The sequence below is a fragment of the Pteronotus mesoamericanus genome, unplaced genomic scaffold, assembly GCF_021234165.1.
Source record: "Pteronotus mesoamericanus isolate MK-2021 breed Mesoamerican mustached bat unplaced genomic scaffold, CSHL_Meso_final scaffold_533, whole genome shotgun sequence".
Lineage (NCBI taxonomy): Eukaryota > Metazoa > Chordata > Mammalia > Chiroptera > Mormoopidae > Pteronotus > Pteronotus mesoamericanus.
In genome coordinates this window covers 6,935,664-7,496,846 of record NW_026555320.1, presented here as the reverse complement: position 1 = coordinate 7,496,846, position 561,183 = coordinate 6,935,664, and the positions used below count along the sequence as shown (strand labels likewise).

Sequence of the window (561,183 nt, the reverse complement as noted above, 5' to 3'; positions counted from 1 at the left end):
CTCACGTGGGGGCTGTCGTCCGTCGCTCGGTGGTTTCAGCCCCGCTGACAGGCAGTCCCCGCCTTTGCTCATCGTCCCAGGACCCGGCACGAGACCCGACGCCGAGCGAGGGGGACGAGGCCGCTGCACTTTGCTCGCCACCGACTCGCTGGGTCCCGCCCCACAACCACGTCCGGCTGCCTCCGCCGTCTGCGCTCCCAGGTTCACCCTGTAGCACAGGTTTAACGGGCCGCGCGTCTGTGAGTGATAAGAACAAGGACAAGACTGGCCGATGTGGTTAAGGTTTTATTTGGAGTGTAATTCCAGTGCAATTAAAATTATGTAACTGGAGAAATCGGGTGCTTTCGCCTCTTCCTGGCAGGTGTGTTTAAGTCTGTGGCAGAAAGGAGAGTAAATAGTAAGCGATGACCTATTCGTTGGAATTGTTTTTCCCTCCAGTGTTGCTGGATTCTTTGTTTTTCTCACAAACCACAGTTAATTTAGTAAGGGAAATAAGCAATATGTTTGACAAGCACGTTAAATAAATTTGTTTGCAGGGCTTTTAAGTACCATAGTTGAACTTTTTACATTAGAGACAAATTACTACTAAAACATGTACAAAATGGAAGGTGTTTAAATAATGAAAACAAGAGTACTTATTTATTCCAAAAAATGCTCAACAAAACCTAAAGTAAAATAAAAAATAACGTGTTTTTGTTTGTGTACAGAGAGAAGCATTTTCAATTTGTTACAAGCAATTTTCTTCCCCCAAACAAATTAACCAATTAGTTACGTACCCATTAGCGCAGGCGGGGGCCGGCCTCCCCCCGTTGGGCGGGCCGCCCCCGGGCCCCCGGTCCAGCTGGGCTTTCCCCTCTGTTCCGCGTTGCCTTCTAGCTAAGAATGGTTTTTATATTTTTAGATGTTTGAGAAAAGTCAAAAGAAGAAGAATATTTAATGACGTCAAATTTATAGAGCGATCAAACTTCCGTGTCCACGAGTAAAGCCCCGCTGGGGCCCCGCAGCCCTGGCCGGTGTGGATTTTGTTAGCGACAGGGGGCCCAGGAGCCCCGGGCCAGGCTTCTCCTCCCCGAGGCTCAACGGTGTTGCCCGCTGCTGCACGCACCTGTGGCTCCGCCCGGGTCGTAGAGGGGGTGGCATCAGCAGGAATGAGAAGACGGTGGAAAGTCACAGTAAGACGTTGCTCCTAACCCCTCCACTCTGGCTGCAGCGGGAATGTGACCGCCCTGTGTCACCGGCCAGGACGCGAGGCTCTGATGCTGCACAGTGGTAACTGTCTCGGCTAGAGCTGGGTTTTCAAAGACAGCCCTTAACTGTAATAACTTGTAATCTGTACGGCTAGGATTTAGACCGATTAAAACAACTTTGTTTGTGTTTTGAAAATGGGGTTGTGACTTTCTGTTACCGCCCAGTGAAAAGCTGTTAACACGGTTGGGCCGGTTGATTTTAGAGCAGCCGTTCCGGTGCCCGAACCTCTGTCTGGAATCCACGCTCAGATGTCTGCAGAGGGCTGCTTGCGTCCCGTCGCCGTGGTGGGTGGGACTGTTTCCTGTGTCCCCTGCTGCACAGAGAAACGCTCACCAACGGACACAGCTTGGGGGTGGCGGCTCTAACACAGCGGCCCCGTGGGACTGGCCTGTCGGGCCTCCTGTGGAATTCCTCACGGCTCACTCGTTTATTATCAAAAATACATGGGCAGCGCTGTGGCCGTTCCGAGGAAGAGCTTCGGAGGCAGGTTTGTGGAAGGAGGCACGACGCTATTGATGGTTTTTCTTTTTTTAAATCAGTTTTATCTCAGCTCCCTTGCTGAATTAGAGGATCAAAGCCAACGATTATTCTATTAGGCTATGACAAGGGTGGGTTTTGTGTGTTATTTAAAGAATGATATAGGAGGGGGGCCATTTAACAGGGGACTCGCGCTACCCCGGGCCTGGCGGTAGAGGCCCCCCCACTTCCTCAAGAGCTTCCTGAAACCGAGTGTCAAAGCGCTGATGAAATTAAGCATCCTGGATAAACCGCATTTCAGTTTGCAAAAGTGTTTAGACTTTTTGGATGGACCCTTCTTAGGTTCGAGGCTCGAGGCTGTTCGCAGCGAGTCCCTCGGGGCGCGCTGGCCGGTCAGCGGCCTGAGAGCCAGGCAGCTGCCTGCGCGCCGGAAGGAGCCGCCCTTCTGGCTTCCCGGGTGCCGCGGAGAGACGGAAACCCAGTGGTGCCCAGAGCGCAGGCCTGTGTCTTCTGCATCTTCAGTGTCTGGAACAGTAACTAAATGAAAGTGAACAGAATCCGTTGGGCTCACATTGAGGGAACACTGTGTGCCAGGTGTTACGCCCATTTTTTTTTTTTTTTTACATTTAATACCTTATTGTCAAAAAATAAATGTGCTGGTCTGAACAACTTGCTCCAGTACTGCAGGGCGTACAGGGCTGCATAAAGCACTCCAAGTGGCCGCCTTGAGCACTCGGTGTCTCCCTGCAAAGCCGGAAGCCTGGCCCCCGCCCCCGGTGGCCTGAGCTCCGGGCGCGAGGTGAGGCAGGCGTGAGAGTGTGACAGAGACGCCGCTGCGGTCAGGGAGACGTCGTCCCGCGACCCGAGCCTGTGTTTAAGCCGAAGTGCGTCTCCTCTGGATTCTGGGACCGCAGTGCTCGCGTTCAGCTTTCCCAGAGGCCCCGCCCTTGCGTCGAGAAGGCATCGTTAGGGAGCAGTCCGCGCCGTGGCCTGCGAGCGCAGGGCCAGCTGCTCCTGCCCCATGCGGTGCGGCTGGCAGCCGGGGGGTCGTGTTTCTGCTCCAGTTTAGACGATGACGCAGGACCTGTTGTTCCAAATGCCATTTGTTGGGATAAAACGAAATACTAATGCCCCCTCAAGTGCCGTGGTGTGTACGAGGCGACGCGCTCTCATGGAGCCCGGAAATGATTCCCGCGGCAGCACTGCTGGTCCGGTGGACGGATATTCTGTGGCAAAGCTGAGGGGCCAAGAGGATTTCAGTGACCTGACCAAGGGGCCCAGCTGGGGACTCAGGCCGGCTGAACTGAACCCCGTGCTGGGGACAGCTGGGTTTGGAGGGGCAAGATCTGGGCCCACGTAATGGAAATCCACCAGCTGGGTGGGTGGCAGCGGATTGTGAAGACAGACAGGCTCTTCCCATTCGCACGCCCACGCCGCTACCAGAGCCGTCGGAACAGATGCGCAGCACAGAAAGGAACGCCGCGGCATGGGCGTGCGGCGGGCGCAGCGCTCTGGTTCTTCACTGTCCGTGGGAAACGTGGCGAGAGCCGAAATCAGAAGTCCAACTTCTCAAGAAGTGGCAGAGCAAGTGCAGTGAAACAGGTGACATTTTTAACACTGCGTTCAAAATGGTATCAAAGCCACATGCACCAACGTGAACGTAAGTACGAGGGAGATGCAGGCACGCGTTCTTGGCACGCCCTTGGTTCTGACTCGCTCCACACGGCACTCGGTCCGTCCGGGCTGGTGGCCCTGCCTGGGCTGGCCCCGCCCCGTGTCCTGCCGAGTGTGGGGAGCGCTCCCGGGACAGGGGGCCTTTCCCTGACTCACGGCCGCCAGCCCCTGTCCGCCACTCGGCCGACCTCCTTCCCGGTCGAAGGTCAGTGTCTTCTCATGTTTGTGACCTGTCCGCTGGGGCCAGTCGCCCACAGTTGGATCTTCAATCATCTGATAAAGAGCTTCTACTCCCGAGAGTTCGAGGAGGAAGCAGGAACCTGGGCAGGGAAACCGGTAAACACGACGCCGGCGACTGGAACAGACGGGGAAGATTCCAAGGAAAAATTGCTGCTGTGATTTAACAAAAGCTCCTCGGCAACAGCCAAGGCTCCTGAGAGGCAAAGCGGTTATTTCAGGTTAATGTCAAAAGAATGTGCTTTTACTTCACTTTCCCCCCCTCTTTTTTGTCATTCAGCTCAAATGAATGGTTGATAATGGATAGAGGCCGCTTAACTATAGAAGGAGAAGAAAGAGCCAGAAAATACTGAAACTACCCTCCAACTCATTTATGTCCTAATAAAATTATAATAGCTTGGCTACAGATTACAAAGCGTTTTTGTATTTCCCCTAGCCTTTTACGGACACGTATTCAATATAAAACATTTCTAAGAAATTAATACACGTCGTTATATATAAATTACACACTTCTATAAAGAATTTCCCCAATTGGCCAGGCTTACCAGAGAGCATTTAAATACCGTTTCCTAGGTATATAAATATGTAGAGTGAGCACAAAGTTTTTTTTTTTTTTTTAACCTTCATGAACATGACTCTCCTCCCCTCGTCAGAAAGTGGCAGCGTGGCCTGATGTGACTCGACGTTGTCATTGTCCAGTAGTGACAAGATGAGGCGGACACTGCTCAGCTTTGCCTGCTCGCCAGCAGCGCCCGCGCGGGCATGTTCTGTCCCACACGCCGCCCGGGCCTTCGTGCCCTTTGCTCCCCCCACCCCCCGCAGTCCCGTTTCCCTGCTTGTACAGCCAGTAACAGGTGCCCATGCCCACGTGTTCCTAGATTGCGTATTTCTAGAGGTGGCACTTCCGAGTCAAAAGAGATCTTTTTCACTTTTTAAAGATCCTGGCAAATAACCCTCCAGAGAGGCCGCCCCGACGGGCCTGCCCACCGGAGACGCGGGTGCCTGGTACCTCACATGCTGGCCCTGCGTCAGGGGCCTGGACCTCGGCCAGCCCCACGGGTGGGAGGCACGGAGCGGGAAGTCGCCCCTGAGGCCGAGGCTTTCCAAGCTCTCCCCGCCTCCCCGCCTCCCACAGCCCTGCCTGGGGGTCGGCGGGTTTTCAGTGACATGGCTTCGGGGCGGAAGGCCCTACGGAAAAGTGATTTGAGGAGACCTGGGGGCTTCCTGAGCTCGGCTGAGAGCTTCTGCTGGTATGCCACGTGCCCGTCGCTGTCCTGGGACCGGCCGGGAGCGCCTGGGCCCCGCTGGGTGCCCGGTGACAGCATCGGAAGCGCCGGAGTCTGGCTGGCCACTTGGCCGCTGTGGTGTTTTTAAAGCAAACGGGGGTCAGACTGATCTGTTCGGAGCTGTGACAGCTACTAACACGCCCGGGCAGGTGCCCAGGGGACAGCCAGGGATTGATGGGTGTTGACTTTGACATTCCAGGTCCTTAGCTGGTCCAGGACCAAATCTTCCTGTGACTCTTCACTCAATAAAATCACGTGAATATTGAGTATTTTATTGTCAGTAGACGGCATTCTCAGCTGGAAACACACTTCATAACTTCACCCCGTGGCCTCCCCGTAACCTCTCCAGCGGTCGATGAAGAAGCTTGGGCCTCCTCCTCTGCTTTAGCCTTGGGATTTATGCGGCACCTCCCCTCCGGGCTAAACGCTCGGCCAAGAGTCCTGGGTGGGGGAGGGTGGCGCCTCGGAATGAGGCGCACACTCAGCCCGCGGCGCTCAGCTTGGAGGCGGTGCCCCGCGCCCCCAGGCCTGGCCGAGGCTGGCGTGCCCGCTGCGGGAGGTGGGGCCTGCCGAGGGGCTTCAGGCTGCTTGGCGTGAGCTCGTCCCGGCGCCCCCGGGAGGAGCCCGGCACGGGTCGCAGGGAGACGAGAGTCCTCCCAGAAGCCCTAGCTGCTGTCCCCCGCAGAGACTCGGAGGCCATGTCGCTCCCTGCTCTAATTGTGCGCTCGAAGCAGCTCCCAGGACGTTCCTGGGGAAGCCCGGACTCTGGGCTTGACCCTTGTGAGCTTCCTTTTCCCTCAGTTACCGCGGTTTGACCCCGAAGGGGAAGCGCACAGCAAAAGGTAGAAGGAAAGCCAACAGAGAGGATCTAAAGGAAGGCAGGTCGGCCTCATGGAATCAGTCACCACTCTAGCGCTCCCTGGGCCTGTGACGTCACTAACAGGTGTTCCTTGTTCTCAGAGGGTCATTTGTCAGGTAGCCTATACAGTTGATTCAGAGACCCGGCAAGAAAACCAGCCACAGATAAGCAGGCCGGCGTCTTCGCTGCTCCTGGCTGGGATGGAGCTCCGTCGTTAGCCTGTGGCGCTCCTCTGCTTACCCCGTTTATAGTCCAGACGCCGCAGCCAGGAACCTTCGACAGGAAATTACGCTGATACGTTCGTGGAATGCCCTTTTGTGCAGCTGACGAGACCAGCTACAATACTAGAGGGAGGAAGAAGCAAAAATATTTCCTCGAGCCCGAGGCAGGTGCCTTGCTGATTGCCTTTGTCCTCGAGACGTTTTCATCGCCATCCGTTCTTCCACCAGAAGCTGGGCCACGTCATCAGTGAGGTTCCCACAAAGTGCCACCGGTCTGGCCCCCCTCCTGCTGAGCGAGGCTGCATTTCCAGCCTTAACCTCCGTTACAGAAGACTCACCTCTGCGTCAAGTGGAGACCAGATACTTGTTTTCCAGGTGGCTTGAAGCTTTGACAAAATCTTTTCACTTGCTTTGAACGGTGTTGCTTTGAGTTCACTTTTGCCTGGGAAAAACGCCACAGCTATTTGGGAAAATGAAGCTCTCATTTATCTTGGTCAATCTGTGGTGCTGATATGATCGGCTGCCTTAGAATTCACTCAGAACCAACAAAAGAACCAAGTGGCGAAGACCCAAGGGTCTATAATCTTCAGAAAGGAACAGGATTTATTTTTCCGTTTCCTGCTTGCCTTTTGAATAGGGCTTGAATTGAATGATTATTGTGAATAGCATGAAGTTTCATGCCAACGTCATCCCTGTGTACCTATATCCAGGAGGACTCTGCACGTCAAGGCTTCCTGATGCTGCCCAGTAAAGCAGTTTGTTAATCTTGAAGTTACCTCGCGTGAGGTCCCGCATGGAGCCCCGTGGGTCTACCTAGGAAGGGAATATCAGCATGTTTTTTTTTTAACATGCTGCAGTAAATATTTAAAAGAAATCACTTAAAAATTTAAAGAAATTAAACCCAGTCTGTATTGCTTTATTTTTCTCACATCTCAAAATTAATTCCTATCACCGGGTTTATAAATGTTTAAAATCCTGTCTGCGTAAGAGAATGCATCTTTCTCATGTAAACCATAGAGTCCCTTCTCAGTAAGAGGAGCCTCGCTGTCCGGTGTGATGAGCGCGTGGTGTGTCGGTGGCTACCCTGCTGACCGGGAGACGGGGTGTCCATCAGACGCTCGCACTGGACTTTAAATTTTGATGACACAGAAGTCAGAAGAGCATCGAGTGCGCCGCACGTCCTCGGGCTGATGTATGGATTTACGGAGGCGCGCACACGGCCCCCCGGCACGCAGGTTTTCGGTGGCCGCAGAGTGTGAGATGGCCCGGGTGTGGGAGGGTCACCGAGAGAGACCCCTGGCTTCAAGGTGCAGACAGTTTTGTGGTTGTTCCGGGAGCTGTATCAGTACCACAGTCTGCGGTGCATGCAGGGAACACACGCTGGTTCAGCAGAGAGGGTGCCGGGCGCTGGGGCTGGTGCAGCCGAGCTTTGAGGGCAGTTGGGGGCGCTGCCTCGGGGCATGTGGCCCGGACTGTGCCCAGGGTTGGGCGGTGGCGTGCGTGACCGGCCTCACCGTCAGGAATGTTGAGGTGGGCCCGTCGGGGGATGGTGAGCTTGGCGGCATCCGGATCGCTGCCAAGGCGTCGAGGTCGAGCAGGAGTTGGTGTTGGGGGTCTTTTTCTGTTGCTGTTGCCACGCAACCAGACCCCGGCCCTCCTCGGCCCGCCGCCTCGTCTGAGGGCAGAGGTGGCACGGCGGGCGAGAGGCGCCGGACCTGATGTCACGGCAGGTCACGTGCGAGCTGTGACTGACCGTGTTCTGCACGTATCTGTCCACACCTCCTATGTTCTATGGCTTGGGCTACCTGTGGGGGTATGGCATTTTTTGTTCTGGTCTTCAAAAAGCAATTAGTATTTTCTAAGGGTCGTTATTGGGCCCCACGCCTTTTGTTTTGGGGTGCAGGAACACTCTTAAGTATTTTTCTCAGGGTTACAACGTGAGACGTGCTTTGGCGCAGATGGAAATGCGTGCCCGAACTGCCATTTCTGTTCGTTCACTTGCTCTGCTTTCCCTCACTGGGGTCCGTCGGGTGTCGGGCTCCCCGCTTGGCACCCGGGCGCACAATGTAGACGCCCCTGCACTTGGTCTCGAGCACAGTGAGGGCTGTGGGCGCAAGTCGCAGGGCCCTGGGGCCTCTGGGGAGCGTTGGGGGCGGGGGGACGTCAGGGCCAGGACAGGCGCGGCCCGGGGTGGCCCCGTGGGAATGCCGTCACTGCAGGCGGCAGATAAAGGAGCCGGGGCGGCTGACTCGGAGGGGGGCTGTGGGTGAGGCGACGTGGTCCAGACCGAGTGGTGGGGGGCTCGGGTCGGACAAGGGGAAGGCGTGCGTGACCCTCTCCGCCGGCCGTGAAGGTGGCAGACGTGGGCGGAGCCAGCCGCCGCCAGCCCTGGAGGCGGATTGTTGGGCCGGGGGCGGGGGGCAGGGGGGCGCGGGGCCCGGGGAGGATGGGTCCAGGAGTCCCGTGCTCGGGTTCGGACGCCTGGGGGACCCGGGGACGGGTGTCGGGCGGCCTGTAGGGGGGACAGAGAAACGAGGCTGAAGACAACATAGCAACAACCGCAGAATTATAATTGGATTGCCCTTGTGCCATTTAATATTTTTACAATGTGTGCACAGTTTACCTGACCTTTAAAATTGGTTTTCAAGTTTCTAAAAATATTTTTATTCACATATAAAATTGTGGCAGTGATTTTAAAGGCAGTTTTCAGGTCGCTGGGAAGGAACGAATACTAAATATTGATCTTTATGATCTTATGAAAATCCTATCTTATTTTCTAAGGAGACAGCTTTAACTTCCACAGGAAGATAAACCACTTAACTTTGCTTATTCGAACGTATTACACACCATGAGTGTCTTTCTCGTCTCCGACACTGAGATGTGAACCAGCCAATGGGCCCTTTCTCATCGGTTTTCCTGTGGCCACTCTCTGGTTCCTCAGAGCCCCTCACCGCACAGGATCGGGATGAAACCAGGCCCCTGTCCTTAGCGAGAAGGGCTCTCCCGGGCACGACCTGCCATCGGAACTGCTTTCTCTGAGACCAGCGACAGCGCAGGATGCAGCTGCCCGAGGAAAGAAAGGCTGGTGTGTGCTCTGTTCTCGAAGCCATTTCCTTATTTGTGGGTGAGGTGCAGCTGGGCTTGAGATGAAGAACAATCTTTAGGGTCTTCACCTTCTACCTAAGTAAGGGTGATAAAATAGCTACACGTATATTATCTTCCAGGAAGTGGACAAAAGTTTTAACTTTTGATATTGATTGGGACTCCTTTTCCTTATGAGTTACGGAATTAATCTTCTGAAAATAATATACACAGAAAGTAATAGCAATGGATTTTATATTAGACTATAAGGTAATAGGTGGCTGTTAATATAGTGTGTGGCCTCCAAAATTCACTGGCGAATGAAATTTTATTATTAAGTCTCACTTACCAATGTATTTTAAAATTGTAGGTTTTTCAAAGTAGGAAAGTTAAATAATTATCTTAAAATTTTTATCCGAATAACTAAATATAATACACAATGCGTCTACTCGTTTTCCCTCAGGTATTCCTTTGGCTACCCACCTTTGATGTTTCTTTAAAAATAAAATTTATATTTTTGCTATATAAATCCTAGTATTGTCAAAATGTGCATTTTAGTACCTAACTGCCCTCTGTAAGCATCACTCCATGGGTGTCATTTTCAGTGACCCGTGGGCCCTGGTTTCCATAGAAACTCCCAGCGGTCCTTTAACGAGCCACCCGGGTGCCCGGACTTTCGCTCCCAGTTCTCTGTCCGCTCTCGCGGCTCCGCACAAACGTCATGCGCCGGACGCAGCCCGGTCGCTCGTCCTAGCGGCTTGCGCTCCGGGGATCCTGCGATAGCGAGGTGATTTGTGTTTGATTACCAATCGCGGTAATCCTGTGGCGTTGCTGACTTTAACTTGTGGGGAAGATCCTTGGGCTTAAAAAGGATTACTGACCATTTACGAATGAGTAATTAATCAGGATGGAATTGAGTCCTAAGTGCTCGTCTGAGCTCCACACAGATGCGTGCACAGACCCACGTCCCACCCGGGGCCACAGCATGAAGCCCACCGGACAGCGGGGGGCGGGGGCCCTCCCGAGCGCGCGTCTCAGACCTGCCCAGGCTCCGGAGCCCCGTCGCAGGCTGGCCTTGCTCTCGCCGCCGCGGGGCCCAGACCTGCCCTTAGTTCCCTCACTGGCAAGATCAGTGCAGTGAGTCAGGTTGCTTCCTAGCTTCCTTCTTCCCTAAAATCCTTTCCTTACCTACTTCAGAAACCAAGGCTTCAGAGTGTGATGGCTTTGTGTTGGAAAGATGGCTGTTCATGAAGAGTTTACAGGAGACAGGGGAGAAGAATAATTTCCTTCGCGGGGATAAGACAGAAGAAAGGTGCCGCTGACTCTGGTCCGCACGCTCTGTGTCCTTCCTGCATTCGTGGGGTGGCGGTCTCTCTAGGAAGGCAGGGGTCCCCGCGGTCCCCTCTTAGCCTGTCTGACGCGGACATTCAAGGTGGGCTCATTTTGAAAATCAATCGTTTTGAAAGACTCTTCCTGACCTTGTTAGTTCAAGGTTATCTTTTATCGCTTGTCTCTCTTCCGGGATAGGTTGCAGGCCGACGAGCATTAAAATATCTATTTTCTTAGTGGTTTTCTATTCTAGATTTGAATAATTCACTTGATTCTCCCAAGCTGCTTAGATAAAAGCGTGTTATCTAGGAATGCTAATTTTAGTGCCTTTTGTTTGAAACGAGAGAAATGAAGTCTTTTTATTTTTAGTCTAGATATTGAGTCCTCATAGCTTTAAATCTGGTCATTTGAAAAAACTCTAGTGCTCAGGCACCTTTTCTATTGAAAGGTTAGATACTTGCTGGAGATGCGTTTCTTTTTCGCTTCCCTCTATTTAATTTTTTATCTGAAAAATAAAGGGGGGAAACGGGGTGGGGGCCTGTGAGGCCCGGCGGGCACCGCCTCCAGGGCCCCCTTTGGCCCTGCATGTGCTGTTTTAAACCCCTCCCTGCAGACGTTCCAACAGCCGGTGCGTCGAATGGCCGCCCTTTTAGGGGAGAGGGCGAGTTTGTGGACCAGGCCCAGGAAGCCACTCGGCCTCTGAGGCCTGCATTCTAACCCAGAGGTTCTCGGATGCTGTGATTTTCATCTGTTAGGGTAAATCTTAAAATATTGTCATTTTTGTAGGTAAAAAAATGTTGTAGGTGTCAACCCTATGTAGTTCAGCCAACATGAAAGCTTAGCTGTTTCGTGTTTAAGGAAAAAAATATTAACTCATCTTTGAAAATGGTCATGACAAGTAGCTAAAGTTTATTTAGACACTAACTTCATCTCAAAAAAATACTTAGTAACCATCATGAGTGCCAGATATTTAAAACTACATTTTAAACATTTGTAAATCAAATGGGAATAAATGTTTTTTGTGTATCTTATTTCTTTTTACAGGGAGTGTTTTTTTTTTTCCTGTGTTTATGAGACAAATCACAGTCATCACAGTTTGAATCAATGTCATTGTTTTCTTTGCAATCCCTGGTAGCTGCTGCGTATTTGCAGTGAGTTTTAATGACTAATGAGGTGCAGTCTTGATTACATGTCATTAGTTAGGAGTATCTTTTTATGGCAAAGGGTTTTCAGCGCGGCCTTAACAAAGGCACTGTAGAAACGTGTTGTTTCCCTTCCAAAGGATGCAAATCATATAAACAGATTTTAAGAAAAATATGTAAAAATAAACAATTAGAATAATGGATATTCGCTGTGCGTTTCTTATTGAAATTAGATAACATACCATAAATAGAGCGCTTAGGTGTCCTTCTTTGCAGACGCCAATATAATACTAATTGGGAAACTTGTAAAGCTAATTATTCTGCTGTATTAATTCTGTTCTCATTTCCTGCATTGCATTGCAAGGCAGGCCAGGCCTAGGTGGACCGGTCTAACGAAGGCCTTGAGAATGTCCCCACGGTGACCTTGGGTGTTTCTCACCGTCGTCCTGTGTTCCTGACGTTCCTGCCGCTTAACACAAGTGATGGGCCAGGATTTGTCCTGCCTCCGCCGTGGTCTTTCCAGTGCTCTTTGTCACCTGTCACAGTTCTGCTTACCTTCCCGCGTCCACTGGAACGTCCGCCTTTCCCCAAGGCCGTCTAGGTGCCCTGCCGCCAGAACGCCCCGCTCAAGGTCATGGCTGTTGCTGTCTCCGCCCCCGGGGCTGGGCGCCCACTCCCTGCGTCCTGCTCCGGCCAGACCAGCCTTCTCTCCCACTGCCAGGCCTGTCCGACCACCCGTCCTCCGAAATTACAGGGGGGGCAGGCGCAGGCCGATTCCCTGCGCTCCGCGCTGGGGCGCGGCCGCATCTGCCCGCCTTTCCCTGCCGCGAGGGTCCACCCCTGTCCCCCCACCTGCTGCTGGGTGGGTCACGTCAGGCCGTCCTTTCCCGTCCAGCAGGTTTGCCCGGCCGCCGTGGGACCTGGCCCGCGGCTCGGTGGGCCCCTTGCGGACGGAGGGACTGCGGTCATCTGGAGGCCCACGCTCTCCCGCATCCCCGCTGGAACGCCGAGTGTCCGAAGGAAAACCCGCGGGCCTCTGAGGTCGCCAGGTGTCACGCGTGCTTCTGAAATCAGATGGGAGCCGATTCCTGCGCTGGGTCAGATCCGCTTTTCGGCGGTTGGTCCGGGTTGTAAGGGCAGGTTCCTCCGCTTCCCTGAGAAAGGGAAGCTGTCATCCCGGTAAACACGGACTTAAAATAATGCTGCTGAAGTAGCTGCCTCTCATGATTGATGACGGTGACGAATGGTGATAGTTCTGAAATCAGTTTAGCAGGAAAATTGCTGTTTTTCTGTTTTGGCTGATGTTGTCGCCTGGATTGGGGATTTCTTGTCATATTAAGTATCTTTGTGATTAAAAGGCAAATTGCTAAGGACCGTGTTCCACGTGATAAAACGGCGCTAAGACTGTGCTCTGGGACCGGTGACTGTAAGCTGCTCCACACGTAACAGCTGAGTCACAGCCGTTAGTCTGGGCTCTGCAGTGTCATCTCACGTGCATTAAGTTTTGGGGACCAAACAGCAGCGCGTGTCCACTGGGAGGAGTGGCGGAATGTGAGGGACCTGGAAGGCGAAGGACGGTGTCCTCGCACGTGAACACTCCGTGTCCTCTTCAGGCCTCTCAGGGCTGACCCAGCCGCCCCCTCTTTCTGGTTGGCCCCCCGATGCCTGCGTGAGGGCCCCCCCGGGCTCTGCCCAGCTGGCCTCATCCGCGGGGCCTCCCTTGGCCGCCGTCTCAGGGAGCGTCCCCGCCGAGCATGGCCCCCCCCCCCGCCACCCTGCCGTGTGCAGGGTCCGCCCACCGGATGCCCGGCGCCCGGGCTGGGAGTGCGGCTGTGCCCGAGGCCTGCGCAGGCCCCGCCCACGGTGCAGCAGGGACACAGGAAGCAACTGCTGAACGATGAGCTGAGCAACTGATCTTTACGCGCAGAGGACTAGCCCTGTGCTCAATGCACGAGAAGAAAAGTGAGTTAATATGTGTTTGGATCCAGAGCCAAACTCAGGCTTTTTGGTTAATTAACCCAAACTGCTTTTGTTGGTGTATATGCAGATACCACAGACAGCGAACAGCCCCGGGGAGGGCTGGGGCGGTGAGGGTTTTACCTTCGGGCGGAGCATTTCAATACTTCGTCAGTCATAGAAAAAAGGCATCGATTTTGTTCAGACGAAATCGCTGGTCACTGCTGTGCCCCCCACCCCGCCCCCAGTCTATCGCGTGAGCCTGAGCAGACCCTGGGCTGAAAGAGCCGTGTTCAGAGAGGAAAAGAAAGCAAGACATAACCCCTCACATGTTTTTTTATGTTTCTGAAAGGCCAATCACATTTGTATCCACTGGGTAAACATGATCAATCAAAGCTTCCTGAGCTTTACATGGGCTGCCTCCTTCACAGATGTGGGTTCTGCCTCCGTCGTTCATCGTATCTGGAGCCGGCTGATGGGCCTGAGCGCGCGCCGAGGGGAACGCGGCGAGCAGCCGCCCCGGGCCCGCGCAGGGAAGGGGCTGTTCCAGGGGCCGCGCGCACACGCGGTCCCCGGACCAGGGGGACGGCCCCCTTTGTGGTGGCCGGGTGGTGAGGCCAGCTGACCTCGGGCGGGGTGGGGGCGCCGGGAGGGCGGCTGGGGAGCGGGCGGGCCCCCAGCGCCCAGGAGCTCTCTGATGCGATGGAGCGGGCCAGCTGCCCAAGGCAGGGCCGCCTGCTGTGTTAGGTGAACCGCTTAAAAAACCGCGGAGGGCCTCGAGTAGCCGGGACACAGGTGGCTGCCGTCCCCTCAGCACTCACGGGCTGGTGGGCTGTGTTGGGGGTGGGGGTGTGCTGTGCAGAGAGCGAAGGCAGCCCCCGGAGGTGGGCGTGCGGGGCCGCCTCCAGAGACCCCCGCACGCGGGCGGTGTGCGCGGCAGCGGCTGGCCCGCCAAGGCACCGAGCCGTGTGTCGTCTGACGGCCACCAGCGCTGTCTGTCTCCCGGGGAGGTTGGGGCTTAGGAGAGGAGCGGAGAGACCTGTGAGGGGGGCAGGCTCATGTGCTTCCCCTTGGGGGGCCGGTGGGGCTTGGGCAAAATGATCTAGCTCCTACGTGAAGTTCAGACACCTGCTGGGGCTTCCCCGGGCGCGTGAGGGGCAGGGGCGCGTGAAGCAGCATGGCCTGGGCTGAGAAGAGGGTGCGGGCGGGGGAGGGCCAGGGCGGTGGGCAGGAGCCAGGCCCACAGGGCAGACCCCAGAGGTCGGGGTGGGGGGCGGCCCCCACAGCCCCCCACAGGCGCCTTCCTCAGCGCCCCCAGGCCACCCGCAGGCCTTGTCCCCTGGTTGCAGACGCTCTGGGGGAGCCCACTTGTAGGTGTTTATTCTCCTCGAGATCCCCGCAGAGGGATTCTGAATAATTCTCAATCCCTGCCTCCGCCAGCGTGCGTGTCAGAAAGGGATTGTGGGATAAGCCGTCTCGGCGTCTCCTGATCCCTTCCCGGGGACCATGCTTTGCCCCTGAAGGCTGTTTGCAATGTGAAGTGAGTGACGGAGACTCGCGTGACAAAGTCCAGCATCTCATAACTGGCCCTTGTAATTCCACTCCTGCGCAGACCTGGGCTCACGCCTGTGCAGCCAGTTGAGGATGGAAGGGGTTAATTTCAGGAGAGAGCCCTTCATAGGCGAGGACTTAGAGGGTGCATGACCTTCACCAAACAGGCTGGGGGAGGGGCCTTCCCGGGTCCCTTTATGTGGCAGAACCGGTCACAGCCAAGGGCGGTCCCTCCCGACGCCAGGGCCCAGGGCTCAGCGGCCTCTCTGCGGGGAGGGCAGCATCGGGGTGTAGTCACGGGGGCTGTGCAGGTCGAATGACAGGGACGTCACAGCGGTCGTCCACGCTCGCTGTGTGGTCTTCTGTTGTGTGCCCTGTAAGCGTTTCCTTCTGCATCTATAGAATGAGCTTTCATAATAATAGCATTTATATTTATATTATAATCATGCTATAATAATAGCATTTATCTTAGAAACATGTTTTGAGATTTAATGGGACAATAAATAAGATGTAAGATGTAGTACAATGCCTGGCAGAGTCTTAGAAAATATCCGATGCATCATGGTACATCCAGATAAGGTTTTTACTGCTGTGTGACGCACGGCCGCGGTCCCAGGAGCTCACAGGAGCCCACGTTCGACCTCTCGCGCACTTCGAGGGGCTCTCGTAGCCGCGTCCTGAGCTCCGGGTTCCGCAGGCTGGGACCCAGGTGTCAGCTGGCCGCGACCTCAGCGGAGGCTCCTTCAGATCGTTGGGGGCACCGTTTTCCGGGCCGTGGGCCCGAGGCCTGGGGCCCTGCCCGCTGGCCGTCCGCCCTCGCGGCGCTCAGCTCCCAGAGCTGCGTCCCGCCCTCTCACTTCCCGCCCTCAGAGGGCGCTGTCCTTGCCCCGAGGAGCTTGGGGCACCCGAGAAACTCCCCCTGCCGATCCGCTCAGCCCAGTGGGTGTGCGGCCGAATCCAGCGTCCACCGTCACGTGAGGGGTAACCCCGGGGGGCCTTCCTACTCCCTGCCGGGGGCTCGTGCCCGGCGGACGCTCCCCGGGGCAGGGACCCTCGGCGCCTCCCCGAGGCGCCTCCTCGGAAAACGAGCACGAGGGTCGCCGTCTGTCACTACTGCACACGCCTCGGAGGCCGGGGTGGCGCGCGCTCTCAGGAGGGGCCGCGATGACGACAGGGCACCCACTGGTTCCTTAGGGACCTTCGCTTGTGAGGCAGTTTCCACGCGTCACTCTCGTCCCGTGTTTTCGGTGTTTGACCGCACAAGCCTCTGTCGAACATGCTAAGTGTGTCCCCCCCCCCCCCCAAGGACACAAATGTTACAAGTCCTGTGGGACTGCCATGCGCCAGGTCCTGGGTGAAGACAGAAGCGGCGGTGGCCATGGAAACCGGCCCTGAGGACGTGGGGAGGAGACCCTCTCTCCGATTTGGCGCTGGTTTTCGTGAAAGGGGGAAGGCAAGGGATTATCGCAAAACAGTAGCGAGCGAAGGCCCCTGCGTGTGACGCACGTAGGTCCGAGGACGAGCAAGGCCGGTCAGGGCGTCAGAGTCTCGCTGCGCTGGACTTGCAGACCGGAATGCCCGCTGCCCCCGCAGGAACGGGGTGGCGAGGGACCGTCCTCCCGGCCGGGCGGGGGGCGGGGGGCGGGGCGGTGCGCGCCGGGTCCCGCGAGCTGCCATTTGTTCCCCGGTCACCTCGGGGCGCTGCACGCCACAAGCTGATCGTCCTGCCTCGGGTGGCGTTTGGGAGGCGGAGCTTGGCCGTCGAGGACACGGAGGGGTCGCGGCAGGAAAGCCGACGGCACCCCTCCCACCGCACCCCTGAGCGTCTTGTACCCGTAACTGGGAAGCTCGGGGCGCCGCCCACACAGAAGGCTGTCTCCCTCGACGCGTTGTCCTCCTTTCCCCGGACGCTGTGTCCCCGTTTGATCCTGGCACGCTCACTCCTGGTGAGAGTCACCATCAGGAAACGCGGCTCTCAGGGCTCCCTGTCCCTCGGGAAACGCCTCTGCACAGTCACCCTCGCCGCGGGGGACTCGGGTGGTCAAATGAAAAGAAGGAATGAACGTGCCCTTCCCTCGGCTTCCTCACGGGCTGTTGCCAATCCTGTAGTCAGGGGTCCTGGCGCAGCAAGGAAATGAATTATTATTGTAACTCAATTTAGCCCTAATTGTGAAATATTAGACAGGCTCTTCTATGAGGGTGACATGTTGGCAAATAAAAGACACTGCCCTGCTTTTAAATTGGAGTCAGTGCTAGTTATTTCTTTAATTCACAGTATGTTACGGAGGCAGGTCTCATGTTTTTCTGTACGTTCTACACCATCAATTACATTGAATAAGTGGCTGTGGTTTTATGGGAGCAAGGCCATGAAGAGCATATATTTAAAAAAAGAGGCCGTTTTCCCATTTTAATCAGTGTGAAGTTGATAGATTCATTTTTCATCCAATTTATTACATTTAATAAAAAAACAACTTGGGAAGTGAGTACATCAAATTCTGTTTCATTGATTTAATTTTCTTAATTGTGGCCTCACATAGCCCCTGCCAGCGTTGTGCGTGGGGCCGCGTGACCCGCGGGGGCGTCTGCTCGGCCTGGACGTCCCCTCCGGGGGAGCGGGCCTGGTGCTCGGCGCGGGGCGGGAGCCGGCACACCCGACCTAAGGAAGGGGGTGGGGGTGCTCGCGCCGTGGCTCCCGATGAAATGATGGAACGTGCCCGCCGCCCCGCCCGCCGCCCCGTGGCAGTGAGTGGTCAGAATGGTCCTGGTAAAGCCTCGTTGTAACCTAATGCTTTGAGTTCCACTGGAAACGAGATGGCCTTTCCAAATCTTCTGCAAAACATTGAAGTCTTTAAATGGCTTTCATTACATTTTTGTTCTTTGGGGGCCTTATTATTGCTTTATTAATTTACAGCACTTTGATATTTTCTAAACAGGTTTCTAACAATTTCCAGGAATTAAATATGAATAAAAATAAGACTTATATGTTTCTTTTTCCTTACTTTCCTTGCATTTCCTTTGATGTAAGTTCTGTGTATGTGAAGAAGAAAAAGGGAAAAAAAAATGAAAGACATTCATTGGGAAGTGAAAGGCATTTGCTCGTAATAATGATCAAATTATAGGCCGTCCCTTTGATTTTATTGCTTAGCTCTTATGATGAAATATGTCCTCTTTTTCTGGATTAAACTGTAGATTTAATGTGTCTGATGATTTAAAGGGCCATCCACTAGGAAGTAACTTGCTTCAGCCAGGCGGTACAAACACTGAGTTCTTCCAAGCACATGTTGGCCTGATAGCCGCTTCTGATGCCTCGGTGGTTTGTCTCGCGCGGCCCTGCAGAACGTCGTCCTTCCCAGGGTCCTCGCCACTGTTGTTGCCTAAAGACGCCAGAGAACAAGGTCGTCTTGAAAGCTATTTGTTGCTGCTTTGCTTGCCGAGGTAGTTGGTCTTCTTTCTTAGTCTTTAACCTTTTATGCCAGTTAAGCTCATTTTTTATTTATATTTTTGCCTTTTAAACACTTCCGTTTACACAAAAGAATCGCAGATTGTGTACGCAGAGCTCAGAAAAGGACCCAGCGTTAGCAGGCGCTTGGCTACTTTCAGCGGCGTGAATGGCCATCGCAAGCAGCCTAAGGCCCAGGGAGCGCGCGCTCCTGGGGTGTAGACTTTCCGTTCAGCCTCCTTTCGGTTGAAGCCGATCAGGGTCGGGGTGGGGGCCAGGACATCCTAAATCCCCAGTGAGCGCTGGGCCACGTGACTGTTCGAAGGCTAGGAAAGGAGCAGGTCCGTTTGTCAGCGTTCGTAAGAGCGTTTCAGCTGCTTCTATTCCTGCTGCCTTGGTTTTGTGCCAGTATGATGAGCGGTAACTTTATTTTAGATACAAGCATTTATTTCCTTTAAAAGATTTATTTTTGATAAGGGTGGATGTTAGGGCAAATTTATGAGAACTCACATCAGAAATGTAGACGTGATGTCAGAGTCAACAGAACAAAGTGAAACAGCAGACCTTCTGCCGTGGGATTATACCGTAATTCTAGACTCTGTGTCCTTTATTCTTTGCTAAATTCACTGCTAAAGAGCTCTGCTCACTAATTGTTATTCAATTATTGCCTCGAAATAGAATAAAGCTCCCGCACAGCCACTCTCCTCGTCAGTGCAATCAGTTTGATCGGTTTGATTCCACGGCGCCACGGATTCTTACTAATTATATCTGCGTAGTTGGCACCTGTCTTGTCACTTTCTGGAGCTCTGATTTAAGAAGCTTCAGTGAATATGCCCACAGGCTGTATTTTCGGTGGCACAGTAACCTGTTAGAAAGCTCTTTCCTAATAAGTGAGAAGTAGGCCCGGACAGCTGCCGGCTGGAGCGTTTGATCTGCCGGGGAAGCGTTGCTTGAGGAACCGCGGACAGGGTCTCCTGCCCCTCAGAGAGCCTGCTGCAGCGCTCTGCCGGCCTGTGTCCGCGACCCGCGACCCTGCCCCCGCTCTGTGACTGGCTCCCAGCCCCCTGGATCACGACTCCGCTGCTCAGCAATTCCGTTCACACAACTTGTTTCTCACATCATTTCTGGAAACGCCAACCTTAGCTTCACAGAGGCTTTGAACTAGAATCGCATGTCTTAGCTTGGCTTTCTGACCTTTAAAATTTTTGTTTTTGATTTTTTTTATTATTTATATGTTGCTCCTTTCCTACCTCGGAATGTGAGGGTCGTGAGGGCCGCGGCCCCATCCGCCTCGCCTGCCATCATTGCCCTGGGTCCCGGCGCGTTGTCGGCACAACGGGGCTCTCAAACCAAAAAAAGGAAAGAAAAGAGAAAGACCGGTCACATGATGGTTGTTAATATTGGACCCCGCGTGGTGGTTACTGATCTCAGCGCAGCTGTTCCCTGTGGCCTCTGACCCCGTTCTTTCACATGTTGTCCACTTCGGTCCCGACCGCCTTCTGGGGCCTGGATCCCCCGGTCCCCTTGAGGACGTGGATCCTCCCAGGATGCACGTCGTGTCCTTGTGCTCAGGAGGGCTCACTGCTGTGTCTCTCTCCATGTCAGACGTTTTGACCTCAGACCCCTGCTTTTATCCGCACTTCTGCCCATGTCTCCCTGCCCCCAGCCCTCCGGGATCTGGACACGCATTTGCTTTTGGGCACAGCCTGGTGCCTTTCGGTCGGGGGGCAGGGATGAGTTCATGAACCCGCTGACAGGGAGCAGGGAGAGGTCGGCGGGAGCTGTTGCTACTGTTACCGGCAGTCACGTTTGGGCAGGGCCTACTGTCCTATATGGGGCTCCCTGGCCCCCCGGTGGACCGTGGGGTGTGGCGGCCGGCCACGGCTCCGCTGCTGGACGGCCGGGCCTGGGGTCCACGCCTGGGTCCCATCTCGGCTGTGGTGCCCAGGGCGCATGCGGACGGCCCGCCTCCCGCACGTCCTCATTCTGTTTTTGCCCAGGGCGTCCGGGAGTGTGACTCCACTGTTTTCGAGATTTTTGGTTTGGGTGAAGTGCTTCCCCACAGGCTGTATGGCTGGTTGAAATTTGCTGTATAATTTAGAGAGCGGATGGGCCTCGGATTCTTGTCCAGAAACGGAGCCAGCGGTTCTTTTCCTTCTTGCCCCCAACTACCTGTCGGGTTAAATTCGAGCTTCCCAGCCCCCTGGACGTTCTGGACCAGGGACTCTGGCTGTCCTGTGCTTTGTAGGGGTGGCAGTGTCCCTGGCCTCCGCCAGTAGCACCTCCCCAGTTGTGACAACCACAGTGTCTTCAGGCGTTGCCAAATTCACACAGCCGCCCCTGGCCGAGAACCTCTGGGCTCAATGGAGGCAACGAGGAGGAACGTGTCTGTAAACCTCTGAACACTGTGATTCAAGGCAGCGTTAGGATGGGCCTCGAGAAGAGTGAGACGTCGCCGTTGCAGGTGAGGCAGGCTGGCAGGAAGCGCTGCGCAGAGACTGGGGCGAGCCTGGCCGGCCGCTGCCACGGCCCCGGTGCCTGCTCTGCATTCCCTGTTTTTGCATCGTTCTAAGAAAATGTCTGATGTGACATTGCCTGTGACCAGGACTTCCCGTTACAGATTTAAGTTTTCATCTCTTTATGAAAGGTTCTGCAGCATATTCCCTGCCATATGATGACTAATTAAAACTGAATTGTAATTGTCAAAATAAATGAATGCCTACATTTGGAAATAGAAGAATCCCTAATTTTTTACTACATGGTTTATTGCTTATTATTTTTACTTGTGGTGCTACATAGGGACTCAAGGTTATTATTCAGAGGTAGAACATTTATGCTAAATTTGTTTTGTAGAGTTGAGGTAATAGAAGGTGCCCATTAAACATAAAGGTCTGCGTGTTCGTTTCTCTACTACTCTTGGGGGGAAACTCTTAAAAAATCTTCAGAGGCAGCCTCAGAGACTCATAGGTGAGATTGTATTACAGTGACACATTTATACATTATTTATAGTAAGGCTTTGGTGACGGGGCTCTGAGGAAGCTTCCAGGAGAAGCGTGGGAGAGTCTTGGCCGCTCCGAATGTCCTCCTACTTTACTTCCACGTAACTTACTCCGTTTACTGTCTGGGGTGGAGGCTGCCGCCTCAGCCCCGGCCACTCGAGGCCCGGGGAGGCAGAAGGTGGGTGGAACAGAGCGCGCGGGGTAAGGCAGGCTCGCCTCGGTGCCCCTCCCTCTCGGCGGGGCGCTCAGCTGGGAAGGCCACTGTTTAATTTCCAGACCAGCCGCGTGCCCGAGGGTGGCCGGGCCGCTTCCATTTGTTCTCCTTTTTATAATTGTCAGAAGCGATCGGGCAAACCTGTCTGAGTGCCTGTGTGTGGGACGCACGGAGAACGCGGTTTTATTTTCCCCAGTGAGCCCCAAACATGCCGCCGCCCTGAGTTCTGGCTTCTTCCTTCTCCTGAACGCCTTTCACCGCTCGTCCCACAAACCCCTTGGTCCGCTCATCACCCAGGCCTTTCTCCAGCTGCGAAGTGCGTTTCCGCTTTTTCTCAGCAGGATCCAGGGTTTTCCCTGCATGTGTCCCTCACTTTTAGTGTGGAAATTGCAGGTATATTGCGACCTCTTCGGTCCTGCGCGTCCCCTCTGTGGACACTCACGCTGCATAGGGTGACGGAGGGGAGACACCAGACGGGCTTCCTCTCCGTCCCACCTGCACCCATGTTCCCACGTCATTGTCCCTTTCTTTCCAGTTCCCTCTGCGGCACGCGACTCAGGAAACAAGCGCTTCTTCATTTCCTGCAGCTTCGCTCTGTGCCGCAGAGCTTCTAACAGCACCGGCCAGAGCCCCCGGGGGTTCGCAGGCCAAGGGGAGTCAGACGTCCCCAGCGGTGGTGCACAGGGGGCAGGGCCGGGCAGAGCGTGGCTTGTCGCCGTAGTCTTGTGCCCAAGGGCCCAGCTGAAGCTTCTGTCTATGGGAGAAAAGAAAATTAACCATATTTCCCCCAAAGTATTAATTTTAATGGGTTCTACATTTTAAAAACATACTAGTTTTGAGTAGAATGTGAATTATATACGGGCAGGGGCCTAGTATAATAAAATAATTTTGCATCGTCAGTTGTGACTTACTGGTAACACAAAGCTGTGAAGGAATATCCACTGAAAATAGAGAGAGTGTTTTTTGTAACTGCGATAAGACTAACAAGGTGACTTTACAATCGAAACAGCTGTGCCTAAGCCCTCCTCCCTCGCCCGACGCGCGCCGGCCCGGCGCCGAGCCCTGCAGCCTGATCAGCGCCGTGTTCTCCTGGCGGCCGACGCGGCCGCTGGCCCCGGCCCGCTCTGGCCTCTCTTTGGAAATGACTTGCATACTTCTGTTCAGAACACGTAAGGGAATGATTCTCTCCACTGCTAATTTTTCTGTTTCTCTCTGCTTGTTACATATTTTGCTCTGACAGCTCACTGACTTTTCCTAAAAAATCCAGTGTGCCCCGCAGGGTGGGGACTTGGTCCTCATGGAGGAGCGTAAGCGTAAAAGAAGGGCCGTGCGTGACACAGGCCCCCGCGGCTTTAACGTGCTCGGTCAGACTGATCAGATGTTGCTTCTGTAGCGCTGCCGCGGAAGGACTATCAGTGCGTTCTGTGCAGGCTGCTTCATCGGGAAGACCAGCACGGCTCTGCCTGCTGTTCCAGAGATGTCGCCCCATGGAGGCTTCTCGGAGGGGCTGCGGGTGAGGATGGCCGGTGGGGGTGGCCGTTGGCTTGGTGTGAGGTGTGTAGGTGGCAAGCCTCTGGGCTCTCTGGTACTGAAACCAAAGATGAAATTGCAAAAGTTATTTTTATGGCTCTTCCAAGGCAAGCAAGCCATGGTGTGATCCACTTTGTTATGACAGAATTTTAGAGGGAACCCAATTAAGAACTAAATGTGCTTGTTGGCATGGACCTGTCATGTCTCAAGGAGACAAAGCTGGAGCCAGGGGGGTTGTTCCTTCAGGGATGCAAAGCTTCTGAGGGGTGAGGTCGGCCTGTGTCTGAGAGATAGCATTCAGCCCGCGCCTGGCATCTCTGCCTGACGTCACGGTGCGGGGGGCACAGAATGTCGCTCAGCAGCCACAGGAAGAGCCGTTCCTGAAGAGACCCTACCCCCTACCTGAGGAGCAAGTAGGCCTCTTTGAATCGACCTGTGTGGGTGAAAGAAGCACAACTGTCTCCTGTCCTCGAGGAAGAGGACTGTTTCAAAGAGCCATTTTCTTTCCTAACAAAGAAATTCCCTCGGCAGACAATCAGCAATTTCACAGCTGGTTTGTGCAATCCTGAAATGATGTATACAAATCAAGGCAGGAGAGATTCACTTGGAATGAAAGGGATGTTTGAATAGCATCCCAATTTCTAATATAATATAACACTGTCTCATGGTTCTGCCGTATTATCAACATGCCGTGTTTGTTATACAAGACAGTCCTCTCTCATTTGCAACCCAGGACTGGGTGAGAAAGCGGTGGTCTGAAAGCCCCGACGGCCGGCTGGGGCGGAGCTGTGTCTCCTAACCCACCCCTGCTTGTCCCTCTTCACTGACCACGCTGAGCCCTCGAAAACGCTCCCCAGCAGCTCTGGTAACCGGGGGTAGCTTCTCGTGCTGCTGGAGAGAACTGGATTTTCCTGTAGGCACCAAGGAGCTCACCTCTCCACTGGTTTTGAGTCTGCCGCCACCGGCCGACCCGTGGGCGCACGGCTTCCCACCTCCCACGGAACCGCGCTCAGGCGCTTCCGTGCGGCAGGTAAGCCTGGGCCTGGGACCCTTTGCCTCGTGGGCCGGGGCTGCCGCGGGTGTGGGCAGCGGTTGTATTCCGAGTGCGTGCCAGCAGTCCTTGGACGCTACGGTCCAAGGAACGGGTCACGGGATGGACGTGGGCTGTGAGAAAAGGTGGAGTTGACATGTGGGGCCTGAAGTTTCCCTCTGTGCTCAGGACGGTACATTTGGGGTGGAAGCCCCATCAGGTGTTCTTTCAAGGCGACGGTCCACTCTGCAGGCAGGGATGCTCTGTGAGCCCAAGAGAATGTTAGGCAGGCTGCCTTTAAAACACGTACTTTAAAATTTCAATTATTACCGTTCACATTCCATATTATATTAGGGTAAGGCGTACAACACGGTGACTAGACAGTCATGGACTTAGGAAGCGATCGCCCACCTGGCACCATACGTAGCTGTTTCAGTGCTGTCGGCGCCGCACCCTGCGCTGTGCTCTGCCTCCCTGCGGCTGCCTGCACGTCTGGAAGTGGGGACCGAACCTCTTTCACCTTTGCACTCGTCCCCCGACCCCTCCCATCTGGCACCCGTCAATTTGTTCTGTGTGTGTGTGTGTGTGTGTGTGTTTTGTCCTTCAGGTTGCACGTCTAAGTGGAATCTCGCGGTGCTCGCCTTTCTCTGTCTGACCGATTCCACTCGGCAGAGGGCCCTCCAGGGCCCTCCACGTTGTTGCCGGTGCCACGGCCGCATGTTTTTATGGCTGAGAAACGTTCCATTGTATCCAGGTAGCACATCGTCTTTATCCAGTCCTCTCTTGATGGACACTCGGTGGCTTCCATTCCTTGGCGATTGTAAATAACGCTGCAATGCACACAGGGTGCAGATTTGTTTTTGAATTAGTGGTTTGGATTTCTTGGGTAAATCCCCAGAAGTGGCATTTGGCCAGGCCTCTTTTATTGCCGAAGAGGGGTTTCCATTTCTTTCCGCCCACATGCTCTTACTTGAGGGAGCAGTCCTACATGTTCATTATGGGTCAGGATGGAAGACAACACTCAGCATTATTTTTTAAGTCTTAAAAACCTTTGCACTTTGCGTACCCAGTGTTTAGGTGAGCGTGATTCCACAAGACTTAAAACGAGAGAGTCTTGATAAGTTACCTGGGGAAACATTTTCAGGGCAGAGATATCACACGCCTGCTAATTTCACTGACTCTGAAGCAACGCTGAGAGCAGGAATTTGGTTCTTTCATATGGTACTTTGTATAATGGGAACTCCATACATGTGGGCTGAACTATCGTCAAACCACAGTCCGAGTCTGTCAGTGGGTTTGTTATATAAATTAGATTCAAGTTAATGTGTGATCTAGCTACATCTGTGTCTCTACTTTTACCTGTATCTTTATGTCTACCTGGGAGGAAAATAAGCACCTTATCTGGAAAGTCTCAGTCCTTCCTAAGGTAGTTTGCAACCCTTTAATCTCCTTCCTCAGCCATGTGAATGCAAATGCCATTCTGCGCAAAGTTAAAATGTGTGGGACGTAGCCGACAGGAGTCTCTGGAACATCTCAACCTTAAACGCTCATCTCCAGGGTAAGAGACAGCGGCTTCTCTCTTGTTTTATGTGCAGAGAGGAAATTAGGTGGCTAATTATCGTGTGATAAACAGGTGCCTCCACCTCCCCACAAGGCAGTAGGAGATGCTGGTGCCGCTGCGGCAGATGAGTGGCAGAGACCGCGGCTGCGCGGCGGAGGAACCGGGTGCCCCGACCGTGACAGTGTCAGCGTCTCAGACAAATAGACCCGGGAGGATCCCAGCTCGGGCGTGTCCCCCAGACTCGAGTGGTTTTCAAAGGTGTGCCTTTCCAAAGGGCAGAAAGTTACAGGACTTGTATGGTAATTCTCGCCACCGAAAGAGCCTGCTGACAAAATGAAGATTTAAATCACATATAAAATCGGTTTAAGAGTGTTTTAAATGCCAGCTGTAAAGTCTTTCAGTCGACTCATCAGACTTTTCCAGATTTGATGTGAAGTATCAAATAACTTACCAGAATACCCATGATGCTTTGTAATTTATGTCTAAAAAGCATGTAGGACAGGCCTTTTCCCTAGTTGTATTTTTAAATTTCCATCAGCAGAAATCAAATCATCCCTATAAATCATATTGTGGAATAACGTCCAATGCTGTTAAATATTTTGATCCTTTAACAATTAAAACATAACAATATTTTAAAGATTTTGTTGAGTTTATGTTGCCATTCTAAAAAGAAAGCAGTAAAAAAAAAAAAAGGCACAAAGTAGATTCACCATGTTAGGTGCTGCTGAACCAAGACCCACGCACATAAAATTGCACCCTCCGGGATGCTCGGTCCGATGTAACCCACCCGTGCAAGCGCTGGTGTGTCTGAGACCTCGAGAGCCGGGGGCACTTCTCACCGGTCGCTCTCGTCCGTCTGTCCGTCCGTCAGCTGCCTGCTCAGGCCTGACAGCGGCACGAGCCCAGGGACCCCTGACCCGCGCGCAGAGGCGTGTCCTCAGCGGCTGGGCCGGCGCTCGGGGCGGAGTGAAGGCCGAGGCGGCGCTGGGTGAAGGGGCGCTTAGGTGCGGAAATGACTGCAGTGGCCCGAGCCTCAGGATATAATTAGCAATAAACTATCTTTAAATATGTGTCTTTATTTTTTATATTTCAAAATACTTATGTGTCCAATTTTACCTTTCTCTGACAGGGCCGTCTTCATCTTGTCAGTCAGAATACAGTCTAGTCCCAGCCTTTTTCTTGGTGTTTCACAGGCTTCTTTCCAAACCCATCTTTTGTCCCTATAGTTAGAATTACTTACGCCGTTAGAATGCGTATATTAATTTTTTAAAAGAATATGCAGTACCTCATCTATTACTCAGCTCAACTAATTATCTCATTAACCTTGCACTCTGAGAAGGTAGTTTCCTAATTAGGTTCTGTGTGTATCAAAGCGCCCTCAAAACAAATGGGGATTAACACTGTTCTCCTCCCTCTCCCCTTCCTGCTTCCCCTGCCCCCGCCCCCTTCTCTCTGTCCCTGTTGCTGTCAAACCCTTTCCCATTCATATGTACAAAGCTAGTAATCCAACAATCAAGTTCTTTCAGATTTGCCCAAAAGACTTGAAAACTTATGTCACACAAAACACCTGCACACGGATGTTGATCGCAGCTTTATTCCTAACTGTCAAAACCTTGGGAGGACCCGACCTGCCCTTGAGCAGGCGATGGATAATAAACCGTGGCATGTCCACACGGGAATATTACTCAGCGCTCAAAAGAAATAAGCTCCCCACGCCAGGAGGAGACACGGAGGAGCCCTCAGTGCGTATCACCAAGTGAGAGACGTCAGTCTGACAAGCCTACGCACCCAGCAAGGCTCCAGCTCAAGGGCCCTCTGGGAAAGGCCGCACCGCGGGGACAGTGACAGGGCCGGGGACTGCAGGGCAGGCTTGTTTGCGTGAAATTCTCAAAGTAGATGGCAGACTTCTTTGGGAAGGCTTGCACCTTGTGTTTTAAACACCGCTTCTGCCTGGAAGCCGGCGGTCCTGAAACTGCACCCAGGGGCTGCTGATCTTGAGCGCAAGAGGGAGCTCAGACGTTCTCATTCGGAGCCCTTTGCTCTTTCCATTTACCCCAGAGACAGGACCGGGGTACACTTAGTCAGAGAACCTTCTTTTTAAAACACAATATTTTATCATAGAAACCAGAAAATAGCACAGAGACTTGCCCATTTGGTGGCTTTCAAACAGCAGCTTGATTCACCCGCAGGAGGGAACAGCTTGTGTACATAATCATTTTAAAAATATTATTGTTATTATTCCTCAAACCTGGGTTTGGGCTAAGCCACCTTTGATGTGTCCTTGACCCTTCATTGAATTCATTGCAAATTGAAATATATAAATCGCTCCAATATTCTGGTATTGAACGTTAGCCTACAGTAGAGTAGTGATGTGGAAATCTCAGATGCATACAGATGTATTTTTAGTGCCCATTACTGTAGAATAAAAAAGTTTGTAATCAAACACTAATTACTTTTGTGATTAGGAGGAAAACAAAAATCCATATCAATTTAGATTATTAGGGTCTGCATTATATATGCTCATGAATAATCTGTTTTAACCATTTATTAAATTACAAATACATTTTTATAAATCTGGTTGACATTTAGATATTTTATAAAACACAATAAATGCCAGAGAAAATTGAATTAAGAAAGCTTGTAATTTGCTTTACTGCTAGTTAAAGAAGAATTGTGACTGTAAAAGGTTCTGGTCTATATCAAGAATAAATCTGATCTCAGACCAGAGAATAATTTTTTTCTTTTTCATGCCAGGGGCCTTGACCTTTATGTTGATAGCTGTTTTTTAACAGCTTCACCTTGTGTTTTATTCCTTTTGATTTGAGAGAAATCTGATTGTCAGCCTTGAGCAGAAATCATCAGCAGCCACAGGAGGCGAGGCACCGAGGGACCGAGGCAGGTCGTCTGCACGCATTGTGACATTTGGGTAGCTGGCACAGGTGCCCCTCACAGAACGCTCGCCTTGGGTTCCGAGCTGGAACCCACTTCCAGCTTCTGACACACTTGCATTTTTTGTGCCCCTGAGGCCACCAAAAGTGCGATTCTGGCCACCTCCGCCTGTGTTAAACATCTGAGCCATTTGATAATAATTAAATGTCCGTATTCACTTCTACTTTCCACAGGTTAGTCACTGACTGGACAAAAATCACCAGAAACATCCAACTGCAGTCTGAAATTGATAAGAGGGCTATAGTTGGAGCCCCTTGCTTAATCATACCAGTGTGTGTGGTGTGTTTTATTCTGTCTGAAATGGAATGCAACTCAGTCATATTAGTATTTTCTTTGTGAAAGAAATGTTCTGGGGTAAGTGGGGGGAAGGAACAGACTATTAACCTTTACTTTATAAACCAGTGAATAATCTGGTCATGCAGTTTGAGAGTCACTGAGTGCAGTTACAGCGTGGGGAACCGCGGCTGGAGCTGGCTGGCACACCTTACCTGACAGCATCGCAGCGCTTGCCTCTGGCATGCAGCCCCGCGTGCTGAGGGTCGTCTCCCGCCTGGAAATCTGCGAGCCAGACCGTTGGAAGGCGCTTCTGCTCTCACACAGGGTTCCTCCCTCCCCATCCGTCTTCTCACTGGAAGAGCCCAAAAGACAAAGGGCCCGCCACTCTGCCCCCGGTAGATGCGGAGGATTTCAGTCACCCTGTCCCACAGGGAGTCAGAGCGAGCGACACTTTGGGTGTCACGTGCATAAGTGTATCAGTCCATCCAGGGTCTGATTTGTCCCTGACAGTGCCAAGCACACGGTTTGTGCTCCACTGAGATTTAAGAGTAAACTTGGGGGTGGGATTGTGAACAGCGCTGGGCCCTTCCGTTGACACATGTTCCCCACAGTGGCAGCGCCAGCCTCCAGAGCTACGTGGAAGCAGGTGCTTTGCCCAGCTGTAACAACGGCGCGCGCTCGTTGCGGGAGATGTCATCCTGAACATCTTACATGTACAAAATCCTTGCTTTTCGGTCCTAGGAGGTGTGGATCCTGCGAACTGAGATACCCTTCCTGCCATCCACAGCTCCTCAGTGGCACAGCCGTGATATGAATCTGCTGTCTTAGTAAAAGATAACAGTTTTGTTGGGGTATAATTTACCTACCATTCAATTTACCTGTTAATATGTGCAATTTAGTGGTTTTTAGTGTATTCGCAGTGAATGATAATTACATTGATTCATCACCACAGTCAGTTTCAGAGCATTTTCGTTGCTGCCCCCTACGCACCTGGCCCTCACCAGCAGGTGCCGCTCCGTCCCCCGACTCGCTGTCCCACAGCCCCGGCCATCACCAGGCTACTTCCTGTCTCTGGGGATTTGCTGGGTCCAGACATTTCATGTCAGTGGAATCAGAAAATACGTGGGCTTTGTGACCGACTTCTTTCAATTAGTATAGTATTCTCAAGGTTCACCCATGTAGTGGCATATGTCACCGGTTTTTATGGCCAGAGTATTTCATTGCGTGGGCATAACGCTCTGTTTCGTCCTCTATTAGTTGAGGGATGTTGTTAACCCATGCTCTTCCACCTACGGCTCCCTACCCTCCCTGCCCCCTTACCTTACGGTGCCTCCCGACCACGGGAGGCCCGGCGCACCTGGCAGTGGGGAGGGCTCAGCAGGCTCGTTCGGCACCAGCTCCGAGGGCAGCTCCCGGCTGAAATGTCCGAGTCCCAGAGGCACCCAGGTTTCGGCCTGGCTGTGGCCCCCGGGAGGTGCGGCTGGCAAGCAAGCGCCAGGTGGGGGCATTGGGTGTCGCCGCGGCCAGCCCTCGGCTCCCTTCCGCTGCGCCCGCAGCTCACGGGTCATACTCTTCAAGTTGCAGTAAGAGAAGGAAAGCAGTTTCACCAAGTTTTCAAGAGTAGATTGGATATTTGGATGCTGTGTAACAAGTATATTATAACAATAAAGTAGCACCTTCGGATTTTTTCCTTTTTAAAAGCATAATTAGGTTATGGTACCTTTAGTGGAGTGTTATTAAATTTTTATAAATCTAGATTACATATTAACAGGCAAGATGCACAGCAATATTAGAAAAAAAATAATTTGGTGACATGACCATTGGTTAAAGTGTAACGGGGGCTTGGGAGCCTCTACATCAGGTAGAAACTTTATCTGACAAAATATTTCTTTAAAGTCTAGATTTGTACATCTGTAAATTTCATTAGTCATGTCAAATTTGTTATTTTATGGCTTATGTAACAATGGTGTACTTTGTTATGATGCTAGATGTTACGAATTTTCTGTTACTGTAATGTACAATGCATTTAAAGAAAACTTACACATATCTCATTGGAAGATGTTAATTGGATTATTAATCTATGCCGACATTTAGTGAACACTGTTTAGAGCTGGATTCTCGGAGTCCTTTTTTGAATTTCACGTGATCCTGGACGCTGAGTATGATTAAGATGAACCAAAGGGAGGGGAGAGGTGTTCTCTCACTTAGAAGCCAGACACTTACCATCTTCTCGCTTGGATTCACAACATAATTTATATGAAACACCGCTGGCCTTTGTGATTAGGAAAGTAATGAAGGCAAAGAGTCAGCTTTTTCACATCGTGTGGTCTACCCCAGCAGATAATGTGCCACACATTCCGCATAGTCCCAGGATGTTTATTTCTCAGAAGTGAGTGAGCAGTCGGGCCTTCACCGTTCTTGTCTTATGATGTGCGGCCCAACACCCCTGCGCTGCTTTCTGTGGGATCGTCTATCGAGACTGTACGTTTCTAAAATTTCAAAGAGGCTGTAAGAAAGAGTGGGGTGGCCAATGGGAAATGCATGCAGTTACTTATTCATTCATAAACAGCTTGCAGAGGTGGCCGGAGTCCTGAAAGATTAGGCGACTAATAAGAAAGTCATTTCCATTCCCTGTGTGCAGGTTGAGTTCATTTACGGGGCCATTTCCTAAGGGCTGCCCTGGCCGTGACTTCATTTTATGCTTGGAGCCATCAGATGTTTTCATGTCTTGTCGTCTGAGCAGCAGCTATTGGAATGGGGCAAAATGATCACGAAGAGCCCATAGCCATCTGTGCTAGAAATTGCTGCCTGTGCTCATGGTAGTCAGCAGCCCAGTGTGGCGGTACGTGTCGGGGACGCGCCCCATCCAAGGGGGTGTAAGCTTGACAGCCGAGATCAATTGCTCCTGTCTGGGAATGAATTGGAAGTTATGTCACAACCAATTGGCTTTAGGCAAATCTTCAAGAATTATTTTGCTTTTCTTTCCTTTTTGTTTGGTTGGTCATGACTTTTTCATATATCAATTTATGTAATATTTTGCATGAACTTACTGCTGGATTTCTGAGAGCAGTACTTGACCAATGTCCAGATGCAGCGTATCTGCGCCCCTCTGCCAGTGTCTGCTTCCTTGGCTTGGCTTCCTCTCCCATCGCCTTGCCCTTTGTTTAGGCCAATCTGCACATTATATGGGATACCTTCATAAAAGTATTCCTGGGACTTTCCCTTTCTAGATCAAAATATGTACCATATACCACGAACTCAAAAAATCACTCGTGTTTTGTCGTCGATCTTCTAATTTTTTTGACTCTTGAAAGAGGGTTATTGAAGTCTCCTGCTATTATTGTTGAATTGTCCGTTTCTCCTTTCAATTCTTTCAGTTTTCCTTTGTGTATTTTGGGTCTCTTGTTGTTAAAATGCCTATATATTTACAATTATTATATTTTCCTTGTGGATAGCCTATTTTTTCATTATAAAATTTCTTTCTCTATTTCTAGTAACATTTTTAGCTTAAAGTATTCAAGTCTGATATTAGTAATGCCAGTCTCCCTTTGGTTACCTTTTGCACAGTTTCTATTTTTTCCCTCCTTTGACTTTTAACTTACTGTGCCATGGAACAGAAAATGTTTCACTTGTTGGCAGCTTACAGTTGGATTTTATATTTTTTAACCTATTCTGCAAATCTGTACCTTTTATTTGAATTCTGTCATCTATTTACATTCAATGTTGTTGTTGTTATTATTTTTTAAAGGTTTATTTATTTTTAGACAGAGGGGAAAGGAAAGAGAAAGAGAGGGAGAGAAACGTCAATGTGTGGTTACTTCTCATGCGCCCCCTACTGGGGACCTGGCCTGCAACCCAGGCATGTGCCCTGACTGGGAATCAAAACATCAGCCCTTTGGTTTGCAGGCCAGCGCTTGACCCACTGAGCCACACCAGCCACGGCTTCAATGTTATTATTGATAAGGTATGGCTCATATCTGCCTTTTTATTGTTTTTTGTGTGTATTTTGTCTTATTTCTCCATTTCCTTTGACGTCCCTGCAGGGCAGGCCTTCAGGGGCAGGGACTCAACAGAATACCTGGTTTAAGCAAATGTTGTCAATACAGAATGGAGTTTTAGGGATGCCAGGCCTTCCAATGTAGCAAACAAAATTGGAATTGCAGATTTTTTTGTACTTTCTCATTTTTTTTTTAAATTTTGAAAACTCAGATTTTTTAAAACATTGTGGACCACACAAGCGATATTTATTAGGCAAATAGAGGTAAAGAGGAACCGTTTGACACCTCCATTTCCCATATTTGGACAGTCTCAGGACCAACTCCAGTCTGGCATGCTTGTGTTTATGTTGTCTTGCCTAAGTTCTGCCTGCCTTTAAAGTAGTAGGAAACGGCAATAGTAAACGCTTGTCTATTAAAAACTTTATAATATTCATGCCACTATCTCTTTTCGCCTTACGTTACATTTCAGTTGTCAGGTGGAACGTGTGAGAATCTTATCAGACAACAATTAAATACACCAAGAGCTTCTGAGCGTTGGGGCGTCTGGAGCCAAAGGCATGGATGGGAAACACACGCTCTCTCCAGGGCTAGTTTGGTGGAAGGGGGGCGGGGGTGGGAGCGGTGGCCCAGGGGACGGGCTTCTGCCTGACCCCAGCTAACGTACAGGGTGCTCTTCCAGTTTCCCACTCGCCTGGACTTGGGTTTGTTCTCTCACAAAGCAGAAAGTTCTCCCTTGGCGACCGTGCGGCCCCCTCCACGACTGAGGCTGATGCTGGGGCGCCGTGGGACCCCCCTAAGAAGTATGTCGCCATCAGTGCAGCATGTCTGAGGGCGAACAGGGCAGGGTGCCCATCATTCACTGTCCTAAAAGGAACATCCCCTGTGACTGACACGGCTCCTGGACAGGCGTTTATAGCATCAGGGCTGCATTCCCAGTTTTTCACACCAGGACACTCTACTTCTTCATACACTGTCCTTTTTTTCAGTTTTCCTGTCGTCGGCTGTCACTAACCTCTGACTTGATCCATTCCCCTCTGCTTGCTCTCTCACTGTGGTCTCCTTTGCACCCCAGTGGCCTCGTCATCACCTGGGTGACCTTGGGTGTTCCTTGGTATCTTAACTGAACTTACCACGAGTCTCTGTGGATATGAGAGTCTTGCAGCCCTTCAGGTAGGACTTGCTCTTTCCCTGCTCCCACTTGGTTTCTATCACCCTGTAGATATAAAAGGATTGCGATTGAAATGCTATGAAATGTTCTCACCGCAAGTGCCTGAGTGCACAAATCTGGTTAGCTCTCCGATGGCAGCAATTCCGCCTGCCTCTCAAAGCCATAGATGTGTTTTGAAATTTTCACATTTGATTTATAAACAAAAAGTCTCCCTTGACTTTATCCTCCTGTTTTTCACACTTGTTTTTCTTCCTAAAGAATGAAAAATAACAGTTGAGGAATGTAGCCTAGAATGAAAATAACACAGTCAGGGAAGCAGACTGAATAAAAATCATGTGAACCATTCCCCCTTGAAATAACATTAATGTCTCATTGGATCTGACACAATTCAGTGACTCTCTAATTGAAGGCGGTTCCCCACCACGGACTGTGCCTGCCCTGCCTCGCGGCAGCCCCGGGACTGGCACAGTCTGTTGGAAAGTGGGGCGCCCTGGGTCAAGCCGGTGAGGGATTGTTTTTCCCCTGATTTGAAATACTCTTGCCAGTGTCTGTGAGCTCTAGGATAATATTTTGATTTGCAATTTTATATTGATTTTAATTTGCTTCATTATTTTCTTGGGGTGGTTGAGGAGATGTATCAAACAGAAACATACGTCATGAGAAGTAGGAGGCCTTTGTGAGCTGGCACTAGACCTGGTGGGTTTTCTTTCTAGTCATGCTTTTAATGGCTCCCTGCTCTGCCAGCCTAGTTTGTGTCAGCAAAGAGAAAAGGAGGGCAGAGAGCATTCCCTGAAGCAGTCTTGACAGGGCGTGCAGGGGTGCACCTGTGTGAGCAAGTGACTGATGCCCTCCTGGTCCCCCGGCGGGACAGCCTCTCATGGGCTCCCCAGTGCTGCTACGTGCGAAGGGGAGGAAGCGAGCTGATGTCCTCTGCTGTCCACACAGCTCGTTGTTGCTCTAGAAAGGCTTGTACACTCTCATAACCCTCTGGAAGACTGCATGGTTAGGTAATCGCTGATTAAATTGCTTGTATGAAAAGTAGTTGAACAAATAGGTTTTCCAAGTGATATAGTTCCTTCTTAAAACATGTGGCCCTTCATTTAAAGGGAACAGAGCTTCTCAGGTAACCTTTTGGTATTTTTTTGAGGTATGGAATCTGGAAGATTCTTAATGAAGGACGTGTATCTGGTATAGTGTATCTGGTATAGTGTCATTACTTGGTAAGCATTTATTGAATGGATGATGAAAACTAACTTTAAAAATGGAGGTTTTTTATGATCTGAGAAAAACACTACTATTTTTAAGCCAAAGGTAAAAATCAAGAATGAATTTTGTGCAATATTTTTGTTATCTTCTGAGTACGTGATAGGGTTGTACTTTCCCCCAAAAGTAAGGCCAAACAAATTGCTGTGACCAGTGGAACATGGAAGGTTTAAGAACCGCTGCCTAGTTCATTTCTCCCCTCCCTGTTGTGGAGACTTTGGAAGTGTTTGTTGAAGCTCTTTTTCATCCCCTGGAGTATTTATGGGAAGCAAAGCACTGCCAACCAATTAGACATAGAGCATGAATGAAAATAAATTGCTTTAAGGTCCTGGTTTAGATGTAAATATTGGACTATAACCTTGTTTTCTTGAAATCTACAGACCTCTGAGTCATCAGCCAGTTTGTCACAAAGATCTACAGGAAATTCCTCCTCCCAGTGGGCCCGGAGGAAACCCATCCTGGGAGACCCTGGAATCTGTGTGGCATAGTCCTGGTGATTCTCCTTGTGAAAGCTGAGGAGATGCCAGGGGTTCCGTCCCTTCAAATAACAAAAATTGTGCTTTCTGGAATATTTATGCTTTGTAATACAAAACACCTTGTCAGTATAAAGAACACACTTGAAAAAGTCATGATTTTTTCCTCAGTTTTAGCAAAACTATGTTTTCAGATGAGTTGTCCTAAGCCAGGTATTTTAGGCTTTCCTGGATTTTTGGTGGGTTGTGTTTGCCTATCTCCTTGTATGTGTATGAGAGGCAGATTATTTTTGTGAGTGTCTTGTGGTCACTAAAATAAGGAGAACTAAAACTAAATGCTGGAGGCACAGACTATAAAGAGCATAATGAAACTAAAAGCACTGCATGCCAAAGCCCATGGGGTAGGACCAAAGTTGTACTTTTGGGCAAATACGTCATTTTAAATACAATTGTATCATGTAACACTTAGAAATAAAGTAAACTGATGTTCAACTTGAAAAGTTAGAAAAGATTGTAAGTCAAATGTATAGGAGTCATGAAAATAATGAAAAAAATAATAGATAAGTCTAAGAGATGTTACTGGAAAACAAGACATTACTAACTGCTCACAAGTCTCTTGCAGAAAAAAACAAAGAAATCACACTCACTGAATTAGTAACTTTAACTGTGTTATATATTATAGTCAGTAATTTTTAAGGGGCTATGTCAAGACAGAAGGGATTAAAGATGTAAGAGAAATGGGTGATTTTTTGAGGAATACAAATTAAATAAATTCACCCAAAACACAATACAGTTGATCACACAATAGTTATCCACAGTGGGGTGACACCGGGCTGCCATTTCAATGGATCGACCGCTTCAAATTAATTATAAATGTGTAAATTCATGTAAGAAAATTGTTTCAGAACACTTGAAAACGGTTAAGTGCCCTTTATGGAGCAGTATTACCTGAGAGCACCTGGGCGGAGTCTGACAGGCTGAGCAAACACCAGCGCTGGTGGTGACACTGAACCCAATGAACTTGGGCCCTTCAAAGCACCTTTGATGGACTGGGTGTCTGCGTCCCTTGAGATTTGTAGGTTGGAACCCACTCCGCACAGGGATGGATCAGTAGGTGGGGACTTGGGTGTTGCTTAGGACACGAGGTGGAGCCCACATGAAATTTCTTCCCTTCTTCATCTGAGGACACAATGAGAAGCTTCCTAAAATGTAGGACTAGAGAAGATGTGTCATACCCCGGACTGGCCTGCTTTTAGCCCAGTAGGGTTCTTCTGATGTCGAAGTAAAGTTTGTAGATCTGGACTTGAAGCCTTGGATTCAAGTTCTGGAATGACCAGTGATGAGCGTTTAGCTTGTATGACTCTTGGCAGTCCTCGTCTGCAAACTCTGGGCTATAGCAATAATTTAATTTTGGAGATGTGGATTATCTTTTTAGTATAGCATACAGCTTCCTTTCTTACATTTGATATCTCATGATTAATGGTGAAAATGATAAATTAACAGATAAAAATGACAATAGAATATTTGGTGAATTTTCAGTAAGCAGATATTAAGCATTCTGCTGTTCCAAGTTTTTTTTCTTCTGTGCAATCTCTGTATTAATTTATCTGTTTGACAGCACATTTTGGTTTTGAAAAGGTCATCCATTTCCAAGATATTTTTGAGGCATATTCCCTTACTTAATCTATTTTACTTTAAAATTTGTAGAAACTCAATTTATACTAAGTGATTAGAGGAAAAAGTCTCTGAGAATAGGTTGCTCATCATTTAAATAATTGTAATAAACATATTAGCACTCTGGTTTATAATAAATACTCTGACAGCCCTTTCTTTGAGGGAACGCTGTGAAAGGAGGCACAGGCGTGGTTTGCTGTGCGGCCATCGCTCCACCTCATTCACACGGACGCCTGAGAGCATCGCACCATCAGATGCTGTCTTCCCCGTGCGGTGCCCAGAGCAGCTGCCCTTTGAAAGTTTTAATTTATCCATAGTTATCTTTCAAATGCACATTAATGCAAACTTTTAAAATAACACACACACACACACACACACACACACACACACACACACACACACACGAATAAAACACGGAAATTACGACGAGGTTGCTCCGAGGCAGACCGCCCTCTAATCTGCCTCAGGACCTTCTTCCTCCGTCACCTTCTGAATTACCTCTCTCCGTGGGCGTGACTCCCGCGCTCTGAGTCACTGACTCTTCTGTGACGGGGGCGTCCTAGTGACAGCCCCGCCTGTTCCCTCAGCGCGCCTGTGGGGGCCGCGGGCTCCCGTGTGGATGCGAGGGCCCGCGCCGCCCGCCGAAGGCGGGCCTGGCCGAGAGCCGTACAGAAGAGGAGTGTGCGTCCCTGGACTCAGTCATCGGGGGCTCCTTTGGGAAGCAGTGGGCGTTTCATCCAGCTCAGCCTCCTTAATGTGTGCAAGGCCCAGGATGCTTGGTGCGGCCGTTTGTTAGGAGCAGCCGCCGCCGGAGGATTCATCACCATAATGACCCCAAGACCCAGGAAAATCAATAGCTACTTCCCAGCGCCAGATCCTTATCCTCCCCGGCTTGAGCGATGACGATGGCTCCTGGGGGCCTTGCCTGTCACAGGGCCGAGGCCACGGGCGTGCCTGGTGCGCAGGGTGCGGGGAGTCACCGCGGCGTTCCCCGGGCCTGCGGCTCCGTCCTGAGGGGCGGTGCGGGCTTCCGGGGACTTTGGAGCTTTTCTTCTAGTTAATCTGACCATTTTTCTCACACAGCGTGGCTGCTGTGAAAGAAATTGGAGCTGTTACAGCCCGTGCCCTGAAACAGTTTGTAAAGCGTGAGATGGGAGACAGGGAGCCAAACCCAGCAGGCCGGTGATTGCCTGGAAAGCAGGCTGCGCGCGCTCAGTGCCCGCGCTCGGGGCTGCGCCTCTTCCCTGAGAAGACGCCCATGTCAGGCGCTACCCCGCGGCCCGGGCGTCTTCGGGGTGGCTGCTGGGGCTCCGGTCGCAGCACCGAGGCTTGGGACGTCGCGTTCCCCACTGTTCTGTGTTTCTCCAGATGGAAATCGAAATTAACGTGACCGCTTATCTTGGGCTCGATGGGTGAGCGGCGGGAGCACCTGCTCGGCATGTGCACCCTGCGTGCCTGCGTGCCTGCGTGCGTGCGCGTGCGCGTGCGCCGTGCCCGCAGGGGGAGCGGCTGCCCTCTGCTGGGCGGGCCTGCACGGGGAGAGCTGCTCTCTCCGGAAGGCGCCAGTGCCTGACACGCTGGGCCCTGCACACGCAGCCGGTGTCTGGTCACGTTGTCTCCCTTGAGGAGGGTGACTCTGCATCCCTCCGCACGGGAGCGGGTCTGAGAGTCACCTAGGCTGGTGCGCAGCCCTGGTCTCCCGCAGGGGTCAGGGCGGGGCTCTCCCCTGGGGGCGCGCGGGGGGTGTGGCCAGCCCCAGCGCGCAGGCGCTGCCCTCAGTCTGGGAGCCCCCAGCCTTGCCGTGGAGGGAGGGGCTCCCGACGCAGGTCTCTGTGCTCACGGAGGTCGCACATCCAGACCTGCCACTGCCTGTTAGCACTGTTGCCAGTGTCGCAACTTATTTATACTTGGTCAAAAGAAAGAAGGAAGGTCCAATGCAGGGGAAAGACAACATTTTTCTCAGTAATTATAAGTATGCAGTTCAAATGGGTTCAAGCATTGTCCCAGGTATTTAAAACAACATACCCCGGTATTCGTTAATTCTGAAACCGACGAGTACCGAACTGTTTACAAGCAATCATGAGACTGACGTGTTGGCCTCTGTTTCATCGTGGGAAGGGAGCGCTGAACGGCGAGCACCCGCGGAGTGCTGGATCACTTTTTCTCTTCAAGATTTGAGGGGTACAGGGTTTGACGAGCTCTGAAGCCGACGAGTACCGAGGTGTGACTGTACTTAATGTTCACAAGTATCGTGTAAGAGAAATACTACCGTTACGATGTTAGACTTCTGGAATAGCCAGAGAAATTCAGGAATGGCAATCAGTAAGTTCAGTGAGCAATACCTAGAAACCACATTTTTTGGTCTGAAAGCCTATATTCCTTTTTGGCGTCTTAAAAAAGAAGAGGCTTTTAAAAAGACAGTTCAACTCCCCCGAGCTCTTCGCTTATATTAAATAATAAAAAATAACCAAATAACAGTTTGCAAATTTCAAGCAAGACCTCAAGAGCATTTTGGGTGCCCCTCAAAGTAAATTTACATTTTCAGCATTATTGCCTCTATTTCATTTTAAAAGTTTGTCTTCCACAGTCTTTCAGTAAGAGAACAAAGGCAGAAGGCACCTTAGCAAAGAGAAAGTTGTGGAAACAAAAATCCAGCGGGTGGAGGGGCCACTGTTCTGGACTGAGCGCAGGACGCAAGCTCTGAGCAGCCACCCGCACCTCCAGGTGTGTGGTTTCCCTGAGAGGTGGAACTTAATTACCGCCCATGACCCTGCAAGCTCAGGAATGTTCTATCTGTCAACGTCCATGAGCTGTGTTAATGTTGGGGAAAGAGAGAAACGTTGACTGGAGCTACTTGGTAAAAAACTAATCAACACACATTCCAGGAAACATCCTCGGTGGTAAGGGACAGGGATCCTGACCGAATAGAGCCTCTGTGCCCAAGTGGATGGTTCGTATTTCTCCTGGGGTTTCAGTGCTCGGTTTTGTGTCTCCTTCCCTGTCAGCACGCACGTCCCGTGTTTCCGTACTGCCAACACACAGTGACGGTGTGGTCAGTCGGATACCCGTTCTTGTAGTTGGCCCTCATAATGCAACTTTATCAGTACAGTTAAGGTCAGTGACACGTTAGCTTTATACAAGACATTAGCCAGTATCCCATTGTAATTTGCTGTGTGAATAAGGATTACTGTTGTAAATTGTTTGTGTCATGTTTAGCTGCCATAAATTATCCTGAAGCCAAAATCAATGTGAACTCCGAACCATGCACGCTGCTGATTTTTGAAATTATTAATGCCAGTACAGAGTAAAAAAAAATGCAGCCGTCTATGTTTGGTTGATCATTTCTCTATAGATTACTGTCAGTCTTTCCCTCTAAGCAAGTAGCATAGGCTCTGCCAGAGTTTGCCTGATCCAAAGGGAAGAGCAGTTATAATTAAGAGTAATGACAGTAGCAACAGTGAAACTCTTATTAGCTATGCGGTCGTTCTTAACGTAGTTTCATTTCAGTAAAAACGGCCAATGTTAGGAATCTCAGGGGAGAGGTGTGGAGGCATCTTGGGTCCTGAGCTATCAGAACGGGAAATACCAGGTGATCCGGGCCCCTTTTGGGAAACACAGGCTCAGCTGCTCCACTTACAGCCCCGCGGGGACCCGTTTCAACGTGCAAGTCACGTTAATTCTTACCTCCCTCGTAAATGTGCGTGTTTGAAGCGTCGCCCCAGTTGTGAAATGTGGCTTGGAGCAGCCCTAGATAGCTTCGCCAAAAATAGGTTCCACTGCGGGGTCTTGTGCTTCGGGTTCCACGTTCACTCCTCCATGGGTCAGCTGTGTGGCCTGGGAGAGTTGTCAGCGAGAACTACCTGTCCTTGGGGCGTCTCCGCAGGGCTGCCATGGGCCTTCGCTAAGGCAGTCTGACCAGAGTGCTGAGACTTAGCAGACGTCTAAAAATGGAGAGTCCCGCAATTGTTTAAATGACAAGCGCTCTTATAGAAAGTGGCCAAAATGTCACTCTTTTGCATGTAATCACTGTCATTTTAATAACCTGTGTTTTTAGTACCATTGTTTTATTTATTATTCATATCAGCTTTAAATTTATTCCTGTTCGTACTTAGCCTTGCAGTAGCCAGATTGCGTCTGAAGTCTGGGTTCCCTCCAAGCCACTCTCTCACATGTCCGTCTGTAAATGAAGGCGTCGGCGTGGCTAAGAAGGACGTCTGTGGTCATGCCAACCTCAGAGTTTTTCACGTCTAGTTCTGCGCTGTCACTTGGCTGTTTGTGTTATGAGAGAGAAGTGTTGTATGATCTGTAGTGACGTGATTGATCTTCATTTTCACTTAAGTAAAGACATAGTGAGCTGCTTTGAAGTGGAGTAATACTTGTTTATTCAAAATCCATGTTCCATGGTCTGTGACAGGGACCAGGTCTGTGGGGAGGCCACGGAGGAGAAAGACCAGGAACAGCACTGACGCTTGTTTGGCACGCTCTATCAAACAAGCTAAATGCCCTGCATGGCAGTGTTCATATTTGTAAAATGATCTCTACCAATGCTACAAGGTCACGCAGGATTGCATGATTAAATGAACATTAGATCACTTTATTCTGTAACATGTTACCGCTGTCAGGCCATGCTCTTAAATGAGGAATAATGAATCCCAATTTAAACTGAAGGCAGGGACTCATACTTGGGATACAAATCAGAGCAGCGCTATTCACAACAGCCACGAACAGCTCAGATGTTCTTCAGCAGAGCATTTCTTGAACATTCAAGAAAATGAAGGGTATGTGTACTAAGATTTAGTAATCTTAGCCTGAAAAAGGCGAGACGTTCTGATACATGCTACAAACATGGGCAAAAAACACTTGCTGAAGTAAGATGGACACAAAAGGACACACATTGACGTGAAGTTTGTTCTGTGTGACGGACCTGGAGGAGGCAGATTCACGGCAAGAGAAAGTAGAGCAGAGGCTCCCGGGGCTGGGGGTCATGGGTGAGGGGCGCAGAGTGCCTGCGGCGGCGGCGGCAGTTCTGCGGGCGGGCGGTGAGGGGCAGTGCGCGGCGCTCTGGATGCACTCACTGCCACTGTACATTTGACAACAGGTAAAATGCTACATTTTTAAAAATACATTTACCACAACAAAATAGATCAAGAGATTTTTAAGAAACCAAAAATTGCGTCCTAGAATACTGAAAACCTACTTGTCTGAGGTCCATTGCCAACGGCCTCTTTCTTTTATGGAGTAACGAGCTGTGTTTATGTAACGTCGTAACTGAGTCCGAGCTCAACGTGGGGACACATTGGAAGTCTTGGGTGAGTGGCTTTCCGTTTGACCCAGTTCCTTGCCCTGGGCGCCGTCCTCCATCTCTGGCTGCCGTTCTACAGGCCGGAATGGCCAGCGCAGCAGCCCACGCCGCAGCCTGACACGCAGAGGAACTTCCCGTGCAGGAGCTGTGTTGCCTGGGAACGGCCGCTCTGAATTGACAACACCCCTGCAGAATCTACACAGACGTGTGACTTCCTGGACACATGCCACTGGGACAGTGGTGATGACCGGGCGGAGTCTCCTGCAGGAGTGCTGGCCGCGGGGACAGAATCGGGCTCCGTGGTCTGTCTCTGGAGCCCAGACTGTCAGCGACAAAGGGTGAGAGGGCAGACAGGACAGGGGAAGGGGAAGGACGTGGAAACCAGCACCAGGACAGCGCTTCTGCACCGGGGTCTGTGGGTGCTCCCACGGCCATTCTGCTTCGAGTCCTGGTCACTCCGCAGGGACAGGCTGTGCGGTGCCTCTTTCCCCGCTTGGCTGGGTTCCGCGGTGGAGAGGATCCCCTTCCCTCCCGCGCTCAGCGTGTGCCTCAGACCAGAGGCACGTGTTTGGAAGCCAAACAGGCTGTCCAGCCATTAGGCTGGGTTTCTTGGGTATGTTTTTCATTTTCCTGGCACATTGCTATCAGGGTGGCGGTGGCATTGTTACTCTGATCTGAGCATGAAGCGCACGCGTGCTTTGCGTGTGCATGCTCTCACGGGGGCTGCGGCGGGCACGACTAGATTAAGTCACGCTCCGTGAGCAGTGCAAGGCGAGTGCAGGCAGCTTGGGGGAGTAGCCCCGTTTAGCGTGGGCTCGGTCACCATGCCTGGCTGTGGCCAGTGAGGCCGCGTACTGGCTCCCTGGAGCGGCTGGCCTGCGCACAGTTCTCAGACCGAGGTCAGTTCCTCAAGGCGCGCTGGCCGCCTCTGTGCTTTCGGCACTTGGTCTGAATGATCCTTTGTGGCGCAGGCCTGTCCTGTTACATCTGGGCTGTTTGGCTGCATCTCTCCCCACTAGATGCCAGTAACATCCCTCCTGAGTCACGGTGGGAGTGGGGCTTCCCTTGAAGACACGGTGGAGTGGTGGCCATTGTGTTGGAATTGGTCCCGTGTGCCAGGTCTGAGGCACTGGGCAGTAAAGGTATGGTGCCCGCAGGTAAGAACGCAGACTCGGAAGCTACGAGAACACCATGTCTGCGGCAGTGCGGAGGCAGCTGGGTCTCTCTCTCCTGAGCCTGGACCCCCCCGCCACATCACCAAGCCTTGTTGGACCTGGGCTATTACAGGACAGCTCCCTGCCTGTAAGGACGTATGACACCTAGGTAATTTTTTCAAACTGTTTCGAAGGCAGCGCTGCCTGCCTGAGGTGCAGGTAAGCCCTTACTGATTCTCAGTGACCTAGGGAAATTTCCAGGTGCTGTGAATCATCCAGTCCTGGGAACAAGCGTGCGCGTGCATGTGCGAAGGGTGGAGCTGCTTTCCAGGAAGACCACAGACGTTGCCCATTGTAGACACTGCCGGAGATGTTCGCATTCTTCACGTACTTGTGCGTGGATTTCCAAATGGATGGCTGTTTGCTTCACAAGCAGACAGGAAATCAATCCTGGAAGTTATTGTGTGTGGAGCTCAATTCAGCCCATTGTAAAATATTATTTCCTTCATCTGCTTTATGCTGCTTAGTTGCTGTTTCATTCTTCATGGTAATAGCAAGAGGCTCAGCGCCGCTGTAAACATGCTCTGGCCTTTAAGGGGCGTCTCAGGGTTCAGCTGCCCTGCGCCCCGGTGGCCCGTGGCTGCAGAAGAAAACCAAGTCGTGGAGTTTCCCTTCAGCGTTGGGAGTGCTCCCTCAGGTCACGGCGTGAGTGCTGGTTCTGACTTCAAAGTGAGCCACGCGGCTGGTCTCTTTCTGGCCCGGGGTTGACAATGGACGTCGAGGGGAACCCACATTCCCGAGGGCCGGGGACGGGACTGGCGACTCACCTGCCCGGAGCAGGGAAATGGATGTTCCCAGGGGAAAGTGGGGGCTGCCCTGGGGGCCTCCCCGCATTCTGCGGTCTCAGATCTCATCACTCACGCACAAGTTCCCTTCCCACAGAGCGGCGTTCCCACGTTCCGGGCATTTGTGTGCCGTCTCTGCTGTTGTCTGTTTACCGCTGGCCATATATCAAAGGGACTTTTAACTAACTGTGGATGTGAAGAACATTTGTATCAATGATATAAATAGAAGAGAAGCTGCCATAAATGAAAATAAATGTAAAACAAATACACAAATACAGACGCATAACGTAAACATGCATAGGTTTAACCTAAAGTGGTCAGAAAAGAAACCTGAAGTTTGCGTACCGCCAGGAGTCCCGTGACCACCGTTCGGAAAGCTCCGAGGCCTCCAACCCCTGGTTGTCCCGGGTGACGTTCTGGTTCAGTGCCCTCACCACACTGCCCCTTACATTCAAGCCATTTACAGTCAGGAGCAGCTTTTCTGTCAAGGGACAGGTTGAGCCCCGTAGGCCTCAGACCGTGGCTCCCTCACCCTAGACTCTGTACGTCACTCCCCGCTCGCGCCGGTGTCCTGCGTGTTGGAAGAGGGATGAGGGCCACCAGGAGCACAGGCCCGGGGGCAATGGCAACGCTGATCGTCGCCCAGCGCGGTGCCGCACGGTTCCGGGGGCTCGCAAACTCAACGTTCTGCTTCACGTTCCCAGGAACTCTGAGGGGGGTTTTTCGTTCACCCATTTTACTGATTAGAAAACGACGATTGTAAGAGGAGTGGCTTTGGCCTGTTTTGTGAGCCAGGGAGACCGGACAATACCACTGCCCTGAGCCAGGGCGGGCAAGCGGAGGTCCTCGCTCGTGGACACCCGCGAGGGCAGCCCTTGGCTCATGTGGCAGGCTCAGGCCTGTTTCTGTCTCCTCTTCTCCTAAATCTCACCCACACCCGCCCTCGCCCGCTGCGGTGGCACAGGGCGGGGGCCTGTCCAGGGACCCCGTGGAGGCTGATCTCTTCGGTGAACCGTCCTCGTGACGGTAGCTCAGCGCAGCGTGCGCAGCACAGCCTCTCGGGTTTCTAACCTCAAGCGGACAAGCGGCCCGCAACAGCATGCGCCCTCCGTCCTCAGTCCAGTCGCCGATCTGCCGCCTCTTACGGTTCTCCCAGCCCCTGCATCTTCCAGGCAACGGCCCCCGCAATCAGACTCCAGGAGACGGCTCTTCAGGCGGGACTGTCCAGGTGGCGGCGCCTGGGTCACCTTGCCAGGGAGCCCCCTGCACCGTGTGCGCCCGTCATCCTAGACAGAGCTTCTCCTCCTGGCCGACGCTGTCAGCTTTATGTTGCAGTGGAATAAATGACACGTGTCCGCACAGTCTCAACTTCTTTCTCGCTTTGTGGAAACTGCAGGGCCCCGTTACCGAGAGAGAACCATGTTGGAGCAGAGCTGCGCCCTAGGCCCCAGGACAGGACTGTGTGAAGCCTGTGACCCTCGCGCTGGGCTGCTGTTCTCTGCGTGTGCATGGGGGGCCTGGGAGCGATCTCTGGGGTTGCGGTTGCTCAGCGTGACGATGATGAAAGAGGCAAATGACCGTCTGTCTGCAGGTAGCAGGGCAGCGGGGTGGCGGGCGCATCCCGCCGTCTTTTGAAAAACGCAGGGAAATGTCATCTCTTCTTCGCGCTGTTTTAATAACCCAGATGTTAATCCTAAATTATGTCAAGCAAAGCTAATGGAAGCCCTGGAAGTAAAGATGGATAATTTACTGTCACCTGGCCCACAGGAAATTCAGGCTGGGTTTTGACCACCTGTGAAGGGAGTAAACACCCACGAGAAATGCACGCTGACCCGGGGAAGGAACACCCGTCAATGGCCTAGGTGGATCGGACGGACGTGAGCAAGGCCCTGTTAGAACGCGGACAGTCATCGGAGGCCCCCTCTCCGCGCTCTCCGCACGCTACCCGCCCATGCTGAAGCCATGTAATAACAGGCGCCGTTGACGGAGTGCCGGCTGTAGACCACGCCGGTCCTGTGAAGGCTCTCATTCTGTCTTCACAAGGACTGCGCCAGGGCGTGAATGTTGTTCCTGCCCCGCAGCCGAGGGAGCTGAGTCTGCAAGGGGCTAAGCGACGCGTGTGCCCGGAGCGGGCACCCGCCAAGGCTGGGCCTCCCGCCCGTCTCCCGAGCGCAGGGGTACCCGCTGACTGTTCAAGGCGCAACATGCAGGAGGTCACAGCAGACTCGGCCCCGGTGGTGGCCCTCTCGCCTGTGTTGCGAGGTGCACGCACGCCTGACCCCAGGGAAAGGGAAAGAGACTGTTAGTGAGGGAGGTGCTCTTCCCTCCCTCGCCCCCCGCCCCGCCCCCCGTGCCTGTGAGAGCTGAAAGGGCTGGAGCGGTCTCACTGGCTTTTTGAAATTTTTCATTAGAGTTGTGTTCAGGCTTTTACCTGTCACTTGGAAAGGATTGTTTGGTCCTGAATCAGTAACGAGCTCTCGGTTAAGTTCTGAGGGGGGAGGGTTCGATCAGGACTAAACCAGGGAGGACTAGGTCCTGTTCTCTGTAATGAAACCTTCTCTCGGGCCCAGGCCTTGCCCCGGCCGCCTCGCCTCGGTTGCTTTTTGCCGATAGGCCCTCCTGGGTTCCGGCTCCTTGTGGTGTAGGACGGCCAGGCCCTGGCGTTGTCACCTGCCGGCTCGGTCACAGCCCCGGGACCCAGTCTTCCTCAGCAGGGGGCGATTCATCCGTTAGCTCATTTGTTCACATGTCCGTTTCCTGTCTGTTCCCACACGCGAGTGTTGGGGGTTTATAGTAAAAGCCATAGCTGAAATTTAACCATAACTGAAATCTATTACAATCGCAGGTAAATGATACAGATGTAACATTGGATGATTTACTACGTTTTCAGTGATTTTAAAAATAATCGAGATTACGTGCAGGCTGTGAGCGAGGCACTGTCCTGCGCACAGCTGACCTCACGCTGCCTCCTCCCTGAACCGTCCGAGGCGGAAGTCCGGTGCCGGTGCAGGTGCTGGCTGTAAGCGTGGGACGCTGAGCGTGCAGGAGGTGACGAAGCCAGGGGCGCCTGTGCAACCGACTGCAACGGCGGCGGCGCCCCCGCTCTGTAGGGCCGCACGGGGCGGGGCGGCCAGGAATCACTGGGCTCCGTGCCGCCGTCGAGGCCTGACTTGGGGGCTGCCTCCCTGGTGCATCCCTGCGCACGCTGCCTCTCTGAGACGGGAGAGTCTAACTAGGTCCCTGCTCCCCTGATAATGTACGGCTACACAACTCTTTGTTTCCTGTGAGATATAAATAAGTAACTCAATTATAAAATCAAGGATGTTTCAATATCTCCCTAGGTGCCTAGACATGTCCTTTTAAGAGTAGTCATGACCATACCCTGTGGAATGGCACGCACTTTGGTGCCTGTCTTTTCCTTTCCTTTGGTCGGTGAGTGGGCTCCACTCGGTCGCTGGCCGCACAGGTGAGGAGCATGCGTTGTAGACCGGGTTGGGCCTGGCTCTGCAGCTTCACACTGAAGAACGAGGCGCGAGGGGGCAGGTGGCCCCGTCCCACAGCGGGGGCGTGTGCGGGCGTGCGGCGTCGGGGACCGCTGGGGGGTGGTCAGCGTCATGCCGGAAACACGCCAAGAGTAACGGGGCACACGATCCCTTGCGATCCTGACATACTATGGTTTTGTTCAAAGGGTTATTTAAAAAATGATAGTTTGTTACTTCCTTACGTTCGTTTTGATGACTTTTGGCTTGCTTACTTGTTTGTTTGTTTGTTTGTTTGGGGGAGAGTGGTGGAGTAGCAGTTTTCTTTGGACAGCAAACCCCATGAAATTAGGAACCTTGTTCTCTTTCTTTTCCCAGTAAATTTCTTTGAGCAAATGAATAAATGCAAATATAAAAGCTAATGGTCTGTAATAGGAAAGGAACAGCTGACTCTGATTCATACGCATGAGCCAGGAAAACTGGTAGGTGGAGTTTTCCCCGCAAGTAGATGGCATGGGGGGAGGGCGGCAATTCCTCTCTTCTAGATGTTTCCCTCTGTTTCGTCGGGCCCGTCGCTGGGACGGCACAGCGTTCTCAGCCAGCCCCCACTTACCTGCCACGGACGGACTCTACCCCGGCTCACGCGGGGGGACCGGCTGTTGAGGCCGTCGGCCAGGCAGAGCGACAGCCGTGTGAGAGCAGAGGACGGGGTCAAACCTGACCGCACGGGGACTGGACGTGTCGAGTCGGGAGACGGGGCTGCTCCCCGCCCGCGCCCCCTTGTTCCCGCCCCTCGTTTCTCAGGTGGACAGTGGGAAGGGTGTATGCGACCGGAACCTGCCCTTCTCAGAGTATCTTGGGCTCCCTTTTCCTCTCAGCCGATGTATCTTTGCCAGTATTTCCGCCTGGACGTGCCGGGGCCTCCCAGTATTGCCATTCAGAATCCGCAAGAGAGAGGACCTGCTTGGCCTCCTGGGGTCGGTGTCGGGGGCGGGGCTGAAGGCGCTGCCCCGGTGGCCCAAGCCGCCTCGCTCCTGGGGCCGGACGTCCAGGAGCTCCGGGCGGCAGCTCCTGAAGGAGCCGAGGCTGACCCCAGGCCTCCGCGGGGCCCGTGTCCGACGGCCCGCCCCTCCCAGCCCGCCCCCTTGGGCATTCTTCTTTGCTGCTAGGCAGCTCACCTGGTCAATAGACTCGGGATAATGGCGCAGTGCAACAAGCAGAGGGGTGAGTTTAGGGCGCGGTGTCTCGGACAAAAGGCAGATATTTGGCAGTCCGCGTTGTCGTGGGTGCGGGCTCTGCTTCTTGTGTGCACGGCCACCTTTGAGACTACGCGTGCCTTCTGAGAATCCTTGCCGGCGTCCCTGCGACGCTGGCGGGGTGTGCCATGCGCTGAGTGCCCGACTCACTGCCTAGAGTGCATTGCGTCAGTCAGTTGTCAGCTGTTCTTTGAGGCTGAATAGTGACATTGTCCGCACTTTACAGGTGACTCGGAGGCTTGTGTTAGTTAGTGAATTGCTCAAGATCACGTGGCTCGTAAATAATTGAACCAGTAGCTCATCCCAGGCCTCTGCCCCAACTCTGGCGCTTTTAAACAGGAGGAATGTAATTGTTATTTAATTAATAAAGTTAGAGCCTGAGTTCTCATTTCAAGTTGGTGTCATTCCATTGGGTAAATGTAATATTCACTGTCCTTCTGTAAAGAATATACGTGCATGCGTGTATGCCTATATATACCAAGTTTCTAGTAATAGTTGAAACGGTGAAAACTTGACCAAAGTTTTCTTTTCAGGGTTACTATCATTTTAACGGTGGTTATTGATCTGTAAGTTGGAGTTGCAAATGGCAACAAAAGCTGTGAACAGAACTTAACCTTCTTACCTGTACGGACCCTTAATGTGAGGAAAACGAAACCAGGCTTTGAGGTGGATAATGGACTCCTGTAGCCCATTCATACGCATGCAGCTGGTGTACAGCCACATTCAAATAAAACAAGTGGGGCTGCGTGTATGGGTTTTTTTGTTAACTTGAACGTAGGGCTTTTATATTTCATAGGAATACTTCTTTACATAATCGTTTGCGGCCCTTTATTTTTTGGAGGAATGCATAACAAAAGACTAAAGAAGAAAAATGGTGTTTCTGAGTATATGCGCAATCTGAAGAGCACATGTTTGGCCCTCACCTTCTGGAAGTTACTGACTCTACAGTGGAAGTCGGGGCGGCCAGGCGCCCACTGTAGTGATGAGCGGTTGTGCGGCTTGGCAGGGGAGACCGTAAACTTGATCGATCCTGTATTTGTGGCTGATCAAGAAAATATAATATTTCTGTTCCAATCAAGTATGCTATATTTAAATGTAAGTTAGACTAGACTTGTATAATTAAAGATATTTCTGAGTGGCCAGTCTACATAAATATCTATATTAAATGATATTGTCCATTACAAGAATATTGCAAGACACTGATTTTACTCAGAAATAAAGTCATAAACTAAGTTATAAACTTGGTTAGAGGATGCACACATATATGTAAACATGAAGATATTAAAATACACAGTAATGTTATGCATATATTTTCCTTAGGGGGAAAAATACCACTTCGGGGAAAATACCCCCAGGTACAAAATGCTTTTGCAATGAAAGTTTAACATTGTAGACTTAAGAGAACATATAATGCTGTATTTATGGGGACAGTTTTTGTTTCTTTTTGGTATTGGCACCCTCATTTTACATATTCATATAAAAACAAAAACCACAGGATGCTCCTCCTTCCGTGCTCCCCGTTTCCTTCTTCAAAGCCCTTTGTCAAGTCCCCTCCTAGGCTGTTACCCCTTCCTCTGACTCCGCACCACAGAGGCCGCTGTGCTGCGGGAGCCTCGCACTAACAGAGGCTGCGGTGTTGTGGTCTGTCAGCGGGACGTGGCGGTGGCCGCAGAGCCGGGAGGAGCCTGCTTCCCCCATGACCTGGCTCTTGTACCCCCTGGGGAGCCCCGGCCCCTGCCGCTGATTTGTGTTTCCTCTGAACTCAGTTTAAATGGGAAGAGTCAAGCATCACGTCCGGTATATACAGGCCCATTTGCCCTTGAAAAGGTATTGAACGGTGTGTCTCTGCTCTCGTTCTAGGGACCGTCGCTGCGGGCCGCTCCACGGCCCAGGCCCAAGCCCTGCCGGCAGGCGCCTCCTCCCGCCGGACGTGTTCGCCTCCAGGTGCGTCCCCGTTGATTGGCATCGTTTGGTCTAAGGCAACACTGAGGTTCTGTCGTTACAGAGCGACAGCGTGAGATTGTTTTGGGGAATGTTCTTCTGAAAGGTTGAGGTTGAGGAGGGCGGCGCCGTCGTGTAAACTACGACCCGGGGACAGGAGGCTGAGCCCCCTGCCCCGGCTCCCCAGGGGAGGGCGCTCTGTGGTTGGAGGGGCTGGGTGCCCCACGGCCCCAGAGCCGGGCGTCGCGGCGGGAAGAGGATCGGGAGCAGAGTGAGCGGTGTTGCCGTGTCGCAGGCGGTTTCCCGGGAGAGGCCGGTTTGTCGGTCAGAACAGCGCGAGACGGCGTCCGGGAGGCCCGCGAGGCCCGGCTGAGCAGGTGGAGCCCGCAGGGGCCACCTCGCTCAGTGTCTGTGGCAGAGGCCGCTGTTTGTCCCCACCAGGGACATCTGGAGAAGGGACGCTGGCCCCTGCCCTGTGCCGGGGTTGTCGTGACGAAGCGCCGCGAAGAGGGCGGCTTCAGGCGGCGGCGGCCCCCCTCTCACGGGCCTGTGGGCTGGAGTCGGGGCTGCCCGGCGGGCGGGCGGGCGGGCGGGCGGAGCGGGGCGTCCTTGCCGCGTCTCGCTCCTGGTGGTCGCCCGCTGTTCTTGGAGTCCTTGGTTTGTCGCTCCGTCACCCGGTGTGACCTCGTCTCCGCTTGATTACATCTGCGAAGACCTTTCTCCAAATCAGGTCACGGTCGCCGTTCTGGGGGTTAGGATTTCCGGCTGTGCCTTCAGGGGACATAGTTCATCCGTAACAGCGTTTGTCCCTTGGCAGTGCGTGAGCAATGTCAAGGCCACCCACGGGTAGCCAGGCACCACGTGGAGGGGGTCCCACCGGGTGAGCAGCGCACCCGAGAAGGCGCTGGGTTACTTCACGGGGGCCGGCGGCCATCCAGGCATGGCCAGCTCACCTCGCCTCCCAAGTCGGGGGACAGAGGTGCGCGGCCGGGACACGGACTGAGGGCATCGTGTGAATATCCGTGGGTGACTCGGGCTCTTGAGGAAGATTATTTTTAACACCCTCAATATAAAAAAAAAAAACAGAAAAAATTACTTCACTTATGTCTTACAGGTTTTTTATGAGCCAAGATGGACTAAGGTTTTTGGTTTTTTTAACGACTAGGCATCACTCTGTAACACCGCCCCCATCCCCCCAACGCAGAGGCTGAAAGCAGCCACCGCTTACTTACTCTCTCTCCCGTGTGGGGGGGGGGCCCTGGCATGGGACCGAACCCCGAGTCCTGACAGGCCATGCGCACGCGCGGGGTCGGCACCCGGGTTAGCCTGCGGGCTCTCGGTCCCCAGCGGTCGCCCCTCCCCGTCGTGGCGCTGGCATTACTCCCCGGCACTGGCGCCTTCTCAGAGTTGCTGTTGGCGTCTCTCTTGCCCTCCTCCGACCGGTCCGCCTGCAGTCCGCCCCACGTGAGGCGGGAGGGACGACCTTCCCGAGTCTGAGCGGATGACCGCCGCCCCCGGGGGCTCTCACCGTCCCTGTCCTCCTTGCAGCGACTCCCCGCTGCTTAACGTGGCTGCAGGATGTCCTGTAGTGTCTCGCCCCCTCTTACCTCTCTGTCCTCATTTTTCCCTCATACCCCTCTTTCCAAAGTAGGTTGTGTCAGCCTGAGCTTCTTCCAGTTGTTTAACCACGGCACCGTTCTCTGGTCTCGCTCAACCTGTCGGCTCTCCTCCTCCCGGGATGTGCTCTTTCCTCTGCCACTTTCTTTCATCTTGTTCAAGGAGCTCATTTCAGCACTAGTGGATGCGCCCTTCCTCCAGGAAACCTTCTGTGTCTTCCCCTGCTCTGGTGCCAGCATGCGTTGGGGCCACGGGGTACTGGCCCGGTGCTGTCATTGCTTGCGGGCGGCCTCGCTCCCTCACTGGCCTTCGCCCGGATCTTCCATGCTGTGGAGATCCTGGAACCCAGCAGTGCAGGGACGCGCTCAGGCAGAGCCAGGGGGAAAGGAACGGGTTAAGGTCCCCTCTCCCATCTCAGCTCCTCCGTGTTCAAAAGTCTGGATGTTGAAAGGCAGGGCCCGGCTGCCTTGCCGTCGCTCCGGCCGCACATGAGAAGGGCCCCTCCGCCTCAAGCTGCAGGGGTGCAGCGCCCATTTATTTTGTTCACGCGTCGTCTTTTGTTTAACTTCAGAAGGAGAAGAAACCACTTTGATTTGCTGGCTATACGTAAAGATTAGATGTGTCATGTGACGGCGATCCCAGGTTCTCCCAGGAGCAGTCGGGAGTCTCTCGGCCCCGGGCCTGCGCCCCGCAGCCAGGCGGCTGCGCTGCCCCCGCCGCTGCCCTCGGTGGGTGTGCCGTGGGCTCCGGCACCAGGGCGAGAGCGACGGGGAGGGACAGCTAAGGGGGAAGGGCGCGGCCTAGAGCCAGAGGGTGACGGTGGCCGTGCAGCCCGTTTGTCCGGCCCATCGTGAGCTGCCTAGGTGCCCGTCCTGGGCTGCGTGAGGACAGCTGTGTGGCTGGGACGCGCTGTCCCGGCCTGGCCTCGGAGAGCCTGCCCTGCCGAGCCGCTGGCCGCAGGCCCTGGGCCTGAACGGGCCCTTTCGGGCAGCCGTCGCTGCCACGTAGTGGAAATAATTTGGGCTTTGTGTTCAGAGCTCTGTGCTCAGCTTCTGGCTCTAATGTTTGGGAAGATGAGCTAATCTCACTGATGGGCCTCCCCGCTCTGTAAAATGGAGCCTATAACACGCCGCATGGCCTTGATGATTTAAAGGTGCTTTGTTCATACCGTAAACTTCAGTCCCGCTGCACACCCAGGGGCAACGGAATAGGACGGTCACCTCCCTCTTTCTCTGTAGCGCCCCGGATCATTTTCGTCTCTGTTACGTGACGTTCATCAATTAAGAGAGATTAAGAAATGAGCCCCGATGCGTGCTGCAACTTACGTGAACTTTAAAAATATGGTCATACGGGAGGCCAGACACGCAAGGCCGCATGTTGAATGGCTCCGTTTGTATGAACTGTCCAGATCGGGCGAGGCTGCAGAGTCAGAAGGCCCGCCCGTGGTGTCCCGGGCCTCAGGGGCGGGGACAGTGCAAGTGACTCCTTTCTGGGGGTGGATGTGACCTGGAATTAGGTAGCAGCGATGCTGCGCAGCCTTGGGAATATACAGAAAATCACAGAATTATCCAGTGGACGGTGAAGTTCATGAAGTGTGAATTATATCTCAATGAAGCAATGCATGCAGAAAGGCATATTTTGGGAAGATACAGTTTGTGCCCCAGACATGGTGACTAGAGAATGTGACAAAATAAGCAGACTCCTTGGGCTGCCCCTGCGGTCCCTCCTCAGTTGTCCTGGAAGCCCTGGCGCTGCCCTGTGGCCGAAGGCCCAGCCGGAGGGCTGCCGGGCAGCGAGGGCCGTGGCCCAGGGCAAGGCGGTGGGCGGCGGGGCCACGCGGCGGCCGCTCCCACGTGGGGTCCGTCAGCCGCCCGCTCCCTCGGCCCCCGGCCCCTCCAACCACAAAGGAAGGCACCGCTCGCCATCTCGTGGGGTCATCGTAAGACTTAGGAAGAACAAATGCCAAGTGCTGAAGCGTGGTGCCCGTCGCAAAAGAGGCCCTCGGCAATTGATCCTTTTAAAATTGGTGTTATCAGGCTGGTAAATATTAGGCGGTGGCATTAGGTTTTCGGCAGCTTAACTGTCCCAAGGTTGGCTTTCCTTTTGCTGGCATTTTGCCCCGAAAGAAAAGCATGGCTAGAATGTCGCTCGCACTTGATGAAGTGAATCAGGCCTCGAGGGACTTCCGATGTGGCAGGGAAATAACGTTTAACAGGGAAGAGGTTTATCAGGGCACCTGCGGACAGAGGCGCCCCGGCGGGGGTGGCCTCCCCGCGCCCGTGGGCGAGGGCGACGTCGGAGCGGGGAGAACGCAGCCGCTGCCGGCCAGAGTCTGTTTCCGTTGCCCGCCATTTTTATTATTTATGACGTTTTTAGAATATAATAGCGGGGTTTTCTTTTTTAACCTTTGGCCTTGTCTTAAAGATTGGAATGACGACACAGTGTGGAGATAGAGAAGATAACTGAGTGATTCGGGGGAGTAGATTCTACAGGGTAATATTAGGCAGAGGCTTTTAATCGTAATTAGGAAAGAGCGGTGCGTGACCCACTGCCTCTGACCTGGTGGCCGTGCTGGGCGCCCCTCGGGGACCACGGGAAGGAGCGGCCGTGGCCAAGGCCCGGGGCCCTGTGCTCTCTCAGCAGGTGTTCCCGGGCGTCTCCCTCCCTGCCGCCGGCGCCTGTGTTAGGGTCTGGTGACCCGGCTGCACATACCCGCTGTGAGTGCCCTCAGACCCTCAGTTTGACAGCTATTCGTGTGACATGGTAAACAAGCCCAGGTGTTCCGAGCGCGGAGGTCCCGTGAGGAAAAGGAAGAGAACGCGGGGTGAGCAGCGCAGACGGCGCTGAGCCTCCGCGCCAGCTGGGTGCCTGGGGCTCTGGTCAGTGTGGGCGCCCGAGCTCGTCGAGCCTGCTGACTTGAACTGGGGTCGCGAGGAGTGACTCTTCCTGTGTCCCGTCATGCTCTGGGACACAGTGTTTCCTTCGTAGGAGGTGAATGCCGCCACACCTGCTTACCTTGCGTTAACATTTGCCTGGGGCTTCTTTCCTGCTTTGTTTTCCACCGGGACCTGTCACCAGGGGTGCGTCCCCTGTTAGTAGCACTTAGCTCCCTCTTTCTGATTTATTTTCCCTCTTTCATCCAGAGGGTTGGATTGTTTGCACTGCTTTTGAGTCCTGGAATATTTTAACGTTTTTTCTACCGCCTTACTGTGTGCCAGGGCTTATGGGTCTGCATATGCTGTGTTAGGTTTTGTGTGTCTGCATATTTTGTGTCTTTTTTTGTTTCTGTATATTGCTTCTTTCCCGCCTTCCAATGGACTAACGGACGTTCCTTAGTCCATTCTCCCTTCCTGTTGTTTGTATTTCTCACTCTGTTTCATTTTCGGTAGGCTCCCTTAAAATTTGAGCTGTGCAGGGCCCAATTTAATGATGTGCTCCAATCAAACCTACAAATTTTAACTCTAATTGTGCCATTCAAAATTCCAAGTTACTGTGTGTTATATACATACTCTTTTAGTTCAACTTTATTTTTCCTCCAATTAGTAATCATTGTTTTTATAGTTAATATAGTCGAGGCTTAACTCGCCTAGGTTTTCCTCTAATTTACTATGCATTGGTCATCATTACTTCTAACGCCCCACTTTCTTTAAGTTCAAGTTCATTTTCCCCAATATTTCTGTTAAATTCTCTTCATAGTTAACTGTTTAATGTTTGTTTATCATGAAGTAACGTTCTTTCACTACTATTTTTGTATAATGTTAAAGTAGATTTGGAATTCCTAACTGACAATATTTTCCCACCTCAGTCCTTTGAGGCTATTGTTACATTGTTTTCTATTCTTTGTTATGATGGATAATTAGTCTTCTGCTGGTCAAATTGATCATCTTTTATGAAATCTGTCTTTTTTCTCTTGTTTGCTTTTAAGATTTTTCTCTTTGTATTCGGAGTGCTGCAGTTTCATTATGATATGTTTAATTATGCATTTATTTTTAGTTTTTCTCATGTGATACTTTTCAATTGGAGGACGCATTTTCCTTTTTCAGTTTTGGAAAATTTCTGTTTATCCTTTATGTGAATATTGACACGGAACCTTTTTGTGGATGTCCTTTTCTGCATAGCTAATTACACCTCTTCGGAACCATTTATTCATCCTACCCATAACATCTAGCTCTCATTTTCTATTTTCTCATTTCTTTATATCTCCATTTTGCATTTTGGGCCAGTGTTTCAAATTCCTACTCCCAGGTTTTAAATTCTTTCTCATCAGTGTCCACTCCGCTGTGTGACGTTCTGCATCGGTCAGGGCGGCTCGCTCGTGCGGCGCTGGCGGGCGCCGCCCCGGTCTTCGGGCGGGAGCAGCCCCCGTGCTTCTCCCTCGGGTGGCCCCGGCACGAGCTGCCGCGGGCGCCGCTGGCTGTATTCGCTCAGGGCCCGCGCTGCTGGGGTCACCCTCCGGGAGCAACGCCACGGCTGCTGAAGCGAAGCAAAGAGAGCCCGTGGGACTGTGACCTGGGTCCGGAAGCTTCTTCCCCGAGCGGGCACGTCACGTGTGCGTCCATGTGGTGGGTGACCTCGGGGAGGGCAGGGGACGCGATGGTGACGTTTGCCGGGAAATACAGGAGAACCAGGTGTCTGCGAGGCGCACTTCGTTGCAACCTCAAACGTCCACTGGGCTTTAGGGTTGTCAATAACCATTTAAAAAAATTTCCAGCAGTTCTATTTGGTTTACCTTTCTTTGTTTCTTTTTTCATAATGTTATGTCTTTATGGATTTAATTCCTTTTTACCTGCGCTCATTTCACACTCTCACTTGCGTCCACGCCTACAATCTTTTTATTTCGAGAGCTTACCTCGCGTGTCCTGTAGACTCTTCTGGCTGATTCTTTCTGTGGCACTTTCTTTTCCTCTCCTGTAGTTTTTTCTTTTATATTGTGAGCTCAGGTTAGATATTTTTTGCTGTGTGAAAGCGTGCCCAAGACGTTTTCCTTTTGCTTTCATCGACGTCCTGGGATCTGAAGCAGCCACAGAGCGACCAGCTCTGTGTTCGTGCCCTGTGTTTCGTGAGTAGTATCATTTAGATCCTCTTCTCACACTCGGCGAAACATGGGGTTTCAATTTGCTTGCGGGGGCACATGGACCCCGGGGCGAACAGCAAAGTGCCAGACTCGTTCTTGAGGCCACCTTGCACAGTTTTCTAGTTTCCTTTCGTGGATCTAGGGGATCCCTGTTTTTATCCAGGGGTTTTGATCTATGTTCCCTGGCACAGCGTCTAATGCAGAGTTACTGCCTGGTTCACAGCCCTCAGCCCCCCAGCAAGGCCCGGCCTCTCTGACCACGTGGCCTGACACTTCTTGGGTGGCCGCATCCCTATGTCCTTCATGCCTCCTTCAGAACTCACTCCCACTTTTTTAAGCTCAACAGAATTTGTAAACGTTTAGTTACACTTTATTCATTGTTCTCCTGTTTGGAGGTGGGTGTTGATCTACATTAGCCAAGTCCCCCAAGTGTTCAAAACGCGAGATTTCCACCACCTTATCTTTAAGAAAAGGCACTCAAAACATCATGCCCCACAACGATCTCATGGTTCTCTGACTTCTCTCTCCACCTGAACTAATGGGAAGAAAAAACAGACTGAGTATCAGGTCGCATGGTTTTCTCCTGCTCTGACATGGACCAGCTGTGCGATGTTAGTGAGACCACTGAACTTCACTGGGCTCAGTTTTCTCATTTATAAAATAAGAAGGTGGGACTTGATGCTTTAGATAAATGGCTGCTCTTCTTTAAGCTAAGCAGACTTAGAATTGACAAGTTTTCAGGAAATACCCTACTCTATCCCAATATTCTAAAATTTAATTAGCCACCTGTTTTTACTGGGATTCTTTCTCATTTACAGTACTGCAAAAATTATGTTTATCCTTCTTGGTTTGTGGTATATGGTAAGTAGCCATGTGTAAAAAGCCATCGTATTAAACCCATGGATTGAGTGAATTAGGTCTGCTCACGTGAGGGTCTCAGGAGGTAATGTTAACATCGGGTGTTTGTTGATTGCTGTAAGGGCCCTTCTAGGAGGCCTTCCAAAGGCAGGCGGAGTTATCGCTCTCATCATAAGGAAAAGGGCAACTAGGGCACATTGTTCCTTTGTCACGTTTACACTAAGACATACGGTAGTTTGTCAGATTTGCAACGCGCGGTCGTTAGAGCATTTAGTACGGCTGCCCTTCTAATCACATACGCCATCAGGAATGGACACATCATAGGTCACCCCAAACAAAGTCATTCCTGGTAGAGTCTCCTCTTGAAAAGTGGGCCTCAGACTACAGACCCTCAGGGTTTGAGGATCAGTGTCAAAGATGGACTAACAAGTATTACCTGAAGGCCAGTGAATGGCTGTCAGTTTGGCCATGGACATTTTAAAGAAGAAAAAATAAAGATCTGTCCGAATATTTATTGTACAGAACATTTATTAGAAATCCAAGCTACCAGGGGCTGGCTGCCTACCTGCGGGCTTCACGTGGCTCTGCTCTCACAGACGCGTGGACTTGGGTCGTGTTCCTCGGTGGAGACATCGAGATGCCTGCCGAGAGGAGCGAGCTCTTGGGTGCGGTGCTGACGGGCCGCGGCCGCGGCCGGCGCCGGAAACAGCCGGAGGGGTTCGAGGAGCTTCACCTTGGGGCTCGGTGCGGGGAATCGGAAGGGAAACCGCAGCCGACCTTCTCTGAAGGGCGTGGAATGTCATGCAACAGGAGGGTGGTGTCCTGCAACTGGTGAGCCTGTTGGGGGCAGGGCAGGGAAGTCAGGGCAGGGGATGCGCCCCCTAAGGTTCAGTGCAGAGTGAGACGGGCCCCCGTCTCCAAGGCCCAGGACCGAACGGGCCCGAGGGGAGTGGGGGCAGGGGCCTCGGCACTCCGTCTGCCTTTGACGTGAAAGGCCAGGGCGGACGAGGGCTGCCGGGACCCCCGCCGCCGGAGTCCCAGCGGGTGTGTCGCTCACGCCGAAGGTGCACATGCCCTTTCCCAGAAGTTAGTTTTTCTTCCTCGAGGCCAGAAGGAAGGGACCTCTCCTTCCCCTAGAGAACTGCAGGCTTGCACTCGGCTGACACGGGAGCCCGCCCTTTCAAGCAGGAGGCCCCCCCACCCCCGCTGCGGAGGCGCACGGGGTCCCTCCAAACAGGTCGCGTCTTGGAGCGCTCACGTTGTGCCGTACACGCTCCTGTGAACACATTGTCTTCTTTAGCATTTAGTGTTAGGTTAGAACCAAAGAGAGGTTCTAACAGCTTCTTTGTTTTTTCTTTCCCCCAAAATAAAGACTCTGAAGTTCAGGAGTGTTCCATGTTTCTCAAGATCGCCTAGGAAGTCTGTGGCAGAGCTGGGAATCAAACTCAGTTCCATCTTGATTCCAGGGCCAGTGCCCACGGCCGCTGTGTGTGTTCCTGCAGGTGAGCAGAGACTGGGTGCTCCTGGGCCTCACGTGCACACAGGGGTCCAGCAACGCACCCGCCAGGCCGTGCCAGAGCAGTGGGGTGCAGCCCAGCTCGCTCCGGCCACAAGCTGGCCCCGTGCTCACGGGGACGAGGCGGAGACGCCGGCCTCAGCAGGAGGCCGCTGCGCTGGGCTGCCCGGGGCTGGCGGCAGAAGCCTCGCGCTTGGCGGCGGCGGAGCTGTTGATTGCTCCCCCGGTCTCGGTGGCGTGCCAGCAGCCCGCGCCAGCCCGGGCCCCTTCTCGGAGAGCCAGGAGCTCCGAGCGAGGTGAGAATCCCACTTGACAAGCAGACAGAAGCCATTTGGGGAAAATACAAATTAAAAGGCTCTAAAATAGAAGCAGAGGCCTTGGCAGCGGGAAGTGTCTGGGGGACGCACTGTGCCAGATTACGCAGGGGAGCGGCAGCCCCCCAGGGACGCGGGCTGCTGTGTTGCTGGGTGGGGGGGGACCCCCAAGAGCTGTGTGGGCCTGTGAAGGGGCCAGGTCGCCCCCAAGCTGGCGTCTGCTCAGAAACTTGAATTGTGCAAATTGGCCCGATCGTCCGGTGGCTTTTGCATTTGTTGGCACTTCGGACCTGTGAGACAGGGCGTCGTGTCAGGATTAGTTCATATTTTAAGGGTGAAGGGAGAGAAACGTAAGGAGTTAGAGACGTTTTGCCTAGTACCCCTGAGCAGTTCCGTGGATGAGCCGAAACGACCACGTGGCTTTCCAGGAGTCCCTGCCTGTCCCGACAGACAGGGGTGCGCGGGCCGGACCGCGAGACCGTGGGCGTCCGAGTCGGGCCGGGGGTTCTCCGTTGCGAGACACAGAGACTGGCCCCGTCGCAGCCCCTCGGCTGGCCCAGCAGAGACGTAGGCCGCTGGGCGAACGCCCGCGCCTCCCAGAAGCCCCGGCCCCACTTGGCTGCCGTCGGAAGTGAGGGGTCGGGCGCAGGTGGGACCCTCAGTCTCCCCGGGACCCTGCGGTTTGTCCGCATCCGTCCGTCTGTCCGCCTGTCTCCCTCTCTGCCAAGCCGTTTCCCTTTCTCTTCGCAGGGCCTCCTTGCCGGGCTAGTGTGTGGTCGGGTGGAAGCGGCCATCCTAGCCCTGTGCTGACAGGATGTGACCCACGGGCTCCTGGGCTTAGGCCTCCTTCAGCCCCCGCGCACTAACCGGAAGTTCTATAAAGAGAAACTATAGTTTATAGTTTGCGTCACTTCGTGGGGCAAGCAGACACCCCGCCGGCCTTTCTGCCGGGGAGGTGGGTCTTCCGAGGGATGGGGCTCTGGCTTTGCTCCGGCTCTGCTGCAGCCCCAGGCTCTTCTCCTATTCAGTAAACCGCTGTGAGCGCCAGGTTCTGCTCTAACCGACTCTGCAGCCAGGGCAGTGTGGCCCCTCCACCTGTCATGCCAGCGCTCACCACCGGGGGCGCCACGTCTCCTGCCGCGGAGAACTCCTCTCAGTGGGCGCCTGGGTGCTTCCTGCCGGCTCTTCAGGTACCAAAGGACATTCCCTGCGAGACCCAGGGACCGCGCCCCACTGTGGACCCCATTTCCAGCTTCTGAGAAGGGAGAGGCAGGGTGGCCACCAGCGCTGGCCCAGGCGCAAAGTGCTCTACGGTTTAAAGAAAAAGCGGGGGAGGCGGCAGACGCTGTCCTCTGGTGTTGGTCTGGGTGGTGACATCTCGCTCTCAACTCAGTCAGCAGAGGAAATCTCACAAGAGGCATCTGAATAGTGTTAGACTCGCGCAGTCTTACTGGGAATTCCAAGACATTGGGTTTTGGCACAGCGCACGGCCCGGTGCCTGTAGCAGCCTCACGACCTGAGAGCCAGACCAGCGCTTCCCACGGTGCCGCGTGCCCGCAGGTCGCCGGGGGTCTGGTTACCCCGCGGGTTCTGCCCCCGGGAGCCTGGGAGCGGCCGAGAGCCTGCGCTTCTTTCCACGGGCTCCTGATGCTGCTGCGCCGCGCGCCGCGCTGAGTGGCAATGTCATTGTGACGATGTTTCCGCGTCCGGAACCCCAGCATTCTCACTCTAGAACCGGGCACGACGGGCTCCGGGGCTGCGAGGCGTCTGGCTGCGAGGCCGCCGGGTTGCCGTGGCTGCTGGGATTAAAAAGGGAATTCCGCGGACCCTGCCCCCGTTGGGGCCGCGCCTGCTGATCCTGCTGACGCCGCGCTCTTTTGTTCAGTTTAGTAAAAATGGCTGCGCAGGAAGCCTTAATTCACTCTCAGTGTCTGCTTTTCAGCTCGAGCAGGTACCGCAAACATCAACATACGGGCGGAAGACAGATTTATCTGTTTATCAGTCAGGCTTTTTCCACGCGGAGCCCAGGATGCAGAGAGATTGTTGATTGATACTAAAATTTTGACAGCTGCGAGTATATTTTCAGGAACAAGATGAGTAACTTGGGCTAAAGGGGACCTATGAGAATAAAACTCAGATTTATTAAGAACCTTCCCAGGGAGTGGGTTGTGCTCTTCCTCAATGCAAAAATCGCCGGTAATTCCAATTACGTGATCCTGCAACATGTAGTTCAGCTTCGGGGAACTGCTATAAACAGCCGTCGTCTGATTCCGATCTGTATGCGGTGTCATGCGGTGACACCGGGACACTTAAAATTCACTGGGATATTCAGCATGTTCCTGAAAGAATGTATTTCAGTCGGAGGTTTTTTAACATCGCACGGGGGTAAACACACATTTCCAGTTGCACGGTCGCTTCCTAAGGATCGCCGAGGAGTGGGGTGCTTATGGTCCCCGCCGCCGTCCCCGGCAGAGCTGTGCTTGGATGTGCTCAGGTCCAAGACCTGCCGTGGTATTCCGTGCGGGTCCTGAACCTGAACTGTGTGGGTAGCATCGTCCAGTTCAACCGAATTAATTTGGAAATCCGACGGTCCTGCGTCTGAACTCGAGGGCCGAGACTGGCCGGCCGTGTAACGTGACCTTTCTGATTCTCCGCGCCACCTCTCCTAGAGCGGGAATGCTTCCCTCTGAGGGGCTGCCAGGGCCTTTGGGGGCGCAGTGCGGACAGAGGCCCCCTGGAGGGGCCCGCGCCCGCCTGCTGTCAGAGCCGCGGCCCTTGCTGCTCCTCTTCCTCTCGTTGCCCTTCTTTCCGCCTCCCGAGGCCCCCGCGTGGGGGTGAGTCCCAGCGGGGAGAGGGGCCAGCAGAATCTTTGCAGGTGATAACAATGAAATTTCCACTTTCAAAACTCTCGCATGATAGCCTGAGTGAGATCATCTCAAAAGGAGCTCCAGCATTTTTCCACAATGTAGCCATTCTAAATCTTTTAATCTAGTTGAATCCCAAGAGCAGTTAAATAGTCACAATGTTGGCCTTGCTTAAGAGGCAAATAGAGTCAGGGACAGATGCTGCAGTTTGTTTTGGAAGTTGCAGGGAGAAGGAAAAATTATGCAAAATCTGATCCTAGGAGTCTTGGTTTCCTGGTAATTGAAGCACCTATTAGTGATTCCAGCAAAGTTAAGGAAAAAAAATTCTATTGTTACTATTTTTAAGAGACTGCTCCCTGGTGAATCTAGGTCATTGCCATGACAACACCTAATCCCACTCTTTCTCTTTCTTTCTTTCTTTCTTTCTTTCTTTCTTTCTTTCTTTCTTTCTTTCTTTCTTTCTTTCTTTCTTTCTTTCTTTCTTTCTCTCTCTCTCTCTTTCTTTCTTTCTTTCTTTTCCCTCCCTCCCTCCCTTCCTCTTTTTCTCTGTGTGTTTTGTTCTGTGTCAAGTATACTGTGTTCATAGTTCACAAAATAATAATGGTGCCGTTTAACTTTGTAGTGGAGACATTTGTCAAACCATTTATTTATCCCTTGGAGATAAGGACGTTACGGTACAATGTTATACATAGTGTGGATTTTACCTGGTGCCTAAGGACATTTGTGAACCCTCAGTTTCGAGAGCCCCCGCAGCAGGCGCCCGGTGTGATGCTGTGTCGGGAGGGGGAAGGGCCTGCGGGGGGTCGGAGGCCGTGGCCGTGAGGACAGGCAAACACACCCCAGCGCCACCTCCGCCCCCCGCGGTGCCAGCCGTCTTGTTCGGTGCAGTCTGGCATTTTCTTTCCTCTGCACGTCTTCCATCGACTCCAGAGTCACGTTCCTGAAACACAGCTCCTCTTAGCTCCTCCTGCGGCTAAAAATACCCACTGCCTGAGAAGTCGAGAGTGTCGCTCCTGTTCAGCCTCCGCGCCCCGGCCCCTGTGTGTCCTCAGTGAACCTCTCTCACCTTGGTCCCAGCCATGGTTTTCTCGGCTGCGCAGGCCCCGTCCAACCCGCCTTCATGATGAGGACTTACACGATGCACACGTCTGTCTCTTCAGGCCCCACCTGCCAGGAAAGGAGGGAAGAGGGGGGAAGGAGAGGAGAGAACAAGTGGAAAGGAGGGGGGGTCCGTGTGTTCCTTGCACCCCCCGGTCTGCCGGCCCGGGCGAGGCCGGGACGGGGCGTGGGTTCCCAGGGGCCTCTCTCAGGATAACACCTCGCCGTGCCCAGGCGCCGCTACAGCTTAGACGCAAGGGGTGCACACGTCCTGTGCCGCCTCAGTGCGCCTCAGAAGGGACTCGAGTTCGCCGGTCCCGGGGCGAACTCGGGCAGGGCCACAGGACGCCCGCCGTGTCGGGACGTCCGGGCAGGCGAGGCCGCCCGTCCCCACCCGGCAGCTCTGCGCCGACTCGGGGCGACGGCGGTGCCGGGGCATCTTCAGCGCCCCCTTCCCACCTTCGCCCGCAGCCCTGCCCCCGGCGCCCTGGGCTGGCGGCCCGTCTGCGCGCGGGAAGCCTCCTCCTCGGCTGGCTTGTCCTCACGTGAGCAGTGGCTCCACGCAGGCCACTTCCCCGCAGGATGCATCTTCCCCGCACGGTGGTCCAGGGGCGAGTGTTTGCATCCGAACGGAGCCTTCTTCAGAAGTGGCCCTCGAGAGATTAGACACCCAGACCTCCATCTGGGGCTCTGGCTTCACATCCCGCCCTGACATCGCGGTCACAGCCCGTGTTCCTGCACGACCCCCGCGTTGTTGAATTCGCCCCTTTGTTAGAAAGGAAAAGGATGGGGAGCAAACTCTGCCTGGACGCAGTCTGCATGTCTCCTTCTGCTCAGATTCCCAGTCACAGCTTCCTCAGGTTTTGTGGCAGTGCTGCCGACAGGTCCCCAGGGGAAGCATCCCCGTCCCCCCAAAACGCTCAGTCAGGGCCGCGGCCGCGTTTCGACCCCGGCTCCCCGTCCTCGTGTTCCCGGGAGAGCACGGAGGAGAAGGAAGGGACGTTCCCAGACTTGTTTTCGCAAAACACCAGCCAGGCGTGCCGTTGCCCGTCCTGTCCGGGAAGAGGGGAAAGCAGGTGGGAGGCAGAGCAGCGGGAGGGCCGCCGCAGAGGGGTCAGGGGGCCTGAGTCCAGCGGTGGTCCAGCCAGGCATTTGGCCCCGGAGCGGCCACTTTGCCCCCGACGCCCCCCACCCTCCCATTCCTTTGGGGCGGGGGCAGCGCACGGGTCAGCGGAGCTCGGAGCTCGTCCGAGACGCTCAGGTCCCTCGCGGCCGCAGGTTCAGGAAGCCGGGCTGTTCTCTCCTGAAGGGAAGAGGCTGGCACTTGGGTCCCGGACTGGCTGGGGACCCTGGGGCCGGGCGGCGGCTCTGCGCACCCGTTCGCTGCTGTCCTCTCTCCAGCGGCAGGGGGCGTGCCGCGCCTGCCGGGACCTCCTGGGGACTGTGGCGCAGGCAGGGGCGTGACCTCCTAGCACCGCGCGAGGGCGGACCAGGCCGGGCCCTCCTGCCGCAGACCCCTCGGAGCCCACGCTCTGCTCAGGGCGAGCTCCCTGCCCCCAGCCACGCCTCGTTCTCCTCCGCCCCGCCCCCCACCAACAAACGCAGTTTCTGGCATTAGACAGGTTTTCCACCTGCTGTAAGTATGTATTAAATTTTCAGTCTGCTAATGGGTTCCACGGAGGACTTTGATTTTTGGCCAGGGGGCGTGACAGAAATAGCATTTGGCCTGCAAAACAGAAACGAATTGGTGCTTTCGAAGCTCTTTGCCGATGGCATTTGGACAGACAGACCGATCGCAGGAGAAGGTGGTTCGCAGAAGCCTGGAGAGGAACCTCGGCCAGAAGAGCTCTGAGGCCTCCGCCCTCCCGAAGGCGCGATTTTGAGCCCATGCAAAGCAGCTGCTGTTATCGGGCGTTCGTTGCAGAAACCAGAACGGCGTCCCACTTCCCGTTTAAACGTCTGTGGTTAATTCGGAAAGCAAAAGCGAGCGTCCTGGCGGTTCCTGATCTCTGGCTGCAATGGCACCCTAATCAATAACGGCGGCTCTGGGCAGCGATCAGGAAAGGGCCTGTCCCCGGGCAGGGACAGAGGAGCAGCCCTGCCGGGGAGCCCAGCAGGGAGGGTTCCCGTCCCGCGCGCGTCCCCTGGCTCCGCGGGGGAGGAGGCTCCGCAGGCGGGAGGCGAGCCTTGCAGGCTCTGACGCGCAGACCTGTGTCCCCCGGCTGGCTGGCGGGGAGCAGGCGGGTCTGCGAGGGGTGCCCCGGCCCCGTGCCTGGTCCGGGCAGCCTCAGGCAGTGCCGATCGCCACACAGGGAAGGTCACCAGCCCCTGGAGCCCGGCGGGGGGCTTGCTTCATGCCTCTTCTCGCAGCTAAATGCGGACACCTAGGAAGGAGTCATTCTTTTCCTTGCATGTCACATCTGCTGTTGGTGTTGAGTTCAACTTAAAAATACTCCCTCCTCAGGAAGGTTGGCAGCAGCTGGCTGTCCCCGGACCGCGTGCTCGCAGGAGGGGGTCCTCGGAGGGCGGCCGCACACCCGCTCCCCGGGCGCCCCTCCCCCGGCTCCTGCCTGTGCAGGGGGTGGGTGGGGCAGGCGGGGAGGGCACCCCGCTTCCTGGTGGACCCTGAGGGCGGCATTGCTGCTTAAGATGCGGCTCCGCTGCTAATGAGAACTGATGAGCAGGAGCAATAAAATATTTATGCTTCGGTCATTAAACGGGTGTGACCACAAGGGAATTTAAAAAATCCCAAATGCTGAAATGATCATAAGCAGAGACGATACAAATGAATGTTTAAATTTTTATCCGGTGATGAAATGACAGAAAGATCACATTCTGCAGGCCCTGGATGGCACTCAGGGGTGACTGGCTGAACTACCGAGGAACCAGCTGAGACGGGAACAGCCCTCCGAACAGCAGGCCGCTCGGCCGCGCGCCCAGCGTTCCGCCCCGCGAGCTGCTCCTTGTTTCAGCAAATTGCCCGTAGTTCGACGCTCGTTTCAATGAGCGATAGACCTCCCAAACGGAAAGGCCCCCCGAGGCTGGGCTCCGAATGCGGTGTCTGGGCGAGTCCCTGGGCAAGTCTGCCCCGGGGGGTTGTGTGGGGCCCTGTATTAAATTTGGGATTAATTAGCAAGACGATGGCAGTGGACGGTGTCGCGTGTCTCTCTCTGTGTGGCCTGGCCTTGTTTGTATTGTGACGCTGTCACCCATGTGCCCCGCTCCCCCGGCCCTGCTCCGCCAGCCCCAGGCCCCACCCCCCCGCGCTGCGGGCCGCATCCCTGGGCCGCGCACAGGTGCTCCTCGGCACGGAGTAGCGACCGCGCCCCGCAGACGCGGCCCGGGCGCCGCGGGGGGCTGCGAGGCTGGCGGAGGTGCGGTCTGCAGACCTGTTCGCTCTGCCCTGACGCCACCCTCTTTGTCCCCCCGCCCCCGGCAGGTCGCCGGCCGTGCTCCCTCCCCCGCTGCGAATTACTTATTTATTTATTTTAGTTCTCTACTTTTCCTCTTTCCCCCAACACTGAAGGCAGTGGGCCATTTTGAAGATAAAAATAAACTATGGGGGCCTTATTCCTCCCGGGGCATTGCAGTGCTCAATATTGTGACTGTTCAGCCTCCCCAACAAGGACCCGCCACCCCCGGACACACTAGGAGAGGGTCAGACCCTAGTCTGTTTTTTCTGGAGACAGAGGAGGCTGGGGAATGGGAAGCTGAAGCACCTCCCCCCGGGCCCGGAAGGCTCCGTGGCCGGAGCAGACCTCTGCTCATCCTCCCGGGGGCCGGACCGCCTGTGAACCAGAGTGGTGCCCCTCTCCTCCCCTCGGTTGCGGTCGCAGCCCCGGTTTTTAGGTCCGGAAGAGCCGCCGGGTTGCCGGGCCTGGCTGCATCCTGCAGTGAGTGGGCTGCGGGAACGTCTGCAAGCAGCCTCATCCATCATCCACGCCTCTGCGCCGCTCGGATCGCGGGCCGCGCTCCAGCCCCGGCGTCCGCCGTGCCCCCTCCGCCAGCCTGACATCGTCCAGAGACGGAACCAGACAAGAGCAGCTGGTCCTGCCAAGCCTCTGCTGTTCGCGTTCGGCTTGGTGTTTGCTGTGTCTCCGTTCCTTCTCGCGCGGCCACGCACCGAAGCCCAGGAGGGGCCCCGCCTGTCAGGGAAGATAAAGAAGCGGGGAGCCGGCCCACAGTCACGGGCCTGGGTGACAGCCGGCCGCCCCGGGGCTGCGTGGCGGGCGCCGCGACCCGTGCGAAGGCAGCGGCGGCCCTGGCCTCGGGGAGAGAACGGTTCGCCGCCTTGTGCTTGTCATTGTCCCTGTGGAACTACGCAGGCTGAAGTAGAATGATTCTTCCCGCTTATTCCCTGGTCCAGTTCAGAAAGGGACCCGCATGGCGTTCCCATGAGTGTCCAGTGGGGGTCAGCGGCGCCGCGATGCCGGCTGGGGGCGCCCACGGGAGGCCGCTGCCGCCCTCTGGGGCAGGGGACAGCGCGGAGCAGCTCAGGACGGGCGTCGGAGACCCGCGGCGTTTGCAGGGGCTTGGGCGCGCCCGCCCTTGCGCGCCTTCAGCGGGCCCTTGCGATCGGCCTGGGTTCTGGGTGGAGAGGCAGCCTGTGTTGTCACCGCTTCACCTGCAGAATTTCCTTCGATGCCCTGTTCCCTAAGTTTCTGTGTAACTTGGTGGAAGGGGCTCTTGTTCATTAAAAATCGTCCTGTTGACCGGCAATGCACTGGCTTTCCGGGGGTGTGTGCCAACGGCCCGGCTCCTTCGCCCTCCTCGGGGCTCAGCCTGAGATGGCGCCGAGGCACCTGCCCTTGGTGCCGAGGGACCCCCGGGCCCCGCCCCCGTTTCAGCCACGCCCCCCGATTCTGCATGACAGGAAGGGCTGCCGTGGCTCCAGGAGCTGCGCTCTGCCAGGCAGTGCGTGGCTGGCGGGGCAGCCCGCCTTAGCTGTCAGTGTCACTAGGACGAGGGCTCGTCCCTGCTCCTTCACCCACACACGGACGGTCCAGGCAGCAGGGGACAGGCTTGCGGTCCCCGGGCACCAGGAAACCCCCGGGTGGAGACACGCTCTCCTCATGGGTGGGGCGGTCTTTGCACACTGACACCCTAATGTGACATTTCGTAAAGGGAAAAGGAGAGCTCCCTTAGGGCCGAGAAGACTGGAGCACTGTGGCTTACTCACCGTGTATGGATTCGCCTCTAGTGCTTCCAACAGGCACGTTGAATACAGCCGTAAAGCCTTCTGTTTTGAAAGGGGTGGGAGGGGCGGCTCCCACAGCGGCTCGGCCGCGTCCCGGGTAGGAGGGGGTCTGTGGGAAGCGCGGCCCCTGCTCACTCTTCCTCTATCGGCAACAGGTGCAGTGTAAAACACACGTGCCGCAGAAAGCGTACTTTGGGGCTGAATTCTGTTACTCCTTGCATTCATCTGGGTAAGACAAACAGGCCTGCCACACAGGCCTAAAATGCATCACCTCGATGAAGTGGAATTTTATTTCTCAAGTCCCCACGAGTCCGGGCGACTACCTCCAGGAGCGGGGAGGAGGGCAGTCACCGGTGCGCACGGTAACTCGGGGCTCTGCCGCCTCCGGTGGGCCTCCCGGCGTGGCTCCGGCAGCCGCCCTCCGTCCACGCCGGGGCTGGGGCCCCACAGCCGCGCTCGGCTGTGCCCGGGACACAGGGGAGCCTCCTCCAGCCTCGTGCCTGGACAGAGGGAGCCCTGGGTCTGCTGCTCGTGCCTGTCCGCGCTGCCTGCCAGGCTGTTTCGGGCGTCAGTCCATCAGGGGCTGTGCGGGCCGTGGGGCAGCGGAGAAACCGCGAACCCCCCACCTCCGCGGGAATAACGGTCAGGCAAAGCGCAGGGGACAGACGTCGGGCTCAGCACCTGCTCCTTCTCTTTTTGAGAAAGGAAGGATTCTAAACCCTCCTGGGCCGGGCCGTCTCTTTTTCTCTCTGTGCCCCACGAGTCAGCCTGTGTAACAGGAGAACGTGCTGTGTCGCTGGCGTTTTAGATGGCGCCTCCCCGTGTTTTGGCCGTGAGAGGAGTGGACGGCCACATCCGAGTTCCACAGGCTTCTCCTGGAAGGTGCTTTAGTCTCCCCCGCCCACGCACTGGCCATTTTCGGTGCCACGGAGGTTCCCCGAGGGCGGACGCGTGGCGGGTGGTTCTTGGACGCCCATTCGCTGCTGACGCGTGTTCTGGCCCCGCAGGGTCTGGTGTTTGATCTGCTCCACAGGATCACAGACTCATGGGGCAGCGTGAGGGGTCGGGGGTTCCTCACAGCAGACCCTGTAGCCTATTTCGTTCTTCTCTCCTTCCCTTCTCTTCAGCCCCCCTTCCTCCTTCCTCCTCCTCCCCGGCTTCCTGTCCTGTACCCCCGCCCCTGCCCCCTGCCATGGTTTCAATGTGGGTGAGGTTCCTCCAGGAACAAGCAGGAACAGCCCCAAGATTCCCAGTTCTGGGTTCCGGTCTCCTTCCTGGGCAGACCGGCCCTTTGGGAGCGTGGGCGACCGAGCCCTCACTGAACCTGCGGGTGTGACCCCGCGAGTCCAGGCCCCCGTCGGCTGTGTCCCCGAGCGGCCGCGCCCGGGTAAACGGCCGGGCACAGGCATGAGCCGGGCTTCACAGAACGGGACGCCAGGGCGGAGGCAGGGGTCCCATTTGGGGACGAGATCTGGCCTTTGCTGTCAGACGGAGTCTGTGGACACCGCCCCATTCAGCCTCGTGAACTTGGGGACCATGTGTCATCTCCCTGGGATACGGTTTCCTCGTTGGCTTAAAAACTGGGTTAGAAGAGTATCTGCTCCATAGGGTTTGGGTGAGAATTCAGTCAGTTAGTACCTGTCTCACAGCAAACGCTCTCGGAGAAATGTGATCACTTAAAACAGATACGCCCGTCTCTTCCTGAGTCCCTGGTGCTTTTACGGAAGCGAGGGGGAACAGGGCGAGGTTTCCCCCCAAGAGGCCCTTCTCCTTTATGTGAAATTTGGGGGTTGCAGTGCCCGGCAGCCCAGGGCGGACCGTGACCTAGGGTTTGCGACGGGGCGGGTCTGCTCCGGCATCTGCGTTGCTCTTCTGGTTCTTGAACTGATTTGGATAAAACATGAAAGAGCCCTGGGCTCAGCTGTTGAAGCCGGAGGCAGGAAGGTGCAGAACAGGAAGTGAGCGTGCCCTGCATTCGCATAGCCCGGGGACAGGTGAGGTCTGATACAATTTGAATGGTAATGATGCTTCCCACTCTGAGGCACCCTAGATTTCCAGAACAGTTTGCAAACTAATTAGTTTATCTGAGCATCACTCCTGCGGGCTAAGTAAATAGTCTCACTTTACACCTGTGGGAACCTAACAAAATGGCCAATTTGCCTGAGTCACTTACCACGCGGCTATTACCGAATTAAGTATGCAGATCGGACTTGTTGATCATGCACGTGTGCAGAGTGTTATTTTTCCTCTTTCCACACCCTTTGATGTCACACCGAATGACATACTCTCTCGAGAGCTTAGGAGCCTCACCTGCAAAATGGGGGCCCGGGAGAGAGGAGGGCAGACAGGCCCCGCCTGCCAGCGCCAGAGGCCGGCCCCTCCGTGGTTCGGGGATCGCTGGACCCGCAGCGAGCAGCTCCCTGCGCACTGTCCGCACTTCCTGCCTCCCGAGCCCGGCGCTGCTGTGCTCCGCTGCCCGGACCCCCGCTGGCTGAGGACTGTTGAGCCCGTGCATCCTCTTCTTGGCTGGGGACAGACAGTGCCAGCACTCGCTTCAGCCTGGCTCGAGCCGTGGCCGGACCTGGGAACAGGGAGGTCAGGTCTGCCCCTCTTCCCTCGGCCTCATGTAGGTTTCCCAGGCCGGGCGGCCCCCTCCCCCGGGGAGGCGTCATCGACCTCCTGGGAGCCGTCCCTTTGTCGTCTGTCACCGGGGGCTGACAGGCCTGTGCCGCACGGCTAACGTGAGAAGTCCATGACGTGAGACGTGTGAAGGACTTAGGGGGGGCCCGGCACGCCCCGCAGGCCGTCTGTGCCTCCACGTTGGCAGGTTGGGGTGGGCATTGGGCGACTTGGAGATTTATTTTATCCCAGTCAAACAATTGTATGTCGATATATCTGCCGACCAGCTCTGTTCTTTAACAAAGGTGCAACCATAGCACCATTTTGGTTGTATAATTTAAGAAATGACACGCTCCTTACAAAACATTCCATATTTTGAAAGGTGTGTTTAGCTCATTGGAAGTACTTAGAAAACATGACACAGCGTGCTATTTTTTGGCAATACTTCCAAATTTTCCTAGCAAGGCCTCAGTTTCTAAGACGAAGCTGTCTCTCCAGGGCTGCGTAAAACTTTAAATACATAATTTCAGACCATCAGGGCAGTTCACTGCTCTTCCTAAACTCGCGGCACACACGCTGCAGGCGCGACGCCCGTCTCACGGTCCCACGCCCCGCCGCCCGGGAATGCGCGTGCAGGTCGCGTGTCCGCGGCTGATCCCGCGAGAACCGCCGCAGACCCGACCGCCCGGCCGCTTGACGTGGAAATCCCGGCATGCACCTGTGGACCATGGCTTCGCTTTCTGCAAAGTCTCGTCAAGAGCCTGCAGGTTTACTCACAACCCTCTACTCTCCCACATGCCTTGTGTATGTAGACACGCATGCACACACAACAGCCACTTGACACCTACAAGCGACTGTAACTGTGATAATTAAATGTGGATGCAAACCCTTTCTGCCCCCTTGGGAAAGTCGTTCCCCTTTCCTGGGCCTGGCTTCCCCCGCAGCAGAGTGGGGTGAGGGCAGGGGCGAGGGGGCCGCGCGCAGACCCGGTGGGAACTCACAGAGCTTGTCGCACGGAGCCCAGCGCGCGGCAGGGCCCAGCGGACAGCCCTGCCGTTACTGCGGTGAGCGTCCTTCGGCAGGACACTGAACAGGCCGCCTGCGCACGGGCCCGGCAGGCTGTTGCCCTGCTGACGTCACGGTTTGGGAGGCTGGCGGGCAAGGAGCGCGGAGGCGGCACCCAGGGGCCCTTGTCGGGCACGCGGCGCGTCCGTCCAAGCTCTCGCCCGGCCCCTTCGGACGTCGTGGATTTACCCCGAGCGTCCGTCCATCTCTGAGAGTGAATCGGTGGAGAAAAGCAAGGGGGTTTCTCTTCCTGTTTAAATCTAATGTCGGAGAAATGCCAGGGAGAGACGTGCGTTGCGCTCATTCCGGTGTTTTCTGTTTAACAGAATAGGTTGGGGAATCACGGCGGGGTCACAAACCGGTGTTCAGCCACAGGAAGCGGCAGCCGCCCCGCCGAGCCAGGCCCGGAGGCGCCCCTCGGCGACGCCCCTCTTCTGCCGAGCGAGGGCTCCACGGCCTCGCCGGAGCAGGCGCTGCAGCAGCTGCCCCAAGCCTGTTTCCGGCCCCGACGTCGGGGCCCTGCAGGAGGCTTTGCGTCGCCTGCACAGTGTGGCCTTCGCGTCAGGGACTGAATTTTCCTCGGCGTTCCACCTGTGCGTGAGGGTGTCTCTCGTTTTAGTCGCGTACCGCCTTGAACAGTACTGTTAAAGAAGATCAGTCACATGTCGCTCCTCCTCCAACGCCCATATTTGAAATTGATGTGGCTTGAAAGTCACTGTTTCTGTCACGTCTCTGCTCAGACTGTCCCTTGTCTCTTGCTTGGCCCGTTCCTGTCACGTCCACACGGTCTCTCTCCTCCTGGTAGCGCCCAGCGCACGCCGCTCGCCCGCTGCTCTCAGAGGGGCGGTAGACGGTGTGAGCCTCTCTCTCATCAGCTCCCTGGCTCAGGCCGTGGACCACACTCGCCACGAGGACGAGCCCCAAACTCGGTACCGTGACATGGAAGTTCTGTGGCCGGCGCCGCCTTCCTCCCAGCCTCTCCTCCCACTTCCTTCTACAGTGAAGACAAATCACTTAAACTCTTTCCGACGAGCATGACCAGTTCTTGGGTGTGTTGTTTATATTCTTCTCATGGCCCAAAAGTGCCTCTCAGCATCTCTGTCCTTCCCCCCAGTACCTCCGGCACAGCGTCCCCAGGGGTCGTCGGTAGTAGACACTGTGTGCGCGTCCTGGGAGGCGCCGCCCTCTGGGGGCCTTGGCAGCGCAAGCCGGTGCCCTTGCGGCTCTGGAGGCCAGGGGTCCAGACCCCAAGTGCAGACAGGGCCGTGCTTCCTCTCAAGCCACCAGTGGAGGGTCCCGGTGGCCCCAGGCGTGCGGGGGCTTGTGGGCAGACCTCCAGTCCGCCTTGGGCTCCACGCGGCCACCCCATCCGCGCTCGGGTCCAGCTCCCCGCCCCCTCAGGACCCTGGGCCTGGAGGACTGTGCCTCCCCCCGGCAGACGCCTCTTCGCTTGGTAAAGGCGGCCAAGGCGCTGTTTCCACAGTGACGTTCATGGGTACCGGGGTCCGCCGTCCACATCACTTTTGGGGACAGAATGCCACTCCATACTTGGAAAGCACATGCATGACTGCGTGTGTGCTGAGCCATGACGTCCGAGAGCCTGCACTTGTGTTGGAAAGGGCGGCAGTCACTGGCCTCCCTGTTCCCAACCGCGCAGTCCTGCGCCTTGACTGTACAGGGCGCCGGTCGTCCGTCATGGCACCTGGGCCCGCGGGTTCATGTTGTCAGTGAGACGGTGGCTCTCCCCGGGAAGGCCCGCGTGCCCGCGTGCCCTTGCCCTCGCCCCGTGCGGACCCCGGGGGGCAGAGAGGGTGCTGGTGCGGACGGATTTCTGCTTCCCCTGCGAGTGCATTGCTCTCCCTTTCCTCCCCTCCCCCCGACGGTGCTGCGGCCGCTGGGACCGCGGTGGGGCGGCCGGCAGTGTGGTGGCCGCCGTGTGGCCGGGCGTAAGGCCACAGGGTCCGAGACGCACAAGTCAGCCTTTTTCTGTGGGATTATTTTATGGTAACCACTTCAGCCAGGAAAGAGTGCTTTTATCACCTGGGGCCAGTTCCTGGAACTAGTCCCATCCTGGTCTTTTGCTACTACTAGTTTAAAGCGTTGTTTGCAAAGTATGTTAACGTGGCATTGAAAATATTTCTTGGAAAAGATGTTTGCAATAATTTTTTGAAAAGTTTGTGTAAGAACAGGGAGCATTCCACATGCTTGAAGCTAGAATGTTTCTGAGAAATTGCAAAGCTCTTAACTACTGCCTGTAGCTTTTAGCTAAAAGAGGAGGTTAAGGGCGTATTTTCCTCTTTAGGAAAACAGAGGGATGTTCCCTTAGCACATCGGTCCCCGACTGTTCTGTGTCGCCTTCAACAGCTCTTTGCGGGGGCCATCGCAGAGACCGTGTGTACGACAGATAAAGGCAAACCGAGAGCTCAGAACTCCCGTGGCACAGGGAGAAAGTTGCTGCAAGAGTCTGAGCTGTGCTGTAGCAACAGCTGAGCCTTTAACGCGGCGGCGGCCGGGTGGTCGGTAACCGGGGAGGTGACCGGCATGGAGGTCGGATAGGTCACAACTCCGTGATTCTCTCTCCTTTCTCCTCGCCAGCGGGTTCTGCGCGGTTCTTCCAGGAAGAGCACCCGCGGGGAGGGAGTGGCGTGCCGCTCCCCACTGGCCAGCCCTCAGTTACACAGCGGCACCCAAGGTCGGTTGGTGTATTTTGCTGGGGCCACAACGTGTGTCCAGCAGGCACGTCACCCCGAGGGTTCAAATTCATAAAACCTGTCCTTGTATTAAACACAAGGAACGTACGTGATGTAACTGTTCTGAAAATGTCTGCAGCTGTGAGGCAAACCGCCTGGAGGTGGCGCAGCCTGCCCTCCGGTTGTCATCTCCTACAGGTGGTCTGTCCGCGGGCGTGGGTCCCTCCCAGCTGCCAGCGCGCGTGTCCTCGTGGAGGGTCCGCGGGCCACGTTGACCATGCGCGGCCTGATGAGCTGCTCCTCCTATTTTCAAGGCAGAGCTTCGTTAACGGGGGCAGGGGGGCATTTAAAAGTAAAGCAGACAGGGAGCCTCGATGTGGCAGTGGGTTGACTTTTTTATAAAAGGAAACAGGATTTATGGGGTGTCTTATTTGACTATGATGTCAAAATAAATTTTAAAAATACACCAGTAATACCTTCTTTCATTTTGTGTAGTTGTATTTTCATTGGCTAAGATATTTGGCTAAATAGTTATTTGACGAATAGGGAAAAGGCATAGGTAACAATAGAAACATCGGACAGTTTGCAGAACTTCGTTACAGTGAGCGTAACTGTCATAAACCTGGAGGCAGGTAGCTGGACGAGTGTCACTGTGGTTTCCATTCCTAAGCTCCTACTGAGAAGCCGGTTCCCGAGGAGGCCGTCTCGTTCTGCGCTGCTGCTTTCCCGGGAGCCTGGTGGCGCTGGTGGCGAGGGCCGCCCTCCCGTGACTCGTCCTTATTTCTTCTGTTCCCTCGTCACACCTGAACGGTGTGTGTCATCAGAGGACAGCAAACAAAGAGCCGGTCTCCCCGAGAACAAAGGGGGAACCAGATGGATTTTAAAATCGCCACGCAGCTGTGAGGTTGTAGACGGCTTCAGCGGGCTCTGGGAGCGCGGCCGCAGCGAGACTGAGAGCCCCGCCCCCGGTTCCCGTGCAACGGCTTCACTAAGTGAGCCGCGGTGACGTGGGGGAAGGCTTTTACTCCGGAGGCAGTCCGCAGAGCTAACTTTATAATACATAAAATGAAGCACTAGATGTTTTGACAAAAACGGTTCTTAAAATTTTCTCTCTGCCAAAGGGACTTCGAATAGAGAGTTAAATGCTAGGGGCATTTTTTTGATGAGTGGCAAGATATGTTTGGTTAAAAATTTCCAGGCAGTGATTGGATGATGCACTCCATACATCGGGTGAATCTGTCTCATTATGGAATGTTCTGGGTACGAAAATGCGTAAAAGCCGGTATAGTATAACTTTTCTCTTGCGACCAATGCAGTGATGTTGTCAGAGGACAAAGAGCTGAGGTCCGGGACCGACGCTGCGGACAGACGAGCCCTCTGGTCTCCCCGTCCCCTGGCGCCGCCCTGTTGTGCTCGAGGGGGAGCCACGCTGCCTCCCCCCTTGGCCGCCCCGTGCACCGGGGCCCGGGCCTCGCTCCCGTCCTGCGTGGCGTCGGCGCGCGGGAAGCCTGCCCGGTGCGCCTGGCCCGGCCCCGCCGCTGGCATCCGCCTGTGCTGCCCGCCCTCCCTCGACGCGGCCTCATGGGTGGGGCTCTCCCTGCTGTTTCCGGGGTCCGTGCTCCCCCCTCCGAGGGGCCCCACCCCTCCTGCCTGTCCCGCAGTCCCTGCTCGGAAGCCAGCGGCCTTGCTCTGTTTTCTGACAGCATGGCCGGCGGGCGCCTACTTACTGTGCCTTTGTTTATTGATTCTGCCTCTCGCTCCTTCACCAGCTTCCTCTTTCCTCGGCCCCTCTGTGCCCTGTGTTATGATCGGCCCCCTTGATAAAAGGTGCGTCCCATGGGAGAAGGGCCTCATCTGTCTCCTTCAGCACCATGTCCCCAACGCCTGGAAAGGAAAACTAGAAACTTCACAGTGGGGGCATCTGCCGGCCACCATCTTAATCAGTGATCAGAGTTGTCGGGGTCAGTGATTGGACCGGTGAGCATCCGGGGCCTCGTGACAGGCCACAGGGAGCGCGCCAGGCGCCTCGCGAGGGGCCGCAGGGAGAGGGACACGGAAGATTCACAAGGAGTCTGCCCGCAAGGAAGCATCAACCAGACCCAGCTCTACAAAATTGTCATCCCTAATATGAAGGGTTTTCACGTAGACAAAAAACAGGGACGGTGGAGGAATTGTTCCGGATCAGGTGGGACTAAGGAGGCACGTGGTGGGTGACGTCGGAGATGCGCTCGCGCGCCGTTGGCCCAGTGAGGGCGCCGGGGTGCGGCCGCGAGGTTAGATAACCCTGCCGCGTGCACGCGCGATTCCAGATTCGGGCCGTTCTTCCATGGGCATGTAAGGGAGTGTCCTTGCTTTGAAGAAATATGTACTAAAGTATTTCGTTAAATCAATGTTTCATCGGCAGCTTCTCTCTATGGGTTCAGAAAAACATGTGTCTGTGTTTATAGGGAGAGCGACGGGGGGGGTGGGGGGAAAGAAATGATAGAGAAAAGTGGTAAAACCTTAAAATTTGGGCAGTTGGGGAATTTGAACACAGTCATTCTTTGTTATTTTTACAACTTTTCTCTCAGTCTGAAATGATCAAAATTGTAACTTAAGAAAAATGCATCAAGTGAAAGTTTCTATCTAGGTAACTGGAAATCAAAAGTGCCACGAAAAAGCAATTTTAAATATTGATGCCTTCTAAATATGCTTAAGAAAAATACATATTGTAACATTTAGTGTTCTACTTACTCACCAGCTAAATTCATGTGAAAACCAAGGATTTGTGTTTTCCTATTGACACCATTATAAAGGTCAGGGAGCAAGCTACGGGCCCTGCTTGCAGAGTGACGTGCAAGTTCAGTATTTTCTCTGCCGCTGGTGGTTGATGAATGACCGGAATAGAATTCAAGGGCTTTTTTTCCACTTACCTTCTTTTCGTGTTAAGAGTTTGTAGAATTAGTACAGTTTTACACACACACACACACACACACACAAAATGCTGGGCATATAACTGAGTCTTCATTAAGCCAATTTGAATTTTAAATAATGATGTTATAGTTATTTCTTGCGCTGGGAAATTTCGGCCAGAGGATTGCAAGGCCCACGCTTTTAACTGAACGCTTTTGAAATAACATGACCTCCCAAAACGCACTCGCTTCTTTGGAAGATAGGTTGTTCTTTGGGTGCATTTTCTTAAGTTACAAAAGATACAAAATAAAAGATGAAAAGCAGGATTCATAATGGTTATTATCTGGATGAAAATTTCAATAACAAGTGCCCCTTGCAGATTCTAAATCGCTGGGCAGGAATATGGGGCCAGGCTGAGAGCAAAATGGGCTTGCCATTGACCTTCCCTGCCCCGCCACCAGGGGGCACCGTGCTGACCTGGTGCCATGGCCAGACTCCGAGGCCGACCTTTGTTTCTGCAGTTGGATACCTGCCACTTCTTCGAACCTAACAACCAGCCTCCAGTCCAAAACCCCTGAGGCAGCGCGGTGAGGCAGCGCATAGCCAGAGCGCGGGAGGCCCTGATCGTGCGTTTCTTCTAAGCTCATCGGACTCCTTGCTGCCTGATGAAAGCCACATGAGCCCCTTTTACGCCCATTTTTACAGTCGCATTATTTCAGCCCCACGTGGCTGAGAGTCATCATCAGACTCAGTGTGCAAAGCCAAAGGGAAATGGAAAAGCTCCGGTGTGAGGTGCAGAGTGCGCCAAGACAGCAGCCCAAGGTCATGGGTCCAGAGGAGAGAAGAGGCGAGGGCAGGCGCAGCTCCTGACCTCTGCGCCCACCCTGTGCCGCGAAGCTCTGCCATCGTGCCACGCCCAGTGTGAATGCGCGGTCTGTCCGGAAGCTGTCCAGCCGCGGACTGTGGAAAACAGAGACATTTACTGAACACGATACAAGACATTGTACAGCGGACAGTGACGCTTCCGTCCCCTTCAAAGGAGGCACCTTGGGGCCTCGCACGGTCCTCCCAGTCGCCGTCAGCTGCCCCGCTGTATTTTCCTGAATCTCATCCTTGGTCTGAAATCTCGTCCCTTTCAAAGGCAGTTTTAGTTTTGGGAAAAGCCAGACGTTGCAGGGCACCAGGTCTGGGCTGTAGCGGGGCTGAGTCACCTGGGGGATTTGATGCTTCACCAAAAAGCCGCACGAGGTGTGATGCCTGAGCGAGTGCGTTGTTGTGATGAAGCTGCCAATCACCAGCTGCCCACAGCTGTGGCCACTGAATCATCCTAATAGTTCCCACAGAGGAATGGTCAAGCTTACGGTATAATCTGATGCAGATTTATTGCTCTACTTGCTCATTTTGAAAGTGACGGCCACACAATGCACATGTTCACTCAACAGTGTCTACCGCCCCAACTGACTAGTAGCGTGAAGTCGTCATGGTTCACACATGTGCGTTCCAGTCTACTCTCCTTGGCTGCCAGGTGACATCAATGTCACGCTAACCGTCCTCATTATATTAACGATGGATGGACTTTTTCCAGATGTACTGTATAATATATGTTTCATACATCGTATAAAATGTCAGAGAACATCACGCCTGGTCTGGCGCGTCGTATCGTGAGCGAGGCACGGAGTCCGGGGCGTCCGCAGGCAGTGCCTTGGTAGGCTGGGAAGACGGCTGGCCGCGCGCACCCCATGCTGGACGCCTGCGGGACCCCAGCGCGGAGTTACAGCTTGGAACTGCTGTCCCCTTAAGCTAGTAGTTGGGAAGGAAAGGTTGCCTGTGCTCATGAAACCTTGAGCAGGTAAGCTTTTTATGCGGCCCGCGCCCGTGAGGCTGGTGGTGAGGACGCCGCAGCCTGCCGGTGCGGGGAAAGGGCAGTGAGCCCCGTAGAGCTGCCCTCAGTCTCTTGGTGACGAAAGCTGAGGGCGGACAACAGCGTTCAGTGCTTGGGGTGAGTTCTATGCGACTTGTTTCAACCTTCATGGTATAGTCATTGTGGAGCTCAGGCCAGAACTGACGCTTCTCCACACTGCACCCTGCTGGTCACTGCGGGCCATGAAGGGAGTGTTTTGTGCACTGTCTGAAGGACCGTGAGTCCGAGGCCCGTGGGGAGGGTCTCTGTGAGCCACCTCTCGCTCCAAGTCAACGCTGCCAACAGTTGGTGAAGACTGAACGTTATGCCAATGAGCACACGAAGAAAACGTGCTCCCCGTCCTAAGCTCCAAGAGCAGCAGGGGCTGGAGCCATGTGGGTCAGCACTTGGCACCCTCTTGGTGGCCGAAAAGAAGGTGACTGGGAGGGGCCGCTGTAGGTGACAATGTGGAGCAGCCAGGCTCCGTGCCTTCGGAGCGGGGACGGGACCGGCAGTGCCGTGAGGAGTCAGTGAAGGAACAGACACGTGGGCGACACAGAACAGGCAACGTCGTCTTCAAGGCCGGAGGTCACGTCCTCTGAGCCCAGCAGGGAGACCGCGACAGGCAGGAGGAGACTTCGGGAGTGACGGCCTCCCGATCAGACGGTGTATTGAAAAGTGCCTTTCACATCTGCACCATTCCCTCCATGGAAAGTGTTTACTCCTCCATAAAACCAGACTTGGAAACCACGAAGGCCACAGGAAGGCCGTGCATAGAAGCAGCTATGACGCGTGCGTCACCGTGTGTCCCGTGGGAATGAGCGCAAACACACAGCTGCCCACAGCGCCTGCATGGGACTGCGTCCCCCGCAGAGCGTTTTCAGGTGTGAGGGGCAATGAAATGCAGGGTTGATCTGAACCTGAAATCTCTTCTCAGAAATCCCATTAAAGGCCACTTTTTAGAAACAGCAGGGTGACATCCACTCGATTTTTTGTCCAAAGTGCCCTCAAATTGAGTTTCCTGCCTGCTCCTCCGGCCTCCGCACCCCGCGGTTTCCCCGGGGCCCCGCCTCGGCCAGACGCTCGCTCCAGACGCTGTTACCCCTCTGACTCGCCCGTGCCCGACCAGCAGAACTGCCGCGAGGCCGCGGCGGCTGAACTTTTAAAGCTCACGCGTTGTGTCTGGGTTTTTTTATTACCCTCTCCCAGAACTCTTCCTCGCTGTCATACATAAATCAGAGGATCAGGAGGGAACTGGTCAAAGTGGCTGTTTCCTTCTAAGGCTGCGAGCTGGCGCCGTGAATTATTAATCCTCAGAGGGCGTGGCGTCCTCTGGCGGGGGTGGGGGGGGCCGGGGCGTCAGAGAGGATCCCCTCTGCGGTCCTCGTCCCAGGAGCCGCGGCCCCGGCCTTCGCACCGCTCGGCGCTCGGCACTGTGAACGGGGTCTAGTGTGTTCAAGCCACGGACCTGTCTGACATAAAACGCGTGGTGGAGGAGGGCGTCTTTGTGAGCGGCTCTGAGATCAGCAGGCGCAGGCAGACGTGGGTGCTTGGCCGGCTCTGGTGTGGGGAGGACGGGCCGTCCCATCGATCCTTCGCCGACCCCAGGCCGTGCGAGGGGCTCAGGGAAGAAGCCTGCCCGGGAGTGGAGCTTGGAACCGCTGGCAGCAGGAGGGGGAGCGCCGCGGCCGGAGTGGCGTGGGAGGGAGTCCAGGGTTTGCAGAACGCAGGCGTCTGCCGGCGTGAGTGCGTCGTTCCGCGGGCTTGCTTTCGCTCTTCGGAGCAGCGGGGGCGGGAATGCGTGACCCCCTTGGCTTCTCGCTGGGATGCTCGGCTTGGAGGCTCCGTGAAGCCTCCCCATCTTGCTTGGTTCTTTCTTTAACATGCGATGTCGTTTTCGGTTTCAAACCTGCTGCAGGAAAACACAGGAGCTTATTAGAGTCTGTTCCTTTTTGTGAACACAGCTTGGGCTCACTTTACGTGCACGTCTTTGTGTGTGTGTGTGTGTGTGTGTGTGTGTTTTAGTCATCTGTGCGTATTCCAGAAGTGTGCTCTCCACGTCTGACTCCATCAAAGTCAGGCAACAGGGCTCGTGACCAAGATGACAAATGTCGCACGGCTCAGTGTGACCATCGAAAGAGAGACATTACCCCCGGAGTTCTGACCTCTTGGAGGATTTTTGGTTGGTGGCTTTATTAATAAAGTTTTAGCGAGGTAGACGTATCTGTTGTGGTTAACTATGCTAAAATAAGTGTTATGTTTCACGAGCTTAGCCATTCTAAGAGATTACTTTAGAAATAAATATTTTGCTAAATCTCTGCAAACTTTCTTATATTAATAGAAAGCAGCAGCTTTATTACATGGAACACCCTGCAGGGACCCTCGTTCTGTTTGACTTAAATTAAAACAGATTCCATTTTTAAAAATAATTCTACGGGGTTGAGCTAGAGAGTAAATCCCTTCTCTGTACGTGGCGAAATGGGAAAATGACTTGGGAGATAAAAATGCCTTGATTATATTCTGTTTAACCACCTGTAACAAACAGACAAGAGAACATTTTTCTTGAGTCCTACACGATGTTGAGGTATTGGAAGTAGAGCTGGTTTTCTGTGTCAGGCTGGGGAGGCCCAGGACCGAAGCCCTTCAAAGGCACGTAACAGTGCGCGAAAAAACCCCGAAAGCCCCTAAAATGCGAAGCTGCCTGAGCGCGAGCCTGCGTTCCCACAGGGCCTCCGGAGAGGAAGAGAGGGCGTCGCATCGCCGGGGGACGTATTCGAACCAACCAACCACGAACAAACCTGTGTCTACTGTCCCTACTTTAGGGAGCACTAGCTCGTTGTCACTGTAAGTAAACTAGCTTGCGTGTGCGCGATGAGGGGGAGGAAGCGATGCCTTAGGACGACGGTGGCAGGGGGTTGTTCGATGGCTGCCCTTCGAGACCCCTTGACGCTGTTGTTGCCCATCAGGTATCGTTAAAGGAAAAAACTGATGTTTTCCTGCCTTGGCTTTGTGCTGTCACTAAGGGGGCCCATCTGGGGACCTAGGTCTCCTGGGGCCGCGGAGTGAGGTTGCGCGGCGCGGACGGCGTCCGGGCTCCCTGTGAGCACAAAGCGCTCTTCATGACTCAACATTTCCAGGATCGGCGTCAGGCGGGAGAGCTCCCCGAGACCTCGGAGATGAGAGACAGGATCTGGACTTGAGCACACTTGGGGGGCTCCCCCGCCCTTCACTTCCGCTCACCTGCTGGGAGGGGCTCACTTTGACCCCCGTAAGAACCAGGGACAGAGCGGCACGGTGGACACAGCCGTGCGCAGAACGCGTCTCCCGGGCTGGCCCCGGCGTTGTAGGACCAGGAAGGATGAGCAAGCATCCCTGTGGCGGGGGCCCCGGCTCTGGGCCCCGTGCGCGAGGACGGCGCCCCGTTCTGACTGGCCCGCGCCCGCGTGGGTCTCCAGGGCCGGTCTCTAGACTCCCCCGGGCCCTGTTCGCCACAACAAGCATTTTAGGCTGGCTCGCGCGCTCGCTCGCTGTGCCTTGTCCGGTTTCTCTGGTAGGTCCTGTTCTGCTCACGCGAGGTCTGAGCCCTTGTCACATCTGGGAGCACAACTTCCAGACCGTCCTCGGGCACTGGGCGATTTGTTTTTCATGTGGGTCATGGTAGGGTTCACGTGTGGCTTCAGACTTCCAATGAGAGAGCTGTTTTTGAAATCCGTCTGTTTTCTAGTTTCTTCTAGTCACAGACACTCCCTGAGCCTCCGCTGTCCCCACCTCTTGAATGAAGGTATTAATACCACCTATTTCATTAGGTCATTGAGGGGGTCACACTGGCCAACGCATATGGCAGCTCGCGTGCGGGCGTTTGCCTCGCAGACAGTGAATGCTCAGTAAGCCTGTGACCGCGGTCACCCAGGGCATGAGGAGGGCTCAGACCTTCCCCAAACTCGCTGACATCGACTCTAGTCTGGGGTAATAATGGACTGTGCCTGTTTCATGGATTGCACGTGGGGCCCCCATGAATCTTATTTAAATGCATATTTATTTTTCATGAAGAGAAAAAGTAAAATGGTTTCTGTCATTACCAGCTCACCGCATAATCACGGTGCGGTACAAACCTGTTTGGAAATAGTAACCTCTCATTTTTCTTCACATAGAATCAATAAACGTGGGTGATTTTTACTAGTTACAAAATACATCAAGGAGAAGTCTGACTCTACATCATGTAGCATAATTTAATGTGGGCAAACGGAGACTAATTACAGTGTTCGGTTTTCCCAGGAAATTTCCAGATCGCTCGCTTGTGCAGGTTGAACATGGGTCCCGCAAGGACTTACAGGTTCTCCGCCCTCAATGAAGCAGCACCTCCTCTCCTTCGAGGCCTGAATCCTTCGCAGACCTTTCCTGATTAATGCCTCCATAAAGTTGTGCTTTTCTTACGTTAAACATTTCTCCTGTCACAAAATGAGAAACGTGTTCCTGTGTTGTTTTGAAATGGTGTCCCCGTTTTCACGACACCTCCCCCGCCCCCCAACCTCCACGACCAGGTTTGGAACGAGCGGACTAGCGCGCGCCGGCCCCTGGCTCCCAGTGGGTGGGTGTGTTGACTTCCGTGGATGAGCAAGGAAGTAAGCAACGCCGCTCAGCTTCTGAGCGCTGACTCAGGAAGGTCGCGAAGTAGACTCAAAGTGTAAATTTAGTAATACGTTGACATTTCCAAAACGTCAATAAAGACTTCGTAATATTTCCTGCATGACTGAATCGGATTTCTGGTGCAAAAATCCTGGCTATTATAATCTTCAACATGAAGGGCTGGGTGCCGCTCTGAGCCTGTGAGCCGTGGGCTTTGCCGTTGCCTCTGCTCCCAGTTTTGCGAGGCCGCTCTCTGACCCCCTGGGCCATGCTGTACGTGGAGGAGAAATGCTGCTCTGTGCTGAAAATTCCTGTTTCTAAGTGGACACATACCTTCCTCTGGTTTAAAATTAGCCTCTTTGGGGAGCGTTATTGTTTCCCTCCCCCAGGGGTTTTGTGGGATCGGTGGGAGTGCATCAGCAAATGCAGGCAGAGCGGAGCACACGATGAGTCATCATTGAATTTTAATGTTTGCCGCTGTTCCCACATATTGAGATGGAAACGGCCTGGCCGTCCTCACTGCGATGAGCCTGTGGCAGAGCCAGTTTCGCCCCCAGACCGCCAGCAGCACGGTCCAGAGCTCCCCCACCCCCCACATCGGGGGAGCGCGGGCCTGGAGGTCCTAGAGCTCATTCCACACGTGGGGCTCGTCCCGCAGGGGCGGCGGGTGGCGGGGCAGATGGGGCACCGGGCCTGCTGACTTCTCCGTAGGGTTCCCTTTGCTGCCCCGCGTTGCCTTGGACTCAGATCAGTGGATGGGCCCTCCCTGCGGCGGGTCACGGCCCTTCCCGCGGTTAGACCTGCGGGTGCGCGAGCCGGGGGGCTGTTGTGGGGCGGTGTCCCAGAAGCTAAGGCAACAGAAGAGTTTTCTACGGAAGCTGCCTTTCATGTGTCAATCACTTCACACCTCGGAGCTCTTTTTGCCTGCGAAATAATGAGCCCACCCCCTTTGCCTCTGTCCCCGTGTCCTTTATATACAGCCCTTGACGACCCTTCCCCTATTTCCTCCCCCGTCCCTCTCCCCCTCCCCTCCGGTTACTGTCGGTTTGTTCTTTAGTCCAGGTTTTCTTAAGTGGGATGAGGGATGGAGACAATCCGTAGGGAGGGAGCACGAGGCGACGGAAGAGCCCACATTATTCAGGGTGCGCAGCGCCGCCCCCGGTGGCCGTGTAGTCAGGGCCGCGCCGTCGCCCCTGCCACCGGCAGCAGCTGCTGCTGGGTCAGCTGACGCTCCGCGGGGGTGGGGGCTCCCCGACCCCGCGGGGCCGCCCGGGGCCCCGTGCCTTGCTGCGCAGACTGTAACTTGGACTGCGAGAGACTGAGTATTTTAATTCGACGAAAGCAGTTTTGTTCCCTGGCAGAAGAGCGCCGGGACTCCGAGTATTCCTCCGAGGCGTGAGCGGGGGACTGGAGGGACGTGAGCGCGCCCCTGGAGCAGGGGACGCCTGCGGCCTGTCCTCGGAAGTGTCCGCGCCGAGGCGCGCTCTGCGACGCGTGCCCCGGGACCTCCCGCTCGGACAGACCCGTCCGACAGTGAGCGGGCTGGTGGCCGCTGCCGGGCCGGGACAGCCGAGCCCTCCCTTCAGGGCTCGGCCCGCACCCCCGTGCCGCCGAATGCAACACGCAGTCTGAAGGCTGAGCTTTCCTACCACGTCTGAGCGACAGAGCCTCTCCCTGAGTGTAGGCGGACGCGGGAGGAACTGGGGCCAACCGAGACGGAGCAGATGGCGCAGGGCCGGGGGCAGGGGCCAGCTCAGAAGCGTCGCATCCAAGCCTCTGCCCTGCCACCTCTTTGATTTTACGTGAGCCTCTCCTGCCGCCCGGAATGCACTCGTGTGTGGTCAGTCACAGCAGCAGTAACAGTTCCCACCTTCTCTGGGGTTCAAGGGTTTCGCAGGAAGTACGTGCGCATAGGGCACGGGCACGCCCTTTGAGAGGTCCCTCCCCCGGGCAAGTGGCTATAATGGCAGCACCGCCTGCGTTTCTCTCGCGATGAAGGGCTGGGGTGGGTTGCTGGGGAACAAGCCACGCCCACCGGCGGGTGACGCACAGAAACCTGCGGCCTCCGTCTGCTGCGGTGTCCGGGAGCCTGAACCCAGGGTGTCTGCAGGGTGCATCCCCCCAGGCGGGGAGGAGAGCGAGCGCCTGGCCCAGGCCTTTCTCCCAGCTCGCGGGGCTGGCCAGCCACCCTTGCTGTGCGTTGTCCTGCGTAAGCGTCACCCCGATCGCCGCCCTCGCTTTCATCTTCACGTGGCGGTCCCCGTGCGTGTGCGTGGGTGTGTCCGCCCAAACCTCCCCTTTATAGAAGGACACGGGTCACGTTGGATTAGGGGGCTGCCCTATTCCAGGGTGACCTTGCTGCACCTAACTACACCTGCAATGACCCTCTTTCCCGATGGGCCACATCCAGTGACCCTGGGGGTTAGGACGGCAGCATGTGAATTTGGGGAGCAGAATGCAACCCATGACAAGGAACATGGGGGTTTTTTGGTACTACTTTCCTTACTTAACATTCTTTTTACTTACTTGAAACTTTGGGGTTACCATGTTATTCTGAATCTTTCCATTTCTGCTCTCTTTAAACAAAAAACTCCACGTATGTTCAATTTATTTCATTTTTCTTAAATTGCATCTGGAGAGAAGGTCCATAAGAAGGATGTTATTTTTACTTGTAACCTGTTTAGCTCAAAACAAAGAGGAAAAAAATTGAGATTAATCAGTTGTCAAGCAGCTTTGGAGAAACAGAGATATATCTAAAGAATCACGCTGAGATTTGACACACTTCAAGGGTTTGCTTCCTTTTTTTCCTTTGCAAATCCATTTTATACACCACTTGATCTATGGATCAACCAAGATTTGATAACTTTCGGAACATAACTGCCATAAATCTATCTCACTGTAGGGAAGGAGGTCTTAAAACATAGAAAAACTGTAAAATAAAACCATATAAAGAACACTGGAGTGGGATTTGGGCGACGTGTCTATATTTTAGCATTCTCCGTTTCATGCGTCATTTGACCACATCTGGTGGCTTGCTCCCTCATCTGTCATGTGGGTTGATACTTTTGGGTCATGAGAAGGTGGAAAGAGTATGATGTGTTGAAACTGATCATCCACATCAGTCAACATATCAAATGGGGTGTCTGGTGGATAACAAACCAACGTGGGCGTGAAGAGTCCCACCGCCGCGAGGGAATGTCTCTAAGAAAAGTGAGCCCTTCAGACGTCGGTGAATTAAATGACGACTCACTGTATACGACAGAGCTCCATGAAATCATCCCTAAGTGATGCCTCTAAAGTGTCGACTACCGTAGCACTACTAATGGATGCGTGTGAATATGTGCATAGCGTGTGTGCGCGCACGCGTGTCTGCCTACATGGGAAACATTGCGACACGCTTGTTTAAAATTGCTTCATTGACAAGCAGCATGATAGTTCAAAAATATCAGAGTGGACATTCTATGAAAAAGACATGGCTTTAGGGAGAAAATACCTGAAGTCAAGGAGTGCACACTTCTGCTTTGTTTTCAGTCGGATCATAAGTAACTTGGCCTTAGAGTAAATCGCCCAACAGACGTTTTCTGTTTGGTGTCTAGTTGGACGAGGGCATTTCTGCATTGATATCCTTAGACTTACACATCCCTGGAGACCAATTACCCGGGTTCACAAGGTTGTTTTTATTTTGCCTCCTCCTGATGCCTCTTTAATGAGGCCTCCTCGTAAACAGCAAGCGCGATGCTTTCTCCTTGGAAACCCGTCTGCCGCCTCCTACCATTTCTTACTAATTCATCTGGGAAATGATTTATAAATTAAATATTAGGAAAGTGTACTTTCAGAAAAGAAGCAGTAAGAGGTATAATTTATAATTCTCGTTTAGGGAAAGCCAAGCCAGCAGTTTGCTAATGGAAGGACAGGGCAGGCCCTCTCGGAGAGCAGTCACGGTTTACAGAGCGATAAGCAGAGGTGAGAGCTGCAGGGAGCCTTCCGCGTCTCTTTGCGGGCGTGGGCGTGGGCGTGGGCCTGGGCGTGGGGTCCATCTTAACAACTGGGGAAGCCAGGTGTTTTCCGTTTCCCCCTTGGAAAAGCGAGAAACGGCGAAGAGCAAGGCTGACCCACTGAGACGTGTTGTCTCAGTTCGCCCACGCGCCGGATGCGGTGTTCCGCGACGCGCACGTGGGGCAGAGGGCTTCATCGCGGCGCGGGCCCGGTGGCAGGCGTCCGGGCCGCTGCGGGTTTGATCTGGGAAGGATTCAGAGACCACGTCACATAGTTTCCCCACTGGACGGAGGGGGACACCGAGGCCCCGCCTGCTCGCGACCTAAGGCTCAGAACTTCTGAAAACACTGAGCCTTGGAGGTCGTTTGCAGGGCGTAGGTCAACATGTGTTTTTGCCCGTATGTGGTCGGTTTTGTCTGACAGAGGTCCGCTGCCCGGCTCATCGGCCAGGCGAGGTCTGCACGCTGCGAGAAGGCCTTTCACACCTTTGTCGTTGAAGGAAGGTGAACCGGAGCTGTGTTTATACCTCCAGAATTTAAGGGAACAACATGATAGCTTTGGGATCGTCTTCTAAAATGCAAGAATTCCAGGGAGTTAAACATACTAATCTTGTAGATTTTACTTAATCAAAACATTTGTTCTTTTTTTTTTTATTGTTGTATAGTTGACATACACTATCATGTTAGTTTCGGGTGCCCAACAGCAACGGGGCATGTTCAGTCCTTACACGGTGATCTCTGCAAAAAGTCTGGGAACCATCTGTCGCCGCACGAAGCTCTGGCGGCTTTATCAATGGTATTTTTGATGCCGTGCGTCACCCACGCGGCATATTCGTTTGTGAGGGGGCCTTTGCGCCTCTTCACCGCCTTCCCCTTTCTCGCTCCACCGGCCCCGCCGCCCCTCGTCCCCTCGTCAGCCATCAGTGTGTGCTCTGCGTCTGCACGTCTGTTTCTGTTTTGTTCTTATCGTGCATTTGTTTTGTTTTTAGAGCCCACATATCTGTGAAATAATGCACACGTTGTCTTTCTCTGTCTGACTCATTTTGCTTAGCACAATACCCTCCGGGTCCATCCATGTCGTTGCAAAAGGCAGGATTTGATTTCATTCTTTTTTGGGGGCCAGGTCCTATTCGCGCACGCGCGTGTGTGTGTGTGTGAGTGTGTGACATCTTCATCCACTCATCTGTCAGTGAGCACTTGGGCTGCTTCCGTACCTTGGCTATTTTGTGGATTGTAAATAATGTTGCAGTAAACATCAGGGTGTACCTGTCTTTTCAAATTAGTGATTTCATTTTCTTCAGATAAATGCCGAGAAGTGGGATTGCCGGGTCTCATGGCCGCTCTATGTGTAATTGTTTGAGGAACCCTGAGTCTGGTTTTCCATGGCTGCCACAGCGCACGAGGGCCCCTTTCCCCACGTCCTCGCCAGCACTTGTTTGCCGAGTTACTGGTGACAGCCATTCTGACAGGCGTGAGGTGCTAGCTCATTGCGGTGCAGATTTGCACCCCTGATGATTAGTGATGTTGAGCATTTTTTCATGTGTCTGTTGGCTCTTTGCATGTTTTCTTTGGAAAAGTGTCTATTCAGGCCCTTGGCCCATTTTTAAATTGGATTGTTTGTGTTTTACGGCGTTGAGCTGTGTAACTTCTTTACATAATTTGGATATTAACCCCTTGTCTGATCTATCTTGCAAATATTTTCTCTCATTCAGCAGTTGATGGACACATGTCCAAAAAAACACATTGCTACGGACTGATGTTTCCTTCTAGGGTTTTTATGGTTTCAGATCTTACGTTTAAGCGCGCAGTCCCTTCTGAGTATATTTTTGTATGCGGCGTGAGAAGGCGGTTCCGCTTCATGTGTGTGTGCGTGCCTGCCCGGTTTTGCCTCCACATCGCCAAGAACCCTGCCGCTCCTCTTCCTGTGCCCCGCCCCCTTTGTCGTAGATTAATTGGGCGAGAAAGTTCTGGTTCCTTCTAGGTTCTCTAACCCGTCTCATTGATCTGCGTGTCTGGCTTTACGCTAGTGCCGGGCTGTGTCTGATGTGTCTGTGGCCTGTGGTACGGATGGTGCCCGGGAGCATGACACCTCCAGTGTGGCTCCTTTTCCTCCGTTTGCTGTGGCCATTTGGCATGTTCCGTGGTTACCCTAAAAATTTGAGATATACTTTCAATACATCTATAATGGTTGCATATAATAATTTCAATAATATAAGGAATGAATTCATAAGTGTAAAATTATAGCTTTGTAATTAACATTTATTTTCAGATCTCATTTCAGTCTCTTTTATGTCATTGTGAATTTCAGAGTCATAATGCGTGTCATGATACCTACTCTCTTTGAAAGAAACATGCACATATATTATCTATATGTGCATTGTACATATAGATGTATTTATAAATGCATGTATACGTTTAACATACTTCTTTTCCCGTCTGTTTTTATCTGTTTTTACATATTGACACAGCCTGTTCTTTTATCTGATTTAAACTAGGCCTACGCATGCCATTCCTGTAGGGACATTGCCTTTTTGCTGCCTTGACCCCTGAGCTGGGCGTTCCCGCGGGGCCACGTCGTGGGGATGGCGTGGCCGGTGTCCCGCGGCCGCTTGTCCCGCAGCTGCCAGGCCCACCATGCAAAGACCACACTGGGCCGCTGACAAAAGTGTCAGTATTGGGGAAGGTTTAAGTCAGTAATCAATAGTATAGTTTAGTTATTTTGTGGTTTTGTTTACAGACGTTAATCTAGCCCATGTTGGCTTATGAGGAGGAACAGGAATCAATGGTATTCATTTAGAGGTTTATTTTTGTCTGATAGACGTAGTTTGTTTTTTTTTTTAATGAAATGCTCTCTTGTATCTGTAAGAGGGCAGAAGACCATCACACCAAATTGTGGGGCGGACACTGCAAATCCGTGGTGACAGCATGTCGCTAAGCCATCCTCCTGCCGGCACTCACCGTTGGAAGGGGGCTGAGGCTTCGGTGGGAGCCGGGGTCTCTCCATGCGTTGTCTCAGAGGCCCCGGGACTCCCAGCGATCCCCGTCTCCCAACCAGCTCTAGAAATGAACGGAGACAGACAATAGCCTTCTCTGATCCCCACTGCCTCGCCGCACCCGGCGGGAGAAGCAGAAATGATTGGAAATTAATCCCTTCTCTTGACAGCTGTGAAGTGGTAATCCTCCCTTCTTATCCTCTCAGGGGATATTTGTAGATAACTGTTTTATTCTCAATTTTCATATTCCGTCTCGTAGCCTCGTACGTTATATAGTCAGTTTCAGAGAGGGTCGCCAAAGTCAAACGGCTGTAGGAAGCCAGGGCTAGGTTACCGGGCGCTGGAGAGGCATCCACGCTGGACGTCGGTTTCGAGGTGTTTTCAGGGCATTACTTCAGAAGACGCACCCGCGATGGAGATGTCAGAAAACCAGGCTGCGTCTGCGGGTTCGCGTGACCAAGTGCAGGGACCCACGTCCTCCCTTTCTTCGTCTTACAGAACAGGGGTGCGGGGGCACCTGGCCAAGCAGTGCCGAGCGGCGGCATCACGCGTGTGCGAGAGGGACAGTGTCAGGACCACTCGCTGCCCCTTCGCGAGTGCGGCTGCGCCACGGGGGTCTCGGGTGTTCGGCAGGAGCCCCGCCCCGCGCAGGCGTGCCTGTCCTTCAGCCGGATTCAGATGTTTAGAAAGAGGGTCCTTGGGTGCCCGGCCCCTTCTTGGTGATTCTGAGTCACTTACAGACCAACTCACCTGACACAGTCGGATCTCTTCAGAAGCACTGGGCTACTCATTTAAGACAACCTTTAATCTAATGAATAAAACCCCAATGAAATACAGCCGTTGGGGAAGACAGACTCTTGATATAAGACAGTGGGTGTTGCGGCCGTAGGTGATCGTCCTGTTTGGTGTTGGGGAATGGCTTTTCCAAGGAAACGTTCTCAAGCTGCGAGTTCCGCAACACCCCGCTTTCTTAATTCACTGGGCTAGTTGCTTTCTTGTCTTTTCTTTCCTCCCTCCCTCCCTCCCTTCCCTTCTTCTACTATAAACAAAGTCAGTCCCCGGGGAAAGGTGCCGAATCCCTTGACTCTGTGTTGTGCACAGCTTGAATTTTCGGCCTCTTTTCCTTCGGTTCTGCAGCTGCCTTTCGGAGAGTATTTTCTGCTCTTCGATTTTGCTGTAGTTTACAATGTAAAAGCTTAAATCTCAAGTGCATGGCTCAATACATGTGTCATGGAACACCCCCCCGCCCCCCGCCAAGGCAAGGAGCGCTATCCTGGCTCACCCCCTTCCCAGGCGCTTCCGTCCGGGAGGCTGTCGCTCTTGCGACCGGTCGCTCGCCGCGCCGCAGCTCGGGCTGTGCTTGAACTTCTGTGCGTAGGGTCAGGACAGCACGCGTGCTCCTGTATCTGGCGTGTTTGAGATTCACCCGTGCCGGGACGTGAGACAGGCGTGCTCCCTTTGCATTGCTGAGTGACACTCGGTTGCATGCACGCGTCAGGTCCCTTCGCTGTGGCGGTGACGGGCGTGCCTGGCACGTTCACACTGTATTGTCCACGTTCCCCTGTCACATGGGCCACCCCCATTGGGGCAGCGTCTTCCTCTGCTTATTCTCATGGCGTGGCAGTCGTTCTTTAAAAAATCAACCGCGTTTGAATGTTGTGGAAATCTCAGAAATTAGCACACGCCGGTTTTAAGGCAAGTCGTTCCTGTACGCTGTTCGCACCTGCACGACGTGGCTGCGCCCCTGGCGAGCGCCGCCCCCTCATCGCTTTCTCCCTTCTGTCGGTTTCTCTCTGCGCCCAGCCCTGCCTGCTCCCCTCCTGGGAGTCCTTGGATCCCCCCCCACCGCCGCCAATTTCTGAGGCTCTTGCCTGCTCGGGTGCCCGGGGAGGGCGGGGGGGGCGCACAGGATGCCTGATGCATGAACAAGGTTGCACTCGGAGGTTCGGCTGCATCACAGGGGCTGGAAGTGTGTTCTCAGGAATCAGGGCAGACGCTGCCGTGGATCCTTGTTGCTTCAGCATCATAATGAGAATGCTAATATCCTTCTACCTCTTTATCAGTATCAGGGGAAGGAGTTACGTTTACAAAGTCCCTTTTTCAAGAGTCAGAATTGTTTTAAATGATTGTATAATTTTAAAAAATCTCCAGAATCAACGGCACACTCTCACATCTTCCTGAGCACGTGAGCACCTCCACAGTTTAAGTGGAACCTTTATTACCAGGTGGCGCGGGCTTAGCTTCTCTCATCCGTTAGCTGCTTTCCTCTCCTGTCTCATTATTTTAACCTGACTCTCTGGCTCCTCACCTTCCAGCCTCCTGACTTTTTTCCTCTGGGCCTCTTTGCATCAAGTGAATAACCACGTGAGAATCGGCGCGAACCTTCAGCTCTGTGGGCTGTGGAAGAACCAAGCCCGTGGGCGTGGGCTTGCCCACGTGCGGCTGCGGGGAGCCCATTCTCCGTGCGCCGGTGTGCACTGGGGAGGGCTTCCCCAGTGTGTCCCTTGAACCGGAGCGCGGAGTCACGCCCCGGGCCCGGCATCGGTGGCATCTTGCCGTCTCCGTGCGCTCGAGTTCAGAGACAGCACTGCGTCCGCGACGTCCTCTCCCCCGCAGGGCGTCCGTCGGCGGGCCGCCCGGGGTGGGCGGGGCTTGTGACTGCAGGCGAGGAGATGCCCCGTTTAGGTCGCCCCGGCGCCGGCCTTGATGGAGTCGTGCCCCGGCCCCCGCCGCGCCCAGGGGTCCTCTGAGGGCAACCGCGGGGGCCCGCCTCCGCGAAGCCCGGCCTCTGACGCGGGGGTCAACGTCGGGTGCGCGAGAGGCCCCGTTGTGTTGGTCGTATAGGTGCCGCCCTAAATTCCTTAGTTTTGCACAAAAACTCTCCTAATAGGTTTCTCATTCTAGAAAGATTTCTGTAAGCTCTGAGGATAAGAATATTAATTTGTTTCTGCTGATCTGTAAGTAGCGGGGTTTTAAGGTAACCATTTCGTACCTTTGGTGCTCACAACCATTGCCTAGCCTAATCCCCGCGCTGGCTCCCCGAGTCTCCATGGGGGCGCCGACCGGGCACCCGGGAGGGCCTCACCTGTCAGCCCGGCGGGGACTGCGCAGGGGCCGCGGCGTGTGGCCGCCCGGGCTTGGAGGCGTGGCCTGCAGGCGGCAGGCGTGGGCTTCCTGCCCCGGCCGGGCGCGCAGGGTTTCCCGACAACGTGGCTTGGCGGGTGGCGGCCCCACGCCCCTGTCTCTCCCACACGGGAGCTGTCACTTGAAAGATCTCCGTAGGTGTTCGTCCCTGCGGTCAGATTGCAGCCCCTTGGGGAGGGGCAGATGTTAGGTGATTTGTGTCTCCCACTTAGCCTGGGGCTTCGCCATCAATGAAGCGCGCGTCATCGACTGAAAAAGGACAGGGACGTAAACACACTACTTTTAAAGAACATGGCAAGAAACCTGGTATATATGCATTAAATAAACATGTAAAGTGATTTCCACCGAAATGTTAATGGGTGCTTATCTTTGGCTGGGAATTCAAATCATTAAAACTTTTCTTTGTCATTGTATCATTTTGAGTGATTATAAATTATTTATACAATTAGAAATTAAAGACTATATTCATCGGATATTGAAAAAGAAAACCTGGACAAACCATTAACCATAGTAGAATCAATAAAGTTTTCAGGACCTACTTTACAAAAAATAATCATACCACAGGCCTTTTAAGAGCAGCTTTTTTTCTGATACTTAATTTTCGCTGGAGCACGGAGAGCGAGGAAGCCGGAGGAGTTATTTTTGTAACGCCAGCATTACGTGAGTCCAAAGAAAGGCCAAAACCAAAAACAACACACAGAAAGGAGTCCTTTCTGTCAGTTAGGCTTACAAATGCAGGTTCGAGAAAGCTAGTTAAAGCCGGCAAAGGCGTACTTGTGCATTACAAGAAGAACCCATGAAGGGAAATGGGAAATACGGAGTGAATTTTGTTGGGAAATTTTTCCAGTGTTTCCAGATCGCCTCCTTCTGAATCCTCGGTGCAGGGTGTCACGGGTCATGCAGTGGGCAGTGGGCAGGCTCAATCGCCTTGTGTCTCGGTGCCCCAGCTGGAGGGCACCGCCCTTGCCCCGCGGACGAGCCATGCTGACCGCGCCGTCTCCTTCCCTGACCGCGGCCGCGGCCGGCCCGAGGGGAGGCGTCCCCTCCCTCAGCACCCATGCCGAGGGCCCGGCGGCTGCTCGGCGGCGGGTCCCTGGCCTTCTCGCGGATTTTGTGCGGTGGCGATGGTGTTGGCCTGGAAAGGCCCGGGACGTTCTGCCCACGTCAGACTCTCTGAATGAGAACGCCACGGGGGCGGCCTCCTGGGGGTCCGTCGGGACGGCACAGGGTCGCGGTTCCGGACCAGCGTCGCCGCAGCGCGGCGGTCTCGCTGGGCCCAGCCTGTGTGCCACGCTGTCCTGTGCTTTCATACGGTCGTGACGTTTTCAAGGGCAGATGGGGAGGCGGTGGGTCATTTCAGGAGAGAGACCGAGGGGAAGGAGCCACGTCGTGTGACTTTGAGTCCCGCCGTCAGGGTGAGAAGGGAGGTCGCTCTGCGTGGCGTGCTTCTCTGTGTGACCAGCCTTTGCCTGATGGTCCGCGGGACGGATTTCCTTTTCCTGCCTTTTGTATCCTTCCGTTAATAACATACTTTCTATGGGTCTCGTACACTGCGAGCATTGAGACTCTGCACGTACGGGCTGTTGCTGTTGGCCTTGTGGGTTCCTACCTCTTCTTTGACGTTTGTTTTTAGCTTGTGTGACGCTGGCTCATTAGTGTCATTCGCCCCGGTCAGCGCCAACTCTGCAGCTTCGTAACAAAGTCATTATCTTTGTCCGTATTTCTGTGCTCAGGCGACTGGATGGGTTTCAGCACGAGGCAAGTGTGGGGAGTGCAGTCAATCAACAGACGTTTCGTAAGCATCAGGCCACACGCTTTGGGGGTTTTAAGAGACATAGGAAGTAACAGTGTCCTGTCCTCGCAGAGGGGTCCATCTTGTCGGGGGGAGAAATAAAAAAATACATTAAGCAGATACCGGTTCTAGATAATAAAAGAATTTTCCGTAAGTCAGGAGCTGATGCCCTCAGCTCCTTCCATGTTCTGGGCCCTGCTTTTTTCAGCGAGAGGAGGTCACCAAGCTTGAGATCTGATCGATGGCAGCACTTGACCCTCTGGCTCGGCCGAGGGCCGGCTCTGCGGCCGGGGGAAGCCCGCCCAGGCAGCTCTGCCTTCAGCGAGGTGTTATTTTCAAAGCAGAGGTGATGGGAATATCCGCCTCGTGGGATAGTGCGCAGCTGGTTTTGAACGTGTGTGATGCACGCGAGTGACAGCTGGTAGGTAACGCCGTCCTCCCATGTCGCGGACGAGACTGGTCCCCGCACGCATGCACCCTGAGCGGCCGTCCCCAGGGCCCAGTCCCTCCTGCCCCCCACTGGAGCCCCGGCTGCGCCTGGGGACGCGGCGGGGAAGGCCCTGTGTGACTGGGGGCGTAAACAAACTGGGGCTTTAGCTGCCCGGCCTCCTTCCTGAAACAGGTTTGCTCCTTTAACTAAAATCGCATGCTCTAATAACCCGCTTCCTCACCTGAGGGCTGACAGGGGGATCCTCAGTAAGGATGCCAGCTTCCTGCTCCGTGACACGGGGCCCCTCCCGTGGGGCGTCTGTCTGTCCTGGGCCGGCCGGAGGTGCCTTTGGTTTCATCAAACACGCTCCCCGTCCCCCTCCTCCCCTGTCTTTTCAGTGAGACAGCAAATGTGCCTCGCAGGCGTGAGAGCAAGACAGGCAGGGTGCTGACTGGCCGCGGGGTGCAGAGCGTGGCCCGGGCTCTGGGTGTGCGCCCTCCTGTTGGTTGTTTGAGTCTGGTGACCGTCCGTCCGCCCGCGGTCGAAGAGCCGGTCCGCGGGAACCCGGGAACACACAGCGCGCCCTCCACCCTCCCGCCCGGAGGGCCCGTTTGGAGCTGGTTCAGGCAGGCGGCCTCCAGCAGGCCTGTGGCCTCCATCAGCGTCGGGGTTCGGGTTGGGGTTAGGGCCACAGAGATGCTGAGTTCGCCCGGGTCTAGTGCTCTGGGCTCTCCCTCCTCGCTCCCTCATCTTAACAACCTGCCAAGAGATCACTTGGGGGCCAGTGGTAAAAAATAGTAGTAGTAGTAATAATAATAAATAATAATAAGTGAGATTAGAGCCACCTCTTGAAAATAATATTTACAAACACTAAGATGTGTGCGTCACCACACCCCCCAGGGATGAAAAGTACCAGGAGACCTTTGGCAGCCCCGGCGGCCCCGGCAACGAGCATCTCCTCCCCGTCCCATGATGAGCCACTTACCGAGGCCCCGAGGCAGCGTGGAACTGTAACTGGCAACTGCGTGTGTGCTTTTAGTAACTGTCGATGAGGCTGAAACAGGAGCCGTAGAGAGGGGCCCTTTGTAAGCGACTTCCAGGCTCTAAGCAGAAGGAAGTCCTTCAGCATGCTTTGCAGAGAGAACAGGGTGCACTGCGTTAAGAAGTCACAGTGCGTCGATGACGTCTGCCACATCCCCTCCTCCAGGCAAGCGATGGGTCGCGTTTTTAGGCAGCGTGGGCTCGCATGAGAAGGGAAGGCGTCCTCGAAAATGCGTGCCGCGCCCATTGCAGCGAGCTCCGGCTCCCTGGAGCCGTGCGGGGCCAGGAAGGACCCCGGGCTGAGGTCCTTGAGGAAAGAAGGTTTGCTTACGTTCACACCAGTGTTCAGGACTAGGGCGACGAGGCAGATGTTCAGTGGCCACAGGGTTTAAATTTTAAAATGGATTTCTAGAAATGGCGTATCCTTAGCAATGGGAAAACATTAGCTGCTTTGAATACCAGTAAATGCTCCATTATTGCAAGTGATCAGCCACATAACAGGTAACCTCCTGACATGAGTTATAGACCGAAGACCCCGCTGGATGGACAGCTCGGTGATTACCATCTGCACTCCACACTCAGCAAGCTCTCTGAGCCTTAAACTAGTCTGTTTTATTGAGGTTTTAGAGTTTGGGGGTAGGAGCAGTGTTGATAAAGAACTTGGATTTCGACAGGGAAACACGGGTGTGGGACCCTCCTGGGCTCACAGACCCAACAGGCGCGTGCCGCTGGGCAGGGGGCAGGACAAGGGACCCTCGTGCGTCCCCGCCCGCTCAGGGACTCAGAAACGCCGCGTGCTCGTGAGACGGATGTCATAATGCAGCAGAGCGAATAGAAAAGATGCAGCCGAGACGTAAGGCACGCGTTTGTGCAGTAGCATCGTGGGGAATACATCTAAAATGTGATTTTGAGCCTGCGCTCTGAACGTCTACTCACAGACCAACGCGGTGTCCCTCCGATGGTGCGGAGGAGCCGAGGGCTCGCCGAGGAAGCCCACAGGTGACCGAGGCCTCCTTGTGTCCTGGGGGTTTGCCAGGCCTTCCCAGGAGCGACCGTGCGCGTCCCTGTGTGCGTGGCCTCCAGGCCCTGTCCACCCCTGCCCCCTGCGCCACCACAGACGTGGGCTCACACGTGGGCTCCCGAGTCGATTTCCCCAGGGCTTCAGAACATGCGATGTTCACAGGCACTACCTTTGATGACTGTAATTTTTAGTTACATGTTGAATAGCTTCCAGGTGTTTATTCCGGTGGACGTCATGGTCACTGAGCAGCGTGGCGCTGGAAGACAGGCCGGTGCGCGGGCCCTCGGGCTTTGGCCGGGCTTGGCCCCAACGCGCCACACGGTGCGGGGAGGGCCTGTGGCTCCCCCGCACCGGCTTTGCCCTCGCCTTCCGCCTCGGCTCCGCGGCGCTGTAGGTTCTTTCCCGGAGCCCCGGGAAGTGGCTCAGCTCCTTTGTTAGCCGAGCTTTCAGCGCCGAGCGTGCCCACCCCAGGGGGCGGCCCCGAGGGCCCAGCTCCCGAACTCAGGGCGGCCCCGCAGGTGCCCTGTGCCCTGGCCCCCCAAGTCTCTCGGGGGGGTTGCTTGTGATCGCAGCTGCTTTAACAGAACGGTCTCTGTGGGATGTTTTCACTGCCCCCCGCAACATTTATTTCTTTAGAGTGTATTTAGCTCTTTGTCACAGCGTGGAGATCTTCTGATGTAAACTACCTGGAAGGACGTGGTTTCAAAGGGCTGTCTGATCATGCGTGGACCGCGGGCCCGTCAGGGAAGGAGGTGTGGCACTTCCGGAACATCAGCAGGTCCGTCTGCCCCCCGTCCTGGCCCCCCAGGGCCCTGTCGGCGCCCCCACGCCATGCGGAAGGGCAGGTGCCCTCTCACGTCAGCCGGTGGCGGCGGCGTGGACGGGTCGCTTGGCGCTGAGTGCAGTGAACTTCGAATGAACTTCAGTGGTCACGTGCAGATAAATAATTGACTCCTCACGGAGCAGCCGGGCTGCTGGAAGGGTGTCTGTGGGAGGCTCACCTGCTCCTGCCCGCAGGAAGCCGCGCGAGCGCCTGCCTTTTCTGAGGTTTCTTTCCAAATGGACACGTTTTGACAAACACTCCTAAGGGCAGTCGAGCGTCCGATGCGGCGCCCAGCCGGCGCAGCCGCCCTCGGGAGCGCTCGCTCCGTTTACTCCGCCCGGAGCGTCAGGTGCGCAGCCAGGGGCACGGGCGGCCCGCGAGGTCAGCGCCCTGGCTGCGTGGCCCTCGCTCAGGCTCGGTGAGGCGCCTTCCTGACGCTGCGAACAGGGCCGGTGTTCCCCCCACCCCGCCCCGGAATACTCTTTGCCAGAAACAAACGTGCCCACGAACATGACTAGAGGTGCCTTTAATTTCTCTACAAAAGAGAAAGAATGTTAATTAAAGTTTTATTCTGGTTTTGCTAACATAAATCTCATCTTTGTCTATTTAAATGAAAAGTTTAATGACTCTGTGAGTCATTAGACTGCTGTATGGATATTTCAAGCTTTGCAGCTTTGTTCCAAAAATCACTTTTGATTTTTTAAAAGATTATTTATTTATTTTTAGAGAGAGGGGGAGAGAGAGAAACATCGGTGTGCGGTTGCCTCTCGTGCACCCCCCACTGGGGACCTGGCCGGCAGCCCAGAGTGGGGGGGTCAAGCCCACGGCCCTTTGGTCCTCAGGCCGGTGCTCGGTCCGCTGAGTCCCACCAGCCGGGGCCATTGGTGATTTTTTAAAAGTATTCTTTCCGTTGTACAACTTCCACTGGGCACTTCACCATTCACAGGTTGTGTTGAGTATACTCATTACTGGTGCCAGATGTATTGTTTTCTATTATAGTGAGAAAAATACTTGTTCTTTTCTTACTATTTGAAATTTGCTTCCGGTCAAAAATTTCATAAAAAGAACAGTTGAGGCTCTTATAACTGGAAGACCATTTTTTAAAAATGAATGATACTCTGTTTGCTCTTCAGTTTCTATTGGAATCTAATTGTGAAAAGGTTATTCAGTGACCTCGCCCCCCCCTGCCCCCCCGCCTGTGCCTTCCCTGAGGAAATGCGTCCCTGGGGCTGTGAGCTGAGTCCCCTGAGGGCCTCCCGCCAGTGCGGGGCGGGGCCGGTTCATCGCCACGGTCCCCCAGGTGTTGCCATTCGACTTTTATATTGCTTTTGCCTCAGGACCTCCCTGGACCAAACAGACGTGCGAGGATCAGCCACGCCCAGCCCAGCAGCGCCTGGGCTTTCCCAGCTGCTGATGAAAATCAGAATTGACTGCGGACCCCGAGGGTCTCATCAGCCCGCCCCACCTCTGGCTCTGGGCAGTCTTGGGAAAGAAATTGGGCCTTCCATGCAGGATGTGGGGTACCTATAAAAATATTCACCTCGCATTTAAAAATCTTGTGTAAGACTCCATCATTCAAAACCAGTAAAAGCCTGTGGACAGTGTGCTGTATCCAGGGGCACTCAGTGCAGCTTTGTCCTACGAGAAGGCGTCCGACAGGCCACGGGTGTCTCCGTCAGGGAAGGGTCCGTGACTGCGGCACAGTATCGCGAACCCCGGAAATATCACAGGGCGGACAGGAAAGGAGGTGCACGTCCGTGATAAAAGCAACATGCAGAACGGCGTGCATGTCACGACGCGGTTCGTTTAACAAAGAGGACAGCCGGATGCGGAGCGTATGTTTGAGAGGGACACCTCCGCCCTGTGGAAGGAAGTGGGCCGTGCAGCTGGTTCACGGGCGCGCGGGGACGTGCCGTTTGCTCCCATTTTTCTACAGGGATGGTGCAGAGGATCAACTTTGTGTAGTTGCTCATAACTGTTTTTTTTTAAAAGAGGAAAATCCATGAAACAGACAGGAGGTGCCATCGTTAACTGAACAGACGCACGGTGCGCATTCTCCGGGCCGGGCTCCGGGCGCCATGGCGGACAGAGAGACACAGTGGCCCCGTGCTCAGGGGTCGCGAGGCGGTGGAAGATGGATAAAGGCACATGTCTATTGTCACGTAGGGAAAGGAGGCGGAGTTGGAGGAGCCTGTGGTTGCCTGGCCTCTGCAGGTGTCCCGGGGATGGGACTTCGGTGCCGACCTCTGAAGCCGGGGTCAGGCCTGACTAAGCAAGGAAGCTTCGGCTCAAGTCACAGCAGAGCGCGAAGCACTGACATCAGGTCGACACAGGTACAGGACGGGGGGCCTTTCTTGAGAAAATAGGCCGGCTTATGCAGTCTATCCAATTGGCTACAGATAATCTCTAAAGCTTTGCAAATAGCAAACCGTCCAGAAAATCAGTCACCGTACCTCGCTGCACAAGCAATGAGCCAAGCAGTGTTGAAGCTACTAATGCATCTTTATTTGTTCTTTTCTGATGCACTGAAGCCCAATGGAGCTTGAGCTCCCTGTTATTGGCATTGTTTGGGTGAGCGGATGTCTGTCTTTGCCCAGACTGTGCCCACATGTCACTTGAGCTGGCTCTTCTGTCCCTCCGCCTCTCTTCCCTGCCGCCCTCCCTGTGCTTGCCGGGGGTCCCCAGACACACCGGCTATCGAGAAGAGCAAGCATGGCCTTACCCTGTGTGCCCCCCGTCAGCTGGAAGAAACAAAGAGTTAATAATGAGTCACAAGCGGCGACTCCTGTTGTGCGTGGAACTGCTGGGGTGCTGGGCCGGGAGGGAAGAGAAGCCCCGTGTTCCTGGGTCCCGTCAGGAAGGTCTTCCGCAGGAGGGGGCGCCCGGCTGCGGCTTCCGTGTCAGAGAGAGGCCGGCGCGGCGGCGGCAGCCCTGGGAAAGGCCTAGGGAAAGGCCTGGAGCTGGGGAAGTGCTAGGTGTTCCAGCAGCTGGGCGGGGGGGGGGGGGGGGAGCAGCAGCGAAGGAGGAGCCACAGAGGGGCCAGCCCCGGGGGGGGGGGGTCCTCCCGGGGGCGGGGGGCGGGGCGAGACCTGGACTGGGGGCCTGCTCCTTCCCCCTGAACTCCCTGGGCCTGAGGCCGGGGGGGGGGGGCTCTCCGGGGATCTGGCCTCCCCCGCCCCCACTGGCACGTGTGGCGGAGGCCTGAGAGCTGAGGGCCCCCCACACGGCGCAGTTTGTGAGGGCCTCAGAGGCAGCCCTTTCCTCGCACAGGGGGCCCTGGAAACACTCCGGCCCTGCTCACCGCGCCTGTTTGCCTCCTGTCCCCAGCGTCCCCAAAGACCACTCTCTCTGCACCCAGACTCTTAGCGGCCAGAAACATTGAAAGCAGCCCCTCCCTTCTGGGGACGCCCCCAAACCCAGGGCAGGGGAGCCCGCCCGCGCTGACCCGTTTAAGGAGTGGGTCCCCAGCAGTTTCTCCCGAGGCCTGTGTAGTGGTTGTCCAACACCTGTCTCCGTGGTTCAGATCAGAGCCGAACCCGAAGGTGAAGCTCCAAATTATCCCACGGTTGCGTGTACAGCTGGCATCTTTAATTCCATCAGGCAATCATCAACCCAACGAGCTGAGTCTGTAAAACGCACCCATGACCGTGCAGCTACGGAGCCGCGGGAGGGAGGCGCTGGCAGCCGCGCTCCCGGGCTCCCGGCAGAGCCTCGAACCCCGAGCGCGGGGGCTGTCTGAGCGGCTGCTTTCTCCCCTTGCCCACGGCGGCGGCTGAGGGCTGCTCTGGAAGGGAGGGCGATTCATCACACGCGGTGGATGCGCCTCTTTCAGGAAAGCTCCCTTAAGAAAGGAGAGTCAAGTGATTCAAAAAGCCCGTCCATAAATACATGCCTCGGTACAGCCTCTACAGAATCGTGGAGAACACAGTTTATATCTCTCTACTCTTGTTTTCTTCCCAGGATAACGTGGGGCCCTGCTGCGGTTCCACCCGCTGGTATTTGATCCCTGGGTGTCAACCTAAAGTGGGCCTTTATTGCAAAGGAAAGAGTTAAGGCAATCGCAGAGATAATGCAGCTCAGAAACCAGCTCCATCTCTTTTGCAGGCAAAGGCGAGACCCCCTAATTGTCTGTCGAGTGGGGAAGTGAATTAGTTTGCGCTGAATTGAACGTGTGAGAGAGCGAAGGCGAAGGCCGACCCCTGCGCCCCCGGGGCCAGCGTTTCCAGCCGGGCGTTTCAGCGGTTGTCCGGTGACCCGTGGAACCAACGTTTTACGGGGAGCACGCCCACTGTGAGCCAGGCGGGGACTTGGGTCAGGGCTGGGGGCTCACAGGTTAAATGAGCCCGTAAGCCCTGCCCTCAGTTCTCCACTGCTCACGGCGAGCAGAGGAGGACCCCGTGCCCGGTGCCGTGGGGGGCGGGGGGCGGGGAGGAACAGCGCGCTCGGGAGCTGGTACTGGCGTGAGCAACCGGGGTGGGCAGGCGGGGGGTGGGAGGAGGCAGCTTCCTGGAGGAGGTGGCACCTGATTCAAGCCTAGGCAGGTGAGGCAGCGAGTGGCATTTCTACTTAGGGGGCAAGGTGTCAGCTGAGTAGCAACTCTTAGGTGTTTCCTAAGCTTTTCATTCCCTTGTGGAGTTTCTCTAGAATCACTTTCTACCTGCTGGCATTTCAGGAACTGGTCACTTGTATGGTCTTCAGTTTCTTCTCTTTCTTTTTAAACATTTTTATTTACTGATTTTAGAGAGAGAGAAGGGGGGGAGGGAGAGAGAAAGAGAAACATCCATTTGTGGTTCCACGTATTGATGCCTTCACTGGCTGATGCCTGTCTGTGCCTCAGCTGGGGATCGGCCCCGCAGCCTTGGTGCGTTGAGACGGCGCTCTAACCGCGTGAGCATCCACCCGGGGCTGGTCTTCCATTTCTTTATAAAGCGACTTTCCTGTTGAAGTTGGAACGAGTTGCTGTAGTTTTCATGTAGTGACCCCTAAAGAAACGAGGGAGGCATTTGCATAACTCCCAGGGAGCCCCTGAGAAGCCCATGGCTGAGATGAAGGGAATATGATAGGCGCTACTAAGCACCTCTGTTAATAGTAATGTTTTCAAGGAAGCAAAGGCGTCCTATCATGAGCCTCCCAAGTTTGCAAGGTCTGGCGGAACTGGCATCACTCCCAATAGGGCCCAAGAGAAATACAACGATGTTTCCCGGGGTCATCTGTCCCCCAAAGAGGCGCTTCTTTATGGAGAAATATTCTAACAAACCTGACGGTAAAGCGTAACCCCTGGGGGCCGCTCCTCTCGCAGACCCTGCTCTGGAGAGGAGCAGGTAATAAATAAGGTATTAGGCTGGATTTCCCGTTCAAATGTAATTGCGATTCCTGCGCAGACTCCGCTGGGGCGTTCGGAGGTGGCGTTGGCAGGTGCACAGAGGGGGAAGCATGGAGCCCCCCGGTGTGGCTGACTGCCAGCGACGGCCTGCGGGAGGGGGCGGGCGGCCCGTCCCCGGCCGCCCCGTCCCCAGGCCGCCCCGTCCCCGGCCGCCCCGTCCCCGGCCGCCCTGTCCCCGGCCGCCCCGTCCCCAGGCCTCCCCGTCCCCGGCCGCCCCGTCCCCGGCCTCCCCGTCCCCAGGCCTCCCCGTCCCCGGCCGCCCCGTCCCCAGGCCGCCCTCTGTACTGTGCGCAGGATGCTGCACAGCCACGGAGCAATCGTCAGCAAGTGTGCAATACACAAGACAGGTGGCTCTCAGTTTGAAGAAAAGCGTTGTATATAGTGAACTTTAACTCGTAGAAAATGCTATGGAAACAAGATTTTTTTAAAAAAAAATAACTCTTTATTTTTATTTCTGATTAACCTTTATTTGGCACTGGCTGTTGGCAGCAGGGTTCCGCCCCTGTCATCTCTTGCTTTCCCCTCTTTCCCGTAACTGATGGTTTTATGGGCTGGTATTTAATAGCCCAGCTGCAGAGATACCAGGAAACGTACCTACGCATGGGAAGAAAAATCCATTTATGATGCAAACACATGGTGAAGTCCTATGAAGTAGGGATCTTGTGTAACTGTAAGTCAGGCCTTTCTGCCTCCTTGTGAACGTGAGCGTTTCCTGTGCCGTTTATTGTTGTTATTGTTATTGTTAGTGTTACTATTATCAGCCTTCTGTTGCTGTTCTACGTCTGTTAACTCTGACGGAAGGTCCGGGGTGGGAGTCACCAGCTGGTTGTCTCTTTATAATTGCGTGGGACTGCAACAATCTAACAATTCCTACACCATAGAAATTTAAGCAGATGTAACTCAGGTCATAAAATGATTGTCGAGATGAAAAAAAAATCCAAGTCTTAGTTAATACTGAGAATCATCTTCTTCTTATCAACAAAGCACTGTGCGGAATTTCAAGATATTTTTAGAATGGAAGCTGAATTGCAAAACTTCTTTGTTTGTTTTCTCTGATGATCTCTTTTTATCTCTAATTCCTTAAATATTGAATTACCATTAACGTGTCCTTTACGCCCCGCCACGCGCGCGCACACACACAGTTTATCTGTGGAGTTTTCTGAGTTAGCCCAAAAAGAAAATGCGCCGTTATTTAGGACTTTGGTAGTGTTCAGCTTGGTTAGTTTTATTCTATTACATGGACCTTAAATCACTTGGGTAGTTTAAATGGTGTTTAAAAAAACCAAATTCAACAGTAAAGGTAAAGATCAAATTGTCTTTACTCAATAATTTATGAATCGGGCAGCATCCCATTCAGCAGGAAAGGACGGGCTTGTAAAGTCAGAAAGGCGAAGGGACAAGGAAGTCGTGAAACAAGGAAAGAAGCACTGCAGGCAAAGTCCCCGCCCCGGGGCGCAAAAGGGGACCCCTCAGGCAGAGCGCCTCGCAGGGCTGACCAGGCCACCCCGGCCGGACCACTGAGGTTCCCCTGTCCCGGGCGGTCAGCCCTGGGCGGCCAGGCCTCCAGCTGCGGCAGGAGCTCAGTCAGGGCTGCCGTGTGTGGCCCTCGTCCAGGTCACTGCGTCTGCATCTACCCATCCACGAGCCTCAGGAGATGAGCCATTTGCAAACAGGGCCGCGAGCGCTTCCTGCGAGGAAAGCTCCTTCCCGCAAACCCGTGCCTCTAGCAGGCGCCGAGTCGCTCCTCTGGCTCCTGGTGGCCCACCCAGCACCGAGCCGGGGGTGCTGCGGGGAGTGGAGGCCGGGGTCTCGGGTGCCAGGAGGACCACTCGTCTGTCGCAGGCAGGACCCCTGCCCCCTCCCACGCTCGCTGGCCCTGGCCCGCCCACCCTTCCCTCCTTTGGAGCTTCTCTCCCAGTTAAACCACGAAGGTGACTGTCCCTTAGCAGGGTCTCAGCCTTGGTCCCTAAGGGTCCGTCCCCTCTTCTAAGATCCATATTGGACTTTTCTAGCAACGGAGGCGATTCATCAAGAATCACAACCGTTCAATAAGAAAGGATGTTTCTGTCATTGGAGATCATTCCAAAGTAATTTCAGTCATATATCATCGAGCTCCATTTTAAATATTTATTTAAGTGCTTATCTGATCCGCTCAGCAGGGGCGGCCCCCGACCGGCGGGGGGCGGGGCGCTCTGCTGGCGCGCAGAGCGTGGCCCGGGACAGACGGCGGCCCAGGGGCAGCGCAGGGCCCGCTCCTCCTGGGCTGCGATTCCCTGCCGATGCTCCTCTCCTCTTCGAGCCAACCAGTCGGCCCGAGGGCCACTCGCCAGTTTGATTGATGCCCAGTTGATGCGTTCGTAGTTTATCTCGCTTCCGCCCCGGCTCCGGGCAGGGACGGACCGCATCGATTCACATGGTCCGTCTGGTCAACAGACGTGCGATTAGCGGGAAGGTCGCGTCCTCGGGGCCGGCCCTGGGCCCCTGCCAGGGTGGCTGCGGCCGCCTTGCGCCACCCTCCCCTCGGGCCACGTCTCCCTCCTTCGCGGCACGGTCCCTTCAGATTGTTTGTGTGCTCTGCTGGTTTCGTCGCGTGGCTCTGAACGGCGGCTGCATGCCTGGTACCGGGAGCTCAGTGAGCATCCTCTGTGAGCCCGGTGGCCACAAAGCGCCTCCTCGGGAAGGGTAAATGCTAGGGCGAAGAGCAGAGGGTCAGGAGCGGGTGCTCCAGGGTCAGGCCGCGGACGTGCCCCGAGCATAGGACGCCGCAGGCGCACGGGGAGGCGGCCCGGGACAGGCAGGGCCAGCGCTTGGCGTGCCGGTCGGGAGAGGCCTCCGTGGGCAGGTGCCGCGGGCCCCAGGAGCCGAGCGACAAGGAGCCGCCTGCCTCGCGAAGATCAGCAGCCAGAAGGGGAGCCCCGGGGGCACCTCAGCCCTCCCACGGGGGCGGGGGGCGGGAGGGCGGCCAGGGAAGCGGGGGCGGGGCCGTGGAGCCGGGCGCGGGGCGGGGGCGGGGCCGTGGCGGCCGGGGGGGCGGGGGCCGTGGAGGCCGGGGGCGGGGCGGGGCGGGGCCGTGGAGGCCGGGGGCGGGGCGGGGCGGGGGCGGGGCCGTGGAGGCCGGCAGGGAGCAGGTCGCAAGGGCCTTACTGGCCGACTCTAGTTCATATCGTGTTTTGAAGTCCAGTGGAAAGTCATGGTAGGGTTTTGACTCAGATTTCACCTGTCGGAATGTGCCTGCCCTGTAAGGGTGGGCATCGTAGTTCTCATCGTAGCCCCGAAGCCCAGGGCTTGGTAATGGGTGGCGGGTGGACGCCCGGACAGGCATATGGGTGGGTATGTGGGTGGGTGGGTGCAGGGGCACATGGACAGTGGGTGGGTGAGACGAGAGATACAGTGATGGACGGGCGGACGGGCGGATGGTGGCTGGGTGGGCGGGTTTAATGCAGTGATAAGTGGGCGGATACAGGGAGGGGTGGGTGGGTGGAAGGGTGGGTGGGTGGGTGGGTGGGTGAATGGTCAGACAAACGCATTAATGGCCCTCCATCCCTGTTGCTCTTTCATTTCAGTGAGTCCATGAAAAACAAAGCTTTAAGCCCGTTTGTTTTGCTTCGCTTTTCTAATATTAGAGTCCCATACTACTGCCTGGCATGGCACTTACATCCCTTGACAAAAGTAAGTTTTGAGTTGGAACCATCAGCCTCATTTGAATTTTCTCTACCCCGCGCCTTGAAGGCCACGTCCCTTCCCCTCCTGTCGCCAGGTGACATGTGACCGGCTCCACAGCTTGAGCGCGACAGCGTCCACCTCAGGTCTCTCGGATCCCGGTCGGAGAGTGACTGGGAAGGATCGTGTTGAGCCGGATGCCCCGGCTCAAAGACCAGGGGATCGGACTGCAGCCGCCCCAAGCAACGGGGGGACGGGCAGAGTGGCTTCAGCCTGGCTGACCCCTCCGGCAGGGCCTGGGGAGCCGGGGCCTGGGCTTGGGGGCTTGGGGGCAGCCTCCCGGCTGGGCGGGGAGCCCCCGAGCGCCGGGCCGCCTCAGCCCGGGGGCCGCTGCCTGCCTGAAAGTGTAGAGGTGGCAGCTCTCCCGGGAACCTTAGTATAAATAGTCGCAGTTCTTGATGGATTTGGAAAGTGAAAGTAAAATCAAGAGCATTGTGAGAGTAATTGAGACCAAGAAAAGTGAAAAATTAGAGCTTTTATCTCTAGCAGCTAGGAAATGTTTTAACTAGTACTGTTGGCATATCTTGGAAATCTACTTGATTTAAAGACACTACGTGTAAATTTAAATGGCACAAGGGTTGTGGCCACCTTCTACAAAAGGCCCACAGAACATGCTCAAAAGTGACATCCCACGGTTGTGGGGTGTCACGCGGACGTGGGAGATGCTCAGCTGGACGCTCACCGGCCGGACGGAGAGACGAACGAAGGAAAGGTCTGCTCCTGTTCCGATTTCATTTGGGTCTGAAACCCGTAATTCCATAACTTTCAGCTCAGCTTGGCGACCCCCTTCTGCATGTGCCCTGTGACCTTGGCGAGGTCAGAGAGAGAGAAGGCAGGGGTCAGCCCGAGGAGGGGGCCGTCGTACAGGTGCCCTGCTCCTGTGCTCGGCCGCCCTCGACGGAGGGGAGAGGCCCGCCTGCGCCAGGCGCCCCGCTGGCCACTGTGCGCGTCACCGTGAGCCCTGCCGCCCGCGCACGGCACGCGGGTGTGACTTCAACGCAGAAGCTGCCGTCCCCTCCCCAGCCCCCAGAGCGTGGGAGAACTTTGTCGCTGTCTCATTGAACTGGCACCTCCCTTCGAGGACTGGTCTTACTCAGACCAGCTATTTTCTCGTTCTCTCCCCGACGGCTTTCTCTCGAATTCAGCAAACTCTGTCTCCCAGGCCATCACCCTGCCGCTCCTGCGGGCCTCCGCCCTCGCTCCCTGTGCGGAGTTCAGCGCCTGAGTTGGAGCCGGTCCGGGCGCGGGTGAAACGCCCCTGCTATAAATGAACGCGCCTTCCGTCGGGCGCCTGGACGAGTCACGTCGGCACGTGCTTTGCTGCAGCGTCGTGTGGGCCAAGTGTCCGTAATTGTTCGCTCTGAAAATGACGGCGCTGGCTGTGTCTCGTGGGGCCGGGCGGGTGGGCGGGCGGACTCTTCTCCGAAGCCGGCGGAAAGCGCCGACAGCCGGCCTGGCGGCCTTGTGAGGGGAGGGCCGTCCTTCCCTCCCCTCCTGCCCGCTCCCTCAGTCCGGAGGCCGCTGCGGGTTGGTAAGCTGCTGTGTGGTCAGCGAGCACGGCCCGTTCCGGGCGCGCCAGACCACGGGGCAGGGTCTGCCTGCCCTCTGGCTCCGCGGCGGGGCCCACGGGAGATAGATGACAGTAAAGTTATCGTTAAGAGTGATAAAGACATAATCATCATTTTTCTATCGATCATTAATTCCATATGAGTGGAGCAAAAGTATGTCCTTAAACAGCCTAAAAAGCGTGTATGAGTAGCTTCTCTTATTTAACGTAGTATATTTATACTATACATTCTTTTGAATACTTATTTGTTGTCCGTCTCTACTATTACCATGCAGTATTCACAAGAACATCACATTTTTGTTTTATATGTAGGACGAGACCTAGGAGAATACAGGAGAGCTGTTTTCACTATTGTGTCTATAATAATGAGATATCACATATACATGATTTTACATATACAGGGTGGACAAAAGTAGGTCTACAGTTGTGAGTATGTAACAGTTCATTGTTGTGTTATTATTTATTCATTACTGTATTATTTTCCAAAGGAACAACTGCAAACCTACTTTTGCTCAGCCTTGTCCAGTATACAGAATCTCTATACTCAGTGACTGTTTGAAGGACGTTATTGAGCCCGTATTATGTGTTGGGTTTTGTCACGCGTACGTCAGATGCATTACTCCTCTCAGTCCCTCACGGTCTGCGTGAAGGGTAGACACTGTTGCGACCCTCGTTGTAAGAACAAGGCGGGCTTGCTGAAGGTTGTTCAACTCCCAGAAGGCGGAAGTGAGAGTTAGGTCCAGGCCTGGCAGACACAGAGCAAATGCCCTTAACCCATGTGACGTGTCTCCCTCGACATCGTTGCCTGAAAGGAACTTGCGTGGGGACGTGCAGGCAGGATTGTGCCGGGGACAAGGGCAGTGGCGTGGTGAGATTGTGCGGCAGCCCCAGCTCCGAGCAGGCGGGGAGCTGGGGGCGGGGCGGGCGGGGGATGCAAGCTCAGGGCTGTGGAAGGGGCGCGAGTCCCTAGCACGGGGCAGGTGGTCCAGTGGCCAGAAGGCAGTGCCAGGAACCACAGTCTGTGAAGCCAGAGAGCCGTGGACCCAGGCGTGACTTGGCGCGTGCTCATCGCTCAGGAGGTGGCAGGGGGGGCGACCCAGGTCCCCGGACACCGTTCTCTTCTGCCGCAGTGACCGGGGTGTGATGCTAGGACTGCTCAGGGCCAGCTCCAGAAACCCAGCTCAGATGGCTTTGAGAACTACCCTCTCTCTCGCCAGCATCCAATGAAATGCCAGGACGCCGCCGAGGGTCCGGCCAGGGCACGGAGAGCGTCCTGCGCGGGGCCTGTGCTGGGGCTTCGAAACTGACAGCCCCTCCCTCCGAGGGGCGCGGAGAAGGGAGACAGGTCTCAGAATGGACAGGGCAAAGGACACGCACAGTCCCGTACGGACCGCAGTGCGGCAGCGGGGTCCCCGTCCCCCAGACGTCCCCGAGCCGCTGCTGCAGCCCGAGGCGGGCCCATGCTTCCTCGGGCAGCCGCTGTCCTCACCCGTTGCGCCGCCGCGCAGGCCAGCCTGCACTTGGCGCGCAGCTGACCGGTGGATGTGCAGGAGAGGGTCCGTGAGCGAGAGGCCCCATGTGACCATGAGGGGCTGTCGCACCCCGCGGCAGGCGCTTCCCGTTAAACTTGCAGCCTGGCCCCGGGCCTCTCTCTCCTTGGCGGCCGCTTTCCACTTCCACAGAGAGGAGCACGGTCTTCAGAGAGCTTGGAACATCGGCGTGACTCCCCGCACAGAGAGCGATGCTGGGAGCCAGGGGAACCCTGGGACCTCGACCCGCCGTCCCCAGCCAGGGTGGCGTTTGGGGCCCGCGAGGTGCCCAAGGGAAAACAGGTGGAGAGAGGCGTTGTCGGACTCTGGGTCCCTGCCCGAAAGGGAGCCGCACCGGCCCAGAGCAGGTGGACGCACTGCAGGGAGCGGCGGGTCGGGGAGCCTGCGGGGCGTGTTCGGAGGCCCCAGTGCGGCCGGAGAGCGAGCGGAAGTGGGGACGCACAGGAAGCGGAGATGTGACCTCTCTGATAGAGCGTCAGACCCTGCTGTGTAGTCCAACAGGAGAAGGACCGACAGACAAACACCTGAATTCCTAGAGTGAGTTAGAAGACCCTGATTGGGCTCCAGGCATTTTTTCTGTTATTCACATTTAATAATGTATATTTTCACCCTAACCCGTGCGGCTCAGTTGGCTGGGCGTTGTCCCTCCTGCAAAACGAAAGGTTGCAGGTTCACACCCCGGTCAGGGCACATGCCCAGTGGGGGGTTTGGTCCCCAGCAGGGCGCGTAGGAACAGCAGTCGATGTTCCTCTCTCACATTGCCGTTTCCTCCTCTCTCTCAAAAAATAATAATGCATATATTTTTTCGTGTGTCCAGCTATGAGACTCTGAGGAGTAGGGACAGAAGAGGAGGCGACTTTGTGTTTTTAAAAGTTCAGGGTTCATGTCCGTTCTCGACACGGTGCCTTAGAGCAGCAGGCAGCCGGACACTTCAGTGGTGGCATTTCCCGGGGGCAGGGCCTGCTGGCCTCCCCCTGCTCCCCGCCCAGGGCCTTGCGGCTGCAGAGGGGCTGAGCAGCGGAACACCCTGGAGGGCTGATGCGCGGGGCTCGGTCACTGGGGTGCAGGGTCCCTGCGGAAACGGACGTGGGGGACCGGGCTTGCACCAGACCGCCCTCCCGTCCCCGGCAGGCTCCGCGGGCGCCGAGCCTGGCCCGTGTCCGGGAGTGTCCTGGGCACGCGTGCGGGGCTGGGCCTGCTGAGCCCAGCGGCCTGTCTGAGGCGGGCGGAGCGAGGCAGGTGCAGGACCCGCCTTTCCTCGACGGGAAGGCAGGAGGGCGGCCCCGGGGGTGTGCTCTGCCCCAGAGGAGCCTGGAGAGGGAAGGGAAGGGATTGGGTTCTCCCGCCCCCATTAATCAATCTGATTTATGAGCCTAGTGGAAACGTATCCTTAAGCATTGAAATACCGATGACCTTGGAACCAGGGGCACTATTGCCCAGATACGGCTCGAGTCTAAATTTAATTTTTATTACTGTAGATAATAGCTTACATGGGCCTTACGGTGACATCACTAGCACTCTAAAATTTAATTTTATTTTTAGAGCTTCTGTTAATGTCCTTTGCAGGATTATACAATCTGGGGCATCAGCAGTGAGCTTCCTGCATTTTCTATTCATTATGATTTGGAATAAGCAGGAACGAGGTACTTTGCATATTAAAACAGTTTTGAGTTTAGGTTCTTCATTTAAAATGAACCCCAAAGGCTGGAAATCAGTATTCTCTTAGCACCAAATTATTTATATGCCTTTATGTGTCTATCATGAACATATACACTAATTTATTATGTACTAATATTACTATTTTATATACTAATACCTATGGGTTACTCTTTTTTTCTTTTATTGGTGTTGGTTTTTCCATAATAATTAGCTACTGCGATTATATTGCCCTAATGTGTATATCCTCACAACAGTTTCAAAATACCTATGTTTTGATGCAAGATATATTTTCTTTACTGTGTGTATTTTTCCTGAGTTGTTTGTTATGAAGTGTTTCATGTTTTTTGTCCTGTACCTTCTGTATCCTGATTATATTTGTGATACGCCTTCTCATCTCTAGTAAATCCCTTAAATTAGTAGGAAAGCCTGCCCACAGTTTTGAGAGCCACTACCCCAACGTGCCAAATGCTTTTGTAAATTTAACCCATTCGCCTCCTTCCCTCGTGGGCCAAATCCGGGAATTTGGGGCAAGACTGAACTCTGTTTTCCGTGGGACATGCTTGCGAAGGGCGAGCCGTGCTATCGGCTCTTCGTTCTCTCCGTCATCCTGAGCCTCTCCCGCTCAGTTATCTCAGTGGGCGAGGCCGCGGCGAGGCTGCTGTGCGGTGACGCTCGCAGGGGCCGGGAGAGGGTGGCAGAGCAGGGAGCGTGCGGAGCGGGGACAGGCCAGCCACCGCGGGCGGCCCTGTGTTCCCCGCGGGACAGGCGCGCGGGCAGCACTCCGAGCTGCACCTGGCAGACCAGCGCCGGGCAGACCTCGGCCGGCAGGCGCGCGGGGTCGCCTGCGCTGTGCGCGTCACCTGGATTCCCCAGCCGTGGCGGCGATTTCCTGCCCTGACTGCCCGACCTCGTGGGCCTTCCCGGGGCTTCAGAGAGACCCCCCCGGGGGAGGGGCTTCGCCTGGCAGGACAGCCTGGCGCACACAGTGCCGGCGGGGCCTCCCCTCTCAGGGCAGCGGGAGCTGGTCATTCCTGCGCCCCGGGCCCATAACGTCTGGTGGGGAGGGGTTGGGGTTAGGGCTGGGGTGGCGGGGGAATGCGCAGAGGTTCCTGAACCTCAAATGCACCCAGAGTTGAGTCTTGCGTTTTTCCACTGAACTGGGGTTCATCGTCCGCGACTGGCAGGCTTCTCACCCTTCGGAACCAAGCCTGTGTTGACGTGCCTGCTGGCGCTGGGCGGGGAGAGGGGCCGAAGCAGAGGGCACCCAGGAGACGGCCTCTGGCCAGCCCTTGCTCAGCCCTGCTGGGACGGGGGCAAGGTCCCACTGGAACAGGGCAGTGCGGGGGGCGGGGGGGGCCACAGGACCCAGGGCAGCTCAGGGAGGAGCCGGCAGCGCAAGGCGCGTCCTGGCTGTGCCCGGAGTCCTGAAACCGCCGCCTCCCCGGGCAGCGATGCCGGTGGGCATCCCGCAGCCGTTGGTGGCTGTGCCCCACCGTGCGTTTCTGACTTGGCCCACGTTCCGCCTCAGCAGTTGCTCTCAGTGTTCATCTGCATGAGACGGGGCGGCAGAGCGGGGGCAGGGATGGCGCATCGGGGCATTTGCCGTGTTTCCAAGGGAAATGATCGTGATAAATGACAGTGACCTAATTTGTGGATAATCTTGTTGCATAAAATAATCTACTGGTTTGTAATTATGAGACGACTCCATGAAGAAAAAGAGGCAATCAAGTCAGAATCATCAAGTTAGAGAATAAAATATGTCTGGAACTTTTCAAATTAATCTATTAACTTACAGTGAACGCTCATGTGAATTCCAAACATTTTATAATATTTTGAGGGAATAGATGTTCATTTATTTGTCACTAAAATTCAAATAAATAAAAATAAAAAATTAGCAAAAATAAAATTCAGAAGAATAGCAGCAATCCCTCCAAAAGTGATCACTGCATTACAAAGTACTTTCACATACATAAAGCATCATTTTAAAAGACATGCGGTAGTGAGGCAAAGTATAATCAAGTATATTTTATTTTTTAAAATTTGAATGGCAGTTGACATGCAATATTATATTAATTTCAGGTGCACAGCACAGTGGTAGACATTTATGTAACTTACAAAGTGACCCCCCACCCAAAGTCCAGTAACTGTAAAGATGAGGAAACTGAGGCTTGCTGAGGTTCGATACCACAGAGCTTTTCAGAGGCAGAGCTAAGCAATTTATCTCCCACTTTATGTTCATTAACAAAACAAAAATAAAGTAACGCGGGGACGAGGGTTCTGGGAGATTTTAGTGCACTCATTTAATCACGAGTTGGATTGTAGAGAATTAGACTCTGACTATCCACAAAGCACGAGAGGCTGGAGAAACGTCTGACTCGAAGGAGGACACGATGCTGTAAAATCGCCACGGCTCCCGTAGGCAGGGTGCACTGCGGTTCTGGTTAACAGACAAAGTCGTTAGATGATTAGGCTTGTACGAATTATATGAAAATGTGTTTATAAATTCTAACTGAAATCTGGAAGTTACGGGAAAAGAATATCAGACTTGCACAGGGTGACTATGGAAAACGCTGAAGCGGTTTGTTTCCCTGCTGGCCGCTGGACTGAGTGTTTTATGGCGCCTTCGCTCGGATGTCTCAGACCCGGCGAGGTGAGAACCGAGCCACAGAGCGGTTCGCAGGCCTCCTTTTGGGTCACAAGCCAGTGAGGGTGGGACCCATGCGGGCCAGTTCCAGAGTCTGTACACTGTGTTCTTCACAGTTCCGGCTTTAGTACCATTACTGGTATTTGGGTATGTTTCAAAAGTATTTAGATATTATTTTTAATACTCTTTATTAGTTTTGTTTCTTAATAACAAAAATTATGTAATAAAATCACATTCCAGAGTACATTACAAAACAAAATTAAACGCAGTGCACGCACGAGGTGAGAAATCCATGCAGTAAAGAAATAGAGACAATTGTTATGACTCTTTCCCTGGAAAAAAACATTGCATTTCCAAGTAACTGCCCCGGGTGCTCCCACATCGCGCGGGGCGCCTGAGTCCCATCGGTTTCCTGGGGACGCCGCCTCGGAGGCGCAGACCTGGCCGCGGACCGGACGCCGCGGAGGGCGCACTGCTGCGCTCAGACTCCCAGGCACAGTTCTCGGTCGCCCGCTGCGGAGTCTGCGCTCCGCCCCCTGCACCGGCTCCGGCCGGCAGCTTCCTCGGCCTCGGTGCAGGCCCCCCTGGGCCCGTGGCCACGGCAGGCACGTGGGCCCCTCCTCTCAGGACAAGCCTCCGTCCCTGTCTGATGCCCAGTGTGTTAACCGTCTCCAGAGTTGGGAAAGCGCCAGGCACTCTGACCCCCCTGGGGCGCTTTCTCTGTCTGCACGGGTGTCTCTCACACTGTCGGCGGGAGGGGGTACAGGTGCCCTCATGCTGCACTTAGAAGCACTCTGCTTTGCGGTCATTTCTGAGAGATCCCTGCTCAGACCAGACACCTGCCGCCGGCCACGGGGATCTTGAGCGCTAACGAGGTCCGCGGTGCAGACAGCACGTTGCGAGGATGCGGGCTGGGCAGGCTTCCACCATCCAGTCTGACTCCGGCAGTGCTTTCCGGCCGGGGCGCCACAAGGATGAAGCAGGCAACACCCGCCTGTTTCGTCAGGGGCACTGACCTCCTTTCCCGGAGGTTGTCAAATTAAAAAAAAAAAAAAAAAAAAGAAAAAGACAACCACCAATACAATAATAGCCATCCGGAGTGAGTGAATCAAAACTACAACTATTTCTGTTGCAGAAGTTTAGTAATTAGTTTCTGCGTGCCATGAGGTGAGCAAGGTCGGAACCACTGGGGCGGAGCCCTTGAGACCGCAGCTTCCGCGCAGCCCCGGGTCGGAGGCTGAGCCGCGGTCTCTTGCTTGGAGTAATTTATTATCCGGAGGTGTGTCCGCACTCATAGCATTTGACCACATTTTAATCCCACTCAGCTGCTATGAATTAAACCAAGCCGTAAAGTTATAATGTATGACTTCATCTTTATACCAATATAAGCTCATATTAGCCAATAAAATGAAATGTGTTTTTGAGAAATGAAATGGGTTCTGCCTAACCCGGAGATACATATCTTCCTTGTATATAACAGACCGATAATGTAAGTCAAGCTCAGCTTTTTCTTTTATCTTCTTCAGTAAGAGATTTATGTTAGAAGAGAAATCCCTAATTACCAGGTGATGCACTTGAGTTTTGATGCCTTTGCAAAGTCTGAAGATATCAATTAGGCATTATCTACTTATTCCCTCTTATAAAATGCTAAAAGTGATCATTTGGGGGTGGATGTGCTTGTTTTACCAAAGAGCTTTTCAAGAATGGATTTCCCCCACAAGTCAGTGCGCACAAACGTCTCTGATATCTTTGCGTAGGGATAAAGGTCTTGTTTTTATTAAGATTATTTTTATAGGCAGAGATTCTTCTTGGCTCCCTTTTAATGGAGTTTGTGATGGGAAAAATGCAAATGAGGCCATGACAGTAAGCGCCTGGCCTGGGACCGCGATGCGGGGCCTTTGCTTTGCCGCGAGCCTCCCCGCGCACATTTTCTTTATTAGTGACTTTTGGAATATTGGATCTTTAATCTGCATTAGAGTGTGTAATTCTTCCCACCTGGTGTGCCTTGCCTACCACCCTTTGTGTGTGCACTTGTGTGGGGGGTGTGTGTGTGTGTGTACATGTGTGTATGTGTGTGTGGTGTGTATACATATATACATATGAGAGGGGACCCAAAAAACCAATTATCTTCTGGAGGGTGGACCCTTGTGGTACAGGCTTCCCCGCCCGGTGGGTGTTCTAGGAACCCACCTGGACCAGTGTGCCAGCTGGCGGTGTTGTGAGAGGCTGCGTTCGTATTCGTGAATTTGTTTTGAAGACTCGTTCAACAGATTTGCCCGTTTCATGACGGGTGATTTACAAGTGCACTTGCCTGCACCGCAATGAGCGTTGAGCAGTTTTTGACCCAAAACGGCACGACCCCCGGGCCCCACCCTCCTGGTTCACCCGATCTCATCCTAAGTGTCTTTTTTGTTTGTTTGTTTCCCTGGATGAAACAAGGTCCTCAAAGGAAACGTTTTGCCGACGTGGAAGAGGTGAAACAAAAAAACGGCAGAAGGACTGAAAGGCATCAGAACCGGCGGGCTCCAAGCCCAGGCCCCGAGGCTGACCCAGCCGCTGGCGGCCACGCAGCCTCTGGGGCCAGAGTCCGTGGCCTGACCCGGGGTTCACAGTGAGGAGAGGGGCCCCGCACCAGAGGCGTTTATTTGCAATGCCTGGGGAACGTCTTAGCGGCCACAGAGCAGAGGACTCTCCTGGAATCTAGTTGTGAGGGTCAGGGGTGCTGCTAACCGTCCTGCAGCGCACAAGGCAGGGCCAAGAATCGTTTGCTGTAATATCTTCACAGCATCGGACACCCTCGTCTGGTCCCCGGGCTGCGCCGGCTTCGGCGCCACCAGCGTATCTGGGGACAGGCTCTTGGTGTGGTCTTCCCCGGCTGAGGGAGGCGCACGGGCCCCCAGGGGCTTGCCGAGGTGGCTGCGACCCCGGGTGTGGCCTGCGCCCGGGCCCCCGCAGTGAATGCCGCGGAGCCCGAGCGGTTGAGTCTCGGGCTGGGATGGCAGCGCGGCAGCCCCCTGGGGGAGGGAGAGGGAAGCAGCCGCCCGGCGCAGGCCTGTGCACTTGGCCCGGGGGGAGGCCGCGGGCTCGGCAGATCCAACGCGCCCTGCCTCGGGAGCTCAGCTCAGTGACAGCTTCGGCAGCAGGTCTGGACGCAATTAAAAGGCAGAATAAAAGTATTTTTATATCTACATTGTATGTTTCTCCCCAGAGTTTCCAAGTGTAATTACCTGTGAATTTCCTCCAGAAACCTTCCGCTGTCTAGTCTTCCCTTTGGTCACCAGCTAGTGGAGAGCGGGCGGAAGTCCAGCGTGCATGTCACTCCAGGAAATGCTGACGTCCACGCCAAGCAGAGCAAGTCTCCTGGTCGCTCCTGCGGTGCTGTGTTCTTCGTTGCCCCTCGGTGACCCCACGCAGGAGAACCGGCCTGCCTCCCCCGCCCCTTGCTCCCGGCTCTCATGCCCCGCGTGGTTTGGTCTGCTTTGTGGAGAACGCAGTGGGGATGCGATGGAGGCTCCGCCTTCAGGAGACACCCCTGGCCCGAACGTGAACCCGGGAACCTCCGCGGCGGCGCCGTTTCAGGGAAGGCAGGTGCACGCACTCCGAGTTCACGTGAAAGGGGGCGGGCGCCAGGCGTCAGGGGGCAGGAGGAGAGAACGATCCAGGACAGAGACTTGGTTACACGGCCGTGACCCAGGACCAGGCTTTGTTCACAGACTTCCTTCTGCAGGTTAGAGGCCCCGCGCGAGCGCCCGGCAGACCTGCCTGAGAGCCCTGGTTCCGTCGCACGCGGCTTCGGGGCCTGGGCCCGTCCGTTTACTTCTCAGCATGAGGCGCCCCGACGATCGGGTCGCAGCGTTCCCCTGAGGCCTCCGCCCGCTCACACGTCGCTGTCACTGCTGCCGTGGTGTCCGCCTCGCGGAGGTCCACACAGTGTCACGCCGACTTCCCTCCCGCGAATTTGCGTGGGGTTCTCTGCGTAGCCACACCCCCGCTCCCTCGCTCACGTTCCCCAGAATCGACGGCCGTCTGCTCAGCAGGAAGGTCGTGTCAGTCACAGCCACGTTAGCAGAAAGAAAGGAGAAGCAAAGGAAATTCTAATAAACCATTTCATTTAACCCATATGTCCAAAATAGTATCATTTTAACACGGGATCCACGCAGAACTTATTAGTGGGGGGTCCCCCATTTTTTTTTCTGTTTGAAGTCTTTGGAGCCTGGGGGCCCCCTGCGGGTGCGGCCCATTGCGGGCCGCGCTGCCCCGTCCCCGTTTCTGGGGCGCTGCTCTATCGGGAGCCACCCCCTCCCTCTGCTCTGAAGCAACGAAATCGTGAGCCTCACCCATCTTTGTAACTGTGTTATCATTCAGGTCCTGTGGGAACACCAATGTCCAAAGGCAGAAGACAAAGAAATAAGCGGAGAGGCAGGAAGCTCTCTGTTAAACGGGCTGACGTTTTTCTTAAGCCCCTGATTTTAAGGTCTGTGATAAAACTTCACCGCGAGGGCAGGCTGGCGAAATAAAAATACATCCTACAATGCAAACCCCAGATTCGGCTCTCTGTCCCTCAGCTGAAACGAGAGCCTGCAAACCCACCAAGTTATAACATCAAAGGCAGATGAACACAAGGGTGCAGGATAAACGTTTGCCAGATAGAACAGCTTTTCTTTATGTCAGTCTTTATATAAAAGATACCGTTTGATTTAAGAGAAAGGTGTTCTTTGATAGGAATGACTTGCCCTTCGCCGGGCCCCGGTCTGTGCCTGGGCTCCGGGAGGGGAGGCCTTCGTGGGGAAGCTGAGTGTATAAGCCAGGACGGGCACGCTCCGGTGTTGGGCTTCGCTTCCAGCCTCGTCACAGAGGGCCTTGGACTCCTTCCCACCTCCAGGATCCTCGGAAGTCATGTTCGCACCCCGGCTGGCAGGCTGCGGTCCTGCACCTCTCTGCCCGGTAAACTGAGCTGGGTTTCCACGTGAGGCTCACCGTCTTCGACTCCTGCTGAGCCCGCGTGCTCTGCCCTCACCGTCGAGTCCACTGGGCCCCGGGGTGTGCGGGCACCATGCGGTGTTTTTGTTCGTCAGCTCAGCATTGGAACGAACTGTCTCATGCGGTTGCTATTTTTAAAAGAAATGCCTATCATGTTAGTAGAACTCGCAAGTCCACGCTGGAACCACGCCCTTTCCCGTACACTGTATGTTTTTAAATGGCTAACTCGAGTCAGGGGCAGGGTAGCCTGACCGGAGACACACATGTGCTCTCGCACGTTGTAATGAACAGCGGGCACAGTGGGAGAGTCCGCAGCGACGTGGACGCCACCTTGCGTTTTCTGCCTACGGAAAAGGTGAGCCACCCAGGAAAGAACGCACTTCGGTTATAACCTGCCACAGAGAACCGCGTAAACCACTTCGCCCCTCCTGAAAGGGGAGTCCGTAATTATTCCTGAAATAGCTTCTGTAATTAAGTTACTTGTCTAATGTGAGAAAGAAAATGAAAGATCTGCAGTGAAGGTCAGAACTAAAGGCGCATATTGTGCTGTACGTTTTGTTGCACTTTATTAAGTTCAAGCATTTTTTATTACATAGAGGCATTTTGTAATTGGAGCTTTTATGTGATATATATATGGATATATATAAAAAATATTTTTATCCATTCTTCTTCTCCCTCCAAAAGGCAATAGCGTACTACCAGCAGTCTTGTAAGAACATCCTCCAATTTTAAATGAAGTCCACTCAGAAATAAAGCTCCGACACAGAAAAGCAAGGCATGCGTCGGCCTTCATGAAGAACGGTGCCCGCAGCAGCCGAGCGGGACCCCCATTGTGTGCCCCTGGGGGCGGAGCAGGCTGGGCGTCCAGCGCGGCGGGCCCAGGGCCGCGGCTCTCACTCCGGCTCCGCCTGTCCCGTCTGGAGACAGGTGGCTCACGTGAGGTTCAAGTTACGGGCTGAGGCCCGGTTGAGCCAGGGCGTCTTCTTGTCCCAGGTGTTAGAGTTTCTCCTCTTCCACCCCCAGGTCTGCTTCTGCTCGAGACAGAAGGATGGTCCGAGGCCTTCCAGGGGCTCAGAGCCTAATGAGGGCGACCCCGCGTAAACGCAGGCGAGGCCTCACGAAGCACGCCGGGATCGCGAGCTACGCCGCAGGTCGCGGTCGGTCCTTTCGGGAGCGGGGCTCACTGCGGTGATTTGGAAGTGGCCCGTGTGTGTTCCGATCTTGCAGTGGGCGAGGTCAAAAGCAGAAAGAGGCGGACGCACCAGGGAATCGAACCGCGTCATGCCCTCCGCGCACTAACCCAGCGCTACCTGGAGCCACCAGTGCGTAGGACGGGACCGGCTCGTGTCCCCCCGCCGCGGTCCTTCCTGCGCGGTGTCCTGAGCGTGTAGAATGGGCTTTCCGATTGGGGTGCGGCATTCCCTTCACTGTTACGGTCATGAGGGGCAGTCACAAGAGAAGCTCACTTTGGGTGTTCGATGCCCAGAGTGAAGCGCTTGTCAAACACGTGCACCCGTGCAGGCCCGAGCAGCAGACCGGTTTCCTGGGAGCGAAGTACGTTCGCGAAACAGGCTGAGCCGGCGCCGCGCCCCGCTCTTGGCTCCGTGGGACGAGGAGGCATCGGGGCCTTGCTCTGGGGGGGTGGGGAGGGGCTGGCACAAGGCTCTCAAAGGAAAGGACATTTGTTAAAGACCAGGAGTGAGTCCTCCTTCCACGGGAGGCTGTGAGCCGGTGGCTGTCGCTGGAAGCCTGTGTTGCCATGGCGCCCAAATGTCGCTCCTGGGGTGCCGGCCGCAGCTGTAGCTGGTCATTATGCGTGCGTGTGGACTATTGTTTCCACGCGGAAGCCGGGTTGCTTTGGCACGTGTCCTGTTTTGCTGCAAGACTCTACCCAAATGACCGTATTAAGGGAACAAAATGGCACCTCCGTGGCACGTGTTGGGATGTCGCGAAGGCCCCAGCGGGGACGGTCACGTTGATCACGGGAAGAGGGGGAGGTCTCTGTCTCCTCCGCGAGCCCTTCGTGTCATTTCTGGCTGTATTTTTCTCTTGTTCGCTTCCAGCTGCCCGGGCCCCCTGCCGCGGGTCTAATTGTCGCCTTTGCGTGTGTTCAGGTGACACTGTAGCTCCTTTAAAAAGGCTCCAGAAAATCGCACGTTTTCCCCATTGGGTGGTAGGCTGAAGTTATGCTACTTTTTGAGAGGAAGAAAAAATTCTGTTCAGGCTCTGGCTACCCCACCTGCCAGGGGAGCACATACTGATAAAATTCCTAAACGTCGTGCCCAGCGAGCGGCTCCATGGCGGCGGCGCCGTGTGGCAGCAGGGGCGTGGCCCAGGGCGCTGGGCCCGTGACCTGCGTTGGCCGTTCCGAGCCGCTAGCCCGCCTCCCGGCCGCCTGCCGTGCGCGGCCTCCCCAGGCCGGGCCGAGCGCAGCTCCACACGCGACGTCCGGGGGATGGTTGCCGTGGCCGAATAGCTCCGTCCGCACCCCGGCCTCTCCGCTTGCGTCTGGGTGACTCTCCGTGTGTGACTTCGCGTCTCTGAGCCCCTGCTCTGTCAGACGTGGGCAGCGGCAGCTGACCTGGGATGGAAACATAAAGTCAGACACGTTGAGGTCTGGGGAGAGGGCGGGGCCCACGGCAGTGCTGCGGTGGCCAACAGCTGCCGCTATTCTTGCTGCCAGTAATTACTTAAACACAGCTTTCAGCGGGGACAGAACGGTGCGTTCTTATGATTGATTGGTTTTAGGGGGAGAGAGGACGAGAGGAAGGGGGGAGAGAGAGAGAAAGAACCATTTGTTGTTCCACTTGTTCCTACGTTCATTGTTTGATGCTTGCGAGGGCCCCGGCCAGGGGTCCAACCCACAGCCCTGGCGCATCCTGTTTTTGAAAGCAGAAGAGAGGGACCTCTTGAGCACAACCACGTGTGACGGACACAGGCCGGACCTTGGCCTCGCGCTGCCCCGGGCGCCCTGCGTGCGAGAAGATGCCTGCTGTCGAAAACGCCACCCTTCAATCCCGCTGTTCAAACAGCACCCGCATACCGCCCCGCACACTCGTCAAGAGAGTTTGGCGGAGTGGGTATGGTTTTCCACAGTTCACCCTGGAGGGCTCTGACGCCCAGAAAGACCTCGGTCACCCAGCCAGAGCGGACAGAGCCGTGGCCGGACCCCTCCTGCCCAACTCCTGCCGCGGGGGTATTTCCCTCGCGAGGCTGCTCCTTGTCACGGGGGCCCCTCCTTCTGGGGAGCCTGGGCCCTGAGCCTTCTGGGACGGGGGCTGAGGTTGGCATTTTATGTTTCTATTAAAATGAAAGCCATCGGAAGGAGTATTAGAGGCAGAGGCATGGGTCCTCTGAATCCCTGAGTCGTCTGTTTGCGTCTTCGCTGAAGACCAGACCGGGTCTTCCGCCCGGTTTCAGGGCGCTCTCTGCGCCCCGGAGGGTGTGGGTGTCCTCTTGTCAGCATGTTTCCAGGGCAAGGGACCCACCGGACATGAGTCACTGACCGCTGTCCGGACGGGGAGGCCGGGGATGACGCCAGTGTGCCCGCGTGCAGGCCGTTCCCGTGGCCCTGCGGGGTCTCCTGAGGGTGGGAGGCATTGCGTTCCCGGGAAGCAGACCTGCGGGGGCGGGGGGTCCTGAGGCCAGGTTTGCGGGGGTCTCACCGAGGGGTGAGCCGGGCTGCGGACTCTGCGTCTCTCACAGGACACTGCTCTCCCTTCAGGGGCGGGTTCCCGGTGTGGCGGCGGCCGGGTGAGCGCGCGGGCTCGCCGACGTCGGCGGGACCTGGCGGGTTCGGCCCGCGGTCTCCGTGCCCAGGCCTGCCCTTCTCACACGGCTCAGTGTCGGGTCTCACGGTGGCCGCGCCGACGCCGGGCCTGTGCCGGTGTGAACGCGGGGCCCGGGGGGGAAGGGATGCAGCGTGAGGCTCGCTCTCAGTCCTGTCCTTCCCGTTCGAAAGGGGAGGTTTCCCCCGAACCACCCTCCCACGCCGGAGTTTCCGGACAGTTCACTGGTTAAAACGGGCGCTCGCGGTTACGTCTGGCTTCACTGAGCCCAGGGGCAGCAATGCCTGGTGCAGAGTAACCAGGTTGCCGGGCGAGCCTGGCCGCTTGGGTCCCCCCACGGCCGAGGCCCGGGAGGGCGGGCTGCGGGGCGCCGGCCATCGGCCCACGCCTCCTCACCGGAGCAGGTGCCCACACGGCCTGGCAAGTTAGCCAGGCTTACCGTTTATGAAACTGAGAAATAGCTTCCTGAGGAGCGGACTTCTGAGATATTCCAGCGTTAATAATGGTTACTTGGTCCTTCGCCCCTTACGTATGGTAGTTATTTCTACTATGCTACTTTTATTTTTATTCTGTATCTTTTTATCTTTCAGTTACAGTTGCGTAGGGACACAGGCAATAATGCCGTGGCGGCTGCGCGGGCGGCCAGGCGGTGCCTGTCGTATCTGGTGCCGCTCCGGGCCGTGCGTGGCTGGCCGACCGGCACCGACCTGCTGTGTCCCAAATGCCGGGACGCTGCAGACCGAGGAAGCGGTGACCGGTTTTCTTAAGTGACTGCGTCAGGGAGGGCCCGCAAGAGACCCTGGGATTTCCCGCCGGTGGCCGTCAACACCGTCAGGGCGGCCTCGCCTTCTCCCACTTGCGTGGACTCTGCCTCCTCCTCCGTGGGCTGAAGGTTTTACAGGGACTGTTCATGAGAAAAACGCCCCAGAGAATTCTCAGGGCCCCTTTTCTTTCCTGACGTGGACTCCCCGTGAGAGGAACGTCCCGGCGCTGACCCGGGGCCTCCCAGGGCGACCGACCCCCTGCCGGGTCAGTCTGCAGGGGCGCGGCACCCCACCCAGGGGTGCAGCTGGCTTGGCGAGGTCCGCACCGAGGGAGCGTGAGCCGGCCGGCCCTCCCCCGCCCGCCGCGTCCTGTCTGAGGGCCGGTGGCCCGGGAGGAAACCCCGACTGGGCCTGCCTGATGCCGCGACAGCCGGCTCTCCGGCGGCTTTGTGAAGAAGGCGAGCTCTGCTGCCCGGGTGTCCTCCCAGCTCCGCCGCCCCCGAGGGCGGGGACGGAAGCGCCAGGTGCGCCTGTGTTGCCGGGAGCCAGAGGACTCCCTGCTGAGGCTCTGGGGAGGAGACCTTCCCACCGGCCCTCACTCGAGCAGACGCTCCGCACACGCGTGGCCTTGCTCTTCCAAGTCCTCCGACGCGTCTGCCCCGGCCGGGTGCAGGCTCTTGCCTGCGGGGCTGGGGGCAGGTGCATCTTCGCTAAACCGCAGGCCCCGCGCTGAAGTCAGTGGCTTTCCCGGGCTGCGGGCTGCCCTTCCGCCCCCGCCGCTGGCCCCCCTCTGCCCCCGACCCCTCTGCTCTAGCCACAGTGAACTGCTCGTAGTGACCCCAATGCCGCGCTCTCCGGTGGTACGGTCTCGAGCCACCTGGGACAGTGGAAGGTGACAAGGATTACCGTCACGTGGCGTGAAGGCTTCGGTTCCTCGTCACACCCCCTGTTTCCGGGGCTCGGTGCCACTGCGTCTGGTGGCTCCTCGTGCACAGCACGGACCTGGGGGCATTTCCGTCGTCGCAGGAAGCCCGGCTGGGCCGCGAGGCGGCAGAGGCTGAGCCCCCCCGCCCCTGGTCCTTCTCTCAGGCCGGAAGGTGGCCGAGGCCCGCGGGCTCTTGTTCTCCGCCCCTCCCCCCGGTCTGGTCTCACGCGTCCTCTGTGACATGCTGTGACTGTGTGTGTCTGTCCTGTCGCTCCGCCCCAGACCCGGCTCCCGCCGCCCTCCGCCAGCCCCCTGCTGCACACGCACACGCACCCAGCAAAATTTCGGTTCATGCAGGGATTAAATAAGATGCTGATTTTACTTTAAATAGAAAAGCACACCACGCAGAGTAGGTATATTTATAGTTTCCCATGCATCGAAGCCCTTTTTAAAGATTTGACTTCTGTCATGAAACTAGCAAGTTAATTTCCTCCGACATCGGCCTTAAGAAAATCAGCCTTAAGGGACTGTTAGTAACAAAAGAAGCGTGTGGCCCTAACCCGCACAGCAATGGCAGTGACGATGTGGTATCCTCACCGTGGGCCTCGCAGCAGGACGCGGAGGGGCGCCTCGCCCGCCACTGCCGGTCGGAGGAGGAGGCTGCGTCCGGCGCGAGTCTGCGTTGTGCCGAGTCGTGCACCGGGCAGGCCCGCGCTTTAAAACAGTTTGGACGCACCAACCCTTTCCCCTTCTCTGTGTTGCCTCTAACCCTTGACGACGTGAATACATAATTTCCCAGTTGCCTCCGTAGCTGAGATAGTTCCTATTTTCAGTTGTAATTTTAATATTCCATCATAGATATCCAGCCTGGACAATATAATTGTTTTAAATGGCTACACAGCGTAATTTACCTCGAAAGCCCCCTATTACTTTCTGGACAGTTCGATTGTTTTCAGTGGTTTCTATTTTAATAGCAGTGCATTCCATATTTCCACACGAGCAGTTTTTCCTGTTGAGAGGGAGATATTTTACCTTAGAGTACCTTGCTTCGATCCAAAAAAAGAAGAGGTCTGTACAGTTTATGATACTTGGATCATTTTACCAAGTCTTTCCCCACAAGGTTGGGGGGATCTTGTCATTATTTTAAATTCTTTTGTTAATTTAGCAGGTACAGAATGGACAGCAAGGATTTCAAAGTGGAGTACATGGCGGGAAATATATATATATTTTTAATCCAAATGCTGTGGTGTTCTTTTAGATAACCACTCTCATGTTGAGGAAGAAGCGAGCACAGCATTTGTTGACTGGGTCCTGTGCACTAAGCCACTGATGTCTCCTGCGCCAGGGTTCACGGGCCTGCGGTGAGCCGGAGCCCCCCGCGTCTTGCTTCGGCGGAGGGGGCGGGGGCGTGTGCCCTTGCCGGCACCCTGTGCGGCGTCGGACCCAGGGAGCGCAGGCGCCCGGAGGAGGCGCGTGCACGTTCACCGGTCAGCGCTGATGGAAGCGCAGGCTTGTCTGTTCCCCTAGAGGCGTTTGTAGGCTGTTTTATGTTAAAACATTACAAATGACAGCGCACAGACGCGTGCACCTGCCGCCAACAGCCCTGCCACCGGCCCAGTGGGCTCTTGTCCATGGACATTGTTGGTTGCTTGTTTAACTGCTGTAATGAAAGTTATTTGTGGCTCAGGATGTACTTCTAAGCCTCACAGTAACAATAACAACATAGAAGGCGCAGTAACAGTAACGCCCGCCTTTATGGGGCATTTATTAGTATTGTGTGCTGAGACCTGCCCTGCGTGCTTTGTGGGGTTCACTCCTCTACTCCCCGGACAGCCCTGGAAGGCGGGGGCTGTGATTTTATTTATTTATTTTTAGAGGGAGGGGAAGGGAGGGAGCAAGAGAGGGAGAGAAACACCCATGTGTGGTTGCCTCTCTCACGCCCCGTACTGGGAACCTGGCCCACACGCCAGGCCTGGGCCCTGACAGGGAATCGAACCAGCGGCCCTTTGGTTCACAGTCCGGTGCTCAGTCCACGGAGCCCCACCCGCTGGGGCAGCGGGTGTATTTTTAACTCCGTCTCAAAGAGGAGGAAACGGACTCACAGAGAAGTGAAGCAACGCGCCCAGCACCGCGCTGCTGTCGAACTCTCCGCGACCGATCATCGGTGTCCTGCTCTGAACTGGCGGGCTATGGAAAACGGGTCCGGTCTTTTTTTAAAATACTCTTTCTGGGAGCTACCAGTAAAATGCTATGTGGACTCCAAAGTATGATGCAGGTTTCGCGAAGCCCAGGGTGTAGCCGCATCCCGAGAGCGCGCCCCAGCCCCAGCCGAACCCGGGCGCGGAGGGCTCAGGCCTCAGCCACCTGAGAATCCATCCAGCTTTGCGCCGAGTCCGTCCGTCGCACGACGTCCACCCGCCTGGACCTGGGTGACCGCCGCGCCTGAGGCTGCCTCGGGACGGGACGGCTGCCACGCAGCGGCCGGGGCGGCAGCTCCAGCAGCGTCCTGTGGGCTGCGGGATGGCACTGAGCACTTCCATGGAGATTACGGTTTCTCACGTGCTGGGTCATTTGCGGGAAGCGGGAGGCGGGCAGGTTAGCACATCCGCGGGGAGTCCGCGCCTCTGGGTTCCAATTCCTGGCTCTACAGCAAACTCAGTCTCTGAGGAAACTCCCTGGCTTCCCCAAGGACCCGCTGCTCACCTGTGCCACGGGGACACGGAGGGGCGGGCCCCACCTCCGCAGCTGCTGGAAGCGTCAGTGTGTGGCGATGTGTGCACCCCGTGGGGACGTAGTGTACCCGTACGATGGCCACGCACGGTTTAGCAAGAAAAAAGTAACAGACCCCTGACACACCCTGCGGTACGACAGGGAGCGCCCCGAGAGCGTTGCGCCACGCGGAGGGACTCAGAGGTGCTGTGGGGACCCACGTGCGTGGCACGGGCAGGCAGGGCCGAGGTGGGGGGCAGGGAGGAGCGTGCAGGGGTGCGGGGGCGCCTGCGACAGGGTGAGGGCGACGCCCCGCAGTCACGGGACCGCACACGGAGAGCAGGGGCGCCTCAGGCTGCCCAGATTACTGCTTAGAAATTTCCTCATAGCTGCCCTGCGGTGTTCCCTTAGGGTCGGGTGTAAAACGAGTGCCTCGACGTGTACGTACTTGGCGACGCGATCGCCGCGATGCGTCCCGTGCCCCCCCACCCCCCGCACCAGGCACAGTCGGCCGAGTGTTCCTGACGCGTTCCTGCGCCTGACCCGCCCCGGGGGCTCCCCCGTCTCACGACCGGAGGCTCGTACCGGTCGCTGCCCTCCCCTCTCTCGCCCGCCCGCCCGCCTTTCCCCGCTGGCGCCCGCCCACTGGTTATCTGTATCTGTAGCCTGATTCTGTTTTGCTGATTAGTTTGTTTTTGTTTTCAGATTCCGCATAGAAGGGAAATCCTACAGTATTTGTCTTTCTCTGTTGGACTTACTGCACTCGGTGTAATACCCTCCGGGTCCGTGTATATTGTCACAGGGGGTCGTATTTCATTCTTCTTTATGGCTAACATGCCACCGCACGTATGTACCACATCTTTATCCGTTCGTCCGTTGATGGGCACTTGGGTTGTTTTACTGTCTTGGCTACTGTAAATCACGCTGCAGTGAACATGGACGTGCATGTACCTTTTTGAATTAGAGTTTTCATTTTCTTTGGACAAACCCCTAGAAGTGGAATTGCTGGGGTCCGTGGCAGAATTAACCAAGCAGGACTCCAGCGAACTGAAAACCGTCTGCGCGGCCGAGGAAACCATCCACAAAATGGAAGGTGAACTGCCGAATGGGCGGAGATGTTCACACACCAAGTATCCTATAAGGGATTAATATTCAAAATGTATAAGCAACTCATATAGCTCAGAACGAAGGGAAAATAAAAAGCCGATTTAAAAAAATGGGCAGAGGACCTGAAGAGACACTTCTCTGAAGAGGACGTGTCAATGGCTGAGAGACGTATAAAAAGACGTCCAACGTCATTAATCCTCACAATGAGCTGCCGCTCACACCTGTCAGAATGGCCGTCATCAATAAATCAGCGAGCAACACGTGTGGGTGAGAATGTGCAGAAAGCGAGCCCACGCGCACTGTGGGTGGGAACGCGGGCGGCGCAGCCGCCATGGGAGACAGTGTGGAGGTTCTTCAGAAGGTTGAAAACAGGCTGTGTGAATTAGACCGCGATAAATTGTTAAAAAAAGAAAGCTAAAAAAAATGTTTAGCAGAGTTCACGGTTGTTAATGTCTATTTACTCGTTTTTATTCATTAGTTTTGGTTCCCCGTCTTACGTGACGTGAAAGACTTGAGGGATCGACCAGGGGGCACTGCACTTGGCTGGGCTTCGCCAACGTTTTATCCTTTTTGGGGGGCAGGGGACGAAGGCGTTCTTTCAAATCCCTGAATGACACGCTGGGGAGGTGGCTAATAGAGTGGAACCCGGGACCGAGCCGTGGAATTGTTTTGACAGCCCACAAGGCTGGGGTCGCACCGGTACGAAGAAATTCAGCAAAAGTAAATGTGAAGCCTGGCACAGGCTGGCCCGCTAGGCAGGCAGCGCAGGGAGCGGCAGCTGGCGGCCAAAGCCCGCACCCCCCGATCGAGCATGCGCTCGCCTGTTAGAACGGGGGCGTCCCAGAAACTGTAGGAGGGGACTTGGGCCAAAAACGGAGGCTTCAGACAGAAATGGCGCGTTAGGGCCGCAGCAGAACCTGAAAGAGCGCCCGTCTGGGTATTCCGTGCTTTATATTCTCAGACGGCAATAGCAGTAATTATTATTCCATATTTATAATGATATTAAGTAGACCATTATAAAATGCATGCTAACGATGTCACGAGCTGCGTGATAAGTGCTTTATATACATTGTCCCACTTAATATTGGGGTGGCCAAAAAGCCCATTTAGTTTTTTCCATAAAAGACGCATTTTTCATTTTCACCAATACCTTTATTGATCTGGATATCTCGAGTATGTCGGCTGTCTCCCACGTGGTAGAACGTCGATTGTTCTCAGTTAATGTCTCGATTTGGTCGCTATCAACCTCCACTCATCTACCCGACCGTGGAGCATCGTCCAGAGAGAAATCTCTGGCATGAGACTTCACAAGACCACTTTTGACACGTTTGATCAGTCACAGCACCTTCTCCATACACGACACAAATCTTTTTTTGCTTTTCATTTGCACTTTTACCTTTCTTGAAATAATAAAGCATCATCTGCCGAAAATGTCACTAAGACAAAAATTCACCAATTTCGATCAGTCTTTTTTAATGCAGGCTGATAGGATAGCTGTCACAATACAATCTAACAAAATTGTTTTGAATGAAGTTAAAGACAACGAAGTGCTAGTAGAGCCATCTTACAGAAAAAAAGCAAACGAGCTTTTTGGCCAGCCTGGTACTTAAACGAAACCCACAAACAGCACTTTTATCCTGTTTTGCACGTGCAGCCCCGAGTCTTGGGGAGCCTGGTCAGGCGGCTCATGATGCCCCCAGCTCCGGAGCAGCCAGGATTCAGGGCCCTGTTTTCTGTGTGGATGCTCTGAGACCCACCTTTAGAATCCCTTGTCAACAGCATCTAGTTCTCGAAACCGATTAGAGTAAAAGACAAAGGCCAAGCGCTGCCCTGCACCACCCGTGCCCTTCGGGGAAGGCTCGCCGGCAGCCAGGCCCCTGCCAGGACCGGCTCATTTAGTGAGGTCATCTGGGAGGGGCGCTCTCCCACCGCCGCGTGCTCGCGGAGCCCCGTCCGAGGAGCCTGCCTGGAGGAAACGCGAGGTGTCCCGGGCGCCGGCCATCCCAGTGCGGAGGCGGTCCCCTCGCCAGGACCAGCTGCTTCATAACCAGAGGCTGTCAGTCGGCCGGCAGACAAAGGGGAGATTTTGCTGAAGCAGAGAGTCTATTTTTAAATTACTTTGAAATAGTCGCCTGGGCATTGATAAAGAAGGCGATGGTCAGCAGTCAGGTGTTTTACAGAAGACGCTCTGCTTTTGGACACCCGCCCCTGTTCCGTCCTTGGTAATCTGCGGGGGGTGGGGGGGCAGGTCGCCGTGTGTTTATGGAAAATACAACAGGGGATGCACGGGCCCGAAAGCCTTTCACTTTCGGGGGGCGTGCGCCTTGGCAGGAAGGCAGAAACGCTGCAACCGGTGCCTCTGTCCTTCCGAGGGCCACGCGCACAGGGGGCCGGAGCGAGCCTGGGGCGCAAGGCCCGCCTGAAGGCCAGGGGGTCGGACGGCCCCCTCCCCGCCCTTGCTCTTTGCACAGTGAAGGCTGCCTCGAAGCAGCTCTGACAGGAACGTTTTAAAGGAACAAGTGAGCAAGGTGAGCTCCCTGACGTGGAGGTGTCTGCTCCCTCCATGCGACCGTTCAGTGTGACCATGTGGGGCCCCCCCTCAGGTCGTCGGGAGGCCTGCTTTCCTGGCCGCGTGCGCCCCGGGCCCTCCCCTCAGGCCCCGCCGCCCTGTTCCTCGGGCCACGCGCCGCGACTCCAGGGCCCCCGCCGGTCAGGAATGCGTGTTTGGTCTCTCCCTTTGCACAGCCCTTCAGAAGGTGGATTTCCCTTCCCGTCTAGGGAAGAGGGCGACTAATCCTCAAACAATGCTACCTCCTGCTGCCCTTTTCTTCGCCTTTTATCTTCTTTATCCAGGAGACACATTACTTTTAAGGTTTTTTCATTTCACTCAACAAGTGAGCTCTGTCCAGAGCGCAGGTGGGCCAGGGTCTGTTCAGAGCTGCTGCCCCAGGGGAGGCCCGGGGGGCACGCCCACGAGACCGGAACGCAGACCACGTGCCTGGGGAGATCTGGGGGCGTGGGAGCGTGCCCAGGTCTAGCTCTTTCTGAGCAGCGTGCACCCAGTCACTCCTCCTGGGAAGCCTGTCTCATCACCGTTGGGGGTGATTCGGGTGCGGTGTTTTCTTGGGGTGCAACGAACGATCGTAGAAGGGGCAGGCGGGCTCCTCAGCGCCTGCCCTCGGGTGCGAGACCTGGGATGATGGCAGCGGGGAAGGCCCTGGTGGTTGCCCCTAACCCTTCGCCCTGCAGGAAGCCACGCGCGAAGGGGCCGCTGGCAAGGGGCCCCCCTGGGGGTAACTTTCACAGCGTCCCTTTCCCTTTGACGTCAGATCTCTCCTCCTGCTGCACAGGTTCCGTGACCTGCTCGCCTCTCCGACGGCAAATAGTCCCGTCCCGTGTCCTTTTTGGTAGAAATGACGTGTGGTCGGCACATCGGATCTGCAGCGAGAGGCGCTGCGGGCGACCAGAGAACACGAGATGGAGCTGCAAAGCTTTGGGCCCCCCTGAGATTCAGTGACCCTTGTCACCGTGCATCCTTTGGGGGGGACCCTGGAAGGGGTTGCCATGGAAGTGTTAGGACAGACGCTGGCTCGTGGGGCAGGAGCCGTGAGGCCAGGGTGTCCCCGCACGTGCCCAGTGTGGCTCCTGGCTGCTCCCACCGGCGCTGCTGCCTGGGGAGGCGGCCGGCCCAGGGGGCCCGCGTGAGCGGGCATACGGGTGCGTGGGAGGCGGCCTCGGCCGGTCCCCTGGCCGGCGGTGCCCCCGCGCCTGCTGTGCCCCTCCGTGCAGCCGGAGGTCCCAGGCCGACGACAACGCTGTGTCCTGGGCACCGGAACCTGCAGCTGACGCGGAGAGGAACCCTCGTCGCCTTGTGACACCCGATGGGGGCGGCCCGCCGGGCCGAGCGCGGATTCCTCGCCTCTCGTGCGCCCCAAGCTCCCGGGGCCTTTCGTCTCTGTGCCTGGTTTCCTGAGCCCATTTCTTCCACGACTCCCCTCTTCTGCCTCCGTGGCTTCATGATTAAGCTTTCTATTGTCGTTTGAAAAAACGTCTGCGTGGCGCCTGATAATCCGACTGGAGCCCCACAGGTTATAAAACTCTGCTCTGTGCTCCTGTGTCTTTCTTCAGGGCCCAGCTGGCGTGTGCGGTTGGTGAAATTACCTGAGCAGAAATAGTTTCAGAGTATACAAACATGTCATTTCAGATCCGGGTTCCCTTCTCAGCGTATTTGTAAGGACGCTTACCGTCCAATGCACTTTTACAAGTATCGCCACTTCTTGGTGGTGGGGGTGGGAAGGTATTGTCCAAAAAAGCAACAAGAAGGAAAATTATGTCTTTGTAAAGCAACGGAAATTTCTCTTCCCTTTTCTCCCTCCCTTCCTACATTCACCCACCCACCCACTCACCCACCACCCACTGACCCACCATCTACCCGTCTACGCACCTAACCACCCACCCACCTGTCCACACACCCCCAACCCATCCATCCATCCATCCGTCCGTCCGTCCGTCTGTCCGTCGACGTACTCTCTAACAATCACTTGTGGCCCAGGGTTCAGAGGAAAGTGCGCAATCCTGCCTCTCCGAAGCATGCAAACTGCCTGCCCTAGGAGAATGTTGGCACTTTCAGCTACTCTTGACTGTAAGTGATTTCCTTCAAACAACAATAAAATGCTGTGTACCTGTGTATATTTATCATGTCAGTACATACAGACACTAAAAAATGTGTTAGCATTTGATGAAAGTTTTCCTTTTTTTCGTACAATAGATTCCATGGCTTCAAGAGAGTGTAAAAAGCCTTTGTCTAGAAGTTGCATTGGTATTGATCTCTCTCCTTCTCTGCCCTTGTAACTTTAGAAATATATGAGAAACTGCCTTTCATACCTCCTTTCAGCTTTTAATCAACTGTGCGATTTGCCACCTACAGAAAGTTGGAATAAAACAATATTAGCATTTGGCAGCAAATGAATTTTTGCAAAAGCACATGACATGTATCAGGTCATAGTAGTTCATGGAAATAAATTTATAAATGATGACTGAATTTTCAGACTGCACGAGGAGGGTAGGGTTAGCCATCCTGAGGGCCAGCACAGACTAAAGGCACATCTGCTTTCTGCACTTTTTCTTCTTTGCATGCGTCTTGCCAATTAACACCCCAAAGCAATGAAACCATCTATAATGATTCCTAATACAGTTTCACTTGCTTGGGCATTAGCCAAACTGCACGTTTTGCAATCGCTTCTTCTTCAAGCACAGCTATTTGCAGTTGCCTAAGATGCTTATATGTGAAGGCTTAACAGCGAACAATCCAAGTTCACGTTTGCTAGGAAAACGTGCAGAAAACATCTGAACCTCTGGAGCTTGTGGAGTAGCAAACGCGATGCACAGTTATTTCTACGCATCAGAGCCTGGCTTTTCCCTTCGATTGAAACGAGTGCTTACAAGTGAGAAAAGCAAGTAACATAATGTTATTTAAATTGAATGTAGGCTCCGTTTTTAATAATAGATAGTCTGGAATCATAGATAAAAAGGGATAATGAATAATACAATAGCATCCCAAGCATTCATCTCTGCAGGGCTCTACGGAGACACGCCACTGGGTTCCGGCAGATCTTTGCCTGGCGTCAAGCCTTGCTTTGTTTTTGCAAATTTTTTTCTGAGAATTTTTATGTTGAAATATTTTCCACATTAGCATGTATTGACTTTTTTTTTTTTTTTTGCATGTGTGAAATGTTGAAATAGCTCAGTTTAACGGATCATTTGGGAGCTTTTGGCAATCTTGAGAGGATAAGAAATTTGTTGACAAGCCTTTTTGCCCTCTCAACAGAAGACATTAGGCATTTCCGCCTTCTGGAATGATTATGTTGACTCTGATGGAAGCCGCCACGGTGATTGGGGCTGTTCCCACGCCCCAGCAAGACTTGAGCTACAAATGAATCCGTGAGCTTGCATAGATCATCGTTTTCCTGACGGGCTTGGGGCGGGGGAGGAGGCCCTCGCCTCCCCTCCCCGCTTGCTTTCCCGTCTTCCTCTGCGCGAGACGGTGTCTCCCTGCTGCAAGAGATTTCCCACTGCTCGTACCTGAAATGAAGGGAAACACAGATGTTATTTCTTAGTGTCAAGAGCTCCGTGCTGTGCGGGGCCGAGGGCGCTGGGAGAACAGCTCCGGGGCCCGGGGAGGGCGTCGCGCCGTCCTGCGCTGGTGTGGGCCCCACCCCGCCAGGAGCGCGCCAGTCACACCTGCCGCTCCTCGTGTGTGCGCGCGCGCGTCTGGTTCAGTTGACACTCAGTTATCATGTGATGGTTTCAGGCATACAGCGTAGTGGTTAGATGTTCATACAACTTACAAAGGGACCCTCCCGACACATCTAGTACCCACCCAGAATCTTACACAGTCATTACGCCATCTTCGGCTCTCTTCTCTACGCCCTATTTTGCATTCCCACGACTATCTTCTAACAGCCAATCGATGTTTCTCAGTTCCTTGTCTTGGTGTTCGTCGCAGTGGTATTTACAGTAGCCAAGACGTGGAAGGAGCCTGGGCCCATCCATACAGGACCAGATAATGCTGTGGTGCATTTACACAATGGAATATTACTCAGCTGTACAAGCAACAAAGTCTTACCATTCAAAACAATGTGGATGGAGCTAGAGGGTTTTGTTCTGTGTGAAATAAGTCAAACAGAGAAAGCAAATATCATGATTTCCTTTATATGTGTGGAATCTAAATAATAAAATAGATGGAATGGAAAGAGCATCAGTCACTCTCAAGAATGCCTTTTCTACATGCTGTGAAGTTTTACGGCGATTTTATGTAGGGTATAATGTTTGTGACTAGAAAACCACGTAGCTGGTTGTTTAGGAAGAGGGTGGAACTTAATCTTTTTATTTTTTTTAGCGTCCTGCCTCCCCCTTTCCTTCCCGTCCAGTCTTCCACATTTGTTGTCTTCCTTTTCTCTAAGGAATGCTGGGAAACATTCTCTGAGGAACAAGGTATACTCTGAAATACTAATTTTACACATCTTGCCTTCTTGACCTTTATTGTAGAAAGCACATACGTGTGCGCGCGCGTGTGTGTGCGCGTGCAACATCCCTTCTGCTCTGATACATTACGTGTTTCCACCAACGCTACTGGGAAAATGGAAAATAAGGGAATGCGGGAGTCATGCTGGATATTTTCCTAGGCAGCAGCTGCTGAAAAAGCAGGATTAGAATTCTCTGCCCCAGGACAGGAAAAGGCCCCCAGCGAGCAGCTGCACAGCAAGGGCGCCCTCCGCTCTGCGAGCAGGAAAGGAGCAGGAACGGTGACACGTCCGCACCAGGGACTTCCCCTAGAAAGGGCGCCGTCTCTGGAGGAGGGTGCTGCCTGGGGCCCCCAGCGGCAGCCCGGCCGGACGCCCGCTGCCCTCCGCTCCTCCCGGGGCGTGCAACCCTCTCGGCCGCCTGCCCGGCTGACCCCGGATGGCTTCTCGGAGGCACCGACGCTTGGTTTTGTCACGTGCTGACTGTCAAGCTGGGGCTCTCAGTGGCCTACCCCCAATTTATGTTCCCCAGAAGCCACGTTTTAGCATGTAATTTTACAAAATGTCAGGTTTGGTGGCAGGCAACTAACTCCTTTAGCTTTCGTGCATCGGGAAAACTCGTTTTCTCTCCTTCAATGATAACCTTGCTGGGTAGCACACTCTTGGTTGGAAGTTTACTTCCCAGTATTCAGACTGTGTCACGCTGCTCCCTTCTGCTGCCCTGCAAAGTTCCTGCTGGGAAATCTGCTGATGAGTCTCCTGAAGGTTCCCTCGGATGTAATAAGCTGTTTCTTTCTGGCTTCTTTTAATACCCCCTCCTTATCTTTAACCTCTGACCTTTCGCTCCTGTGTCTTGGTGCAGGTCTGTCTGGGCCCATCCTGCGTGACCCTTCCAGGGCTTCCTGGGTCTGCATGTCTGTCTCCTTCCCCCAGTGTTCAGGGACGTCTTCTGCCCCTTTCCCTCTCTATTCTCCTCCGGGGCTCCTGCAACGCAAATGTTTTCCTGCTTGATGTTGGCCCACATGTCTGCGTAGGCCGCCTTCAGTCTCCCGGGCGCTTTCTTCCCGAGCCTCTCTGTGTGGCCGGGTTCTGCGGCCCCTCCTTCCCGCACGCGAGTCCTTTCTTCTGCTCCGTCAAGCCCGCTCCCGAACCTTCGTGGATTTTCCTCTCTGTCGCCGTGTTCTCCAGCTCTGTGGCTTCTGTTGGCTACTGACACATTCCGCCTCTTGGTTGAGGACCTCCCTGGGCCCCCGCATTCTTCCCCGATGTCTGGCGGTGACCCTCATAACCGTGCCACCGAACTCCGCAGCGGGCAGTCGCTTTTCCATTTTCCATTACGGTTTTCTTCCTGGGATTGTATCTGGTTTTATTTAGGGTTGTATTTTATTTTATTTGGAGCGATTCCTCTATTTTCTCACTTTGTGTGAACCCCTGGGGATTTTTCCTACATCCCAGATGAAACAGCTCTCTCCGTCTGGAAGGCGTTGCCTGTGTCCGTGCGGCCTTCATGCTCCGTTGGGGGCAGCGGGTCCGCCAGGTCCCAGGTTCTCTTCTGAGGGAACGCGCTCGCATGCCGCAGCGTGGTTGTGTCTGTGGGAGAACTGAGGTCAGGAAGTCCTTGTCCCGCCACTTTGAACTGTCCCTCTGTAGCAATTTGTAAACTTTGCGTCATTTACAACAGTGTGAACTCTCATCCAACCTGTCTTTTCCGATATATTTAACATACCTCTCCCTGTAGTTTTAGTATCCGTGGCTTCTGGTGTTCAGTGCGACGGAAGTGCCTTGCCTGTACCCCCATAATCCACGTCCCTCTGGTGAGCCCGGAAACCCTGGGGCGTGAGCAGGGCCGCTGGGTGTGGGACAGCCCGCCGGCCGGGGTTGCTAGCGCTCGGCTGCTGTTCGCCGGGACCCTGTCTGTGGTCACCTGTGAACCACCCATGCGGTTTTATTGCATTTCATAAAGCCATGGTGGAAACTTCTCAGACCAGGATTGTTTCACGTCTCCCGTACCTTGCCGTCTGCTGGCCTGCGAATCAGAAACTTTGGCAACTTAGGCTCAGTCAGGTTGGCTTGGCTTTGACTGCGATTTCAAAATGATCTCCCGGATCGAGTCGCCCCCGGGGCAGGAAATGGTCCCATCCCGGTGCCGAGCACAGCGCCCTCTGTCTCAGAGGCGCTTTGGAAAATGGATTTTGACCCGAGAGGTGTCCCCTCTGCTTCACAGGTGTTCCACGCACGCTCCTGTGGCCACGCCTTCCCGGGCAGGTGCAGCCCGTTTTCTAAGAGCGGCCCGAGCTTCGGAGATTGCAGACTGGGAGGCGGTCAGGTGGCTCAGCTGGGGTCCCCAGTCTTAGCTTGATCTGCAGACGCAGTCTGAGGGCAGGCGCGGAGGGGGAGCTGCCCAGGCGCGGGGGGCCCTCGCCGTGGCAGAGCGGGGACAGGCCCGCGTCTCGGGTTGGTCTCTCTGGAGAACCCAGAGCTGGAAGCAGCCGCTCTTTCCTCTCTGCTCTCTTGTATGTCACGGACCCGTAGGTGACCACGTTGTTCTTCACAGATATTTTTCCTCTTCAGGGAAACAATGAAAAGGAAAAGTCTGAGTCATTTGGCTCATTATTAAATTTTCTACTTAGTTCTCTGTTTAATTTCTTTTTACGACACTCCGGGTCCTTCATTTAGAATGTGCAGTAAATGGAGAAAGGAGCGAAGAAGATAAGCTTGTGTCAGCTGTCTTTTTTGATCTTGCTTGGAGAGAACCTCCCGCCGGCACCCTCGTCAACGAGCCCGAAGCGTGGCGGCCTTCGCGGCGCGGTCTTCTCTGTGGTCTTTTCACTCTGTCAGGCTTTATGGGGAGATGGCGCAAAGAGCTTGATGGCTATAGAGTTACACAGATTTAATTCTATGAGCATAAAAAAATTGATTACCCCGGGGGCATTAAGAACTGTTTTTACTGATTGACTATTTTACTTGCATAAATGGTAGTTCTTATAAACAGCTGCACATTTTACTGTTAGTATCTTAACGTTCTTAAATTGTAGGCATAAGTGTTTCATTTTAATTGTGAATTTCCATCCCCCACCTCAAATAAAAACGATAAAGCACCAAGCATCTTACTTTCTATTGGTGCCAAGGTGATAAAGTTGCTTATCTCCACTCAACTTCCAACAGAACTTCTGTGTTGTTCTCTTCTTTTTCTTTGCCCCTCCCCTACTTTTTATTGAGTATCTGCTCTAAAATAACTGAATCAGCGGAGCACGCTGATGTTTCTGCAGACTCCACGCCACACTGCTCCCAGGTGTGGGGAGCATTTACATGTTAGAAACTGCCATTCCTCGGGATAGAAGGTGATGAGGTAAGATGTTAGCTCTTCAGAAAGGTCGGGGCTGGAAGGCGCCGGAGCGGGCTGCTGGTCTGGACCCGGAGCTCACTCCAGTCCGAGCGGTGTCCTCTCACCGGCTAGAAGTTTCATCTCCGGAGCCCTCGCTCAGCGGCTTCGGCGACTGCAGTTCTCTCTCTGGTTTCAGCGCTCAGCATGGAGCAGTGACTATGGAAGGCGCCGCTCTCTCTGTGTTCCTTATTAACAGAACGCTGCTATTATTTAGGCGGGCGTCAAGGTGCCCAGGTAAAATACTGTGATCCCTAGCTCATTCACAGCTACTAAGGCCAGCTAATTAAGTTTTGTTCAGTAAGATGGAAGCAGAATTATATGGGGGGACTTCAGAAAAGTCTCTTCAAAGGGAGATAATCCAGCCTGGAATTGTGCTTTCTTGTCCTCCCCTCCCCTTCCTTCTTTATGCCGCCTGGAATGTATATGTGATGGATGGAGCCATGGCAGCCTCCATGCGCCGAGGGGTGACCGTGATGATGAATATAATACGGTAGAATATTTTGGGGACTGCAGAAATTCTGTACCAGCTCTGGATTACTTGGGATAATCAACAATTTCTTGTGAGTGAGAAATGAATTCCATTTTCATTTTAGGTATTATTATTTTGATTTTCCTCTCAAATGTGTTTAAACCAGTTTGGGATAGAGTGATGTTTCAAATGAGCGATGTTAAGAGAAGTAGAATCCCAGCAGATTAGAGATGTGTTGTACAGAATAAACATCCAGAATCCCAGGAACTCCCTGAGAAAGTCATGGGGAGGGTCGCTTGATTTCTCTCTAGCTCACTTTTCCACTTGAAAAACAGAAGAATGATAACAGCGTTTACTGCTTCTTTGTGGAAGGTTCACGGAAAAATGTCAAATGTTAACTCTATGCAATAGATTTTCCATCAGTAATGTTACCTGGAGCTGAAAGTCTGTGAATTCCTTGATTCCTTATATTAAAAATTATAATGGTGGACACATTCATTTTCTTGAGAGATGGTTTTTTAAATCCTTAACAGAATCTCGATATCAAAGACAGTGCTTAGCATAGGAAGATGATGTTTTCTTAGAGAAGGGCCTTTTACTGAAGAAGAGTCAAAGCGGAAGGTTATTTGTAATTTTACTCTAACACCATAATCAACAATTAACAGCCATCTCTGAGTGTCTGGAATGGACAGACCTTTCAAGTTTTTTTTTCAAGCACCATTTCCTTCCCAAAGCACTTTTCAAAGTCCCAGGTAGGAAACCCTCATTCTTTTTTCTTAATTCCCTTAAGCCTTTAATAAATACTCCTTACCTGTCTATGTGTTTTATACTCCTCTACCGGACTTCAGATTCCAGGAATGCAAATGTCAAGTCAGGACACATATTAAATCCAACCACTTACACGTGTGATTTATTCAGTAAATGTTGGTTGGAGGAATACATTTTTCAAAACATTTGCCGTTGGAGGGGTGCCTGCCGTCCATTCTGCAAGGGGCTCTGGTGTGAAGGAGAGCAGGCTTCCGCCTTAGAGATGCCCCATCGGAAGGGCTTCAGGTGGGGCCAGGGGTCAGCCACCTGGACACGGCACGGGGTGGGGGGGGCAGGTGATGGTCCAAGTGCACGGCTGAAGGGCGGGTCTTGTCCCTTGTCCTCTGTCTCTAACCCTCCAGGTGAGAGCAGGAGACAGGCCTGTGCCTGGGCTTGATCAGAAAAGTTAGGCTTGAGAAGATACAGGTGATTGTTTACCTGGGAAGCATCAGTTGCTACCACGGCCTGCACAAAGGAAAGCTCCCCAAATGTTACCTTCAGGTACAAGCTTGCCTTTCCACATCACCCAGTAATATATCGGGCCGCGCAATTCTACCAGTGTGACAGCTATTTATTCTTGATGCCATTTGATGTGCTTACAGGCGATTTGGGTTTAGTTATACTTGGTTGCTCTGAATCACCTCATTTTACTTTCACTGAAGTATTGGACGCTCTTAGATATTTCAAGAAGATCCTGTTTGGTGATTATAGGAGGCTTAAGAACAATGCTTTTATTTCCCCGCAAAGCTCAGGATCAAGTGAGGGACATGCTTAACCGTCAGATTGATAGGAACGAGCACGCGTGGCAGGCGAAGTGAAGCGTGTGGCAGAGACGGGCTGACACTGAGTGCTAAGACCCCGCCCCTGCGCTGACGGGTCTGCCCGCCCCGGCCCTCGCCCCTGGACGGCGGCTGTCGCCCAGACCCTCCGCCGAGGGCCAGCGCGCGGAGCAGAAGGCGCCCCGAGTGGGGGTCAGGTTCCTGGGGGCAGACTGGAAGCGGTACCACGTGCTGGGGCCCCCGACCCGGGGCCCTCCGGGAGTGTGGCTCTGCCCTGGCCCCTTCCGGCGGGAACCTGGGCGTGGGCCACACGCGCTCCCCTTTCTCCCCTGTGTGTTTCTCTGTGTCCGTCGGATGCTGTGCCAGGTCCCGCTTTTCTTCACACCGAAATCCGAGATCCGTGATGGACATTCATCCCTCACTGAGTCCCGTATAAAATCCTTACCTTGACACCCACGATCCCGACGACCTGGCCCCAGAGAATCTAAAATGTGTCCCCCCTCATATACGTTTCCGTAGCATTTTCACGTCAACTGACTTAGCTCATTGGCTCGTCTTTGGAAAATCCCGAATTCTGTCCATTTCATGTTGACAGCGACTTGTCTCCCACGCGCGTGCAATGCACCCCTTAGCGGCCCCATTCGCGCGTGTGCCCCCCTGAGCCCGGGCCGCGGCGGGAGAAGGGGTTGGGAGGCTCCGTGGGCTTGTCCTCACAAGCTCCAGGGGAAGGGATGGCAACTCCGTGGCACGTAAACGCGTTACCTGCTTCCGCCTGACGTTCGGGCTGGCGATTGCTTCTTGAATCTTTTTCTGGTACTGCCTACACTGCTGAACACTGAAGAGCCAAAATCTGCCATCCTCTATTTTATGACTCTTTTTTGTTTCTTTTTTAGCATAGTTAATCAAAACTGTGATTATCGAATGTCCTTCTTATTGATTGCATATCTGTGTCTTTCTCCTCTTGCCCGATGTAAGCGCCGTAACTGTCGCCATCCATCCATTTATTTGTCGGGCTCACCAGCAGCGATAACAGTGATTGGCACCCGATAGGCAGTAAATATGAGTTTAAAATTATTACGTGGGCGTTACTTACCCTAACGCTCGAAAACCAGGCGGTTCCACGTGGCTCTTGCCCCTCCTCCCGCTGAGGAGCGCGCCGCCAGGCTGAGGGCCTGCCTCTGGCAGGGCGGCCGCCGCAGGCGCACGGAGGTGTGGCTCACCGCCGAGGCTCTGTCGTTTGCTGGGTCCTCGCAGCATCCGGTGTGTTTCCTGTTTTCTGAAGGCAGTTGCTGGTGCAGCCTGAAACATTTCCATCCATTTCTATTTAAATACATCGTCTCCTGCCTTCGCTCTCCCAGCGTTCTCGTCTCCTTCCGACCTTCTCCGCGTTTTTGTTACTTTAGCCTAATCCTTTGTAGTCTGTGTTATGTTCTCAGAGCTGACTTTTAATTCATGAAGCTGCTCTTAAACCCTAGGTTGCTATTTAAGCCTTTATTACGGCATGTTCCTTTCTGTCCTGTTGACGTATAACTGATGTATAACCCTGGAATGCGTAGATAGTCTGTCATTAAGTCTGAGGCACCTGCTGAGCCGTACCCTGAGCTAGACGCTCGGTGGATAAAGTTGAACGGGACGCGGCGGCTGCCCGGAGGAGACCACAGTCTGGCAGAGGAGACACCGGTGGGAACTGCCGATGGCAGCGCAGCGCGCCTGGTCCCGCGGGAGCTCGAGGGGGCGCGGTGGCGCTCTCCGGGCGAGAGTGCGTTCAGCAGCGCTTTGTTTGGAAAGAGTCGTTATTGGGTCAATGGACGGATGGGACAGGGGACAAGGAGAGGGTGGGTAGTCGTGTGGCAAAGGCAGTTACTGCCCTTGTCATTGTTTTCCAGAGAGTCAGGCTCAGGGCTATGAAGCGACTTGTTCAAGCTCCCACCGTGAGGGGACGTCTAGGGCGCCAGGCCGTTCGGCTCCGGCATGTCCACTCTCAAACCTCGGTAGGTAGAACCGCCCCGAGAGGCCCGACGTGCGCGGCGGCGAGGACGGCCCGCCCCGGGAAGCGTCCCCAGCCAGGGGAGGGTGTGTCGGAAGGAAGAGGCCGCAGGGCGTTTTCGGGGAAGGAGGAGGGAAACGCCCTGGATGAACGTGGGCCGTCGGAGAGAGCCTGTGCGTGACCTGGCCGCGTTTGGGTTTTGCCGGCGGGGGTGGGGCGGGTGTTAAGAGGCTTCCACCGAAGGATTTTCAACACAGGAATTGTGTGTTTAGACTTCTGTTTTGGAAAGGGCATTCCGACTTCAGCGTGGAGGATGGATTTCAACCAGGGCTTTTCATTTTTTTATCCGTTTCCAGTTGAAAAATGCGACAACAAAATGGAATGGTGTCGAGATCCGTACATGGAACGATTGGAGCTGTCTGGGAGGGACTCGGCTCCTGGCCGCAGCGCGCCGGCGGCAGGGCGGGGGGCCGCTCCGGCACCCGCGGCGCCTCCAGCGGCGCCGGCCTGGGGGCCGCCCCTGCTCAGCTTGCCGCGGCTACGCAGAGCCAGAGCGCGCGGCGGAGGGGCCGCGCCGTCTCCCTCTGCCCCGGAAAGGGCGGGGCTTCATCTCGTAGTTTCCCTCCCGCGGCCCTGTTTTCGGTAACGGACAGCACGTTTTCCTGAATCGCTCGTTCGCTGTCGTCCGATTTGGAGGGACTGCCCGAGCTCAGGGTGTCTCCAGGGACATCGTCACCGCCCCTTCGGTGGCGTGTCAGGGTTGAGGGGGCAGGGGGCAGATTACTGAGGTTTAAGAATCTGGAGGTTTGGTAACCGTTACTACGGAGATGGATCTGGTCAAGGTTTATCCGCGTGTGCCAAAATGATGGGGAGGAAGGCTGTTGGGGAAAATGGCATTTATGCAGTCTCAAAGTAGTCCTCGAATGTTGCTTATTAATTACAGAAGTGGAACGATACTGTTACATTTATAACAAAAACCTGGTGATCACACTTAACACAGCCAATAACAGGAAGACTGGCAGTAGTCCCCGTGGAAGGAAGGGGTACATTGTTACCTCTAGATACACAGACAGCACAGCCAGAGACAGCTCTGTGCTGGTGCTCCATCTCTTGGATTGGTTAGTGTCCCTGGGCGCAGGTGTAGGTCAAAGCCATTATCCTTTGGGGAAACATTGTTTGGTGAATCATCACATTATACACTTTAAATACTTAATGGATTTGTTTGTCAATCAACCTGGTGAAGCTGCAACAAAACATTTTTGGTGAATTCTTAAGAGAATTATTTAAGGATATTAGTGTCATGATGTCTACTCCTTACTCTCAAATGGTTTTTTAAAAAAAGTATTAGAGGGAGAGGGAAGGCAGGAAGAGGGAATAAAAACAAAGCAAATATTAATATGTTTACAGTAGTTTTAGGTAAAAAAAAAAAAGGGTATTTGTTGTACTGTTCTGTCAGCTTTTCTGTAAGTTTGCAATTTTTTCCAAAATAAAAAAAATTGGGCAGAGGGGAAGTGAGATGATCACGTTGAAATTTGTTGCTCTAAAATCTTATGCAGTTACTGCATTTTATGTTTTATTTAAGGTTGTTATTAGAAATCTTTTAAAAATGTCAACAAAGAAGAACAAATGTTCCGCAGAATAACATTTAAAAACCCTGCCACTCCTCGCGCTGAGCCCGCGGGCCGCCTTCCCCTGCGCCTCGCCCTCAGCGTGGCCCTCTGCAGAACGGGAGTGGTCAGGCCGCCTCCCTCTGCGGGCTCCGGGGAGCACCGCAGTCGCTAAGAACGGGAAATGCACAGCGGTCTCTGGACTCGCAGACACCAGCGTGACGGAAGGCCTCGGCAGACAGGATGGCCTCTCTGGACAGAAGTCCTCCTTCCACATCGCTCAGGGCTCAGAATAAAGGCGTAACATCCCCCCCCCCCCCCCCCGCCAAGAAATAAATGAAATTACAAACCTTCAACGTTTGCAAAGGCTGCAGAATGTCATCTCGCCTCAGGGAGGCCGCGTGCCTCACAGCCGTGTGATTCTGTGGCTGCCCCGTGTAGACGCGTGAACTCTGGTCCGCTGGACTTCGAGGTCTGCTTCCTGTGCATGTGCCGTTTGCTTGCAGTGTTTCCACGTCACAGAGCCTCTCCTTCCTGTGTTACTTTTTCACTCCATAACACGCAAGGGCGGCTCTGCCCACTCTAAGCGGACGCCCCCCTTTTCCCGATGTGGCACTGTAGTGTCTGGAGAAATATAGGACTTTCTGGATGTCACCTCGCTTCCTTGCCTCAGCTGGTGTTCCCTCGTGGGCCCCTCCTTCCTCACCCGTCCCATCTGCACAGATCCAAGGGGGACACTGTCCCTTTAAGAGCAGGCAAGCTGAGACTCCCGACAGGAGAGCCGGGGACAGAGCTTCCTGCAGCTGATGGAAAGGATGTCAAGGAAGAAAGTGGAAGTGCCCGTCTCCCCACCCCCGTGCCCGCCCTGGGTCGCCCAGGAGCCCGCCGGCGAGCTCAGCGCCAGAGCGCGGAGCCCAGGTGCTGCGCTGGGGGGAAGCCGATTATGTCTAGCCGTGACCTCAGTGGACGACGAGAGATGCAGCCGCTCATCGGAGGCAGGCGCGGCGATGTGCGGAGACGGGATGCACGCACGGCGTCTGTGAGGAAGGGGTGCTGAGAGGTTTGCTTTCTCTCCCCGGTAACCGGCGGGGGCAGTGAAGGGCGAAGGTGCTCAGTGAGCGTGGCCGAGGAGCCACAGGCCGCGGAGCCCTCCGACCCGCGTTCCTCTAGGAAGCCCGTGAACTGAAGCCGCCTCGCACCTACCCCCGACTCTCCGCTAAGTCCCCGTCTATCCCAGGAGGAAGGCCAGGTTCCTGGTAAGGGACGCCGAGAAGGACGCATCTCCTTAGGCGCAATCACAGAGACAGAAAGGAAGCCCAGGGGTGGGGCCGCATGGCCCCCCGCAGAGCGGCTCCTTGGTTCCCCGGCCCGGCCGGAGGGGGCGGGGGGCGGGCTGGACTGGGACCCGTGCGCCTCGGCCCCATCCGGTTCCGTGAGAGCGGCCCCATCCGGTTCCGTGAGAGCGGGCGAGGAGGGGAGGCCGTGCGGGGCGTGGCTCTGACCCCCCGGTCCTCCTCGGTGGCCCTGCCATGGCCTCTTGTTCTGGGGCCCGGGCTCCCTGGGGGTGACCATCCGTCCTGGCCTTCGAATGAGCTCACTGTAGCAGGCGTGGTCGTGTTGGAGGACCTCCAACTTCCAAGGCAGCGCACTCAGTCCGGTCTCCCACGGCAGCTGTACGGAGAGCTACACGCACGACCCGATCGGCCACGACGCCCGTATCACTGCCCTACCGACCCCAGTCCGGCGGGCGCTACTGCTGCCGGCCCCTGTGCAATCGACTCCGGCTCAGCCACAGCGAAGAGCGAAACGCTGCCCCTCACAGCGACAGCGAGGGGCCTGGAGGAGAGCATGCAAAGCTTTGTTTTTTGTTAGAAGGAGAGTCAGAATCGCCAAGGAAAAGGGGTTTGTTCTCTTTTCAGACCATGAGGAACGTCGTGGGCGTTCGGTAGCCAACGAATAAGGATAAATCAGTTTAACCCCCAAAAGTCAGTCACAAAACCGTTTGTCTACAATTGGCCGCCGCCCCCCTGCACAGCGCCCCCCACGGGCATGTGCACACCCACCTGAAATGCATAGGCACCTTCTGCTAATGGCGTCTCCGAACTCCCGAGCCAGCAGTGGGAGGCAACCCCCGAGGCACGTTGCTCTTTTAAACCTAGCACGTAGGTCAGTGTGATGTCACTGAGACGTCATTTTCAAAATGGGCTGTTGTCTTATAAACCGCTTTAATTTTGTGACCCCAGCCTCAGGGGGTCATTGTGACAGGAATCGATCGCTCCCTGGAAGGCAGAGGTGGCTGCACTCTCTCTCGTGGGCTCCTGCTGCTTCTTGAGGATTCCCTTACGGCCCCGGTGCCCGTGGGTGGAGTGGACAGTGCGCTGGGCCTGCCCTTCCAGCGGGGGCTCCGGGCAGCGCTTCCGCAACGCCCAGCCCTTTGGAACTCGGTTCTCAGCTGGAGACGTGTCAGGGCCTCTCGGCTTTTGACTCTGAGTGTTAGAGAAAGAGGCAAAACGTGGAAAGTGTGGACATTTTCTGGAAGGAGCATTGAGCGGTTGTCGGCCCACGGGGTGACTTACTGCCGAAGACTCCAGAGCAATAAAAACCATTGATTAGGCCTCAGCCAGCTGGGAGGTTGCTGCGGACACTGCCGCTCTGCGCCCGGCACGCGGAGGCTCAGGGCGGTGTGCAACTTGCTGAGTCCTGCATTGCAGGCGGAAAGAGGCCCCGGCGGCCCCTCTCCTGGGGTCCTGATTAGCCTTGACGAGAGCGGGCAAAATCACAGGCTCATCAGGATCCCAAAGAGGCGGTTTCTGGCAGTTGCTGTGCCAAGTCTCAAACAGCCTCTGTATGGATTTCAGCGTCTGAAAGGCAGTCGGGGGTAAATATGCCAGGCTCTCCCGTCTCTGTGAAGATAATTTCTGTTGTTTGCAGTTACTAATCGTTGCGGTCTTTTTTTTACCTCTCTTTGCTATATTTATTTTGATATCAACATTGGCATTGACCTTAAAAGAAAAAAAAAAAAAGGCAGCCATTTCCCAAATTTAGGCTTTTATTACAAACCACTTTGTATTTTAAGAGGTGTGTCTCCAGGGAAGCATGCATGAAGAATGGATGGAAGTTAGACATTTTCATTTAGTCATTATCACCTCCCATTAGAAACAAGTGCAAATCACGTGATGTCAAAGGGATTCACTCACATACCGTAATCAAAGATTAATCAAAGTAATTACCAGGCAAACAGGAGCTGAATAGAACTTAAAGCCAATTAAACTATTTCTTTCGACTGTACCACTGAATAAACACGTTTGTATTTTAATTTGCTCTTCTTTTCATTTGCTTCGGCAATATGTTTGCTAATATGATTGAGACCCACAGTTGCTATTTAATTAACCTCTTTTTGCCCCCACCTCGTGTGAGCTGCGTGAAGTCAAGTGCGTGTGCTGGAGCCTCAGCAATAATGAGCCAGATAAAATAACCAGTCACTCCGCGAGGTGCGCTCAGTCGCAAGGATGCCCAGGGAAATACAGAAACAGGTTGCCTTGCAGAAATGGCATTGGAAATATTGTAAAAACACGTTGAACCAATGCAGAGCTACATGAAAGTTTAGCAAAAAAAAAAAAAAAAATTAAGTTAAATTACGCCGTTCCCCATCCCCTTGTGTATTGTTGATATCAAGCGTTGCTGGCGATCGTCCCGAGGCCTTGCAGCCGGTTGGGGGTCACTGAGTGGGCAGCGGCCGGAAGGCCTGGCAGCGCACGTGCTCCACGGGACCCCACGGCCTCCGGGCGGGCGAGCGGCTCCCCCCCCCCCCCCCCCGCCCCCTGCGTTACTGCGCCAAGCGTCAGGTGTCCATCCTTTGCCTTTCAGTCCCCAGGACCAGCGTCACGACCCGAACAGTGGGGGCGGCGGTCATACGGATGGCGCAGTTTTGCACAAAAAATGGCGTAGTTGCTAATGTGAGGCGAAGCCCCGCCTTTCCGCACCTTTGGGTGAAAGGAGAGGACTCCGCCCGCTCGGCCGGGCCCCTGGGGCGGGCCCTGCAGAGAGGGCGCCCCCAGCTGGAGGGCCGGCTCCTCCTCCAGGGGGCTTATCCTCAGGGGACAGAGTTCGGGTAGCAGGAGCTGAAACCGTCTTCTTCTGCCCACCTGGTCGCTCTCTTTTTCCCAGTCGCACGTTCCCAGTCCCCGCGCACGGCCTGAGCAGGAGTCTCCGGCTCCCATGCAGCTGCTCACCGGCCAGTGTGTCATGGGGCGCCCCAGGGTCACAGGGACCCCCAGGTTGGGGACAGTTACAAAGACCCTGTATTTCTCTGCTGTTACGCAGAGGCTGTTAGGAGGTGTGCGCGCCCTTCCATCGGACGTTCGCCTTCCAGGTCCTGCAGCGGCGGGAGAGCCAGCCGGACCCTCGGACACCCAACCCGGGCTCGGGACCGGGAAGGGTCACAGGGTGACGCTGACTGTGGTCAACGGCGAGGTTAGAACTCAGGTTCCTGGCCCCCTCCGCCCCCCGGCCGCCATCACACCGTTCTGAAAACTATAGCTGTGTTGTGTGAGGTGGGGGCCTGGTCACAGCCCTGTAGTGGACGATGCGGCTGAGCCTCCTTTCTCTGAAAGGGGAACGTGGCGCATCCCTACCCAAGGCTGCTGAACCGAGGCCGCGCGGCTCTGCATAAACCCGCGTCTGCGGGGCACACAGGGTCGGACGCCAGGGTGGCGCCCTCTGGAAAAGGGCAGAAGCCACGTTCTGTTTCAAACCGCTCGTGTTCGAGCCCGGAAGCCCCTCCCTCGCCCTCGAGGCGCAGGCACGAGCACCTGCCTGCCTCCAGCCGCCTCCTGCCGCCTCCTTCCTCAGCGGCGCGGGCAGCGGATGCGTCTCCGACCCCATCCTGGCATCCACGCGGGCCCCTCGGCCTGGAATGCCCAGTGCTCGAGAAGAAGCCCAGCTCGGGGACTGGGAACCCCACGGAGACCAGCTTTATTCCAACCAGCCTTCCCAAAGTCTAGGCGCGCGAAGAGCGCACCCACGCGGGGCCCGGCAGGAGGGGGGCCGCTGGAGTGGGGTTGGGAAGGTAACGATACGGGTGTCATAGTTTATAGTTTCAATGCGAACATCTCACCTAAAATGCCATAGGGTGTGCTGCTCGAGTGTGATGTTGTTAAGTCAGAGTTACAGCCTTGTGATTTTGTAATAACAAGGGGGCGCTCCTGTGTGCCGGGCCCTGCCCATGGACGCGCATGCCCTAACGCCCGTAGGGAAACGGTCCTGCAAAGCCCCGAACCGCGAACCCACCACGGGTTCCGAAACCCGGCGTCATTGTGTGCCCTAGGTAGGGGGCTGCGGAAGCCGCCCCTCGGCGGGCAGCCTGGCGCCCCGCCCCGCCCCGCCCCCGCCCTTGGGATCAGTCCGCAGCTCTGCACGCCGGTCCGTGAGCAGGTGCCAAGCCCAGCACCTGTGCTCCGGGAGGCGCTGGGCTTCCCGGTCCGGCTCCGAGGGGCAGAGCCCGGGGCTCGGCAGGCGCCTCTCTGATTCACGCGTTCATTATGTGGCTCCCCTGGGGGCCGTGGCCGCAGGGCCCGGGCGCCGTGATTAACGCGGGAGGAGGTGCGCGGCGTGCAGCTCCGGCCCCCGCTGGGGCTGCCGGTCCCATCGTCCCCCCGCTGCCTGAGCAAGCCCTTCCGGCCGGGCTGCGGGGGTGAGCAGTGGCGTGGGCTGCTGACAGCCGGAGCGCCGTGCCAGTGCTGGGTCCTGCGAGGCGAAAACTGGGGCGCCTTGCAGCCGGCGGGCACCCACCCACCCGCCCTCCCCGCGCTCTCCCCGCAGCCGCGCGGGGAGGAGACTCCGCCGCTGCGCTGGACTTTCTGTTCCGTCGCTCTTTGTTGAGTCAAGTTGCTGAGAGAGTGCAATCTATTCAGAGCTTGCTGTTGCTGTCAGAGCTGGCTCTTAGTCGCTTCCTAGGAGGAAATCGGGGGACCTTTCCAAAGGCTTTCAGAGGCGCTAAAGTCCGTCGGCTCCGTCCCTAACTGGGGCATGGGCGCCTCCTCTGTGGTGCCTGGTGGTCTAAGCGTCTGGTTGCCGCCTTCTCTGGCTCCCGCCTCTGCGAGAAAATGTGAGTAGAGGCGATGTATTTGTAGAGGGACCCTCTGCACGCCCTTCGGTGCCAAACAAGTGTGTGCCAGTTGTCCCCGAATTTACGGAGGCCTGCCCATCCCGTGGCACTCTGCTGCCACTAAGGAATGCTGACACGGGAAAGTTTCTTTTGTTTTTCAGTTGCTTGCTGTATAGAAACTTCCTCAGCCTGGGGGAGGGTAGCTCTTTGAAATATTTGCAAATATGAACTGTGTATCTCATTTTTTATTCTAAGGGACAGTATTTAAAAAAAACAATCTGTGTTAGCTCATTTTTGCTTTTGAATGCACCACTTTTTATGAAGCAACTTGAATTTTAAAAAGCAAAAAAAAAAATCATTTCGATCTGGGTTCATTTATCTTTCATGTGTCTTCAAATGCATTCCATCAAATTAATATTTGTTATCCATGAAAGATGAATTGATCATGAAAATATTAGGAATTGATATTGTTAATGATGTTTGCATGGTGACTTTCAAATGATCAATGGTTTAGTGAAATTAAAGATTGTTATCCCTGCGAAAAGGGATCCGTGGCGTTTTTGTCCCCATTTCTCTGTCCACATCACACATTCCTTCCTGGGTTGAAAGTAAAATAGTTGAGCTGCTGCAAGAACAGAATGAGGCCAGGAGGGGCTCGAGCCCCTTGAGCCAGTGGCCGGCACTGACGCGGCCCCAAGTGACCCCGAGGTCATTCCCACCTGAGGGGAGCCATCGACATGCCCTCGCTCGGCCTGAGTCCACGGAGCCCAGGACCCCGTCGTCTCTGGGCTGGAAAGACAATGTCTGTGACTAGGTTCCGGGTGGGGAAAGCCTCTGGCCTCTCACCGGGGGGACCGAGGATGCTCACAGCAGGTCCGGGGGGGCCGTGGGGGAGAGCGCTCCGGGCAGGTGGTGGTCGGAGCCGGCGGGGCCGGGGCTGCGGGTGTGCAAGGAGCGGGGTCCCAGCCAGCGAGGCGCGCGGGGCACCCGCGGCCCAGGCCTCGGGCCGCCCTCGTGGACGGCTGTCCCGGGGGGAGGCAGGCGGGTTTAAGGCTCCGCAGCTGGAGTCTGAAATCCAGGACGTGACCGCCCCCCGCCTTGTCCTGAAACCCGGCTGACTTAGTCACGAGAGTTCTTCGGGCGAGGGCAAGGGTCACCGGCCAGGATGGGCTCTGGGTTCCAGAGACGCGGAGAACAGAAACGCAAGTGCGAAGCCCCCTGCCTCTCCTGGCGATGTTTGTGTTGTGGGTGCCCAGTGCGGCAAACGCTGCTTTCTTTCGAACTCCCGTTCTGTTTTTATTTGCGTGCTGAATTCCTTTCTACAGACATATCTCTGTACCTCTACGTAGCGGGAACGTCCGCTTTTGTAGAGGAGTGTTTTCCTGACACAGGTGTGTTTATTGGTCGCGCCAACACTCAGAAATTTGAACTCGCATGCTGGTCACAGCAAAGCTCCTGGAGCTATGGCAAGACGTTCACAGCGTGCCTCTCTCACGTTAGAAATGTGTTCATTCTTGCCTGAAATCTGACGGAGTCTTCGGGTCCTGCGCAGTCTGTAGGGAGGGGGCCTGGACGGCTCCGGGGTTAGTCCGGGGTCTGGGCCCGGGACCGTGTGCTGGGCCCGTGGGTGTTACATGGCGGCTACCTCGTAAAAGGTGCTTTAAGGCCGTGACGTGCTTGCTCTTGAACCTGAGTTGAAAGTGCTGTAAAAGGTGGTAAAAAGGAAGTCTCGCATTTTCTACTTAGAAACTGCGTGTCTGTGTGCGTTTGCGCACGGCCTCCCAGGCGAGGCCTCTGCCGCCGGGCGCCGCGGCCGCTCCGAGGCCGTGCGGGAGGCCGGCAGCGCAGGGGAGTCCCGCGCCGAGGGACGCAGCAGACGGAGCCCTGGCCGCCCGCGCCCTCGGCGGCCGGGCCCCTTTGCACAGAGGCTGCCCGCGGAGGGGAGCACTGAGGCTCCGGGTCCGAGCGAAGAGAGTGTGGGGGAGAAATGGAGCCTGGTAACCCTAGAGGGCAGGCGCGTTGAAGGTAGTGAGCCCCAACTGTGCACTGTCCAGTGTCCACGCTGTGGGCGTCTCCAGGGACGGGAGAGTGTGAGGTCACCTCTGTCCCGGTGCCATGCCGGCCCCGACAAGCCGCTGTCCCGCCCTGTGCCTGGGGACCCCCATAAACTGTGCTGTGGTTTCTACGAGACTGTCCAGGTCAGGAAAGGCTGTGATCTCACGGCCCCTCGTTCTGACCTCTTGCTCCCCCCTGGAGAGCCCTTCAGGCTGCCTTGGGACTGAGTGGGATGTGACAGAATTGTCACCAGAAGCACCATGTGCCCGAGACACTTTCTTTATGCGTACCTCACTCCCCTTCCCCCGCCCATTTCCAGGAGTGAGTCCTGCTGGAGTCCAGCAAGAACAGTGTTGGGACGGCCTGTGCTTTGGTGGCCCCGGTGCCCCTCTGCGGGGCGAGCCCTCGCGGGTGTGGGGCGCAGACGCACAGCTCTGTGTGCTCCGGGCTCTCCGCCCCGGGCACAGGGCCAGCCTGGGACCTACGGGGCCCAGGTGTGTGCTTCTGCATTGCACGCGCTGATTTTTAAAATAGGGGAATAATCTACCTACTTTCCCATTTTTTAATTTCATTTCCTTTTTTTTCAGTTACCATCACATTCACTATTATTTTGTATTGGTTGCAGGTGGGCAGGCAGCCTACTGTTAGGCAATCACATACTTTACAAAGTGTCCCCGATATTCCCAGCACCCACCTGGCACCGTACACAGCTATTACAATATTATTGACTATATTTCCCTTGCTTGAAGGTGATTAAGCAAGTTCATCATAACGTATTAAGCTATCAACATTTAATTAAAAGATAAAAACCAAAAAAATTAACAAATGAGAGCCCCCTTCAAGGGAACAGCATACGAAAAAGCTTGATTTGTTAAAAAGGAAAAGTACGTGAAAGGATTTTATTTTTCTCCAAGAAATGATTGTCTTACTAATCAGCGTGCAAAATAAAAGCCATCGATTAGTTAATTGAGCTATAAGTACCTGATGATATAATCAGGTGAGCACCTTTGCAGAATCCAAGTAAGATTTTAAAAAACTGCACGGAAAATTAGCTTTATGATACATTTCCTACAGCCTCAGAACTGTTTACTTCCAGATAAGACTCAGTGAAAAAGGAGAAGGGGCGACTTACTGACTCCCCACAAGTACCCTGTGTATGTGCACGTCCTCCGACCAAAGTAACTTTTGTTTGAGCGTCTTCACTGCAAATACTGAAAGGAGCGGAATCAATTTCAAAGTGGATATTTCTAGTAGAAGGATTTTCTTACCCGCTATTCAAGGAAATAAAAATCCACAGTGGCCGGGTAGCTGGGATGGCGCAGCGTGGTTGCGGGCTCATGTTCTCCTTCAGCTCTGGCAGTGTGGGCATGTATTTCAGCACGCCGTGCGCCTGGCGAGGGAGGGCGAGTCGCAGCGCCGGGGGCCGCTCCTCACTCTGGAGCCGAGCGCTGTTGCGACAGCTTTTAAATCTGCGATGGAATATTAATTTTTCTCTCAAACCCAGACGTTAGGAAGGCTCTGCTTAACGTGCTTTACTATCCTGGAGTTTGAATATTAATTGTGTTCCATATGGAACTGGCAGACTGTATTTGATGCGATTCTGCATGGATCACATAAAATTAATTTTCCCAGCCTCGTAAACGTGGGTAGAGGCCCTGGCTTTTCGGGCAGCAGACCCCGTTGCGACAGGAATCAGTAATGGGACGTAATTAATCTCTGCTTTATCGCTGGGCGCCCTTCCATGACTAAAATGGTTTTGTACTTGACTACTTTTGTGCACCAGATACAACAGTGCCCTGTGCCGGACATTGTGTGGCTCTCGAGTCCTCGATCACCAAGTTCCCAGGCGGCTTCATGGACCCTGCCCTGGGGTGTAAACCGGTACATGTGTCGGCGTATGTCCGCTCCAGACTCACGCTGTCAGCCGCTCCCGTGGTTGGTCCGCGGGTGTGCGGCGTGGCTGAAGAAGCATGCATGGGTCAGGCCTAGACGTGGCTTCAGGTTTCTCCGCAGCTTCACGTCCTCGTCTGTGCTCCAAGCGGGGCTGGGCATCCTGCCCGTGTGCCCGGACCTGCCCTGCTGTTCCAGGAAGAGGCAGTGATGTACCACCAGGAGGAGCACGCGGGAGCCATAAAGCATCCCTGTGGCTGGAGAGACGCGCGAGGTGGGGCTGCCGCGCCCCAGGCCGTGACAGGATTTAGAGAGGCGCGCGGTGCCGGGCGGGTGGCCAGGGGACTAAAGGAGGCAGATTTAAAGCTTGCCAGAAGGAAGCCTTCTATCCCGGAGAGAAACCTGAGGGCCCAGCGGAAAAACAACGTAAATAAGGACGGAGACACATGAGTATGCCCGTGGCAGGCAGACGCGGGGCTGCCAAGGCGAGAGAGTGCGTGGAGGGCTCGCGGGAGGCCGAGGTGCGGCCAGGCCCCTGCACCGATGAGCAGCCCCTTTAGATCGGTGAGAGACGGAGACACGCACTGCTTTCCCCTCCGACCGCGCGGCCGCGTAGCTTCCAGAATGGAACGGAGCGAGACCCGACCAGTGCGCGGCAGCTCGTCGCGCCTCCACGAGGCCTCCGGGAGCGGCGCCGGGGGCGGGGTGCTCCGGGTGGCGGGCGCTGATTCACGGGTGCCCATGGACCGCGTGCAGCTTCCGTTCAGGGCGCCGGGGGCTGTCCCCATCCTTCGCCCCACGGTTCTGTGTCTGCACCCCCCAACCCGCACGGCTCACCGGCACGCCCGAGGGGCCCGGGACGCGGGGCGGAGTCCCGGAGGCTGACTTCCCGGGACCGCTTGCGCCACCCAGCCGTGCGCAGGACACACGCGGAGGTGCATCGCCCCGGGACGCCGGGTGGCTTCTCGCGCTCATTTCTCTTCGCTCCTCCTGTTCCGAGCAGCGGGCGTATCCGGAGGCGGGTGCTTAGGGCACCCAGCAAGCAGGCAACGATGCCCTGGTCTGCTGGGCACGAGGCTCTGAGAGCATCACGGCGCGAACACCGCTGGGTCGCTTGCAGGGACTCACACGCCCAGCTGCTTAGAAGGCAGGGCCTTAGCCCCTTGGAGACGGGAGCCGCGGTGCCCGGGCATAACGCTCGTCCCCAGAGGGAGAGCAGGCGCCACGTCCCGGAGGGGGACCCATCCTGTTCACACATGGTCACCGTGTCTTTGGGGGGGGTGCGTGTGTGCGTGCATCGAAGCTGGGCTCCTTGGTGCCCGCCGTTTCCGTCACGGGCCATGGCGGGAGGCACATGGGTTACAGCCGTGGTGTTTCCCGGGTTGTCTTCAAAACCTGCGAGGTAAGATTCAGGATGTTCGTGGAACAAGGTCGACTGAAATACTTCCAGTTCGCGGGTGACCGTTTCCAGTCTCAGACTAATCGGAGCAGCGGGGCTGGGGACGTCCGGGAGAGTCCGGATGGAGCCCTGCCCCTGCCCCTGAAGTGTCCGTTTCAGTGACCTTTGGGCCTCACGGGCGGAGTGGGGGGTGGTTCCCACAGTGGGAAGCGAAGCCCTCAGGCAGCACGTGGCAGCACTTCAGGCGGCACGTAGATAGACATGTTTAAGGGCTGAGTTAAAGGAAAATATGCAGCTAGTAAATAAAAGCATTACTGTACAGACGTAATTGCTTAGGACAAGGCTAAATCAATAACCCGTTTTTCTGAAAAAAAGAAAAAAAATGTGGAGAAGCAAGTTTGGAAGCCGCTCCTGCCTGCCGCGGCACTTGTGCGGGTGCGGGCATGTGGCCCTGACTCAGGTTGTTCCCTGTGTCCCGGGACGGCCCCTGGCACACGGGGACCAGTGGCAGGGAATCCTGGGCTTGGAGGTCCGGACGCGGTCCCGTCTGCGTCTCTTCTCATCAGGCTGGGGGTTCGCCCAAGAGGCGGTAGCTGCCCCTTGGGGGACGAGCAGGAGAGCTGGAGCTCCCGGAGCCGCGTACGGCGCTCTTTCCCGGGCCAGAGGTCCCCCTCGCGTCCCTCTTCAGAATCGGTGCGCGAGCCGCCCACCAGGTCTCCACGGAAACAAAGGCCTGCAGACACCGCCCGAGGGAAGAGGGGACTGAGGTAGACCAGGTGTCCCGACACAGAGCCTCCCCAGGGCGGGGTGGGAGCATCTGTCCTCAATACCCAGCGTCAGGTAGGACCGTTGGCCAAATGCTACCACCTGTCGAAATTGTAAATATTGGTATTTATTTTCTAAATGCTCGAAAGCAAGAGACGGCTGCCGAATCCATACAGTAGAGTTCACGACGTCTGCTGTCGGTTAGTTCAGGGCTTCTCACTCACCGGTGCAGGAGGAGACACGGGGTCTGCCCCGAGCGGTGACACCTGGAAGAAGGGTGGCGCCGGCGCGACCGGCCCTGCGCCCTTTCGTGGGGAACCAGGGGGCCGGCAGAGCCAGTCCCCCCGCGCCCGCGCTGCAGAGCTTCAGGCTCGCGTGTGTCTTGGGCGTGGTTGGCCCGTAGAGGTCAGGTCGGGGAGCTCCGATTTCACTGCTGTACGTAGTTAGTCGTCCAGAAATCGATAAGTGAACACGTGTTGCTCTCCCTAGGGAGGTCCGCTGACTGCACTGCCTTTACTAACGGGTAATGTTTTGGTTTAAATTTGGCCCCAAAGCTGCTGTTGAAAGGAGAACGTGGACGAGCCTCCCTTCGCTCACACTGAACGGCCTGGGACGCTGCCTGAGCAGGTGCCCACCCTGGGCGGCCAGGGGCATCCAGGAGCGGAATGCACGCTCACGTGTGTGGGCAGAAAGGGGGCCCAGGTTCCCCGTGTCTGTGGCCTGAAGACACTGCCTGTCTGCTGTGCATTTTCGCCCCAGACCTTTGGGGAGCTGTGTCTGACACAGGGACAGAGAGTGCGACTTTCAGGGACAGTTTTCTTGGGCCGCTGCGCCGCGGACGGAACGGCAGGCGGGCCCAGTCGGGGCTGCGGGCCGTGTCGCCCGCTCATCTCGCGCTGATTCGTGAAACATCCACTGTCTGCCTCGCCCGGGCCTGTGGCGTGGGGATACAGCGGTGATCCAAACACACCACAAGTCACCGTCCTTATCGAAGCCTGTGCACCCTACTCGGGTGCACACCTGTGAGGAAGAGGGAGGGACAGGTTCCGGGCCCCCCCACCCCCCGCCCAGGACCTGCGCTGGCTGTTGGTCTTTGGTCTCTGCCACTGTCTTTTGCTCTGCTGGTTCCTTCCTCTGGCTGCAAGTGCTTCCAGGGCATTCCAGCTGACCCTACGTAGGCCAGAAGTGCAGAAAAAAAATCATTTCCCAGGTATTTTTGTGAATCCCCAATTATGTGGGTATTAACAGCTGAGTAATTGAGGCAAACGTCTTGTTAGCGTCTGACGGCAGCTTTCCGTAACTAGGCCACCGGTTCCTGAGGCCGACCCCCTCTCTGCTCACATCTTCGAGCGAGGCTGGGCCTCCACCTGCCTGACTCATTTCGCAGGTGTTTTCCTCTCCATCTACCTAAATGGTGGAGCTGATAAAATGGACTCCTCTGGACACTGTCTGACTGTTTATACCCCAGATGTGGGCATATCCGTCCATCCCGGGGACAGGATCTTAAACAGAGATGAATGGGTGTGTAGGGAGATATTCTGAGCTTGTTGAGACATTCCAACAAGCAAAGCGCTGTTGCTATTGAAGGTAACGTGGAAGTAAACATTACAGCAACTGAGTGCATGGGGCCCCTCGTGCCCCCTTGGGTTGCACTGCGTCAAAGGGAAATAGGTTCTGGAACGGAGAGTGTCTGCCTGCCTGCCTGGTTATGTCATAGCCCGAGGCGACTTAACTTTCCTCTCCCTTCTGATTCCCTCCGCTGATAGAGGCGCCGGCCCACCTAGCCAGTGAGAGGGACCAGGGACGTGCTGAACAGGTGGCAGCTTCGTCTTTTTCCTGGTGTCTGAGTGCTGAGCGCTCGGGAGTGATCAGCTGTGTGGCCGTCGGACGCCATCTTGTTCTGGAGACGCCGACGTGGCCCTGCTTCTCACCGAGGGGGCTGGCGCTGGGCTTCGGGGAGGGCTCCTCGCGCCCGGGGAGCGAGCAGGGGGACGGCCGTCCCTGCGGGGGGTCTGCGGGCTCCCGGGCTTTCCAGCCCTGCCCCTCAGTTAAGCAGGACGCCCAAGGGGCCATGTCAGCAGGACAGGGCAGGCCGTCAGTGGCGCTGGCCGCGGTGGCCGGGCGGGACGCCGCCTGCCGGCACGGTCCACGCTCCTGCTTCCCTGGCCCCGACACGCCGCCCCCTGCGCTCGGTCACAGCGTGTCTCCCCGCCGGGTGGGCGCAGCCTTGTAAAGATCTGCGCAGAGTTGCCTTGTCCACAGAGACCCTAACAAATGATGGAGTCTTAAATAGCCATGGATTTTGAATATCTCGTAGCCTGACATCAATATTAAGGCTTTAGCATAGCTCTCAGGTGCAGAGAAATCAGATGTGTTGAGTTTTTAATTAATTTTGATTAATGTGGCAACACAGCACATAGTGTATCAAGGCTCCTTTTTTAGGCTAATAGGCCTTAGTAGCTCTTCATAAGGAGAAGCATGTCCTTTCAGGGCCCTGGGGTCCAGACGCAGGACGGCAGCATTCGCGGGAGCGTGGTGGGGGGGTGGGGTGGGGGGAAGGACAGTGCCGCGCGGTGCTGGGTGTGACCACGCAGGTCCCCGCTCCGTGCGGCCGGCCGGCCGGCCGCGGAGACCCCTGCCTGCACAGCCAGCGCCGGACAGCGGCAGGGCCGGCGCCGATTGCCGCCCCCCACTGGGCCCAGCGGCGGGGGCGGCTCTCACCGAAGGCTGCTTCCTTGGGCGCCCCCCCTCCCCGGCCATTCTTGCACGGTGTTACTATCCGAAGTCAGGGTGGGAAATACACTCGACGATCAGTTCTGTCAGCCTGTCAAGTTGAAAGTCTGCGTCTCACGTCCTGTGTCACCGCCGGGCGCCCGGCGCTTTGCCCTCCGCCCTGCACTGACCCGGCGCCGCTCTGCCTGGGCCCCGAGCCCCGGGCCGGCTACGCGAGGCACGGGCAGGGGGCGACGTCGAGCGTCTCGGCCGGACGGAGGCCTTCCCTGTGCTCCCCGGGCGGCAGGTGTCGCGGAACAGCTGTGCTCCGCGTGGAAGGCCCTGGAACACTGGGCGTGGAACGGCTGTTTGTTTGTTTCTCCTCCTCCCGCGGGCGCCCCTGATGGACGCGTCCTCCGTGCTCGCTCCCCCGGCCACGCCGCGTATTATGTTGCCGCGCGTGGTGACAACTGTCAGGAAGGCGAGAGCCCTTTCTTTTTTTTAAACCTTCCCCCGTTTGTGACACTATGACAGCTGCCGTGGGAATGGAGAAAGATAGAGCAATTTTTCAGACTCCGTCAAATGAAGGCACATTCGTGATGGCAACTTAATGAAAGTGGCTTCTCTGTGACATGTGTCAGAGTCTTTGTGAGGCCGGCGTGGAGGGATCGTTTCTGAAAGATTTATGCCTCCAGTCGGGATGTGAGCTGAGGAGACACGACCTTGGCTTTGAACTTACAAAAGGGTCCCCTGTAATAAAATCCAGAGTCAGCGTGACGAGGTTTTCGGAGCAGGAGGGCAGCGGAGACGGTGTCTGCGCCGCGCGGGCCCCCTCAGCACGTCCCCTCCGGGAGTCCTCAGGAAAACGAGGACGTGCGGGGAGGTCGTCCTCTGGGTACCTGCAAATGAGGACGAATGACTGACTGCTCCAGTGTTTATCAAAGCAGTCCTTTCTTGTAAATACCTGATAAAAACATTCTCCATTTGGAAAAGAGGTTTCTGTGACGAGCCCCCCGCAGACATGAGGGGAGGCTAAAAAGAGTGAGATGAAAAAAATAATTCTCAACCAGATACTTCTTCAAGTCCATGATTGAGTTATTCATCCATAACCCATATAATGGAGGCGTTTTGGCGGTACCGCTCCGTGCTGTCGGCGTGTGCTCCCTGCCGTGCGCCCACCCCCACGGTCAGGCGCACGCGGCCTCACCCGTCACCTGGGAGCACACCCCGCACCATGCGCAACCGCCGCGCCTCTGCCGCCCCCGGAGCCCGGGGGGACGCCGGCCTGCTCCCGGCCTGGCGGCTCTGCCGCCTCCCAGTGTTTCACGTGAACGCGATCGCACAGCACGCGCCGTGCTCCTCGGCGGCGGCTGCTCTCAGGTGGCCTCGTGCGCCCGAGGCCGCCCGGTGCTGCAGGCAGACCAGGGCTTCCTCGCCGTCGCCCACGGGGAGTCCGTGGTGGGGCTGGACCACGCTCCGTTCGTCCGTTCTTCGGTGAACGGGCACGTGGGCGGTTTCAACGTTTTTGGCTATTGTAGATAATACCCGCGTGAAAACGCGTGGGCAGTTTGGGGGGAGACATAAACCTAGGACTGGCAGGCGTGGGTCTGACCTGCAGATCGATAACCAGTATTTGTTTCAGTCGTACCAATCCTGAAACGGAGTGGAGTTTTCAAAAAAGAGACTAGGTAGAAAGCCTTCACCTAAAATGTGTCTCAGTGAATAGTTTTACTCTTTGAAACAAACTTTCTTCTTCTTTTTTTTTTTTTTTTTTTAGTCTCTAGAGAAGAAAGGCCTTCTAGCCCTTTAATCTGTCTCTCCCCTCGAGTTTCAGGTGTCACACAGCTTCTGACGGAAAGGGTGGCTAAACACAGGAAGATATTAGTCTGTAAAAAAAAACCAACCAACCAGAAATGTGACCTTTCTAGTTATTAGGAACAAGGTACATGCCACTCGAGTAAGGAATAGGTCCTAGTTCCGTGGGCCCATGGGGGACAGAAGGCTCGTTGAACCCCTGCTCAGCCTTTGGAGGGCTCCGCTGTGCACAGGGTAAGACCGGAAACGGGGTGAGCTTGGTCAACCCTGCAAGACCCCAAAGTGGGAAAAAGGTGTCAGGCTTGTCTCTTCCCATCCCTGGAGGTGCCAGTCACATGGCCACGCGGCGAGCGCGCCCACGCTGGCCCCAGAGCCTCCCGGGTCGCTCCAGGCGACCCTGGTCAGACCCCAGGGCGCGGGGAGGTGGGGTGCGCGCTGCGGCCACCTCGCGGGCTGTTGGAGGGCGGGCAGCGAGCGCCGCTGCGTGGACGGCGTTCGCCACGTGTTCCGCCGCGACCCCCTCGTCTCTTCCCAACTGAAAATAGGGCAGGAGAAGGACGTGCACCTTCCGTTCGGCGCCGGTCTGCCGCCACTCCCCTCTCCCCGCCTCCTGAGTGCTCCCCCGAAACTTCCCTCCCACACGAGGGGACTCTGCTCCCATCGCTATTGCGGCTCCTCGGGCTACGAGAGGCCAGGGGCGCCGCCCTCTCTGCAGCCCGTCGGGAGGTCCCTCCCGGCCCCACCACAAGTGCGAAGGGCGTGATCCACCTACGGCCGAAGGGCCGGTGCTTGGAAAATGAGGTCCAAGTGGCACCCATTCCCAGCATCTGTGTTCTTAAAAATCAAAGTTGTCTGAGTAGAAGTTGCCTCCTGGAGGAAATACACTTTTGTAAGCAACTCATTTTAAAATGCCTTACTTTGTGCACGGGTAACCAGGCGAAAAGGAATCGAAGCATAGATGGGTCCCACTCACAAGTTACTGGATTTACCAAAACATCCGTGGAAATCAGAGCAATTATTCATTTTAAAACAATACTTTTTCACCTTCTTAAAAGAGCAGTTATAGCCATCTTCATATTCCTTCTCTGGTGCATGCACCAGCTCTGCGTTTCTGTTTTGACACAGAAAGTGCACATCCCTCTGCGGTGTGTTTTCTCTGGCATTTGCGTAAATAGGCGCCTGCCCACCCCGCAGGCAGTGAGGACGGGGAGAAGCAGACCTTGCTGTCCTGAGAAACAGTGGGCTCTGGGTCTCACCGCGGCCCCAGGTCCTGGGGGAGCAGAGACCGCAAACGCCGTACCGTTCTCTGGGACTGGTTTGCAAATCGGGCACAGAGCCCGGGTTGTTTGTTTAAATATTTTATTTATTTAGTTTTAGAGAGGGGAAGGGAGGAAGAGAGGGGGAGAAACATCAATGTGTGGTTGCCTCTCATATGCCCCCTACTGGGGACCTGGCCATCGACCCAGGCGTGTTCCCTGACTGGGAATTGAACCGGGGACCCTTTGGTTCACAGGCCGGAGCTCAATCCATTGAGCCGCACCAGCCAGGGCGTAGGTTTTGAGTCCTGTTTGGGCTGTTGACTGTCCACGTGACCTTGGCTGTGAGACAGGACCATCCCCGGGCTTGGCTGTCCTTCTGGAGCTGGGGGAGGGTTGGGCAGGGCTGCTTCACCCTGAAATCCATCCCAGCGCCGACCTCCACTCCCCCGAGGCCACCGCTGCCGTGGGCGGCGCCCTGAGCTCCCTGCTGCTCCTGGGCGGGCGGCACCCAGCGCCCGGCTACGGGCGCTGACGGAACCCGCGCTCCCGGTCAGGGCGCGTCCGCAGCCTGCCCTGCGGCAGGGCTGGCTCTCCACCTCCGTGCCGCTAGGGCTCAGTGGGCGTCACGGCCCTGGCGGCTCCCTTCTCTGCCGCCTCCCCCGTGTCTGTTAAAAGCTGCCGTCTCCTCTCAGGGAGTGGTCCTAGATGGGGAACCCCCCTTTTCGCTGTGTCTGATTTCCTTCAGGGAACATACCCAGGGTGGGGGTAGGAGGAGGCCACTGCACACACCTGTGTATAGAGAGGGAGGACTTTATACCCTGGTCTCTTCTCTTTGCTGCAATGTCGTTGGCAAAACGCCTCCTCCGCGCGGCCGTCGGCGCTGGGCCCGAGCACTGCCTCCCGCTCCCCTCTTGACAACTGCTCCACTAGGAACACCTGCCCATTTTCCAGAAGGGGACGTTGTCGCTTTCTGAGAGCCGGTTGCCCAAAGAGGCTTTGCCGTCTTGAACTGGAACAGGAAAACTCGAGAGCATTCGCACTCCTGCGGGCGTGTTCTCCGCCCCGGCCCCGGGCCGTCCGTCTGTCTGTCCCCGCATCCCGTGGGCCCTCGGTCTCCCAGGGCTGCTGCTCCGAATCTGAGGGAGTCCCGCTTCCCCTCTTTGCAACGCGTGTCTCTTCTGGCATCTCCGCTCCCTTGTAGATTTCCGTTCGAGTCGTCGTTTATTTGATCTGAGGCTCCCCCCTGCTCTTTCTGAAGCAGTCAGGACACCCTCACGTTTCCGGTCTCGTCCTGCGCACGCGAGGCAGCCGCGCAGACCGTCCCGCGACGCCCGGACGCCCGCCCCGGTCTCTGCCTGCGGCTGGCTGGCCGAACCTCGGGACCCCGCCGCCTTCCCGCGCTCGCGGCTCGGTCTGCTGCCTTCCCCTCGGAGACGCCTCGTGGGCTCCCAGGAGGAGCGCGGCCCCGCCAGGTCGGAATTCCGAAAGCACCGTTCTCTGCGGGGGTGGCCTCCGCCTGCCGCAGCTGGGGCGTTTGAATGAGGGGGGCGAGACGTCGGGCATCCACGAGGGTCTCCCCAGGTGGGCTGAGTTGAAGACACACCTGTGATGGACCCACTTCCAGAAATTTGAAACTGGCCTGAGAGAGGGATCGTCCAGAATGAGCGGGCAGCCTGGGGGCGGGAGGAAGCCCACCCCTTCTTGAAGCCACGCCTCTGGAGACCTCTCTTCACAGACCGGCCCTGCGCGCGGCTGCCCGCGCCCGCAGGGACAGCGCGGCCCCTGTCTGGGTCACGAGGACAAGCAGGAGACGGTGGAAGACCCAGGTGCCCGCAGCTGGCACTTGGCATTTTACTTTCTTTCAAGAAGAACTGTCCCAAGGCCCCTCAGATAGGCAGGTACTCAGGGTAGAGCAGTTCAGATGTGCATCCACCAACCTGTAATGCGGGAGGGCAGTTGCGGAGCAAGGGATCCCCTAAACCCGCCTCCATCTGCGAGCGGTTCCGGGCCTGCGGGGCTCAGCGGGGGGGCGGTTCACACACGGGGACACCTTCCTCCTGGTTTGAAGCCTAATCCCCCAGCTTTCCGGCCAACTCAGATGCAAAGAGCTGAAATCGTTACCGGACTTCCCCGATGACTGGTAGTGGTATTTGACTTCATACGCGGAGACCAATTTTTGTTTAATTCACTGTTTTTAAAGACCTTGACCTGAAAATCAATGTCCTATGCTGAAAAGATTAAATTAGCGTTCTCAAATACATCTCATGAAAGAGCTGACGCCCACAGGCATGAGGCCATACCAAAGGGGAACCCTGTGTTTGAGCCCAGAAACAATGTCCATGAACCTACTTTTAAGGCATCAAAGCCTAGTAATTCCCAGTGAACGGTATTTTATACACTTCTAATTCTGATACACATATATGTCGATGCACAATGATCGGTCCTTTATTTTTAACATATTGAAGCATGTTTTGTTTCCCTGTTACCTTTATGGGATACTTTGCGTTACCACACAATATCCTATACAATGTATGTACCCTAGGTATTACGGGTGTAATTAGTCCCCATTATCGAATATTTAGTTTCCCTGCAGATTTCAGCTTTTGGAATTTATACTACAGTACCTATGACTTTTCCAAACCAAGTAGCACATTCATCTATTTGAAGACTACATAAAAGTTTAGGACACTTTGTTGATTTTCAGAAGAAGAATTATTTCCAGGGGGATTATCCATGAGCAAAATAGCAGTGAAATTGGCTAAATTAGGATGGCAGTCTATTCTTAACATCAGCAAAAACCAGCAGGACAGAAAACAGTCACATAAGAATAAGATTCCCTTCTCATGCTGATTTTAGTCATCAAAATTCTGATTTTCTGAATAGTGTGTGCATCTTGTCCGAGGAGTGCTTCAGCTGTTCACAGGAGCCGCAGCTTGCCCCGTATCTGCAACATGATGCTTCGTCTGTTGGCACTAATTTCTTGTCTTGAAAAAAACGTAGGCTTTTGATAGTTCACCATCCTTACTACTTTCCCCTTAATCTCCTCCACCTGGGGTAATAATCCTGAGAACAAAAGTTTGGGGAAATGCCTGAAATGTGACTCCCTCGCCAAGTCCAAAATAAGAAGCCCGTGTTGTTTACAAAACAAACTTTGACCTTTCGTCCTTCCCCACAAAGGCCTAATGCAGAATCAACGTGTGGTTCTTGTTTCCTGGGTTCTTGTTTCCTGAGTGTGATTTCCTTTTATCTTCCTCACAATAGAGGAAAACGTCTGATATTAATAAGCAAGCAGGTTCCGCGGCTCTGCTCCCCGATGCTGAACATCTACGGACTTCAAAGACGGCGCAGAATTTTTGAGACAGGAGAGCGTGTTTCCCTTGGTCAGCCCCATGCGGCTGGGCGGGAACAGCCCGCACCAGGAAGTGCTACGCACACACTGGGAACCGCCACCAGCCACGCAGAGCGGGGAGACCCCAAGAGCTCCTCTAGTTTTTTCGTCTTGTAGATGCAATAGCTATATTGCGAGACTGTCTTTAAACAAACACAGACCTCAGGGCAGAGGAAGAGGTGATCTGCCACAACGGGCTTCTCGGCGTGTGCCTATCAGGGCTGAGATAGGCGCAGAGAGCGCCTGACCAGTGGAGAGCGATGCGGGCCCTTCGAAGGAGCCAGCAGGGCCTCTGCCTCCTTCCCAGTTTGTCTCCTCACGGTCAGTGCGAGGGTGGAGGCGGCCGCCTTTGCAGGGCGCTAGACGGCAGCGCGATTGCGCGGGGTTGCATCAGGCCGCCTGGTGCTGCTGCTCCCGTGGGGCCCCACTTCGCTTGGCAGCCCGGGTCTCGGGGCATCAGTGTGACTCCCGCAGCCACCGAAGGCAGGCCGCGGCGAACGCGGCGGCGGCGTGCGGTCGGAGAGCAGAGGGGCCGGCATCCCGGCCTGCCCGCCCCGTGGACGGAGCCCAGGTCTCGGGAGGAAGAGCGGCGTTTCCACACGACGCGCCCACCAGCGACAGGAGTTCTGAACGTGAGCTTTTGTAGACGTGATGTCGTAGTGTACTTAACCACGTAGCCGGTTCGTAGCCGTTGTAGTTGGATAACAAACAGCAGGTCAAAGCACAGTCAGGGACAGTCCCAAGGAGGGAAAAGTAAAATTTTTTGTGATACATCATATATTTAATTTTTTGATCCAAGCTTTATTCATGTTTACTCAGTGCTTGCATAAATCTGTTTATTTGCCCACCCACAGAGAGAGAGAGAGAAAAGGGTCAAGTGGGAAGAGAGGAAACACTTCATATTATCCGTTAATGACCAAACCCGTCCTGATTTTTGCCAGTGCAGAAACACGGGAACCATAAGCTCAGGCTACAAAGCAGCTGTTCTGTGGATGAGACCTGGGAGATTTCTGAAAGGAGTCACCCCCCAGCTGGAGCTGGGGTGCGTGTCTCTGTGTCTTGGTCCCCCCGCCCAGCTCTGTACTGCTCTGTCCCAGGAAGGGTGGGTGGGAAGCCACTTGTTTGTGCATTGAAGCGCGTCTGAATTTTGCAGAACTGCAGCCGCTGCCTTGCGGCCGTCCGTGGCAGCTTCGGCGAATGGCCCTTGCAGACACGGAGCTGGGGCGCTGCTGGTCACTCACCTTCCTCCACCTTCTCTGGAGTGAACGGAGGGCACGGCCTGGGCACGCCCCTCCCTGGGGCCGGCGGGGCCTCTCGCTGTGCTGCTGGGAGTGAGCCTCCCCTTGGGAACCAGGCAGGAGGGGCCGGCTCCGGCCCCTGCAGGCAGCGGGGCGGGTAAGCGGGGCTGGCTTGCGACCCCCGGGGCTCTCCGTGCCCCCCCTTTGTCCTGAGACAAGTGCCCCAGAAAGCAAACCGGGGAGCCTGAAGGCCGCTCACCGTCTGTGACGCCTCTCACTTCACATTTGTCACCTACAATTTTCTCAGGGTACCTCTCCGAGACATTTGGTGTAAAATTAATTGGCAGCCAATGGCAGATGGGAGAGTCCATTCTGCTGAGGTGAGCGCACGGTGGCGTCCACAGCGCCCTGGCACACCGCCCCGAGGCCGCCGGGGGCGAAACGCGCGCAGGGGGTGGCGTGGGCGCCGCGGCCAGACACCCCCCAGCTCTTAATGAGCCGCAGACGGCGCGTGGCTGCCGCACGGGTCCCCGGTCCAGCGCGCCTCTCTGCAGAGCTGAGCTATGAAAGGAAGGGGCGCCCCAAAGGTGGCGCCGCGCCTTTCCGGACGGCAGCGGGCGGCCCGCGTGCAGGTCGCGGAAGCGGCTGTGTCTGCGGTGACCGGGCCGAGGCGCTGCCCGCAGGCCCCGGCCTGCCGTGGGTCGGTGCCACGTGCCCCTCGCCGCCTCAGCACCGGCACTTTTTATTTTTAGCCTGAGACCCGGGGAGCTCGTCTTGATTAGATCACCCCGGTGACAGAGTTAAGGCTGGGTGTGAAGCCGCAGCAGCCACCGGGCCTCCCAGCTGCCCCCTTTATCTCCTGGGTTCGCGAGGAGACTTGAGAACCGCTAATGGTCCGGCAGCCAGGCAGGCCTTCCGGAGGCCCGGGCTCCAGGGCGCCGTGCGCGCGAGAACTCCAGGCCGGAGGAGGGGAGGCGGCCGGGGGGCGGGCTGGCGTCTGGGCGTCTTCTGCAGGGGGACGCGACGCCCCTGTGTTTTCCTTCCCCTCAGAAAGGACTGTCCCGCGGTAGCCGGGACAGGACACGTTCCCCAGGGCCTGGGAGAGCTGCAGAAGGCTCCTCGCCGCTGTCACAGACTAGGCCCCAGTGTTTCCCTTCGGCGTGGGGGCGCGGCCCCCACAGGGCGCTTTGGGGCACGTGTGCGTCCCTCGGAGGTGAAGTGGCAGGTGGCCTCTTGGGTCGAAGGGAAGGAGTCAGGATGTCAAGCGTCCTGCTAGGTGACCGGAGGCGCAAAGGGGGGGCTCCCTGGGCTGCGGAGAGGGTCGGGGTTCAGAGGGGCCTCGCCGCCGCCTGCGGCCCTGCCGGCGGCAGCGGCCTTGGACTCGCCCTCCCCCCGCCCCCAGCTCTGTTCTCAGTGTAGTGCGGCAGGTGCATCCGGGGAGGCGGCCGGGAGTCCCCCGCATGACCCAGGCGGACTCTGTCAAAGGGCGCGAGCGGAAGGGGCGTGTGGACCCGCCGTGGGAAGCACCAAGGCAAACCGTGCGGCTGGCGTCAGCCCCCAGTTGCTCTGGGAAACCTTGCGCTTTCTCAGTTACGGAAAATACGTGGCTCACAGGCCCCTGCTCGTCTGAAAAATAAGGGGGGTCAGGGTGGTTCCACCTGAACGGAGTGGAGCCGGCCCTGCTGAGCCCCTCACCTGCAGCTTGAAGAAGCCACCAGCCGAAGCCAGAGCTGTCACCCAATCAGCCGGATCCAGGAGCCACGCCCCAGGTAGTTGGATGAGCCTCTGGAGGCGCGGCTGGAGGGGCAGACCCCGCGCAGTCGGCGGCCCCGTTGCTGTGCCGGCTCCTTTCAGCGAGGCCCCTGGCCGCCGGGGTCGGGCCCTGAGCGGGGCCAGCAGGGAATAAGGGGCTTTGTGGCGTGTCTGGAAGGGGGCGGCTAAGCTGCTAGGAAGGCAGCGCGGGGACCGGTGGGGGGGTTGGTGCGGTCTGGCCCCGCGGAGCCGGAGGAGGGTGCGGGGGGCGGGGGGCGCCTGGAGACTGGGTTCTGTTCCTGTCTCTGCCCCGTCTCTCCATGTGGCGGGAGAGTCTTTCGACCGTGGAGGGATGGCCGTTCCCACCTCGGAAATGACGACGTGTAGCCGGCGAGCCCTGTGTCCCCTCACGGGGGCCCCGCGTGGCGTGGCTCTTGTAGGCGGGGGGAGGGGGCCGCGGGACTGGCTGGACGTCCCACGAGGCCGTTGGTGTGCGTCTGGGAACCACGTGCTTCCCCACCTTTGACTAGAAGGGGCACACTCACCCCCGGGGGTTCTCATGTCACGAGAAAGCACGGAGCGCTGAGTCTCGGGGGGCGAGTGGGGGGCTCCTGCGCCCCGGCTGCTGCTCCCGCGCGCGGCCTGTGCTGTGCCCCTCGGCCGTCTCTGTGGGCGTGCTTCCTGGGGTCACTCTCTTCCTCCTCCCAGCGTGTTTCGTTGACTTCCTTTCTGCGTGACCCCTCTGGCCATTCACCCCAAGAAAAACAGGAACAAGGACAGCAAAGTTCTTCATTTTGAAACTCCAGCCAAAGGGCCACCTTAAAGAACTACAACATCTCCGTGGGCTCATTGCTCTTACCACAGGGAAAAATACCTGTGCATATGATCAGCTTTGGTTTCTAAAATGATGAGCCTAACGGCATGGAGCAGTTTCTCCTGGCGGATCGGGTGCCCCACGGGACGGTTTTCACCTCGCGGGGAGCAAAGGCCCAGAGCCAGAAACGAATAGCAGGCCTGTCAACTTGGGGGGAAATAGAAGCCAGAAAAGATGAGGACAGAAGCCGTATGAGAAACGGGACTGAGTCTGCTGAATCCTGCTGAATTTTAGAAATAGAGAGAACTCTCCCTTCTGCACGTAGGGACCACCAGAAGTTCCCACGAACTGAGATTAACTCTTCTCGTTTCACTGTTTTCTATTAAACCGAAGGCCACACACGTTGACTCTGGCAATTCACAATATCGAACACGTCCTGAGTCAAACTAATGTTTGAGTTAGTTTCATTTTATGGATTACCCATCAAAAAGCCAAAGAAAGCTCCCTTCTATGAGGAATTAAGGCCACGTGTTTTCTTAGACTGCCAAACTGGAATAAAACACCAGACCTCCTGGCTGCTCAGGCGGCCGAGGGCGGTTCCTTCAGGCCGGGACCACCCCCGTGCCCAGCCCCGCCCGCGGGACCAGGAGTAACCTTGGCGACGGCCCACAGCTTCCGAACGAGCTGTGATCTCGTCAGATTCTCCGACAGAGGCTCACGGGTCTTTAGGAAAATTTCCAGTGTGTTCATGTTCCCATACGTTGTCTCTCCGTACGGTGTTTTAAGGTATTAGTTTCAGACCTCGTGGTAAACATGTCTCTATCTGTAAGCTTTGATTTGCTAGTGTAAGGTATGCATTAAACAGTTCCTAGTTGGAATTCCGAGGGGAAAGTCCGCACTTCTTGGGCAGAGTTGACATTTCAATTTAGAAAACGCCACTGGCCAGCCCCGAGCTCAGGGAAGTGAGGGCGTGGCCAGCCCCCTGGGTCACCCCATCGTGCATGTCTGCAACTGTGTGAAGTGCATCCTGCGCCCTCTAATCATCCCCACGGGGACTTTTATGTCCCCGCCTAAGGAAAGAACAAAATGCTGCTGTAAATGGGGAGAGTCAGCAAGCTCTTTCCGTCCACGGCTACGTAGGAAATGTTTTTCCTGCCCCCAGCTGTTTGCGCTTTGTTGCAGCTGCTTGACCCGGACGCTGTAGCATTAAAGCAGTCACAGGTGACACGCTAACGCTGGCAGGGCCGTGTGTCAATAAAGCTTTATTTACAAACACTGTCGTCGGGCCAAGCACGGCCCTTAGCTTGCCAGGCCTTGCGGTGGGTGCCAGGCGCGTCCCAGGGTGAGTTCAGAGGGGCTTCCGGGGAGGGGTCCCGAGAGGCGCTGCTCGGAGCACGTCTGTCTGCGCCAGACAGTGTCTCTGCTGTCGCCCCGAGGCCGCGGGACGCTCGCGGTCACACGGCCTGTCCGTCTGGGCTCACGCAGTCACTCTGCACAGCGAGGGCCTTGGGATTCTTTTTATCGTATTAACTTCTACGTAGACAGGGTCTGGCACAAATAATGCCCCTTTTTTATACATAAAAATATTTTATTACAAAGTCATAAGCATGTAATTCTGTAACATAACAATATCACACTCACACCCACCGCATTGTAGGTGAATTGTTAGGTTAAAACTACGGACCAGCACACCCGTAGCCTCGCCGTGCCAACCGCGCTCAGGCGGGAGTTGCTTCTGCCGGACCCTGGGTCTCAGAGCCCGTGCTGCAGAAGCCGGTTTCCAGACTCAGAATTTGACTGCCTGTGTAGGGTGTCTCATACGTTTCTTTACTGAAATCTCTTTAAATCCCTAAGCCAACGCACAAACTCTGGTCCACAAAGGTAGCCAGGGTGAAGTCCTAATCTTCACTAGTTCTGGGTGACCTGCTGATTATTCTTTTCTTAATTCTAATTATTTTACTTCCTTCTGGCAATTTGAGCTGTTCGGCTTCATTTTTCCCTTAGTAGTTAAATGCATTACAGTTAACATTGACTCAACATATATGTACATTCTCAGTAGATATGCATGCAAATATCATACATATTTAGTATGTGTGATTTATTCAGCGGCGATTTACTGTAACATTGCTCAGAAACGCCACTTGTGGCGCCGAACGGGAGGGCGTGTGCGCATGCTCCCCCGTGGCCGTGGCGGGTGTGATGGAGGCGTGGGCGCAGCAGAGACGGGACGGAGCCATCGGAGCGAAGGGTGGCCTCCCCAGAGCCAGGGGCTGCCAGCAGAGCCGCGGAAGCGCGTTTCTCGCCTAACCTTTTCCTGGTGTCTCTGGCCATGCTCGTCATGGCTGCCAGGCTCCGTCCCCGGCGTCCAAGCTCAGGAGAAAGTGGCATCTCTGTGGAGAGATGACGCCAGGGCACACAGATGTGTCTCTGTTACTGTGGCCACCAGCCCCACGTGGCAGTGCCCCCGGAGCCGAGGACAGAGCTCGAGCACCTACAGCGGGACTCACTCGCCTGCATCTGCGATGGGAAGTCCCGGGCGCCTTGCGCCACGTGGACTCTGGAACCCGCGCGGCACGGTGTTCACGCAGGCCGCCCGCCCCCCAGGGCCACTGCCCGGCTCCTGAGTGACGTGGCTTCGCTGCAGCGGGGGTCTCCCGAAGCAGCGTGAGCTACGCCCACACAGACATGGGCGCCAGCAGGACCGGGTTTATCCAGTTTTTTTTCCCCTGCACTTGAAAGTGTGTCTTGAGACTTGCAGCTGAAACACAGCGCGGGCCGGCGGGCGACGGCGCTGTGGGGGGCGCGGGCGGGCTTGCCGGTGGGTTTTCCTTTGTTCTCTGCCGCCTCTCTGAGACAGCCTCAGGCTCACCATTTAAGTGCACAGGTGAGAGAATCACTGAGTCTTCATTTACCAACAGCAAGCCCGGGCTGCTGATTTAAGGAGGAAAGGAAGAAATGGAAGGAAGAAAAAAATATATATATATATATAGCATTACAGCTATTCCGCTTTTCGTATTCTTTCCTGTGTTTACACAGATCTCACATTTCCTTGTGAAGAGTTCACAGTGATAATAGGAAGCTTGGAGAAAACCTGCGTGCCACGTCGTTAGCACACGAGACGCGAAGCACTCGGGGTTTGTCTTTTCTTGCTTAACAGAAGCAGAGTGAGCTGGGCATTTTTGATGCCCTGATGTCACCATTCAGCAGCCTAACCATAAAGGCGTTGCCACGGAGTAGTGGCGTCGACCGTACGGCCTGCAGCCCTGGCACCGGGCAGGGCCGCGGCTTTTCACACGGCCTGCCCTCCGGCTGCTGCGTCTCCCGTGAGCCACCGTCTTTGAACGTCCTCTGGAGGCGACGTGGCGCACGGTAAACACAGCGTCCCCGCCGGGGTGGCCTGGGCCTGTTTATTTCAAGGGCCAGCGCACCCGTATGATGGAAACCACAGACCCCTTTTTCTTAGAGTCCGACTCTCGGGCCAGGAAAAGGATTGCCGGTGCGTCAGCTTTATTTTGGAATAATTACAACCTTGCAGAAAAGACAGAAAGCGGCACCGTGTTCCCATTGGTGCTGCCCTGTGGCTCCCTGCTGCTCACATCTTCTGTAACCATGGGACGGCGGTCAGAGGCGGGACGGTGACACAGCCCCGTGCAGGCCCCTGCACAGCGGGCCCTGTGCGAGTCCGCCCGCGTCCTGCGCTGCCCTGCTGCTTCGCAGGATGGACCCCAGAGCCCGACACTCCCCACCTCCCACCCCGCCCTGCGGTCTGACGGGCCCTCCGCCTTTGCTTGCCCTTCGTTTGGCCCGTTTGAAGGTGCAGGTCAGTCATGTCCTAGAATCTTCCCGGCCGCCTGCTGCTTTCTTGCTTACATGGAAAAGAGAACGCGGTGGGGGTGCCGGGCCCCTCCCCGCACTGTTTCCAAGGCTGCGCACGGCCAGTCTGGCTCATCGCTGGGGTCTCCGGCTTGACCACGTGGTTGAGGGCACTGGCGAAGCTTCGCCACGTGAACTTTCAGTTTCCCCTCAGCCTTCGCTTCAGACAGAGACGCATATGTCTCTTCTTAACTTACTAAATATTGGAAGCTCCTTAAATTTTTTGATGCCTCAGTTTCCTGTCTAAAAATTATTACAACAGAACCCGACCTTTGCCCCATCCAGTGTGTGAGAATTCACACGCCCCTCGGAAAAAAGCCGCTTTGTAGCGAGCGGGAAGGGACGTGCTCGCTCTGTCGCGTTCTCAATAGGAACACAAATAGAATGGTTAAAAGTAAACTGCGAGCATGTGTTCAGTTCGCACCCCGCGCTGCAGGAACATCTGTGCTGTGCGTTCCAGGCAGGGCCTGTGATCTGGGTCCTCGGAGCCGCCCGGCGCCCGCCCGCCCACCGCAGCCTGACTGAGGGATAGCAGGCCTCGCGTGTGCGCCCGAATCGGTTGCTAAACGAACGAGATGGAAGTAGCTCATTGTGAAGGCAGCACCAAACTGCCTACGTGTCACCGGGACGCCTGCCACGGGTGCGTGGGCGACGCCTGGGCCTGCTCCTAACCTGGTGCCACGTGTGGTCCCTTGGGTCTGTGTCTGAGGACGTGTCCCCAGCAACGCAGATGAGGCTCCTTGGCAGCCAGGGTCGCCTGCTCCCTCCTCCCCGTTCCCTTGGGACGTTGCTGCCCTGGGCACTGGCACGGTGCTCAGAGGAGATCGGCCACTCCCAGGGCGAACGGAGAGCCGGGAAAGGACCCTTCGCTCCACAGCCCCCACCTCCCTCTCTGACGCATGGGCAGCGCCGCAGACCTGCCCCCTGGCGCTGCGCTGAGCGTCAGACCCTCCGTGGGAGGTCTTCGGGCAGTACTGACCCGTTCGAAACCCTCAAGGGGGAAAAAACCAGCCGTGTCTCATTTGGTCACTTCTCTCTGTCATACCCGAGATACAGGTTTGGGTGCCAAAGGCAAGAACACGAAGCTGAGAGCCGGTATCAGTAGTTCTAACAGGCACGCGCTTTCGGACAGGTAGTTTACACCACGTAAGGATGCAGAGACATTGCGGAAGGGCCTGGGAGGGCCCCGCCCTCGGCCTGCAGTGGCAGCCGAGAGGACAGTGGCGCTGAGGTGCACGTCTCAGGAAAGCAGTCGTCCTTCAGGGCCCCAAGTTCACGGGCCCCGAGCCCCGTGGGGCAGGCTCCGGCCGGCTGCCCTTGGCAGGCCAGCGGCAGCGCCGGACGTGGCAGGCGCCCAGCCCAGGCCGGGGGGGCGAACGGTCCGTAGCACGTCGATTCCGTGCCAGTGCAGGGGGCGGATGCGCGCTGGCCCCGCTGCGCGGGCGGCAGGCTGGGACCGCAGGTGCCGTGCTGTCACCTCCCGTCCCCGGACCCCATTTATCACGAGAGGGACACCGAGTTTCCCTGACGGCACAGGGCCCGTGTGCAGATGGGTCTACGGTGCCAACCACGTCATACGCATCGGCTCCTCTCCTTCTCTATGAACTCCTGAAGGAGGGGGCGGTGTCTTCCGTTTATAGGGAAAGACGCGGAGCATCAAAAATAACTGTTCTGAGACAACCCAGGTACCGGAGAGACACATGTATAAAAACAAGATTTGCTCTCCGTTCTCTGGGCAAAGACCACGGGTACTTGCCCGCGACGCGCCCCGGCGTGCCTTCCCGGGGTCCGCGGCCCCGCGCCTGGGCGGGCACACGCCCGAGTCCCCAGGAGATCGCACCAGCTCCCTGCGGGCGCACACACCTGTCACCGTCATCGCTGTATCCCCTGTCGTTCCTGCTCCTCGGGTTTCAGTGAGTCGTTTGCCAGTGAAGGACGCGGTGACGCCTCGGCCGCCCCATTTCACGGCCTCTCGCAGCGCGAGCCCTGCGTCCGTCCAACGAGGGAGACGCGGGCGCGGTCTGGGGCCCGCCGGTGCCTGGGCGCCCGTCCCCGCGGGCGGCGAGCTGCGCGCCGTGATGGATGGACTGGGGAGCTCTGCTCCCCGCTCAGTGCATCCACGCCGCAGCGCTGAAACTCCTGCGGTCCTTGCCACTTTAAATCCGACACCTAATATATTAGGTATTAGAGTGTTTTGTGCTTACCTTTAGCTCTTCTTTAGTTTAGGTGATTAAAAAATGCCTGTTGCTGTCCCCGGGCACCACGCTTCATTAGCGGTGATTTATGGGGGAGGCTAGCAGGCTGGACACCCCGCAGCACCAGCGGGGCTGAGACGTGACGGGACTGCTAAAGCCCCCTCGCCTGCGCCCGGGGGGCGGGAACGTCTGCGGGGCCTCCGTCCCGGACGTGGGGCGAGCCGGCGTCTCTGGGCGGGGTCCTTGCTCCGAGCCCCCTCCGCCCTGCTCCGGGGGTGCGCAGGACGGAGTCCCGCGGGGTCCCTCGTGTCCCCCCGTGGCACCGTGCGCCTCGGCAGCCCCGTCTCCGGCAGCCGACGTCCTCTCCCGAGCTCACGTGCGCCTCGCCGTGCCCTGCCACTTCCAGCAGAGCCCAGCGGTAAAAACCGACTCCTGTGCGTCTTGCCACACGCCCGTGGCAGCGCCGTCACTTGACCCAAGAGGAGAGCGAGGCGAACGGAGGCTGACTGACCGGGCAAGGTCAACAGCTCAACGTCAGGGTTGGGGTTCCGTCGCGGCTCGTGTAATTATAAAGCTGTTTCCAGCCACCAGAGGGAAGGTGAAGCCATTTTTACTTGCAAACCGACCTGATGTTGTGGTGTCTGCTTGAGAAGGTTCCAGGGTGCCCTTGGGCTGAGCAGGGCAGGCCCACATGGGGGGAGCCTTGCTTCCCTGGCGCTGTCCTGTCTCCAGCTGGGGCCTCCTTTGCGCCTGTGGCCCCCGTCGGAAGGCGTGACATTCCCCGGGAAGGACGGCGTCTCTGAGGGGAGTCTGAGGAGGAGAGCCCCCTCCTTCCTCCCTACAGCAGCCCCCGGTCCCTCTGCGGGGCCCGCCTCGCACCTCTCCAGGGGGAATTTCCTACAGGAGCTTTCAGGGACGGGGTGCTGCTATATGGAGGAACTTTCGGGGGTCATTTTGGGGGCGATGGCAGTGTTTCTCACCCTCGTGATGGCGGTGGTTATATGGCAGCATACATTTTTGGCTCTCAACTTTATGCTGAAAAGAATGCGTATCGGTGGGTAAAGTGCGCCTCCGCGAGTTTGGGGCTCCGTCACTCATCGGCCCCAACTGAGGAGGACGCGTTTAACCCTTAAAACGAACACGGTACTATTGTCCGTTCTAAAGGGCTGTTTTAAAGAGCGTACGAGTTAAATTTTAAAAAGAGACTTAACTGCATAGCACGTGCTGTGTAAGTATCTATTATTTATCGCTCAGTTCTTTTGTATTCGACCAGCCCATCGCCTCCAGTGTTGAAGGTTTAGTCATGTCCTTTTATGTCGCTTGTGAATCACATACGAGGTCTTCGAAACCCTCACAAACATGCACGCTCCCTATATGTGAATAATTACATAACATACACACTGCGTGTCAGTTTAGCTTTGAACACATGGCTGTTCTGTTTTCAAATGCAGGATGCTAGAAGGCAAACGGCGCCCGCTGCTTTTTCCACTGAACTGTAAAGCGTTCAGCATCCCCAGGTTCTAGGTAAATATTTGTTCAGTCCGAGGGACCACCAGGTACCTCTGAATGGACACATTGAAAGCTCTGCACGTGACAGCATGTTGAGGGGGGCATTCGTGGCACATTCTCAGAACCCTAAGCAAACAGCGGCAAGGGAGGAAGCTGTCAGCTCTGGCAAAACCCAGGCACTGCGAGAAGGAACTAGAAGCAGGAAGCGCTGAGGCTCCGTCGAAACGAAGTGTTGTTGGCCACACGGAGAGCTAGTACTGAACATGGACCGCGGTGCGGCCACGGCCGCGCGGGTGTGTTTGTCTGTGGCCGCGTGTCTGTGGCCGGGACAGGTTGTGCAGGGGGCTGAGTTTTCATCATCCACAGAACAAACCAACGCAGAAGACCCCCCACGAAGGAACCGCCGTGCGAGCACATTTTAACCACAGCGAGGCCGGCACCAAAGAGGCGCCCTGTGTTCTCAGGACGGCGGCTCCCTGTGGGGAGCCGGGGGAAGGGTGTGAGCCGGGGGAAGGGTGTGAGCCGGCTACGTCTCCCTCCAGCAGCAGTCAAGTCAGACACACGTTCAAAGGTGGCGGAAGAGGGCGGCGCAGCGAGACTGTGAACAGTGGGTGTGCGTTTGTGACCCGGAATGAAGACTCCAGTGACAGCCCCGTACCCAGAATTTCAAAGCACTGCACCTCAAACACGGGGCCGGGGGGCGGCCATCCAGCCTGGGAAACGGGTGCCTCCGGCAGCTCTGGGGGTGCTGAGGGCTCGCGCCTGCCATTCATAGGGCTAATTACATGTCTCCCCAGTACACACCCTTTCTCTGATAAATGACACCGGCCAGGCCTTGGGGGGCCTTGGACGCAGCCTGGCCCGCCCTCCCTCACTGGAGAGGAGGCTCGCCCAGCGAGCACGCAGCGGCGCTCAAGGGCCTCAGGCAGTGCCCTCCGAAATGCCACGCTGTGACGGTGGGGGTGGCGTCCGCTTCGGCAGGGACAGTCCCCCATCAAAGGAGAGAGGCTGCGTGCGGGGCAGATGTGAGAGGACCCTGGCCTTGGCCGCGGACCCTGAGAAACGGGAGGGGCAGGTTTCTCAGCCTCAGGGCCAGAGCTCCGTTGGCTCCGGAAGGCGCGGCGGGGCCCCTCGGGACCGAGGCCAGGAGACGCTGGCAGGCGGGCCTCCCCCACCAGAGGGCGCCTGCCTGCCGGGACGTCGCGTCACTGGTGGGAGTGGGCCCACGTGCCAGCCAGCACCGCGCTGCGGAGGAAGCCTTCAGGAGGGAGGCCCGGTGTCCGCCTGCGCTGCGTGACTCCTTCAAGCCCTCTCTGACGGGCCTTAGTGGGGACCAGAGGCGGGGCCCGGCCGCACCCCTGAGGGCGGCCTCGGCAAGGCTTCCGGCTCCCCGCCCCGCATCTTCTCTTGGGGAACAGGCGCGGGTTCCGGATGTGTCTACCCGGCCCTGCACGTTTCTCTGTGCCCTTTTCCCCTCGTGTTTCCAGGCGCGGGGGACGGCTCGGTCCCCATCCCCTGCAGACTGCTTGCTGCCATCCCCGCTGAAGGGGGGCGGGGGGCGGGGCTGGGTTGTCCGGTCGCCGAGTGGAACGCCAAGGGAAAAATCCGGTCAGCGCGTGTGACTGACAGATGTGACGCACATTCCGTTCCCCGGGGAGAACCGGCTGCCGCAACTGCAGGACACGCTCTACCAGCGCGCACCGCTCCGTGCACGAGTAAACTAACGTGTGTAGTCAGGAAACGTTTCTACCCAGCTGGGTGGCGGTGCCCTTGCGGGCAGGGCCTTGACCTTGAGTCTGAATTCTGCATATTACCATGTGAATAATGGGCACTCAGTAAATATCCGTTGACGGATTGAACATTAAGATTTGACTGGATGCCATTTTCCATTGGAATGATTGACAGGTTGCATTTGGAGGAAGCCGGGTCTCTCCCTCGTGCTCGGTTCTGTTCCGTGCCCCCACCGTCGCGACGGGCTGTGCCCTCCGGGGTCCCCTGCAGAGTCAGAGAACACGCCCCCGTCCGCCCGGGCCTGGGGAGGACCCTCTTAAACCTCCATCCTCGAGCCCGGCTGCTCCCCAAATCACCACGAGAAAACAGGGTCCGTGTTGTTCTTGCATTTAGAGGGTGAGGGACAAGCTCACAGTCGCGGTGTGACAGGGAGGCTCCTGCATCGACGCGGGCGAGACGGGGCCCGTGACAGGTCTCAGCTCCAACGGCCACGCGCAGCCTGCGCCGTGACCGCCCTGCATGGGCGCCTGATGGCCTCTGGTCTCTGGCCTGGCTGCGGCGGCAGGGTGAGGAAAGCAGGGTTAGGGAAGGGTCCCCCCGAGAGGTTCACGTCAGGCCTTCAGAGACGCATCATTTCGTGGACCTTTCTGTCAAAGCCATGACTGCAAGAAAAATATAAACCTTGGACAATGAAGTCAGCAAAATTGTTACCGATGTTGCTTCTCTTGGTCTCATCATCAGTTCCTGGGGACACTCGGCCAGGAACTCGAGCGAAGGCTGAGGTTCGGAGGGCAGCAGGGCAGCGGTCGGGAGACCACGCCAGCAGCAGGCCCATGTCATGAGCGACCAAGGCCAACGCTGCGCCCAGCCCGTCTCCCCACGGACTATGTGTGGACGCGAAACTTGGACCGTGAATAAGGCTGCTAGGGAAAAAGCCGATTCATTTGGAATACGATGTCGAAGGCGAGCTCTGTGGATGCCCTGGGCCAACAGGGAGACAGAGAAGTGGGTCCCCGAGCCAGCGAAGCCTGGAGCGTGGCCGGAGGTAAAAGGACAGAACTGGGGCTGACCTACTGCAGGCGCCTCGTGAGGGCCCAGGGCTCTTTGGGAAAGACAGGGCTGCTGGGAAGGTAGGAGGCAGCAGGGAAAGGGGAGCGCCAGCGGGAGAAGGACCGGCTCCCCCAGAGGGGCAGGGGGCGGGGCTGCTGGGGGCGGGGCTGCTGGGGGCGGGGCTGCTGGGGGCGGGGCTGCTGGGGGCGGGGCTGCGCGCGCCCCTCCCACCCTGCTCCCAGGGCGGCAGGTAACTCTGGGCCGGGGGCGGGGAGCACGGAGCCGGAAGTCCGAGGCCAGGAGTGGGACGCGGCTCTGCTGGCTCCTGGAGGCTGACCGTGGCCAGGCCCCACGGCCTCTCGCAGGCGGATGCCCCAGGCTGTGACTCTGCAGAGGGCCGTGATGCCTGACTGCGGGGCACTGTGGCGGTTGGATAAGAAACACTGCGAAAACAGCGCGTGGTAGGTCCACCAAGGATGTCGGTTAAATGCATCCTTTTGTTTATAGACTTCCTAGGTATCGACCGCCCAGTCTGGGCCAAGCACAACCACTCGGGTTTCTTAAATATCACTGACCGAAGCAAAGGCTCCCTGCGTTCATGAAGTCTAAAATCTGTGTGGGGAGCGCATGAATATGAGTCCTAACGATGATGATTAATATTTGCTCTCAGAACACATGTCAGTTGACCTTCATTGCACACCTGTGAGGAAGAGAGCGCATGATCCCCAATATGCAGAAGAGTAAGTACATTTACAAAAAGCCAGCAGCCTTCCCCACGTCCAAGAACGTGCGGCCAGACGGGGAAGAGAGAGAGCGCGCTGTGTCTGACTCAGGTCCGGTGTCCTTCACTCTGTCTTGCTGCTGCGAGCCCTGCAAACGTGTGCTTCTCTGACAAGTGCACGATGGGGTCTGTGGGGAAAAGGCCAGCCAACATCAACAGAGCAGGAACGGTTTGTGTGACACGGATGCAACTGGGCAGGGAAGGGGGGCAGACTGGTGTGTTCACGTGTGAACAATGACAGCTTCCCTGTACCAGTCGGTGGGGACGGCAGACGCCCTTGAGTGAGCCTGTGCACTGTGTGGCCGTCGCGTTCGAAATGACTGAGTGAGTAGAGCAATGAATCTGCGTCACATTTTGCGTTAGGGTGAACGTTCCTCCGCGGACACTGTGCCCGTGACTCAGAGGCTGCAGCTGTGGGCAGCTGGTGACGGGCAGCTTCATCACAACAACGTGCCTGCTCATGCGTCACATCTCCTGCAGAGTCTTTGGGCAAAAACATCAAATTGCCCAGGTGACTCAGCCCCGCTACAGCCCAGATGTGGCATCCTGAGACGTCTGGCTTTTCCCAAAACTAAAATCACCGCTGAAAGGGAAGAGATTTCAGACCATTGATGAGATTCAGGAAAATACAACGGGGCAGCTGACGGCGACTGGGAGAACCGTGTGAGGTCCCAAGGTGCCTCCTTTGAAGGGGACGGAGGTGTCACTGTCCTATAGACAGTGATTCTTGTATCTTCCACCTTCTTCCGTAAATGTCTCTGTTTTTCATAGCCCGCGGCTGGATACCCTCTGGACAGACCTCGTACTTAGTAATGACAGATGTTGTTAACATGGGGACCAGAGGGGAAAGCAAAGGGGGCAGAGGACCCCGCGCTTCTGGGGGTGAATGCAAAGCAGACCCCTCGCGGGGAAGTCAGACGCGTTCCGGTCCTTCCCACCTGCAATCCTCCCTGCCGCCCTCCTGGGCCTCAGAGTCCAGTCCAAACCCTTGTCTGCGCTCCAGGCCGTTCGGGGCTCCGCCCCCTGAGGGAGGTTGTGCTGGGCCGTCCTTAGCGAGGATTAGCACTCATGCCCTCTTTGCGTCCCCACCGACCCTCGGAGGAGTCTGGGAGGCTGGGTCAGTGCCGACGTTTCCAAGGGAGCCGCACACCCGGACAGCAGGGCCCAGGGTCCAAGCCCGAGCCTGGCTCGGCCGACTTGGCTCTTCCATGACCTGCACGGCAGGGACTTGAACGCTCTAAGCTCTCAGCCTCAGGCCTGTTTGTCATCCTCTCCCCGGACCCTTCGAGGCTCCATTCAACCCACCCGGCCTTTTGAGGGCCCGCCCCCTGCCCCAGCTCAGCGGGTGCCGTCCTGCGTGCGCTCGGTACCCTGTGCAGAGTAAACGCACTGCGTGCCCTGCTCTGGGTGGGAGGACGGGCACGGCTGCCCCTCCTGCCGGCCCTTCCGGCAGCAACTCCCCGAGGGCGGCCTTGTGCCCGCGAGGCCCTGCACGCCCTGCCCCCGCGCTCCGCTCCGCCCGCACAGGAAGCGCAGGGGCCTGATGGGAGAGCCGAGGGGGTGTCTGGTGGCCGGCAGAATTCACAGCGGGCAGAGCGCTGAAGCCCGCCGGGACACGATCGAGCCCTGCTGCGGACTGGGGGGGACCTAGACACTTCGGGGGGCCGAGTGGTGCGCCAGTCTCCAGCCTCCGCACCGGGGTCTGGGGGCCGACGGCTGGGATCCGCGGTGTCTGAAGGGCTGGAGGCTGCAGGCATTGTGCCCCGAGAGGCACTGTGTGAAGATAGACTGCGGAATTCTCCGTCATCCATCTCCTTCCGGCGCAGCCAGACAAAGCGGCCAAGTCCGGCCGCGCTGCAGGGCCGTCACCTCCCGGGATTTACGGGTCTGATCCCTGGGCAAGGGCTGAGTTAGTGCACCGCGCGCTCCCCTGTGCCCCGTCCGCCCTCGGAGGAAGGCGGGGCTGCCAGCCGCAGGGAGGCCCGTTTCCGCCGTAACTCTGAGCTCATCCGCGGCCTGCCCTCTGGCTCTGGCAGGAAACCCGAAATTATGCAACTTCTCATCCTGCACCACATCCCACACGAGATCCATGAATCTCCAGCTCCCTTCAGAAAAGCCGGCGCTCGGCTTACCCTACCCGCTTCCCCCAATCACTGCCGGCGCCCCGTGGTTTCTGAGGAGTGAAGGTGAACCAACCCCCGCCCCCAACAGCTGAATGTAACCAAGGCCAGTAGGGCGTCCGAATCCCTTCATCCTTCGAAGTCTGCTGCTCCTAACAGAACAGACGCACGCTACACAGAGCTTCCTGGCGCGGGTTAAATCTTTGTTGGGTAACTGGATCCCTTCCTCATCCCATTTGAATGGCTTCAAGACGCTGCTTAACGTGGTGGGTCAATCGCCAGGTCGGGGATGACATTTTCCTTGAAAAATGAATTCTTAATACCGCGATCATTTGCTTGTGGCATTAGTAGATTTCATGGATCTGCATATCCTGTTTCCCTGGAAGGGCCTAGTCACCACACACGTCGGAAGGGGAGCCAAACACATTCAGCGAGAGATGCGGCCACACCCGGCTGCCTCTGCAGACCTGACAGTAGGGCCCTGCTGTCTTCTACCTGAAGGCAGTGGGGCGCGAGCCGGCCCGTGGTTTCCCGAGCCAAGCCGGCGGCGTTGGCTCATGGTGCGGCCCCACGGGGTGGGGGGCGGCTGACGGATGTGAGCACCCGGGTCGCTGTCTGCACTAACGCGCGCGGGCTCCGGACTCAGTAGCAGCATCCAGCACAGGACGGTGTGAGCAGTTCAGGGACATTCTAGTTGCTGAGCCCAGAGGCCCCCCTGGCGTCCCCCGGGACTCCCCCGGGAGAGGGGGAGGAGGCGGAAGCCCAGCCAGGACCAAGCAACAGGTTTCAGCCGAGGCTGGAAAGAGAGCGCGCGTCTCGGGGTTCCTGGGTTCCTCGCTGGCTTGGTTAACTGATGAGTCAGAGGCTCCCTGCTGGTCGCCCCAGCCAGTGGGAGGCCCCCTCCTTGATGAAGTGTCCGGGGCCATGAGGTCCCTCCGAATGGCATATTGTGCGTCAGTTTCATGAGCCGGAGGGGACCCGCCCACCGGAGGAGGGGGTCCTCGAGGGCGGAGCTGGCTTCTCCTGTGGCGGGTGCAGCGCCTCCCCGAGGGTCCAGCAGGCGGAAGGCGCCCACAGGTGCCCGCTGGTGGGCGGGGGAGGGGTGGGCGGAGGGGAGCAGCAGCTGCGGTGACTTCGGTTTTGCTAAGGTCGTGCGGCCCGCCTGTGGCACCTGAGGACATGGTGGCTTTGTTGGTGTCACAGTGTTTAAGAAATAGGAACAGGAGAAGGAACTCGGGCAGACAGCGGGGTGCGGCTGCGGGGTGGGGAGGGAGTGGGTAGAGGCGGAACGGGGGCGAGGGGGACAGTGGGAGAACGTGCAGTAAAAAGGAACTACTGGAAACAAACAAAATATTTTGAACTCATTGCCAACATTTAAAACGTGGGAGGTTTTTAAATACAAAAAGAGGCTCCGCTTTTCTTTGGAAAGTCGTAGCGGCTCCCGCAGCCCTCGGTCGGCACCGCCCCAGCCCGCCGCCAGCCTCGGCATCCGCCCTCAGACCCCGCAGGCGGGGCGGGGGGGTCCCTCTGCGGGTGCCCGCCACCCACCTGCCCCACTCAGGCGCCGACCTGCCCTGTGGCGTGCGGCGCAGGGAGCCGGCACCCGCCCCGACCAACGAGTTTTAAGAATCCTGGCTCATGGGAGAATCATGTTTCTTCACTGAGCTCTGGATTTGTCCGGAAAGCCTAGTGGGCAGCCACTCCCAGGGGGTAGGACTTCCCTCGGTAGGCGCTGGGGTCGCTCATTTCTGTGGTGTTTTAGAGGTGGAATGTGGAACAGAAGAAGTACTTGAGCTACGGGGTGATTGTAAGCCCCCCACACGTGACTCCGTACGGGCCCCCGAGGCTGGCGCCGGCCCGCTCCCTGGCAGCTTCTCTGTGCTCACTCTTCGGGGTGGGTCAAGTAGCAAATAAACAGGAGCAGGGACTGGGGCCTAAGAGCCGGGAAGGACGCTGTAGAAAGCGGCCGCTTGCCCCGCCTTCGGGCGGGCTCCTGTCCCGTCAGAAGCTGCTCCTGTCCGCACGGGGACACGCCCTGTCCCGTCCCCACCTGCATGTTATTTGGCAGAAAAGAGAGGGACTGAGACGAGCGTCGCGTTGATAATGTCCCACGCTTCTCGCCTCTTTGGTAGCTCTTTTCCACGAGTGAATTGTATCTATCGGCAAGTAAACATGAACTGGCAGAAACCACAAGGAGAAGTGTTCCCTAACGTCACTGCGCTGTCTCCTCTTTCCCACAGATTAAAGGTCGAACAAAACTTAAAAGCAGCAGCCGTTCCATTCACTTGTTGTTGGACGTGCAACGCCTTTGACCTCGGGAACTGAAGATGCGGTTGCCATGGGAACTGCTGGCCCTGCAGTCATTCATGTTGTGCCTTGCAGGTAGGGTGTCATTTTAAAACTTTCTGATTTAAAAGCGCCGCTGTGTTTCACACTAATGGCCAGCGGCCCGCCCCGCCGCTGAGGGCCCGGAGGAAGCCTGCGCGCCACGGGCCGGGAGAGCGGGTGGACACTGCTCCGCGCCTCCCAGGTGGCCTTGCGGGGGCTCTTTTCCTGGCGCAGCCTCGAGAGCTCAGTGCTCACATGGCCCCTGTCTCTCTCGCCCTTTTAGAGTCGCCTGAGCCGGGGTTAGTTTGAACGTGGTTACTTTTGCCCATCCCGGCGCTCGGTGGCTGAGATTCGGGCAGTAAAGCAGGCGCTGCCGTGGAAGGGACGGTCTGCGTGGGTGGGGCGGGGGGTGGGCGGAAGTCGGTCTGGGGCTCTTTGAGTATCGTTGTTCAGATCATCCCGTCCTGGGGGGACTGACTGTCTTTTTCATTTTGAGACACCGGCTGACTAGCAGGAGCCAGAGAGCAGAAGGGCAGGGGGTTTTACCGAACACCTGCAGTCAGCTGATAGGCAGGGCGTAACGTGCCCGCACATGCTACGCATCGCTCTCTCGGCTCCCTGGAAGGTGGGAGGCGGCCAGCGAGCGTCTGTCCATCATTCTCGTGCTGACACAGCCTAACTCCAGCATGGCTGGGGGCTGCCTTCCAGGTGGGGACAGGGGGCTTCTCTCCAGAGGCTTTGGGAATGTGTCTGGTTGACCTGCTTGTGATTCAGAAGGTCGAGTCCAGGAGGGATTGGAATATATTTGCATCTTTACGGCATAAAACATGCTTTCTCTAAAGCAGCGTCACTTGCAAGCAGCCCGCTCTGTGGTGGGAACTGGGACCACGCCCCTGAGCAGGACAGGCGGTCACTGTCCTGATAGCACGGTCCCAGGCCCCTGAGTTCCAGGGCTGCGCGGCCTGCATCGCAACAGAGCGAAATGGTCACCCCGACTGGGCCATCAGGGAGGCCAGGGCAGCCCTGGTGTGCAGGGCCCCCTCGCCCTGCGCTGGGCACGGCACCCCGCTCGCGGTGGGCTTCAGCCCGCTGCACGCGCTCCTGAGCACGGGCAAGTGTCGACCGTTCATTTTCACTCTTGGGAGGGCTGTTGGTAACCTTGTTGCTGAAACACGAAGAGGCGTGGAGACCGAGCCATGGTCCCGGGCCCGTCAGTGGGAGAGGTAACCAGGTTCAGACTCAGGCAGACAGAGTCCAGAGTCCAGAGTTTCGACCGCCGTGCCTGGGGGCTTCGGCTTGACTTCTTGCTGACTTGTGTGGTGCACACTTGCAAATCCATCCTTTGGTCTTCATTCTCCCTGTGTTTTGAGATGCAAACCCCCATGTCCCGATGGACCTTGTAACACCCTGCCTTCTGGTCCTGAACTCCCTGCCCCAGATGACGTCCTGGCCGTGGGCACTTGGGCACGCGCCCCCTTTGGAGACGTTCATTCTCTCGTCCTCCGGCCAGAGGCGGAGACTTGTGGCACCGGCATTGGAGCCCAGGCTCGCTCTGCAGCTGCTCCCCTGGGCTGCCTGCGCCCGTGACCCTCCCAACACGAGGCCTCCACTGAGACGCCGCGCTGTCCCCTCGCATGAAGCCGGGATGATGCTCCCAAGAGCTCCGCGCGGTGGCTCGATTCCTCAGCACTGGGCTGCAGCCGGGTGCTCTCCAACCCGCCGTGGAGTAAATAACCATGCAGACAGTGACGGGCTGAAGATCAAGGGAGCCATTAACCGCCTGAGCCGTGCGCGGAAAAACTCGAGATTCGCCCCCAAGACATGCGCCTGCGTCTCTTGCGACCCCTTAGCATTGAGTCAGGGAATCGGTCTGTTGCTTGTTTCTGTAACTTTTTGTGGGAGCTGCTTTGAGTGGCATTAATATTCTCTCACCAGATGCCTCCTTCAGTGTGGGCAAAGTCAGGCTTTAATTAATGTTGTTGTTTTCTTGCAATTCGTCTTGATTTCATTAATTTACATAGCACTCAGCACTCGGAATTTTGAACAGATTTCTTGCTGTTCAGTGTTTTCCTTTTCTATATTTCCTTTGTCATGCATTTCTTGTGAGTTTTCTGCAAGGAAAATACGTGTGTCTATTGCGTTTATTGTCATTAGTGAATTTCAAATGAGCCTTCCCGTGAGATCGGCCATGCGACTGGGTAACCCGGCCACTCCTGCGAGACACGCGCCCTGAAGGGCCCGCAGGCGAGGCCGGGGTGTCGGCCGGTCGTTCCCCGTGCGACGCCAGGTCCTTCTCGCTGGCCAGGTGCCGAGCTCGTCACTGACACCAGTTTTAAAACTACTTTATTCCTCTTGATCCGTTTGAACCAGGGATCACAAATTACAAGGAAGCTAACAAATAAGCGGGGTGCCCTTTTCTCTCTTGTAATTATATTTTTATTTTTAATCACAGAGGGCACTCAATGGGATAGTACTTCCAGGTGTTCAGCGTAGTGATTAGGCCTGTATGCACCTTACGAAAGGATCCCCCGAGTCCGTGGCGCGCCCGCCCGCGCCCCCGGGGCGTGGTGACGTCACCGGCGGGAGCCCCCATGCCGCGCCTCACCCGTCGGTGCAGCTCCTGCGGAAAACAGGATGAAGGTTCTGTTTCCCTCACAGAGCTAAAAAAAGAACGGCCTTATGACCCAGCAGTTCCACTCGAGCTTATCCAAAGAAATCAAAAACACTAATTTGAAAGAATATGTGCATCCCTGAGTTAATCACAGCGTTGTTTACAGTCGCCAAGATTGAGAGGCAGCCCAGGTGCCCCTCAGCGAGGACAGCCCCCCGTGCGGGGACAGGCCTGCAGTGTCCGGCTGCGCCGTGCACCCCGCGCCCACGCCGCCAGCGCGTCCTCAGTTGGATGTGAACACACAGAGGCACCGGCGCAGCCCGGGTGCCGTGTGCCGGCATCGGACACTCTGGGCGCAATGCCCCTCCCTCGTCTCTGACTTCAGCTGCGGGTGGGCGGCTGCCTCCTGCCTGTTCCTGCTTCACGCCCTGCGGTCACGGGCCAAGGGGACTGTGCACCGTCAGCGCCCCCCTTGGGTACAGCCGAGAAACGCCTCGGCCAGCTCCCTGGGGCGCGCCCTCCTGCGGCGCACGGCACAGAGCCCCTCAGACGCCCCTGGGAGCCCCGGTCCGGACGCCCGCAGCGACTCCTGCGGCCTCTCCCCCCTCTCTCCTGACCCTGGATCCTGTCCCCGTGAACTGTTTCCAGCACTTTCTCTCCAGCCCCACTCTCCACCCAAGGACACACGCACGCCGCCTCATCGGGGGGGCCTGCAGCGGGGTCCTGTCGGTGCCCGGCGGGACGAGGCCCCTGGGCCGTGGGGCCATGTGACAGGTGTGTGAGCCCAGCCCTGAGCGCCGGCCGCGCGCCGGCCGCACGCCGCCCTGGAGCCGCGTCTGGAGTGTGAGGTGGGCCCCGCGGCCAGGCCCTGACACTCTCACCGGCCTCTGCTGCTTTGCCTGCTGCGGGTTTCATTGTTACCCAGCTGCCGGGCAGGTCGGTCCCCTCTGGGCCGGCGTTGCCACCTCTGCGTGGGACGCGGGGCCCGAGCAGCAGGCCCCTGACGTCCCGGGCGGCGCTACGCACACCCAGCTCGGGCCGTGCACCGCCTCGGGAGGTGGGCGGGTCTGCCGAGGCGGCTGGAGCCAGGCCTGAGTCTCCTCCGGCCAACCTGAACTCTCAGGGGGCCGGCGCCCGGCCGTGGGCCGTCGATGGGTTCCGGTTGGGAGACCTGGAAGGACAGCACGCGACGGCCGGTCCGAGTGTTCGCAGGCAGCCGGGGGCGGGAGGGCGCTTCAGCCCTCTGCCGGGGCAGAAGGCACGCCCGATGTGCTCCCCGCGGACCGTGGTGGCAGAGGGTGGCTGCGTCCCCATCTCGGTGGTGCAGTGACCGCCCTCACCAGGGACCTCTCTCTGACAAAGCGCGCCCTCTCCAGACCCAGGCACGCGGCCGATTTCCTCGCAGAGCCCGTGCCGTGGCCCCCGTGCGTCTGGGGTGGCGGTGGGGAGGGGCCCCCTCGAGTCAGGGCGTGCGCCGGGCCTGCGAGCCTGCCCGGGAGGCGCAGGGAGGCGGGCCTGGGCCCGTCCTCAGTCTCGGGGCGCCGCGGGGTCTGCGGTGGCGTGAAAGGCAAACAAACAGCGGGACACCTGCCCGGCGAGCACACGAGCGACCGCTCGGCGGTCGGCAGACGCGCTTCAGGTACAGGGAGTCTTGTCACTTGTCAGGCAGGGCTGAAGTGGCCTGTCTGTCCGTGGTTCCGGCGCTTCCCGGGGTCAGAGGCACAGCACGAGCTCCCAGCATGTCAACCTGGAGAAGAAATTTTGACGAGCACAGTCGCCCCCCATCCTGGGACACCCCAGCGAAGCCCAGGGCCAGCCCGGCACGCTCCTCCTCCGCAACGCCAGGCGGCCCCTCCTGGGGGCGGGGGAATCACACGCCCAGAGTGGACTTCCCCACCCGGCCTCGCCCCGCAGCCCGGCGCGGTCTGTCCCTTCCCACGATGCTCATGTTTGTTCCCAAGAATAAACAGAGGAGCAGGCAGTAGTCAAATAATTCACAATTCAAGACAGATATTAAACCTAGTTCTGCCTCCGTTCTTGCAAACGTAGCAAGTAGTCGACTAAGCCCCACAGCGAGGTGCATAAATGTCAGCCTTCATGCGGCGACGGCGAGGCACAGCCCCGCGGCACCCTCTCGCCTTGCTGTCCGTCCTCCTAAGAAACGGGCTCAGGGCGCGGGCCCCGCTCAGCTGCTGGGCCCCCGAGCGGACGCCCGGTGTCCCGTGCTGTCTGACGGCCACCGCCGTGGCGCGGAGCAGAGGGAGAGAAAGCTTTAACAAGAAGAGAGCGAACAACTACATTACAAAAGCAGTGGCCACAGAGATAAAAACTCAGGGAAAAAAGTGGGGAGAAAATACCCAGAAAATAATAAACAGCGAATCTCAATGTAAGTATTTAAACACACTTCACAGCGGGAAAATATTAATCAGCAATGAAGACGTCGAGGTAAATAGAGAGACGGGCAGTGATTTTATATCCCCCAGGCATGGCCATGTAGTGCCAGCCGTACAAACCCAAAGTCATTAGAAATATTCCATTAAAGAGCTCTCCTGAAGCAAACCCATTAACGGCTTCATTAGGTGTGCTCAGCCGCGCTGGATGTCTTACCTATAAATAAACCTCCCTTATGATAGCGTCCAGGACATGCTGTATCTAGGGAAAAAAATGATTGGACTCTTTTGAATGAAACAAATTAGGAACAGGAGAGAAAAACAGGCCAGCGCAACCCGAACATTAGGTGGGTTTGGTAATTCCAGGTTGGCATGCGGGCTTGGCGTGGCTGCTCAGAGCCGGAGGACAGCAGGTCGGGGGGGCCAGGGCGCCTCCGCAGGCCCAGCAGGGCCTCCGGGTGAGAAAGGCGGGGCCGCAGCCCCCCGCCCCCCCCCCCCGCCCGGAGGCTGTGGGACTGAGCTCTCCTGTCTCCGTGAGCCCTGGGCTGCTTTTCAATCCTACGTGTACCGTGTGCGGACTGAGTGTGTTCCCGCCTCCCCAGGGATGTCCCGGAGGACGGGGGCGACGCCTCCGTTCTCTGTGCTGAGCTCCGTGTGCGGGACGGAAGCAGCACCGGTGGGCGTCAGCTGTCCCTCCCCGAGCCTGCCTGGGGACCTGCCGGCGGCCGGCACGGCTGCCCTCCAAAAATGCACTTCAGTCCCAGGCGAGGCGGCCCCTGGCGCCGTGGCCGCGACGGCGCGGCCACGGCCAGGACCAGCTTCCGTGCGCACCAGCGCCCGCCCTTCTGCGGAGCGCGAGGCGCGTCCGCCGGAGCCCATGGCCCACCTTTCCTTAGCGTGACCTTGCCTACGAAGTGGGGACAGCGTAAGGACAATAACTGCCTAGGAAAGATAAAGGCCTCAGTGAGTTAAAGTCGTTGACGGGTGCAGAGCGCTCGGCAGAGGCCCAGGCTAGAGACAGGGCCTCGGGGCTGCCCGTTGATGCCACCGTTACCATCGTCCCCCGCAAGGGGCGCGGCTGCCGCAGCGGGGGGCCCGGCCTCCCGGAGCCTCTGGGGAGCGTCTCAGGTCGGACCACCCGGGAGTGTATGAAGTTGCAAAGGGATAGGCGTCCTAAAAAGAGAAGGATCTGGCGGGCCAAGATAAGGAACGATTTTTAAAAGCGTGTTGTCAAGAACAGAACAATGGAGACAAGGAGAGGCGCACGCGGAAGCCGCCGGGTCACGGACGGAGCACGCCGGCACCCAGGCGCCCTCGCGGGCCATCGCCCCGTTCCCCTCGCTCCGGGCCTACCCCGGGCGACGTTCGCCAATCACGCCGCCTGTGTGGAGCCGCATCGAGGGGCACGTGGCCCTCGCTTCTCTGAGAACACCCTGAATTTGCGTGGCACGTGTGTGTCTATGACATACTTGCTGAGCAGCCCATTTACCAGGCCTGGTAGCAGCCGGAGACGACTCCAGTAAGATAGCGAAGAGTAAACGTGTTTCTGGGCCGGAGACAGTATCGGCTTCTTGCATGTGGCCTCCCGCTCAACCTCCCAGAAGGCTTTCCCTAGAGGAGGGGTCACAGGACCTGCCTAGGGACTGGCCTGCACTGGTTGAAGGCGGTATTTGAACTTGGGTCTGTCCGGCTCTAAGGCCTGTAGACTGTGGCAGGTATTGACAAGAGTCCCTGTCCCCTGGGGGGCTGGCTTTCTGTTGAAGACCCTGGGTAATGCCACCTACTACCTCGTCAGAGAGGCGGCCGCCCCGGCCCAGACCCACAGAAGCAGGATCTCTGGAGGGAAGCCTGCAGCCGGGGTTGCTGCCGGCGCCCCCCCCCCCGGCCGCCCCAGGGACTGGGAGGCTCCTGACAGCTTGAGAACCATGCCAAGTGCTCCTGGGAGGCAAGGACGGGAGACAGTGTCCTTGTCCCAGCTTTACGCATGGGGCCGAGGGTAGCCAGCTTGCTCAAGGTTGTACGCCGGCCTCAATGTCAGATCCCTAGGCCAGCACGTTCCTTCCGCCCGGGGTCGGCCTGAGGACAGGAAGGAGGGGCTTGGCGCGAGGGAGAGGCACCCTGAGTGTTGCCGTAAATTAATGCTGTGGCCAAGCCTGGCTTCACCGCCCGCGACCTACTACCGGGGTGAGACCAGCCGCCGCTGCTTCTCTATTTTGTGATGTGATGAATGCAGAAAAGAGGTTATTCCTTAGCTTTTAAGGGAACTAGAACTACCGGCACGCTGCAGAACTTTGGAAAGCGGGACAAAAATGTTGAAGCCCCCCGCGTGTAAAATCGAGTGTAATTATCGATCATTTTGGCGAAGAGCAAGTCCATGTCGTAGGTGCGCGTTCTGGGCTTAGAGGCGTCAAAGAACAGTGTCCATCCTTTGCGGAAGCCCCGTGGACTTCGGGGCATTCGGGCTGTCAGGGCGATGAGGAGCCTTTCCTTCCGGAAGCCGGCGGCGCGGCCTCTTCTGGGAGGCGGGCGCGGGGAGAGGGCGGGCCTGCGCACCGGGACGGCGGCTCGTTTCCAAGGCCCCCTCGCCCCGGCAAGGGCCGCAAGGCGCCCGCGCCAGCCCCCGAGGACGTGGCGGGTGTGCCCGGACTGCGCCGTGGCTCCGGAGTGCCTGAGCGTGGCTGCCACGCTCACACGTGGCCACAGACCGAAGGGCTTAAAGCGGCGGAAGATATTCTCTCCCAGTTTTCGGTGCTGAGTTCAAAACCAAGGCGTTTGGGGAAGGCCCTCCGTGCCTCCCGGAGGAGCCTTGCTCCGGCCCCGCCCAGCTGTCCACCCCTGTCCCGCGTCCCCGTGCTGCCTTGGCGTGCAGGACGCCCCGCGCAGGGAAGGAATGGAGAAGACCTCATCGGTAACTTTTATATCATCAGATGTTGGCGAGAATGCATTGCGTTAAAGAAAACACTCATTTCGCTGGTTAGTTTCCCCTTTCTTTCAAGGTGGGAACTGGAAAACGGGCAGTCTCGTCCGGGCCTCCCATTCCATTCCCGCCGGGGGCAGAGCCACGGGAGACCCGGGAGCTGGCCCAGCAGCTCACCTGGGACTGTAGCGAGAATGGTCGCCTGCCTTCCCTGTCCCCGCGGAGGCGGAAGGTGCGGAGGGGCGGGTGCGGTGGGAGGGGCGCAGCACGCATATTTGCTGGGCTGTCCGTGGGCTCAGAGGCAGGGGTGGGTGCCCCTTCATGGCCGCCCCTCCACGAAGCCTTCGGAGAGCAGAGCGTGCTGAGGTTCTGGATCCAGCAGAAACGGGGGCACCGGAAGGTCTTCTAGAAGATTTTTCCCAGGAAACCTGCGAAGTGCACGGACCAAAACAGAAGTCATCGGTACACAAAGGTCCGGAGGAGTGTCGTCCTTCGCAGCCCTGGCAGGGGAACCGCGCCGATGGCTGCCCGCCGGCGAGCAGATAGGCAGGCGGCGCGCCCGCCGGTGGACTGTTACCCGCCCGTGACAGACAAACAGCGGGGCAGGGGTGCGAGGGCGTGGTGGGCGGGACCAGGGGCCCACCGCCCGGTACCATCACCTCGGGTCTAGGACTCGACCACGGGGCGGGGGCCCGGACATTCAGGCCGCTTGGATGTGCCTGTTAAAAGTGCAGCGCGGGGGCGGGGGGTGAATTGCAGGTCAGGTAACAGTAAGCCTGACCGCGGTCGCCCGGGAGACCGCGGGGCTGTCAGGGGGCGGGTTGCTCACTCCGGCTCAGCGGGGCCGCGGGCCGGGCCCCACTGCCTCTCTGCGCAGCCGGGCTGGCTGGCAGGGCCCCGGGCGCGCCTTCCGACCCAGGCGTCCGGAGCTCTCACCGCAGCCTCTCGTCCCTTGTCTGGGCGGGGACCCCCGTGCGCGTTCGCGGGCCTCGGGCCTTGCGGCTGCCTCTGCCCCACACCCAGGGTGCGGCTCCTGTGCTGAGAGAGGAGGGAGACCGTGAGCCTCCCCGGGAAGGCGCTCCGATGTGAAGGCAGCTGCGGGGTGAGGTCGGACCCCTCAGGGCCAGAGAGCAGAGACCTCGGGCTCAGGGGCGAGGCCGTCGGTACGAGGGGCCCTTGGGCGGCATGGGTTCCCGAGGAAGCCGCCGCCTCTGCGTTCCCCGCCTGTCAGACCAGCCCGCTGGCCGCCCACGTTCAAAGTCCACGCGGAGTCTCATTAACCTGCCCCCACCTGAGCCCCAGGCCCCGGGTCACAGTGTGGACACGGTTCCGAGGCAAACAGGGAGGGCAGTTTCGAGGACAAAGGGGCCTGGGGAACACACGACGTCATCAGCCGGCACCGCGAGTCTCTAAAGCCAGGACCCCGGCGGCGCGTGCTTCTCCAGCTCCGGGCGGCGAGAGGAGCCGACTCGGCCAGACGCGCGTCCGCTCTGTTGCTGTGGAAACAGACGTCGAGCAAACCACGCAGGATGAACCTGAGGTACAGAAGCCAGGGCTCCTCCTGCCCCAGGGACTTGCAGTGTGAGGCCACCGGTCAGCAGCAACCGCGACCGCAAACGCGTTCCTTCTGCAGCCAGAGGCGAGGTCATCAGAGCGGTGCCCGCGTGAGGGCCGGCGCCCCCCTGGGCAGAGGCCGAAACCGAGACGGGGAAGGGTTAGCGCTTTTGCCCTACTTCACACGGCTTCACACAGCGACACATGGCGACACACAGCGACACACAGCGAACCGCTGCCGGGGCGGGGGGCGTCAGAGAGTGGGCACATTGGGTTTATTTTCATCAAAATAGCGCTTCTTCCTGGCACAGACTTGGTCATTCTTGCTACATCTTCACATGTCTAAACTCTTTAGGTAAATGGCCGTGGATTTTATTCCAAAGGGTGTTGTGGTGAAAACTTTTCCATTGCCTTTGTTCACTGTTTTCAACTGAAAATAGGGGTGTCAGGCGAACAGTGGCCTGCCGTCTTCTGATGCAGCGGCAAATTAATTTGGAGATAAGACTTATTCCTTCTAGAACTTACGGTTCCTCTTAAGATATTACACATTATTTCTTCATTTACTCCTTTATTGGATAACGTTTTACTAAGCACCTACTACTTTCTGTGAAACATCAAGATGTTTGTAATTCAGTCCAGAGCTGTAAGGAGCTTGTGCTCTCGTGGGCTGCAACAGTCTGCTTCGAACTCACACGCCCTGCCAGACCCACGTGGGAAACCCAGGGCCCTTTTCCGTGAGCTGTCACTCTTCAAAGCCAGGAGCCGCGGCCTTGGGGGCCCGCAGTGGCCCGGCCACGGGGCTGGGGCTCAGAGACACCGTCGTGGCCACTGGCTCCGCGGCGGTGGGGCGACCTCTGGGGGGGCTCCTTCACGGCTCGTACACAGCCGGAGCGCGGGGACGTCTGCCTCCGCCCCGAGAGAGGTCCTTTGTCCGCCCCAGCGCTCGCCTCCCTTGCATTGTCACCCGGTTTCCTGCCCACCTCGTGGGGGCTCCGTGGGGGCTTCTTTCTCTCTCCTCGGACCCACTCTGGGGCTCCTCCTCCACCCCTCCCTCCTCCGTCCCGGGGCCTTCTCAGTCTAATTATATCTCAGCTTAAAATGCAGATGTAAAGCTAATGAAATTGTCTGCAGACTCCAACTGTTCACCTCCCTCTGAGCTGCAATGAGTGAAGTTTAATTTATTTGTTTAAAACTCAGGCTAATGTATTCATAGATTCCAATAGGGTAAGCGCTTTGTCTGTGTGTCTCCTTCGCTTCTTTTAAAGCAGAGAGTGAAATTCGCTAACAAAAGCTTGTTCCTGAATAACACAGCACCCCCATGGGAGTTGGGCTAATTCCGAGAACAGAAGGAAACCAAACCAGATCCCCACCTGTAAGTAAAAGGGGCAAAGATAAAAAATGCAGCGGTGTTTGTCTGGGCCAGCGGTTCCGCCAGGCCCGGGCGGGCTGCTCGCCGCGGACGTTCACTCCGGAGTGGGGGGCTCCTGGGGAGACTGGCACAGAGGGGTGCGCGTGCAGGACCCCTGCAAAGGACGCGTGCCACCTGCAGGCGGCGCCGTCCGCTGCACCTTCCCTCGCAGGGCACTCGCGGACGCACGCCCTCTTCCGGGGCAGGCTTTCTCCCCAGCAGCGCGGCGTTTGCTCCCAGACCCGGTTTCAGCGGAACAGGCGCCTGGCTAGGCCCAGAGCCCGACGCGGGGCGCTGGCGGTGGCGTCTGCCCGCTCTGCGCCCTGGCGGCACGGACGGGACGGGAAGCGGGCCGCTGCCTGCTGCAGCCCCCAGGGGTCCATGATCCCACACTGTCCAAACTGACCCGCAGTTCAGTAAGGGACCCGAAAGAGTAAGCAAATACGTGTTTGGTGCGGTGACGTGAAATCGCTTTGGGAAGAAAAACCTGCCACCACGCGTGGTGATGGATGTGAAGTGGTTGACCGCTTACTGTGGGGGTCAGGCGGCAGCATAGTCACAGACCCAGTCACCACATTGGACACGGCGACACGTCATATGCCAGTTATATCCCAGTAAAACTGGGAAGAAACCAGGGGTGATGAAATCATCAAAAAGTGAAAAATACACACACACACACACACAGACATCACCCTTGAATTCTGGTCTTTACCTTTCTGGATGTGAATGTATGAGATGCTCGAGGAACCTAGAACCCTGCTCGCCACCTTGTAGCTTTATAGCCTCAACTCACTCGCTGCCGCTTGGACCTGAGATTTTGTGTAAGCGACACATGGAACGAAGCCCCGGGCGTATGCTGGGCCCGTGTTATCGGCTGCGTCCGCCTCTATTTCTGTCTGATCCGTGTCCTCCGTGGGCTGCTGTTTCCTTCAACTTTTTATCATCTTGTGGGTTTTTTTTTTGTTTTTTGTTTTTTTAACCAAAAGGAACATTATCACAGCACTATCACATCCTGTAAATGAAAACTAACCATAACATAAACATTATAGCAACAAATGTATTAAAGCCTTCCTTGTTCTCAGATGAGCGATGCTGAGTCCTTGCTATTTCTTCACGAAATAAGACTGTCAAATGCTAGACAGGCGTTTAAGGCATGTCAGCATCCGCCGAGACGTCTTCAATTTGATCAGAACTCAGAGAGAACTAATGGAGAAGTGAATTTATTCTTAAGTGAGTCAGTTTTATTTAATGTCCTGTCTCAGCATGATCTGAAAACCGCCGCGCACTGCAGCGCTCTGCGCCCAGCACCTACGAGACGCCGGCACACGGGGTCGCACCGCCCGGCTCCGGAAGCGGGGGCCGTGCTGCCTGCCCGGGGGTGGGGCGCGCCCCCGCAGACGCGCATGAATCACGTTTTTAGGGGACCCTTTCCCCTCCATTATTTCTCAGATATTAAAAAAAGTTGTATTTGTGACCCAGTTTTTATGCAAAAATTCCTATAGAGCAGGTGTAGACTGAGACATGTAACAATATTCTTGCCTCCGTGATTCAATGCAGTAACGTTCTGAGCCTCAAACACCGCCGTTTTGTCCACGGCCTTCTGTTCTAACACAGACGGATGCTGGGAACGGGGCTCTGGTTCACATCCGCTGGCAAAACCGGTTTCGTTGCGCGGCCTTCCGCTCCGTCACAGGACCTGTGGGTGACGTTAAGGAACGACCCACTGTAGTGAGCAGGTAGGCCTCCTCTTACCCCTCCCCCCGCAGAATGCCGCACGTGTGTGACGACTACAGGGGCCAGACTCAGCCCTGGAGGGAGGCCTGGGACAGGGGCAGCCTGGCACACAAAGGTGACAGAGACCCTTCCTTCCTTCCTTCCTCCCTCCCTCCCTCCCCTCACCCAAGGACAATTTTCCAGAAAGAGAGGCGGGGGAGAGAGGGAGAGAGAGACATCGATTGGTCGCCTTCTGTACGTGCCCCAAAGAGGGATCGAACCCACAACCTCGGAATGTGCCCTGACCGACAGTCGGCTGGGCCACCCCGGCCAGGGCTGGGGACCCTTTGAACGCAGAGTTTGGACGGAGCACTGAGCAGCTGTAGCCTTAGTGATGAGGGACCTCCCGCAGAAACCGACCTGCAAGCCTCAGGGCGCCCGGGGGCCGCAGGGCCTCGCACTCGGCACTCTCCGAAGCCCCTTCCCGTGCGGGTCCACTCCGTGCGACGGCGCGTCTGTGTCCCGCCATCCCCGTCACTCTCAGAATGAGGCAGGCCTTGCAGCCGTGTGTGACTGGGGGTGTAACGCCCCCCAGCAGGACCGCCCCAACGGCTCCTGTCCCCAGGAGACAGGGTCCGGGTCTTGGATGCCTTGGAGGAATGCGAGGGTTGTTCTCAACCCTTTTTCCCACTTCGTAGAACGGTTATAAACGTCCGTTGTCTCTGGCCGGCCAGCTTTGGGCAGGAACATGGCAGCGGTGAAGCTGGGTGGTTCTGACTCGGGGTCCGGCAGGAAGTTGCAGGCAGATGTCACCTGGGGGCTGGAGGGCCATTTGCAGTTGGCTCAGTCCCAGGACTGCCCAGTCCCTGCCGGTGCCGGGAGGCCGCTGGTCCTCACCCCGGGGCTGCCCCTGCTCCCTCAGGCAGGGCCCCGGGCTTTCTCGGGGCAAAGGATCCGGAGAAAACACAAGATGGGCCCCCTGGCCTGTGGCCGGATGGGTATTAGGAAGTCACGTCCGCCACTTTCTGTTGGTCGCAGTGAGTCATTCCTGGGAAGGGGAGTGAGCTCCACCTCCCAGAATGGGAGGGTCCGAGAACGTGTGGACGCAGTTTAAAACCACCACGCTCCGCTTCCCATCGTCCCTCGTGCGCCCCCAGCTCTTACCCAGGGGACGCAGGACGGTTCTCACAGGGCCACTTCATGTCCTCACTCTTCGACCCGTCTCCGCGTCTAACCAGTTCTGCACGTCGCCGCCAGGGGTCCTGAGGGCCTGCCTCTGTCCTGTCACTCAGGCCTTGTCACAGACAGAAGGTCCCCTCCCTGACCCTGCCCCCTTCTCTGGGCTCCGCTCAGACACCTCTCTCCCGGCTCAGGAGGAGCTCCCACCTTCTGTCATTAATGAAACACGCGCACCCCTCCTGCGTCAGAGCCCTCAAATGCGGCCCTCGCTCATCCCCGTGCTCCGTGCCCCAAGGCTCTCCGCCGAGTGCCCGCCTCGCCGCCCAAGTGCCCGCCTCGCTGCCACAGACGCCTCCGTGACGGGACCTGCCAGCACCCTTCTGCCATCTTCCTTTCTCTTGTCTTTAAAAAAAAAATGGCTTTACTCAACTTTATGGAACTGGGATGGGCCTACAGTAAACACCACCCTTTAAGCGTGCTCGACTGGACAAAGCGTGCCCATACGGCGCGGAGCTGCAGCGCTGCGGTCCCGTGTCTGGGCGTGGCAGGTGTCTTTACGGGTTTTTAGTACATGGGCGGTGAAGCCTATTATAAGCTGATATTATAAGCTGCTCTGGCACGAGAGAGGCAGTCGGAAGGGTCAGGGAGGTCAGGGGTCAGGGTTCACGTAGGGGCGCGTGGGTCGGTGCCCCTGTGGCTGCCCTTCTAATGGGAGTAAGTTTGTGACTTAACAAATCAGGCAAAACCCTTCTGAGACGGGGCAGAGAAAACTATTTCTAAGGAAGAAACAAAGACAGATAGGATTCCAGTCGCCCTGTCGTGTGAGGCGGGCGGAGAACCTGAGCACCGAACCCAGGGGCTGCGGCCAGTCTTCATTTTGGAACCAGAGAAGCCGGCGTTTGTGCTGCCTGTCACCTACGAGACCCAATAAGCAGAGACAGGGACTGAGTCTCCGTGGGCGCTTTTGTCAGGTGGCCGGCAATCTGAGAAGATCGTGGGTTTATACCCTAACAGACCATCTTAACGTTTCCTTTCAAACCAGCCTTTTTTATAAGGGAGCAGAAGTGTAGGGAAGGGGTTTGGAATTCAGGAAAGAGGTTAATCAGATAAAAGCTGCAGTCTAGCAATTCCCCTAACATCCTTTCATCGGCCGACCGGTCATTTTCTTTACCTGTGTCCTGTGTCCTGGGCAGTTTTCTTTGTGCCCTGTGTCCTGGGTGATTTCCTTTATCTGCGTCCTGGGCGGCGAACTGTCTCTCCCTGGAACACAATGGCTCGGGCGCCGCGGTGATTGCTCACAGGCTCTGCTGGGGCACAGGGGTCAACGCCTGTGGTCTCCTGGAGTCGCGGCTGTACCTGCAGTTCCTGAAACAAGGGCTTTTCACGTGCGTTAACTACTAGGCTTGTTAACTATTACCTTCCACTAAAATTGTCCCACACTGGAGCCCCCATCAGTTTCATAGGAAAGGGAGTCCGTCGCGGAAGGTCCGCAGCCGTACCTGGCGCTCAGGGCGTCCTGGATTGATCTCAGAGCGATAATACTCTGCCGATAGATGAGGTCAAAGCCTTTGCTTTCTCGGCTTTACTTGGTGTCTATCATTCCTAGGAAAGAAAAAAAGTTAAGAAAATACAAATATTAGTGAAAATATATGTTTGAACTTCATTAAAACTTAAAAAGAAGATTGGATTAATCATTCTGTGACGTTCCATTCATGGATGGGTAGCAAATTGTTTCTTCTTTAAGGTTTTCATAGCCTTGGGAGTAGTCACACAGATCTTAGGAAATACATTTGGTGCCAACAAAATGAGACTTTGTCCACATATTTTTTGGTACTTATCATACTGAGTGGCCATAATTACATCCCTGCGCATTCAGAAGAGACACATCACCGGAACGGGGAGTCTGAATTTGAAGTTCAGTATCCTTAAGCAGATTTCTTTCCTCTGCGAAGTCTCATTTGAGCGTGTGTGCGCCCCAGTCAGCGTTCTCCGAGCACACACGCTGGGCATGCCCGCGCGATGGGAGCATGCGCCGAGGAGAGTGACAGATGTTTGGTCCGCACGCCCTGCAGTGTACGCCGACGCCCGTTTCGTGAACCAGGCACAGTAGCCCTCCCAGCTCTGCTCGATGTCATCTTTGACGGTTTGGTCGTGGATGACTGAGCGTAGAGGGGTGGCCAGTGAGCGAGCGGCACGGCGGTGAGCTGCCACGTCCACTCAGACCCCCTTCAGTACCAAACCCGCGTCTGTCTCCACCCCTCGCTCCTCCAGCACCTACCGGAGACAAGGCCCCTGCCTAAGGAGTGGACCGCCATGAGTCTTCACCGTCCTGCAGGAGGTGGGCCCACTGAGGCCACCCCCGTCTGACAGAGGAGGAGACGCGGCTTGGGGAGCACGCGCCCACAGTAACGTCCAAACTGACCTGAAACTGAGTTTGTGGCATCTGAAACGATAAGACAATGGTGATTGATTTTCAAGTCCACAAGTGACCAATATTCATTGGACCTTAGAGTCTGGGTTGACTCTTTGTGACAGAAAGGAATAGGTCATGTTTGGGCATCGGCAGGGGCGGGTCACACCAGAAGCCTCTTCTCCGGGACATCGGGGACATCACTCACTCACAGTGACCAGGACACGGGGCTGCCTAAAGGGAAGTCACACACACGAAGGCTACGTAGACCGCTGGGCCCCAGGTGGCTGTTGCGGTTCTAGAAGCACCCAGTGCCCCGGGAGCCTCAGGCCCTGGGAGGCCCCCTGGATGGGCGAGGAGCTCCAGGGGAGCAGGCAGGCCCCTCCCTGGCGGGCGGTGCTCTGCGGGCTTCCGGAGACGGGCAGGCGGGGACGTTTCCAGAAGCCTCCTGCCTCTTGCAGTCTCGTCGCTTCTCGGAAGGCTCGTGACACAGCCCAGAGAGTCTGTACGCGCCATCTGGCCTGGGTGGCTGCCACGCACTGACGCCGCCGGGTAAGATGTCCCAGGCTCTCAGGTCCCGCCCTCCCAGGGGGTCTGGAGATGGTGTTGTTCTCAGAGTCTAAACTTTTTGAAAAACGTTAGTACTGTAGGGTGTGCCTTTCACATGAGGGCAATGAAAAGCAATGAATACACACACATACACAGGTGCATTAAAGTTTATTGAGAACATTTTAAGTGCCTGCAGTTGGACTAGAGATTTAAAGATTAGAGGTTCGAAATAGACCTTTTAACCTTCCTGATTTACATATTTCCTTGGAGGGAAGCATATTGAATTATACATAATTCAGGTTTTTTTGAATTTTATTTATTTTGAGGCAGGGGGAAGGGAGGCAGAAAGAGAGGGAGAGAAACCTCAATGTGTGGTTGCCTCTCATGTGTCCCCTACTGGGGACCTGGCCTGCAGCCCAGGCATGTGCCCTGCCTGGGAATTGAACCAGCGACACTTTGCTTCACAGTCCGGCGCTCAATCCACTGAGCTGCACCAGCCAGGGCTCAATTTATACATAAGTCTTTGATCTGCATACGGATTAATTTACTAAACAAATTATAGTTTACACATTGAGCCTATTTATTTAACTTTAACAGACTGGTAAAACGGACATTCTTTATATGTTTTCAGTTGGGTAAAGATGGTGCTGCTGACGATCATAACCCTAATCGCGATCATAGAAACTGCAGTCATCGGTGGGGCATCTACCTGGGGGCAGTAAAGAAACAGGGGAGATGGACACGAGGCGTGTGGGCGTGTGCCTGTTCCCACGCAGCGCGCACGCCAGCCCGGGGGCAGATTCCCTCCCCCCCAGCCTCTCGCAGGAGGCGCCCGGGCTTGGGGCAGCTGAGCACCTGCGCTGCGTCCGTCTGCTGGTGCGTGGAGGCGGTTTGGCTCTGAAGCCTGTGAGTCTTATCAGCAGTCAGCGCTGCCTCCTCTCCGGCGGAGGTAGGGCCGTCTTGCAGATAGGGCTTTTGTAACAAATACTATGTGCTGCGATTTTTGAAAGATTGGATTTTAAATCCACAGAGAATTGTCGGCCCACCTGCTCTTGGTCGTACCTCCACCGTTGCTGTGCACAGGATAGAGATTCGCGCTCAGAGGAAATGTCCCTCCAACAATCAATATGTCAACAGGGGCCACCCTGCGGGGCGGAGCAGGAGGGAAAGGGCTCTTCTGACTGCGTGGAGTCCGTTCCCAGGTCAGCGTGAGCCCCGGAGGGGTCTGAGGAGCCTCAGAGAGCCTGTGTAAGCGGCCAGGCTTCGGCGGAAGTCCGTACGCGCGCCGCGGCACCCCGTCCTGGCCCAGGCCTCCTGAGCCCTGGCCCAGGGGACGATCGGCCAAGAGCCCGGCTGTGCCCTGAGCTGGCGCACAGGCAGAGCCAGCAGCCACAGGGGAGGACAGGGATGGGCCGCGGTGCTGGGGGCCAGAAAGTGCCAGATCCGAGCAGTGCGTCCCCGGTCTCGGCCCTCGCCCAAGGCACAGGCGCCCACCGCAAGGGCCTGGACTGAGGAAGGTGGGCGTCGTCACCCCGGGGTGCTGCGGGGCGATGTGACCGTGTTCGTCCTCATCCCTCAGAACCGCGTGTCAGGCGCTGAAGAAGCCTCAGAGGCCCGGGCGGAAGGCAAGCGCTCAGCGCCCGACCTCGTGGATCCCGCGCCAGCGGGGCTGGCCCAGGCTGGTAGGCAGGCGCCTACCGCTGCTGAGGGGGCTGAGACGCCCTCAGAGAAGAGAGCGCGGGGCCAATGTCTTTTTGCAGACAACCTCTTGGACAAGAACAAACGTGTGGCGCTGAGAGCAAGGGGGAAACAGAGCCCCGAATCGCCGGTGCCGAGCCCGTGTGGGACACGGCTGGTGCCGGGGGCCCCGAGGGTCTGCAGGGCCGGGAGGGAGGGGGACCGGTGTGGGGGGTGCAGTCAGGGACAGGGCGGGGGCTGGCGGCAAAGGTCCCTGAGGCTCGGTGAGGGACCCGCGCTCTGTTCAGAGTGAGGCCGCAGGCGCACAGGCTTTGAGCGGAGCGGTACTGGGGTCCTGGCTTCTCTGTGGACTGTGATCTCGCCCGAGCAGGGCACTGCGGTCGGTCGCATGGCGTGGACAGGTGACAGGCACGGGTGGGAAGGGGGCCGCGGACGCCTGTGAACAGGGGACCCTCCGCTGTGAGCAGGGCGGGCCAGGCGGTGTCCCCCCTGCGGCCCAGTGCTGACCACCCCGCCCCCGGCCGCTGCGCCTGCTGCCTCAGGAGCCGGGCTGCGGAGTGGAGCTGTCCTGAGGTTTCCCCGATCGAGGGGGCACCTCTGATAGGTTAGCCCCCCTTTGCCGGAGATGCCTCTGTGTCCTGGGCTGCTATGGTGCGGGGCCTTTGCCGAAGTCTGCAGAGCCTCTGACCAGGCATGGGAAGGATGGCCTCGCCCGGATCCCACACCTCCTTGTGGGGACACGGCTCTTGTATGCGCGTTTGCTGTTCTTACCTTTTCTGCAACAGTCTCCACTGAGTAATGTTGCAGCACCAGCGGAAGCACAGGGCGGGCGACCTGTCAGCGAGAGAAACCGCCCCCTCGCGGCGTTCCGCCCTCACGGGGGCTGGGGGGCTGGGGGGCTGGGGGTGGTGAGTGGAGGGTGGCGGGTGGTGGGCTGTGAACGGCGAGCCCTCCAGGCAAGCGCAGGTCTCAGGTCCAGAGGAAAACAGGACACGGGCTTGTTCTGCTCCTAATGGTTTGCTTTTCGGAGACACTTAGTGGTGTCTCCTTAGACTGATACCATAACGGTCAAAGGTATAAACCTGTGCTCCGGTGCCAACACAGACACCCTGCACATTTGGTGCCTTGTTTATCTTGGAACACGGTGGTATTTTCTATTAGCAAAAATAAATGGACTCAGTTTCCGCCAATAACTCAGGGAGGATACACTTTGGGGTGGTGATGGAGGAAGTGACTTGGTTCCCGGGGGGCCGGGCTAAATGTGTGTTGGTTACAGAAAGGTACCTGCTGGTTTTCTTCTTTGTTTCCTTTCTAAATAGACTTGAATTCATCTAAATCTTGTAACGCTTACGATGCAGTCCACATATTATCTCCTGCGCCCCACACGGTCATCCTTTCAGATGGGAATTGTTGTCCCCGTTTCACAGAGCTTGTGAGTGAAGCTCCGAAATGAGGAGACAGGTCCCTGGGTCGGCAGTGACAGAATCTTCACGCGCGACGTTTGTGACAGCGGAATACTCACCAAGTAGTCCTGGAGCGCCCGCTCCATGAGCAGCCTCCCCGCGTGCGGAAGGGGCGGTTGGAGGCGGGAGGCCTCCCAGCGCCTGGGACAAAGCGGGGCCCTTCCCAGAGTCCCTGCGTCCCAGGCAAGACTTTCAGGAAGGGTGGGGGCCAGAGGACAGAGGTAGGGACAGGCAGCCCTGCCAGGCCAGGAGCCGTGACAGCGCGTCGGCCTCTGCCGTGGGGGCGAAGAGCCAAGGGGCCGTCGCACCGTGGCCGTGGGCCTCGGCAAGAAGCCGGCGCTGCTCTGAGGCCAGGGAGGGCGCGACACCGCCCGGCCTGGGACCGCCCGCGACCTGGCTGTGGAGACAGCCACGTGCGTTCCGCCCGCCCCCCCACCCCGCAGGCGGTCCCAGTCCCAGTCCCTGTCCCGGGCGGATCGCTGTAGCTGCCGGTCTAGTGCCATGAAACAGACGCACACACAGCCCCGATCGTGGCTGCTTGCGTGGCCCCGGGAGAACCACGCTGCTTCCCGGAGCCCAGGTTCCCCGTCTCCGCAGCGGGGGACGGTGCTGCCTGGGACAGCTGCCCCCTGATTTCAGTGAGAACTCTGACTAGACGTGTGACTTGGATGCTTCCGCCCCCACCCTGTCCCTTCACCCCCAGCTCCCAGGGCCCACGGGGCTCGGACTTGGCTGGTGACGCCCGGCTGATGAGTGGACTACACACTGAGAAGGGGCCTGCCAAGATTCAGTTGGTTCATTTTTTGTAAAGTAGGAAGGAACTCATAGAAGGGGGGGCGGGGGCGGGGGCCGAAGACGCCGACAGGCTGCTGGCTTGGGCGTCCGGGGAGCCCGGGCTGAGGCGGGCGGGCTGTGCGCCACGCAGCCGACCCCTGCGGCATCCCCGCGGCAGACGGCTGCAGGCGTATGAGTTACACGTTTAAATGTCAGGTGAGGTTTCTTTTGAGAACAAAACCCATGGTGAGATGAGCTATTGATTGGCCCGGTTTTGTGCCGGCTGCGGAGGGGATGGAACGTAATTACGCTGCGGCCACGGGCACGTGCATCAGATGTGCCCAGATGGTCACATGCTAGTGGCTGGAAACACTATAATGTTTTTTCACTGAAAAGCTACTGTTCAACCTAATATGACCCGCCCCCCCCACCAATACGCGCACACACACACAGAGCTGCTCGCACAGCGGCCGGAGAGATGGCATCTGTTAGCACTCACCTCACAACGTGGGGACCCTGTTACTGCCAAGGCGCCAGGAGGGCAGACGGCGCTGCTTTCCGCCCGGAAGAGCAACGCAGAGAAAAGACACTTCCTAGATTATTTGAATGAGGGGTTTCACGGCGCCGCTGACATTTCCTCTCGCTCTTTAAGGAAATCGCTCTGCGCTTTACGGTGTCTTTAGTACCGACGCGGATAGGCAGCCAACGTGCAGGCCCTTAACCTAGTCGCATTTGACTGCGGCCACGTGAAAGGAAGGAGCGGCGGAAACAACAGTTTAGGGGGCGTAGCTCGCACCTCCCCGCGCTGGGTCAGCCGCTCGAGCCCGCGTGGGCTTGGGATGAGGGAGGCGACCGGCCCCGCGCTCGGCCGGTGCCATCTCTTGCTGCGACACTGCAGGGAGCGTCTGAGGGGCGGGCTTTATGTTTCGAGGTAGCAGATGGCAAAAGTACCCGTCATATTTGGTAACAGGAGGCTTTGGCCTCCCTCGGTGGTGCAGGGGTATCATCAACGACCTAAGTTGATCTGTAGTTTTTTAAATGTCCCCGTGATTTTGCTGCGTCATTCTGATAGTAGCGGCTTGGCTTCCATGAAGAGAGCCACCCGTAGTCCCAAGCCCCGGGGGACTCCCGGCCTGGCAGGAGGGGTCCTCTGTCTCCTCCCGTGTTCTCTTGGTGACAGGCCTTTTCCAGGAGCCCGGCCGGGCCTGGTTCGCTGGGCCGGCCGGGCGAGTGGGGCCCTGGTGACTGGCGCGGGCCCGCCGCCCTTCTGCCCGGGTGTGGGACCGGGCCGTCTGCCTGGGGCAGACGTCCCCGTGTGTGGAGGGCGTGGGGTTCAGTGGGAGGGGAGGGCGGTGAAGGGTCAGGTAGGCGGACAGCTTCTGCAGCGCAGCGATGTCGCGGCAGCGCGGCCTCTCTTCCCGGGGGGCCCTCGTCGCTTCCTAAGGCGGCGCACGGAAGACCGCGTTGCCCTGCGGGCGACTACCGGGCTGTGGGGGCGGCGCAGTGTCGACTCAGCTGTTTGCCTCAGGATCGGGGCCACTGTATAACCCACACATGGGACGAGACCCAAGTGTGACAGCGATAGTTGCCTTAGCCTTCCACGGTACCTTTTGGGGCGTGCCCTAGCGTTCTTTAACGGCGAATGGGAACCCTGGTTTGCTCTTGTAAAAGCTTGAGCAATAACTTAAATGTGTATTTGGTCTTTTGAAAAGAAAAGCAATGTAGAATAACTCTACCATACCTTGGACAAATCTCGCCACATCTATCTAGACATCCAGGTAGCCAATTGGAAAAGAATGGCATTGGGTCCCTCCTGCGTGCTTGCCGCTGTCGCAGAGCCGGGCGGGAGGCGCCTGTGCTCACTGCGAGGCGAGCGCCGGGCCAGGTAACGTCGGCAACAACACGATACAGCAAACGGCAGAAGAGAGAAGAAGCCGAGGGTGAGACGTGGTGTGGCAGAGAGCGGGCGGCTGCGCCAGGGGCTCCGGGGGCCCCGTGAAGGAAGAGGCGTTTCGGCTGAAGCTGGGATGGCAGGCAAATGGGAAGAAGGAGGCAGCGCGGGGCTCGCAAGTGCAGCCCAGGCGCTGGGACAGGCTGCGCGAAGGCCCTCAGGGGATGACGCGCTTCCTCGGGGAGCAGCGGGCGGGGCAGGGGGGGAGGGCAGAGGAGGGTGCAGGCCTGCGGGGCGGACGCTGCGGGCCCCTGATCGGGTGTGAGAAGAGCGGGACCCGTTCCGCACAGGCCGCGACGGCCTGGAGAGACCCTGTGGAGAGGTGACGAGAGGTGACAACACACTGGGGACAGTGTGGGACAGTACTCTAAGGACGCGATCAAGGTACAGCCAGGAGGCTGCTGTCCCGGCGACGGAGGGTGGTAGACAAGCCAAGGTGGCCGTAGGGAGCCGCACAAAAAGCGACAGCCGCAGGATGGTTGGGAAGACGGGTGCGGGAGATGCGTAAACGAGAGGGAGCAGGCACATTCTAGAGCTTGCGCTTTGCCTGCAGGTGAGATGGAGGAATGGCCTTCGGAGATGGCTGGCGGGGTTTGTGGGGAGAGGTGGCGGGCGTGGCGGGGGCCCCCGTCGGCCCGCGGGGTCAGCGAGGTCGGGCAGCAGGCGCGCCGCCAGCGGGGGCTGCAGGGAGAGCTGGGGACCCGAGGCCGCGACGCGGGCCTGGCTGTGCAGGGAAAGCAGAGCCGCGGCCGCGCGGGCTTTGGTCCATCCCGCGGCGCGCGCCCAGGTGCAGTTCGGTAACTGAAAATTGACAGGTGCTTATTTCTCGAAACATTTGTCTTGAAAATTTGTTGACAGCGTGATTTCTGAGACATTAATTGATTGCTCGTGACAAGCAGCGATGCTCACTTCCTCCACGCGCCCCTGACAGGCAGGCAGAGCCTGGGAGCGTCAGCGTTGGCCTGCTTTGGAAATGCGTTTTTGTGCATCGCAGTTTGGGGCTGGCCATGAAATCCTCTGCTCTTGCTTCATAAATCAAACAAGGACACAGTTGTTAAATAGTCTATATCATATTAATTAAGCTCTGAAACAAGGCAGGCTTAGCAGCCATTTATAACAGGGTATTGCATAAGTTGCTAATCAATGAGAAAAGCAACCAATTAACAAGCCACCAGTCAGCATTTCGAGCAGAAGTTGGTGACTTTCAGCTTAATTAAACCCTGCAGGTGTCAGGGATGATGTGGGAGAATCTTTAATGCGCTGGTGGCCGACTCCTCTCATCATCCGCACATCTGTGCAGGCTCAAAGCCCTGTCTTCTCCAAGGCAGGAAGAGGGATTTCGGTGTCTCCAAACACTTGGCATTTTTAAAAGCCCTCTTCCTCACCAAGGTGAGATTTGAAGACAGCCGGATAAAGTTCATGAACTATCGCCCCCAAAATAATCAGCGTAGAGGGCCGCCCTTCCAACACAAAAGTGAGTGTAAAGAAGCCGGCAGAGAAACCGACTTTCTAAGTACCTTTATTGACGCACGATTTACATGCCACGCACATTACGTATCGTCGTTGTAAAATCTAAGGCCTGCTTGTGGATGGGAAGAGGTGTTCAATCACCACCAAAACACACTCGGGGGCAGTCGTTGATACCAGGCAGCCTGGCCGCGGCGGCCTGGGGCCTGGGAAGGGGCCGACGGGCCGTTTCTCCTTGTTCTAAGTGTTTCTGTGAGTGGGCGAAAGCTGAGATCAGAAACAGGATTCCAGACAGGTGAGGCCGGATCACCTACCCCGTGCGCAGCAGTCAAACACCACGACTTCCGCAGTCACGTCGTGCGGCCTAATTAAGAACCCCGGTTCTTCGGATGTCTTTTAGGGAGCGTCCTTTCCCGTCTAAGGCAGGGGACACAGGTGTCGTTTTATCACAACAGGGTTCTGCTCCTTCTCAGTCACTGTCACGCACCTTGGGGCGCCATCTCGGTCAGAGACAGGTGGCACACACGAAGGTGGCCCGTCCCCCGGGGGTCCTGGAGCCGAGTCTCCTGGAGCCACAGGACGGGTTGGTTTCCGAGGAAATCCTGTCTCACCGATGGCAGCGTCTGCCTCGCCCGATGGCGGGGAAGGGGACAAAGCCCTTTTCACCGGAGGGACGGGTATTGGTATCGCTCGGATGGCCTGCCTCTTCCTGGCCCACCGGGCCCTGCAGAGCCTGGTCAGGGCTGCGTTTTGGGCGGGATTCCGAGCTTGCCCCCTCAGCGGGGAGCCCGTTCCTCCTGTGGGGCGGTGCTCCTTTCCTGTGCCCGGGACACGTTTTCTACTGTAAATAAGAGTCTCTTTCCAAATGGGCGTCTGTCTTGCCTGTCGCCGTCTCTGGGGTCGTTGGAGACGGGAGGTGGGCCGGCCCGCCCCGGGGTGCGTTAAGATGGGGCGAGGAGCGCAGCTAACCGCCCTGCAGGCGGAGGCCTGGAATGGTTCCCCACTTGCTATGCCTCCCGCTGGGCCCGGCTGCCCCTGCGGAGGGTGGCTTTGTATCTGGGGCAGCCATTCATTTCTTGCGGGCCCATGGAAATTTAAGATACAGAACATGGGATAAAATAACAGCCCCGAAGCTTTCTTTTACGAGTGAAAGATTCAGTTATCTGAAATAAACATTGCTGCAGTGGAATGTCATCCTTTCTGATTGCTTGGCTTTAAGTGAGCAAGCTGTTGATACAGAAATGTCCTCGTGCATAAAATAAACAGGACCTCAGGAGACCCGCAGCCCTCGCCAGGGGACAGGCACACGGGCCACGGGCCACGGGCCACGGCGCTCGCCTCACCACGACCGTCCTGGGAAGCCCGGCCCCCACCCCCCAGGACTCCTCTGCCAAAAACCTACGATGCTGAGGCTGGCGTGATGTCTGGGGGCTCCTTTCCTGGATGCTTAGCAGAAGCAGACTGTGTTTTAAGAGAAGCAGAGCTAAACACGGAATGGGAAAGACTTGAAGTCTGGCTCTAGAAAGGACGGATTTGAACTTGGGTGGGTACTAGACCTCCATGAATCATAATTTCAACCTAAATAAAAGAAATCATAAAAGCAGCTCCTGCCACATAGGGCGGTTGGGAAGGTTGGCCTTCCCTGGAACGTTCTGGAAAGGAACGTTCTAGGCTGGCTCTCTTCCTCCCCAGAAGTTGGATTGCCATTCTCAGGAGCGGTTCGCCCGGAGAGCCCTTAACCTGCATTTTATTAAAAACGTGAGAACAGTAAGCACACAGCGTCCTCACCTCGTGCGGTGAGAGCTCCATACAATTTACCCGCGTTTACTGTGGGCGCCACAAGCAGTGTGTCTCATCGGGTTACGCGGAGAAGAGGCTGCTGCTCCTCGCGGTGCCGCGAAAGGTACGGGCCTGGCAGCGAATGCGGTCGCTGAGCAGTGAAGGTCCGTTGAGGCTACTTCCAGGGACTACGAGTCTGCGCCCATGTCGAGTGACCTGTCGCGGGGACGGAAAGGGTGAGGATCAAACCGTGTCTTCCTTTCGGAGGACCTTCCGGGAGTGTAATCTGTGACACTGGGCGGTCAGGCGCCGGCACCGGTTCTGAGAGCACGAAGGCAGTCCAGCTGCAGGCGAAGCAGGCTCGCAAGGGCAGATGGCTGGACACCCTGGACCGAGCGGGCAACTGAAGAAAAAGTCAAAATTAATATGAGCGTTGCGTGCCCCCTCCTGACCTTACTACGTCTTCCTCGCGGCTTCACGACGCCACCAGGTTTCCTAAGTGCGTTTAGTCCTTTTCCTTTCATCCGCTGACCTTCCGGAGGCAGTAGGCCTCGCTGGCCAGCAAGGTCTGTCACTGCAAGGCGTGACCCTGCCGTGGGCCCTAGCGTAGTTCTTCATCGTCACAAACCATCCCGGTGCCGTCACCGATGAGAACCCCCGATGCACATCACCTTACGGCGGCGAGTCCTGAGGCATCCAAGCAGAGCGAGCGGCGACGTGTCTGCTGCTGGACGGCCGGTCCCGCAGGCTCGGAGACGTCCCCCTCCCCGCCGGACCCGCAGCCAGCGCGGGAAGGCCCGGGTCCGGGCCGCGCGGTGCGCCGACCTCCGGCCCAGCGCTCTTAGGATCGGGGCTCGCTGGGTGCGCAGACGTCACGTGGGGGTGGCGGGGACACGGCTCTGTTGCTTGTTTTTTTCGTTACACAATATCGCTTCTGCATTTAATGATAGTGAAGGGATTTTTCTATAGCTATGAGTCACCTGCAAAGGAATGGCTAAAACTAGGGACCCTCGCAACTTTTCTTTCACCTTGGAAAACTGCAAAGAAATTAGAGAAATACGACAAAAATCTTTCCATTTCCACGTTATTCAAGCCTGGCTTTCTGGTAGGCCTGTCAAGGCTGGACGTCCACCTCGTGAGGACCCATCCTTTAGATTAAGTCTCCTTTCTTTTCACGGTTAGCCTCCGGTTTCCATCCCTGACTCTGCTCCCCTCCCTGCCCCACCCTCGCCCGCTCATGGGCCATATATTTTTGTCATTTTACCTCCTCGTCCTGAGCTCTGCAATCATTTCTGAGTTTTATGGATCAGCGCACAGATCGGCCCGTGCTGGGCCATGAATCCTCCTGCGAGGCTTGGGGAGGATCGTTAGCTGTCACCGCGGAGCTTCCTGCCGGCACCCAGACGGGAGGGGTGGGGGGTTGGGGACAGGTAAACATAAATCAGGTGTGTGCAAGCAAGCAGGATAAATGTGAGACCCCAAAGCGCTCTGCCTTCTGTCACACGTACGTTAGGGGACAGGGATGGGTGGCGTGAATGACGAACCGTGGGCCCCTCCTGGGCCGGAGCGCGCGGCCACTGCCGCAGAGCCGGGCGGCCTGGACGCAGCCCCGGGCGCGGGGACAAGGAGTGGAGGCAGTGGGGGCGGAGCCAGCCGGAGGTGCAGAGCGGAGCCAGGGTCCGACTGCGAAAGCCGGTCCCTTGGAGGGAGTGAGCTGGGCCAGGCCAAGCAGGGTCCGGTCGCGCGGGGCCTCTCACCAGGACGCCGGTGCGAATGGCCCGTCCGACCCCACGTTCGTCAGCAGTCGGCTGAAATGTAGCGGCTCCCTCCGTTAGGAATGCAGGTGATCCCGGCGTTGTGAGCGCTCTCTGTGGCTCTGCCAGCGGCCGCTGTCACAGGGCCACTGAGACCGTAGCAACGGTCGCTGCGGGCACCTCAGGGGTGATGGTGGCGCAGCCACTGTTGGGGGGTTTGGGTAGTCGTTACACTCAGGCTGGAAATGCACGTGTTATTTTATCGCAGAAGCTTGAAATCATTTTACGACTGTATTTCAGCACGAACGGTCTCCATGACCCCAGGACGGTCGCGGGGCTCGCCCGAGGATCGCCGTCCCAGCCCGAGAGAAGCAGGCTCCCGTAGGAGACGCTCTGTTCAGTGCTAGGCCAGGCCTGGCTGCGGACGCGCTGGCTTTTGAAACCCCAGTGGAGGAAGTAAGAGTCCGACTTTGACATGCGCGGTGCGTGTGGCCACCAGCTGGCATTGCCGATGAATACAAATTGATTTGGGGCGTGGCGCCCTCCCTTGGCTTCCTGGAGCCCTGAAGGCTGGATGCCCCCCGGGGACCGGGCGTGGCTTTCAGACTAGTCAGCAGTAACCCGCCCCCTGCCCTGCCTCCCTGTTGCAGCGCAGGCGGGCGCGGTGGGCGCCCGGAGTCGCAGCCCTGGCTCTGGAGCCGGTGTTCGAGCCTCAGTCTCGTCCCCTCAGAGGTGCGAGGCAGGGTGTGCGCCGTGCTAAGGAGCCTCTGTCCCCTCCCCTGCGGAAGCGGGAGTGATAGCGGGACCTGCCTTCCAGGGCTGAGCCGAGGGCTCCCTGGAACCGAGGACTCCCTGCGGTTACCCTCGTTCTACCTGCAGGGGAGGTGTTTCCACGCTGTCGCCGTGCGCCCGTGAGGCTCGCCGCGATCCCCCCGCCACGCCCCCAGGGCCGCAGCCCCCGCACGTGCGTGCATCCCCAGACGCACCAGGGCAGCCCCAGCCCGGAGCCCCGCCCCCCGCCTCTCGTGGCGGCCTCTCCGATCGTCGGCCCACCGCCGGTCGCCCGCTTCCGGTAAACACGGGTCAACGCACAGGAACACGTCGAAAGCAGGTGGGAGGGGCGGCGCCGACGATGCCAACCCCGGGACGAGGAGGGGCACCGGCTCTGGCTGCTGCTTCCTGCGGTCACCGTGTCACTGTGTCACTTCGGTGCCTGCGGTGCCTGTCCTCGGTCGCACTGGGTCCCCAGGCCCCGCTCTGCCCGCCTGCCCGCAACGCTCAGTCAGCCTGCCCCCGCCACTGGCCTGACGGTGCCGCTGGGGCGTGGGGCCACCGCCTGCTCTGGCTCGGGAGGGGCCCTTCCCGGTGGCAGGACGTGCCCCAGGACCCCAAGCCCGGGCTGCGGGAGCAGCCGGCCCCTCCTGACCGTGCTACGCTCTTCTCGCGGCTTCACGACGCCATCAGGTTTCTCAAGTGCGTTTAACTTTCTCCTTTCATCCGCTGACCTTCTGGAGGCAGTAGGCCTTGCTGGCCAGCAAGCTGTGTCACCCCAAGGCGTGACCCTGCCATTAGCCGACGTCTGTTTCTTCATCCTTACAAACCATCCCGGTGTCGTAACTACGATGCACGTACAGTGAATCCCACGGGGAGCATCTCGCAGACTTTGACTGGCGATGCCGGTTTAGCTTTTGTTCTGGTGACGACGTCTCTCTCTAGAATCCTGAGCAGCATGGCGGTCGGGTTTGCTGTCACCGTTGAGTCCCCGGGGGGCCCTGTTTGTGTTAATGCATCTAGGGGGGGTCGCTTCTTGCGTACTTGAGAGGCAGAGGAAGTGGCAGCAGGGGGTGCCTCTTCCTTGGGCCAAACGAGTGTCTCGACCACGTCACTCCCGGCCATGGGCGGCGGGCCCCCGTCTCCCCAGCACTCGCGCTGGGGCGCAGCGCCTTGTGGGGCACAGCGTGTGGAGGCCTGTGGGCGGTGCCGCAGGGAGCAGGCACCAGCCACCTTCCAAAGCCGAGGCAGCGCCGATGAGGCACTGTGGGTGCCGGCGGGAGTGGGGGGCAGCCGCTGAGGCAGCTCCTGGGCCCCACGAGCAGGCGCCCGCACATTTGGGAGCCGGGGCTGCTCGGGGAGACATGGCCCCAGTGGCCACGTTTGCTGTTCCCCTGAGTCTGGTCTTCGGCCCAAACGCCTTTAAAAGTTTTGGCTGTGAGAATCCCTCCCGCTGCGGAGGGAGCGCAGTTCTGTGCCCTCTAAGAGGCTCGGGCGGGAGTTGCAGCGCCCCTGATTGCCAGCAGTGCGCAGCGGTGACGCGGGTGTTTTCCCGGCTGCTTCTATCAGGGTCGGTCAAAGGAGAGCAGGAGACTCCGTTCTCCCAAATGGGAAGAAATCAGACCCGACTCTTGAGAAATCAGCTGAGCGCCCCTCAGCCCGTGCCCGGGCCTGATTTGCGGAGAAGCCTAAGTGCCGTGGTAAAGGGACACGGGTCTCAGCATAATTCAGAGCTGGTCGCACCCAGAAGTTCCATTTTTTAAAAAATCACGAAATAATTCTTCTAAGTGGTGATCATTTAGAGCTGGACCAAATAAAAAGAAAGGATTAAAGAAAAGCCGCACAATATGTTCCTTTTGAGAAAAATCTTCCGATGGTGTCGCGAACAGCTCGGGGGGACTGTGAGGGTAGGAACCCCCTCCTGCCGGGCGGCAGGGCAGCTTCACCTGGTCAGTGACCCGTGACTGTAGCCAAGTTCTGCCAAAAGGAGCCACCACGGGCGTCTGGGCTGGGCTGGTTGGCTGACCCCAATTCAAGCCTTCAGCCCTCTCGTGCCTCTGTTTGAAGGCAGGCTCTGAGGGAGGGGGTTAAGGTCCATGGGTCGTTCAGCGGAGGCCGCCCTGCCGGTGAGTGTCAACTCCAGGATGGAGACACCGCGGGTGCTCTTAGCCCGGGCGGCCGGGCCGTCCACGCTCAGCCCCAGCCCCGCTGCGCACAAAGCCGCGCGTCACAGCGAGCGCCCAGCCCGCTCCAGGGCGGTGTGTAGCTTTGGCTCCAGGTTGCTGCTTCTAAAATTCGTTGATATTAAGTCCAGAGAACGGCTTAGGATAGTGACCCCAGCCGTCACGTGTCCGTGGGAACCCGGGCATGGGAACCGGAGCTCCAGCTCGCCTGCCACGCCGCCCAGATCTGGGAGCACCACACACACGGGGTCTGTGAGGAGGCGTCCCCTCGTCCGAGGCGAGCAGAGCATCCAGAGCCCGGCCTGCTCACTGGTCACTGGCTTCATCGAGAAAGCTCGTCCTGATCACGCTTCCTAGTCATGTTCAACGCCACGGCTCATACAGACTCCATAGCGACGTCCACACAGGGTCCGGCCTGTAGCAGGAGGCTCTCGGCATGGCGGGCTTTGTACCCGTGGACACGTGGGTTTCTCGTGTTCGTACAGAAACCCAAACCAGAGTGCAGGCTTCAGTCCACTGTGAAAATTCAATGTATCTCCTCATTCGGCGGGGATTCTTCTGAAGCCTCCTTTGTGTCTCCTTTACTAGTGATGATAACACGGTCCTACAAACAGCCGCACGCGGAGTGTGGCCCAGGCGTCCTCGGAGCCTGCGGCCCGTGCAAGGCAAGGAGCCACCCGCATGAGCTGCCGGCGGGAGGCTCGTTCAGAAAGGTGCCTGGCCTGCAGCTCTTGGCCGCAGGCTCCCGCCCCGGCACGGAAGGACGGGAGAGACACGGCCGTCACTCGGCAGGAAACGATGGAAGGACCGGCGTTCTCGGAGGGAGGGAAGACAGCGGGGAACGCGCATGTCCTGCTGCTCAGCCCGGCCTGCCCTCACGGTGCGTCCGGCGGACGGAGAAACACTGGCCTGCTGTCGCCCGTGACCTCTCCGCCGCGCCTCGCTGCTCCTCACAGGCAGGCGGCCGGTGGCCGGAGGGCTACTTAAGTTGTTCCCCACTTCTTTGCCGAGTCTCATGTAAATTCATTAGTAACCGTGGGACCATCTACTATGCATTTAAGTAATGAAAAATGTATTAGTTTCACTACACAAATGTATTAGTTTCCACTCTGTAGTTAAATGAAAAATGTATTCTCCTCGATGTATAAATACATTAACATTCAGTCTGTGGCATTTTCTCTGAGACGCTACTCCTCCTGAATTAGTCTGTAAGGCAAACACGGCTGAAGGTCTCGATGCTGGGGAATTGCACTTTTTACAAAATTCTCGTAAGTAGAAAAAAAATATGCGTGTCTGCGGCGGTGTTTGTTTATCACCGCGGATGAGCACTCCTCCCTGAGAAGGGCTGTTGCAGGGCATACAGTCGGCTCACCTGACGCAGCAGGCTGCCCGTTGTTTTTTAATAATTCTATACATTAACAAAGTGAAAAAAATGTTTAAAATATTCGAGACCTGGGAGGAAACGAAGACGTTCTTTGTAGTGGAGAGACATGGCGTGGCCCCTCAGTCACGGGGCTCACTCCGCGTGGTGCCCGCCTCCCTGTCAGCGAGACACCTCGCCGCACCCTCCGGGGGCTCTGAAATTGTCATGGGACGTTTCCTTCTGGGGGAGCCGGGCGGCGGTTCATCCGCCGCCCGCCCCGGTCAACACCACTGCTGCGGGGCTGTCCGCGGGTCCTCCCGCGTCGCCTCCTTGAGAAGCTGCCTGTTACAGTCTACCTCCGAAGAAAGACACACGTCGACTTAGAGGAAGAGGAAAGTGTGTGACATCAAAATGTAATTCGAAATCCAAGTGTTTTCTCTTAACCTCAGTTATTACCCTATTCAGCATTAACAATTGCAGTCGAGCCGCATCTCCCATGAGACTGTAGTTAGAAGGTGAGGAATGGAAGCAAAGAAAGGTGCCCTGCTCCCCCCCCTGGGCACCTGCACACACACTCAGGCATCCGTATAAAGTGCCCGCACCGCCCGCCCACCAGCCCCTCCCCGGAGCGCCGGGCGCACCTTCCCTGCCGCTGTGCTCCTGGGGGTCTATGGAAGCCCCACTCGGGGCGCCTTGAAAGTGCCTCTGGAGGGACTGAGCTAGGAGACATCCCCCAGTATCTCCCCACCCTCGTCCTGCCCTGGCTTCTCTGGCCCCACCCAGAGGCAGCCCCTGCCCAAGAGGAGCATGGGAGTGAGGGGGCTCCTCCCGGGCGCTGTGGGCACCTGCGTCACCACCTAACGGGACGCGCCCCATCTCCCCTCCCTGCCCTCCCTGCTGGAGGACCTTCCGTGTGTCTGTAAATGAGACCGAGGGGATGGGACGGAGGCGTCGGCGGGAAGGGGGGAGCCTTTCCCCGGCGCCCGCGGCCTGGCAGAGGCCTGCCCGCTTCCAGCGGAGAAGCACCAGGAATTCTCTCTCTCGTTACCGTCCTAGTTAACCTAGAAAATGAAGTGGTTTACGAAGTAAATGAAAGTCTTTCTTAATGCGTTTTGTATTGGGCAATCTCCAGGCTCCCCAGTCGAAACTCATAACTGTTTATTATTTTATAGCTGCCCCCTACTTCTCCGATCAACAGTGAAATCCAAACAAGCTTATAAAATTCTAACAGAATCTCAAGCATGGGGTTTTGGAAAGCATTAAATTTTATGAAGACTATTTTCTGTTTCATTTAAACACATTTGCTGCCGAAGGACAAGCGGTATTAACTACCTCAAGGTCAGCGGCTGCAGAATGAACGTACGGCTCCCAGCCCCCACATCTGTATGTCGTTTTTTAATTATTTGTGGATGCGTAGTCTCCGCTTCCTTTAACGTACGTCAGGGTTTTTTAATAAAAAAGTTAATAAGCTACTGTCTTCCTTTGCCCTGTTTCTAAAAGAAGCAGAAGACGCGCGTTTTGATGATTAGTCGATAGGCTGGGCCGAGCCAGGGTCGCCGGATGTCATCCCGGGCCAGGACCCGTCCGCCCGTCCCCGGCGACATCGCTGGGCTTTGAGGCCGCTCAGCTGTCTGCGTCTCGCGGGACTTTGACTCGGCTGCCTGCGTCCCCCGGGCTCCTGGCCATGTGCTTGGGATCTTGACCCCAGCTGTTCCCAGGCACGCGACCCAAGGCTCTGTGCCTGGCCTGCGATGTCCTTCCAGACCTGTCCTTTAATGCCACGCCTGCGCTTGCCTGCACGCACTCCCCGCATTCCTAGCCCCCAGTCCCAGCGGCTGTCCTGACCGATTCTTCATTCACCCAACAGCCGATCTGAAATCACTGACCTACATGTTGGAATAATAGGAAAAGCCATAATTTGGGAGGCACAGCTGGAAATGCTTTGCACTTTTCAGCTCTGTGATCGTGGCCACATCCGCCGTCGATAAATTCTACCCTGCGGCAGCGGCAGGTAGACAATGGGCCTCTGCGGCGTGGCTACTGTGAGCGGCCGCGCCCGGCGCAGCGCACGCCGTGGGGCCTTCAGGGCGGAAGCTCCTGTTCTCCTCTCGCGTGACCGAACCCCGGCGCAGCGGGCGCGCCGCCCCTCCGAGGGCGATCTGCGGATGATCGGGATCCTCGGTCTCCGTCCTCGCTTCTGGCAGAGCTCCAAAAACTCTCAGGACTTCCTAGGTGACGAGAGCGATAGAGGTGTCAATATTTATAGCAAACCCCTTTCAGTCGCCCCTCCGCCGAGGTGAATGAGGTGACTTTGGGAAGCACCCAAGGATGGGGGCTGGGTGCCAGGGGAACCGACCACATAACCGAGGGTTGGGACGTGCCGCCCCGCCCCCAACCCCTAGGGGAGGGGAGGAGGGCAGGAGGCTGAATTGGTGGCCAGTGACCAATGGTTTAATCAGCGATGCCCCTGTGACGAGGCCTCCGTGACAACCGAAAGGCTGCAGAGGGGAGCCCCCCGGGGTCGGTGCCCACGGGGACGTGGGGGGGCAGCCACAGGTCCTGCACCCGTCCCCACGCCTGGCCCTGCGCATCCATTCCAGCCAGCTATTCCTGAGTCATCGGCCTCTCTTTAAATTTTTTAAATTTATTTAGTTTTAGAAAGAGGGGACGGGAAGGAGAGAAACATCCATGTGTGGTTCCCCCCTTGTGCCCCCGACTGGGCACCTGGCCCACAACGCAGGCCTGTGCCCTGACTGGGGGTCGAACCGACGGCCCTGCGGTTCTCAGGCCGGCGCTCAGTCCACTGAGGCTCACCAGCCGCAGGGGACAGCACGGCTCGCCCGACCTCTGGCTCCTCGCGGACCGCGCCGCGTGGCTGGCTGCCTTGCTGGCTCCCTGGGTTCTAGGGGCTTTCCTTACGCGGCAGCTTCGGGGAAGCTAAGCCACGTGGCTCCCGCCGCCCCTGCCTCGCCACGGCAGAGTCGTCCAAAAGGCGCGTAATAATACATGCTGGGCTTTGAAAGACTGTAGTTAATTGAATCCAATGAACCAAAACTCCTCACAGTGAAGAGCATCCACATTCACATGTAAAACAAGACCCATTTTTGTCTGACTCGAAGGGGATGCTTCCAGGGGCGGCAGGGACTACGCCGACGTTGCCTCCCTTTCCGTGCGGGCTTTCGAAACGCTGGAATGACAGGGTTGAGGCGCCCAGCGCATGGCGGCACGGGCTTTGCACAGGGGAACGGGCGCCCACGCTAGGCTGCCCCCCACCAGAACCACCTGGGACAACCAGCCCACGGCCACGGCCATGCCCAGCCGGTGCGGCGCAGCGAGGAAGCGGCTTCCCTGCCTCGGCGGGTGGGGTGCAGCCGCTCGGGGGTGCGTGGAAGGAGTGGGGTGTGCACGGGGGGCGGGCACCCTGAGGACGCGCGGTGGCGTTCCGCAGGAAGGGACGGCCGCGTGACGGCGAGCATCGCGGGGAAGCGCCCGCAAAGCTGACCAGCCCCTGCCTCGCCGACAGCGCGGCTCGGGAGCAGCCCTTTCGTGCGCACGGGCTCCTTCCGGGGGAGACGGCATGTGTGTGTGATGCCTGCCCGTGAGGCACGCACGCCGTGCGCACGTGTGCGAGAAGAGCGCCGGGAAGGCTCCTGGTCAGAGATGCCGGGCAGGCGGCCCCTTGTTGCCGAACGACTCGGACGCCGAGTGGCCCTGCCGACAGCGGGGCTGTTTCTAGGACCGTGTGCTGTCCTCGAGGCCTCCGTTGAAAAGTGACATTTCCGGGCCACTCTTCCCTCCGACTGGCGGCGGCATCGCAGCGCTGGGCAGGGCTGGGGAGCGGAGAACGGGGTGATCAGCGGGCAGAGGGGACGTGGAGGGTGGTCGTGCCGGCGGCTTTTGATTTCTCACGGGGCCACGGGACTCAGAAACGTGCCAGGCCGTTCATCACGACTTGGTGTGTTCATTAAAATCCCAAAGTTAATGAGAAACACAACTCCAATTATGTGGGTTTTTTTTTTTTTAATGCAACCAATGCATCACATTTTAATGACGGATGAAATTAAATGCTGTCACAGGCCTCGCTGTTGCCAAACCATTTCACTAATTACGATAGGTGGTTCCACTGTGGCATCTGAGCACTAAAAACCCTGTTGAATTCATCTCGGAGGAGATCTGAAATAATTTGTGTGTGTTCTGTGGATGCCTCCCAGGGAGCACAGGCTGTCCACGCGCTCCACCGGGACAGGCACGGGAAAAGCACAGGTGGTCCAGAAATCAGCCTGTGCATGGGGAAAAAATCTGGGTTATTCTACTCATCGTGACTGCAGGAAATATCTGATTCACAGCATCTTGACTCAAATCAGAGGAGAGCAAAGGCGCTCCCCCACAGAGAAAGCCGCGTCCCTCAGCGCCTGCCGGGATCCCCCCCTGCACGTTCAGCCTCATGGCTAAGACCGGCCCACATTTTCCTTTCGGGCGACTTTGCCCCTCACGCCCGTGTCCGCGTTCCCGGTCACACGTGGTCACGCCGGGCAGCCCCCCGCCCCTCCCCACGCAGCTGGGCTGCCCGCAGGGCGACTCCAACGCTGCGCTCTTTGCTGGTTTGCCAGACGCTGTGTGGTGCCAGCACGGGAGGCTGCTCAGCAGCAAGGGCTCTGCCCCAGCGGGCGGGGCGGGACAGCCAGGCAGGCGGCGAGCCGCGCTCGCGTTCTGTGGACCGGCAGAGCGAATGGTGTCGTGCTCCTTTCCGGCCTTCACTGGGGTCAACCACAAAACACTTCACACAAACGCGGGGAAGGAAGGGTCTCCTTCCTCGGGTGAAAACAAGGCCCACGCCCTGAGTTGCGAGGCCCCGCTCGATGCCAGCACCCTCCAGCCTGGCCGGTGCCACGTCAGGGCCCAGGCAGGCGCAGGCGTGCGGACGCGGGTCCTGTGAACGTGCACATGAGAGCAAAGCTGAGGTGCTCGGCGCTCCTGGCCCCCACGCACCCTGTCCCCGGCGTCTCCTGCTCCGCGAGCTCACATTTCCGCAGCTAGAAGACAAAGTCTTTGCGTCTTTCTGTCGCGCCGTCTCCATTTCATTTCCTCCTCACCCACCTCCACGTGTTAAAACTCCGCCAGCTCGGAAAGACCCGAGAGGCAGCCTGTGTCCTCGCCACGTGGCTCCCAGTTAAAAGGCACCGACACATGGGCGGCGGGATGGGGTCCATTGCTGCTCACACCCGGGTCCTCTCTTGGAAAAGGGCGGCGGTAAGACCACAACACGCATCTCCCGGGGCCGACCTGAGGCCCGAAGGCGATAACCCCGTTAGAGCCCGAGCCGACGCCTGCCCTGCAGGAAGCGCCCAGCAGCGGGGACCCAGCGGCCCCTCTCCATGGAGCCTGCTCCCTCCCGCGTGCTCATCCCTCCCCCCGAGTGACCGCCCAGCGCACGGCCAAGGGAGGCTGCTGGGCGCGCTTCTTCATTGGCCACCGGCCTGCGTGCCCGACTGTCTCCTGCGACCCCGAGCGCTTCAGAGGCCCCTGCAATGCTGAGAGTGCGGCGGGAGGAATGCAGGGCAGGCGTGCTGCTCCCCTGCCCCCGCAGAGGATGGGTACCAGGGAGGTTCGCAGGTGAAGGGCGTGCTTTCTGCTTGTGAGGCCCTGGGAAGGCCATCGGGGAGGGGCTGGGACAGTGGCCGTGTGGGTCTGTGAGTCTGGAGCTTCCTTCCTTACACGGAGTTGTGGGGTGGGGCGAGGGGACCGCACCGCGGGGACCTTGTCGCGTCCCCAGCGCCCGGCTGCAGACACGCGCTCCCTCGGCGCCCTCCCCGAGGCTGCGGGGGCTCCGTACCCGGGCTCTGCGGCTTCCGGGAGCGGCTCCCTCCTGCTCATCCAGCTCCAGCTCCAGTCAGATTGAACCCGTTTTCTTCTCCTGTCCGATCGCGCCCTGGGGTCTTCCGCTCTGACGGGGGCTGCCGTCTGCCGGCACCGGGTTCAGGCGCACCCCCAGACGGCACCGCTGCCTTAGGTTCCCCCGCCCCGTGACTGCGGTTGGCCGGGGGGCGGCGCCCAGGGCCAGGCCCCCGGCCACCGCACCCTGTCCCCACGCAGGGCCCCCTTGCAGAGAAGGACAACAGATACGGGGTCCACCGAGGGCAGCTTCTGGGCATCTCCCCAAAGGACGGAGCTTGGCGAGACCCGCCCCCGGCCCAGCGGTCCTTGCTGGTGTCAGTGCCAGAGAGTGAAGAGCGTCCAGTGCCGCTTGTCCTTGTAACAGAGTGGAAGGCAGGCCTGCCCTGGGGTAAGGGGCCCCGCAGGCTTCTTGGCCACACGCAGCGTTGGTTTCTGTGTCCAGTGTGCCCGCCGGTGTCCTGGGCGCTCCTCCCAGAGCCCTCCAGTGTCCTGGAGCCAAGGACGCACACTTGTGACAGAGATTGCAGCTGCCCGCCATGCTCATTCCATCTGTCCTCTGTCTGTCTGTCTGTCATGCAACTTAGACACGTTCTTTACCCGCCCTCTGTTCTGCAAATTACCTGAGTCGAGACCGAGGAGACCAGCCCAGGGCTCAGGTGGCATTGGGTTTCCCCGGTGGCGCCGTGGGGTTGATGCCGCGGCCTTTGTGGTGGGTCTGCAGGGGAGTCTCAGACACCAGGACACGGGCGCGTGGCCGCGAGGCACCGGGCGGGGAGCCGGTCGCCGCGTGTCCGGCCCCAAGGGCGCAGACACCGGCCTGCTGTTGCCGCCACGGCCGCCTGTCCATGCCCCCTAAGGGGGCGCCCACGGGCGCCACTCTGTTGCGGAGAAAAGCAGCTCATCCCGCCTCCTGTACTTGGCGAACATCCAGGGCCACTCTGCTTGTTCCCGAGACACTGGCCTCGCGCGCGAACACCTCGTCTCCCAGTTAAATGTTCAAAGCGCGGTTGCCGCAGCACGTGGCAGGGAACGCAAACTTCTGCAAACGGGGACGGCAGAGGGGCTGCTCCGAGGGTGCCGGCCGCGTCTGATCCGGCAGCCCCAGAGCTGCAGCCACGCCCACAAAACGGTCACGCCGCCCCCGCATCTCGTCTCTCAGACGAGAAAATTGCCCCGACTCCGAGCCCGCTCTCTGCGGGAGCTTCTGGCGCCTCAGGGGTCGGCGGGTCCTACCAACCCCCTGAGCTCTGGAGCCGGGAAAGCCAGCGTGGGGCACGGCTTTCTTACGTTCCAGAAGCGTGAAAATGCAGACTGTCCGTCAGGAGTGGAAGCGGGTCCCGCCGTAAGAAGGTTCTCCCGACGAGAGGCGGGGAGAGCGTGAGGCCGTCGAGGCCGACGCTGGCACTTACGGGGCAGCTCCTCCAGGAGGGTGTTTGCAGGCTGCAGGTGGTTATCCAAGACAATCAATTTACACAGAACAATTTATTCTTTTTTCATGCTGTTAAAGCAAATTGGAATGTAATTAGATTTATATACTGAATAATCTCATTTGCATATCCAATTAATTCTTCCTGTTTTAATTTGCTAGGGTTGAATTCACATTACTAGTAAAAATAACACTTAAATGATCAAGGACTCAGATTTTCCTTTTGCTGTAATTTGTTCAAGATGTTCCGTTTAAAAATCGGTCCCCAGCCTCCCTTTTGAAACCTGCTGGGATTATGTGAAAGTCTTTCCCTAAAAACGCCCTTCGCCGAAATGACGAAGCTGAGGCTGAGCGTCTGTGCCGATGAGCAGGACACGGGAGGCAGGAAGCTGCCTCGCCGCACAGTGGCACCAGAAACAAGACAGAGTCCACCTCGGGGTTTCCATCCTCGAACCTCTTGCCACGTGGCCAAGGGCGCTCTGCACAAGCACACGCCCCTGCAGAGGCCGGCTCCGCGCCTGCCGCCCAGCAGGGTCCCTGCAGCGGCCGTGGCCCATCCCTGTGCGCCGCGGACGCATGGCCTCGATCCCAGCCCGCTGGCTGCACGCCACGCCTGCTCTCTGAGGCCGGGCCTCGGGCTCCCCCTGCTCTGCCAAATGAGGGAGAGCCACGGGGAAGGCGGGGCCTCACCCGGCGTGGCACGTGGCCCATGGCAGCACCGCCGGGTGGGGCCACGTCGGGACCCCAGGAGTAGTTTTCTGAAGCTCAGTAAGCATTTATTAACGATCACTATCCACTTTCGTTGGGAGACACTGAATTCAAATACTGGCTGAACAGGTTGTACAAGTTACTTCGTCATTCTGTGCCTCCGGTCTCTTCATCCATAAACCTGGAATGATACAGAGTTTCTACCTCTTGGAATCCTGACCAGAATTAAAGGAGTCCCCGCACTGTTAAGCCCTTGGAATATTTCTTAGCACAGAATAAACACTCGATACATGTTATCACCTTGAAAGCACTGTTACCATCTTGAAAGAACATGCGCAGGTACCAGTTTTTATCGTTACCTGTGACCAGGTGCACCTGGTTTGCTGCTGTAACAAAGTAGCGCCCTCCAGCGCTTGCGCAGTGGGAACCTATTGCCTCGCGGCTCTGCTGGCCCAGTCCCCCCAGGACCAGGTGCTGGCCCGTGCGCTTCCTGCACTGGCCTCTCGCCTCAGCTTGGGACGAGCTCCGGCCCGCCCGGCGGTGTGTCCGCAGGCCTTCCCTCTGACCGTGTCCAGACGTCCTCTCTGTGGAAGGGTGCGGTCACACTGGGTTAAGTTACTCCGGAGTCACTTCCGAGTCCGCTTTCGACAGTCAGATCCTTCCCGTGAGTCTGAGGTGCACAGACGGGGCCCCCCGCCCCAGTCACTGGCGGCCACCACTACGGAGGCAGATGATGGAGAAACTAATTGAGCAGCTAAAAAGGGGATTTCAAATATGTTTATTGAGTCTGAAAGCAGTGTGCTGAAATATAACTTAATTATTAATACAAATAAAACAGGCCTCCCCCTCGCGGATGATTTACAGCCCTAAACACGCTTCCCCACGCATCGTCGCGTGAGTGTCAAACCCCCCATGCGACCCTGCGGAGACCTGATTTATGAGCTGCAGAAGAAAAGCAGTGTCATTAATTTATGGTCACAATTCATTTTTTGACCCAAAACGGTGTCGCCCAGCGTGATCACCAGCATTGACTACGACTTGGCTCTGAGTAAGTTTCTAAAAATAGAAGGCGAGCCGTCACCAAAAAGTGCGGCGCAGCCTCGCAGGCCCGGGGCCTCCAGCAGGTGGTGTTTAGAGGATGAAACGCGAGCATAAGGGAAATCAGGAAGGAGGCGGCCCGGACGAAGGCTTCGGGCCGCGGCGGCGGCCTGGGGTCAACCGCGCGGTCACACACCTCCCTGGGCACAGGCTCTGCGGGACCGCGACCGCCACGTCCCGGCCTGTGTCCCCAGCAAGTCCGCCTCCTCTCGGGCCTCTGCTCAGGCTTGTCTGTTAAGTCCCCAAGTGTGGAAACAGCAGCACAGCCGCTGGCCGGGCTGGGACTGGGCGCTGCATTTCGGGGGGCCCTGGGGGATCCGAGGGCAAGGAGCGAGGTGGCCTGTAGATGGCGCTCCGGGTGATGGGGGCAGGCAGCGCCTGGTGAGTGAGTGCGCCCCGGGGCCGTGGACGCCGCCCGCCAGAGGGCAGGCAGACTGCCCTTCGCATCAGGCCTGCGCGCCTGGAAGGCCGCCCCCCAAGGGCGGAGGCTGGCCCGAGTCTGACAGGACTGAGTGGCTGGCAGCTGACGCAGGCGGCCCGGAGAGGAAGTGACGTTTTAGAGAGAAGGAGGGCGTACGGGCGTTGAAGAAACCCACGCGTAGAGGGACCCAGGGAGGACAAAGGAATCGAGACTCTGGGGAAGGTGTTTTCTGCCCACCGCCTGCAACACCCTGCGAGCGGGGAGGCTCCGAGAGACGGAGAGGGGCGGGCGCGGCAGGACAAGCAGTGGACAGGCCAGGGGGCCCCGCCCGAGCCCTCGCCCTGGTGGGCGAGGACAGAACAGAGGCGAAGAGCAGGACAGTCCTGCTGACGTTGCGCGGGTGGCCGGTGGGCGCCTGCCCCTCGGCTCCAGTGCCCCCCGTGCCCAGCGCAGGGCCCGGCGACGGGGAGCCAGTGGCTGAGCTGTCCCGAAGGCCACCCCAGCCCCACCATCCAGGCCCTTACGGTCAGACCCATAAGGGGCGCTCGCCCCCCAGCGGGAAGGGCGAGGGAGCGGGTAACGCGCCCCGCACGCCTGCAGGGGTCGCGAGCTGCCCCGGACACGGGCGCCCCGCGTGACGCGAAGGGCGCCACGGCGACGCCCCGGCGCTGGCTGCCGAGGCTGACCGGCAACTCGTCTTTGGACGGAAAAACGTCTCGGGAGCACCTGCGTTGTGGCTGCCGCACACTCTCACCCGCGGCGGCGGCTGGGGGCGACAGAGCAGGCGCTCGCAGCGGAGCACAGCCGCGCTCCAAGGCCCGCCGCCAGGCCGCTTCCCTGGACCCCGGGAGGGAAACTGCTCCGGACTGCGCATCGCGCTGTCTCAGCGAAGAGGCTGCCTTTCCTACAGGGACCGTGCGGGCCTTTCGGCACCGCCCCGTGCGCTGCCGCTGCGAGGGAGGCCGTGGCCTCGGCGTGGTCCCAGGGCAAGCAGCTGCTGACGCCTGGTCGGAAGCCACCGCGTCCTTCCCCGCCCCGGCTCGGCCCCGGTGCTGCACGGGTGCGCTCCCTCCCCGGGGAAGGAGGAGGAGCCGCCCAGAGGCCAAACCGCTGCTCCTCGGAGCGCAGCCGGGCCCCGCGTGCGTGTGGGCGTAACACACGGCCTGTGGAGTAAGCAGCAGGTCTGGGTGCGGACCCGGTCGGTCTGCGCGCCCCAAACGTCAGGGCCTGTGTACGACATGCAATGGGCGCACAGGCTAAACCGCGGAGGGAAGGAGGAGGGCGCGCAGCCATGAGTGCAGGACGTGGCTGCAGAAAAAAGCAGGCAGAGTGTTAAGAAAAGGCACAGGCTACACACGCTTTCTAGACCCCAGGGGAGCAGGCGTGCGTGCATTGCGGTGTGAGCTCTAAGGCAGGACACGGGGGCACCTCCCTCCACTCACGAGGCAGCTGCCCCTCCGGATCCGGCCCGGCAGCCCCAGGATGCAGGCCCATCCCCGCGAGGGGCCCGGGGCATGGCCAGGCCCCTGCGTGGTCCTGTGTGTGGAGTGCACTCCGCCTGTGTCTTCAAGGGCTCGTTTCCCTGACTGACAACGACCCTTTTCTCCCCAAGCTCTGCAGAGGCCCCGGTGACAGCGGCTGCGCCTCTTTGTCCCCCCCTGGAACCCCAGACCCTGCTCTGGCGCCGGCCACAGCATGTGAACTAAGCTCACCCCTGCTGGATGAGTTGATGAGCGGGTACATTTTGGCACTTCACACGTGGCGATAAATTACTGTGAGAACAAAGAGTCAGAAAGAAGTCTACCTCATTAACGTGGTGGACTGCGGGCCACGCCAGCGGTGCTGACAAAGATCCCCCGGCAGGGAGGGAGAGCGGGCAGCCGCTGGGACTCGGGGGGACAGCCGGACACAGCGCACAGGAGCCGTGCCCCGCGCGCCTCCCCGGCCCGCTGCCCGTGCTGGGGAGCAGGGCCGCTGGGCCCGGAGACCGGCTCTTTGGGCGTCTGGGTCGGGCACGTGCAAATCCACACGCGCAAGCTCTCTGAAAAATCTATACGTAATTTAAGATTGCTGTGGTGGTCTCACGTGACCTGAACGGTTCGCCGCCTCCTGCTTGGCAATAAAATTAAGTTACATAACGGTCCAGCCAATTGTCGCAGCTCAGAAAACTATCGAAGACCGAAAACGAGCAGATAGGTTAACACCACGGAGTGCTTGACCGGACAAGCGTGTTTTTCCAGTTCTGGGGCAGAAAGTGCCCGCGAACGTGCCTGCGTGTCGGGGAGCCAGGGACAATGGCCTCGGGCTTCGAGGCCCCTGTTGAAAACCTATTTTAGATTGAATACGCAAGCCAAGGTAATGCAGGCTGTTTGATCCGGAACACGAGAGAAACCTATAGCACGAGGCTTTTTATTACAGGTTTATTACATCCACCCAGGTTATTGCGTCTGCCCAGAGGGTAATGGAACCTGTAAACCTCCCGAAGGAGTCTCTTTGCCAGCGTCTCACACAGGCCTGCGTCCGCGCCGCCACCCCACCTGCCGCCAGGAGACGTGGAATTTAACGGTAGTGTTTATTTTGGTTCAATGGAGGTTTTGCTTTTGTGGCCTGGAAGTTGGAGCCACGGCCTGGAAACGAGATGGGCTGGCGAGGAGCACAGAGGCGAACGAGTTGCTTCTCCGCGTGCACGTTGCAGGCCGTGGTGCCCGGCGCGGGGCGCAGAGGCGCGGGGGCGCGGGGGCGGGGGAGACGTGCGTCTGTGTGTGCCCCTGGCCCTGGCTTGGATGGAGAGGGACATTCAGCGTGTCGCATAGTAGTCGCTGTTTTCCAGTGCAGAGAGTTCTAAAGCAAAACAAAAAAGAAAAAGGTATTTTTAGAAATCCTATTTGTGTTTGGCTACTATTGGCTTTTAAACTAGCGTGACAGTCTGATGCCCGGCCACTGGGCTTTGGCAGACGTCCTGGCCACAGACATTTGCCTTGTCCTCCAAGCCGCCTCCTGCACAGCCTGCCCGGGAGGGACCTCAGCCTGGGGCAGGCGCCGCAGCCGACGACGGGAAAGCCATCCCGCTACCGGCTCCCAGGCCCACGAGGCGGCTCCTGCGGGATGACCCAGTGGCGGTGGCACGTGCGAGCCGTTTGCTTTCTAAAGAGTAGCAATAAGGCTTCCAGGGCTTATTTAAGAGCGAAGGACTAATGTCGGGGTCGGGGGCTCAGCCACAGTGTCACGTCACATGGGCATTTCCCGGGGCGGAGACACAGCAGCGAGCCCATGAGGAGACGGCGGGCGCTCGCCTAGGCCCCCGGGCCTCTCCCCGCGGCCCCGTGGGCTCCGCACGCCAGCGCGCCACCTCGGAGAGCCCGGGCGGCCGGGCCAGCCCGCGGTAGGCCCCCTGCGGGCCCGTTGTCACCGGCCGCGCGCCCCGGCGGTAAAGCTGCGGTGTCCTGCCGATTGGGAAGGCAGACTGAGGACCTCAGTCGTCGGGCGGTCCCAGGTCCCCGTGAAATCGCAGTGCCTTCCCTTCCTTCAGGGGGTGCCCCCGCCCGTTTCCACTAGGCTTGAGGATCTAGACGCCATCTCCCCCTTCGGCCTCTCCTGCGGCGGAGCACGCGGGGCGGGGCGTGCTCACGGCCAGAGTGGCCGACGTGAGGATAGCCGCACAGCTCAGAATGTGCTGCAAACATTGAATTGTAAACTGGAAATAGGGGGATTGTGCAGCATATGGCTCGAATCTCAACAAAGCTGTCATTTAAAAGAAAAAGGGGTAGGGAGGCCGCTGAGGCGTGGGCACCATAAACACCGTGTGTTCCGAGCACACCTCTGCAGGTGCTGTTCTGTGCTTTGTAAGCCAGTCGTTGCTTTTTTTTTTTTTTTTTGTAATCCAGAAATATATTCAAATTTGTGTGTGGGGCGGGGGGGGAACCCATCTACTTTATTGGTAATTGGGCTGATTCTTGAAGCACTTCTCTTGTTTGCCTTTCTTCTTCCGTAAGTCTCGGTTCTGTAGGAATTGGCGTTGAGGCTGATGTTAAGAAGCTTGGAGACCTTTTATTTACAGTTAAAGACGTCTACCATCATGACTCTGTTGGACAGCGTTGCGGCCCCCTCTCCTCACGCAGCCTCCTCTCGCCCGGGGCCAGGGGTGGGCGGGCAGAGCCACACCCTCGGCGGTGCCCGGGACCCGCGGGGACCCAGCCAGACTTGCCGGAGGGGAACCCCGGGCAGGCGCAAGCCTCCCGTTGTACGCTGTCTGGCGCGCAGCTGGCTGTCCCGGGGCCGAGTCCGCGGGCTCCAGCGTGCAGTGCCCCGGCTGCCGGAAGGCCAGCCAGCGGGCCGTTCTAAACTCCTCGGTGAGGAGCGAAGCCCGCTTTCTACGGCAGAGAGACGTCTCCTTTCCTCAGGATTTGATTTGTAAGTGGATTTGGCCTCGTTAATATTTAATCGTCTTTTTAATGTGTACGTCAGGTTTGATGGCAGCTGCTTCTGGGCGGTTTCCCTTTGAAGCGCCAGTAACACCCATTCTTCAACCGAACATCAAAGCGAACGTTCTCTCAGGGGGACAGGGAGCTGCGTTCGTCTCTAGGGCCATCATGGCTCTGTGCTCGCCTGCGTCCCCCCAGGGGCCGATGAGGTGGGACATGCCTCTGCGGGGCAGGCCTGTGCGTCGCCTGTTCGTGTCGCAAACGCACGTTCAGACGGTGCCGCGCCCTCCTTGCGGCCGCCTGTCCCCACCCAGCTGTGCGCGGGTGCTGCCTTCTGATGAGCTGGGCTCGTGGGCCTTCGAAGCTGCGTTGTTTGACTTTTTTTTTCTCCAGTTGTTTTCTTGAGCTGCTGTAGTTTAGGGATTAAGGAACAGTGTGTCTTTTCCGTTGATGTGTTTTAACATTTAAATTCGTTTTCAGACTCTTAACGGAGTAAGTCAGGAGCAGGAGCAGGCGCATGCACAGCCCTCTGCGGACCTTCTGCCCGGCAGCGAAGGGTAGGAGCTCGGGGCCGTGGCTCCGGAGGCGCCTCTGGGAGGCGCGGTTGGCGTCCCGGCAGCCGCTGAGGCTCTTGGGCACCAGTTGGTGATTTTTGCGTTCTGGTCACATGGGAGAATCTGGGGGGCGGGGAGAAAAACTCTCCTGTGTTTCCCACAAGAGAAGCCCTGGCGAAGGGAGTCTTGGTGCCTTGGGGTGACCCCTCTTGGCTGCTCAGGAGGGACGGGCTGGGCTCGTAAATTGCCCTCCTCCTCTGCTCCCACCCAGCCCAGTGGGGCAAATGGGGCGATTTCCCCGCATCCCTCCTGCGGTCCCTGGACACTGGGCACGGGCCGGGGACGGGGGGCATCATGGGCCGGGGAGAGGGATGGAGACCCGCTCCTGCCCCACCTCCTGCCACCATCCAGCGGTGGAAATAAGCCAGCGGTTTGATCCAGAACAACCGCCACCAGGGAGCGGAGCCGAAGGTGTGCCCCGCACAATTGGAGGCCGGGGGCGGGGCAGCTGCAAGGAGACGTCCCACGGGGGATGGCCCTCGGGGAGGAGCTCGCCGGGCAGAAAACGGGAGTTCGAGGAGAGGGAGCTCGTGGGCAGGGGGCTTGGCTGACGTCGCCTTCAAGGCTGGCGGTGCTTGGAAGAAGGCATTTCCGTGAGGAAATGACCCTCTTTGGAACCATGAGAAACATACAGGAAAAGGCACAGGGAGGGTGAGGAAGTAACTCAAAAGCCGACCCTGCAGGGAAGACCCCGACTGGGTGACATTGCAAAGCAGCTGGTGGCGTCTGTCCTTGACTGAAAGACGTTCGCGGGCCTGGGGCCTGGACAGCCAGTCGCTTTGCAGACACGCTCCGCAGGGCGCAGGCCGCGGGGGTCCTAGACCGAGCGCCCTCCTGAGGGGCACCGCGCACGTCCGGCGGCTCCGCCCGTGCAGGCGGCAGCTGCCCGCAGCCAGCGGGCCCGTTTGGCTCCGGGGTGCACACACCTCCTCTCCTCGGTCGGGCAGCAGTGGCGTGAGCGGAGCAGTCGTGGTACCCCGCACATTCGGGAGCGGCCCGGTAACATCTGCCATGTGGTTATAACTTTCAACTGGTCTCCCTAAGAAGAGCGCCCGGGAGTCTGGGCAGGAGCGCGGCCTTCCCGGCAGCCGGGCGCGGCTTCTGTCCCGGGCGCCGGCCGTGAACAGCGGGCTTGGGTCCCTGCGCATGGCGGGGCCGCGGGTGGCCCTCCAGTGGATGAGACGTCAAAGGGAGCTGGCAAAACAGCCGATTCGTACACTTGGCACACAGAGGACTGAATGCTGGGGGCAAAAATAATGGGTTTTATGCAATGCCGCGTATTATGTGTAGACCAAACATCGAGAAACTGTAGAGTTTGTGAAAAGCTCTGGACTGTGTATTTTACATTATGGAAAATGTAACGCAGCCGAAGGGACTGTTGGCAGAGCACTTGAGCGTTAGCTGTCACCCAGGCTCTCCCGGACACCGTGACTTCAGACGTGCTTTTCTAACCAGAGGTGTTTTCTAAAAGTCTGTGTCTTTTCTGTTGATGATTTGAAGAGGGACAAAGGAAGGGTACGTGTTTTCTCGTGGTGGTGACTCACACTGTCGCTTTAGTTTGGGGGAAAGTTGACTCTTTTTTTATTAACCACTAAAGTACTTCCTGTAGATTTTTGAGTACTTCACAGTCCAGAATTCCATGATACTGTGAAGAAATTCTTGGTCAACCTTGGTTTAAAAAAAAAAAATTTTTCAGTCATGTACTTGTTTAGCTTGCCCTTAGAAATGTCGATTATAACTTCTCTTTTCAATGGAAATTTTACTGATTGTTCAACTTTGTCTTACTGGGTAGCCGCTTAAAGAAAACACTACCAAGGTTATTGGTGTTGTTTTCTCCCTTGAGTTGCCTTTGTCCCCAACCACTGGGACACATGCTCAGTGCTGGTGGAACCGGTGGCTGGGGGAGGAGTGGAGACGCAGCAGGTGACCAGAACCACAGAGACCGTCCCAGCCCGCGTGTGCAGACAGCCGACTTCCTTTGCTGAGCTGTGTCTTCTCTGACCCAGAGAAGACCCCCAGTCGGGCCCGTTTTGCACAGCTGGCTTCCAGCATGACATGGAATCCCTCGAGATTGGGCTCAGCCCCCGCAAACACTGGCCAAGCGGGGACGTGTCAGCAGAGCCGCGGGTGGCCGCACACCCTGTCCCATGGCGCAGGCCTGCGTTGAGGCTGTAGGACGGCACGGCCCCGCCACACTTTGGACACAATAATTCCCCAGCCGACGGGGGCCCTTTCCCTCCTGGGTGATCAAGGCGGTGAAGGTGTGGCTGTCGTTTTAGCCCCAAAGGTGCCATCTTACATTAAACCGAAAAAGTGCACGTGTTTGGTTGACGTGCCTTCTGTGTCTGTTTTGAGTTTCAGTTCATCGAATGCCCTGAAACTGAAGTCAGCACAGAACAGGGCCTGGCAGTGTCTCCGGGAGGCGCTGAGTGCCCCATCCCAGGGAGCCGTTCCCCATCCCCCTCCTCCTTCCTCTCCGTCCCGTGTTCCTTAATTAAGAATTATTCTTAATTACTCAGTTTATGTGTCATTTTATTTTAGAAGTAATTAATTAACTTTAACACTAATCGTTGGGGATAGTGCCTCTTCTACACACACAGCGCCGCTGAATTATTGGAATACCTTGAGTCCCTTGACTGAACGGCGTGGAGCGTATTGATTTGTGTTGTGTCTGGTTCGTGGCGGCTCTGACTGAACAGGACACAGACGCGGCCCATCCAAGAGACAAAGCAGCAGGAAGCAGTTTCTTCTCCGTTGGCAAAGGATGGGGAGCAAATGCGCTCTGGTTATTCACCGCCTCGCGTGGCGGCTCCGAGGGGCAAGCGCGTGGGGTGACTATGGACACATTTTGATCCTAAAAGGAGCAGTTGGACCAAAGCTGTTCTGAGAGGGCCCTTGGATGCTCGTAGTGTTCGTGTGCGGGGGGTGCTGCTGAGGGCAAGCCGAGCAGGCCATCGGGTTGAAGGGAGGGGGCATCGGGAGCCCCTTGGTAGAGAGGCGTGTCCGTCAACCCCCGGTCCCGCCCCCCACCCACCTGCAGAGCCTGCCCAGCACCAGCTCTTCGGAGGACCTTCCACAGCGGCCTCGCTTCCCTCTCCCTGAAGTGCCCATCCCTATTATCACCGTGATTCATCGGGGCGATTACCCGATTGTCCGCCTCACCCCGCAGACGCAGCCTCTTCAAGGGCAGCGCGGTCGTTTCTAATTCTGCCCACCGTGTTTTTGTCATGTGTTTAACTAGCTGTCCACGCAGAGCAGGCACTACAGAAATGTTTTAATGAATGGGTGAATAAACTATTAAATATTTGTCTAGAAACTGCAAGCCATTTGACCTTTTTTAAAGCATCAGGTATCCAGTATGTTCGGTGCCACTGGATTACCGGGCTCTGGGAGCAAGGGATGGATGAGGTAAAGCTCATCCCATCCTGCCTTCAAATATTCATAAGACAGCAGAGGCATGCGCACACTGACATCTCACGTGAGCCAGACGGCCCAGCCGCTGCGGACGAGCCGAAGCACCTCTCGGAGGGAACACAGAGAAGGCACATTTTTTACAGTGGGCAAGGCTCTAAAAACGCGGAGATGATGTGAAATCTGCCTCGAAGGTAGTTGTGGATAAATGGAGAATGAGAAAGGACGAGCCGGGGAAGGGGAATGGAGAAGCGAAGGTCACGCAGGCAATGAATATGATGTTATCAAATCATCAAAGTGTGTAGATTTTCCTCCACGCCCGGGGCCCTGGCACGCACCCGGGGAGCCGGCGCGCTCTGGCAGCCCCTGGCGGGCCCGCCTGTCCTGCACGCCCCGGGCAGCGCTTGGGCCAGCACCGCGGGAGCCTCCCGCGTCCTCCGCTAGGAATCTGTGTAGTGATCAGAGATGCGCGGGGCTTTGTGTTCACAGACACACACCAGAAAATTAACAAATATCATGAACAGCCCAAACAAATAATTACAAGTCAATGATTAGGTGAATTATGAAATTTCTATAGAATGAAGACGCAAGCATCCATTAAAAGTCATGTTCTTAAAGATCATTGAATGACACAGAAATGTGCTTGGAACACAGTATGTAGATAATACAAAATCGAAATCTGAAGGTAAAGCTGGACGCCAGTTCTATGAAAGTAAAAAAATAAGGAAGGAAGTGGGAAATAAGTGCCATGTGCTGAAATAAGTGCCACCTTTGGGTGGCGAGTCCACAGCCGCATTTCTGTGGGCTTCTGTGTCTCTCTTGTTTTCTGTAGTTTGTACAGTTGACATATTGCTTTTATATCCCGGAAAACAGATGTACTTGAAATTGTATACTTTGTACAGGAAATAGGATGCGATACCTTATGGCTGAAGTATGAAGTGTGCTGAGAAGCGTTTCCGACAATGAAGTCGGGGTTTGGGGGGGTTAGTCCGGCCCCAGAGGGGCAGAGCGTGGGAGGACGGACGCGGGGGTCGCGGGGACGTGCTTGGTGTGCACGGCCGTGGCAGGTGAGGGACGCCGGGCGTTTTGGAAAAGAAAGCGGTTATTTCCAGATACTTAGGAGAGCAAATTCTCCTTTGAAAGTGTTATAACTAAGTCAATATCTTAGGAGAATGAGATAATTCTTAAATGTTTACATAATGTTTTTGTGTTGGCTTTTTCCAATATGAATTTTCATCCATTCACAAATATTTATAAATCCTCTACGACTGGAAAAGCTCCTGATAAGTTGCAGGAAAGAAAAAAAAAAAAGGCTACACGTTCAGGAACGCGTCCCTGTGGTCTGCAGAAGCTGAGAGTTCTAGAACAAATAAAGGGCACTCTTGGACCCTGAAGCGTTTACGACCTCTGGGAGGAGTCAGGGGAGTAAAGGTGTTGCTGTTGCGCTCATGACAATTTTAGCCGTTGACCTTGACCCACAGGCTGGAGAGGTCAAGGGTGTTTTTGTGAGAAAGGCGGCCCACAGCGTCGGCTCCGGGGTGCGTTGGGTCGTTTTGGGAGGCTGAGCTCCCACCGTTTCGCGAGCCTCTTTCTGTCCGGCTGGTTCAGCGGTGTTCCAGATCCCACGTGTCGGCGGTGCCGCCTGTGGTGCCGGGCCTTCGCCCTCGGCCCGGTGTCCCTTGGTGTGATGCCCTGTAGGTCCATCCGCGCCATCCCACGCGGCCAGGTCCCTTCTGGAGGCCACGACACATTCCCGTTCACACACGGGCTACGTCTGTGTCCCCCCGCCCGCCGATGGACGCTGGCCACGGTGATGCTTGACGGTCAGCCGCGCAGGGGTGGGCACCCCAGCCTTCGGGTGGCCCGAGGGTCCGCGGTGGTTAACAAAACCCTGCTCTGATAAGTAAGTAGAATTTGGGCATGCCCTGGGCTGGGCGCCTGTGAAGAGAATTTTAGGTGAGTTCAAACACCCCAGTGAAGTGCACAGAGCGTGTGTTGAACACCTGGGGTTGGGGAACGGGGACCTGGACTGGAAGGCAGGGCCGCGGAGCCCCTGACCTGTGCGGAGAACATGCTGCATCATATAGGTCCTGGCCCGTTGCCAGGGGCCTGTCTGTCAGCCACGGTCACCGCCCCCCGGAGTGGAGAAGGCTCCCACCTTCCCCAGCGTCGCGGAGCCAGGCCTTCGGCAGCTACAAACGCCGCTCGGCTCGAGGTGCTTTCCCCCCGGCTGCCGGTGTCCGGGCGTGCGCTGTCCCGGCCACGGAGCCCATTGCCCACAGCCACAGAGGCCTGTCTTGTCCCTTTCCGGGGCAGGGACGTAGGGACGTTCTGCGTGTTTAGACTCCCTGCCTGTCAGCCGGTCCCACGACTGCCGCTGCAGCACGTCCGTCCCCCGAAGGCCACAGAGTCCCGACCGGACCGGAGCGGAAGGACGGCGCTTCCCAGGCGTGGGTCTCACTGTTGTCCCGCGGGGACTGGCAGGAGGAGACGGAGTGGAGAGGAGGCCGAGCCAGACTGGACAACACAGTCCCGACAAGATGGATAGACCCCGTAAAGGGGCCGGCATCTCTGTCACGCACACGCACACTCCCACACAGGCACGCGCGTGTATGTGCAGACAGGCTCCGCCAGCGGCTCTTAGAAAGGGCTCGTCAATGATCGATCTTCCTGACATTAACCTTTAATGATAGGGATGTAATTGTGTGCTTGTCTCTGGGGACAGCTCGGTCGGCCCCCTGAAGGTACACACGCAGGTTGCAGGTGAAGCGGGCGAGCGCCTGTCAACACCCAGACCTTGCCCGGCTCGTGGGGCGCATGGGGGGGCCCCTCTGAGCGCTTCCGTCGTTGTGTAAATGAAGGCGTTGCTGGCGAGGCAGGTGACAACGGTGTCATGCCCTCTTGCTTATTCCTTCCAAGAACCCAGCGAGGTCACAGTTTGTAACCCTGCGTATGAGAGCAAAGGTAGCCTGGGAGGCGCAGGAAAGGGGCGGGTCTCCCTTCGTGTCCTTTCAGGACTCCGGCGCCTTAGGATGACTTGTGTTGTTTCTTTGATGAAACCTGGAGTCCTGGGCTCTCCCGCAGCCCTGCCGCACAGGGTTCGAGGCCACCCCGTCCGGCCGGTCCTCAGCTCAGCACTCAGACCCGAGACCCGCGGCCCCGGGGCAAACATCATCATAAGGCCCCGCTGCATGTCACCTGCAGCCCCCTCTTTGGGGGCTTCCTGCGAGGGCCACAGGGCTCCGCCTCCCCAGCGCCTCCCCCCACGTTCCTGCAAGGCACACTGAAACGTTTATTCTCCTGGCTTCCAAGGTACCTATAGGAGTTTCCATTTAAAATTTAAATAGTTGGGGAAGCCATTAACATCCATTAGCACTCTGTGCGACTGAGGGATGTGAGAGTCGGTCATTCAGCAGAGCTTCAAGGGGAGAGGAAGATGAATGAATCCCGTGGAGGATGGAGGAGAGAGGACCCGGGAGCGGAACAGACCTGCCGGAGGCAGCGCCGGAACCCGGGGCAGCCGGGACCGCGGAAACCCAGGGTTCTGCCGCCGGCTGCCGGGAGGCCGGCAGAAAGGGAGCAAGTATGGAGAGCTGCGTACACGGGTTTATGATTTGTGGGTGGTCGGGCGGGCCCCAAGGGCCCGTTTTTCTTGTTGTTGTTGTTTGCTTCCCTCCCAGCATGACTCGCGACGGAGCCGGATGCCGCCGCCCGCGCGGGCTTAATGCAGAGCGCGGAGCCGCGGCTCGCACTGCGGAGGTGCGCGGGCGCCGGGGCGGAGCGGACGCAACCCGGCCTGCGTGCCGCCAGCCCGAGCAGGCTCGTTTGGCCTGGGGAATAAAAGTTTTCAGTTATGAATACCGTTTCCCCTAAATTATGTTCTAAATTATGCATACTATTTTCAACTTTTTTTTTTTCTTTCCAATGGCCGTAAGTTAAGCAGTTAACAACAGCTCACACCCTTGGGGCCGTCTTATCCGCCCGAAGGCATCCTTGTAGAGATCCGCGGGGTCAGGAAAGACCAGACACTCGGGCAACGTGAGTGGGGCGGGGCTGCCGGGACCGGCCCGGGAGTGTCCCAGCCAGGCCTTGGCCTTGCTCAGCGGTCAGCAGGCCGTCTGCTCTTGCCTGGACCTGGAGAGAGGGCGGCTCAGCCGTGCGTCCCTGCGGCATGGAAATTAAGGGCACTTAGTCTTCAGCTCCTTTCTCACTTGCAGCGACTTTGGTTATTGAAATACCCGCACGTCGGCGGCACTGATGTGCTGCCCGCTGCTGGCGATGGGTAGGCAAGGCCGCCGCACTGCGGGCTGAGGGACGGCGCCGCAGGGGAGCGACTCCCGCGTCACAGCGGCGGGGCAGGGGCCGAGGACCCCGGGCGTGCCAGTCCCCCTTGAATTTAGGACAAAAATGCTAAAAGGCCATTGTAAAATGCAAGAATGTGTATAAACCCCTGAAGAAACCGGTTTTATTTCAGTTCAGGAGGCGGCACCTCCCCACACAGCACTGGGTCTCTACTGAGAAAGGACTTACAAAGCGGAAGGGTTCCCCCTGCAAAGGGCGGCCGTTTGGACAGTGAGGCACCGTTTCAGGGCCTAGAGCCCCCGCAGGAGGCTTCGCAGACCGTGAGAGGGATTGAAGGGAGAAACCGGACAGCTGCCATGGGTTCTGGAGCTGGGTGAAAGCAGGGAACTCACAGGGTTTTCTCCCCTTGCCAGGGTAAAGCCTTCTTTCCTCTTGGTTTGAGGCTTTTGATATTTGAACCGTCGTGTAAAGGAATTCACGAGTCTCAGAGCGGGTGCTGCTGGTGTGGGGTTACCGCTGTGGTCACTTGTCAGTTGCGTGGCTATTCCACATTCCAGCCTCTGGTGTTGAGCAGCAGAAAACCCAAACCACACAGTCACCTGACTCTTTTTCTTATTGTTGTTTTTTGGAGAAACAGCACCATCAGTTCCTGATTATCCAACCTGTATTTTCGTCCCCAAAATACACAGAACGCCAATAGCTGTAAGCGGGAGTGCACGTAAATGGAACCACACGCCACCCCAAAAACCCGCTCCCGGTTCCTGGTAGGAGGACGGGCTGTGCTCGGCAGTGGCGCGTGGCTCCTGTCCGTGACCAAGGCCTCGCTGAGAGGACTCTGGGGAAGCGGGCGGGGGCGGCTGGGGACTCAGCCCGGCAGGGGCCTTCGGCAGAGGCACAGACAGCTCCTGGCGGGGCCGCTGGAAGGGGCGGCCGTGGCCCGCGTCCTTCCAGCCCCTCCTCCGGTGCCAGCCTGGGCCGCGCCCACAGCTGAGCTCTCCAATGCCGTGGGAGGGACCCCCCCCCCCAGCATACAGATCGGTGCCCCCGAGATCCCGTGGTGTCCACTGTGGGAGCCGCCGCGTACACAGTCCGAGGCTCAGTCGTGGGAGCCGAGCCGGAGGCCTGGTCGGGGAGCCCTCAGCCCCCAGGGTTTGGCAGAGCCCGTAGGCGGCCGGGCCTCGCGCGGGGAACCAGGGTTGGCTGGCCACCGTTTGCCCGCTCCAAGTCTCACCGTGGAACTATCGGGAGCTGCAGCAGAAGAGACTGGGTTTCTGACTGCTCTCGGTGGCGCGGAGACTCGCGTTCCTGCGTGGCAGCGTGAGACCGGGGCTGAGAAGAAGTCGCCTTCTACAGAGGGGCGTGTGCCCCCGGGGTCCCCGAGTGCCCGCCCCGTGCCCCGGGACGGCCTCGCCGTTCCCATGCGCGCCTGCCGCCTGCACACGTTTGAACCTTTAATTCCTGATAGACAAGAGTGAAAACACGCGCCCGTCTCTGATTTCATTCTCTGTAGCTCGGTGGGCATTTTGTTACCATTGACCTGGAGTTAAAAGTGTGGATTTTTGACGGGGTTGTTTGCATCAAGTCATTAGAGAGAGGCGACCCTCAAATGTTTGAGTAGGAAGACGTCTTAGCAATGTGTCAACTGTTCGTCTTGCAGGTGGAGAATGTAAGGTCCCGAGCGGCAGGGGTGGCGACGGTGAGTTTTCACTGTGGCAGGGACAGAAAACCTCGGGCTCCTTAGTCACTGACAGACACGGTGTGTTTGCTCCCAAGTGAACAGAAAAGGCTGGTAGTTGCATCTGGTAGGGAATAAAGAGTCACCAGTAAGGAAGGTAAAACCTGTCACTCCTTTGCGCGCTGATTAAATGAACTTGGACATGCAGAACGCAGACTTTGAAGGCACCGCCAATTTTCTTACCCCAGTTGTGCTTTGAACGCGGCCTTTTAAAAAAAATAATCTGCTTATTTCTACCTATTGAGAAAGAAATCACTGTGTCCTCAGTGTTTTCCTTTGGACCATGTTGGGTTTTTCCCCAACACAGCGGGCGCTGTTGCCGAATGAAAAGGCCCACAGGCACCGCCCTCTGCCCGAGAATCAAAGGAACCATTCGGTGCGAAAGGCAGGAGCCGTGCCAGACTCAGCATGAGCCAATCCCTGATTGCCCGCGCTGTATTGTATCATCCCGGATACAAGGAATTAAAATATACACACCCAGAGACACCCATCGCCCACTCGCAGCTAGCTCCCCGCCACGGCTGGAGGGACAGAGGCGCCGTCTCTGCGGCGGGCGCCCCAGCTGAGCCCACGCCTAGGAACAATCAGGTGAGCGCTGGCAGCTGGATCGAGGGGACCCGCTGGTGGGACTGACCCCTCAGGCAGGCTAGAGGTGTGACCAGGGCCACCCGGTTGCCAGCTGAAGGACCTTCAGAAAACACACCTTCACCCAGTGACATGTTTACTGGAAGCCATTGCCTCTGCAGGTCTTGCCGACCCGCGGGCGTGCCTGGAGCCATTGCCCGGGCTTGGGCCTGAGCCAAGCCTTCCCGCACCCAGCCCCGGTCAGGCCTCGGCAGGCGGGTCCCCACGGAGTTCCGGAGAAGCCCCAAGGGCCGCAGGCGGAGCTGCCGTGGGTGCGCCCCCAGGCAGCACCCCGAGGAAGTGCTGGCGTCAGCAAGGTCAGCGCCTGCAGCCTCACCTCTCCGCCTCCTCCGGAGCGGCCTGGTCCTGCCTCCGGAGCTCCGTCCGGACTTGGGCAGTGGGTGGGAGCGTCACACTTCCACTCTTGCTGGGGCCTGGGAAGTGACCAGTGTCCCCACAGAAATCTGCCCTGTCCTGTGGGCGGGCACACTGCGTCCTCCAGCGCGTGGGTGCGTCGCTATGACCGCCCTGCCCGGGGCGTGGGCGGGCGAGGGACCGCTCCCCCTGCAGCCTCCGTTGGACTTGCTCAGACTCCACAAGGCATCTGGGAGAGAGTCGCCCGGGGGTTCCCAGTCAGTTATTTCTCGGGGAGGCCACCCAGCTCCGCACGCCGCGCACGGCCCGGGAATAAGCCCAACAGGCGCCCAGACCCGGCCGGGGGCTTGGGCAGGCTTCTCCTCCCCGGCCTTATTGAAGCCCCGCGTCAAGTAATGACGCCAACGTCCCAATTGAGGCCGATGGCCCGGCTGAATCCACAGGAGCTTCCACCAAACTGAGCAACGCGCTCTTCACTGGCAGGAAAAGCAGCCGCCATCCCTTCTGTCCCCGGCGGCAGCTCACCCCGGCGCCACTCAGCGCCGCCTGTGGCCCGGGGACAGACCCTGACAGGCGCCTGTTTTCCCACAGCCCGTGCGCGAAGAGTCGTTTTACAAATTTAAATGGTTGAGGAAAAGGGAGAATATTAATATTTCATGACACCTGAATGTCATATGAAGTGCAAATGCCACTGTTCCCAAAGAAAAGCTTCTTGAGACAGCAGTGCCCGCCCCTGTGCCCGCGACCTGTGACCGCTGTGAGAGCACGGCTGCGCAGCGTGACAAACCTCAAGACACGTGCCCACTCCCCGGCCCTTACCAGGAAGGGAGCGCCCCCCCCGCCCCTCGAGGCTGTTCGACCGCGGACGCCCCGTGAGCCGCCGCGTCCGCTGCGGGCCTGGCATTCGGGGTCCGGTTCATTTCCTCTGCTTGTCTGGCTTCGAAGGAGGTCCGTCCCCCACGCTGGGCAGCGGCCCCGCCCTCCGGTGGCTCCGCTTTCAGCTCCCGGGCAGGGCAGCCGTGGGCAGCTGCGCTCCAGGCGTCTCCAGGAACTACTCGGAGTCCAGTCCGCAGAGGCCTCGTTGACCGTGTCTCAGGTTACATGATCCACAGGAGGCCCTCCAAGCGCGTAGAAAAACCTCTCCGACCCTCTTCCCAACAGTCTAGTGACAAAGAGGCAGAGACAGCGTTTCCTTTGTGGCCTGTTACAGCGTGGCCTCGACCGAGGAGCAGGAGCCGAGGAGGAGCAGGAGGGTCGGCTTTCCTCCCGGCGCGGAATGGCCGCCCAGGGTCCACACCGGGGTTGAGGACCCCGCGATCAGAGTCCAGCGCTGCGTGAAAGCAGGTGGGACTCCCCGCCTCTGGGTCCGGAGGCTGGGACTCACCGGAGAGCCATCGGAGCCGGTAATTGCAGGGTCCTCTTCGAGGCTAACGTTTCATCATGCTGTTTACCTGCAGCGGCGGCCCCAGGGAACCCGTTAACGAGCCGAGCACTCCGCCAGAGCGCGCGCACCTCAGTTGAAACACGTGTACTTTGACTTAGAAACAGTCTCACTAAAAACAGGTGAGGTGGACGTTCTCGGTCCTGGGAAAGTGTGCGAGGTAGAACCAGCGGCCCCCAGAGCGGCGTTACCTGTCTGGGTGGGAGCTGCACAGAAACCCCTGCTGGTGCCTGCTCCGAGCGCGCCCGCGGCGGTGCACCCGTAGTGGGCCCGCGCACCCCCGCCTGCCGGAGACCCTGTCCCTGCCGCGAGCCCGCGGCGGGCGCGGCGTCTGGGCCCGCGCGCGGGGTGGCAGCAGGGCCCTGCCCCGCTGATTTTCAAGCGCCCTGTTGCACAAGCCGCATCTCCGCTTCTTCCACTCCAGCGAAGGGGCGCGCCTGGGCCCGGGAAGGGGGGCAGCTCCCGCCAGGCCACAGGCAGTTCTGCCTGTTTCTTCGCAAATATTTGAAGATGCGGTTTCCTGGCTGAGAGTCTTTGCAGGTGGCAGGAGCGGGCATCGGGAGGACGCAGCTCTGCTTCTAGAGAGTTTGAGGCCCGCTTTGGAAAAGCCGTGGCACCCCCAGCGCCCTGGACGCCCCCAGCCTGTGGCCTCCCCGTCGGCGGCGCCGGTCCTGGCCCTGTTCCTGGCGTGGACGGAGTCAGGGGTGGTCCAGCTCGCAGGCCGGCGGGAGGGAGGGAGGGAGGGCGCGCTGGTCTTTAACCTGCTTGGAGCACTTGGCTCTTTCCCCTTGTTCCTTCCGCCTCTTCCTTAGATTAGCAGCGAGCGCGCGGCGCAGCGATGTCCTGAGGCCTGTGCCGTGGGCCTCCCCCCCACAAACACTCCGCACCGTGTGTCCTGACGACTTTTCCTGGATGCTCTTCAGGAAATGTTCGTTGTCACGCACGCACACTCACACAGGCACGGCTTTGTTCCATCTCACGACGCCTCTGTCCAGAAAGGGAACTGTCCTTACAGAAAAGGTCTGAATGAAAACTTGTAAAACCTGTTCGTAAAAAGACGCTCCACGTTGGCCTCCTTGCCTTTCACGAGCATGAGTACTTTTTAAAAAACACGGTGGTCTCAGAAGACTCATGTGCTATGCCTGCGAATGTCTCTTCCTGATGCTAATTTTTCTTTATTAAACACCTTTCCATTATCTCCTTAGGCAAATTCTCAGACACATGTGGAATTTGCAGTAATGTCACGGTGAACGCCAGTGTAGCCACCAGCTAGGTTCCACCGTTAACATTTTACTGTGTTCCTCCATCTCTCTACCTCCCCCCGCCGGTAGCCATTAGCGCGTCTTTTTTTAAACACATTTCAAAGTAAACTCCAGATACCCCTGCAGCTTTTCCAAAATACTTAGCCTGCCGCCGCCGTTAACGCAGTTTTTTCCCTTGAGCTCGAATGCGCGCACAGCGCCACACACCGGCCACGGCCGGGGGCCTGGCAGGTGCGTCCACCCGTGTAAGCCAAGCCTCTGTGAAGCCAGACCACCTGACCCAGGGCGCGCCTTCCCCCCGCCAAGTCTTGAGTCTTAAATCAAATGTCAAAAGATTGATTTTATACGATTTTCCTTTAATCTCTTCAGAGCCGGGAGACAACATGAGTAACATTCACAGACTAATCCGGTGTGGATCTGCATACAGGGTGAGGTCACGCAAGCCTTCGCCCGCTTTTCCCTCGGGGCGGTTTTGAGCCGTTCGGCCGAGCCTGCCAAGCCGGGGTGGGGACGGCCGCCTTCGTCCCAGCGCTGTGCCCGCGCGGGTGACCTCTGTGCTCCAGGCCGTCCGTGGGTCGCTGCTCCTCCCGTGACGAACGTACGGTCTCCTGACTCTCGTGTGGCGTCCGTTCATGACAGCTGACCCCTCAATCCAGGCCCTCGGCGGCCTGTGGGCACTAGGGGTCCCCCCGCGTCGGCGACCGTACGCCCTGGGTTTCCGGACGCAGAACCGGAAGCCGCAGCCGGGCAGTGCCTTCCCCAGGGTTCCCGCCGCACCAGCGCCCCGGCGGGACTTAGAAGCAAGGCTTTGAACCTCTACCTGGTCCTCTTCAATCCAATTACTTTTCCTCCAAATGTGGTTTTCACCCGACTTGCTGTTAGATGCCGGCGGGTGCAAAAGGTGAGGGAAGCACACTCCGGGCGTCTAAAAGCGCAGGGTCGGTGGGGGAAAGCCCCGACTGCAGACTCCGCCGTCACGGTGCTGTGGTAGCAGCGTGTGGCAGGCGCTCTGAGGGAGCCCGGGAGAGTCTGCGACCCTCGCGGGCTCCGAGGAAAGGCCTGGGGAGGAGCGGCCGGCTGACGTCCGTGAGAAATGACGCGGTGCCAGCCGGGAGCCGCGCACGGTCCAGGCAGCTGCTGCGAGACGGAGGGGCACCCCGCGGCCCTGCCCGCTGCTCCAGAGTCGGGGGGCCGGGAATCGGCGCCCCCAGGAGAGCGCCGTCCTCTCAGAACTCTGGGAAACAGCCCCAGGGGTCCCCCCCCCAGAAGCTCCGTCCGTCTGTGCCCCAGGGGCGTTTCCACCGCTCCCGCCCATGGAGTGGCTGGGCCCCGACGTCCCAACAGGCCGCTCCGCAGCCCTGCCTGCCGCGGCGCCCTCTTGCCTCTGGCTGGACCCACATCGTTCCCACCCTGGCCTGGCTGGGGCCCCCACCCAGGACCTTCCCAGTGTCCTTCTCCGCCCCCCTTGCCACCCTGTATGTGTGAAGCCCAACCGACATTATGTCCGAAGATAGAATTGGAGCTGAAAGAACCCTGTGCCAACGTCATGCCCAGTTCTCTCGTCCCGGAGGAATAACGCGAGGCCAGGATCGGGGCGCCTTACAGACAGTGGCCGTGCGCCTGCGTCCCAGGCCCTTCGGCGTCGTGGTGCCGCCCTCTGATGGCGCGTGACCACGAGTGCCTGGCTTCAGAGGTGAAATCCGGAGCTTTCCGTGGTTCCCAACGCTGCCAAAGAAGGCGGCCCTCAGCGAGGGCCTGGCGCCCTCCTGGATTCAGGCTGCCCCTTTCTCCTACCGCGGGGGGCAGGGTGCGCCTCATGGGGCGCCCCTCACGGGCGGGCTGACGTTTATTGGTCCTGGGACTCGCTGAGACAGGGTTCGAATAACCCCTCCGCCAAAGCAGAACAAAGCAGAACAAAAAGCAGAGAGAGGGGGTTTATCATTTATATGGGTCAATACCAGGAGTTCACTTCCATTTAGTTGTTTGTTTTCCCTACAGTACAAGATATTCAGTTAAAACTTTCCCTCCAATTGGCCATAAATTTTGATGGAAATGAAAGAAGTTCCATTGAGCAAACAGTTCCTGTCAAAGACTCTCATAATGGGGTGCGCGCGAAGAGCGATTTTCACCTGCGCACGCGCACGGCCGTCGTTTCCTTTCAGGCCCGTCTCTGGCTCCCTCGGTTTGGTTTCTGGTTTTTGCCCAGAGTGGGCGGGGCTGTTGGGAAGCATGAAAGGGCCTTGCAGAGCAGCGTCCCTGTGGGTTCAGGGGTCTTTGTCCCAGTTCGCCCCAGCTCTCCAGGACCTCCGGCGGGCCCTCCTGTACCCCCTGCACTCGCCGGCAAGTCCTCCGCAGGTCAGGGCGGGGACAGCTGCCCCGGGCGGCCATGGACCCGGGCGTGGGGCCTGGAAGCGAGAGGCGGGGACCCTGCACCCCGGGAAAAGAGAGGGGCACGCGGAGGACCCGGCACAAGGTGTGTGCGCTGCCACAGACCCGCGGGGACGCTCGCCCGGCCTGGGGTCTCCAGGGTCCCCGGATGCCTTCTCGGGTGGCCCGGGCCCCCCGGGGCGGAGCGTGAGGAGAGCGCCCGGGTCTGCTGCCAGAGCTGGGCCAGAGCATAGGTTGGGCCTCCACCCTGCACGGGGGAGAAGAGGGGCCTTAGCCACGTGACACCCGACCCAGCGCATCGCAGACACCCTGGGCTTCAGCCGCCTTTCCGTTGTTTCCCTTGTTGAAATCAAACCTTGTTTCCACAATTTCCTCCTTCGTTAGGATCCTTAGGAGACAAGCGACAGCCGCTGACGCTGGGTAATTCAAGCGGAAATTCAATTCATTGAGAAGTTAGCGGAGACCCCGGAGAGGCAGAGGGGATGGGCCGGAGCTTGGGCAGGGTCCCTGAAAGTGGCCTCGGGGGCCAGCAGGGGTGGGTGTTTAGCGCCTGCCCCAAAGTCAGAGGGCACGTCCCCGGCTCCGAGGGAGGCCGGGAGGCCTCCTGGTCCCCACGTCCACGCCTGCGCCCCCCACCTCACAGGTGTCGGGGTGGGGGTGTCCTCGCAGGAGAGAGACAGCGGCTCATGACTCGGGGACATTCCTGCGGGTAGTTAATCCCACCTGCCCCGGCAGAACGGTCCTTGGGCGGCCTAAACGCGTAGGCGCGTGGGCGTTCACACACAGCTCTTCCTGCGCTTCTGCATGCTTGACATTTTGCACAAAATGTTGGAGAAGGAAATCAAAGATGCATGGTCTGCAACGCCAAACTGCCTTAGAGTGAAACCCCAGCTCTCGGGTCGGGCCTGTGCCTCGGTTTCCCCGACTGTGAAAGGTAACCTACGGGGCTGTGAAAAAAATGTAAGCGTCAGTATTTCCAAAGAGCCTGGAAAAGTCGTTAAAACAAGAAAGGACTAGGTTCTGTGGGTTCTGTGTGTGTGTGTGTGTGTGTGTGTGTGTGTGTGTGTGTTCAATTGCAAAATAAAATTGGACTATTGGGTGTTTTCTTTTGTTTTTACCTAAAATAATATGAAGTGAAACTTTTAAAAAAATCTTACAGATAATTTGTGCCTCTGAACCCCGGAGGGATAATGCGGACAGGCGCGGCGGGGGGGCTCTCGGCTGGTCGGTGGCCGCGCAGGCCTGCGAGCCGCGCCTCCAACCAAGAGGCCCCTGTTCCGGCCGGCCCCCCGGCCTTCCCCTGCAGGCGGCGGCAGGGAGGAAGAGTCAGCAATTTAGGTTACGCTATCCTTTTTCGTGTAAGTTAATTTAATATTGTTTGGTGCATTTAAGTTAAATATGATGGAATTTTTTCAAGTCTGAATGAATTTCACGTGCTCAAATGAAAATGAATTACCATCGGTGTAATTTAATCCAACAAGCATGGAAATAATTCAATAAATTGTGCTATTTTGATATTACTATATAGTCATATTGAGATAGAGTAGAATAAAAAAAAAAAGATAGCTTGTTTTTATATAAAACCAGCCCATTCTCCTCTTGGTTCCTTTGGTGCTGGGAGGAAAAGAGACTTTAACGAATGGGCTTCAGCCTGGGAAGCTGCCGATACTGCCATCGCCCAGGTCATTCTGTAGCATTTCATGTGTCAAAGTCGCAGCGGGTCCACCTTAGAGTGACTACTTACTGAAAAACGAAAGCTAGTGACGTACAGTCGAAATACATGACTAAGTCCGGTCTTCGTTACCTACCGTAAAAACAACAATCATGACGACAACGTATCTTCATCTGCTACGCACATGATAGCATTTTTAGATAGAAACAATGAGTGTCCGACACACGGCCATCATTTATATCCAAATACTACATAAATATTTGGACAATACAAGGAATGTAATTACTTGTAAGATGCTGAAGCGACAAGTAACCATATTGTCCACGAGCAATGGCGACAAATACTAGGACAGACGGTGATACAGGAACACGTAGGAGACCGCCCCCCTGGGAGGGCACAATACCTGCTCCCGATTTTTGAGAATTAGGTTATCTATCTTCCATGACTCTGCAGAGGCCCTGGGGGAGAAGCTGTCCCCTTCTGTGACAAGATGGTGAAGTTTTAATAAAGAAACCCACTGGTGTGGGCCCGAGGCTCGAGCGCTGGGGCCTGCGGTCCCAGCCCGTGAATACTGAAAGCCTGAAGTCCGAGGCCGCGGGCCCGTCCTCGGGAGGCGGACCTTTCCCTCCTTCGCAGGCGGTGCTCGCAGGCCCAGGGCGACCCCTGGATTTGTTCCTGGCAGGAAAACATCGCGATTTGTTGTAGCAAGTGCACAAACAAAGTGTTTTGGTTGGAATTGTATATATACAAGGAAGAAGCTCTCCATTCCTCATGTCCGATCTTCTACAGGGAGAGCCTTTCAGGGTAAACCCCATTACGAGCGGCCGGCCGGCTGCCTGCCTGCGGTCGCCTTGCAGGATCGAGTGTCCCTGTTCCAAGGGCTGGCTGTCCCTCCTCGAATCCCCTGGGTGACACCCGGCATGTCTCAAGTGCCCCGCCGACCACGTCCCCCAGCCAGCGCGTCCGCTCTGCTTAGACACGGATGGTGTGTTTGACACCCGGTCCTCACAGGTGCGGCCCCGCCACCTGAGGACAGCCCAGCAGACATGCGTGTCTTGTTCCCAAAGGGCAAACCTAATTTTGTTGGCAGAGAGAGCGGTTCCCGTTAGAATAGGAGTGGGCACATACCTGGCGGCGGCTGCTGTTATGTTAAAAGGGACCAGATCACAGCCTAGAGTGTTCTCAGCCTGGCACACCCTGGAACCGTCTGGTGGCGGCTGGGTTGGTTGGGTGACGCCCTCTGGAGACCCGCGTGCGCAGCTGGTCTCAGGCCAGGACACGAGGTTTCCAGATCAGCCCTCTTCGCAACGCTCTAAGATGAGTAACTTCACCTATTAAAAGATGTCTTCAACAATTAAAGAATTACTGAAATTTCACAGCGTGTGTTTCTGCAGTTGTCACTGGTAATAGCCCCCTTTGTGAACATAGGTGATCATCACGTGTACACCTGCTTACCTTTCTTCTGGAAAAGTCATTGATGAACATTAAATTGCTGGCACTAGCTATATGCGGCCCATATTATAATGAAAAACACAGTTAGTGAACACATGGTCTAGCAGAAATTTCTTGTGAGGGTTTCCGTGCATCACAACTGCACATTTCAATACGGAGGATTTGGGTGTCCAGTCGTGCGGTCCGTGTGGCTTTTGCTTTGTGACTCTCCGTGCTCCTTGTGCAGACCTCATCAAACTGGAGACAGCGCCGCGGCTAGCGGCAGCCACCTCGGGCAGGCGGGCGTCAGCGTTCGCAGACTGTCTCCGTGGGCCAGACGCAGGAGCCACTGGAGAGGAAGAGGAGACTCAGGAGTCGCTGCAGCCGCGCATCGCGGCGCTTCCGTCCTGGCCTGCGCCGTATATGGGTAGTTACAAGTGGGCCCAGAATTTCTTGTTTCCATCACTAGGGCAATTTCCTTTTTCCTGAGAGCTGTGACACCGTGACTTGGTCTTTTGTTTTCCTGCTTTGATGAAGGAAATTATTATTTTTTTTTTGTAGCAGAAGGACAAAAGATAAACGTTAAAAGGTGTCCGTTGCAGCCATTTGCCAGCATGGAGAAAGCGTCCGATCTTGTGCTCTGTCTTTAACTCGTGTTAGATATGATTTTATCTTCCTGGCCACCCATGGGTCTGTCACAGATTAATTAAATGCTTCATTTCTTTTATCTAATTGAGACCATTCTTGTCTCTGATAATTTCATAAAGTTTGTTACAAAGGAAAACGCTTTGTGGGTCACACACACACACACACACACACACACTCGCACACCACACCACCCCCCGACCCCCGAGCCCTGTTTTGCCGTCCCTGTTGCAAAGGCCTTCCGGACACCACACAGGGGCCGTCCCCGCTGGAAGAGGCCAGTCTCTGCCTCTGCGCACTCACAGCGTGAAAGAGGACTTGACCCCAAGCTTCAAAGCCGAGGCGGCGGCCGTACCGGCAGGTGCGGCGGGCGCTGGATCCGTCGAGGAGCAGGCCACACCCCGGACGCGTGGGAACCGGACCCACGTGCTGCTCGCTCAGCCCAAAGAGGTCGGCCGCTTCCGAACAAGCTCCTCGAAGCACAGGCCTTCAAGGCTGCTGTCAGCTTTTGGTGGCTTCCTCAGCCCAAGTAATTAGCACACAGAGCAGGAGGTCGCCCGCCCAGAAGCCTGCAGGGGTCCGCGAGCACCGGAGTGAGCGGAGCCCGCCCGGGCGGTGCGGCACGGGCCTGGGTTGGACTGGGGGCGCCCGGCGGGCTCACGGAGCGCTGGCCGCCGCTGCCTCGCGGGCCGCGGGCCCCTGCCACCAGGGCCCCGGCGGTTTCAGGGAAGCTAAAATCAGGATTTTTTTTACTTTCAGTAAACTATTAAAGTGGGTTGAAACTAGAAATTAAGTACAAGAACAAAACTGAAAAACCCAAACACGTGAGGGCTAAGTAACAAGCTATGAAACAGGGAGGACAAGGAGGAAATCAGAAGACGCCTTGAAAGAAACAACAATGAAACCCCCGCCCCCCAGACCTGTGGGCCCCAGGGAAGCAGCTCAACGAGGGGGTCACGCAGCAGCTCCAGCCTCGCTCAGGACGCGGGAAAGCCAAGAGTCAGACAGTCCAACTCCGCAGCTGAAGGACCCAGAGCAAGAACAGCAAACAAAGCCCCAAGAGCGTAGGAGGAAGGAGATAACAAAGATCAGAGCAGAACTAAACGGCATACAAAGCTAAACGGAACCAAGAGCTGGTGTTGCGGAAAGATAAACAAGACTGATGGACCTTGGATCAGATTCATCAAGAGACAGAGAGAGAGAGAGAGAGAGGGGACCCAAATAAATAAAATTGGAGATGAAAAGGGAGAAGTACCAACTGACACCACAGAAGTAAAAAGGATTGTAAGAAAATATTATGAACAACTGTATGCCAATAAACTGGACAGTCAGGAAGAAATGGATAAACTCCTAAGAAACAAACGAGCTTCCAAAACTGAATCAAGAGACGCGGAAAATCAGAACAAACTGATTACAACTAATGACATTGAATCAACAGTCAAAAACTCCCAGCAGACAAAAGTCCTGGACCCGGTGGTTTCACAGGTGAATTAGACCAAACATTCCAAGAACTAACTAACACCTATCCTCATGAAACTACTCCAAAAAATTCAAGGCGGGGGAAGACTCCCCAGCTCACTTTACGAGGCCAGCAGTATCCTAGTTCCAAAAGTCACCCACTGAGGTTCGGAACGGGGGCCAGGCAGGCCTCGCGATAAAAGCTCTGGAAAGAAAGAGAATCGCGGGGCAGCACCACAGCTCCTCGGGGCCACGGCTCCGAGCGGTGGCTCCGCAGAAGCACAAGGTCGAGGGGGCCCGTGGGATCGCTGACAAAAGATCGAAACCGCAGATGGTCATCCCTCAACACAAAGATTCTGTTGTAATTAAAAGCGTCATCAACCTTACCGAGAAACCTGCACCGATTTTCAGGGAGACAAAGATCACGTACTCAAATCAGCAGCAGCATCGTGGGGATGTGACCCGAGGCCAGAGCATTGTCTGCCACCCACACGCCCCATCCCGCCCGCCTCCCGGGAGCCGAGCCCCGCCCCACGCCCACGCCCACGGCTCTGGTGACAGAACCCGTGCCTTGTTTGCATGTGGAAGGCGGCAGACACCTAATTGCAGAAAGGACATTGTGAGTCTACCTGTTACCATTCTGATCTTCAAAGCCGACACAGTGTTCAGTCACGAAGGGAACTGCTGTGGTTCTGAGCAGTTTCGATCTGTTTCAATCTGTTCAGTGTGTGACCGGTCAATCAGATAAAATTAGCACCCCCGAATAAGACGACGTAAACAAGTAATTACAAGGCCCCTTTAAGAGCAGGGGTTGCTCTTAAATCACACTGCCGTGACGTTAGAATGAAAGGAAGGGTTATAATCCCTGCCAAATTTAGCTGAATGTTTTCAGCCTCTCCCCAAGCACGCAGTGCCCCGGAGGGGCGGCTGGAAGGGCCGTGGCCTGGCTTCTGCAAAATTCAAACGGAGAGTCCGTGTGTTAGACCCGTTTGCTGCTAAACGTTGACGTTGAGTCTGTTCCATCTTCCGGATTTTATAGAGGACGTGGTGCATGCCATTTGTAAAACAGTTCAAATATTAACAGTTAAGTATTTCAAACACAGTTCAAATGAGGATTTTTTTTTCTCACCCATCGGCATATATCCTGACTTTATTTTTATATTAGTTCAGAGGTAAACTTGAAATTAAGGAAACTCTACTACATATTTTTATCATTCTGCACATTTATTTTCTTTACCGTAGTTTGCCATGTATAATGGGCACCCAGGTTTCTGTGTGCATCGTACATGGATTATCATACCCATTATTATATCCATGTGTAATGCACATCCTTATCGTTCCCTCAAAAGTTTGGGCAAGAAAGTGCACATTGTACATGACAAAATGCAAAGCGGAATTCAGCGGACTGTCAACCCTGAGATCGGCGTCGGGCGAGAGAGAAGGAGGGCGAGACGGAGCCTGGGAGAGGCGCGGGGAGAGAGGTTCCCGCCGGCTCAGGGTGGACGTGGATCCTGAGGGTTAGAAGAATAACCTGGAAGCTTCTCTTTCCCCTTTCAGTTCGAGCACGTTAAATAGCCCGGGACTCTGCCCCTGCCTGCAGAGCGGGACCGCCCTCTCGCTGCTCTGCCGGAGGAGCCAGGCAGGCGCTCTGCTTCCTCGGGGCGCGCGCCATTCCTGTGGGCCTATCGACCATCCCTCTGCACAGAACTGAGACAGACAAGCTCCTCGGGTTCCTGACTGTCCTCCGTGTCTGTGGCGGGTCGTTGCTTATTCTGTGTGTTGGGCTTTTGTGCCTTGTTTTTATATGACATTGTTCAACCACATAACCATTACTTGTTTTCTAATTGGTTTTTCTTTTTTATCTTTGTTTTCTTCCCTTATTTGTTGGTGTTACTAGTCTTTTACTTTGTTCTCACATACTTAGTACATTTATTTCATTATATTAAAGAATATAAATGTTCTGCTAAGAATCGCTTGTACTGGGTTATATACGTTTTATGTGACTTTTTTGCTATATTTAGTCTGAAAATATTCTGCAGGGTTCACTGTAATTTTCTTCTCCATCTTTGATTGTTTTTAATTTCCAAGTGTGTTTTTTCCTAGTTTGTGCCTGGTCTATTTTTTTATTTGGAACTTTATTTAGCGCGCGTGTCTAACGCAGTCATTTGCCGCGACTGTTACATGGGCTCATGAAAAGCGGTCCATTTTCCTTTCTGTCTGGCGGGCGTAGTGTTCTGTACGTAGATTACCTGCCTTTCTATCCATGGATCTATCTCAAGTAGATATTACTTAGAATTATATTATCTAGGAATCCTGTGTACTTAATTTTTTTCCCTCATTTGGACAGTCTCACAGAGAAAGAGACAAATCAATGGTTCCTGGTATTAATGTTTCGTATCTTTCTCCTATAGCTCCTGCAGTATTTCTTTGTAACTGCTGCTGTTATTGTACACCTATTAATAACTATATCTTCTTTGCGGACAGGACCCTGTACCATATAAAGGTCTCCCCTGCAGGCCATTTGCTTCAGCCTTGTCTGATGCTAACATGGTCGGCCCTGGGCCCTGTCTATTTCATTGATTGAGAAGACACTTGTCCATCCCATTATTTTTAACAAGTTGTGGCCCTTTTATTTAGGGCTTAATTGGGCTTTGCCCGGTGATTCAAACTGGGAGTATCTTTTTTAAATCATTCTCTTACATTTTATTAATATAAAATTATTGCTTGGTCTTCATTTCATATTTTAACAGGGTGGCCAGTTTTGTCATCTAAAAATATTTCCACACATAGTATGTGATTTTTTGGTAGGTGTGTTTGTTTTGATAATTTAGAAACCTTTCATTTTGGTTCTAGTCGTTGTCTCTATGATGATAGTGCTGTCTAATGTAATGAATCATTTATTTCTTAGAGTAGCATTTTTTGACTTTGTAACATGACCAGTGGAATCACTGTTTCTGCTTCTTGATTCCTTCCCCCTTCCCTCCAGCGTCTCACTATAATGTGCTATGTAGGTGAGTTTTGTGTTCTTTATACCCTTACACCATAAAACGAGTGGCTTAAAAAAAGAGAAACGTGTGTTTTCCTCACAATTCTGGAGGCTGGGAACGTCCAGGCCAGGTGCAGGCTGACTCACCGGCCGGCAAGGGCCGACGGCTGGCCCGCGGGCTGGGGCTTCCTTGCGGGGTCCCCGCCGAGCCGAGCGGGACCAGCGGCTCCAGGACGTGTCCGCTGTCCGGGCGGCCGCGCTCTCGGTTTAACCCCGATCACCAGCTGACCCCAGAGGCGGCCGCAGGGGAGCTTGCGCCTCCGCGTAGGAACTGCGGGCGGCCCCCGCCAGCCCACGGCACCCCCGGCTCTGTTTTTTAATACAGCGATTCAGTTTAACATTCCAAACACATAGTCATTTAAATTTACCTCAACGGCACCTCTTCGCTTCGCACCCCGGAGGTTCCTGCAGGGAGGTAAACTCCCCCGCGCTCATCACTTGCCAGCATGTAGCTCACCGGTTTGCCGTGCGCTCACGGCGTCTTGCCGCTGCCACCGCGGCTCCGTCGCGTGTTATGCAGACAGAGGTCGCTGAGGCCTGATTGTCAGTTTAGAAGGACCTTTCAAGGGTAGCGCCCGCCTAGCGCCTGGGAACCGGAACGTCACTGGGGTTGCCGCTGCCCCGGCGGGCGGGCCGGCTCGCTGCTCCTGCGCTGCGTGTGCAGACGGCGGGGTCCGAGCCGCATGTCTGCCGTCCCTCCGGGGGTCTGGGCGTGGGCTCCGTGCCAGTCACAGGCTGCCCAGGTGACCGGTCCCGGTGGGAAGCCAGGGGCTGAATCTCTAGAGACGTCCCTGCTGGACGGCCTCTCAGGGGGATTTTCACATGCGCGGCCGTGGCGTGAGTCCGCCGGGAGAGGACTGGGAAGCCGGCCCTGGCGTCTGCGGCCCGTGCCGCGGCCTGCGCCTCCCCCCGGCCGAGTCCGCTCTGGATCCTTTCCTGCTGTGACATCGGGCGCTGCACCCACGAGCACTGATGTGCTGGACCAGTGCAAGGCCCCCCGGCACGTCCCGGAGCCCGCGCGGCTGTGGAGACCCCTGAGGTGGGCTAGACGCGGGAGCTCCGCCGCCCGAAGGTCCCCCCAGCAATGCCCAGGTGCCCCCCTTTCTCCACATCCTGGCCGGCTTATTACTCTCTGTTTCTTATGTAGTCTGCCTAGTGGGTGTGAAGTGGCATCTCAGTGACTTGTATTTCCCCAGCGTCTAACGCTGTTGAGCATCTTTTCATGTGCTTCGCTGCCCTTGGCATATCTGTTGTTTGTTGTTAGGTTTTGTTCCTTTTCTTTTTTTTAGAAGAATCTATTCAAAGCCTTTGCTTGTTTTTTTTAATTGGGTTCTCTTATCACTGTTCAGTTTATAAGAGTTCTGTACATATTCTCAGACTATGGTCAGGTATGATTTGCAAATATTGGCTCTCATTTCGTAGCCTATACATTTTAAGTACTTCATAGGGGTTGGTTGTAATTATGTTTTTTTAATCATCATAACTTCCCATCTTAACTAGCCTTTTTCCAGTTCACCAAAACAGTCTCACTGATGTTACCTGCATAGGCATTATTTTCAAAGTTATTTTCCCCGACCCTGTAACTCTTGCTACGTGGGGAGCCCACTGAATTCCCTTTAGTGGCCAAGGCTTTTTACACATGTCAGTAATTACCCGTGAAAATGATATAAGTATCTCTGTCGCAGGCTGGAAATGTTGCCTGAAGTAGACGCCTACCAACCCTCACCTGCCAGCCCCCGCCTCCCCTTTGAGAAAAGAGGACCGATTGCTCAAATCCGACCTCAGGGTACCTGCTCTGTCAAGAGCCCAGGGGTTCAGTGGCGGATGGTTCCTTCCCGTTTGAGGGCAGCCGCTACCCAGGCAGAAGTCGCTGTCTCCCCGGACCATTTTATAGCGACTGCCTTCTGCCACTGCAGCCTGTCGTCCCGCTGACTTGCGGAGAGCACCGAACAGTAGGGGTAGTTGTGCTGTTTGAAGTGTGCTTTCTTTTTTTAAAATATTTTTAAAACTTTTTTTAAAAAATGTATTTATTTTTAGAGAAGGAAAGGGAAGGAGAAAGGGAGGGAAACATCAATGTGTGGTTGCCTTTCGTGCGCCCCCTGCTGGAGACCTGGCCTGCAATCCAGGCCTGTGCCCTGACTGGGAATCGAACCTGAGACCCTTTAGTTCACAGGCTGGGCCTCAATCCACTGAGCCAGCCATACCAACCAGGGAAAACTATGTTTTTGTAATTACTTTGCTACTGCAATAAACATATCCTCCCTAATTATTCATTTTTCCTTGTCATTTTAGCAGTTTTACTTTCCGTTTTGCGACTTCTCAAGCCCCTGAAATACCTTGAAGAGCCTTAGCTAGAGTTACTCTATATAGAGTTGTTCTGAAGTTTCTAATATGAGCCAAGCAGTTTTACTTTGTTTCTGAAGTCAATGTAGACGCACATACGTGTATTTAGAAAATGATAGGCTCACACTGGGTCAGGAACTTTGACCCCGGAATCCACAGTCACCTCCGGGAAGTCTGTGGATTCCCTCTCGTGGCTATCGGTCGCTCTCCGCCTTCTTGCTTGGGGGTTCTCTGACTCAAAAAGTGATTTAAAACAAACCAACAAACTGCTGAATAGACTAGGTACTGTCTCAGGCCTGGCCAGATCAAGGTTTGGTGGTTCTTCCTGCAATTCACCTGGGCACAAACTGGGCAGAGAAAGATGCGCCATGAGGGGAGGAGGGGCCTTGTCTGTCCGTAGTCCTGTGCCGTCAGCACGTGGGACCGAGAATGTGCTCCGAAGCCATTCCTTGAACGAATGAGTGAATGAATGAGTGAGAGAGAATCCCTCTGCAGAGGAATGCAATGTTTCTAACATCAGAAACAGGGTTCATAAAGCTAAGACTCTATTTTAAAATAGAATGAAAAGTAAATTCTCCTACTAATTTCAAAAACTGACTTGTTTATTGTTTGGATTGTTTAGATTAACTTGACCGGGGAAGCGTTGGACAGTAATATTAGATGAGTCTCAAGTGCACGCACCCGGAAGGCATCATCCGGATGCTGCGTTGCGTGCCCGCCACTCAGAGTCAAGCCTCCGTCCCTCACCATAAATTGGACCCCTTTGCCCTTCCCCCGTTTTGGTCCGGCAACCACCATGCTGCTGACTGGGTCTGTGAGCTTCCGCGGGTTGGCTGGCTGTGTGCGTTCACTGGTTTTCAGTTTTGTATCGCACCCCCAAGTGAAATGGTTCTTGACATTTTCTGTCTGACTTGTTTCACTTAGTATCACAGTCTCAAGCTCCATCCTCGTTGTCACAAGTGGTCGTATTTCCTCTCTTCTTGCAGGCGAGTAGTATTCCGTTGAATATATGCACAGAAAAAGGTGCTTTTCCTGATAGCATAAACCTCAGCTAGTTCTCCAAAAGACCTCGCGGAAGCACCGAGTTCCGCTGTGAACAGCACTTGGCAAGCAGCAGGGGCATCTCACCGCACACCCCGGCTGCGCCGCGCACCGGCTCATGCAGGCTGGCAAGTGGTCCCCTCCTTCCTTAGCTCGTCCTTGAAGGATGCACCGGATTCCAGCAGAGTGGCGGGGAGAATGGGGCGGGCTGGGGAGCAGAGGCCACGCGGGCTGCGGCTCTGTCTTCCCAGAGCTCACGGGCGCTGGTCAAGGAGATGGGGCCTCACCGCCGCCCGGCAGGGCCGTGCCCAGTGCATAGCGTGTTTGGGGGCCAGAAGGAAAGGCCATCTCGTTGGAGGGGGCATCTGATCCCTGCCGAAAATAGAGATCTCTCCTGGGTTTGTTCCACCTTGCGCTCTGCTTTTTCTGATGTTATTGAGGTAGAAACACCATGATATCAAAAGACAGAAGCCGGTCAAAGGCATTGCTGTGCCCTTTGTTCCATCTCAAATGCAGGCGATACCATGTCCTCCGCAGCCCCGGCTGAAGCCCCGGCTGAAGGTGACCTTTGATTTGGACGGGAGGCCGGGCCTGAGTGTGGGCCTCACTCCCCGGCGGCCGGGGGAAGATGAAAGGTGGGCCGTGAGCAGCGTGCACGGGGGTTCTCAGGGCCGGGCAGGCCGCAGGCTTAGGGGGCAGGAGGTCAGGAGAGGGAAGCGGGCTGGCCCACCGTGTTGCTTTCCTTGAGGCAAAACGTTGGTGGCTGTGGCTGCTTACGTTCAGGCAATGTCGGCTGCACCTGGACCGCCGAGGGGCAGCTGTGTCTGCCCACCCAGCAGAGAAGGACGACAGAGCAGGGAGGCTTCGCCCTGAGTCAGAGACCCCAGCGCGGGACCTGGGGACGTTATGCTCGTCCTTCTTGTGCAGGGTGCCAGGTGGTGTTCTCCGCCGGGACAGGCATTCCGGCAGCCCTGAGAGGTCGGCGCCAACACAGGCTCCATTGCCCAAGTGAGAGCACAGGGAGACGCCGAGCGGAAGCCGCTTGCTCGGGGCCCCCGAGCGGGAGGGCGGAGGGGGGACCCCGGAGGCTGTGGTCCGGTTCCTGCGCGCGTTTCATCCCGGCGCTGTAAATGCCTCCCGGCGCTCGGCGCGTTCTCCCTGAGGCATCGGGCAGGAACCACGCGCCCGGCCTCCGTCCGCCCCGTGAGAGAGGGCGGGGAGAGGCCTCGCCGCGGGGCTGGGGCACGTCGTCCTGTGACGCGAGGACACAGCGCTGACGCCCGCCTGCGCCCCTGCGGAGCGGGCTGAGGACTCCCCGTGAGTCCGCCCTGGGAGGCACTCTGGGTGCTGCTGCTCCCTCTGTGGCCACCAGGGGGCGCGCCCCGCTCACTGGGCTCCAGGCACGGGCTGCCCCGGGAGGGGGGATGGGGGAGGAGAGACCCCTCCCATACACCCACCGGGTTTGTCCCCTGACCTCTCGGATCCACCAGCGCCTTCTCCTCAGGGGCGTCTGAGATCACAGCGCCCCCCCCCCCGCGACTTCCTCTGCCCTTTCTTTCACTTCATAGCCCAACCACCTGGCCACACACTACGCAGCTGGCCGGCCCGCCTCCCCCGCCGGGAACGTGCGCCCTCCGAGGGCAGGTGCCTGGCCCCAGCGCGTCTGTCCGGCCCGCAGCGTGCTGGCTGTGGCCGGGCACATCGCGGGGCTCCGCGGATACGCGCCGGATGAAGGAGCGGTGTTCACCCCGCGGGTGAACGCTTTGGCGGTGACTTCCTGCCCTGTCGGGATCTGGGGGACGCAGGCCGGTGTCCCCGTCGTAAAGGCGGGGAAGCGCGCGGCCACACCCTGCGCCCCGGTCGCAGGCGCGTGGGAAGGGGCCCAGCAGCGCTTGCGAGGGGGTCGGAGAGGGCAGCCCAGCTCCCGCCGAGGGCCAGCGCCTCAGTGGACGTGCCTCGAACCTGGCCCGGCTTGCCTTGGGAAGCCGGCACAGCGTCTCCCCGCCTTTTACGAGCCGGTGAATCCCAGTCAGCGCCTGTGGGCAGCCCGGTGTCCCTTCGCAGAAGGAGCTCGTGCTGTGTGTTCGCCCAGTCGCTGCGCTCGCCACTTTACCTCGTCACAGGAGGAGAGCGAAAAGGCACGGAGCCCAGGACAGTCGCCGGCCGTTGGGGAGGGAGCGAGTCCTCTTCTGTGGGACGCTTTGTACGGAGAAAACTCAGGGGCCATGCATTCTTTCGGTACGTCAGTGTGCTGGTGACGCCAAGAAGGAGCAGCTCTGTCGTGTGACAGGACCGATCACAGGTAGAGCACACGACCAACGCACGCACCCGCCCGCGTCTCGGGAGAGGGGAGACTTCCATCTACTTCCTGCTGAGCAGACCCGGGAGCCAAACGTGGACGGCACGGACGGTCCCCCTTCCGAGTGCCGAGACGATGGCGCTTCTCCTGCGTGTCCCTGGGTGGCAGCGGGCCAGCCCCGCTCTTGTGCAAACTGGGGAGTGGAGGGAAACGGCGGCACCAGGAGAAACATTCCGCTGGTGACGAGAGACTCAGCAAAGTGGCCGGAGCCCCGCCCCGCGCCCGTGTGGCTCTGGGTCAGCGAGCCCCCGACCTCTGAAAACCTGTGTTTCCTCTCCCCAAAAACAGGGTTGGATTGAAATCAGAAGCCACTCACATTGATGACCTCAGTCACCACATCGGACTCTCCTGTGTCATTTGCTGGTGACACTTGGGGGAGGGGGGGCAGTGGCCACCAGGTGCGCGGCTGCGATCCCGGGAGGGACCAGCCTCCAGCCACCGTCCCGCAGCCGGGGGGCAGGCTGGCTTGTCTCCGGCCGGCCTTCCTCCCCTCTGAGGGGGCCGAGCCAGGGCCGGGGCGCAGTGCGTCCTGCGGTCAGTGGGGCGGGGCCCCGCGTGTCCCTTCCTGCCGCAGAGCCCCCCGTACTGTGCTTTCCGTGAGGCGCGGCGGTCGTTGTCCTCGCTCTCCGTGCCTCGGAGCAGGAGACACCGAGGTTGTCTTCTGAGGGGGGCGAGCCAGGGGCTGATGCGTGGTTCCCCCGCGCCGTCTGCCCGGCCGAGCGCGCGCCTGCCCACGCCGAGGGGCTGGCGTCGCGTGTGCTGCTCTGTCTGGCGGGGCTCGGGCCGCAGAGGGAGGGGCACGCAGAGCAGAGGGCCGGGCCGGGTGTCCGCGCCGACCTCCGATGCCGGCGCCCGCGTCCCGCCAGGAGACTGGTCCCTGGAGCCCTGGGCCTGCCGGACGTCCTCTCAGTTTCCATCGCCCCCAACTTCAGGGGGACCCACGCCCACCAAGCGCGTGCCCCAGAAAGGGGCAAACGCGGGCCCGGGCCCGCGGCTCCTGCCCGCAGAAATATGTCGCCCATGTCCTGTGGAGCCCTTCACGCTCCCTGCCCTGTACGTGGCACCGCGACGCCCCTGCCCCCAGGTCACCCCCGGTCGGCAGGCTGGTGTGTTTAAGCACAGGCGGCACAGCCACCTCACTCCAGAGAGACGGCGCAGAGGCTCATGGGCGTGACTGAGGGGCCACAGCCCACACGACAGGAAGGGGCCACCTGGCAGGGTCCCGTGTCCGGGCAATTGGATGCCAGGAAAGGCGGGGGCCCGAGGGGAGCCCAGCGCAGGTGCCGGCAGCAGCGGTCCCTCCCAGAAGGGCTTCAAGCAGACGGCTTCAGAGGAAGTGAGACTCACTGGGTTCACTGGGAGGGCGGGCGCGGCGTCCCCCCAGCCACCCAGCAGCTGGGCCGTCCAGGGTCACAGCCTCCGTCGCTCCGCGGCAAGCAAGCCTCCGGAGACCGGGCAGGCCCGTGGAGTCACTAGCGCCTCCTGTCGCTCAGAAGAGTGTACCCTCGCTAGCGTGGAGCTGGGGACGCGGCCGGGCCGGGACGGAGAGGCAGGCCCAGCCTGGGAGCGAGCAGCCGCCGCCGCCCTTCCCTCAGCGAACAGTTCCAGCAGCCCCCCACCCCGTCTTTCTGCAGCGGGGGCTCCTGCCCGGGGACCACCTGTGGCTGAGGAACCCAGGGTGCACATTTGGATGCGTGGGTCTGGCCCCCCTCCGCATCGAATCAGAATTTGGGGCAAAGGAGACGCAGCTCGGTACTCATTTTTAACTGACTCCCAGCAGCATCTCTTTGCATACCGAGGGTGCACAGGAGCCATTAAAGGCATCGCTGCCATTGGAGATTAATGATCGTCTCACAAGGCCATTAGCGTGGAGGAATTCGGCTGGAAGCTGCGTGTCTGGAACGGATGAGCAGGCAGTCCTGCCCATTTCCTCCAACAGGAAAGGGTGTCCCGTGACAGGGAAGGGCACAGAGACCACGTCGTGATGGGGCTTGTCACGTGCGTCAAGAAATCTGCTCACGGGGGCCGACTCCCAGGGAACAGGGGGCCCTGGGAGCGTCCAGGTCGAGGGGGAGACCCGGAGGTGGCAACAAGGTCCCGGGAGGGGTCCTCTCCTGCCTCATTGCCGGGGACCCGCACACGCGCACTTATGCCCGAGTTCCCTCAAGACTCGTCCCGAGGGGGATGGGGACAGAGACCTGGGATGCGAGGGCCACCGAATGAAGTCACTGGTTTGCGCTTTCCCGTGGGCCCGGTTCCGAGGGGTGTCCCTGAGCTGCAGCTGATAGAGAGGCTGACGTTCGCTATATAGAGGCCACCGTTTGCTCACGGGCACAGGCACGGGCACCGGGACAGCCTATGGGGACAGCCAGCCCTGGTCCCAAAGCTCGACGAGGCCCTCGAAGCTCGGCCAGCCGCCTCCCGTTGGCTTCCTTTGAGGCCCGTCCTCCTTGGCCGGATCTCTTTGAGGGCCTTCGGAAAGCCCGGCACCGCCACCAGCAGCCCGGGCCAGAGCCGGGCTTTCTGCCCAGCTGCGGCTGCGGCCCCGGCTGGGAGTCGGAGCAGCCAGACCCGCGTCCTGTACTTACAGATGGTTTAGCCCGGACGTGGGCCGCCGGGGCCCGGGCCGCACTCACCTGCCCCTCCTGGCGTGCACAGAGGGTTTTAGTCCGCCCAGACCATGAAGGGGAGAGAGCGGGAGCTGGTTCACCCCAGACAGGGTGGGGCCTTCTTACCTTAACAAAGAGCGACGGGTCCTGAGCCGACGAAGCCATGCCGGCAGGGACGCAGCCGTGAGCGGGCGGCGGCCGGCCCGGCCAGCTCACCCGGGCTTCTTCGGCCGGAACCGCCAGGGGCGCGTGCGCGTTCCTCTGCTCCCATTTGTGCTCATCGGTCAGCAGCGGCGTCTGTGCGTGTAAGTTCGCTGGGGAGCGAGAGCGGCGCCCAGGGGTGATCTAGGGCAGCAAACTCGGCTGCGTGGCAGCGGCAAAGCGGATACGTGTGTGATGACGCGTTTGCCAAACCCACCCAATCATACAGCGCCAAGAGGGGCCCCGGTGTGAGCGGTGGGCCCGACTTAACGCCAACGCCCCCCTGGCTTACTGACCGCAGCGCGCACGCTGCCCCAGCAGCGCCAGGTGTTGGCGAAGGGCACACTGCGAGCGGGGCCCTTTCCGTGTGTTCTGCTTTGCTTCCCGTTAACCTAAAACATCTCTAAAAATAAGAGTCTATCGGTTAAAGCGACAACGTCAGCTGTGCTTATCTGGCGATCGGTCCCCCTAGGATGAACAGCCCTCAAGGGCAGGCAGGCGTCTGCTTTGCACACCGGTACCCTGGCATTCACACGTCGACTCTGCGAAGGCCCACAGACTCCCATACGAAGCCATTTGGGTCAGAAATGTTCGAGCATTAAGGATTTTTCAGGTTTTAGAAAAGAAATAAGACCCACGCAGCATGCCCGGTATTATATAACATCCCCGCCGAATCTGGGTCAGCGCTCCACAATCCAACACATTTATAACCCTGCAGGAAGGGAAAAAAACACACCATGAATATTCACGCGAAGGCTATATATAGCCCCACATCGGTTCAGGTCAGCTCTGGCCGCCACGTGAGTTACAAAGCATCTGCGTTTGTTGAGAATTCATTTTTCTTTGCATAACTGGGGCTGGACGTCACAGCCACCCAATTACTCATTTTCCAAGGAGTAAGGCCCGCGCTGCCCCTGCAATTGCCAGGGTTGGAGGTGAGGGTCCCAGTGGCCTGTGGAGACATCCCCGGCCGTCCCCGCCCACTCCGCCCAACCGCTCACACACGCTGCACAACGCTCCCTGGAGCCAAGATGTCTCCTGTCCCTCGCGCCGCGCCTCCCCACGGTCTGGGCTCTGCCTGCACATCGCTCAGCTCTGCGTCCTGCGACACAGCCTGTGATGGCGGCAGCGTTGCTTCGTCCACAAGAGAACAAAGACCGAGAAGGCAGAGGGTTCACTACTTGTGTGGACTCCTGTTCGCAGACAGAAAGGGAGACCGGCTGCCCGCAGGCCTGTTGCTTGCATAATACGCTCACCTGAGGGTTAAAAAGAAGGGAGGCAGAAGCGAGCCCGGGGAAGGAAACTCTTATTCTGGAGGCAGCATGTCTGTCTCCTCTAATTTTCGTTTTGCTTCAGCTCCGTTCAAGTGAACAACCAAACAGAACCAAATGGAATTCAATAGAACTGTGGTGCGCTGGCGGGTTTCACACGCGGGCGCTTGCGCGGGGCCTCTGGACGCCCCTGCCCTTTGTTTCATGGAGTCCAGCGCCACTAAATCGTTTTTGCAGCGACAGACTGACGGCTGTCAGGACATTGTTTCCACCACCATCATCCAATTTTCAAGGAATCCCCACGCTGAGGAGAATCCGTGCTGCAGCGCCGCTTGCTTCTCGATTTCCGTAGGTTATTGCCCATACCTTCTGAGAGGCGTGCGGAGCCACGGAGAGGCTGCTGACCCTGCAGTTTTTAGCCAAAACGCGTTTCCAGGGTCATTAGGAAGGCGGGGGAGAAGGCCCACAGCCAGCTGGACGCCGCGGGCCCTCTGTGTCCTCCTCGGAGCGTCTCAGGGGCAGGACGGGCGATGTCCGCGCGTGGGCCTGCCCCAGGGACATGCGCGTGAGGGGAGGGAGCAGGCGTGGGCCAGACCCTGGGAGCTGAGGGGAGGACGGCCCCTCCCACGTCCCGGCGCGCGGCCCGCTCTGCACCCAGTGGGGCAGCACGTTTGCATGGGTCGCACACACCCACGCACACGCGCACATGCACACACACGACAGAGCACGTTCTCTCTGGATTGGTCAAGGGCTCTACGGACGCAGAGTAAGACATACAGGGTGCGCGGCAGAGCCCCTTCGGCTAGTGTGAGGGCCCCGCTGGGCCCGCAGAGGCAGCGGCCTCCCTGTCCTCCACGTGTGACCTGGGTGTGACTCACACGCCCCGGCCCAGGTCCCTCAGTGCAGGCCCTCCCTGCTGCTTCCGCAAGCGAGTCTGCTCAGGCGCCATTCCGGGAGAGTCCCCGTGCCTCCCGCCGAGCGCGCAGGGACGCGGGCCTGTGGCAGAGGTAGCCCGGTGACCGATGGGCAGGCCGCCGCCAGGGCGGGGAGCAGCCAGGGGCCGGGGTGCCCGGGACCTGCACGGAACCCCCTGCAGGGCTCAGGCCAGTGGTCTGCACGTGGGCCGGGGCGCCTGGCTGCCGCCCCTTCTCCTTAACCATCAGCCTGGAGAACCCCGGAAGGGCGGGAACTCCGTGCCCACAGGTCCCCAAGACCCCTGTCCACAGCCTGAGCCCGGTCCCCTCGCTGCCCGGGGCGGTGGAGACCGGGGGGCTTCTTCCGCTGCGGGAGCCCACGAGCCCTGCACAGACGTCAGCCCCGCGTCCTGTCGCTCACCCGTACGAGGCCGGGGACGGGGCCGGGGCCGCGGCCGGGGCCGCGGCTGCGGCAGGAACGTGGGTGCATCTGGCGAAGAAACGCTGTCCCTGCGGCCCTGGACCGGACGCGGGGCCTCTTCTAGGGCACAGGGGGCCCTGTCCGCGCCGCCTGGCCCTGGGGCTCACCTGCGCATGTCCCCGGTGCGGGAGTGCTCGGTCCTCCCCTTACAGACCCCCCACGCCCAGCCACGTCCTCTGTGCGGGCCAGCGTTCCGGCTCCGGCTGGCCTCCCGTGGTCCGTCTAAGCGTGCCTGCGTTTTCCTCTTGGTGGCACGCGGCGTCGCTGATTAGACTCTGCCCGCAGCGAGCCCAGGCGTGGGTCTGACGCCCGGGGCGGACGCTCTGCTCTGAGCGAACGGAGAGCTGGGGACGGGGGTGCAGGCAAGCGGACCTGGGGCTCAGTGCGCAGAGCCATCACCCCGAGAGCCGGGCGGAAAGGCAGGGGCGCAGGCCAGCGTGGTTTGGTGCCGCCCGTCTGGGCTGGGGTTTAAAGAAACAGCGTGACGTGATTGCGGAGCGGTGGCCTGTGAGACATCCTGCCGGAGAGCGTTCTTGTCCCCTGTCATTTGCTGAGGCACCTGCCTAGGCCGACATCACAGCCGGTCATCCCATTACCCCGAATGCACTGAGACAAAGGAAAGGGGGGACTTGATCGTCCGGGCTTTGGAGGTGGTGCACGCAGAGTCTCCCCCACGCCCTCGGACGGAGCGCGCCGAGGGTCACCCCTCTCCCGCCTTCCCGCAGCATCTGCAGTGTCGGGGAGAGAAAGATGCCCTTCAACTCTTTTCTCAGAAATAGGGGTGACCCTGGTACAAAGGCTCTAAAGTCAGGGTGTCTGTTTTCTGCAGCTGGGCAGCTGAACTTTCCGTAGCCCCGCTCCCATCTGGGTGGCAGGCGGGGGCGCTCAGGCTTGCCGGGCCACAGTGGCCTCGGTGGGAAGCGCCATGCTGTTCTCTGGGCGCCGATGTTCATTTCCAGGCGGGGAGCGGGTTCACCGAGAGCAAATCCAAGTTCTAGATGGAATGCGTGATTTATAGCAGATGCAAAGCATCGTTATTATCAATTCTTGTTACAAAATACACAGAAAAAATACCCTTTTTGTTATTTAAATATGGCATGGATACATTGAGAAATAGTACAGATGTTAGGCCAGAGCAGCTCAGCTGCGTTCTGGATAATCGTTATGTTTTATTCTTATTTGGGATTACTCGTAATAGGCTGTTTATTTCTGTGTGAAATTCAAATCAGGGAACACCAGTGAATCGAGATGATTGATATATGTCCACACACATAATTTTGGAATTGGAGCAACAATACAGATATTCCTCTCTTAGAGAACAACCCCCAAACTTACTGCCGTGTATTGATCTTGCTGAGTAGCCCTTGTTACTCAACTAGTGAGGCTAGAACCTCACCTAATTCTTCAGTTAAACTGCATTAACCCTTGACCCACGATCTAAATTTGTTTTAAAAATATCTGTGTGATCATTGAAAATCTGACACGTAACTCTCCGGGTTTTGAAATACCTGGCCTCAAAGCATGAGTGTTAACAAAAAAAAAAAAAAAAAAGTATACGTTTGTGAACTTTTATCCCATGCCCTGATTTTGAGTTCTTCAGTGACCCCCATTCTCTTTGTCTTAGTCCCTCTTTCCCGTGAGCGTCACCCATGGCGGCAGAGGGGCATGCAGAGCCCGTGGCATCTCTGAGCGCAAATATCACGCACACATGCGTGTGTAGGGACACACTCACTGCCCCTTCCCGTGCTTCCCTGGTGTGGCACCGCCGTGAATCTTGCCGTTTTAGAAGTGAGGCCATCAGGGCAGGAAGACAAGGTGACCGCCGTGGGTCACGGAGGCCATGGGTGACCCCGGGCACCGACCCTTGGTTCCTGGCCGTTCGGAGCCCGCGCCCTTGTTCCCGCAGCCGGGCCGCGGCACCCCCGCTCCTCTGTGATGAAACAGAGCTCTATATGGTTGTCTCGGCTCCTTATTTTGTCTTCTGTCCCAGCCTCAACGTGAGGATTTGTTTTAAAGCCTGGGTTAACAGCCTGGAAGGACACCGCCCCAGGGCACCCCACTGAGACCCCAGTATGGCTTCCTTCTCTTTCCTCCGCCCGGTCCCCCTAGAAGAGTCCAGTCGCATCCTATCACCTGTCGACCGCAGGCTGGCAGGAGGGTCTCCGGTGCAGCCGCTGCGATGCGCACCCTTCACAATGGTCCCGTTGGAGAGGAAGAAGAATCGTTGGCTCCAGGGCGATGTTCAGTATTACTTTACCTCATGGCCACCGGCTCTGCGGTCTCACATGTCACGGGGAAATGCCCAAGCCCACGACGGAGCAGACTAACAATGAAGGAAGGGTGCTCCAGGAGCACAGATTCTGTTCCCTGCCTTCCAGGGACAAGCCGCTGGCTCAGCGGCACAAGGCGGAGATGCCCAGGACCACGCATCCAGCCGCCGGCTCGTGCATGCGCCTCTCCGCACGCGCGGTTTCTGTTCCCAAGCTCAGCATACCCCTGCGGGGCGCCGAGGCGTTAGGGGCTCCAGACAGGTGCCCAGGCAGCCACGCTCCCAGGGAGCTTGGAGTCCAAAGGAGGAGAAAGGAGCACGCCTGCGTTTTAGCTTGGAAAAAGGTAAGTGCCCACAGGGGCATGCAGTTTAAGAACCATGTGACTGGAGGAAGACGGTGAAGGTCTAGAAGAGCCTTCTTGGGGAGAAAAGGAACTTGCGCCTGATTGTGAAGCATGAAAATCCCTCCCGGGGCTGAGGTGGGGAGACGCGTTCCGGCCAGACCCGCGTACCACCCGCTGCTTCCCGTGCGGCCGGGGATTGTCCTCATCTCTGGTGAGTCCCTGACCACATATGCCCCCCGCGGCCAGTGTCTCCTACTGAGAGAAGGCGTTTAGGACCTTGCGTTCCACAGCAGAGCATCGCTGGCCCGGCAAGCGGCTGCGTGGGCGTTCCCGAGTGTGTCTGCTGAGTCACACGGTTCCCATGGCGTGATGCCAGCATCCCCCCGTGTGGGCTCATGACAGGCTGCAAAACACGCACAAACTGGTCGTGCACCGCAGATAATTCAAGACTCACAGCTCTGTGCTGTTCTTTATTTACCTTCGTAGCCAACTTTAAGAAAGGTTCGTACATATTCTACCCGTACCGAGCTGTTTCTTGTTGCTTAATGTACTTACGAAATCGCCATGGCTTGCTTCCTGCGTCTGGACACCGTTGCTCGGAATAAGTTCTCGCTGTGATGCGGGAGAGTCGGGGTCGCCCTGGGGGCCCACGGAAGCCCACCCGCCGCCGGTCTTCTGGGGGAAACCCTGTCCCCGGCTGCAGCTGAACCCCTTCCGTGCTGCCGTTCTCTGTCGGTGTATCGTTTGCATTTTTCTGTTGTTGTTTTCTTTCCTATTGGGACGATGTGCTTCCCTTGGCCCCTTTTCTCTTCTCGTTTCAGATGACTACACGCTGCACGGCCCGATTTTTGTTCAAGAACCAAGTGATGTGATGTTCCCTCTGGATTCCGAGGAGAAAAAAGTGAAGCTCAGTTGTCAAGTGAGAGGGAACCCCAAACCGCACATCCGGTGAGTTGGCGCATGAGCGCGGGTCTCCGCACGCATGGTTTCTGCTACCAAACTCAGCACACGCTCACGGGGCACTGATGGCAGAGGGGCTTCCAGACCGGCGCCCAGGCCATATCCCGAGACACGGGAGAGGCGTCTGTGCCCGTGACAGACGCCCACCTGCTGCGTCGGGTGGCACTGGGACGTAAATGGCCTGGTTGACCCTGTTGAGGAAAGCCTTACTGTTCCTCAGCAAGGTATTGCTTAAAAATCACCCTATGAAAATGCATCGATGAACTGGCAGGAAAGTGAAAAACAGCAGTCACAAAAGAAGTGGGTTTGGGACGCAGAGAAGGAAGCTGGGCCATGCAGAGCTGTCTGCACCTTGAGGAACTGCGTGAGCTTAACCTCGGATTGGGTGGCTTCCCAGGACAAACGGGTCACAGAGTCTCAGCTCAGCCAGGACAGGAGTCAACCGGAGGATCGTTCCCACCCCAGACTCGCTCCCAAGGGCTCCGCCCTCACCTGAACTGTAGCAAGGATGGCGCTGGCTTCCCTCCTGCAAGGGGCTGGCCAGCAAAAGCCCTTGCCTATTCCTCGCACTTGCCGCGTGCCAGGCGGCTTTAATAGCAGAGAAGCTGCACCTGAGAGGCGAGAGGCGACCTGCAAGATGCATCGGAAGAAGAAATCATCCACAGGCAGTGGGAAGGAGCAAAGAGATGCCAAAATGCGTGTGTGCGTGAGAGAGACGGAGAGGGAGGAGAGAAAACGCTCACACGTTCCTCGGCGTCCCACAAGGGAAGGGTCGGGGACAGGGAGCGGCGACAGATACAGGGAAGGCTCGGGATTTTCCTAAGCTGACGGAAGGTCCCAGGCTGCAAACTTAGGAGGCCCAGTGAGCTGAATCTCAAGCAATGCCAATAAAAATGAACCCTCATTTAGAACGATAGTAGCAAAACAGTAGACACCAACCTGAAGATGGGATCGTAGAAACAGCCGACGTCTTGGCCCAGGCAACCGTTGGAGAGGGGACAGTGAAAGCAGCAGCCGCCTGAGCAGCTGCAACACAAAAGCGAAGTAGCAAACACCATCCTCACTACGCGGAGAGAAACAAACTGTCAGATCTCTTGATGGCAGAGATGCTGTTGGAGAAAAAAAAATAAACGAGATTTTGAGCAGGCTCTGAAGGTGGACTCGAGCAGACCCTCCCTGAAGACCGTTCTTAAAAGCATACCGTGTAAGCAGAATAAAGATGGCCCCAGATACAGGAAAAAAATGAGGAGGAAAGCAAGTGGTTAAGGTTCGGACTCCCACATAAAATGTCATTGCACTAAACAATAAAAATAATAAGGCAGTGCTATATTGCAAAGCCATAAAAAAATCAAAAGTCACGGATGTAATAGAAATAAATTGGAAAGAGATACACTGCACAATGAAGTATCCATATGGTTTAAAAAAAATAAAGTTGGACCCCTACCTCACGGCATATACCAGTGACTAGAGACCTACATGAGAAATGACAATACTTTCAAAAGAAAACAGACATACATATTTATGACTTTGAAGGGAAGAAAAGATTTCTCAAATATGACAGAATATATTTAACTTCATTAATATTAAGAACTTGTTTGACAGAATTTACTGAGATGAATAAAATTACACGCTTCCAACTGGGAGAAGATTTATTTAATACTATCACTGGCAAAGGATAAATATCCAAAGAGTTTAAAGAATTCCCACAAATCTAAAGAAAAACAAGTAACCCAATAGAACATTACCAAAAGACTTCATTAGGCACTTCTAAGAAAAGGAATATCAAATATCCATTAAATGTACAAAAAGATTATCAGTGTCATTGGTGAGCAGGAATATACAAATAAGAGTAAAACGGCCCGCCTGTTCAAACCTACCAGGTTGACAGGCCAAAGCACTGCAAGGAAGCGATCGCATAAACGGGCCCCGGTGAGCTCAGGCCAGCTGGTCTGGCAGAAGTGAAGGAGCCGCCGCTGCTCCGCGGGGCATCTCAGGGACACGCTTTTGAGTATACAAAGCAAGTCTCAGAAGAACAGACTGTAACTGCATATTTACAAAGTTCAAAAGCAGTTCAGACGGAGCCTCAGGATACTAGGGCACGTGACAAAGTCGTCACAAAAACCAGGGGAATAAAAAGCCAAAATTCAGTCATAACAAACCACTGTGAGGGGGTGAACGGAGTCAAAATGGAAAGAGAAGACTTCAAAAGTAATGATATTCCTTTTCTTAGACACAGGTCTTTATTGTCTTGTGATTCTTTATCACTTACAGGCATCTTGTGAATCTTAGTTTGCTTCTATTTATCATTAAATTTAATGATAAAAGCCTCAAGCTAACAATCAATTTTTAACAGTGTAAAAACCAGAGAGTTATATAACATACGCCACGTTGAAGGGAGGAAGAGATCGGATTCACAGAAGCGGGATCTGAACTGAGATGCAGGCGGGCAAAGGGCAAAGGTCATCATCGCACACAAGCCAGAAGAGGGCGTGAGGGCACAGTGGCAGTTATTCCACAGCCTAATGTCTCTGCCCCCCATTTATTCATCAAACATGCCATCATCCATCAGACCACCCTGTGTTTTCGAGCTGTGGGTCCCAGGATGGGCGTCGCGGACTCAGCAGCGACCCGCGAACTGGGCACAGGTCAGAGCGCACCATCCGGGGAAGGGGTTCCCGCCACCGCGCTGAGCGGCGGCGACGTAGCAGGACCGCGCCAGGCTTGACGTGTTCCTGTATGTGCGGGGGACGGGGCAGGGGGCTGTAAGTGCACCCCAGAAAGGGGGGGCTCCCAACAGCTCCCTAAGGGACTGGCCCATCCGAGCGAACAGATAAATGGCCGTCCCGACCGGGACACGCTGGGTCAATGGTTTTGCTAGCGCAGCAGGCGTGCGCCCGCGCTGTCCTGGGCCGACGGAACGTGTAGTGACTTTTCCTCACAGGTTGACGTCCAGGCCAAATCGAACACTTTAAAACGCTTGACATTGTGAAAAATAAATGCGAGTGGCCGGCTCCCACAGGCGGGCGCTGCGCCGGGCGGCCCGGCCCCCGGGGCACAGCCAGGGGCGGGGTCGCGTGGGGCTACGGAGGGCCACGCACTTCGCAGCGGCACCCGCGAGCTGCTGCTTTGTTTCTCTCCGAGCCACGACCTGTAATCAGTGCCACGTTTGTAGCACCGGGTTGGGAGGTGTAGGGCCCGGCTCCAGTAGTTAAAGCCAGCAAGGGCACAGAAATAGGTTAGGTTTTTAAAGATTGCCGGAAGGAGCCCCCAAGAAAACTTCTGATCAGATGCGCCAGCAGCTGGTGGCAGCCCCACCTTGTCGTCCACTGCACCTTCGGCAGTTTCTCCGTCACGGAAAGTGCACGGGTCCCTGGGACTAACAGCTCCTCCCAGCCGGAGGACAGCAGGGGACCGGGCGGAGAATCGGTGCCTTCGGAGAGCGTGCTGCTGAACTCCTCAGCGCGCAGCTGGGCTTCCAGGTGAGGAGACGGCGGCAGGAGAGCCGCCAGGCGAGCGCCGCCCGGACGCCCCTCGGCGCGGAGCCCGCCTTTTCCATCTCCCTGCCCCTCGAGTTTGAAAAGATGGACCCGGACCTAGAAAACTGCAAGGAGTTTTGACGTGGGCCGGCTTCCCTTGTACGCACGTCCCCTGAGCACAGGGGACCTTACCTTTGTAGGCGCGCAGCCTCCCTTTCCAGACAGAAGCGGGGCTCCCGTGCCTGGTCGGAGCCACTCAGCTGAGGGGCCTGTCCTGAGCCGGGTCTGCAGAGAGCCGACTCCAAGCCAGGAAGGCCCTGCCTCCTTCCCCGTGGAGCCGAAAGAGTGAACAAGGAAGAGGGTTTTGCGACGACAAATGCCTCAGATGGCTTCCCAGCCAGGTCCAGGCTGGATCCCTCCAGAACGCCGCCCTGCCGGTGCCCGGCTGTGCACAGCCTCCATCTCCGGAGAGGATGGCCCCTTGACTCCCCAAGGCTCACCGATGTGTCCCGGCCCTTGGGAAAATCCTCTTTGTTCTAAACAGGCAACCCCTCTGCATTACCAGGACTTAAGAGAGTCCTCAGACATTGACAATAAATTGTGGGATTTGCAAGAGTGTCTCAGCGTGAAATGAAGGAAGGAGCTCGGTGCAACCCACGCCCAGGTGACCGCAGTGCGAAAGGACAGGCGCGGTGCTTTGTGACGGAAACCCAGCTGCCCTCGCGGGAGCGCTGTGCGTTCTGCACAATCCGCCCCCTCGCTCCCCGCATTGAAAGCAGGCAAGGAGGCGACGCCGGGGCTGCGCGCCCAGCATTTGGACGGAGCGGCGGGCGTGGACAGGGCTGCACGCGCTCCCCGCAGCCCCACGCCGCGCTGCGGCAGAGCCGGGCCGTGCCGCGCTCCTGGATCCTGCACTCGGCTTGCAGCTCACATTATTCTGCAATTTCCTCTTTGGGTTCTTAGATTTGTCATATTAAATTGCTCAACTATCATTTGAAGTGAGAGTTATGGCTGAGACGTGATCAGTTGACTCAAAAAAAGAAGGAAAAAAAAAAAAAGCGTTGCAGGCAGGCAGCAGCGCCCGAGACTCATGCGCACGCAGACCTGCTGCCGCCGAGCCCGGCGGTTCCCTTTTTACTGCTTATTGCTGCCTCGTCGCTGTCAGAACACAGGGAGAATTACTGTCAGGCCGAAAGACAGCGTCCACTTCCAACTCCCACCTGCTCACGCGCTCACGCGGAGAGCCGCGCCTCGGTCCCTGCGGCCGGCCCCGGCCCCTGCCCCACCCCTCGTGTTTCCAGCGTTTTCCATCTCAGACACACGGACGGGAACACACGCGCCCTGCGCTGCTGGGGCGGGCCCCAGGCTTCCCACGCTGTGCACGATCAAAGCATCACATGCAGCAAAGCAGTGAAGTATTCAGCCCAATTCCCAAGTGCTTATGGAGCCCGACACGCGCACCGGGGCTGGGGCGCCAGCGGGGACCCCGGGGGAACCTGCGCACGCAGTCGGCGGTGCAGGCAGGGCCCCTCCTGAAAGGGGGCTTCTGTGGGGAGAACAGGGGACGTCTGCCGACACACGACGAGGAATCCTGAGGGAGACTTTTCTGCAAGAGCCGCCCTCTAAGGTGACCTTGACGTGCATGAGGTCCCAGTGGAAGGGGTCTTTCTTTAAACCCCTGCCTTTGTTGACAGCAAACACGCAAAGGCTTGACACGGACTGGCCTGCGTGTTCTCACGCGCGTCCTCTGTTTGCACTGTGCGCTGCCGCCCAGGAGCCCAGAATGCATCGGAGCGCCCTCCCCGCCCCCCGCCCCGCTGCTTTCTGCCTTCTCACTGAGCTCTGCGCTTCTGCGTCCCGTTCTGGTCTCCCGGGGTGGCTGCTACGGTGAGGCGGGCGGTTGTCGGGAGCGCCAGCTGTGCCTCTCTCATTCCCTGGTGGAGAGTCCATGTAGGGTTTGGGAGGGAGGAGGGGAGAGAATAACATTGTTATTGAATTGTATCAGCTCAAAGGTCCTAAGTGTTCAAATGACTTACTGGTTACAGTAACCTCTCTTTGGAATGTTATTGGCTACAATAAAACGCGGTTTTGAGATTCCATTCATGAAAATCCGCCGTTTCAATGTGCGCGTCCCACCGAAGGTAATTCCTTGAGCCACATGCAGCGCTCAGAGGCACCGAGGAGCCGACCAACCAGAGGAGAACACACACCCTCGGCTTCTGGTCCCCGTGGCCGGGGCAGCAGCTTCCAGGACCGCTGGGTGCCCGTGGCCAAGGCCACCACGGTAGCCCCGGCGAAGGCCAGTGCGGTCCCCACGCTGGCTCTGCGGTCCCTGGGCTCCGCAGGCGGCCACTTCCGCCATAGCAAGGACCAACGGGAAGCAGCACAGCTGCGGGTTCGTCAGACGCTCCGCCGCCTCCCCATCATCACCTGTGGACGCCTGTCAACGAGTAGCCACCAGCCCGAGAGGGGCCTTTTCCTGAGGAGCCCGTATGGACAAAGGTGCCCAAGGTGCTACCGGACTATTCAAAGCTGAGAAAGAACAGCAACATGTCTGTAGCATTGATGTAGGGAAAGACAGGTCTTGAACCTGTAATACCCTCGTTCGCTGCAAAGCGCCCGCGCTCGGTAAGCATTCAGCCGCCACCGTGGCTGGGGAAGTGTTTCTACCTTTTTTTACCGTGGTTGAAAAAGTCATGATTTTGCATGCTCTTTCTAGTTTTTATATACTGTGGACAATGCAGAGATATTGATTAATATGACAAGGCTTTATCTCCTGGCATTTCTGTACTATAGGTGGAAGTTAAATGGAACAGATGTTGACGTAGGTATGGATTTCCGCTACAGTGTTGTTGAAGGCAGCTTGTTGATCAATAACCCCAATAAAACCCAGGACGCGGGAACGTACCAGTGCATAGCAGCAAACGCCTTTGGAACAGTGGTTAGCAGAGAAGCAAAGCTTCAGTTTGCTTGTAAGTAGTAACTGTGTCGCGTGCAACTGTTACTGTGAGTTTTTGTGCCGCTGGGCCAAGAAGCTCTCAAACCCATTTATTTTTAAAAAACCAAACAGATTTTAATTTGTTATATGATCACCTTTACCCTTTTCTCATACTTTGGAAATAGCTTGTGTGCAGGATAAACTGTAAGCCTGTGTGGGAATGGACACATACTCTGTTTTTCTGACCATTGAGGTAGTTCCATAATATGATGGTTTGGTTACATGGTGCCTTATACACACATTTCACACGCACACCTGAATGCACACATACAACTTTACATGGTCACATGAATTTACATACACAAAAGTTATACACACACACACATACACACACACACACTGTAAAGAGTGTATGTGAACAAGCAAATAAACTGCCAGTCACCTAATACTCAATATAAGACGTATTTAGCCATAAAGCTCGGTTAGAAAAAGCTCGGTAGTCTATTGTATTCTATAATCCTCTCGTTGTTGTCTTATCATATAAATTGGGAAAATCTTAAAAACATCTATGGCAACCCAAAGTTAGGACAATTATGGTTACCTTTATACCACGCCACGTATGTTTCTAATTTGGGGCGTTTTGAGAAGCATCTCGCCACCCCGTAGGACGGCCCGCTGCCGAAGGCCACGGGGCGGTCACAGCGCGCGGGAGGCAGCAGCGGGGCTTACGCGACTCCGCCGGCCAGGGCCGCGGGGACGCGCCGGCTGCAGGGCCTCTGAACACGGATGGTCGACTCTGTTTCTAAGGGTGTATGCATTTGCATATGATTATATGTTTCCTCATGTAAAGTCCCAGCTCTTACAGCCGCACATTGATGTCAAAGGTTTTATAATCTCCAAGTCTGTTAGCAGCAACCCTGTAGAATATTCTCATTAACGAAACCCTCTCCGGGACCACAACATCAAATACACCCAATATCCAGCACTTAATCTATTACTGCCACTCGGTGGCATCTTTATGTGCTGAGAAATGAATTTCCTAAGCACGAGGCGTGCGTGGGTCCCAGGATTACTTTGCTCGTGAGCATCTCCCCGGCGCTCCCTGGTGTGCAGAATACCAGGAGGGGCAGGCGCCGGACCGTGTGCCGCGGAGCCACCGTGTTTCTTCCTCTTGGTTTAATGCCTGTCTAATAGCTACGCTTCCTTTTCAGTAATGACAAACGAATCTGGTTGGGGTCGTTTTAGAAAATAGTCATAGAACCATCGACGTGTAGAGCAGGGAAGATCTCTGTCTTCAGTTACTCTTGCTCTCCTTTGATTGTTGGCTCTCAGAGTGGAGGGAGGTTTTAACTGCGACGCAGAAGGGGTTGCCATAGCCTTGCGGCGTTTGTTTTTCTAACTGTGTCATTTAAACAACAAATGGCCAAGGCTTAAGACTCCCCTTGAGTTAAAGTCCAGACACTGCTGCTACCCCCAAATCCAAAGGAATCTCCAAGGACAGCCATTTAAATGCAATAGTTTAGCTGCAGCGGAAGCTCTGCCACTCACGCGCGGGTGCGCCGGCCCGAGGACCCGTGTTGGGAACCCACTCGCTCGCCCCACGTCGCGCGTGATGTGGGCACCCTGCCTCCCTCAGAGCCCTGGACTCATCAGTGTTCCGCTGGAGCGACCCTAAGAACAGAGCTCAGCGACCCCTCGCCAAGCGTCTGCCCGCGGCAGCCGGCCCCGGTTGCTCCAGAACACAAACCAGCCCACGGTCTCCCCGGAAGTGGAGCCAAGTGTGCCCATTTTCACCCTTTTCAGCGCCGGGGCTTCCCGCAGCACCGGGGAGGCTTTACACCTCTGAAGACACGGCCGCGGCCCCCGGCCCTTCATTCTCTCCTCTTCCGGGTGCCCCGTTCACAACGGTCCTCTACACAGCACGCTGGCCGCGGCCCTGCGGAACTGCGCTCTGCCCCCTGCGTGGGCTTGGGCCTGGAAAGGACAGCGGGGACCGTCGTGTCCCGTGCGGGGAACCTGGTCCCCGAAGAGTGCAGCGCCACGGGTGCTCGCCTCTCTCAGGCCCGCAGTCTCCTACTGGAGCCTTGTTATTCTTCGCTGTGGCTCGGTCACAGCTGTCCCTGTTTTCCCCCATTGCTGTCCCCTGCCCGCACCTCCCACAGCCAGTCTCCACCTCGCTGCTGGCCTTGTCCCTGGGCCCTTTATGCACGTTCCTCGACTTGACCCTTCCCCTTCTTTCCCCAGGTACCCCCTCCCCCCTCCCCTCTGGCCACTATCAGTTTGTTCTTTATTCCCCCGTCTCTGGTTCTGGGAGAATCTGAGGCTAAGAGCTGAGACTGCCGTACCCATCCTTGGGTCTCCAGAGCCTAACGTTTTGTACGTATGCCTACAGGGATTAATTCCCTTATTAAATGGCCTGCACAGCGACACGACAAAGAAAATAGACCTGTGAAGTCAGTTTGGGGACAATGCCCGTGGGGTGGGCGCCAGCCTGCGCGCCGATGCCTGGTCACAGCGCCCTGTCTGGTCGAGCCGTTTTCTGGAATTTAACCTCTTGATCATCGCCCTACGGTGTGTGGACTTCTTTTTCCTTCCTTGTTCATTGGAGAGAGAATCAGAAGACACGCCTGTATTCACAAGTGGTTTTTAAATGGTCGGAATAAAACACTGCTCCTCCGTGACGTAAGGCGACGCCAGGCAGCGACACCTTCTGATTGTTCCTCCCGAGTCACCGCTGCCACCCCGGGCGTCTCCCGAACTGTTGAGAAAAGCGTTGCCTGGGGCCGCACCTGCTGAACGGTGGCGCACGAGCGAGAGCTCTCCTTTATTTTGAATCGTTGGCTTTGTGGCAGCAACAGACCTTACAGGGTTCTTGGCCCGTATCTTTTAAAAGATGCCGTCGGAGCCTGGAGTCACCGCGTTACCCGGTGTTAACCGTGCGATTAGTAAGTGGCCGCCGAGGACAGCGACCCCCGGCTCCAGGTTCCGTGCCCCCCACTCGCCTCGGCTTCAGGCACCCCTCAGTCACAAGCATCGCGCCCACGCATTCTTGTCTGGCAGACCCCAGTGTTCAGGCCTCATCCAAACACTCTATAATTTTGTCCGTAGGATAATCCGGTAAGTTAGACATTCTTATTTTATGAATTATTTTTTAAAAAATTTTTCATGCTGCTTTTGTAGACAGAATTTGGCAAGCTCTTGTCTTTTTTTTAAAGATTTTATTTATTTATTTTTAGAGAGAGGGGAAGGGAGGGAGAGAGGGAGAGAAACAGCCATGTGTGGTTGCCTCTTGTGCGCCCCCTACTGGGGACCTGGCCTGCCCCCCAGGCCTGTGCCCTGATCGGGAATCGAACTGGTGACGCTTTGGTTCACAGGCTGGCGCTCAGTCCCCTGAGCCGCACCAGCCAGGGCCAGATCACTATTTTTTTTTTTTTATTGGAATGTGGGCCCGAGAAATTGAGAAACCGTGTCGCCTGAGTTGAGAGGAAACAGGACGCTGTCCTTCGCTCCCCGTCACTTGGGTCCCCCCGTGTCTCTGACACTCCGCCTGCCCATCAGCAGCAGGGCGACCACGCTCCCTCTTAGGGCTGCTGTGAAAATTAAACGACAGTTCACCTGCAAAATCCCAGGTCGCTTCTGGCGAGACAAAGTCAGGGGACAGCAGTCTCTCGGCTCCTCTTTCTCTGTCTTCCCCTCTCGACCCCTCCCCTTGGGGTCTTTCCAAGGTAAGAGCAACAACATTGACTAAGAGCGGAGGGTAGCGGCCCAGAGCACAGGCCTGCAGCTACGTCATCGGGGTTGCAGCTCAGCCCCCCGTAACCCTTGACCTTGGACCAGGCGCTTCTCTCTGCCTCAGTTTCTTTATCCATAACGCGGGGCAAATACCTCTCCTTCCTGTTCTGTGAGGATCCAGTAAAGTGGTGCTCGTACAACTCCCAGGCCACGGCGAGCAGGCGGTGAGGGCGTAAACAACGTTAGCTGCTGCGGTCTTTGCTGCTGCGGGAGCCTCGTCGCTCTGTGGCGGGCATGGTGCTGAGCACGGGGAAGCATCGCGCTACGTCCTCTTCAGCATCGCCTTCAGCATCATTTCACTGTTACAGGCGAGGACCTGAGGGCTAGTGACGTGGGATAACGCTCGCTCGCCACAGGAGCCGCGGACAGTGGGGCCACGCGAGTGCTGAGCAGGCGCCCGGGTCGTGACCTTTGACACGCTTGCCCTGCCCCTGCCCCCCCAACACCTGGAACCACACTCTCCCGAGGGGATTTACATTAAAACCGGAGGTTTGTGTGGTCGATAAAATGTTGTCTTTGTAGACAGAAAAGTGGATTCCTTAACGTGTTTACGAGTTTGATATCGTACATCCATCATTAATTTTTTCGTTTTTAATTTTTAGTTATAGGCTTCCTTGATGCCGTCGTAATGTTGATTTAGTATTTGCATCTGAAAGCATAATGGTGTCGACTGCAATTACGCATACATTTGTGACTGTAATTTTAATATAATTGGTTCCAGGTTCCATAATGAGAATAATTAATAACGATATTTCTGCTCCAAAAGTTAATATGCAAATTCCCAATTTATTGCAAGTAGGTTGTAAAACATTCTGAATATTGATATTTTATGGTAAATAACTGTGGGTTAGTAAATAGTATATCCCCAAGCAGTGAATGACATATTATTATACATTTTCTCACTCCCGTATTATTCCTCCCCCACGCGTGAAAAAGCGGAACTTTAAATGCACGTTGTTATGAAGAGCTTTCTGGAGAATAATCCAGATCGCTCCAGATTCCAGCCCGTCCCACTAATTGCTGCACAAGCACTGTTTGGGGCCTTCTTCCGGCAAGTTCTGCTGTCTGATCACCACTCAGATCTTCAAAACAAAAGGCTACGCTCTTCATCATCTCGGGCTGTGGACGGCTGTAAATCATAGATAAGCACCCCCAAGTTTACGATGGTAAGCCGAACCATCCCGGAGCATCCAGTTGCCCGGCTGCGAGGGGAGCTGGCGTGGCCTTGGCCCAGGCGAGGTGAGTTCTGACAGAGGCAGTGGGCGGTACCTCTGCCTGTCTCTGCAGGCGCCTGTCGGGGCGGGAAGAGGCCCCGGATGGGACACCCACAGGCCCTGCGGGTACCCCATGAAGCTGCATCGGAAGAAAGGAGGAGGACCGGAGACAAGGGAAGGGGACCTTTCGGTGCAGAAGGTCCCCGCTGTGGCCTTCCTGTGGCCTTACGGTTAAAGTAGGTCAGGCACCGCCCCCCCACCGAGGTTAATTTCAGTACGCTGATCCGTCCTGTGGCCGCCAACATTCGTGATGGTGAAAACCTCTCCTAGGAGGACAGCAGCTGATCAGACAGACTCACCGGAAGGGCTCTTTCCCCAGCTCCCCCGACAGCCTTGCCCTGAGCCCGGGCGCGCTCTGGCAGCCCCGTGGTCGCCGTGGCGGGCGGGCGGAGGTGGCGGTGCGTGCGCCAGGGACCAGGACACCGCGTGCCCGCAGGGACCTTGCGCTGCAGGCGCCTGGGGCTTGTGGCATCCTGCCTGTGAGCCTCGCTCGTCGCTCAATCCACAGTAAACTTGAGATATTTTGTTCATGTTAGTTTATTTTTCGTAGCCAAAGAGTGGAATGCGCAGTCAGTCAGAACAACGGTGGAGGGCTGACAGAGGGCCAGGCCCACGGCGAGCGTGGCTGGTGCTTAACTCGGGGGCTGCTTCCACGGGCCAGTGTTGGTTTCTGAGCAAGCGGATGTTGACAGACGACTGGGTAAATAATTTGTGAATATTTAGATCAATTAAAACAACTGCTCAGGAACATTTGGATGACAAAACTGAAAACATTTGCCAGTGGAAGGCTGTAATCTTCAATGAAAGAGTAAATATTTCCCATTTAAATAGTTGGGAGAATTCAAACCAAAACTTGCTGAACATATGAAATAATGCTTTTGATGCATGGTTTCTGCCACTTACCATGCGCTAGAAAGACAATAACGGTGACAGCTGGTGTCCAGTGAAAGTTTCACAGCGTAAACCTTGAGGCCGGGGGCGCACGGCTGTGCCAGGGGCCGCGGCGACGCGGGTGGCCGTGAACTGCGGTGCAGTGAGCCACTGGAAGTCACGGGTGTGCGACAGCATCCTTGTTTGCTTCGTCCTGGTCCCTCCCACCAACCCGACTGAGGCACAGATACGAGTTCATTGTCGCTGTCAGTTGCTTAGGTGTGTCTCCTTCCAGTTCCCTCGCCCTCCGGTTTGTGACTTCATCTGCCCGTGACGCACGTGAGCACCTACTGCCGTCAGACGTGACCGGCTGCCTGCGTTGTCCTGTATCCCCAGCATTGCCGATGTTCGTTGTTTGCGTCACGTTCACAAGCCCCTCCGCGTCAGCAGCGCTGTCTTGTGCAGCGAGCAGGCTGTTCTGTGGCCTCACAAACCAGCCCACGTTTATTTTTATAAGGTGTGGGGGTCAACGAATGGATTTTCCTATTTTTTATCTTTAAACTCCTGCTTTTTCCATTTTGTCTCCGTGAGGGCGGGTATTTCTGAATAAGTGCTGAGTAAATATTAGTGGAATAAATGAAGCCGAGTGACCATGTGGGTCAACCAGCGAAAGAATGTGAGACAGCTCGGACTCCCCGGGCCCCCGCCAGCCTACGAGGTGACAACGTCTCGTAAATATTCTATTTCCATGAACTGAAATAGGAAAGTACCCTCTGATTTCAATAAAGATGGGCATTAAATAGCGTGTTTCTCTTTTCCCTAAAAAAACGCATTAAAGAAGTGCTGCCCCTTCCTTCCAACGTCATCTCTTGTCGGTCACAGCTTTGTTGAGCTATGTCACGTACGATAATTCAGTCATCGAAGGAGTCCACCTTAGTGAACTGGTAGTGTGTCCACAACGCTGGGCAACCGTCACCGCTATCGAATTCTCAGGACGTTTTCATTCCTTAAAAATAAACCCTGTGCTTGTTGATAGTCCCTCCGACTCCTCCCAGAACGTGGCAGCCACTAGTCTGCTTCCTGTCAGTCAGGACATGTCGGGTACCTGGAATCATGTAATGCCTGGACTCTTGGGACTTGTTCATTTCGCGTAGCGTAAGGCCATCAACGGTCATCTGCGCTGTGGTATCTGCTAAGCTGCACCTCTCTTTAGGGGCAGAGGGCGCCTCATTGCGTAGAAGCAACACCGTTCTGCTGAGTCCCTCATCGGCTGTTGGGCGTCTGAGCTGTTTCCCCTGTTCGGCTGTTCTGAATAGGGCCGCTGTGAACATTGACTTACGGCTTTTTAAACGGTGGACGTATGTTTTTATTTCTTTGGGATAGATTCCGAGCAGTAGAATTGCTGGGTCAAATGGTAACTCTGTGTGTAACGTTTTGAGCAAAGCGTTTTCCAGATTGGCTGCGACATTTTACAACCTACTAACGGGGTGCAGGCGGCTCGCAGCTTCGGCACGTCCCTCACCAACGCTGTTTATTGTCTCTTTCTTTCTTTTGGCCGTCCGAGCGGATGTGACGTGGTGCCGTAGTGTGGTTTTGACTTGCGTTTCACGGATGGGTAACACTGTGGCACAACCTCTCATGTGCTTGTTGGCTGTCAGTAACATCGTCTTTGGAGCTATGTATAATCACATCTTTTGCCTATTTTTAAATTGGCTGACTTGTCTTGCCGCTGTTGAATCGCAAGCCCCCTTTAGGGGTTCTGCGCCCGAGCTCCTTATCAGCGATGTGGCTTGCGAGTATCCCCCCGTCGGCGGCCGTCTTCGCGCTACCGTAGTCATGCCCTTGGAGGTGCAAGGGTTTCACCTCTGACCAAGTCCAATTTAGATATTCTTGCTGCTGTTGCTTGTGCTTTGGGGCTCGTAGATAGGAAGTCACTGCTCGAAGTCACAAAAATGTGCTCCAGTGTTTTCTAATAAGACTTCCAGAGTTTCTTAACTTCAGGTCTGCGTTTCATACCGAGTTGATTTTGGTATCATGTTGGAGTCGGAGCCCACCTTCACGCTTTTTCTCTTTTTCTCAAACCCGTCCTTTTGCACGCGGAAGCCCGGCGGTTTCGGCAGCCCCTTTGGAGCAGTGGCTGCCGCCCCCCGGGGTGGCCCGCCCGCCTGCCGGCACGCGGCCGGCCCTACCCGCCCCTTCCTGGACTCGCGGTTCCACGCCGCTGCCCCACAGGCCTGCCCCGATTCCACTGCCACACCGTGTGGATCACAGTGGCTTCACAGTGAGTTCCGCAGTGAAGAGGTGTCCGTTAACAGCATCAGAAGATTTAAAAACGCCGCGCGCCCCGTGCAGTGCCCACTCCACCCACTTGCCCGAGGAGCCGAGGGCCTGGCAGGGGCGAGGCGGGCGGATTCAGTGTCTGACGGGAGACCCGGGGCTGCCCCGCTCAGGCAACACCGCCGGCGCGGCCGTGCCGAGCGAAGCCGCTGCTCCGTCCAGCTTGAGGGGGGCCTCGTTCATCCAGCTCCTCAGTCCCGCGTCTCTTCTCCTCGAACAGCCACCCCCCAGGAGTGCCTGGCTTTTCTTAGGAGCAGCCACTGTTTGCGGGCCAGGCCCCAGCTACCGCCCCTCAGGAGGACTGATTTCCTCTGAGGCAGGGGCGCCCTGGAACGATCGAATAAGCCGCCAGACCGTTCGACACTGACCAGCTCCTGCCCCCGTAGCCACCGCCAAGACCCCTGGTGACGTCATGGCCATGTGTCTGCCTCACCAGCAGGCCCCCACGGGGTTTTCTCAGGACCCCGGACACCCCTAACCCGGGCGGCTTTCCTGCCTCTGCCCGGGGACTTCACAGTCAGTCCTGTCCCCGAAATTGTCCCTGACCTCTCAGGTCTCCCCTTGGCTTCGTCCCTGCCAGTCTCCGTATTTGGCGCCAAAGGACTGTGTGACACGCGCGTGTCCGCGCTCCTCTCCGCCCTGGTGCCGTCTGCCGAGTGCGCCGGACGACGGTGTCGGAGAGCTGGGGGCGTTAGCCGGGCCGGGCTCGCAGTCTGCGTGTGCGCAGACGCGCCTTCCTCGGGCCACCCGCAGGGCCTGCCAGCGCCGTGGGTGCCGGCCGGGCGCCTCGTCTCTTGCGCCCACGCACGCCCCCAGATTCGCTGCGGGGGCCGGACTTGGAACCCACAGGTTTCCTCAGTGAACCAGGGCACCCTCTTAGCAATTTAGTATTTTTCTTTGATTAGAGGGAAGAATCTACAGCACCCTCCTGTAGCTGGGGTGTATGGCATCGTTTGCTATTTGCCAACCAAAGGGGAGGCCAGGAACATCTGTACAGACGTGTTACACTGAGTTGAGGTTTTTAAGTACAGGAACGTGGGTGCGATGGTCAAGGAGCGGCACTTAGAGACGAAGGGACGTACGGCGTCTGGACGTGCCGTGGCCACTTCCCGCTCCAGGTTCGGCCTCGCGAGCGTGGCCTTCGCAGGGCCAGGCGGCCGCGCTGCCGCTCCAGTGAATGGTGGATCGGGGAACATACATGATCCTCACCCCACGAACGTCTTCCTCTTGCCCTTGGCAGGAATGTGAACTAGCTCATGTGAAGTCCTTCTTGAAGGTTAAGCAGGAAATATTTTCTTGCATAATTAATATTTCACCAGAAATCAATGTTGCTACAGTTCGCAGGCAGGTGATCTGGCTAATTGGCTCGATTTTAAATTTGTTAGCTACGGATTGTCGTCTGGCTGAACTCGGGTTTGCAGGAAAATGGGGACAGGGAGGTATTTGCCGGATTTGCGCACGTTGTGTTTGGTCCCCGGGAACCAGGTCATGGCACAGAAGGGAGAACTGTGCGGCTTGTCCTGCCACCGAACAGTGCCAGCGGTCCCCCTACGATGTCATGCACTGGGGACCGCTCCGCCGAGGCAACGGGCACCCCGGCCACAGGACACGCTGTCCTTTCCGCCACCCCCTTGCTTCCTCCTTGACAGTCGAAGCCGCCACCCATGCGCCTCGGAAAGGAAACCGATGGCTGCCTTCTCTGCACTGGTTCACCTCCAAGCCTCGCCTCTCACCGGGGAGTCACAAAGCCCCGCGGGAGAGACCCGCCGTCGCCACCACCCCACGGCGGGCGTGGTGCGCGCAGCTCAGAGATGCCAGGCGGCTTCCTCGAGCCGGGACGCGGACTCGTGTCAGGCCTAGGAGTCGGGGTCGCACTCGGAGCCTGGCGCGGAGTCTGTTCACGGCCCCGCAGCGCTGTGCTCGCTGGGAAGGCGCTGTTCTCGAGCCCGGGAAACACGCGGCGCGTCTGACATCTGTCGTGATTTTGTGAAGGGGACAGTTTGGGGTCTGCCGTTACATTCTGCTTCATAAACGTGCTCTATGATGAAATCGTACTATTTTTTAAATAACGCAGAGTTTAGGCAATTCGAAAACACTGCTTTTCTTCCCACCTCATGGCCTTCCTATGATTTAATGTTGGGCAGGTCCGTCCTTCTGTGGGTCGAGGCGGCAGGAGACGGCAGTGACCATTGCAGGGTCCGTACTCCGGGACGTCTGTGTCGGCTTTGCACACTTCCCCGGTGTCCTCTTAAATCCTGTGGCTGCATTCAGCCCCAAAGTCTGTAAGCCAGCGTTCTTAGAAACCAACACGCAGCTGAGAGAAAGGGTGGGCGGCGAAGTGCATGCTGTCTGCGGCTGAACGGGGGCCCGCCCCCGCAGACCGGAAAGACCCCCGCTCCAGCCGCCCACCCAGCTCTCCACGCCTCGGGCCGCGGCACCTGGGCTACATCTTGTTTTCGGGGTCAGGTGGACGGGACCCTGTGTCCCGAGAAGAGAGGGGCTTCTTCTCTTCCGTGTCTTCCCATGTCACTTCGGAGGCAGCTGCTGGAGCTGCGTTTAGAATAAGAGGGAATCGCCACTTGCGCCCACTGCCTCCCCACCCCACCTGTGAACCGGGCCCCCCTGCGCCCCTCCTGCCGCGGGAGGAAGCTGTGGTTCCACCAAAGACGGGGCGTCTTCAACGCTGAGGATTTCTGCAGCCCGTGGTCTCCTCTTCCAGGCCTTTCCTGCACAGCTACACACACACACACACACACACCTGCATCCCAACCCAGAGGATTAAGGGAAACAAACAGAGGAAAGCGCCCCGGGCTGGAGGTAATCAGCGGACTGGACTCGGCCCAGGGACGCAGCGTACCAGGCACAGCCACCTGGCAGCTGCTGCGTTGGGAGCAGGAGGGTCCCAGGGCAGCACCAGCAGATGGTCCAACTCCCAGAGGACGCTGGGCACGGCTGAGGGACCCACGACCGAGCACGGCCGATCCTCCCAGGCGCACGCGGCTGCGCGCCCAGCTGGCATGGACGGCGGTCTCTGTTGTGTTTTGCATTTCCAGTGAAAACCCAGAGAGGGAAGGCAAGGTGTGGACCGGGCGGCGCCTCCTTCACTGGGGCGCCCGGAAGCGCGGGGGGCTCGGGACTGGAGGTGCGGGGGGCCTCCCCCGCCTTCACGGGGCCTGGCCCCCAGAGTCCGCACTCAGAGCGGAAGCCCGTGGGAAAAATTCCCTTCAAAAGTCCCTGCTGTCGGGGCTACGGGTGTCCTCGTCGCAGACAGGCACACGCCGCGCCGGCAGTTTGCTTCAGCGTCGAACGGTGTGAGCCTACGTGTAGAACGAGGCCGGAGGGAAAGCAGGTATCTTCAGACACTGCCCAGCGGCCGCCACGTTCTCCTCTGTGTGAGGCTGGCGGAGATGAGAGCTGAGCGATGACGCCGATCGAAGTCCGCACGGCCGGCTCCCCGCGGGAGCTGACCAGGCCGGGGCGCGGCGAGCAGGCGCGGCCTCGCCGGTGACGTCGCGGCCACTCCGCTCACAGCGGCCCCCGAGGCGCAGCCTCTGCCGGTTCGCCTCCTGTCCGAGCTGGGTTTCATTCTCCGCAGGGATGACGGCGACACCGTGGGCTCCTGGGAAGACCCACGGGGAGGACGTCTGACCGCGTCGTCCCTTCTGATTCTAAAAGTAGGACCTGCCTTGATGGAAAAAGACAACAGGTAAAAGTCTACGGAAGAAATGCCTGCAAGGACTGAAGGGCTCAATGTGACGACGCTTGGCGCTGCGATGGGCGAGAAAGGCGGAGGCGCGAGTAAAATGAAAACTGCAGGGCATGGGGCGGCGCCGAAAGGGGGCCTGGGGCCACAGCGCCTGGCCTGTCCTGGGCGCCCGGCGGGCTCCCCAAAGAGACGGCGACGGGGCCCAGTCCCGACCGTTAAAGGGGCTGAGAGAGCGGGCGGACGTCGCACGCACCCGGGCGCAAAGGCCACGTAGCCCGGTCGTGCAGGACCGGCAGGGACGTGGGCGCACTCCGGGCCCAGGGCTGTGTAGGAGCAGGCGGGCGCGGGAGGCCCTGAGGCTGGGGGCGGGGGGAGGGCCCGGAGGGCCTGGGGCGCGGCACCGGGGAGCCTGAGTGAGCCTCACGCTGGGCGGCGACGTCCGAGGGGGGAATCGGGTCTGCGCTTCAGAAACAGGTCACTGTGGCTGCCTTCCGGAGTGTGCCGTCAAGGGACTGGACCTCCAGAGCCTCGGAGAACATCGGCGGTCGCTTCTAATACCCCAGGGAGGACAGGACAAGAGCCTGTCCGAGACAGAGGAGGTGGAATGAAGGGAGCCCATTGGAGAATGTTTGGGAGGCAGAGTCGTCCGGTCGGGAGGGAGGCTGGGCGGCACCAGGGAGAGGCCGTGGCCGCGAGCGGCCGTCTCGGGCGGCGCGACGTCATCGACTGAGCTTGAAGCACGTCCTGGTCAGAGGTCAAGAGACAGCAGGTTTCCCTTGGGACGCACCCGGTGTTACGGCTTGTCTTTACAATGTGGATGCTTAAGAGCGTGAAAAGCGTCCTTACCAATCATTTTGCCAGGAAAATAAACGAAAGCCACAACTGTCCCGGGAAACAGGAGGTAAAGCCACCTCATCTATAGGACGTTGGAGCCTGTGTGCCTATGCTAATCAGGCTGCTGACTCTATGAGGACGATCCATCAACAGGAGTGAAGATGTACGGGACGCGGAGGCGCGCCTAGAGGTCAGGATCAGAATGACACTGTATCACATTACCCGAGAAAGGAGGCGAGAGGAGCAGCGGGTCAAGGCCCCCCGGGGGCGGGGACACCGGTGTGGGACTTGGCAGGGAGAAAGGCCCACAAGGGAGACAACGGGGGACGAGACAGGGAAGTTAGGAGCCGGGGCGGGCGGGGAGCAGCCCCTCGCGGAGACGGCGGCACGCGCCCCGCGCAGCAGAGAGACGAGGGCTCAGACCAGGGAGGAACGGGGGGGCTGCTCGGCAACGTGGGGCCGGCTGTGGCCAGAGCGATGGCCGGCAGCGCCGAGGACGCTGCCCGGAGGCCGTGGGCACGAGCGACCACATGGGAAGAAGACGAGGGGCCCGGGGACCCGGGGCGGGGGGAGCAGACGGCTGGCTTCTCGCGTTCCTCGGGCTGGCGGAAATGGGCGTGATGTCATGGGCTGGAACCACAAGCTAAAGAACCAGATACTGACTTGCTCGGATTTTGTTCAAGTTTAATGTTCGTACAGGTTTCGTCCCCTGTGGCGTTAAGTCACTGAAGTGTTGTTTTGCACGTGGCCCTCAGATGCAGGCAGGGAGGGTCCCCCCAGCTCCCTGGGTGTTTTCTAGGGCGTGGTGCTGGGGGCGAGTGGGGCGCGCCTGGGCGCCGGGGTGGGGCGCTCCGCAAGGGGCGCGTGCGTGAGTCAGCACGCACTCGGACCCGGGAGGCCTAGCCAAGCGTCTGCCCCGTACCGGCTGCTCTGGTCCCCACCACTGGCTGCCCGTCTGTGGCGAGGCAGCGGGTCCGGTCTTCCAGGCGCCTGTGGGGGTCCCCGAGGCTGTGCCGCTGCGGATGGGGAAGACCTGCCCTGGCGCTGCAGGGATTCGGTCGGGACCCCACGTGAGCAGCATCTTTCGGAACGTGCGTAACCACAGAATCGTGTGCTTGTTTCCATGAAAGCTCTAAAAGTATGTAGTTCTCATCCAGCGACCGAATCTATTACTTTGTCTCTGTGTTTTGTTTTTTCTATCCTCACCAAAGGACATGTTTTCTTCTTCTAATTGATTTTAGAGAGAGGGGAAGAGAGGGAGGGGGAGAAACATTGATGTGACCGAGAAACACAGACCGGTGCCTCCTGTGCACCCCCGACCCGGGATCCTGTTGGCCGCCTGGGGACGTGCCTGATCGCAAACCAAACCTGCGCCGTTTGGTGCATGGGGCAAGGCTCCAAGCCACCAAGCTGCCCAGCCAGGGCTCTGTGTGGATTTTAATGTGATAATTTTTCTCCCTGACAGTACCTATCTTCCAGTTTTATGAAAAAGAAAAAACTATTCCCGAAAAATTTCATATCATATCATCTCTATCATACATATGAGAAACCCATGATGCAATTTTATAAATATTTTAAATTTGAAGACAGACCTAGTTCTCCTCAAGGCCCAACAAAGGAAATTCTGTTTTCAAAACGTGAGCCCACCAACGCGACCTCATAAAAGCAAATTTGTGCCCAGAAATCTGCGTGCTCAGACCCACAGCCACGCACGCCTCGCTGTGGCTGTTCCCTGCGTGCGGCCCCCCGAGCCCCCGTGAGACCCCTGCGGCTGGCGCTCGGACCTGTCACAAAGGTTTTAATGTCCCACACCTGTGGCTGCATTCAGTAAGTGCTGTTTCAGGCAGGACGTGGGACGGTGCCAGCGACGGCGTCCCCTCCCCTTGTTACTAAAGGCATCTGTGGGCATCGCGCTGATTCCTCGCCACACACCTCAGGGCCCGGAATAGCCAGCACTCGGCTGTGGGCTCCCGTGTAACGGGGCCAGGAGGGGAGCGTGCACACGCAGTAAGGGCCGACAGGTCCCGAGAACCCTGTAGGGCTTCGACCAAGCGGATCCGAAATGAGTCCTCCCTGACGGCAGCAAAAGCGGACGACCCGCAGCGCTGAGCCGTTGAGGACGTCACGCTATTCCCTGGGCGGTGATGCCGCCTCATCCAGATGTGCCAGAATCAACCTCATCACTTCCGCTCTTAGTTGCTAAGAAACAAATTATCGCCGCAGCTCAGATCCTTTAACCACGTTAGCCTCTTAATGCCTCGTGGTGGCGTTTATTTCCTTCCGATGAGCAACGACCCGCGGAGGCGTCGTTGAGACCGAACTGACGGCAAAAGCATTTCCAGAAAGCGGGGTGTCTGTGTGTCGCTTTCGCCGGGGTGGGGGAAGGTCAGAGTAACAGTTTCGCCAAAGTTAACACGCGGCGATGATGTGAGACTTCGACAAATATTTATCATTTCCAGCGGTTGGGTATTAAATCAATTTTTACTGCTTTTGTGAACGTTCTACTGGATGAAAAGAGGAGTAACTGTGGAGTGAGTTTGACCCCAGATCATACGGGGGGCTTTCCTGCCGCGTAGATGTGGGTGACTTCGAGTCTTGAAATCCAGATTTTAATTACAGGGTTCGATTCCCTCAAAACCTCCGTGTGCTCCCCAGGAGAGTGGGTGCAGGACGCGAGCCTCGCAATGCGACACGCAGGACAAACGGGATGATGTGTCTGAAGTGCCCAGCGGTCACTCCGTGAGTCATGGTGGCACCTGTGTTCCCGTCAACAGCTAAAATTGGGAGGGGCAGTCTTAGGATATTTGTAAAACCTTCGTGAAACTAAGTGGCTCATTGTGTAGATGAGCAGTGTATGACTTCCAATCAGTGCAGTATTAACGTTCACTAGGCCACACCCGCATCAGACAGCGATGGAACTCATTGTTTTACTCGCTTATTCAAAGAGCGAGCTGACCTTTATTCCTTTAAGAGGAGACGGTCACAGGCCCTAATGTGAAGGAAATGGGGGGCTCGTCCCGCCAGCCGCAACGGACAACGCGCGACCGAGGGGAAACGTGGGCCCGTCTGACGCAGACTCGGGGCAGCGTGGGTGAGAAGGTCGCCCGCGAGAGTGACCTAGAGCCGCGCGCTCTGCATGTCTGCGGCGTGAGGGCCACGTGTCGGCGCAGACTGTTCCGAAGCACTTTCAGGTCAAGCTCCAGGGAGCACCCGCCTCTGCCTCCGCTCGCCTTTTCCGGGTGAGACATTTATGCCCGACACTGGGACGTGATCGTTTACGCCCACGAGCCTCTGGGGAGCCCTCAGCCCACCCCTCCCCCCAGAAACACATTTACAGTCTCCAAGGGGCTCCCAGCCCCCCAGCCTCAGAGCGCCGATACGAACAAGCTCTCTGCTTTCTCCCTGGGGTTCTGCTGACGAGTAAAGGACTTAGAAAAACAGCGGTGGCAGCAGACAGTCATCGGGAGCTCAGGCTTCCCTTAAAGACGCAGCTTTCAGCGAGTCAGGCTCCCGGGGGCCCCTCCGGCCCCCGCGGCCCCCGCCAGCCCTCGCCCGTAGCCTGCAGGGGCCCCGCCGGCTTCTCTCCCGCGCGTGCATTCTGGCCCCGCGTTTGCTCTGCCCCCGCTGTGCTCACGCGGCTCCAACCCCCTGGTCCTGCCAGTGAAAACCTGCCACTGTCCCGTGTGCAGCACCTCGCGCCCTCTTCCCGGGGAAGCGGGGGTGCAGCTCGCGGATGGTCACGCAGCCTCCCCTGCGGCCCCTGCGTCGCCCTTCCCATCGGGGCGGACCCTCTCCCGCCTTTAATCATCTCTCCGTTCCCAGCCCAGGTTCTGTCGAAAATGTTGATCCACATTTAAAGACCAACCGAGGGCAGGACACTGTACCAGACCCTCGGGGACGCAGGGGGCAAGGAGGCCACGGCCCCGCCAGCGCCTCCGCTGAGAAGGGAAGGGAGGAATAAGGAGACGGGCCCGGCATCCCCGGCGCGAACGAGAAGGGGGAGAAACCAGTGCCCGGAGACCGTGGCCCGAAAGGGGCCGGGGCCGGGGCCGGGGCGGGGCTGTGCCCGCGCAGCCTGGGAGGCGTTCCGGGTTCCTGACTCTGCAGGAAAGATCTCACGACGCGCCTGGTGTGTTGAGAGGACCTTTGTGAAAGCCGGGGACAGCGAAACAAAGGGCAGGCTGTGGGGAGAAGAGGCCCCGGGGGCGTGGGGGCTGGGCTGCCTGGACCCAGGACAGGAAGTGGCAGTGATGGAGCCCCCCGGGGCCGCGTGGGCTTAGGAAACAGGCCACAGGGGCAGAAGGAGGGCCGCGGGGGCCGGTTCAGGCGGCTGACGGGGAGGCGCGGCCGCTGCCCCGGCGGCAGGTCCCGGGGGCCCGCGGGGCTCAGGGGAAAGCGCCTGAGGGAAGGAGGGCGGGCGCGGGGCCTCTGTCTCGAGGGTTCTCACCTGTTTTCTGTCTAAACGCGGGGATGTTCGGGGAGGTCTCGGGGGAGGGTCTCAAAGAACATTCAACAGCTTCGTCAGTGTGTCCTTCCAAAGGCTGACGCCTCAGCATGAGCATCCGGGGAGTCTCGGGCCGTGCTCCCGTCGGCTTCGCTGCTTCGCTTTGGTCTTGGGTGTGTCTGGCTCTCATGGTGGTGGTGTTGTTGTTGTTGTTGTTGTTGTTGTTTTTATGCCCCTGGTTTTACCTGTTCTAACAGCCTGGCACTAACAGCGCGAACGGGGACTCTGTTGTCTGTCTCCCTGACCAGGGCGACTTCAGGTGCTCACTAAGGGGGTGGGGGGCAGGAGAGGCGTGGACCACCTGCTCCTCCAACGTGCCCTTGGTCGGGGAAGCTGCGATCCTACAGTTCGCCAGCAGGCTGTTAACCGCACGGCCTTGTCTAACTGTCGAGTCTCAGTTTCCCTCCTTCCACGAGTCGGGAGTTTTCCTAACTTCTTGGTATCCTCCCTCAGGGTCGGTGGAGACAGAGTGCCTGCCAGAAACCTAACAAGGAATAAAGAGGCTTTTAATTGCAATGCTGAGTCCAAACTTGCTGAATTCAGTAAATACCATTTATATTCCTTATCCTTCTGTGTCCTTCACTCCTTTTGAAAGCGTGGAGACAGCACCGCGCCTTCCGCAAATGTATCATGAACAAGTTGGCTGTGAAGCACTTTACGCACAGAACACAGCGAGGAGGCCAAGCAGCAACGCCGTCCTGCGGGCCAGGCCTCGGCGCATCGCAGGGTCCGCAGGTCGGTGAGCGGAACGCGCGGGCCTCGGTGAGAACCCTGCACAAGCCGTGCACGGGGCAGCTCTCGCGGGACGTTTCCCGGTGGCCGTAAAGGCTGCGACACACACGTGGGACTGATCCCTGTCTGCTCCGTGTCTGCGTGGACAGGAAGAGAGAGCAGCAGGCTGTTCCAAAGGGCCCTGCCCTCCTTGCTCACATAGCATTAGCTCAAGTCCCAGACCATCCTGGCCGCTCCGCCGAGGCAGCAGGACACGCCGCCGCCCCCTGGCACGCAGAGGGCCCGCCATCGGGGCTCAGTTCAGGGACCGAGCCAGCAGCTCTGCGCGTGGAAAACTCCTCGGGTGAGCCCCTCCTCCCTCGCCGGTCCGCGCTCTCGGGCGCCCTCGGGAAAGGGACGTGGAGGATTGCACCCCGCCGCCCAGGGGAGACCACGGGCAGCTGCTGGTCGTGAAAGGCTTTCGCAGGCGCTCGCATCTCAGCGCCCCGGGGTGGCCTGGAGTCGGTTCTGTGTGTCTGTTGAGGGTCCGGGCCTGATCGGGGCATGTCCTTCACTAAGTTAGGACCCCTGAGGACATGGGTCTGGGTCCCTGACAGAGAAGGGGGGACCGTGGAGACCTTGGAGGCCAAGGCCTAGGGACGGCCCCCGTCAGCTGGCCCCGGAGCTGCAGCCGGGCCCGCCGCCCCCCCCCCCCCCCCCCCCGCATGCCTGTGGCGCCCCCACGGGGGCCCCCGCACCCCGCAGCTCTGCCCTTGGGGTTGTCACGGGATCCAAAGATCCCCAGGACGAAGAGGGAGGAGTGGGAACCAAACAGCGTCTGAATGCAGGACTAGACAAGAGTTGTCACTTGGAGAACCGAATCCGTTGTTGGCATTTTGAAATACCATTTGATCACTGCAGGCTACTCTCGCGGCTCCCACTCCGCCAGGCTGACATTTAGTGAGTGTCCCCGGGGGTCTCTTCCCAAGTGAGCTGGACCTCGCGCCCTTCTTGCGGCTTCTTCATTTTATAGTGGGTGCAATGAAGGCGTCGTACGCGACCCCCGAGAAAGGCCGGCGTTCTCTTCTCCTAACCGGACCCCTTTCTGGGTTTCTTCTGGGTGTGCATTTGTCCGGGAAGAGACTATTGTATCTTGGTTTCAAAATTTGGATTCTATAGACCGGTTATGTTTGTCTCATTGCCTGCTGAACTAGTGACGTGCAGACAGTTACAAAATTGGGATATTTATTATTTTAATAATTTTTTATTACTGATATAAAAGGAACTTCCCCTACTGCATTTAAGGTTCGAATGAGAGCCCATATGGAATTTCCCGACTGTGGCACCCGTGAACCCCCGGCGAGGCCCCGCAGCACACGCACAACAACTTCGCCGCGGGGACGTTTTATCCCAGAAGTTTCTCAGTGATGGCGTAGCAGGTCCCTGCCAGGACGCGGGTCGTCCATCCGTTTATTCAGCAGCACCAGCGGGGCTCCGACCCTGCTTGGCCTTGGGCCCGGAGGCTCTCAGACCATCCTCACCCCGAGGTGTGGCTCACGCGTCCCCCCCGGAGTCCCTCGCTCTGCTCTGAGGTTATGACCAGGCTGCCCGTCTGCCCGACACAGCGTGGCGGGGCCATCGAGGCCCCCCGGAAGGTGCAGGGATGCTCCCGCAGCTGCCGAAGCGGCGCCCCCTGCAGACACCCAGCAAGACCCTCGTCCCCCTCCTGCCGCCCGCTCGGCTCCAGAGGCTCGTGCCCCACGCCCCCCGCGTAGCGTCCAGGGGTCTGTTCAGGGCGGCCTCGCTTTTCTCTCTTTTGTTCCTTGTTTTGAACAGCCACGGCCGCCGTAAGGTCTCCAGCCTCTGGGAAGACAGAGGGGAGACCCATTCCCCCCGGGACCCTCGCCAGCGTCCCTACGGAATGCACGCCCCTGGCAGGCAGCAGTCACTCAGAAAATATTTACTTCAGAAAATACTTGTCAAAGATCGGGGAGCTGAGGCCTGTGCTTCCTTCAACCTCGCAGGAGACGGCAATTACGGGATCCATTTCCTGAAGCTGCCGTGACAAATGAGGAGAAATCTGGAGGCACAAAACAGCAGGAGCCTGTGCCTCCGCAGGCCCGAAGGCCGGAAGCCCGAAAGTTGGCAGGAAGGCGCCCCCTCGGGCCGGTCGAGGGGAGAACCAGGTCCCTGCCGCTCCCGGCCCCGGCCGCCGCCCTGCCCTCCCTGTGCCCGGGGCCACGTGGCTCCTGGTCTCGGCGTGGCCTTCTCCTCTGCGTGGCTGTTCAGTCCCCTGTCCCTCGCTTTTGTTGAAAACACTCACCGATGGATTTGGGTCCTACCCTGAGGGTCCAGGACGATCCTCTCATCTGAAGATCCTTCATTGGCAGCGTCTGCGAAGACCTTGGATTCTCACTCATGGGCCTCGGACGTGGACACGCCTTTTTGGGGAGCCACCATTCGGCCCACGATACCTGTCCCCCTATATTTAAATGGTCCTGTGCTCCACTGAGGATCCTAACGGGACATTTTTGTAAGAAGAACTCTGACAGCTTGAATCAGGCACCAGGGATTTCTGCTGCCTAACAGTGTTGGTGGTAATGGCTGTGCGAGCTTTATTTCAGAGATGAGCCGAGTGAGGATCCACAGTCCCCTGGCTTAAAAAAAACAAACACATTAATTGCCTTTAATATGAATATTGATCTTCGTTTTGAAGAAGCTGTTTTTAAAGCATCCAACACTGATTCATGCATGCATCTTTTCGTTTGCAACGGAAGCTGTACTCACTCTGGCTGTGAGCTTCCTAAGCAAAAATGCTGGACAACCAATTGAGTTAACAAACACACTCGGGTTTGGACAGCGTTGTTCAGCTCAACGTGGAAGCCGTTCCGAAGGGACCAGCCGCAGAGACTGCCCTGCTAAGAGACACCTGTCACAACCAATTCCGTTCACTGAGCAGCCCCTTCCAATGCTAAACTGTTTTGTTGTAACTCACTAGCTTCTCTCCCCAGAGAGAGAGAGAGAGAGAGACCCTCAGTTTAAGTTCCTTGTTTTAAAATGAGCACAAGAATAAATCCCACAGAGTCGATACAGGGACGCGTGTACATCGTGCATTTTTAAAACAGGTTCCGAAACGCCAGGCTTCTCGGGGTCCCGCCTCCGGTGGGTGAGGACGTGCGAGGAGCTCAGCCTTCACAGAGGGCGGGGCGCCTCGTCGGTGCCGTCAGGGCCTGAGGCGGGTCACCTCCGTGGGGAGAGATCACCGCCTCCGTCCACTACGGGGCGTTGCTGAATTACCGCCATGTTAGAGGTGGTGGCATGAAGAACGCAGCTCTGGTATGCGCCGCCGCAGACAAGTTCGGTGAGACCACCTCACCACGAGCTCCGTGCCGAGGGAAGCAGGCTTCCTCGCTGGGACCGGGGCACGATTTCGCTCTGCCCCCACCACGTTCTCTTCGTTTCTTCGGGGCTGCCAGGGGGCTGGCGAGTCGTTGTGCCTCTCCAGCAGCGAGCCCGTCGACCTCCGCTGTCAGCCCCCAGCCCCTCCCTCGTCGGGGGAGGGCAAGCCTCCCGCCCTGCTGGGCCTGGCGGCGGTGGGACGCACCACGTCTGCATCGCCAGCTTCCCCGCAGCCGCCTGGCTGCCTCCCGTGGAGCGTGGAAAGGGGGATTCGGGGTTTCCCTTTGGGGTTCTGGGCATTGCATATTGAGGATTATTGCCCTCACGACTGTGGAATACGGTGTGGCGCTGGCTTCCTCGGCGGTCGTTGCCGGTATCCAGGAGGTAAACGATGAGTCTTCTCCGTCCAGGATCCCTATTTGAGGGACTTTTAAAGTAATGCCTCTTATTTACAGTTTTCAAGGGGAATTTATTTCTTTCAATGGCCACATGCTCAGACCCGTGTGGTGACCTCATCCATGGGCACCCCATTCTGGCCTTAGCTCCTCTCATGCTCTGAGGGACAAAGGGGACCCCGGGCTGCCAGACCGCCGTTACCGGTCACGGGGGACAGTACAGCAGAGTCATGGGGACTTCAGGCCCGGGAGGCGGACTCGCTCCCGTGGAGAACGAGGGACTCAAGTCCCTGCCTGAGGAGAACGACCAGCCACTGCTTCCCACAGTCCTGGGGGCGGTGGCTGCTTGGGGACACCAAGTGAGAGCCCGTGTGCCCCGCAGCGGGGTGGCTGTGGCCTTGTCTTTCAGGTATGGCCACCTGTCCGGTCCCCACTTTTAAAAGTTTGCAGCCAATAATGAAAAATTGGTGCCATGTTTCACAGACCCTGGTCCTAAAAGTTGATTAAATCGTCCAAGAAATATTTCTGCCTGTTCCAACAGTGTCTGGTGAAAATCCCTGCACGGTGCTGGGCCGCCACCGCCGCGGCGCGTGCTGGGGGCGCCGGTCCTGGGGACCCACCGCGGACAGCTCCCGGCCCTGTGCCCCGCAGGACTCGGGGTCCTGAGGCTGCCCTGCGCACTGTCCGCCCCCGAGACCGAGACGCAGCAGAGCCGCGCCAGGCTCCGCGGATGAGCAGCCCCTTCCGTCCCCAGAGCAGGGTGTCCGCGCAGCGCGGCAGGGCGGGCCGCGCCTGCGGGACGAGGTCAGCGCCGTCCTCGCCCTGGCCCTGCAGCCGACCGGCCCACCTGTCGACGGCTCCCGGCGTCCGCTCTGCGGGGACTGGGGGAACGATCGCGAGCCTGCGGGACCCGGGCGCTGCCCGTGGCGCGCAGCTCTCCCGCAGCACAGCCTCGCTCCTTCCGGGAGCTGGGCGACGCTCCGCGGGGGCCGTAGGAGCCATCCGACCTCCTGGGGTGCTGCAGTGATTAAGGGACCTGAAAAGAGTTCCTGTTTTCAAAGTCTCAGAGCCGCGAGCAGGGTGTCCAAATCCAGCAGGTTCGATCTTGGCGTCGGCGCCAGCCGGCCGACTCGGCGGCCTCGCACCCAGATAAAAGCCAGAATAGAGGGGCGCGCCACGCGGTCTCTGGGAAGGGCCTGGGGGGGGGCTGGGGGGGGCTCCAGCTGCTCCCGACGGTCTTAGTCCACACACCCACCCTCGCCTGTCGGCCCAGGGTCTGGGGCAAAGCGACATCACATTCGTCCTCTGTTTTCCGGTCCCCCCGCCCCCGGCATTCCCTGCGCTCCGTCTGCAAAGAGCACACGGAGGAGCTTGTGTCATCGGGGTGTGCTGGCATCCCCGACACCGCCCCCCGACACAGCTCCGGGGACAGCGCCCCCCCCCCCGCCGGAGGGGACGCTCTGTGACGCATTCTGTTCCACGGCTAAGAGGCGTCTCGCCTCCCGCGCAGCCCTCTTGGTGGAGCATCACGGAAGGCTCTCTTCGGATCCAAATTGGTTTTGTATCTAAAATAGTGTGTATGATCAATGCAAAACCTAAGCAGATGTGTGGAAAATGTGATGTGGGAGAAAGTAATCTTTTTATTACACTTAATTTTTATGTTTTCATTACTGCAGAAGATATAGACGACTCTTCCTCAGACGCGCGAATTGCTTTCCTTGCCCTGCAGTGAATCCCGGGAGCGGCGGGAGGGAGGGCGGGGCGGGCTGCTTTGTTCCCGCCGGGGCGTGCGGCCCAGGGCTGACCTGCCACCGGAGGCCCACGGAGGCCCGCTGGCCGTCTTCTTTTAAATTAAATCCGAGCGCCTCTCTGTCGGGGTGTGTGCTTGATTTGGGACAAAAAGAAGAGGCGGGGAACGTAAACAAGCTCCCCCAGCCTTGAACCCGGAGCTTCCGCCTTCCTTCATCAGGGCAGCTCTTACTGAAATGGAACAGTTGGGGGAGGCATCTGAATGGATTGTATCTAGAAAGGTTTTCTGGAAACCAGATGCCAGAAGTTGAAGAACTCACCCGTGTGGCCGACAGGAGCTTGAAATATCTTAAAGCCAGTCCAGCCGAATCTTTTGGTGTCCCCCAATATAAAAATACCACTTCAATAACTTCACTTTTCAATATCCCTCTTAATTCCATAGGGTGGTTTTTAATGTGCCCTTATTTCTCTGAGAAAAAAAAAAAAACCATGGAAATGAAACCCTGGAATCTAAAAATAAAATCCATACTTAATACACAAGCTAAACATACCCCAAGTTTTCTCATTGCTACATTAATTCAATGAAATCTAATTTAGGCTGCTCTGCAGTTCTGAATAAAAATGACTAAGTATTCCCACTCCACATTGTTTCAGCCTCTTCCTCCGCGACTTATCAGAAGAAATGTTAATTGCTTAAGTCCTTACATAAGATCGCGTGTTCTTTAAAGTTTTCCGGGAGAGAGATTAAATGCTGGGTGGCAGGCAACTTCGCATTTATTTTTAGCTTCGCCCTGTTTGGCCACTCTCACCTGGAAGTTCCTGTCCGGAGTCCCGGCCCTTTCCGAGCTACCGGTCCCAAGGCAGGGGCTCTGGGCGGCTCACAGGGCCTGGTCCCAGACCCCAGACCCCAGACCCGAGCCCCGCAGCGCCCCCTGTGGCCGCCGCGGGAGGGCCCCCCCCCCCGCGGGTGGGCTCTGGGTGTACAGAATGCTGACCAGGCACCTGCCAAGTGTACGGCGCTTGAACGAGGTTAGGAAATGGTGGCGTGAATAAAGGCAAACGCGTGCCTTGACCATGGATTTTTTCTGCAGAGTGAACCCTCTGCAGGAGCTCAACAGAGGATGTCACCTTTTGCAACTTCAGCTCAGAACAGTTGCACAGAATCGCGATTCAGCAAGATTGCCCCGTGGAAAAGCAAAGACCGCTCCACAGTCCGCACCCACCGCTCCAGCCTCGGGTCTCCCGCGGTGTGGCACCCCGGCCTGGCTGAGCCCACGGCGCGTCGTGACCCCTGTGGACCTTGGCGCACGCCGTCTCTCTCCCGATTTCTTTCCCTCTCTTTTTTCCTTCTCTTGAAATCATACTTTTTTTCCAGGTCTAGACCCAATGTTAGGGACTTTTTTTCCCCCTGCAAGAAAAATGGCGTGCGGTCTCTAGAATCTCACCGCGTTTTGGTCCCAAATCCACCAAAGCTGTCACCACTGTCTGAATCAGGTGACTGTCTGCATCTCCCTCCAAAGCAGGGGGCGTTGGGGGTGCTCTTTGGCGCCGGAAGTTTCATCTTAACTCATCTTTTCACCTTCTGCTTCTTGGCGCGCCGCCAGGCACGCACTAGGCAGCCGCGCCGGTTGGATGGAGCGGAGCCGCACGGCCACCGGCCCTCCGTCAAACTCGCCAGTCTTCCGCTCCGACGCCAGCGGCGGCTTCCGCGCCCACTGAGACGGGAGCCACCCACGGCCCGGCGTGGCCACCCACCCCTGGCGCCTGGTCTGCCCAACTCCGTCCCTTCCACGCCTCCTCCCCGTTGGCAGCCACGCTGGCCTGCTGCTGTTCCTCAGCTGTGCCAGGCCCCGCTCTGAGGCCTGGGGGACGCCCCGCCCCCGGCGGCCCGGTTAAACCCGCTCCTTCCTCAGCTCTTCGCTCTCACGTCGGCGACCTGCTTTGAGGTGCCCGAGCTGTGATCTGCAACTGCAGCTCCGCGAACCCCTCCTCCCCGCCCGCTCTTTCTTGCCCCTGCTGCCCCCGGCCTTCTAACACGCGGCATAATTTAACGTCGATCACACGTACTGTCTCCTTAGCACCGTACCTCCCGCCAGGACAGGGGTGGTGTCTCATTGTCCCCAGAGCAGGGCCTGGCCTGGAGGAGCAACCTCAGAAACAGACGTTAGAGGAACGGGATGGCTGTGGCTTTATCCTATTTCCTAATTCAACCAATGTGTGCTGTATGTGACCGTGTGTTCACGTAGAGCTCAGTGAGATCCGGGCAGTTTGGGGAGCTTTCGTTATTGGAAAATTGTTCCCTGCACTTTGGCTCGCTCACGCTGTGAAAGCTGCAAACACTGCATCAATTAAAATATTCCAATTAACACCAGTCAGAAAGGGCAGTATCAAGAACACAGCCGAACCGGGCTGCGGTGTCTCGGTAGCCCCCCGCATCACAGTATGCCAATTTTGTAGCAGAACTGTGTTCCCTCCCATGAATTTTGGCAAAGTAACGAAGGTTTTGTTCAGGGGAGAAAAGCAGAGCAGAAAAACATGGGCCTCTATTTTGAAAGACATGGTTCTGATCTTTAATTTAAGGTGATGTCGCCGCCATCACAGTTAACAGCGGCCGTTCACGGCCCGTCCCCTCATGGGAACATCGAGACAGGTTTGTGAGACGCTGCGCTGGCCTCCAGAGGCCTAGGCTCTCACTGGCCCTGAGCCGGATCCTAGTCTCAGGTCAGTTCTTTATTTTATTGAGGTTTATTGAGCTAAACTGACTGATAACGCTGTGGAAGTGTAAGGGGTTGGGCTGCTGGCCTGACGCCCCTTTATATTGTAAGTGACGCCACTGCGGCCTCACCTAACAGCACCGTCGCGCCCCAGCGCAGCCTCGTCTTCCCCGCGGGCAGAACCCCGGGACTGGCCCTCTCCGCAGCTTCAGGACGGCCATGCGGCCTCGTCCCTGTCGTCCCCACGTGAGTGCGAGGTCCCCCATCTCCCCCGCCTCACAGCTGGCTCCTCGTGGCCTCACTCCGACGTCGCCCCCCTTCCCGCCGCCCAGACCCCGAATCCACCACCACCTCTCTGTACCTCGGAGCTTGGCTTTTAAAATCCCACCTGCGGGCGAGGTCACACCCCATCGCCTCTGACTCCGCTCACTCCGGGTGAGGCCCTGAGGTTCTCCCGCGCCGCTGCCCCTGAAAGGATGTCCCGTGTTCTCCTTTCTGAACAGCGTTCCGCTGTAATGCTCCCGTCCTTAGGAGGTGGGACCGGAGGACCTAGGAGGTGTATCTTCACCCCTGTGCGTAGGTGCCATCATTCGCGATAGCCAGGGTATGGAAGCAAGCGTGTTATTTCCTTATTAGAGGTGCGATGTGGAGCGAATCTCTTAACTTCCCTGGATTTCAAATGTCTTCTATACAGCGAGGCCATGTACCTAACACCCTTCTTGTCTACCTCACAGAGATGTTTCGATGGTCAGAGGAGTGGTTGTGAGTAAAAGCGTTCGGGGTTTGTTTTTTTTAACCCGTATAAACGCGCGCTCTACCAGTTCACAGCCACGGAAAGGCGGCCGGGAGCCGGGGCAGCAGGGGCGCCGTGGGACGGGGTCAGAGTGCCAGGTTCACCACGTGGAAGGGTCCGGGAGACGGGCGGTGGTCGTGGTGCCCAACGTTATGAACGTACTTAGGCCTCGGAGCCGCACGTCTAAACGTTGAGGAAGGGGAACCGTGAGCCACGCGGATCTTACCGCCGTCCCACAACCTGCAGGAAGACCCGCCGAGCCCCCGCGTCTGTGCCGAGGGCCGCATTGCTCTGGGCGCCTGATTCCGGGTGCCTCTGGTGATGAAAGCGGTCAGAATTCAGGAACGCGCGGCGAAAATAAAGCAGTTTTAAAGTGCTATTAAACGACAAGGCAAGCTGTCCTCACCGGTCTAGTTGCTGCTCCTATTAGCACGTTTTACAGTTTTATTATTGTTTTTGCTCAATTATCACTATTATCGTCTTCGTCATCTTCACAATCATCCTCTTACCTGAGGCACGGCCTGGGGGAGTGAAGTCCCTAACCACCCCCCGGCGTCTAACTCCGTGAGATACACTGTGCGCCCCGACCGTGGCGCAGCGCTCACCCGGGGCGGAGCGCCGAGCGCGGTGCTGGTGCTCCCCGGGGCCCCCTGCGCTGTGCCTGGCGCCCCCGCATGGACTCCCAGCGTCTCCGCTGTCACCTGCAGGCGTGCGCAGAGCAGCGGGGTCCCCGGGCCGCCCTGCGCCCACATCCCCGCCGAGAGGGAGGGAGGCGATGCCCTGCTTTGTGGTCCCCGCTCTCACGCTCTAAACGAGTGTCCTTACGCGATCTACTTCGTGCGCCTTTTTTTTTTTTTTTTCATTTTTCATGTTCTCTGTTGGTGATTGTTGCTCTCGACAGTGGCCCACAGCATGGCGCTGAAATGCCCTGTGGTGTCCCTGGGGACCGTGCCTCCCAGGAAAGCGCGCGTGCTAGAGAGCCCACGCAGGGCGAGATGCGGCGTGCGCTGTGGCCGTCAGTCGCCGTGCAGGGACCGCTGGCACGTGTTGGAAGGGGCACCTCAGCAGAGGCCCACGGGAAACAAGCACGTGTTGGCCAGCTTGTCAAAGTGCTGTGACCGCCACCTCTCAGGGTGGAGCGGCCCTCAGTGTCCGTTGACTCGGCCTTTGCAGCCCCTGCTGGGACATTCCCACCCGGGGGCGGGTGAGCTGGCAGGAGGTGCCCCGCACCTGTGGGAAAGGCGGGGAGGCAGAGGCACACCCGGGGATCCGGGACCGCCAGGGGCCTCGGGGGGACGCAGCGCGGATGGGGAGGTGGCAGCCGCGGCTCGGCAGGCAGGAGGACGCGGCGGCGGGGCCGAGCTTGGCTGCATGAAAACCAGGGCACTGAGGCCTGGCTGGGTGACTGGCAGGCCCTCCCTCCCCGCCTCGCACTTCTGTGCGTGTAGGCCCTCCCTGGAGAGAGCAGGGAGAAGGGGCGGGGCCGGGGCGGGGAGAAGGGGCGGGGCCGGGGCGGGGAGAAGGGGCGGGGCCGGCGCTGACCGAAGTCAGGACCAGGAGCCCAGCCTGCTGGCCCCCGCCGGCGCCCGGGCCCATGGTCCGCGCGGACGGAAAGCTGGCGGGACGAGTCTCCCCGGCAGATGGAGCTCCCCTCCTCGGCTCCCGCAGGACTTCCTCTGGCCCCCTCAGCACCGATCACCGCCTGCGTCCTCACACCCCACTCACCCCCCCCATAGAGCTATTTGGTGCCCATCCGACCCAGGCTGTCACCCTGTTGGGTGGGAACCGCGTAGGACGGACCCTCCTGTTCTCAGCAGCATCGACCCCACGTGGCACCAGGGAGAGCAGGGATGGGGAGGAGGGGAGGGCACTGCGGCTGAGGAAAGGGTGTGGTGTGCCCCGAAGGCATGCGTGCCCCCCAATTCCACGTGTTAGAATCCACGAGAGGGCACGGGAGGCGGGCCTCTGGGAGGTGAGGGGGTCACCGGGGTGGGGCCCCGTCAATGGAATCGGCGCCCTCGGGGGAGAGCCTTGGAGTGCTGCCCCACCCCCACACCCCGCCAGGGGCGACACCGGAGCGCCAGCCGCCGGTCACCTGACACGAGACCTGCCCGCACCTCGGCCTCAGACGCCGCAGCGCCCCCAGCTGTGGGGAGCCCGTGTGTGCTGTGGAGGCCTCCCCACACGAGGTGCTTGTGACAGCTGCCCGCGGAGACCGGGCCGGAGGGTCTTCCCGGCTCCCCGCCCATGGCCCGCAGCAGCCCCCGCATAGCCGTGCGCCGGCCCTGCCACTTCTCCTCGTTCCTCAGTTACTTAGAAGTTTGTCTTTGCCCGGGAGCCATTTTAAACATTTCAATGTAAGAAGACAATATGTATTAGTTTCCTTGAACTGGGGCGACTCCAACTTCAGTGATAAGTGAGAAAGCACAGAACGGAATCCGGACCGCGCGTCACTGGGCGGGACTGAGCTCCCGCCCGGGGTCCCCGCAGGGCGAGAGCCGAGCTGGCCACAGGGCGCCACCGCCTGCTTGGGCAGTGAGAACACTCTGTCCTTGTAGCTTCCTCTTGGAGAGGTCCCGTGCCAACGTGCCCTGTGCGTGCCTGTCACTTACTTTCTGTAGCAGGTATCACCGTCAGACACAGTGCGGGACGGAGGGACCCTGTGCATGGCGGGGGTCCCCCACCCCCGCCCCAGCCTCAGCCCGCGGGGCTTTGTTTCCTTTTGCGCTGGTTTTCAGAGCTGCTGCCCCGCTGGCTGGCGGACTGTGGGCGCTCCTGCTGTGGGTGCTGAGGGACCGTGTGGAGGCCTCTGGTGCCTTGGGAGCCCTGGAAAGCAAGGGGCTCGATGGCACTTCCAAAAGCTGGCAGGCTTGCCGGCTTCTCAGCCTCGGCCCCGATTTCTCTCCGTGAAAACGGGAACGGCGAGACACCCGCAGCACAGGCCACCCGGAGGGTAACGAGCATGTCGCTCGCGCACGTGTCATACGGGGGACTTTGTTTTCAAAACTGTAATTAAATGAGATAAAAAATATATGGTTGAAGTTGCCGAAACAACTTAAATTGAACATAAATAACAGCTGCTCTTCATCTGGGAATTTCATCAAGACACAAAACTTTGTTTTTATGCCCTTAAAAATGTTAACTCGTGGACGGCTACTTCCGCATCGAGAATCCCAAGAGCTGTCACCGAGAGAAAGCTGAGCGCTCCCGGTTTCAGGGCAGGCGGGAGGAGAGAACCTGCTGTCTTTGCTCAGCACCGCGTCTGCCCCCTCCGCACGCTGGGGCAGACCCCACGGGGAGCGTGAGGCTCAGGCCCGGGCCCTGGAAGGCCAACAGCAGAAAAGAAAGGGGACGGGGAGGTGGAGATGACGCGGTTTCTCTCCCTCTGAAGCGGGCGGTGGACTTGCAGCCTCTCGGGTCCGCCCCTGGCCTGCGGCCACGCATCTGCGCGTAGTGACCCGTCCCCAGGGCTTTCCCGCAGGTCGCTCCCTGCGGCCTGCCCCCTCGCCCCGGCCTTTTCCGCGTTCCTTCAGAGACTGCCTGTCCTGCTGCCCCTGGGATAGGTCCGCCGCCCTCCGGGGCTGCCCGCCCACCGAGGGGACGGCGCAGCGGCTTTCGGCTCGCTGCCCTGAGCCTCCGGAGGGGGAAGCCGCGGCGGTGCCGTGGGGGTTCACAGCGAAGGGGCGCGCGTCTTCCTGTCGGAACTGGGGCGACGTCCCCCGCCGGGTGAGGGACGGCCATCGCACGGGGTGTCGCCGGCTAGCCCGTGACTGCCGCGTCACGGGTCACAGGCCCTTTCCGTGAGGCGGCTTCTGTTGGCTTCCCCGGGGCAGGGTCCCCGGGGGGAGGGCGTTCCTTCAGCCCAGCAGCGACTCCGCGGCCTACGCTGCTCTCAGGCCAGTCTCGGGGCGTCTCTCAGCTTCTGTCCTCAGGCCGGGTCGGTGGCACCGTGCCCTTGACTAGAGACCTTTTCCTAAAGGCACCTCGCAGAGCGACCCCGGCCGCTGGGCACACGAGGCCTGTGTAGCCCGGTGCTGGGAGTCCGCACGCCTGCTGCACGGACACGCGTGTTCACCTGCTCCAGGCCAGGCCGGCCCCGCCTCAGAGAGCGGCACGGGAGCGTGAACGCTGCTTGGCAGGCGCTCGCCGGGGACCTGGCGCGTGTCAGACACCGTCCTGCAGCCTGGTAAGGCAGCAAAGGTTCTGGGGACAGGAAGTGAGGGCAGTAAGCCAAATAGCATATAGATGAAGAAAGTAATTGCAGATGCTGGTGTTGGCGGCTCCGAAAGGCGTGAAACCGCACAGTGACAGGGTCCCGGGGCCGGGGGCGGCCGACCTGCGGCGGCCACGCAGGGCGGGCTGCTCCGAGGGACCGGCGCTGAGCTGGGCCCTGGAGACGGGGCACAATGAGCCGACGGCGGGTCAGGAGCATCGGAGCGAAGGGAACGGCACGTGCAAAGGTCCCGCGGTGCTTGAGGGACAGAAAGCCAACGTGGTTCTTGGTGAATCAGTGAGCAGCGGGGAGGAGGCTGGGGCGTGGGCCCGGGCCGGCCCCACAGGGCCCCTGTGGGACGCAGGGAAGGCCCGGGGTCTTACCCCGCAACTGACGGGGCCACACGCTTCTCTGAAAGTCCGTTTCTCTGTGCGCCGTGAGGTATGAAATCCACGACACAGCAGGCTCGCCACGAGCAGCCCCAAGTCGGGAGGGCAGAGAGAGGCGCCCCGCCCGAGGCGTAGACAGGAGCGGGTGTTCTCGCTCCGTCCCCAGGGAGGAGGAGCGGCGTCGCGGGCGGGCGAGGCCGCTGGGCCCCCGGGGCTGGGCCGGCGCACGTTCTGGCGGCGCCCACGGCAACGCACGTCTTCCGTCGTCGCTCTCTGGCTTTGGGAAGAGCGTGGCTGTCGGGATGCACTAGAGCGTGTCCGAGAAATGAGGACAGGAGGGGGCCGGAGGGAGGAATATAAATAGCCATCAGGGAAGTCACGCGGTCCCTGCAAAAGGACAGCAAAGCCACTGTTCTGTCTGGTACAGTCAGGAAGGTAAGAGGGGAGGGGAGGAGACGGGCAGAGGCCCAGGCGGTCAGACGAGGCTCCGGGAAGGCGTCCTCCCTGGCACCTCATTGCCCATCGAGGAGAGGGCAGGCGCGGGGGCTCCTGGGCCGGCGGCCGGCATTCGAAGGCCCGGGGTCTGGGCGGGGCTGCCCCTTTCTGTGCAATGAGAGGAGTCACAACGCTTACCTCCTAAGGTGTCGTGAGGGCTGCAGGGACCGACGCGCGGGAGGTGAGCACCGGCATTTGCAAGCGTGCGTGCGTGCCCGGGCCCCGACGCCTCCTTCGCGTGGGTTCTGCTCTTTGGAGCCCTTGCCTCGGTTTGCTGCTGGAGAGAAAACATGTGAAGTTGGGGGGTGCAGAAGACAAGGGGGCAGCCGCCAACCCCGGGGCCGCCGGCCCCGGCAGGTCCGTCTGCGGCAGCCTCCGCGCACCCTTCCTGGCTCCCTGCCGTTCCCCTCCCCCCAGCTCTTCTGCACACAAAGAATAACGGGTGAGGAACGCCTATGAATAAACATCAGGTTTCAGAGCATGTTGAGTCATTAATCCTTTCTCGAACTTTCTCAGCCCTACTTTTCTTCCCCGTTACTTCAGCCTCTATGCTTTCCTTTGTTTCTTTTTTGGTTAATCAAAAATTACTTTGAAATGCCACATGCTGCTCTCCTGTACTTGCTAATAGGAAGAATTCTGATTGAACTAATTCCCTCTTCACTGGGAATAGTCCGGTAGTGTCTTAGCCGCTTTCCGTTGTTTTAACACGGCGCTTCTAGGATCCCAAAGCAATTCAGAAAGTGGAGCGCGGCTCCCACCCCAGCGGCGGGGCCAGAGGCCCATCCAGACGGGGAGGGGGTGGGGAGGGGGCGGGGCGGGGGCTCCCGCGGGGTCTCCTTTTCTCTCTGCAGTGAGAGCTGCCAGGGGCCTCAGTGGCTCCCGAGCAGCAGCGTGAGGGGCTCTGAACGGGCAGGGCCCTCAGCCCCATCCGTGGCTGCGTCATTTGTCACTTGTGTTCATTAGCATAGGAGTAGCAACACGCTGCTTGCTGGGCAGAGCCTCCAGGTGAGGGTCTGCCTTCCTTCCGGCGCCGAACCACCAGCCCGACGCGGGTTTTCTGGGCTGACGTCAAGCCGCCAACAAATCAGGGCATTTCACGTCAGATTTTTAGCCTGGTCATAGGTCTCCGCTCAGTTTGCGTCGTGGGAGAGAGAAAATGGCTGACCCCAACACGCGGAACAAAAGAGACATTCAAAAATATATTTGCCAAAGATGGGATACACGAGTAGGAACATCAGTGACAGGGAAAACGGGATCCTGACAAGCATGTCTATCATCATTTTATGTTGATACATATTTTTTCAATTCCATTTACATCTCTTTTTTTTTTCCCCACCTGGGAGAGGGTGTAATCTTCTAAAACGTGAAGCTCAATGAGTAAATTTATATCATCAGAAAATACTATTTCATCTTAAATAACATATTTTGCACACTTTATGAAGACGGCGCGCATCAGCCCTTCCTGTGTTATGGAAAGGCCACCCCCCCCCCATTATGTGACAAAGGCGCCCGCCCTCGCAGGGCCGGCCTCTCCCAGGGAGAGGAGTTCTGGGGGAGAGCGACGCCAGCCGGTCGGCGCGAGGGGGTCTTAATCGCGGGCCCCGCCGCTGACTCCAGCCCCGACGCAGACTTGAAAACACACGAGGACAGGGAAGGAAGGCAGCATCCCTCCCCTAGCAGCCCCTGCGGACGCGCTGGGCCTGGCGGGAGTGTGGACTCGCCAGCTTCCCCCGCGTCGCTCTCCGTAGACTTTCCTCGATGCTCCGAAGCCTTAACGAGCCCTGGAGCGGCCGGGCCTTGGGTGCCGGGCACGCGGGATCCTCACCGTCCAAGAGCCCCAGGGAGACGGGAGCCGCCATCCTGATACTGGAGACGAGGACAGGGACGTTCTCAGAGGCTTGGAGACTCGCCCCCGACGTGCGGCTGGAGCGTGAGTGCGGGGGTTGTTCTCGGTTCCTGGGACGCCGAGCCGTGTGTCACCAGGTCCCCAGGGCCCTCTCCCTGCGCACTGTCCCACAGGGGCCCCAGCCCGCCCCGCCGCCCCGCCCCCCCACGGCCTCTGCCCTCCTGACCTGGGCGGAATGGCAGCAACGGGGCTTCGCAGGCGACGGTCGTGTAAACCTAGACTTACTTTCTGTGCGAGTCTCTGGGATCCAGGCGACGGGGCAGCGGGCGCCCGCGCGAGCTCATACTCGGAGCCAACGGCGGAGCCGGGACGTGAGGAGGAGGGTGCGGATCGCCAGCGGGTCCAAAGCCGTGCCCGAAAACCCGCCTCCGCTTTGTAAACGGTGCGGCCATCATTACAAAAGTCATATTCACAGCAAGTGCATCGTGTGACCGTGTTCCAAGCTGACTCTGATTTCCTTGATGATGCGTTCGCAGTCGGGAGGAGACAGGGACAGAGGAGATAGCGCTGGACGTCTTGTCCTGAGTCCCTCCTGGGGGAATAATAGGAAATAGAATCCAGGCCCACGCAGGTGAGGGGGAAGGTGAATTGTGTGTGTGTGTGTGTGTGTGTGTGTTTGTTTTTACTTACAATAAATAACGCCTGCCTAGGAAGACGTGTATTGCTTGCCTGGCTCACTGGGTCACGTTTCCTCTTTTCTCCCTTCCCCGGGCGGGGCCGCCTGCGGGTGGCGTCGCTCTTCCGCGTGCTGGGAGCCCCCTTACTGAAGGCCTAAATAAGTCCCTCTTCAATTCACTGTTATCACATCTCAAAACTGTCTCGGACCCTCAGGCTTCGACACCTGGGCATTCAGCCTGAGCGACCGCTTCCTCCACTCTAAACGCTTAGTAATGTTCCAGGCAAGACGTTGCGGTTCCCCACCCCCTCTCTGCCTTCCTTTCTCCACAGTCTGAATTCACGTTTCCCTGGATGAAGGGCTTTTTATTATTGATCACACATTGCAGCTTTAAGCCCTTTGTAAACTTTTCTCCCCAGGGAATTTAACTGCTAAACACTTTCTCCAGGCCGTCCGTGAGCTACACACTCCAAGCACCAAGGCGTATTTTCTAATCTCATTTACATTAAAGTGCTGATATTACATTCCAGGGGAAAATAAAGAACAGTGGATTTCACGGGAAATCAGGATTGGAGAACACATTTACCTCAAAATGGTGCGTTCCCTGGCACGCGATTTCTGGGGGAGATGCAGGTGAGGTGCTGATGGAGGGCATCCGCACAAAAAGCATCGCCGTTCATTTTCTAAAGTCGGCCCCTCCTGTGTCAGCGGGACGCAGGCCCAGCCAGGAAGCGAGCCGCTCGGAGACGCCGCGGTGCCTGGGCGTTAGCTCCTGTCCGACACGCATGCGGCCGTTTCGTTAGGCTCCAGCTGCTCGGAAGCCAAGGGGAGGGGACCCAGGTGTCATGGTTCAGCTTCATCCTCCGCCCCCCCGGGAACGTCCCCACACGGAGGGCTCGCCGCGGGAAGAGCAAGGACTGGGAAATTTGGAAGCAGATGCCCTGGCTCTGCGCACTGTGCACAGATGTGTGCCTTTTCTCACGCTGTCATAGAAGAGCATAAAATTCACTCCCAGAAGCCCTTCTGCCGCCTTCAGGATGCTGGGTGATGGGTCCCAGTCTGGATGCCCCTTCCTCTGGCTTCACCGAATCAGCGGGGCGGTGGCAGGCTCCGGGCCCGGAGAGGGCCGCCTGGAAGGGAGAGAGACGGGGCGGGCCTTCCTGCGGCCATGCCCAGGTGTGAGAGCGACCTCCCTGCACCGCTGCAGGTCGGGAACTCGGGGTTCAGTTAGATCTCCGTGAGGAGGGCTTGGCTCCGGGGGTGACCTCGGTCTATTTTGCAAACAGACGCTGTCCCAGCCGAGAGTGCCGTGGTCACGGCGAGAGAACCGGGTCCGTAATGTGCTCTCCCTCACAGTGCCCTTTCTGCCGACCGTCTCCTAGTGCCTGGGCTTTGGAGGCAGAATGGCTCTAAACGAAGTAATATGTGGAAATAACTGAAAAGGGCCTGGCCTGTGCGCTTCCAAAAATACCCCTCCACACACCGAGTCCTGTGATTAGGACACGCGGTACGCGGCCAGCCACGAGCATCTGGGCGGGGAGCCCCAGACGGAGGGCCAGTGTTGGACGCGCAGTCTTCCCTGAGGCCTGGGCGTGAACGCCGTGCCCCAGGATCGGCGCCGCCAGCCCTCGCCCGGCCGCACCGCGGGTCAGGACCTTCCTAAACAGAGCGACAGGCGTGCGGGGGCGGCGCGAGCGGCCAGCCCTCCTCGGAGGGCAGAAAGCGAGATGCTGAGCACTGCGCTCGCGGCCCGAAAGGGCGCGGGCTTTTCAAACCCCGATCCCACAGAACCTTCTTCCATCGTTCTTGTTTTGAAACAGGGCGCGTTCATCCTCGCTTACGGGGGAGCGAGGCTAGCCTGAGGTCAACAGCGCGCCTGCACGTGACAGACAGTTTCCAAGCAGATCCATCTAAACGCGGGCTTGCTGTCCGCCCGGCGGGGCGGGCCCAGCATTTAGAATCCATTTCAATTAACTAAGAAAGATGTCGAGATATTTCCTCCGCCACGGGATGAATGTGCCATATCCTGCCTGCCCGAGTCTTGCCGAGAGCTTCATGGAGTTAAAAACGAGACAGGAGGGGACCGGAGGCCCGCGTTTCCGCTAATCGGGGAGTTAAAAATCACTGCACGTAGTTCTCATCTTCTGTCTCATTTTTGATGCTTTTTCTCCCGTCAGAGCTGTGGCGGATATTTTGATCCCTGTTATCCATCAGCTCCTAATTTCTCATGCAACTCTGGAGACTGGATGGGACGTCTGTGCCGAGGCAGATGGCTCATTCTAAGAACCTGCACGCAGAAGTGACAATTCAGACTTATTCGGTGTCACTCTCAGGGAGAACGGTTTACACTATTAATGCCGTAATAAAGTTTTTAAAATCTCCGGTTTAATCTCCTCCAGAGGTCTCTCAAACCATCTCCTTAAAGAGAAGAAAAATTCATGCCCTAGCCCCACCGGGTTCCCATTGAATAAAAAGTGGTTCGTTCCACCAGCAGCGTGGTTTGCGTTCCAGCCTGGCTCCGCTGGGCGCTACGCCCGTGACCTCCCGGCCCCTCTCACGCCTCAGCTCCGGTGGCCTCTGGGGGCCCGGGATCGGGCGTCACCGGCCAGCCCTGCCCGCCAACCTCGAGCCCCTTCAGGGCAGGAGCTGCGTTCTCACAACACGCTTACCCTGAGCAGGCAACCAGATGATGTTTAATGAGAGTTTTAGAAATACTTAATTCGTGAAAACACTGATGCAGGGGCTTAAAATTTTCTTAAACCCAGAAGAAGCCAGGAACCGTGGCATGTGTGCGCACAGCTGCTTTACTGCCCTGAACCGCCCCTACAACCCAGGCTGCGTGCGGCACACGGCACCTGCGGCTGCCGCGCCCGGGCCCCTCCCTCCCCTTCCCTCACGACGCAGCCTTTAACCCCGACAAGGGCCGCGGGGCCTCTCTTTTCCAGTCTGCAAAACGGGGACAGTGGCTCTACTGAACTCAGAGCACCGCTGTTAGGATGGCCAGAGATCCTCCTCACGGAACGCTCGGCCACGCGGCCGGGCGTGGGAGGGAGACGGGGTCAGGGTTGGCCGCGCACAGTGAGCCAGCGGGCAGCCGGCCAGCACACGCCGGGCGTCGCCCGCACCTCAAACCGAACAAACGCTGTTAAATCGAATGTCTCACGCAGCAAAACATGAGAAGACACTTCAAACACTCCTCAAGAGGGTTTAAATTGAAGAGGGTGGAATAAAAACTGTTCTTAACAATAACATGTCATTTCATCGGCCTATTTCTTACGTGAACTTGCTTCTAGCAGCAGCTGGTCATGAGGTGACTGCAGCTGTGGTCTGGGGTCCGTGGTGTCCCCAGACCCGCCCTCCTGGAGGGAGGGGACCGTCCTTGCAGACGGAACCTGAAGACAGTGCCTTATAAATGCTTAAAACTACACGTGGGTGTTAAACTGTTGTATATGAGTGTGTATGTCTGTTTGTACACTGTGAATAGTGTGTGCGTGTATAGAATCCTGCTCTAGATACACACAGAGTGACAGGCACAGTCATTATAACAGAATGGTTTGTTCAGCGAGCAGAGCTGCGTATCAGAAAATGTAAACTTACATCCCGATAATGCTGTTTGACTACAAAGAGGAGGTTGCTGAACATCCTCAGGCTTCAGGTTCTTCACCCAGACCAAGACCGTCCCATAGAATATTCTAGAATGATGGAGACGTTCTGTCCTTGCCGTCCAGCATGGCGGCCAGGAGCCACATGTGCCTTTGGGCGGCTAACGTGGCTGAGGAACTGAGTCGTAGATCCTGCTTCGTTTTAGGTGCTTCACCCCTAAACAGGGCCCCGGGGCGCGCGGCCGCCCTGCAGCGTGGACGTGGAACCGCGGACGGCGGGACGAGGTCCCGTGGGAGGGGGCTGACTGCACCCGCCCGGGGCGGGGACCGGAGGCCGGCTCGCAGCGAAGGCCTCTGGCGGAGGACGTGGCGCTCTCCCCTGGCGCCCTAGGGCTTCACGTGTTAAACCCCGTTTCTCTGGTTTTTGCCAACAGATCTGGAGAACTTCAAGACGAGAACGCGGAGCACCGTGTCGGTCCGCCAAGGTCAGGGGATGGTGCTGCTGTGCGGGCCGCCCGCCCACTCCGGAGGTGAGTCCAGCCCCCGCCCTGCCGGCGCGCCTCGCAGGCCGCCGGGTCTCCCCCCGGGCGCCAGCTGAGGGGACGCTGTCGTGGGCGGGGATGCCCAGGCTGCCCCCGTGTCGAGGAAGAATGGTCGGTCATTGATGCCTCCCATCGTTGGATCGGAAAATGTCAGGTTGTGCAGGTCCCGCCGCCACCGAGGGACAGGGCCCCCACGTTGGCGGGGCTTGGAATCCTGTGGCTCGGCACAGGGACGAAGGGGCAGCCCCCAGGACTTTTCCCAGGGGGCCGGGCGAAGAGCCGGCCTCGCCTCGTTCCACGTCATTGTCGGCCCTGGGAGGGGTGAGACCCAGAACCGAAGTCCTGTGACGACAGGGTCCGGCGCCACCTGGTAAGGATTTGTGGCGGCCGGACGGTTAGGCAGGCCCTGGACCGTGAGCGGCTGGCAGGCCCGCCTCGGCCAGGTCCTCAGACTCCCCTCCACGGCCTGCGGTCCGAGCTGGCGCGCCTCCTGGGGGCGCCCTCCCGCACCCCGACTTCCTCCGTCCTCTCTGGTCCCGGATGCGGGCGAGCCTCAGGCTGCGGGGAGCGCCCAGGCACAGGAAGTGGGAGGAGGCCGAGCCACGCTCCCCGTGCCTGCACTTCGGGGAGTCTCTGTGGCGGGAGGCTTGTGTGGTCTGAGGACGTTGGCCCCCAGGGGCGGGGCAGGCGGAAAAGGGAAGTATTTTGTAAGACACACGATGGCCCCGAAAGTGCGCCAGATCCGTGAACAAAGGAGCACGTGGGGAGGATGAAGGAGGCAGCTTGCGGCTCCAGCCAGAAGGACCCCCTCCTGGGCGGTGAATCGGACGGCACAGAGAGGGCTCCGGTGCGCGGGGCCCTAAGGGGCGTGGGGCCCCCAGGTGCCCCCGGCTCAGGTGTGCAGGGCCCTCAGGTGTGCAGGGCCCTCGGGTGCGCAGGGCCCTCGGGTGTGCGGGGCTCAGGTGCACAGGGCTCAGGTGTGCAGGGCCGTCAGGTACGCGGGGCTCAGGTGCGCGGGGCTCAGGTGCGCAGGGCCCTCAGGTGTGCAGGGCCCTCAGGTGTGCGGGGCTCAGGTGTGCAGGGCCCTCAGGTGCGCAGGGCTCAGGTGTGCAGGGCCATCAGGTGCATGGGGCTCAGGTGTGCGGGGCTTAGGTGCGCAGGGCCCTCAGATGCGCAGGGCTCAGGTGCGCAGGGCCCTCAGATGCGCAGGGCTCAGGTGCACAGGGCCCTAGGTGCGCAGGGCCTAGGTGTGCAGGGCCGTCAGGTGCGCGGGGCTCAGGTGCACAGGGGGCTCAGGTGCGCAGGGCCCTCAGGTGTGCAGGGCCCTCAGGTGTGCAGGGCCCTCAGGTGCGCAGGGCTCAGGTGTGCAGGGCCCTCAGGTGCACGGGGCTCAGGTGCGCAGGGCCCTCAGGTGCGCAGGGCCCTCAGGTGTGCAGGGCCCTCAGGTGCGCAGGGCCCTCAGGTGCGCAGGGCCCTCAGGTGTGCAGGGCTAAGGTGTGCAGGGCCCTCAGGTGCACAGGGCTCAGGTGCGCAGGGCCCTCAGGTGTGCAGGGCCCTCAGGTGCGCAGGGCCCTCAGGTGCGCAGGGCCCTCAGGTGCGCAGGGCCCTCAGGTGTGCAGGGCTAAGGTGTGCAGGGCCCTCAGGTGCGCAGGGCTCAGGTGCGCAGGGCCCTCAGGTGCGCAGGGCCCTCAGGTGTGCAGGGCTAAGGTGTGCAGGGCCCTCAGGTGCGCAGGGCTCAGGTGCGCAGGGCCCTCAGGTGCGCAGGGCCCTCAGGTGCGCAGGGCTAAGGTGTGCAGGGCCCTCAGGTGCACAGGGCTCAGGTGCACAGGGCCCTCAGGTGCGCAGGGCCTAGGTGCGCAGGGCTGTCAGGTGCGCGGGGCTCAGGTGCGCAGGGCCCTCAGGTGCGCAGGGCCCTCAGGTGCGCAGGGCTCAGGTGTGCAGGGCCGTCAGGTGTGCGGGGCTCAGGTGCGCGGGGCTCGGGTGCGCGGGGCCCAGGTGTGCAGGGCTGTCAGGTGCGCGGGGCTCAGGTGCATGGGGCTCGGGTGTGCAGGGCTTTCAGGTGTGCAGGGCTCAGGTGTGCAGGGCCCTCAGGTGCGCAGGGCTCAGGTGTACAGGGCCATCAGGTGCATGGGGCTCAAGTGTGCGGGGCTCAGGTGCGCAGGGCCCTCAGGTGCGCAGGGCCCTCAGGTGCACAGGGCTCAGGTGCGCAGGGCTCACAGGCAGTGCCGTCGCCAGGGTCCCACCGCAGTGTGAGGTGATGGGGATAAACACTCCCCTTGGAAGTTCTGGCTGAAGTCCAAGCTGACCTCTGCTCCCCTCGCGATGACCTTGGTTCCCTACTTGTCTTGACACCTGATTTAAAAAGAAAATACTTTAAACTGCGCACTTGAAAAGACCCTTTTATTTTCATCTTGTACTCAAACCCTGTCCCTCTTCCTTTCTCATCTAAGGCCCCGCTCCCATTTCCAGCAGGAAATAATTAGCAACATAGGTAAAGGCTCTCCTTCAAGCACAAAGGCTGTAAAAGCAGGCGGGAGAGGAGGTGCCCTCCGGGGCGGGGTCGCGGCCGTGCTGTCCCGGGAGCGCTGGCTTTGCAGGCCTCCGAGAGCCCCGGCGGCAGGTCAGGGGCCTGTGCTCTGAGGAACGGGTCTGTTCTTTAGAGCTTCACTCGCCCTTCCAATTAGCGCCAGACACGTTAAATTTGGGGTCCAGGACAGGAGTGCCGGCCCTGCTGTGTCTCAAATCATTATGCAGTACTGGGCAGAGAGGTATCTTCGGGTTCCCCGTGCCGCCCTCCACGTAGCTTTAAAGGCAGAGGGTTAAGGGAAATCTCTCCGGTCCTTTTAGTTCTATCTTTTCATAGTGATAACTCAGTAAAAGCTAGATATCGTCATTGAATATGTTTGCGCCATTGAAGTCTTGCCCCCACATGAGAAAACCAATTAGCAGGGTGGACATTTGGGTTACAGAAAAGTTCGCACAAACTAACGCACCCCTTCTTCTTCTGAAATCTGATCAAAATAGGAATCGAGGACTCTGCTAATTTCTCCCCAGGCTGCCTTCGCGGCATCAAGCCCGCGTGCCACAGCAGTAGCTCTGAACCCTAGTCTTGGTTATTAAGGAACAGGCACGCCCGCCCTCTGGTATAATGATTCCTCTGGGAAAGGCGAAGCCCCTGCTGTGCCGCGGGGCAGCCCCCAGAGACCCCGCCTCCCCTCCGGCTCTCAGAGCAACGCGTCAAACCTTCCCCAGACCTCCCTGAAATGTGCCCGCGGCTCTGAGCCCGGACCCGCGGCCTCTGCCGAGGTTCCCGGCAGCCTTGCTGGTGAGAGAGAGGAAATAAACGCTCTCGCTGGGCTCCATGAGGAGGGGCCGGCAGGCAGGTGGGGGGCTGCGAGGAAGCCCATCGCAGACACCTGTTAGGGGTGACGGAGAGACATGCATCGCCCCCAACTCTGTCTGTGGTGCGCAGGATGCCAAAGCATCGCCAGGGCAACGCGTTGACGCTGTAAGTGCCCACCCTTCTCCCGAAGGGTGTCCTGATTCGCTGAAACTGGGACGGGGTCCCCGGAGCTGTGGGCGGTAGGCCCTGGGCAGCACCAGATGACACCCCCACGCAGGCCGCCTTCTGTGGGACCAGCCCAGGCCCCCGCATCAGCCCGGCAGAAGGGCCGATTCCAATGTCGAATCGGTGTTGCGGAGGCCTTGAATGGCGTCAGCCCGGGCTCTCCCTTTGATCCTATGTATTTCTGCGGCTGTTGGTGAGGGAGGCGGGCAACTCAGAGAAGTCTGGCTTTTTCTCCTGTTCTAAGTGGCATTTTGCATGCGGCCCGCTCTGACATCCTGTCAGGGAAAGTATGGCTTTCTGGAGCACAGGAGAGAGAGCCCATGATTCTGAGATTATTTCATTGTCACAGGTTTTATGGAAACTAACTATAACTGTCATTATTCGATCTTTTGCACAGAACATGTCCCCATTAAGAGATCAGTGCCATTCCCAGGCATCAGACATGGGGACCGTATAACAGAGCTTCTGGATGTGGCTTCTTTAATTCCCTAGTTGTCAGACTTCCATTTAACAGTTTCTGATGGTTCTGAGTAATGGTTGTTCTATATTTTAGTTGTAATTTTGATGTGGTTGTGCAAATAGATGAGCCATGTTTGCTTACGCCGCCATCTTGACCAGAAGTCCGGAAGGGATGATTCTTGATTTATATTCCTTAACAGCTTTTTAGTCGGCATATATTTTTCAGACATGTCTCCCAAGAGATTCATATGGAATCTGTATTTGCTGTGAACATACATCAGTCATGCTCCGGCCTTGTGTCATTCTCGTGACATTTGAAAACTGCCCTTAAAGACTCACATGACAGCGGGGTTCCTCTCCCGAGAGCCTCTCGTGAGCCACACCCTGTGTGGCCACATCTGCTGCATCTTCCCGGGGGTGTGCAGCCCCCCTTCTGCGGTGGGCGCTGGGCTCCGCTCCCTCCCCTCGGGGGGACCAGGCGCTGAGTGCTCCGCAGAGGGCACTGGGGAGCCCAGGGGTTTGAACAGCGCTGGGATTTTTTTAATGGACTAAAAGTCTTCAAAAGTGTGCTCTTCCACTTCTTCTAGTGGCATTTTCACTGAAGCAAAATTTGATCATTTTAAATCATTATGACATTCACAATCACTTAACTGGCATGAAAAGCTGTAAGAAGAATGCCACTCCTAAGTGCTGTTTCAGTCTCCTTGTCCGGCTACAGTGACACCTGGCGGTCCCGGCACATGGGAAGTAAGGGAGGCTCAGTCTTCTGGCATATTCTGCATGTGTGTGAACATGTGTGCACATACATGTGCACCTGTGTGTGTGGAGTGAGGGCCGGCGCCCCAGACAGACCCAGTTTTTAAAACCCTTCGATTGCAAATGGTAAGTAATGGTCTCGGGACGCTGAGTCTTCGTTCGGTCACCCCTGGGGTGGCTGCCCTTTGGTGCCCATCTTGGGACCTGAGGAAGCGGCTGACTGAGCCGCCACATCTCCTGCAGCGGCTGTAAACACCGCAGGCGGGCGGCCGGCTAGGACGGGCCTCAGCGGGGCCAGTGAATCCGAAGGGCTTCCGTCACTAAGGCAGGAAGTGGGTTCTTGGCACCCGGACCTGGGCCTTGGCACCTAAGGAAATGAGGCTTAAAATGCCACGGGGTAAGGCGGGGGAGGGTCATCGAAACGCTGGCTCCTCCCTCAAGAATATCAGGGATCGACCAGCCTGGGTAAACCGTCTTTTCTGATACTGCTTTTATGGAAAAGGCGCTCCTGAGTTCCGCTCCTGAGCCCGGAAGCTTTGTACATTCGCTAAATCGGTGTCCATTGCAGTTCAACGGGGAAAGGCCGGTGGGGATCGGCTACTCAGCACTGCAGACCGACCGCCTGGTTCCTTTTCCCTCTGGTGTTAAATATGCGCAAGACAATCTCGCTTGGCGCCCCTGGATTCTCCCACAGTCCCTGCAAAGAGACAGGTCTGGACTCTTCTCTCTGGAATGTACTGAGCCCGTCTCCCCCTTTTCTCGCTCCCCGCATTGCCCGTCGGGGGGCTAGCAACTCAGTCAGCTCAGAGGCTGGAACCTGTGTGGAAGATGAAGGTTTGGTCATGCGGTTAAGGCCCCCTTGTCACCCACAGGGCAGGGCAGAGGTTTGCTGCTGGGGGCAGAGGGCCCTGGGCCGCCCCGCCCTCCACACCGGGGACGGGCGCAGTCTCTCGGCCACGGGCTCCCGGCCTCCCAGGAGGGACCAGCAGAGGAGCCAAGTGCGGGAGGAGGAGGCCCTGCTCATGCAGGGAGGGACTGGCTCCCACGGAGGGACAAGGAGAGTCGAGGGGGCCGGCTCTGCTGTTGGTTTTCTCCCGAGTCGGTTAAGCGTATTTTCTGAGGCTGCTGACCCGGCGTCTTGCCCCCGCATGTTGCTGTCAGTGCCTTTAAAACAACGTGAGGGCCGCGTCGTGATGCTTTTAAGGCCTTGGTGCCAGCATCCGTGCTCGTGTGAAGGCAGGAAGGCATCTGCGTCGGCAGCGAGCACGCCCTGCGCGGAGAGCGATACCGGACCTTGTATGGCGCCTGCGCCCCCTTTCCTAAACGAGCCGGTGTGGGAGCCCCGTCTGGTGTCTGGGAAGAGCTGCCCTGGAGGGGCAGCCGGAGACTTTCTACCTGAATTCCCCGCTTAGTTCTAGTAAGAGAGACGTTCAGGGCTGACCTTTTTGTGTTTATAGCAAGTCCCAGGCCATAACCTAGAAGAGACCGCCACTTGATAAATACCAGTTAATGAAAGGTCTTTGTGTTCAAGTAGCCTAGAGAAGATTGTTTCATTTATAAAAAATAGAAAAAATATCAAAACTTCTTTCTCTCCTCCTCGTCTTCCTGCGTTGCGTCTGTGCCACCGTCCCCGCGGCCTTGCTTGGCAGAGGGCAGAGGCCCCAGCTCGTTAGGGACGGCGCTCGCTGCCCGGTCCCGCTCCTGGCCGCGACCCTGTCCGGGACTTCGTGACAGACACCGGCTAACGGGGTTTGTGGATGGATTTAAATTCAAGTTGGGAATGTGGTTTCCTTTTACACGTCAGGAAGAGTCGAAGAGGTTACCTCCGGGTTTGACCCTTAGAATCGGAGGCCCACTCATCCAACAGCGTCTGAGGGCCAAACGCATCGGCATCTAAGGGGGGCAGCCGCGGGGGAGCGGGGTTCGCTCCACGAGGCTGGGTGACCCACCGACGGGGACCGTTCTGCAAGCGCAGCCTCGAGTCGCGCTGTCCCTGGGAGCGGCCCCGCGCCACAGAGCGGAGCAGAACGACACTGCATGGGAGCACAGGCGCCGTCAGGGGTGTGAGGACTGGAGGGACGTGGAACCCGCGACGTGACCTGTCCCATGTCCGGCAGGGTGCTCCCAGGGACGCACCGGCCAGCATCCAGCATGGGACCAGCACGGAGCTCTCAGCAGGCCCTAAGCACCCAGGGGCCGACCGCTGCAGGGTACACGGGGCCGTCTTGGGCCCACGCCCACCGGAATCCCTTCTTTCCACTGGAGCAGAAGCGAGTGGCACCGGGGTCACGTTTGCAGCCACGAGGTGGTGTTTGGCCAGGCCAGGGCGTCACGGTGCCGCACGCAACGAGGCGGGACAGCGGTGCTGCGCAGGAGTGAGGACAGGCTGCCCGGGGCCTGCAGCGCGGATGTAGCCATGGCTGGGAGGTCAGAATTGGGGGCTCGGGGTGGCGGCTTCGCCACCATCAGGGGCCCGGGTCCTGGGGACCTGCCAGCACCCGTAGGGCGGGGCCGCTTTTCTGATGCGCTAACTCACTGAGTGTGATTTTCCAGGCACTTAGGCAGAAAATAGCTGTGGTAGGTCAAATCAGAGACCAGAGAGAACGGTGCATTTGGGCAAGTCAAGTTCATCTTCACAAGCCAAGGCCTAGACTGTGGCGACCCATCTGAAGGGAGGGGACAGCTTCCGCCGCCGCGCGATGCCGGGTGAGAAGGAAGTAATTTAACTACGTGGCTGAGTGTTCACCCACGACAAATAATCTGGCTGAAAAGGACCTTTAACCAATCATGCTTACCTGCGTTAACCATCCTCACTCATGATTTTGACGTTTGAGCACATAGAATAAGCACAAAATCCCCAACGCGGCGGTGGCAGGGCCCGAGCCTCCTGCGTTAGGATGTAAAACGAGTGTCCGCTCCTGCACCTGGAGGCCGCCTGGGGAACGTTCGCGCCGGGCACGGACCGGCTGCGGACACGCAGGGAGCGGCCAGGCTGCCCCAGCCGAGAAAGCTGTTTCCTCCTCTGCCCCACCCGCCCTGGTTTTCTCCCGTCCGCTGGATGCAGGTCAAGACGCTGAGCAGCTCACACCGTCACAGCGAGTCCCGGGAAGGCGCTGCGGTGCCCGCCCCCCGCAGGAGCCTGTGGACCCAACGGCAGGCTCTGCCAGGCAGGCGGCTGCCGCCGTGAGGCCGCGCGTCGAGAGTCTCTGCTCGGCAGTGTGTTTTGGAGTCTGTGTGGCCTCTCTCCCCTCAGACCAGCACGCACACGGGAATACGCCTGGGGAATGCCAGGCGTAGGTGTTCGAAGCCCAGGTCTCATCGTTTCATGCCAATGCGGGCTTGCCTTTTGAGACGATAAACAGGATTTTGAAAAACAAGAAGTAGCTGATGGAGGTGCCCTGTGTTTGGTCCACGCGTGGCTCCCACTTGCCGCAAAAGGCAGAAGGCCCGACGTGACGCTGCAGCCACGACCTGAACACAGGCAGACGCCCGCACCCCCTTCCTGTGGGCCTCGCGGCCCTGCGGCAGTGTCCCTGCGTCCGCCAGCCCGCGGTCCTCGTCGGGCACAGGTCCGTTCGCCTCGGGGACGCGGTGGCGAGTGCTGGAGTGCCGAGGGGTGAGGGCCGGGTCCTGGCGGAGCGCGGAACTTAGGGTTTCAAGGTCGAAGAGACAAGGTCGCTCTTGAAGAGCGAGGGTGCTCAAGTGCGGCAGGACCTCCCAGATGCCGGGACCGCGGCAGACCTGGCGGACAGAGGCGCGGGTGGGAGAAGCGTGGTCCCCCGACCAAGGGGCCGTAGGTCCGGTCGTCACATTGGGGTGTGCGCCTTCAGAAGGTCAGGAAAATTAAAGATGCATCTCAGGGATCCTGGGAAACAAAGGGGCCAGAGGGGAGGGGAGCGGACGCCGGGGCAGCCCTGGAGGAACTAAAGTCTGCAACGCAGACTCGGGAAAGAGCCAGCGGACATCGCAGAAAACTGAATTCGTGATAAGCACGAATGAGTGAATCAGTTTTTTTTTGTTTTTTTTTTTTTTAAGGCAAAAGGAAGTATAATGATCAGAGAGCTTTGTAAGCATGACAATTAGGGAGTAAAGGCCTCTTCTCTGCATAATCAGTGTGATCGGTGCACTCCCTCGATCAGCTCACGCACGCTATTTTGCTTCATATTGTGGCACACCTACAACTTCATGTCAGTACATTATTCTGTTAGTGGGAAAGCATATTGTACTTTCTCCTCCTTGAGAGCGAGCCAGAAGTTATTATGGTAATCGGTGTTTTAATAATTAGAGGAAATATAGGTCTAGGGAGGTATAAAACCAGAATGTGTGTCTTCCAGGTTGCTGGAGGCAGTAAAACCAAGAAATTCCAATCTCTCAGCCAATAGCTAAGAGTGAAGATGGGCGAAACAGCATGAATTTTAAAACACACAAAAAGGATGACAGATATAAGATATCTAACTTACGGCAGAAAATATAAAGAGATATGACTTCCATATGAAACATGAGGGCTTCAGATTGAGTTCAAAACCTGTGTGATCTAACTAAAATATGACAGCACTTATTTTAAAATATCTATTTTCCTAGCAAAATAGGTTTTATTTCTAATTTATAAGGTACGCCTTTTCATTTTAAACTAGGCTAAGAATATTACTGTAGAAACTTGGAGTTAAAACATTGGAGTTATTGATGAATAACTCAGTTTACCCCGTAAGTGAGAGATTTTTAAAAAGAAAAGAAAGGAAGGTAAAATTATTAGTTTCGGACCAGGTATTATTAACATGCAAAAACACTAAATCAGGGAGAGATACTTTTTATTATTAAAATGCGTAAACCACAGTGAAGACCGGCCAGTCACATTGTTTTCAACACCATAAAAGATAAGGTCAAATTTATAATGCTAAAAATTTGGAACCACATGGAGAAATTACTAAAGCACATTTGTTACTTGACAGGCTAAATAAATAGAATACAAAAGTTTGACTAATGAAATAAAAACACATATTTATGTCATTTCTTTTCTAGTGCCTATGTAATGCTTATTTTAGTTGGTTATACATTAATCCAAGAAAAAAATGTAAACAAGTCGACATTATTTCCTGCCGTAATGTAGTTCAACTAAAAATTGTAGATTGGCTCTCTGTAGCAACAATAACCACATTTAAAAAAAAAAAATCAGCATATGCAATATCAAGTCCATTTTCTAATACCTACTGAGTCAAAAAATAAAAGATGACCAGCATTGTATAGGTATTTCAAAAGTGAAAGAAATGAGAACAGATGTATCCATACTCATGACATTTAGGAAAGTATACCCAGAAGCAAATTAATACCCTTACATTCATTTGTAAGGTTATTACAAATTATTTTAATTTACTTGGGAAGTCAAAGCGAATAAACTGAGCATTCACCTCATAAAGTTAAAAAAGAACACAAAACACGCTGTGGGCAATGAAGGGGAGGAGATTAAGGTCCAAACTAGAGCATTAGAAGCAGACGCAGCGCACAGGAGACCCCGGGGGGGTTGACAGAGAAACCAAGGCGAGCACGTTTCTCTCCAAATGCAAACCAGACATGCAAACGCTCGGAATCAGAACGAAAAGGAGCATATCGTTTTGCATGTAAGACTTAAAACCAAAAGGGAAAACTGCCTACGACTCTGTGATCCTTTGAACACCTGGAGGAAATGCACCATCCGCCAAAAATGTGTGACCAGCAACACTGCACCGCGAAAACGCAGAAGACCTACACCGGCCGCGGGCGACGGCCGGCACGGGGCGCTGTGGAAGGGTGACTTTCCCCGAGCGCTCCGGGCTGTCGAATTCCGGAGGAAATTCTGTGAAGAGTTTAAGGTAATTCCCCCGCCACCCCGTCGGCGCCAGAGCGCAGCCACGATGAGCTCGTGCGTTTTAGGAAACGTCCGGTCCTGGCGCCGAGCGGGCTGGCTGCTCGAGGGCGGCGCCCCCCCCCACCCCCCGCCCCCACGAGTGCAGAGCTCCCGGCGCGGGCAGCGGACGCCAGGTGCTGTTCGACACGCTTTACACACTGGGACTGATGGCATTCCTACCGCACCCTGGGGGTGCCCCCAGCCTATCGATGACAAAGCCCCTGAGACATTCTGCAAGTGTGACATGCCTGGGCCATTCACAGACTCCCATTGTGGGGTGTTTCTAGAAAATGGGGGAAGAGCCTTAACAGCGCAGAAAACTCATGACCCACGGGCATGAGCCCAGGAGGGGGGTCCGCTGGAGGGAGTGGGGGGCCCGGAGGAGGCGGGCCAGGGGGGAAAGCGGGGCAACTGTGGCGGCATAGTCGATTTTCTAAAAAGGCAAAAAAGAGCGCTAGCGTAAGGCCTTCTCGTTTTCAAGATCACAGATACAGAAATAAAGCTGTAAAATAAAATCATGATGAGCATGAGGAACATCTACTTCCAGTGACACCCAGCAGCGAGAGAGGGCGAGAGACCCACGAACGGAGCCGCGCCAGCGACGGTCGGAGCCGCGCGAGGGGGCGGCAGGGCCCGCGGTGCCCTCATCTCAACTTCCGAAATCGGTGTGCGCTCGGGCGTTTCCATAGCCAAGCGTTCGGAAATGCCAGGTGTCGGTGCGTGGTTCTCCACGGTTAGCTCCCTCCTCCCAAACCGCGTTCTCCGCCCAGCCCTTGGGGCAGGGAAGGGTGCGTGTTGTGCGGAGGAGTTCCTAGCTCCTGGGACAGACGGGTCACCGGCAGACAAACCCCATAGCTATTCCCTGCCCTGCTTTCCATTTGAAAAGCCCTGTGGCTCTTCCGCTTAAAATAGTGCCCTTGGCGCGCTGCCTGGGGAGGCGGCGATCCCGGAGAACGCCTAATGGGCCCTCGCCCACTCCACTCCGCTCCGGCGCAACGGCCCTGCCCTCGCCGCCGTCCTGGGGCAGGCGGGCGGGGAGGCACCTTCCGGCACCCTCGGCCCTTCTCGGGCGCCTCCACTCTGCACAGGGGATGACAAAACCCCGCGTGTCAGCGCCCTGCTCCCAGGCGGCCTGGCTGGGAGACTGCTCGTGGAGAGCGCCGTGTGCTGAGAGCGCCCGCCCGCGTCCAGGCCGGGCCGCCTGAGACAGGTCGGCGGGGCTTCCGGTTCCACCCCACGCCCCTCTCGGCTGGGGAGATGTGGCACTTGTCACCAAACGTCAGCCAGTGAGATGCAGGGCGGGATGGGAAGCCGGCCGTCCAGAGCCCGAAACTGGCTGGGATCCGAACTCCGTCCCTTTTTGTTTTGCGGCAGACACTGTGCCCCGTCGGCTGCCCGCGGGGGCACGTCCTTTCACTCTCAGCAAAACCCGGGTGCCCAGAAGCGGCCTCGAGCAGCGGAGACGCAATTAGCAGAAGTTACCTCGGGGCGCACCGGGTTCCAGGCGGCTCGTGAACGCTGAGGGCCGCGTCTGGGTGACATCGGAGGTTCGGCGCCGAGGACACGAAGCACAACATGCTGCTCTGTCACTTTCCTGACCACGAGTGGCTTCCATGGCCAGGTCCCGTCCAAGGCGCCCGCCCCCCCGTCACGCACATGGGACACCCCCGTTTCAACGTCAGGGCCACCCATGGAGCTCAGGGTCCAGCGGCTTGTGTGCAGCTCTGCGGAAACTTCCAGAACGAGAATGAAGGGCCTTATGAAAAGATAGGCTGTGCGCGTAAATCTGTCCCCCGTAATCCCAGCCTTCAGTGCTCACCTTTGCTGTGCGCAGTACATACCTCCGAAATGAGTTACAGGCGTGTAAGAGGGCTCTTCCGGACTCTTCCGCACACGCCCCCCGCCCCCGGCCTGTTCCGGTAGAAGCCGGGAAACAGCCCGGCCCTGAGTCACGGAAGCCCATCCGCCTCGGCGGACAGGGGCTGCGAGAGACGCGGCGGCGTTAGGGCCTCTGCTCTCAGACGGGCAGAACGCCCCTGTCCTGCGGACCCTGTGTCTTGCCAAAAATGGGGACGATAATTAGGAAGAATGTGGGGCGCTGGCCCCGGGGCGTGGGGTTTGCGCACCGTGCTGTGAGCTGTGACCCGCCCGCCCGGGAGCCCCAGCCTGCGCGCCCCGTGCGCAGCTCGGCCGCAGAGTCTGGCATCCGGGCGTGAGCCGCCCTGGGACTGGCTCCGGTAATAGGGGCCGCCCTGCCCGACACCCGCCGCTGCCCCTTTGCGGCGGCGCCGCTTGCCTGTTGCCAGAGACCGCGAGAAAGACACCTGCCACCTGCACCTCGGGGCTCGTGCAGACCCAGGCAGGTGATTGTTCTCCCACACGAGGCGCCTGGAAATGCTGAGTGACGACTGTCATGCTCCCACTTCCTGTCTAGCCTGGTGACAGCCCGCAGCCAGTTTTAAAGAAAACGCGCACTGAGACCCACGTGCGAAGCCCTTGCAGGAGCGTCCTGACCGTTGCCTCGGCTCCTGGAGAGAGGGCCCCGCTGCTCGAAAGCGCCGTTTCCATGCCTGCGAAGGGGCTGTCCCAGCACCGGTGCTAACTCTGTTTCCAGTTAATTGTTAAGAAATCATTCTCTGAACGTAGTTGACAGCCGCCTTTAGGACTGAGTTCACCTTAGATGTGGGTACAAGCCAGGGGCTGGAAGGAGAATGCCTGGCACGCAGCAGGCCCCAGGGGACACCTGCCGCGGCAGGACGGAGACAGAGTGTCAGTCAGGGCGCCGACCGAGCTCCAGAGACAGGTGGGGCGACGGCCGAACCGCAGCTTGAATGTACTCTGGGCCCCCGGACTGTGGGCACAGACGTGGCTACAGTGGCACCTTTCACGTGCCTCTTGCTGCGATAATTCAAGGCTGGCCCCTCCTGGACGCCCGCATCTTGGGCGAGCGGGCCGCGGGCCGCGGCAGGCTCCCAGGAGCCTGGCGGTCCCAGCGGGGGGGACAGGAGCAGCCCCCCAGGGCAGTCTAGGGCCAGACGCAGACTTTAGCTGCCGCTGTCTCACACGGAGATACAAAGCACATGGGTGGATGGGGCTCAGGAAACTCGCTTCAAGAGCGTGTGTGATGTGATGTGATGTGATGTGAGCCGGACCGAGAACTCTGCTGTCTCCGGGGCCGGGCCAGGGGGAACGTCAGCGGTAGAGGAAGTGAGTCCGGTGGAGACTTGGGTCCCCGTCGTCGGACCGGCTCGCCGCTGCTCACCGCAGGCCGGCTACAGCCTGGAAAAACGTGGGCTCCACGTGGCCCGGTCTCACGGTTTCTCTTGGGAAGCCACCGGTGTGGCATGCTAAGTAACTCTTCCCGCGTTTGAGCCTCGACAACCATGACACAGCGCGCACACAGGCCTGGCCCGGGGTCGGCCGGCTGCAGGGAAGTGGGGCAGGTGCCGGCTTGCCCTGCATCTCTGTCCCCTCCAGGGGGCAGATGACTTCGCTTTCTCGCAAGCGACGGCAGGGACTGAGCGCATCTCTCCTCGTCACGGCGTGGGACGGGGCGGGCAGGAAGGACAGATATCCGCACCCCAGGCCCACCCTGGGGGCCGCCGAGACCTGCCCTGCGCGGAAGGACCGGCCCCTGCGCCCCGACGGGCGGGGACGGGCGCTGCGGCTCACGGGACCCCTCCCGCCCGCCCGCCGGAGGGAACTGCGCGGCTCACCCCCTCAGGGCGTCGCCCATGCGGAGCCGAGGAAATGGGTGTGTGTGCTTAGCTCTAATAAACGCCGCAGCTGAGGAACTGACATTGTAAATGTTTCTCATCTTCCCAGAGAGGGATAGATTCCCCCCCCCCAAGGGATTTTTCTTTTCTTAAGAACATGTTTAAATCCCCTTGGCATGTTAGGATCATCATTAATGTTTATGGCTGCCATGGCAACTGGAAATGCTGGCGAGGGAGTAGGATGGCGCCTGAGCATGGGAGATAAGCCGTGTCAACTATTGAACGTCTGTCAAACGTTCAGCCCGGTTAGTGACGGGAAAGCTGGAAATCGAAGGTGGGCGAAATGCACAGTGTTTCCGCTACCTTTCACTTCAGCGCGTCAGTTCTGCATTGTTTTGCCACTTTTGTAGAGAGGTAATTAACTTCCGCTCTCATCCACATAAAGGAGGCATTTTCCACGGGTGAGATACGGCAGCACGTGTAATTTTTATACCATAATAACATTAATCCCTCTCGACTGGATGCAGCTTAGCCGTTTCCTGAGCTCTTTGCCTGTGTTATTTAATTCAGGCTTCACGACAACACTCTGAATTTGGTAAAGGAATATCTGTTTTGGCACAATTTTACATTTTCAGGGAATAGTGAGGTGGGAAACCCTGCCCTCACGCGGTGCCTCCCCCGCGGGCCCGCCTCGCCCGCGCCTGCCGCCCGTCACTGCCACACGTGTCTGTCCCAGGGCTCACGCCGGGACCCGGGATGGTCACCCCGGGCGGTGGGGCCCCGAGCCCCGAGCCCCAGCCCGGCCCTCGGGCGGCCAGGACCCACGAGGCAGAGCTCGGGGCCGGGCGGGAATCGGGGAGCAGCCCTCCCGGTGCAACGTCGTCTCTCCCGCGCCTGCCGTTCCCGCGTCTACACATCGTTTTCCCGGGTCTGGTCTCAGTTTGTCATCCAGCCTCTCAGGAGAGGGTTAGGGGTGGGCCCTTCTTCACACGTGAGAAAACAGGCCTCGGCAGACGGACCTGGCCCAGGCCGCCACGGTCGGCGGGGACGCCTCCTCCCCCGGTCTCGTCACCTGCTCTGTGGGAGGAGGGTCCTGGGTGCCGAAACCGGACTCTGGGACGCCAGGTCCTGCCTCAGTCGCGGACCACGTGCAGCCAAAGGCCCGCCGCGGCGTTCGCCGCCCCTGCGTGCGCCCTCCCTGCCTCCGAGAAGGGCCGTGTGGGCGGGCGTCCCGCGGGGCTCTGCGCGGCCGCGACCTGCGCGGCGAGCTCCCAGGCAACCTCACGGCCGAGTCTCCCAGGTGCGCTCACGGGCGCTCTCTCTATTCCCACCACAGCCCCGTGGGGCATCGCCTCTCAATGCCCTCATTTTCTAGAAAGTGGGGGGACATTTGAATCTAGTCATGATTCTGCTGCTTCCACTTACTAGCACGTCCCCAGCTCTGAACAAGGGTCGGCCTCGATTTCTCTCACCGGGGGCTCACAGGTTCTGTGCTGCTGGTCTTTCACCTCTTTGGTTACATTCATTCTAGGCATTTTATCCTTCTTGATGCTGTTGTAAGAGGGATTGTTTTCTTAAAGTGTTTTTCTGACAGTTTGTTGCTAGTTTGTAGAACTGTAACACATTTTTGGATACTGATTTTTGTCTTCTACAACTTCACTGAATTTATCAGGTCTAACAATTTCTGGTGGGTCTTTGGGGTTTTCTTTATATTGTTTCATGTCATCTGCAGATGATGACGGTTCTACTTCTTTCTTTCCAATTTGGGTGCCTTTTATTTCTTTTTCTTGTCAAATTTCCGTGGCTGGCACTGCCGATGCCTGGTTGAGTAATGTCTGATCTCAGAGGAAAAACATCCAAATTTGCGCCACCGACTACGGTACAAGTTGTGGGTTTGTCATAGGTGGTCTTTACGATATTAAGATACATTCCCTCTTTACCCACTTTCTTGTGAGGTTTTTTTGTTTTTTTTTTACCACCCATCAATGTCTAATTTTGTCAAATGCTTTTTCTCCAGCTATTGATAGGATCGTGTGATTTTTATTTTCATCTTGGTAATACGGTATATTAAGTGAATAGATTCCCAGATGTTGCGCCATCCTTGAACAAGGCCCACTCGACCATGATGAATCACCCTTTTCATGCGTTGTGGAACGCGGTTTGCCAATGTTTTGTGGAGGGTTTTCGCATCGTGTTCATCAGGAACATTGGCCCGTAATTTTCTCTCTTTGCGGCGCCCTGGTCAGGTTCCGGCGTAAGAATGCTGCTGGGCTCAGAAAATGAGTTTGGAAGCTTCCCCTTCCCTCCGATGTTCCGGAAGAGTTTGAGGAGGAGAGGTGTGAACTCTGAATGTTTGGTAGAATTCGCCAGTGAAGCCATCTGGTCTGGGGCTTCTGTTTGTTGGGCGGTTTCTGATTAATGACTTACTCGCCTTCCCAGCAGTCGGCGTATTCAGGTGTTCTGTTTTCCATGTTGCTGTGCTGGAGACTGTAGGCTTGTAGGACTCTATCCATGTCTTCTAAGTTGTCTACTCCGTTGACATGTAATTGCTCACAGCAGTCTCTTATCATCCGTATTTCTGCTATATCGGTTGCAACTTCTTCTCTTTAATTTTTTATTTATTCATCTGGGCCCTGCCTCTTTTTCTCTTACCAAGTCTAGCTAATAATGTGTCCGTTTTTCCTGCCTTTTCAAAGAACCAGCTCTTAGTTTCATCGGAAAGTTCTCTTGTCTTCTTAGTGGTGGTTCCATTTATTTCCTCTCTGATCATTATTTTCTCCCTTTTTCTTACTTTGGGTTTTGTTTGTCCTTCTCTTTCTAGTCTCTTGAGATGTGAAGTTAGATTGGGATTTTTCCTATTTCTTCAGGTAGGCTTGGGTTGCTATGAAGCTGAAGGATTTTCTTGCAGATTTTTGTATATCGTATTTCTCTTTTATGTTGGATCAGTGACTATTTCTCTACATGACTTGAAGCAACTCTACTTTGCATATAAACCTTTTTTAAAATACAATTTTGTGGAAAAGTGCAAATCACAAAAAACATTTTAAAAAACTGAGCTCTGTACTTAAACAGCCAACACGGGTGGGCGGGGCCTCCCACGGAGCCTGGTCTTGGCATTGGGAGGCGGTCCGTAGGGAACCGGCGTGGGTCGCTGACCAGGTTCATCCACGCTGCCCCGGGGCAGCCCCCAGGGCGTCTGCAGCGCCCGGCGGGAGGGGCCGCCCTGAAGGGACTTCCGCAGGAGGCCAGTGCCAGCGAGGCCGGGCCGTGTGGAGCGAGGCCGGGCCGTGTGGAGCGAGGCCGGGCCGTGTGGAGCGAGGCCGGCCCGTGTGGAGCGCGGCCGCAGGAGGCCTGGCTGCCAGCAGGAAGCTTCTCACTGAGTCCCGAGGCGGCGGGGGGCAGGGGGGGCGGCGGGGGCGCCGAGGACTCGCATGGGAGGGAGGGCTGTGCCTCAGAGCTGCTCCGAGAAAACCTACGCGGCCGCGCGGGCAGGCGGGCCGTGCTGGGGAGGCAGCAGGCCTGAAGCCGGCAGCGGCCGGATGTGCTGGGGCCGCCGAGAGTCCTGCTGACCCCACTCAGAGGCAGAAGCCCCCGGGGACGCCGCGCCCAGGTGCCGGCTGGATGAGCCCTCCCCCGCCACAGTCACGGCTGCTCCCGGGGACGGCCTGCGACCCGGGGGAGGGCGCTGGGTGACGTGGGCGCAAGCCCCGCGCTGAGAGGGCCCTGCGTCGGCTCTTGCCCGTCCCTCGACCGCCCGGGGAAGGGCGCGTCCCTCCCAGCAGCAGGCGCTGAGCTTTGGCCGGGCTCCTTCCCTGGGACGCAGCGTTCACGGTGTCTGAAGTATTGTGAACGTGACTACCAAAGGGCGTCTGGGCTTTCAGGTATTAATACTTTGCACATGGACGTTTGTTACGTCTGAGCTCTTCCTAAAATACAGCTGTGCCTGTAACGCCTTAAATGCCAACGAACAATGACTGAGAGAAGCAGCTGCAACCCCAGCGGACAGCGTTCCCATCCGCCCCTCCCCGTGGTGCTGCGCGCTCTCCGCGCCGCGGCTCCAGAGCTGGGCCAGCCCGTGGCCGGGCCGCTCCTCTGCAGCGGCACCAAGCTCGGTGCCGACGCCGCGTGGCTCCAGCGCCAGGCCCGCCCCCGTCCCGGCGAGCCTGCGGGCCAGCCGTGTATGACGTCTGCAGGGCCACGGGCACGCGAACAGCAGGGAGCTCCCGGGGCCAGTTCCTGGTCTGGGCCGCTACTTCTGTCTCCCGCAGTGGCCGAGCGCCTGCCGAGCCATCGGTCCCGGCCCGGGGTGGCTGGAGACCATGGCTCCAGGGAGGCCTGTGGGCTCCGCTGTGGAAGCTGCTGCCCAGCTCTCCGTGCCTGATGCGGTCAGACCTTTTCGGGCAGCGTTGCTCCCGTGCGGTCCCCGCACCAGCAGCCTCAGCAGCACCTGGGGACAGGTTAGCAAAGCAGGTCCTTGGTCCCACCGCTGACCGCCCACCTTCTGTGAGGTCCAAGTCCTCTGATAACCCGGGAGCTCCATGGAGCTGGACAACCAGCGCTGCCACGGACACAGGACGGCGCCGCCCGGGTGCCTGCTGGGGACGGACGTTGGAGAAAGTCCCAGTATCCCCATGTCTCTTTGACCTTCGATGTTTTTAAAGCACGTGAAACTGTAAACGACACGCCCTTGGGCGAGTCCAGTCCGACCTGTGAGCGTCCCCGAGGGGAGCGGGCGAACGGAAAGGGCGCTTTTCTGTCTACCCTGCGCTCCTTCCTGCAGGGCCGACAGTGTGGCGGGCTCCAGCCCTCGGCAGCGCTTCCCAGACTTCTTCACGGACGCGTTCCTGAGTGCGGGGGAGCGGCCGCCTCCGCCCTCGGGAGCCGGGAGCAGGCCCGGAGGCGGCCAGCTGCTCCTCGGAGCCCTTTCCATCCACACTCGTGTCGGCTCGCTGTCCACACAGCGTGTGAAATTGCCTCCAGGTGAAATTCCTCCACGTCCACCTACATAGTTTTCCAGAAAATCTACATCCCCCACTGACCCAGTAATACAGAGGCCAGAAGACGAGACGTGACCGAAAAAAAGGGGGAGGTTGGAAGCCGCACCCAAGAGCAACGTTCACGGGCGTGCGCCTGCCCAGAAAACGTCCCCCCACCTGCCCTGCCACGTTGGAGTGACAGAGAGCACACGCTCACATTCGCACATCGTGAACACAGTGAGCGGTCACGGGGCTGCTTTCAGAAATGCTTCCCACGGGTCCGGACAGCGCTCGGCTCTACGTCTGATCTAATCCTTGCTTCGCGTGGCCACTGCTTCATTTCCCTAAGTCACTTGCGAAGATGGTGCAGAGGTTTACCGTGTGTGCCTGAAGCAGTGTGTTCAGAATGGTCGTGAACCTGTGTCCAGCTCAGCCACTGGTCAGTGTCTCCCGTGGGCGTAGGCGTGGCACCTGGTGGCCCAGTGACAGGTATGTGCCACCCCTGGTCCATTTAGCAGTAATTAGTCATGAAAAACAGTGTCGGCACGCCGGGAGGCCCTCCGTGTCGCGGGGACCTGCCTGAACCGCGTTCTCTGCGCCACAGGGCGTCGGGCGTCAGCGTCCTCTCAGCTCCGGCCTGGTCAGCAACGGACCGTGGCCACCAAGACAGGCGTCCGCCCTCCAGTGAACGGAGACGCCGCATGTGTCCCGTTCCAGCCTCCAGAGGCCAGCGGCTCCCCGACACCTGCCCTCCCTGCTGCCCAGCGGGGACAGCCCACACACGACCCGTACTGGCCACTCCGAGTCTGGGCATGATCACTGCTGGCGTCCGGAGCCTTCCTCTCTTCGAAGCCGAAGTCTCTCGGTCGCTCCGTCTTGGGATTTCTCCCCAACGTTTCATGGGCAGCACTCTTCTCTCAGCGACCTCGCAGCTCCACCTCGGCCGCCTGCCTGGCGGACTGGGCCCCGGGCGTGTCCTTCCCCGGACTCGGTCACCTCGTCTGTGCACGGAAGGGGACACCGAGGGGCTCTCGGGTTTAGAGCTCAGAGGGTGAGGAAAGGCGTCTTTGAACGCGGGCACCTTTGCCGCCCTGGGTCAGGTCTCTGCAGGTATCGAAGCGGAATTTAACTCCAGAGGGAAGTGGGTGTTGGGAACGAGGAGGTAGGAGTCTCCCTGAACAAGCTGGGAACAGTGACCGGGCGGATTCGCTCATGGGTCCCTGCATTTGAAAATCGCTTGACTGAGGTCTTTTAAGAATAACAGCCAAACATCCTTTGCTGTTGGCCCCAAGATATGGAGAAAGAACCAATTAAGAGTGATCTTTTTTCATTGGCTTCCTAAGGATTTCGATGCTGCCCGTCAGGAGAACCACCACTAGCTCCCTCTGCCTTTACCAGCCTTACGTTATAAATAGTCTCTGTGTTTTTCAGTTGAGCATCAGAAACCTCACAATTTATTAAACATTGCATTCCAAGCATGTGTTTACTCCGCTGTTACAAATTGCCAGTGGGACAAGGACTGCTGCCACTTCCAGAGCAATTAGTGTGGGGAAACTCATCAAAAGAAAGCTGTCAAGTCTGAGTAAGTACGAACACCACGCGGAGGCCCCAAGGAGCTCCCGCTGGGTGGGAGGCGCTCCGCTGGTGGCCGCGCCGAGAGCGCCTTTGTTGCGCAAACTTCGCTTTCTTTCTCAGGGTGCCAAGGGCGTGTTGTGTAACGCGTCGCGTTCGTGTTTGGCTCGGATGGAAACAGGCTTTGGTTCTTCGGGGGAAACCGGATCATGTGTGAAGGGAAACAGCGCTCCCCCGCTCTTGGCGGCGCCGGGCTCTCTCACGCCCCGGAGGGGGCCTGGGGCCTGGGGCCTGGGGCGGGGCCGCGGCGGGGCCTGGGCAGGGTGCTGTCCGCTTCGCCGGCCCGACGCTCCAGCCTCGCCCAGCCTGGCCCCAGAATGTCCCTCTTTTTTAATGGCGTGTCGCTGTGGTTAGAACCGTGACAAGCCCCTGGAGGCTGGGACTGAAAAGGCGAACCAGAGAGCAGGTGTCTTTCTGTGGAACGGATGGAATGGCAGGAAATTTTGTTTGGATGGGTTTCAGAAACAGTTTTTGAAACTTTCTTGTTACGTTTGGATCCCCTTCACGCATTTCTCCCGCCCCGCGCAGGCGACCACCACTCCATTCTCCATACCTTTCAGCTCGGCTGACGGATGGATCGATGTTGGGGTTCACGTGTAAGACAGGGCACACAGCGTTTGTCTTCCTCTGTCCGGCTTGGCTCCCTGAGCGTGGCGCCCTCGGGGCCCGCCCCTTCTGGCGCAAACGGCAAGACTGCCGTCTGGTTTCCTCACTGGGCGCATCCCATGTGCACCGATGCCGCCCTTTCTTTATCCGTTTGTCTGCCGGTGGGCGCTCAGGTTGTGTCCGTACCTTGGCTACTGTGAGAAGTACTGCAACGAACGTAGGGGGCGCGCATGTCTTTTTGAATCGGTGTTTTGGTTTCCTTTGCATAAGTACCCAGAGAGAGGATGGCTAGAGCAAAGCGTGTTCTGTTTTTATTTATTTATTTTTTAGGGATCTGCATGCGGTTCTGCATGCGGCTGCCCCAGTTGACAATCCCAGCAACAAGGCACGAGGGCTCCGCCTTCTCCACATCCTCGCCAACCCATATTATTCCTTATCTGGCAGGAGGTGATGTCTCACTGTGGTTTTGATTGGATTTCCCTGACTATTAGTGATGTCGAACATCTTTTCCTATACCTGTTGGCCAGTTGTATTTCTCTTTTACCAAAATGTCTGTTGAGATCTTTTGCCCACACTTTACTGATTTCCTTTACAGCAGGAGTTGTATGAGTTCTTTGTACCTTTTGGATATTAATCCTCCTCAGCTACATGACCCGTAAATACCCTCTCGCATTCCGTAGGCGCCTTTTCATCTAGCCGGTTTCCTTTACCGTGCAGGAGGTTTTTAGTCTGACGGGGTCTCGTTTGTTTCTGTTTGCTTTTGTTGCCTTTGCTTTGGGGGTCAGATTGAAAACATCGTTGCATCGGCCAGGCCTGTGCAAGAGGGCCTCCCACACGTGGTTTCCTCTTGGGACTTAAGGTTTCGGGTCTCACATTCAAGTCGCAGACCCGCCCGGAGCTCGTCCTCGTGCGCGGCGGCAGACAGCCATGCACGTTCAGCCTCGGCACGCGGCTGCCCCGTCTTCCCGGGGCCGTTTGTTGAAGGGGCTGGCCTTTCCCCTGTTTTACACTCTTGGATCCTTCTTTATAAGTTAACTGACCGTATGTGTGTGGGTTTATTTCCGCGTTCACTACTGTGTTGTGTTGACCTGTGTGTCTGCTTTTATCCCAGTACAACACTGTTTTAGTTACCGTGGCTTTATACCATAGTTTAATTGCTCTCGGTTTGCGCTGTAGTTTGAAATCAGGGGACGCGGCACCTCCAGCTTTGCTCTCTTTCCTGTCCGTAAAATGGAGAAACACAGTAGGGGCCCTTTGGGTTTTGCCTGCTTTGACGTCTGCACTTTTATTATATTATACTCCTTATGCTCGCTCCACATTGTCCTGGAGAAATAAAAACGTAGTAGTCTAGGCAGTGATTTGCTGTCAAGAAAACTAATTTAATACCTGTTTTAGAGGTTTTTCTTCCCCTTCCAGAGCTCAGCAGTTAGCTCATCAGGACCTCGCCAGGGCGCCAGCCCGGGTTTCCTGGCTGACCTTTGCACCCAGGGCCCCCAGCACGCGCGAAGGTCACGGTGTCCAACGGCGGTTCGTCTCCGTCCTTGGTGCCGACCACTGGAGACTGTCCTTGGCAGCCGTTGCTTATTCTCTATCTACAGTGTGGCAGACGGTTACCGCGTCCAATTATTATCACAATTTGGGAAACTTATTACAACACCTATTTAATATTTTGTTGTTTTCTGGAGTTTAATGTTACTTAATGCTCTTCCCCCCAACCAAAGCAATGTAGGTCATGATCTTCCTATTATACTGCCTGTTTCTTGCAGTCATTGCATTATTAGATCAGGATTTCCCACCCTCAGTGTTGTGACCTGTTAATAAAGGCTTAGAAAACCAGCGTGTGTTTAAAGAGGGTGGGGTCGGAGGACCCCGTGATGCAATACCTTTGTCTAAACGAGCTCTGAGGGACTCCAGGGTCGTCGGCACATTAACAGTCTCTTGCAAGTTCTGAAAGGAGAAATTTAAAACTCTGTTAAACTGGGCTAATCCAGCGCTCCTCCAAGTCCTTTCATTCTGTAACCCTTTTCAATGTGGCTGGGTGGGGGGTCAGGGGAGAACTTGGGTAACAGGGAAAAGATATTCCAGGGAGCGCGGCTGAGGAGAAGCCGCAGGGTGAGCTCGCGGTCGTTTGCACGTCCCACGAGGCCACAAAGTCGCTTCAGTCATAGCGGCAGTGACGCCAGAATAATTAACTTATTTTTAAATAGGTTAAACAGCATGTTAATTGAGTATGTGTTTTTTATTCGATACTTCTAAAAATTGGCGCACTTTGAACGACTCGGTCGCCTCGTGCCTCGGAGCGGTGACGCGCACGTTTATTCCCCGCGGGCCAGAGTCCCGTGGCGGTTGTCCCCGTCGACGGATTTAGTGGTCGAAAGTGCGCATTTAACAGGCCTGCCTTCTGCAACGCAGGCCAGAATTCTGGGCTTCTGGTCTTTTTGTTTTTAATTTAGATTAGAAAAATAACAAAGCAGATGAGTTTTTCTGATAGGTGTAGTGCCAACAGCCTTCTAGTTACTAACCCTGCTTTCTCCCACAAAATGCAGAAGGCCCCGGCCGGCCGGGGGCCGCGAGCAACAGTTCTGAACAATGTCTTTAGGAAACAGATACGGACAGGGTTTCATACGCGTGGGTCCCGGAGGAGGTGCGGGCTGACCACTACTGCGCCGGCGGACAGCCTTCGAACTTGGACCCTGTGACTCTGGAGACGCCAATTACTTCTTCAAGTTCACGGGCAGCTCCTTCGGGGTGGGCGGTGTCCTCGCTGCGCCGGGACAGAGCGGAGAGGCTCGGGCGGCTTGGGGTGCCCGAAGCCCACGGGACGCGTCGGGAGGGCTGTGCTGCTGGATGAAATCTCCTGTTTTTGTGGGAAACCTGCCGCCGGAGACAGCACTTCCCCCACCCGGCCCCGGGGCCTCCCTTCCCCGGGCGCTAGTTTCTCCCGGAGGTCAGAGCGCGCTGGGAAGCCGGGCCTTTGCGCGGAGCAGCCTCTCGCCCTCGGCGTGGGAAGCTCCCGCACACACAGGCGTGAAGGGCGTGCGTAGCTGCTCTGAGGTGGGCGGCGGTCCCCTCTCGCGTGCTGCGTGGGGAGGGCGCGTCCAGCGAGCCACGAGCGGCTGCGGGTGGCCTGGCCCCGTCCTGGTCTGTACACAGCGGGCGACAAAGGCCCTGCCGTCGCTGTTGCTGAGGCCGGCTCCAGCCGGGCCTCGCTGAGGCTGCAGTGAGAGAAGTGCCCTCCGGAGCAGTCAGCGTCCGTGTCCAGCGCTGAGTGGGCCTTCAGCCGTTCCCCGAGGACGCCGCAGGCGCTCAGACATGAGCCGGCGTCCGGCTGAAGCCTGGCGGCGTGTGGCCAGCCAGGCCTGAGCGCAGGGCCCCGTGCGGCGCGAGGCTCTCCCTCCGGCCGCAGAGCCACTTTTGAAAATGAAACAGGCCGGTGGGCGAGCTCCTCCTCAGCCGTGCACAGAGCCGGAGCCCACCCTGCTGGGCGCGGGGCCGTGGAGTGCCGGACCCGGGCAGCCCCTGTCCTTGGTGACAGAGTCCCATGGCCGCCGGTCACCTCCCTCCTGCACGTGGGGCTCCTCTCTGAGATGGGGAGCCCGGGCGCCCCGCGGGTTCACACCACACCCGCCCACTTCTTCACCAAGTCAGAGCCACGCAGGGCCGGCAACACCCACCCCTGGGCGTCCTGGGTTGAATAGTGTTTGCAAAAAGGTCGCTCTTGAATTGTCACTTTATAGTCACTCCCTTATGGATGTAATATTTTTTTCACCTAACGTTCAAAAATTCAGATTTACATGTACAGGACCAGCCTATGCATGTTTCGGTTAACGTGCGTTTAGCGAGTATCTGCTGCAATTTTAAACCACCATCTCCCTAACATGATGGAAAAAGGATTGAAACTCACAAGTAAGAGGAGCGTAGGCATTTGCCCTGAGTAAGAGGGAGGAGGCCGAATTGAGACTTGAGAATTCACTCCGACCCTAGGCAGGAACGATGAGACCAGTCCCTTTATTTCTCTGTGCCGAAATTTCCCAGTTAACAGGAACTACGCAGCGTGTTGGAAACCACAAAGTGCTGTGCGGGTACGCGGCAGGCGCGCGGATGTGCTGTCACGGGTATTGTCCACGAGGGGAAGGCCGTCGTCCTGCGTGGCCCAGCCCCGTGTCTCAGGATGGCAGGCGGCCTGGGTCTACGCCGGGCCTGGCTCGGCGAGCACTGTGTGGTGCTTGGCTCGTGCCTTCCAAACGGTGCCTGCTCTTCCCTGACGTACAGACATCGGGCCTCTTGCCTGGCTCCCCGCGTGCCCTCTCGTTCCCCAGAAATAAAGCGGGACTGACTGAGGGAGGAGGAGGGCCGCAGTCACCTCCTGTTTCTGACCCGCAGGCTGGAGTGGAACCCGTGGGCAGCAGCGTGAACGTCCACCTGGCCATTCCTTTCACGAGCGCAGCGCGGGGCCAGTCCCAAAAGCCGCATTGGTAACGGTGGTCCCTTCTGCTTTCAGAGCTGAGCTACGCCTGGATCTTCAACGAATACCCTTCCTACCAGGATAACCGCCGCTTCGTTTCCCAGGAGACGGGGAATCTGTACATCGCCAAAGTGGAAACGTCTGACGTCGGGAATTACACCTGTGTGGTGACGAATACAGTGACAAACCACAAGGTCCTGGGCCCCCCCACACCGCTGACCCTGAGAACTGATGGTGAGTTTTCAAAGGGGTTTTGCCGGTGTGCTCTCTGTGACCCCGAGTTGGGCAGGGAGGTTAGAGGCTGATGCACAGACCTTGAGGGTCAAAGTGAAACGTAGGGGAAGCGTAAAGCTTTCTACCTTCGGCACCCACAGCCTCTCCACTTGCGTAAGAAATAAGCCCACGGATCCGTTTTGGAAAACGAATTAGAAATCTCATTGCTAATCTCGCAGGAATGGAGTGTGGGTTCGGGCGAATATAAAGAACAGGGGAATCTGTCTCTTCCTTCTCCCCCACTTAACTCGCGGAGCGGGCAGAAGGGAACGGGAGGCTGGTCGATGGGGTCACTAATCGTTGCTGGGAAATTACGTGACTGAGTCCTGGGTGTCCAGGAGGAAGTGCCCAGTTGTCCAGGTGCCGTCCGGATTTAGGATCCTGAAGACCAGCGCCCAGCGCAGTGACAGGAGAACAGGACCTGAATGGCGAGCAGTCGGCCCCGAGGAGGTCAGAGCGAGGAGCCCGGGAGGGCGAGCTCACGCCCCCCCACCCCCCCGCCAAGGCCCCGAGGCCTGGATCCAGCCCCGGCCGAGCAGTGCAGCGAGCGCAGGGCGCGTGCGCAGACGGTCGGAGCGCCGTGGCCGGGGCGCAGGGCGCAGGGCGGTCAGCGTCGAGGTTGGAGCCAGGTCAGAAGCTGCAGAGAGAAGACTGGATTTTACTTCAAGTGCCACGTGAAGCCTTTGGGCGAGTTCATGCAGGAGAGGGGCGTATGTTTTTAAAACATTGCTTGGCCAGGCATGGTGTCGGCCTTTAAAAAGTGAGAGTGGATGCTGGAGTCCAACCAGAAGATGGGGGCGGTCCCCCAGCCAGGAGACAGTGGCAGCTTGGAGGGCGAGGCGAGACGCGTGGACGGAGTCTGGAGGCGGCTTCCAGGCCGGCTGCCCGGGCCCGCGCCACCCGGGCTGGGAGGGGGTGGGGAGAACGCGGGGAAGGCACACAGGCTTCCGGAACAGCACCGGGCTTCCGGAGCGCCGCTTATGGACACGCTTGCGCTAACCCGGTTTGTGAGGGGCACACACGGCTCTTGCACTGGGCATTGTTTGTAGGGCTGAAAGGATGCCTCCTCCCGTGGCAACAGAAAGGCTCAGTTTGGTGGCTGCTCGTCCCTGTCTCCAGCAGAGGGTTCGGCCGGTGTGTGCGCGTGTCCCTGTCAGCCCGCCCCACGCCCAGGGGCAGGGGTCAGGCCACGCAGAGCTCTCATCCAGCCCAGGACCCGGGCAGGCCGTGCGGCACACGCTCCCTACCGCGCGATGGAGCTGAGTGCCGCGGGACAAAAATGGGGCAAGGGAGGCAAGGGCCCGGCTCTGCCAGCTGCTGGTGCTGCTCCCTCCCCAAACCCGCGGAGGAAGGCGCTTTTCTGAAAGACGTGCTCCGCGGGCATTTTGTATGGACTCATTTAAAAAGACAGCCCGCCCAATTCCAGGCCTCTGCCCGTGAGGCAGGGGCGCCACGGCGATCGCCCCGCGGTGCCCTCGTTCCGGCGCTCTGTGTAGCCAGCGCACTGCGAGCTGCCTCAGACAGGACGGCCGCGGGGCCGCGGGACCCCCGGGCCACCCCGCGCCGCCACTTGGCCACGCCTCTGCGTTCGCCTCGGCTCCGAGGTTTATTTCGATGTGTCTAGTACATCTTCACGGAGGTGACACATGCTTTGTGTTGGGATGTTTTGTCACAAAAGTGGTTGACCGAGGACCTCATTCTTTAGCAACGAACGCCCATTTGTTCTCCGTTTCCACGAGAGTCGCACAGAGGAAATCTGCGGTGTCTTCCGCTCTCCGGCCGGAGCACGTGAAATGGGCGCTCCGACTCGGCCACGCAGCACAGAATAGGCGGCTTGAGTAGCTCTGGCCCGGAGGGGAGAGAGAGGGGAGCACAGACCAAGGACGGACTGCAACGCAAAGATGATAGTCCTGTTAAACAGGCTCTGTGACGTACGATCAATGAAAGTACCACTCCGCGGTTTCTGGAATTTAGTGACTATGGTGGACAGGTAAGTGCAAGGGGAGTCAAGCGGGAAACGACCCCTTTGATCCCTGAAGGTCGCCCAGGTCACAGTGTCTCAGGCACGTGCCCTGACCGGGGATCAAACCGGCGGCCTTTTGCTGTAGGCGACAACACTCCCACCCACTGAGCCCCGCGGCCAGGCCAGATCAGCTGCATTTTTAACGTAGGCCATGAACCCAGTGGTCGGATCAAACACGCCCTCATGAGGAGGGTCTCCTTTTGATTGTAAACTTGACCCACAACCTTCTACCGATGACCTGGCATTTAGACGACAAGGGGGAAGCTGCTGCCCAGCAGAGGCGGAGCCGTGCGCTTCGCCCAGGCACAATTTCCTATTGCCTAGGAAGTAGACCTTATACAAAAACACTTTGCTTTATTTTACTCTCACTACTAACTGCAACTTTTGTGTGGCTTTTGCCATAGCAATTCTGTCTTGTTTTTAATTCTCTAACAACATCACACTGGAGGATCTGGAGGCGTAAATCATGTTTCATAAGAAGAACATCTAAATGACTGTAGGACGTGAGATACTTTGCCAAACGGGCATTGCCTACCTGATTTAATAGGGTCTTAATGGAGACAGCTCTTCTGGAGGCTTGACGAGCTTATATAACTTGGCAGTCGCCTTCAACCTCCAGCACAGCCCACTCCGCCTCGGTCCACGGGCACCGGAAGCCTTAGACGGTCATTCAGCTGGGCAGTTAGGAAGAATCGGCTAAGGGCTTGTCTGTGGGACAGTGTGGAAAAAAACAGGGGACAGCAGCCGCTGAGAACCTGCAGTCTCAGAGAAACCCCATTAACGAAGGGGCTAAAGTGTCATCCTTTACCAAATTGTTGAACTGAGTTCCCACAAACACAGTCTCAGAGGGGCTTGGAGTCCGAGAGGGAGGCGGGGGGGCCCAGCCTGGAACAGGGAGGACGTGGCATCCGCCTGATTGTGCATTGAACCAACAGGTGCGCACCAAGCACCTGCCGTGCATTTGTCACGGTGGACGCAAAGGTCCGCGTCCTCAAAGGTTAGTCCGGGGGAGGGGCCTCAATGCTGGAGGTGGGGGCGGGCCGTTCTGGGGAGAGCAGAGGCTCTCAGCAGCTTCAGTTGAGCGTCTCTCGGGCTGAGAGCCACCAAGCTGCAGCGAGCCCGTTCCCCTGTCACGGCCTGGGGGCCAGGCCACCTGGCCTGGGCCACCAGCCCAGCCTTCCGAGGACGGCCGGCCGGCGGAGGGGCCGGAAAGGAGATGCCCGGCCGCGGGGGCGGCGTCTGGGCCAACCAAGGCTGGCGCGGCCCTCCTGCAGGCTAGCACTGCCGTGGCCCGCTTTGGAGGAGAAGAAAGTTTAAAATTTTCCTCCCTAGAAAGGCTGAGTATTTTTGGATAATTCCTAGGTTCTCCGTAATCTTTCTGCTATTGTAAAAAGCAGCGCATTTTCAGTCACACCCTCTAATTAGTTATTGCTGATGTATGCAGATGCCATCGTTCTTGTGACTGCACATCTGGCGAGCTCGCGGACGTCTCTCGTTAGTTCTAATAATTTGCCTGTTGATTCTACTAATTCTCCCAGACTTTTCTGTCTTCCCCATTTCCTCTAAGCCCGAACACAGCCCACTGCTGTTTTTTTTTGTAAGTAAAGTTTTATTGAAACATAGCTTTTTTTTATTTTTTAAACATATTGTCTGTGGCTGCTTTTCAACCACAGTGACAGAGTTGAGCTCTAACGGAGACTGTGAAACTCACAAAACCTAAATAAAGCCATCACTATATGTCCCTTCACAGGAAAACGTTTCCAGTCCCTGAGAACATAATATCTTTAAATATCTGAAGACCGTCCTGTTCTTTGTGGCTCCAGCAACTTGGACTAGGACCAACATGTATAATAAGTTTGAGGGAGAGCATTTAATTCAACTAAATATGAAGAACTAGTTAGGAGGAGGAACATAAAGACACCTCCTTAAGGGAAGATGGAAGTTGGCTTTCTTTCACCTGGAAGAAGACGACCTCATTGCTACTTGCCCCAACCGGACACTGTTAGCAAATTGTCCCAGATGTCACACGCAGCTGACTGTCCCTGGCACACACAGGCAGCCTGTCACTCCCACTTTACAGGACAGGGCTTTCTGGAATAGCGCAGGTTGTCTCGGAGCCTCATTGGAAGGGAGGAGAGAGCAGCAGCGGTGTGACTGAGTCCCCTCCTGGGGTTTGTTTTCCGATGTCACAGGGCTCTGAGGTGGGGTTACAGCCCCAAGTTCAACAGCTGAGGCGCAACCTTCCGCTTCCTCGCCCCGCCCCCTGCTCCGGCCTGGGGGGCGGGGGTGGGCAGCCGTGGCCTTGCATTCAGCGGGATTTAACCCATGGCGGGGGTGGGGGGCTGGGGAAGAGAGCAGCAGAAGAGGTCATCTGGACGGTGGCCTTGACCCCACAAGGTCCCCTTCAGCGCAGGACAAAACAAGGCTTTTTTAAAGGGGAAAATGGTAAACTCAGCCAAAGGCATGTGTGTGACTAATCAGATATTTCCAAACATTTCATATTGACATTAATGGAGTATACATCACATTTCTCAAGGAAGCCAATGTGGAAACTTCTGATAAGACGATTGTTGTGATTTCTTTTTTTTTCAGCAGAAAACCCCACTCTGTGGTAGTTGGTCAAAGTCCCTTCCGTGGTTGTATTTAGCAAAGGCACAGACCCCAGCCGCGACGGGCGCAGCCTCACGGCCCGGCCCCGCCGGCGCGGCCCTCTGCCAACCGCAGCTGAACAAGCGTGGCATGCGGCTGACTTCTCTTTCATAGCCTGTCGTTTCGCCAGTCACTCTGTTAGACCCTGTGTCCTTGCAGGCTCCAGCCCCTGCCTTAATCATTGTCCAGCGTTGGCAAGGGACAGGCACTGCCACAAGGTCGTGCACAGAACAGCCCCGTAGGTCACCGCGCCCTGCACTCTCCCCGCGACTAGCCCAGGGTGTCCGTTGGTGTCCGGCCAGGGGCTGGGGTTGGGGGTACTTAACCCCCAAGGCTGCCACTGGGCCAGGCCACGTTCCCATCAGCCAGGAACTCGCTACCAATGCAAAGCCTGGGACACCAGCTCCACTTACTGAATCAGAGACACAACCCGCACCCCCAGGGGTTTACAGGTTGGGAACCACTGGTTCTGAGACACCCTGAGGGACCTCTCGCCATGTCTTCCTCCGGAATCAGCCCTGCAACCTGTTCACCCGGCAGCTGCTGCCTGCACAGCCCACATCACCGCCATGCGCCAAGCTCGTTGGGAGGGAACGACCGGGCGTGGCCCACGCTGGGCACCACCGCTGGGCACGGTGCACGCACTCGGCTGGCGTTACTGGGCCGGGACGGGCTGAGTGCGCTGGGTCTCGCGAGGACCTCGATGGATAGAATTCCGAACCCGTGGCTTCCATCAGTGCACGGCGGCTCTCTGGCTCCAGACTAGGACACAGTGACTGTGCATGTTGATGAACTCAGGCCTCTTTTACTTGATGTTTAAAATTAGGTCCAGGTGTCTCAGGGGGCACCGCTGAGCTGGTGGTCTGTGTCCCGCCCTCCCTGGCTGTGCCGTGCGCCCGCTGCCCCTTGGCCTGGGCGGCGCAGACACCGCGAGGCCTCTGCCGCGTCTCCCGTGTTTCACAAGTTGGAAGCTGTAAAGAGTGTTCTGGAACGAGTCCGCTAGCCGCCCGCCCTGTCCGCCTGTTGCGCCCTGAGCCGCCGGGGCAGCTGTTCGCCAGCTACGCTCACAGGTGCATGGTGGGCAGAGCAACGGCTTGGAAAAGGCTCTCCCGTTTCAGGGGTCTGTTGCCTCTTAAACAAATTAGAAGGGCCACAGATTTTTACATTGAATGTAGCAAACAAAGGCTAGAATAGTTAAAGTGACAGAAATAGTCCAGTAAAAATGTAGCCCATGCCAGATGTAACCAAATTAAATGGGACACTGCACAGGTGTTCCTAAAAACGTCCATAATACAGTCAAAGAAAATCGTTTTCTGCATTTTTTATGGCTAACATATCAGGACAAGCTCTACATTAGTGAACTTTCTTTCGACAGCAGTGAAAACTCTGCTTTCCAGCTCTGATCCATCAGTACGTTCCGTGTCCCATGCCCGTGCTGCAGACACAGACCGGATGCCTCTGTCGCCGACACACGCAGACGTGAGACAGCCCGGAGGCCACTCCGCCTGACCCCGTGTGCCTCCTGCACCGTCCCTTTCAGACAAACATCGTCTGCAGCACCTGAGCTCCTACAAGGCACCGCGCTGACACTGCACCACGGCTCAGGCGTGGAAGGAAGCTCACGTCAGGCTGCTGGCAGAAGTCCCGCAGCCGGCGCTGGGGCAAGGCCCACGGGCAGGCCGGCCCGGCCGCAAGTGCAAGAGGACTCGGAGGGTGGCCGAGAGGAGGGGCGGTTTTGTGTCCGAGCGCGCCGGGCGCGGGGGCAGGGCATTCCGGTCTAGCTTCGCGGCGGTGAGAAGCGTCGGGGAGCAGAGCGCAACCGTGGACGCTGACCCGTCTGTCGTGAGACCGAAGACACGCTGCGTGGCCACTCGGAGAGGACAGCCTTGCGTGAAGGAGGCAGGGACAGGCGGGAACTGTGACCTCAGTGTGTGTGGGGACGCGGTGAGGCGTCTCCGAGGGCACCGCGCCGGCGTGGTCGCTCTGTAGCTGTGGAAGCACGTGTCCCCGGGCCCGGGCTCAGAGGCTGAACGGGCGGTGTCTGAGGTCCCTCCCTTCCCGTGAAGGGAGGCAAACCACCCGCGTGGTCAGCCGCACATAGCTGAAGTCGCGCCTGCCAGCGACCCCGGCCAGGTGGGCGTGCCGCCCGCCATCGGTGTGGCATTGGCACGTGGATGCGACCCATTCCTGCCTCCCAGGCTCTGAAGCCACAGGTGCAAAAGGGTCGCCTGCACGGAACGTGTGAAGCTGCGCGTTTCTCGTTGCACCTGTCCCCATCCACCCTCCACTTCCAGCCTCACTTCGGACTGCCGCGGCCTCTGCCGCCGCGAACTGTGGGTCGTCTGGAGGGGGGAGGGGCGGGCCCTGTCCTCTCCGGGTGAGGCAGCCGAGGCCGCGCCGAGAAGCGGACTGGAGACGTGCGTGCTGAGGCTGTGCCAGAGGGGTCCAGGCTGCGCCCACGAGGAGTCGCTCAGTGTCTCCTTATACGCCACGGACTTCGTTGGTTGGGTGGGGTTACTGGGTCACAGCTCTAGAGTCATTTTTCGGGATGGGGACAGTGGGAGATTATGCCCTTCAAGGTACGCGTGCCCTTGGCCAAGCGGCTGTAACTTTGAGGTTGTTCCTATTATCCTTTTTACATTGTTGCAAAATATAATAAAAATCCTGGCATTTGACGTTATCTTGCATGTACTAATTTTTTATTAATTCAGATTAGCTTGGACATGAAAGAGAAAGTAATTTGTGGCCACAAATTGATTACTCGGAAATGTTTTTTCTTATATAGACATAATAAAGCACGCAAGTATTTTTTAAGTATTTAAAATTTTTCTGTAGTGTTTTTCCAAAAACATAATGTATTTGATTTTCCTGGTGACTAAGGCTTTGTCCCCTTCCTATTTTTTTCTTTTTTTTGAGTTCGTGACTAACAAAAAACAAAAAATGTATTTTTGAGGAGCGCGGCTGAGCGCACGGAGACTCAACACTGGCAGATGGTGTGCTGCGGGGACACGTTCCCTCCGGCCGTCCCCGGGACCGGAGCCACCGCACCGGGCTGGGCGGCGGGGCCCACTTCAAACGCTGGGGCCCACGGTGACGGGGGTGGGGTGGGGGGCTGCCGGCATCAACCAGAGGACACTTCACAGGTTTGAAAGCCGCTCCGAGACTCAGCGCCTTGTCTCTGTTCACAGGGGTGATGGGCGAGTACGAGCCCAAAATCGAGGTGCAGCTCCCAGACACGGTCCCCACCGCCAGAGGCGCCACGGCCAGGCTGGAGTGCTTCGCGCTGGGCAAGTAGGTCCCGCTCCGGCCGCGCGTGCCCTCTCCGGGCAGGGGAGGGCCTGCCCTGGCCCGGGGCAGCGGTGGTTTCTGAGGGGACCCCAGCACCCGCCTTCCTCGCTGTAACTCGGCAGATGCGGTCTCTCCACACAGAGAAGGGACCGGGGCGGGGGCACAGGAGGCTCGGGCCGCCCCCTGACGTGGCCGGAGAGGAGGGAGGGTGGGCAGGTCTGCAACGCCCTCTGTCCCCTTGTTCCGACCCGCGATGCGCTCGCTGTCCAGCGCCGAGTGACGGGAAGGCAGGGGCCTCCCCGAGGGCGGCCAGGCTGACCGCCTGGAACACCGCGGACGTCATCCCAGCCCCGGGTCACCGAGGGTGCGTCCAGCGACCTTTGAGCTTCCTTTTAAATCACCGGTCTCTCCTTCTGGCTTTGAATGGAGGGAGAGGAGACCTGGTATCTCTCAGGGAGTCTCTGTTTTACAGAGCCGTCAAAAAAGTGCTCACACCGTCACTGCCCAGCCTGTGGGGTGTCGCTAGCTAAGCCGACCTGGGGCCAGTTAGCTCTCCCAGGGTGGCTGGGGCCGAGGGCGCAGGAGAGGGAAAATCGGTTACAGTTTTGCCCGTAACCCTGCAGAAAAGGTGTGGCATGGACGGTCAGAACTGCCGCCTGCGATGAGAACTTGGGGACGTCTGTGCATTTTAATGATGCTCGTGAGCCTCTGCACCCAGCCCCCGCCCTGGCTAAGCCACGGCCCACTCCCTGCCCACACGCCTCGTGTGCCCCAGCGTCGCCCAGCCCTGAACTGGCGTGCAGCCTCTGTTCACGTGGGGTCTGTGTCCCCGGCAACCACGCAAGGAATGCTTTCCTTCTTAATTTCATTTTCAACTCTCATGGAAGGATCCTTTCGGTGTCCATATTGTCGAGTCATGATGGTAGAAGCTGCAGAGCATCTCGACTTCGGTGAATACAGTACAGTGACCGTTTGATCCTGTTTTATGTCCAGAAAACTTACACATTCAGTAAATGGTGACGTGGTTGTGCAATTAAACTCTGTACAGACATGAAAGTCAAGCGGCAACACCACATGTCAGACATAGAAAACGCCCACGATTTATCGCTAAGAGTCTGAGAGCAGATTGCCAAACGCTATAACATGGTCCCACTTTTTATTTTAAATATATACACATCTAAAGAAAGCCAGTCCCAGGACAAGGCGAAAGCGGGTCCTGGACACCCTGCAAGGTGACACCATGAGACGCCCCCTGTGGAGAGAGACGGAGCCAAATCCACGCCGCACACACCTGAGGCGGGGTGCGACTTAAACCCTCTCCCCACGCCTGGGACGGCCCTGGAATAAAAACGAGAGTCCCAGATCGGGCTCCTCCGGTGTCCGCCGTGCGGCCGGGCGTGCGGCGCTGCTGTGGAGCGCGCCCTCGTCACCCACACGGTGGCGGGGACGCTGGCTCTGAGCTGTCCTTGGGAAGGGCAGTTGGGGGCGCTGCTCGTCAAACGTGAAGACCCCGCCGCGGACGTCGGCCAGGCCCCCGCCCCGCGCTGCGTCCGTGTCTGTGCGAGGAGCCCAGATTCGGCGGCAGCGAGCGCAGCGCGGCGGGTGCTGTGACGTTCTGACCCGGGAGGCTGGCGGTTGCCGCTCCGTGTGTCCCTGGGGGTGCAAAAGTGAACGACGACGGGCACTGCGAAGCTGCAGCCTTCGGGGCCGCGGTGGGCCCCGCCCACAGGGTGCAGACTCGGTGACTCCTCCCGCTGCTGAAGATGCGCCCTGCCCCTGACGCCTTTGGGTTGGTCGGTGCCTGGCGGGGGCAGGAGGACCACAGCGATGGCCGCTTTCCCTGGCTCGCTATTTTGAGTAAAGTTTCCCCAGACCGCCTCCCGACGGCTGCTTGCTGTGAGCTGGGACGGCCCGGGACAGGGGATCCAGGGGACAGAGGGCGCAGGCTGCCGTTTCCCATCGCCTGAGGCTCGAAAGGGACACAGCCCCTGCTGCCCTGCTGCGGGGGTCAGGAGGCCCAAGAACACGCCAGGGCCCAGGAGGAGGAGCCAGACCACCCCTGACGGAGGGACAGGAGAGAGTTCACGGCCGCCGCCCACCTGCCACCTTTGCGCATGGACGGTTTTGTTTTCGAATTTACGATATAGAATAAAACAGGTGTCCTGGGGAAAAAAACACACAACAAACATATGAAAGTCTGTTTTTATTTCCATGATGATGTTGCATAAAAGACAGATTACATCGTGCAAGGCTAGGAAATGTTTTGATTTTAATGAAAACGCTAAGGACCTAATGACACCAGGGACGGGGACTTGGAGGAAACCGTGCGTGGGTGCCGTGCGGGGGAAGTGTGGCCCCCAGCAGGCTTTCGCGTCTGGGCCGGGAAGGGAGGGCCCCCGGGGGCGGCGCGGACGGCCCAGTGCCTGCCGTCTCACTCTCTCCCCACTCTGGCCGCAGCCCAGTGCCCGCCATCAGCTGGAGGCGCGGGGACGGGAAGCCGCTGGCACGGAAGGCCCGGCGACACCAGGCCGACGGGGTCCTCGAGATCCCCAACTTCCAGCAGGAGGACGCCGGCTTGTACGAATGCGTGGCCGAGAACTCCCGCGGGAGAAACGTCGCAAGGGGGCAGCTGACTTTCTACGGTGAGTGTCTGCAGGGGGCGCGTCGCTCGCAGGCCTCGGCCGGTCGTCCCATCGTGCGCTGGGGGTTGATGTCGGCCTCTGGGAAGGGTGGCGCCGGGGGCCTGTGCCCGCCCTGGCTCGCTCCCAGACCAGCGCCCCCTGGGGGCTGCCGGGTGCGGCAGCAAGGCAGCCGGGGCGTTGGGGAGCCGACGGGAGGGAATCAGGCCAACGCGTGTGGGGACGGGGTCCCGGGGACGCACGTGCTGTCCCCTGCCAGCAGGCTGCAGCCGGGCGCCGGAAGCCTTGTGCTTTCCTCCTCTGGGCCTGTTGGTTTTCAAAGCTCTGTGCTTCGCTTCACTCAGGGTTTGACTTGGGGCTCGAGTTAATCCTTTGTCATTTCTCCTCTTCGGCCGCGATTTCATCACCATTTTGAAATGCACACTCTCCAGATTCGGTTCTGATCGGAGTGGTGCGCGGCAAAGCCATCGCCTGCCCGCCCCCCCCAGGGTTTGGGTGCAGCTGCCCCAGTTCCCGCCAGGCCCCGGGCGCTGACCCCGAGGTGGGAGCAACGCAGCCCCCAGCACGCACTCCTCCGTCCAGCCGGCGCGGGGGCCGCCGGGGCATCCGTGGGAAACCGAGGCAGGGCTCCACCGCGTGGGCACGGCCTTCTGCCCGTGGGAGCACGCCCGAGCCCCCTCTGTCCAGGCCGCTGGAACAGCCGCCATCGATGGGTGATCACGCGGGAGCGGTTTCAATAAACACCAACTGCGCTACAGCGAGGAGGGTTGTTGGGTGGGGCGAGGCAGACCGAGCGACGTCCGCGTCTCCTTTCCTGCAGTCACCGAGGCCACGAAAGTCTGTGTATTTCACCAGTTTCTCTCCCAAAGCGTTTGGTTTTAGGGTATGGCCACAGAGTTTAATCCCATGGTCTTAGGAGGCTTTTTAGAACCACGACGGGAGCTGGGAGGAGATTCCGACCGTCGGCCCCCCTTCCGTGGCCTCTCCCAGAGGGCCCTCTGCGCCCTGGCCTCGCACAGCCCGTGGGCCTGGCGGGAGGGCACACGCTGTTCTCACGGAACTGCCGCCACGGAGGCAGCAGCCGTTCGAACGCCCTCGCCCCCGCCTTAACCACTCACCCTCCTTCAGCCACAACAAGGACTAACCACTCAGGCCACAGGACAGGCTCGACGGACAAGAAATGGGCACTTTCTTAACCCGTGGTCCTTGGCACCTTATTTGACTGGTGGTTGAAGAGCAAAAGACAGTACAGCTTGTTGCCGGGAGAAACGTGAGACTGGAGCTTCCCGTTTGCCCGGGAGACCCAGCGGCCGTCTGTTTTAGGGGCGTAGGGCACTTTTTTCTCACCGGTGTGGTAATTATGTAATCATTTTTTATATGTCAGAGAAGGACTACCTGAAGATATTCCGGTAAACGGCCAACGATCTGTTTTGTTATTCGTCGGACAGACTTTTCGGTTCAGCGGCGTTGCTCAGCAGATCACATACAGTCACTTCCACTTTCCTACTTTCCTTTGAGTGGAACCCCGGTTTTCCGTATGCTAGGGAGGCACGAAGTGCTCCGTCACCGGGCGCCGGCGCAGCGGCCTCCCGGGGAACAGCTCCCGCCCCCCGGGAGCACGACGCTCCCGAGTGTCATTCCGGGCATCAGTGCCCCCACCGGCAGGGCCTTGCGCAGGCAGCGTGTTCGTCGGGGATCCGGACTTGAGATGGAGATCAGGAAGTAAGAGAGCTTTTTAAGATCAGGGTGTTTCCCTGCCCCCGCCGCCCGTACAGAGACTTCCCTGCAGCCCCGTGGGGAGGAGGCGGCGCGGTCGGCCTGCGGTCAGAGGCGACTCCGCCCTCGCCCGCCTGCAAGCACCGCGGAGCCCGAAGCCCATCGGGCCGGCGGCCCCCCAGCTCCGCCTGCAGCCCTGTGCTTACCCCTTGGTTTTCCTCGCGTGGCCCCAGTGACGCAGAGGCGACTGAAGTACGAAGGGCTTGGCTGCCTTTTTTTTTTTTTTTTGGTCTCTGTCGGGCTTCCCGGCGCTGTGTTCGTGATGCCCTCCTGTACGGAGTCTTCACAGCTCGGGCCGCTGCACGGATCACGGGGGGAGGAGGTAGCTGCCCCACCTTCCAGAAGGAGAGACTCCTAGTAACTGGGTCAGGAGACGAAGAGGCCAGAGACGGGCGCGCCCGAGGGACACCAAGGGGACCGAGGGCCCGGAGGCCCCGCATCCTGCCGGCGCGGGGGGCCGCCCGCACGCTCCGCACGGTAACGCCGGGGCGCTAGCCCCTGTGGGCGCCTGGCCCCCCGGTCCGGGGGAAGCCTGAGTGTGCCGTCTCCAGCCTCTGCGCCCAAAGCCTACCCTGCAACGCGGCTACGTTGGGGTGTCCCAGCAGCGTGTTTGTCAAAGTACTGCGTTGTTTTATCATCAAGTTACTTCTCTCTTCCCTGAAATGCTCCGTATTTAAAACACGGGCAGGCTGCTTTACTTGAAGGATCGGGTTTCAGAGAAGGAAATCGGCACCCCCGCCCCCTCGCCCCTTGAGATGCAGCTGCCGCTGTGTGTGGAGCAGACGAGGTCTGAAGTCAGAGGGCCACGCAGAGACCAAACAGGGGGCCTGCGGCTGGGAAGAACCAGCCAGATAGCTCTGAGACTTGTTTGACCACTAAATTCAGGTTATATCCATCTCCAATAGAGACTGGTATTGGGCGCGACTGCAGTGGCTGGAATGCGTACCCGCGCATTGATTTAGCTCATTTCTGGGCAGTTAATCGAACAGAAGATTGAAATGAAGAGACTGTTCATCTGTCCAAGAGACTAGCAGAGTCAGAGGGTCAAACCCAACACAGCCATTACCCTCATATGGGTAGCCTGAGAATAAAACGGAAGATGTTTTAGAGGAGGGATCCTTCTGTTTCACGCCTTGAAAGAACAGGAATAGCCAGAGCAGATGGTTCTGTTTTTATATGTGGGCATGATTAATTCTGTTTAATATGCGGGAGCTACATATATTGCCCAAAAAGGCGTTCAGACATAACCTTCTTTCTGAAATAATCATGCTGAAGCAACCAGCTCAGGCCTTCCCTGGAGATTTTATTGAGGCATGGAGTTATAAAGTGTAGTCTAGATATGAAGTGAAAAATGCCGTAGACCCACATGCATTATAAGAAAAGGAAGCAAACAATGTGTTGTATCCCGCCCTGAAACGCAGCCTTCCTTACGCAGGGACTTTGCACTGGGTGACCCAAAGAGACGGAGACCAACGATTTCCAACAGGCGCAGGACCTCACTTCAGCTCAGAAAGCTCCCCGGCTTAGCTGTGACCCATCCCGTCCGAGCGGGGAGCAGCGGCGGCCGCAGCGTGGGCCGTTGCCCCGTGGGGCTGCCGCCGGGGGGTCAGGGGAAAGGGTATCTCCTTCTTCGCCCCTTGTCGTACATCAGGGCGTTTAATCCGGACCTTCCCAGCCCCTGCGGAGACATTCGCTTCAGAAGGAGCATGTCTGTATCATTTCAGACTGAGCTGCTGTGGATCAGTTTCACTTTAAAAAGAAGGAGGTGCTGACGATATCACGACTGCCCACTGGCCAGCACAGAGGACGGCCACCGAGCTCCCCGCCAAGCGCCTGGGCCTCCAGGACCCTGTCGGAGCCAGCCCTCCAAAGGGTTGCGCCGGCCTCACTTGGGAGCATCTTTTCAGGCCCGGCCAGAGCCGCCCTTCCCTGCCTGTCCCTTCCCTCGGGCCGCGCGGCGCGCGCCCAGCGCTCCGCAGTCCTGGAAGCGGGCGTGAACGCACTCAGGCGGTACCGCAAGGCTGCACCAGTGACACCCCTCTCTCTGCACGTGGTTCTCCTGCTTCCTCTTCCACTTCAACTTGACACGGCTTCCTCAGTTACATCAGCCCTTGGCTTTCTCCCTCCCTTTCGCTGAAAAGTTTGTCTTAGTTAATATTCCCCAGAGCTCCCTGGGGCTTTTCCCGCCTGCGTTGTCTTTGTGGGCTCGGTGGGGGGTGCGCCGGCAGCAGGTGGAAGGTGGGATCAGGCACGGGAAAGCCATCAGCCCTACCAGGGCCACACCCCCGGCCCTCGAAGCAGGACCACGTCTCTGTGACTTTCCCCAGCATTTCCAACACAGGACCGCGGCCACTGGCAGCTCCCGCGAGGGTGACAGCGGTGGCCCTGCGTTCGGGTTAAGGCTCGTTGGTGTGACTTCCTTTGAAAGTCGACCCAGCTGGCCTCCCCTCCTCTGCAGCAAAGCTTCCATCAGTAGAGGATTTGTAACATTGTGTTTTGTTCTTTGAAAAACATGAAATTGCTTCCAGAAAAAAGAGGAAGCATTTATTCAGGACCCTGGAGGCCTCTGCTGGTTAAGGGACTTGTGTGTTTTTCTCGTTGTGTTTATTATTAACAAAGGAAGATAGTTTGGCCTCAGCACTAGCAATTTCGTTTTGAATCAAATTACGGAGAATTCGGCGCCCCGGTGAAGGGAGACTCGGAGCCGCGTCCGGGAGCGGCGTGGTAAGAACGTCGAGTGGTGTCCTCGAATTAGATCCTGGCGTGGACTCGGACTCTTGGGCTCACCTTGGCGGGCATGCCCCTGCGGAATCCCAGAATGAGGGGCAGGTTCTCCTCTGCGTGGCATCTGGGGTGGAGGTCCTCTACTTACATGCGTTCGCTGCGTAGTAACTGTAGCGTGACCCATGCTTTGGGCAGAAGGCACCATCGTGACGAAGACGCTTCCAGGAACGCGGGCGGAGCGAACGCTCCTTCACCTGCTGTACGAGCGAGGAAAGGCAACGTGTCCTCGGGGGAAGCAGGAGAAACGGGGCGTGATTTGGGGGGTGCAGGGCGGCGGCTTGACTTCCGCGTTAACTGTGGGCAGGATTCGGCTGCTGAAAGGGCTCTGGCAAAAATCAGGACTCCGGGGCCACCCCCCTGTGGGTGCCAGTCTGTCCCAGCTGTGACAAGCATTGATGGTAGGAAGCGGTGACAGCGCAGTGGCAGGAAGTCACAGAAGCCGCCTGTGCAGCGTGCGGGGCCGGTCGTGTGAGTCAGAGCCAGGCTGAGCTGTTGTCGCCAAGGGACCCCGAAACACAGCGGCCGAAAGACGCCTATTTCGGTCTCACGTGTCTTTCCAAAAACAGGCCGGTGAGTCTGGGGCTGCTTTGCTCCCCAAGGTCATTCAAGGTGACAGGCTGGCCTTTCTGTCCTACTCCTGAGCCCAGAGCTGTTTTCGTTGTCATCTTTGTCCCGTCAGCAGAAGGGGGCAGTGAGAGCCCAGGGCACGCATCTCCGTAAACAGCCTGGAAGGTGCGCTCAGGACTTGGCACAGGTGCCGCTGGCATGAGCTTAGTCACGTGGTTGTCTCTCGCTGCAAAGTACTCTGGGAAACGTAGTGTGTAGCTGGCAAAACGTGAGCCCAGCCAGAAACGGTGGGCAGCTCTGGGTAGTTGTCCCACACAAAAGGGGGCGGGGGGGCACTACCCGAGGGAAAGGGACAGTTGGCTTTGCCCCATGGCTGACGCCAGTGTCGTTCCTTCTGCCTTTAGTGATGAAAAGAGCAGCCACACAGGCTACCAACGCGGCGTTCAGAGCTGGGCGTGGGGCGGGTGCCTTCTGAAATCTCCCTCCGAGTTTCTACCCGGCCTTCCAATTTGCATAACATCTGGAAAAGGAGTTTTATTAGAAGCCAACTTTTGTCCCTTGATTGCCTGTGATAAAAATAGGCTGGGCACTGAACGTGCGTCTTTTCTTTGCTTTCTGAACGGCTACAGCTCAACCCAGTTGGATTGAGAAAATAAGCGACATCCACGTGGCCATTGAGGAAAACGTGTCCTGGGAGTGTAAGGCCAGCGGGAGGCCCAGACCCACGTACAGGTGGCTGAAAAACGGGGACCCGCTGCTCACGCAGGTACGCAAACAGGCGGCGGCTGTGTCTCAGCGTTGACTGTCCTGTCTAATGTGGCCTTGTTGCTATGGAAACAGGAAAATGACGAGTTGCTGCTAAAATAGCGTGTGACCTGGTGTCACTCGTAGTGAAAAACGTGGAAGGGAATGCACTTGAAAAACAGAACCTGCGAACCCCGCTCCTCAGCTTCTCAGCAGATCCCGGGCTTCGCCGATTGACTCCTCTGGCTTCACAGCCGGGAGCCGTGCGGCTGGCCTGGGACGCGCGGTGGTGCTGAAACAGGGCCCCGTGTGTGCGGGGACGCGAGCGAGCGAGGTCTCTCCAAGTCCAGACTCCCCGGGCAGCGCGGCCTCGTGGCTGCTCCCCTGGGAGGCGTCTGAACCACAGGGCGCACGACGCCCGCCATGCAAAGACCCCCTCTGCCTCCAACACGCATGGACAAACTAAACCCAGGAGGAGCGTCTCTAATGCCACACAAAGAGAACAGGTCCTCACCGTGGTGACAGGGACGGAGGCGCAGCCTGGAGGCCTGGAGCAGGCCGGGGTACCTGGGAGCTCAGATGTGAGCATTCCCCTCTAGGGACAAGATACAGGCATTTTAGAGCTAAGGCTTCAGGTGTAGCCCCGCCCCCGCCCGCCCCCCTCCATCCACCCAGTGAAACAAGCAGCCAGTCAGCTGCCTGGCTGGCAGGACTCTTAGACACCAGGTCACCTCTCGCTGCAAAGGCATCTGGAAAATGCAGTGTGTAGCCAGCAAGAGGGGTGGGCAGCCCTGGGCCACACCCCCGCCCCGGGACAGGAGGGGCAGGAGTCCCCGCGCCCCCGCAGGTCAGGGCTCCACGAGGCTGTGACAGCCACCACACCATAATTGGGGGGAAGGAGACACACACAAAAATAACTCTACGAACAAGTCTGCAAACCAATACCCCGAGCCATATGCAAAAGTGATGTTCTAGAAAGATAACCCATGTATAAAACAGTTGAACAAAGAAATAGGAATCTCCGTGTACAATGCTCGAAGAGATAAGCGAAGAAATCTTGTCCGTAAAAATAAGCAAGATATTTTGAAAAGATAAGCAGATAAATCTTTTAAAAGACCAAGGAGAATCTTAGAAACATAACCAGGAAATAGAAATTCTCCTGAGACTATTTATTTTGTAGGGAGAAATGATAGGATATAATAACATTCACAAAGGACGTGGGAGGCATGCTTCTCAAACAATTTTAGCAAACGCGGACCCGTCCTACCCCTTCAAGCACATTGTCACATCGGACCTTCCCAAGGGGCCTGAGGAGTAAAGGCCACTGTCCCCTTTCTAGGCAAGGACACTGGCTCATCTGTAAAAGGGGCGTAACGGAACAATTTGCCTAAGATCACATCCTTTGTCAGAAATGGAGCCAAGATCCAAATGTTAAATGTCTGCTGAGCTCAGAACTGCCCAAGTTGGCCTGAAGAAGCCTTTCAAATGGGTTTAGGGAAAGCTTTTTAAGGAAAAGGACTGAGAGGCAAGAGATTCGGCCCAGAGAGAAGAAAAGCGTAAGTGCTCCTTGCAGGCTTTTCCCACGTCGCGCTCCGCCGTTGGATTTTCTGAAACCAGGCGGCAGGCAGAGGGGTGTGTGCCCAAGGCTCACTGGGCTGCTCTGGGAGCTGGGTGAGCCCAGGGAGGTCACAGAGCCTGCGGCTGCAGTGCCGGCCGCCAGGGGGCGCCCTGGGGCAGACGGGGGCCTTCACCTCCCAGAGCTGGGCAAGGAGGCTCTGCCTTGGCGACCCGGCCTTGACCAGTCCTTGCACTTGGGAAGCTCCTTCAGAGGACACTGGGGCTGGGAGAACAGCACCCCGGTGCCGGAAGGGGTCTTGAGAGGCTACACCCCAGGGTGCACGAAGGGCCTTGACGTGGTCCAGGAGCGTCCGCCCCATAGGGCCAACCCTGGGAAGGAACTCGGAATGGAGCCGGGGAAGATGGGGGGCCCTCAGGACAGGGAACTGTTGTGTCCATTTTAATTTTCCTTATTGTATTTTCCGGCTGCACTCAAGTGTCCACTGAAATTTGACCTTCTCCTCAGGCCCCAGGCGAGGGCCAGTTCGCCGGGCACAGGGCCCCTGGGCAGGGCCTGCAGTGGGCACTGGCAGGGAGGTCACTGGGTCACTGGCCTCGAAAGTGGACAGGCCGAGGGGCCCGGCCCGCGCCCAGCGCCCACACCACCCCTGGCCCTGGCTGGCACACGCGCTCTCAGTTCTAAAAGCCAGACCGACGGCCCCGAGCGCCGGTGCCCCGGTGGCCGCACGCTCCTCCCTCGTTTACCGTGAGGGCACAAGGGCCTAGATCTGACCAGAGCCGGTGGGTGTCCAGCCAGCTCATGTCGCTCCAAGGCAAACAGACGCCAGGCGTCCACGCACATGTCACCTGTTCAGTGTGGGTCTCGGGGGAGGCGGGGCCGTCCTGGTGCTCAGGAACGTGGGTAACGCAGCTCCTGCCCTCGGGGTCCCTGTGCCGGACACCGACTCCCCCCCTTTGGGCAGCTGCCGCACATGGCCTTCAGCAGCAGAGGAAGGGGACAGTGAATCCCTCAGGCCTGCTTGGTGTTTAGCAAATTTAAAGTGACGATCTGGTCTGACCCATCTCCCCAGGGTTGCCTGCTCCTCACGGGAGTGTTTTACATATGACCAACAGCCCTTGGGGCTGTATTTCCAGCACCGGCCCCACACCTCACCCTCGGGCAGCACGGGCCGGAGAGTAAAAAAGCATTTGAAATGTTAAGTTCATCTATTCCACAGAGATATTAATCTGAATGCTTTCACTGTTAAATCAATGAGAACTCAAGAGAGTCCTACAATTTAAATTCCATTTTCCAATTGATGTATGGGTTGTTCCATTCAGCATCTGACCTGCCACAAATTTAGTTGACAGATAAATAGATCATGTTATGAAAATTGCTTGTATGAGGGCTATTTTCTCCCCATTAAGGCCCTTTGATATAACATGTAGCGAAATTGCCTGAGGTCTCCGTTGCAGAAAGCCATTGTTTTGTGTTCCTCTTTCCTTTCACAGGACAGGATTCAGGTCGACCAAGGGACGCTCAGCATCGCGGCGGCGAACCTCTCCGACGCTGGCATGTACCAGTGCGTGGCAGAGAACCGACACGGCGCGATCTTCTCCAGCGCGGAGCTGCGTGTCGTAGGTGAGTCTTTGTACCGGGAAGGAAAAAATGAAAAACTCTAAGTCACTCTAAGAAACCCGGGCTTTGCCAAGCAAAACTGCTCGATATCAGCAGGTAGGTAAAGAGGTCTTTAGACAGAAGATGCCGCTGGAGAAACAGCGAACACACCCCAAAGACTCTGCCTAAATCAGCCTCTGCCGACGCCGAAAGGGAAACACGTCCCTTTGGTCCGCACTTCTGTTCCTCTATCGACCGCCCTTCTAAACTGAGCAAAGTGTCTGGGCCACCTTAGCCTGTTGCCCTCCTGATGTGGAGCAAAGTTCAGCCGGGGAGGAGGCAGCGCGGGCGAGGCCTGGACAGGTCTGTTTGAAGAGCTGACCCGTGACGCTCGATCTCCCACCTCCGCACTTCCCGGGCTCTGCCCCGTGGGCTGCCCCGCCCCGGCTCCTGCGCCACACCCACCTCTCTGGTCTGCAGATTAGTCTCCCTCCTCCCGCCACCCGCCCCACACACACACACAGGTCGTTCTGCAGCTTTGACTGTCTCCAAAACAGAGGCAGCGGTCGCCATTCGCCTGTTTGGATGTTGTCTCCGTCTTTCTGCTGCTGTGCCTCAGTGTCAGGACCGTGTGTGGCTTCGCTCATCATCTAATGAGCTCAGCCCCGGCTCAGGACTGAACACGACAGTGACACCCATAGGACCCACTCCGTAAATGCTGCATGCACGGAGGCAGCGGACTGCGCCGGACTGGCCTGCTGGGTCACGGGGTCCAGCTCACCCCGGTCGGAGCGGGCATCTGATGTCGACAAGGGACGAACTGTCCCGAAGGGCCAGTGGGTGTCAGTTGTATGTGGCCCGACTCCGCCGGCCCATGGGATGCCTGTCCCACCGTTCAGTGTCGGGCGGACTCTCCTGAGGGGGGAGTGGGGAAGAGGGGACCTCAGCGCCCCCAAGGGCCAGTGAAAGGGAGGTGCGGGCCCCAGCAGCTATCTGGCCCTCTGGCTTTCATCCAGATGATCAGCGTCCAGAGGAGAGAACCATCACAGCTACACTGGGAGTTATTCCACAGGGAGCTCCGCACGGGCCGTCTGCGCGCGGTCGGGGTCCTCGGCCGCCCCCTTGGGCCAGGTCAGAGGGTAAGCGACGTGCTCGGGGGGGCAGCCCCCAGTGAGGGACTGGTGCGGGCGTTCCCCGGGCACGTCCAGGGGAGGCTCCACGCTGGTGTCTCACGCTCATCCTTGGCGCCTTTAACAAGGTTCCCACATCTTCACATGTCAGTAAAACGAGGATGCGCTTACTCGCCTCACCCTCCAGACTGACCCCACGTGGCGGCGTTGGTCGCCCGGGAAGACGCGCCCTGCTCTCGCTGCTGTATCCCTTCCAGAGCCGCTGCCGCGGCAGCCACAGAGCCGCCAGTGAGCCCGTTTCCCCGGTGCCCGGAGTTGGCTGCAGGTGAGCGGCGCCTGGGAGCTTTTGAGTACCCCTTGGCCGAACCACCCCGCACCGGCTCACGTCCTCGCTGGGCAGAGTCCTCACACAGGGAGATTTCCAACAGTTCTTCCCCACACCTTGGCCCAGGAGGAAAGCTGGAGCCTCTTTCGTCGGCCAGGAAGAGGCGAGCTCCTCCTCTTCCCTCCGCCCACCCCGCCGAACTTCACTCTGTGCCACGTCCACTGACACCGGCCCCTACCCTAACCCTGTTTGGCCTCGGCCGTGTTTGCAGCGTATTAACCAGTCTGTGTCTCACTCGTATCTCCCATGCGTTTCTCTCAATTAGTGGATAAATAAACGAAGTGAAGCTCTTTTTTCCTGCTCACACCCCCTCTCCGCCGCCTTGCAGCCTAACCCGGGGCATCAGAACGGGCGCCGGGGGAGAAGCAGCAGTCTGTTTCCCACGGGAACACGTGTAAAAATTACATGGAGGTCCTGACGCTGGTGTGCAGTGGGGCCTGAGATCCTGCCCTTCCCACAAGGCCCCCGAGGCTCCCACTTCAAGCGCCCCATTTTCAGGGGCGCGCATCCTACCACTGTGAGTCGTCAGCCCGCGCTCACGCAGCCAGATTCAGGAGGCCACACAGTGAACGAGCTCCTCCCAGGCTCTCTGATGATCCGTTACACTTAGTTAGGTGTCATGCATCTAGAATCTTCCCTGCAGATCCCCTCATTAGCCGACCTTAAGCCATCCCAGCAGAGTGGCTTTCCACCCACAAAAGCAGGTGGGGTGGAGGGAGGGGCCGTGGAGGAAGCAGCCTGCCCTCGGGGGCCCCTGCCGCCTCCATCACTGAGCCCCGGGCGGACAAAAGCGCCACCGGCCACCCGGACGGTCTCTCCCGGCATGGGCATCCGCTCCAGCCACGTTCTAGCTTTCTCCTCCCCACGTGGGAGCAGGCAGTGGCTCCTCCGGGCTCCTGGAGGCGCTCATGAGTGCTCAGGGTGAGGCAGGCCACCGTCAGTAAAGCCTCGTCCGTGGGGTTGAAAACACGCACAGCAAAAGGGCGATGTAAGCACGCTCCTTGCCGGCTGACACTCCTTCAGTGAGCGCCTCACGGGAGGAACACGGTGAACACCAGCCGGTCGCAGCCAGGTGATGGGCATCCAGGGCAGGCCTGACTCCCCGAGCCCTAGGGGGCCGGTCTTGGCGCAAAGCGAGCCCATCCAGGGAATCGGAGGAGGGGTGGCGGTGAGGGGGGCCGGCAGAGGCCGGGGAGGCCCAGTCTGGGACCACTGAGCTCCCCGGACCCTGGTCCCGCCCTCCATCGAAGCATGTGCTCGGGACAGTGCGGGGCAGCCAGCGTTCGTGGCTCCTTGTTGGTGGCTAGAAGTCGGCCATGACGGAAGCCTCGATGCCGCAGAAATGGGCAGGCACCAAAAACCAAGCAGTTTGGGGTTTGGTTTGGTTTGGTTTTGTTGGTAAACATCTCCCACCGCACCCACTCAGGTGGTTGAAGAGTATTTACAGCCCAGGTAGCATGTTGGGAATTTCTGCTTTGTTAGACGGAGGCCCAGCTGCCAGGAGGCTGGTGGGTTCTGTCCACAGAGCAGGAAGTTCAGGAAGCCTCTCCCAGCCCCGCGAAGGGAGGGACGGGCTGAGACCCGGCAGAGTAGCGCGAGAGGGACTTCCTGCCGCGCACGGAGTCCCGCGTTCTCTCCTGCAGTGTCGGTTAACTCCCCACGCAGCGACCGAACCCCTGCTCCGGGCTGGGTGCCGCGCTGGGCCGGAGGGACGGACAGACCCGGGCGCACAGTCCGTGCCTTCAGGGCGCGGCCGTGGCCGCCGGAACCCCAGGCTTCCCTCCCCGCGCGCCCTGACCCCCTTCTGTTAACTCAGCAAATGCTTCTGCCTCGCAACAAAGTTACGCGCGTCCGGTGTGGCCTCACAAGGCTACACACTGCTTGTCCGCCCAGGACGCTAGCTCTCGTGAGCCTTTAGGACGTTGTGCCAAGTAGCAAGAAATGCCACTAATTTGGGACGATACAAGAAGGTCAGCGAGCGGACAGGTATTTTAAAATGCACAGTCTTCTCGGTAGCTCAAGGGAGGTGAGAACGGGGCTAGTGGCTGAAGCCCTACTTGAAGCATCTTAGAGAAATGATTTTTAATCGACGTGGTAGTGACTGTACAGGTCACGGGGTGTCCAGCCCGTGGGTCACGTGTGGCCCAGGATGGCTATGAATGGGGCCCAACACAAAATCGTAAATTGATTGAAGTCCTTTTTTTTTTTTTTTTTTTCCATCAGTTTTTATCAGTGTTCATGGATTTAATGTGTGGCCCAAAACAACTCTTCCTCCAGTGTGGCCCACGGACGCCAAAAGGTGGGACACCCTTGGGTAGGAAATGTTCTGATGTGATTCTAACATGTTTTCCTTGGAATAGGAAGAAAATTTTTCATCCATCTCTGCACACTAATTTTTGGCTTTTCAAACCTTTTATTTCAAAAAAAAAAAAAAATCAGCCTGTTGGTGCTCATTGCCAGGAAAGGTACTGAGAGACCGCGAGCGCTTCCTGTGCTCCAGGCCGGGGTCAGCCGCCACCGTGCCCGAAGGGCCCACAGGAGCGGCGTGCCGGCTCCGCGTCTGAGCCGGGCGGTGGGAGAGGCCACGCAGCAGCAACGAGGGGCTCGCTGGTGACACGCACGGGCACTTGGAAGGCTCTCGGGAGCATTGTGCCGGGTGAAAAAAACTCCCAGGAGGTCACATGCCATCCGATTCCACATATATCACACGCTCAGACGGCACACGCGCAGCGAGGGGCAGGTTGGGGTGCCGGCAGGAGGGAGGGCGCGGCCCCGGGAGACGGGGTTCTGGGTCTCGGCGGGGCGTTTTGTACGCGGACGCCGTCCGGATGAAGCGGGAGAGAACGCCCGAGCGGCGCGCGGTGCCAGCCGGGAGCCGACGGGGTCAGGACGCGCCCCTGTGTTATCTCTGCAGCTTTCCGCGCGCCTGTCATTTCAAAGTAAGAACGTTTTTGTTCGAAACAAGAGGCGCTAGCCCTGGCCGAGCGGCTCGGGTGGTTGGGACGCTGTCCCAGGCACCAAGGGTTGCGGGCTCGACCCCCCCATGGAGGCGCATGTGGGGGGAGCAATCAGGCGATGTTTCTCACGTCGCCGTTTCTTTCTCTCCCATCCCCTCACTCTAAAATCAATAAACCTATCCGCAGGTGAGGATTCTTTTTTAAAAAAGATGCATTCTTTGGCTCTAGTAAGTTTTTCAGCATAAAGCCCCCCGCGGCGCGGTGGCAGCCGTGGCTGTGGTGGAAATGGCAGAGGGAAGCCGGGTAGGGAAGCCAGGGCGGAGGCCGTGCCAGGCGCACTATGTATAATTCATGGATCACTTCATTTAGTTCCCAGAACAACGCTGTGACTGTAAATACTGTTATTCCTGGGCTGCGATAAACACCAGAGCCCTGCGGTAGGAGCGGCGCGGAGGCGGGCCGGGGCGCGAGGCGCTCCGCGCGGACGCGTCGCCCGGATGTCGGAGCAGCGGAGTTCCGCCCCAGAGCTCCGCTCCAGCTCCGGTGCCTTCCCGCCTCGGTCACAGAGGCCTCGCTTTGAACCGGACCGTCGGACCTGGAGGGAAAACCGAGCCCCTCGCACGCCCCCGCCCCCCGCCCCCGCGAGCCAGGAGGAGTCGTGCGCCAACGTCAGTGTCCGCATCACGTCCCCGGGGCCGGCATATTTTAACAGGGGCGTTCCCTCCCGGTTTGTTGTTTATGGAACGATGCGGGATGGGTGAAGGTGACAGGTAAAGGCTAAAGGGGGCGCAGTTCTGGTCTCCTGAAGGTGCCAGCTTTACCAGTGCCCATGACCTGGCAGCGTCCCCATACGTGTCCACGGACGGGCCGTGGTGGACGTGGCCCAGTGTCCTGATTATCCTTCCCTCTGACAGAGCAGAGGGCGGGTCACGCCACGACCCCGAGGGGACCCCCGCTGCGCATCCGGTCAAGAAGCATCCTTCTCACTGTCTCCTGAGAAATGATAGGAAGGCACAAAACTTTGTTGCCAAGGGTGCTATTGGACACTTAAAGTACCCTTGACGTGTGACCAAGGGTCATATAATTAAGCAAAAGCAAACAGCTGAGAATTGCATGAGCACTCTCAGCCGGAAGCATCTCATAGATAATGTAATGTCGGCGTATTAAAATCCTTGATAATAATAAAAAGTGCCGTTTTCCAGCCGAGGAGGTGCTGGGCATGTCTCGGTCCAACACGGGAGAACAGCGCCCTCTAGGGGTTCGTTCAAAAAATGCAGGGCAGGGCAAAAGTGGGTTTACAGTTGTTCGTATGGAGAATCATACAGTGATCAATAAGTGACAATACAAGAATAAGCTCTGTTTCACATACAGTAGTAAACCTACTCTTTTTCCCCGCCCGGTACTGCCCTCTAAGTTTATCAGGGTTAGCACACAAGGATGTCACGGGATCCGGGCCACCCTCAGGCTTCCCTGGGCGGCGTGACAGTTGGCTTCCTCTTTTCTGAGCTGTTGGGAACTTGCTCAAGTTCTGCCTTCCATGTGCACCCACTTTGTCACGTGCCACCAAAGGTCAGGGCCTGCCACTGTCTTCCTGGGGAGCTTACCGCTTCCCTGAGAACATCAGGGCGAATAGGCTTCTTTTGCTTCTCCTTCAAGCCTCTCTTGGACCAACGTTTGGGAGTCAGAACAAACGCAGGGTCCAGGCAGGACCAAGCGTCAGCCCACAAGCTTAGTGGCCCCTCAGGTGCCAGCAATTCACAGGAAGGCAGGTTGTTAGGAAACCCGCCCTGGCGGGGCTTCCCGCCGCGGGGCTGACTGCTGGGCGCGGTGGCTCGTGCGGGGAGTCAATGAAGCCAGTGAAGGAGACAAAGGGAAAAACTGGAATTTATAATTCCATTTTATTAGTACAAGGCTTTCAGAGCCAGTCTCCTCTCTGGCGTATCCAAAAGTATGCACGTAAATAGTGCAGTGCAAATGCTTTTGAAATGGGAACAAGTGTTTTCTGCCTTCTCTGTGGCCGCTACAGTGTTGTTTCAAATCCCATAAAAAGCAATATGCAGTTTTTTGACACCTACACCTATGTGTTGTGCACAGTTTGATTTATGTAAACTCATTTCAGAATCAACTACGGAATTCCTGCAGAACGGATGAAAAATGTCGGCCTACCATGATGAAAATATATGTGTGCGGAAAGGCAGACTTTTAAGAAGGGAGTTCTATCTGGTGCAAATTTGTAACTCTATTTCACAAAATACCCTTTTCAAAAAACTTCTAGGGACTTGATTTTTTTTTTTTCCCCTACATGAATATGTCAATTCAGGTGTTTACCTAAAATGAAAACGCGTCTGTTCTTTTTGCACGTTAGCGCGCTCGGGGCGCCCCCCGGGGACAGGGGGAGGGGCCGTCTCAAACAACGTCGGCGCTGGCCTTGTTCTTGTATTTCCCTGGTTGAAGCAGCCGGGCACAGAGCCCATTAACACACCAGCGCCGCTGGCCGAGGCAGGAGCACGCCGGCCACGGCTCCCGCTCACCCTGCGTCCTCCTCTCGGCTCCGCGCAGCCGGGCTCCGGGACGCTTCTCCTCGCCTTCCCAGGCCGCGCTCCCTCAGTTCCACAAACCCAGTCCCCCCTTCCTCCTCCTTCCATCAAGCCATCTTCCTAGGCGTGCGCCGCACACATGCACCCGAGGCCTGTGCTTCTGAAGTATTTCTCTCTTAGGACTTGAGCTTGTCTTTTCAACCGTGCTAATATATTTACTAGGATGGCCATTGTTTTTGTTACTATTGTTGGTACATAAACACGGAGTAGGTCTGTCCTGGCCCTACCTTTTCGTAACCCTGTACATTTTTATTCTGTGACCTTGCCGCTAATGCTAGGAAGGCATCGGTCGTATCGCAGGCGAAGCACCCCTGCTCGCAGGCTGCCTGTAAGCTGCGCGTGTGCAGAATCACTCCCGGACGGCGGGGCTCTCGCTGCGAGGCCCGGGCACGCGGACGGAGACGCCGGCTGCCCGCTGGGTCGATGACTTAATGTCTCCTTCGCGTGGTAAATCCAGCCCCTGGGCATTCGTTGCGTCCCTGTTAAAAAGTAACCTCCCCTCTTCCTTTCCTTTCAGGAAATCACTGCAGATCTTTTCACAACGAAGCACTTAATAAAGATCTGACCTACTTCCACGGCAGCACGTTCATTTTTTTTTTATTGATTATTAGCATATGTGTTAGGTGCATGTAGGAAATTGACGCCCAGTCTTCCTGCCCACATACGCCCCCTGCCTCCCCCCCCCCCTTCTGAAGGTGACGGGTGGTTAGCACTTAAATCTCACCGCAGGGCGTGAAGTCTTAAATTCCATCAGGTAAAGTCTGAGGAGTCAGGTGGAATTGAAATATGGTGGAGTTCAGCTTCTAAGAGCCGAATCCCTGCTCATGGCAGGTCCTGGAACGTGTTCCTTCAGTGAACTCAGAAGAAAGCGAGATTTTGACGAAAAGGCACCTTTTACATTCTTTTCATGAGGATACAGATCTGTATCTTTCCTTTTAGAAAAGAAATAATTCTTTAATACTATTTCCGCGCAACTGTAGATGTGGCGTCAACGTGAGCGAGTTTCTCAGACCACCGGCGATGAGCGTGGAATAGAGGTTTCCGAGAGCAAGCCACCGGGTGTCCTGCTCCGCCGAGCGCGGGAGCTGAGCCGAGCCCTGGGCTCGATGGCAGCGTCCCAGCTCGTCCTCCGACGGAGGCGCGGCAGCTAGGACAGAGCGGAGGCGGCCGCGGCATGGAGGGGCCGCGGCCACCCACGCTGTACTCAGCAAACTCGCCCGTGGGTGGTCAGCCTTGTCTATCCACCGCGCACATGCGTTCCCTGCCACCAAGCGGGCTCTGACCCCCGATCCGGCGCGGGACGCCGGATCCGCCCTCAGCAGCCCCGCCCCCTGCCCCTCTGGGGGAGCCGGTCCATCTCCCGCTTGCTCTCCCCTTTCCCTGCTGCCTCCTACCTTCCCAGCAGCCCTGTCTTTCCCAAAGAGCCCTGGGCCCTCACGAGGCGCCTGCAGTAGGTCAGCCCCAGTTCTGTCCTTTTACCTCCGGCCACGCTCCAGGCTTCGCTGGCTCGGGGGCCCACTCATGTGTGACCCCTTGAACATGCATTTTTGGTAAAGAAAGCCTCAGTGGGTGACAGAATGTGTATACCGTGATCTGCGTGGTGGAGCATGCCAAACTTTCGAGCTGTACGCTTACAACTGGTGCCTTTTACCACAAGTAAGTTCCACCTCAAATTTTCATAAGTGCCTCAAAACTCACGGCACAACTCTCCCCGCTTTAGAAAAGCTTCGACCTCGGCCGGTGCCGCCCACGGCAACCCCGAGGGTTCAGGAGGGTTTTTTCTCCCGTAATAACGAACTGTCTCCCACCTTCTCTTCCAGCGGCGGGCCCGGATTTCTCAAGGACCCTCCTGAAAAGGGTGACTCTGGTCAAAGTAGGAGGCGAGGTTGTCATTGAGTGTAAGCCCACAGCGTCTCCGAAACCCACCTACACCTGGAAGAAAGGACGGGACGTGCTGAGAGAAAGTGAAAGGTACTGTCTTGAAATATTTTTAATATTTGATGAACCGGCCGTCATTTTTTTGGTCGGTTATTAATGGTCCCAGGAGGAGGCGTTCACTCTCTGGCGTCTAAGAATAAGGTTCATCAGGGAACTGAGCTTGGGCAGAGCACGGCTTCTGTCATCCCTCTGGGCGGGAGACTCCGCAGCGGCCACCCTCCCGCCCCGCACGCAGAGCGGGCGACCGCGCCGACCACCGGCACCGCCCGAGTCGGGGGACCGGGCGCAGCTTCCTTCCTTGTCCCCCAAATCCTTCCAGATTTCCCCACGTTTCCACGCCCTGCTTCCTTTCCCCCTAAACAAATGCACGCACTTCTTTGCTGTGACGCCCCCTCCCACGTCTGGCACCAGCTGCTCGGTCTCTCGTGAAGTCTCTCCTTTTTAGAAGGTAAATTTCTGATTCCTAAACTCGTTCTGCAGGTGACATGGTTTTGATCACTTTAACCACATTTTTTGAAACAACAGGGCTTTTTGTTCTGATACCTGAACTCTTCACTTGTGTATTTCCTATTATCCTGGAATTATATTTAGAATGCATGCTGTTTCTACAACGTAAGTAAATACATACACGTGTGTGTGTGTGTGTGTGTGTGTGTGTGTGTGGTTTGAGGTGTCAGGTCCGGCTGCACCGGTGGCGGGCGCCTAAGACCTCTAATAACCCCCACCTTCTCCTGTAATCTACTCAGCCGGCTGGAAAATGGTAATTATGCAAGAGTCTGTATTACCCATAAGATAACATTTACCAGCTGTATCCATAATGATTTTAATTGATGCTAAAGGTCAAGTACTCAAGGATGCCGTGGGGAAGCCTGTAAAAGCATGTACGCACCTACCCTTTATACCTGTGCCCCTTTGGATTTGCATATGCAAATAAGATCGTTGCACCGCGCTGTTGGCTGTTGTCCCTATTAATGATGGTGCGCACAGCCCTGATATGGTTTTCAGACGCTGTCTTCACACGCATATTAAATTCACCGGGAGTGGCATTCAAACCCGGAGCCTGACTGGGAGCGGGAGGGCACACGGTGTCCGAGCTCGCGGCCGGACCCACTGGGCCCCGGCCGGTGCCATGGCAGTGGCCGCTCACAGCTGTGACATAGGTTGCTGCGCGGGGAGGCGTGACTGCAATATGACAAGTGTGCGCACAGGCGGCGCTCGGGGCGAGGCTGTGTTGAAAGGTTTAATTTAACCGTGATACAGAGGCAGAGTGTCTTTAAAATAATGGGGATGCAAGACAGACACGTCAAAAACCGAGCCTGGATGAGGTGAGAGAGGCGAAGCGTGGCCGCTGTGACAGACGCGCCGCGGGGCCTCACACAGCCACTGCTCCGTCACCGCGCGGCCCTCGGGGGCCTGCTGGGGCCTGGCCGCCTCGGAAGCCGGGCGGCGGGAGCAGCGCAGTGGGGCTCTGGGGCTGCAGGAGGGGGTGCCCAACGCCCATGGGCCCTCGAAGCTCCGGCCACGCGGGCCGTGTGCGCCACACTTCCGCTGGTCCAAACACGTCCCACGGCTCGGCCCACGTTCGGCCCCGCCCGGGAGATTCCACCTTAGCCTGCGCCCTCAGAGAGAAGGCACGAGCTCGCGTTTCGAACAGCGTGGATGACTGCTCAGTGCCCTCGCAACTCAGCCGTGGCCACGGGCTCACCAAAGGCCTCTGGGAGAGCGGTGTATCAACATCCAGACTTGCCTCTGGAGAGGGGATTTCGTTGATTGTTTCTACCACTTGGCTCACCTCAAAGCCGGTCGCCCGCTAGCTGTCCCCACGGCTCACCACACCTCCCCCTCCTGCTGTGATGAACAGGGTTCAGGTGCTGGAGGAGACTCCCCAACGCCCCTCAAGCCTCGCTGTGTGTCGCCGGCTCCTCCAGCCCTGCCAGGCCCGCCCCCGACCGCCAGCCTCGGCGCCTCGCTCTCCGCGCGGCTCTGCGGCTGCAGCTCTGCCCTCCCCCACGCAGCGTGCATGCAGTGGATACACCCATTCCGGCCACGCGGGCGAGCCCCAACGCTGGCTGATGTCGTGGACTGGCGGGGACGCCAGTATGTGCCCCTCCGAAGGGACCGGCCCCTCTGTCTTCCCTTCAGGTGCCTTCCCGTCCTCCCGTTTCCTTTTTTAAGAGAGATGAGAAATCTGGACTTCTATCTGAGCTATCTTAATTTTTAAATCTCAGCAACTAGTTACTAATTTTTTATGTTAACATTAGTACGATATGGACCACACACCCAGGAACCACGGACACTCTGTGGGCCGCTGGTTTTTAACTTCTGAGACAGACGAGCTCAGCAGAACGTCTCATGATTTCTGGAAGGGGTGAGAGATGGGGAGGGTTTTCCTGTTACGTCCTCGCTGGCAGAGAAGTCCTGCCACTTTTCTCTTTCTTCTCTGACAAAGGAGACACATAATTAAGTGGCTGCTGAGCAAAAGCGGTCACACGCGGTATTCATGAGAGAGAAACTTCAGAATTCCTTCTTCAGGAAAAGACTGAAATTGTTTGATGCCACAAAAGACGAAATTCTCCACTGTGCCCAGGGTTATGGTTTCTAGCTTGCTGACCTCCTAGCCCCAGTTCTCTTTGAAATGTGGACTCTTAAGAAGCAAAAGGAAAGTCTTCAACGTTTGAATAAAAATTATTAAGCTCTTAAGTACAAAATACTGGAACTTTATGACCCCTGGGGTCTACGTTTAGAAATATTTTGCCAAACGCTACCTCTGAAGTGATATTTAACTAACCAACTGCTTACAGATGAGTTTATGACAGAAATAAGAGAAACGACATTAACATAGTTAAAAAAAGTCTCTGTTTTATTTGATCACATGGTGATGCTGTATTTACCTTGGTAGATATAGATTCAGAAATGCTGGCTTAATGTTCACATGTGGACTATTTTTAAAATATATCCTCATGTTTGGTTTTTCAAGCCCTTGGAAGCTGAAACCGCGTCCACACGGGCCTTCTCTGGGTTAAGGCCGGGGCTCCGGGCCCTCCCCCAGCTCAGCACCCGCAGTGCTGGGCTGCGTGGGGCACAGTCCTGCCCACGGCGCCGCCCTCTCCCACCTCCCGGACCCTCGTGGTGACGTGGGCCTCTGTGCCCGTTGCGTCCCCGCCTGCAACCCTCGCGTCTAGGACCCTGCCTGGCGCAGAGGAGTAGACGCCCGCAGGGAGCAGAGGCGACAATCGCCATTAGGAAGGAAGCTGAGTAGGGAGCGAGTTCACGCTGAGAGAGCTCGGTGGAACAGAACCCCTGGGAGCCAGAGGCCGGCGCCCCGAGGAAGGCCCGGGCAGGGTGCCGGCGGAAGCGGAGCCCAGGGCCGGGGCGGGGGGCTGAGACAGCGGACGGCGGGGACAGAGGAACAGCCAGGAGAACGGATTCAGCAGGAGCCCCGGAGCAGGAAGGGCCAGGAAGGAGCACGCGCCAGGGCCTTCCAGGAGGTCAGCTCAGTAACAGCACGAAGGTGGCAGCCAGACCAGGGGACCGGAGCGAGCACTCGCCGGCCGCTGCAGCCCGTCCTGGAGCCGCAGTAAGATGACCTGTGGCGCTTCCTCCCGGGCTGAACCGAGGTTTCCTGCGCCTGGTCCCGCAGCGCACGCAGATCAAGTCTCACATCTTATGAGAACACTCGACCGAAGCAGGAATAAAATGCACGTGTCTTGTCCAGTGACACTGAGGCCTGCTTCTGCAGAGAAATTGGCTCAGGGCCGCGGTTTGCCTCTCCTCCCAGAGGCCTTTGGGAGAGCTGACATCTGTGTACGACATGGAGGAAGGTCCCAGCCCAGGGCCGCAGCCCGCGCCACGCGCACAAGGTGTGAAACGCCCCTGGCAGACGCCATCTGGGAGGCAGGGCGAGGCGACCGCGGGTGTTTCCCCGAAAGGCCCGTGGAACCGCAGCCGGCGAGCGGAGCTGATTCCTTCCGGCCTTCTCTCTCCTTCCCAAGGCCCATCCACGTACGCGCCCTTCAAGGGAAACCTGCCCTAGGGACACCTCCTGGGCTGCTGCAGGGAGGTCCCTCCTCTTAGGGGTCCCGCCTGGGGAACAGTCACGTCACTGCAGTCCTGAGAGGCGGCGCCTCTCCCTGATAAGGGCGCCCTCCTGCCTGGGGGCAGAACCGTGTCGCCGAGGCCCGTGGCCTCGTTGCTCTGGGCAGAACCTGGTGCCCTGCGTGGTGGTGGCACCCTGGCACTTTAACTTGCACATGCAGCGTGGAAATGCACAGAGCCATCCCTGCCCTGGAAACCCAGACCTGGACATCCAGACTTGCCCCCTGTGGCCTCGGCTTGCCCCTCCTGGAGCCGCGGAGGAAGGAGGTGTGGCTCCAACGCCCCCGAAGCACAGCTGCCCAGAGCTTAGAGAGGCGGCGTGTCCTGTTTGGAAGGGCCCGGCCGCGCCGACCCTCCGCCCTGAGCCTTCCTGCCTTGGGAGCGCTTCCGCACTGTGTTACGGTCCAGACTGGCGCGGTGGCCGGACTCGGGCAGGGCGACCCGCCGCCTGTTCCCCCGACGCGGCCGTGGCCGCGTCCTGCCTCGGGAGGTGCGGGCAGGGACCTGGATTTTTATTTGAAGGGTTTAAATGAGGTCGAAAGGCAGTGCCTGATTAAAGTGTCGCCCACGACAACCCTCTCCTGTTAGTCCGTCCTCGGCCCCGTCGTGGCCTCTGTCCTTGCTGCCCCTTGTGTGGACACAGCGACCACTACCAGGGCCTCTCACCGGGTTTCTGTGAAGCCAGCACTTGCTCAGATCTCCCACTGGATGGGACTTCCCACGTCGCTTCCCCCGCCAGTGTGGTCGGCACGTGTTTGTCCCACACATCCATGTGCAAAGCGTGTGTGAGACACAGGCGTGACCCCGTGTGCGTCAGAGGTCCACGGCTGTCACAGGAAAAGGGGCAAAACGGTGCTTCCATGGTTTAAAGGGCAGTTTTCGTTTGACACAGTTAAAATTGTATTTTTAACAACACTTAGATTTTTATTCCGTAGTCTTCAACAAATGCACACACAGGTATTTTGATACACGTGCATGGCAAGAAGCCTGGAAGAAACCCCCCAACGTGTCAATAGGGGGCTCCCTGGGAGTCGGCACTATGGGTGGTTTTTCCTTCCTTCTTTCCTCCCTTCCCTCCTCCCTCCCTTCCTTCCTTCCTTTTCTCCTCTCTTCCTTCCTTCTTTTTTCTTTTCATCCCCCCTCCCTCTCTCTCTCTCCTACCCCCTCTTTGGCAGTCATAAACCGTATATTTACAGGCATAGTTATTTCATTAACGTTCCTTTCCGTCTCGGGCTGGGAGGCCATGGGCCACGCGCTGTGTGCGTCTGGCATAGCCGCCCCCGCCCCACCCCCCGCTCCGGGAGCTGTGTCTACCTGGCGCCGTAGATTCTCAATATTTTTGCACGAAATGAATGAATCGACCAACGCAAATCCTCTGACTCCTGGAGGCTGGCGGGGAAGGTGGCGCTGGGATGTGTCAGCGGTGGGGGAAGCGGGAATGAGACATAGGCAGATGGGAAGAGTGTGGAGGGAGGTTTGAGCCGGGGCGGGGCGTCGCTGGGAGGGTCCTGGGGTCCGGCCGAGGAACGGGACAGAGTCGGGGAATTGGGCACGGGTCTCCTCGCCCCCTTTTACATTGAACGCCAGGACACAGGCTTCTCCGTGTTTGGCTCTTTCCTTGCGTTTCTTGGTCATGTTACGGTCCTTGCTAGTACTCCACTAGTCAGCGATAGCACATCCAGCTTCCTTTCAGCCTTGACTGTGCTGTGCACTAAACACGTCACATGCGTTCTTTTCAGTCCCCAGAAAAGCGTGATGAGATCGTTGACACGAGTCACCCCCGCTTTCAGGTCCGGAGCCCGGGCTCAGAGCGGGCGTTAGCGCACCGAGGGCGCGACGCCGGAGCGCGCGGGCGCCTGGGCGCAGATCGGCCTGGTGTGTCTCACGCGTGTACCAGCTGTGCTTGAAGGGCGGCAGTGGGCGCTCATGGGACAGACTGGGACGAGGGACGTCACTCCCACCTCATCTCCTCCGACATGATACGGGGGCACATAAGGTTTAATGAGAGAAAATGGAAAAGCCGAAGTGTTCCGGATCGACGCTTCTGAACTGGGTCAAGCGCATGGGAGAGAGAAAGGAACCAGGCAATTGGTCAGACGTGAGGAGAGCCAGGAGCTGGGGTGTTCTGGGTTCTGCGTAAGGGAGTCTCATGAACACGCTGTGCCTGGCGTTGTCCGGTGTCCCTGAGGGGTCGGGAGGAGGGCCACGCCCTGTGGCCCTTTGGTGCGGTGACCGTGAAGCCAGGAGTACCCTGGAAATAAGCACGTTCAGTGAGATCCGGGCTCTCGGGGCTGAAACACGCAGCCACACGCGGGGGGACATCCCGCCGACGCTGACCGACGCCCAGGGAGCGGAGTCAGGGCGCCGCACGGAGGTGCCCCCCGGTGGCAGCGGGGGTCTGGGCCGGATGGAAGACACTAGGACGGGCACGGGTGCAGCCTGGGGGGACCACGCTGGCAGAGAAGGAGTTAAAGGCGTGGGGGGGGGGGGTTGCTTCCCAAGGAGGCAGGAGGCGCTGGGTCCGGGCTGTGGGAGGGCAGGGTGAGCCGGCCCTCTGCCCCGGCCAGACCCACCGACCGCCGGCCCGCGGGGAGGAGGCGGGGCTGGGGAGGGCCGCGGGGGGTGCGCGGGGAAGCGGGAGTCGTGTGAGGGCCTGGACCCCGACCTTCAGGAAGCGTGGCCATGGCCGGGGGCGGGGCAGGGGCAGCGAGAGAGGGATGCGTGGACTGTGTCCCGTGGCCAGTGCGAGAGACGCGAGGCCGGACTCGGACGGCGCTTTTTATACATTCAGTCACTTCCCCACACGTTGGCTCTCCCACGTATCGATTCGCTCTGAAGGGTTTTATTCCGAAAGAGGCGGTTTGTTCCAAAGGACGCATAAAGTTGTTACAGAAAAATGAGGTTGGCTGCTCTTAACACCAAGAAAACCGTTTTTGAGGTGAATTCAATATGTTCTGACTCAGGAAAAAACAATGCGCTTTAAAATTACTGTCACTGTTTCATTTTCTCAAGGACGCGCGCCCCTCCGGGCGCCGGCCCCTCCCGCGCCGTCCGCCTCGCCCGGCTGGTGGGGTCCCTCTCCGTGGGGTCCTTCGGTCAGCGCGCCTCCGTCCCCCTCCTCCCCTTCGCCGCCTCTGCGCTCTTCTTCCCCGGCCCCGCTCTGCCCCCGGGCAGCCCCTCCCGCGGTTGAAACGCAGCCCCCCGGGGGGCGTCCAGCGGTGGGGTGTCTCCGGGCCACACCGGAGGAAGAAGAGTTGTCTTGGGCCACACAAGAAATACATTAGGACACATCGCAAAATAATCCCGTCATGTTTTAAGTGAGTTTACGACTTTGTGTTGGGCCACATTCACGGCCACCCGGAGCGCACGTGGCCCTCAGGCTGCAGGTTGGGGACCCCCGTTCTGATGCAGGAAGGGAGCCGAGTAGCCGAGGGCCCAGAGGTTGTGGAGCCGTCCACGGAGCGAATGCAGCCTCTGAACGGCAGGGCTCCGGGCCAGCGGGCCTCACCCGCTCTGTCCCCGCACACCTGAGGGCCCCGCCTGCCAGCCGGACACGCAGCGGGGAGGAGAGGGGGCGCACGAGTGGTGGGGGGAGGGGTCCGGCAGGGGGTGATGCGTAAAAAACAGACGAGGGCATGGTTTGGACAATGGTTCCAGAACTTCTCTCAGGTGTGGCTTCCCAGCACCTGAGACTCGCCAGTCCTTCCAGCTCCCAGTTTCCAGGCGGATGAGGAAACGGGTGGGAGGACCCTCGGCCACTCTCATGACGGACCGCTGTCATGCACAGGCACGCGGACCAGGACGTCCAGACCGAAGGGAGCCCTTCAGCAAGAGCGGGGCTTCGGGTCCCAGCAGGCAGCCACGGGAGGATCCCGGAAGCCCCCAGGCCAGGAGGGGCGCCTGAGTTCGGCCGGCAGGCAGCACGTCTGTGGCCAGCGCTGCACAGTAGCCGACGTCGTGTCTGATCTTTTCAATCAGATCCCAGCTGTTGAAGTTTGGAGGTTGCCATGGCATCCAGGGCTCTGATTTATCTTTAATTAGTGGGCGGTCTGCCGAGCCGGCCTGCCGCTCCGTGGCCGATCGCCGGCCAGGGATGAGAAGCCCCTTTCTTTTCAGCGAGGGCACAGAATCTCCCGGCGGCCACCCGTCCGGCCTGGCCCCTGTAAGATGCCATGTCCGCCCGTTGGCCTTCATGTTTTCTCTTGAATTACTGTTTTCTTTCTTTAGAGGAAAAGTAAAGGTAGCATGCTGCGGCTTCTGTTTCTCTGTCGAAAATGAAAATAAGAAGGCTTGCCCCAAAGGGTATACGTTTCAAGAAAATGTAAAAGAAGAGTATGTTGCCCTGGCCGGGTGCTCAGTGGGTTGGAGCATCTTCCCGCACACCAAGAGGTTGCGGGTTCGATCCCCAGCCTAGGCTCCTGCAGGAGGCAACCAGTCAACGTTTTTCTCTCACATCCATTCTCTCTCCCTCTCTCTCTTTCTCTCTCTCTGCCTTCCTTTCTCTAAAATCAATGAACATGTCCTCAGATGAGGATTAAAAAAGAAAAAGAGTGTGCTTTCTTATGTTCACCATTAATACTCTTATTTTCAAGTACAAGCCAAGTGTGCCGTGAGAGCTTCCTCTCACCCCCTCTTGGGGCGCCTCCCCGCCAGGCCCTGGGGACAGTGGGCCTGGCTCCCCTGTGTCCCTGGCGGGGCCCGTGAGAACTTGAGGGCAGGAAGGTCTGCGACCGACCCCTCAGGGTCGCCCTGGCCGCTGGTGAGGACCCGTTTCCTTCCCGACGTCAGCTCAGGGCTCTTTGCGGTCCCCCGCAGATGGTTAAATAATGTCTTTCCTGGAGGTTCTGCAAATTCACCGGTGTTTTCCCTGCCTTTTGTCTCTGTTTCCTCTGTCACCTGAGGTGCGTGGTGTGTTGTCAGGCATGCCTCCTCCCGGGTTCTTTAAAACCCAAGCAGGAAAGCGGCAGCTGGGCCCTGCCATCGCAAACACCGGGCTCCTCCCCGGCCTGGCGTGGGGGCGTTTCCTGCTGCGTCCCCCGGGCCGCGGGCCCCCGGCCTGCAGGCTGACGGCCGACACAGGAGTGCGGCCTGGCCAACCCAGGGAATTGTTCCACCGGGACCTGATTGCTCATGGTGAACTCCTGCGCCAGTAACGACGCCTCTTCTAGATGGATGTGCACCAGGGGCATTGTGTGTTCAGTTTAATTGTGGGGGGCAGAAACCAAAACAAAACCTCCTACAAGGGACCGCCTACAGTGGCGGTTTGGACTGGTTTTCACCAGTCACCGCCGAGTGAGTGAGCGTCCAATTAAACAGAGGCGCCCGGGACTCGCCCAGGGGTGACATCTGTTACCTTAATTGAACGAGTTGCCGCGTGGAGGGGCCTGCGTGGCGCCCTTTGTGGGAGGGGGTCGGACCTGGACATGTGAGAGGCTCGTTCTCTTCCTGGGGGTTGGTTGGCACGGTGTTCCCAGTTGGTCCCATTATGTCTGCGGCGTGACAAGCTGTCACCCACAAGCGCACACCTGGGGCGACGCCCACAGAGCGGGGGCGGGGGTTCGGGGGGAGCTTCGCCTCCCCGGGACTCCCCGCGTCTGTGTCTGTGAGATCCCAGGCGCTCCAAAACCACCCGTTTTCTGTTTCCTTCTTACTAACTCATTTGCTTATTTTGGGCAGTTTTGTAGGAAGCTCCTTTCGTATCCAAACCAAACTGAGACCCTAGACTTTGTCTTGCTTTCACCCCACGTTTATCGGCAGGAATAATGGTGGATTGTAAAGAACTGCATCAAACTGTTGGGGGGGGGGGGGGAGCAGTGTTATGTAAAAAGCAAACAAACAAAAACCGCTGTGTGCCATAACATGTTCCGTAATGCTGGGAACCCCGAATTCTAAACCACAGCTTTCCCTGAGGGACGTATTAGACCACCTTAAAGAAGGTGAAATAAATGGGGCTCAGAGACGTTACTGTATTTTGCCACATATATTGCGTATTTCTTTCCCCAAATTTTTGAGGAAAAAATAAGGATGTGCATTATACACGGGTAGTACTAATTCTGTACCTATATAAATGTTTTTAATTCATTTATTTATGCTCATGCATTAAAAGGGTAACTCTGGAAAGCAAGAACGATATCCGTATGCAGAATAATACCCTGGAAAACAATGATCAGTTTTGTTTCTAAGTATAAGTAAATACATAGTTGAACTTAAAAATTAAAACGAAAGATTTTTTTTCCTGAGAATTTGGGCCAAAATCGTGGGTGCGCATTATACACGGCGAGATACGGTGATTATCTCGTTCAAGGACAGACGGCTGAAGGGCCCCGGCGGTTCCCCCTCGCCTGTCCCACAATGCCCCGCGACCTCCCCACAGAGCCCGCCCCGCCGGCCTCTCGCCCCGCCCCGCCGGCCTCTCGCCCCGCCCCCGCCGGCCTCTCGCCCCGCCCGCCGCGCGCCCGCTCTTCCTCTGGGCCACGAGCCCTCGGGATTTGCAGGTGCTCAGAGGCCTGGCCTGCTCCGGCCTCAGGGCCTCTGCGCTCGCTGCCCTGGAGCTGAAACGCCCTCCTGGCGGAGCCTCCCCAGCGGGTTTCTCTGGTTCTCAGCCGGAAGGCTGCCTCCGCGGAGGGGCCTGTAGCGGGCACCCCAGGACCAGCGCGGCGGGCAAGCGGGTGGGTCTCGCCGGGCTCCCGGACAGCATCCGAAAGCATTCGCACCCGCACAGCGCGGCCCCTCTGCTTCTGATGGAGCTGCCGTCATCCCCCCGGGGGAGGCGCCTTCCCCTCCTGTGGATCTCCCGGGGCGGGGCGGCGCCCTGCCCTTGTCCCTCGGCGGGGGCGGGGGGGGGGGGGCACGGCTGGGCCCGTGAGGTCCCTCCCTCCCCAGGGCTTTCCTATGGGCACAGCGTGGTTCCCACGGAGTCACTGTGCCAGCCGCTCCCTTGGGACCCTGTCCTTAGATTCCACTCCCTCGATCCTTGGTGCCGCTTCTGATGCCACTGTCCCTTCCAAGCCCCGTTTTGTTCGGCGGCTTCTCCGTCCTTTTGCGCCCGGTCCCCGTCTTGCCTAAGTTAGCCAAAGCCTGTCGCACTTGCTCACAACACGAACCCCCGCGTGATGGGCCAGCCGATCGGTCAGCGGTAACCACGTACGTTTCCCTCTACCTCCGCTTTAGAAAAATGGGCAGTAACCCTTTAACGGGGCTTGGGTATCTATATGAGCTCTTAGGGATGAGTGCGTCTCGTCCCGTTGGCAGGAGGCAGCTTACCAGCGTGGGTATTTCCGACCTTTGGGGGCACTTGGGAACGTCGGGCTCCAGGGCTTCCCCCACCGCCTGCCAGGCTGCTCGCCCGGGTAGACGGGCCACTCCAGCATGAGGGATTGCGGGCGCCTGGTCCCTGCCGAGAGCCCGGCCCTCGGGAGGCGCACCCGGAGCCCCGCGCTCCGGCTCTGACCCGGGAGGCTGTGAGCGTCTGCGGATGGAGCCTTCGGCTCCTCTGTGCCGACCCAGGTTGGCTGCTGTCGGTGCCCTCCCAGAACGAGTCCCTCTCTGCTCCATGGTCCTCGCGGAGGGAGGTTTGGGCCACGGCCCTGACCCTGCCATCAGCAGGCGGTTATGTCAGCAGCATGCGCCCAGCAGGTGGACCTGCCGCTGTCTGTGGTGGGCAGGTTCCTGTCCCAGAGACAGCCCCCCTCTGTGAGTCACCAGAGCCCAGAGACGCTGAAGTAGACCCTCTTCCAGTAAAAGAGTTCCCGCAGCTCTCCCTGGGGCTCCCCAACAGAGCCCCAGATGTAGGGGAAGAAGAGGTGCCCAGGAGTCACGGAAGGACTGAGTCAGCTCCGCACGAGGCCTTCCGGAACCCGGGACGCCCGGCCCCATCTCAGAGCCCAGGCCCCTTCCCCGACGGCAGCTGTGGGATGTTGCTGTGGGCCACGGGGGCTCTGTCCCCACACTCAACTGGCTCGGGGCCCCAAGAGGACAAGCTGGCCTGTCCCGGTCCTCGTGGGGCCTGAAGCCCTAACACGGTATTGGGCACCTAACAGACACTACAGAAATGCGTCACGTTATAAGCTCCCGTGAGGAAAGCCGTGCTCCTTCGCGGGCGCACCCCCACGCGGCAAACCTGGGGTGCCTCTCTGTGGCAGCTCTCCTTGCGTCCTTGCGAGTCCTTTCTGTGCACGTGGCGAAGTCATACAAAAATAAGATGATAACATACCTGTTTTATAACTTGACTTTGGGAAAAATATAGAGCAGATACCATTCCCTATTGTGAGTATAGGACATCTTTTCATTTTTAATGGCTCGGCCCTATGGCACGGCATGGTTTTGTCGGCTCACCCCGGGTATGTTTCATCGTGAACAGCTCGGTATCTGACCATTTCTTGGGAAGCGCTGTTTAGCCCAGCGCGGCCCACGTCGGCCTCCTCCTGCCTCGAGGACTCAGGCGGGTCGCAGCCACAGCCCCGGGATTTCCCCACAGCCAGGCCTGGGCATCTTCAGCCCCAGGGCACAGGGACAGCTAGCGCTTGTCGAACACCTAGGAGGTGTTTTGCATGCACTGAATCCAGCTCTCTCCAGGACATTCCAGCCCATTGACACTTGAAGGAGCTAACTTACGCACGGCCATGCAGAGGAGTAGGAGCAGAGTGCCCCCGCAGGTTATTTGACTTCAAAAGGACACAGACTCCATCACTTTGGGATCCCCTGGGATGGGATCTCAAACTCAGCATGTCCAGATGCGCTCTTGCAGTCTCACCTGCCCCCCGATGTGTCCCACTGCGCATGCACGTCTCTGAAAGGCGCCGCCATCAACAGAAGCCTTCCCTCCACTGCCCCAACCCACCCGTATGAACGTCAGCGACGTCCCAGTTGTCAAACCCGCTGACCAGGACTCACTCGTCCGCCGCCCATTATGAAACTCCCACTTTACTCGTTACCCGAGGCCCTGGTCTTCCTCTCCACCTGGCCACTCCTTCTCAGTCAGGCGTCTTGGACCCGCCTCCCGAAAGCCCCGGAAATGGGCCAGAGACAGTCTTCGGAGGCGTCTTGCCTTCATCTTGTCCGCAGCCTTGTGCGCCGTCTAAGAGCCGGGAAGGCCGAGTGCGTATCTCCAGTCCAGCGTCTTCTCAAAACTCTGGAAGAGTAAACAACACCTGCCTGGGCCCTGAAATCCACCCTAGGCCTAAAAAGTTCCACCTTCACTACCCAAGCTGCCCTTCGCCTCGGTTACACGAGGGGAAAGCAGTCGAGCTCTGTTGGGAACATTGATCTGGTGTCACATTCTTCAAACCACCCGAAGGAGCTCGTCGATGAGTGGAGCCATCAGTCCATCAACTCATTCATTCAAATATTATTTAGCAGCAACATCGTCGCCAAGCGCAATGCTCAGACCCTAGATGCAATCGTGAGAGCCAACGGTCTAAGGACTGGTAACTCCAGGTTCAGTGACGCAGGGGTCGCTGCGCGAGCGGAGGGGTCCTGACTCACTCACTCCCAAACTCACTTTTCTGAAGTAGGCGCAATCCTTTACAAAACAGACATGTATTAGGATGTCAGCTTTGTAAACCCAACCTGAGGAAGATCGAGTGTTCATTCAGCACCGTACCTCGATGGCCCGCACATCGCCCAGCGTCCCCCAAGGCCGCGGCTGGATGTCACTGGGTCGTCTTGTCTTGTAGAGAGAAAGAGGAGACTCTACCGAAACGAACAAGCCTTTCTTTCGCCTTCCCCCTTTAGGCCCGGTGAAGAAGCTCTTTATGAGAGCTGCCCCCTCCCCACGCCCGGCGGGAACGCGCAGACGATCAGTCATTACCGACGGACAGCGTGTCTGGCCTTTCTCCCCTTTCCTCATATTAAATTGTCACTATGTCAAATGTCTTGTCATCGAATATGGTGCCGCGAGGAAACTGCAATTATATTTATCAGTTTTTTCCTCTGACCTTTGGATTTCATTCCGTCTACAGAGAATGCCCCCGGGTGGTCCCGAGAATGTGTGCCATCGGCACCCACAGAGCCAGCAGGGCCTGACTTCTCCCTCCTCTTTACTGGGGCGGGGGGCGGGGGGAGAAGGCGGCAGGGTGGGGGGAGGCATGCCTGGGGAGGAGTCGAACCTTCGATGCCCGGACGGGTACCCCGCCCTGCCGCTTCTGCGCCTGCCGGCTGTGCAGCACAGATCTAGGGAGGCGGCACAGCAAGTGCCTCAGCCTCTATTCCTGGCCAATTTTGAGCTTCTCTTTCTGGACAACTTTGTTTCGATTTAAAAGTCTTGGATGTTCTCCTCTAATCATTTCTCCTCACTCTCCGAACCCCCACTGTCAGAGGTAAGTAGGTTGTAAAGCTGATGTTCAACGGCAGTCGCTCCCCTGTCTCCGTCACCTGGAGCCCTCGGGGGGGACACATGCCAGTCCCCCGCAGGAGGGCCCCCCGGTGTGCACCCTCATTTAACGTTGGCGAAAGCAGAACTGATCAAAAAGGCAAACCTGCCCGTGAAAAGGTCTCCTAAAACATTCCCAAGTTAAATGGACCAGTAAAAAGAGTGGGCAGAGAAGACAGGGATGTTCACCAAGATCTAAGGGTTGAGCTTTAAAACGCACACACCAGTCAAGACTAGTTTTTAAAAATCTGCCTTATGATAGGAGGGGGGATCCCAACAAACTGGAATTACCTTCTGGAGGACGGGCCCCTTTTAGCCCAGGCTTCCCCTGCTGGGTGAGTGTCCTAGGAACCCATCTGTATCAGCGCACCAGCTGGTGTCGTTGTGAGAGGCTGCATTCGGCCTCAGTGAATTTTTTTAAGGTTCTTTCAGTGCATTTACCCATTTCATCATGGTGATTTATGAGCATACCTGCCAACAGCGCGCTGAGTGTTGAGCCATTTTTGACCCCAAAAGGCACGACCCCCGTGCCCCACCCTCCCTATTCCCCCCGATCTCACCCAGTGACTTGTTTTTGTTTCCCCGGATGAAAGAAGTCCCCAAAGGGAAACATTTTGCCGAGGTGGAAGAGGTGACACAAAAAAACAGCAAAAGTACTAAAAGGCATCGACACTGAGGAGTTCAAACGCTGTTTGGAGCCGTGGAGAAAGCGCCTCGATCGGTGCATTGCATCACGTGGGGAGGACTTTGGAGGGGACTGAAGTCGAAACCTATAAGAATAAATACGCAATTTTTATAAAGAAATTCCGGTTTTATTTGGGTCTCCCCCTCGTATATCCCCAAGACCAAGGACAAAATGCCGCAAAGGGTCGCCTATCACGAGGCCCCACCAGCTCGCTGCTGCGGGGTGAACGGTGTTCACGGCCAGCCCGGGGGTGGGGGGGGGAGTGGGCGGGGCCTCCTCACAGCCGGCGACTAACGGAGCGCACTCGGCGCCCCTCCTGCCCAGCCGCCCGCGTCCTCAGACGGCCGTCTCCCTCGTGGCCGAAAACGCCCGCAGCCGCTCCAGGCCTGAAACCTTGGCGGGGGCGGGGGCGGGGGGGTCAGTGACAAAAAGAAGGAGTGGGAATTTTTTTCCAGAAAGTCCAGAGCAGGCTTCAGGGTGGGTCGCTGGTTTAGGCTGGGTGACGGGTTGCTGCTCACGGGTCACCGAGGCCAGAAGAAGTCACACTCTGTGCTCAGTGTGAGCCTGGGCCCCCGGCCTCACTTCCGGAACTGGTGGAGCCGATGTCGTGCGCCTGCCCCCGGGGGAGCCCTGGGGTTTCCTTCGTTTTTTTATCGGTTTTGCTATTACACCTGTCCCAGTGTTTCCCCCCGTGCCCCCCACCCAGCGCCCGCCGCTCCCTCCGGCGATCCCCCTGCTCTGTTCTGGTCCACGGTCGTGCGTGAAAGTTCTGCCGCAACTCCGTTTCCTCTACTCGCTCTTAACCTCCCCCGGCCTATTCTGAACCTACTGCTTTGTGCTCCTTAATCCCCGTACCTTCTCCCCCATTCTCCACCCCCCCCCCCCCCGTACCCCCTCCCAACTGCTGACCCTCCCAGTGATCTCCATATGTATGATTCTGTTCCTGTTCTGGTTGTTTGCTTAGTTTGTTTGTTTTTTTAGATTCAGTGGTTGATAGATGTGAATTTGTTGCCATTTCAATGTCCATAGTTTTGATCTTCTTTTCCTTAAATAAGTCCCTTTCACATTTCCTATAATAGTGGCTTGCTGATGATCACTTCCTTTAGCTTCACCGTGTCTGGGAGGCCCTTTATCTGCCTTCTGATTCTAAAGGATGGCTTTGTTGGACAGAGTGGTCTAAGCTGTAGGTCCCTGCTTTTGGTCACTTCGAATACTTTTTGCCAGTCCCTTCTGGCCTGCAAGGTTTCTTTTGAGGAGTCAGCTGACAGCCTTGCGGGAACCGCAGTTAGTCAAGTGGCTGTCACTGGGTAGATACAGGGACGGAGGAGGCGGGGCACAGCCACGCGGACAAGCTGTGGCGGTCAGGAAGGAGAGCCCGCGCGGATGGACTCATCAGGGCCCCGTGTGCTGCTGGCGGGAATGTAAACCTGTGAGCCACTGTCGACAGCAGAAAGGAGGGCCCTCCAAAAAATCAAAGATCAATTACCCTGTGATTGAGCAATTTCCTCTGTAGATACAGCTTCAAAGGATTGAGAGCTGGAACTGAAACGGGCTAACAAAGAAAAAAGAGAGAGAACACAAACCACTAAAACCAGAAGTGAAGGAGAGGCCCTCCGAGAACTCGGTGAAGAGCCTGTGCCCACAAATTTGGTAGAGGAAACGGAATGGGCTCAGTCCTTGAGGACGCAACGCGCCGAAAGTCACGCAGGAGAAAATGGCAATCTGGACAGGCCTGTGTCTATTAAAGAAACTGAATCAATAACTAATAACTCTGGGAAACATCAATCATATCGCACAGATGCCTTCCCCGGTGGATCCGACCAGGTGTTTTAGAAACAGCATACGCAGCCGTGTCCGGCCTCCTCCAGGAGGCGAAGCAGAGGGGACACGTCCTAACTCAGCCTGGGAGGCCTGCATGGCCCTGAGTCCACGCAAAGCCGTTGCAAGAAGGAGACCATAGATCAGCATCTCCCGTGAACCACGATGCAAAAACCCTCAACAAAACATTAGCAAATCTAATACAGAAAAGTGTGGAGAGAACTATACACCAGGCACAGGGGGGACTTATCCCAGCGATGCAAGGCTGGCTCAGTATTTGAAAATCAATTGATGTATTCCATCACATTATGTGAGACATCACATGATCGTATCAAAAGACGCGGGGGAGCACCTGGCAAATCCAACACCCATGCATGATAAAAATCTCTGTGTTAACTGGGAATGGATGGGAATTTCCTCAACTTGATACAGAATGTCTACCAAAAACCTCTAACGAACACCATGCTTAATGGTAAGAAACTAGCACTTTTCTTCCTAAGATCTGGAACAAGGCAAATGTCTCCTGTCTCATGACTACTTTTCAGGATTGTACTGGAGGGCCTAGCAAATGAAATAAGACATGAAAAGGAAATAAAAGGTGTGCAGGTTGAGAAGGAAGAAATAAAACTGTCTTTGTTTGAAGATGACATGATCGTTTAGGTAGAAAATCCAAAAGAAATGACCAAACTCAATCTGGCAAATAGCACTGTGAAGAGAGTGAAGAAACTAACCAACAGTTGAGAGAAAATATTTGTAAAAGACACACCTGATACAAGACTATTATCCAAGATACACAAAGAACTCTTAAAACTCAACAATAAGAAAATAACCCAATTTAGAAAGGGGCCAAAGACCCTAACATACAAGTCACCAAGGAAGATATAAAGATGGGAAATTTCGCATGTGAAATGATGCTCCACATCATATGCCATTAGAAAATTTAAATTAAAACAACACTGATGTATCACTCCGTGCCCATTAGAATAGGCGAAATCTGGACACTAACAACCAAACGCTGGTGAGGATTTGGAGCAAAAGGGGCTTTTAGTCACTGCTGGTGGGAATGTAAAATGGTGTGGCCATTCTGAAATAGTTAAGTTTCTTACAAAACTAAACATCCTCTTACCATACGATCAAGCAATTCCACTCCTTGCTGTTCTCCCGAAAGAGCTGAAAACTTATGTCACGCAGAAACCCGCACGTGGACGCTTACAGCAGCTTTGTTCACAGCTGACCCAGACATGGAAGCCGCCGCGAGGCCGGTCAGCAGGGAGGTGACAGACAAGCCGTGGTGCGGGCAGACAGCGGAATATTCACCACGGAACAGAAATCAGCTGTCAGGCCATGAAAAGACCAGGAGACCTTAAACGCACATTACAGAGGGCAGCCAGTCTGAAGAGCCGCACCCGGGGCGACTCCAACTCTGTGACCTTCCGGAAAAGGCGAGCCTGTGCAGACGGCAGCGGGCCGCGGGGGCCACCAGCGTGACTCAGACCGCCGAGCTCGCCTGGCATCCTGGCTGCCAGCCTCCCTGCCACCTTTCCAAGGCGTCCCTGTGAAACTCCGCTGCAAACAACCTGCAGGTTTAAAATGGCCTCCCTCGCGGCTCCCCCGGCGCAGCTGCGCGCAGGAAAAGCAGGCAGGTGCTGCGCCCGGCTCCCGAGGCACGGAGCCTGCGGGCCGGAGGGCGCAGGGGGAGCGGGAGCTCGCTCCGGACGCAGCCGCCCGAGGCCTTGCGGGGGCGGGGAGAAGCGCACGCCGGGGGAGGCTGGACGGCTTCCCGGGGATCACGCCTGAGGGTGCGGGGCGCGGGGAGCCGTGCTGGGCCCCCCGGGGTGCATGAGCTTCTAGGTGCCTCTGAAGCAGCGGGCATGAAGAGGAAAGGCTGCGTCATTACGAGTTCTTCTGCATCCCCAGGGGACAGAGGGTCAGCAGTCACTTGGGGATCCCCAAACCTACGGGCAGAGTCACACGGACCCGCGCCGGGGGCATTCCCCAAAGCCGGGCCCAGGGCCGATGCAGAGCGGGACACGGGAGCCCTTCAGGTTGGCGAGAAATCACTCCTCGGTGCCCAGGAATAAATACCATTCCAGGAAATGGCGGCAATATCTCGACATCAAGAAAAAAATGTAATCCTTTCCAGTCCTTTTAGGTCAAGAAAATTAGCTTCCAGGGGGAAGTATATTAAAAACAAAGAGCCAGGTAATATTTTCAGAGCACTTTTTCAGAAGGCAGTATATTTTCAGTTATGTGCCCAATATCAACAGAGTGCCCGTGGAAAGCTCTTTATAAGTATAAATAGGCCCCCGAGGCTACGCGGGCTGTTTGCGGATTCTCCAGGCTGGGCGTGGTCCTGTGGGAGCAGCGGGGCACTCTCCCTCCCTTTTAGGAGTGGTATCCAGCCTAATTGTTATTTTAATACAAATCATTTCCTCCCCATTCGATTTGGTGCCTGACCCATCCACACATAATTGGCAGGACTGATTCTTTAGTTTCAGACCCACACTATTTACTTCTGAGAGATTTATCAAAAAGAGATCCTCAACTCATTGGAAATAATTTGGAATCTGTACCAACCCCCTGGTTTCTTCCATGGCTAAATTCCCCCAAAGCCATTTCACACCTGCTAGTTCTTTGTCTCACCAGCTTTGACAGTTTGCTGTCAGTTGAGAGGAAATACGTAAGAAAATGTTAAAACCAGTTTAAATAACTTTCTAGTTCTATTTAACTTTGGTACAACTTTAATGAAAATATTTCAAGGGAGCATTTCCAATTCCGCGGCCAAAGCGCCGGTGATATTTCCTGGCCAAGTCATGAAGCTCTGCAGTTCCGTCTTCAAAGGCCTTTGAGAACGTGTCTCATGGTATCTTTAAGAAAATATTCCGAAATGAAATGAAGAACTTTATTTGCAGCTGAATTTTCTTTACATCTGTCACCTCCTTAGCTGTGGGCTCTGAATTTTAACACGTTCCTCTCGATGAGCCTGTGGAAGGCCACATGCATGCCGAGTGGAAGTTAGTGTGAGACGGTTCCTTGAAAAACTGGTTGAGGAGCACATTTGTCACTTTGGCTCACGGTAGGACCAGGAGAATGTCACGTGTAATAAGGAACACTGCCCCTTTAAAAAACAGACCTTGCCTCTCTTAACCTTAAATGTAAGTGTTTATTTTTTTGTTAATCTCCCCTTCTGAAAAACAAAAACAAAACAAATATATATATATATATATATATATATATATTTGAAGCAGATTAGAATACAAGTTATATACAATAAGACTATGAAAATCGAACATTTAGACCATGTAGAAGGGAAAGTGTACATTAACACAATGACCGAACTAAATGAATCTTTGTATTTTGAGCTTCCTAGTATCCCAAGCCAAAAGGGAAATAAGGGACCTAGTAGAGTTTACTATCTGAAAAATATTTTTGAAAAGAGATGACGTGTCTTCTGGTGTTAAATCTTAACTTTGTCGCTTAAATCCGGTAGTGGAGCGATTGCATGCACATCCGCAATGCTGTCCGCTTGCCGGGATCCACGGCCTTGGTCAGCGCCACCCCACGCTGACGCTGCGCTTGGCCGTGTGACTTGCTTAGCAGAGTTTATGCAAGTAACAGCTTTAAAAGTACTGGCACATGGGAGCCTCCCTGGCTGCTTTTCAAAGCCTGTCACTACCTGGCAAAGAAGAGAAGGGAAACCTGCTGGATAGGGAAGAGGCCCATTTCCCGGTCACGCCTCCCACCCCAGCCCGCACTCAAAAATGCTTGTCATTGAAGCAGCTGGGCTCAGGGTCCTTTGTTACGCAGCGATAGCTAACTGATGCACATCCTCACATGAGGGCTATTTAATAACACACTGGGCAGTGTCTCGCACAGTGGTTTTTCACCAACTACAGGATTATCTTCAGCATAACAAGGGGCAACCCTCTAGAGCGCACCTTACAGAGAAATAAAAATACATTTATTTGCTTCAACGCCTCCTCTGTAAAATGTCCTCGAATTCCTGCTGGAAAGGACACGCCCGCCTCTGGACCAGACTCCCTGGGCAGTAGAAAACAGCCCGGCGGAGCATCTCTGCTTGGTGGCCGAGGGACGAAGGCCGTCGCTGGCCCTGCACGCAGTCCGTGAGGCCTGGAGGGAGCGGCATGAGCAGAGTTCAGGGAAGCCGCCGCGTCACGCTGAGCAGGGAACAACGTCACAGGCGCAGGGGGGCCTCAGAGACACATGTCACAAAGAGAGGCAGGCCCGGAAAACACGCGCTGACGTTGTCCGTCTATTTGACGCCCAAAGGCCCTGTGTTTCTGCTTTGAACGGCACTCCCTATAAAAACCCACGGCTGCCTTCTTCTTCACTGAAGTTTGTTTAAACTCGGGGCGCACAGTCTGCTGAGAACATGCCCAAGACAGTCACGTTTGAAAATGTGAGTGAAGTCAAAGCTGCCGTTGGAACCTTGGGAGCCGTTGGATGCCGCACCGTAGCCATCGTTCGGGCAGCCCCGCCAATTCTTGGCCCCCTCTGAGGAGAACTTGCCTGCACGGCCCTCTGGCGCAGAAGTTGCCTCCAGTATGAGAAACCTGAAGTTGCCTCCAATATGAGAAACCCACGCCTCTCCTGGAGAGTCGTACCCCGGAGGGAATTTTATATCAAAATGTTCATGCATAGGGGCTTTGTCATTGAGTTGCGAGCCACTTCCCTGGTGCAATGCAGGCAAAAGCCTGGCTTTCTGTTCTAGAACAGTCTTCCAAGTATTGGGAAGCTGTCCCCTTAGCCTCCCCGACCCGTGTGGCTCGGTGGGTGGAGCGTCGTCTCACAAAGCAGAAGGTCCCTGGTTTGATTCCCGGTCAGAGCACATGCCAGGGTTGTGGGTTTGGTCTTCAGTCAAGGCGAGTGCGAGAGGCCACTGGTGGATGTTTCTCTCCCTCTCTTTCTCCTTCCCTTCCCCTCTCTCTACAAAATAACCCGATAAGCATTTAAGGCTGCCCTCTCCTGTCCCCGCGGTCCCCCAAGCCCTTTGTTTGCCCGGCTGAGTGCGTCAGCGTTCTTGGGCCGCAACTAACAGGAAGAACTCCAGCTGACTCCAGCAACGGGGAATTTTGTTGGAAGGATGTGGGGGACTTCAAACATCCCTGGGAGAGCAGGTTTGAGACTCCGTGGGCCCCAGTCGTGGGCAGGGGCCCAGGAAGCTGTTTCTGATAGGAAGCCTGATCAGGCCGCCGCTGCTGCTGTCAATGAAGTCCAGCCGCGTTCAGGGTCTTTGTCCTGTTTCCTAGGGGGCTGGGGTTGTGTAGACCGTCAAAGCATCGGTCAGTCCCAGGCCACAGGGGAAGAGAGAACCCCACACTAGAGCCCCAGCAGATCGAGTCCAGTTGCGGAAAGTGTCCTCAAAAGAAAGTGGGGGGCTAGGTAGTTAGGGGCACCACAAGGACCAGCGCCGAGCGCCTTCCCGTGGTCCTCCCAGGAGGAGCCCCAGGGCCCCGCCCTCTCCTCCCCGCGCGGCACCGCGTGTCCTGGGCGCCCCCTCGCGGCGTTTAGTGTTCACAGGATGGTGCGCATGGCCCGTGGCAGTGGGACCAGCATAGAGCGGGCGGGCATCGCCCCTCGTTCTGGCAGCCACGCCTTTGTCACTCTCCGCCGCGATCTTGGTCACGTTTTCGCAGCCTCGCTGTCCCGTTGAATGAGAGCCTGAGCCACCTGGCGTGTGGCATTCCTGGGCCCTGCCCCGCCAGCGCGCCGCGTCTTCTCCGTGGCCGTCTTCCCAGGACGCCCCGCCCCGCCCCGCCCCGCCGCGCCCCCTCACCCTTCCCTGAGCCTGAGGCCTCAGGCCCCTTCACGGTAAACGCTTATAACGCCTGGCACAGGGCGGCTCTGAGGTCGAAGCGACCTCACCTTTGCGCACGTGATCCCGGGGCTGCCCAGTGACCTAGAAGTAAATCTAGATTTCTCACACAGCAGCCAGTCCAAGCCTTAGTGACCAGGCCCTTTCAGCCCACGGGCCCTGCCTCCCCCACGGGCTGTCCTTCGTCCCCGGCGCACCCAGGCCCCTCGCCTGAGAGCCCGCGTGGCACTCAGCACACGCGACCACGGAGGCACCGCGCTCGCCGTTGCTTGGCCGTTCGCTGTCTCTTTTCCACGGAAGGGTGAGCTCCTGGAGGGCAGTGATGTTATCTGTCTCACTCAGGGCCACGTACCCAACACCCGGGGGGTGGCGCGGCCCATCAGGCTCGCTCAGGAACTATCTGTTGAATCGGCGGGCATAAGCGAGGTCACCCTTCTCCTAAATGACTGTCCTGCAGAAAGTTTGAACTCTCTGAGGGCAGAGAGCCCCCCCACCCCGGCCCGACTGCCCGTTGTCTCTCCCACGTGTTGTCCGACACACAGCAGGTCCCTACCGCGTGGCTGTTGGCTGGAGGGAAGGCCGCCCCGTCGGCAGGATCCACGCCTTTGAACCTTCCTACACAATTGCATTTATCCCCATCCCGCGCCCTGCATTTCCACAGTCAGCGGGGCCTCCCGCTGCGGCGATCAGCTAGGAACTCGATCCTGCTGCGCGCAATGGGGCTGCGCCTCCCGCCGGCCCCGGTGGGTGAGCCAGAGGTGAGCTGTGCCTCCCAAGGTCATCTCACCTGGAAAAGCCATCAGCGGGTCGTGCCTGCCCTCGCCCCAGCCATCGGCACTGTCGTTGGCGAAGCCGGGCCACTGCCAAGAAGTTTAGCCTGGGCTCTAGCAACCCCTTGGTCTGTCAGTTAGGTATGAACAGCCAATGGGAATAAATCAGACCTCCAATTACTTTTCTTTCCTACGAAATTGGCCTAGTAATTGTATTGGTTTTCCCATTCATTGTCCGCTAAGAATCGGGAGACCCAAGGTGAAATTCCATATCTGCTATTAAGTGGCTCAGTGTTTCTGCGCCGCCACGGAGCGCACAGATGTCCAGGAATGTGGTGAGACTGAAAGTCCCAAGTGCGCAGGGCTGTGCCGGGCCCGGGGCTCTGCGTCCCTCGCGGTACCCCGCTATCACGCGGCTGCAGGTCCAGGGACCGGGCTTTGGGGAAGGGCTAGAAGACCCCGGCTGACCACAGCCTCCGCCAGTCTTAGGCAAACACAGCGCTTCATCGTTTTCAAAGCACTTGTTTGTAAGTGAAATTTTTAAAATCCCTACAGCCACCCAAGGCTTAATTTATAGATGAGGACGCCAAGGTTGAGGAAGCTGACAACTTTTCTACAATTCAACACCTGGTCCATAATACATCTGTGAGTTGAACACAGATGGTCCCACCTTCGACCTGGCTTCACACGGCTGCCCCTAAATGTCCAGGGACTGAAACCCCTCTGAGAACCCCGTGGCCGAGGGGACAGAGAGAGGGGAAGGACTCGGCAGCTGCCCGGAGATGCGCCCAGCCCGGCTGATGAGCGTGGCCCTACTCCTCCCCTGCCCTCGGAGGAGAAGCTGGTCCGGTGATGCACCATAAACTGGCCAGGAATGTGGCGCGCGGCGATTTACATCCACCACCCATTTTTTCCCAAACCGTGCCAATTTTTACCCGTAACATAAAAGCAACGTGTGACGCTGGAGCCTTGGGAAGAGACCCTTTAGGAGCCGTGGAAACCTTGCAGCATATTGCCTCTAGAAGGACACAGCACCGAAAATTGCAAAGGCACAACTTATATTTTAAAAGTACATTTTACACTTAATTGCGTAAAAGGAAAATGGTTCCTGTCGAATTCTGGCCTCCGTGGGAACGTCACTTTCCAGTAACTTTCAGAGTTCCCGTCCGCCACAGGCCCTTCAGGCGCGGCAGGGTGTCGGCTCCGCGCTGCAGCTGAGATGCTGTGAGCCCTTGCAAATGAGGTTGCGAGAAGGAGCGAGGCGGGCGTGCGCTCTCTTAGCTGCATTTCCTCACGTGCACTTTCCGTTTTGCTGGGGACAGGTATTGAAAAATAACCCTGAAGGAAAAGTCCGGTCTCTGCTCTGCCAGGCACCGCGGCCTAACTGCTGCTCTCACCGACGGCCTGCTGGGCAGGGTGGCGGATTAATTCCACAGACCACCCGATGGGCTCCGCTCTTTCAGCTCGGTTTCCCTCTGCCGTTTGGCCAGTACGAAGTGAATCCCCCTAAACCGCTTTTTGTTCAGGTTTCCTCATTTCTAAACACTGGCCTTGCTATTAACATCAGTTTCTCTTGCATCCATCAGGGTAGCTCAGAAATGCTAATAACCATTCTGCCTCTTATTCCGGGGCCTAGCGCGTGCACTCACACACATGCACACACATGCACACACACTCTCACTCCCAGGCACACACACGCTCAAAAGGGAAATTCCGGACGTGTCCCTTACCCGGCTCTTGTCACCCGCCCAAGGCAAACGTGTCCCGCAAGTCTTTGTCGCTCGACGTCACTTGACCTGACACGCGAGGCACACAGAGCGACGACGCACGCTTAGTCAGGGTGCGTGTTAGCCAATCTCATTTTCTTAATGATTCTCCCATTTGAATATTCCACTACGGTGAGTTCTTTGAAAACAGTTGTTTCCCATTTGGTTTGCTGCTTGAGGTTATCGGTATTTTCAGGATCTCTCTGTTCCTTTCATCATCCTTTCGAGCTCAACCTTTACACGAGAGCCTCCTTGACCAGCTTTTTCAAGAAACGTGGTGCGCTGGTCATCGGAGGACGAGCAGGCGGCAAAGCCGTGTCCTTACAGACAGCAGAATCTGGGCCTGGACTTCTCTTAGCTTTCAGTGGGTCTGGTTCACAATGACCTGTTCTGTCTATCCACCCCCCGCCCCCCCCCCCACACACACTCTTATCAAACTGAGCACCGCGTATCTCAGTTCCTATCTCTGCCTCCGGACCGAGACGCCCTTCAGCCCGAGCCCCGGGTTTCCTTCATCAGCCTCCCCTTGGAACCAGGGAAAAGTCCTCGCAGATGTGGGCTGCTGACTGGAATCAGGCCCACGCACCTGATGCTAGAATGTTCTGTCGCCATGAGACTTGTTTGTTAAAACAGTTCTTGTGGATGGTTTGCCTGAAAAGAATAGAGACTCTTACGTGAAAAGAACTAGCGTTCTTTCCCACCGAGGGAGAGACAGATGGACGAGCCGTCAGGCCCCGGTCTGCATCGGTCACGTGACCCCGGGCTGCGGCCTCGCAGAGGCAGGCCGGCCGGCGGCCAGGACTCGGGAGATCACGGAAACGTCCACACACAGCAGAGCTGCAGGCTCCGTGCCCACGGGAACAGTTCCCCGGGGAGCGAGCGCAGGCAGGGCCTGTAGGAAACAGGAGCGTGGTTTATGCCCCTGCGCGGGGGAAATGTTTGCTGACTTCTCCGCTCCCTCCATTCCCCTTTACGGTTTTGAAACACAGAGGCCTTTGGGAGGCAGGGGCGCTTTCAAAAACTATGCGCGGGGCTGCATGGGGCTGGGGGGAGAACGTCATCATTTGCTTCTGATTTTTAAAGTGCTTCTGACGTCGATCCACGCACCAGAAGGTTAGAAATCAGGGTCTTCATCCCACGAGGCAGCAGCAGCGGCTCTGAAATTTTCGGGACTGAATGGACTTCAGTCCACACGCTCTCTGCGCACCTTGGTGCACGGAAGGGCTGTTTGGGAAGTGGTGAGGACACAGGAGGGCCTGTACGACTTGGGCCCTGGGCCGGGACTCTCTTTGGATAGGGGGGAGACTGAGGAAGTGGACGGGACACCCTTGCAATGTCACGAATGTGCAGTGAAGGGACCTGCCCCGCCAGGGTGAGGCCTGCTCGGTCCTAACGCTGTGCAGGAGCCTGACCCCGGGAACACGGTGGGAACGGAGGCGCGCTTCCCAGAGCGGGCGGGCACCTCTGCGGGTTCCCAGAGGCCGCTGGCGGTGCCAGCCGCAGACACGCACCGGCGCCGGGCGGCGCAGCGCCCTTTCCTTCCCGAGAGCCCCCGGCAGAAGCCCGTCTGGTCCTAGGACGTCTGCACCCGCTTGGAACCCCAGGTCACACCCCTCTTACCAAAGGGAGGCCGGCCTGGCTCGGGTCCTGGCGGGTGACCTCGCCCAGCGGGAGTGCGGTAGCCGGGGTTTGTGTTTATCACATGTATTTGTACTCAGTGTCTGTTTATGGCCGGGGATATTGGTTTCTATCTATAGCAGCCACAGGAAGTTTCCTTGATTCAATTACCTTCATTTTGAACCTTGAGCCATTTAAAGAAAATGTGGTGCCTATTAAGTATGATGATGCAGAAAATAATAGGAGTAAAACCAGTCGTTGCCACTGACGTTTGTTAGGCCCCCCTGTGCGCCACCAACGCCAGCAAGGTGTCACGGATACTGATTTCCTGATTAACCTGCACAGAAACCTTGGGAGATGGGGGTGCTTGTATGCCACCCCCATGTTAGAGGCGGCAGGCTGGGCGCCCGGGCGCCGAGACTTCCCTGGGCTGTGTGTCTAGCAAACACCTGGGCGAGGCGCCCGGGAGCACCCAGAGCTGCGGAAATGGGGCCGCCGGCGGGTGGGGAAGGCCAAGGTCCCGGGACCGTGAAGGTGACGCAGCTAAGGAGCTTCTGTCCCTCCGCAGGGGACAGACACGGTGCGGCCGCGGTGTGCGGGGCAGGCGGGGGCTTCAGGAACGAGCTGGCGCCGACAGGGGTCTTCTCCCGTGTCGGGCAGAGGGGCCCGGAGGGTCCACTGAGCTCTCTGCCCCTGCAGGTGGCATCAGGCTCTGAGGCGACAATCGAAGCGAGTCCGCCGAGGTCCTGCAGGCCCCAGCGGGCTGAGAGCTGGGGACACGGCAACGTGCAAATGTTTTTTCCTAGCAGGGCCGGCCGGTACTGCCGTTTGCGTTCTGGAACTGCCTCTCATTCCTAACGCTCCTCGCCTGGACGGGGGCCTTCCCTCCTGATCAGTCACTGACATTGACTCCAGTCGTCTGCTGACTTGGGGGTAAAGGAACCTTCTCTGATTACCACGGCCGCTCATGTGTGTGTACGTTCTTGGCTTTTGCTCCTCCTGCTTGGAGACTTTAGTCTGAACACAGATTTCTCAATATTAGAAAAAGCAATTTTGACAGCAAAATTAGAAAGGGGAAAAAAAAGCGCTTAATTAGAATCCAGGATCCAGTGTTAAATTCAAGGGCAGCCTCTGCCCCGCGTTTATCACGTGCTTGCTCCTGGCGCTGCGGCGCACGCTCCGACCCGGCAGCCAGCGCCGCTCTACGGAGATTTGCTGTGAACTCCGCCCGCGGTCCCGACGCTGCCCTTGGACACTTCGTTCCCTGCCCCAGGTTCTCAACTGAAAAACTGGACTAATAGTACTTCTCGGCGTGGGTGTGCAGATTAAACGCGGTAATAAGTGCAGGCCCCCAGCAGTGCCCGGCAGGTCGTGGCAGGCGCGCAGGAGACGCCCCCGCGCTCGCGGCGCCCCGTGCTCTGCTCAGCCATTGCGCTGGGTCCTTCGGTCCATTTCTGTCACGTCGTTGTCTTTATTTCCGTTCATTTCTGAAGACAGCTGCCCTTGGTTATTAAACTGTATTTTTTACCAGCTGTTCCAATGTCCTAAGAGGTGGTTACATAACACTGTCTGTGGGCCTTATAGGTTAATAATCTTTTTTTCTCATTATAAAAGTAATATGACTTACCAGGATGCTTTGATAAAAATACTTAAGAGATACAGAAAATAAAATATGTTAGGGAATGCCTTGTAGATTTGTGCTGTAATTATCTCCGGTCATAAGACTGTGGGAGAAAGGAAATCTAAACCTTATATTCATGGAGACAGATCCTGCATAAAGGTAGCAACTGAAGAAACCATTTTAACAAAAACACATTCTTTATTTTATTCCTTTCTCCCCAAGAGGCGGTGTTCCGAGCATTATTTCCTTACCGTGGAAATACGTGAAATTACAAAGGTTTCCCTGCCCCCCTCCCTCCCTGCACCGGCCACTGAGAATAATTAAAACGAACTCTCCCACAGCGGGACCCCCAGGGCCCCGGGCAGACCGGCCACGCCTTGGGCTCCCGTGCCGCCGCTGTCCCAGCCGGCGGCGCAGAGGGCGTGGGAGCTGCCTTGGAGCGGACCGGCTGTGCTCGGCGCTGGGCGGGGCCGCGGGCCGGGCAGATGAGCTCGCAGGCCGCTCGGCGCTTTATCAGCCCCGAGATTTACCACAGAGAGCGAATCTTCTCTCAGGGAACTGTGTCCCCCGGTGTCTGTTCATCAGCGATGTCTCCTGCCACCCCAGGCCACTGGGGCGATCGGTGGCCGGCGGCCTGAAATCGCCCTTTAAGTCGCTCTCTTCCGACTGAACGTCGCCGGAGTCCGCAGGCCGAAGCCCGGTGTTTCTCCAGGGGGCGCAGAGCCGTCCCCCAGGGCTCCGGCGGACTCGCCGCCCACCGCGCGTGGCCACGGAACAGTCTTGGTGCGAATCAGGGTAGTCCATCCTCTCGATCGGGTTGAGAAGGTTCACACGCCTTTTGAAATTAAATACATAAACTCAGGCAAAGTCTAGTTCAAAGTTGGGTTAGTCAGGATTCTCCAGAAAAGCAGCACCTAAAGGCTGTGTGAGGAAGTTTATTACGGGAATCAGGTCACACAGTTACAGAGGCCACGAAGTCCCACGGTGCCACCCGCCGGCTGGAGGGCCAGGCCCCCTGGGCCGTGGTGTGGAGCGAGGTCCACGGCCTGAGAGCCGGGGGCCAGCGGCGGCGGTCACCAGAGTCCAAGAACCGGGCGCGCAGAAGGCCCCAGGCAGGCGGGGGCGGGTGTCCCAGGTCAGCGGGAGAACGGAGCCCCCGCCCTCAGCCTTTGCTCTCTCAGGCCCTCAGAGACCGGCTGAGGACCCCCACCCCGCCGGGTACAGGGGAGAGCCACCTTCGCCCGGTCCCCCAGCTGCCCAGCTCCAACGCCAGCCTCTTTCCCCCGACGCCCTCCCGGGCACACTCGGGAACAGAGGACCACCAGCTGTCCAAGCGTCCCTGAGCCCAGTCGCATATGGGCTGACCCATGAAGGTGACCCACACCGCAGTAAAATGCCATCGGGCTTTTATTGCAATAGCCCGATTCAAACCACACGTGTCCTCTTTGTCCCTTCCCAGCAGAGCTTTGGCGTGTCTGGTGGGCGCCCGCAGCCCCCCGACGCCCGACCCCCGGCCAGCCCTCCTCGTCCCCCGAGGCCTCAGCCAGGGAGAGCGCCCCGCTCGCAGGCCGGCCCCTCCGCGGGCTGCGGGCAGACCCTCCCGTTCCTGAGCTGCGGGTGCGAATCGCCGTCCCTCCGTGGCCACCTCTCGCGCGTCGAAGCTTGGACTGTCCCGCGGATGTCCGTTCAGGAACCCCGTCGTGTGTCGCCTGCAGGACAGGAACGGGGAGCCCCCGTCCCACCTTCCTTTCCCGTTTGTCACAATTAACCAGCAGCGTGTGTAAAACCCCCAGCTGTTTGGCTTGAAAAGACCGAAGCCAACAGGGCCGTGGCCTTCCCCTGGCCCCAGGACGCGGGGCTTGCCCCGTGCGCCCAGCCCCACCCTGTCTCCTGCGGCGTAGGGACCCCTGGTTCGGGGCGCCCGACGGACCCGCCCTCAGCCTGGGCCCCGCCGGGGAGCCAGAGCCGCACCGCCCGCACAGCGCCTGCGAGGGCAGCGGGCCCTGTCAACCGGGCGCAGAGCTTCACAGTCCGCGACCCTCCCTGGTGAGGCGCGGGCCTGGTCCGTCACACGCAGGCTCTCGGCTCCCAAACTTGTTTCCTGGAACTGGCTGTGCACAAAACAAAGAACACATCTGTCAGGATGGTTGAGATATTTTTCAAAAATTACACGTAATTTTAAGTGAGTTGTGTTATCCCTGACCTAACAATAGGAAAGATGATTTAAAATCTAACTGAACCTCGGGACACGTCCCCGTTTGCGTGTTGAAAGGTACTCAGTGACCCACCATTTCCCCCGCTGCGGGGGCTCCCGTGCAGAAAAACCTCAGGTCACTGTGTGGGGACGACCCTCCCCCACCGGGTGATAGGATGTTGCGGGGTTGGCAGCTTTTGTCCTGTTACTAAAGCCCCAACAAGGGAGGATCAGCACTTTTGAGGCCCAGCGCCCCCAGGCCGGTTTTGATCTGCAGGACTGGCCAGGCCAGCTCTCCGGTGGCTGTCACCAGAGATCCCATTTATCTCCCAGTTCCGGGTGTGCCCCTGCCCTCCGCGGACCTGAGGTCTCCGAGTGACAGCGTGGAATGCCTGCTTCCCTGGGCAGCGGGTCACTCGCTCTGTTGTGACTTGACGACCTCTTTCGTGGAGGAAAAGCGCGTCCTCTGTCACGCTCTTTTTCTCGCTCCTGCCGCTTTATCACTTTCGAGGTGCGTCCGATGCCGTCAGTGATTCTAGAAGGGCCGCGGCGGGCCGGGGGCCGCCTGTGCCAGCCGGGGGCGGGTCGACGCTCTCAGTGCTTTCTGTCCGACTCGATCGCTGTTCATGTGTTCGGACGAGCTCGAAGTGCACCATCAAGCTATTGGAGCTCCAGGTCAGTCATAGCCTGAAAGGGGGAAGCTAAAATGAAATGGAAAGTTCCAGATCTCATCAGGAAACAAACACAAAAACAAAACTACCCTGGCATTGCATTCAGGCCCTATATTCACGGGAAAAAATAATGAATGTAGAAATATTAGTCACAAAACCCTTTTTCTAAGTTGATTTAAGATCTAACTGAAAAGGAAGCGAGTATCCATATATTAGTGTTGAGCTGCATTTCAAAAGTTCTTCAAGTTAGTCCCAATTAGCACCGCAAGATGAAATGCTAGCTTTGTAACTAATTTGTCACTTATAAAGATCCTAGGTAACATGTTAAAAACAGAACGTCGTTGTATACTTAGCCTTTATCTGCAGAAGGAGGTAGCCAGACGTGTATGACACGCCCGAGCACGAAGAAAGACCAGGCCAGTTTCCCCTTCTCAGAAATCCCCGCTGATTCCCCATGAGGGAGCTTATCAGTCTTCCAGCAGCGAGTTCTGCGGCGGAGCCTTCACGGGACCGCGGGAGGCACCCACCCCTCCTGCTGCTTCCCTGCCGCCGCTGCCTGAGCGTGTCCAGTCACCTGGGACCCGACGAGTCCAGCTGTGCGGGCGGAAAACCCGATTTCTGACCTCTTACTTGATCGGTCCCTACAACGGGGCACCAGTTACGTAGGGAAGGTTGTGCCCTCACAGATGCCGTCGGCGTCTGCCTCGCCGCGCCCCGCCCCTCCCCCTCCACTCCCCTCGCCGTCTCTCCGTCCCTCTGTCCCTCCGTCCCACTCTCAGGCCCGGTGCGCCTCGGCCTGGCTTCTCCGAGGCACGCTTCTCCTCCACGTCCCAGCCGAGGCGCCTGCCAGCATCGCCAGATCCCCCTGTCCGAAGTCAGCCGTTCCGAGGATGAAGAGCGTCCTCAGGCAGCGCCTGTGTCAGTGGCACGCCCGTCCCCGGCCCCGTCGCCGTGGCAGGAGAGGAGGAGGAGCAGTTCCGGGAGGTGCAGTCTGCGCACGCTGTGCCCCGGGCTTCATGGACCCGGAGGGACTGCGTCAGGGTCAGCCTGCCGCCCGGGGGCCCGGCCCCGCTGCCCGCCTGCGACACACGCCCACTCTCCCTCAGCAGAGCCACTTACCACTGGCTTCCTCAGTCACTGCTGCCCGTGGCGAGTCATCCCAAGTGCTGGCCCAGGAGCTGGACTCCTGAGACCAGTGTGGCCCCCGCCTCGGGGAAGTGGATAGCCATGTGCTGAGAGAGCGGACGCGCACACAAAACCCCTAGGCTGTGGCTGCAGGGAAACCCTCGCCGGCAGCGGGAGTCTGGGGAGGCCTGGAAGGGAGGCCCATCTCAGCCAGGGTCCCGGAGACGGGGTCGGGGGGCAGCTGCGTCCCGACGTCAAGGCAGCAGACAGCGCGCAGGGAGGCCAGGGACAGGGATTCGCACTCTCCAGAGACGTGCAGGAGGGCAGGGCACCTGCAGCGCCCTCAGCGAGACATCAGAAGGACAGAGGGTCAGCAGGAGAGGCGGAGGCGACCCCTCAGGTCTCGTGGGCTCCAGGAAGGCCTTCCTTCTGCAGGCGGGGGCGAGCCCGTGGCTGCGCTGGGCTGCAGAGCGAGGGACGCGGCGTCTGATCGGTGTTTCCCAAGAGCAGCCGGCGGTGGACAGAGGGGGCCTCGGAGGGGCCAGGGCAGGACAGGCAGGCTGCGTGGCAGGCCGTCGTGATGGGCGCAGGGAAGCGGGAGGGGGGGGGAGGAGAGGGGGGCGAGCCGCAGGGTGTTGGGGGTGTGAAGGGCACAGGGGAGGCTGGGCAGGCGGCGCCCGGGGAACTGCCCGGGCGCCAGGCTTGAGTCTCCGGCAGCGTCCAGGCCGCGCTGCCTTGTCTTCTCCGTCCTCCTCTCCCGCGGGGAACGGGCTCCTCGAGAGCCCTTCGTGGTCCAGCTTCCGAGCCTGGCGGAGACGGTGCCACCTCCGGCCTGCCAGGCGCTGGCCACGTGTCCCCGGTCATGGGCGCCAAGATACGCTGCCCACTCTGCTGCTCTGCCCAGGGCGCACCGTGTTGTGGACTATTTTAACTTTTTAAGCTTCAGTCCTTTCCTTGCCTTCAAAAGGCATGCGTTCTCTGACGTACATACTTCAGACGTAAACATGCTTAACAATACCTCGCTTCATTTCAGCCTCTCACATGGAAGAAAACACTTTGGACAAAAGCGCATCGAGTCGCCCATCAACGGGTTTTCTCTCCTTCCCCATTAGCAGTTTCCGGACAAACGGAGCGGCGCTGATGATCAGCCTCCCTTCGTGGAACGTGGTTAGGGCCGCCGGGAAGGAGGGACGTGCAGGGCGTGGTGCCAGAAGGACATAAAGCACTAAATAAGTCCCACAGCCTAGCTGCGTGCATGCGTGCGTGTGCGCGTAGGAAAATGCCCTCAATACAGATGAGACGGCCCAGCGAGGCAGCCGTGATCCACAGTTCGGAAGATGACAAACTTACCCGTTTGGGTTTATTTGCTTTGATTTCAGAATTACGTTTTCTGACGACGGAAGCCTCAGAATCGTGAACGTGACGAAAGCCGACGCCGGGAGCTACACCTGTGTGGCCACCAACCACTTCGGCACAGCGAGCAGCACCGGGAACCTGGCGGTGAAAGGTACGGGCGCGCCCGGCGAGCGCGCGGGGGACCCGCGTGGCTTTGCCTCCAGGGACAGGGCCGGGGGAGGCGGCGTCCCCCGCGTCAGCACAGGCAGGTACCGTGGTAACTAAATTAATTCCTCAAGGCCGCCAGGATGGGCAGGATGGGAGCAGTGATCCTCGGCAGGCGCGGGCGGCGCGGGCGGTGGGAAGGCTACCTTGTTCCTGAGTCGCCGGTGCAGTTCTGAGAGTCCCCGCAGTCGGGCCTGTTACGGGTTTGGAACGAGCGTTATCGCCGGTCCCTTTGCTAAATTTCTTTCACGTCTCCTCAGATTGGAAATTCGTGTCTCGAAACGCTGTGCTAACAAGTCTAAAACCCGCGACTCAAATACTATTTTTAGCTGACGTTGTTTAAACGACACTGACAACTTATAAAGGCGCCGTCCAGGGTCTCCGGAGAGATGGAGGCGGGTCATCCTGGTGCTAATAAGGGGCTCCAGTCTCCTCCCGCCGACCCCGTCGGTGTCAAGGAAATAAAATGTGGGCACACCCCTCAGCCTGGGGGCGTCATCGCTGAGGAGAGAACCCCCCGATCCCCCGCTCTCAGTGCACAGCGGGCAGCTATGCCGCGCCCCTCCCCCCTTTCCCCTCCCCCTGCCCCACGGACGGGCTGGGCGGGGACCCGAGAGGGGTGGGGTTTAAGGTGCGTGTTATTTGCATTTCTGTCACTGTATGTCGCCCTCCTCCCACAACGTGTGAGCAGAAGGGGTCTTGGCGACAATCTGACCGAGGGACCTGAAGCTCAGGGGGGACCTTCTGAGGGACTCTCAGTGCGTCTTAGGAAAACGCTGGTTTTCCGTTCATGGCAAGGATTTTTTTAAATCTCCTTTAAAAACAGCCCTGGCTGGTGGGGCTCAGTGGACTGAGCGCCGGCCTGTGAACCCAAGAGTGGCCAGTTCGATTCCCAGTCCAGGCACAGGCCTGGGTTGCGGGCCAGGTCCCCAGTAGGGGGCACGCGAGAGGCAACCGCACACTAATGTTTCCCTCTCTTTCTCCCTCATTTCCCCTGTCTAAAAATAAATAAATAAATAAATAAATAAAATATTTAAAATCTCCTTCAAAAACATATTTCTGGAAAGAATGAGTCGGTGTCCAGAAAAGTGCTAAGTACGCCCTGTTATGAGAGCGCATGCGAAGCCGTGACATCGGTGCATGAAGGTTGGGAAACGGACTTAACCACGACTTTCAAGGGCGTTTGGTGCCTTCGGGAGAGACCTTAGAGGGCCACGTGGCTGCCCCACCTGTGCGGGGGGCGCATGATTGGCCGAGGCCCACGACCGCTTTGAAACTGAAGTCCCCGCGAAGGCAGCAAAGGGAAGGGCCGGGCAGGGAGAGCCAGGCCAGCGGACGGCAGAGGCGAGCAGGGACCAGCCGGGACGCGCAGGACGTGCCCCCGGCAGGTGGCGCTCTGCCTGCCGGCCTCCCCACAGGGTCCCCTGGGTCTCACCTCCGTCTTCCGGAGGAAGCGGGGGAAGGAAAGAGCGACGGGCCGCCTGTGGTCAGACTGCGGGGCGCCGCAGTCCCGCTACCGCGGGCGCGGTCACAGGCCTGGTGGGGGCGCGGGGTCTTGACACCGTCAGTGCGCGGGGGAAGCGTGCGCGCGCACGTGGGCGCGGAGGGGCCTCTGGGTCCCTGGGGAGGATGTGAAGAAACTGGCCCCGGAGCCCAGGGGCACGCACACCGGTTCTGGCTCGCGTGAACTGTGCCGAGGGCCGCCTCGCGGAGTCCCGCGCCGGAGTGCGGGAGCCCCGCCTCCCCTGCGACGGAGCTGCTGTACCCCAAGAGGCCCCAGCTCAGCCCAGAAACCTGCAGGGGCACCCGGGTGTCAGAGAAGGCGTCGCTCTAGCCGCAGAAGGAGCCTGTGTTCGTTTTGATCTCCTGGGATGTGGGGGTGGAGACACCATCAGAACACGTCACAGTTGAGGCTCGTAAAAACCCAGTTCTCGCCCTCCCCGCCCCCAGGATGGGGACGGAGGCTGAAGATAGTGTCCGCCGCGGAGGGTCCGGCAGGCAGGGAGGCGCAGGACGGGACGAGTCCCCCGCGCCAGGCACAGGAGGGCGGCGGCCGGTCTCGGGCAGGCAGCCCCCAAGTGGGTGCGCGTTCAGGCTCCGCGCGAGCGAGCGGCTGCCGCACCGCAGACCTCGGGCAGCAGAGAGACGCCCGGGGCTCTTGATTATCATCCAGCCGTCGGTCTCTCTGCCTTTTACTGATTGCACTTTTCAAGCTGGTTATAGTGTATTTGAGGTGTGGGTTTGCGGTTTTAGTCGGAAGCAGGAACAGTTCTCAAGTCAGACCCCCCGGCGGACACGTTCAGAGCTCGGCGGAGGGCCAGCCGCGTGCCCGCGCGGTGCTGTCCCCGATAGTGCGTTCCCGCGTCAGGTCCGAGGTGGCGCTTTGCCCGGACGCAGCCTGGGCTCTGCAGGTTTCACGTGACAGGTATTTTTAAGTAGCTGTCCTAGAGAAAAGGCACTGAGAGCCTTTGTCTTGGGTGTGGCTTGGCCTGGTAACTAGCAATGGGGACCCACCTGCCATCGATGGCCTCCTGGCCTCCGAAAGAAATGAAAGGTGTTAAGTTATGGCTGCTGTTGCCATAGTTACCATGCTGCACTACATCCACAATGACCTTGACTAGCTCTGTTGCTGGTGGCACCAGAGGACACACTGAGGAGCCCTGGCCCCCCTCCCAGAGCTCTGCACTGAGCAAACTAAGGCTCAATGGGGCGCTTCGCAGAAACCCAGGTCCCCTAGGTCTCACCGCTGCCCCCATAAATCTGCAACCTGAACGAGGAGGCCTGAAAAAGGCACCTTTTTAATAAACACCCTTGTTGACCCTCGTACCCAGCAAAGTTTGAAAATATTCCGTTTTCAGGGGTTGACAAACTATACCCCCAGGCGGAATCCGGGGGGCCACCTGGTTTTGTGTAGCTCAGGAACTAAGAGGGCCGTCCATGCGCTTAACTGGTTGAAAATAAAATTTCAAAAATGGGACATTTGCGGACATGAAAGTGTCATGAAATCCCAGCGCCCGTACACGCGGCCTTGGTGGGGGGCGCGGCCGCACCCCTTGTTTGCGCTGCGACAGGAGCTGAGCCAGCAGGGCAGAGACCGTGTGACTGATGTGTCCCTACATGGCATCCTCAGTTTTGCCTCTTGACCAGCAAAGCCTAAAGTGTGCACTTCTCACCCCGTTACAGGGGGAAAAAAGATTAGCTGATCCCTTCTCACGAGCGGTTCCCTTCCCCAGAGAGGTCCTGAGAGCGCGGTCCAAGGTGCAGGCCGCCGGGCCCCGCACGCCGGCCGGGGCCCCGCAGGCCGGAGCCGCTCGCCCTTCCGAGTCTGACTGCAAGCCAGGGTTCGTGGGGAGGCTTCCGCCCCAGGACCTTGGCCTCGCCCCCGTGTCCAGGGTTGACCTCCGTCCTCCGCTGTTAAGTGGGAAGCTGGAGGAGTGGGAAGCTGGAGGCGCGGTGGTCGGTCGCTGGGCGAGAGAGGGGAGAAACACGGCGCAGCAGGCGGAGGAGGAGCGCGTTCAGTTGGACTCTCCAGGGCCTGCACGGGCCTCACGCCGCCACCGGACAGGGCTGCTGGGCCAGCGACAGCCTCAGAGCACACATCACTTGGCCCGGGGGCTTCGGGGCTCTCGTCCCCTGTCTCCCCTCCGTCACCAGCCTAAACCGGCTGCCTGGTCCCCGCCCAGCTCCCACCGCACTCAGGCAGCGGCCTGTCCTCCACTAACACGTTTTTTCTTTTGAAGGTGTCCTATATACAAACTTTACCCTAATTTCATCTGGACATTTCTTTTTTCTTATTCTGTTTGTTGAACTTTTGATTTGGGGCGCAGACGTACTCTTACAGTGAGAAAGAACAGGGCTTTAACGATCAAAGATGGAGAAGCAGGTCCTCAGTGGGAGGGCCGCAGGCTCTCCCGACCTGCGGAGACCCTGCGCCCTCGCCCCTCCCAGCGGGGGGACGGGCGCCCGCGGCCTCCGGCACAGCTCAGGGGCGTCCTCGCTGCCGGGGCTTGCGCCCCGCGGCCACTCCCCCCCCTCGCCCCAGTGACTGTTTACGTGTGGGAGAAAAGACGCCGTCGCGTGCATGCATAAAGCAGCCAGAGAGGAAGTCCTAACCAATGCAGAGTGTCCGTAGCATTTCTGCACTGAAGTGTATCACACTCCTCCTGCTTCAGCTGTTGGACATGGAGAAACGTCGACCCTTCCACGCACGGTATGACCGACACAGCAACGCAGAGTCTTTCCAGTGGGAACGCGTTTGAAAACGCGGCTGGAGCAGCCCGCATCGCCCACGTAAGGTCACCGTGTTCGGCTGGGGCTCCATCGGAAGTCGGGGTCCGGCAGTGACGCTTGGCTGCTAACCCACCAGAGCTGCTTTCCACATCGGCCCTTACATCAGAATACATTTCAACCTAATTACAGGTCTTCCACTGGAACCAATTATTGCTTGGTGGTAATTAAGGGTCTTTCTAATAAGTTAAATGCAAATCCTGACCCAAGGCATCTGGAATCGGAAGAGAGGGCTGTTTGTTAGAAGGGCTAAATGCTCATTATGATAAGGCCTCTGGGACGGGGGCAGTGGCCAGGGTATGTCTCACACGAGACCCTGTCGGATCTGACACCGGCCACAGTGCGGGTGGCCCCAGTTAGCTGGGACGGGAGGCTCCTGTAAGGAGGGAGCTAAGGGCGCCTCTTGCCCTTCCCGGGCTCACGGAGCGTGATGCAGCCCGGGACTCTTCCTACCAAAACGCGCAGCCACGACCTGGATGAAACAGAGTGTAATTATTCCCCCTGACAGTCGTGTGAGCCCTAATGAGCGCCCCATCGATTGAGCAAAGAGTTTGCCCTTGGCAATTTCAATCAGGGGTGAAACCATCCCCTGTTCGTCTAATTTTCTCTGTGAAAGAGCCGCTCGCCTTTCGTAGCACCAAGGCTGAGGTTCACGAAGACTGCGCCGCGCGCTGTGCACGCCGGCGGCAGCCTGCCCGCCGCGTCCCGCCCTTGGTCTGGAAGGAAGGTGTCGCCCCTTCTTGGCCGTGGCTGGGTCCCGCCACCAGAAGGGCCCTGCCGAGGGCTCTTCCCTTCCTTGCTTCTGGCGGCAGAAACACACTCTGGGCTGACGAGCCTTTGCGGAAACCTCAGCCTCCCCAGCAGGCAGGGAAGCGCACGTTTAAGCACCAGGGTGCTTTGATTTTTTTTTAATGTGCATGTGAGACTGGCAAAAGATCAGCATCTAGCAAAGCCACTGTTGGGGAAAAAGCAAGGAAAATGGTGGCGAGCAGGTGACGTGGAAGACGTGCGAGCCTGCGGCCCAGCAGCCCTGTTTCTGGGTGTTTACTCCGGAGGACGCCGCCCGGGTTCTGCGTTAACCTTGCAAACGCGTTTGCCACGTTATCATTTGTCGGGACAAAAACACACGACAGCAACGTAAAGAACAACGCATATGGCATTGTCTTATATATGCAAGCGAGATGACTTAATACGAAATTAGGAGCAGAAGATAAACCCAGCGCCTGCAGAAACACAGACATGCACGTGCAACGTAAACCCTCACGCACACCAGCGGGTGTGAGGGGTGGCCGCTAGCGAAGCCTGTTAGCTCTGCCGGTAATATTTTATTCAAGTAAATTTGTAATGTGTATGCAGAGCGGGAAAGGTTGGAGGTCTGTGAAAAATGGTAACGGCCGTTCACTGCAGAACTGGGAGCATAAGTATGGGTAAACCAACAATGTATAGCTTTCTATGCAGACTACCTGTAATTAGAACGAAGACCTCAGGTGCGACTTCTCCTAGGCGTCTCCTAGGGGTCCCCTAGGGGCGTGACGGTCAGAGTCGCGGGGACAGCGCCCGAGTTTGCGCGTCTCTCCCGGATGCGGCCGGCTGGTGACTACCAGCGACACTCAGCCCACTGATCCATACACTCCCTTCGAAGGAAAACACTCTGCCATAGAAGGAAATCAATGGCTTATTGCCTAATGAGCACTTATCAATCAAAATAAACAAAACAAACAAACAAAAAAGACAAACAGAAGACAACTCTTTGGTTTCATTAAACCCGAGGCCCATAATTACTCTCTTTTCCGGCAATTGGAGGAGACGTGGGTTGTACTGATTCCGTTTAATTGGACTTATTACCACAAGCCGATAATAAGAAGGATATTGAAGATATCCATCTGGCTGGCACGGAAGCCCCCCGCGCACCATCCGTCACGGCCGCCGCAGGCCGCGCCGACTGCCTCGTTCCAGCTGTTTTACAAGCGTGACTCGGTCGGCTCCAGAGGTGGTGCCGCCTTTGCGCAGCAGGGGTCGATATTAAAAGGCATAGATCTCCGGCCCACCTCGGCCACCGCTGAGGACACCCCCAGCTCGATTAAAGTTACCTGTTTCTCCAGTGCATAAATAAAAGTCCGCCACCTTCTCATGCCTCTCTTTTTGGGGGACGTCTGTCATCTTCCATGTTGCCTCTGAGCCACCCCCACTGCCGAAAGGCGGGGAGGGTTTACGTCGAGCTTCTCCGTCCATCCAGCGTCGAAAGAGCAGTGTGGTCCGTTTTCAGCGCGGGCAGGTCTTCTTTTTGTGTCATTTCCAAAGCTGAGATGGGTATTGAATGGCTCATTGTGTAATAAAAAGGAAGTGAAAGGAAGCACTTACATCTTTTGGCCGTAAGTACTGGGGCATCCTGTGGTTTGAGACGGATGCTCGGTCGCGCAGAGGGGTTTTCTGTGGATGCCCCCCTCTCTCGGCAGCACGGGGGGGGGGGGCGGTGTCTGTGTGTGCACGTGCGCACAGTCACCCACCTGTTTGTGTTTTCAAGGTGGTCCATGGGGGACGCCCACCCTGGTCCCAACTCTGTGAAGAACAGTTCGGTCTTTTACAAACGCTGAGCCAGAGGAGAGACGTGCGAGGGCGGCTGTGGCGTCTGGCCTTCCCGTCCCCGCGCTCGCGTCCGGGAGCAGGAGGGCGGGGGCTCCCCGCGGGGTCGCCCCGGGAGCCGTGGCAGAGTTGCTCAGGTGGTCCCAGGCAAGCCGATCGGAGCAAACCGCCTGGAAGACCGTGGGCCTTTAGGTTAAGCCCGGAGCTGGGCCAAGACGGAAGCGCGTTCATTCCCCTTTCCCTCATCTCTCTCTGGAGGACTCCAGCGAGAGCCACTTCGGAAAGGTCAGCGCGGCCGTCGCGGCCACTGCCAGGGCTCAGGGCGAGGCCTGGCTGCAGGGGCGGCGACGCGGGCAGAGCCTTGGCGCCTCGGTGGCCTGTGCGTGGCCTCCAGTGCTTCGCCCAAGTCAGTCAGGGTGCCCAAGGACGGGAGACAGTGCTCGGTGAAAGCAGGCGCCGCCGGCTTGGGGAATTCCCCAAACTGGAAACCGCGTCACCCACCCGCCTGTGAGCTCGCCCTCCTGGCTCTGCGTCGCAGGCCCGCTCACGGGCAAGCGCAGCTTGGATTCTGCCCAGAAGGGCAGGGCCCAGAGCATCCAGTCGGACGTGCCTGTCTCCCCTAGGCCTTCCCAGGCCACGCCCACACCTCTCCGGCCGTCGCCGGCATTGGCCTCCATCCACTCTGCCCCCGGCCGAGGTGGGACCCCTGGTCACCATGCTGCCGGAGCTCCTTGATGGGCAAGACAACGGGGAAGCAGTTACAGAGGCCAGCGCAGGTGCCGAGGGGACTCCGTGCGGCGGGCCAGCTGTGCGGGCGTGGTCCAAACGCACAGAAGGCATGGAATCCCCTGCCCTCGGGACGCCGGGGCCCATGGGCCACAGCCTCAGAACTGCCCAGGCGTCCCTGCATACGTCTGCGCCGCGGTCCCTGCCCTGGACCTGCTGAACCAGGCCCTGGGGCTGAGGCCCGGCACGGGCCGTGCTCACCGGCTCCCCCGGGGGAGGCCCACGTGGGGCAGAGGCGCCGGAGCCGAGGCCGTTCTTTGTGTTCAGCAGGAGGAGGAGCGCTCACACGAGGAGCCTGTGCAAAACCAGTGCCCTGCTCGTTGCTGGTGATGGCCGGTGGCAGCTGGATGCGGGCTCTGGGGAAACCACAGGACGCGTCCGGCGGGAGTGGCGGCCTGAGTGGCCGGCACGGCACCTCGAGGCCCTTGGGCCCCGGCGGGGCCTGCTCCGTGGACTTGGGCACACGCTGGCCGCTGCGCGCTCTGAAACGTTCTCGCTCTCGGCGTGTGCGGTTTTGAGCACGTACCTCTGCCGCTGCGCGAAGCACGCCCCTGGGTGGGATTCTGTCACGTCGGCTTTGTTTTCTTATTTCAGTCTTTCTGGTTCGTTCTCCCAGCGTGAATGTATCCATAATCAGCAGTGCAGTGGGGGTTGAAAAGGTTATTCTGCTAATTATGAGTAATAGAGTCTTAAAATAGAGCCCCGTGAAAGAATTTCTCCTCCCTGTAATAACGTGCTGGAATTGGAGGGGGTTCAGTGAACGATACCTTTGTCCATTGCCTGCACTTTAAGCCCTTGAGAGGCGGTCACGGCCGCCTGGCCGACGGCCGTCCGGCGCCAGCTTTGTCACCGACGCAGCTGAGAGCGGAGGCTGTGGGTGGGCGCCCAGCACGGAGGACTGCCTGCCACGGCCCCCCACCCCCGCAGGCCGTGGCCTCAGGCCTCCCTCGCTGCGGGCGGGTGCAGTCCGACAGGGGGGCGCGCCGCCCGCCCCGCCAGCCACAGGTCGGCGCCGTTCTCCCCCGCACTCGTTGGTTAAGGAGCCGGGCCTGAGGGAAGGACAGAGAGTGGGGGTGTCGACCCACCCGGCGTGTCTCCGCATCCACTCCAGACCAGAGCTCATAAACGGGGGGCTCGTGGAGCAGACGAAGCGAGCCGCAGGCCTGCTGTGCGGCGCGAGCCCGTGCGAGCCCCGGGCGGAACGCTTCGGGGCGGGCTCGTGTGTCCTGTCCGTGGACCCCAGGCCTCGTCGTTGCCGCTGCTTCCTGCCTCTGAGCCCCACGGGTGTGCCCCCCGCGGGCCCTCAGCGAGCAGCGGGTGCGCGGTAACGCGTGGGTCCCCTCGCTCTGAGGAAGAGGCCAGCCTTTTGATTGTTTCCAATTTTTAAACTGTCCAGCCGTTGGAAACGGAGCGTGTTGGGGACAGGAGAGGACAAGAAAGGGGCTCCCTGCCGCCTCCCTATCTGCAGTTCTGTTCATGACCGACCCCCGCCCCCGGCCCCGCCGAATGGGCGTTTCTCGGCCAGGTCCCTCCATCATCAGTGGGGACAGAGACTCGGTTATCTCAGTGGACACTGGCCGTTTCGGGCGCAGCCGGCAGTTCATTGGGACAAGGAAACACAAGTCGTTATCTTTGAAAAATCTGAAGCGCATTGAGGCGGGTGTCCCCTCTCACCAGGAAACAAATTAGCCCTGTCCCTAGCGAGGCGCTGCCTCTCCCCCCGCTCCCTGGGGAGCCCTGTCAGCTGCCCGAGAAGCAGCGCGAGGGTGGGTCCACGGGGCAGAGGTGCTGGTCGCGGAAATGCCCGTGGACCGGTTTCCTCATTTTGACGAATATTTCCGATGGATCGGACTCATGCGTTTCCATGACGAGATGCGTGCCAAGCTCCAGCTCCAGAGAGCAGGGCGCCATCCGCCAGCTGAAATCGCGAGTGTGTGGGGCCATTCGGGAAAGTTCTGTGGCTGAAGGGAAAGCCATACGTTGCGGACAAATGGCCTTACCCTGGCTTGCCTGTCTTCGTGGGCTCCCTGCCAGCCCGGGCGGCGTTGTAGTTCAGCTTTAGCACAAAAGGAGAGACAGAGAGAGAGCAGGCAAGAAAAATAATAAAACAGCAGACAACTTGCTGTGTTATAAAGGTTGTGAATAGTAGAAAACTTGAGACGATATAACCTCCTTTTTCTGGATTCTGAGGGTAAGGCAGGCTTGCGGCCGGGCGGGAGGATCCGGCACCGAGGCCCTGCCGGCCTGGGCCCCGGGCCCCGCTCGGTCCCCGCCAGTCCTCGCAGCGGGTGTGTGCAAACACTGTAGCTGGCTTATTTCCTGTGCCATCTGACACTACCATTTTATTCAAGTAAAGGAATCCGTGGCCCAGTAGCCGCGAGGAGACGACACTGGCCGCTTTAGGTGGCAGGGAACACACGCAGCCTGGACCGAGTGCGGCAGACAGGAGCGGGCGGGGAGGCGCGGCGCAGGAAGGCCGCGCGGCGGGCGCGCTCCGGGAACCCGCTGGTGCCGGCGGCCGCAGGCCGGCCCCGTCCGAGGGCTGCGTGTCCACCGCTGTTTCCAGTCCCCTGACTCGGAGACTCGCATCCCGGAGTCGAGGGCAGCACACGAGGGAAACTAAAATGATGCCTCTCTCAGAAAGATGTTGGGAACTATTAGATGGGGTCACCCTTTAAAGGACCCAACACGGTTCCTGTCTGTGTGGCAAACCGGCAGCCCTCGGCAGCCGGCATTGCCGCCGCCCCGCCTCTGTAGACGGGTGGCTCAGAGCCTGAGGCCTCTGGAAAAATCCCTCTGCGAAGCCACCCTGCAGCGGTAGCCAGGCCACCGGGCTCCGCGGACGACCCGCAGCCACGCGGGGAGACACGAGGCACGGGGGAGCATGCGGCCCGGCCGCCGCACCAAGCGAGGCAAGCCCCGGACCGCCTCCGCAGGGGGCCTGCCCGCGCCGGCGCGAGTGCACGCAACGGCGGCCGGCGTGGTTCCTCGGGCCGGTGAGCTCGGTGACCGCTCACGAGCCCGCCGATCCTCAGTTTCCTCAGCGGGGAAACGGGGCACAGCTGTTTCCACTCTTGATGTATTTGTATGTCTTTACTATTTTGGGGTTTGTTTGTTTTCTGCTAGTGCGTCTCTATCTTGCTTTTCGCTTTTTTGCCAGTGGGCTCCGATCATGGAAATACCCCAGGAAGTACAGTATATGCGTGTGTGGGAGTGAGTGCGTGCGCTCTCACACGCTCACGGGCGTTTGTGTTTCACGCTATTAAACTCCTCTTGTTACCATAATAGTGGGAGATATTTGGATAGGTTTTCTCTCTGTTACAAAACTCCCCCCTCCCCCCTCCCTAACTTCACTTGGGCACTGAGTCCTCCTCCTCCTCCTTCAGGAATCTTCTCTGACTACCTGTCAGAAGAAGTCTCCTCCTATCCTTCTTCCTTGCGGTACCTTATTCATTTGTTTCCTAACCTAAACGTGTATCTGGTTTTGCTTTCTTATGCGTCCACCATCTGTCACCTTGACGCACAGGCAAGTTCCCGGGTGTCGGAGCAGCTGGCCTGCTCCCGCAGTCTGCAGCACGTGCCGGGCACGGGGCGGGCGCGCTGTGGCTGTTGAATGCTTGAATGCATGCACGAACAAACCGGCCACGTGTCCCGGTCTTCCTGTGCGGCGGGTTGGAGTCCTCCTAGTCTCTCTGCGGACTCCTAAACCGGCCCCGCTGGGAGCTCCCTGGGAGATCCTGGGAGGAGGGGGCTCGGGTCTTCTAGCCCCTTGTTTTCCCAGGGAGATGGGGAGTGGAGATTTCACACCTGCGCTCCGGGCCCGCCCCCTGCGCCTCCTCCCACGGCACCGCGTTGCCTCCCAAAGAAACACAGCGACTTCTGGCCCTTGAAACAGCAGCCGAGCAAACGGATGAGGAGCAGCCTAGGGAAGACGTGAGGTCCCCCACGGGGCGCAGTGACAAGGACGTGGGCTTCGGTGCCTGGCAGCCGGGTGCCCGGGGCCAGCCCCAGCGTCCCGCTCCATGGACCAGGACGCTTTCACTCTCCTTTCCAAAATGGGAGCCGTGCCACGTGCCGGCTCTGGAAAATTCTCTCTGCAGACACTCACAGCCCCGGCAGGTAGCGGCCACGTCCCATAAGAGCCGATGCCCTTGTGCCTCCGTGCCGCCCCCGCCTGTGCCCGCCGACCCCCGACCGGCGACCCGCGCGCGGCGTCAGAGTGCCTCCCTGTGCGTCTCTCTGCGGCCCCGAAGTGCGGCACCGGTGACCCGGTGGTGCTTCAGAGCAGCCCCGAGCCTTGAGAGACTAGTGACTCTCTTCTCAGAAGAAGTAAATCACTACTTTATATCTACTCCTTATATTTATGTTGTTTACCCTTGTGCCTGTGTTATAAAACCCACAAATCAAAGCTCTCTGCAGGCCGAGCCATTCAAACCTGCGCAGCTTCCTGTTCCGCGCCGGGCCTCTGACAGGCCGGCACCGCCCCCGGAACCCTGCGTTCCGAGGGCCGGCGGCGTGGGCGCGGGCCCGTGATGGAGCTCCGCGGCCCTGGCACTTTGTCAAGGGGCAGACCTGCGTTCCCAGCTATCTGATTAAGCCTCTCCGTAAGGCTGCTATCATTTCCGTAATGCCAGCGGATTGCTCTGCGCTTGGAGAGACGGGTGTCAGCCCCTTTAATCGATAGCCTGCAGCAGGCGTCCCTGGCTCTGCCGGGCTTGTCTGCGACGTCCGGCCGCACGGATGCTGTCATTTGTCACGAAACCCGCTTTAATTTAAAGCATCGAGGGAGGGAAGCCGCCCCTGTTCGGAGAACAGCAGGTGTGAACAACGCGTTAGGTCGGCGGAATGGAAGCCTGGTTTCTGTGAGGAAGGGGGAACAAGGGCGTGAGGGGCCGGGTGACGCAGGCGTTGGCCTGAGGCAGAGCAGAGCGACGCGATGTTCGTGCCAGGCCCCCGAAATGGAGCCAGGCTGGCACGTCCCGCGGCTGCCATGGGATGTTTCACCCCACCTGGATGACCGGGGCGCTGTGGCTAGACTGGGACACCGGGGATGGCCCGGGACTGTCCCGGCAGCGAGGGCCCTGGGCCACTCTTAGCCACGCCACTGGGACGCTGCCGGGCCTGGGGTGTCCCCTCCTCTGGATTCTCTGAGGAAATAAAATTAAATGGGATGTAAATTAACCACCGCTCCTTGCTCAGCCAAGGAGAAAATGCATATTTCCGTAGTTAAGGTAACGGCTCCTCCTTGGACCGAAAGCCGTTAATTCCCGGGGAGGGCGGTCGTCCATCGGGCTCGGGCAGCTCCCCTCGGCGCCGAGACCCTGCTGGCGGCCCGTCGCGCAGCCCGTGAGTGCCACCGCCTAGAGCCCCGGGCGGGAGCCCGGGAGCCCGGGAGCCCGGGAGCCACAGCGGGGCTGCCGCTCTCCTGAAGAACACGGGGGCAGGCGGGGATCTGTCCGCTGCCTTCTACCTGGCACAGGTGCTCCGGAGAAAACAAACCAACCCGAGGCGAATCTTTGGAGACTCGGTAACGGCAGGCCAAAGAAGCGGGTTTTCTGCGCTGGGAGGAGCTGAGGGTCTCGTGGGAAGGCTGACAGCATCGGCCGGTCAATGGGACGATGCCACCACGCGGCGCTGCGGGCTCCCTGGCCCGGCCGGGGACCCTCCCGCCCCGTCCCCGCCTCACCAGCCCCTCTGCATCGTCCGGAGTCTTCCGTGGGGTGGCACTGTGCTGAGCGCATGGTGGGGGGCAGCCAGAGGTGCCCACCATCCAGGTTTACTCCCCCTCTGCTGCCTGCCAACCGTGCGACCTCCCTGAGCCCCAGCGCCCTCACCTTCGAAGCAGAGATGACAATGTCCAGCGACAACAGCGTGTTTGCCGCGCTTTAGCCTCCCTGTTCTCATGCCCCTGCGTGCTCGGCGCCTGCCCGCTGCCTGACCCCCTGGAGTCCATAGACCCGAGTTCCGGCCACACAGCGCCGCCCGCCCGCCGCTGAACGCTGGCACACGTCACCACTGCGTTTCCTTCCCTTTTAACTTTTGATCTTTTTACCTCTTTTTGTTTATTTAGTTTCTACATGCATATCAGTCATTCGAATCCCAAACTGGTGGCCGGCTTGGAGAACTTTTAAATGTGATGGGAGACGTGCTGTGAGATGCCCTGCTGGGGTCCCCCTCGCCGCCCTGGGAACCCCCGCCTCTTCCCTCGCTTGGGCCCCCCGTTCCCTGGAGTTGGTGGGTTTCTTCGTTTTCTTTGAAGCACATCCTACAGTATTTTCATCACCGTGTTTCTCTCCAAGTATATTTCTTTTACCCTCACACAGGATGATAGTTTGGCTGGGAATAGAATTCCAAGCTAGACATCATTGTTCTTCCGAATTTTGAGGGTTTGACCCATTGTCTTCCAAATTCCAATTGATGTTGAGAAGTCCAAAAGGATTCTAGTTTCTGGCCCTTTGCCTGCGACCTATTTTTTTGGTTTTATTCTTCTTGGTCTCTTTCTAGCCACTTCTGGGCTGATCTTTCCATCTCCATTGTTCAGAACTGCCATGTCCATTGTTCAGAATCATTGTGACTGGCTGTGCAGCCTGCTTCTTTCTGATTGGTACGCAGCTGGGCACGCTGAGCTTGGAAACACATGTCCTTCTGTTCGTGGGGACGGGGGACGGTTTGCTTGAGAATTTGTTTCTCTCCCGTCTCTGACCTGTTCTCTTTCCCTAGATTGGTCCTGTCATGTCCCCTTTGAGCCTTCCTGCTTCCTTTGTGGTTTTGCTCCATTCTCCAGAAATTCTCTCAGATCTCTCCCCCGGCTCCCCTTCCCCTCTGCCACCGCCAGGCACGCGCGGGCAGGGGGCTGGCCGCACGCGCGGGCAGGGGGCTGGCCGCACACCCACGCACACACCGGCCCGCCGGCCAAAGCAGCATCTCCGGGGGAAATTCACGGAGATGCGAGCAGGTGTAGGAGAGCCCCCCGCTGTCCCTGACCTTCCAGGGTGACCCCCACAGTCCTAGTAAACTGACTTGCAGTGGCGCCCGATGCCACCAATTTCGGAATCTCCGGGGGACATTCTAAACACTAAGGCAGTCTGCCCCCGGCATGCCCCGGCCCCGGCCCAGCATTCAGGGCCTCTTGTCCTCCAACCCAGCTGCGTCCCTACGTCCCCTGCCTCAGCGGTTGGGCCTCCCAACCATCTCCTCTCTCCCTCCAGGCGGACGCCTTTAAAAAAAATTCCCTGTACTGCTGTTTAAAGAGGTTTACAGAGTTTCTAGAATCCTAATAGAGCGATTATGAAATGAGATCATTTGTGGAAGGAAGCTAGCGCAGTATCTCATACATAATCATAGTGATTATTTTTGTTGCTTTCTTATTATTCTACTCTCGTAACATCCTCCTCCTATGTAAATTATCCGTGGTGAGCCAAATAGCCGAAGAGCAGAAGGAGAGAAGGCCCGTGAAATCAAGACCTCGTGCCTTTTCTGATCGGCTCAGGTCCCACTCGCCTCTGTCCTCAGGTTCCGTGTGTGGCCGTGGCCATTGGGCCGAGCTTGTAGAAGAAACAGGGACTGGGTGCGCCCGCGCCCAGCCCCCAACACAACACGGACCCTGAGCCTCGGCCCCGTCACGTGATCGCACCTCTGTCCCCAAGTCCAGGCCTGCGCGTCGCCGGCCACCTCTGCTGACTCCCACTGGGGCCTGGGCGGCCCGCCCACAGGCTGGTGGCCCACCTCCCCGCATGGGCCTCGGCGACGCCCTGCGGGGCCGGCGGTCGTAGGGCACCCGGGGGGATTCGCGCTCACGTCCCGCAAAGTACTCTTAGTCCTTGTGCTGAAATCCAGGCTTCAGGGAATTATGAAATAGAAGACAAGAGGGGAAAACAAAGGTTTTCAAAAGATTTTATATTTTAAAGTCGAAGACATCACTCGGCGAAGCGCGGCCTCCATCTTTCACGTCCCTCAGTAAAGTGTATTTTGGGCCATGCCTCATGAACCGCTGAAATAATCCATTAAGACAGCTGTAGACATCAGCATCGCGAACTATCAGCGCGCCAGTTCAGTGGCGCGCCGGTTATTAATCTCCTCGGCTCAGGGTCACACCGTCCCGTCTCCAGCATTTTTCACCGTGCCTCACAACGCCCACACAGGTGATGGAGGGCTTGGCAGCGGCCACAGCCCGCGAGTCACCTCCCGGCCGGATGTCACCCCGGGGTCGCCTCCCGACGCGGAGCCTCGCCCCGGCAAACGCACGAGGCAGCGCTGGCGCCGCGTCCCGGGCGCAGGCTCTTCTGGCAGCGATGCCTGTGCGCCGCGATCGTTTCCCCGTGAGCCCCTTGCGAGCGGCGAGCTGAGCATCTGTTCCCACGTTCAGGAGCTGTCATCGCCATTCCCTCCTTGGCTTCCTTGTCCCGTTGAGGCAGATTTTGTCATTACTTGGAGACCCACAATATTTCTTTGGAGTCTTCCACGCGTGTTTGTCTGCAGCCAAATGTTGCTCCCTCCCGCCCCAGTGCCGGCGTGTTCGGGGAAGCTGCTCTGCTTTGCCGGTCCCTGCCGTTGCGACGCGGGGATGGGCCAGGCACAGAGGGGCTCAGCAACGGCAATGGTGACAATGATGACGATGACCAGGGTGATGAGGAGGATGAGAGCGAATGTGTATCAAACACTGAAAGTGCTCTAGTCGTGCCACGCGCAGCCACCGGGCTACTACAAGTGAAGAAGCCAATGCACTGACCTACGAGCCGAGTGGCCGGCCCACGATCGGTCGGCCGGTCCGGGGAGAGCCGCGGTCAGCGCCCGGCACTGCTGCCGCCCGCCTCGACCCTTCTCCCCTTCCGTCTCCAGAGCAGCCTTCTGCCTGGAGTGGGCTCCCTCCTGCTGCCCGACTCTGCACAGCAGTTTCGCGCAGATCTTTCCTCACACCTGAACGGGGTCCTCTTTGCTTGGGGTCTCTATAGCGGAGGATCCATCAAGATCGGGCAGGGGGAGCGCTGTGAGCCGCTGTGAGGACCCGGCCATCTTCTCTGAAAGGAACGTGGGGGCGCCTCCGTTTCTGCTGGACGCTTGGTAACAGCTGGTACTTACTGAGCGCACCCTGTGGCAAGACCTGGTCTGAAACATTTATGCTGGCCCACGCCTCTAGTCCTCCACGGGGGAGGGGCGCGTCATCCCAGTAGATCCGAGGAAACTGCAGCGACAAAGCTGCTCCCCGGGCAGCAGTCGGTCAGTACGCGGGGGAGTCAGGACGGAAGGCAGGACGCGTCTGGCTCCCCTGTCCATTGTCCGTCCCTGAACAGAACTGCCTGTTGCTCAAACATCCAATTTTCCGTATACAATACTGTGAAACGAGCATTTTCGAGGCTTGGAGATGCATTAAGTCTGTGCACGTTGCCTGCGCTTGAGGCCAGCCCTCCGCCACGGAGCGGCTCCCTGTGTGGCCGAGACCCTGCACCCTTGCGGGCGTGGGCCAGCGAGGCCACCCTCCCTCCGAACCCTGCCCTCGGGCGGGGCTCCCGTGCGCCCTCCGCCTGCCTGTGGCTCCACTCCGGGGAGTCCCTCCGGCCCCCACGCCACGTGCCACAGCCCATCAGGATAAACAGAGAACCAGGTGACGCTTGCTTGCCCCTGAACATGGGTGACCCCCAGGAGCCTCTTCTGCGGTGAATTAGAGTGTGGCGCAGGCGCGGCGCTGCTGGGCAGGGGGGTGGGGGGGGTGGCACCGGAACCATGCGGGCCTTGCGATCAGCCAGACTTGGCGGGGGAGGGCGGCAACAAATACCCGTTTCCTCCCTGTTGTTAGCCCTGTGGCCGTGGGGGACGCGCCGGGCCTCCTGCAGGGAGCCTCGGGGGCCGCTGCCTGCCGAAGGTGACGCGCCCGTGGCACCGCGTGGTGAAGGTGAGCCGCTGGTGAGTCACTCAGCCCACGGCGTGTAGGGAGGCGACGATGGCAGTGGCGGTGTTCAGTGGCGGTGACGCGGCCACCAGGGCGTCGTCACCACGTCACCAAGACCCTGACGTGGAAATCCCCGTCCGCAGGAAGGAGGCGTCCTCAGAAAACCTCCCCGCTCCCTGCCTTTTCTCGCCCCCCGGCAGCAGCCCCGGTCACCTGCCAGGCGGCCCCAGAGCAAAGGGCGTCGTGCCAGACAGGGCTTGGCCGCCGGCAGGAGTGCCCGCCCGCTTCGCCCTTGGGTCGAGGGTAACGCTCAGCATCTTAAAAGCTTCTTTGACGTCACCCACATTGAACCTTCTGCTGACATTTCTGAACATCACGTATGGACGTCACCCCCCCACCCCGCCACCCCCACCCAGCCCGAGAGGCCTGGCCACCCCCGCGCCCAGGAGTCCGGCGCGTCTCTTTCTTTTGTGCCCAGCCCTACCGAGGCCACTCCTGCCCTGTCTGTGGGTCGCTGCTCTCCTACCCAGCTCGGCGATGCCTGCGAAGGTGCCACCTTTCTCGTCAGTTCCATGGTCCCTCCTCCTCCTGGTGATTTCCAGAGACACCCTTCCTCTGGGCGTGAGTGCGCACATGGTCGTCTGATGTGAGAAGCCAGGGCCTTGTTGGTGCGTGACGCATCTTCGGTGCCCCTGGATCTAGCTGCTGCAGCGCTCGAAGCATCTGGCCATCGAACATGAAGTCCCGTGCCTGCGCGTTCACGCTCGGGCCAGGAATCACTTCGTCGCCTTCACCGGCTTTGAGCGAGCAGCCCGCAGCCGTCTTGGAACGATGACCTACTGCAGTGAGCTCTTCCCCTTCGAAGGTCACCCTCTTCTGATCCTCAGAACAAACCCTTCCTTTGCCTTGTGTTCCCCAGCCCATGTTGGGCATCCACCGTGGCAGCGAGAACGGGGTGTCCCACAGCGGAGCACCTCATGGCTCAGGAAGCGTGTCAAACTCCACGAGCTCAGTTTGAATTTCAGAGTCGGCCCGGGATGCCAGACGCCATCACTTCCAAATCACAGAGGAGAGAACTGCGGCCCAGAGACAGAGACGCCCACGGGCTTCTCGACGGCCGCGCGCCTCATCCGTGCGCCGGGCCCGAACCCGGACGCTAGGTTCCTGAGCCGCTGCAGAGAGCGCTTCCCCATGCCCTCGCGCTGGCATTTCTAGAGAAAACTGTCCCGCTCGGAGCGCGCCCAAAGAAGGCCTTTCACTGGAAGTGCCTCCCAGCCGCTGCGTCGGAGACGCGCTCCGGGCCTGGGCTTGGTCCCGTGGCCCGAGGGTCCAGCGTCTTTCCGGGCCCGCAGCGCTGTCCTCCACGGCGGGAAGAAGTGGCAGGTGTTCTGCCGGCTGCCACGCCGCCCGAGCGACACTGTGCGCTGCGTGAATGGTACCGTCCGCCCCCGAGCGCAGCGGCCGGGCCTGGGGGAGCGGCCAGAAGCGAGCCTGATCTCTGAGGCTGCTCGAGCCCCGCCGGATGCCGAAGCACCGTCCGTGCGGCCCGTCCTGAGGTGCGGGGACCCCGGGAAAACGGACGCGACCCTGTCCCTGAACCGTGGGTGCACCTCGTGTGTCTCGCCCGCTGGGCCCGGGGACGTGCTGATCTTCCTTCCATGTCTCTTTGGGTTTGGGTCCAGCTGATGCTGCAGCCATTTTCAAAACTCTCTTCCCTCTTTGGCATCGCAGCCCAGAGTGGCGCCAGGGGCTCGTCAAAAACCCGAGGAGCTTCGTCCCGAAACCTCCAGGGTGGACAAGTGGTAACAGCCCCTGAGCCCCGCCCTGGAGGTGCCCTCGTGGGAGACTGGGTTCAGGGATACACGGGATGTTTCCTGCGGCACCGCAGGGTTCGAAACGCGCTCCCTGGGCGCGGGCGACGGAATTCTAAGGCAGGAGAAGGAAATCAGGACGGCGCTCCGTTCAGGTTTATTCCTGCTCTCAAAGAGCAGGAAGGCCGACTGTTGTGGGGAAGCCGCGTTCAGGGGGTGGACGTGAAGGTGCACGTGCCGGGCGCCGTGCCCTCTGATGCGCGATCCCAGAGGTGGGGAGGCTGCTCTTCTGCGGCGAGGCACTGATCCGCGGAGGAAAGAAAGTCAGGGGCGGGTCAGAGAAGGAGAAAGCAGCTTCATTTAGTTTATTTTCAGAGGGGTGTTTACAGCTTTCCCTGCCTTTGAAGTGAGGTACAGGGGACACCGAATCATTCGAGGCCTTCCTCTGCTCTGCACAGAGGACAGAGCGGGTGAGAGAGGACGGGGAGGTGGGGAGGCAGCGCCGACGAGGGGGAACCACGGAGAAACGGAGCGAGCCCACCCGGGCCGGGAGCCGTGGCGCCGCGGGGGCGGCCGGGGTGGGGGCGGGCTGGCGGGGGGGGGGGGGAGGGGGGTCTGGCGCGAGCCGCAAACTGACACCGCAGCAACGGGGTGGGGGCGCACGCCACTGAGGAACGTGCGGAAGGGAAGAGACGGTCTTTCCTGGAACGTTTCATTCCGGGGTTTTCGGGACAAAGAGGAAGCCTTTGTCGGGCGAGCTGCGCCTCTGTTGCCGTAATTCCTCTCAGGCAAGCTGCGCCTTGCTGCTCCCCCGCAGGTGGAGGCCGAGCTCTGGTTTGGCCCCAAGGCCCCCTCCCCGCCCCCGTTCTCCGCGCCTTCACTGACTGTCTTCTGCAGTGATACCCGGGGTTCCCACTGTGACTACGTCGTGAAGCGCTGTGCGCGGCTGTTGCCTAAAACACCGAGGGACGACCAGCATTAGACGCTGGTCAGGCTCCGCAGATGGGGCTTATTAAGGGCAAAAAGAGAAATCGCTTTCCGGTCAGGTTTGATTAATTGGGGGTGGGGGGAAGAACTATTTTTTTTAAATTCCAGAATCATGTGATGTACTTGAACGAAAACACATGAAACCCCCTGGGCGTGAGTGCGTGTGGGCGCACGCGTGAGCGCAGGTGCCTGCAGCTCAGGGCCCCTTCTGAGACATCACGGGACCGGGCGCCCTCCCTGGGCCGCGCTGGGGCCCAGCAGCTCGCCGTTGGCAGGGAAGACAGCGTGGCGAGTCCCCAGCCTCGGTTGTCGCAGACCTGCACGCGTTCATCGTGTGCCTCCTGCCTCTCCCCTTCTCTGACCCGCCCCTGACTTTCTTTCCTCCGCGGATCAGTGCCTCGCCGCAGAAGAGCAGCCTCCCCACCTCTGGGGTCGCGCATCAGAGGGCACGGCGCCCGGCACGTGCACCTTCACGTCCACCCGTGAACGCGGCTTCCCCACAACAGTCGGCCTTCCTGCTCTTTGAGAGCAGGAATAAACCTGAACGGAGCGCCGTCCTGATTTCCTTCTCCTGCCTTAGAATTCCGTCGCCCGCGCCCAGGGAGCGCGTTTCGAACCCTGCGGTGCCGCAGGAAACATCCCGTGTATCCCTGAACCCAGTCTCCCACGAGGGCACCTCCAGGGCGGGGCTCAGGGGCTGTTACCACTTGTCCACCCTGGAGGTTTCGGGACGAAGCTCCCTGGGTTTTTGACGAGCCCCCCGGCCATCCAGTCAGTAGTGGCCCAGACGCTGGGGCCCTGGGTCGCTCAATTTTTTTGCAGGAAGCTTTATAAATCCTCCTTCTGCGTCAGATAACGGCAGGGGGCTCACACCGCCCAGAGGTAGGCAGACCCCCTGCTTGAGGCTGCACTGCTCCCCACTGACCGTTCCTGCAATCCCCACGCAAACGAGGCCCTGCGGCTTTAGAAAAGGAGAGTTAGTGCCGCTCAGAGACGCAGCGTCCTTGAGCCTGAGCCGAGGCGTCGGAAAACCAGGGGAAGAAAGTGGCAAGGTGAGCAGAGGCGGCGGCTTCCTCCCTCGGCTGGGGCGGCAGCGCCCTCTGCTGCCCAGACAGAGCCCTTCCCGCGGACGGTGGGAGGGCTGCCTGGGGGCTGCCCGTCCTGTCTGGGCAGCGCGCGCTGCTCTCCTTCGGTGTCTCGGGCGACCGACCTCTTGCTCTGTGTTAGCGGGGGCTGCGCGGCCCTGCCCTCCAGCCGGGGGGGACCTTGTTTCAGTGACACCGAGGGGGTGTCTTTGGGACCCCCTGGCCCCGTGACGCACAGGGGAGGTGGCTCGTGCGTGGGGGCTGGGAACCAGACCCGGAAGGCCCCCCCTCAAACCGAAAGAACCCCGACTCTACGGTGACGGCCGGTGCCCCTGGTGACAGGCCGTCCGCGGCTCCCTTTTCGCATGGTTCTGTCATTTGTCGCAGTCCCGGACACGCCCAGGTCTGGGCCCGGCTCTTCTGCCCCTGGAAAGGGCCCGCGTCCTCGTCCTCAACCGAGATAAGATCTCTGCGTTGTTTTGTGTTTCTTTTCCCACCTGTTTCCCTTCCCTTCTTCATATAACAAAGCTGTATTTTAATTGTGTTCACGAAAAGGCAGGTAAGAGAAACAGAAAAAAAAAAAATAGCCTACGTTTGCTTTACGTTTCTTTAAATTCCCAACTCACAAGCACGGCTGCTCCAGAGAAACCAAGCCTTAGTGACAAGCACCTCGGAAGGAACTCAGATGTCGGCAGGAATCCCAAAAGAATGGAAGTGTCGCCCAAGTGGAGGCTTGGAAACAATACCAGAGCCATAGGTGCCCGGTGTCATCTAAGCGATGCTGCATTGAGTATATTTTACTTCACAGGGACGTTGGGACACGTGCGTCGCTGCCTTTGCCAGAAGTCAGGGCCTGGGTCCCGGGTCCCCCCGCCCCGAGGAAAGGCGTGGGGGCGCGGGGTCTCTACGCAGATTTGGGAACCTGGCCGGGAATTTATCTGCAGTCAGAGCGGGCGGTCCCGCCCGGCCACCTGTGTATTTGCTGAAAACCCAGAGGTAGGGCCTGGCTTTACAGCCACAGCAGAGGGAAGAACCCTCGGAAGGAAAAAAAAATGTTTCCTTATGGGACCCAAACCAAAATTCCGGAGATAACGAGGAAGTCTGCCACCAAAAGGGACAGAGTGCAGATGCAGTAAGGGAAGGAGCCCCCCAAACGCAGCGATGGCGCAACAGTCTGGGGAAGGCGCTCGGCCAGGTGCGAGGGTTGCTCTGGAGCCCCGCCCCCCACCCCCGCACCCTCCCCAGGTGCCCCCCGCCCCCCACCCCCCTTCCGGAATGGGTTCACTTCAAGAAGCAATTCTGGAGAAAAGGACCATGGGAAATTAGGTTGTTTGTTTCTTTTGAAATGGAGGACCTAGAGAAGAATAGTTAGAAAATTAAGCAATTTTTCTTCTATTTAATGATGATTTAGCCTCTAAAGGCTTAATATCATTTTAAGTAATGACTTGCTCCTGACAATAAGTATTTAATGAATGTATCGACTCCAGTTTTCCCCCCGGAATAAAATGCAGAAACTCAGAGTGCTTCCATTTCAGTAAAGGGATACATTTTCAGGATTCATTCTCTCACTGAGACGTAGCACCAAACTGACTTTAAAATGGGAATACGCTCTAGAATTAGAGTTAGCCATCTTTTTATCTTATTTGTAGTTCAGTTGTGTCCAATTTCTCCATCTTAAATCCATACAAAGACCAAGTCCCACATCCCGTCCCAGCCCAGAGGGGTCGGCACAGGGGCGAGGACCGCGGGGAACATGGGCCTGCGTGCCCCGAAGCCCAGGACTCGGGTAGCTGAGGGTCGGCGCAGAGGTGATCGGCGCAGAGGTGGTGGGCAGGGGAGGCAGCGGACCAGGTGAGGGAATTGGTTATACTGAACAAAACAGCCAGGTGACTAAGCAAATATGCACATTGTTTCCATTTACTCATTTATGAAATGTGGAAGTAGGCATAGATGTGTGGGCGTGGGCGTTAACGTGTGCACCTGCTGAGTGCGCCCAGAACCGGCAAGCACACGGTGTCCACGTCTCAGTTTCTCACATTAAGAACGATGAGACATCCTGTCTGTAGTTGCCTCCTCTTATTTCTCCTCCTCGTGCCAAGTACTTTCAGTTATTTCAGCTGTTATGGGTTTGTGAGGTTCCCCCCCTCTCCCCGGCCCATGAGCCCGTGCCTGTGTCCAGGACCCTCCCCGGGCGTGGCCGCCGCGCAGGTGCAGACACAGTGGGTTCTCACCTGCCTCGGGGAGGGCAAGGCGCGCCAGCTTTCCCGGCGGCTGCACAGCCCCTTGGTCACGGACGTGCTCAAGCCGTTCTCTGGGAGCCGGCAACGCAGGCTCCCCTCCCTCCCATCCCCGGCCCTGTTGGGCTGATTTAAGCGTAGCTTTTTGCCTCTGTCCTTATTAACTGTTATCTTCAAAGAAAGAATTTGTCCAGATTGAAGTGATCGTGAATTTTGATTCTCATCTCATGTTGAGGGTGTTCCTTTCAGACGTGTGTTTTATGCAGGATTGATGAACAGCTCATCCAGCACGGTTTCACGTTTCCTGAAAACCCCGGACGGCGAGCGTGCTGCAATGTGTTCCCCGAGATGCCACCTCCCGGCTCAGCGCGGCCCTTAATCAGCCGTCTTTGCGGTGGCCTTTAACGACCATTAAAAATCGTTCTCCCTCTTGCCCCCTTGTGTCGCGGGAGGCGAGCTGTAGTCGGCTCTCGACGCGTGCCCGTCCTGGAAGTACGCCGTGTTCTCCGTTGTCTGTAAGAGTGTACACACGACAAAGGCACACCTGGACCTAGTTACTGTCGAAACCATCGCCTTCCCGAAATCCGCTCACAGAGAGAAATGCTCCCTTCTGGGAATGGGGGCGACTGAAACCCACGTGCAAGGCCCTCCCGAGAGACCCCAGGGCACAATCCGGGCGCTGTCAGTGACAGGCAAAGAAGTGACCGATGGCAGCCAAAGGGCCGGAACGGTGGCGGGTAGGCGACACCCAGGTGGAAGTCCAGTCCTGCGCGGCACAGGCTCTCATGTGTCCAGGTCGCAAGAGCCCTAAATGAGAGAGCTTTTCTGCTAACAGTGAAAGTCAGGCTGTAAGGTGACTTGGATCATTAGCGTTATAATTTATGCATCTAAGTGTTGCCCTCATCATTAATCGTGGTTGATAATTAACTCGCTCTCTCGTGGTTGTCACGCTCTTCAAAGCACTTAGTTTATTTTGTCCTCTATATATTCTAGAAGTCACTACAGAACATAAAAGAATATTTTTATTTATTCTAGGAGGGTTAAAGTACTTGGTAGGTATGTATACATTGAAGCATAAATTTTCTAGAGCTTTAAATTTATCATTTTCCACAAGATGAACCACCCACAAGCAGGACAGTTGGAGCGAGTCGGTCCTATCCATTGTCGCTGTTTAATTAACATCCACACGCAGACATCAAGTCACATCTTGAGTTCTTTCTAATTGCCTTCGAGGGTTCCATGCACGGAACAATGGTTGGTGTGACTCTTCAGAACAGGAGTCATAAATGTGGGATCCTCCTGGTCTTGATGAATTAAAACCAAAGGAAGGGAGACAGTTTTGTTTTGAAGATGCCATCTGTCTATTTGTGTACAGTGTAAACAGCGTAAGTTTAAGGAGATTAATGAAGTGGACGGCATCAGAATCCACAGCACAGCACACAGGAGCTCCGAACGAGCCAGGATTTGAGAAAATCACGGAGCCTCGAACCTCTCTGGTCGAATCTCCTCTGGTCCTGAGGAGACTCCCTGGCGTGCGCATAGCGCACGATTCACCTTGTGTCGATCGTGGCTCCTTCAGGGCTCAGGACGTGACGTGGTGACAAGAACGAATGCGCTGTGGACACCGTGACGGTACCCACATAATCCCTGATTCAGGGGACTCCCTGGTCCCTGGTGAACAGGCAGCCAAGTTCACCGGTAACGGAACTGTCCCAGGTCCCGACATGTGCACAAAGGGATGAGCCGTTCTTCAGGAGACAAATGTCATTTCCAATGTGAGCCAGGGTTGCAGGTGACTCTCGGCATCGGGGCATGTGCCGCTCCTGGCGGCTCAGCCAGGAGTCGTCTGGGAACCCAGGCATGTCCTTAGAGATGCGAGCCTGCCTACTTGGCGCCGCACCTGTCGATTGGCAGAGTGAGTTCAGCCAGCGCCGCATCCTAGGCATGAAATCGAGGCTGCGGGCTCATTACTGTCACGGTGAAGCCCTCGGAAACCATCCTCACCCCGTGGCCGCCTTTGAATTTATTTTGCATTTAAATAGCTTCTGTTGGCTACACATAATCCAGGACGTAAATTGCTAAGCGATGCCCTTGAACCGTTCGCTGGGTGATCTGCGCCCTGATGTCCTGTTTTCAGATGGGGGAAGGAGACGGTCCCTTCGCCTCCCTCAGACCCAGTTTCCTCATCTGCTAAGGACGCACAATAACAGTGCCCGCTTGTTAAGAGTAAATGAGATAGCCCGGCTGGTGCGGCTCAGTGGATCGAGCGGCGGCCTGCGAACCAGAGGGTCGCCGGTTCGATTCCCAGTCAGGGCACAGGCCTGGGTTACAGGCCAGGTCCCCAGCAGGGGGCGCAAGATGCAACAACACGTGGATGTTTCTCTCCCTCTTTCTCCTCCCTTCCCCTCTCTAAAAATAAATAAAATCTGTTTTAAAAAAGAAAAAGTAAATGAAATAACCCCGGTAAAGCACTTGGCACAGTGTCCAGAAGGCGAGGAGCTCCATTGTTGCAAACGCGCTCAAGCCCTCAGTCCCCTTCGCCTCTCGCCTGGTTCAGGGTGCTGTCAGCTCTGTGACTAACAAGGCATGTTTCATGGACACGTCAACAGATGAATGAGGCGCCTTGAAATGAAAATCTAAACTGCAAAATCAGCGGACAGCTATGCACAGTAGAATTAGGCAATATCTTGCCAAGTAAAAAACCACAGACGCAAATAATTTTAGCCAGGAATTAGTCCTTTATAGATGAAGAAAAATTTAAATTCAAAAATGATAAGTGACATGTTACTTATGCATGTTAGGCAAAATGGAGCTATCCCTGGGCTTTTGCTTAAGATTATTCCAGGGTGATTTGCTCTCAACTCCTTCCCTCGTTTAAAAAAGAAAACATCTTTATTCCTCTTTATTTTTGCATGGGTCACGTATCCTATGGGACAGATGTTGATTATTACATGACTTGCAAAAGCCCCAGGTTTTGAAATAAAGGACTGTCCCCGCTGCGACCTCCGGGCCGGCTGTCCTGGTTTTCATCTCTTCTCACGGCCTCACTCGGCCGACGGCTAGAAGCGCCTCGCCGCCCACCACCCCTGCTTCCGGTTTTCAGAAAACGGCACAAGCCTATTTCATTACTGCGTCCTCCTGCATTTCTAGACACACCGTCTCTTCTCCTAAGGCCAGGAGGGGTGTGCTGTCTATCATTGGGTACAAGGGGAAAAGAAAAACACCAAAAACTTTTAAACACTATTTCAAGAGGCCATTGCAGTGTGGTTTGTTGGGGAAAAAGGCCCATCAAGTAATCTTCCTTGAGATATCGTTTCCAAATCCCCAGCTGAGACTTCAATCTAAGGGGTGCACCCAGTCAAGACGCTTACACCCACAGCCCGAGCAGCCGCCCTGTGCACGCGGAAGGGGACTGATCAATGTTCTTTTATAGTTTTGTTTGCTTCCGATTTGTCTTGTGATGATGTGTTGGGTTGGTTTCATTTCATTTGGTGGAGCACAGATTTCTGGAATATAGCCAAATTCAGAATTTCATTCTGTTTTTTAAAATCCTCACCAGAGGATATATGTATTGATGAGAGAGAGAGAGAGAGAGACAGAGAGACAGAAACATCGGTCAGTTGCCTCTCGTGCACACCTCGACCTGGGACCGGACCCGCAACCTTTGGGTATACGGGGCGATGCTCCAACCTGAGCCGCCGGCCGGGGCAAGGGTTTCATTCCTTAGTCACTGACGTGGCCTTCCCGCTGAGCTCGAGCCGTGCGTCGCCCTCGCGCTCTGTGGCACCGTGCGTGAACTTGCAATGCGCCGGCGGGGGTCAGGGGCTGCCTTGGGCTTTGTCAACTGTCTCGGGCTGAGGCCCGTTCCGTCCCCAGCAGAGGCCGGAGTAGAGCGGGGGCTCTTGGGAACGAATCAGTAGTCCTTCCGTGAAAGCGCTAATACCCATAGATCATTTTATCAATGATACGCGTTGCATCATTCATTATATTTATAAAATTTTCTCAAGTGTCCACGAGTTTCAAAGTGCGGTTTTGAACCTCTTTACAAATTTAGTAGCGCATTAAGCAGACTATAGAAATGTAGGTAACAATATAAACGTACCTAATAGTAGATTAAGTAGAGAAGACAGAAAAAAAATGTACACGCAGCATATTTACGATAGTGCAAAACAAAAAACGCGAAAACCTCCGAACCAAAAAGGGCAGTTACCCCAAAGTGAAAAGAGGTCTAAGCCAGATAGGGAGAGAGTAAAGAGGGGTTTGTGCTGGTTGGTTGGTTGGTAGGTTGGTTGTTTTGGGGTCGGGGTTTGATCCCTTCTTTGAACTTCCTGAATTTTCTAAATTCCCCGTACTGAACGTTTATCATGTTGATCAAAGGGAATAAAGGCTCAACGAACTTCAAATTAACGAAGGTTCTCCTCTGCAGAAGAAACACTGCTTTCTCCTGAGGGGCGCGGGAGGGAGGGGACCTTGCTGGAAGGGGCGGTCAGGGGAGCGTCCCCCTACCGAGGTGCGAGCCGACCCAGCCCCCGTTCTGCAGGCTGGGCCCCCCCCCCCGGGAGGCTTCCGGCTGGGAGGTGACGCGTGTTCTCATCTCACAGAACAGTGACCTCCTGGACCGACCCCGGGCCTGCCCGGGGGCTGAGGTCGGTGGGCCACCGCCTGGGGAAGCTGAAGTGAAGCTTCTCGGAGCCCCGCCCTCTGGGCTCCGCACGGTTTTCCGCCCCGCCCACAGACTCACTGTCTGCCTTGTGTCCACTCTGCAGACCCCACCAGGGTGGCCGTGCCGCCCTCCAGCATGGACGTCACCGTCGGCGAGAGCATCGTTCTCACGTGCCAGGTGACCCACGACCCCTCGCTCGACATAGTGTTCACCTGGCTGTTCAATGGGCGCCTGATAGACTTTGACAGAGACGGGGACCACTTTGAAAGGGTCGGAGGGGTAAGTATCCACACCGGAGCCCCGCAGGGAGCCCGCAGGCCCTGGGCGGCCTGTCTGCCGGGAAAGGAAACGCAAAGTCAGCGTTTGATCGTTTTGTTCACGCACCTTATTGCGGGAAATTCCCGATGAGGAGTCCTGGTTAACGGAGCAATTACAAGACTTGATCAGTCAACAGTAGAATCGGGATGAGAAACCAGGTGTTATAAATAAAAGTGCTTTCAGGTTAAAAAAAACAATCGCAACTCTTCCTGGATTAGGTTTACGGTCTGTGACCTGAGGGATCGTGGTCACCGGTGACGCCAGGGCACATGGACCCTGCCTCTCGGTCGTCAGAAGGCGCTCGCGCGCCCACAAACGCGCCCGCGCACCCCGCGCACGCAGCACCACTGCGCTCTGACAGCCCCGCTCAGCAGGCGGCGGGTCCTTCCTTCCAGGCCTGTCTCGGGCCCACGGAAAGGAAGAGGCTTATGGGGGGCGGGGAGGGGCGGGGGGCGCACTGTCAGCCCCGGCAGACGTTGGCTGTCTCCTCGCTCTGCGCCCGCCTCCCCTCTCGTCCTGTTGACAGCTGCTGGCCCGCGTCTTCCATTGTCCTGGCGCAGTAAGCGACCTGTTGTGCCGGAACCAAGGGAGGAAACCCAGGGCACTGTCAGTAGAAGGAGGTCTTTCTAGAGGGCAGGACAGTCTCATAGGTGAGAAAAGGGACTGAGCTCAGTGACCCCAGAGCCACCAGAGAGATGCAGGGCGAAACCGCAGTGAGAGACCCCGCACCCCGTCAGAAAAACTGCCGTCCGTACATCAGCAAACGTGTGCTGGCGAGGACGCAGAGAGGGGAGCCCTCGTGGGCCGCACGCGGGCCCGCGGCCTGGCACAGCCGCCGTGGGAAGTGGTGCGCTGGCGCCTCAAGAGACTAAAAGTGGAACTGCCTTATCACCCAGCGATTCTGCTGCTTTCTGGGAATATAGCTGAAGAAACCTGAAACACTCATTCCAAAGAATAGTTGCACCCCTACGTTCAGAGCAGTGTTATCTACAATCGCCAAGATCTGGAAGCAGCCCGAGGGCCCCTCAGTAGATGAGCGGGTAAAACAGCTGGCGTTTGTTCACACCACGGAATGCGACTTGGCCGTGAAAAAGGAGGCACTCTTACCACTTGCAACAGCACGGATGAGCCTAGGCAGTATGACACCAATTAAAACGGGTCGGAGACAGAAAGACAAATGCCTTTATGATTTCACTTGCGTGTGGAATCTACAGAGTAGGACAAACAAAACAGAAACAGACTCACAGACGCAGAGAGGAGCGTGCCGGGGGCCGGAGGGGCGGGGCCGCGGGGGCGGGCGGAAGGGCGTTGGGATGGAGGCGGACAGGTCGCGGGCACAGAGCAGGCCGGGGACGTGAGGCACGGGCAGGGGCACAGCCCACGAAGCTGCAGCAACCGCTGTGGGGCGGCGCCCGCCGGGCGCTGGGGACATCCGGGGGCCCCGTGTAGGGCCTGCGACTGTCTAACTACCCGGCTCCTCCCCTGAAACTACTACAAATAACACAGAATGTCAACTGTAATTGGGAAAAGAAAGAGCAGGGGCCGAGACCACGGGGCTTCCCAGCCTGGCTCTGCCACTGCCTGGGCAAATGACGGCAGGCAGGTGGCCCCGCCTCCCGCCTCCCGCGCTGCCTCACCTGTCAGGTCAGGGGAGCAAGGCCCCGCCTCCCGGGGCGGGCTGTTCAGTGAGCTCCCCAGGCAGGGCCCCAGCAAGCGCTGCGCCGTGCCTGCCAGGTGTGAAGTGCCGCTGGGCACTGCCCAGTAGCATTGTCACAGGAAGGATGGCAACAGGAGGGTCTCTCCTTGGAGGAGGGGACACCTCGTTACCTTGTCACCCATGCGTGGGGGGTTAGAAAGAAGCGTACCTTCCCAAGTCTGACCCCTGAGGTGGCCCCGGCTCACGCGGCTCTTCCCCAGGCCTCTGGCCACCGGGCTGTGACAGCCACCTCCCAGGCGTAGCGCGTCCCTCAGCGAACGCCGCCTTCGCACCAGCCTGTGCGGGCGCATCTGTGGGGCCGTTGAAAGCCCCGTTTCTCGGGCACGTAGCCATCCCTCCTGGATGTCATCCGTCCTGTTCTTCTGCTGATCAAATGCGCGTTCGGCTTTTGGAGAACGAGCCAGCACGTCCCGCTGAAAGCTCCGCGAGGTTTCCGTGGCGGTGTGGTCGTCACGGCCCTTTCAGGCAGGCCCGGGGCCATCCGAGGGCGGGCCCAGGCCGCGGAGGCCCCCGATGTGGGCCTTTCCAAACACAGGGCCCCGAGGGACGAGAGCGCAGCCCCTGGCAGCCGACGGGCTGAGGGGTGTCCGGAGAAGCCCGTGGGGCTAAGTCAGGAGCCGCCCTTCGTAAGCTGCGTGCTCCGGCACGGGTGGCGAATGAGGCCCAGAGAAGCCAGGCCCGAGGTCCTGTCCCGGGAGCGTTTGGGGCACGTTGCGTTCTTGCCGCCCCGGCCGGCTGCCTGGCCTTAACAGGCCGTGGCTCGTACATCCAATGTTTCTGTCGTCAGCCAGTGTAAGACAAATGCATTGGTCACAGCGCCCTTCGTGTGGGCACGATACGTAGCGCTCATTAAAAACTAATCGCAGCCACCACTTTATCAGCAGGACTCCGCGGGCGACCTGATGATCCGCAACATCCAGCTGAAGCACGCCGGGAACTACGTCTGCGTGGTCCAGACCAGCGTGGACCAGCTGTCTGTGGCGGCCAGCCTGATCGTCAGAGGTAGGGGCTTGGGTGCTGTCCGGGGCGCCTGCTCCCGCACAGAGCTCTGAACAGCTCGGCGGCTTGGGATTACCGGAGGGCAAAGGGTGCATGGGCGGGGGGCGGGGGGGGGAACGCTGAGCCTGGTAAATAGGGGTTAAAGCCGCTGGCGGCAGTTTCTGTGCATCAGTTTCTCACGGGAGGCCGTCCAAGGAGGCAGGGCAGACCCTCTGTGCTGGCCGTCCTCCCGGGAGGGGCCGGCGGCCAGCGGCCGGGGCGGAGGTGACCCGGGATCACGTCGGACGAGCACACGCACGCGGCGGCGGGGGTCAGCACGCTCGTGCAGGCTTCACGGGAGCCGCGCCCAGGCCGGCCGGAGGAGCAGCTGGCGGGACAGCCTCCGGCTTCCCCTGCGTCCTCTTCTTTCCCCGAAGTTACTCGTTCCGTCCAGCTCCTAAAACACAGCTTTGGAGAGAAACACCCCCAACCTCCCCAGGGTGCGGTTCAGCTGGGAGTTCAGGTGCAGACTGACGTCTGGGGGAACTTCTTGGGCTGACTTCAGCCTATGGGCGCAAACCCCCTGTGTGAGCCACACGGGACCAAAGTGCAAGCCCCATGGGAAGGGAAGAGTCCATGGGCTTTTAAGAAATCTCTTTAATTAGCCCTGGCTGGTGTGGCTCAGTGGCTTGAGTGCCAGCCTGTTGTACAAAGCAAAGGGTCCCTGGTTTGATTCCCAGTCGGGGCACCTGCCTGGGTGGCAAGCCAGGTCCCCAGCAGGGGGCGCGCAAGACGCAACCACACATGGATGTTTCTCTCCCTCTTTCTCCCTCCTTTCCCCTCGCTCTAAAAATAAAATAAATAAAATCTTTTTAAAAAAGAAAAGAAATATCTTTAAATTAAACGTAAAGCCATCGTGCACACCGTGCTCTGGGCTTTCTAACCTGTGAAAAGTGAAGCCGTTCAGAACGTCAAGAGAGTACCTCCCAGGCGTCTCCTTCCGCGGGACCGCAGCTGGGGGTGTGCAGGCGTCTCGGACCGTCAGGGCTCCAGGTGCAGGGGAGTAAAATCCAGGTGCACTCAGGGGTGCAGGCGGCGCGACGCTCAGTGCGCAGGGAACCGTGGTTACCAGAAGCTGCGAAAACCGCCGCTCTCCCCTCCAGGCCTAACGGGGCGGGGGCGGGGGGCGGGTAACAGCTTACAGTAGCCGTCAAGAGACGTTCCACAAAACCCACTTTTTCATCCTGTCTGCCCTGGTTCCCCAAAGAAGCCTTTCGGTCACAGCAGCAACGGGGGCGAGATCAGGGGGACCCTCTGGCCGGTGCGCGGCTCCCCACAGGACACCTGCGTGTGGAAACGTGTTTGTGTCCATTTCAAGGTCGCCAAAGCTGGCCCGCCCCATCCCTGCCCCCGGGGACAAAGGAATTCTGTTGCTGAAAATGTATCCTCTAATGAGAGCACTCTTCAGAGCAGCCGTTCAAACGCCAATACGTTACACTAATAAGTACTTAAATCAGTAATACTCCAGGTTCTTAAATGAATTTGTATACTCCATTTCACAGAAAATAACGTTAAATACCAAGAGGAATTTGCAAATGCAGCCTAAAAGGAGATCTAGTCTAGTCAGTTCACACGGCCCATAGATGATGGTGCCGCTGTGCACCCCGGCGTCGCTGCCTGATCTCCAGCTCCGCCCGGGCCTGGCTGCCTGTGCCGGCGGCTGCCCGTCCGGCCCGGCGGCTGCCCGTCCGAAGGAGGCAGGATGGCAGGCTCTCCCTGCCCTGGAGGAGAGTCGCGCACGGGACTCAGCGCAGCCCCGAGCCGTGGCCGGGCCTCCTGGGTCCTCCGCTATTGACCGGGGTGCACCCCCGGCCACCAGGGGCAGCTGGGAGGGCCCTTCTGGGAGGGCTGAGCCGGGGACAAGAGCGTCAGGGAGCAGCGAGCCCTGACCGCGGGAACCCTTTGCTCGGAGGATGCGCAGCTGCTCGCGTCGTTTTGAAGAAGGCGCCCCACTCCCCCTAACAAAGCTGGTGAAGGCTCTACAAGGCCACGTCTGTGCATCGTGGGCGGGAGGCGGCGGGGGCGGGGGGGCTGGAATTTTACGAAGAGCAAACAGAGCGCAGGAAGCCCCTTCTTCTCTGCGCCCGTCCCTGCGTTTCCTCCCCGGTCAGCCGCCCGCTGCGGGCCCGCAGCCTTGCCCTCGATCTGGCCGCGGAGGAGCTGGCGGGACAGGCCTCTGGGTCCAGGGCCCTGATTTTAAAGGCCATCCAAGGAGCAGTTGTTAGTGAGGGCGGGGGGGGACGCGAGGGTGAGGAAAGGAGGTTATTGTCTTCCGGACTTTATCTGCTAATAAGGGTCCCGGAGACCTATCGAGGTGGCATTAGGCTGACACGCTGAAATGTCACTGTGGACATCAATCAGGGCAGCTCACAGGTTTCCAGACCTGTCGTTCAGGAGAGGGAGGGGGAAGATAAATTTAGTCCCACCTGCGGGTCTATAAAAGTGACTCATGAAGGAGAGAGAAATTCGGGGCACGGCACACAGAGCGCGGGAGGGACCTCAGGAGCTAAGTCTCCTTGGGGAGGCGGCCAGCAGCTGCTCGCCTCCCAGCCCGCGGTCCCCGTGACCGCCGTGCGGGCGCGGCACGCCCCTCCCCGGAGGACCCCCCGCCCCCCGCCTGTCCAGTGGGCAGGACGGTTGTCATTCTGTGTCCCTCACAGCCACCTCCTCTCCCAAGGCTGTCGATGGTGCCTTCTCAGAAAGCCGGGGGCAGCCCGGTGAGAGCTCTCTGTGCCGGGACCGAGGCCCGGGCCTCCGCTCTGTTCTCGGCGCCCCCTTCCCGCCCTCCGCTCCTTCGATTTCCGAGCCCATTTCAGGGGTCCGAGCCCAGGGCGGACACCGTGTCCCCCGGGAGAGAAGTGGGAACACACAGGCACGACCTGCAGGGGCTGCAGAGGGGGGTCAGGAGACACCGCCCGGTTGTGAGCTTGCCCTGGGGCGGCCGTGGTCTGCGACGGGAGCCCCGGCCGAGGGCGCCGCTGTGTCCTCGCGCTCGCAGTGTGCGCCTGCCTTTGTTGTGGGGGGCGGGGGGGCGCAGGGCGACCCTGGGACCCTGAAGTTCCAGAGCCGCTTCTGCTCCAGGGTGGAAAGGGGCGTTCCTAGAAGGCGCTCGCCTCGGCCCACGTCTGCCGTGTCCCGTGGCAGCGCCCGGCCCTCGCAGGCCCATGAGGCCGCGAGGGCGAATCACAGGGCTTGGGCCCCGTGTGCCCCAGCCGTCCGCCTGAGCCCTGGAATAAACACTGCAGTTGGTGCTTCTCCTGCTAGCGTTTCCTGCCGCACGCCAGCCCCTGGAGGCAGAGGCCTTGCCTCGTGCACATCTGGCCTCAGGGCCGGACGGACACGGGCTCCTCGCAGGGCTCGGCAGGGCGCTGGCGCGGGACGCGTCTGGGACGGGGAGAGGCGGGGCCGGAGGGGCCCGTTCCGTGAAGCGACCGCTCGCTCAGACACCCGAACCCACCCTGAGCGTCTTGCTCTTCGACAGGTCCCCCGGGCCCCCCCGAGGCCGTGACCATCGACGAAATCACAGACACCACCGCCCAGCTCTCCTGGAGGCCCGGGCCCGACAACCACAGCCCCGTCACGGTGTTCGCCGTTCAGGCCCGCACCCCGTTCTCCGTGGGCTGGCAAGCCGTCAGCACAGGTACCGCGCCACCGCCACCGCTGCCGTCGCGCGGGGGCCGACGGGCCTTCGGAGACCCTGCGTGAGGGGCACGGCGCCGCGGCACAGCCAGGGCACACGTGGGGGGCGCGGGGGGCAGGGGATCCCAGGCCGCAGCCCCGGTGCTGCCCTTCACAGCGGGCCCTTCCTGCCAGCTCCCTCTGTTTGTCTGAAAACGTGCCCTAAGCAGCGATGGCTGTGACGTGGGAGGTCCCTTGTGTCGGTTCTGTTTTCTCTTAACACACATGGTAAAGTGCATGAGTTGTGAGAATGCAGCGCGCCCGTCCCTGCGTCCCCGCAGCCACCTGCGCGCCGCGCGAGGTCCACGCTGGCAAGCGGAGGCGCAGGCTGGTCACAGTCGGTCTTGGGCTGGAGACACGCTGCTCCGGGAACCAGTAACCAAGGACCGGCTAGGGCCGCTGCTTTTTTAGGTGGATAAGTTTGGGCGCGAAGAGGCATGAGATCAAGTTGGTTAAAAAGCACATGGGTTGGCCATCCCCCCGCCCCGTACCCCCACTTCCCCTGCTGTGCCCCTAAATTGGCTCGCTTTGTTATTTCACTCAGGCCGCAAGGGGGGCAGAGGGCGGGGGAGCTGGGCAAACCGGTCGCCGTTGCTGGGGAGGCGCAGGCTCCTCCCGCCCCCGCGCCTGCCGTGGCCTCGTTGTGGGGGAGGCGGATTACGTGGAGGGAAGCGTCCAGCTTACGGAAGAATCCTAGTGACTGTCACAACTTCTGCGCTTTCTTTCCACGGTAACTTATCCGACTGCGGATATGGGCTCTGCGTTTGCAGCTGGGCCCTGACTGCCTCGCGAGTCGCAGGCGAGGTTCCGGGAGGGGCGGCGGGGGACCAGCCGTCAGGACAGGGAGTCGAGTCTGACAGGCTCTTCACGTCCTGGTCTGCGGCACACGGAGTTGCTTACACGCAAAAGAGACACGGTTGTGCAGCTTTGCAACACAGGGGCAGGGCCGCGCGCACAGGAGGAAGGGCATAAAGGAGGAGGCGGGGGAGGGGGGGCGATGCCGGCCACAGTTTAAGAAAAGGACACCAGGATTCGTCGAGCCCTTGCCACGCGCCCGGTGCTCCGCGGGGCGCTGGGCTCGGGTTGGGTCGGCAGGCTGGAGGGGACGTCGTCATGGGCCTTAGTTTACGGGGAGGAAACCGCGGAGGAAACCGCGGCACGGGAGGTGAAGCGGCCCGCCCAGGGTCCGCCGGCTGCTACGTGAGGATTCAGGACCAGAATCCAGGGGGCCCGCCTGCCTCCCGAGCCTGCGCTCTGCCTGGGAGGGTGGGGCTGCGTGAGGCGGGCGGCCACGGAGCCCGCCCACCAGCACCGCCGTGGCCTTGGCTCCGCCCAGGATGTCACCCTTTGTCCGCCCCGGGTCCAACGGGAAGTCGGCACAGCAGTCGGTTTAAAGCCCAGGCAGTGGCTCAGGGGGCGGGGAAGCGACGCGCGGAGCCTCCCGGCTGCGGCCTCGGGCCCGGGGCCACCTCCTTTGGGCAGCAGCCCTTCCGCAAGCTCCGCCGGGCGACCCCGGCAGGGTCGGGGTGCGTGACGTTCGGCCTCCGGCGTCACCCTCAGAGGCGGAGCTCAGGCCGTGCGGCTGGACAGAGGCGCCCACCCAGCGTGGCCGTGGGTGAGCCCCGGCCGCTCCGCCAGGCGCGCCTCCCTCACCCACGGCCACGAAGGCCACCCCGCTGCCCCACTCACAGGGCAGCTGCGAGAACGCGACCACGTGCACACCAGGCAGCTCTGAGCCTTGAAGACGGGGCCTCTGGTGACGCCCCCGGTGGGTGGCCGTCGCGCCCTGGGCGCAGTCCAGGCGGGGAGGCGGGCGGACGCGCCCGCCTCCCAACACGGGTGTCCCCCGGTGCCTTTCAGTCCCCGAAGTCATTGACGGGAAGACGTTCACGGCGACCGTGGTGGGTTTGAACCCTTGGGTCGAGTATGAATTCCGCACGGTGGCAGCCAACGCGATTGGGATGGGGGAGCCCAGCCGGCCCTCGGAGAAGCGGAGGACAGAGGAGGCCCGTGAGTAGCTGCCGGCACGGACAGTCCTGAGGGCCGCGAGCTCCTCCTGCGGCCGCCCCCGGGGCCTCTGTGAGCGCGCCCCGCCCTCCCCAGGGTCCGAAGGGTCAGGGGTCAGTCTGCGGCCGCCGCCTCACCAGTTGGTGAGCCTCGGTCCCGAGTCGGGCCTCCCTCTGCCGGGCGCCCCGTGGGCAGGGAGAGCGGCGCCTCCGTCGCTGGTCCATCCCTCGGCAGGGCCCCCCCACGTTTCACGTGGAATCCGCCCCCAGAAACCCCCAGGGGCCAAGAGCAGGTTCCTCAGAGTAGGGCAGGCAGGTTTCTTAGGGGGTAAACCAGGCCCCCAAGCTGAGATCGGGGCGCCCCACCAACTCCCCGGTCAGCAGTCTCATTAGGCCCCCCCGTCCGCCGCTTCAGTGAGCGCAGGGAGGAGGTGACTCCATGAACCTGTCGGGTCGTTTGTGCCCAAGCTTCTCCCGCACACGCAGGGCCCGGGTGGGGGTTCCCAGCCGACGTGAGGCCCTGTGCTGGTTGAGAGAAGAGCAGGGACCCTCAACAGCTGGGACTCGGACCCGCCCGCCCTTGGACCGACCAGGGCGCTCCCCGAGGGGGCGTGGCCGGTCCGGCTGCGGAGGGCCAGACCCCCGCCCCTGCGGCCACCTTCATTCACAGGCCGGTGGGGCACCTCGCGCCCTGGCCTCCCCGTCCAACTGCGACGTAACTGTTCCTCTCAACTGTCCTGAAGAGGGAGCCGGCGGCATTGCCCCTCTTTCCCAGAGGAAGCTGGGGACCAAAGACGCTAAGCACAGCGAGCCAGGGGCAGCCTCTGACCGCTGCCCCTTCAGCTCCCAGCTCCGCCCCCCCGTCCCCCAGGGAGCCATTAGGCCAGCGCCCCGTGGAGCGGCCTCCGCCCTGGACGCCACGCATCGCCGTCCTGGGCCCGAGCTGTTGCTCGCGGACCTCGCGCTGCGACTGTTCTGTGCCTGCCGTCCCGGGGTGTGCCACCGCAGACTCTAAACGCCCCCCCGGGCCTTAGACCCAGAGCCACAGTCCCTTCCCCTGCCCCTGGCCTCCGGCCTCCGGCCTCCGGGGCTGGAGCCCCGCGAGCGGCCGGCCGGGTCCGGAACACCTGTGCCTTGTCGAAAGGGAAACAGGTGACCAGCAGCAACTTCCCTGGGGCACGGCGCGTCCTCGCGGGGATGCTCGGGGCCTCTTGACCACACAGTTTCTAATCTCCAAAGGCGCAGGTGCGTGTGCACCCAAGTGTCTGTTTGATGTGCGTCGCCCCCGCTGGGCCGCCTCCGTGGCCCTCATTTGCCTTTGCCCCTGACATGACCTCTTTTTTGTCTCCTGAACAGTCCCCGAAGTCACCCCAGCCAACGTCAGTGGCGGAGGAGGCAGCAAGTCGGAGCTGGTGATAACCTGGGAGGTAAATGAGCCGCAGCCACAGGGAAGCTGCAGCCGTCCGGGCGGCCTCCCCGTGTCCTCTGCGGACACGTCGCTGGGAGGGTCCCCCGCTGTGGTAGCCGCTAGCACCCATGGGCGTGCGCACCCTCCCTCCGCAGAGCTCATGGCCAGCAGGGCAATGCAGCGCTTGCCCATCGATCGTTAAGTTTCAAAACAATCGTGAAGAGGGGGCAGTGTTCCAGAGGGTTCTCCATGTTTTCCAAGGATTCTGGCCAACAGCCCAGATGTTGAAATCTTGCTTTCAGCCCAGGCCCCCGCGCGGGGGAGGGGGGGTGCTCCACCTCCAGCCCCGCCTCCAGCTCGGAAGGGGCAGGTCTGGCCGGAGCCAAGGGGCTCCCTGCCTCTGTGGGCGGGCCTTCGGTCTGTGTGGCCCTGGGGGAAGAGTTGTAGCGGATGGTACCTGTCGGAACCGTTGGGTTTTGCATCCCCTACCCAGCGAGCGTCTCATAGTCATTCCCAGCTGTCTCAGAACGGGGTCTGAGCCCCGCCGTCCGCTGCCGGTGTTTGCTGAGGTCTTTGAGCCGTGTCCCACGCCCCGAGGCGGATGGCCAGCCCAAGGGTCTTGGCAAAACCCAAAATGAGTTGGGGGGAGGGGCGGAGAAACTAGACAGGATGTTTGGTTGGCAGGATAAAACCATTTTAGCACTTGAATCCAGTGCCCGCGGTCCTGGAAACCTCTCCCTGACCGCCTCCCCCGCCCCCAGACGGTTCCCGAGGAACTGCAGAACGGCCGCGGCTTCGGCTACGTGGTGGCCTTCCGGCCCTACGGCACCGTGATCTGGATGCTGACCGTGCTGGCCTCGGCCGACGCCTGCAGATACGTCTTCAGGAACGAGAGCGTGCGCCCCTTCTCCCCGTTCGAGGTCCGAGTGGGCGTCTACAACAACAAAGGCGAAGGCCCCTTCAGCCCCATCACCGTGGTCTACTCTGCGGAAGAAGGTAGGGCCGCCGCTGCCCGGGCCGGGTCGCCTGAGCCGCCCGCGTGTCGGCTGCAAGACGTGCAGTCACCGAGCGCTGCGTCTCCTGATTTGAAAAAAGGGCGACGTGAAAACTGGCTGGCTGTGCGCCACCAGGATCCTCGGAGGACAGAGACCTCCTGCGGGCCCGTGACCGAGCCCATCGCCGAGGACCGAGCCGGCAGGGCCACGCGCCGCCTTCCTGCCTGTGAACGGGGCGGCATCGCCTTCCGAGGAAGCCTAGCCTCTGTCACCCCGTTAGCTGCCTCTCGCCGTTTTGTTTTTATAAAGCATGAGGCACGGACCACTTACTCGGTGTCATTAAGGATGAGCCTCCACACGGTGTGGTCGCCCTCATGCGTGTCCCCAGCGTCGCCGTGTTTAGGGTCCCCACACACCGTCTCCGCTATCCCTGTGCCCCCCACACGGTCTTTGTTGCCCCGTGACTGTGTCCTCCCTGTGTCAAAGGGCACGTCCACAGTGACACCGTAGGAAGGCGTCTGACAGCCGAGTCTGGTTTGGAGCGGGGGCGGGGGGGGGGGTGCAGCGGGTTCTCCCGCCCAGGCAGCCCCTGAAACGGCAGCCCCCGCCCGCTGGCCCCCGCCCAGCCTGCACTCGGCCCCCGCCCAGCGCACCCGGGGCTGCAGCCGCCCCCGAGGACGGCCGTCACCCGGACGAGCTCGAACCCCTGTGTGCGCGCCCCCTCTCCGAGCATCCCCCGTCTTGCCCACTGTGATTGCACACGCGTCCTCCCGGTCTCGGCCTGAAGGCCCAAGGCCGCCTCTCGGTCCCCAGGCCAGCTGAGTTCCGCCTGTCACCTTCCCAGCGTCCTCTACGGGCGTGCTCGTCGCCACGTGTTATAAATTTTGAATGTCAATTTTACATCCTCTCTACGGCGAGCCTCCGGAGGGCCCGCTGTGCATCCTTGACCTCCGCGTCCCCAGCGTCTAACCATGTGTGACACACAGCCCTCCATAAATACCGAATCCGTGAACACGTAATAGGGTCATTTATCGTTACAGCGAGACCGAGTCTTAGAGGCGTCCCGGTCCAGCGTCTTCCAGAAAGCGGGGGGCGTGTGTGCCAGAGGGTGCTCCCAGGGGGCCTGTAAACTTCTAAGAACATTCCGTAGTCCCACCTGGATGGGCATTGCATTAGGAAAAATCACAGCTCTGAAAGCAAAACCAGGATTTCACGAGTATTAGCGCTCGCGACGTGGCTAGGTTTTTCTTTAAGAAAGACCACTGAAAGGAATACAGTAACATATAAAAATGGTACAAAGTTTTGGCAGAAATCTGGCAAAAACAACTGGAATTTAGGCAACAGTCTTGGCCTAGACTCTTGAGTGCAGCCGAGGAGGCTGAGGCCCAGGACAAGGGGGGACTTGTCCAGGGCCACACGGTTTGCTGTGCGGAACTCGACGGTCACCCGACGCTCCTGGGTCTCGGTCGAGGCAGTTGACTGTCTTGTCTCCCTTCCCTGTCACAGCCTTAACCCAGGGCCAGGACGCTCGCTTGTGACACTTGTTAATTTAGAAGGACAGTGTTAAATGACACGCGGGCAGCCCCAGTGACCGGCCCCCGCGTACCCCACTGACCCCCACTCACCACCCCCCGAGGCTTTGGGCAGGTGTCTGCATCGCGGCCTCTGTGCCCGGACCCCGGCGGTCAGCCATGGCCGCTCCGTGAAGTCAGGGGCCACTCCGCCCCGGGCTCTCTGCCCGCACCCGGCATCTGTCCGGAGGCAGCTGACAGTCGTGCCCTTCCCCCCCGCACAGAACCCACCAAACCACCAGCCAACCTCTTCGCCAGGAGTCTCTCTGCAACAGACATCGAAGTCTTCTGGGCCTCCCCCAAGGAGAAGAACAGAGGACGGATACAAGGCTATGAGGTCAGCCCCGGGCAAGCAACCCCTCCCCGCTGCGGCGAGCCCTCCGAGACCCGCGTGCCTTTGGAGGCGTTGGTTTTGGGGGCCCGGCTTTTGCGGGAGCCTTCCTGGGGGCAGAGAACGTCTCCCCGTGAGGCTGGCTTTTGAGGGTGCCCTTAGAGAGGTGTTTCAAAATGCATGCAGGCCCGAGCGTTCACATGAGTGTGGTGCTTGGCACGGTGAGCGTGGACTCAGATGTCCCCAGAACCACGTGGGCTCAAAACAAAGGTTGAGGGAAGGGCAGACAGTGCCAGCGCGGTGGCAGCGATGTGCCACCTCACCGTGGCATGAGAGCCCGGGGGCCCTGCCGCCGTGGGCAACGGTGCAGGGCACGCAGGCCCCTCGGCTCTGACAGCGCCGCCTGTGAACCCTCACAGGAAGCCGGCTCCGCCGTAAGAGCCGGCACGGGGAGGCGTGTTGCCTGAGGACCGTGGACATAGCCCCGGGCGCAGGATTTCCAAGGTCTTCCGTTTTATTTCCTCAGGTTAAATACTGGAGACATGAAGAGAAGGAAGAAAACGCTCGAAAAATACGGACGTTCGGAAATCAGACATCGACCAAAATCACCAACTTACAAGGCAGCGCGCTGTATCACTTAGCTGTCAAGGCCTATAACACAGCGGGGACCGGCCCGTCCAGTGCTACCGTCAACGTGACGACCAGGAAGCCTCGTAAGAACCACGCTGCGCAGAAGTGCTTGGGAGGTTCCTCAAACGTATCCCAAGTTCCTTCCCCCCGTCCCCATGATCACTTGCACAGTAATTGTATCATTATGTGGATTCACACTTGCCTTAGCGGTGCAACAGACCCTTTCTGAACACCACGCGAAATGCATTGCTCAGAGGACAGAAAGACCCGTTTTTCTCGCACTGCGAAGGGCAACGTCTTTTAGCTTCCAATGTTAGGTGACCACTGAATCGTTTCCCATCTGCGGCGCGGCTGTCGTCCGGCGTTAGGGACCTTGGGGACACCCGTTAGTGCAACAGTCCGTTAAATTGCCTCCGCGCTCCACGTCCGGTACGGAGGTGGTCCTCGGAATCCACGGCAGCTTAATGGCCTGTGCTTCTGTGCTTCTTAATTTTCCTGTAGCGCCAAGCCAGCCCCCCGGGAATATCATATGGAATTCGTCGGACTCCAAAATCATCCTGAACTGGGATCAAGTGAAGGCACTGGAAAACGAGTCGGAGGTGAAAGGCTACAAGGTGGGTCGCTTCTTGTTTTGCCAAGGCCGTTAGCGGGGGCCTCCCCTTCCCACGAAGCACGGGGACCGTGGCCCCCCCCAAACTCTTCAGGACTCGCTGCCCCGCGGTGTTCGGTCTGCGCTTGGTCGATGGTCCGGGGCAGCGGGCCCGGGTTTGGACAATCGCCTAAACGAGGCGCAGGCAGAGCCGGCCAGAGGCGGCCGGCGGCCCCGACGTGGGGCCTGCCAGAGACCGCGCGGGGCCTTGGACGCGTCTGCTCTCCGCTTCCTCTCATTCTGGCCTTGGTTGCGCTTTTCCCGCGCCCACAGTAGGGACCTCTCAGCACCGCCAGTGGCGAATTGCAGCCGTGCTTGTCCCCAGAGTTAGGAAGACATACTCACAGAGAAAGCAGCAAGGATTGTTTTTTCCCCCAGAAAATTCCTTTGCCCGATCCCGTAACGCCAGCCTGACTTCAAAGAGCTAGAAAAGAAGGTGTGTGGGGCCCAGACGTCACATTAAAAAGAGTTAAATACCCTGCCAGTGTTCTCGGGTCTCTAGCTGCCGCCTAAAACCCACCCTAAAAGGCAGGGCTCACACCAAAACTTGCCGTTTTCTGGGCTGGAGTGGACGTCTGCACGGCAGACGGCCTCGGGGCCGGGCGGTCAGCACAGCTCGCTCCCCTGGCCTCGCCCCGTGTCCCCGCGGGGCCCGCGCGGGCGGCTGAGCGCGAGGTTGCCAGGCGTCCTGCGTGGCTGCTGGCTCCACGAGGGAGGAAACCCGCGCAGCCTGTCTTCCCGCAGCTGCAGGCAGGATGGGCCACGGCCGGCGGCTCAGCTCAAAGCGAGGGAAACGGGTTCTTCCCCGTGGTGCGAGCGCCCGGGGGTGCACGAGGGGCAGCTGTCGGGGACCCGTCTGCAACCGCAACGCGCACGGAGGAGGCTTTAGCTGGGAGGCCGGCGCCAAAGGCAAGTGAGGAAGAGAAGGGCCTGCAGATGTCAGGCTGGAGGGCAAACGATCCTTGGAGGCGCGGCGGCCACTTCAGACGTCGGAAGGGCCGTTAACGGAGTCAGAATCGCTGCTCAAGCTCCCGGGGAGGGCGCTGGGGCCGCCCGGGAAAGGCAGCGTGGCGAGGAGTGTCGGCTGAGCCGCTGGGCAGAGCCAGGTGGCCGCCCAGTGAGGCACTAGGAAGGGACAGTGTGTGGACGAGGAAGTTGCGCGACTCTGTGAGTTCCTTCCAGGCCCGAACGTTGGGAGGGAATGGCTACAACGCAGTCCCTGGGCTGCGTTGACAAGGCCCTCGATGGCCAGTGATTTTACATTTCTTCTGACGGGGTCCGGTGGCTTGAGCGCCGGCCTGCACACCAAAGGGTCACTGGTTCGATTCCCAGTCAGGGTGCAGGCCTGGGCTGCGGCCCGGTCCCCAGCAGGGGGCGCACGAGAGGCAACCGCACATCGATGTTGCTCTCCCTCTCTTTCTCCTTCCCTTCCCCTCTCTAATAATCAATAAATAAAATCATCCAAAAAAAAAAAAAAAACCAGAGAATTTCCAGGCACCTTCAGTGAGTGGTCCCACAGTCTTCATTATTAAAAAAAAAAAAAAAATTGTAGAAACCAAATCTATGATTTTATAGTTTTCAGATAGAAGAACTTAATCAAAATGTTCCGGCGCAGTGAGAATGGTCTTCCGTCGGCCCTGGAATCGGTGGTAAATGAGGGGCCCGCAAAGGCCTGACCCCGGGGCCCTCGGGACGGATGGAGCTGCCCGGGCAGCCACGTGGCCGGAGGGGACGGGCGTCCGCGGGGCCAGCCCGCCGCTGCCCAGTCGCCCTGGAAGCAGTGGGCGGGGACCTGCGCCTCCTGGAGATGGCGGGAGAGGGGATTTATTTAAAATGCCCCATTTCACAATGTTGAGAGTGCAGCTGGCCTGGTTTCACTTCTGAGCAGCGCCGGGGGCAGTGCCGGCGAGCCAGGGCGGTCCGCAGGCTGCGATCAGCGGGTCGCTGGGCGGCCCCTTCCCCCAGAGGTGCCGGGAGCAGCAGGCAGGGAGCCCTGCGGGCCCCGGCGAGGGGCCTGGGCCACGGGAAGTCGCTGCCCCGGGCGTTGGCGTGGGCGGTGGTGGAGCTATGAGGCGATGAGGCGAGTTTCTGAGCCTCCCTCCCGCCCCTCCCCGCGCTGTGGGCCGTCCCCCCTTCGCCTTTGCCGCTCAGGGTCCGTGCTCGGCAGGGAGAAGCCCTCCCTGAGAACCTCTCCCAGGACAGGAGAGGCGTGGGGCTGGCGGGGCGGGAAGAGGGAGAGCCGGCGGGAAGGCAGACCTTGGCTGCCAGGGCAGGGGACGCCCCGAGTCTGTCCCCCAGGAGGAAATGGTGGCCTCGTCTTGCATGGGAGGGATGTAAGTTAACGTCCTGAAATGCCAGGGAAGGAACGGCACCTCACCCATTTCAGGGGGATTCATGAATTTCACTTGTGTTGGGTTTGTCTGGCATGAAAGAGCGGCCGTGTCTGTGACCTCAGCTGATCAGAATCTCTCCTGGGGGTTCGGGGAGGAGGGGCTCATCCTGTGACTCTCAAAACACGTCCTCCCCAGGGGCAACGGGGCCGCCTGGGAGTGTGGTAGAAATGCCGATTTTCAAGCCGCCCCAGGCCCCCAAGTCAGGAGCTGAGGGGCAGGGCCCAGCTGTCCTGGTTTGAGGAAAACTCCAGGTCTGATAGGTGAGGCCCGGCCGCGCTCGCCTGGCCTGAGGGTGTTTGCGCCGGCGCCCAGCCAGGGGCCCCCCGCCCCGCGCAGGCAGACGGACTCGGGGCCGCGGGAGCGCGGCTGGGGCCGGGTCCTCTGCGGCGGGGACTGTCCTCCGCGTCACAGGGGGTTCTCCTGGCCCGACCCGCCACGGCGGTAATGCCTGCTTGGACGACCGAGCATGTCTGAGGCGTGTGGAGGCTGCCAGGTGTCCCCTGGGGGAAGAGCACTCCCCCCACCGCCATCGAGAACCCGCCTGGGGCCGGAGCTTCCTACTGGGCAGGCTCCCTGGTGCCCCGAGGGTCAGACAGAGAACCAGGACCCCCCCGCCGGGGCGTCCGTGTTAGCGTCAGGGCGGCGAGGGGCGGGGGACAGCCACCGGGGTCTGAGGCCAGGAGCCCTCCCGGAGCCCTGGGCCTCGGTTTCCCCGTCTGGGGGAAGGAGCCCCCCGGCGTGGCGGACGCTGGGACGCTGAGACGGTGAGCCCTGGCGACGTGGGTGAGGCGCGTGGCGCAGGGAGCAGGGCCCTTCTCTGGGCCTGCGTGTTGTCCCCGCTCAGCGCTGCTGACAGCGGAGGAGGCAGTGCCAGGCGGGGGCCGGTTCTCGGGAGAGGGGCCGTGCGCCGTGCTCTGTGGGGCCGGTTCCACCCCGTCCCTGGCGCTGGCTCAGCAGGGGGGCCACCCACCCAGGGCACACCTGGGGCAGCGGCGGGGGCGGCGAGGAGGGGGGCCTCGGGGGTGGGGGGCGCCGGTGCCGGTTACAGACACTCCTGAGCGAGGCACCACCGCCTGGCCTCCCGCCCTCCTACGGCGCCCGGGGAGGAAGGGGCCGCCTCGGCCTTCAGAGTCAGAGCCCCTCTCCGGGCGGACGGGTCCCAGGTCCGGGGGTGTCCGGCACTGGTGCTGGTCGCCAGCCCATGCCTCTGCCTCTCCCGAGCACGGCTCCGCCTCCTGCTCGCGCCGAGCCCCCGGGGGCCGTTTCTGCACACGTCCCGACAGCCGGGCCCCTCACGGCCGCCTGTCCTGCGCCTTCCGGAAAACACCCCGAAAGGTGGCTGCTCTGGCCCTCCCCAGACAAGGGAAACGAGGTCCCGCGAGGTCACGTTGCGAGGACCGCCGTCACCCAGCAGCCAGGCCTGCCGCGATGCCGAAGCCCCTCAGGGTCTGTGAGTTCCTCACGCCCTCGAAGAGGGGCTCGCTTTCCCAGGGGCGCCCCCTGGACCCTCCTCACGGGGAACGGGGAGGCGACCGCGGCCAGGCCCGTCCACGCCTGAGCCTTCCCGGTGCGTGCGGGCGGCCTGACCACCCCGCGGCAGTGCGGCGCCGGGGCCCCCGTGAGGACCGCAGGTGACGCCTGCCCCCCGTGTTGGCAGGTCTTGTACAGGTGGAGCAGACACGGCGGCACATCCGTCATCGAAACCAACCAGACGTCGGTGGAGCTCGCTCTGCCGCTGGGTGAGGATTACATCGTAGAGATCAAGCCCTTCAGCGACGGCGGCGACGGCCACGCCAGCGAGCAAATCCGCATCCCAAAGATGACAAGTAAGGACGTGTCCCCTGCTCCCTGCCCGCCCCTCCTCGCGGCTGCGCAGCGAGTCCAGGCGGCCCCGGGGCTCGGCCGGGCCCCCAGAGACACGCAGCCACAGCAGGGCGCGCCGTCCCCAGCCTTGGCCCGCGTCTGCCGGTCACGGGCGGCTTCCCGCGAGAGGCCGCTTGACTGGTTGTGACCGATGGAGTCCGTCCCCAGTCAGGAAGCCAGGCTGAGGCAGCCCCAGGTCGGTGGCCCCGGTGGAGCCCCGGGGTCGCTCGGCGGTCACCCCAGAGCGTAGCCCAGAAAGTTGAGAGCGTGACTCTCTCAGGAAGGCCAAGCAGAGGGCTTGACGCTCCAGTGACACAGTGCGGCTCAGCGTGTCTCCCGGAAAGTACCGAAAGCTTGACGCTTAATTTGGAGGGGGCACGTAACACGGGAACATAAAGGCACACGCCTGCGTATAGTCGGGACCGTCGTTCACGGGGGTGAGCGTGTGAGAACACAGGGGGGGCAAGGGTGGGTGCGCCGCTGCGAGCGTGCGATACACGGTTGGTTCTTGTATTATTATTCATCGTTACTGCGTTATTTTCTGTAAGAATAACTACGAACCTATTTTTGCCCCACTCTCTCTGTGTTTTTGAACAAATACCTTCATTCCTATTTTTCACATGTTTTGTTTGCAAACATCTCCGCCTGCAGCATATTTTTTTGTTGTTGTTGAGTGATTTCATTTATCTAAAGAAAAACAGAGTAGGCAAACTCAGAGACAGATGCGTGGCGGGCCGGGGCCGGCCGGGGCTGGCCGGTGGAGTGCGTTGCGGCCTGGCGGGAACTGGGCCTCCAGCTGGGATGACAGGAAAGTTCTGGAACTCGGCAGGAGTGCTGGTTGCTCCGGGTGTACACATGGCCTCGCCCGGGCCTTTGGGTTCGGTAAGAGGTTCGACAGGGCTGGGGGTGGAAGTTTCCAGGCTGCCCGTGGAGAGAAGGCATTTTCAGTCACGGGCAAAGCCTGCCCCACGGAGTCCTGAGTTCCGTCCCGTCTGCGAGGGGTCCCCCAGGTGGTTGACCAGGCGCGGACAGGGCCTAGTTACAGCGAAGTCGCAGCGAAGCACCACTGAGCAGCCGTAGCTGCACCTGCACCACCGGGCGGCCGCCGGCAGGAGAGCAGTGCTCGGGGGCCGCTGCGCCCTCAGCCTCCCTCCCCTCCGCGGGGCTTCCCCCGGCCTTTGCTGACGTTGGCGGAAGGACAGGACGGGGGCGCCGGGAGAGGTGACCCAAGCTCCTCCAAGCCACACGGCGAGCCCGGAGCGTTGTCCCATCTCCGGTGGAATTTTCGTCCACGGCACCTCTTTGGCACACAAACACTCGGGGCGTCTTTGTCTTTTAAAACTCGGAGGAGCCTTGGCCCCTGCACCGCGCTAAGCCATCGGCTCCCACTTCCGCCGAAAGGGGCCCCGGGGAGACGCAGGCGTAGCCTCCAGGCCGCGGACGCAGCGAGGCCGGGGTTTGCTGCGTGCGCGCCTGGCCTCACGCTGTCTTGTCGTGCGAGGGCTGGGCTTCCGTCAGGGTGACGGACGGCTCTCAGCTGAATTCGTTACAAACCCAGGCTGCGAGCAGCCCGTTGGCGTGATCGCTAGGGGAGGAGGAGGCCGCCGAGAGCAGACAGCCCCCGCCCTCCCGGGAGCCCCCGTGTGCGGGCCTCGCGGCCTCGCATCCCACGGGCGCTCGAGCGCCAGCTGGTAGCCTCTTCCTGAGGAGAACGGAAGACCTGTCGGGAAAGGTTTAAGGAGGATTGAGTTCGGGGGTGCGGGGGCGATAAAAGGGACGTATTTAGACAGACGTGGGCATGAGTCCCCATCCAGTTCCTTATGACCCCTCAGCCCAGACGAGTGACCTTACTTCTCGGGGCCCCGTGTGCCCCCTGTTAAACGGCGTAACAACACCGGGCGTAACCTCACAGGGCTCAGTGCACGGCCCAAGGACCACGTGCAAAAGGAGGCAGCAGTTTTTACTCAGCTGCACCACCGACATATCCTAAGGGGCCGTAGTAGCACGGGCTGCCCCCAAGCCTCCTCTCTGCGGGGTGTGGGCGGCCTCGCCTGGCGGACCCCGAGCCAGCGGCGCCCAGGACCTGCCGCCAGGCCGCGCGCAGGGCTGACGTTTCGGCCGTCACGCGGTGGCGTTTCCAGTAGCACCCGCAGGTCCCCCCGGCCCCCCCCCCAGGTCCCCGTCCCCGAAGCCCCGAGCCCTCGCTGCCTGCGGCGGCCGGCGGCCGGCGGGGGAGGGGCGCCGTCGGTGACCGGCCTCTCTCTCCGCAGGTGCGTCCGCCCGCGGCGCGGGGCCCTCCACTTCGAACGCCTGCGCGCTGTCCGCGCTGAGCACCATCGTGCTATCGCTCACAGCCCGGCCCAGCCTATGACGCCCGCCGCGCCGCCCCGCACGCCGCACGCAGGCCCTGGCCGGGGGGTTCCGACGACGCCCAGTGCTAAGCAACGTGGTTGTTGGAGTACATCTTATTACTGGGGGGGAAAAAATGTTTTTGCTTCTTTAGGAATGGCATTCGACAGAACTTCCTCAAAGCCACTCGAGCTTTGTCCGCGGTTTCTCTGGAAACTCCGCAATGCACTGAAGACATCTGTAATACGATGTTACCAAAGCAGTTTACATATGTCCTTATATGCATATTTTTATTATATATTTAGTGTTTTATAGAATTTTTTAAAGTTAACATGAAATGTAGATATTAATTTTTTCCTCTGCTATACAATGCAATGGGCACCACAGTCATGCAGTTATGGTTTGGAAACGTTTCCTTTCGAGGTGGAGTGGGAAACTCACCCCGGTAAATAAATTGTAAACCCCTTGTCCAGTTGTACGCGGATGGAGGGCAGGCGGCCGAGACCGGCTCTCCGGCCCCCGGCTGCTGACGGCAAGCGACCCTTCGGGCGGCTCGCGCGCCGGGCCGAGCCCTTCGACACGGACGCTGTGTTTTTCTGCCCTGTTGTGAATTGCGTCGTTCAACACAGCCTGAGATGGTTTCGGGAATGGCTACAAGTTCAAAACCTGAACTAACTGCCCAAGAGGTACCTTGTGCAATACTCTTGCCCTGAACTTAGCATGGTCTACAGTAAACCGCCCCTTCCATGCGAGTGACTTAGCCTCGTCTCCATAGCAGTTCTATCTTAGGCATCACACCTGAAGTTCATAGCTGGTAATAACATAGACCAAAAGTTACTATAGTCCACTGAGTCTGTCAGAGGCTACAAGGTAATTTTGCTCTCTTTAAACGTATCTGTTTGAATGTACATTTTTAAAGCAAAGGTAACTCTCTGTTCATGGATTCATAATTTGTTTCCAGGATTTCTTATATAGAGTATGTGTATCTCTTTAATAACAGAGCCCTTCTTTGGAGTCAAAAGCCACGCCTGGCGTTGGGCCGATCTCTCCTCCCTCGGCAAGCGGTTGCTGCCCCAGAGGCCGCCCCAGAGTTTGCCCCGTGACTCCAGAGAAGGCGCTCAGCGCCTAGTCCGGTATCTCAATGCACCTCCTGTTCCGCAGTCAGTAGCCTAGAGGCTTTATAAAGTTTGCCTTCTGAGTCTTAAATTCACACATGGGAAAACGACAATATCAGCAAAGCCGCATTCTTACGAAAGTGCTGTTTGCCACAGTGGGGGAGGGTTTGCAGCCCACACCGGCGGACCAGCGGATCTAAGAGGCCGTGACATTTTCTGCACAAATTTCCATGCGTGGACACGCGGCCGCCCTTCTGCTTTCTCAGAGCTCAGCCTGCCTGCAATTTGTCGCTTTTGCTCACTGACAACTCAAGTTAACTATTCAAACTTCTAGCTCTATTTCTCCGATAAAGTTGTAATCAGGATTACAATTGTACAAAAATTCCAGGGTGGCGACAGGAAAAATATCCTCAGTATTTCAAACTGTGTTCCGTCCTCAGTTTGAGATGGTTGTTACTATGTTAAAACAAAACAACATTTAAAAATCTCTCTCACACACACACCCCAAAACAATAAAATGAAAAGGAACAACACCCCAGGAAGCCCCCAACCCCAGTGTGGCTGATATTTACCAGTGACCTAGCAAGCATATGTAATCTTTTTCTAAAGGTATTGTTAATAAATATTATGTCATTTGTAAAGATACGTGTCTCTGGCGAGTGTTCTTCCTGCCGGTCGCAGGGGATGGGCCCGCCCGCCCTGTGCTGGCCGCGGTGGGAGGCCCGAGCGGGGCCCCGAGCTGCCCCCCGGAACTGAGGCCCCCGCAGACGCCACGTCAGACCCGCAGCAGCGTGCCCTGAAGGTGGGGCCTGAACCCTTCCCCGCGGGGAGCCCAGCCTCTTGTGTATCTAATTAGGGTGCCCGCCAGCTGAAGGGGTTCCCCAGCCCCGATGTTAAAAGGAGAAAATCTGAACGTGCACGGTTCAGGCTCTTTCAAATCGATGAGCAAGCGACCCGGGGCCCCAGCCACGCCGAGCCTTCCCAGGCGCCCGAACGCGGCTCGCGCTCTGTCTCACCTCTGTGCCTTCCGGTCACACGCTGCCCCTTCCCGCAACGACCCTCCCAAGCCCTGAGTGTCCTCGGCGGTGGAGCCTCCCTCCGAGCGAGCTGCTGGCCCCTCCGGTCCCCCTCCCGGCAGGAAGAGTCAGGTGTGACCGCAGGAAAGGTCTCGTGCCGTGACCTTGCATTCTCAGCTCCTGTACTGTGACTCCGCTGTCCTCGTGCGTCTGCTGAGTATCCCCCTAGACTGTAAGCTCCTCGGGGCAGGGACGTCTGTCCGCCTGCCATGTACACTCCACCGTGCCTAGCACAGTGCCTTGCAATAAATGATCGTTGATGAATCGACTGAAGGGGTCTTTGAAGTAGCGTTCTGCCTCCGCGGCCCGGCTGGGTGCGCCAGCCAGGGAAGGCGCCCCCCCGCCCCCCGCGCCCCGCACCGCGAGGCGACGAGAAGCGTGAGCCGGCCTGGCTTCCGGCTGCAGCCTTGGGAAGCCCCGGAGCCTCTCAGCACCACGTCTGGAAGCTCGGGCCCTGGATGAGCCGAGTCCGCCGGGGCTGCAGGCGCGTGAGAAGGTGCCATCGGGGTCCCTGCGCCCACACGTGTCCGCCGGCGGCTTCTGCGGTCCTTTCAGGTCGGGTCCCCTGGTGGCCCGCCACAGAAGCAGCCCTGGCTGACCCCTGCCAACGCCAGGGATGACACGGGTCCACTGCACGCTGAGCCACCAAGCCCCACGCGAGGACACAAGCCAGGCCCCGCCTCAGAGACCAGGCCTCAGGGTCCTGGGAAAGCCTTTCCGCGGTGCCGTGGGGGTGATAAATCAGCTGTTCCCAGTTTTGATCCCACTCTGCTCAGTATCCAAACTCCTCGAAGGGACGGCTTGGCCCATCCTGTGTCACAGGGTCAAGCCCTGGGTGGCACCAGCCTGCGCTCACGGGGGCGGGAGGTCAGGTAGAGGAACACTGAGGGGCTGTTTCCGGAAGGCGGCATAGTGGCCGCTGGGAAGGTCTAAGCAACACGTGTACGAAGCCCGGCCGCCCGCGGGGCCCCGCTCAGATCAAGGGCCCTCAGCGGGCTCAGGCAGCCCGGCCCGTGCTTGGAAGGGCCTGTTGGCTTGCTCCCTCCGCCCAGGGGCTCCCCCGCCCCGGCCCCGCTCGGTGGGTGGTCCTGTGTAGCAAAACGGTGCCGGGGGAGCTTCTGTTCCGCCAGGGAACTGGATTCGTTGTCTCGGTGTCCGAGTCACGAAGCCGCAGCGCCCCGGGCAGCGCGGTGCCCTTCCACGGGGCAGAAGGCGCGGGGACGAAGGCTTCGGCCTCCAGGTGAGCCCGGGACCCCCCAGCCCGTGACATGGGCACAGCCGTGGGCGCCCATCGTAACACAGAACAGTCACACTGTTCCTGTGGCCAAACGCGTGGTTGTCTACCCCGGGGAGCGATGCTCGACCCTCAGCAGCCGCCCCCAGGTCACCCTCTGTGCTGACCTGCGCAAAGGCGCCCGGAGAGCGCGGGGCTGCCCAGGGTCCGCAAGGAGCGCACGACCAGCCGCCAACGCCACCTCACATTAAAGGCCGGCGGTGCAACCTGGCAGCAGGCGATCTGGACGCTTGTCCACACTGTGGCACCATGGGTGGCCCGGGTCTCTGTTATCACAGAAAATCAAGGAGGTACGGTGCTCTCCAGTTGTTACAATTATCGGGGTGGCCAAAACGTCCGTTTAGTTTTTTCTGTAAAGTAAATGACCTATTTTTTCCTTTTCACCAATCGCTTTATTGATTTGGCTATTTTGAGGATGTCAGCTCTCTCCCGGGTGGTAGAACGTTGATTATTCTCAGTTAATGTCTCGGTTTTGATCACTATGCTTTGCTGGAGCAGCATCCAGCAAAATCTCCAGCACGAACCTCCGCAAACCACTTTTGCCACGTTCGCTCAGTCACAGCACCTTCTCCATACCCTGCACAAATCTTTTTCTTGCGTTTCCGTTACGTTTTTACCTTTCTTGAAATAATAAAGTATAATATGCTGAAAATGTTGCGTATTTTCTTCCATCTTCAACATTACAATGGCTACACAAAAATCCGCCAATTTGGATAATTTTTTTTTCAGTGCACGCTGCTGTGCCAGCTGCCACAATACAATCTAACAAAATTGTTTCCAATGAAGTTACAGACAACTAAGGGCTACTCGAGCCTTCTTACAGAAAAAGCCAAATGGACTCTGGCCGCCCTTGTGACAGAGGAGTTGGCCTGTCCCTGTCCACCCCAGACATCCCCGGAGTGACTCCAAGCGGCAGGCAGTGGGGCCCCCCCGGCAGCCGGCCTCTCGCGGGGGTGGATTCTGGCATCTGACCGTGGGGGGCGGCGCCTCTTGTCACTCTTGTCGCCTGCGGAGCCTGAATACACAGCCCCCGCCCCCGGCCACGAGCCAGTATTTGTCACATCAGTCGCTGCTCCTCGGGCAACGGAGACAATCAGCCGGGCCACCCTTCGGTCCCTTTCCCTGGCAGTTTTCCACTGCTGACTATCAGTACTGATACTTGATCATTTCTGTAACGGGACGCATAGAAGCATTTAATAATAGGAAGTTAACAAAAGGCGTTAGGCAGCAGGGCCCTCACCCGGGCGCTGGGCTTCCCACGCGGCCACCCTCGTGCTCATGTGGGAGCGAGCTCCCCTCCCCTCAGCCACGTGGAGGGCGCGTCGTCCACACCGGCTGCGCCTGTCCTCGCCTGGCCTGGCCTGGAGAGGCCTGGAGTCCTTGCCCTCCGCCTCCCCGCAGACGGACAGCCTCGGGGTCCGAGTCTGGCGTGATCTGGCCGCTGCACTCCGAGTGCCAGCCCCCAGCCCCCACCTCTGACCCTGACAAAGCTGGAGGGGAGAACATCTGTCACCGTTCTGTGTGACTTCTGGTCCCCGGCCTGTCCCCCAGCCGGGGTGTGGCTGTCGACCCGCCCCTTCCCGGCGGACCCCCGTTCCTCCCTCCTGCTCGGTGGGCTGTGCGGATGGGATGGCCCGGTTCCACCCCCCAGAGTGAACCCCAGTCCCCAGCGCACTTCCTGGGAACGGTCGGCCCCTGTCCTCCCTCTGCGGCCGGCGTGCATTGTGGGATGGAGACCGCCCTGCCAGAACGTGTGTTCGCACAGGCCAGCCCCAGGCCGATCCCAATGTCTGGGAACGCAGGGCGGAGGCGGCCTCGGCGGGACCGTCGTGGTCTCAGCGCCCAGCCTTCCACGCCACAGTCTCACCTTCATCGATGGCGAAGGGCGCAGGCCCCACCAGGAAACAGGCACGTGTAGCGTGCCTTCATCGCTCCCGAAGTACTCTTCACACTGCAAAGAGGGAGATGCGCGGTTTGTCCCCTTTTCGTTTAAGAAATGGGGACGAAGGGGCAACGTGGCCAGCCCAGTGCCAGTCAGCAGCAGAGCCCGGGCTCACTCAGACCCCTCGGCCAGTGCGTTCCAGCACCAGAGCCAGATCTCAGGGAGGGAAGGGCGAGGCAGGAGCCGGCGGGCATCCGGTGCAGCAGCAGGAGGAGCCGGGGGGGTGGCGGGTGCTCGGGCGCAGAGCTGGGAGCCCCGGCGCCGGCCGGGCAGGCACGGCTGTGGGGACCTGGGTTGCAGCACCTCAGCAAGCGGCTGCTGGCCCCCCGCGCCCCGGCCCGGTCCTCGGCACAGTGCGTGCTGGGGCCGCCAGAGGGAGGGACCCCCTAGGGCCGCGGGGGGCCAGCGAGGGTGATGCCGGAGGCTGGCACGCAGTCGCCTGGTGTGGAGTCAGACAGCAGGTGGTCACCGCGTGGAGAAACGCATGGACCGCGACGGCAGACGAGGCTGGAGCCTCCGGGGTGGGTCGGTTCTGGGCGGCGCGCCCTGCGGCCTAGCGGTCGTTTCCTGCCGCATCTGAGGCACGGAGGGCGGGGCTGAGCAGGTCGGAGGTTTGTCCGTGGTCGCCCAGCTGGCCAGGGAGGCTGGGAACCGGCGCTGGCAGCTGGTGACTCCAGGCCCCGCCCCCGAACTCTGGATACCGGCATCGTTAGGCGGGAGTGGGGGTTAGCAGGGAGATGAGACGGCGAATAGAGACAGATAATAGATGATTGATAGATAGGTAGATAGATAATTTATAGATCAATATATGTGCTAGAGATTGAAGGCGAATCGTAGACATGAGGGATGCCTGTTAGATACATACGCTGGAGATGAGAGAGGGAGACAGCTAGGCAGACGAGGTTGCATCGTTCCACAGTTAGATAGTTACACGGGTGGCGGACAGGCAGGGACACCGGCCAGCATCCCGAGAGGCTGCCCAGGGCCACTGAAACGCCCCCGGGACCGGGGCCGGGCTCGGGGGCAGGATCTGCACCCAGAGCCACACAGCCCCGGGACCGAACTCGCGGCTCCCAGGGGCCCCGCTCACGGCTTCTCTCTTTCCTGCAGCTGGGGTTGTCTCTTGCTGCTCGTACGTGACCTCGGGCGTCTCACAGCTATTTGTTCACACTTGGGCTGCGCGGCAGGACCAGGGCCGCCGCAAGAAATACGGGAGGCCCCGCTGAACTTGGATTCCACATTTTAAAATACGTGCTTAGCCCTGGCGGGTGGGGCTCCGTGGATCGAGCACCGGCCTGCAAACCGACGGTCCCCAGGTGGACCCCCAGTCGGGGCACAGGCCTGCGATGCGGGCCAGGTCCCCAGTAGGGGGCGCTCAATAGGCAACCGCACATTAACTTTTCTCTCCTCTCTCTCTCTCCCTCTTCTCTTCTCTCTAAAAATAAACAAATAAAATCTTTAAAAATATATATATAAAATGTTTTTATAGTATAACTAAGTCCCATGCCTCTGGTTCAGCATCTGTTCTTTATAAATAAAGATTTACTGAAACACAGCAGCGACCGATGCTCTCACACCTGCAAACACCCACAGCCTCACCCCAGGACTTTCCTGGTGACGTCCTCCCAGCAATTCCCCAGCCGCCGCCGCCGCCGCCGGCTTCACAGCCTCCCACCTCGCCCCGGGCAGGGCCACGCCTCCGCTTTTACTCTTAGTAAATGAGGTAGCCTGACACCACGCCTTCGCGGTGAGGGATCGCCCGATCCTAACGCCGCGCACGTGGGCGGGCACCCACCACGAGCCCAGCGGGGCCGGCAGCACGTCCACCTGGAGCCCGGGGCTGCCGGTGCCGGAGCCGGAGCCGGAGCCGCGCCAACCGTGAGTCCCTGTGTCTCTGCCGTGGTTTCCTCTGTGCGGTCGCCGCCGGAGCGCGGTCCTCCAGACCCACGCGGGGTCTGGTTTTCCAGCGCGGAGCCCGTTTCAGAAACTTGCCTGCCTTCGCACCGGCCCCTGCTCGGGGGTCGAAGCTGCAGAGCCCAGCGGGACATTGGTCTTGACACTGAGTGTCTACACATTAAATAAGGGGAGGAGGGTGTCCAATAACATAAACAACATAGTGAGCGACAGACTCGAAGGAAAGGGACCCGGGAGGCAGAGCAAGACTCCCCGGTGGCAAAGAGGAGGGGCTCAGTAGATAAAATGCCGACAGAGAGGCAAAGAGGCGACTGGCTTCTCCCTTCGAGGAAGCGGCGCAGGGCTGTGCCGGGCGGGGAGCACGGGGGTCCTCGGAACGGGCTCCGGGCGCCGCCGCCGCGCCGGTCAAAGGCGCCTGTGTTTCAAAGGAGCTTGAACTCGAAGGCAACAGGTCCTGGAAGGTTTTGGATATGGGGTGACCGGCACCTGGTGCTGCGGAGGCAGGGGCGACCGCGTGTGAGGGGTGGCGCGGAGGGGCTGCTCGGGGGTCCTGGCTGGGAGACCAGGAAGGCAGTCGGGGGGCCAGGGGCTATTCGTGGAGGCTGAGGGACGCGCCGCGCAGGCTGCAGCCTTACAGGGCTCTCGGCCGTTTACAGAGCATTGCTCACCCCGCTGCACCCACATTCGCATCCACTCCCTGAAACCGGGGTCCTGGGACAAACGAGGCTGTCTTGTTGCGTGGTGTAACATTCTAACAGAAGGGGCGGCTTCCACGGAGCCTGGGCCCCCGAACCCGATTTGCAGGGCAGGAAGGGGACAGCTCCTCGGCCTGCCCCCCGCGCCAGCCTTCGGAGGGGGCTTCCGGTTCTGTTCCCACTTCCAGCGACCCAGCCCTCCCTTGACCGGACAGCCCCTGAGTTTATTAATTCCACCCACAGAGGTCCTCCCACCTGCAGGCCCCCCACGAACACCCTGGCGTTTTAATCGGGGTGCCCCCTGCACACGCGGCTTCTCCGCAAGGCTCCAGCGGGCAGCTGTCGGCCACCAGAGCCTGCCCTCTGTCTCCCAGCCCCAGACCACGAGGCGGCGCTCGGACAGTCCCAACGCCACAGGGAGGGACGGGCGAGACCCTCGTTGGGGGGAGGGGTCTCGGAGGGGCCGGGTGTGCTCGGAGCCGGCAGCTGAAGGCTCTGAGGGGGATGTGTCCGTCCTCCGTGTCCAAGGCCCAACCAGCTTGCGGACGGTGTGTTCACTGCTCAGTGAGTGTGCACCCTCTTGGGCCCCGGAGAAGCTGGTGGCCGCTCGGATCCGGCCGCATTCTCCCGAAGCCCGGCTCCTCTCGCTTGGCCGCGCGTCCAGCCCTGCTGAGTGGGTCCGGAGCACAGAGAGCCAGGCCGCGAGGCCGGGGCCACACACGCACCTGCTGGGCTCGCCAGTCGCCTTCCCGTGAGCACCGCCTCCCTCCGCGCCCCCTGCCGCAGGGCACCGGTCCCCGCTCTGCACAAGGGGCCGGGCCGGGGAGCGAGGGGCCAAGAGGCCCGGGAGGCCTGCGTCTTCCTTGGGGTCCCTGTCCCGGACACACAGAGAGATGGACCACAGGTGGCCAGTTCCAGGGGGCCAAGCAGCCCGGGCACGGCTCCGGGGACTGAGACCCAGTGCGACGCCCCGGCGTTGGGCAAAAGCATCCGAGGGCTCCACAGAGGAGGGGCGCGGGGTGGGGCTCCCGGAGCCGGGGCGCGATCCCCGGGCGGGACCTGAGGGCCAGCGGCCCTCATGCCCGGCACACGCCCCGAGAGCCAGGCGCTGCCTCTGCCCGGTGCCAGGGGATGGCCAGCTCCCGGGCAGGCGGCTTCTTGTCCCCAGCCTCCGGGGGGCGGGGGGAGGCAGTCCCATCCCATCCCAGGTGTCCCAGCTCCCGTTAGAAGGAGACGGGCAGGAAGCAACAGGCCCGAAGGGGCTGCACGTTTGGCGGGAGTTTCCCCGCCTTGTTTCTTCAGCAGCTAGTCCTCCAACGGTGGCGTTCGCTGGAATCCCCAGCCCTCCCCCACCGGCAGCGTCCTCAGGTGCCGTGGGAACCAGCAGCAGCGGCACCTGGGGGCCCCGTAGAAACGCAGGCGGCCCGCCCCGCCCCCAGACCTCCACCAGCAGACCCCCGGCCCCCGGAATGGCCCAGCGACCTGCACTGGGATGACCCGCCAGGGCACCGTCATGCCCGCGCGGCCCCCGGCCCCGGGGTCTCCGGGGCCTGGCACGCAGCCCTTCCCTGCGCCCCTTCCTGACCTGGGGGTCACCTCTGTGGAACGGGGCGTCGCGGCGAGAGCAGGGGCAGGATCGGAGCCGGTCGAGGGGCCGCCGCTCAGGCCTCCGGACAAAGCCCCGGGCGCGTTGGCTCAGGACAGCAGGGCACCTTTATTTCTCACAGCCCCGCAGGCAGGCGGCCGGGGGTCGGGCCGCGCGGCCGGGCTTCGTGGAGCCTCCTTCCAGGTCGCAGGTTTCTCGGCTCCCCAAACGGGGCAAAGGGCGCCCTCTGGGGCCCCTTGACAGAACCACCGACCCCGCTTACGGGGGCTGCACCCCCGGGACCCGACTACCCCCGGATGCGGTCACGCGGGAGGGGAGAGTCGCAATGTGTGACTTTGCGGGGACACACACACCCCCCGCTGTGCCGTGGCCCTGTCCCCGCTCTGGCTGCAGTGAGCGTGATGGGGACAGAAAGCCCTGGACGCACCTGGCAGCCAGCGCACCCCACTCCTGAGCCGACGCCAACTGAGCCGACCCCGGGCGGCGTGGGAGTGTGTTGCCTGAGGGGTCTGAGCTCCCAGACGCCCCCTTCCCTGCCCTGAGCTCCCCTCTGCAGGGATTCCCTGTCCCTCTTGCTGCTGGTCCGCCACCCAGGACGCACCTGTGCTCGGTTCTACCCACCCACCAATCACTGGAAAGGCCTCCAACCGGGGACACGGAGGGAGGCCTTCCTGTCCGGGCTGGGCCCTGGCCAGGGGGGCGGGGGGGGGGCGGTGACCAGCAGGGGGCTCCCTAGCCTGGAGACTGCGATCCACCTGCCGCTCCATGAACAGGCGCCGAGCAAGCTGCCCCCACATCTTCGCCAGCAAACGCCGCTTCAGAAAGTTCACTCTGGATCCAGGGACCCCCTTCACAACGCAGATCTGCCCAAAGCCTTTCCTGGGGTCGTCCAGGGTCGTTTGGGTTGTCCGGGTTTCGAACCCGGTCCCCTCCTGATACAGAGTGATATTTTTCCCTTTAAGTTTTTAAATTAGTTTGCCTCAAATGATGCCTGAACCATGAGGTGCAGCTTGAGCTTCTCCCTCCTCTCTCTCTCTCTCTCTCTCTCTCCCCGCCCCCCCCCCAAAAGTATCCAAGAGCTCAGGGGTAGGAAAGACAGCCGGGAATCCCGTAGCCGGTTCCCTCCGGCTGGTGCAAAGTGCTTTCTACCTGAGGTTCTGACTTAACCAGCCACGCCCTCCGGGGCAGCCCGGAGTCACCCCAGGTCACAGCAAACCTGCCTCCTGCACAAAGATGTCCGAGGTGGGTGCTGGCACCTCCAAGACTGGCAGGCGGGGAGCGCCCCGTGCACTGGGCTGGGAGAAAGCCTGGGCGCAGCGGCCGGACTCCTTAGTCCCGCTCCCCGAGGGCGGGGACGGGCAGGAGGAGGGTCGGTGCTGCGGCCACGGTTTTGAGAGCCGCGTCCTCCGGGAGCCTCGCAGCCCCTCCGGGCCTGCGCGTCCTGGCTCCTCTCTGCCTGGAAAGGCTGCTCTGGCCCTTTTGTCCCACAGAGCCAGTGGCGCGTCCGCCTGCGATGTCACCGCCGCTGTCAGAACACGAAGTCGTCCAGGACCTCGAGCCCAGGCTCCTCCACGTAGCTTATGACTTCACTTTCTGTTTCCCCAGACCCGGTTTTCTGCAAAACAAAACATCTCCGCTAAGCGGCCTTTCATAGAGCTTCTGGTGGTCCTTTACATCAGCTTCATGTCTGTTTTGCTTTGAAAACCAGTTAATGTTCACTGAAGACAACATGGAAAATAAAGTAGAAAGAAGACAAAAAATACATGTAAACCCAGCCCCTGCCCCCCGACCGAGCACAGCCCACAGTTTCTCCTCAGCCCTTCATTTCTGTGCGTACAGTTATCTCTACAGTCGTACGAAGTCCAGTGGGCAGGCGGCCTCATAAATGGACTATATTCTGTGGGACATCGTACGGAATTTTACATGTCAGTTCACGTGCCTAGGCTGCATCCTTTCTAATAGCTCTGTCGTGCTCTGCCTGCCAGTCACATTTGTGATGACCAATATGGGCGATTATAAATAGCACTGATCGGAATTAGAAAATGTGCAGCAAAAGTGACACAGTCTGGGAGGGACCGCGGTGCTCACGCTCGGCCTGCGTCTGCGCGCGCTGGCCTCCCTGCGCACCGTGCCCCGCCCCTGCCGCACCCTCCGCCTGGTGCACCTTCTGGAAGGATCCGTCTCTAGTTGCTGGCGTAGAAGCCAAGGACGGCCCGAGACCCGTCTCCAAAAAACGGAAAGCTCAGAATAAGATTTTTTTTTTCTTTTTTTACAATAAGCCTTTCTTTCAATTGCCAAAGGCAAACGTATCCCTCTTCCATCCCTCCCCGCCTCCACCCCGAGTATCTGTCCTTTGAATGTCGCAGTTTCTAGCTCAGGTCTGAACAGGCAAAAGGTTGCGAAGGACGGCGCTGGGACGCAGCGGCCGCCCAGGTCCCGGTCCTGCAGACCAGCCAGGCTCGGCGGCACGAGCCATGGCCACGGGGGAAGGCTGCCCTTCCCCAAACTGACCGTGTCCCGGGGCTTTGCCGCGCCCTCGCTGGCCACAGTGCTCAAGGCCCCCGTCACCCTGGTAGCAGAGGTCCCAGGAGCGCACCAGGCGGGCTTCCCGCCTGGAGGCAGATGCCCGGGCTCTGCCAGCAGGGGCCCCGCTGGGGCCCAGCTGTGGGCCTGGGCCCCCCGACTCTCCCAGGTGCGGCACCTGCACCGCAGCCGGTGGTGCTGCCTTTTCCCGGTTCTTCCTGCGCTCACTCTCTCCTCTCACTCTCTCTCTCTCTCTCTCCTCTTTTTTAAAAATTTTATTTACTTATTTTTAGAGAGAGGAGCAGGGAGGGAGAAAGAGGGAGAGAAACATCCATGTGTGGCTGCCTCTCACGCGCCCCCTGCTGGGGACGTGGCCCACAGCCCAGGCCTGTGCCCTGACGGGGAATCGAACCAGCGACCTCGAGGCCCGCAGCCCGGCACTCAACCCCTGAGCGGCACCGGCCGGGGCACGTCCCCTTTTTCGAATGACTCGGCAGCAGGAGGAGGCAGGGCGAGCCCGAGGGGCCTGGCGTGCTGAGAGCTCTGACGTCCGCGTTGCTGGTCCTGAAACCAGCGTCTCGGCCCCGAGCCGGAGTTTTGCACGCAGGACTTGGTGTTCCTGAACCACAGTGAAGGCTGACGCCGGTCCCCTCCAGCGGCCTGGGGACGCAGAAAGCAGCCCCCGGGGCTCTGCCGACGGCGGGCGCCAGGCTCAGATGCTGCGGGACGAGCCCAGACCAAGGGCCGCAGCCGGCCTCTCGGGGCGAGGGTTCCGCAGCGAGGGCGCCGGACGGCACAGCACAGAGGGGCCGCGAGGGTCCCCCAAGGGCCTGCTCTCCCTCCAGAGAAGCTGCGTCCCGAGAGCACACGGCCTGCTCCCCTGGCCACCCACGATGGGGCAGAGGGCGGGGTTTCTGCTTCCCCAAGGTCACAGCTTCTGGAAATGGTCCATTTGGCGAGCACTTGATTGTCCCTCGTCCCTCTCCTATCCCTACAAGGAGGCACCGACAGGTGCGTCTGCTCACGAGTGCTTTGTCAGAGAGAAGGCGAGACTTGTTAAGAAAACTGCTTGATGGGCGGCTGTGGCCTGCACGCTCCAGCCTGCGCAGCTGGCCGGGCCGGCCGCCGGGGTGAGGAAAGCTTTACTGACCCAGAACCACATGCACCACATGCGCGTCGTCTGTGGCTGCTTTCACGTGGCCGCGGCGACACTGAATAGCTGAGATAAACCATGTCGCCCTCAAATGTTTACTACCCGTCTCTTTACAGACCAGGCTCTCGCTGACCCCTGGTCTAAGTGACCGTGCAGTGCGAGGACAGGTTTCACAGCCATGTCACAAAACTGCCCCTGAAAATCTCTAGCCACCGCGGAGAGAAATGAGAGAAAAGCTACCTAAACAGGCTGACACGTCGTGTTTGCTGAGCGGAAAATTCCATGTTGCTGGGACGTCCCTTCTCCCCAAACTGACCTGTAATACCACACGGTCCTGGTCAAGATCCCAGGAGCCTTTTCTGGAGAAATTGATAAACTGGCTCTAAAACATACATGGAAATGAAAACCACCTAGAATAAGAAACACAACCCTGAAAAAACCGGTATTTGGATGCCTTACGCTACCTGGTCTCCAAGTTTACAGTAAAGTTATAGTAATAAAGACAGTACAGTATTGGCAGAAAGATAGACAGACAGACCGAGGAAACCACAAAGAGAGTCCAGAAAGGGCCACAACATACGGACAACTGACTTTTGACGGAGATAGCAGGACGGTTCCCTGGGGAAGGTGATTTTTTTCAGCGCATGATGCTCAGGGAAAAAAGCCGGAACAGCTAAACAGCCACAGGGACGTCGGCACTCGGTTAGGCCAAAGCGCCGTGAACGGTGAAACGGGCTGAGAACACGCACATGTGGAGAAGTCACCGGCCCTCCCTCTGGGCCTTTGCACGGAGGCCCTGGGACACCTCCCACGCGGAGCCCCGCCGAGCAGGCGCCCGTGTGCGGGGACCCGGGCTCGGGACAGGCCGTGGGGCCGCCCCCTCGCCCCCGACGCCGCTCGCTGCCCAGGGCCCAGGGGCTCCGGGACGGGCCCAGGGTCGCTGACGAGACGGCCGGCAGGACACTCACGTTCAAGCGCGCCTGCGGCGGGACTTTCCCAACGCCCAGAGACCGTCCTAAGCACAGGCGGCTAAAGGAGCAGCCGCAGGGCAGGACGGCCGGCGCCGCCGAGGGCCCAGCCTCCCGGGTGGGGGCCCTGCCTCACAACATGGAAAACCAGGCACCGGGGACAGACCCGGGGACCACGCGGCAGACAGCGCGGCGCGGAGGGCCTTCCGCGTTACCTCGTAGTTCATGGTCACCGCGAGATCTTTAATGTCGCTTTTTGGCCCTGGAACTGCTGGAAACAGCGTGGTCCACACGTGACACCTGAAAACAGAGCAAGCGGGGGAATGAGGTCCCTACATGTTCCTCTAGAACCTGACCTCGTGGATTCCGGGACCAAGACCTCCAAACAGAGGTCTACATTGTCATCGTGGCGGCAGCCCTGGGGTGGGGGGGCCCAGGGCCCCGGGGGGTCCCGAAGTGTTCAGAAAAGTGGGATGGCAGCAGCTCCAACCGGCACGCGAGGCCCATGTCCCACGAGTGGCGTGTGCGTGGCTAGCGCCCTCCCCCCACGGTGCTGGCTCACGGGATTTCTCTTTCTTCTCCTTTGAAAGGCCCTCTCGCCCCCCAGCGCCGCCCCCCCCCCAGCCCACAGAGGCATCGGAATATAACAGTTACGCCAGCGAAGCTGCCCCAGGGCCTCAGCTGTGTGAGGGCGGAGACCGAGCGCGCTCGGGCGGCTCCACGGCGCGCTCCGCCCTGAACGCCCAAGTGGCCGGGGAGTCCTGGCGGGGCCCCCCCTGTCTTTGGGGGGAGGCGGGGTCACCAGATCTGCATGTTGTTTCTAGAATGTGCCTGACCTGAGAACAGTCAGCCACTCGGGGACGGATGGCCGAAGGGCCGGGGTCACCCGGGGGAGAGGGAGGGGGGCCCCAGACCCATGTGCTGCCTTTCTGGAGCTGAGATGTGACAGGTGTGCAGACACAGGCAGCCACATGCTGAGGGGACAGCCAGGCCACAAGGGGCCCAAGGAACATGGATGTAAGAACTGTCGCACAAATGAACAGACGGTGGGCAAGTCCCAGCAGGGGCGTCACGGGCGCCGCCGGGCAGCAAGGCCCCCGACGCAGCCAGCGGGAAGGACACCTACGTGCTGCAGGAGACCAGGCCGGCGAGCAAGACACACAGGGCCACCATGACCAGGGTCAGACACCACGCCATCCAGGGCGTCCGCTCGTCGCGTCCTGGCGAACAAGAGGCAGAAAGAAACCAGAGCTGAGTCCACGACGGGCAGGGGAAATGGGAGGCCTCAGGCAGCGGCCGCTGGGCTGGGTGGCGCGGCAGCCGCTGCCGGCGGACAAGGACCCGGCCTTCCCAAGCCCCGGGCGTCTCACCTGGACGGGTCGCGGGGTGACGCCCACCCCACAAAGCAGACCCGAGGGTGAAGAGACAAAGTGCCACGGCGAGGCCACCCGCTCCCCCAGCGGGGCTTACCCCGCCGGTGCTGTGGGCACGCTGGCTGTTCGCTCTACGGCCCGGTGCGCGTCCCCTCGAGGGCGCAATGGGGCTTCGGACCTAAAAGGGGCAAACGTGTAGGCCTCCTTGGGGACCGAGTGACGTGGCCACCGGCGTGTTTCCCCAGGTGGAGGTTGAGCCTTTAGGGCCAGTGAACATGGACTGACACGCATGGTGACCAGGCACAGCGCCGGGCCCTGCGTTGCGAGCGCGGCGCGATCTCGCCATCTCGGCGCCCGGCCCGTGACCCGCCTATCTCGGCCAGCGAGGCCACACCACGGCCGACCCTGTCACTGTGCGCTGCCCGTCTCTCTTGCAAACCTTGCTTCGTGTCGGTGAAGAAGGACCTACACGGATTCTTCTGCGGGCTTTGACGGCGGCTGTGGGCTCGGGGAGACGTGACTTTTTCAGGCCACTAGACATGCGTTCATGAAGAATCCAAGGCCTTTCACTCTGTGTTGCAAATGGTGTTCAGAGAGGTCACGGGCTTGCTCCGCCATCTGGGCCATGTCCGGAGGAGAGGGCAAGTCCCCGCTGACGCCTACGAACTGGCTCCCGTCTGGGGTGGAGGCCGCCGGCTGTCCGCCATCGCGCACCCCCCGTTCCAGGTTAATGGGGCTCCCGTGGCGTTCGGCGCCCTCGTGTGGCCGGGCGCATGGGCCCTCCCTCCCTGCAGTCCCAAGTCCGGCCACAGGGACGCCGCCAGAGGGCCAGAAACGCGACACCCCAGCAGGGGCGGGACTGGGGTTCCCATGAGGGATGCTCCCCGATGTTGGCCCCCGGGGCACACTGCGCAGGCAGGCACACCCCTGAACCCTTCCCAAGCATTTCTTTGTCGCCTAACGCCCTCCTGAGCACCCCCTCCTGGCTGGACACAGCGCCCTGCAGGGCGGCCCCCGCTGGCTCTGTGCCCCCACCCCGGGCAGGGCTGGGTTTGCGGGCCGCGACCCCTTTTGAAGGGGGCTGTCCCGCATGCTGACCTTTCGGCCGGTGTCCCGGAGGCTCTGAGCAGGAGCGGATCGCTTTGACCCTGTGGCCTGGTGTTTTGAAAAGTTTCCTGTATTTCCATCTACTATTTTACAAACAGCCAGAGCCATGTTTCATCAATAATGGAAAAAGAACCTCTGAGAGGCAAACCTTTCAACGTCCCGAACCACACAGGGCGCGGCAGCTCGTGGGCTCACAGCCGGTTCCCCGGGCTGCACCCCGGGTCCCCCCAGACCTAGTTGTCGCTGCACGTGCTCAGAGCCAGTGCGCAGAGTGACGGGGAAGAGCCGATGCTGTCTCAGGGAGCGCCGCCGCGCTGCCGTCCCAGCGGGATGTCCGCGCCACCTGCGGGTCGCCGAGACGCTCCGCCGGGACGCACGCGCCCAGGCAGTGCGTTCAGAAGCTCCAGGCTCAGTACACGGCGCACGAACCCGGAGAGGCATCTGTCAGCGGGAACAGTCCCGTTCACGACGGGGTCAAGTTCGGGTCTTGCAGGAAGGAGGCACAGTGATGTAAACATTATCAGGGTCGCACACGCGGCTCTGCTCGCAGCTCACGTGGTGCCGCGCCCTGCAGCCCGACTCTCGGCAGGGCTGATAACAGCCTGTCTGCCCCGGCCTGACAAAAATCTCTTCAGTTAAACCACCCACTCGTTGCTCCCTTCAGGGCTGCCTTTGATAAGTGAAGGTCCTCGCAGAATTAGCAAGAGCACCGAGGGAAGTGGCTGGAACTCTCAGCCCCACAAAGGTACTGGCGCGTGCAAGGTGCGCATGGGCTCGAAGTCATGGCCGCTGCCTGCCCCAGGGTGGGCAGGGCGGTCATTTTTCCGAGCTGGCTTCTGCGGTGTCCCAGGGCGGGGGACCCCAGAGGAGAGGGCCAAGGTCAGCTGAGCGTGAAGGAAACACGCCCCGGCGGGGCCGCCGAGGCCCAGCCAAGGTTCCCACGTGCCCAAGGCCAAGTGGAAATTCCTGTGGATCCCCGGCTGCTCAGCGCTTTATCGATGCAGACCCTTTAGAGTCGGGGATATAAGTAAGTGAGTTAGAGGCTGCCCTTCGGGGAACAGTTCCCACCTGACCGTGCGTGTCCTTGGGTTGAAATGATTAGCATTTTGATTCTGAAAAGGTCATGAATTTGCATCCTGGAATCTCTAGCCCCAGCAAATTTCTGAAGAACCAGTGTTTCCAGGTGACTGGAGCTTTCTCACTCAAGGAGACTCAAAGATGTTTCTTTTCAGGAAATCAGCGGGCACCACTCTGTGAGCCCTGGAAAGGGGGTGTCAGCAAGCCCAGCCTTCTGAGCCCTCTGGACTCCCACTCCTTCCCAGTGCCTGTCCGATGTCACCAGCCGGAGCCCAGCCGTCTGGGTTCTGGTGGTGTCGGCTTCCGTCGATTTGACATCTAACGCATGAAAATGCTCTTGTCTCCGCACTCCGGGAAGATGAGGGGGAGCAGGGGTATGCACTGGGGCGGGGGGGGGGCATCGACGGAGGCCTGGACCCCACCCGGCCCCGGACCGCGGCCCTGCTCCGCCTCTGGGGCCCCGGGACCCAAGTCCCGCCCCTTCCCGTGCGGGGGCGGCAAGGAAGAAGAAGAGAAAGAGCAGGCACAGGAATCAGAGGGCAGCCGTCGGAGCTACAGGCTGGCGGCAGGATCCCCAACGCATACCAGGTGGAGACAGGGTCGAGCCTCGCAGGTGGCTCCGGCTTTTGTGGCAGGTGCCCGGGGCCAAGGGGCCGGGTCCCCTCAGAGGGCTACAGCCACGAATGCCAAGTCAGAGGGCAAAGGGACCGCTCCCTGTTCCATCCCAGCCACACCCCACGCGCCCCCGTCTTCTGCCTCGGTGGCTTGCACCAAGTCCTTACAGGCGCCGAGGGTGCGTCGCGTGGCTGCAGGAGCACCCTGCCCTCTGCCCCCGCGTGACAGAGCGGCCAGGGCCAGGGTTTCCTGAGAGGGGCTGTCCTGCGGTGGAAGGGGCGCCCGAGGGCGACGGGCCCCCCGCAGGCGTGGCCCGCAAGCTGAGCCACCGCGCACCAAGGCGAGCCTGGGGCTGCCGGACGCCCGTCTCACACCGAAACCCTCCTTAACAGCGCCGTCTCCTCGCGCCCGCGCCGTCCGCTCTGACCCTCGCCTTCGGGGCTCGGCGCTCAGCCCTGCGGGGACGAGGCCTGCGGCTGTGGCTGAGCCGGTCACCGAGACGCAGGACTCGGAGGGGCGAGCCGGACCCGTGACAGGGCTGGAAATCAAGGCCGGGGACGCCTGGCACACCCTCCCCTCCGTGGGGAAGGCCGGGACGGCAGCAAGTTTTGTTTCCACAATCGCTTGCCTCGCACGTGGCATTGGGTTTTGCTGGGGCTGGGGAACTAAAGGGCTTGGTAAATGGAAGAAGCAAAGACAACAAAGGAACAGCAGAAAGTGGAAGTTAAGACAGTTTAGAAAGGAGAAATTGATGAAAAGTGGGAAGTTAGCTCTTGAGATAAGACCTAGAAGCCCGTTGAGGAAGGGCAGGCGATGGTGTGCGCTGATACCACGAAACTGCTTGTTCTGGTTTTTACGAAGTACGTCTGTCCCCTGCTCTGGATGTCCTAGCACCGGAGGACACAGCTTTTGCCGAGTCCCGGGCCAGGCAAGGAGCCCTCGCGGCGGGCTGTCCCCCCGGGGGCGCCCCGAGCCGCCTCGGCCCGGCCCCTCGGGCCCCTCCTCTCCCACCCATCACACCTTGCGCAGCCCACGTTCCCCGTGTTAGTCACTCCGCTCGGGCTACGACGGGCTCATTGGATCTGCTCCGCACCCAGGCTGACACGTGGGCCGCCTCCTGGGCAGAGTGATGCCTGCACAGCCACTTCGTCTGACAACGACTGAGTTTTTCAGCATCTCGGGAGCTCCACCCCCCGACCTTAGAACGAAGGAGGCGGACTGGACACTCTGAGAAGGAGGCGCGATGTCGGAGCGGGCGCTGGAGCAAGGATGGGAGGGGAGGCTCCTGGGCACCGTCAACAGGAAATGGATGTGGCCGCGAGGTCGCCTGCCAGGCGGCAAGCCGAGTATAATGACTGCGCCCCTCAGGGGGAGCACGGTCCTGCCCAGCGTCTGGGGGGGCCGGTTGCCCACGATGCTTGTTAATCACCGGGATGAAAATGCAGCGCCAGCACTAGCTCTCTGATGATCCCACAGGGAGCAGGGGGGGACATTCTGGGGGACATGGGTTTATTAGGTGAGCAGTGATGTCCGTCAGCTCATCTTCATGAGAAAGTGGGATTTCCCCCAAGTAATGGTAGCAAGATGCCCCGGGGGAGACCCTCCGGGGCCCAGCTCCCAGCCAGCGCACCCCGGAGAGTGAGAAAGAAATTCTTAAAACCAGCTCAGATACACTCTAGCTCTGGATCACCAGCTGCCTCCCCGCACCTTTGGGATGGGCGGATGGTGCGCGCGAGAGACGGCAGAGCGGCAGACTCGGAAGGCCCTCGGGGCCAGGGAACGGCCCCGGGGCCGAGGCAGGACCGACTCGGTCAGGGCCGCAAGCCCAGCGCGCTGGCCGCCGCTCTGTCCCCCGCGGCAGACGCCGGGGACGGGACGCCTCCCGCCGACCTAGCCCCGCCCGGATGAGAGCGAGCCGGCGAAGCTCTGCGCTAGGTCTGACAGCGGCCTGTGGATCCAGTGTTCCCAAAATAAAAAACTTGGTTATAAAAGATCGGATAGAGGTGGAATCAGACCATCTAGAAAAAAACTGGGTCCAGGGTTTGGGGAAGGCTGGCAAAGCGAGAAGCCTGCGCATTTGAGGGTCACGGCTTCCGAGTAAGCGCCCCCTCCGGTCAGGAAGGCAGTGGAACGGCAGCAGACAGGGCACCAGGGACACACGACCGAGTTCCGACACCCACGCGTGATGCGCAGGCGCCAGGGCTCCCGCCGTCAGCGGGAACGGGCCTGCGGGGCGGCGGGCACCGGACACTCACCCACGAGCACTGGGCGGCTCCAGGGCCCCCAGGACCCCTCTCTGCACAGGCTGCTCAGGGCCGCTCTCACCGCGATGCAGTACTTGGAAACCTCGCTGACCGTGGTGTTGAACTCGTTGGTCCTCGATTCTCTGGTCTAAACGGGAAAAAAATCTAACATTAGAGTCATCTCTACACACACGATCTAAGGCAGGCCGGTGATCAGAACGGGAAGTCCTGTGTAAGTGATGAGACTCTGTTTGGTGACCCGTTTGCGATCAATGGGTCACATATTGATTGGTTTGCTTCGGGCCACTCCCGGTGGACGAGTCGCCCTTCAGGGGAAAGCTCTCTGGTGACCAAAATAAATGGAACGGGCAAGCGTGAGAGCATGATGGTCCGTTGCGGGGTCCAAACGGGGTGTCCCGATGGGAAGGCTGGAGCGGCGGACCCCCCAGGCACGACCCCCATCTCGTCCCTTCTGATTCTGCACTCAAATGCCCCACCCCGCTTGCTTGGCTTCCCCTTTATTTTGCCCTGGTGAACTACAGCCCGGGGGTCCCTCAGGCCAGCAGGCAAAGCGCGTGCTATAAGCGATTGAAAGCAGCCGGAAGAGTAACGTGCCGTGGCACAGGAAAGTGACATGAGGTTGGCGTTTAGGCCCCACAGACGAAGTTCCCTGGCCCGTGCCCACCCGTGCCCACGTGCTTCTGTGCCGCCCACGGCTGCCCTCGCCCAGCGCGCGGCGCAGGGCGACGGTGGCCCCAGCCGGGTGCCCCGTGAAGCCTGAGGTGCCTGGTCCTTTGCCGGAAAACGCGCTGCTCCCCGGTCTACGCCCCGGGGGCGCGCTGGGGCGGAGGGGGGCACGGGGAGCAGAGGGAGACTGCGAGGGCTTGCAGGACAGTCCCTGGGCCCCCCGCCCCCGGCTGCCGTTCCCCACCCCCCATAACACAGGGGCAGCACCACCGAGCTCCTGGGTCACAGAGTTACACGGGATGACCTTTGTCTAGCCCAAGCGTAAGAAGCTATGGGATTGAAGCACATGAAAACAGCCGCGATTCACCCATTTTTAATGCGCAAAAACAGCAGTTTGGGAAGGTTCGGTCTCAGTGCGTGTACTCGGCGGCGACAGGCAGCCTGAGCTGACTGGGCCCTGGGCGGAAGGGAGGCTGTTTCCTCCCACGCAAACCCTTCGCCTCGGCGCCCCTCCCCCCACCCAGGCAGTTCCCCGCCCCCGCTCAGCCGTGGGGCCCCCACCAGAGAGGGGCCCCTGACCTGCCGCGCCCTAAGTTCTCCCAGGAGTGTTTCTCCCCTCCGCGCCAGCCCCCACGAGCACTGGGCGTTTCAGCCGGTCACCCGGGGCTTGGACGCTGCTGCAGCCATTGGCCGGTGTCCCCAAGTCCAAGAGACCCCTCGCCCGCCACCCGGCTTTCATGCTGCGACCGGAACGATCCCTTCGTTCTACAGATGTGCTCCTGTTTCTGTGCTGAGTAAAAACCCTCCCGTCGGTTCACTGCCTGTGACTACGGTTTTTAAAGAGAAACCTTTTTTTTTATAAACACAGTCTGAGCTTCGTTCTGGAGGAAGTCCACTTGTACGTATTTGTTGAATCCGATGGTCCCGAGCTGCACTCGCTCTGCCCGCTGCTGGTAAGGCCTGCGTTCGCATCCTGACTTCCCCGCATTTTCCCAGCGTTGTGACCCTGGGCAAGTCTCCTGACCCCTCTGTGCCCCACTTTCCCGGAAAAAGAGCGCGGTAGCGACGCGAGGGACGTACTGTGAGGCGGGTCACCTTCAGAGCAAGCCCAGCCCAGCCCGTGGCGGGCGCTCAGCCGACACCGGCCTTCTCCTCAGCCCCGTTCCTCTGGAACGCCTCGTTCACGGGAGCTCATGAGTTGTTTAAGTGGCGGTAAAATACACGCCACATAAAACTTGCCGCCTTACCTATTTCCAAGCGCACAGCTCAGCCGTGGTCGGGACAGGCACCCTGCTGTCCACCGTCTTCAGCCCGGTCCCCGCCTGGCAAAATGGAAACTCCGCCCACTCAGCACTCACCCCCAGCCCCTAAAAGCCCCTGGCTGCTCTGTCTCTCTGCAATCGACTCTCCCGTTGTCTCCCGTAGGTGGGACCGTAGAGTGTGTGTCTCTTTGTGGCCGGCCAGTTCCCTTAGCGAGCGGTCGGTCCTCGGGGCTGCCCACATTGCGGCACGTCTCCGAGTTCCCTTTTTAAGGCTGAATGATGTCGCGTCTTCTGTATCTGCCTCGTTTTGTTTATTCATCCAATGGGGCGCCCGCGTGGTTCCGTCCCCTCGGCGACTGTGGATAATGCCGGGACGGACACGGGCGTCCACATTTCTCCGTGAGACCCTGCTGGCAGCTGCTTTGGATGGACCCCCAGAACTGCTGGGTCGTGCGGCGACCCCATTTTTACTCTCTGAGAAACCGCCTTGCTGTTTCCCCCAGTGGCTGCCCCCACCCCGGGCAGGCCTACGAGCAGGAGTGCAGAGCGTTTATCGGACCCCTTGCACGGTTTTCCGCTACAAGTATGTCCTTTCAAGCCAAAAGGCCAGCGAAGTTTGGCCTATTTTCATAAACCTGGGTGGAGGGGAGGGATCTGCGACCTCGTTAGCCCCAAGCGGCACCCCGAGCGGCCACTGCCGATAGCTGTTTAAATGTTTCTGAAGTGCTACCGCCACGCGTCGGGACGATCTGGAGAATTACCTGGGTGTAGCCGCTCCCGGTGTTGCGCATTTTGACTTCGTAGTTGAAGCAATGGGCTGGAAAGGCGGAAACTGGCTTCTCCCAGCGCAGCGCGAGGCGGGTCCCTTCAATCTCCGCCGTGACGTTCCCAGGAGGGTTTACTTGATCTGGGTTAGAGGAGAGGTCAGTGAGCAGGCCGACCACTCCCGTGCAAGCAGTCGCCCGCAGGGTGTACACGCCCGAACTCCAAGCCCGGGGACTCTGGCGGCCAGGCCCGGGTGCGGTCTTGTCTCGTGGAGGCCCACGTCCCTCCCGCGGCCCCAGGCGTTCCTGGCCTGGCGTGGCGCTGCGAGGCAGACCCCCTCCCTGCGGCTCACCGCAAGGCTGGCCCGCCGCCCCTTTCAGCTGCTCGAGGTGGAGGGTGAACGGAGCCCGCAGAGCACGTCCCCGGGCGCCCAGCGGGCCCTGCCCCCCTGTGTGGTGGGCAGCCAGATGGCCCCTCCCGTCCCGGGCTGCGGCTTTTGTTTCGTTTCGTGCGTCTTGTTCTGGTGTGTGCGGGAGACAGAGTAGGAAGCTCTCTCTTCTCTAGCACAAAAACAGTGCATCGGGCTAAACTTGTCTTGTCTTTCAAACAAAAACTAAGGCCTTTCCCCTGAGACCTCACTGGGCTGTCTTCGGCCCTGTGATGTGGGTGGAAATTACTTCTGGGTGAGTATTCTTGTCTTGGGTTATGGGACTAAGATCTCACAATTACGGAGGCCCAGGGACAAGCCACGAACGGGAGCCTCTGGCTCCAGACCCGGCCATACCCTAAGGAGAAAGTTTTTAACCAAAGAAATGTTTACTTGCTTTAGGAACCTGGGGACTTGGTCTCAGTGAACCGAAAATCGTGTAAAGCGAACGCCTCCCTGTGGCCAGGGTCAGGCTCTGTCTATTTTCGTGGTAATTCCATGGTCCCCAAGGCCGCCTCAGCACCGGCCTCGCCTCTTGTCCTGAAAGTGCCATGTTTAAGTCACCTAAGAAATATGCCCTCGAAGAGGATCATGTTCCTCTTTAGCTAATGCTGTGATTCTTTAAACAAAGTTATATTCCATTTCTTCCAGGTGTGTCACAGCCAAAGCATGTCCTTTGAAGAATAATATTTTGCGTGTTTATTGGATACCTGCACAGGGTGCTGTTCTAAGCACTTTATAATTATTAACACACTTAGTTCTCACAAAACCTCGCAGGAAGTGTTACTGCCTCCCATTCTACAGAGACGACCGAGGCTCAGAGGGAGGACAGCTTGTCTGAGGTGTCCCCCCCGCCCCGGAACGGCCGGGCCCGAGCCCCCTGCCCACAACAACGCCTGCCCCTCCGCGGCAGCCCCGCCGTCCATCACCAGGGCGGCTGTGGGAGGGGCTCCCGGGCGGCCGAGGGGAGCCCTCATCGGGCAGGAAGGAGGATGCCTTCCGCCTGAGCCCCGAGCAAATGGGACCTGGCGCGATACGTTTCTGTCTGAGGATCTCAGGCCGAGAGAGGCATCTTTGGCTCCGAAGCCCCCAGAGGCGGCAGAGCAGAACGGAGGAGGGTGTGGATGGGAGCAGGCAGCCTGGGGGGGACAGACCTCAAGACGGGACCTGTCTCACCGATTTCGTGAAGAGCGAACAGCTGGTCGTGGGGCTTGATGGCGGCGCAGCGGCTGGAGCCGTTGATGTGCACCGCCAGTGAGTCCCGCCCTTTGCCTTGGATGAAGGTCCTTGGAAACCAGCACGCGACGTTCCTCTTCAGCGCGTCCTGGCTGTACTCTCGGCATTCTTCGGTCTGGGAGCCATACCTAAATCGGAACCCTCGTGAGGTTTTGTGATCAGTGGAGACGACCCCGTTGCATGGGTGACAACAGGTACCACCCACCTGTAGTAGAAGAAATACTGCGTGTCCAGGGGGGCCTCCTTGCCAACGTGCCAGGCGCAGCGGAGAGAGACCCAGTAGGGCCTGGACTCTGTGAGGTTACTTGCCACGGTGTTCGTAGTGCAGGTTAAATTCACAGCCGAGGTGCCAGGGGACCCTAGACAGTCCAACATGAGAACAAGAAACGGTCACGACCGACTCAGTCCTGTACTTGCTCTGCAACCGCAGGGACTGAGGACACCTCCTCTACCCCCAAAGAGCAATTGCCATCACACACTTGTAGAAACCTACTATTTGCAAAGGGCCCGCTCCCTGCGGGATGGAGTGAGTTCCTTTCATTGGGGAGCTCTCTGGCTACAGTGCGGGGGAGGGCTTGTGGGGGACAGACGGAAGCGGAAATGTAGGAGCCTGCAATACATCGTCATTTGGAGCCCTGTGTCCGGCAGCCTCGGTGTTCCCACGTGCATTTATCAGCAGCCACCCAAGCCGCCTCGGTCCCGCCCGCCTGGGCCTTGGCTTCCCCGGCCGAGAAGGAGAGAGCCGGCCCACGGACGCCTCCCAGGCCACGTGCCATGCTCGCAGCTCACGAGGCCACGAGCAGACGCGGCACGGGGAACGCGGAGGGCTTCTCGGGGCAGAGGGGGGTGTGCAATCTGGGGTTGCTGCAAAATGGTGCCGCCCTCAGAGAGTCCACACAACTTCGCGTGGCCAAGGCCTGTGTGCTATGGTACGACTTGAAGGAAAACGAGATTTCAAACGGAGCCCTTTTAGGCTCACTTCGCCCAGGGGTGCCCCAGATTCCTTGGCTGGGAAGCCCTGCTCTTCTCAGCTTCCTGTCACCGTGGGAACCGGCGCCTTCAGAACACACTGTAGACCCCGGCCCAGAGCTCGCTCAGGGGACAGAGACGCGCGGAGTCTGGGGGCCGGGGAGACCCCACCACGTGCATGCCTGCAGACCCAACCGTGAGGGACGGCAGGGGCCTTCTGAGCTCAGCGTCAGTCAGTTATAAGGTCATTTTTGTCACTGGAACCCAGGGTCATTCACGGGGGAGCGGAAATGAGGCCCCCGCTGTCTGTAGAGAAGCTAAGGATGGGGGAAGCCGGCTGCGGCCAGTCTGCTTTGAGTGACCCCTACACATTGCTATATGTGTCGTGTGCATGATGTGCACACACACAAGGAGACACGACAGTCGTTCTCATGGAGAGAAGAGGGTCTGCCTGTGCTCTGAGCGCCTGGGGGCCATGCCTGATGGCAGCCTGAAGTCCGCGTGCCTCCCCGCCCTGTCCAAGGAGCGAGTTATTGCGTGTGAGTTCGGCTGGATTCGGGCAGAAATAACTCCTTTTCCACCCTTGTGCTCCAAGGAGGATCGGCACTGCAGCACACGGCTCCGGAAGGTGCACTACGGAGGGGAGGGGCCGCAGGCATTTCCTCCAGGAGCGGCGAGTGGATCGCGGGAGGCCTTGCGACAGCACCTGGGGTCCAACGGCACCTGGGATCCGTTGGCCCCGGTCCGGCCCAGTGGCTCAACTCGGCTCGTGCCCGCTGTGGATGGGCGGCTGTGTGGCATGGACAACGGGCTCCAATGAGCAAACGGACGATCTCGACAAAACTTGTCAGTCACCGACGTGACGCGGGAGGCGCAGCCTCGCTGTCCAGTGAACGGCGCAACAGTGACCCACGGGCCAGACCAGCCAAGGCGCCTGGGCTTACGTCGCTCGCACATCCCTCCTCTGTTCCTTATTCTGTGTGTGTGTGTGTGTGTGTGTGTGTGTGTCCAAGTGCCTAATCGGCAACGTCACTGGCTTTAGGTGTCGGGGACCCGGGCTCCCCCCTGAGGACGCTGCAGAGACGGGGGCGTACCCTCTCTTCCTCGGGGCATTGGGGCTTGCAGGCTGTGCCTCCTGCGCACTGCCAGCAAAGGTTCCTTCGAGTGGGGTGAGGCGTTGCAGAACTGAAAACGAACCCCATGTCTAACGCGCCCCCTGCTCGTCGCGTGGGTGTGATGAAGCATAGTACAGGCCCTGCCCCGTCCGGCCTGGTAGCGGGCAGCGGTGTCATCTGTTTGCGGAAGATAAATAATGCCATGTGCCCATGAGCGGCTCAGCCCACGGAGCCACCGCGAGGAGGAAGAGCGCCCTTCCGCGCACAGGCGAGCGAAGTGGAGCTGGGACTTGGTCTGGGCTTCGACGCGCGGGCTTATTCCGAGGAGCCGGGCTAGGGCAGCGGCCCCGCGGCTGCAGTGCTGTGTGTGGGCTCGTGGTCAGACATCCGAGCGGAGCGGAGCACCCACGCAGGCCCCTTAGGACCCGGCTGCGAGGGGCCCGATGACCCCTCGAGCCCCTGGCAGCGGCTGAGAAGGGCGAGCACAGTCTGCAGGGGCCCGCCAGGGGGCGCTGGGCGGGTCGGGACAGTGGGGCGTGAAGCCGCCTAGGCCAAGGCGTCAGTGCCGCGGAAGGGCCCTGGGCGGGGCCGGACGGCGGACTCGGGGGAAGCGCCTTGCTGGCGTTCGGGCTGCCCCCTCCCACGGAGCCCGCCTCACCTGGCGGGGCCTCCAGCTCGGCAGACACCCAGCGGCTGGCAGGGAGGGCGCGGCCTTCCCACGGGACGGTCCGCAGGCGGCCTTCCCACGGGACGGTCCGCACGCTTGCCGAGAAGCCCTGGTGAAGGACGCTCACCCGCCGGCTTTCAGTGTTCTTGGTTTCGTACTAAAAACAAAGCCCGCAAGTCACAATACGTCAGAGGCAGACAGCCTTTAGGGAGCTATTTTAAACAAATATGCATGTTCTTCCGATTCTTAAATGGCACATACAATGCAACGAAATAGGTTTGCTAAGAAATTAAACCCACAGTTCCATGAGCCTATGCTTAACCCTAAACTCATTAAGTTGTTTATATTAAATAGGGACGGCTTTTTACACCTCGATCACCCTCCATCCGGTGGTTTTCAAAACTGGATAAACAAATGACCCTGTTCTAGCATTCATTCATGTTTTTTAAGAAAAATCATTATAATGAAAACATCATGATCAATTCCTCTATGATACACAAACACATGCTTCTTATAAAAACAAACAGAAGTCTACAAATAAGTCCCACTTCCCTCTGACCACTCTCTCTATATCCCGTCTCCTCCCGTAGATAACTTTTGGACGTACGATTCTCTGGGATTCCGTGCTGACGGAAGAGCAGTCAACACTCTGCCGTTGCTGCACCCTCTGTTTAATTGCTTTGGGTGCTGACTAGTTTCCAAGCGCTTTCACCTGACCCTGCAGTGACCCCGGGGCCCTGAGATGTAGGCGTCGCAGCCCAGGTCGCAGGCAGAGGAACTTGGTGACCTGCTCTCCTCCCGTTTTATTTAGCCAGCTTCTTCTGGTGTTTTGTTATTGTGGTTGTTTTTGTTTTGTTTGGTTTTGCTTCTTGGCTATTTTAGAGAAGACAAAACCAATATCTAACCTGCTGTACCTCAGAAGTTACTGAACTTTCTTTTTTAAGAGAATTGTCCCCAAGTTAAGGTGCCCTGGGCTGCTGGTGACCAGCACGCACGAGCGCTCAGCCGTTGCAGCAGTTCTGTTTAGTGGAAGTTTCCTCTGGAAAGGAAAATGTGTCAAAGTTAGCATCCACGCTCCAGGCAGATGGCCATCAGGATGGACTCACGTCATCAGCCTGTGGAGCATGGATCCTCACGTGATAGCCCAGCTGAAGCTTCCTTCGCTCTTGATCGGGGTTCGGCTCCCAGCGTAGAAGAACTTGAGCCAAACCGGTAGCTTTAATGGTGAAGTTGGCAGGTGGGAGAAATGAAACTGACCAAAAGAAAAAGGAGGTACAGGGGTTCAGTTTACAGAGGCAGCACTTCTTAAAGTTTTAAAATATGTTATTGTGCACTCTAGTATCCTATTACGGCTATTAGAATGTATAATACTGACATAATTTTTGGAAGAAGTTCCTTTAAGGCTGCTTTAATTTTTTTTTTTTTTATATCTTTTATTGATTTTAGAGAGGGAGAAGGGAGGGAAAAAGGAAGGAAGAGAATCATCGATTTGAGAGAGAAACATCAATTGGTTGCCTGTTGCATGTGTCCCAGCTGGGGACAGAACCCACAACCCGGGCGTGTGCCCTGCCCGGGAATTGAACCGTCGCCCTTTCTGTTTGTGGGGCGACACCCAGCCAACGGAACCCCTCTGGCCAGGGCTACAGATGCTTTTAGCTCATTATCATTTTTCACTTTGCCTGGGTTTTTACCTGTAACACCTGCAGATTTTTAATTGAACTATGAATATTTCACTGTACCTTTTACTGTTTGGAACCATAGTTTTCAAACTGAAGGCCATTACGCATTGATTGGCTGGAATGATGTATTGGTGTGTGGCTGGCAGTATTTTTTACTGACACAGAAGCAAATAAAACAGAAAAGACATCGAAGTGCTGCTTCATGCATCAACTATAATAAAGATACATTCCATAATGATTCTGTTTCATAAACCTCTTCTTTCCATTATATGAATGTACTTATGCATTTGTATGTGTAATGGTTCATGATGTGAAATGGATTTCTTATCATGAGTCAAAGTCAAACAAATTTGGAAGCAAAACTACTTAAATAGTCATTTGTGGAGAAAAAGATTTTTTTAAAAAATTTTCCTTAGTTAACCCCTCTCTAACTTTGCCTTCAGAATGAAAGCTTTTATTTCAATTACGGAGCAATGATTGTACATTTTAGAAATTTTGGAAAGCACAGATGGAAAAAAAAAAGAGAAAAGAAAAATCACCCATACCTACCACTCAGAATGGTACTAACCTGGGATATAGTCCTTTATCCCTGGGCACATGTGAATAAACCCTTTTACGCTTTTTCTAAAATTAGGATAATATGGTACCACGACTCTGAAACCTCCCTTGGGTATTTGCTTCGTGGTCGGGATGTGCACCTCGTAGCCTCTGGGACCCGCCCAAGCGCCCCCCACCCCCCCCACCCCCCTCCCTGCACACCCCGGCCCCCGGGCCACTGTCTATGCTGCGCTGTGCGGCACAGCCACCAGGGGCACGTGTGGCTCTTTAAATCTAAACGAACTTAAAAAAATAAAAATAAAACCCTCATGGCCTTGGTGGCGGGAGCCCCAGTCCCAGGGCTCAGCAGCCGCCGCGGCGGAGGCGCAGCAGGAGGCGCGCTCATCGCCGGAGGCCGTTCTCTCAGCCAGCACGGGTGCGGGCCTCGTGCCAGGTGTCTGTTCTTAGACTCGGTCTTCGCAGCAGACCCACAGATCGACAAATTTCTGAGCCAAGCGCGGCGGAAGACAGTTGTCCCTGGGCTATAAGGCCTCCTAACCGTTCCCTCGTGGAAGACACGTTCCCGGGCGGCCACCAGCTCCAGCCTTATGCCAGGGGCTTTATTCTGCGGGGCCCGTACCCCCACCCTTGCAAAACAAGTGCCCTTGCAGCATCGATTTGCATTTGGGCCAAACTCGCTTTCTGAAAATGCAGCATAAAGAGTTTGTATTCTGATAAGGACAAATATTCCACCCCTTGAAAAAAAAAATCCACATATAATTTCCGAGTGGAGGGATCATTGAGAAGAAAATAGTGCTATCAGCTCTGAAATGTGCTTCGGTTTTTAAGAGACAGTGTTGCATTTCGTAGGTGGCACTTACATGTGCCAGGAACTCCGTCTGCTCGCAGGACGGCGGCGGCCCCCAGGAGGATCAGAAATGTGGGCGCCATGTCCTCGCGTCCTGTGGAAAACGGAGAGAGGAAGATCCAAGTGGCCATGTTTAGGAAAAATGGGCAGCTGTTTTCTAAAGTAAAACGTAGCCTTCTGGCCCATTGACCAACAGGATGAGAGATCTGTTACGTGCTAGAAATACAAACATGAACAAAGCTTGTCTAACGCGCAGAATGAAACGGAAATAATCCTTGTCATCCGCTCTGATAGCTGCTCCAATAATGCCGTGTATGCGGCACAACAGGAAGAAAGAGACTTCAGGATGGACCTCTAGAGGCGCGCGGGTGGCAGACACCGCCAGGGCCAGCCAGGGGACAGCAAGGCACACAGGAGGGGACAGTGGCCCGAGGAAGACCAGCACAGTCATTTCAGCAGGTGCTGTCCTGGGCGCGGGTCACCAGGTGGAAAATAAACACCATGACCATTTTCATTAATGAGAATTGAAAGACAGGCCCATGTGGCCAGAAGCTGAAACCTAAAATAACCGTGATGTGGAAAATAACGGTTTGTGTCAGCGCCGGGAAGGAACAGGTGGCACTCTGAGCTCCGGGGAGGCAGAATGACACAGGTGGGGCGGACCCCCCCGAGGGGCCGGAACCCGGTCCCGGGCCTGGAGCAGACGCAGCCTCATCTCTGCCGGCGTCAGCCGCTGGGCGACAGCGATGAACGCAGAGTGGGCGCGCGGAGACATGGGGACGCTGTGACCCCACCCGCTCTCCCCGTCCAGGAGGAGGGCGGAGGGCCGCGGGCTGGGGATTGCAGATGCGGAATTCTGAGCGTTCCCTCAGCGGGTTTGGAAGGGCAGTTTCCATGTGAACTTGACGTTAAAGATCGAACCAGGCGTGGGGCTCCCGCCTGGCGTGGGGCTCCCGCCTGGTGTGGGGCTCCCCGGCCCCTCCCAATCAGCCGCGCCGGCTCTGCCCCGCTCCTCCACTCATCCCGTTGGCGGCAGCGGTTACCCAGTGTGCACAGCAATTATTCGCAAAGGCCGAACAGCCGGAGCAGAACGAAGCTCAGGCCCCCATCCTGGGTCTTCCACCAGCCCAACCTGTGTTCTGTACGAATTTAAATGGCGGACTGCTTTCCGTCGAACATTTTAAGTGGTTGAGTATTTCCCAAATATAATTCTGGTAGAACCACAAAAGCTAGACGTTGGCTGAATGAGTACGTTCAGGAAATACCAAAAAGCACCCCTTTTTCATTGTTATATCTTAACCTACTACTCATCTAACTCACTACTTAACTCACCACTACCACTGCCTGACTTACTAATGAGTAACTAGTAACATGTCACAACACAGGAGACAGAAGCGGCATATACGTTTCTCAATTGCTCATCAGAGTTACGTCATTTTTGGTTAAAAAGAAAAAATCTTGGTTTTTTTCTCTAATGATTCCGTGCCGTGTAGAACAAGAATTTATAAATCAACAATGACAATGATGATAAAGGCAGATATTTTAATTTTTTTAAATTTTTGACAGGTGAGGTTTTTAATACGTTAAAGGGAAGCATTAGTACTTACTAAGCCTGAGGAGCAAAGATGAAAACCCTTAACAAACAACAGCAAAGATGGCTTCCTCTTCAAGTCAAGAAGGCAATGTTTGGGAAAGTCGGCGTTTCCTGAAATGATACTATATATGCTCTATCTTTGCCCTAATTTCCACTAACAGGAGGACTTCTAGATCAGAAAAAAATGCAACATGGCTATTCCCTAGAGACTTTTACTGACTGGCAAAGGAGACAGTTTGTTACAATCCTGCTTGTGAAAAGAGTAACTCTGCTTACCCTCGGCAAGCACCTTGCTGACCTAGGTAGTGAGACCCTCCCAGGTCTCCGCGGGGGAGCTGCTCGTTCCCCAGAGCCCAGCACGCCCCCAGGGCATGCCACGCATGCCTGATCTCCGCTGCAGACAATAGGACGATTTTTCAAATTTTAGCATTCAAACTTTTTGGGGTGATTAATCTATTTTGCCCTAAAACAGCCTTCTACCTTTTCCCCCCCACATAGCATGGTGATATTTTGTCTTGGACATAGTACCTTTGAAAGAAAATTGGTTATCCTGAAGCCAACACGAGACACTCAGGTAGGAGCCCAGACACTAGCGGCGGTGGCCCCTCATTGGGACCTGGGTACGTTCCACCCAAGTCTGCGTGTGGCCGGAGCCCGAGCGACCGACCGCGGTTTCCTATGGCTCTGTCCCCTCTCCACCCTGCCCCCTGAAAGCACCTCCAGCCTTTGCCCACAGCCTCTTCACGGCTGGGTCCCAGGCATGGCAATCACCTCTCCTGGAAAAAATAACCCAAATGTCCGGGGACCATCTCTTCCTAGATGTCAACTGGGCGATCTTTCCTTGTGCAAGGACACATTAAGCTACTTGACTAGCTTAAAATTATATCGAAAGGACAATAGGTTCAACTCTTTCTTCTCACGGCTACCCACTGAAATCCAGCAGAAAGCCATTAAATCGTTCAAATAAGATTCAAACGAGGCAGAAGGGAGCGACCATGCCACCGACCCCGTGGCCCGGTTTCTTAGAGGGCGAGCCGCTGGCCCTGGTTTCACTGAGTCAGCCTACAGTTCCTCGAGTGCCGTCAAGAGTCTGGCTCCCGGCAGGTGTGAGCTATGTTTCCTGACATTTGGGAGAAAATAGGAGCAGGTCTGTTGCCCTACTGATGTGTCTAGAAAGCTGCGTAAAGTCTTCACAATTGGCGATGGATTTCCCCGGTGTTCCTGAGAAAGGGTCAAATTCTCCCGAAGTCCAGACTTACACACACTGCCCCGCCTCTTTCTGCCCGCAGCTCAGTGTTCTGCCTGGGGCGTTTGTTGTGGAACCAAAGCTGTCATCGCAGGACCTCTTTTAGGGTCCTTTTGAGTCAGCTGTGGGGACAGTCACCTCCAGACTCGACCTCAGGGCACAGAAATCACAAAAGCAGCTAAGAGGATTCACGCTCTGCTAGGCCCTTAAGAGTGAAGTGTTTACTTGAACTTCCTCATTTTTTCCTGCGCGGTGGAATCAGCGATAAACAGTGTCTCTCGGTGGCAGGGGCAGGGCGGCAGAGGATAAATAAAGAAGCCGAGGTGCAAAACAGAAAGGACACGTTCAGCCAGGGATACTGCGTCACCCAGTGAAAAACTGCACACTGCAAGCAACGGCGGTGAATAAGGAGGACCGTGCATAATGCATGCAATTTTTTTTTTTTTTACTACAACTTGACTTCCGATTAGTTTTCTGAAACGCTCTTAGAATACAACCTCTGGGTTCCACTTGTTGCCAGAGGCATGAACGCACTTCAGCCAAAGCAGAAAGGAGGCTGCCACCCTGAGTATTTGGAAAGGGGAGGAGGGTTTTGCCGCAACCTCCCGGTGCTTAAATGTCTCGGGCTCATGGGCATCCACGTCCACGCTCGCCTTCCTGAACCTACCTGCCCCTGGGGGTCCTCGGACAGAACTCAGTAGGAAACGGTCAGCCTGGGGTCTGGCACGTCCCTGTCCGAGCCGCGGCCGCGGCCCGGCAGCCGGCGCCGTGCGGGGCACCGGCTGACCCTGTCCAGAGACGAGGCGACGTGACGCACACCCCCCGCGGAGACAAGCTGCGCAGGGTGAGAGCCGGCGCAGGGGCTGGTCGGGGCTGAGCCCGGCAGGCCACACGCGGGGACCGAGCCCCGCCTGCTCGTGCACCGGTGACCCGCGGGCCCTCAGCGGGAAAGGTCCCCGAGCAGCCTTTCAGGTCAGGGAAACAAATGTGGTGGTTTGATTTCCAAAACTTTATTGTTCTGAAATGACAAACTTATTAACATAGGGCTGCACACGCTGATATACTTTTTGATAACTGTGAAACAGTGCGTGACCTTTCGCATGAACTACAAATGGTACTAGGTAATAAAACTGTCAACACGATAGCGTATGGAATTGAATATCAAATACATTAATCAATACGCCTATAAGTGCAATCACTCTCCATGTGTGTATGAGTTTTAGGCTCATGGAGTATTAAGAGATTTTGATTTCTCTCTTTCTGTCTGTCTCTTCTTCCTCTGTCCCTTTTTCTTTCTCATTCCTTCTCTATACGTGGAAATGTTTATGTTGCCTTGGGTAAATAATTACATTAGTAAACTTAAAACCGAATGGGAACTTCCCGCAAATTTTTGTACGTTTTGTCTACAGCCAAACAATCCTAAGACTTCCAGCCCCGCTGGCCCACCCCGAGAGAAACAAGACCGAGTGAGCCACTTCGGGAGACGCGATGCCGCCTTCTCTTTCCTGCTGTTGTGCTCTCTCCACCTGTAGCTTTCCTAATTAATTCTGAAATTCCGTATTTTATGGTATCCTGTACCCTGTTTTCTAAATGCCTGTGTTTTTTAAGAAATATTGGCAAACACTAGATTCTCATTTTAGTTCCCAGTCTGGGACCGCGGCACACGCGCCTCCGCCACGCGCCTGCACAGAGCGGCAGGCGTGTTTTGTGCGACTCACCTCGCACGGGCTCGCTCGCCTCAGCCGCCCAGCCGGCCCGCAGAACACAGCGGTGCCCAGAAGCCACGTCACCCGCCCGGTGCGCCTCTTACAGCACCCTCATTATCAGCTCTGTCCCGGCGAATGCCGACGGGTTTTATTTCCCCTTTTGCTTTGAAAGCTTGCCCTGTCTTCACAAATCATGACTTATCTTTCCTCCCCTCCCCCACATCCAGGAATCCTTCGGAGGGAGCCCAGAGTCTGGGGACAGAGCAAGGCAGGGCTCCCTGCGCCCCGAGACCGCCCGGACCCCACTTACTGAGCAGGATGGCAGCCGCGCCTCAGAAGCAGCCACAGGGCACTGACAAGGAGCCTTATCTTGGGCACGTGTTGACTTAGAGGCAGTTCTCCTTCACGGTTACATCACAGGGGCTGTGACAGGGACAAGGGGGTGGCGGCTTCTGAGCCCCCGCAGGGCCCCCTCTGCGGGCAGAGGGACGGCCCCCCGCCCCTCCCCGTGTCAGCGCGGGACGAGGGGTGGCCTCCGCAGCCTGCCCTCGTCCTAGGCACCTGGTGACCCGCCGCGGGGGCTTCGGCCCAGCCCAGGACCCTCCCTCCCGTTCCAGACAGGGCCCCTCCACCGTCCTTGGTGCGTTTCAATCTAAGTCACCCTGGTTGGGTTTTCCTGCCCTCCCTTCCGCTTCTGCCTGGGGAATTTCAAGGGGATGGACTCGCAAAGCTGACTCGTAAAATAACGGGGCTGGGGCACGTGCAGACGGGGCGCGCCGGGCGGTGAGGCCTCTGAGGCAGGGGGCTGCTGCCGCCTGCTGCAAGGGCCCTCCGGCCTCGGCCCAGGGCGAGCGCTGGTGCCCGGAGCCTGCGCAGGCGGTGGGGTGGGGCCCAGGCCCCCTGGGGGCAGGTGCACAGGGCTGGCGGCCCGGCGGGCTCAGGGGTCCTGTTTGCAAGTTCGCAACCCGGGGCCCCCTGGATGGGGCCCCCCGAAAGGCTGGGCGGGCGCCCTGTGTGTGCTCTGGGCTCCCCAAGGCGCCCGGTTCAACAGCGGCCAGAACGAAACGCAGCCCATCATGCCTGGACCCCTGATGGTGGGCTGCTCCCGCAGCAGGGGGAGCAGGAGAGAGGAGCGGAGAGGAGCCCTGTGCTGGCTGACCGGCTCCCCGGAAGGTGGAGGCACAGTGTCAGCCACCGGCCTCCTCTTTAAAGCCCGTACATCTCATTTTAGATGCAGCACGCTGGTCGCTGGAGAAGCCTTACAAGTAGTTATTGAGCGTCCTGAGGGCAGGGGTGCTGGCCGGACATTTCCGACATTCGTTGGCTCGGCGCGTGTTCGCCGAACGCGCCCAGCGCCGGGCTGGGCGCCCTCATGGACGGAAGGGAGATGACACCCGACTGACCTCCTCCAAGCAGATGGAAACGCGATCCGCCGTCAACGGCCCCAGTGTCCGAAGGAGCGTGCTCACGCCCTGTCTCCGCGTGCGCTCAAAGGAAAGCAAGACAGTTGGAGCTCTGGATGGTGGGGGGTTTCTTGTTTTGGTTTTGGTTTTCGGTTTGTTTTCTGTTTTTTGTTTTTTGTTTTTTTGTGGCAATCGTTTTCTTCTTTAAAATAAACTGTCAGCGTCCAAAAACAGTTTTGGAACGCGCTGCAAGAACGCACAAAAGTGGATTTTTATCAAGGGAAATGAAAGGTGACTGGTCTCTCTTAAGAAGCAGAGCAATCTGGGTTCGAGTGAATCGGGGTGGAAACGTGAGGCGGGACACCGAGTGGGCCCGGACCCGGCGGACCCTCCTGGAGCTCCGGGTAAGAGGCGCGCGACGGCATCTGCCCCTAGAAAGCCACTCTGCGGAAATAACGCGAAACCAGGGTTTACGTGAGGGGGCAGAGGGAGTGAAATTCATTATATTTTTCCTTGTAATAATGAAAGTAAAATAAAAATGACTAAGGGATTTGTATAATTGAAAGGTTTAAGTATGTGGATAATGAAGGTTTATCAATAACTTTAAAACACTGGGCATTACGGGAAGATGTTAAGTAAAAACAGGAGCCTAAAGATACATAGGTACGATTTTTTCATAATCTCATTGTTCTGATCAAATGGCCAGGCTGATAAGCGTGGTTATCTCTAGGCGGAAGGTGTATTCGGGAGCTATTGCTACAGAACCACCCGCCACAGACAGCTGCGTGGTAAACAGCCATGGCCTGCATTCCTTGCTCACGCGTCTGAGTTCTGACTGAGGGTCCAGCCACACTTGGCTGGGCTCCAGATCACGGACCGCGTTCAGGTCTGTTCCCAGCGCCTGCCGTTCATTTGGAACCAGGGGCTCCGCAGGGCGTAACTTTTTCATGAATCCACAGGCTCAGAGAGCTCAGCACCGCTTCTTCATGATGCCCCAAAGTCGCGTCGCCCAGCGTGGCAAGATATTGATTCTGTAACTGCCGTAACGTTTTCAAAGAGGCAATCTAACAAGCATTTCTCAGGGGCTAAATGTCTTCTTTGGTGCACGGGGGCGGGGGGCCTCTTGAGAAACTTAAAATTATTTCCGATGAAGCCTGAACATCATCTCCTGTGGAAAGATCCCCCCACTTCACCTTCCCCTTCTCTCTTCCTCATTCCACTGCAGCGTGTACTTGTCTTCATTTTATTTTTATACCACGCCGAACATTATGTTTATCTCTGCGTCCACCACTAGATGTGAGGCTGGGTCTTCATTTTATTCAGCTTGGCTTCGTCAGGATCCACCAGCTGATGCAGGGTGAGGACCAAACACGGGCTGTGTGGTACTGATGGGTGTTCCGTGGGCACGGGGTGGGGGGCAAGCGGGAGACACCACGCACCCCAGGGCCCCGTTAGGAGCCCTTGCAGCCGTGCCCCGAGGTCTGAATTGTGAAGGCGGCAATTCTGTCTTTGCCCTCGGGCCGCTGTTCTTGTGACTGTTATTGAAGTCCTATCCTCTAAAATGAATAACCCGCTATGAAATTTCAGAACAGCTAAAATTGATTTGTCTGTTTACTTACCTCTTTGAAATGTAAAAATCAGGTTGCGCTGGTGCAGCCCGCCCCCCCGCCCCCCCCGCCCCCCCCCGCCCCCCCGCGCTGAGAAGCAGCTTAGGTAGCCTCTTGGCGACCTGAAACCGCAGTCTGCGCCTATTCGACTGTTAGGAGTACAAAACGAGTGAATGGCTTTTTCTTCAAACAGGTACTTTTTGTTGTTTCAAAGAAAGGACACATTCCTGAAACAGGACTCGTTCTTTTAAACAAATTACTCAGTCTCGCAAAGAACAAAACCAGGGTGGGGTGAGGGGTGCGAGGACAGGGCCTCCGCCCCTCCACATGGGCGGAACACTAAAATTAGGTCACATTTATGTTTCTGTCTGACTTGCCTAAACATTGCCTCGACTGCCTCCCCCAAGGGACCTAATATGCTGTCGCTATAAATCCATCTCTTTTCGTCAAACGTTCTTCCCCCTTCTCTGTCCTATTTGCAAAGGCTGCTGGGAGTGGCAAGGTACCAAGGGCAGTTGGAGCCTCTGCGGCGGCCGGGGGTGGTAGCGGGGGTCCGGGCCAGGGGTCTGGAGGCCTGGGATCTGAGAGAGTCACTGTTTTTACCTGCAATCAAACCGGCTGCCTAAACAGCGAACAAACACGGAGAAAGTGCTACGCGTTGAGGCGGGCGTAGCTCATGTCCCCAGTGGCCCGTCGATCTGTAAATGCTAGTCCTTGGTGTCCCTGCATTTCCTCCCCCGCCCCCCATCGTTAAAGCGCAGCCCTGGGGGTTGCAGCGGCTGGATTGTGGCCCCCGAGTTCCCCGAGCCGGTGAACGTGTCTTTGTGGCTGGGATTAAGTTGAGGATCTTTGGACAGGAAGATGATCTTGGCTCCTCAGGGAGCAGGGAGGAGGGAGCGCAGGAAGAACTTCAAGGGCGGAGGAAGGAAGCTCTAGAAGCTGGAAGAGACAAAAGGACTGACTCTCCCCAGGCGCCTGGAGAGGACGCACCCCCGCGGGCCCACGAGAGACTCCTGACCTCCCTCACCGCGCAGCGGGGGGCGGGAAGCCGTGCTCCAGGGACGCCCTGTGGTGTCCATGCTGCCACCAGGCTACTGGCTGGAAACACGGATGGGCTCACGAAACCCCCACTGAGAACCCTTCCCCGTCTCTGTGTTACTGTGAACGTGAAACCCAAAAGCCATCAGGTGCCACGCGGGCCCTGCAGGAGGCCCCTGCCCCCCACACCAGTGTCTGAGTCAGACTGTCTGGGCGCGTGGCAGACACCAGGCAACCCCTGTGGAAGGCACGGGTGGACGAAGCGGAGTTACAGCCACGGCGGCGGCGCACGTGCTGGCGCCTCTCTCTCTGCTCCGCTGACGTCAATCGGCTTCATGGGACACAATGCAAACTCAGGAGAACGCAGAGACTGAACATTTTCGGGGGCCGCAGTTTGGGCACTAGATGCACGTACACACTGGGACCAAAGGTCTTCTTCGCAGTGAAGAAGGTTGAGAGCTGCCCACTCCCGCGGGAGCCTTCAGCTCGCCCCAACGTGCGGCCCAGGTGGCGCGAGGGGGGTTTCCAGCCCGCGCCGAGGACCGGCGAGGCCGACCGTGGGCACACACAGGGAACGCTCGTACCTATTTCTAGCCTGGATTTATCTCATTTTCGTGACTGTCCTTTTTCATAATATGAGGCCTTCTAAATTCAGAAGGGTGCCCGTGGCTGCAAGGTGTCCACGGCACAACAGACCTCTGCCCCACCCTCACGGCACTCTCTGCTCATGGCTTTTATTCACCTTTGGGCATGCGGTCTACACAGAAAATATTGGGTCGGCCCAAAAGTTTGTTTAGTTTTTTTCATGTGATAGTTCTAAGAGCGTTTAGTTGTCTTTAACTTCATTCAAAACAATTTTGGTAGAGTATATTGTGACAGCTGTCATATTAGTATGCGTTTAAATGCAAAGCAATTTATCAAAACTGGTGAAGTTGTGGGCAACCATTTGTGCCCTGACCTGGGATCAAACCCGCAACCTTGGCATTTTGGGATGACACTCTAACCAACTGAGCTACCTGGCCAGGGCTAAAGAATATGTATTTTTTTTAAAAAACATTTCATGTTCTAGTTGTTTTTTGGTAATGTACAGAGAAAATACTTTAGTCAAGTTTGTTCAGGTATAATTTAAATGCAGAAAACTTTGCCCTTTTTAGTGTGCTGTTTATGTGTTTGACACGCACACCCACACCCATGTAAAAACCCCCATTTTAAGGTACAGGGGATTCCATCACACCCCCACGTCCCCGCCCCCCGCCCCCCTGGTCGGTGCCCCCTGGCCGTCCGCAGGCCCTGCCAACAGCTGCTCTCTTCCGCCTCTTTCGTTTTGCCTTTCCCAGGAAGTCATATAAATACCATTATTCTATGTGTAGCCCCCGGGGCCTGGCTTCCTTGACCTGAGTTCAGACACGCTGCTGGGTGTGCCACTGAGCACTTCCTCACACTGCCGAGCGCTATTCCACAGTCTGAGTGTAGCGCAGTTTACCTGCCCATTCACCTGCTGGAGGAAGTTCGGTTCATTTCCAGGTTTGGACTGTTATCAGTAAAGCTACTTGGACCATTCGCATACATCTTTGTGTGTGTGAACACAATTTTGTTTCTCTCAGGTAAATACTGAGTTGGCCAAAAAGTTTAATTTTTTTCTGTAAAATAAGACACTGATTTTTCATTTTCACCAATAACTTCATTGACTTGCATATTTTGAATATGTCAGCTATCTTCCGCATGGTATAGCATTGATTGTTCTCAGAGAATGTCTCGCTTGGATTGCTAAAAACTTCCACTGGTCTACCCGACTGTGGAGCATCATCCATCGAGAAATCTCCAGCACGAAACCTCCCAAACCACTTTAGACACCTTCAGTCGGTCACAGCACCTTCTCTATACACTGCACAAATCTTTTATTGCATTTCAGTTGTTTTTTTAACCTTTCTTAAAATAGTAAAGTATAATATGGCGAAAATGTTGCTTATTTTCTTCCATCTTCAAAATTAAAATGGCTACACGAAAATTCAACAATTTTGATAAGTTTCTAAAGCATGCTGATATAACAGCTGTCACAATGAAGTCCAACAAAACTGTTTCGAATGAAGTTAAAGACAACTAAGTGCTACTAGAACCATCTTACAGGAAAAACAAACATTTTGGCCAACGCAATAGTTTTTTTCTTTTCTTTGGGTAAGTGCTCAGAAATGGAATCGCTGGATTGTATGGAAGGTCTATTTTCAACTTTTGGAGGATCCTCCACACGCCTTTCCACAGCGGCTACAATCCCATCTGTAGTTCACAAGGGCTCCCTTTCCTCTACATCCTCACCGCCACCAGCCTGTGGATATAAACATACTAACAGGTATGCAGCTGCATATCCCTAATGACTGGTGATGTTGAATGTTTTTATGTATGCTTGATTAACAACCATATCGCTGCTTTTGTTACATTTATTCCTACGTTATATTCTATCTCTATATACCTCTATATAATTTTAGTTACTAGAATTTATAACTGCTACTATACATTTATATTTCTTTTCACTGCTACTGCATAAAAATTCAATTGATTTTTATATATTAACCTTGAATCCTAAGACCTTGCTAAATTCTCTTCCTAGTTTGAACAGTTGTTTGATTCCTGTGATATCTATGTAGACCATTGTGTAAAACAGACACTCCTTCTCCTTCCCAATTACTATACCTGTTTTTTTTTTTCTTGCCTTATGTTAATGGTTATGAACTATGCACAAGAAGTACTGAGCCTGGGCATCCTTACCGCTGATATTAGCGGAAAGGTCCATATTTACCATTAAGTATATTGGCTACACATTTTTATAGACACTCTCTATCAAATTGAGAAATTCCTCTAATCTTAGTTTTCTGAGAATTTTTGTCATGAATGGGTGTTGAATTTTAAGTGCTTTTCTTCTGCATCTATTGGGATGATCATAGTTTTCCCTTTTTGGTCTGGTAATATGGTGAATAACATTGGTTTTTCAAATGTGAAATCCATTTTACATTCTTAAAATGAATTCAACTTGATTAACCAAACTGGCTGGATTCAATTTGCTAATATTTTACTAAAGATATGTTTTTATGTTCATGTGGATATTGATCTATATATTTTTTGATAATATTATTTCAGTGTCTTAATCAGTGTCATGCTGACCTCAAATGAGAGGAAACGCGTTCCCTCTTCTATTTTCTGAACAAAAATTGTGCAAGATTGGTGTTATTTCTTCCTTAAGTGGCTGATAAATTTGACCACTGAAACCATATGGGCCTGGAATTATCTTTGTGGGAAGTTTGTTGAACAAAATTCAACTTCTTTAATAGTAAAGAGCTATTCAGATTTTAAAATGTCAGCTTGTTTCAGTTCTGATAAGTTGCAGTTTTCTAAGAATTCGCGCATTTCACCCACAATGTTGAATTGGTTGGTGTAAAATTGTCCATAGTATCTCCTTTTATCCTGTTACTGTCTGTACTGATAGACTCTTTTACATTGAGTCTATCAGTACAGACAGTAACAGGATAGGCACAGTAACAGTAACAGTAACAGTAACGGCTGGGATAGGCACAGGCATATGCCTTCTTTACTGTGTTGGGAAGTTGGATGGAATCAATGCTGTGTCTCTGTATGGCTTCTCAAAATGGGCTACTTATCACCCCTGAAGACAAAAGGTCTGAACATTGGAAGCCACAGGAATACCATGGCATACAGATTTTTTAGGAAAATTTTAGAGAAACTAGGTAATTTAAAGTTTTATTGAAAGGACTTTAAAAACAATAAAGCGTAAACTTTACAAGAAGCTGATTTCGTTTATTTCTTTAGATAATTGGTAGAGTGTCGTGGAACTCTCCCAGTTTAAGGATTTAGGGCTGCGCGCCCACTCCTTTGCCAATTTTTTCACTGCTTTCTTCTTCGGAGAAAAGAAGAGAGTGGAGTCGAACGCAAGTTCTTTCCTTTCCGTCTGCAGAAGCCCGCACACCCGGAAACGCAATGGTTACACACACCAGGTGGGAACAAAAAATAGGCCCAGTAATTTCAAGGGACTGAAGGGCTCAACTGAGAGCGAGTGCGTCTTGAACACCCTGCCTCGGTCTAGACGCTGCGTCTTCGGTTCCGATCATTTTAAAAACAGCGTCCCTCCCGCGCAGAGTCCAGGGCGACTCGGGGAGCCGGCTAATGCAAGCTGCCATTTACGGAGCAGTGGTAAAAGCGGCGAGGTGTGAAGAGTCGCTTCTCACCGCGGCAAACGGTGCCGCACTGGCGTGCCTGCAAGGCGGCCGGCTGACCGCCGCCGGGCCGGCGACAGGCGCGGGGTGGCAAAACTGAAATAGAGTCAGAGAGACCGCCGGGCCCCGCCCACGTCCTCCTGGCACTTCCCATTGGCCGTCAGCCGACGCGCGTGAGTGACGTCACTAAGGCGCCGCCGGAAAGTGCGCGCAGGGCGACGTTGGCGGAGGGGGCAGGTGAGCCGACGGGGGGCGCGCGCCGCCGGGAGGGGGCGCCGGGAGCGGCTGGCTGTCCAGGCGCGTGGCCAGCCCTCGGGACAGACGGGCCGGGGTGGCGACAGGCTCGTCCGCCCTGGGGGCCGGAAGCCGACGGAGAGTGCCGGGCGATCCCGGACACCTTCTGTCCCGCGCGGCTGGGTCCCCGAGGTCTCGCTAAGCCTCTCTGTCCTGCGCCTGGTTTCGGGAACGCCGCTTCGGGGACAGCCCCCGGAGGCTGTCCGAGGGGCGGCGGAGGGGGCCGAGCGGTGGGCTGGGACGGTCCCTGCCCACCGATCGGAGCGGTTCTCCGGCCGCTTCCGGTGCGGCCGCTCTCGGAGGCCACCTGGCGTGGGAAAAGCTGCGCTGCTGGCGGGCCGCGGGCGGGGCAGGGACGGGAACTGCAAGACCGCAGCGCACTCACCGTGTTCACGAGGCCTAGGCAGCCCCGTGGCCCCCTGGGCCAGGGATGTCACGAGGGGAGGGGAGCGAGGCTGACGTGCCCTAGGTGACCCCGGGAGATCTGCTCTCCCTGCGAAGCCGAACCACTGTGCCGGCGGCCGGCTCTCAGAGAGCCTGTTGGCGGCGAGCCGACTCCGGGAGCCCCCCGGGACCTAGCCCTCCGACCGGCCCCTTCCCTTTTCCCTCCGAGCAGGAGAGAATGTCTCCCGGTCGGTCCGTACAGAAAACTGCGGTGCGCCCCTTTGTTTCCCGGCACTTTTAAATCCCGTTCCTGTGCGGGCACGTCTGTGTCGCAGATGCTAAGGTGCCTGCGCCGCTGGTGGCTGAGCGGTGGCGAGGCTGGACTGAGGCTGCTGGAACGCCACCTGTTCACCATGAAGCTGCAGTCCCCGGAGTTCCAGTCCCTGTTCACGGAAGGACTGAAGAGCCTCACCGGTGAGATTCGCTGCCTTCTTCGGAAGCCTGCGTGCCTGGGGCAGGAGGCGGGTCATGCGTTTCAGCCACGTTATGGGTGGGGAGAGAGGGCTGGAAGACAGACGCCTACTGCCCTACTAGGGGCAATTCAGAGCTATAGCCAAATTACGAGAAGAGGGAAGAAGCGACCAGTATAAAGCGTATTGTTCTAGGTGTGCGAAGTGCTACATCCAGTATCGGCCGCTGCCTTAGGTAGCAGGTACGTTTTCCCAGCGGAAGGACAGGCATGTGAAAGGTGCCACCAGCGTTGACGGAGCAACGCCTGCGGGGCTGGGCTGTCCTCCCTGGGTAGGAGTGCCTTCTAGAACTTGAAGGCCAGGAGAGACCGGCGTCCCTGGACAGGGTGCGTGCAGAGCTTCCCGGGAAGGCGGCGGGAAGAGCCCCGTCCACTTCCCAGTCTGTGTCCCTTACGCTGTCCTCAGGCTCGGCTGCTGCTCTGCCTGTCGGAGTCAGTGGCGTTTTTAGTGGCACCTTTGGCAACACGCTATGTGTCTGTGTGTGGAAACGTGACCTACACCGTGGGGTGCAGCCCGGGCTTCCATCAGGTCACGGGGGCGCTTTGGAAGTGTGCGAGGCTGGGTCCCGCCTGACCTGACCTGGAACCTCTGGGGAAGGGGGCACCTTGAGAGGCGTGAGAAAACGCCACTCCGTGGCTCCTGGTGCGCAGAGGTGGGGGAGCCTCCGCTTTAAAATGGCTTTGCTGGGTAAGCCTGTTCCTGGAGCTGCTTCCTGTCCTTGACGTTGGATCATTTGTTTAGGTCAGGATAAAATCGTGCCGTTCTTAGAGTTTTTAGGCCTCCTGTTCCACACAGGCACATACGGACACCTTCCTCCGTGGTATTACCCTGTTAGGACTGTGAGTTTTATGGGAGTGGTTGTGCATTTCCGTAGGGCTAAGCAAAAACATGACGCTGTTCCTCTGAGTTCCGGGTCCCTTTCCTGTCACCAGTGAATGCACTGGGCGACCTCGCCGTCCCAACTGGAGTGCAGTGGAACCAGCCTGAGGGTCTTACAGTGGTCGCCTGCGCGTGCGGCGTCAGCCGCCTCACTCTGCGAAGGCAGATTCACGTGGAAAGAAAAGCACGTCTGTTCGTTGCATTTTAAACGTTTCTTAGACGCTATTTGAGTTTGGAGACGATACAGGCATTCCCGGGCCCGGGACCCGAAGACGCACGACCCGCCGTGAGTGCTTGGCCCCCGCAGGGCAGCGTTCTGGCTGGAGCCAGCACCGGGTTTACAGGGCGAGGGCTCGCTGGCGAAGTGGGGGACGGAGCCGCTGCCCCACACAGCCCCTTGCGAGTGGCGTTGGCTTCCTCCACTGAGGCTCATTAGTCCAGGGGTGGGGCGTCCAACTGGGGGGAAGGAAATTCAGACTTTTCGGGAAAGGGGTGGCGATTTCTGGGAAGAGCTCCATGTCGTGACCTTTTATGGGCTTTCCTGTGTCGGTCAGGGCGGCCCAGGTGCGGGGCTCAGCTGCCCGTTAGGTGCAGTTAGGCACCTGATCGGCCCCAGCTGGTCTCTGCAGGGCCTAAGCCGGGGCATCCACGGGGGGCCCACAGGCCGCGTGCGGCCCAACGCAAAGTCGTAAGTTTACTTAAAACATGAGATTTTTTTGGTTGTTACATGTCACGTTGTATTTAATGTGTGGCCCAAGACAACACTTCTTCAGTGTGACCCAGAGGTGCCATGAATCCGGTGGGGCTGGTCATCCTCGGCAGTATCTGTAGCTTTTATCTGTTGCTGCTGTTCTGCCATGTACCCTGTCTCACAGAAAGAAAATCTTTTCACAAATATACTTCCCAGTAAAGCCCCCTTCTTTATTAAGCTAGGACGCCACAGTTCGGCTCCCGTGTGAGCCAAGCTTGTGGGAAGGTGAGGCGGTGTTCCACCCCGAGAAGGGGGAAGCAGGGGATTCTGATGCGCTTGGGGCAGATGAGGACAGGCGCGTCCTGCGGCCTAGAGTGAAACCCCCGGCCTCCCGCCCCAGGAGCTCCCCTGCGGGGCGCAGGCGGCCTCCACGGAGTGTAGGGCCACGTGGGGCCGGGGCGGACCGCTGCGGGCTCGCGCAGGCGGCGAAGCCACGGACCCCGTGCTCTTTAAAGGAAACACGCTGAAAGGGAAACGTCTCTCTCATCAGAATTATTTGTCAAGGAGAACCACGAGTTACGGATCGCAGGCGGCGCCGTGCGGGACCTGCTGAACGGCGTGAAGCCGCAGGACGTGGACTTTGCCACCACCGCCACGCCCGAGCAGATGAAAGGGATGTTCCAGTCGGCCGGCGTGCGCATGATCAACAACAAGGGGGAGAAGCACGGGACCATCACAGCCAGGGTGAGCGTCCGGCGGCCCCGCTGCCTTTCCGCCCGCCCTCCTGTTTCTAGTTAGAATAAGAGACAACGACGAAAGCCTCCCTGGCGCCAGCCTGCCCCCTCCCACCACCCCGTGCTCCCCCCGCCCCCCGTGGTTCACTCGGGCCACCTCGCGCAGCTGCTCGATGCCTTGCAGCCGCGGGCCGTCCCTCCGGCCATGACATACAGGCGCCTGGTTGTCACCTCCTCGTCGGTTGGCAGCGAGGGTGTCCTCGGGGCGGGGCCCCCCTGTCCTGCCCCGTTACTTGTCCGAGGCGCCGTCTTGTGCGTCAGACGCACCCTTTTTAGCTGGGAAGGGTTTATGAATTTTTTAAATATTCTTTGGCTCTGTCCTTGAGTATCGGGGGTGCCCTCGCTGACCCGAAACCGAAGGAAGACGCCCTTAGGGACTCGTGTGTCTTTTCCGTCCATCTAGTGACACTAAACACTAATTTTTAAAAAACATACATTTAACTGCAGCTTCATCAGGAAAATTTCGAGATCACCACGCTGCGGGTTGACGTCACCACCGACGGAAGACACGCCGAGGTGGAGTTCACGACCGACTGGCAGAAGGACGCGGAGCGCAGGGACCTCACCATCAACTCCATGTTCCTAGGTAACGCCGGTGGCGAGCCTGGCGTGCCACCCGGGGGACCGCGTGCCGGCGCGGCCACAGCGGGACTGGACTCCGGGCCCCGGGTCCCGTCCGACCCGTCGCTCGGGAGCTGTGCGGTGAGCGCGGCGTTGGCCGCCTCGGGGGCCGTCGTGAGGGCGCAGGAGCTGACGAGGTGGGTCCCTGGAGCAGAGCTGGCACCTGCGCAGCCAGTGAGTGTTAACTCAGCAGTCGCTCCTGAAAACGCCGCCACTCGGGTGGGAATATGCGTGTGCGCTCACACGCAGAGTCACGCCCCACACGGCCCGTGTGGCGTGCCCGCTGTGCGTGTTCGCCCGCTCCCTCCCGCGCCCCCAGCCCACGCTGGCCACGACCCCGCACGTGTGTCGCCTGTTGCTGGCCTGGACGGTCCCCCGTGCAGGGCAGTGCGTTAGGCAGGCGTCCTCTGTCCGGCGGCTGGGGAAGCCTGGTGGCCACGTCCGCTCACCATCCGTTCACGGGGGCGGGCCGCCCGGCGGGGGTGGGCGGGGCTTGGGTTCGTGTCCCTCTTTGCAGCCAGAGCCCTGCTTGTGTCCTCCAAGATTCAGGGGGCCCTTTACCCCTAGGACTTGGGGTGAGGTGAGAGACGAAGCGGCCCCATGGTAACCTGCATTGTGACATTGGTTGTGGGGTCGGGGGGGATGGGGTTCGCCTCCTGCGGGGGGCGCCGCGGGCTGATGGCTTGAGGACAGGCGGGGCCCGGAGCGCTGCTCAGGGCTCGGCGCTGGCGTGCCCGCTGCTGCATGCACGCTGTGTCCCTGGCCCCCAGCGGAGCCGCGCGAGGTGGGTAGGGCCCCCCGCCCCACCCCCCGACGGGGAGGAAGTGACTGAGACGTGCAATGAGGTCGCGCAGGTCGCAGGAAGCCAGGACCTGTGCCTGGGGCCCAGGGAGTTCCCGACCAAGGGCGCCCAGCTGGCGGCCTGGCCCTCCCTGAGCCGGGCAGACTCGGGGCCTGCGTGGAGGTCCACACACAGGCTGTGCGGCCTCGCCACCGCCTCCCCAAGCGGCTCGACCAGGACAGAGCCGCTGCTGTGCTCTCCCGTGAAGGCCCTGTCGTATGGCCCCCCGCTGCCTGGCGGTGGCCGACCCCAGGCTGGCGCCGAGCACCGTTCCGGACCCAGCGCCTGCGGTGCGGACACTGCTCCTCCCTCGGCGGCGGGGAGGGGCGCAGGGCGTGCAGCCGGCATGCGCGGCCTGGGGTGGGGGCGGTGACGGGGAGGCCGCCCCGCTCGCGCTCGCTGGCCGTGTGTTTAAAGGAAGGGCATCTGGAGCGGAGCGGGCGGCGCCAGCGCGGCCCCCACTGACCTGGCAGTCGCCCTCTGTCCGGGCCTGGCTTTGCGCAACCACGGGTGAAACGTTCCTGGTTCTGGCATTTCTGGTTGCTTTGTTCCTCTTAGTTATGGGGAATAGCCTATGTTTTTTCCTCCATATTTGGATCTTTTTTGAAAAAGACCTAATACCCCTGCATTCACCAGGGACCGTTGAACCTCCTCATTAAGGAAAGTAGCACTGAGACTGAGGTACCTCGTCTGTTACTTTGTGATCAGATGTTTGTTTTTATTTCCCTGCATTTCTTTCTTTCCATTTCTCATTGTAATTTTGAATCTGGAGCCTTTTAAATGTGCTCCAGGCACCGAAATGCCGCGTGGCCCGAAGCAGCCTGGCGCGCGCCCTCCCCCTCCCGCGGCTCCCCCGCTCCCGCCGGCGGCCGCCGTCCTGGGCGTGAGCTTGGCCTCGTGTGCTCCTCCCGATTCCACGCGTGCGTGAGGGCACGCGGCGTTTGTCCGTCCCTAACCCGAGCCTGATGCCCGCGGGGCCACCCACGTCGCCAGGGGTGATTTTACTCTTTCACAGCTGAGTACGACTCCCCCACCACATGCACTGTGGTGGTTTCCGACGCTCACTGCCGACCGTCGCTCTTCTCCCCTTTTCCAACCCACAGGCTTTGATGGAACGTTGTATGACTACTTTAATGGTTATGAAGATCTAAAAAATAAGAAAGTGAGATTTGTTGGACACGCTAAAACAAGGATACAAGAAGATTACCTTAGAATTTTAAGATATTTTAGGTAAGAATTTTTAAAAATGGTACAATTTCTACTGCTCTTACCAGAGTACAGTCCTGACGCTGGGACGGGGCAGCAGGTCAGCGCACACGGTGCTGGTGTCCCGGGTGCTCGGTCCCCGGGTGCGGCTGAGCTGCGGCGTCCCCCGCCCCACGGCTTTGCCTTCCGGTCCCAGTTCCCCGTGGTCAGCCACACCAGGAAATGACACAGGGAAAATTCCAGACGCAGGCAGTTCAAAGGCTTTAAATTGCGTGCCCGTCCTGCGTGCTGGGGTGGCACCGCGCGCTGACCCGCTCCAGCCCGGGAGGGACGCGGCCGCCCCCTTGCCCAGCGCCCCCGCGCTGTGCGTGCTCCCCGCCCGCTGGTCGCGCCGCGGCGTCTCAGCCAGCGATGGGGGAGGGGCCGTTAGTGCTTCCCGCGCCCGACAGGTCCGGCAGGCTGTGCCGCCGGCGTGTGCTCGTGCGTAGGGAAAGCGTCGCACGGCGGCCCTCTCCGTGGCGCCGGTGAGCCCGGGGGCGGTGGGCTGTGTCCCCGAAGATGCGGGGCTGCGGTGTGATGTGTTACTTTGCAACTTTGTATTTTCATTCCCAAAACACACTCACTCTGTTCTGTGATCTTTTATAGAATTCAGCTTGAAATCATTTTTTTTAATATCAATATTTTCCACGGGGGATTTCCTGTGTCGATCCGTCCTAACACAGCAGTCCGGGCGCCCCGCACCCCGGGCCCGCCCCCGCTGGGAGCCGGGGACACGGGGTCAGGAGCGAACGCCCTCGGCTGCGTGTGGCTGAGCCTTGGTTCGGGGGACACCCCTTGTGAGCTTGGTGAGGGTGAAGCGCGTTTGCATGGCTGTGTGGGTGGCAGCGGCGTGAACTTGAACCTTCTCATAAACTCTGCTGGCTGGCTGGTTCATGTCTAGCAATTATAATTTTAGGTGGCTTTCAAAATCTTTCTAACATCTCATCTTTTGTCAATAGTAGTCCTTCAAAGCTGAGCCTTGGCAGACAGTCTCTTTTTAGGAAGAACAGAACACAGACTGGGACTGAGCCCGTTTGTCATTTAATTCAGATGCTAATGAACTGAACGGCTGTACTTTGAGGCATTAATTGGGAGATTCCGTGAAATCCATCCCAGCATCAGCAACTCGTGTGTCCGATTTCTAACTCGGAAAGTCCCGGCGTGACGGCCCGGCGGGCTTTCAGGGCGAGGGTGTCCAGTCCTGTCGGGGCGCCCGACGGGCCGCTCTTGGCTGTTAACCGGCGGTGGGTGCGGCTGGGTGCCGCTGGGGCATGGCGTGCGGCGGGAGGCCGAGTCCGGCGGCTTTCGAAAGCTACTTCTATTTATTGGCTCCTGAGGTTTCTCGTTGAGAGAGGAGAGAAGGTGGAGAACTGACCCTGTGGTTTCTGAGGCCCCTCCTGGTCCTGACTGATGATATGTTGTTTGTCACTAAGGATGGGTGGCCGGCACCAGCGGCTTGGAAAACCGACTCTTCCGGCCGCTGTGCCCACATAGGGAACGCATGCTGGGCGGTTCTGTTTTGCAGGTTTTATGGGAGAATCGTGGACACGCCCGGTGACCACGACCCGGAGACTCTGGCGGCCATCGCGGAGAATGCCAGCGGCCTGGCTGGAATATCGGGGGAGCGGATTTGGGTGGAACTGAAGAAGATTCTCGTTGGCAAGCATGTGAACCATTTGATTCACCTCATCTACGACCTGGACGTGGCGCCTTACATAGGTGAGGCCAGGGGACAAGATGTCTGCGCGTCTGGAGAGGAAATGTACCTGGTTTAAATTTCACAAGGGAAATCCGTTTAGTTTAAGATTTCTCAAAGGAGAACTGGAGTATCTTAAAATGGACTTGGAGGACAGGGGTGGAGCCGTTCTGTCCCCAGGAGGGGGCGGCTCAAAGGCCGCCTGGGCTCGTGGCGCGGGGCGTCCCCTCCGCAGCCCTGGGGCGCGGGGGCTCCCCGGTAGTTCCTGAATCTAAGATGGGGAAGGAGAACAGCAGCGACCCTTTAACAAAGGGCTGAGAGGTGCGATGAGGTAACACATGTGCAGCGCTTAGAACGGTGACCGACGTGGAAATTGTCCAGCGGCTGTTACGGTGACCGTTCAGAAGGGACAGGCGAGGCACCAGCGTGTCACTCGCTGGGGAACCTGAGTATGTTTCAAACAAAGACTCCTTGGGGGGCGGGCGCCCTGCAGCCCCCCGCCCGCGCATCGGCAGGAGTTGGCTGGACCCCCGCCCTGCCCCCCGCTGCGGCGGGCGCGTGCACGCAGACGCTCCAGGACGCCCCTCGGCGTGCAGGGCTGGGGCGGGACCGCAGCGGTGTCGGGGTCCCCGCGGGACGGAGGGGCGCCCGGTTGGGTGGACACTGAGTCCTCGTGTGCGGTGTTTTTCTGCACAGCAATCCCGTGGCTGGCTTGGCCCCTGGGGGGTGGCTTGTTGAATTTGTCCACTATGAAAATGGGTGAAAACGGTTTTTGTCCCTACTCCAGGCTTACCTGCTAATACAAGTTTAGAAGAATTTGACAAGGTCTGTAAAAATGCTGAAGGTTTTTCACCGAAGCCAATGACCCTCTTGGCCTCGCTATTCAAAGTACAGGATGACGTCACAAAGTTGGATTTGAGGTTGAAGATTTCAAAAGAAGAGAAAAATCTCGGTTTGTTTATAGTCAAATACAGGAAAGACTTAATTAAAGCAGCAGACAGCTCGGAACCACTGAAGCCCTATCAAGACTTCATTATAGACGTAAGTATGGAGCAGGCGTGGTCAGAGTGTAGCCCTTCTCACTCGCAGTCAGGCCGCCTCACTTACCCGGACAGCCCGTGTTCTGGGGGTGCCCCCTTGCGCGTTCATGTCCCCGTGGGATCGGGCCCCGAGCACGCCTGCGCACGGGCGGTGACCCCGATGTCGGCCTGCAGTGCAGGGAGCCTGACGCGGCCGCGCGCGTCTGCGAGCTGCTGAAGTACCAGGGCCAGCAGGCCCTCCTGCGGGAGCTGCAGCGCTGGTCCGTGCCGCCCTTCCCCGTGAGCGGCCACGACATCCGGCGGGCGGGCGTCTCCTCCGGAAAGGAGATCGGGGCGCTGCTGCAGCAGCTGCGGGAGCAGTGGAAGAAGAGCGGCTACCAGATGGAGAAGGAGGAGCTGCTGAGCTTCATCAAGAGGCCCTGAGGCCGCGGCCCGGTAAGACTGGCCTGCCCTCTCCCCCTCGGGGGGTCCGAGGCTGGGACGGACGGAGGCGTGAGGGCAGCCTGGGGGCTCTTTGGAAGGAGAAAGACGTGCACGTTGTGTGTGTGTCGTGGGCCTAAACTGAAGTCCACCTCCCTGTACCCCGGCTTCTGTCATTAAGCCCCCCAAGTCTCATGGGACAGTTCTTCTGGGAAGAGTGGAGCTGGTTTTGCCCGGCTGAGCCTGTCTTAGTATTAACATTTCTTGCATAGGGCAAGAAAAATTAGATCTGTGTTGAGGAAAGAGTGTCTCTTGGTGGTTCCAATGGGAATAACTGGGTTATTGTACACAACTGTCTCTGATGAGGGTCAGTTCTTATCTGAATTGCAGAATAAACTTACATTTGAAAGTAGCTGACAAACATGCACAAAATACCCTGTGATACGCGAGGCCAGCTGTGTCGCAGGCGCTGGGATCCGCGGCCAGCGTGTGGTTGGTAGCCCTGGTAGGAGGCCGTGGCCGGACCTGTGCATTTGCGCCCCAGGGATCCGAGCCCCACGTGCTTTCCGCGGGCAGCAGGCAGAGCAGGGCGGATGTCGCCTCCCCTGCTGTGCTCCAGCACCGTGTGACCGGGCGGCCTGTCCCTGCCCAGCCAGGAGAGGCGTGGATGCCGTGCTGACGGGCTCCCGCAAGGGAAGGCGCCCCAGAGCCGCGCGCCGGTCGGCACCGCCGGGCGGTGGGCGGTGGGCGGTGGGCGGCGCGCCCCGCAGCGCTGTGGTGCCCTGGAACGGACACGGGCCCCGCCACAGAACGCCAGTCACAGGCAGCCAGCGGGCCCGGCCGCCGCTCAGCGGTCCGGTGTGCCACGTGGACGCGCTTTGAGAAAGTAACGTGCACATTTCTGCGGGTGAGAGCTTTATTTGCTACAGTCCGTGCCCACCGTGGACGCTGAGCGGCGTGTCCCCATGGAGCAGCCGTGGTCCAGAGTGGCCGGGCGCTCAGTCCGTCCTTGGGGGCCCGGCCCAGGAGCCGTGCCGCCGTGGCACTGGGAGGCGGCGGACGTGTGCCCGCTCCACGCGTGCGGGTGTGCGGCGGTGGCCACCCACTAGGCTGTGGCCGGCCGGTAGGCGGCCGACGGCTGCTAGGCCGAAACCTAAGCAGCGCGCAGTCGGTTGTGGCCTCCTACGTTGTACTCGTCGGTGGGGCCGTTCCTGGTGAGTTACGGGAAGACGTGAACGAAGAGCAAAGCCGCAGGTAGTGAGCAGGTGGGGCGACGGCAGGCCCACCCTCCGAAGGGGGGGCAGGGGCAGGTCTCCCTCTGCCAGAGAACTTGATCTCAAAATTACTTCTCACGCCTGTTATCTGCTTGCGTAGGTATTTTTACATTATTTAAACAAAGAACATGTTTAGTTTTTGCTTACAGTTTACTTACAGATGTTCTCCAATTTACATTGAACAGAACAGCCTACAAACACAGCCGCCGTCGGCCTCTCCGAAAGGGCCTCCGCGTCGCGGCCTGGCAGGCGGGCACCGGCGACGCCACTGGAGCAGAGCGGCCTGTGCTGTCGTTTGGACACTGAGCAACACACGCGATGCTGGGTCTCTTACTCACACACACTTAAATGAAAATGAAAACTGTATCGTTGGGCTCAAACTGCGCATTTTAACTAACATTTTCAAAGTTTACAAATCAGTATCACAGAAACTAACAGTTGAACAAACCCCTTCAGGGCTTTAACCGCCGCCCACTGCCCGGCCCCCTAGGGAAGCAGCAGGCACCGCGCTGCACTGGCCTGTGCGCTTCTGCGCCCGGGAGCCGCCCAGCCAGGCCTGCGCTCCGTGCGGGAACCGCGTCCTGCCAGTGGCGTGCAGCGCGGAGTCCGAGTCCACGGGCCCTGGTCTGGGCAGCGGGCGCCCGAGCACCAAGCGGCCGGGACCGCGCCCACCCCCCTCCCTGGTGTCTCCCTGTGTCCTCGCACCCTTGGGGTGGAGCTGCCGCACCCCTCCCCGGACGCCCTCCTGGCTCAGCTCGCGCCTGCAGCGGGTCCGGAGCAGCCCCGGCCCCGGCCCTGTCTGCTCACAGGCACAGCACCACTTTGTCTGGGCCCATCTCGTCTTCGGTGTCGGGGATCATGGGCAGCAGGGCGGACCGAGTCAGCCCCCAAAACTTCTGAGGCGACATGTCCTTTTTGGTGGCTGTGAACTTCCATCCAATGTGGCTGGCACAGATCTTACACTGGGCCACAGTCCAGGCAAACCTACAAGATCGAGGGGTGCAATCAGCTAAGGAAACTGCGCCGCAAGCTTATACGCTAACCCCGTCAGAGACGTTTAGAGCCACATTCCTAAGTGTCAAGAACAAACGCTCTGATCTGTATGGGTCCCTGAACCAAAGCCATAAAATGGCACTCTGATTTGTCCATCTCCCGGGCGCTACGTATGGGTGCGGAAGCTGGGCAGTGCGCACGCTCTGTGGTCGCTCGCAGTGCGGTGTGGCGGGGGGCTCGCAGGCAGGGCGCTGTGCGGGCAGACAGCCCGCTGGACGGAGGGGGCGGGAGGGCGTTGGGGGGCCCATGCCGAGGGGCCGAGCCCACGGCAGCATCCCCGGGAGGGGGGCCCACCAGGGGGGGCGGGGGGGGGAGAAGCATGTTTCTCACATAAGCCAGAAAATCTGCTCAAGAACTCCTAAATTAGGGACTGTCAGAAATACAAGCCATGGCACTTGTTTGTAAGGAAAATAAACCAAACCATGGAATTGCAGCCGTTCCCTTATTTTTTCCCTAGCTATTTCCCACATTTAGCATTTACATTAATGAGTTAATTCTGGTTTCAGTCCTTGGACTAAATAATACTGGACAAGCCAAATGACATGGTTCTCGGTTCAAAACAACAAGTAAAATCCCAGATCCCCGCTCGGCTCATTTTGTCCCTTGAAGTAAAAAGGCTGGCCCAGGACTTAGAAGACACGTAACAGGGCCCGATGCTGCCGCAGTGGCGGGGCTCCCGCAGGCTGCGGGCGGTGCCGCTGCGCTGCCGCAGCTCACGCTCCGAAGGCCCCCGGGCGATCGGCCCGGCCTGGCTCTGCACAGCTGAGCAGGGGGCTCCCGGCGTGGCCCACCCGCTCACAGGGCGCCGTCAGCGAGACGGCGCAGCCACGGCCGTTCCCAACCGGTGGCGTAAGGGGCATTTAGACAGAACTACCGATTCCATGGTCCATTTCAGGTTATAAGTTTAGCAACACTGCTTAGGAATCTTTTTCTGCCCCATTAAGGCAAAACCAAAAAGTAAAAACACCCTTCCCCCGCACGCTGTTACCCGGGAAACCAGCTGTGCTCCGTGGACGGCCGGCCGGCCAGGCTCAGGTTGGAGGCCTTGTACACGGTCAGCGTCTCATGCACGTAGCCGTGCGGGTTCACGTAGGCTGCCATCGGCCCGCACAGGGACAGGCTGCGACAGAACACAGGGCGTCAGTCTGCGCGCGGAGGCCTGCGTTGCCGGGCTTTGTCCACGCAGACCAGGGAGCGAGGCCAGGAGCACCACCGTTCATGGCCTTTGTGCACTTCCACATAACAGCAGCACCTCCGAGTGAGAGCAGGAGGCTGGCAGGCAGCAGTGTCCTCCGCCTAAATGCTCCCACGTCCCAGAGGCAATGGGGACACGGGGTCCTCAGCCCGCCCGCCGCGGAGAGCGCTCCTCCCCGGCCTCACGTGGCACCGCACGGCAGGCAGGGCCACGGGCACAGGCGTTCAAGCGCAGCACCGGCCCACGCATGGGCACGCGCGTCCCCCCACCTGTGGCCCCTGCCGCTCGCACACCTGCCGCTGAACTGCACTGAGCGCCCCAGGCCTCGGGGGGGAGCCCCCTGCCGCGCGGCTTGCAGGGAGGACGGGGCGGGGCCGTCTGGCCCCACCCCCCCAGGGGCCCGCCCTTCACTCGCTGAGGGTGACTGACCGGGCAGGCAGTTCTGGGAGGGCAGCTGAGAGAGAGCTCAGCTTACTGAAAATGGAATAAATGTCTCACCTGAATATTTCGTTTTTGGTTGTTATTTCTGTTTCTTGACATTGTTTACAGCAAAGAGATGTACACTGAAACACGTAAGAGGAAATCAGCAGGGAAAATTCACACTCACGTGGTGATGTAATCACACAGGTCGTCAGAAAGCCTCTCTGAGGTGCACACACTCACTCATAAAACGAACAGCTCTTGGCTAAAGACACAGTGACTGACACACAACCAGAGAGGGTCACAAGGTCGGATGAAGCTGATCGAACAAAGGGACCCAGAGTTGGTGAGTGCATAACACCGAGCTGCTGTCTATGGTCCCAAGTGAAATGCGTAAATTGTCCTCTTCATTGTCTGGTTTTCTAGCGGCAGGACCAACGACAGACCCTATAGGTGGCTTCCGGGTCCCCACAGAGCATCCTCGCTGCCCAGACGGACCGAACGCCCATGTGACACATTCCTTTCACTCACCTTGTTCATAATGTCTAGTTCACAGCGAAGTCGCTGGACAGCGCTACCAATTTTGAGGAGCTGAATCCTTAGCACATCATCAATAGGAAGACAAGCCGCTACCCTGTAAGAGAAATCTGAGAGACGTGGCGGGGTTGTCAGGCGTTAAACGCACGAAGCGCACACCGCCCTTCCGAAGCCCTTCCCCGCAGGGATCCCGAGGCGCCCGTCCCGTGTGGCGGCAACACTGTGAAAACGTTCCGGCTGCCGGGCGTCAGCTCCTCCGCCCTCGGGAAGCTCTAAACTGTAACTTTCCCTGTACTTGTTTTCCTAAGTGCCTTCTTTTAAACCAAACACAAAATCTAACACCTGCTAGAAGGCACGCACTTGCTACAGGGAGCCTCACAGACAGGCACAAGCAACGCCCGAGGGCGGGCGACCCCTCGAGCGTGGGGTCGGGGTCGGCGGGAAGCGGGTGCTGGGGGAGCCGAGGGCTCCGCCACCGCTCACCGAGGGCGGGGCCTTCAGAGCAGCTCGAAGGGGAGGGAATGGGTATGCTCCTCAAAACTAAGACACCTGTTAGAAACCTCAAGTTTTGGATTTTGTTACACAGAAAACATGAAATTATTTCTACTGTCGAGACAATCTCAGGCCACAGGAGGGAAACCGACTTTTCATACCTATTGGATTTGAAGGCAGAGAATCATCTTTTAGATTTTCGTCCCATTCACGTAGCTGTTTCTTGATTCTGTCCATTAAGGTTTCCTTGTTTAAAATAAAAGGAGCCATTGTAAGGTTCACAGACCTTTACAATTTCCTGTCATTTCCCACCTCTCTCTAACGAAGCTAACAATCGCCAGCAGCAAGGTAAGGCGTCACCAGTGAAACCTGCGTTCCGGCGTGGACGTCTGTCCTCTCGCAGGGATGGGTCCAGAGCCCCAGCGGGCGGCAGGCGCCCTGCTCTCGCCGCAGGCCCCAGGCTGCCCGCCCCTCCCGGGAGCCTCTTCGGCCTCCGGCGCGGACCGAGGCCCCGCCAGCTGCGCGGGCGCTTCCTGCTCCCCGCCCGGGAGGGCTTCCTCTCTCGTTACAAGCTAGAAGCCCGTTCGCCCAGCCCGGGCCGCACTGCGGCTCCTGGGGGGCTGTGTGCCGGGCGAGTGCCGGGGCCTCCGGGGCCGCTCTCCCGGGACACCAGGCCGACGGGGCGGGGCTGTGCTCCGGCCTCGGGCCGCAGCCGCCAGTGTTCCCGTTCCACGGACACCAGCGACTTGCCCCCGACGCAGCGAGGGACAGAAATCAGGCAGCAAACGGTCCGTGCCCCCTGGGCCTGTCCCCGTGGCCCCCGGGCCTGTCCCCGCACCCTGCCCCCGCGTGCTCCGCAGGGTGGGTGCCGCCCGGTGTGAGGCGTGCGCCCGCCAGCGCCCTCACCAGCGTCCAGGAGGTGGAAGGTAACGTGTGTGTTTAGAAAAACCAGAGGCGCTCTGGCTGGACTCTGAGGTCACACGGAGGACTGCTGCCTGACCCTCCAGAATTTCAGGTGCTCGAAAACCCCCCCAACGCACCCGCTTCTTGCCCTGAGGTGGGAAGGCACGGGACGCTGGGAAAACCACCGATTCCGCAGACTGACTAAGGGCCACGGCTACCCAGGGGTCTCGTGGAGTCCTGCCTGCTCTCCTCAGACGAGACAGGCAGCACCGGCTGGAACGCGGCTGCCTCTGAGTACGGAGGCCCGCGTTTTGTTCTAACGGCCCGTAACTCTGGCCCTACTGCCCTGGAAACAAAACATTGAAGGTGAGCTACTTACAGCGTCGTATAAGGAATACAGCCAGCGAGGCCATGAAGTCAGGTTTGCACAATGAAACTTTCTCTGAAAACAGAAAAAGAAGTCACTTAATAAAGTGACCGCACACAATGAAGATTCTTACCATAGAAAGAGCTGCATCTGAAAAGTTCTTCTGGCCTCAGAAAAAGACTTTCTAGTTTCAAAAAGAAGAAAAGTTTTGTAGGCATTTTCCTAATAGATGATTGCCTATTAAGTTTGATAATCATGTTTTTATAGCAACTGTAGCAAGGGGATGCGCGCAGCTGAGCTGCTGCAGCCGTGAGCTGGAAGCCCCCGGAACTTCCGTCCTCAGTAACTGGCCGCACACGCGTGCGCTCACCCCAGGGGAGGCTCTGCCTGACCAAAGAGGGGGCACGGGAACAAGCAGAACCGCCCTGCACTGCGGACACACAGGAGCCTGCGTGGGCACGGAGCAGGGTGGACCCCGCAGGGCTTCACTGGGGTGGAACCAGACAAGCAAGACAACCCTGAGGAGAGACAGGGAAACCTGTGCGCGCGCCGCAGGGCCAGACGGACAGCCGCGGGCTGGGGCGGCGTGGGCACTCGGCGGACGGATGACCTGCCTGCTGCCACCGGGCATGCCCGCCCACTGCCCAGTCCAGCGACACCAGAAGTTGAGACGAGAACGTTGCTCTTGCCCTGGCCGGTGCGGCCTGGTTGCAGTGTTGTCCCGCAAACCGAAAGGTCGCGGGTTCCGCTCCTGGTCAGGGCACACGCCTAGGGTGCCGGTTCAGTCCCCGGTTGGGGCCCGTAGGAGGCAACCAATCGATGTTGGTCACATCAGCATTTCTCTCCTTCCCCCCCCCCCCGCCCCCAAACCAATAAGCATGTCCTCAGGTGAGGATTTAAAAATTTAAAAAAAAAAAAAAAAAAAAAAAAAAAAAAGATTGTTCCTCCCCCGCGATGGCGCCGAACAAGAACGCTCACGGGCGCGTGGGGGCTCTGAGGAGAAGGCCTGAGGCTGACGCCAGGCTTGGTCTGGAGGTGTCGCTCACAGGGCACGACAGTTACGTGCAGGTGTTTCGGGAGCTGCTACCTGGATGAGGACAGACTTGTTCTAGAAGGCTCCTGGGCTACAGCGCCAACCAGTGTGCCCCTTACGGGGAAGAGCTGTCGGCTCAGTGTGACCCTCCTCACGCGTGGAGCCCCCCAGAGACGGGCTGGGCGCGTCCGAGCGCAGGCGTGGGCGGCAGCTCCAGCCCCGGGGGGTCGGGGCAGCCCCGCAGGCTTTCTCTGGTCCGCCCTTCCCACTGGGGCCAAAGCTGAGGGTCAGGACTTCGTCAGCTCACGTACAGAACCCACCAGGCTACACGCAGCCCGCCAGGCAGCTGACGGGCAGCGACAACAACGGCAGCCACTCCCGTGTCTCACCGGGACTCCGCGAGCGCGGTGGCACCCCCGCCTCCCGCACATGAGACAGGCGCAGAGGAGGGGACGGCCTCAGGTCACAGACGGGAACGGGGAGTCGGGCTCCAGTCCGGCCTCGCTCGTACGCCCATGGGTGCTCTGGCGATTAGAGACAAGGCTGAAACCAAGCCGTGGGGCCCCCGCGGTAGTGGGGCGATGCCTGCTTCCCTCCGGAGCGACGCCATCACACAGAGTGACGGGGCCAGCAGAGGGCCGGCGAAGCGCCCGCCGGCCCCCCGGCCCAGGCGCGAGAGACCCGTCTGGCAACGCAGATGCCTGTCTCCCGGAGCAGCCGTCGCTTCCCACGACAGCACGGGGACCGTTCTGATTTCATTAGAAGCAATGAAATCGAAAGTAAAAAGTAAAAGGTTTAATTTTACTCTTTTTAAAGAAATGATTTTGCACAAGAAAGTCGCTTCTAGCTATGATTTAGAATAATTTAAAAAAAAGCTTCAACTCCACAAGGAAAGGCCCTTCCGTAGGGCAGAGCGCACCAAAAGCAAAGCGAAAAGACAAGCGGCAAATGGGCGAGATGCCCGGGGCACGTGCCTTGGAGACACAGGCCCCTCCCCAGCGGAATGAAGCACCAGGGCCGCAGGGGGCGGAGGTGTGGGCCGGCGCCCCTCCTCCAGGCACACGCGTTCCTGTCACCCACAGTCCCACCTCCTTCGCAAAGTCGGCCTCCAACAAGGGCCGTGCTGCACCCACCAGACCAGCGGGGAGGCTGGACGCCACGCGGTCTGCAAAGCCCCGCCCGGACTCAGGACGAGGAGGGATGCGCTCAGGCAGCGGCTCTGAAAACGCGTGCGAAACTATACGGGTGCCCGTCGCCTGGCCACGCCCCCAAAAACGCACCCCACGCTCACCTGCACGGAGGCGTCCCTCCATGCGCACGTGGCGGCCCCGCAGCCCACAGCGCAGACGGCTGGGAGGCGGCCCGGGGGCCGGCACGGTGCGTGCCCCGCGACAGGCAGGGGAGCTGGCCGGTGTCAGCGCGGCTGCCCTGGAAGAGGGACCGGCCTGCTGGCCTGCGGCCCCGCCCCTCCGCATCCTGCTCAGGCCTCCCGCTTGGGGCCGGCAGGAGTCCCGGGGCCCCCCAACCTGGCAGAGACGGACAGCGTGCGCTGCAGTCACGCTCCTGCCATGTTTCCATGCGTGGTCATTTCCTACAGGTCATACCCACTCGGTGCACAGAACCCGCGGCAAAAGCACAGTGTGTGTCAGGTGTGAAACAGGCCACACCGCATGGCTGGCAACAGCCACCTGCACACTTACGGCAGTATCACTACCGTTCGGTCCCCAGAAACGTCAGTGTCGCAGCTGCTTGGGGACCTTTGAGCGGCCTAAGGACAACGTTCCCATGAGACTCTTCTAGAAACACTGAGAACCGAGACACAGCAAGCGGACCAGCGAGGCTCCAGCAACCCGGCCGAGCCCGCGGCTCCCGGCAGCCCCTGCGCGGGCCTGTCTGGAGCGCCGGACAGCGGCGATGTGGGGCGCACGCTGCCGGGGGCTCCGCAGACGCTGCACCCGCTCACTCCCCCATCCGGCCTCGCCGCCCCACCTGACAAAGAGGAAGGGGCGATCTGCGCAGTGTTTATCAGGTTACCGTGGCAACTGTCCGTATTTTCAAAACATAAACCTCAAAAAGCCAAGGGACTCTAAATTTAGAAACTAGTCATCTTTTCCTTTAGGCAGAGATCACAAACACTACTGTTTTGTACTCAAAACTGATACATCTCACCAATGAGTAGGAACAGGCCTCATCAGATTTTTCCCAAGAGGACGACTTAGCCTAAAGGACGCACAGGAGATCTGGCATCGCGCAAGCCTCGCTTCCGCAGAGCACGCGGCCACAGGCCGAGGCTGGCAATGCCCGCGGCACTGTCCGAGGGCGCCAGGAAGGCCGCTCCGCAGAAGCCCGGAGGGGTCGCACGCACGCTCCTGCCAGGCCCTGGGCTTACGGCTCGAGCCACACGTCTGACGTGGCTACGGTGGGAGGAAAGGACCCTGCAGCACCGAAACCGTGGGGCTGCCAGCACAGGGCGGAGCCACTGCCGCGAGAAGAGCTCCCGCCCTGTGGCGGACGGGAGCCCCGCGTGGCCCCAATACCGCCCAGGCGTCTGGGGAACGGGAGCCGACAGCTCTGCGTCTCCTCCTCAGAGACCGGACAAACGGCACGCGGCCCCACTCTCGGCGGCCACCCGGGAACCAGCTCTCACCTTCTGGTATTTCTGCCACCACGTGTAGGAGCAGCGGTCCTCCCGGGAGCCGGGCTTGGCAGGGAACAGCTGGCGCCTGCTGAGCGACTCCAGCTGAACGGCCGACATGGTGGAGGGCAGCGCGCACTCGGGCAGGATCTGCACCCGCGCCTGCTGGATCCTGAAACCGGGGGCCGGCACGCGCTCGGGTTTGAGGTGGGTTCGCTCCACCTCGAGTTTCTAACCCGCAGGCTAATCTTCAGTACTGAATTTTCAAAGTTTTCCTTTTTGAACACATTCATCAAATGCTGATGTTCAGATATAAAAAATTTCAAAACTACTCTATTTCATAGATCATATCAACGTTGAAACCAAAGAAAACCTCAGGGACGGATTCCCACCTCACAGCCCCGCTTGGCCGGGCGCAGGCGGGGCCTCTACCGGCCGCCAGTGACCTCGGCCAGGGCCGACCAGGGGTGGCCCCTGCCCACCCAGGCAGGCTGCGTGGTCCCCAGGCCCAGCCACGGTCCTCAGGACGCTCCTGGGCTGAGGGGGCCGGGCGGACACCCCGGGGGGCCGCGCCACACTTATAGGGCTGCGAGCGTCTGCAAGCCGCGCGTCCCGGGGACTGGGGGGGAGGGGGCGCTGGGAACACCTGTGGGCCCCGCCCCCCCCCACACCCCTCCAGCCCCAGGCTCGCCCTGCCAGGCTCCACACTGCCCCAACAGTGCAGACCCGCCTGCAGCGAGGCGCGCGGGCAGTTCTCACCCTCGGGCAGCTGGCGCTCTGGCTGAGCCTGGGAGCGCCTCCCCCCCCAGTCCCTGCCAGAGGGGCGGGCCACGCCCACGACAGACAACACCCAGTGATCAGGACACGTTTTAAAAAAAAATAGAGGATAACGTAAAGTGAGCTGGGTTTTTAAAAATGAGTTTAGTATTTCTTACGCTTATGAAAAAACTCTGACCCCCGAGAGTCGTGCCGAATACCTGCTGAAACAAGTCGCCCACCACTCTGACCTGGGCAAGGCGCAGAGCCAACAAGCGCCCGTGGACTGCTCACGCTGCGTGCGGCACGTTTATGGCGAGAGGCACTGACTGCCCGTGGCCCCTGCCACTCGGACAGGGCGGCTGGAGCCAGCGTGGCTCCCACCCACCGCAGGGCCCCCGACACCTCCCACCTGCCCTCACTCCGAGGAGAAGCCCTTAGTCCCCGAGGCTGCACCGCAAAGGTCTCTGGGCCCTCAGACCTGCGGGGCATCAGAGTCACCTGGGATCCTGGACGGGGCTGCGGCCTCCCCCACCCGTCACCCGCTAGGGGTGGGGACGAGGCTGGGACTCAGGCCTCTGCAGCTTTAGAGACGTCCCAAGTGACTGGGATGCACAGCACGTTTGGAAGCCACCAGGCTAACCCTCCAAAGGGAAAGAGAACGGCCAGTCCCAGTTATGGGCAGTGGAAGGTCAGCAGAATAGGAGAACCCCGCACCGCGGCAGCGGCCCGCGTGGCCCCTCACCCGTCGGCCTGCGTCCTCAGCTCCAGGACCCGGAACCTCTGCCGCCCCACCGCCTTCACCTTCACCACCTCGATCCCGAAGTCCTGCTCCTCCCGGTAGGCGTAGATCTCCGCCGTCGTCCCGAACTGCGCTTCCCGCTCCTGCGCGTTACTTCCAGGGCGAGCGTGGCAGGGACACAGGTCAGAACGTTTAATTTCTCAATATGCAAAGCCGATGACAGCAACACACGTGGGCCAAGTCACAGTGACGACCCTCACTGCGAAGCTCATTATACTTTTAATGCTATCGGGGGCGGGGGGAGTGCGGTAGAGGGGGTGGCCCCCCAAAGCACAGTGAGAGCCTTTCAGGGAAAGGACAGGCTGCTGGTCACTGCAATGGCTAGGACTGGTGGGGGCACGCACACACTCCTTCAGGCAGCAGCCCCTCTTCCTGCTGCGGGTTTGCGGGTTTGCGGGTTTGCGGGCTCGCCGCACCGTGGCAGGGACTCCCCGCTCACTCCCCGCCCCTTCCCGCCGCGCGCCGTCCGTGAGGGACAAGGCCAGGGCCCTGCACGCGGACAGCGCCCTCTGTAAGAGCCGCCCTCTCCGTCTCGGGGAGACGCCCGCCCCACTGTGAGCACCGGCGGGCCTCGGGCCTCAGGCCGGAGAGCTGGCTGCCTGCGGAGGGAAGGTGGGCGGGGGGCGCCGGCCTGGACGCGAGCGCCCCAGCCCCCTTCGCCAGGACCGCTCCCCTGGCCCCCGCCCGCCCCGTCTCCGGGGCGGCACTGTGGCCGTGCGCTGGGGCCTGACCGCGGACCGCGCGGCGTGCACCCACCTGTACGCGAGGACCGCGAAGGTCCTGTCCTTCTGAATCAAATTGCGCACCATGCTGACCTCCTGCGGGCGGAAGAGCTGCAGGGGCAGGGTCTGCCCCGGGATCAGGATCACGGCCACCTGCGGCAGGACCGGGATCACCTGGCAGCTGTCGTCGTCGTGCAGGGTCCGGCCGTGGAACTCCTCCATGTCGGCCCCCAGGTACTGCGAGACAGGCACAGACCCCGTCACCCCGCGGTGTCCCCGGCGGGGGCGGGGCGCAGCGCGCGGGCTCAGCGACTCAGCAAACCAGGGTAAGGGACATGCGGACCAGGGCCACAAACGTTCCCTCAAATGACAGCACGCTGGGAAGCCTTGCTTTGACTCTTAGAGGGAACGCTCGTATTTCCTAAGATCTCTCTCAGACGACTTCAAGACCATTTTTTCGGCTCAAAATACTGGGTTGGCCAAAAAGTTTGTATAGTTTTTTCCGTAAAATAAAAGACACATTCCTCATTTCCACCAATAACCTGATCGCTCAGGATGCTCTGAGGGTGCTGGCGGTCTCCCGCACGATCGCATGTTGACTGCTCTTAGTTACTGTCTCGATTCGATCGCTGGCCCTGTCACCTGGTCGGCCTGACCGCGGGGCATCGTCCAGCGAGAATTCTCCAGCACCGAACTCGGAAACTCTGCAAGCCACTTTTTAACACGTTCCACCAGCCACCTCCTCCACACACAGCACAAATCTTTTTTGGAGTTTCAGTTGTGTTTTAACCTTTCTTGAAATAACAAAGCATAGTATACAGAAAATGTTGCGTATTTTCTTCCATCTTCAATATTAAAATGGCCACACAAAAACTGACCAGTTCTCATGTTTTTTTTCTTTTAAAGCACACCGATAGGATAGCTGTCACAATGCAATCAAACAAAACTGTTTCAAATGACGCCAAAGTCAACCAAGGACTACTACAGCCATCATAGGGAAAAAAATCTAAACAAACTTTTTGGCCGACCAGCTATGTCTATTAACTCTGTTATAAGTGACATACCGTATGCGAGGTTGGCAGACTGGTGTCAAAATTTATGACGTTGGGTTTCTTGGCCTCTTTGCCATCCTGGTCTTCCACTTCCATTTCGATCCCCTCTTCCTCCTCGCTCTCCGCTGTAAACAGAAGGTGGGACGATGAGCCAGATGTGTGGCTACGTCACAGCTGCGCTCCCTTCCGAAGGCACAACCCCCTGTGGGGGGGCCCAGGCCCTGGAGCGCGGGGCCCCAAGCACCACTGCCTTCCTACCGCCCACAGCTGGGCCGCCGACAGCTGGGGGGCCACTCGGGGCTGGGGGCTGGGGGCTGTGCCGGCGCTGCCACTAACTCCTCTGTTAGCCCACTGTTTGTTTTAAGATCTTTTAGATTCACAGAAAAGTGATGCTCTCCGCCCCCCAGCCCCGCCCCTTCCTCCTCCTTTCTCTAAAAAAAAAAAAAAATCACTGAAAAATTTTGCATGAAATAGAAAACATTTTAAAAGAAGTGTCTTAGAAAGCCTTCTCCACACAAAATGTTTAATTTATGAAAACTGATACTCCAAAACCTGACACCACTAACAATAGCTTTGAAAGTTAGGCAAAGCTGCCCTAAACTGATGCTACTCTGTTCGACGGGGTCTGTCCTTTCCATGCCAGCCGGGGGGACCCCCACCCTGCACCAGGGGCGCGCAGCCAGAGGGGTCCCGCCCCTCAGGGCACGTGGGGCTGCCTGGAAATGACCGGGGCAGCCCTGCCAGCGTCCGGTGGGCACCGCAAGGGATGCTGCTCAACGGCCCACAGGACAAGCCCCACGGCCAAGACCTCCACACCCAAAATGTCAAAGGCCCGGAGACTGAGACACCCCGCCTGGAATCACCACGCAGATGTGGTGAACCTCACTTCACCTCACATTTCATGTGTTTCTAAATGCTCCAAATAATCTTCAAAGTAAGTAAAGTGTCACCGCGAAAGCATCATTTACTTTGTGTTTAACGTTGTTTAAATCACACTCCCTCCAGCCAGGTCCCTGACAAGAAAACACAAACGCCTTTCAATACAGTCATTGCTTTGGGCGTATGAATTCCTAGATATAAAGCTTTGTCAAAGAACACAATTATTTCACCTCAAATAGTCAACGGTCTAACACTTTGTGTAAGTACGACTTTTTCCTAAGAACACAGAGGTTTCACCAAGAGATGAAGAAAATGTAAACTGATGATACAAACAGCCTGAGTTGAATTCCTTGCATTTACAATTCTGACCGAAGGGCAGTCACCGGGCCGGCGGAGGACCCACAGGCTGTCCCGGGGAAAGCTGAATGGGTCCACTACGAGCGCACAGGCTGGAGCCCTTCACTTTAAAACTTAGACTGTAACTGTTGTGACTTCCAGGCTCTGAACGAGTGCCTTATATGCAGCGGCCTTTCTTTGCCTCCTTGGCCGTTCGCCCGTGTGTCCTCGTGCACTTGGAACTACGGAGCTGCCTCCCCGGCCAGAAAGAGGGGCGCTCCTGGACACCGCGCAGGCCCCACGGACTGATGGGCCGACGACCCGCAGCTTCTTCACAGGCACCTCCTGTGTGACTAAGCACACTGCTCTCGCATCTACAGCCTGTTGCCCTCCGGACGTCCTGAACAACCCCGCCGAGAACCACCGCAGGGAAGTCTGAGCCCTGGGGTCCCACGGGAGCCCCACGTGAACGCACTGCCGGAACTCGGCGGCCGAGGCAGGGCCGACACACTCAGCTTTGTGTCAGTTCAGCTGCTGACTTCAGCACAGCCTCCGACCCTGGTTCATTTGCGCACAACAGGCCCCCTGCATGGGCTGCATGGGAGAGGCACGCAGTCTCTCCCTCCTGCAACCCGCGCAGCTCCCGGGACACGAGTTACCCCCTAAGCACAGCTTTCCCTGGGTAACTGCCCGGGCCCACAACTGTGTCTTGGACAGGAAACCCCACGAGCCATCTGCGTGAGATGGAAGCTACCCAACCACCTCTCCGTCTGGCTTCCTGCGGCCTCCAGACGCACTCCGCACCCTCCCGCCCCTCTGAGGACCGCAGAGTGCGCCGACCTGCCCGGTCATGGCCACAGCCGCTGTGGTCGCACCCAGAGACTCGCTCCAGGACCCAGCCGGCCCGCCGCGCCAAGCTAACGTCTCCGAAGCGCGGAGACGCCTGGAGGGCAGGTCGTGCGCCGATTACTCGGGGTCTCGACAGCGAGGGGGTCGAGAGCGACCACGCGGACAGAGAGACACAGACAGACGCGGACGGGGACAGACTGACAACGGCGCGGGGGGCTCGGCGGGACGTGCGCGCTCGGGGCACGCGGGCTGTCACCACCAAGGGACGGTGACCGGGGAGAGGTTCCGGCCGCGGCCCGGCCCGGCCCCCGGCATCCCCGGAGCCACGCCCTGGACCCTGCCCGACCCCCGCGCACAGCCCGCGGCCTTCGGACGCGCGCCCGCCGCCCCGCCCCGCCTCGCCCGGAGGTTACCAGGCAGCAGTGGCAGGTGGTTGCCCATGTCGTGCGCAGCGTCCTGCGGGTTGCCCTCGCCCGCCATGTCTGTTTACCCGCACAGCATGCTGGGACCGGACGGGGCCCGCCCTCCCCGCCGCCGCGCACGCGCCGCAGCGCCCCCCGGCAGCCCTCGCGGGCAGGGCGCGGCCACGCGCCACAGCGCCCTCTGGCGGCCGCCGCGGGCAGGGCGCGGGCGGGGCCGCTGGAGTCGCGGGGACCCAGGGGCGTCCCTGCCACCCTCGACTTCCTGCCCGCGGGGTGCACAGAGCCCCGGTCTTGAGAAACCGAGGCTCAGAGTCTTGCCTGCACCTCGCTCTTGCCGCAGGCGGCCGGGAGCCGACAAAGCCCGTTCACACAGCGTGAGCTCCACCCTCTAAGTCCGACGCCTGCCGGGACGACTGGAAGGGCACGTCGTTATCTCCGGGTGGCTGGATAGTCGCTGACTGTCCTTCCCAGTAGGTCCATGTATAGTCCACAGTTAGCATGCATGAATCAGAAACAGCCGAGGTGCTGGTGCCATGGCATGGGCACCGATCGCCAGAGTTAAAACTGCCTCGTGAAATGACACCCAGGGAGCACGAGCAGTCCGAACGCGGAGACAGTGGACACAGTTCGGTTGTCGTAGCGGTGGGGCTGTGACCCGGCATCCCCTGGGGCCTCGGTCAGGTCACCTGCCCTCCAGAGTCCCCGCTCCTGCAGACTTGCTCTCCCATCCCTGAGTGACACTCCTTGGTTTCCCCAAGGCTCACGGCAGAGGGGCTGCAGGCGAGGAAGGGACGTGGGCTTCGCGTGTTCGGGCGACAGGGCTCTTCCCGGATGGATGGTGAATGAATCCCAGAACCAAGTCTTTCCTTGCAGACAGTAAACACAGACCCATGGATTTCCATTCTGATGCACGTCTGAGAACAATGTATTAATAAAGTTGACAATACCGGTCACTAAAACTTGGTTTTCAAGAACTACAGTTAGTACCCGAGTTTGCAGGAGGCTGGAATGCTAGGCTCCGCCCAGCACTTGGGTAATGCTGCAAGGCTGCCACTGAGCCTGCGCTGGCGCAGGCAGGTGGAGCCGCGCTCCAGCATTTTTCTGGAAGGTGCTGCGCTTGGATACATCATCCGGGCAGCCCTCAATTGGCCTCGGTTTGGGGTTGTTGCTCTTATTGTTGCATGAATCAATACTGTTTGTCTGTTTGTTTGTTGTTTGTTTCTTTGCGTTTGCTTTTGTCAATCAGTATGTTGGCTGACAGGTACATTTTCAGAGGTTTTATTGTCCCTGCGCTTCCTCTAGTGCTTGGCTGTCTGGGGGTCCTCTTGTTGCAGATGGGCACAGGTACCCAGGCTCTTAGGGAACTCGAACAATGAATTGAACCGAGCACACAGAAAGAGAGAGAGAGATTTATTAAGCGATCGTATGCTCCCCAGAACATGGGAGTGGACCAGCTCCGGCGGAGACTGACCCTCCGTGGCCGGAGCGATTCTCACAGGGCAGGTATTTCCTGGCTGGTTTTGACGAGCTTTTATTGTGCCTATGCAAGTGGTTACATTACCTTTAAGCTGCTGCACATGCGGTCCTCCGTGATTTTCCTTGATTGCCCACCGGGGAAGTGGGCCCCACCATGCTGATTTGTTGTGACGCTGTTATAATGAAGCGGGGGTCCTGGAGCACCTGCTGCGCAGGTACAGTCAGGATTCACTGTGACTCAGCGCTTTTCCAGAAAGTGGGAGCCACAGGTCTTGGAACAGCGTCCCTGTCCTGTGTCGATGTCCTTTGTGGCCCAGCCGGGGGCGCCTCCAGAGCTTCCCCTCCCGTCCCCCTCCTGCCTCGCTGTTGCTCTCGGAAGCCGGGGCACACGGGCAAGACACAGGGCTCGGCCTGGCCGTGATGAGTTGAGATCTCCAAAGTGAGGCAGCCACCGCTGCGTAGCCCAGCTGATGGCCTCTGTGCCTTGTCACGCGGCCAGTTTCCTATGGGCGGGGGTCTCGGCGCCGGCCACCCCGCCCCGATCAGGCCCCCTGACTGTGCGGGTTTAAGCTCACACCGGGCCCGAGCCTGGGACAGCGGCCGCGCTGGGACCCGTCGGCCCCCACTGCCAGCCTGCTCCGTGCCAGGCTCGGGCCTGGAAGAACGGGGGCGAAGCCCTCATTACTCGGAACCGTCCAAGCCGCAATGCTGCTGAGGATAGACTTTGGCCCAATGCCCGGGGCAGTGATATAATCGATGGATACAAAGAGCCATCCCAGGTTCCCGCAGAAGCCTGCCCCACCCCACTCCACGAGCAGCCCTGCAGCCAGAACTCCTTCCTCGTCTCTCCAAGGGACTGGGGCACTTGCCGCTTCATTTTGAAATTTTATGTTCACGGCTGCCGCAACCCAGCTCTGCAGAGTGTGGCCGACAGGGAACCTGCCTCACTCAGCTCTGGGGGCTCCGTTGGGGGGTTGGGGGGCAGGCGGTGGATAAACAATCCCTGGACTGACTTCAGCTCAGAAGAACACAGGACAGACAGAGAAGTCCACCTCTCTCTGTCCCATCCCGGGTCCTGGCACATGCTCTGAGAGCGACAGCTTGCAGAGGGAACCCAGCTGTCTTGAAAAGAAGGGCAGGTCTCCAGACCCCAACGTAGGGCAGAGAAGAGGGAGGGCCTTGAGGAGAACGTCTCCGTAACCCCCCCAACTGCATGCTGTCCACCCGCAGACCTGGGGATGGCACCTTCGCACCCAAGGCTTCAGGTCACCCTCCCAGAGCCCCGTCTTTTGGAGGTTGGCGTCCAAAAGTACAGCAGGGGGACCAGAGCCGAAGGTCCAGGACAGAGGCCGCCCGGCTTGGAAGCAGCAGGATTCAGATCCAGCCTGTCCCCAACTTGATCACCGCAAACAAGGGGGCTTTCAGACACCAGGCGGTGCAGGCAGTGCGGGGGGGCGGGGGGCAGACCGGAAGGGGGAGGGCAAGGTGGTGGGGGCTGGGTGGGACAGTCGCTCAGCAGGATGTCGCGTCCTAATCCCCGAACCCGTGAACAAGTATCTGACAGGGTAAAGGGGACTTTGTGGATGTGTTCAGCTGGGGACCTTGAGCTGGGAAATTACCTGGAGTAATTATCTGGGGAGCTCAATGCTATCTCTAGGGACCTTACAGGAAGAGGCCAGGAGGGTCAGTGACAGGGCAGACGTGCCCGTGACAGGTCCGGCGAGGGGGGGCCACCAGCCAGTGCCGTGTGGTGGCAGCCGCAGGCTAAGCCGGGGAGGGAGGGACGCGAGGCTCCCTTAGAGCCCCGGGAGAACGCGGCCTCTCTGACACCTTGTAAGACAGACAGATTCTGGGCTTCTGACCTCAGAACTGTAGCATGATAAATCTGTGTCTTTTCGAGCTGCCGATTTGTAGCGATTTGTCACAATAGGGACTGGAGGTGAATTCAGGGCGGGGCAGAATGTGGGGAAGCAGAGGCCTGGGCCGGGAGGAGGCCCGGAGGTCAGCTGGGTTGGGGGCGGGGCTGGACAGGGCGAGCGGCCTGAGGTGCTTGCTCAGGTGCAGCTCCCTGCACCCCCCTCCGCTTGTAACTTCCCAATACAGCTGCTCCTCCGGTGACCCCCAGGACCTTGTATGTGCAGCGGTGACCAGAGGGTGACCAGAGTCCGTTACGGCCTGTGCGGACAGAACAATACATGACAGCAACCAGTCTGAGAACACTGAGCTGGCATTTGGTGAGGGGGCGGGGAGGGAGGTCAGACCAGGCCCAGCTGCGATCACGGGCGCTAACCACCCCTTTGTGGCATCTTTCTTGGAGGGTGACCGTGTCCCAGTGCAGCGTCAGCTGGTGGGCAGAACAGGCTCATCCTCCCTGGGACGCACAGCGCAGAGGGGAAAGTGGACCAGAACCGGGGCAAGCACGCACCGGACCCCCGGGAGCCCGCAGCAGAGCACAGGCCGGGACCTGACCTCCCTCCGGAAAGGCACCCGAAGCCTCAGGGAGAGTCGGCTCCAGGAAGGGGCAGTTGTTGGGGAGGGGAGCGTGCAGCTGGAACGGGCGCAGGTGTGAGACGGCCGCGAGGCAGGCTGGCGGTCAGCGGGGAAGGTCAAAGCGGCTGAGGGGCGGCCAGAGCAAAGCAGGCCCGGACCTTGCGAAAGGCTGTGCCTTCCCCGGAGGAAGCAATGAGTCCCCGGGTGGGGTTTGCATTTGGCAATTCGCCTCTGGCTGTGGGCGGAGGAGGACCCCGCTGTGCAGGAGAGGGGCAGGGGGAGAGGAGAGCCCGTGAGGAGGCAGAGGCGGGGCCCGAGGGCCGTGACCGCCCCAGTGTCCGAGGCCGCCCAGGCGCCCACTGAGTCGCGGCTGCTGCCTCTCACTCCACAGGAAGGCCACACTGGCTGGGCTTTTACAGGGAGTGAGGCTTTCGGCTCATCTTGTGCTTCAGCCTGCGATGCGTGCATGGGCGGCCGTAGCCTCTGCACACCCCCGACAGACCTGCCTGTCCGGGCAGCGCCCGCAGGCGGGGCAGGGAAGGGAGGTGACTGCCCATCCAAAAGCCCTATCGCGCCGGAGCCCGAGAGACGGGGGTTTCCTTCTGGTTCGGCATTGCGAGCCGCTTGGGCCCCAGTGTAGATTCTAGAGGGGGCGAAGGACGCGTCTCACCCAAAGAGAGTTGTCGTCTGGGAGAAGAAAGGACAGAAGTAAAGGCAACAGCCAGGAGCGGTAATTTCAAGCACTCCGCATTGTTGGAATCTGGGTTGGTTTTTTTTTAAACCACTGCACCACGGGACCCTGAAACACCAGCTAAAAAAAGATAGAGCCACTCAGCAGGTCCCGGAGGAGGGTACTGACGCCACCTGCCACGTGTTCAATGAGCTGATATGACCAGAAAATATCGATTCCTGAAGGTCCCTGCAGTCCAGGGGCCTGCTGTTAATGGCTGTGTCTCATGTACCATAAGCCTTACGGCTTTCCTACGGTAAATCCTCTGCGCTGTCAAATTTGAGTGTGAAGATAAAAATGGATTAGGTCTCTCCGATTGCTCCCTACTCAGTCTGGCCCGTCCCGACCCTGTGACCTCGGGCAGGTTACTTTATTTTCTCTCTCTTCACGGGGAATCGGAGGCTTCTCCCCCAAAGGGTTCTGTGGGCGGAGCTGGGTGACGTGGGGCGGGAGCCTGAGAAGCAGCCCCTCCCTGGAGGGTGGTCCTCGCAGAAGTCGCTCTAGCCCGGAGGCAAGGCCACCGCGACGCGACGCCTGTCGCCTGTGTTTGGAGGGCGTATTTGTTGTTTTCTGCAGCTGCCGTAATGAGTGAGCACGAATCTGCCAGTTTACACAAGACAAACCCATCATCCACGGTTCCGCACGGCAGAGGCCCACCCCTGACAACGGGCTGAAGCCCAGAGGCTGCAGGGCCGCGCGCCTCTCGAGGCTCGGGGGGGGGGGGGGGGAATCGCCTGCCTTTTCCAGCTCCCGGGGCTGCATGGCTCCCGGGGCCCCGGGCCCTCCCGCCACCCTCAAAGCCACCAACGTCCCGTCTCTCCCTGACCACAGCCAGGAAAGGCTCCCCGATGTTAAGGACGTGGGAGGGCACCGGGTCCACCTGGATGACCCAAGCTCACACCCCCCCCCCCCATCAAGACCTTAACCTTAGTCACACCTACGAAGTCCCTTTGCCACGGAAGGTCGTGTAGTCCCAGGTTCCGGGCGACCCTGGGCGGGGTTCTTACTCTGCCCCCTGGGGTAACCAGTGGGTGTCTCCTGGGAAGTCTGTTCTTCCGCATCCGAGGGTGAGGCACGTGAGGAAACTCAAAGCCTCCAAACGGTACTCGATGTTTTGACAGGAGGAGCCCCGAGGTCTGGGTAAGTCCCTCCCTTACAGGCGAGGCCACCGGGGCCCAGACAGACGCGCGACTTGCTCAGGGTCCTGCGGCCCAGGCGCCCGGCTCACAGCCTCCCTCTTCCCGCCGGTCCCGCGGCCCCTCTGATGCCAGGCTCACCGCAAAAAAGGCATTTTGCTTTTGTGAAACCTCTGATGGGAATCTCCATTCCACTTGGACAAATAGCTTCGCGTGGGACTAGAAATCTGTCAAAGGCCTGCAATGAATGTCAAGATGGTTTGCCGTTTTATGAAACTATCATTTTTAATCCCCAGTGTCAAACGTACTCTGTTGTCAAAGGCAGGTGGCATTTACATAAAGGCCACACCAAATCGGGGAGCGACTGCAATCTAGGCCGCGTGGGAAATTTGAGAATAAGTTCCGAGCATCGGGGACCTCGGGGATTTGCCCGCTCCCTCTGCCCCGCTGGCCCGCCCTTTCCCCCCAGTCCCCCAGGCGGCCGCTCTGCCCCCCCGCCTGCCGTGGTCCCTGCCCCGCTGGTCCCTCAGGGCACTCAGTCCGCGCGTGGCGAGGGCGGCTGCCCGCACGCTCACAGGGCGGCAAGCTCTGCACGAGGATTTCCCCAGGTGGCCCTGGGTCCCACCTAATTACAGGTTCTGGCTCCTGCGCGTCTACGGAGGTCACGTGGCTGGCGGGGGGGCTCTTCGGTTTCACTAGCACCCCCGTGATTCTAATACACGGTGCAGTTTGGGTCCTACCAGGGCAAACAGCGACAATTCGACTCGGGTGCCCTCTCGACCCACCTCCAGGAGCTCCAGCGAGGGCTGGGGGGTGGGGGAGAAAGACGGGTCAGGCAGAGCACGTCCCCTCCCTCCAGTATGGCCAGGGCTTCTCTGCCATCATCGATTCCTCTGCACCCCGTTTTCCTTGGGGAGGTCCTCCACCTGAATAATCCCCTGGAGGAAACTTCGGGCACCAGCACGCTCGCCTCCTGAACTGAATGAAGTCGACGAACCCAAAGTCAAGAGTGTCAAATTCAAACCCACGTGCGATTCCGTTTTCCGTCCGTCCGCCGCTGCTTTGGGCGTTCACATCGACTCGGCCAGGACCAGCACGTGCGTCGGGAGTTGCCGATGTGGAGCTATGATCTCACACAGACGCTTCATGGGACATGATTAAGCTCATGACGGAGGAGTCACGCCCTTGGCTCCCAGTGCCCTGACACCCAAGTTTAGCAACTCACGAAGCTCCCAGTGCTGGGGCTGAAATTGCTTATTTAAACGTCACCTGACCACCCAACGCAACCTGGCACACGTGCGAGTGTGAGTTTCCCAGTGGTCCTCGGAGTCGACGGTTGGCTCTGAGAGGCCCCAGTTCGCTGCTAAAGACCCCAGGCAAACCGGAGGGCCTTTCCCGGCTGACGACGTCTCGCTGGACGTGGACTTGTGCTGGCCGCGCCCCGTTGTCAGCGGGACCCCACACAGGCCGCGCCTGAAGGTGCCGGCTGCGTGTCGAGACCGGTTGCACGGAACTCCTTGAGGAACAGTAGTTCCCTCTAAGTTACGTGTGTTCCTAGAACTCCTTGCTTATTGTGTTTTAAATTTTATTTTCCGGAGGGTGTGCATTCCATATTATGGTGTACTGGTTTCATAGGATCGCTTTTTTAAGCTTGTGTGCTTAAGTATTGTTAATTCAATCACATTCCCTTGACACACCTGCATTCCGTGTTTACTGTGTGCGAGGAATGACGTCAGGCATGGGGGGGGCATGGGGGGGGGGACGACACAGCCGCGGGTCTCCTGAGGTGGGCTGTGCTCTGGGGGGGAAAGGCAGGGGGAATAGGGATTTCACACACAAAATTCCAGCAAAATGATGGGGGCTGAGGAGAGGAGGGCGGGGGGCCAGCTTCGGGGACCGTGGAAGACCCAGGCCTCCGGACGGCCACCCCAGACCCGGGCAGGCCCCGCAGCTTCGGGGCCTGGGCAGAGTCTGGTCAAGGGTTTGTATCGCTTCCATTTTCCTTGCCCTTCACTTCAAAACAAATAATTCGCCCCAAGCACCTCATTCATTTATATTCTGCTTCCAGGTAATACTTATGGCATCGGAATCCTCATGCTGTTTAATGGTTTACGGTGATCAGAAGTCACAGTGCAGGTAGTTTTTGAAGTTGACGTTCATTTTCCAGGGAGCCGTTCGCCAGGTGCACAGACCCCCGCTGTCCACAAGGTGGCGGGGCCGGCGTTTACAGAGCCTGGTGGGGGGGCAGCTGAGAACGGGGCGCGTTCTCTCTCTCTCTCTCTCTCTCTCTCTCTCTCTCTCTCTCTCTCTCTCTCTCTCTCTCTCTCACACACACACACACTCTCTCTCTCTCTCTCTCTCTCTTCTCACGAAATGAATAAGGAAATGAAAGCAGGAAAGAAAAGAAAGGCATTACTAAGAAATGCTCGACTAAGTTTTTAAAAACAGGAAAATTCCCCCCAGCTGCGTCTGCGAAAACGGCTTGGGGCTGGGCTGACCCCGCGTAGGGATGCCGACCATCTGAACGCATCCGCCCTAACGCACATTTACGGCCAGGACAACTCATTCCCTGTCAGCAAGGCAGAGAGAGGAAAAGGAGCAAGAAAAGTTCCAAACAGGGCACGTGCCCCCTCTTGGCTGTTTCCAGAGCCTCACGGTTTTGTGCATAGGCTGTTGTGTGTGTCAGACCGCGGGGGACAGATGTCTACGTTTCTCTCCACCACCTCCCCTGGGTCGCCGCCCCCCCATCCTCCCCCCCCCCCCGCCCCGAGCCCCGCGCCCTGTCCCCACTTGTCAATCTGTACGCTCACTTTCCCAGTTACACCACCCTTTTTGTCTTCCGGGTCAAAGGAAAGGAAATCCAGACATAAAAGAATCTTAAAGACAAATTGCTAAGCAAAAGAAGCCAATGTGGTCGCAACTCGGATGTTCTGGGAGAGGCGGAACTATGGCGAACTGTTAGTGGTGCCCGGGGCTGGGGGGGCGGGACGGGCGCACCGGGGAGCCCAGAGGATTTGTAGGGCAGTGAAAATACAGAACCAAAATGATGGACAGATGCCACTATCCATCAGTCTAAGCCTGCAGAACGCACGGCGCAGGAGCGAGCCCTCCTGCAAACTGCGGCTTGACCATGAGGACGCAGGGCCATCGCCTGTACCGCAGTCTGGATGTTGGCAGTGGGGGAGACTGCACCGGGGCCCGGGGACATGGGGACGTGCTCTCTTACTGTCCACTCGATTCTGCTGTGAACCTAAAACAGCTCTAAAACATAGAGCCTATTAAAATATATGAAACATTTTTTAAAAGGGTGAATGTGCACTGGGATCTTCCCCGGCCTCCCTCCCTCTCTTTATCTCTGATGTCCTGCCTCCGGCTTTCTCCCTTCTTTGGCGTGACTTGGTTGTCACGGAGAAGGACAGCCGGCGGGAGTCTCGGCGCGCGGAGTGCGACGCCCACCGGAGGCCGCCAGACTCCTCTCCCAGCCCGGCGCCGCCGCCCGGGGCCCGGGGAGAGACCGGAACTACTTCCAGAGTGTGAAGCAGAGCCTGGGAGCTGGCAGCGCGCAGGCACATGCGCCTGCGGACCTAGTCTGTTGGCCAGCGGTCTGTTTTAGTTTTTAATCTGAACCACTTGCTAAAATTTAAAGTTGATACATGTCCTATGAAAACGTTTACTTTTGGCTTTCCCCGAACAAAAAGCAGACCCAGCTGCAAAGGGCTCAGGTTGCCACGAAGCCGTAGTTGGCCAAAGCGCAGAGGATTCAAGGGCAGAGCCGACCCGGCCCTGGGACGGGGGCGTTTGGCTGGCTCCCTGTTGGAAAGGGGCGCGGCTACTGAAACAATTACCTAGGAGTAAAAGTACATTTTTTACAAAGGATTTTATGTATTTATTTTTAGAGAGAGCGGAAGGGAGGGAGACAGGGAGAGAAATATCCATGTGTGGTTGCCTCTCGTGCGCCCCCTACTGGGGGCTGGCCTGCAACCCAGGCCTGTGCCCTGGCTGGGAATCGAACTGGCCACACTTTGGTTTGCAGGCTGGCGCCCAGTCCCCTGAGCCCCACCAGCCAGGGCTAAATGCTGTTTTTTCAAACTGTGAAATTCATTTAGGACATAAAAAGCACACACTGGGATGTGACTGAATCTTCTAAAAGAGGCCACTAATAAATCTGCCGGTATCAGAGGAGCGTCTGCCAACTCGGCAGGCAGTGAGTGGCCGGGGGACCGGAGAGCTGCTGTGGGGGTCGGCGAACCTGACATTTTACTTCCAGTTCCACCTACATCCGGGGGTCTCAGAAGAGTCTCCTCGGGTTTATTTTTGCAACATCAGAAACCGGTGGAGCTGATGACCCCCAGAGAACGGGCCTCGGCACTCGGCTCCCTTGGCGTTCCGTGAAGATGGGGCTCCATTCCCCAGGAGCCTGGGGATGCTGCACGTGTGATCTGCCCTCGGCAGGCAGCCCGCCCTTGAATCGACATCCGCGGGAAAGGGTGCTCCGCCAGGAATACGGCTCGTTGCCTTTGTTTAATCTGGTGCACTTAGCAAATTTACTGACACAAGACAGCCTTTATTAACCTCACCCGGAGCTTGATCCTTTGATGAGCTGCTAGACCCATCCACCCCGGGTGCCCAGTGGACCCGGGAAGAAGGGTGGTAGGGATAGGGTTAGGATTTGAGGCATCTACCCTTCAGGATGTTTCTAATGAATTCATTTGCATTTTATCCAATTTTTTTTTTTCCGGAGAGAGCACTGTTTTTCTCCCTTGCAAAAAAATAGCTACAAAACAAATTAGCAATGGAAAGTGTGTTCTTTGCATGGATCCTCAATCGCTTTTCCAAGGGCTTCCCACTCTGGATCCGAGGGGCGGGCACCCCTTCAAAGCAGCCATCACGCTGCTGGAACCCGAGGTCTGGCAGAGCGAGCCGCGGGGGAAACATTCGCAAAACATCATCACCGCACAATGGCGCCACCGCATTTGCATATCACTGAAACGCATCTTGATGGGAGCAGGAAACAATTTTCGGAAAATATTTTCTGTGCTGTGATTTCCAGCGTTGCTGTTTCCCTGAGCCACATGGGGACGATCAGAATGCTTTATTATACAAATCGGAAGTAAATCAGGCTTTTAAAAATTCCACTTCCCAGGAGCCCGCGAGGCAAGCTTAATTCCGTAGGGTGCCTCTGGGCGCCCTGGGGAGCCCTGAGAAATACGGCGCCTGGGGGGCCCCGGATTCGGAGCCAGAGCTCCAGAAGCCCCACTGCCTCCCTGCAGCCTGCGCCCCCTGCTGGACGCTGAGCGTCACGGGAGGAGTTTAGAGCCCTGTCTGGGAAACACCTGAACACGCAAACTCTTCACAGAGTGCGGCCCAGTTTTTTTTCCCTCACGGGCAGACCTGTGTCAGACCTGGGCTCTGCCTGGGCAGGGGATCTGGGACTTCGCACGGCTCATTCATGCTCCCTTGGCTGAGCAGGGGATGACTCCCTGCTTAGAAAGGGACTTCGGTGTAGCATCTGCAAAGGGTGTTGTTACTAACAACCCCCAAATCCAGAGCCCAGGCTGTGGACAGAATGGGAACACGTCCGAAACCTGGCAAGCTCAGAGGAGGCCTGCCTGGCGGCCTTACAAACCCGGAGACCCATGCAACCACGGAGGATGGTCCGAAACGAAAGCTTTCTAACCAAAAGCGAGTCGTGGGGGACAGTCGCGTCCGAGGCCTGCGGGCACCTTCTTTGACCAAGGTCAACCTTTACCTTAGCGAAGCCCGTCTACTGTCTTTGTGCATCTGCGATAACACGCCTTTGGAATGTCAGAGGGCGCCCCTTTTCCAAACCCCTCCAGGGACAACCCCCGCCCCCCGACCACAGAGCCCCTCATGGTTCCCTTGTTCCCTGCACGCCATCTCCACGTGCCGTGAAAGTTCACGGGTACCCGCCCTGTGCCCGCCAATGGAAAGGAAGCCTGTGTCTCTCCGTTTTCCTCGGTGTCCAGCCTCGGACGTTCCCCCCTTTGCTTTCTCCCGCCGCCTTTGTCTGCCACCGGCGAATCTCAGGTAACCCCCTCACGTCGCCTCCTCGGATGCTGACGTGTAGGATGAGCCGCAGAACTGCCATTCTCTGGAGCCTGTTCTCCATCTGTTGAGAGTTTGCTTCCTGGCAATTGTCTGTTTGGCTCAAAGAAACTCATAAAAAGTCTTACAGGTTTGGACATGTCTTATGTCAACAAGACCATTAAGATGCAGTTGATAGACTAGCCTGTCACTAAACTTCAAGGAAGCACAGCGCTCACACGCACAATGGCCGTCCAGACCAGAGAGCCGGACGCAGCCCCTCACTCACGGAGAGCCGGCAGGCTTTTAGGTTTTATTGCTAAAAGCAGGCGACCGAACACGGGAGGGTCCCACCCCACCACCTCTACCTGGCCAGTCCGCAGTCCGCACAAACACCGCCGGGTGCTGCCCGCCCCGCACCGCGCGCTGTATTTACCAAGAGCAGAGGCAAATGAGAGAGTACGGGGAGGAGGCGGGAGGGAGGCGGGGACAGGCATTAGGAGCCTGGCAACTTGGAGCCGGGAACTGCCGGAGGCAGAGGTTGGGGCTTGGTCGTCTCCGGAGGCCCAGGCCGCTGGGGAGAGCGGGAGGGTTCGCACGGAGGAAGAAGGGCTCAGAGAGCAGGGCCTGCTGGCTGCCCGGCCGAAGGAGCAGCTCGCGCTCTCGAAGGGCAGAGAGGAGGCTTGGTGGCGGCACGTGACCCCGGAGGGACACCGTAGGTTATTGTTCCGTTCTGCATCATAACGCCCAGAGCTAAAGGTGGCCTCAGGCTGGCTGGAAGTTTTCCGTTCTTTTCCCTTCCCCCGCTCTTCTGCCCCAAGACCTGTGACATTTCTCAAAACAAAGGGCCTGGAACGGGTTTTTGGGGATTCATGCAGGTGCCCATAGTGACCTAGTGATTCCCGGCCTCCCCGCTTCCTGCTGCTTGAGCTACACGCTTTAGATGCTCTGTTATTGTCCATGTGATCTCCCCGCTTCCGGCCCCGGCCACGCCAACGTAAGCCGGGTTTGCATGGTGGAAGCACAGCCAGCTGAGTTAACCTGGCAGGACAGCGAGGGAGGAGGGGAGGCCCCTGGTCAGAGGCCCCCTCCAGCCCCTTCGCTGTGTGGAGCGGTGCCAGGGTGGCCAGGGGAAGCTGTTGCAAATGTCAGAAGGTTCCAGCTTAAAATACTTGTGAAAGCTTTTCCTCCGCTGTTGGGTCTGGCTTTGAACTCAGCGTGGTTCCTATTGTGTGAGAATGTTATGTGCTAATCAAGCCCCTTGAGAGCCTTCTAAACAGCTTTCTACCCTACTTAAGCAGCCGGGGATCCTGGGAGGGACAAGACCAAGAGGAAATCACAGCGGGTGAGCCCGTGCGCCCATTTTCGTGGGCATCCGCCGCCGCGACCCAGCCACGCGGGGGACAGCTCAGAGCTCCAGCGCAGGCGGAATGAACCAGGAATGCCCTCCAAGAACCTTCCAGCCAGGAGCCCGGAGGCCTGGCCGTAGCGGCGAGGAGACTGATAACGTAAGGAACATTGGCGCCCGGGGCTGTTTCTGAGTGGCCTGTTATGCGGAATCACCAAGAAGCAGGGATCCAACAACAGCAGTGCAGCGGGGGCCCGGCTGCCACCCACAGAGCCAGGCGGTGCTCCGTCCAATGCCGACTCTCTGTCTCACCGCAGGGGAACATCGTGACAATGTGACTCAGGAGAAACTCCGTGACGGACTTTAAATCCCGACAGACTAGGATACGTGCCGTCCCCGTGGGAGGAATGTGCCGTGTGCGCCCCGGTCCGCCCAGCCCTTGGGCTTGCTTTCAGGCCGTGCTGTTGTGTGCACACGTATCCTCTACCACTCCTCCCACATAGTTTACCGAGATGTTTCAAAGGCAGAGATAACTCGAGCGTCACCAAACCTGGCGCAATGTCCCTCTTCCCGGGCAGTTGGCGACTTCATACAGCACCCAACCACGGAAGTAAAGCCCTGCTCTGACGACAGGAAACAAGCTGTGAGGGACTCACGCAGCAGGTTTCGGGGACTTCCCTACGGCCCCCACCTCCTTGGGGGGCCCCAAGAGAACGCTGACGACAGGCGTCATCCGGAAGCCTCTCATGCGGCTCCGGCCCCTGATCTCTGCTCGTGCGGCGGCTCCGTGACATCAGTGCGCAGAGGGAACGCCTTCCCCTCCTTTCTTCTAGCTTCCTGCAGCTGCTCTCACCACGGAGCGGACAAGCGAGGGCTTGGCGGGAGACACAGCGATTTAATTGCCCCCGCAGGGCAGCCCCGTGCCAACAGGAGGCCCGGCAGCGGCCAGGCCGCTGAGGCTCCTACGCCACCCTTGGCGACAAAGCAGGGAGTGGGGTCTGGGGCTTCGGGGCAGGGGGGCCACCTGCCGGCCCGCGGGACAGCGGCCTTGGTGAACGAGCATTTGCGAGGCCCCGCAGGGGCAGCGCATGCTGATGGCCCGCCCGCGGGGCCTCCTCAGCCCGTGCTCGGCCGCGCCCTTTCCGTTTTCTCTGTGATCGCTGTCTCCCAAACCCCGTGGTTGTCTTATCCCCCCAAGTCGGATATGAGTCCTGCATTTGAGAGGCTTTTGTGATCTCAGACCAAACCCCCTTGCACTTTGGGCGCTGAATAGGTGTCCTTTAATGTGGGAGTAAACAAACCCTTCAACGGGAAGGGGCACAATCAGATACGTCCTTTAACCTTAAAAAACAAAACCAAGCCAAACCAAACCAAACGCCCAGGAGCCCCAATCCCTCAGCGCTGCCCCGCCTGCTCCCTTTCACAAAACCCGCCTCGGAGGTCTGTGAGCTGGTTAACCCGAGGCCAGGGCCTTAGCTCCAGAGCGGCAGCAGGAGGCCCGTCTTCCTCCTCCCCGACCCCACCCCGGGGCAGTGCCCCCCCCCCCGCTGTCCTCAATCCCTGAGAATAGCCCTTCCATGAAAGGGACAGAGACCCATTTCCCTGGGAGGCAAACCAGTAGCAGACGGCGTAAGCACCCGAACCCTGAAAAGAGCGGGCTGTGCATCCAGTCGGACCCTGCCCTGCGCTCGGCGGGGCTCCCCGCTCTGCCCCGAGGCGTCCCGGCCTCCTGTGGCGCCGGCCAGGTGAGCCCCCGAGAACAGGGCGCGCCTGGTGGCGCTGCCTCGGCTGCCGGCCAGCCAGGTCGGCCACTGTCACGCCGGTGTGCCAGCGGGCTGTGAGTCCGTGCGGCGCCGTCCGCCACGCCATATTCTAGTTAAAAATAAGAGGTTGTCGTCGCAGTGAAAAGGCAGGAAAATAAATCCACCTGATTCATGCATATGTATCAGGTGGAGACGTATGTCTATGTATGAAATCGGTTCTGATGGGGTGGGATAACAACGCCTCTGGGTGAATTTTACGCAGGTGAAGGCAGAGGACGCCGGCCCGCGAGGACGCAGCCCGCCAGCACACGCCTCTCCTTCCCTTATTTTCTCTTCTTTATTTTCCGGCTCAGACCCTCCAGCCACAACACAGTGCCCAGGTCGGAAGGGCCGTAACACATCAGCTTCCAGGACTGCGGTCTGAAGCACGCAGCTTTGAAGCAGCTGAGCCCCAGGAATTTCCTGCGTGTATCCGCTTGCTTGGTCCATAAACCTCCTGTAAGACTTTGAGAAAGGCCCAGGCCCCTCCCCAAATAACCATGTCCAGGATTCGCTTTGACCCCTAACAAGGGAGTGCAGCAGACCGCTGGAGAGGGGGCCTGTTGCTGTTCTCTGTGGGCCAGAGACACAGGAGCAGGGCGCCGGGGTCCTGGCCCCCAGCCGCTGCCCGGGAGGTCACAGCGTCCTGTCGCCCGGCAGAGGACGCGGCTACCCTCCCGTCCCAGCCCCGCCCAGCCGCCCCTCCCTCGCCAACGCCCCTCCGGGGCTGGGTGGAACAGCAAGCGATGAACAGCTCAGGCAGAGCATCCTGGAAGGGCATCAGTGAACTGGAACAGAATGGCTCAAACCAGATAGCGCTCCCCCAAACCCCAACTTTAGAGGAAGTAGCGGCCGTGACTACTGCAGAGAGCAGGTGCGGAGGAGCCAGCACCTCGGGACAGTGGTGGCCGAGGACCGAGGTTGGCAGCAGGCAGGGCGGGGCCGAGGGCTTGCGCCGGGAATCCAGAAGCCGGTCGCCCACCCCTCGCTGCTGCGGAGTCCCGCGGGCCTGGCGCGCGCGCCGCTGAGGGTCCTGAGCGCAGCGCTCCGCCAGGGGGCGCCCGCCCGCCTCTCGGAGCGCCTCCGCGATTTCTGCATCCAGAGGGCCCGCTGCGCGTTCTCCGGTGGCCACACCGGGTCGCTGTTTGCACAGAGAGGCTTTGTTCCAGCAGAGGCAGCAGCCAGGAAGGGACAACAGAGCCCCGCAACACCCCTGCCCCGCGCTCGCCAGCCCTTGCTGGCCTCCTCGCGGCTTCTGGCCCTGTCTGTTCTCGCCTCCCACACCCCGCGGCCTCTGGCTCTCACTCCTGCCCCTCGTCGCTCCTCCCCTCTTTCTGCGTCTCTCAGCACCTAACAGAGAGGCGGCCCCTCTGGACACCGGGTTGGCACTGTGGCCGGGGCGTGCTTTCCGACCCTGGGAGCCAGTCTGCGGCCAAGTGTGCGCCTTCCAGGAGAAGCCAGGAGGCAGGAGGACAGAAGCAGGACCTTCACCGGCGCGGGGCGGGGGGGTGGGGGGTGGGGGGGGGAAGCTCTATGGAGACGCCCTGCAGGGCGGAACTGACCTTGAAGAGATGGGGAAGCACTAGCCCCAAGGGCAGCCCCAGGGGGTATCACAGGCAGGGGAGAGAGGGAAGGGACAGCTACCTTCCTGGGGGCTGCACTCTGGGCTTGCCTCCTGGGGTCAAGGGGAAGGCCGTCCACGTCACAGGCCGCCTCGCTCAGCCCCCTCGGAGCCCGCGCTGAATGGCCCCCCCTTGCCCAATGGAGACACCGAGGCAAGGAGACATCGAGCAGTCAAGGCCCCGCGGGCAGTTAGCAGTGGGGTCAGAAAGGAGACCCGGCCCCTGACCGCTCGGCCTGAGCCCCCCCTCAGGGGAGCCGTGGGGACTCTGCATAAACTACAGAAGCAAAAGTCGGGTCCCCGGCAAAGGGTCTGGCATGTGGGGAGGAGTCTCAGGTTCCCTGGGGAGGTAGGAGTGGGGCGGGGAGGGCCTTAACCGGACTGAGCAAGGCCTTAACACCCCTCTCACCCACTGCCTTACCCAGTGGAAGCAGACGCGGGAACGCGAAGCAGCCCCCCCCCCTCCCCGCTTCCTGATCCCACAGCTGACTCAGGGCAGAGGGGTTTGATCACAGCTGCTTCATTGCTTTCTCTCCTACCCACCTTCCAAGGGTCCTCGCGGCTGTTTGATGTCCTTGCAAGGGCTCCTGGGTGCCGCTGGTTACTGCAGGATTCTAGAAATCCACAGTCAGTCGACGGTGGCCACGGTGGGTTTCCGTGGTGGTGGCGTGTCTGCTTCCTGGCGCATTACTTAGTAATGAAGGAACGTTCTGGCTCAGAAGTTGTGCGCTAATTATCATTTACACAGTTGTAGGGTAAACACATTCCTAAACTGCAATTTTAATTTTTTTTTCCAAAGAGCCCCCAGGACTTTCATTTTATTTAAAAATATGCTTATTACTTATTCATTATATAGATTTCCCCCGAAGTAGATGATATCGTCTCTCTGGAGGGCGCATTTCATTGCCGTTCCTGGAGGCTAATAGATGAAGGTCAGACATAAACATGCCAGAGTAGGCTTTTAACTCCCCGCGCCGGCCGCCGGCCCGAAGGCTACTGGCCGGATTTAAAAGCCTTCCAGGAGAGCTTTGATTAGGAACTTGACCTTTCGGCTCCTCCGCGCAGCCCCCAGGGGCTGGATGTCAGGCGGACGTCCGGTGGGTCTGCTGGGAACGGGGAGCTTCTGTGAACAGCTTCCCCCACTCTCAAGATTTCTCTGTGTGGGAAGAGGAAAAAGACATCAGTCTGCTCTTATCGCGACAAGCAGGCGGGCACTTCCATTTAAGCTAAGTCAGTTTCGGAGGAGCAGCCGCAAGGAGGGGAGTCGGTGGAGAGGAGGAAGCAAGCCCGGGGCGGCCCTGAGTGCGGGGCGCGGGGCGTGGGGCGCGGGAGCAGCTCTCCTCCTGGGCTGTCCCCCGCTCTCTGCAAGTGCATCTCTGGGAGCTCTCGGGCTTCCCTGGAAAAGGCCTAGGGCTGGGAGGAGACAATCTGAAACTCAGGCCCCCAGGAGTCCAGGACGACGCGCTCTCGGTGTTGAGAGTCGGGCTGTGCGCCCCCAGACGCCGGCGGGTGTCCCCACCGACAGCTACCTTGGTCCGTGACGCAACACACATGCCTCCTCTGCTGTCGTCCCTGCGTGGGGTCATACACTTCGTCCCCACAGCGAGGACACAGGGATGGGCAACTGCATTAGCCCCTTGGTGCCCAGAATGCTGGGGGTGTCTCTCTTTGAGGGAGTGTCCGGGCGAGGTGGTGCTTGAATTGGGAGACGGAGCACACCAACCGCATGGCTGTCCCCAGTGCGGGCGGGCATCGTCCAAGCCGCTGAGTTGGAGGAAGGAGGCGTTAGCCCTGCCTGACCTCTTGGGCTGGAACATTGACCTGCCCTTGATGTTCCTGGTGCTCAGGGCTTCACACCTGGACGGCCACGCCACCCTTGGCTCCCCCTCCCCAGCCTCCCGGGGTCTCCGGCTCACAGATGGCCGAGCGGGGGACCGCTCCGCCTCCATGCCTGCGGGAGCCATTCCCTCATGGTAAGTCTCCTTTGCAAAGTACAGATCCCATGGGTTTTGTTCTCCTGGAGAACCTTGGCTAGCGCGGGCGCTAAGCGACGGTAGGACAGCCGGCTAACTCAGAGATGGCCACGTCCCGTGCTGACAGGAGCTTCACGCGACACAGGTGTGAGGAGGCTCCCGCCTGTGGTTGAGAAGCCCGTGCCTCCTCTTTCATTTCTGTGTCTTCTGCAGGAACAGGGGCGAATGAAGAGCTTCACCCCGCCTCTCCGGAGAAAGAGACCAGCAACAAGCCCGACAGCACTGACGCTCTGCGCTTGCAGGGGCAAGAGGGCTGGCTGGGACGGAAGCCCACGGCAAAGAGGTCCCACAAAAAGGGGCGTTTGTTACCAGGCCTCCGCTGACGGGCGTAGCCACCAAGCAACACGGCGGGCTCCGCCCCTTTTTTCACGAGAAGCTGGAGATTTGGGTTTATGTGAACAGTTCAGTGTTTGAAGCTGACCACTGATCCAAGGTTTTTTTAAAAATCACAGAAGTTTGGGGAACAACATGTTCGCGGGCCACGTCTGGCTCCCGGGTCGCCAGCCTGAGAAGCGAGTGATGGGGGGGAGGGCGCCGAGGGGGCGGAGCCGGGAAAGGCACGGTGGCCTCGGCACCCTCAGAGCCCGAGGGGACAGCGCAGCCGCATGGCTCCCTCCCCCGGACGGCGAGGACTTGTCAGCAGGCCCGAATTTGCTCCAGGACGGCTAAAAGCATGATCATAATGATACGTTGGTAATTTGAAATGACTGCACAGGGACTCATTACGGATCCTATTATGTGAAGGAGAAAACACAAATAAACCCTGAGCTGAAACGGATTTTTGGGAGGAGCAGAGAATGACTAGCGGAGAGGAAGCGGCGGGTGTGGGACCCACGGTGGGTGGGACGTGGGTGTCGCTGCGGACAGGGAGCAGCCACAGAGACCATTACACTAGCTGCTCTTCTATGAATAAGCAACTTCAAATTCAGAAGCCCCACCGAAGGGCCTTCAGAAGAGTTATTCTTCATCAGGAAATCATTTTACTGGCTTCTTACGGTGATTCTACACTCCATTAAAATGTTTTGCATAGTTTGTGACTTCAAGATGGGTGATAATCCCATTCAGTCGTAACTTCTTCGTTGGGAAAAGGCTGGTGACCCTGATGGCTTCTGAAGCTTCTCTCAACGCCGTCATTTTATGAGAGTCTATTATAAGAGGTAACAGTTGTCCAAAAGTCATCTCCGCTGGAAAAGGAGCAACAAGAATGAATGCAATAAAAATGGGGACAAAATCCCTAGCAAATAGTGCAACGTTCGCTTGGCACGTTATCTTGAAAAATGAAACCAAACTGACAATGTTTTATTCCAAAGGTAACGACACTGAAGCCGCACGTGCGCCTGCGCAGGAAATGCGGGGATGAGCTTGGCAGGGATCCGGCGCTGCTCGTGGGGAGGCGAGAACGCTTGTTTCTGGCTGTTGGAGCAGTTGAGTGGGACCGTAGCTTTCACGTCCTGCTTGGCTTTTGACATGTGATGACCCAGAGGGGCCCGTCTGAAGGCGTTGTCCACAAGATTTAGATCTTTCTCTTCTGGAGCATCTATCTCGTAATCATCCTGGTGGATTCCCTCTTCCCTGTTAGCCACCGGCCCCAGTCCGTCCCATGGGTTGATGACTTCGTGTGCGATGAGAGCCCTTTCCCTCCCCTGTAACTTTATGAAATCCCGTGTCGCTCAGGCAACGTTAGCCAGGGTGGCCTTTCCGTGTTGCAGTTGCGTGGCCTTATTGAAGCCCAAAATTGAGCAACAATCGCCGTGCCACCCAACACACACAGTGGCCTCGGAGTCTGGCTGGTCGGGGCCGATTTTGTAAGGGGACAGTTATTAGTAAATGTTTTTGTGCTTCCAAGACTTCTTGCCCTCAAATAATTCTAGGATAGAAATCAAATGATTAATGTTCTTTCCTTCATAAAAATGAGCCCCAGCTGGTGCGGCTCAGTGGATTGAGCACCGGCCTGCGAACCAAAGGATCACTGGTTCAATCCTCGGTCAGGGCACAGGCCTGGGTTGCGGACCAGGCTCCCAGTAGAGGGCGTGCGAGAGGCAACCACGCATGGATGTTTCTCTCTCTCTCCCTTCCCCTATCTCTAACAATAAATACAATCGTTTTAAAAATTTTAAAAAATTAATTTACGGCCTTCGCCGATTCTTCTCCATTGCAGCGGGTGTCACCGGCCAGCCGTCTTCACCTCGCGCGGGGAGCGCCCACTCTAGGAAACTGCTTTTCCATCTCCCCAGTGGTGGAAATCTGCAAGGCACGGACGTTCACATTCTGAAGTTTGCATTTGGGAGAAAGGCAAGAAAACGAACTCCCCCAGGAGCCTGAGAACCCGGTGTTCGGGTCTGGGGCAAGGCTGCCGCCACGCCGGACGAGGGCCTCTGCGTCCTCAGCAACACGAATAGAGGCTCGGGGCATGACGTTGTGCCTATTTGGCTGCACGTGGCAAAGTGCATGTCAGGGGAGCAAGAATTTTAAAGGTAGAAATCTAGACTCCAGGTGAAGAGTAAAAGGAGCTAGGAGATCAAAGGTGTAGAAAAGTCTGCAGTGAAGTGATCTAAATAGCTGAAGCGCAAACTCTCACACTCCGCTGACCAGAGCCAGCCACGTGAGGTTCCTTGTTGACGCTGGAACGATGAAAATGCGGGCAGCCACAGGCCCGCGGGGCTGGTTAGCACGGGCGGCCCAAGTCGGGGCCCACCGCCGAGACGCCTCCGAATGAAACGTTAAAGCAGAAGACACTTTGTAATCGAATAATTTGTTTAGAACAAGCAGGAAACTGCAATCAAAAGCCAAATCGCCCAACCAGCCGTGCCAGCCATCACGTGATCGACGCATGAACTTGGCCAAACGGGGCCTCGGCCCTTGGGTTCCATGAGCGGCAGCCGCCGGGCTACCACAGGGCTCCTCCACTGGCTGCTGCTGCCGTGCGGGGCGGGTGGCGCTTTGAGCAGGGACGGTCCAGGCTCCGCAGGGACCTCGTCCCGGCCCGAGCTCAGCAGCTCTGGGGGCATCGCACGGTTTCAGAGGAAAGGCGCTCTCTCTGTCCCCCGAGAACCAGAGAACCCCTGCCTGGACTCGGCTTCCTAATGTCCCTGGTCTCCACCGCTTGATGCCCCAACCCCAAACTGTGACAACCAAAACGTGTCCAGACATTGCCAGAGGTCCCTGGAGTCAACCTTGTCCCCCAGGACGTCGGCTGGGACCGCAGTTCCTACTCAAGGACAGTGTCCGCCTTTTCCAGTGGCTTCCATAGGGAATCCCCTGCTGTGTTGGGGTGCAGAACATCTCAGGCTGTGGCGCTTTGTGAGCCACGTTTGCTTTGCTCATGCCTCTGTACCACGCAAAAGGATTTTGATGTTCTAGACTATTATTTACTCAGTAATAGTCCTTAAGGCGCAAATGTAGAAGCATTCTAGATGTGTCCGAGGGACGTTAATTGGCAGCCTCTTGTCCCTGGTTTTCACCCCGAACTCACGGACGAAGTCGCCAAGGCAAGCCCTGCCTTAGGTTCAGGACAGGAGCCCCTCCCTGCCTTGTCACTGGTCCTTCGGTTGGTTTTATTTGACATGTAACACCACATTCGTTGTAGGCATAACCTTAAAGCTATTTTGAGGGAAAAACATTTGTTTTAGAAGGAAATGGATCCTGCTCCCATACACGTAAGGAGAGAGGAATGAAAAATGTGCCCTGGAAGAAAACACAGGAAGTTCCAGCTGGACAGCCCTGGCGGCAGGAACCTCGTCCCGGCCCGAGCTCAGCAGCTCTGGGGGCATCGCATGGCTTCAGAGGAAGGGTGCTCTCTCTGTCCCCCGAGAGCCAGCGAACCCCCGCCTGGACTCGGCTTCCGCCTGTCCGTCTGCTGCCCTGGCGGAGGGATGGCTTGGCCGTACCGGGGCTGAGGTGAGAAAGGGCCTGGGCGGTTACATCCGCTCTGACCCCCTTGCTCTGACCTGCCTAGGGCCGTGGGCGCTCCCGAGGCCTCCCTGAGCCCTGAGCCCTGAGCTTACTCAGAGGGAGGCTTCCCCGGCCCCTGGGGGCCCACCCCCAGCCTCGCCCGGGCGGCTCGGAAAGAGAGCGGTGTGAGGAGCGGCTCTGGGATGAAGCTCCCGGCCCTGACCCAGAGCACAGAGCTCCCCCCGAGCCCCGATCCTGAGGAGGCTCCCGATGAGACAGCGAGAGCTCGTCAAATGTCAAGCGCGAACAGAAGCCGCCGTCTGAGGCAGGCGCGAGCAGTCCCAGCGGGAGGAGGGAGAGAAGAGAAGTGACTCTAGAAACCGCCTGCTCTTAGTGTTCGCCACTGTCCTGCAGTGAGTGTGCCCGTAAAACACACCCGGGCAGAAGGGGCCAATGGAATGGAAGGAGCGGCCCAGTGGAGACGGGGCTCTGCCGGAGCCGGCCTGTTGGGGCGAGCGCGGCTGGATCAAACCGGCCCGCCTGGCTCGAGCTCGGCCACGCACTTCCGAACACGCTCTGTGCCTCCTGTCAAACTCTTCGCCTTCTCTGGTTCGGCTTCTTCATTTATAAAACGAGAGGGCGACAGTCATCCTACCCCGACGCTGTTGGGCTATTAAACGAGTCAACCTCTAGTCAAGCGCAGAACAGCGCCCAGAATTTACTATTCCCTGCGGTGGCTGAAAATGGTTCCCAGAGTTATGTCCACATCGGAACCGCTGTGCGGTCGTCAACTTTAGGAGCCAGCAGGAGCCAAATGCCGGGTCAAACGTAGTTCCAGATGCTTCGGGGACGTGTTCATTGGGGGAGTCGACGTTGAACTCGAGGCCTTGAGCAAAGCAGCCTGCCCTCTCCAGGCCGTTGAAGGCCTGCCTGGAACGGCGGCCGCTTCCCCAGCAAGTAGCGCCGCCAGCAGGGCCGCGTGGCACTGGGACTGCGGCTCCTCCCTGGGTCTCCAGCCGCTGGCCCGCGATAGGCATTTCGGACTCCCTGAGCCTCCGCGGTGGCCTGGGCCAAATCCTTCCCACCAACGGGCCCGGGGCGGGGCACATCCCCCCTTTCCCCGCGCCCCACCTGTTCCTCCAGACGGCTGCACAGTCCGGACCTGATCACACGTCCGGCTCTCGCGGCCGCCGTTTTCTCCTCCGGTGGAGCGGCAACGCCCCGGTCACACCCCTCCCTGGGGCTCCAGCTCACGCCGGTTTCCTCCGCGCTCTCTGCGGGGTCTCCCGGCAAAGCCGCAGAAAGGGGCGCGCGGCCTCGCGACACTCAGGGCTCAGGAGCCTCTCCTGGCGTGAAGCACCCGGGCTCTGCCCCCCCCCCCCCGGATCTGGGGGGACGGTCGCTCTCCACTTAGCCCCGTCCGTCCTCTCCGCTCGTCGGTTACAGCGCCACCCAGCGCCCTTTCCTGAGAAACGGGCAGCCTGTGGGCGCGGCCTCTGGGCTAAGCCCGCCGCTGCTCCCACCCCCGTCCCGGGGAGGTGTCTCCCCCGCCCCCGCCGGAGTGCTTGGCTTCCCGAGCGGGGAGAGGCTGCCGGAGGCGCCCGGCGGGACCTTTGGGCGTGACAGGCCCAGGGTTTAACCACAAAATGGAAATACGCCGCAGCTCCGGGCAGGCAGAGCGCGACCGCACGGCCCCAGCGCGCCCGCCCGCCTGTAAGCCGGCGCCGAGGCGGACCGTGCGCGCCGCTGCCTGCGGAGGGCGGCGCGGGACGGCGGCGTCGGCTCCCGCCGCACAGCGGGAAAGGAGCCGGAGGAGCGCTGCGGGCCAGGCTTCGTCGTTTCGTTTTTGAAACAACGTCCCCCCTTTACATGCACAAAGCTTATCCTTACAGCTCCCCAGAGGGTTGCTGCCTTGGCGGTGGTGATTTTGCTTTGTTTTATAACTGCCCCCTGCCCCGAAACTGGCCTAGGAAACCCTGTCAGAACACCCCGCCGCTCGGCCCCGCGCGCGGCGCTCGCGCGGACGCGCCTGGGGTGCAACAGGAGGGGTTGCCAGGGCAGCTCCTGCCGCGACCTCGAGCTCCGACCCCGCCATCGTGGAGGCCCGGCCGGCGCCCCGGGCTCCGACGTCCCTGTTCGTGGGGCGGGGCAGGGGCAAACCGCACTGCGTCGGTCGGTGCCGAGCTGCCCTGACTGGGCCCCTCCCCCTGCAGCGTCACCTTGGGGGCCGATGGGCCGCTGCCCTGGTCTCGGTCACCTGGCAACCTTTCCCGGGTCTGCCGTACCTCTCCTCCGAGGTGTCCTTTTCTGCACAAGGAGATGAGATGAAGGGACGTGCAGGGGCCAGAGACCTGCTTTGGCCTGTGCACTCGACAAGAGCCGGAACAGCCACGCCAACAGCCTTCCTGTATCTCTCAAAAGCTGCGAGGACACCTGTCCCTCCAGTGTTCAATGTCACCGCATTAAATTCTGTCAGCGGTTCACACTTTGAAAAACACCCATACTCCTTTGCACGGCTGTGAGATTAGGCGACCTCGGCAGTGTACCGCACTTCCCTTTGCGCACTGGCTGCCGGGAAGCTCAGAAGGGGCTGTGTGCTGTCTTAATGGGTTTCATTGCCTTAGTTTTCTGTCCAGCTTTTTTCTCTCCAAAAAAATCTTGATTATGTTGACTTTGCTCTTTTTTTTCTTTGTCTTTAATCATGCTATCACAGCTGTATCTTTCACCAGAAGTGGATAAAAACAAGTAAATTGGTTTTACTTTTTGAATATTTAACCTGCTATACCTTTGCTCCTGGTGCTCTTTAGGTCAGTGGGGAATAGATACATAGTTTTGTCCTTCCTTAGGTGTGTGACCAGGGGCGGGGGTGGCGCAGCTACTTGGTGCCTGTGGTTCAAAGGGGCTCCCCGATTCATGTGTCAAGCGTCCCCCGGTCCCCAGGGGGAGCGAGATCGGAGAAGAGCAGCGCTTTGCACCTTCAGCATGATATGTGCTGACCCACCAGGTCTGGGGTAGGGTCCCGAAATGTTCAGCTGACCGTCTTTTCCTAAAGGGACATTTACCCCGGGGACTTGAAATACTGCTATGGAGGCTCCATGAAGCAGGGACCCGTCGAGGTTAAAAAGAAAAGTGGCGGAGGGGCGGAGCTGATCTCTGTCCGGCAGGCCGCGGCCAAGGCCGGCCTCCCTCCTTCCCATCTCCACGCGCCTGGAAGGCGGGCGGCCTGGAAGGAGCCCCTCCCCACCCAGTGTCTCCGTGATCTCGAGGAGTGCGTTTAATGGCCGTGCCCCTCCGTCACCCCATCGGCGTAAGGAATCAGTGGGTCTGTCATCGAAAAGACTCTTTCCACCCCGAGAACGCAGGGGCCCTTCACCACCCAGGACGGCAGCAAACGTAGAAACAGGAGGGTTGTCCTGCCGCCAGGTAAGCGATGAGCCATGAGGATGACGCGAAGCGCCTTCGCTGGGAGGTGTCAGCATGGCTTGGCCTGTAGCCAGGGCCACCCCGGCCCCTCTCGTCCCCGGCAGCAGAACCATGAGAGGCCGCGCCCCACGGCGTGCAAGTGGTGGCCGTCTCATCTGCGGCGGTCGGAGGCCAAAGCGATGGTTACACGGTCACGGTCGATAAAATAAACCCGTGGACTCGCTGTTGCCTGGAGAACGGGGCCTGGCGGCGAGAGGCACGGCAGGCAGGCAGGGCGGAGGGGGGGGGGCGGCAAAGCTCGCCTGTACCCCTTCCCTTCAAGGCGGGCTGAAGACTAAGGCTCCTCCGCGGCCGTGAGCACTTGAAATTAATGAGTTCGCCATCGCGCGTCTCTCCCGGAGACAGTTACGACCAAGACTAATTACCGTCGGTACAAAAAATACTTTTGTTCCGTAACCTGGACCCCTTTCCCGCTGCCGTACCTTCCAGCGCGGCCCTGCATTTTAAACAGAGGAGATGTAATTAAATTAAAATTCAGGGCGGAAAGCAGCAGCGGCTGGCAGTAATTGCTTTTCAGAGGCCACTGTAATTGGCGCTCCACGGATTTTATTTCAAAGCATCAAAGTCAATTTAGAAGCCTTCCTTTATCTGGACTTGAGCTGCCTTGAAGAAGACACTGTGTCTTCGTGCGTCTCGGTTTTCTTAAATTTAACTAAACTGTTTTATAATGATTATGTTAATAATTACAGTACCATGACGCTGTTTTATGGACACTGGAAGATAAAATTCAAATTCCCCTTCTGTCTATTAGCTAAAGTTGTAACCGCAAAATGTACACAATCTTTGCTCATTAACGGTTTGATAAGCCCTTGAAATTCCACTGCCGACGAGAGCACGGCTCTCGCTGGGGGCCTCCTTTGCAGCCTTGAACGCGTCTGATCAGTCACCGGGGGGCGTGTGACGGCCGCCGGACGCAGCACGCGCTCTGTGTGCCTGCTTCCCTTGCCGGGAACGCCTCGCCTTTCTATTCTGGTCTGAGAAGTGAACCCTGCTTATCCTCCAAGCCCCAGCTTCAGCGCCTCCTCTTAGAGGGTGCATGTGCCGGCCCCAAATCCCCATGTCAGCCTCCTGGCCGCCCCCCGGGACGGTGTGGGGAGGTGGGCCTCTGGGGGCAGTCGGCACGAGGAGGACCCTCCCGAGGGGGGTGAGGGCCCACGTGACAGAGACGAGAGCCCTGGCTCCTGTCGCTCAGCCAGGTGAGGCCACAGTGCGAAGACAGCCCTCGGTCAACCGGGCGGAGGGCCGCCCCCTAAGACCCCGCCACACCGTCCCCTGATTCTGGACTTTCAACTGTGAGACACAAATGTCTGTGGTGTGAGCCGCAGTCCAGGACAGTCTGCACTGTCATACTAGGAGTAGCCCGGGCCAAGATGCCACCTCCTCCATGAAGCCTTCCTAGGTTGCCCCTGGGGGGGGGGCGTTCTCCAGCCCACCTTCCGGACTCGGCAGCTAACGTTTTCTCATCCACGTTGTGCTGGTCCCGGCTGGGCTGACAAGAAAGTGACTTCCCTTTTGTGGAAACTGCCCTGTCACACATCTCTGCTCCCCTGTTGGGGGCTGCCAGCCTCCAAACACATGTGGCACGACACACAGGTCGGCTAAGGACCCGAGTGATCGGGCCACAGCTCTCGCCTCAGGCAGAGCAGCACCGTGCCTGAACGGGCGCACGGCCCCTGAGCGAGGCCCCCAGCTCGGCCGTGAGGCCCGGGGAAGTCCCTTTACCCTTCTGGGTTTCAGTTGTCCTTGGTGCGAGACAAGCTCGTCAAACAGTTATCATTAAGACGGCTTCGGCCTCTGGTGCCCTGTGGGCAGGAAGACAGGAGGTGCGAACCTTGGAATTGTGCCCAAGATGTTCACAGCGTTAGCGCTGACTCATGCCCCACCGAATCACGCCCACAGCGATCGAATTTCTCCTGTGCAATCAATGCTTCTGGCTTCGTAAAGACAAAGCAAAGCAAAATTCCACCGTCTTATCGTTTCATGCCCAGCTGAGCTGTCCTGTGAAATAAGCCAGTAACTATTAACTGGACCGGACGCGCCCTCTCATTTTGCTGAGTCATTTTGACAAGACAGCAGCCCCTCCCTGTGACGGGGCGCACACTGAGTTCTGTGAGTGTTGTCTGATTCCGCGAAGGACCGGGAAAAACCATGATGACAGATGAAATAACGGCTGACTGATTTTCTTGATCACCTCTGATGACGTGTGCTCAGCACGTGTAGGAGCGGCTGAGCACACGCCACATGCGGGGCGCCGCACCATTTCTGGCAGGTTCTGTCATGTGCACGGTGCTGTGAAGTGGGTGCTCTCGTTAACCCCTTCTTCTGAGGACACTGAGGCTCAGAGAGGTCAAGTAACTCAGCTAGGAGTCCACAGCCAGCATGTACCAGGCGTGGGATTCCGGCGCAATTCAAAAGCCGGAGCCCGAGCCCTGGCTCTCGGCAAGAAGGTTCCGTGCCTCATGCGCAACACGCCAGTCAGGATTAGAGTCCAGTTTGTGGAGGACGGGTCCCGCACGGTGCTGGCAGGAAGGCCAGTGTTTGGGTGCGATGCTCGTCTATGGCTGACCATTCTCTCATCTGTCTCCAAGGCGGGAGTCCCCGTACATCCAATTAATTCTCCAAAGCCGGCGGGATGTCCTACAAGGCCACTCAGTTCTGACACCGTCTACCTGGAGGGGACGTCGGAGCCCACAGGCTAAGGGCTTGGACCTTCCAGGCCACCCCACCCCCCGCCCCCGCCTCAGGAGCCACGTGCAAGTCCCCAGAGCCACCCGGGCTCCTGCGGGCCGGTGCAGCGCGTCGGCTCCAGCAGCCACCCCCCGCCCGCCGGCCCGTCAGCCTGCCCGAGAGGCTCACAGGCCCAGGAACCGGGTCCTTGCTAGCTGACCCGCTTATTATAAGGGCTCTACCTGAGGAACAGGCAGGTGGCAGAGGTGCACGGGGCCGGCACGGGGAAGGGTCACGGAGCTTCCGTGCCCTCTGACCCCTGGCCTTCGGGTCTCCTGGAGGCCTCACGACAGATGCATGGTGGACTGCATCATTAGCTGCCGATGGCTGATTCGGCCTCTGGCCCTTCCCCGTTCCCGGAGTCTGGGGGGAGGGGCCGCGAGCTCCCTTTCTGCCGGTCCCGCCCTTCGGGTTCCCGGGGTTTTCCAAGAGTCACCTCACCCACCGATGGAACAAAGGACAACTTTATGATTGTCATCACTTAAAAAAATGGAATGGTCTCTGGCATTCTGTGCCAGAAACAGGGAGGAAGACCAGCTATATAGTTCTTACTATAAATCACACTATCACAGTAATTAAAACAGACACAATCCCACGGGCTGGGAACTGTGGCTGCCGTGTGGCCCCCGCGTGCCTGGCCCGGCCCCGCTCTGCGGTGGCTCCTCCCATGGGCCCCCCTTATTCCTTCCACTTTCCGCGTCCCGCCTCAAGGCCGCGCAGCCAAGGGCTGTCCCTGCCTGTCCCAGCAGGGCCGCCGGGCCCTGCCCCGGGTTAGGCTGGTGCCCAGGCCGGCCGCTGCGCACGTGGAAACGGCCGTGAGCTCAGAAAGGCAGCGGGACCCTGTGCCGATGTGCTTTGCGCGTGGCGGTGTGGGCCCGTGTGGCTGGTGTTAGGAGCAGGTGGGACAGGGGACTCCCTCAGTCCCCGGGGGCTGCAGTAACGAAAGCTCTATGGCTGGGAGGCTTCAACGACATGCGATAACCTCCGCCCTGGAGTTCTGGGGAGTCCAAGGTCAAGGAGTGGGCAGATCAGGTGTCTGGCGAGAACCTGGCTCCTGGTTTGTAGCCTCCTCACCGCGTCCTCCTGTGGCAGGAGGGACAGGGGTCTCTTTTATAAGGACACTGATCCCTTCATGAGGCTCCGCCCTTCTCAGCTAAGCTCCTCCTAAAGGCCCTCCTGCCAGAGACCAGCCTAGTGGCATAGGGTTTCCCGTGGGAATTGTGGGGCCGACGCGAACATTCAGACCACCGTGCCTCCCACAAGCCCCCCGCCCCCGCTACCCTCATATTGGGGGTTAGAATGTCAACATATGACTTTGGGGGGGAGCACAACATTCAGTCCATCACAGAGACTTCCAGAAGTGTTGACCCGTTCAGGACACTGTTAACAGCCAGGAACTCGCGACATGTCACGAGCGCCGATCTGAACGCCATTCACTAACAGAGGCAACCGCGGGCTCCTCGGTGAGTTAGCTGGTTCCAGGGCGGCCGCAGGGAGGACCCAGGCGAGCCAGGCGCCCGTCGGGGTGCCGGGGGGTGAGGGAGTGCCCCAGAGACAACCAGACGGGAAGGGGGCGCCGTGCACGCAGGGACCGCCGGGAGCCCTGCGAGGCTGAGGATGCGACGGCTCGAGCATCAGAGCAAACGACAGCACGGGGTTCCAACTCAAGGGGCAACAGGAACCCCAGAGCCCGGACGATGAGGACACGAGCACGGTGAACACCCGCACCAGGGAGGAGCTCCCGCGAGGGAGCGAGCGGAGAGGGACGAGGGAGGCCTGGCGCGCGCCGCCCGGGGAGAGTGGCCGCGCACGAGCTCACTCACGGGCTCCGAAACCGGTGGCGGCGGCGGAAGCTTCAGCAGAGACGGATGGTGGCGTAGCTCCGGGGAATCTCCCCCAAATATCGAGACACCCCAAAGGGGAAAAAGTGACTGCAGCGGAGAACCTGTCCGCCCTCCTCGGACGAGCGGCCAAGGTCACGCCCCCCCAACACCGTGGACGGTCAGGGCCCCGACCCGACCCAGGGAGAAGCGCCGTCCGCTCGGGGGCCACCTGTCCAGCAGCAGCGCAGAGCTCCCGGGTGGAGGCGGGGAGCATCAGACGAGCGCTGATCAAGGGACTTCCTACCAAACCACCGAGCGGCACGCTTCTGCCAAAGTGTCAGGGGCAAAGACAAAGAAGCTGGCACGGATTGGAGAGGGCGAAGGGGACATGGTGGCCGCAGGCAGCTGGCATTCCAGATCGGTGCCCGGAACAGAAAGGTCATTCGGGAACAGCGGCGAAGCCTGAATGAAGCCGACTCCGGGGCAGGAGCGGGCTCACCTCCAGGACCGGCCCGCCCCAGGAGCAGCCCTCGCTCTGCGGTCACGTGAGGGGTGAGTGGAAGGGGGGGCTGAGCGCGGGGGGTGTGGGAGCTCAGCACTGCTTTTGTATTTTTTTTTCTAACTTTACAACTGTCTCAGAATAAAAACCTTTTTCTTCCAAAATGAATTGACTAATCAAAACTGGAGAGTTTTCCATATTGTAGCCTCTAAGGAACACAGCCCCTCGCCTCGTTCCTAAAACTTGCAAAATTTGGCGTGGCATTTATCAAAGTGAGCCCAAGGTTGGCATAAAGATTAAAACTCGACCACCAATAGGGACATTTGTTCACTTAAAAATGAGTCTGACCAATCTTTATGGATCTCCTATATACGATGAACTCACAACTGTGCAATGATTATATTTTCTTTTATATCATATAACCTTTGCTTCAAAACCTATCTCTCTGCCTTGTGATGTGAATTTTGCAGACATAAGCTTATCAATTTTCTCTGCAGAAATTGGTTCTGGTAAGACTGTGCCCCCAAGTTGCCCTGAGGGGCCGCGGGTGGTTTCGTTGATTTCCTTGGGTTGCGCTGGACGCCGCTGGCCTGGGGGGCTCGGGGAACTCTCCCTGAATCCCGCTCTGGAAAACCAATCAGGGCTCACGCAAGGCCCTCGGTACATTAGTGGGGCCGTGCTATGGCGCCGTCCGCCGGGGGAAGGGCCAGCGTGGCCGGTCCCGCAACTCCCAGGAGACAGGGGCCAGGAGCGGAGAAATCTCGCCCAGGAGCCACCAGAGCATCTCCCTCAGAGCCCACCACGGAGTCCGCAGCCACCTCACGGTGCAGCGACCTGTCCCCGGCTGCCAGGCCACAGCTTCGGTTGGGTGTGTAACGTGGAGCGGGAAGGTCAGCCCAAGTGGACGGTTTTGTGTGTAGATACTTTGACAAGCATAGGTTGAAGAGAGGGTCACGCCGCATCTTGCAGGGAGATGAGAACATACTTAGGGGCAACGCGGTGGCTGGGGCTCGGCCAGTTGACATCACAGGGTCTCTACCTTCTATCCGCTTCTTTCGTAGGCTTCAGCGTAAGTGTCGACTTGCCTTGAAGTTTGGACTTGGGATTAGCAAAGGTAGGGCCACTTGGTAGATTTGATGGTGTGAGCTGAGAAGAAACAAAGACAAAGCAAGACGAAAAATAAAAACAGAAAAAAAGAACCAAGAGAACAGGAGGGGACACTTGAATCTGAGGTCTTACAAGATACAGAGATAATTATGGATGTGAGCGCTGTGATAATGATGATGATTAAGGGAAAAGGCCACTAGAGTTTATATATACACACCTGTATACGCTACATAAATAGGGCATGTGTAGCCTCACACGCTGATCGGGAGCAGGCGACGCATGCGGAGGAAGAGAGTGGGGAGGTTTAATGCGTTCCCTTCCCGGGGATGAGCTGGGCAAGAGGACAGCACGCAGCCTAAGCACACGAGTGGGCCTCCCCAGGTCCAGCGTCGACGCGAACGTGCGTCCGGTTACAGCGTGCTCCCGCCACGCCGAGGCTGCGGGCCGGACCCCGGTCAGGGCAGGTACGGGGATCAACCGGTGACTGCAGGAATCAGGGCAACAGCAAATTGATGTCTCCCTCTCTCACTCAATCCATAAAATTAAAAAGGAAAAGTAACGAATCCCAGTCCTCACGTGCTTCCCTGAAGAACTTCGCGGGGCCCCTCCCGCTGCCCGGGGTGCCTCCCCAGGACCCTCCCGCATGTCCGCGTTCCCGCTGACCCCCGGTCGCCGCAGCCCCTAGAGGGCCCAGCCTTGCTTCCGCCACCCGCTCCTTGCTGCCCAGCCTCCGCCCTGTGGCTTCGCCTTCCTGTTGCCCGTGGGCCTCCCGGGCCTGCGGCCTGCGTGGGAGTCGGCTTCAGAGCAGGTCAGAGAACTGGGGTCCAGAGGCTCTGCTCCAGAGAGACGGGGGAGGGGGCTGCGCTGGGAAGAGTCCCATTGTGGCCACAAGGCGCCCCTCGGAGGGTTTGGCTCCCGGCTCCCCTGAAGGGCAGAACCCCTTTGTCCAGAAAGAGGTGCCTCCTTTCCCACTAGGGGCGCTCGGTGGCAGTGCCCTCCGGGGTGGAACGGGCTCTCAGACTTACCCCACGAGGGAGCCCTGCGGGGTGCGCCTTGAGCTCTTCCCGCGGCACCTCGGGGGCTCGGCGTTCGGGTGCAGGGTTCCGAGGGGGACAGGTCTGCCTCTTGGCGGCTGTCTGCTCGGCGGCTCTCTTTCCCACAGAAGTTTCATAAAAGCTTTTTATTACACGATTATACTTCTGTGCTTTGCAGTAACGTCAGGTACCTTACAATTAGCATGTTAATTAGGAAATTAGGTGTTATAATCACAATACAGAGGGAAGTTCTGTCATGAAGATTTAGTTCATAAACAAATGGCTTTGTTCTTTAAGGAGGAAAAACGCAAAATGTCAACGTCACTTCCCGTGTCAGCAGACGGTGAGATCTGAGTTACGTCAGGCACTGAAACACAGCGCTCTGCTAGGCGGCAGGTGGAGCCCGCCTGCCCCTTCCACCGGGGCCCCGGTCCCCCTGGGGTGTCCGGGTCCCCGGTCCCTCCCAGACGAGGCAAACTCATTGAAACAGCCTTAACAAAAAATTCCCTGAGGCCGAACGCAGCCTCTCACCACAACGCCAGCTGGTGCACTGATCCAGGTGGGCTCCTAGAACACCAGCCTAGCGGGGAAGTCTGCACTGCAAGGGGCCTGCCCCCCAGAACATAATTCCAAGGGTTTTTTGAGTGGGTTCCCTCTCATATATGCTTCTCAGTTTCATAAATGCCATCAGGAAACAGAGATAGGGACACAGCCCCTACTTCAAGCTATCGGGGAAGAGAGAGCTGTGGGGACAGCAGCGGCCCAGGGTCCCCGGTCCAGGGTCCCTCCCCACAGGGGCGCTCTGACGGGGCGCATCTCTGAGGCGCCCCCGAGGTAATCGCCGGGTGGAGCGGAGGCCTGGGACCTAGCAGCTCTGACAGAGCTGCCGATCGTGGCTTTGCCCCGAGGCCGGCGCCTGTGTCTTGCCTCTGCAGGGCTTTGTCGGGAGGAGGTGAGACTCGCCCTGTGCCTGCCTCTCCTGAGCTGTGTGCTGCGCTGTGCTGGGGGCCCGGGCTCCCAGCTGCTGGGAGGCGCTCCGCGCGCTCCACCCAGTCCGCTCGGCCTTGGGGCCGGGCCGGGAGCAGCGTCAGGACCCGGGAGGGCTGGCGCTCTCGCGGTCCCACATGGACAAGGGCGGCCCTCTGCTCGGCGGGAGTCGCCACCTCACACGCAATGTGGGTGGCGTCTCCCCCAGAGGCCCGCCATTTCCCTCCACGTCCCCAAAGTGAGTTGTAAAAGCCCCAGGTGGCTCGGCCCCCCCGAACCAGACCGCACCTGGGGACGTCGCTCGCCCGCGCGTCCCTGAGGTCAGCCTGTCTTCGGCAGAGCCCCAGGAGCCCTGCGCTGGCAGCTTCCTCCACGTCCCGTCGAGTCCCGGTCTTTTGGCCCCTTGCAGCAGTAAGCAGCTCTCCACGAGGCAGACGTGTCCCCACGTCGCCTCACACTCCCAGAGGCGCTGGAAGAGCCGGACACCACGGAAGGACCCTTCCACACGAT

At 57.9% G+C, this 561,183-nt stretch overlaps 4 protein-coding genes across 7 annotated transcripts; 2 read left to right on the top strand and 2 right to left on the bottom strand.

Moving 5' to 3' along the window:
* Positions 1 to 188,802: 188,802 nt before the first annotated feature.
* Positions 188,803 to 457,571, top strand: LOC129087769 (contactin-4-like). The gene is made up of 22 exons (XM_054594798.1): positions 188,803 to 188,867; positions 273,774 to 273,900; positions 280,185 to 280,360; positions 319,060 to 319,155; positions 345,263 to 345,460; positions 353,360 to 353,462; positions 355,917 to 356,101; positions 361,855 to 361,991; positions 365,039 to 365,168; positions 374,034 to 374,184; positions 408,098 to 408,225; positions 436,707 to 436,882; positions 439,523 to 439,640; positions 443,158 to 443,316; positions 445,215 to 445,364; positions 446,717 to 446,787; positions 447,530 to 447,764; positions 449,559 to 449,671; positions 450,192 to 450,378; positions 450,797 to 450,909; positions 454,995 to 455,163; positions 457,471 to 457,571. The coding sequence occupies exons 1-22, from the start codon at positions 188,813 to 188,815 to the stop codon at positions 457,569 to 457,571; spliced, it is 3,078 nt and encodes a 1,025-aa protein (XP_054450773.1). The 5' UTR covers positions 188,803 to 188,812.
* An 11,148-nt stretch (positions 457,572 to 468,719) lies between these two features.
* On the bottom strand, positions 468,720 to 488,545 carry IL5RA (interleukin 5 receptor subunit alpha). The gene is made up of 11 exons (XM_054594615.1): positions 488,470 to 488,545; positions 486,485 to 486,630; positions 485,370 to 485,535; positions 482,833 to 482,986; positions 482,568 to 482,755; positions 480,961 to 481,106; positions 478,263 to 478,398; positions 473,811 to 473,996; positions 472,962 to 473,055; positions 472,051 to 472,135; positions 468,720 to 468,806 (listed from the first exon to the last, which is right to left on the bottom strand). Exons 1-11 carry the CDS (start codon positions 488,543 to 488,545, stop codon positions 468,720 to 468,722), a joined length of 1,464 nt encoding a protein of 487 aa, XP_054450590.1.
* A 12,925-nt stretch (positions 488,546 to 501,470) lies between these two features.
* Positions 501,471 to 512,399, top strand: TRNT1 (tRNA nucleotidyl transferase 1). 3 transcript variants are annotated; one of them, XM_054594749.1, is made up of 9 exons: positions 501,471 to 501,516; positions 502,293 to 502,431; positions 504,608 to 504,801; positions 505,299 to 505,437; positions 507,417 to 507,543; positions 509,084 to 509,277; positions 510,042 to 510,295; positions 510,469 to 510,729; positions 512,174 to 512,399. In XM_054594749.1, the coding sequence occupies exons 2-8, from the start codon at positions 502,293 to 502,295 to the stop codon at positions 510,715 to 510,717; spliced, it is 1,296 nt and encodes a 431-aa protein (XP_054450724.1). In that variant the 5' UTR covers positions 501,471 to 501,516; the 3' UTR covers positions 510,718 to 510,729; positions 512,174 to 512,399. The 3 variants fall into 3 exon arrangements, with proteins under 3 accessions (XP_054450724.1, XP_054450723.1, XP_054450725.1); XM_054594748.1 differs by having other exon boundaries at positions 501,492 to 501,516; positions 502,190 to 502,431; XM_054594750.1 differs by lacking the exon at positions 501,471 to 501,516 and having other exon boundaries at positions 501,885 to 502,431; positions 512,179 to 512,193.
* A 16-nt stretch (positions 512,400 to 512,415) lies between these two features.
* Positions 512,416 to 526,524, bottom strand: CRBN (cereblon). 2 transcript variants are annotated; one of them, XM_054594746.1, is made up of 11 exons: positions 526,433 to 526,524; positions 523,968 to 524,080; positions 522,938 to 523,140; positions 522,125 to 522,274; positions 520,636 to 520,795; positions 516,968 to 517,030; positions 515,847 to 515,931; positions 515,188 to 515,303; positions 514,735 to 514,799; positions 514,030 to 514,161; positions 512,416 to 512,972 (listed from the first exon to the last, which is right to left on the bottom strand). In XM_054594746.1, the coding sequence occupies exons 1-11, from the start codon at positions 526,497 to 526,499 to the stop codon at positions 512,792 to 512,794; spliced, it is 1,335 nt and encodes a 444-aa protein (XP_054450721.1). In that variant the 5' UTR covers positions 526,500 to 526,524; the 3' UTR covers positions 512,416 to 512,791. The 2 variants fall into 2 exon arrangements, with proteins under 2 accessions (XP_054450721.1, XP_054450722.1); XM_054594747.1 differs by lacking the exon at positions 526,433 to 526,524 and adding an exon at positions 524,924 to 525,151.
* Positions 526,525 to 561,183: the final 34,659 nt, after the last annotated feature.

Bases quoted from the DNA above. Each gene is read 5' to 3' on its own strand.
- IL5RA (XM_054594615.1), bottom strand. From the start codon at position 488,545: ATGGCGCCCACATTTCTGATCCTCCTGGGGGCCGCCGCCGTCCTGCGA. The intron at 485,536-486,484 runs GTGAGTCCATCC...CTTTGTTTTTAG, and splicing joins ATGCTCCACAGGCTGATGAC to TACGAAACCAAGAACACTGA. The intron at 473,056-473,810 runs GTGACCTCTCTG...CTTGTTCGCCAG, and splicing joins CCAGATGGCGGAGCAAGCCC to GACGCGACGAGCGGACGCCC.
- TRNT1 (XM_054594749.1), top strand. From the start codon at position 502,293: ATGCTAAGGTGCCTGCGCCGCTGGTGGCTGAGCGGTGGCGAGGCTGGA. The intron at 504,802-505,298 runs GTGAGCGTCCGG...ATTTAACTGCAG, and splicing joins ACGGGACCATCACAGCCAGG to CTTCATCAGGAAAATTTCGA. The intron at 505,438-507,416 runs GTAACGCCGGTG...TCCAACCCACAG, and splicing joins CATCAACTCCATGTTCCTAG to GCTTTGATGGAACGTTGTAT.
- CRBN (XM_054594746.1), bottom strand. From the start codon at position 526,499: ATGGCGGGCGAGGGCAACCCGCAGGACGCTGCGCACGACATGGGCAAC. The intron at 520,796-522,124 runs GTGAGGGGCCAC...CCCCGGTTTCAG, and splicing joins CTGAGGACGCAGGCCGACGG to GATCCAGCAGGCGCGGGTGC. The intron at 515,932-516,967 runs GTAAGTAGCTCA...ATTTTAAACAAG, and splicing joins TGTATTCCTTATACGACGCT to GAAACCTTAATGGACAGAAT.
- LOC129087769 (XM_054594798.1), top strand. From the start codon at position 188,813: ATGCGGTTGCCATGGGAACTGCTGGCCCTGCAGTCATTCATGTTGTGC. The intron at 353,463-355,916 runs GTAGGTCCCGCT...CTCTGGCCGCAG, and splicing joins GAGTGCTTCGCGCTGGGCAA to CCCAGTGCCCGCCATCAGCT. The intron at 374,185-408,097 runs GTACTGTCTTGA...CTTTGATTTCAG, and splicing joins GTGCTGAGAGAAAGTGAAAG to AATTACGTTTTCTGACGACG.